This window comes from Homo sapiens, chromosome 10 (genome assembly GCF_000001405.40).
Source record: "Homo sapiens chromosome 10, GRCh38.p14 Primary Assembly".
In the NCBI taxonomy this organism is placed as follows: Eukaryota; Metazoa; Chordata; class Mammalia; order Primates; family Hominidae; genus Homo; species Homo sapiens.
In genome coordinates, this window is record NC_000010.11 from 91297468 (window position 1) to 91747796 (window position 450329).

A 450329-nucleotide genomic window follows, 5' to 3' on the forward strand; every position below is an offset into this window, starting at 1 on the left:
AAAATAAAAAATAAAATTTAAAAGCAGCTATTACTTTTTAGCTTTTATGAGATGCATAAGCTTTTTAACTAGAGTAATAAGAAATTACGCAAACATGCATAAGTGGAAATTATTAATGTTTCTTTGACAAAAATGTGAGATTGCTTTTATTTAAGGGACATTGTTAGTATGAATGCTTCAAAAACGGAATCAATAGTCATCCTACATTAAATCCAAATCGGTGTACTCTATACATCTGCCTACGTGTCTGCGTAAGCATGGGTGCTCCCCAAATTCCTGTAATTTATAAGAGCTATTTAATACTTACTTTCATTTTTCCTTCCCCACTCAGTTCTTTCATTTCTCCCGAATGAATCAAGGAGAAATCTCCCAGGAAGGCGAAACCTCTGGACCACCAAGTCCTTGAAGTAGGGCGACCCACTGCCACAGTTTTAATGGGAGTGTCCCGGTTTTAGCACTTAATAATCTCATGACCCGGGAGCTCCACTAGTCTTCTGCAAACTGCGATGGTGGTTTCCTCTACCTGGGAGCCTGGCAGCCCCACCAGGCCCTACAGGATTACATCTGTTGACTGCACTCAGTTTTACTTCATTGCAGGTGGTGTTTCTTTCCCTTGGTAGAGTTCTTTCACTAACACCCCTGTGAGTCTTGTCAGATGTGATTAAACTCTGGGCAACACAAATGGAATGAAAAGAGGGAGGTGGAATTGTTTTTTTTTTTTTTTTTTAACGTGAGATAACTGACAGGTAAGACTTGAGATGAACCGGGGGGTTAAAGAAGGGTATGCGTGCCTCTGGGTGCTTTGCTATCTATGTGCTCACACATAAGAAGGAGTATGTGTAATGTACTGAGGAAGAGACCTTGGGAAGCCCGACCTGGGCAGGAGCCCCTGGAAAGTGGGGGAGGGGAAGGCAGCCGTGGCTGCAAAATTGAGGCACACAGTTTCCCATCACGGCCTCCAGAGGGCGCCATCAGCCCGCAGTGGTTCTTTGCCTTTTGAGGGCGGGCAGAAGGAAGAGGATCCACCTGGAGGATGGGTAACGAGAGCTGCAACCCACTTCCTTCAGGGCTGGGGCATGCAAGAACGAGGAGTGGACCGCTCGCAGTGCTTGAATGTCCTCCTTGTTAACCCCAGCTGGGATAAGCACCTCCGCCTCATAAGATCAAAGCTCTTTCATTCCTGCTTTAACTTTGCCAGTTCCCTTTACTTCGGAAAGAATGAGAAACCTCATCCTAGCAATCCCAGGGATCTGTGCCCTCCAGAGGAAGATCTCTGCAAAGCTGTTTACAGCGGGTTGTTTGGAGGCCAGCTTCTCTGGCACGGCGCGGTGTCCCCGTGGAGCGTTTCCAGGGCGCGGAGGCCCTGGGTCACCAACTCGAATGAATAGTGAGTGAGCTGATTGCCGCTCCACGCTGATGGATGTATATTTGTTACATTTGAAGTGTTCTGAGAAAAGAACTGCTTCTGAAAAGAAGAGCTTTGTGTGAGCACAGTGAACATGAAGGGCGAGATTCCAAAACCTTTAGGAGGGTTTTCTTTCTATGCAAGAATGAGCCACAGAAAGCTGTTCCCAGCATCCTCTGCTAATCTAGGAACACCTATGGAAAAGCGTTGTCCCGGTCTCAATCCCAGGGATGGGAATCAGGAAGCACAGAAGCTGCCATCAGAGCCCAGGGCTGGCTCTGTCATTGCCCCTTGGGTGACCTGCCGGCAAACCGCTAGAGAGCCGAGCCTCAGTTTTCTCATCTGTAAAATGAGAGCCCGGTTGTAGGGTACCCAAGTTCCCTCCCAGGTCTGGCACTTCCTGAGGGTCCTATTGTTCACCATAGAGCTAATAATGCTAGTTCTCAATTGTTTTGTTCTTGGGACCCCTTCACAAATCTTAAAAGTACTGAGCCTCCCCCCACCCCATGGATCTGTGGGGGCTTCTTTTGCTATTTGGCAGTCAGTACTAATCAAACTAACTGACATAGAAGAATTTTAGCTTATACTTCATGTGTCTAAGGCTCTCTCCAAGGGCCTTCTCTCTGCCCTATCATGTTTACATTTGTCTTGGTTGATGTAAGGCACTGATTATGGCCTCTGGATGCACATTGGAATCACCTGTAGAGCTGAGACATAACCTCAGACCAATTCCCAGAGATTCTCATCTAGTTGGTCTCTGCTAGGGTAGTGGGGAGGGGGCTACCAGGTGATTTTTAATGTGTAGCCAGGCTTGAGAAGGGCCACTCTGATAGCTCTGTGGTTCTCAAAGTCAGCCGGCAGCATCAGTATTACCTGGGAACTTGTTAGAAATGCAAATTCTCAGGCCTGCCAAGGACCTACTAGGGCAGAGCCCAGGAATCTGTTTTAACAAGCCTTCCAGGTGATTTGAATACATGCTACAGTTTGAGACCCAGTGTTCTCAATTGCCACACCTCCACAGCTTCCACTCCCACCTTCACCATCACCTCCATCAACTAAGTAAGCCCATGAAAATGTTTCAGGTTCCCATCTTCCAAGGTGCAGCTGTCTGTGTTTGCAGTGGTGACAGGGGCTTGGGTGACTGTGGCATCATTTGCATGTGAGAAGCTGCTGGGCTCTTCAGCAAGAATGAACCAAAGGTCACTAAATGCCACACACATATTCCATTCAGCAAATATTTATTGCATAAATATTTATTGAGGTACCAGCCTACTGCTGAGGGCATCACCTTACAGAATGCTTGCTGCATAGGAGATGCTTCAGAAATGCTGGCTGATGAAACCTCAAGGCCTTTTTGCAGCCATTCATGCTGCCTAAGAATTATGCATCCTGTTTACTCTGTCCTTACCTTCGACACATGGAAGCTCTAATCCTTGGGAATCCTGAAAAGCAAGGGTCCCTCTGGCACAGCAACCAAAAAGAAAATCACAACCACACCTAGCCTGTGCTAGCCTTGCCAATGATATTGCTTTTGCAAAGAATGGAAAATATTTGCAAATGGTTGAATGTTGAATCATGGGTTCTATGACATTAATGTTTATAAAATTCCATTTTACTATGGAAACAATAGGCTAATTGTTAGAGTGGATGGAGATCTATAGGATTGTCTCCTCCACACTCACATACTTGTTTTTCTAGAAACTGCCACCTTTCCCATCCGTATTTCTCACAGGAGCTCTCTCTCTCTTTCTCTCTCTCTCTCTGTATATAGTACATGACCCATCAACCTAACTGGCACTCAATCCAAAGTGGGCTACTGACTCTTGACTCCTTTGGTTAGAATTTTTTGGACTTGACACTGAGCAATCTCCCTATGGTGACTGAAGCTGGAAGGTTCAGTATTAGGGTTCTCCATAGATATGGGACCAATAGTGTGTGTGTGTGTGTGTGTGTGTGTGTGTGTGTGTGTGTCTACAGAGAGAGAGAGAGGGAAGATAGAAGATAGATAGATAGATAGATAGATAGATAGATAGATAGATAGATAAAAAGGAATTTATTAGGGGAATTGGCTAAGACAGGTTGTCTGCGAGCTGGAGACCCTGGGATGCTGGTAGCATGGCTCAGTCTAAGTTCAAAGGCCTTGGAACTAGGGAAGCAGGTGGTGTAATTCTCAGTCCGAAGCTGAAGGCCTGAGAACTTGGGGTGGGGTGGAGGAGTGTGGTAAGTTTTAGAGCCTAAAAGTTGGAGCTTGGAGTTCTGATGTCCAAGGGACAGAAGAAAAGTATACCCCAAATCCAGGAGAGAGAGAGAGGAACTCACCTTTTTGTTCTATTCAGGTACCCAGCTGATTGGATGGTGCCTGCCCACATTGAGGGCAGATCTTCCCCACTCAGTCCATTGACTCACATGGCAATCTCCTCTGGAAACAGCCTCCATGACATACTCAGAAATAATCATTTATTTACCTGTTCTTTATTTCACTCGTGTCCATGTGAAGAGACCACCAAACAGGCTTTGTGTGAGCAATAAAGCTTTTAATCAGCTGGGTGCAGGCGGGCTGAGTCCGAAAAGAGAGTCAGCAAAGGGAGATGGGGTGGGGCTGTTTTATAAGATTTGGGTAGGTAAAGGAAAATTACAAAGGGGGTTGTTCTCTGGCAGGCAGGTGTGGGGGTCACAGGGTGCTCAGTAGGGGAGCTTTTGAGCCAGGATGAGCCAGGAGAAGGAATTTCACAAGATAATGTCATCAGTTAAGGCAAGAACAGGCCATCTGGATGTGTACGTGCAGGTCACAGGGGATATGATGGCTTAGCTTGGGCTCAGAGGCCTGACATTCCTGTCTTGTTATATTAATAAGAAAAATAAAATGAAATAGTGGTAAAGTGTTGGGATGGCAAAAATTTGGGGGGATGGTATGGAGAGATATTTCTCAGGGCTGCTTTGAGTGGGATTAGGGGCGGTGTGGGAACCTAGAGTGGGAGAGATTAAGCTGAAGGAAGATTTTGTGGTAAGGGGTGATATTGTGGGACTGTTAGAAGAAACATTTGTCATTTAGAATTCTTGGTGATGGCCTGAATATGGTTTTGTATGAATTGAAAAACTAAACGGAAAAAGAGAAGGAGAAAACAGGTATTAAAGGTCTAAGAATTGGGAGGACTCAGGACATCTGATTAGAGAGTGCCTAAGGAGGGTCAGCATAGTCCTGCCAGCAAAGATTATTTATTTACTTTAAGAGTTAAGAGTGGCAGTTTGGGGATAGCACCAGGAGATATCAGCTGTGATGACTTGGAGAAACAGTGTAAACCGGCAGTGTAAACAAGAGCAGGGCATGTATGAGTAGTTGAGAACGGTGAATAGGAGTATGACTAGACAGAAGATAGTAGGGATGACAAGTTTTTTGGGGCACAGTCCAAGTTGGTCTGGTGTCTGGAATGAGACTGGGGCCTAATAAAACGGAGCATCCATACAGGAGCTCAAATGGGCTATACCTGTAGCATTTCGAGGACAGGCCTGAATTCTGAGAAAAGAAAGAGGTAAAAGTATTGTCCAGTCCTTTTTAAGTTGGTGGCTGCCTGAAGACTGAGGACTGTAAGGGATATAAAGGTTTCACTGAATACCAACAGCCTGAAAAACTGCTTGGCTGATTTGACTAATAAAGGCCGGTCCACTATCGGACCGTAGAGGTGGGAAGGCCAAACCGAATAATTATGTCTGACAGACGGGAAGAAATGACCGCAGTGGCCTTCTCAGACCCTGTAGGAAAGGCCATCCAGTGAAAGTGTCTACCCAGACCAAGAGGTATTTTAGTTTCCTGACTCAGGGCATGTTGAATAAAGCCAATTTGCCAGTCCTGGGCAGGGACAAATCCCTGAGCTTGATGTGTGGGAAAGGGAGGAGGCCTGAACAATCCCTGAGGGGTAGTAGAATAGCAGATGGAACACTGAGAAGTGATTTCCTTGAGGATAGATTTCCATGATGGAAAAGAAATGAGAGGTTCTAAGAGACGGGCTAGTGGCTTGTAACCTACATGGAAGAGGTTATGAAATGACGACAGAATAGGATGGGCCTGTGAGGCTGGAAGGAAATATTTTCCTTGATCTAAGAACCATTTGCCTTGTGTGGGAAGAGATTGATAGGTGGAAGTTTCAGTGGGGAAGTAGGTGGGAGTGGCCAGATGAGAAGGAGAAAAACTGAAAGTGAGGGATATAAGTTGGAATGCTAGCTGCTTTTTTAGCTATCTTATCAGCGTAAGCATTGTCCTGAGCGATGGGATCTGATGCCCTTTGATGACCTTTGCAGTGAATGACTCCAGCTTCCTCTGGAAGTAAAGCAGCTTTGAGAAGCGTTTTTATTAAAGAGGCATTAATGATAGAGGACCTTTGTGTAGTGAGGAAATCTCTTGCACAGTGGTGCAGGATATGGAAGGCATATTTAGAGTCAGTATAAATATTGACATTTAGTCCTTTTGCAAGAGTGAGGGCTTGACTTAAGGCAATGAGTTCGGCTTGCTGAGAGGTAGTGGAGGGGGTCAGAGCAGTAGCCTCAATGATAGATGTGGAAGATACTGTAGCATAGCCTGCCTTTGCTGGTGAGTGACGATTAGGCCTGGTGGAACTGCCATCAATAAACTAAATGTGATCAGGGTGAGGAACAGGAAATAAGGAAATATGGGGAAATGGGGTGAATGTCAGGTGGATCAGAGAGATACAGTCATGAGGGTCAGGTGTGGTATCCAGAATAATGTGGGAGGCCAGATTGAAGTCCGTGCCAGGAACAATGGTAATTGTGGGAGACTCAACAAAGAGTATAGCTGAAGGAGCCGGGAAGCAGAAAGTATATGCATCAGGTATGAGGAAGAAAATAGATTTTGGAAGGTTTGAGAACTGTAGAGAGTGAGCTGAGCATAGTTTGTGATTTTTAGGGCCTCTAAAAGTATTAAAGCAGCAGCAGCTGCTGCATGCAGACGTGAGGGCTAGGCTAAAACAGTAAGGTCAAGTTGTTTGGACAGAAAGGCTACAGGGTGCGGTCCTGGCTCTTGTGTAAGAATTCTGACCGCACTAACCATGCCTAGGAAGGAAAGGAGTTGTTGTTTTGTAGAAGGGATTCAGGTTTGGGAGATTAGTCGAACACGATCAGCAGGGAGAGCACGTGTGTTTTTATGAGAATTATGCCGAGATAGGTAACAGATGAAGATGAAATATGGGCTTGACTGAAGGAATGGGGGCTGTCTGTGAAGACTTGTGGCAGTACAGCCCAGGTAATTTGCTGAGCCTGATGGGTGTCAGGGTCAGTCCAAGTGAAAGCGAAGAGAGGCTGGGTATGAAGGGTGCAAAGGAATAGTAAAGAAAGCATGTTTGAGATCCAGAACAGAATAATGGATTGTAGAGGCAGGTATTGAGGATAGGAGAGTATATGGGTTGGCACCACGGGGTGGATAGGCAAAACAATTTGGTTGATAAGGCGCAGATCCTGAACTAACTTGTAAGGCTTGTACACAACTGAGGCTTTGGGTTGGGAGAAGGGCAGCAATGAGATGCAGCTGTAGTCCAGGAATAGTCAGGGAAGCAGATAATTTAGTTAAAGTATCTCGGCCTAATAAGGGAACTGGGCAGGTGGAGATAACTAAAAAGGAGTGCTTAAAAGAGTATTGTCTAAGTTGGCACCAGAGTTGGGGAGTTTTAAGAGGTTTAGAAGCCTGGCCGTCAATACCCACAACAGTTATGGAGGCAAGGGAAACAGGCCCTTGAAAAGGAGGTAATGTGGAGTGGGTAGCCTCTGTATTGATTAAGAAGGGGACAGACTTACCCTCCACTGTGAGAGTTACCTAGAGCATCTGTGATGGTCCTGTAGGCTTCTGAGGCAATCAGGCAGTGTCAGTCTTCAGCTGCTAAGCCGAGAAGATCTGGGAAAGAGTCAGTCAGAGAGCCTTGGGCCAGAGTTCCAGGGGCTCTGGAAGTGGCTGCCAGGTGAGTTGAACAGTCCGATTTTCAGTGGGGTCCCGCATAGATGGGACATGGCTTAGGAGGAATCCCAGGCTGTGGGCATTCCTTGGCCCAGTGGCCAGATTTCTGGCACTTGTAGCAAGCTCCTGGGGGAGGAGGTTCTGGAGGAACCCCTGGCAGCTGCAGTTCAGGCATTTGGAGTTCTCGTGTGCTGGTGATGTGGCTGGGGTTTGTCTCACAGTGGAGGCAAGGAATTGCAACTCAGAAATAACATTGCTACTTGGCTGCCTCTACTCTATTATTGTACACCTTGAAGGTGAGATTAATTAAGTCCTGTGTGGGGTTTGAGGGCTGGGATTTAATTTTTGGAGCTTTATTTCATGTTGGGAGCAGATTGGGTAATACAATAAAATGCATATTGAGAATAAGACGGCTTTCTGACCTTTCAGGGTCTAGGGCGGTAAAGCATCTCAGGGTTGCTGCCAAACGAGCCATGAACTGGGCTGGGTTTTTCATATTTGATTAAAAACAGCCTAAACACTAACTGATTTTGGGAGACGTCAGATAAAGAAAAAGGAGCATTAAACTTGACTATGCCTTTAGCTCCAGCCACCTTTTTAAGAGGAAATTGCTGGACAGGTGGGGGAAGGCTAGTCCAGGAAGGAAACTGTAAGCTAGACAGGGTCTGAGGAGGGGAGGTGATAAAAGGATTATAGGATGGGGGAGCAGAGGCTGAGGAAGAATTGGGACCTGGCTGGGCCTGGTGAGGAGGGGAGAAGTCAGATGGGTCTTTAGAAAGGAAGATTAGAAAGACTCAGCGACACTTGGGGTTGGGACTGAGGGGACAGGCGGGAGGGAAAGAAGGACGATTTGGGACGAGTCGCATTGGGAACAGAGACTAGGGAGGGAACAATGTGTAAAAGAATGCCTGGATGTCAGGCACCTCAGACCTTTTGCCTATTTTATGACAAGAATTATTTAGATCTTGTAGGATGGAAAAATTGAAAGTGCCATTTTCTGGCTATTTGGAACCACTGTCGAGTTTGTACTGGGGTCAAGCAGCATTGCAGAAGAAAATAAGGCATTTAGGTTTTAGGTCAGGTGTGAGTTGAGGTTTTAAGTTCTTGAGAACACAGGCTAAGGGAGAAGAAGGAGGAATGGAGGGTGGAAGGTTGCCTATAGTGAAGGAGGCAAGCCCAGAGAAAAGAGAGAGTAGAGACATGGAGAGAAGGGGTTTGGGGATTCTTACCCCCCAGAAAAGCAGGAAAGGGGTTGGGGCATGGAAATAAGGGGTTGGGGTGCAGAGATAAGAGGTCAGGGTGTGGAAATAAAGGATCAGGGCACAGAGATAAGAGGTCGGGGCGTGGAAATAAGGAATCAGGGCACAGAGATAAGAGGTCGGGGTGCAGAAAAAAGGGATCGGGGTGCAGAGATAAGAGTTCGGGGCGTGGAAATAAGGGATCGGGGTGCAGAGATAAGAGGTTGGGGTGTGGAAATAAGGGATTGGGAGGTTCTTGCCCCCAGAAAAGCAGAGAAGGGGTACAGACATGGAGAGAAGGGGTTGGGGGGTTCTTGCCCCCTAGAAAAGCACTACTTGCCGCTAAGGGTGAAGGAGAAGGGGCTGGGAGGTTCTTGCCCCCCAGAAAAGAGGTACTTGCTGCTAAGGGTCAAGGACCAAGGCAGGCATCCCCTTGTGGTCAAACACCTCTGAAACGTGGGTGAATAATCAGGCAGGTGTCCCTGTGTGATTAAACACCAAGGGAAGACTGTCTTCCCGAGTCCATGACCGGCGCCAGAGTTTTGGGTCCATGGATAAAGTGCGTCTCCTGTCTCTACCAGAAAAGGAAAGGAACTGAAATTAAGAGAAGGGAGAGATTGAAGGGTGGCGCCAAGATTGAAAGGAGAAAGTGGCTGAGGGATAGTGAGATAGGTTGGAGAAGAGAGTAAGAAGAGGCTGCTTACCCAATTTAAAATTGGTAAGATGTTCCTTGGGCTGGTGGGTCTGAGGACCCGAGGTTGTAGGTGAATCTTTTTCACGGAGCAAAGAGCAGGAGGACAGGGGACTGATCTCCCAAGGGAGGTCCCCCAATCCAAGTCACGGCACCAAATTTCACTTGCATCCGTGTGAAGAGACCACCAAACAGGCTTTGTGTGAGCAATAAAGCTTTTAATCAACTGGTTGCAGGAGGGCTGAGTCTGAAAAGAAAGTCAGCAAAGGGAGATGGGGTGGGGCCATTTTATAAGATTTGGGAAGGTAAAGGAAAATTACAGTCAAAGGGGGTTGTTCTCTGGTGGGCAGGAGTGGGGGTCACAAGGTGCTCAGTGGGGGAGCTTTGGAGCCAGGATGAGCCAGGAGAAGGAATTTCACAAGATAATGTCATCAGTTAAGGCAGGAACAGGCCATTTTCACTTCTTTTGTGGTGGAATGTCGTCAGTTAAGGCAGGAACCGGCCATCTGGATGTGTACATGCAGGTCACAGGGGATATGATGGCTTAGCTTGGGCTCAGAGGCCTGACACTTTAGGGAATCCTTAATCCAGTCAAGTTTACATCTAAAGTGAACCATGACAACAGACAATGATGAAGTTGGTGGACATGTTTCCACTGACATGGAGTGATCCAGTCTGCAAGGAAAGAGAAGGAAGCTGGCAACACACACACAGCACAGGAGGAATGAGGGGAGCCTCCTCATGCACCTCAGTAACTTGGCTCTAGTTATTCGTGAAGCCCATCTGCATCCCCACTCTTTCCCATACTTGGTTTTTCAACATTTTCTTTTAGATTTTTGTGGCTCAAATCAATTCCCCTTTGAGATGAAGCTAATTGGGATTTGATTCTGTCACTTGTAACCATGGCCCTAACCAAAACAAGTGTTTGAACAGCTTTAGGGTGACTAAAATGAATACAAAGGGGGAAGTCCACCAATAGCTCTGACATTCTGGTTTCTGTCACCTCATGTCTTTCTTAAACACATGAATTTTACCAGATACCCTTTAAGGGTCAGTTTTGTAGTTTTTTGGCAAACTTTTAATTGAATGATAAGATACATATTTAAAAAACTGCACAATCATAACTTCTCACAAAATACACATACCTGTAAAACCAACACCCAGATTAAGAATCAGAACAGGCTGGGCATGATGGCTTATACCTGTAAGCACAGCATTTTGGGAAGCCAAGGTGGGAGGATCACTTGAGCCCACCCAGGAGTTCAAGATCAGCCTGGACAACATAGCAGGACCTCGTCTCTACTAAAAATAAAAATGAAAAATAGCTGGGCATGGTGATGCCTGCCATTAGTCCCAGCTACTCAGGAGGCTTAGGCAGGAGGATCACTGGAGCTCAGGAGGTTGAGGCTGCAGTGAGCCATGGTCATGCCACTCCACTCCAGCCTGAGTAACAGAGCAAGACCCTGTCTCAAAACAAAACAAAAAAACATAAAAGAATCAGAAGATATCTAGCAACCCTCCCAGTCAGTATCCCCTCACCTCAGGGTAGCCATGCTCCTGACTTCTGACATCATAGAACATTTTGCCTGTTTCTGAACTTTAAGGAATCATACAGGATGTTCTCTTTCATGTCTGGCTTCTTTCTCATTGGTAAGATGCATCCATGTTGTTGCATGGGGCTGTAGTCCATCCTTATTGCTGAGTAGTATCCCCAGCTTTGTATTTAAATGTTATTTTTCTTAAAGTAGGCTAGAAATCAATAATAGAAACATAGTAGAAGTAGCTATTTGTTCTCCTGATGATCTATTGATCCTGATGGTAAAATATCTAAATCATACAAGCTGCCTGGAACTTTGCAGAAGAGAGAAACTGATCTTATTAAGTTGGAGGCTTCATTGAGATTCTTCTTATGCTGCTCAGCTCAAGTGAGGGCACGGGCTGCTTCCTCCTTATGAAGTAGGAAAAACAAATGACCCACCTCCTGCCCTTGCGCAGAACAGAGCTTCTGAAAGAAAAGCATGCTGCAGCTGTCCTTAAAAGTGACCCTTTCAAAAAACTTAATCAGACTGCATATTGTTTATTTCAGCAAATAGCATTCAATGACTCTAAAGACAAATAATGCCTTACTGCAATTTGTACATAATTTTTGGAAAACAATACTATTCTAATTTTTACCAAGCAAGCAAACAGTAATTTATTCCCAGGGCTGTTCTAGTAGACCTTTCTTCACTTGCCTTGAGATACAGATTCTGAATATAAATTCCATCAACACCTGTAGTTTTTCTTCTTTACCCTCTGTAAGAATTAGAATGCAAATCACGAACCCCAATTCTTAGAAACCTACCACTTCTTATCAGCCAGAATTATATCCAGGTCCGTTGGAAAAATCAACCACTGGCAAAGGGAATGAGATTACCATACTTGGCATATAACAACAGTGTTTATCCCTAAAATGAGGAATACAGTCCCCTTGCCTGAGTGACTTTCAAACAAAACAATGGCTCTTCTGGCAAGGGAGACAGGGAGAAAGATTATTGGGCTAAAAACTACCCAACCATTATCTTCCACAGTCTACCTCTTTGACTTCCTAGCTTCCATACATTGTTCAAAAAGTGCTCATACTTCCACAAAATGCACATAGTCCTTCCAAGGGTGAAAAGAACCTAAAGTCTCATCAAGAAAAAAACAAGATAAACCCAATAAAACCTTTCATTCAGAAAAGTGACTGTCATCACTGATCCATAGCACATGTTATTTCCTGAAGGACATCAATAGCAAATACTAGTTCCATGACCCAGGAATCGAGTGAGTTTCTCTGTCAGCCCCATGGACGTCCCTAGTTCCACTCCACTGGAGCCTCCCTTGCCCATTGTCTTCCATGGCCATTTCTGGGGTAAGCGTTGAAGAAGATGCCCTCCTGGATGCTGCCAGATTTAACAGCTCACTTCCAGTAGATACAGATTCTATGGCCTCAGGACAATAGGGCTTGAATTGTTCCAGACTTTTATCAGTTTGAAATTCACTTCTGGTCAGGTCCAGGCACCGATAATGGCCAGTCATCTTGTCTGAACGAGGCCTGTGAGAGCCACAATCCCTCCTCCTCCCCACATGTCTCTATGATTTTCCCACCTTCAAGCACGAAGTTTAATGGCTTCCACCTTGAGGCAACTGGTAACAAAAGCCATGTGGTGGAAGAGGGTGTGAAGCAGGGGAGGGGTGATGTCACCTGTGACCCCAGCCCTCCTGGGTGCACCTAAGCTAGATAGTGCCTCCTGTCTTACAAAGGATGTGTGGTGAGGGATATTAAGGAGAGGCATGGGGAATCAGATTTGCTTTTGTCCCAATTTTATCAGTCATATCTCCGGAGAAATTTCTTTTTTCTCTACCTTTTGGGAGGTGAGTAGGAGAAGGATATCAATTTTGTACAAAATTGGGATTTGCAAGCTTGAAAATCTCCAAACTATGGCCTTCAAATCGATTTAGATTCTAGGTTATGGGCAGGAGGAGTCTGTATTAGCAAAACTCAACTGTCTTCCCTTTCTGCATTCAGGCATGTCACTTTTCACCTAAACTTGCCTCTTAGACTATCCCTTTCTCAAAGGCTTCAAGCAATAACGAGCATGTGCCAATATCCCCAATTTTCCTACCAATACCTCTAACCCTACAGTGTCTATAGGCACAAGAGCAGAGTCCCAAAGTCCAACTTGTGACAAAATAACCAAAAGCTACAGACTCAGAAATTTTGAAATATGGCTTTTACTGTTATAAAATACATAAGAGCTACATTTAGAGAGAAATGAAGGAGTTGACCACCAGCTGAAGTCAGGAACTATCACACCCAGTTTCACATTTTCTCTATTATATACATGTGTAAACTCCAGTTTCCCTCTGCCTACATCACCTTTCCAGAAATTCTTTTAGGATCTACAGGGAAGGGAGGCTCTTTTCCTCATAAGTAAACATACTTTTAAAAAGAGATTTGAATATGTATTTTGAAAACAAGATGAATCACAGCAAACAATATAAAATATAAATCTGAAAATAGATCAGGATATACAGCTTACACGGGGAGGATCATATCATTTTGATGAGAAGAACTAAAGGGAATACAGCATTGAAAATGTCTTTGTCTGGCTAGGCATGGTGGCTCATTCCTGTAATCCTAGCACTTTGGGAGGCCAAGGTGTATCACCTGAGGTCAGGGGTTCGAGACCAGCCTGGCCAACATGGCAAAACCCCGTCTCTACTAAAAATACAAAAATTAGCTGGGCATGGTGGCACATGCTTGTAATCCCAGCTACTCAGGAGGCTGAGGCAGGAGAATCACTTGAACCCGGGAGGCAGAGGTTGCAGTGAGCCGAAACCATTCCACTGCACTCCAGCCTGGGCAACAGAGTGAGACTCCATCTCCAAAAAAAAAAAAAAAAAAAAAGAAGATGTCTTTGTTCATTGAGATTTTTAACTTTTAAAAAACATAATATGAAGTTCTGTTCATTAGGGACAGTGCCAGTTAAAGTTTGGTTTAAGGCAGTAGCTTGTCTTCAGTTTTCCATTAATAGCCAATTGATTTTCCTCTATGACACTGGGAGAAAATATGAGGAAGGGTTCACCATTGATCCTTCTGATCTCTGCACTCTTATTCAAAGTCAAAATTCTAATCTGGCAACATGCTGCACAAACACCAGCACTAACACCAGCATCTGGGGCTTCACTATGTGGTTCTGATGGTATAATTCTCACCATGTGTAGGTTTGATGATATCTAAGCCATATCAACTTCCCTCCCAGAAAGGAGTACTCCCATTTAGTTTTGAGTTGAATGTTAATCAATTCCCTTTATACAAGTTCAGCATAGTTGAACAAAACAGAACCATGTTCCAAAACCAAGGTTGATGCAATATATCATGCTCACCAATTTATCCCTATTAGTACATTCCTGACACATGGCCAGTGCTCAATAACTACTTACTGCATAGATGAATACATGAAAAAGACATGGCCACTGAGCAGCTCAGACAGCCTTGGCTTTGAATATTTTGCTGGTCACATTAAGTTATTTGCAGTTTACTGACAAGGAACACATGGGGAAGCCAGATGTTTGTAATTTTGAAATAGTTTATAGTTTCATTAGACTTTGAGTCTTGCTTGTCAAATAGCATTTATTAATATCCACTTTCTCCCAGGCAGAGCTCTAGGCATAAGGCAGAAAGTTAAAAATTCCAGAATAAATCTCTTTCTACATTTTTCTTCCTCCACTTCAAATACCTGATTCTAAGCCAGGTGTCTGTGAGATCCAGCCCCCAAACACTGCAATGACTGACTCCAATGAGGCTCCTTAAAAGCTGCCTTTCCTTTCTCCTCCCTCCAATCTCAGAAATAACCACTGCCTTCCAATTCCTATAACATTGTTCTTAGCACTCATATAGTAGCTATTATTGCAAGTTGCACACATGGAGATAGAATTACTAAAAACACATGGCTTTCTGTCTTTCTGTGCTGTGTCATGAGTTTGTTGGAGGGAGACACCCATTTATAAATAACACACATTTGTCAAATCAATGAATAAACAACAGAGATGCATCTTTCCTTCTCTTTAACTGAGAATTTAAAGGTAAAAAATGTATACTGGATAAAGTTCCTTTCTTCAGTACTGGACAAATAAGGGAAAAGACAGGGAAAATCTACTATTTAGCTAGAAAAGCGGCAAAGGGGAAAAGTCTTATCTCTGGGCTCAGTCATCTGGGAGAATGCACATAGTAAGTGAAATTCTTTGATAAGCTTCTCATCGAGACAGGTCAACTATATGTTTTCCCCTTGACTTCTGGCCTATCTTGTGACTCAGCTGTAGCCAATGGAAAGCAATGGAAGTGATGTGGCATAACTTCTGAGGCTGTCAGCAAAGGCCATGCTGCTTCTACCTGATTCTCTTAGGGTGCTCAATCTAGGAGAGCCTGCCTCTGCCACCATCTAAGAACTTGGACTATCCTAGGACCATGGGATTGCTGTGCTGGAGGTGCCATGTGTTTGTGGGCCTCTGGTCAACAGTCCCAGCTGAACCAGTCAACAGCCAGTGTTGGGCACAATGGCTCATGCTGTGATACCAACACTCTGAGAGGCTGTCATGATGGGTATCACTTGAGATCAGGAGTTTAAGACTGACCTGGTCAACATGGCAGAACCCCATCTCTACAAAAAATTAAAGTTAAAAAGCAAAAAAAAAAAAAAAAAAAACCCAGCCAGTGTCAACTATCAGCCATGTGCATGAGCCACCTTGGACATCCAGCTCAGTCAAACCTTCAGGTGACTGCAACCCCAGCCAATATCTGACTGCAACCACATGAGAGACAGTGAGAACTGTCAAACTGTTTCTAAACCTGACTCTCAAAATACAATAATTGTCTTAAGCTGCTAAATAATGGGGACATTCACTACACATTAATAATAACTGGACCAATTGCCTCTGGGTATTACCACTGTAGAAAAACCCTGAATTTTTCTTCTCTACTCTTGAATGGGGCTGTTGAGCCCTTTGTCAATTTTCAGACCAAGCATATACAAAGACATACAAGCATAGGACCATTCATCAGTGAGTGTCTTACTCCATAAATGAAAACAGGCTGGGCGCAGTGGCTCACACCTATAATCCCAGCACTTTGGGAGGCCGAGGTGGATGGATTACCTGAGGTCAGGAGTTCAAGACCAGCCTGGCCAACATGGGGAACACTGTCTCTACTAAAAATACAAAATTAGCTGGGCATGGTGGCACATGCCAGTAATCCCAGCTACTTGGGAGGATGAGGCAGGAGAATCACTTGCACCTGGGAGGTGGAGGTTGCAGTGAACTGAGATCGCGCCATTGAACTCCAGCCTGGACAAGAGTGAGACTCCAACTCAGAAAAAAAAAAAAAAAAGAACAAAAAACTTTCAGAGCCTGCACATGTAGCATCCATCAGAATGTAAATTAAAATCATAAAAGCTTTCTGGAATGAAAGCAGCCTCTGCTTAATTAAGGCAAGCAGTGTAACACCTGTTAAGATGAGCGTCATGAGGATAATTATTAGAGGCTTCTACAAAGTGATGTTTCTTAGTTACTGAACAAAGACTTGGTTACTAGAAAGGCTCAGAAACTATTCTCCTCTGAGAGGAAATGAGGGAGTAAACATTCACAGAAACAACTTGTGATTGAAGCTAGCTCTGCCCCCACGTAGGGGAGCAAGGCTGACTTCATGTTGTACATCCCCGTGACTAATCTCTGACAATCAGTCTAAACTACAAATGTTCTCCAGCCAAGGCAACAGTAGGAAACTTTTCCATATGGCCAAATCTTTCCACAGTCAGTATGGTTTGCAGGATTTGTAAATTAGACCTTTCACTTGCACAAAAGGAAATAATTGTACATGTGACCATTTGTTCTTCCTTGCTTTGTACTCCTTTCCATTGGAAATGTGCCCCATCCACGTGTGGCTGTCCTTCAGCGTAATGAAGAGCCTTCTAGAGGCTGTCTCCTTCCTTGCAGACCCTGCTCTTTTCTGTTCAGCCCTCAGCACTCCCCACATGTGGGAAGGAGTGGGCTGGCCTTCGGGGTAGTTCAAAGAGCTGAGCTGCATCACATCTCATCTTTCCTCACAGCCTGGCAGGCCAGGACCAGGGCAGCTCATGTCTAAGCACACACAGGCAAGGATCTGATTATTAGGAGTGACTTCTTCTAAGTATACCTCTAGCTCTACTTGGGACTGAGAACTGAGAACTGTACACCAATTCTTGGAAGCCCCCTGCTTGAGCGATCTTGTTGGAAAGATCCCTTAGAAATCCAGAAACGCAGTGTATTGCAAACTATGCTTAGAAAAGCCATAGGAACACAACTCAGGGTTGCCACAGAGAAGGAAGGGTGGGGAAATGAGATGAGTGGAACTCTGAGACCCCACCCACACAACAACCCAAAGCATCTTATCTGTTTCCTGTTTCTCATGATGGATTTGAAATCTTTTATTTGTAGAAATTGTTTGGAAACTGCTGCAAATTTTGAAATCAGAAGGCTGTGCACTTAAATTCCAGCTCCGCCCCTTATTGATATTCACTGAATGTCCCTGGCCCCAAATCTTCTGCAAAATGGGGATAGCAATGTAAAACTCACAGGCATAGTGAAGATTAAATGAGATGATGTGATCAGAGAGCCTGGCACATAGTAGTTGCTCAATAAATGATAAAAGTTGGGGATTTAAAGGTTCAGTAATATGGCTCTCTTTTTCTCTGCCCAAGTTCAGAATTGGTTAAGAAAGAGACTCAGAAATAACACAGATGAAGCCCTAAAGGAGCAATCTAGTTGGAGAATGAGGTTTAGCTATATGGCAACAGAGGGCTTTCTAATATTGCACCCCAGAATTAAACTCACCAGCTCAATCACAAGCAGAACTGGAAATCTGTAGGCCTGCAGAAGAGATGGGGACTCCCTTGTAAAATTTACAACATGGAAAATGTCCCTGCAGAAAGGCAGATCCCAAATAAATAAGGATGAAGAGAATGAGTTACACCTACTCAGTTACTCAAACTCACTAACAGATAAGTCACTCAGGCAACTTATGAGCCATCATGTACAATTGCACATGTTCACCGTACAATTATAGATAGTGTCATTTATTATGTGCTTTGACTTGCCTTCTAACAATAAATCTAGAAGTTTCCACAGGTCACAGCCAGCAATTCCATTGCTTTCTCAAAATTTTGTTATCTAGCAAGGGAAAAGTAAAGCATCTATTGGAAAAGGATTCCAGGAGGAATATTCACCACAACGAGTCTTGGCCATCCCTTTACAAATAATTTTCAAAAAGATAGATACATGTGAAATGACAAATGGGTTAATTAATCTCATTATACTGAAAATGGACAACATGATCCATTGCCTGAGAAACATGAATATATAAAAGCTACAGGTTATCACTGGTTTCTTCAACTGGGATGGCTGCTCCACGGCTTGACAACATGCTGTGTCATGTGACATAAGCCCTGTCACATATCTGTGTAATCTTTAGTATAATTTTCCCAGGGTGCTTATTCGTTATTGTTAGTGATATCAGTTGGTGCATTTAACTTCTGTAGTCATACAGAAGTTGCTCTCTGCCCCCTGACTCAGAGTATTTCTATCCACCCCCAGGGTATATCTTGCTTGGAATCTATGCAGACAAAAGAGGCATTTTCAATAACTCCACAGCTTCTTTCAACATAAACTATCTTGGGAGAGTACCAACAACTCAACCTAATGTCACAGTGCTTTATATATATATATATATATATATATATATATATATATATATATCTCCTACTGAGATGAAAATGTCAACTCTGTGTGAAGATAGGCATTTACCTGTATCTCTGAAAACACTCAGTTTAACTAGCATTGACACTAACTGCAAGTTGCCAGAAATACTTGGAAAAGGGACAAAGAGTGTTTAGTTAATTTTGCTCTGGTTCTGTTTCACCCCCTTTTCCTAGCTTTCTGTTGGAGAGGTTTTGCCATATTTGGTTACAAGAAATGGAGAAGGGAATGGTATTATTCGTGGGATACCAGTGATAGGAAACAACAGTAAGTTAGCTGGAAAAACATCAAGGCCTCAATAGAAATATGAGTATTTCTGGGAGCAAAGGTTTGAAAGATTTGATGGTGGTTCTCTGTAACTATGGAATTTCTCTGAATTTCTGTCTCTAAAAACTCCATGGATTTGAATAAAAAGCCCAATACAGTGGAAATAACAATAGCTAACATTTGTTGAGCTTTTACTGAGTGAAGTGTGCTAAGCACTCTAATTTTGTTCTTTCACTTAATCCTTATTACACCACTGTGAAATCAGTACTATTATAATCTTCATTTTGTAGAGGAGGAAACAAAAGAGATTAAGCAATCTGCCACAAGGACACACAGCTGGTAAGTACCAGCGATATGCTTGGATTCAGGAATCTTGACTCCCGAGGTTGTGAGAATATGAAGAAAGTATTGTTGCTCTTGAAAGGATTCAAACAAATATAGCTTGTGTTTATGTTCTCTATAGAAAAGCCATTCTGGGTTCAACTGGTATTGAGGGGTTTAACCAAAAACAGAACTCTTCAGAAAACTATCTTCTTATTACTATAAACAAAGGCCTCCCCAGTTTATAAAATAAAACAGATTAGAAATGTATATCCTCGGGAGGCTGAGGCACATTCATCACTTGAATCTGGAAGGCGGAGGTTGGAGTGAGCTGAGCTGAGATTGCACCACTGCACTCCAGCTTGGGCAACAGTGCGAGACTCAGTCTCAAAAACAAACAAACAAACAAAAAATTGGAAATGTGTATCCAGGTAAGGAGCTCTGTGAAAGAAAATTGCTTCTGCCTGGGGGCATGCAATGGATTATGAACAACAGCAAAAGAGCCTCTGCTTTGCTGTAATGAAAATGGCTCATTCCTGGGCATCTTTCACAATTCAAAGTTGGGAAGATATTTTACACAATCAAGACTGGGGTAAACCCCTGGTCTCCATTAAAAATTAAAATGCCCATGGGTCATGGTGATAATCCAATTCTTAATAGTCTTCATACTGCTATAAATGAAGAATTTAATAATAGATAAATAAAATAGGGCTTTCAGTAAATTTTTATGAAAAATAAACCAAAAATGAGGAATGCTCTTGAGAAGCTCAAGACAAAAATTTCTTAACACATTTTAATTAGGGCTGTTTATCTTCCAAAGAAACTGGGATGCTGTGATGAGAAAGCCTATTGGAATCATTGCAAATTGCACTGCATTGATTTTCTGGCTCAGTTTGAAAGGCAGTAATACCTTTTTAAAAATCAAACAAGATTTGGGATCATCATTATCCAGAGGTTCAACTGATTGGCAGCTTTTGGTACCCTGGATACAGGCTTTCTAAATAAGCCTCAAGGGTTTGGAAATTGCCCATTACTTCATCAGAAACAATCTTCCATATGAGGTTAGGGGATGATGGGAAATTGGCATTGTAAACAATATAAGAAGTATTTTGTGGTCAACTCAAACCTATGGTATTGCCTCATGTGCTGGAACAGAATGAAATTCTGTTCATTAAGACAAAAAACAATCCTAGGGCTAAAAGGAACTTAGAAAGAATTCTCTCTTTGACTCAACTAAAATCAAGACTGGACAACCCAAGGGCTACCTATGGAGCTAATTCTATATATTATGCATCAATACCAGTCATACGATTATCACTCAAAACTCATTGAACTGTGCAGCACAATGCTAAGGAGTGGGGGTATAAAGAGGAACATACTTGGTTCCTACATCAAGGAGCTCACAGTACAATTGAGGACACAGGGCACATCCATATCAAGATAGATCATGATTCAAACTAGCATTTGACAGCTGATACGTAATGGTACACAAAAAATACTTTAGTGCTTTAGATGAGAGAAATCCTGGGACTAGAGAAGCAACTAGGTCTCTAAGCACATGTAAGGATTCTGGGAAAGAGGAGAGAAAAAAATCTTTCACAGTCTAGATGCTCCATCTTGAATTTGGTTAAAAGTGCATTCATAATTCAAGATTCATTCATGAGAATTTATTGGGCTTTATACTAATGATTTCTGCATATATGTTATACTTCAATAAAACTTCAATTAAAAAAATTTTAAGAAATATACATTTGTAAAATAGTTTAAACAGATAGATACAGATCAAGATAGAGATCATATGTATTACACGTAATATATGTGTATATAATATATGATATGTGTATATATTACATAAATGAGATCAAAACTAGTTATTTTTAGTGGACATTATACTTTTCCTGACACTGAATGAACGTGGGGCTTTGGCTGGGGCTCATAACCAACCCACATTCATGGGATCTTCTTCAAAAGTGAAATACAGAGTCCATGTCATATGTGGGAGCTAAAACAGTTGAAATCATAGAAGTAGAGAATGGAGTTATGGTTATTAGAGGCTGGGAAGAGGAGGGGGAGGGAAGGATAGTAATAAGTTGGTTAAAAAATTACAGCTAGATTGGGAGGCTGTGGTGGGTGGATCACCTGTGGTCAGGAGTTCAAGACCAGTCTGGCCAACATGGTAAAACCCCATCTCTACTAAAAATACAAAAATTAGCCAGGTGTGGTGGCAGGCACCTGTAATCTCAGCTACTTAGGAGGCTGACACAGGAGAATCGCTTGAACCCAGGAGGTAGAGGTTGCAGTGAGCCAAGATCATGCCACTGCACTCCAGCCTAGGTGACAGAGCAAGACTCCATCTCAAAAAAAAAAAAAAATTACAGCTAGATAGCAGGAATAAGTTCTAGTGTTCTACAGCACAGTGGAATGAATACAGTTAACATTAATTTATTGTATATTTTTATATAGCTGGAAGAGGATTTTCAGTATTCCCAACACAAAGAAATAATAAATGTTTGAAGTGATAGATATCCTAATTACCCTGTTTTGATCATTACACACGTAGATATGTATCAAAATATCACTGTACCCCATAAATATTTACAATTAAGTGCCAATTAAAACTAAAAGTTAAAAAAAGGGCAAAAAAATATGTAGAATCCAAGGGCAGACCTGAAAACAGCAGAAGTTTGAGAAACAAAGGCAAAGAGGAGGCAGACCTCTGGAATCTTGGAGAATGTGGTTTTCCTAGCAAGGGGCTTTCCCAGGAAAGATGCCCAGGCTGGAGTTCTGTTTGGGGTGTGAATGGATGCTGGGAGCATGAAGGCTGAAGAATCAGAGCTTCACAACACAGCTGGCTTGCATTGTTCCTCTCCTCGCCCACAGTGGGGAAACTCATCTGCCCTCAGGCCGATGTACAATCAGTAGCTTCTTTACCTCCATCATGGCTTCCACTGACAGCTGAGAAGTGCTCTGCAAGCCTTCCCAGAGGCCCACACATACAAGGGGAAGGCCTTCCTGTTTCTTGCAGTGCCAGAACTTGTATTGTTTGTGGGTAGGGTCGCAAGATTTCGCAAAGACAAACAAACAGCAACAACAACAACATAAACCTAGAATGCCCCAATTAATTTGAATTACAGATAAATAACAAACAAAATTTTAGTATAAGCATATTCCATCAAATATTGGGGACATACATATACTAGAATATTATTTGCTTTTATCTGAAATTCCATTTTAACTGGTATTTTGCCTGAAACTCCTGCATGTGGTATACTTGGGTCTACACATACCTCTCCAGGGATTAGAGTTTGCTTCCTACCCCCAAGTTATACAGAAAGAGCAATTGTGTTCTCAAAGTTCCAAAACTTAACCAAATTTTGGAACTTGCTTTATGTTTTTTCTCATTTTTTTTTTATTATTATACTTTAAGTTTTAGGGTACATGTGCACATTGTGCAGGTTAGTTACGTATGTATACATGTGCCATGCTGGTGCACTGCACCCACTAACTCGTCATCTAGCATTAGGTATATCTCCCAATGCTATCCCTCCCCTCCCCCACCCCACAACAGTCCCCAACAGTCCTGTGTCCATGTGTTCTCATTGTTCAATTCCCACCTATGAGTGAGAATATGCGGTGTTTGGTTTTTTGTTCTTGCGATAGTTTACTGAGAAAGATGATTTCCAATTTCATCCATGTCCCTACAAAGGACATGAACTCATCATTTTTTATGGCTGCATAGTATTCCATGGTGTATATGTGCCACATTTTCTTAATCCAGTCTATCATTGTTGAATATTTCGGTTGGTTCCAACTCTTTGCTATTGTGAATAGTGCCGCAATAAACATACGTGTGCATGTGTCTTTATAGCAGCATGATTTATATTCCTTTGGGTATGTACCCAGTAATGGGATGGCTGGATCAAATGGTATTTCTAGTTCTAGATCCCTGAGGAATCGCCATACTGACTTCCACAATGGTTGAACTAGTTTACAGTCCCACCAAAAGTGTAAAAGTGTTCCTATTTCTCCACATCCTCTCCAGCACCTGTTGTTTCCTGACTTTTTAATGATTGCCATCCTAACTGGTGTGAGATGATATCTCATTGTGGTTTTGATTTGCATTTCTCTGATGGCCAGTGATGGTGAGCATTTTTTCATGTGTTTTTTGACTGCATAAATGTCTTCTTTTGAGAAGTGTCTGTTCATATCCTTCACCCACTTTTTGATGGGATTGTTTGTTTCTTTCTTCTAAATTTGTTTGAGTTCATTGTAGATTCTGGGTATTAGCCCTTTGTCAGATGAGTAGGGTTGCGAAAATTTTCTCCCATTTTGTGGGTTGCCTGTTCACTCTGATGGTAGTTTCTTTTGCCTTGCAGAAGCTCTTTAGTTTAATTAGATCCCATTTGTCAATTTTGGCTTTTGTTGCCATTGCTTTTGGTGTTTTAGACATGAAGTCCTTGCCCATGCCTATGTCCTGAATGGTAATGCCTAGGTTTTCTTCTAGGGTTTTTATGGTTTTAGGTCTAACATTTAAGTCTTTAATCCATCTTGAATTGATTTTTGTATAAGGTGTAAGGAAGGGATCCAGTTTCAGCTTTCTACCTATGGCTAGCCAGTTTTCCCAGCACCATTTATTAAATAGGGAATCCTTTCCCCATTGCTTGTTTTTCTCAGGTTTGTCAAAGATCAGATAGTTGTAGATATACGGTGTTATTTCTGAGGGCTCTGTTCTGTTCCATTGGTCTATATCTCTGTTTTGGTACCAGTACCATGCTGTTTTGGTTACTGTAGCCTTGTAGTATAGTTTGAAGTCAGGTAGCGTGATGCCTCCAGCTTTGTTCTTTTGGCTTAGGATTGACTTGGCAATGCGGGCTCTTTTTTGTTTCCATATGAACTTTAAAGTAGTTTTTTCCAATTCTGTGAAGAAAGTCATTGGTAGCTTGATGGTGATGGCATTGAATCTATAAATTACCTTGGGCAGTATGGCCATTTTCACAATATTGATTCTTCCTACCCATGAGCATGGAATGTTCTTCCATTTGTTTGTATCCTCTTTTATTTCATTGAGCAGTGGTTTGTAGTTCTCCTTGAAGAGGTCCTTCACGTCCCTTGTAAGGTGGATTCCTAGGTATTTTATTCTCTTTGAAGCAATTGTGAATGGGAGTTCACTCATGATTTGGCTCTCTGTTTGTCTGTCATTGGTGTATAAGAATGCTTGTGATTTTTGTACATTGATTTTGTATCCTGAGACTTTGCTGAAGTTGCTTATCAGCTTAAGGAGATTTTGGGCTGAGACAATGGGGTTTTCTAGATATTCAATCATGTCGTCTGCAAACAGGGACAATTTGATTTCCTCTTTTCCTAATTGAATACCCTTTATTTCCTTCTCCTGCCTAATTACCCTAGCCAGAACTTCCAACACTATGTTGAATAGGAGTGGTGAGAGAGGGCATCCCTGTCTTGTGCCAGTTTTCAAAGGGAATTCTTCCAGGTTTTGCCCATTCAGTATGATATTGGCTGTGGGTTTGTCATAGATAGCTCTTATTATTTTGAAATACGTCCCATCAATACCTAATTTATTGAGAGTTTTTAGCATGAAGGGTTGTTGAATTTTGTCAAAGGCCTTTTTGCATCTATTGAGATAATCATGTGGGTTTTGTCTTTGGTTCTGTTTATATGATAGATTACATTTATTGATTTGCATTTATTGAACCAGCCTTGCATCCCAGGGATGAAGCCCACTTGATTATGGTGGAGAAGCTTTTTGATGTGCTGCTGGATTCGGTTTGCCAGTATTTTATTGAGGATTTTTGCATCAATGTTCATCAAGGATATTTGTCTAAAATTCTCTTTTTTTTTTTTTTTTAATTGATCATTCTTGGGTGTTTCTCACAGAGGGGGATTTGGCAGGGTCATAGGACAATAGTGGAGGGAAGGTCAGCAGATAAACAAGTGAACAAAGGTCTCTGGTTTTCCTAGGCAGAGTGTTTGTGTCCCTGAGTACTTGAGATTAGGGAGTGGTGATGACTCTTAACGAGCATGCTGCCTTCAAGCATCTGTTTAACAAAGCACATCTTGCACCGCCCTTAATCCATTTAACCCTGGGTGGACACAGCACATGTTTCAGAGAGCACAGGGTTGGGGGTAAGGTCATAGATCAACAGGATCCCAAGGCAGAAGAATTTTTCTTAGTACAGAACAAAATGAAAAGTCTCCCATGTCTACTTCTTTCTACACAGACACAGCAACCATCCAATTTCTCAATCTTTTCCCCACCTTTCCCCCTTTTCTATTCCACAAAACCGCCATTGTCATCATGGCCCGTTCTCAATGAGCTGTTGGGTACACCTCCCAGACGGGGTGGTGGCCGGGCAGAGGGGCTCCTCACTTCCTAGTAGGGGGGGCCGGGCAGAGGCGCCCCTCACCTCCCAGACGGGGCGGCTGGCCGGGTGGGGGGCTGACCCCCCCACCTCCCTCCCGGACGGGGTGGCTGGCCGGGCAGGGGGCTGACCCCCCCACCTCCCTCCCGGAGGGGGCGGCTGGCCGGGCGGGTGGCTGACTCCCCCACCTCCCTCCCAGACGGGGCGGCTGGCTGGGCAGAGGGGCTCCTCACTTCCCAGTAGGGGCGGCCGGGCAGATGCGCCCCTCACCTCCCGGACGGGGCGGCTGGCCGGGCGGGGGGCTGACCCCCCACCTCCCTCCCGGACGGGGCGGCTGGCCTGGCGGGGGCTGACCCCCACCTCCCTCCCGGACAGGGTGGCTGCCAGGTGGAGACACTCCTCACTTCCCAGACGGGGTGGCAGCCAGGCGGAGGGGCTCCTCACTTCTCAGATGGGGCGGCTGCCGGGCGGAGGGGCTCCTCACTTCTCAGACGGGGCAGTTGTCAGGCGGAGGGTCTCTTCACTTCTCAGACGGGGCGGCTGGGCAGAGACGCTCCTCACCTCCCAGACGGGGTCGCGGCTGGGCCGAGGCGCTCCTCACATCCCAGACGGGGCGGCGGGGCAGAGGCGCTCCCCACATCAAAGATGATGGGTGGCCGGGCAGAGACCCTCCTCACTTCCTAGATGGGATGGCGGCCGGGAAGAGGCGCTCCTCACTTCCTAGGTGGGATGGCGGCCGGGCAGAGACGCTCCTCACTTTCCAGACTGGGCAGCCAGGCAGGGGGGCCCCTCGCATCCCAGACGATGGGCGGCCAGGCAGAGACGCTCCTCACTTCCAGACGGGGTGGCGGCCGGGCAGAGGCTGCAATCTCGGCACTTTGGGGGGCCAAGGCAGGCAGCTGGGAGGTGGAGGTTGTAGCGAGGTGAGATCACGCCACTGCACTCCAGCCTGGGCACCATTGAGCACTGAGTTAACGAGACTCCGTCTGCAATCCCGGCACCTCGGGAGGCCGAGGCTGGCGGATCACTCGCGGTTAGGAGCTGGAGACCAGCCCGGCCAACCCAGCGAAATATGGAGACCAGTCAGGCATGGCGGCACGCGCCTGCAATCGCAGGCACTCGGCAGGCTGAGGCAGGAGAATCAGGCAGGGAGTTTGCAGTGAGGAGAGATGGCAGCAGTATACTCCAGCTTCGGCTCAGCATCAGAGGGAGACTGTGGAAAGAGAGGGAGACCGAGAGGGGGAGGGGGAGGGGGAGGGGGAGGTAAAATTCTCTTTTTTGTTGTGTCTCTGCCCGGCTTTGGTGTCAGGATGATGCTGGCCTCATAAAATGAGTTAGGGAGGATTCCCTCTTTTTCTATTGATTGGAATAGTTTCAGAAGGAATGATACCAGTTCCTCCTTGTACCTCTGGTAGAATTCGGCTGTGAATCCATCTGGTCCTGGACTCTTTTTGGTTGGTAAGCTATTGATTATTGCCTCAATTTCAGCTCCTGTTATTGGTCTATTCAGAGATTCAACTCCTTCCTGGTTTAGTCTTGGCAGAGTGTATGTGTCAAGGAATTTATCCATTTCTTCTAGATTTTCTAGTTTATTTGTGTAGAGGTGTTTATAGTAATCTCTGATGGTAGTTTGTATTTCTGTGGGATTGGTGGTGATATCCCCTTTATCATTTTTTATTGCATCTGTTTGATTCTTCTCTCTTTTTTTCTTTATTAGTCTTGCTATCAGTCTATCAATTTTGTTGATCCTTTCAAAAAACCAGCTCCTGGATTCATTAGTTTTTTGAAGGGTTTTCTGTGTCTCTATTTCCTTCAGTTCTGCTCTGATTTTAGTTATTTCTTGCCTTCTGCTAGCTTTTGAATGTGTTTGCTCTTGTTTTTCTAGTTCTTTTAATTGTGATGTTAGGGTGTCAATTTTGGATCTTTCCTGCTTTCTCTTGTGGACATTTAGTGCTATAAATTTCCCTCTACACACTGTTTTGAATGTGTCCCAGAGATTCTGGTATGTTGTGTCTTTGTTCTCGTTGGTTTCAAAGAACATCTTTATTTCTGCCTTCATTTTGTTATGTCCCCAGTAGTCATTCAGGAGCAGGTTGTTCAGTTTCCATGTAATTGAGCGGTTTTGAGTGAGTTTCTTAATCCTGAGTTCTAGTTTGATTGCACTGTGGTCTGAGAGATAGTTTGTTATAATTTCTGTTCTTTTACATTTACTGAGGAGAGCTTTACTTCCAACTATGTGGTCAATTTTGGAATAGGTGTTGTGTGGTGCTGAAAAAAATGTATAATCTGTTGATTTGGGGTGGAGAGTTCTGTAGATGTCTATTAGGTCCGCTTGGTGCAGAGCTGAGTTCAATTCCTGGATATCCTTGTTAACGTTCTGTCTCATTGAGCTGTCTAATGTTGACAGTGGGGTGTTAAATTCTCCCATTATTAACTTGTGGGAGTCTAAGTCTCTTTGTAGGTCACTCAGGACTTGCTTTATGAATCTGGGTGCTCCTGTATTGGGTGCATATATATTTAGGATAGTTAGCTCTTCTTGTTGAATTGATCCCTTTACCATTATGTAATGGCCTTCTTTGTCTCTTTTGATCTTTGTTGATTTAAAGTCTGTTTTATCAGAGACTAGGATTGCAACCCCTGCCTTTTTTTGTTTTCCATTTGCTTGGTAGATCTTCCTCCATCCTTTTATTTTGAGCCTATGTGTGTCCCTGCATGTGAGATGGGTTTCCTGAATACAGCACACTGATGGGTCTTGACTCTTTATCCAATTTGCCAGTCTGTGTCTTTTAATTGGAGCATTTAGTCCATTTACATTTAAAGTTAATATTGTTATGTGTGAATTTGATCCTGTCATTATGATGTTAGCTGTTTATTTTGCTCATTAGTTGATGCAGTTTCTTCCTAGTCTCGATGGTCTTTACATTTTGGCATGATTTTGCAGCGGCTGGTACCGGTTGTGCCTTTCCATGTTTAGTGCTTCCTTCAGGAGCTCTTTTAGAGCAGGCCTGGTGGTGACAAAATCTCTCAGCATTTGCTTGTCTGTAAAGGATTTTATTTCTCCTTCACTTATGAAGCTTAGTTTGGCTGGATATGAGATTCTGCACTGAAAATTCTTTCTTTAAGAATGTTGAATATTGGCCCCCACTCTCTTCTGGCTTGTAGAGTTTCTGCTGAGAGATCCGCTGTTAGTCTGATGGGCTTCCCTTTGTGGGTAACCCGACCTTTCTCTCTGGCTTCCCTTAACATTTTTTCCTTCATTTCAACTTTGGTGAATCTGACAATTATGTGTCTTGGAGTTGCTCTTCTCGAGGAGTATCTTTGTGGCGTTCTCTGTATTTCCTGAATCTGAATGTTGGCCTGCCTTGCTAGATTGGGGAAGTTCTCCTGGATAATATCCTGCAGAGTGTTTTCCAACTTGGTTCCATTCTCCCTGTCACTTTCAGGTACACCAATCAGACATAGATTTGGTCTTTTCACATAGTCCCATATTTCTTGGAGGCTTTGTTCGTTTCTTTTTATTCTTTTTTCTCTAAACTTCCCTTCTTGCTTCATTTCATTCATTTCATCTTCCATCACTGATACCCTTTCTTCCAGTTGATCCCATCGGCTCCTGAGGCTTCTGCATTCTTCACGTAGTTCTCAAGCCTTGGCTTTCAGCTCCATCAGCTCCTTTAAGCACTTCTCTGTATTGGTTATTCTAGTTATACATTTGTCTAAATTTTGTTCAAAGTTTTTAACTTCTTTGCCTTTGGTTTGAATTTCCTCCTGTAGCTCATAATTTGATAGTCTGAAGCCTGCTTCTCTCAGCTCGTCAAAGTCATTCTCCGTCCAGCTTTGTTCCATTGCTGTTGAGGAACTGCATTCCTTTGGAGGAGGACAGGTGCTCTACTTTTTAGAGTTTCCAGTTTTTCTGCTCTGTTTTTTCCCCATCTTTGTGGTTTTATCTACTTTTGGTCTTTGATGATGGTGATGTACAGATGGGTTTTTGGTGTGGATGTCCTTTCTGTTTGTTAGTTTCCTTCTAACACACAGGACCCTCAGCTGCAGGTCTGTTGGAGTTTGCTAGAGGTCCACTCCAGACTCTGTTTGCCTGAGTATCCACAGCGGTGTTTGCAGAACAGTGGTTTTTCATGAACCGCGAATGCTGCTGTCTGATCGTTCCTCTGGAAGTTTTGTCTCAGAGGAGTACCCAGCCGTGTGAAGTGTCAGTCTGCCCCTACTGGGGGGTGCCTCCCAGTTAGGCTGCTCAGGGTTCAGGGGTCAGTGACACACTTGAGGAGGCAGTCTGCCTGTTCTCAGATCTCCAGCTGTGTGCTGGGAGAACCACTGCTCTCTTCAAAGCTGTCAGACAGGGACATTTAAGTCTGCAGAGGTTACTGCTGTCTTTTTGTTTGTCTGTGCCCTGCCCCCAGAGGTGGAGCCTACAGAGGCAGGCAGGCCTCCTTGAGCTGTGGTGGGCTCCATCCAGTTCGAGCTTCCTGGCTGCTTTGTTTACCTAAGCAAGCCTGGGCAATGGCGGGCGCCCCTCCCCCAACCTTGCTGCCACCTTGCAGTTTGATCTCAGACTGCTGTGCTAGCAATCAGCGAGACTCCATGGGCATAGGACCCTCCGAGCCATGTGCGGGATATAATCTCCTGGTGCGCCGTTTTTTAAGCCCATTGGAAAAGCGCAGTATTCGGGTGGGAGTGACCCGATTTTCCAGGTGCCGTCTGTCACCCTTTTCTTTGACTAGGAAAGGGAACTCCCTGACCCCTTGCACTTCCCGAGTGAGGCAATGCCTCACCCTGCTTCGGCTCACGCACAGTGCGCTGCACCCACTGACCTGCGCCCACTGTCTGGAACTCCCTAGTGAGATGAACCCAGTACCTCAGATAGAAATGCAGAAATCACCCGCCTTCTGTGTCGCTCACGCTGGTAGCTGTAGACCGGAGCTGTTCCTATTCGGCCATCTTGGATCCTCCCCCGTTTTTTCTCATTTATTTTATGTATTATTTGTTTTATTTTAAAATCTATACATGATCATAGATTTAAAACAATTAAACACTACAAAGGACAACATCGGCAGGAATGATGGAGTAAAGACTTCCAAAATTTGCTCTTCTATAAAAACAACAAGAACACTGGCAAAAGTTGTCAAAATCACTAATTCCAAAACTCTAGAAATTAACCAAATACAATAATCCAAGAAGTGTTCATTAAAATAAATGGCTGAATCTTAGTAAGAACAGCAAGATTTTTGGTGTTTTGATTTGCCCTATTCCCTCCCCCTTCTGCTTAGCACCACAGCAGTCTTAAAAAGGGCCCTCTAAACTCAGTAAAAACCAGCAGCCTAGCAACCATTGGAAGTGGCAGAATGGGTTTTAAGTTCCCCGAAAACACCTTTTTTGGAAAGTTGTCGTCATTTGACTCATATGGCAGCTACCTAAAAATGATGAATTGTGGGGCTTATCTTTATTTGACATGACTCAGAACTCTTTCATTTCAAACAGCCTTTCCCCTGGGAGTATTTGCTGAAAACAATCAGTGGCAGTTGCTTAACATCACAGTTGTCTAGGGTAGCAAAAATAGTTGTGGCTAATTAGAAACTAATGAAAAACTTAAAAGGAAAAAATAGGGAATGAGATTTCCTTGGGGGACAGGCTGTGATTAAAAGGCTCTGAGATATTCCTGGGCATTCAGAAAGCTATGTTCATATGTAAAGTTGTACATACGCCCAGGGCTGTGTGTGTGCCCAAGAAAGAATTGAAAAGGCCTCACTCTAAGCTCTCACCACTAACTAATCTTGAGGCTCTCTATAAACAGGAAGAACAGGAAGTGAAGGCTAAGACAGAGTTTAAAAACTGCCCGCCTTACTTTTTAAGAGTGTTCTCCAAATCACACACAGACCCAATGAGCAAAGGTTGGGAGACTTACTGGTTCCAGGCATTCAAGATAATTTTTGTTCAATCATTAGCTAACCTCTAAGCTAGCCAAGGAAACACTTTATTGGCCAAAACTTAAAAGAATACAAACTTTACAAAATTAGTTCAAGAAAGTTACTAAACAAGCATGCAGAAACAACAATTACAAACCTTAGGGAAGGGACAACTATTATTTCAAATGTTACAGCATTATACTTTTTAAATGTCCAGTTCTTAACAAAAAGTCACCAGACATACAAAGAAACAATTAAGTTTGGCTCATACACAGAAGCAAAAAGCATTCAATGTAAACTATTGCTGAACCAGCCCAGATATTGGAATCAGTAAGCAAAGAATATAAATCAGCGATTTAAAATACTTTCAAAGAATGAAAGTATGAGAATGATGTCTCACTAAATAGAGACTATCAATGAAGGGATAAAGACTATTAAAAAGAAATATGTAGAAATTTTGGAGTTGAAAAGTTCAATAATTAAAATGAAAAGGTCAGAAGTGAGGCTTAATTACAGATTTGAGCTTGTAGAAGAATAAGCCAGCAAACTTGAAAAGAAGACTATTGAGATGACCCAGTCTGAGGAACAGAAAGAAAAGATGTAAAAGACAGAGAGACAGACAGCCTCAGAAACCTATGGGACATCATCAACCATATCAACATATGTATAATGAAAGTCTCAGAAGGAGAAGTGAGAAGAAAGGGGCAGAAAAAATATTTGAAGGAAAAATGGCCAAAACCTCCCAAATTTAATTTAAAATATTAACCTATGTATCCAAGAAGCTAAACACAATGAAATTGGATAAAGTCAAAGAGATATAAATATGTGGATGCATCATAATCAAACTATTAAAAGACAGGGACAGGCCAGGTGCGGTGGCTCACGCATGTAATCCCAGCATTTTGGGAGGCCGAGGTGGGTGGATCACCTGAGGTCAGGAGTTCAAGACCAGCCTGGCGAACATGGTGAAACCCCATCTCTACTGAAAATACAAAAATTACCCAGGCTTGGCGGCGTGCACCTGTAGTCCCAACTACTCAGGAGGCTGAGGCGGGAGAATCGCTTGAACCTGGGAGGCAGAGGTTGCAGTTATGCTGGCAAGGCTGTGGGGAAATAGGATGGCTGTTACACTCTTGGTGGGAATGTAAATTAGTTCAACCATTGTGGAAGACAGTATGGCAATTCCTCAAGGATCCAGAACCAGAAATCCCGTTACTGGGTATATACCCAAAGGAATATACATCATTCTGCTATAAAGACACATGCACACGTATGTTTACTGCAGCACTATTTACAATAGCAAAGACATGGAACCAACCCAAATGCCCATCAATGATAGACTGGATAAAGAAAATGTGGTACATATACACCATGGAATACTATGCAGCCATAAAAAGGAATGAGATCATGTTCTTTATAGGGACATGGATGAAGCTGGAAGCCATCATCCTCAGCAAAACAACACAGGAACAGAAAACCAAACACCACATGTTCTCACTCATAAGTGGAAGTTGAACAATGAGAACACATGGAGACAGACAGGATAACAACATACAAACATACACCACGGCCTGCTGGTGGGATGACGGGAGGGAACTTAGAGGAACGGTCAACAGGTGCGCCAAACCGCCATGGCACATGTATACCTATATTACAAACTTGCACGTTCTGCACATGTATCCCTTTTATCAGAAGAAAAAATAAATAAAAGTTCGACATAGAGTTATTATATGACCCAGCAATTCCATTTCTTTATATACCCAAGAGAATTAAAAATGCATGTCCACACAAAAACTTGTAAATGCATGTCCACAGCAGCATTTTTATAATAGACAAAGAGTAGAGACAACCTAAATATCCATCTACTGATAAATGAATAAATAAAATGTGCTATACACATACATTGAGCCATAAAAAGAATAAAGTACTAACAATACTACATGAGTGAATCTTGAAAACATTATACTAAGTGAAAGAAGCCAGATATTATATGATTCAATTTATATGAAATGTCCAGAATAGGCAATCCTTAGATATTAAAAAGTAGATCAGTGGTTGCCAGGATTGCGGAAATGAAGGAACAGGGAGTGATGGATAATAGGTATGAGGGTTTCTTTTTGATGATGAAAATGTTCTGGAATTAGTGGAGTGGTAACAGTTTCACAACCATTCTAAACCTGCTAAGACCAATCGCACTGTGCTCCATAAGGGCATGAGTTTTATGCTATATTAATTATATCTCAAAAAAAGAAAAAGAAGGGAAAAACACTAGAGAAATGTTTGAAGTGTAGAAACTCAATATGCCCTGATCACTACTCCTTCGAACACCTAGTGGTAACCATAAGTTTTAGAAAATATTTTTACAGAAATGTTCTAATTACATATGAATAGATACTTTTGAAATATGCCCAAACAGGAACACAGTCTACACAGTGTCCTGTCACATGCTTTTTTACTTTATCTTATTTTGTTCCCATTTGATATGCAGATAATTGGTCCTCATTTTAAAAAAAAATGCTACAAGGCATTCTATTCTTCATATGAGTCATAATTTATTTCATGATTCCCTGTTGAAGGAAATTTGGGTTTCTTTGATTTTTTCCACTAAAAATACGCTACAGCAGATACCTTTCTAGATATATCTTTGTGCACTAATGAGGATAGATGGCTAAATTCCTAGCAGTGGCAATGCTGGGCTACCCACAAACATTTAGAAGTTGACAAGAGGCAGAGTGTGATGGAAAGAGAAGAACTTGGTTGTCAACTAGACCTTGATTCCTGGTTCTGCCATTTATTAAATGTCTGATCTTGGCCAAATCATTTAACATTTCTGAGCTTCATTTTCATTATGTGTAAAATCAAACTATGTTGAGGAAAGAGTTCCCCACTTTTGAAGTTTCCTTTCTAGTAGGAGAGGTTCAAATAGGGATGTGCTTATAGCCTTTCTCCATCCTATAATTTGTCTATCACAGGGGAGGTGAAATGACTTATCTGATTGGTACATTTGGTAAAAATAAATGTTCTTGGCTCAGATTATCCATTTGGGAGTGAACTATTTTTCCGTGTTTTCAGTCTTCCCTTGACAGCTTCCACAATGAGAAGTCCACATTGGTACAGCATTCAAGTGACTAGATAAGTTCAGTGCAGGAGCATTTGGCTCTTGTGCTAATCTAAGTCATCTAACTTAATCTTTTTCAGTAATAAAAGTGATATTTTGCTTCTCTCTTCTCCACTGTCTTATTTCTCAGGTTATTTAGAACTTAGGTAAAGAAGCAGGGTTCTATTTATTTGATCCTCTCAAGATCTTAACCAACTATTATTGTCTTCCTTGAAGTACAGTTTTGAAGATTGAAAAAGATATGTTTGAGAAGTATTTGGCATACTAGGTGCCTTAAAAATGATGCCTATTACTATTATTTCAGAAAAAAAACACAATAGTTTACATTACCCTCTCACTCTGTATTATGTATATCGCCACTAGCCAAAAATTTTTAGCTCTACTTTTTGTGTTTTGCATTATAAATAATGCACATTTATTGAATATATCATTTCAAATTACGCAGGCCCATTTTATATTCTTGCCAAGACACTTGTTGAACCTCTATGTTGGTAATATTCTTTCACATGCAAGGGACAGAAACAACATCCAAGCTAACTTCAGCAAAGAGAAAATCACATAGCCTTACGTAACTGTGAAAGGCAGAATGGATGTGTTCTCAGGTGAGACTAGATCTAAGATTCCAGTCAATGTCACCTGGACTTCCTTTTCAATCATCATCAAGTATGCCTCTCTTTCTGCCTATTTGCCACTGCTCCCAACATCTTGACCAGTAACTGACACATAGTAAGGATGCAATAAAATGCATACGCAATGAGATGAGTGAATGTGTAAGTTCTTTCTTAATGCCCTCGGGTTTCTTCCATATAGGTACCCACAATCAATATCTTGGGTTTTAAAACCCAGATATTCACCCCAAAGGCAAGAAAAGTCTTCTTTCATTTGTCTTCAGTAAACCTCTAGATCTCTGTATATCTTTATCCATGTCCAGAATTATATTCATATATATATTTTTATATGTCTTCCAGGATGAGATTTTGTTTTGTTCTTGTTTTGTTTTGTTTTGTTTTGTTTGAGACAGAGTCTCCCTCTGTTTTGCAGGCTGGAGTGCAGTGGCATGATCTCAGCTCATTGCAACCTCTGCCTCCTGGCTCACTGCCTCAGCCGCCCGAGTAGCTGGGATTACAGGTGTGCATCACCATGCCCAGCTAATTTTTGTATTTTTAGTAGAGATGGGGTTTTGCCATGTTGGTCAGGCTGGTCTTGAACTCCTGACCTCAAGTGATCCGCCCACCTCAGCCTCTCAACTGGAATGGGTTTTCATTGCCTGAGTCTTGTGCCAACCCATTGGACCACTAACCATTGAAAGGGGACAGGGTACCATTACCTCTTTTGCTAAGACAATGTGACTGGCAGTCTCACTGTAATCACATAGATAGGTAACCATAAAGAGAAAGATTCTTGAAAGGAGTAGGGATGCTGTTAACAGAAGAAAGAAGGAAAGCTGAACAAATAAAAACAATTGAGATTCACTGCATATTCCATTCCAAGAGTCTGTGTCCTACTGAAAGTCACTACAGCCTAAAGTAAATTCTATAACTGAGAGTATAGAGACTTGATAGAAGGAATCAATCCCAATTATTCCCTTTTTTACATCTACAGAAGTCTAGTATTTCTGCAAATACTATGACCTTTTTAATGGGTATAACTGACACACAACAAACCACACATGTTTAAAATGTAAAATTTGGCCAAGCAAAGGTGGCATACATGCCTGTAGTCCCAGCTATTCAGGAGGCTGAGGCAGGAGGACTGCTTGAGCCCAGGAGTTTGAGGCTGTAGTGGGCTGCGATCATACCAGTAAATAGCTACTGCACTCCAGCCTGGACAACATAGCAGGAACCCATCATTTTTTAAACAATGTAAAATTTGATAATTTTTAAAATTGTATGTTGCGAAACCATCACTACAATAAAAAAATACCCATTATGCCCCAAAATGTTGCCCAAAATCAAAGATATTTACCATATGGCCTTTTACAGAAAAAAAATTTCTTGCCCTTGATCTAGATCTCTCTTTTCACAACTTTGTTCTTTAAAGTGGAGCAGTTCAACAGGGGTGCTCTGCAACTTCCATGGGGAGTAAAGGAAAGGGGCTAGCACTCACCACTATCATAGCCCAAACCTCCACTTTAAATACAGCAACTCTCTTTTTATCTATTGGGTTGCCTTTTAAAACTTACTTGGAAGATAGCATCTTAGAACGTTTAAATCTACTATTCTATTTCAACTCTTTTGTTCCCAGATGTGAACATAAAGAATGAGGTGGGAAAGTGAATTACTTGCTCAGTGTTATATAGCTCCTTCTAACCCAAATCTCATGATTCTCAGGTCTGAGAGTTCTTTCCACCACCTGAAATTAAAACCAGTCAGGGCAGTGCTCTCCCAAAGAACCCCCAACCTAAAAAAACAAAAACAAAAAATTAAAAGCTGAGTGAAGAGAGTGCCCAGTACACAGACAGTGGCTAGAGAAAACCTGACTCCGGCTAGAATTCCTAGGGGCACATTATCCACTCCTTGGCAATTCTACCCCCTTGATTTACAGAACTACTATGAAGTTGTACCACTCAGGAAAAGAGTTGTTAGTTGTTGGTCAGTCAGCCACATGTGTAGGGTGACAAAAAGGGGTAATAGGAACCTGAAAGGGCTGAGACCCAGAAACAAATATCAGCGGAGAATAAAAACTAGAAAACTAAATATGGATATAATAAACAGATTATCAGGGAGACAAAAGGAAGGGCCTGTGCCAGGAGAAATTTACCGTCAAACAGGCCTGGATGGAAACATGTGGATTCTCTACCCAGGCTGGGAAAACATGATGCTACTTCAGACTCTACTTTCATTTAGAAGGAAGGTTGAGTGAAATATGGGGAAAGACCACCAGGATAGTTCATAGTCTCCCTTAAGCTCTGGCTCGAAACCTGCATATTCTACCCAGCAAACAAGGTATCTGTGAAGGCCTGCCCCACTTAAAAGACAGGTTAGTGTGTATTTATTCTTCCTCAAGCAAGAACTCTGGGTTCTAATACTCTTCACTCCAAGTGATATAGCGAAGTATTTGTTTCACCTTCCCCTCATATTAGTTCACCTTACTTATTAGCACCCAAAACTTCAGTTGAGGAACTAATTTGTTTTTATCTCTTATTCACTGACATGGCTTGTTTCTGTGTCCCCACCCAAATCTCACGTCAAATTGTAGTCCCCAGTGTTAGTCACCTGGTGGGAGGTGACTGAAGTATGGAGGTGGATCCTTCCTGAATGGTTTAACATCGCCCCCTGGGTGCTGTCCTTGTGACAGTGAGTGAGTTGTCATGAGATCTAGCTGTTTAAAAACGTGTAGCACCTCCCCACTCTCTCTTTTTCTCCTGCTCCACCATGTAAGACATGCCTGCTTTCCCTTCACCTTCTGCCATGATTGTAAGTTTCCTGAGGCCTCCCCAGAAGCAGAAGCTTCCATGCTTTCTACACAGCCTGCAGAACCACAAGCAAATTAAACCTCCTTTCTTTATAAATTACCCAGTCTCAGGTCTTTCTTTCTGTCTGTCTGTCTGTCTGTCTTTTTTTTTTTTTTTCAAGACAGGATCTCACTCTCTTACCCAGACTAGAGTACAGTGGCATAATCTTGGCTCACTGCAACCTCCGCTTCCTGGGCTCAGCTGATCCTCCTGCTTCAGCCTCCCAAGTAGCTGGGACTACAGGTATGTGCCATCACCATGACAGGTTAATTTTTGTATTTTTTGTAGAGGCAGGGTTTCACCATCTTGTCCCCACTGGTCTCAAACTCCTGAACTCAAGCAAACCCCTGCCTCCCAAAGTGCTGGGATTACAGGTGTGAGCCACCACTCCTGGCCAGGTACTTCTTTATGGAAGTGCAAGAAGGGACTAATACAGATGAAATGTGTTAACCAATTGTGTTTTCTACTTAAAACTGGCATTTGGAAAGTGTATAGACAAACTTATGCCCTATCAATAGCAAGTATGTAAAAACTTCTTAGTACATTTCCTTGTAATAGCCTCATTTCTAGCTCTATTTTATGTCCCTGACTTCTTTGTTCTTCCCTGTTTTAAGTGAAGGAAGTGGATCCACATGGGGCTCACAGAGACACATAGGGAATAGTAGCCACCCTCTAAGTCAGCATGGTGATAGCAACAGTAACTTGCAAAGGGAAGGAGACTCTCTTGGGACTCTAATTATAAGGTCCCAAATTTCCTCCCCATATGGGTGTTCTTCCTCCACTGCTTAGCATTTGAAAATCTGAATTTGACTGCTCTTGCCATTGCTGACTACAACTGAGTCAGCATCTCCCAAAACTTTCTTAATGGAAAAGAGTTTTATAATGGAGATCAATGTTGGGAAGAAAACAGATACTCTATCTGTATGATCCAATTCAATATTATGGTAACAGGAAAGGTGTGGAAATTATATAGAGATCCATGGGAGATTCTTGTTGAATTAAGACTTACATATCTATAACAGATCAGTTTTGTTTGTTTGTTTTTATTGAGGGATAATTTTAAAAGCCTATGTGTGTAAGCAGCTCACATGAAGAGGGAACTGGAACTATGTCTCTGGCAAAAAAAAAAAAAAAAAAAAAAAACCTGAGAATTTTGGAAAGCTATCCTATCTATGAAAACGGGACTAGGGAAACCCCCATCCACTAGCCTGGGAAAGTGTCAATAGATCTTGAAGTTAACCAGGAACCTGGGTGGAAAATATGTAACTCATAGGAAATCAAAGCCCATGCCATATAAGGTTATAGGGTCCAAATTTTCATTACCTTTCTCTTGCAGGAAACCAAAGTGATAAATTAACATTAAAATTTGTCTAGGATTAGCCAGGCATAGTAGTCCATGCCTATAGTCCCAGCTACTAGAGAGGCTAAGGCAGGAGGATCACTTGAGCACAAGAGATCAAGGCTCCAGTGAGCTATGATGGCGCCACTGCACTCCAGCCTCAGCAACAGAGCAGGAAACTGTCTCTAAAAAAGAAATTAAGGCATGTCCCAGTGGCTCACATCTGTAATCCCAGCATTTTGGGAGGCCAAGCGGGGTGGATCACTTAAGGCCAGGAGTTTGAGACCACCTGTGCAACATGGTGAGACCCCCATCTCTACTAAAAATACAAAAATTAGCCGGGTATGGTGGTGCATGCCTGTAATCCCAGCTACTCAGGAGGCTGAGGCAGGAGAATCACTTGAACCCAGGAGGAGGAGGTTGAAGTGAGCTGAGATTGCGCCACTGCACTCCAGCCTGGGTGACAGAGCAAGACTCTGTCTCAAAAAAAATAAATAAAAATAGGCCAGGCACAGTGGCTCATACCTGTAATCCCAGCCCTTTGGAAGTCCAAGGCAGGTGGATCACTTGAGGTCAGGAGTTCAAGACCACCTGGCCAACATGGTGAGACCCTGTGTCTAATAAAAATACAAAAATTAGCACATGCCTGCAATCTCAGCTACTCAGGAGGCTGAGGCACAAGAATCGCTTGAACCCAGGAGGTGGAGATTGCAGTGAGCCTAGATTGCACTACTGCACTCTAGCCTGGACAACACAGTGAGACTCTGTCTCAAAAATAAATAAATAAATAAAAAATAAATTAAACTAAAAAAAAAAATTGGGCCAGGCACGGTAGCTCACGTCTGTAATCTCAGCACTTTGAGAGGCCTAGGCAGATGATCACTTGAGCCCAGGAGTTCAAGACCAGCCTGGGCAAAATGGTGAAACCCTGTCTCTACAAAAAATAATACAAAAAATTAGCCAGGTATGGTAGTGCACCCCTGTAGTCCCAGCTACTCGGGGGGCTGAGGTGGGAAGATCACTTAGGCCCAGGAGATGGAGGCTGCAGTGAGCGAGATTGCGCTACTGCACTCCAGCCTAGGTGTCAGAGTGTCTCAAAAAAAAAAAATGTGAATTTGTGAGACTCTAGGACTGAAGTAGAAGCAAACTCCAAATAATTTTGTAGTGATTCTTTGACAATTCAGAGCACAGAGGAGTCACCACCATCACCTTCCAAAAAAAATGAAACACTAAGGTAACTTTACAATAAGAAATTATGAACTACACGAGGAAACAATCTACCTTGAGGGAGAATTGGCAGATGCAACAAACAGGAGAAGCAATATTTTCATGGTCTGGAGAAAATATAGCAATCTATCAGATTAAAATAGAAGTATGTTTAAAATAATTAAAGATATTGAGACAGCCAGGTGAGAGAGGGTCCCTGGCAAAACTCCAACTGGCCTGCACCCTGGGGCAGAGCCACAGAGGTTCACCCCATTTTCAGGTGAGAGGAGCCTAGCCCCTCCTCTTCCTGTGTGTGGAAACTAGGATTCAAGCTGTGAGGCGAGAAGCACATGAGAGGAAGTCTGGCCTTGTGAAGGGTCCCTGTTTCCCCCTTTATTTCCTTTTCACCCAATAAAACCCTGTTTTACTCACCCTTCAAACTATCTGCAAGTCTGAACTTTCGTGGCTATGGGACAAGGACCCCGTCTTTAGCTGAACTAAGGAAAAGTCCTGCAATCATATCATCATGAAAGAACAATGGGATGTGTAAAGAATAGGCAGAGAGGGAGAAAGAACAAATATAACTTTTAGAAATGAAAACCTGTTTAAATATCAGATTCAACACTGAATAGAGAATTAGCAAACTGGTGGATACATTTGAACAAAGTACTCACAATATAACACAGAGAAAAAGAGGTGGAGATTCATCATGAAATAGAAGCAGCAACGAGGATAAATGGGTGAGAAGGTTATTGCTATATGTATCTAGCGTGTCTAACATATCAAAGACAAAGTGCACCAAGAAATTAAGGAGATTATTTTATTCAGTCTATAGCAATAGATGAATGTTCATTAACGAGTAACGTTTCAGTGAAAAGGAAGGGAAACTGGGTTTGCAGAGGCAGGTAAACAAGAGAGTCATCGAGAGTCTAACGGAGTAATGAGGAAGAATAGAAATGTGTCTTATATCAGACTATACAAGGGCAGGGTGCCCTTTGAGGTTAGCTATTTCCAGAATACAAAAGCATGGGGAGATTTCTGAACCACCCCTGCTTTCCAAAAGCACAGATTTCAGATAAAGTTCAACATTACCAAATAGGAGTTCCAGAACGACAAAGTAGAAAGAATAGAGGGCATCTGAAAAAGATAAAATCAGAACAATTTTTAGAATTAAAGAGAACATAAGTCCTCAGAATGGTGAAGTACATTAGGTCTCAAATAAAGTTAAGCAAAACAAGAGCCATACCTAGACACGATAGAAAAACTACAAATATAAAGAAATATTAAAATGTCATTAATTAGGAATATTTTTCTTGCTCTTTTTAAAAAATCTTCCCGCAATTTGATTACTGGTTTTATACAGTTAAGGTTATACTTTTTATTGAAATTAAGAACTTAAGCAAAATCAGAATCAGTTATTAAAATAAGCCTTGGAACTCACATCGCTGGTAAGTGGTTGAGTTGGGCCTTTAAGCCACATCTTCTGATTCAAAATACTATTTATACCATTTTATTCTAGGGATACCATGAAGCCTATAGCACCTCCTTCTCAATTTAGTATGTTCCATTTAGCCTAGAGAAAAGACTGAAGGTTGTTGCAACTACATATACTTTATATTTCTTTCTAAGTGTCACAATTGAGTACAATTAGAGTTCAATTTCTCTTTATAATGGATGTTCCCAGAGGGTAAACAGAAAGAATGTATGCATTCTTTAAGCAAAGCTTTATTTTTCTCTATGAATCAGCATGCAAAATCCCCTAGCAACATTTGACTTTAATACTTATGGAAATCAGATTGGTCTCCCTTGTTAGAGTGGGCATCTTGATGGCCCGTGTTATTTCCTCTATGTGGGGTTCCAGCTGTGTTGTCAGCCAGCAGTACCACTTCCTGAGGGCTGAAGAACATCTTTCTGAAAGCATTGCCCTAAAGCTGCTGCTGCCACTCCTACCATGCTCCAAATCATCAGCTTTCTAATGTGCCCTGTGAACCCTAGGCAAAGGGACAAAAAACATTATTTTAGACTTCAGTTCAGTTGGGAATCAGAAGTTGTATGGAGCCATTAAGTGGAGGCATTCAACGTATTCACACAATAACTGTTTGAACACCTATTATGTGCTCACATTGTGCTAGGCACTGGGGATCTGCTAACAAGAGACACAATCCCTATCCTCATTGTAGCTCACAGATTAGGCTGGCAAATTGACATTTAAAAAATACTGTAACTACACAAGTAACTCAGCCTCTCTTTTCATCTCTTGCTAACCTTGATGCAGGACACAGCATCTCTCTCCTTTCCAGTAAATAAATAGACAATCTGTTCTGCACCAAAAGTATTAATGAACTGCATAGATGTTGACCAAGATTTTGTGTAGGAGTTTCCTACACAAAATCTTATAAAATCTCCCATACAAATCCTATGGGAAACTCCCACACAAAATCTTACAAAATCTCCTATACAAATTCTATGGAAAACTCCTACACAAAATCTTACAAAATCTCCCATACAAATCCTATAGGAAGCTCCTACACAAAATCTCCTATACAAATCCTATAGGAAACTCCCATGCAAAATCTCAGCCTGACATCCTCAGTTCTCTTTGGAAGTATCTGGTCTCCAAGCTGGATTCTTCTTTGCCCTGGACCTGTTTCCTGACCTTGTGGTCTTGTGTCTCCCTATTCTGTTTTTACCCCCTGGAAATTTTGTTTTCCTGTAGCGCCACCCTGTTCCGTTCCTGGTGAGCAGTTCATCTCTGCCTGGGAGTTCACCTCCAGCCTTGCACACTTCAGGGGCCCTCCAGCAGCTGGAACCCACCTCCTCATTAGATGGTGTGTGTGTTTTGGGGGTGCGGAGTATAAATAACATGGAAATCAGGTTGTGCTGCACTTAAATAGGGAGTAATTATAATTGTGTTTATTTGATAGAGGGAGGCACAGGTGCCAGGAGACTGAGTAAGAAGTGAGCCTGTGAGACAGCTGCTTGCCAGCCGCATCAGGCCCTGGCCCCTGAGTCAGCCTGTGTCTAATTAGGAGCAGGCTGCAATCGCCATCTGAATAATTCTCTGGGATTGAGTTTCTTCCTGAATGACTCGATTCACACTGGATGAGAAACTGTCTCTCTCCACTAGGAAGTGGAATAAAACAACTGACTCACATTTCACGCTTCCGTTTTTGCCAAGTGGAGATGATAATTTCTCAGTTACTCAGATGTGGGCTAGAGCTGAATCTGCTTTTTATAACTGACTGACTTAGCAAGGAAGTGAAAATCCAGGTACTGAGATGGAGCAGGGACCCCTTTTAGGGGTCTCTGGGTCCCCAAGCATGGAAATAAAGGAAAATCTTGAGCTCCTTCAAGGGAAATTCCAGATGCCTAGCTAGCCCTGAAAGTGAATAAGCAGCTTGATAAACAAGAAGGTAATGGTAGCCTGAAACAATAGCCAAGGAACTGAGAGTCCCGAGATGTTTGGTTCCCTATAGAAACTAAAGATAACATCTTAACATATGTACCCGAGTTATTTTTCAGAAACCTGGACCTCCAACAAATGGATACACTGGCACATAGACCTCAGATAATGTAGAACTGAGGACTGAATTCTGATAACCATTCTTTGTTCTAAATTTCTTCCTGAGTGTCCTGGAGGAAGTCACACCCATGAGCCAGAGCTAACATTCTTTCTGCTGACCTTAAATTTTTAAACAAAGCTTCTCTTCCTTAACCAATTGTAAAAGAGAAAATCTTTGAACCTGCCTATGACCTGTAAGCTCCTGCTTCAAGATCCCCCACCCTTTCAGGCCAAAACCCATGTGTAGCCTCCATGTATTGATTTATGATCTTGCCTGTAACTTCTGCTTTCCTGAAATTTACCCCTGCTTTTAAAAACCCTTACTTGCAAGCCATTGGGAAGTCAGGACATAAGCATTAGCTGCCAATTCTCCTTTCTTGGTGCCCTGCAAATAAATACCTTCCTTTCTTGCCACTTCAAACCTCAGTGTGGATGTCTGGCCTTACTGTGCCAGGCCAGTGGACCCCACTTTGGTTCTATAACAGTATCACAAAGCCAAGGGAGCCATAATGAGTCAAGTTCTGGGTCCTAGACTCCACATCAAGTCTTGGAGTGGGATTATTCCTCAACCAGGTGGTCTGGTCTCACTCTAGACAAGGCCTATGGAGGTCCTGTGGATTCAGAAGACCCCTCCTACCAAGGCCCACCCTCCCTGGATGTCTCCTGGAAGAGGTAAAAATTCTAGGTATCCTTTAAACACCTATGATGTCCTAGACCTGGACACGGAGCATGATGCTTTAGAGACCATTGGTGGATGCCACTTGTAGACCCTGGGAAAGAGAGTTTGAGAACATATAGCAAAAACTAAATTCAAAGACTAAGCTGGGAACAAACCTGACCACCATGGCCAAAAGCAGGAACAGTCCCCAGATCTACAGAACTGGGCATTTCCGGTGCCCAGGTCCTGTGGTATTTGTGGACAGGCGAGGACTTTGACCTGAATTTATGTGTGTATTAGTTCATTTTCACACTGTTATAAAGAACTTCCTTGAGACTAGGTAATTTATAAAGGAAAAAGGTTTAATTCACTCACAGTTCCACATGGCTGGGGAGGCCTCAGGAAACTTACAATCATGGGGCATGAGGAAGCAGGCACCTTCTTTCACAGGGTGGCAGCAGGGAGAAGAGTGTGAGTGTGTGAAGGAGGAACTGTCAAAAACTTATAAAACTGTCAGATCTTGTGAGAACTCACTCACTTCAGGAGAACAGTATAGGGGAAACCACCTCCATGATCCAATCACCCCTCCTCCCTCCACACATGGGGATTACAATTTGAGATGAGATTTGGGTGGGGACACGAGCCAAACTATTTCAATGTGCCTTTGAATTACCAATAGTGATTGAGAAAAGCAGCTGGTAGGATCCTGCTTTTTATTCTCTTAATATTATTTCACATATAGTTCCCCATGACATTTCATATTGGAAACATGGTAGTTCCACCAACTATTACAAAAGAAAATAAGAAATCCATAATTTACATGCACACAATTGTGCCACAGTATTACTCTCTGTGTCCTGGAATGTGTCCACAAGATATTTGGCATCATGGTAGGTACATTGTAGCACACTGAGGTGACAAATTTTATTCAGCTGCATCATGATCATCAATAGGGAGTTCACACATTCTCCCCACCCACGTGGTTGGTTGCAGGACATGATCCTGTTGTTTTAAAGAGCAACCTGCCAATGAAAAAATGATCACTTTTGACCCTTTCCCTCAAGATTCAACAAAACTAAGAATTGACAAATTGAAGTCTTTATTAGGTAAAATCTGTAAAATTACAGTGAACTGACATTTGCTGAGCTTGGGATACATATTAAGAACTATTCACAACAACCATGCAATATAAGCACCTTTATTATCCCTATTTTATAGAGCAGGAAACCAAACCTTTAAAAAAGTTAAGTAAGTAGGCCAGAGTCATTCAGTAAACAAATAGTGGTACCAGGACTCAAACCAAATCTTTCTGGGGTCAAGTCCACATGTATAGCCATTCTGCTCTTTCCTGGAAATGCACGTCAGATATCCTTAGGAATCTTTTCTGATGTTTAGGTTCATAGTATGTTGGTACTGCACCCTGGTTTTCCTCTCTTCCACAGTGTGCTCTGAGCAAAACAGTTCTTCCCATAATCGAGAGACTCTTCATCAGAATAATTGTATCATGACTATTCTGTTCCCTGGCCCTTCTGTCCTTAAGTCAAGCTAGATAACCATATCAAATAGTGGATTCTGATTTTAAATTTACCACCCTCAGGAAATGGAAAGCCACCAATCTGTTTAGATCAGTGGTCTCCAAATTTTTGGCACCAAGGATTGGTTTTGTGGAAGAAAATCTTTCCACAGAGAGGTGGGGATGTGGGGATGGTTTTGGGATAAAATTGTTCCACCTCAGATCATCAGGGATTAGTTAGATTCTCATAAGGAGCACACAACCTAGATCTCTCAAACACAGTTTACAATAGGGTTCATGCTTCTATGAGAAACTAATGCTACTGCTGATCTGATAGGAGGTGGAGCTCAGGCAGTAATGCTCGTCCCCCCACCGCTCCTCATCTCCTGCTGTACAGCCTAGTTCCTAACAGGCCACAGACCAGTACCAGTATACAGCCTGGGGGTTGGGAACCCCTGATTTAGATGATCCTATAGAAAAACCAGTTCTGCCCAAGCCTGACCCAGCTTGAAACCTGAAGTGGATGAAAGTGCAGCCCTGAGGCAACATACCATTTAGAGTCACTAAGACATCATTAGAATCCATCAGAAGTTTCTCACTGAAGTCAAAAGCGTCCTCATGTGCAATAAAGGAAAACGCTTACCATGGAAGAAGCCCTTCTGTGATGTTCATTGGAACTGTATGGTCCTCTGAGCTGGCCACACCACAGTCAAGCCATCGTGACATTCCCCCACCCTTGTGATAATGTGCTTTATGATATTCCCCATCCTTGTGAATGTACTTCGTAACATCCTCCCAGCCCTTGTGACAATACACCCTCCCTGCCCTTGTGAATGTACTTAGTAACATCCTCCCCGCCCTTGAGAATGTACTTTGTAACATCCATCCCCTGCCCACAAAAAATTGCTCCTGACTCTACCGCCTATCCCAAACCTATAAGAAACAATGATAATCCCTCCACCCTTCGCTGACTCCTTTCTCAGACTCAGCCCACTTGCGCCCAAGTGAATAAACGGTCTTGTTGCTCACACTAAGCCTGCTCAGGTGGTCTCTTATACGGACGCGAGTAACAGGAACTTGAATAACCATAGCTGTGCCACCAACCCTGGGGCCTTCCGGGTAATAACGCCTTAGGTCAGTTGAAATTCTTAAACTAAAGAGTAATTTATTTTATTATCTAAGTTGTAAACCTTTTATATATCTTCCAATAAATTTTCTCTCCCCTCCCCACCCCCAAAAAATCACAAAATAAAACTAAAATTAACATTGTAGAAAAGTAACAATGTTTTGGCAACATGAAAGTCCCAAAAAGAACCTTTAAAAATAATTTGAACAAGATTTTATAATTAAATGCACATACATTTTCTCTATTCATAGGAACTATAAGTAGTAAATAATGGGAAAATACTGGCATGAAAAATCATTTCAGACAGGTTAAAATATCATATTACATAATGGAAGCCATGTGTCTCAATGTCAAAGGAGTTAACAAATAGAAATAGGGAAAGGCGAGAATCAACACTGTGGTTGGTGGAGTTGAGAAGGTAATTTCAAAGTATTCTGCCTACAAATTACTTACTAATTACAAAGGGAAATATTAATAGCAATTTTACATCATCAGTAATGCATTAACATCATCAATAATGGAACAAGCTGATGTTGTGTGCCTCCTGATATGGTGCACAGACTAAGACACAATATCATGCCTGTGGTATATCTGCCAAACATGTATAACCTGAATCTAATTATGCAGAAACTTCAAAGTAAAATTTAAAAATATCTTATGAAATAACTAGCCTTTACTCCACAATTTTCAAAAACACGAAAGACAAGGAGAGATAAAGAAGCTGTTACAGACTATAAGAGACTAAAGAGACATGACAACTAAATTCACAAGATGCTCCTGGATTGGGCCCTGGGCCAGGAAAAATAACAACCACAAAAAAACATTACTGGGACAATTAGAGCAATTCAAATCTGAATTTTAGGTTATAGTATTATATCAAAGTTATGGTTTATGATGTTGATCATTGCAGTGTGGTTCCATAAGATAAGTCCCTGCTTTTAGGATATACAAACTATAAAGAATTTGTGGCTAGCAGATATGCGAAAATTACTTTCAAATGGTTTAGGAAAACAAAGAGTGAGTAAGAGCAAATGATAAAGCATATGGAATGAAACACTAACAATTGATGAATCAGAATAAAGGGAACACAAGTGTTTCTTATATTATTCTTGTGACTTTTTTGAACGTCTGAAATTGTATTACAATAAAAATGTTTAAATATCCTATCTCACAGCATTCAATACATCTCTTTTAAGAACATAAATAAAGAGTTTATACTTTCTTATTGCTGCTGTCACAAACGCATTAGTTTAAAACAACACAAATTTATTATCTTACATGACTTTTTCAGCTTCTAGAGGCTATCTGCCCTTCTTGGCTCATGCCCCCTTCCTTACATCACTCTACCTCTACCTCCACATCACATCTCCTTCCCTGATCCTAACTCTTGCCTCCTGCTTATAAGGACTTTTGTGAACACTTGTGTATAAGCCACAGACTGGTTGGCTTAAAGCAGGGGTCCCCAGCCCCTGGGCCACAGACTGGTACAAGTCCATGGCCTGTTAGGAACTAGGCTAAACAGCATGAAGTGAGTGGCGGGCCAGCCAGTATTACCGCCTGAGCTCCACCTCCTGTTAGATCAGCAGCAGCATGAGATTCTAATAGGAGAACGAACCCTATTGCGAACTGCGCATGCAAGGTATCTAGGTTGTGCTCTCCTTATGAGAATCTAAGTAATACCTGATGATCTGAGGTGGAAAAGTTTCATTCCAAAACCATCCCTGCCTCCCATCCGTGGAAAAATTGTCTTTCAGGAAACCAGTCCCTGGTGCCAAAAAGGTTGAGGACCAATGACTTAAAAAACAGAAATTTATTTTCTCACATTTCTGGAGACTGGAACTAATCAAGGGCTGGTTTCCTCTGCGGCCTCTCTAGCTTGCTTTAGATGGTCATCCTTGTGGGCGTGCATGCAAGGTATCTCTTTTTATGACCATATTTCCTGTTCTTACAAAGAAACCAGCCAGGTTGAATTAGGGTCCACCTTGATGGTCTCATTTTAACTTAATCACCTCATTTAAGGCCCTATTTCCAAATATAGTCACAACCCGAGGTACAGGAAGTTAGGGCTTCAATATACAAATTTTAGGGGAATGCAGTTCATCCCACAACAGTCACATAAATATAAAGACACATGTCTTTCTTATTCTCCCTCCTTCTCACTCCAACCACAGAAGACGGAAGGCAGGAGAAGTGAAAAGGTGAGCCATGCCCTTCTTTACCTCAAGCCCCTTCCTGAAGCTTACCCTGGCCTGGTGGTTTGAGAAAGAGAATGAACATCATATTGGATATAAGATTTAGTTTTTAAACTACTCGAGATAGGAAAGCGCATTTTAATAATAAAAAGTAACCAGAAAGCTATGAGATCTGCCCAAGATATTCTTAAGGGCAGGAAAGGGAGATTTCATGGAATACGGTTGAAATAAATGATTGGAGAAAAAAACTAAAACAGTTCATATTTCTGTGCTATTGAGTGTAGACTGTTGAATAGACTGAGCATAATATATGTTCATATGTAAAGAAGCCTGTGATATGTAATTTACTTATTAAAACAAATTGAGACTAATGATGCACATCATGATAATACTTGGATAAAAGATTGTGATAGGTGCCTATTGTTATTGGCTGCCAAGCACTGCTTCCCCTACTTTGTCTAGTAACCTTCTCCAGCAATAGATTAGACATGTGACTCCAGCTCAGCTTCTCATAATACCTCACACCCTTGACTGGAGTGGTTAATCAACAGGCTAAACCAATCAGAAACATTCCCTGGGATTTTTCAAGCTGGGAGACCAACACCCCTTTTTACTTCAGTCATAAAGTTGTAAGAGACTCAGAGCCAGGAAGTGCTGGCCACATCCTTGACTCATGGAAAACCCAGTGTGGGAGAATGAAGCCAACACACCTTGAGACATAGAGATGAGAGACAAAAAGAATGATTCCTGGGGATGTTCTAGTCCTGGCTTCAATCATCTCCAAGGTAGGTAACTCTACTCGTATGCTTCCAGAATTTTGATTATCCAAGCCAAGTAAATCTTTATGCTTAAGCCAGTTTGCTTTGGTTTCTATCCCTTGAAACCAAAGAATCTTGAAACAAAAATATGTATTTATGTGGCATAATTGTGTTTCATGGAAAATATCTGGAAAGATACATACTAAATTGTTAACAATGGTTAATTCTCATAAAAATTCTGCTTTCCCCCACTGTTTCAATTTCTTTATATTAATTATTCGTTACATTTATAATAAAACATGTTTAGGAAAATGAGAACACAAACTAGTATAGCACTGATGATAGCCAAGAAAAATGTATTCATATACAGTGAATAAGAGGATAAAATTAATTTAGAATAAGAGACATTTCGTTTAACATTTTTAAATGGTAAGCCACAGCCCTACAAAGATAAAGGGGATGTTTCAATAAGTCATATACAGAAAGAGCACTAAATATATATGGGACAACCAAACAATACTGATGCAAGAATGTAAATGTCCTCCCCACCCAATACCATGGAAACCTCAGGATCTGCCTGTGGGGTCACCTCTGAGATCTCTTACGTGCATAGACTCCACCTGACTCATCTGCTTCCCATTCAACACTGATATATTACTTGATCATTGTTGGTCCTTGTCTTAGTTACCTATGGCTGCATTACAAATGACCCCAAAACTTAGCAGCTTAAAAGAATAAGCATTTATTATCTCAGAGTTTCTGTGGGTCAGGAGCAGGGGCATGGCTTTACTGAGTGCCTCTAACTCGGGATCTGTCAAAGGCTGTAATCAGTGCATCATCTAGGGCTGCAGTCATCTCAGGGCTCAACCGTGTAAAGGTCCTTTTCCAAAGTCACTCACTTGGCTGCAGGCAAGCCTCAGGTGCTTGCTAGCTATTTGCTTAGGACATTAGTTACTTCTGATCTGGGCTGTTCATAACATGACAGTTCGCTTTCCCAAGACTCCGAGACAGAGAGAGAGAGACAGACAGAGAGAGAGAGAGAGAAAGGAAAACAAGATGGAAGTCATAGTCAACCAGGCCTGATTTTGCCCTCAGGGGACCTTTGGCAATATCTAGAGGCATTCTTGGTTGTCACACTGTGGCGAGGAGAGGGAAGGTACTACTAGTATCCTGTTTGTAGAGATCAGGGATGCTGTTACACATCCTACAATGCACAAGACAGCTCCCTACAACAAAGAATGACCTGGCCGAATTATTAAAGTACAAAGTTGAGAAGCCCTGACTTTGAGTGTTGAATGTTTGTAGAGCACATTATGTACATTCTCCCAATCCTCATACAACTCTATAAGGTAAGTGTTATTATCTCTTACTTTTATTGCTGAGGAAACTGAGGCTTACAGGAGTCCAGTGATTTGCTCTAAGCAAGCAAGTAGCGAGGCTGTATTTGAACGAAGGTTTGGTCTCATTTCATTGCCAGCCTCTTTCAATGTGAAGCAGGAACAGAGAGAGGTAAGAAAAGGAACAAGCTCTGGGAGAGGGGAGGGGAGAAATGCCCTCTCTGCCAGGAAATGTTCCAGATGCCATTCTTGTCACCTCATTTGAAACTTGCAATGAGGCAAGAACATAAGCCTGAGCAGACTCTGTTCTCTGGGAGAAGACAGCTTGGCAAGGTCCTGGTTTGCATCATTGTTGAGCTGGAGCTGTGGATTCCTATGGTTCCTGGAAACCCACAGTGTCCACACTACTGCAACCTCTCCCTTCTTCTTGGGGTCCCAGCTGGGCCTGTATGAATCACTTGTGACTACTCAGAGGAGCCATGCTGAGCTCCCCTCCATTCTGCTTTCAATATGGTAGGCCTGGCCTCCTTGGTGCCCAGGGACACACAACCAATAAGAGCACATTGTGAAGCCAACTGATAAGTACATTTCACATTTCTTGTGATTTCACTCCAATTGTGTTCCCCACCCCACCTTCCCCTTTTAAGACTTTCAGACTTGTTCCCTTCTGACCCCCTTGGTCAGAATTTGAACATTTCATTTCCCAAATGTCATTTTGAGATAGATTTTCTATCACGATTATGCCCTCCCACAACCTTCCAGATGGGGATTCAGGATTCACCTCTTGAATTAAAGAGTTTGTTGTTTTTGGTTTTGGTTTTGGTTTTTGTTATGAGATGGATTCTTGCTCTGTCACCCAGGCTGGAGTACAGGGGTGCAATCTCGGCTCACTGTAGCCTCCGCCTTCTGGGTTCAAGCAATTCTCCTGCCTCAGCCTCCCAAATAGGTGGGATTACAGCTGCCCGCCACCATGCCTGGCTAATTTTTGTATTTTTAGTAGAAACAAGGTTTCACCACGTTGGCCAGGCTGGTCTCAAACTCCTAATCTCAAGTGATCCGCCCGCCTCAGCCTCCCAAAGTGCTGGGATTACAGGCATGAGCTACCATGCCCAGCTTTGATTTAAAGGGTTTGAATAATCTACTCCTTCTAGAAGGGGAATATGCAAGTCCATTTTGAGGAGGCTCTAAAAAAAAAAAAAAAAAAAAAAAAAAAACCAGCAAGAAGCTGTGAGTGACACAAACTTTTAGAGGATTTGTATTAAAAACTTCCAGGTTTGCAGACACTATGAAATCTCTTAGTTCTTATTTAAAGTTTTACATAAAAGAAAAATTTGGCAAGGGGGAAATTGTTTTCTCCACCCTGGAGCTGTAAAAATGAATGAACATCTCATTAGCTGAGAATTTGTAGGTCTATGCCTGCTGGGATTTCAAAGGGCATATATTCTTTGGCCAAATATGACTTTGGCATATAGCCAGTCTCATAGGAGCATTAGTTGTTGCAGCTTGAGTCTGTGTTTGAGTGACTAATGTCATCTTACCTTGTTCTTGCCATGACCTAAACTTTGGAGCAGTTCTTCAGCTGGATTTGTGGTGGACCTTGCACAAAATTATACAACCTTCCTCAGTCCTTCCACTGTCAGCTGGTGTCCTGCAGGCTTCATCTAGAAACAGACAAAAGCTAGTCTGAAAATGGCAGTTACCAAGTAACAAAAATGAGTGGGGCCTTTTAAATTCAACAGGAAAACATAGTCAGCAAAACCACACAAAAAGAACAAATCAGATGACATCTAGTAGCCTGTTCCTTCTGCCAGGTTATTTACGGTTTCTGACTGGTTGGCATGGATTAGCTCTCTGATTCGGGTAACAAGTTAGTTATTGAATTACCAGGATTTTGTTTTGACAGAAATTTTCCTTCAGAGTTACCTTTTTTGCCCCCTGAATCCTTTTGGTTTTTTGATATCATATATAGAAATTCATTACATAAGGATTTTCAAATATTTTTGGAAATGGTCACAGTAAGAAATTGATTTTATACTGTGACAACACACACACACACACACACACACACACACACACACACACACTTGCTAAACTAAAACAAAAGTTCTATAGAAAGTATATTCACTCTTACTATGTATGATTCACTTTAATATTTTCCATTTATTTCCTTCCAGACTAGTCTAGACTAGTCTGTTACAAATGTTTTTGGCTGCCTATTAAATTAATTTCGCAACCCATGAAAGGAACATGTCCTGCAGTTTGAAAAATATTATATTACTTGAACCATGGTTTTTAAATGACAATTTATAGCATTCTGATGAAATTCAAAGTATAACTAGAAAGTGAATTTAATCAGTTTCCAGGATTGTTCCTGTGGTATCTGTAATTCTGCTTATCCAACTCCTCAGTGAAATTGTAATGCACCTATAGTGTCACTCTTTTCTCTTTCGATTCTGATGGTTAGATGTGAAAACTATGTATTTACATCAGTTTCCTTTCTACATTGTCAAACAGACAGGTTCTTTGGAGCTTCTTCCAGTGTTTTACCCAGGAGGTTGGGAACATTGGAGAACATCGTGCCACTTGGCTGTGGTTGGGGTGTATGCAGAGATAAAGGAGTCCATACCGGAAACAGCGTGCCAAGGAAGTGCCAAGGCTTAATCAGAGCTATCAACCTGGAATCAGCACCAGGAAAGACAGGGTAGCCAGCTGTAAGCCAAGAAAGATGGAGACTGAGTGTCATGGGCAAAAGGAAAAGGCAGTGGAGCATAAGGCAGTTCTGAACCAAAGAATAAAATGCTATGAGGGCTCTTGATACTGTTCTATGGCTCTGGTTAGGAGCATGCTTCAAATGCTTGAAGAGGAAACACCAAAGCTGTTTCCCAGAGCATCACACTAGAATAAACTTTCACACTTACCCATAATAATTAATCCCATGAGCTATTTTCCCTTAAGAATCTGATATTAAGTCAAAGTTTTATAGTTCTCCTCCCCATTTGCCACTATATACGGTATTATATAGTGGCAAATGCCACACATTACATTATTTCATCTATAAATATGTCAGTATGTACATAAAAATGACTTTTTAAAAACAAAACCCCAAATCCGTCATCACACCTAAACATTTTTAACAATGATTTCTGAATACTATTCAATGTTCACCTAGTAGTATTCACATGTCCCTATACATTTTTTCTTTGCTTTTACATTTTATTTATTCTAATAAGGCTTTAAATTATTAGGGCCATACATTTTAATACATTTTAATTGGTTGATTGTCTCATTTGTCTTTTTTCATTTGTAACTTTTTTTTTTTTTTGAGTGGTTAAAAGGTAAAATCCAAAACGTCTTTAAATAATGGGACTTTTTCCAAGGAAATGCAAATTGTTTATTTTGCTTACCAAAATAAACATGTTTACCAGATGAGAAAAACACCTCCTGGCCTCTGCAAATAGGGAGAAAAGCTTGCTTATGGTGATATGAGATCCAAGGTGATGAAAACTAGGCCCACCTCACTGGGCTCCATTGTTCCTGAAATCTCCTTCATTGGATTCACTTTTTTATACTTCAGAATAGCCTCTTTTTAAACACAACTGCATTAAACTCCCTTGCTGCCCACCTTCTACTAAGAGGATATCTGTTAATCTCTGTATGAATCTCTTCAGTTCTTTGATAGCACAATGTCTATAAATGATGGCCCAAGGGATGACAAGCGTGGTGAGTCATTCAAAAGCCAGTACTATTCAGCAGAGTTTTAATGTTGAGTGCATTTAGCTCTCTTCTAATTCATATAAAGTTGATAATCATGGATTTATTGCTTTTTATGTGATGGTACACACCAGGATAGGATGCCAGTTTTTCTATTTCCAGAAGGTGTTTCCCACATTCACTTGAATAAACTAACTTTCTGATATGGTTTGGCTGTGTCCCCACCCAATCTCATCTGAAATTGTTCCCCACATGTCTTGGGAGGGACCCGGCGGGAGGTAATTGAATCATGGGGGCAGTTACCCTCATGCTGTTCTCATGATAGTGAGTGAGTTCTCATGAGATCTGATGATTTTATAAGGGGATTTTCCCTCTTTTGTTCAGCACTTCTCTTTCCTGCTACCATGTGAAGAAGGACGTGTTTGCAGTTCTCCTTCTGCCATGATTGTAAGTTTCCTGAGGCCTCCCCAACCATGCTGAACTGTGAGTCAGTTAAACCTCTTTCCTTTATACATTACCCAGTCTCAAGTATTTCTTCATAGCACCATGAGAGTGAGAATGAATTAATACACTTTCCCATCACCATTCAACAGCCATTTCCTACCCTTCGAAGATTATATAGCATGTCATTGGATATATATATATATATCCAATGTGTATACATATATATGTGTGTGTATACATATATATATATGGATATACATATATATACACATATATATATATGGATATACATATATATACACATATATATCCATATATATATATATTTTTTTTTTGAGACAGAGTCTCACTCTGTTGCCCAGGCTAGAGTTCAGTGGCACAATCTCGGCTCACTACAACCTCTTCCTCCCAGGTTCAAGCAATTCTCTTGCCTCAGCCTCCCGAATAGCCGGGATTACAGGCACATGCCACCACACATGACTAATTTTTGTATTTTTAGTAGAGACAGGGTTTCACCATGTTAGTCAGACTGGTCTTGAACTTCTGACCTCAAGTGATCCACCTACCTCAGCCTCCTAAAGTGCTGGAATTAGAGGCGTGAGCCACTGCGCCTGGTCTGTCATTGTATTTCTAAGCTAACAAGAATTTAGAAACTATAAACTGTAATTTTTATTTTCTCTTTTTCCTTTTTCATGTTATTATTCCTTTATCTTCACCTGGATTTCTGGGTGACATGAGTATCTAGAGCTATGTCCAAAAGTATAAATGCCATGTGACAGCAACCCACAATATCATGACCATGTCAATTTTTAAACCATCTTTATTGAGGTATAACTCACATAATGTAAACTGTACCCATTTTAAGGGTACAGTTCAATGATTTTTGACAAATGTATAATTTGTGAAACCTCCACCCTAGTAAAGACAAATATAGAACATTTCATCACCCAAAAAGTTCCCTTATGTCTCTCTGCAGGCATCCACCCACGCCTGGCTCCAGGCAACCACCGACGCCTGGCTCCAGGCAACCATTGATCTGTTTTCTATCAATAGAGATTAATTGTGCCTGTTCTGAAGTTTGATATAAATGGAATCATATGGTATATACTCTTCTGTGCCTGGCTTCTTTAGCTCAGCATAAGCCTTTGACATTTATCCATCTTGTGTATGTTGATACTTGTTCCTTCTTATTGCTGAAAATCATTCAGTGGCTGCACCATAATTTGTTTATCCATTCCCCCTTTTGATGAACATTTGGATTATTTTCAGTTTTTGACTATTTTAAGCAAAGCTGCCAAAACAAATGTATACAAGCCTGTGAGGACATATGCTTTCAGTTCTCTGGGCAAATACCTAGAAGAGGAATTGATGATAAGTGTATGCATAACTTTATAAGAAACTACCAAAGTGTTCCCCAAAAAGATTGTATCATTTTACATCAATTCTGGTTGCTCTAGATCCTCACCAACATTTGCTGTTGTCAATCTTTTTAATTATAGTCATTCTAGTGGGTTCGTCAGAGAATGTCCCTCTTGTTTTAAATTGCATTTCCCTAATGATGAAAGATGTTGAGCATGTGTTCATGTGCTTGTTGGCTTATCTGTATGTCTCCTTCTGTAGTGTCCAAATCTGCTCTTTTTTATTGGGTTGTTTGACTTCTTACTATTGAGCTATAAGAAGTATTTATATATTCTGGATATAATCCTGTGTCAGATTATGTATTATAAATTTTTGTCTCCAGTCTGTAATCAACTTCCAACAGTATAATTCTGTTTCTTCGTGCTATCATTGCCATATCTTTTATTTCCATAAACGTTGTAAAATCCAATTACATTATTAATTTTGCTTTAGTAATCAGCTCACTTTTAAGAAAATTATGAGAACAAATAATATTTTCTTGTAAATGTACCTTTTATTTACCATTTCTGGAGCTTGTCTTTCCTCCCTTAAATATGACTTTCCTTCTGTATCCTTTCCTATTAGCCTAAAGAATTTAGCTTGTCTCATGTTGCAGGTGTGTTAGTGATGAATTCTTTAAGCTTTTACTTATCTGAAAATGTCTTTATTTCACCCTAGTTATTGAAATATATTTTCACTGGATATAGAATTGTGGGCTAACAAGGTTTTTATTTGTTTCTTCTTTGCTTTTGTTCCTCACTTTAAACATGCCATTCTTAAGCTCTACTTATTTTTATTCAAATTAGTTTATTTCTGTGTTTCATATTAGAGAAGACTTTCAGTTCTGGAGTGAACTGAATGTGGAGTTCAATGTGGAGACTTTCCTAGGCAGAAAGACAACAATGTGAGGTATACTTCATGAGTTTCTCTTAGGGATCATGATTTGTGTTGCCTTTTTCCCAATGTTTGATAATAGCTGCTTCATATATATATATATATATATATATATATATATATATATATATTTCCATTTCTCTGCTGAAATTCCCTATCTACTCACTCATTAAGACATAGTTTCATTGATTTCTTTTGTTCTTGACTATGGATCACATTTTCCTGTTTCTTTACATATCTAGTAATCTTTTTGTATATTGGGTAATGTTCATAATACATGGTAGAAACTCTGCATTCTGTTATCTTCTGAGAAAGATCTTGTTTTTGTTCTCACAGGCAGATCAATTTCTGGCTGAACACCTTGAACTTGTGTAGGTTTGGCTTTATATTTTGTTTGGGTGGATGTGTGGAAAGCTCCTCAACTGTGCATCTTGTGAAAGATTGATATTAGGCTTTTGTATAGAAGACTGAGAAAGCAGGCTTTACCCTAAGGCATGGGGCTTTACTCTTAGGGCGTGGCCCTTGTGGTGTCAAAGCTGGATTCTTGAAGTGGTAACAAGATGTTAATGATGTCCCTCCACTGTGGCTGCGGAGGATCTCCAGCATTACTTAGTTCTTCTCAACCTTTACTTTCTCTGCTCTTATTCACAGTTGCGTGGTAAGCCTTGTGCAGTCTTTCCCTGAATACATGATTGCAATCCTCAGCCAAAAACTTAGGGAGAAGTCCCTTCAAGACCTCCCCACTATTCTGTGTTGCTTCTCGACTCTGGTGCCCTACTTTGCAGACTCCGGCACTTCAGATACCCCAAACTCTGATCTAGGTTTCCTCAGCTCAGCAGGACTACTATACTTTGCTTAGATCACAGCTCCCTGCACCGTGGCTGGGAAAATGTCCCTAGGCAGAAAGCTGCACCAGCGTGGGACTTGCCTCATGAGTTTCTCTCAGGGATCATGGTTTGTACTGCCTGTTTTCCAATGTTTGACAATAGTTCCTTCACACATTTTGTCCAGTCTTATGATTGCTTACCACAGGAGGAACAATCCAATACCAGTTATTCCATCATAGCCAAAAGCAGAAGTTCACCAGGATTTGAAACAAAAATAAAAACAGGCCAGGCGTAGTGGCTCATCCCTGTAATCCCAGCACTTTGGGAGGCCGAGGCAGGCAGATTGCTTGAGGCCAGAAGTTCAAGACCAGCCTGGCCAACATGGCGAAACCCCATCTCTACTAAAAAAAAAAATACAAAAAATTAGCTGGGCATAGTGGTGCGTTCCTATAGTCCCAGCTACTCGGGAAGCTGAAGCACAAGAATAGCTTGAACCCAGAAGGCATAGGTTGCAGTGAGCCAAGATCACACCACTGCATTCCAGCCTGGGTGACAGAGTGAGACTCTATCTCAATAATAATAATAATGACATTTCCTGAATCTCTTCCATATTCTACCTCCAGTTTCCAAACCCTATAAAATTCATATTTATGGACCATATAAGAATGTAAATGCATTAATTCAGTAAGGAGTTTAATATACTAAACTTTCCGAACTAAGCCAATTAGACCACTTGGCTATTTGCAAACACTCTACTGTTCTGAGATTGGTCATTCAGCCTGAATGTTTAGTCAGTAAGCCTTTCTCTACTACCCCTGCCCATACAGTTTATTTGAACTGAGCTGTAGCTTCTTGGACCACTTACTGGGTCTGTTTTCAACTTTGATGAAAGGGGAGTCTAGATAGAAAAAGTGTTTGAACAGCCCACTATTTTTGTAGAGCAGGACAGTTAAAGTTCTATCAAAATGTCAGGGAGAATCAGCAAAAGAATGACTCTATCTCATATTTGAATAGTGAATATCTTATTTGGGCCTCTCACTAACCCTCTGAAAGAGGCAGTAAGCTGTTATTGCTCCCATTTTGCAAGTGACAAAACTCAGAATCAATTCAGTTAATTGAGTCATCCAACATCAACACAGGTAGATGACAACAGAACTCAGAAAGGCAAAGTCACTGTGAATAAATGTAACAGTTAATTCCCTGTACATGGACACCACAGGCGAGCTCTGCGAATAGGCAGAATACATAGCCAAGTATGAGGTACAATTTGAGAGATGCCAAATCGCTCATTCCTTGCTAATCACAGGGCCTAAAATTTCAGCATTAGTCATTCATTTTAGCTTGAGCCATCAATGACCTGTTAAAATGGCAATCTAATTACCTTCCATTTGTACAGCAATTCACAATTTTCCAAGAGTGTTTTACATTTAATAGTAATAATACCTAACATTCATTATGGGAACTTTTATGTGGCAGGCACTGTTTTAAGTGTTTTGCATATATTGACTATTTTTATCTACGCCGTAATTCTATGGGAGGGGTACTATAATTATCTCCATTTCACATATGTGGAAACTAAAGCTTATAAAGATTAAATAACTTGCCTAAGGTCATACAATTAGAAAGTGGAGAAGGTAGGATTTGAGTCTGGATCAAGAGTTCTTGCTTTTAACCATTAAACTTTTTGTTTGCTATGCCATTTGATCCAATTCAAAATCCTACAACATAAAGGCATCGTTAAACCACCTTTTACAGGTGAACAAACAATGACCCAGAAAATTTACATGACTTTCCCAATGTTCCTCCAGCTAATTATTGATTAATCCTGAAAATCATAACTCCTAGTTGACTCTTTCCAATATACTAAACCAAAAGAACTAATAGTTAGGTCATTATCAGCAAATAGAGAGATTGGAGCAAAGACAGTTTCATTTTGATGCGATATAATAAGATGTTCTGAGAAGCCAAAAGGCAGCTTGAGAATTTTCCAGCCTTTAGGTGGTAACAGGAAATATTAATTTTATTTTACAAATATTTGCTGATTCCCTAACTACGTTCCAGGCACCATTCTCAGTGCAGGAATACATCTAGGAACAAAGAAACAAAAAATCCCTGCCTTTATGGAATTTACATTCAAATGGAATATAAAAAAATTACTAGTGGTACAGAAGAATTATACTGAAAATAAAGAGGTACAATGTGAAGCAGAATTGACAGTGAATCCAGCTGGAAATATTTTTTCAAATCTACTCCTTCAGTAACTCACTTGTTTTACACATGCTTCTTCTAGGAAACAACCCACTGATACGTAAAACGTAGGTAACATTTCAAAATACAATACCAAATTTGTTGGTGATGGTATAAGTTAAGAACTATGTAAGGGACAGATGAGTTTTCCCAAATAAGATAGGATTAGTTGGAGCTGTAAAGGCACAAATTTTACGACATGTTTGAGTACATAAGATCTTTGAGAAAGTTGCCCAGCCTGAAACAACAGAGGGTTGCAATGTATCAATAAAATCTTCTAAGATTCTTCCTTTTTAAAGTTCTCTTTTAGGGTATCAAAGGTTCTTACCAGTAAAAAGTGGAATACTGGCAGGTAGAACAGCTGGGATCATTGATGGGAAAGAAAACTAGTAAACTGTCTTTAGTTCTATGCCATCTTTAGTTCACCATCCTCATTTTAACAGAGGTCTGGATTCTCCATCTCTCTACTTGGATTTATTCTAACCAGTTGGTTGCAGTTGACCAGGGACAGATTCTTAGTTCAGGATAGAAAAATCTCTGCTTTGATTCTTTAGCCTGAGTTGCTAAACAGCAGCAGTAACCGCTCTGAGGGATCCAGCTCTTGCTTTTGTCAGCAGTTGTCAATCATGCCTGGCAGGCAAGAACCTCCACAAAAAGATTATTTTTCTCCTTTCTCTTGCTGGCCCCATCCACACCAATTTTTATAAGCTCTCTGCAGGACCACACTTAACTTTCCAAGGGAATGATGGCTCCCTATACCACTTCATTCTTAAGATTCAGGAAAGTGTTCTCCTCACCCAAGACAGCCTGAAGTTGCAAAGGGTTTCACTCTTTTAGCCTAAGACTCTGTTTTGAATTGAAATGCAAATCTAGTCCTGTCATTGACAAGTTTGGGTGAATGAAATTATCCAATTATTTCCACTGGAAAGGTATATATGGTAGAGGTAGGGGGAGGTGAGAAGAAGTGCACCGGGCAAGGAAGGGAGGAGCAGGAAAAGGAAAAACTATTGCAAAGGGAGAAAGGAGTCTGGGAAGGGAAGCCAGGACCACTGATGGCAGATCTGTCAGCTCCTTGATTTCCCCAAGGGCTGGTCTTGTACTTGGCAACTAAACCATTGTCTTTCACTAAACAGAGCCTTAGTAGTAGCCTCTTGCTGCTCAGCCATGTAAATCAGAAATGGGAACTGGAGGTCAAGAGGGAGGCCAGTATGGGGGACAGTGGGATATGCTGCCAAGGTCTGTCTTGGAGAACGAAGGGCCAATTACCCCCCAGATATTGGGACTGCTACTGGCACTCCACCTTTAGCCCTTTGTGGGGATTGCCTCTGCTGAAGGAAATTACCTTACCAAGATCACATCTCCTTCACAAGGGGCCTCACATCTAATGACTGATTAACATGGTGAATAAAGTTTCTCCTGAGACACCTCTGTACTTTTACTCTGTCTCCATAACTCCCTGTATAGTTGGCTAAGTCATCTGTTGAGACTGCAATACAGATCACCTTCTCCCTTGGCCCAATCCTGCTTACTTTCCCTTCCTTCCATAGGCATTGACATCAAAAGGTCCTACAAAATCTCCTGAATGTCAATCTCAATCACAGGATCTGCTTCCTGGGAACCCTGAATTGCAATAACCAAACTGTGAATCTCCCATTTCCCAAAGGAACAAACTCCATCCTACACCATTAAATACACGAGAGGACTGGGATGTCTTGGGCTGCAGTACATGGCTGCCTACTGCACTGGGAGACTTGATTCGATGACAAAGTGAGTCTAAACAGGTCCAGAAAAGTCTTCCTTTTTCCCTGAGGGAGGTCCTGGAAGCTTAGCTTCTGAGATATTAGGAAATATGAAAAAAAATGACCCATGTCATTCAACAGGCATTCACTAAGTATGAATTCTTTATCAAGCACAAAATTATGTGCTGTCATCATTGTTGTCATTGTCATCATCATCGTCATCATTGTCATTGTTGTTACTAGTAGCATTTCAAGTGGTATCTGGTATTCCAGGAATTTGGAAACAAATCATTATCCGTATTTAATGTTTATCTAACAGATTCATAGACAAAAATAATATCTTTTTAGTGTTGAGATATCCAAATCAGAGTACAATTTTCAAACTGTCCAGATATTTCCCCATCTGCTGGATTTTTCCAATTGCCTTTCTTTGGACCTGCTCTAGTTCTATTGATTTTTCTTGTCATAATGATCATTTATGTTTCCTTTTTTCTAGATACAGATGAATCGGGGTTTTGAAACCAGGCAAGATCATATTCTTTTCAGTTTGCTTCCAGAGATCTTCCCAAAGATGACCAGCCAGCCTTCATTAGTAAATAGTAAAGCTATTTACTAGGTCAGGGTGACTTTAGGACTTCTGTGAGCATATCTGATAGTTTAACGTTCATGCTCATAATCAAAATTTGAATCATTATATTTCTTCACACTCCACTTCACATTCACCCTTGCTGACACTCTGCTGCTAATTTTCTTGTGAGGCTTGTGATTATCTTCACTGGTTGACATTTCATTCCCTCAAACAAGTTAATATCTCCTACAAACTTAGAAGCTTGACTACAGATATCCTTTCTCAGTGTGTTCCTGATCATAAGGAATAACTAGTCGTGCTCTAATCCCTCGAGATTCCATTATTTAGGACTCTATTAACTGCTCATATTCCTACCTTTTGTTTTTTGTCTTTAATTTATTTGATTTTTTTCCTTTGCAAAGTAATCCCACAATTTCCATGATGATGCATATTTGTAACTGATATAATGTGGTGGTAACATTTTGAATGTGTTTGCTCTTGCTTCTCTGGTTCTTTTAATTGTGACGTTAGGGTGTCAATTTTAGATCTTTCCTGCTTTCTCTTGTGGGCATTTAGTGCTATAAATTTCCCTCTACACACTGCTTTAAATGTGTTGCAGAGATTCTGGTATGTTGTGTCTTTGTTCTCATCGGTTTCAAAGAACATCTTTATTTCTGCCTTCATTTTGTTATTTACCCAGTAGTCATTCAGGAGCAGCTTGTTCAGTTTCTATGTAATTGAGCTGTTTTGAATGAGTTTCTTACTCCTGAGTTCTAGTTTGATTGTGCTGTGGTCTGAGAGACAGTTTGTTATAATTTCTGTTCTTTTACATTTGCTGAGGAGTGCTTTACTTCCAACTATGTGGTCAATTTTGGAATAAGTGTGATGTGGTGCTGAGAAGAATGTATATTCTGTTGATTTGGGGTGGAGAGTTCTGTAGATGTCTATTAGGTCTGCTTGGTGCAGAGCTGAGTTCAAGTCCTGGGTATCCTTGTTAACTTTCTGTCTCACTGATCTGTCTAATGTTGACAGTGGAGTGTTAAAGTCTCCCATTAATATTGTGTGGGAGTCTAAGTCTCTTCGTAGGTCTCTAAGGACTTGCTTTATGAATCTGGGTGCTCCTATATTGGGTGCATATATATTTAGGATAGTTAGCTCTTCTTGTTGAATTGATCCCTTTACCATTGTGTAATGGCCGCCTTTGTCTCTTTTGATCTTTGTTGGTTTAAAGTCTGTTTTATCAGAGACTAGGATTGTAACTCCTACCTTTTTTTCTTTTCCATTTGCTTGGTAGATCTTCCTCCATCCCTTTATTTTGAGCCTATGTGTGTCTCTGCACATGAGATGGGTCTCCTGAATACAGCACACCAATGGGTCTTGACTCTTTATCCAATTTGCCAGTCTGTGTCTTTTAATTGGGGCATTTAACCCATTTACATTTAAGGTAATATTGTTATGTGTGAATTTGATCCTATCATTAGGATATTAGCTGGTTGTTTTGCTCCTTAGTTGATGCAGTTTCTTCCTAGTGTCATTGGTCTTTACAATTTGGTATGTTTTTGCAGTGGCTGGTGCCGGTTTTTCCTTTCCATATTTAGTGCTTCCTTCAGGAGCTCTTGTAAGGCAAGCCTGGTGGTGACAAAATCTCTCAGCATTTGCTTGTCTGTAAAGGATTTTATTTGTCCTTCGCTTAGGAAGCTTAGTTTGGCTGGATATGAAATTCTGGTTTGAAAATTCTTTTCTTTAAGAATGTTGAATATTGGCCCCCACACTCTTCTGGCTTGTAGAGTTTCTGCAGAGAGATATGCTGTTAGTCTGATGGGCTTCCCTCTGGGGGTAACCTGACCTTTCTCTCTGGCTGCCCTTAACATTTTTTGCTTCATTTCGACCTTGGTGAACCTGACAATTATGTGTCTTGGGATTGCTCTTCTCAAGGAGTATCTTTGTGGTGTTCTCTGTATTTCCTGAATTTGAATGTTGGCCTGCCTTGCTAGGTTGGGGAAGTTCTCCTGGATAATATCCTGCAGAGTGTTTTCCAACTTGGTTCCATTCTCCCCGTCACTTTCAGGTACACCAATCAGATATAGATTTTGTATTTTCACATAGTCCCATATTTCTTGGAGGCTTTCTTCATTTCTTTTTACTCTTTTTTCTCTAAACTTCCCTTCTCGCTTCATTTCATTCATTTCATCTTCCATCACTGATACCCTTTCTTCCAGTTGATTGAATCGGCTACTGAAGCTTCTGCATTCATCACGTAGTTCTCATGCCATAGTTTCGGCTCCATCAGGTCATTTAAGGACTTCTCTACACTGGTTATTCTAGTTAGCCATTCATCTAATCTTTTTTCAAGGATTTTATTCAAAAGCTAGCAGAAAGCAAGAAATAACTAACATCAGAGCAGAACTGAAGGAGATGGAGACACAAAAAACCCTTCAAAAAAATCAGTGAATCCAGGAGCTGTTTTTTTAAAAAGATCAACAAAATTGATAGACTGCTAGCAAGACTAATAAAGAAGAAGAGAGAGAAGGATCAAATAGATTCAATAAAAAATGGTAAAGGGGATATCACCACTGATCCTACAGAAATACAAACTACCATCAGAGAATACTATAAAAACCTCTACGCAAATAAACTAGAAGATCAAGAAGAAATGGATAAATTCCTGGACACATACACCCTCCCAAGACTAAACCAGGAAGAAGTTGAATCTCTGAATAGACCAATAACAGGCTCTGAAATTGAGGCAACAATTAATAGCCTACCAACCAAAAAAACTCCAGGACCAGACAGATTCACAGCCGATTTCTACCAGAGATACAAGGAGGAGCTGGTACCATTCCTTCTGAAACTGTTCCAATCAACAGAAAAAGAGGGAATCCTCCCTAACTCATTTTATGAGGCCAGCATCATCCTGATACCAAAGCCTAGCAGAGACATAACCAAAAGAAAAGAGAATTTTAGACCAATATCCTTGATGAACATTGATGCAAAAATCCTCAATAAAATACTGGCAAACCAAATTGAGCCACACATCAAAAAGCTTATCCACCATGATCAAGTGGGCTTCATCCCTGGGATGCAAGCCTGGTTCAACATATGCAAATCAATAAACGTAATCTATCATATAAACAGAACCAAAGACAAAAACCACATGACTATCTCAATAGATGCAGAAAAGGCCTTTGACAATATTCAATAGCCCTTCATGCTAAAAACTCTCAACAAATTAGGTATTGATGGGAAGTATCTCAAAATAACAAGAGCTATTTATGACAAACCCACAGCCAATATCATACTGAATGGACCAAAACTGGAAGCATTCCTTTTGAAAACTGGCACAAGACAGGGATGCCCTCTCTCACCACTCCTATTCAACATAGTGTTGGAAGTTCTGGCCAGGGCAATCAGGCAGGAGAAGGAAATAAAGGGTATTTGATTAGGAAAAGAGGAAGTCAAATTGTCCCTGTTTGCAGATGACATGATTGTATATTTAGAAAACCCCATCATCTCAGCCCAAAATCTCCTTAAGCTGATAAGCAACTTCAGCAAAGTCTCAGGACACAAAATCAATGTGCAAAAATCACAAGCATTCTTATACACCAATAACAGACAAACAGAGAGCCAAATCATGAGTGAACTCCCATTCACAATTGCTTCAAAGAGAATAAAATACCTAGGAATCCAACTTACAAGGGATGTGAAGGACCTCTACAAGGAGAACTACAAACCACTGCTCAATGAAATAAAAGAGGATACAAACAAATGGAAGAACATTCCATGCTCATGGATAGGAAGAACCAATATTGTGAAAATGGCCATACTGCCCAAGGTTATTTATAGATTCTATGCCATCCCATCAAACTACCAATGACTTTCTTCACAGAATTGGAAAAAACTACTTTAAAGTTCATATGGAAACAAAAAAGAGCCCACATTGCTAAGTCAATCCTAAGCCAAAAGAACAAAGCTGGAGGCATCACGCTACCTGACTTCAAACTATACTACAAGGCTACAGTAACCAAAACAGCATGGTACTGGTACCAAAACAGAGATACAGACCAATGGAACAGAACAGAGCCCTCGGAAATAATACCACACATCTACAACCATCTGATCTTTGACAAACCTGAGAAAAACAAGAAATGCGGAAAGGATTCCCTATTTAATAAATGGTGCTGGGAAAACTGGCTAGCCATATGTAGAAAGCTGAAACTGGATCCCTTCCTTACACCTTATACAAAAATTAATTCAAGATGGATTAAAGACTTGCATGTTAGACTTAAAACCATAAAAACCCTAGAAGAAAATCTAGGCAATACCATTCAGGACATAGGCATGGGCAAGGACTTCATGTCTAAAACACCAAAAGCAATGGCAACAAAAGCCAAAATTGACAAATGGGATATAATTAAACTAAAGAGCTTCTGCACAGCAAAAGAAACTACCATCAGAGTGAACAGGCAACCTACAGAATGGGAGAACATTTTTGCAATCTACTCATCTGACAAAGGGCTCATATCCAGAATCTACAAAGAACGCAAACACATTTACAAGAAAAAAACAAACAATCCCATCAACAAGTGGGTGAAGGATATGAACAGACACTTCTCAAAAGAAGACATTTATGCAGCCAACAGACACATGAAAAAGTGCTCACCATCACTGGCCATCAGAGAAATGCAAATCAAAACCACAATGAGATACTATCTCACACCCAGTTAGAATGGCGATCATTAAAAAGTCAGGAAACAACAGGTGCTGGAGAGGATGTGGAGAAATAGGAACACTTTTACACTGTTGGTGGGACTGTAAACTAGTTCAACCATTGTGGAAGACAGTGTGGCGATTCCTCAAGGATCTAGAACTAGAAATACCATTTGACCCAGCCATCCCATTACTGGGTATATACCCAAAGGATTATAAATCATGCTGCTTAAAGACACATGCACACATATGTTTATTGTGGCACTATTCACAATAGCAAAGACTTGGAACCAACCCAAATGTCCACCAATGATAGACTGGATTAAGAATATGTGGCACATACACAGCATGGAATACTATGCAGCCATAAAAAAGGATGAGTTCATGTCCTTTTTAGGGACATGGATGAAGCTGGAAGCCATCATTCTCAGCAAACTATCGCAAAGACAAAAAACCAAACACCGCATGTTCTCACTCACAGGTGGGAATTGAACAATGGGAACACTTGGACACAGGAAGGGGAACATCACACACCAGGGCCTGTCGTGGGGTGGGGGGAGGGGGAGGGATAGCATCAGGAGATATATCTAATGTAAATGACGAGTTAATGGGTGCAGCACACCAACATGGCACATGTATACATATGTAACAAACCTGCAGGTTGTACCCTAGAACTTAAAGTATAGTTTAAAAAAAGAACTCATAACAATGAAATAATAATAATAATAATAATAATGTGGTGGTAAGCATAGGGCTATCCTGAGATATACACTGATTTAGAGATTTCATGGGTGTATAAGCCAGTCACTGGTTGATTGGTTCTTGGCCAAAAGAACCTGAGAAGGCATAGGTAACAATATGCCTAAAGCAGAATCCAGGGCTTTTTTAAGTCCAGGCTAAGTTCAATCCAGTCTTTTGCCTTAGTCAGCTCTGCAGTGAGTTCTGAACTCCTTCAATGACCCTACATATGCTCCACTTTTTAGTTATGACCTAAACAAGTCCAGTGTCCTGGGTATGGCCTCTTTGGCTTTCCTTAGGTTGAGTTCATTCCCTACAGATTCCAAACAGACTCAGAATGAGAACCATTCACAAAGGATCTGGTGAAATTAACACCTTTGGGATATGGATGAGTCATCTTAGGAAAACAAAATCAATTGCAGACTTCCAATGTAGACAGGAACTTGTACATTGTAAGATGTCAATGTGTAAAACATCATTGTTGCATTCAAGATGTGATGAATTTGTAAATCCAGAGTTACTTTATGAATGTACTTTGGACCAAAATCTTGAGATTCTGTAACTTACTAGAGACTGTGAAGGATAATGTTGGCATAATTTATAACGTCACAAGGAACAAAAGCACCTATTTTCTCATATTGATACATGAAGAACTGGAAAAGAAGGCATCTTGTAAGATATGAATTTAAAGTCTCTATTCTTCCTGGCTGTGAATCATATCTCTAAATATAGATTTGCATATGTGTAAATGCACACAATTGTAATGTCTTCCCTGTTGACTCAAAGGATTTTATTTCAAGTTTTCATTTCTAAGAAGTCACTGTTCTTTCCTATTCCTGTATGCCTGAGTCACCCCACCCCCACCCCCTTTGCTCCCTGTAATATAACAGGGACAGATTTAGACAACTCAAGTACAGGGTACTTTTAGAAACAAGCTGCTACTGAAATTTAGTCCTCCTGATGAGAATCAAAACACCATATCCTATTTGAAGACAAAGCTTCTCATCTAGTGACTACTGATAAGGCAGCATGCTGTTTACACGTCATGAATTATGGGTGTTGAAAACTTAAGTGGGATCCAATAGTTTCTTGTTGAAACTTTCTAGACCCACTATAAACCTATTCAGGTCATTGGTAACAACAGATTAGATAGACAGATTTAGTTTATATGTTTGGATATTTTCTTGGTAATCTACTGTGCTTTAAATAGACTGTCATCTATTTATATTTATGTGTTAATATCACTCTATAGGACACCCAGTCCTCCAACACTCAGCCATGTGACTGAATGTTGGGAAGTTGGCAATCCAACTACTGTACTGGGGACATGGCAACGTATATGGTAGTATTGTAACAGTAAAGTTAGACCGGCCAAAGGAAGCATTCAGTGTTGAATTTAAACAAGTCTATAGACAGGAAATTTTCAGAATTGTGAGTACCAAGGACATCCTGCTGGTCTATGAGATTAACTTCACCACTAAGCCTAAGTCATGAATACTCACAAGAACCAGGCATTAACATCTTTTTAGATGTTAGCACTAACATGTCACCACTCTAGGCAAATCCAGCCCCTACCCTACCCCTGTCCTAGTGAAATAATAAAAAATCTGGCCTCAAAAGGTTATATAGGTTAATGGCAGGATAAAGAACAGAATTTAGTTCTGGGATTCTTACTTTTGGCTAAAGCACGAGTGTCATGAGGATTTCTTTCTTGCTCCTTCCCAGGAAGTAAAGTTACAAAAAAAAAAAAAAAAAAAAGCCAAAGAACTACGAACTAATCTGTGACTGTGCATTATTAATAAAATTACAGTGGGATTTGTGATTCACATTTTATTCCACTTCTTGACATTTAGAAGCTTTCAACAATCATTTCTGGTATTTTCCTTTGTCTTATATGCTAAATGATGATAGTTATTATTTTCTTTCTTTCCTTCCATTCTTCTGTTACTAGTACTTATGTGATTTTTATATGATTTCTAATTGCCAATTCTATTTAGGAAAAGATTTACACAGAAAACTTTGTTCAAATATGAATGTCATTGTTACACTCAGCTGTGTGTTCTTCTGTCATTTTCTGAATATAGCTGAAGAGACTGAGTGTCTATCAGCATCTGGTCTGTACAGACTGCCAAACTATAGTGTTATTACAAGGGTCTGGAGATCAGAGTAAATGAAAACATTTTCCCTTTTCAGTTTCATTTATTACCCTAATTATTCAAAAAGAAGGAAGGAGGTCCACGTTCTTCACATTTTAAGAGTACAAAATAGATTATTTATAAAATTAACTAGTTCCTTGAAGTAGGTCTTTATCAAAAGTTAGTTCTTTTCAGCCTCTAGAGTGTTATGTTACCATCTTTCAAGCTAGGAAACATTTGTGTGTTGTGTTTGTTTTAAGTTTACTCATGTCAAAAAAAAGAAAGTTCTATTGAGTCCTAGCATTTGTGCACAAACAGGGAAACTTATAGTTTCTCCTTGTTTCCCTTACCATTCACATGGTTACCATCAAAATCCTCCTCTTTGTTCAGAACCTAGAAGGCTATGTCCTAGATAACTTTCTGAATTTTTATGCCTTTTACTTGGTATAAATTTGCAGTCCTTGGGAGATGTCTTTTGATCTTTTTGCCTGATTATCTTTCCATGAGAAGTGGACTATATTCCAGAATTCTTTGAAACCCTCTATATTTCTTTCCCTTCCAGAAACACTTCTTTCAGATTCAGTCCCTTGCAACTACCAACTTCACATGCCAAGTATAAGTGCTCCCAGCCATCTCACAGTATCAGAAACTGCAGCTCTATGTGGGGAGAAGGGAGAATGTACATGAGTCTGGTAGCCTGAAAGTAGTTCTTGTATAATAGGGGTGATGTCTCCCTCTCTCTCTCTCCCCACAGTCACCCACCCATCCTCACACCCCCATTCCCCCACAACACTCTTGTCCCAGGGTCAAATGCTCCTGTCTATGAAGCAAGGGGTGTAGCCCCATGCTTCTGCCTCTTAGCGTCATTCCAAATAATATTAGTTGATAAACTGATAGTGTTAGTAACTTATGAGAGTCACTTTTTGAATTTTCTTGGTGGTGAATAACCCAGAAATCCCTATTAAGCATTTTCAGCAGGGGACTAACTTGACCAGATTCATATTTTCAAAAGACTACTTAGACAACAGTGTGGGAAATGAGTTTGAAATGGGTTAAGAATGAAAGCAGGAAGCCAAATTAGGAGGATGTGTATGAATCCAGGAGAGCAATAGTAAGAGTTGGACTGGGAATCAGCAGTAGAGATGGTGAGGAGGTGACAGATTTATGAGACGTTTTTAAGGTAGAATGGACCTGGAAAACTCTTCCTGTGGTAAGTAGGCCAGTTCAAGGTAAACACCTATAACTGTGCTAAATGGGGAAATTGGATGATTCTATGTGACGTCTATGAGTAGTCTGAATTTTAAACTGTTTAATTTTTGCAAAAAGGATGCCACTGTAGAAAACAAACCAACATTCCTTCCTAAATGTGTTTACAAGTATTTTTTCTGTTTGTTATCAATCCTTGAATATCATGTTTATTTAATTCTGTCACAGCCAGGTAAATTTTTAGGCAATTCCTTTATTTTATGCAAACAAAGAGCGAATAGTATTAGCTTGCTTTAAATGGATATGCAAAACTGGAGAAATCATAGGATCTGGTGGTGCTGTCATCTGGATTGCCACCTAGTGACCAATATTTTGCACAGCAGACAAGGTACCCTGAGGATATCACAACCAAGAGTCATTTTGCTACTAGAAATTCATGTGCATCTATTGAGATAATCATGTGGTTTTTGTCGTTGGTTCTGGTTATATGCTGGATTACGTTTATTGATTTGCGTATGTTGAACCAGCCTTGCATCCCAGGGATGAAGCCCACTTGATCATGGTGGATAAGCTTTTTGATGTGCTGCTGGATTTGGTTTGCCAGTATTTTATTGAGGATTTTTGCATTGACGTTCATCAGGGATATTGGTCTAAAATTCTCTTTTTTGGTTGTGTCTCTGCCAGGCTTTGGTATCAGGATGACGCTGGCCTCATAAAATGAGTTAGAGAGGATTCCCTCTTTTTCTATTGATTGGAATAGTTTCAGAAAGAATGGTACCAGCTCCTCCTTGTACCTCCGGTAGAATTCGGCTGTGAATCCGTCTGGTCCTGGACTTTTTTTGGTTGGTAAGCTACTAATTATTGCCTTAATTTCAGAGCCTGTTATTGGTCTATTCAGAGATTCAGCTTCTTCCTGGTTTAGTCTTGGAAGGGTGTATGTGTCCAGGAATTTATCCATTTCTTCTAGATTTTCTAGTTTATTTGCGTAGAGGTTTTTATAGTATTCTCTGATGGTAGTTTGTATTTCTGTGGGATCAGTGGTGATATCCCCTTTATCATTTTTTATTGCATCTATTTGATTCTTCTCTCTTTTCTTCATTAGTCTTGCTAGCGGTCTATCAATTTTGTTGATCTTTTCAAAAAACCAGCTCCTGGATTCGTTGATTTTTTGAAAGGCCTTTGACAAAATTCAACAGCCCTTCATGCTAAAAACTCTAAATAAATTAGGTATTGATGGGATGTATCTCAAAATAATAGAGCTATTTATGATAAACCCACAGCCAATATCATACCGAATGGGAAAAACTGGAAGTATTCCCTTTGACAACTGGCACAAGACAGGGATGCCCTCTCTCACCACTCCTATTCAACATAGTGTTGGAAGTTCTGGCCAGGGCAATCAGGCAGGAGAAGGAAATAAAGGGTATTCGATTAGGAAAAGAGGAAGGCAAATTGTCCCTGTTTGCAGATGACATGATTTTATATCTAGAAAACCCCATCATTTCAGCCCCAAATCCTCTTAAGCTGCTAAGCAACTTCAGCAAAGTCTCAGGATACAAAATCAATGTGCAAAAATCACAAGCATTCTTATACACCAATAACAGAAAAACAGAGAGCCAAATCATGAGTGAACTCCCATTCACAATTGCTTCAAAGAGAATAAAATGCCTAGGAATCCAACTTACAAGGGATGTGAAGGACCTCTTCAAAGAGAACTACAAACTATTGCTCAATGAAATAAAAGAGGATACAAAGAAATGGAAGAACATTCTATGCTCATGGGTAGGAAGAATCAATATCATGAAAATGGCCATACTGCCCAAGGTAATTTATAGATTCAATGCCATCCCCATCAAGCTACCAATGACTTTCTTCACAGAATTGGAAAAAACTACTTTAAAGTTCATATGGAACCAAAAAACAGCCCGCATCGCTAAGTCAATCCTAAGCCAAAAGAACAAAGCTGGAGGCATCACGCTACCTGACTTCAAACTATACTACAAGGCTACAGTAACAAAAACAGCATGGTACTGGTACCAAAACAGAGATATAGATCAATGGAACAGAACAGAGCCCTCGGAAATAATGCCACATATCTACAACTATCTGATCTTTGACAAACCTGAGAAAAACAAGCAATGGGGAAAGGATTCCCTATTTAATAAATGGTGCTGGGAAAACTGGCTAGCCATATGTAGAAAGTTGAAACTGGATCCCTTCCTTACACCTTATACAAAAATCAATTCAAGATGGATTAAAGACTTAAACGTTAGACCTAAAACCATAAAAACCCTAGAAGAAAACCTAGGCAGTACCATTCAGGACATAGGCATGGGCAAGGACTTCATGTCTAAAACACCAAAAGCAATGGCAACAAAAGCCAAAATTGACAAATGGGATCTAATTAAACTAAAGAGCGTCTGCACAGCAAAAGAAACTACCATCAGAGTGAACAGGCAACCTACAAAATGGGAGAAAATTTTCACAACCTACTCATCTGACAAAGGGCTAATATCCAGAATCTACAATGAACTCAAACAAATTTACAAGAAAAAAACAAACAACCCCATCAAAAAGTGGGCAAAGGACATGAACAGACACTTCTCAAAAGAAGACATTTATGCAGCCAAAAAACACATGTAAAAATGCTCACCATCACTGGCTATCGGAGAAATGCAAATCAAAACCACAATGAGATATCATCTCACACCAGTTAGAATGGCGATCATTAAAAAGTCAGGAAACAACAGGTGCTGGAGAGGATGTGGAGAAAAAGGAACAGTTTTACACTGTTGGTGAGACTGTAAACTAGTTCAACCATTGTGGAAGTCAGTGTGGCAATTCCTCAAGGATCTAGAACTAGAAATACCATTTGACCCAGCCATCCCATTACTGGGTATATACCCAAAGGATTATAAATCATGCTGCTATAAAGACATGTGCACACGTATGTTTATTGTGGCACTATTCACAATAGCAAAGACTTGGAACCAACCCAAATGTCCAACAATGATAGATTGGATTAAGAAAATGTGGCACATATACACCATGGAATACTATGCAGCCATAAAAAATGATGAGTTCATGTCCTTTGTAGGGACATGAATGGAGCTGGAAACCATCATTCTCAGCAAACTATCGTTAGGACAAAAAAACCAAACACCGCATGTTCTCACTCATAGGTGGGAATTGAACAATGAGAACACTTGGACACAGGAAGGGGAACATCACACACCGGGGCCTGTTGTGGGGTGGGTGGAGGGGGAGGGATAGCATCAGGAGATATACCTAATGTAAATGAGTTAATGGGTGCAGCACACCAACATGGCACATGTATACATATGTAACAAACCTGCATGTTGTGCACATGTACCCTAAAACTTAAAGTATAATAAAAAAAAGAAATTCATGTGTGTCAGTATCCTCACAGACTACTACATAGGGTGAATGATTGCCAACTGCAATCCAATTAAACTACAGTGTGATTTTAGGCAAGTAACTTCATCTCAGTGGGCTTCAGTTTCCAAATCCATAAAGTGAGCACTAGTTCATTTCTAAGGTGGTTAAAAATCCTCAATAGTTCAAAGGCTTATCTTTGTTGTGGACAATCAGAAATAATTATCCAGGATAAGACACATGTCTTTTTGCTTTACTTTGTCACCAAAATCTAATATTGTATAGCCAGCTTAAGGTTCTTGAATGACCTCAGATTTTGAGAGCTCACATTCAGCACAACAGTTTAATCTCATTTCAAGTTCCCCAATATATAGACGATTTCAAGTAATTGTGTATACTGTTAACCCCAGTGATTTTTTTCTAAGAGCCAAATTAAATAATAAAATAATATTATGTCACTATTCAAGACACTCCTATTGTCTTTATAGGCCACAGCAGTCATCTCCAAGACTTTGATTATTTATCTGGTTATTTATCCTTGTCATAAAAAAAGATGAACGTGCAACTCCTGTGTTTTTTCTGTTGATAAATAATGTGCATGGATAACCAGAATGAAATAGTGATACATAATAAAACATAAAAACAGAAATGTTTAAAGAATGAGCTAATTGTGAAATAAAATAATGTTATCTTAAAGTGATTTTGGAAAAAGAAGCTTTTGGCTCATAAAATAATATCTTGATCTTTTAAAAGAGATTTTAAAATAAGAAAAACGCCTTTTGCACTACCCACATAATTACCATTTTAGGTGCTCTTTGTTCCTTTGGGTAGATCTAGACTTCCATCTGGTTTTATTTTCCTTCTACCTTGAAAGAATTCTTTTAAGATTTCTTGTAGTGCTGGTCTACTGCTGGTAATTTTTTTCAGTTTTTTTTTTATGCCTGCAAAAAGTCTTTATTTTACTTTCACTTTTAAAATCTTTTTGCTGAGTATAGAATTCTAAGTTGACAGAGTTTTCTTCTTTCAGTACTTTAAAGATGTTATTCCATTGCCTTTTTTTACTTGCTTTATTTCCAACAAGAAATCTGCTGTCATTCTTGCTTTTGTTCTTCTTTATTTAATGTGTGTTTTTACTCTTGCTCTTTGTTTTAAGACTTTTCTCTTTATCACTTGTTTTAATTGACTGGATTAGAGTGTCCCTTGGTGTGGTATTTTTCAACTTTCATTTTCTTATGGTTCATTGAGATTCTTGGATCTCTAGATATTTAGTTTTCATCAAATTTGGAAAATTTTCAGTCATTATTTCTTCAAAAATGTTTACCCTCAGCCTTTCTTCTTCTTCAAAACTCTAATAATGTATATGGTAAGTCAGTTGAAGCTGTTCCAAAACTCTCTGATACTCTTTAATGTTTTTGTTTGTTTGTTTGTTTGAGATGGAGTCTCATTCTGTCACCAGGCTGGAGTCAGTGGCATGATCTTGGCTCACTGCAACCTCAGACTCCCTGGTTCAAGCGATTTTCCTGCCTCAGCCCCCCAAGTAGCTGGTGTTACAGGCACGCGCCACCATGCTCAGCTAATTTTTGTATTTTTAGTAGAGACAGTGTTTCACCATGTTGGCCAGGATGGTCTCGATCTCCTAACCTCATGATCCACCCACCTTGGCCTCCCAAGGTGCTGGGATTACAAGCATGAGCCATTGTGCCTGGCCGATACTCTTCAATGTTTTAATGGTATGGTTTTCATTCTAAAATTTCAAGTTCACTATTTTTTTTCTTCTGAAGCACCTAATCTGCTATTAATCCCATCTAGTGTACTTGTCATGTTAGATATTGTATTTTTCATCTTTAGAAGTTCACTGTGCATCATTTTCATATCATCTATGTGTCTCTTAAAACTGCTCATATTACTATTTACTTGAACAAATAGAATGTATTAATCGTGTATATTTTAACATCCTTCTCTCTTAATCTAATCATCTGTGTTATTTCTGAGTCTGTTTCTAATTAATTGATTTTCCTCCTCATTGTAGATTGTCTTTTCTGCTTCTTGCATGTACGGAATTTTTTTATTGGATGCCAAGTATGGTGAATTTTATATTTTGGCATGCTAGATTGTTTTGTGTTCTTTTCTAAACTTTTTTCTGGGATACTGTTGAGTTTCTTAGAAACAGTTTAATCCTTTTGTGCCTTGCTTTTAAGCTCTGTTAGGTAGGACTAGAGCAGGCTTTAGTCTCAGTAATTAATCTCAACCAGAGGCAACATTTTGCAGTGTATGGAGACACTTTCAGTTGTTACAACTGGTGGGAGGTAAGGGGAGTGCTACTGGCATCTAGTGGGTGGAGGCTAAAGATACTGCTACACATCCTATAATGCACAGGACAGCACCCCACAACAAATAATTATTGACCCAAAATGTCAATAGTGCCAAGAATGAGAAACCATGGTCTACAGCTATTTTGGTTCCACTACTGAGACAATACCCTTCTGAGTGCTCTACCTGATGCTCTGTGTATTCAGAGATTTCTCTATCCCAGTGTGGGGGAAAGAAAACTATTTCAAGCCCTATGGGAGGTCCAAGAATTGTTTTCTCTTCTTTCTGGTGGCTTCTGGTAGTTTCCTCACACACATGTCCTGATAAATTCTCAGTCAAAGGTGGAAGGACTCCTCTACAGATTTTCAGAGGTCTGATTCTGTAAAGCTCTTCTTCAGGACTTTGCCCTGTGAAATCTAGCCACACTGGTCTTTCTGGAATCTCAACTACATCTCCTGAATGCAGGGTGTCTGCAGGCTCTATTTGGGATGTCCTTTCTGTTCAGTGGCCCAAAAACTGTCTCTAAGCCGTAAGTTGGGATAATTATAGGGCTCACCTTATTTGTTTCTCTTCTTCTAGGGATGACTGTCTTGCATTGCCTGTTGTTCAGTGTTTGAAAGTCACTGATTTATATATTTTGCCTGTTTTTTGGTCATTTCACTCAGGAGAATAAGTCCAATCCCTGGCCCTCCATCATGGCCAGGGATAGAAGTGCTTGAATAGTTTTAGAGTTTTAGTTTTCAATATGCTTTTAATCAGTAAGTTGTCGTATTATTATTAGCTGATGTCTTAAGACACAATTGCAGGGTTCATCCTTAAAAATATTTCAAATGCTCTTGTTAATTTAGATGATTTCCCCTAGCTTTGTGTCACCTCTAATTAAGCTGTAGTCTTTACCTTGTTAGATGGCTGACAAATAACTTATATAAGAGTACATATGTCAGCTCTGTCATTTTCTTGTTCTTGGTATTTGTGTTATTTTACTATCTTCAATCTGTGTTTTGTTTGCAGAAATCTATTTTAATTATAGGAAAATTCATTTGCACACAGAAGTAGAGATCACAAAATCAACCTGATGTGCCCCTTACTCATTTTCAATAATTGTCAGTTCACAGCCTATTTTGTCTTATCTATACTCCAACCTACTTCTCACAGTGCCCTCTCTCACCTTGGATTATCCTGAAGTGAATCCCAGGTATTATATTATTTTATCTATAATTCTTTCAGTGTGTATACCCATAAAACAAACTACTGCTTCATTATCCCACCCAAAAACATAACAATAACTTCTTAATACCATGAATATGCAATCAGTCCTCAAACTTTTTTGATTAATTCCAACTTTTTGGTTTTTGTGTTTATTTGAATCACTGATATGGTACCTTTCAAAACTCATGTTAAAATTTAATTGCCACTGTGATAGTATTAAGAGATGAGACTTTTAACAGGTAAATTGTCATGAAGGCTCCACTCTCATAAATGGATTAATGCCTTTACTGCAGAAATGTGCTGCTTATCATGGGAGTGGCTCCTGATAAAAGAATGGAGTTCAGCTCACTTACTGTCTCTGTCTTGCATGCTTGTTTGCCTTTCCACCTTCTGCCATGAGATGACTGTTGCCAGATGCTAGTGCCATGCTCTTGGACTTCCCAGCCTCCAGAACCATGAGCCAAATAAACTTCTGTTCTTTATAAATTACCCAGTCTGTGATATTCTATTATAGCAGCAGAAAATGGACTAAGTCAATCAGCATCCAAATAATGTGCATATATTGTGGTTGGTCATCTCTTACTTAAGTATCTTTTAATTTGTAGGCTCCTCTAGCTCTCTCTTTCTCTGCAATTTATGTGTTAAGGAAACAACTATTTATCCTATTGAGTTTTTCACCACTTGCATTTTGCTCAGGGGTTAGGTGTCATTTAACAGATTCCTCTGTCACCTATGTTTCCCATGAATTGGTAATCATATATAGACATTTGATCAAATTCAAGTTCTTTCTTTTTAATCAAATTACTTCATGGGTGGTGTGTAACTCTACCAGTATGCACAGTTGGTGATACTAGTAGCCTTGGATGATCATTGCATAAATTCACTGATTCATTATGATGTTTATTTCTGTAATCCGTGTTTAATTCTATCTTTTTTTCTTCATTTCTTAGCTAGAATACATGTAAAAAGACAACCTTCTCTTCATGATTATATTATAATTCTATCATGCCTTCTTCACTTAGTAGACTAAATATTCTATAAACATACTTCTTAATTGCAAGTATTTTTTCGCAAGGAATAGGAATTTTATAAGAAAAGGGGGATAACTGCTTATTTTTCCCTTTCATTTACCATTTTTCAAAATAGTGATTTTCCCCTATCATTCTCCAAATGTAACCAAAGATTTTTTTGTATCACTATGAACTCATGGATTTAAACATATTTCATGTATTTCAATCCATTGCACTTATGATTCTTGTTAATGTTTGATTTGTCCTATCTCTGATCAGTGGAGCTTATTCAAGATGACTCCTCCACCCTTTTGACATGGCCCCAGTAGTCTTTGATAGTTTCCCTTCTATCTGGTTTGACAAAATATTTCAGGTTTATCTGCTTATACTAGATAATGTAAAATCCTCTCCATAGAGACAGTACCTTTTTTCATTTCCCCCTGCAAAGTATGAGTGCTGGCTTCCCCCACAACCTTACCAGCAGAGTACTGAGTCAAACTGCTGGATTTTTGCCAATCTGATAGGTGGGAAGTGGTATCTTTGTGTGGTTTTAATTTGCATTTATTGCTGTGAGCCAGACTGAATATCTTTTCATATAGTTAAAAGCTATTTGCTGTGAGCTATTTGTATCTCAGCCCATTTTGCAAAAAAAAAAAAAAAAGCTTTTTAGTAATCTGTAATTTCTTTGCAACATTATATTAAGCCATGTACCCATTTTTTAAAGTTAGTTTAGACAGAATATAATCAGTAAGTCCATTTAACCAGGCAATATAAATTTTAATATGTGCTATATGCTGAAAGCAAACAAAGACCAAAGGAACTAATGAGAGCTCTGGGTTACAGAGCTCCAACCCTCACTCTTCACTCATGATACTTCTTGGTCTATATGTGACATATTGGACAGATGGACTAAGTGAGAGGGCCATGGCCAATCTATACATTTTAGTTTAGGAATGTTTCTTTTATTTCTACTTTTTTTAGATGAAACAGATAACACAAGATACCACAGTAAAATTGATTTCGTTCAAATGAATGTAATTGCATTTAGGTTTTCTTTCCACACCCCAGTAGTTCAGCTTGCACATCCCCAGTGAGGGTTGGACAGAACCACTTTGGAGACCACTGACCACAGGATGAAACCCAAACTTTCTAGCTTGGGATAACAGAATGTCCATCAGAATGCAACCCCTGTCCACATTTTGACTTTGACTCACACCACTTGTTTCCTGGCTTTTGCTCTATCTAAGTCTTTGCAGTTTCCTAAACATGCCCTTCTATTTCAGGAACACTGCATCCTTCTCCCCACTGACCAGTGAGTTCCTACAGCGGGCTGCCCCACAAGCTGCACAAGCACACTGGGCAGCTCTGCTCCTACTCCATCATGAAGAGCATCTGTGGAGAACAATCCTGACCCTTTCAGGCTGATTTAGGCCCTGTCTTCCTGAGGCTCACTTTGAATGTTGTGGCAAAACCACTGACAGAGCTTTTTGAAGAGTCTAGGGAGCAAGTACAAGTCGCCCTCTTCCCTTAACTGAAGAATCGTTCTCCAACTCTCCATCATCGGGAAGGTAGCTTCAGAAGGAGGCCAAGAAGAGGTGACTGAGAACAAGGTCCAGCCTGTGCCCAGCTCCCCACTGCCCCCCAACCCCCCACCCCCCACCAACCATTACTAGTGGTCTTCCTAGAGGGGTGGCTGAAGGGTCAGAGCCTGAGTATACTTCCTTGATGGCAGAAGAGAAACAGGAGTCCTCACTCAAGACAATGGGAGAAACTGAGCTGGAGGAAAGAGCTAAGCCAAAAACTGGGCTGGAGAAGCGAGGTCTTGTATTAGGCTGTTCTTGCATTGCTAAAGAAAAACCTGAGACTGGGCAATTAAAAAAAGAAAGAGGTTTAATTGACATATGGTTCTGCAGGCTTTACAGGAAGCATGGTGCTGGCATTTGCTCAACTTCTGGTGAAGCCTCAGAGAGCTTTTCATCACGGCAGAAGGCAAAGCACAGGCAGGAAATTCACATGGTGAAAGCAGGGGCAAGTGAGAGGAGGGGGAGAGGTGCCAAAACCTTTAAATGACCATATCGCATGAGAACTCAGTTGCTATCATGAAGACCGCACCAAACCATGAGGGATCCACAACCCATGATCCAAACATCTCCTACTAGGCCCCAATTCCAGCACTGGGGATTACAGCTCAACATGAGATTGTGGCAGGGACAAATATCCAAACTATGTAAGGTCTAAAATTAATGGAGAAGTCAAGTGGAATCCAATTTAGAGTAGCTCCAGGAAGTAGAATTTCCATGGGATTCTATAGGGGAACTCTATCAGCACTGGCCCCTCTTGGGGACAGCAAACAAGGAAGAGGAAGTCACAAGGTCACACCTGTCTACAAGGCAGTGTTTCCACATTCCACCATAGCTTTGGCATTTTATCTCTCACTTCCTCTGGACCTATGCGTAGGTAACTGGCCCTATCTCCACTCTCTGTGCAAAAAATCCCCCCTGGCAGGGCCTCTCTACCATTCTCCAGCTTCAGGCCTGCAAAAGCCCCAAGATCTAACTCCTAACAGAGAGCTGAGAGGCCTCAGCCCATTTGTCAATCTAAGCATGACCAGTGACTACTAAATAAAACTGACACTTAGGCCAGGCACAATGGCTCACACCTGTAATCCCAGTACTTTGATAAGGCTGAGGCTGGAGAAGACCTTGAGCCCAGGAGTTCAAGACCAGCCTGGGCAACATAGTAAGACCCCATCTCAACCAAAACACTAAACGGACAAACAAACAAACCAACAACTGACACTTAGATTCTCATTTACCTTTTAGTATTTATCATTTAATGGATTAGAACCAAAGAGAAGAAGGAATGCGCTATTATCTCCCCAGACCTCATAGAGTTAGTTCAACTGGACAAAACTCATGAATCAAATGTACTCCACTTGAGAAAAGACTGAAAAGAAAGTGAATGGTTAGCCTAGAACTACAGTTAGCCTTCATAAATTCTGTAAAGTTTATGAAAAATGTAGATTCTAGGGCTTCTCCCTTGAGATTTTGATTCTGAAAAGTTTGGAATGATACCTTGGAATCTGAATATTTAAATTCCCCAGTAAATTTAGATGCAGGTTGTTTTCAGTGGCCTAGACAATAAAAAGGGAAAATTTAAAGTTGCAAAAGTTGCTGGGGTCACCTAAATACTGTCCAGAAGATAGCTGATCTCTGTGCAGGTTGCATCCCTGCCGTGAATTATGTAGCTGCTACCCTTGTTCTGGTTCTGAGCTTATCTACAACCTTCTGGCCATAATTTGGCATCCCTTGTGGCTTGCCTGCAGGGAGATAATTGACAGATCTGCTGACATGAGCACTCTGCTCTGTTGACAGCTCTTTCTCATTACAAAATCAATACATTGGCATTACGCTTACATTTTTATTTCTGTGGCTTTGGTTACTACAGGTCTCTCCTGAAAAGCAGTTTCTCACGGTGCAAATGAAAGTGGAGCTGATCAGTCTCACATACAGAAGAATGTTCAGAACAGTAACTTCCTGCTCTGATCCCAACAGTGTCTACCCTCCCTAGAGCTCCACCCCTGCCTGGCCTTTGTCTGCAATTTCCAGGGCCACCCACACCGTCCCCGCTCTCCCAGTGCCCTGGGGAGCCGCTCTCATTTATCAAATGCTCCTTGTTCCCTACCACCTCTCAGCCTATTAAACCGCTCTGTTCCCAGTCTCTGATCTTATCTCTTCCCCTCCTTGGCTTGAAGTTGTTGTCAATCATGCCACTCCATCTTTTTTTCTTTTCTTCCCCCACCACCCCCCACCAGCCCCCTGTGATAGAGCTACAGACAGTTTACAGCTCTTTTGGTCTGGCATGACAAAAAGACCCCTTTCTGTTATCCTCACTTAGTGCACGCCTGACCCCAGAGGGCAGTTGGGTGTGTGCCGTGGTCCTGGGAAAGGAAATGGGGGAGAGAGAAAAACTCATCTTGCCAACAGGGTTAAAGCCAGACCCATCGCTGTGTCCAATTCACCACAAATGAATGTCACTCTGTACTGTGTGTTGGCAGCCAGCTGGCTTCTCGGGCGAAACCTCTGTGAATTGCCTGAGCCACATGCCTCAGCATTCATACTGCATCACATTCAAGTTAAAGAACAGAAGAAAAGGCACACTAGATTAGACCCATCTTTCTTCCCAGGCAGACTTGGGCTCTTAACAGTGGCAGTGTCTGTCAGGTTGCCCTTCAAGATATTCACCTCAATAGATTAGAGACAGCCCCACACAGCTTCTTTTCTTTTGTAACCTATTATTTAATCCTCTCCTTTATTCTCACTATCAAATTTGTCATCATGTTCTGCCAATTTCTCTTGTCACAGTCATCATTCTAACCCTCATTATCTCACATTCCAGCTATGGAGAGGCTCTGATTTTTGTGTTGGGTCTTCCCTCTCCCTACTAAAGTGATCTTCATGAAACACTTTCATCATCTCACTGGTTGGCTCCGAGTCCTACTAGGGCAGTCAGATCCAGGCTCCCCTTCCCAGATCTCAATGGATCTCAATAACCAGCTCCACCTGAACTGATCTCATCTCAGACTCTTATCTGCGTTCAGGCCCTTCTTGGTACAGTGCCCCAAAACTTCAGCCCCATAGCTTCCTGAAGTAGCCTCACCTATGCTCTCTTCTGAATTCTGCCTTGTTTTAAAATGCCAACTTCAAACCTTGCGATGCTTCAAGTGGGCAGCTGGGATAGAGAGAGCACTGAGCATGGTGTCACAGGCAAAACCAGCTATTGGTTAGAAAAGAAAGGCAGCATACACACAAAATACCAGAAAAACTCAGTCCACACTCTGAGCAGCCCCTGCTGTGCTCTACTTGTTCACCAGGCCAAAGCCCTACACCTAACTTCCCTGCCCACTGCATCTCCAAGGCCCCAAACTGCACAGAGCAGGGCAGCCCCCCGATTCTTGGCATCCTCCTGGATGGAGGCTTGGGAATCCTGGAGATATTTTTGGTTGTCAGAACTGGGGTAGGGTTGTGGGGAGAGGCTGGCATCTAGTGGGCAGAGACCTGTGATTCTGCTAAAGCAACCTGCAATCATAGGACACACCTCTCCCAACAACAAATTATCTTGCCCAAAATGTTTATAATGTCAAGGTCGAGAGCCTTGGCCAAGAAAGAGACAAAGCAGAAAGTTAGCCTAAAAAAGACACTCATTCAAACTAGCACAAGTGAAAATTGGAAGATACTGACATAATTTAAGTAATTTTCCAGAAGCCAAGTTTGGAGATGCAGCCTCACAGGACCTGGACAGTGCTTTGGAAGCCATTTCCACCATCTTGTTCACTCTGGGGCCACAGACTGTCTTTTTCTGGTCTCTGCTTCCCTGCTTCATCCTCCTTCTACTCTCTGCTTCCCTAGCGTGTGGCCCAGATGGTCAGTCACAATCCTGACTCCACAGCAGTTTTGGGGTCAAGCCTGTAGACAGGAGTTACTTATCATCTTTGAGTTTATTTAATTTTTCAATGGGAGAACTAGATTGTCCAGTCTTGGCCAAAAAAATGGTCTAGCTTTGAGTCATACTGTAATCATCTGTGGCTCAAAGGCAAGATCCTGCCCACTGTCCACTCGGCAGGGCTGTGGTGGGCACCACAAGGAGGAGTATTTCTTCTTCAAGGATGAAAAAAAGAAGAAGAAGAAGAAGAACATTTGAGACAAAGGAAAGAGAAGTCTAAGAAGGTGAAACCATTTGGCCTGAAATCTTGATAAAATAGATGGCCAGGTCACCTACCAAGAGAGGGGACTTGGAGTAAAGCTTAGGAAACTGCAGATATAGGGAAGGTGGAGAAGAGCAGCTCTGGAGAATTTGATATGGGAGAGGCCTAGGAGGCAAAGGACCAGCAAGTGGCTCTGAGGATCTCCAGTGTGCCTGGGAAGATACCTGCTCTAACCAAAGGAGGAAAAGAGAGTCTTGCCAGGGCTCAGGTTCCTAGGGCCCCACAGATCACAAGCATTGGAGAGTCACTTTTTGTTTTCTTTCCACCTTGTGGGAAGTTCTTTGAAAGTTTGGTAAGTGACTGAGCAAATGGGAATTGTGAGAGAGATATTCCAGACAAATTAGGCTTCCAAGGCTAGATAATGAGGGGCTAAGAGTTCTCAGGGACTCAGAGCCTCTGCCCTGGGAAACCAGAGAAAGGAAGCCTGCTTTTCTGTGAAACTGGCCTTCCTCAAGTCATCCAAAGTCAGTGTCTGGGCAGCCTTCCTTCCTCCCTTCTGCTTGGGTGGTAGACCAGTTATCAATTTATTGCCCCTCACCTCCAAATACACTCCTCATTACCTGCTCTGGGATAACACAACTGGACCCTTTAAGCATTTTTCCTTTGCAGCAAACACACTGTTAAGCTTTATCAATGCAGGTGCTGGGGTATGCTGTCAGAGGGGGAGGCTATTCTTCCTAGTTCCAGTGTACTTCCATTTGCTTCTTTTTGCTCCTGCTTTAAAGCTGTGGGCTGTGAAGTGTAGAACACGCAGCGGTGCTCCACTCCAGCCAAGTGCCAGCACACACAGTGCGTGGGCAAACTTGCAGCCTTGGCCTGGAGACCACCTCCCCACAGCCCTCCCAAGGTCATGCATGTGATGTGTGCATATGGTAGTCATCTCCATGCTGTGGGAGTGTGGGTCATTTTTATTTTACTACTATGTATATGTCAGGAACTGAGGTCAAAGAAAAAAGGTGTGAATTCTCAAATTGTAAGAGATAGTCTACTTTCCCCTGTCATTTAGAAATGAAATTTCCCCGATTTAAACTTGCATGTATTAGTAGATTAACTCTCATTATGTAAGTGCATAGAACTATTAAACTGAGATCTTACATTGTTTTGTACTCTGCAAAATATACCGAAATAGAGCAGTCACTTCAAGTCTACTATTTTACTTGCTACCAAGGGCAGTGGCAGCCCACCTGAGAAGGTATTGTACATAAAAACTACATCTTGTATTCTTTTCTCAAAACTTGGGAGGTAGGAGGAAAAAAATGAAAAGGAGAAGAATGAGGAATGCCAGAAAATATGAGTAATTATTTCTGCAAATTAGATGTGTACTTATTCTTTCGGGCTGTTTCATTTTGCCCTTGCAAATGTGTATTCTGCAACCACACAGGATAATTGGTATATACCCTGAATCTCTACCTTACTTGCCCTATTGATATTTTGGTGTTCCATGAGGGAAAGCCCCAGGAAAGAAGGGGGTGGTATATTGGGGAAAGATGTTGCATTTGCAACAGTAATTCTGCTATAATACTTTGTAAGCCCAAACTCTATGCCTTCTTTTCTGTGGATTAGAACTGTTTGTCTATAATGCCAAAGTAATTTATTCCTTGGCATTTAAAAGAAACACCCAAGTAACATAATTTCAATGTGCTAAAATTAATTTCAATTTTCTGGGAAGTGAGAGTGCATATGTGTGTGTGTGATTGTGTACATGTGTATGTACACTTTTTCCAAACCTCTTGGATTGTACTGACACCATTGTTATTTCCTGAGCATGAATAAACCCTCTTCCTTACTCACCCACTCATATTTTGAAACTTGTCAGGATATGAAATAATTTGGTGCACTTTTCATGCTAAAATTATCCTTGGAGGAAGAGTTCTACACACCAAACATTCACCCAAAAAAAGACTCTAAAAATGTAAATGTTTGGTTGTTCATGCCAGTAATCAAGGCTAGAGAATTCAACCCTTCCCAAGTTAGGGAGAGAGAAAGTCTGCTGTGCATCTTGTAGCACAACTGTCACCATCCGGGCTTGGAAGCTCTGTGTTCCTTTATCTCACTACAGTACAGTAATCCCCCTTATCCACGGGGCATACGTTCCAAGACCGCCAGTGGATGCCTGAAACCACAGACAGTCCAGAAACTTATGTGCACTATGTTTGTTCCTATACATACGTATCTGTGATAAAGTTTAGTTTATAACTTAGACACCGTAAGAGATTAATAACAATAGCTAATAATAAAATAGAACAACTCTAACAAGATACCATTAAACAGTTATGTGGATGAGGTCTCTTGCTGTCTTTCAAAATACCTTATTGTACTGCACTCACCTTCTTGTGATGATGTGGGATGATAAAATATGGTGTGCGTGATGCAATGAGATGAAGTGAGGTAAATGACGTAGGCATTGTGACTTAGCATTAGGCTACTACCGACCTTGAACACAAGCACTGTGATTCAGCAACAATCAAGGTAACTACTAAGTGGCAAACAGGTAGGTAACATAGACAGGGTGGATATGCTGGACAAAGGGAGGATTCCCATCAGAGCAGGACAGAACAGGATGGCACAAGATTTTATCACGCTACTCAGAATGGCACACAGTTAAAAACTTATGAATTGGTTATTTCTGAAGTGTTCTATCTAGTATTTTCAGACTAGAGTCGATTTCAGGTCACCGAAACCACATAAAGCAAAGCCAAGGATAGAGGGTGGGGGTATTGTACTGGCATTCTGATTTTTGAGAGCTGTCTTTTCAGCTGAGAAAATGGGGAGTAAGTCCAAGACAGCCTCATCTGCCGAAGAGCAGGTTGCATGGATGGAATGGGCAAAGACAGAGTGAATAAGTATATCATATGGTTAGCTAAGAAACTTTCCCCACTTTTTAAAGGCAGTTTTAATAGTCTGGAACACATATGGTTTTCTTTAGGAAAAAAAATCACAGGAATATCTGCAAATATGAAATAATTGTATAGACACCATAACTCCAAAAACAATTATTGCTTGTCTGATTAGAATTAGAAACACTGCTGATTTAACTCATGATTTTGATTCAGGCCTTAACTGGAGCACGGCTCAGTTACTTCAGTTAGAAGTAACTTAGTTTTTCTAAGAAGCTCCAGTTGCCTGGGCTACAAAGCCCATTCCGTAACACTATGTCCATCATACACATAAATAAATGACCAAAGTGTGATGACCTAGAGACTCATTTGATCACAAATGTGGACTTTTTGTCTTCAGGAAGTTGGGATTTCTCTTCACAGAAAGGTCGACTCCATCCGTTGTCTGCACAGCTCTCTCCCTCACTTGCTCACTTTCATCACCCCCAAAACATGCACCCTTCCTCCCTTCTCCCACCAGAGAAACTCTTACTTATTCTGCCTGATTCCGTTTACCTGCCCACTTTACCTCAAGAGCAGCTTTAATTAGTTGTCCTTACTCCGTGCCCCATTAGTACCTTCTGTTTAGCTGTTCCATGGCATTTATTAAGCTGAATTGTAGCTAGTTTTATCATCTGCCTCTTCTTACCTGACTAGGGGTGGGTGGGGTGTCTGGAGGGCATCTATTGGGTGCTTTAATCCCACCATTTTATTTTGCACAGAGCAGACTCTCAGTAAGTGGTGGGTGAAAGATGTTAAGATACCCTCCCTCCCATGGTTGTGTGAGGATCCAATGCGATGAGACAGATGAGATCAAGTTTCAGATCGTAAGACCCTTCCTAGATGTTAGGTAGTTTTGGCAAAATGGAACACATATAAAATTTGTTTCATTGTACCTATATTTAAGTGGATGTTTGGTATAGCTTAAGCTTGTTTCAGTGATTAAGGGGACTTGGGAAGGTAATTAATCTTTACAGATTACTTTCGCTGTGCCAGGTGCTTTTTATATACTTTTATTAATCCCTCCAGCAATCCTGGAGATAGGTATTAGTATCTCCTTTTTACAGATAAGAAAACTGGAATTCAGATAAACCAAAACACCTTCCAATATCACACAGCGAGTGGCAGAGCCAGGATTTGACCTAAGCTTTGTCTGCCTCCAGAACCCATGTTCGCTTCCCTACAGGATGCTGCCTTTGCAGAGGGAAGGATCTTAAGTCATAGACGATTATTCCGCTCACCCTTTCACTCGTCCCCTATTCCACACACCTGAAAAATATTTATATATCAGAAGAAACTGCCTAAGGTATGCAGCTGAATGGTGGCTGAGCTCAGCATAGTCCAAGAGTCTGCACAGGTGTTGACTGGACTCCCAGAAGCCAGAAATAGTCTCAAGCTTCTTTACAGCACAAAGAAAAGACACTCACCCACAATGTAAGCAAATACAACAAATCAACTGGATTGTGATAGTTAAATAGGTTATGTCTCTGTGAGGTTTTGGTATCAGAATGATGCTGGCCTCCTAGAATGAGTTATGAAGGAATCCCTCCTTTTCGATTTTTTGTAATAGTTTCAGTAGGATTTGGTACCAGCTCTTCTTTATACATCTGGTAGAATTTAGCTGTGAATCCATCTGGTCCAGCAGTTTTTCTGTTTGGTAGGTTTTTTTTTTTTTTACTTACTGATTGAATTTCAGAACTCATTATTAGTCTGTTCAGGGATTCAGTTTCTTCCTGGTTCTATCTTGGGGCGGCGGGGGGTGGGTGTTGTATGTTTCCAGGAATTTATCTATTTCTTCTAGCTTTTCTAGTTTGTGTGCATAGAGGTGTTCATAATAGTCTCTGAGGATTTTTTTTTTATTTCTGTGGGGTCAATGGTAATGTCACCTTTGTCATTTCTAATTGTGTTTATTTGGATCTTTTATTAATCTAGCCAGTGGTCTATCAATCTTATTTATTCTTTCAAAACCCCAACTTTTGGGTTCACTGATCTTTTGTATGGTTTTTCACATCTGAATTTAGTTCAGCTCTGATTTTGGTTTTTTTCTTCTGCTAGCTTTGGGGTTAGTTTGCTCTTGCTTTTCTAGTTCCTCTAGTTGTGATATTAGGTTGTTAATTTGATACCTTTCTGACTTTTTGATGTAGGCATTTAGTGATGAAGGCACTGTACTTCTCTCTCAACACTGCTTTAGCTGTGTCCCAGAGATTCTGATATGTTATATCTCTGTTTTCATTCATTTCAGATAATTTCTTGATGGCTGCCTTAATTTCATTGTTTACCTAAAAGTCATTCAGGAGCAGATTGTTTAATTTCCATGTAATTGTGTGGTTTTCAGCAGTTTCTTAATATTGATTTCTATTTTTATTTTGCTGTGGTCTGAGAGTATGGTTGGTATGATTTCAGTTAGAATTTATTGAGAATTGCTTTGTGGCCAAGTGTGTGGTCTGTGCCATGTGCGGATGAGAACGATGTATGTTCTGTTGTTGTTGGCGGTAGTGTTCTGCAAATGTCTGTTAGGTCCATTTGGTCCAGTGTTGAGTTTGGGTGCCAAATATCTTTTTTAGTTTCCTGCCTCGGTGATCTGTCTGATGCTGTCAGTGGGGTGTTCAAGTCTCCCACACTTACTGTGTAGTTATCTAAGTCCCTTCATAGGTTCCTAAAAATTGTTTATGAATATGGGTGCTCCAATGTCAGGTGCATATATATTTAGGATAGTCAAGTCTTCTTGTTTAATTGAACCCTTTGCCATTATGTAATTCCCTTCTTTGTCTTTTTGATCATTGTTCCTTTAAAGTCTGTTTTTTCTGAAATAAGAAAAGCAACACCGGCTTTCTTTTTTTTTTTTTTTTTTCCTGTTTGCTTGAGAGATCTTTCTCCATCCCTTTACTTTGAGCCTATGGATGTCATTGCATGTGAGATGGGTCTCTTGAAGACAGAATACCTGAAACACTCCTATGCACTTTCCAAGGTGCTGCTGAAGTGTAATGTGTTTGAAAAGCCCTTCTGGATGCACTTAGAGAGAATTAATTATTCCTTCCCCAGAGCACTCATAGACCTTTGTACGTGCTCCTGCTATAGTTCCTTTTCACACGTGCTATGCTGAAATGCATCTTCTGCTAGAATGAGAAATCAACAAGAGTAGGAACTGTTTCTTAATTGTCTCAATATCCTCAGAGCCTACCTACACAGCAGATATTCAATAAATGTTAATAAGATGACTACTGAAAAGATGACTACCTACCTACACAGTTCCTTTTCACACGTGCTATGCTGAAATGCATCTTCTGCTAGAATGAGAAATCAACAAGAGTAGGAACTGTTTCTTAATTGTCTCAATATCCTCAGAGCCTACCTACACAGCAGATATTCAATAAATGTTAATAAGATGACTACCGTACTACCACCACTAGAGGGCAATGTAACCGAGATTACTATACACCACAGGTGCAGTTCCAGATGAATAACGAAAGTAACTTTTTAAAAAATAACATATTTCTCACATATTCTTTGTATTTTTCCATGCATTTTAGTCAATTCGGTATTTAAGTTTGAGGAAACATTCAACAAATGTAAAAAGAACACTTGAAACAGAGGCTAAGTGCCAGAGTGCTAAAGAGCATAAGGATTAATTGCCTGGCCTGGAGAGAAAAAACTACAAAATACAAATGGGATTGGAGATGGGATTCATCTCAGACAGAAAGCAGCTATCCTAATAAATTAGTGCTGTATGTTCTCACATTCTCAGAATGCTCCATCCTCCACGTTAACCACAAGGTGGAATTAAGCATCATTGTATCTAACAAAGAAATGAATTACAAGGAAATAAACATTTATGAGTGCTTGTAATTCAGTAGAATACAAATCGAGTGTAACTTTCAATTTAAGAAGTTTCTGTATATTTATTTCTGGAACATAGCAATTCTACAGCTGGCTTTCCTTCTGTTTAGATTTCAGACCAGTGATGAAACAAGAATTCAAGGAGCAAGTTTCTTTCTTTTTTTTTTTTTTGAGACTGAGTCTCACTCTGTCACTCAGGGTGAAGTGCAGTGGGCAATCTTGGCTCCCTGCAAACTGCCTCCCAGGTTCAAGCGATTGTCCTGCCTCAGCCTCCTGAGTAGCTGGGATTACGGTGCGTGCCACCATGCCCAGCTAATTTTTGTATTTTTTAGTAGAGACAGGATTTCACCATGTTATCCAGGCTGGTCTCAAACTCCTGACCTCAAGTGATCCGCCCACCTCAGCCTCCCAAAGTGCTGGGATTACAGGCATGAGCCATCATGCCTGGCCTCAAGGGACAAGTTTCTGATGTGACATTTCTTCTGTACAATGTAAATAAACTTTAGAGGAAACTCCACTCAGTGCCATTTCCAGGGCAACAGATGACACCTCCTCTGTGAAACTTTTCCCCACCTTTCCAGCTACAAAAAAGCTCTCCACCAGTTTTGCTCCCATAGTTCTTTATTTGTACCCCCCAGTAGTACCCTTCACATTCTACCTTGTATTGCATTTACCTGGGTTCATGCCTTAGCTCCCCTCCTAGACTGGAAATCCTGGAGGATCTGGGCATGTCTGTTCATCCTCATAACCCAGAGTGTCTATTAATATCTCACATCATAGATGTTTGCTAAGTTTGGTTTAATTAAACTAAATGGAATGGAGTTTGTGTTCCAGTAACTGTGGCTCTGAAGCCTGCTTTTTTTAGTCTGTTTTCACTTTTTCTTCCCACAGTTGATTTATCAGCAGCACCCATCAGTTTCGAATGTGGACAGATTCATTTTGATTAAACGGCTTTCTATCACAAACATTTAGAACCAGTACCACAATTTAGCTAACAGTTACATATTTATTACTTAACCTCACTTGGCTTCAGTTTCCTCATCTGGATTTTTAGAAGGGGGAATGGACAAAATGTTTTTCAAAAAAAACACAAATTAATAACTAATGTCCCTTTTGTTATTTTTTCCTACCCATGAAGCCTATGTTTTGAATGATTTGGCCAATCTAACTGCATTTACACATTCAAAGTTTATTATTATCTCTTTAATGAATTCAAGCATAAGTAATTGTTAACAGTTGAATAATGTGTTTTTATCATACTGATGATATAATTTTGGCCCTAATTATGTATTTGTTTATTGAATGCCTACTGGGTATCAGGTTCTGTTCTTGACATTAAGGATAACTGTGAACAGAAGAGTCAACATCCCTGCCCAAGTGGTGCTTACATTCTAGTGAGGGTAAAAACAAAGAAACTTGATTATCATCTATCAAGGTTAAGTAGGTCTGTACAGCACTATTTGATTAATAATTGTGTGACTTAATTTAGGCTTTTTAGAGCTTTGAAATAGCTTGGGTTTCACACTGTCTACTGTGTCTAGGGTCCTTCTTTGTCAAGGACACCAGTGGTTAGAAGCTCTCTGAGATCCCTTCTACCGTGAATGTTTTGCTCATAATTTTCCTGACTATATTAGTTTTCTATTATGGTGTCAAAAATCACAAATTAAGTAGATTAATTAAAAAAAAACATTCATGATCTCATAGTTCTGTGGGTCAGGAGTAGGCTTCACCGGTTTCTCTACTTAGGGGCTCACAAGGCTGAGGCCCAGGTGTGGGCCATCTGGGCTTTTATCTGGAGGCTCTACAGAGAACCCACTTATAAGCTCATTCAGGTTGTTGGCAGTATCCAGTTCCTTGCAGTTGTGGGGCTGAGATCCCTGTTTCCTGACTGGCAGTCAGCCAGGGGCCTCTCTTTTAGCTCCTTAGGGCCACTTACATTCTCAGATAGCTCTCTCTGTCATCAAAGCCAGCAATGGCACAGGGAGCCTTTCTCACACTAAGAATCTCTCTGACTTCTGCTGGCAGCATCAGAAAGCATTCCTGTTTTCAGGGCCTATCTGATTAGATGAGGCCCACCTGGATATTCTCCCTATCTTAAGGTTAACTATGCCATATAATACAACACCATCACAGGACTGAATCTCATCACATGCAGAGGGTCTGGGTAGTTGGATATAACATCTTGGGGGATGATTTTAGAAATTCTGCCTACTGTACTGACCAGTGGAATTTTTCCCTCAAACAGTCATGAAGAGACTCATTGCCACAGATAAGGGTTTTAGAATCATATAACATTATTTTATTTAATGGAATGAAGGTCTTTTAAAAGGGCAGGTTGGGGCGGTGCATGGTGGCTCATGCCTGTAATCCCATCTCTTTGGGAGGCTGAGGCAGGCGGATCACTTGAGATCGGGAGTTTAAGACCAGACTGGCCAACAGGGCGAAACCCCATCTCTATTAAAAATACAAAAATTAGCCGGGCATGGTGGCAGGTGCCTGTATTTCTAGCTACTCAGGAGGCTGAGGCAGTAGAATTACTTGAACCTGGGAAGCAGAGGTTGCAGTGAGCCAAGATCACACCACTGTACTTCAGCCTGGACAGATGAGACTCTGTCTCCGAAAAAAATTAAAATAAAAAAAAAATGCAGGTTGGAATTTTACGAGACTTTTTTTTTTTTTTTTTTTGAGACGGAGTCTCACTCTTGTCACCCAGGCTGGAGTGCAATGGCACAGTCTCAGCTCACTGCAACCTCTGCCTGCCGGGTTCAAGCGATTCTCCTGCTTCAGCCTCCCTAGTAGCTGAGATTACAGGTGCCCACAACCACACCCAGCTAATTTTTGTATTTTTAGTATAAACGGGGTTTCACCATGTTGGTCAGGCCAGTCTCGAACTCCTGACCTCAGTTATCCACCCACCTCGGCCTCCCAAAGTGCTGGGATTATAGGTGTGAGCCACCGCGCCCAGCCCTTTATGAGACTATTTTAAGATTATTTTAATCCCTTTTCCTTTGTGTCTTTTCCTTATAAAACATCATCTCTTTAGGAAGGTAAAAGGTTAATCACAGATATAATGAGCAGCTTCAAGTAAATGAATATTAATTCAATTCACATTAATAATATTCATGAACTGTCATTCATAAAATCTTTTTATGCCTAATCCTTTAAGATACAGGTTAATAAACAATACATTTTGGGGGTCCATTTTTAACTGGCATTCATTAAATTTTAATATTTAACTATTACATCAACAGAATGTAGATCAATAGAATGAGCTGACATCTGAAAGGGTAAAATGATGATAATTGTGCCTATCAAATTTTATGCAGCATTTTCACTTGTGTGGAGTTGAAGAGTAAAGGAACTTAGTTTTGTTTACATTTTCTAATCTGAGTATTGACAATTTGAGATGACAGTTCAATTTTCACTAAGTAATGATTACTTAGAGCCCATTTTCTCCACTTCAACAGATAAAAAATATATAATTGGTGTCACTGTGGCTGCAATCAAATCATGTCTTATGATAGAAAAGCAGAAAATGTAGGATTTTTTTCAAAAGCATTTATCTCTGGCAGATGTACTACGGACAAATGACTCAATCCATCAACATACAATTCATTAAATATAATTTAGTTAAATGTTTTAACTAACCTATGTGTTCTCCTTAAAAGTCTTCAAAACTAAGATTATGAAGTAAACACCACTACTCTCTGAAAATAATTCTGGCCAAATATATTAGACTAGATCTACCACCGTCTACTTCAGAATCACCTGGAGTAGATTATTAAAAATTAGGATTTCTGGGCCCACTCCCAAAGTTGCCATACCAGCTAGGGCTTATTTTGTTGCAAGTAACAACAACAATAATAACAAAACTCAAACTCTTTCTTCAAAGAAAGAGGACTTAATGAGTCAAAGGGGTTCAGTAGCTCATCAATATCATCACACATCTGGTTCCTTTTGTCTCTTCCTCTCTGCCCTCCATGGCATCAGCTTCATTCTGAAGAGAACTATCCCCAATTCCCTGGGAACTTGCTTCCTCCACCACATCTTGGAAGAGAGAAGAGCTCGTTCCTCCAAGTTCTCTATGTAAGGAAGCAACCTGCCTTAAAAGTTGCAGGAAAAACACTTCACATCTTGCTAAGCTGAATTAGGTCAAGTTCCCATTCCTGAGCGAATCACTCAAGAGACGTACTTGCACAGATTTACTTTGAGCCATGTGCCTTCTTAAAAGCAGACATGGAGACATCTTCTCCTAAAGCACATTGGGTGGGAATTGGGGGATGTGTATGCACCAAGAGATGGAGAAATTGACGATGGGAAGACATCACAAAGCCCATATTTCTCAGACTCTACATTCACACAAACAGTACATGACATTTCAGGGAGCACCCTTCTCATAGAATACAATGTGAAGGCCACCCTCTCCCTTATCCTCCCTTGGTAATTTCTCAACTTGACAGCCCTAGTCTCTGGGTGAAGTCTAAAAGTAGAAATTTTAATAAGCTACCCAAGTGAGTCTGCTGCACACAAAAGTTTGAGGACCACTGCACTGTACTGTAATACTTCTTAAGGATAGTTTCATTAATTCTTATATCCTAGGAACCAAGTCAAATATGTGGCCTACTATACAGTAAGTGATCAATAATGTTAGTCAATTAGTGATTAATTTATTGCTTTTGCCCATTAGAAAAATTTGGTCAGGAAAACCTTCTAAAAGTAAAACTTTCAGTGGCACAATATCTACAGTGGGAAATAGCAGAGGACACTGACCTTCAGCCTGGCTTTTCTGGGCTTATAGACAAATGTCTCATCAGCAGCAATGAACAAAAGAATCTAACAATATAAATTGTTACGGACATCACCAAGAATTCAGATTTCTCCTTAGAAATGTGTTTCCAAAAGAGGTTTATAATCAGTATAAATTACAAAAGCATCTAAGTTTCAAGATCATCATGGAACTTCTGGACTTTCACTATGAGCTTCTTTACTAATATATTAATACCTCTATATTGGTAGCAATTTTTTAAAAATAGGTATTTTAGTGCCATTTAGCATTCTGTGACTAAGAAAATTTCCTTCACAGTGAACGGAAGGGTCAAAGATAGGAAATAGCGGTCCATGATCATTAGAATGCATTAGCATAGACCATGAAGCCAGGAACTCCTTGACATCCTGGAAGGTGTCCTCATGTGGGCAATCCTCTACCACAGGATCCTGTTATCCTGTGGCTGATGAAATAACTCAGTGCATCAGCCTCCTTTGAAGAAAAATATAATAGAAATGGAGTAGCCCCAGAAAGGCCTAAAGTACCTCCTTTTTTTGTGGAGATTTACCATGTGAGTGCATCTCATGAATATCAATGCCTCTGCCCAAATAGTGATACTGGAAACCAATCTCATATTTGCCTGCTCTTTAAAAAGTAAACTCCAGAGTTGCATCAGTAAGATGGTGGAATAGGAGCTTCCGTCACTAGTTTCCTCACAGAAACATCAATCTGAACAACCATCCATACATGAGAATACCTTCACAGTAGCTGGAAAATCTAGTTGAGAGATTATGGCACATGGTGGAGCATAGAGATGGGGAAGGATGCACTGGAGAGAGTAGAAAGGACAGTTTCACATTACCTATATCACTCCACCCCCAAGTAGTAGTAGCCTGAGTAGTGTAGTATGGACAGAAAGGCCCTCTGTGAGTGGGGAAGGAGAGTGCAATGAGCATCAAATGTCACTGCAAACCCCAGCACCAGGCCTGCCTCAGTGTACACTAGGGCTACACTGGCCCCCTGAGACTCTGAGGACCCAGGCTCCAAGCCCACCCCAGCCACAGGCCAGCCTCTACAGACTCAGAATCAAGGCCTGCCTCAGTGCCAGTTCAGCCCCCATTAACATAGGCTTCAGGCCAGCCCCTACAAGCCTAGACTCCAGGCCTGCCCTCCTGGACCCAAGCTCTAGGCCCATCCTCCCAGATCTAGTCACTAGGTTCACTCCAGTAGACTCTAGTACCAGTACCAGGCCAGTCTCCATGGATTGAGGCACCAGGCCCATCCACCCATGGAAAGCGTCACCAGTTCAGACCACTCAGGGACTCTAGTATGAAGCCCACCAATAGACCCTTTCAGTCAGCCCACCCAGAATCTGTGGATGGGCTGACTGGTGAAGTACTTTCCTTGCTGAAGCCAGTCTGTAAAGACTGAAAGACATGCCTACTTCTTCAAATGCCAGACACCAAAGCAAGGCCAAAAAGATCAAGAAAACATACAACACTAAAGGAACAAAATAAAGTATCAGTTACTGATCCTAAACAAATAGAAATCTACAAACTGCCTGACAATTAATTCAAAATAATTGTCTTAAAGAGGCTCAGTGAGCTGCAAAAGAATGCAGATAGATAACGAAACAAAATCAGGAAAACAATTCATGAACAAAATTAGAAGTTCAACAAAGAGATTGAAGCCACACCAAAATAAACCCAACAGAAAATCTGGAGCTGAGAAACATTATCCAATTGAAAAATTCTATAGAAAGTTTCAACAAGCTGGCAAAATCAAGCATAAGAAAGAATCAGTGAGCTCAACAACAGGCTACTTGCAATTATCCAGTCAGAGGAACAACAACAACAAAAGAATGAAAAGAGTCTACAGGACTTATGGGACACCATCAAGCAAACCAATATATGCACTATGAGAGACTCAAATAGAAGCAGAGAAAGAGAGAAGAAAGCTTAAAGAAATAATGACAGAAGACTTCCCAAATATGTGGATGAAATGAACCTCCAGCTTTACAAAGCCCAAAGAACTTTAAATAGATTAAACATAAAGAGATATTCATTGAGACACCTTATAATCAAACTGTCAAGAATCAAAGAATTTTGAAAGCAGCAAAAGAAAAGCAATTTGTCACATAAAAGGGATTTCAGTGGATCAGGCTAATAGTGGATTTCTCAGCAAAGACCTCATATGCCAGAAGAGAGTGAGATCATATTGCTAAGTACTGAAAGAATAAGATGAGTAAGATTTCCAACCGGAAATACTACACCTGGCAAAGCTGTCCTTCAGAAATGAAGGAGAGATAAAGACAAACAAAAGCTGAGGGATTTTCTTCCTACTACACTTGCCTTATAAGCGATGCTAAAGAAAATCTTCAAGCAGAAATGAAAGGATGTTCATTAGTAACATTAAAATATACAAAAGTAAAAAATTCATTGTAAAGATAATAATATAGTCAAATTCGGAATACTGTAATACTGTAATGGGGTGGTGTGTATATCACTTTTAACTCTAGTATAAAAGTCAAAGGACAAAAGTATTAAAAATAACTATAGCTACAATAATTTTCTAATAGACATACAATGTAAAAAAGATGTAAATTGTGGCATCAATAACAAATTATGAGCAGGGGAGAGAGAAAGTGTAGAGTTTTTGCATGCAAAGTTAAGCTCTTGCTGGCTTAAAGTAGACTGTTATAACTATAAGATGTCTTGTGCAAGCTTCATGGTAATCACAAGGAAAAAAACCTGTAGTAGTTGCACAAAAGAGAAAGATATTAAAGCACATCACTATACAAAACCATCAAATCACAAAACGAGACAGCAAGAGAGAATGAAAAAAAACAAAGGAACTAAAAAACAGAAAAGAATTCATGAAATGGCAGTATAGGTTGAGTATTCCTTATGTGAAATTCTTGGGACTAGAGGTACTTTAGACTTTTTTTTTTTTTGGATTTTAGAATATTTGCATTATACATACCAGCTCAGAATCTTTAATTTGAAAATCCCAAATCCAAAATGCTCCACTGAGCATTTCCTTGGAGCATCATGTCATCCTTCAAAAAGTTTCAAGTTTTGGAGTATTCTGGATCTTGAATTTTCAGATTAGGGATACTCAACCTGTAGTAAGTCCTTATCTATCAATAACTCTTTAATTTTAAATGGATTAAATTCTCCAACCAAAAGACATAGATGGCTGAATGAATAATTTTATAAAACAAACACAAGATCCAACTATATGCTGCCCACAATAGACTCACATTAGGTTTATGGACAACACATATACTGAAAGTGAAGAGCTGGAAAAAGATATACCACGCAAATAGTAACTTAAAGGGAGCCAGGGTAGCTATACTTATGTCTGACAAAATAAACTATAGGTCAAAAACTGTAACAAGACAAACAAGGTCATTATATAATGAAAAAGGAGTCAATTCATCAAGAGAATATAACAATTATATATAAGTGCTTAGCATCAGAGCATCTAAATGTAAATAAAGCAAAATATTAATACACCTGAAGGAAGAAACATATAACAATTTGATAATAGTAGATTATTTCAGTACCCCACTTTCAACAATGCATAGATCATCTGTACAGAAAATCACTAAGGAAACAGAGGGCTTGAACAACACTACAGACCAAATGGGCCTAACAGACATATACAGAATATTCCATCCAACAGCAGTAGAATGCATATTCTTTGCAAGTGCATGTTCTGTGAACATTCTCCAAAATAGATAAGTAAGTCTTAACAAATATAAGATTTAAATTATCTTTTGCAACCACAATGGTATAAAACTAAAAATCAATACCAGGAAAACAATTGAAAAATTCATAAATATGTGGAAATTAGCATATTCTGAAACAACCAATGATTCAAAGAAGAAATTCTTTAAAATGTTAGAAGTAAATCTTGAGATGAAAATAGAAACACAATATACCAAACTTATAATGAAAGCAGTTCTAAGAGGGAAGTTTGTCGTGCTGACTGCCTATATTAAGAAAAAAAAAAAGAGATCTCAAACAATTTAACCTTAAACTTCAAGGAACTAGAAAGAAGAACAAACTATACAACAGTTAACAGAAGGAAAGAAATAACAAAGATACAAACAGAAATAAATAAGAGACAAACATTTTTTTAAAATAATGAAATTGAGTTGGCTTTTTGAAAAGATAAAATTGACAAATCTAATGAAGAAGAGACTCAAATAAATAAAATCACAAATGAAAGAGTAAACATTACACTGATAGTACAGAAATACAAAGGATCATAAGAGACTAAAATGAACAATTCTATATCAACAAATTGGGTAACCTAGAAGAAATGAATAAATTTCTAGAAACATACAACCTAATAAGACTGAAGACATGAAGAAATAGGAAATGCGAACAGACCAATAATGGGTGAGGAGATTGAATAGGCAACCAAAAACCTCCCAACAAAAGAAGCCCCAGAACCTGATGGCTTCATTGGTAAATTCTATCAAATTTTTACAGAATAATTAACATAAATTTTTCTCAAACTTTTCTGAAAAATTGAAGAGGAGGGAACACTTCCAGATTCATTTTATGGTCTTCATTACCCTGAAGACAAAGCCAGATAAGGATTCTACAAGAAAAATATAGACCAATATCCCTGATGAACATAGATACAAAAATTCCTCAACAAAATACTAGCAAATGAACTTCAACAGCATATTAATGGTACCATACATCATGATCAAATGGGATTTATCCCTGGGATGCAAGGATCATTCAACATATGCAAATCAATAAATGTGATATACCACATTAACAGAATGAGGAATAGAAATCATATGATCATCTCAATAGATGCAGAAAAAGCATTTGACCAAATTCAAATCCTTTTATGATAAGAACTCTCAACAAATTAGGTATAGAAAGAATGTACCTCAACCTAATAAAGGCCATATTACACACCCACAGCTAACATCATACTTAATGGTGAAAAGCTAAAAGCTTTTCCTGTAAGATCAGGAACAAGACAGAGATGCCCACTGTCACCATTTCTATTCAGCATAGTACTGGAAGTCCTGATCAGAGCAATTACACAAGATGAAGACAAAATTCATCAAATAGGAAAGGAAGAAGTAAAATTTTCTCTGTTTGGAGGTAGCATGATCTTATATACAGATGCTCCTAAACTTATGGTTACATCCCAATAAACCCATGGTAAGTTGAAAATATTCTAAGTTGGAATGCATCAAGTTATGTGCCAACAAATCAATCAAAAGGTTGAAAAATCATAAGATGAACCATCATAATTCATAAACTCCTCTATTTACAATGGGATTATATCTTAATAAATTCATTGTAAAGTCAAAAATTAATAAGTAATACCATCATAAGGTATGGTGTGTATAGTAAATTCTAAAGACTCCACAAAAAATCTTAGAACTAATAAATTTAGTAAAGTTGCAGGATACAAAATAAACATACAAAATTATTAGTCTGTAGACTAACAATTAACTATTTAAAAAATAAATTTAGAAAACAATACCATTTACAATACCATTCAAAAACAACAAAATTCTTAGGAAGAAATTTAACCAAGGAGGTGAAAATTTTGTACAGTGAAAACTATAAAACACTGATAAAAGAAATTGAAGAAGACACACATAAATGAAAAGATATCCTATGTTGATGAATTGGAAGAATTAACATTGTTAAAATGTCCACACTATCCATGGCAATCTACAGATTCAATATAATTTCAATCAAAATTCCAATGGCATTTTTTACATAAATAGAAAAAGCAATCCTAAAATTCACATGAAATCACAAAAGACCAAAATAGCCAGTGATCTTGATCAAGGAGAGCAAAGCTGGAGGCATCACACTACCTGATTTCAAAATATACTACAAAGCTGTAGTAAATTGAAACAGTATGATACTGGCATAAAAACATTCATATACACCAATCAAACAGAATAGACACTTCAGAAATAATTCCACTCATTTAAAGTCAATTGTTCTTTGACAAAGATGCCAGGGACACACAATGAGAAAAAGTTAATCTATTCAATAAATGGTGCTGAGAAAACTGTATATTCACATGCAGAAGAATAAAATTAGGCCGGGTGCAGTGGCTCACGCCTATAATCCCAGCACATTGGGAGGCCGACGTGGGCAGATCACCCAACGTCAGGAGTTCAAGACCAGCCTAACCAACATGGCAAGCCCCATCTCTACTAAAAATACAAAATTAGCCAGGAGTGGTGGCACATGCCTGTAATCTCAGTTACTTGCGAGGCTGAGGCAGGAGAATTGCTTGAACCTGGGAGGCAGAGGCTGCAATGAGCCAAGGTCGTGCCATTGCACTCCAGCTGGGGAAACGAGCAAAACTCCATCTCAAAAAAAAAAAAAAAAAGAAAGAAAAAGAATAAAATTAGACCCTAACCTCATATCATCTATAAAAATCAGGTCAGAATGGATTAAAGACTTAAATGTGAGACCTGAAATTGTAAAACTACTAGAAGAAAATACAGGCGAAAATCTTGAAATAGGTCTTGAAAGGAATTTTTTGGATATTACTCCAAAAGTATAAGAAACAAAAGCAAGTATAGATAAATGAGATTGCATCAAACTAAAAAGCTTCTGCATAGCAAAGGAAACAATCAACAGAGTGAAGAGACAACCTATGGAGTAGGAAAAATTATTTACAAGCCATACATCTAATAAGGGGTTAATATACAAAATACATAAGGAATTCAAACAACTCAATAGCAAGAAGACAAATAACCTGATTTAAAAATGAGCAAAGGCTCTGAAAAGACATTTCTCAAAACAAGACACACAAATGTCCAGTTATATTAAAAAATGCTCACATCTCTAATCATCAGAGAAATGCAAATCAAAAACCACAATGAGATATCGGCTCACACCCATTAGAACGGCTATCATTGGCCAGGCACAGTGCCTCACGCCTGTAATTGCAGCATTTTGGGAGGCTGAGGCAGACAGATCACGAGGTGAAGAGATCGACACCATCCTGGCCAATATGGTGAAACCTAGTCTTTACTAAAAATACAAAAATTAGCTGAGTGTGGTGGTGTGCGCCTGTAGTCCCAGTCACTTGGGAGACTGAGGCAGCAGAATCGCTTGAACCCAGAAGGTGGAGGTTGCAGTGAGCCGAGATTGCGCCACTGCACTCCAGCCTGGAGACAAAGTGAGACTCCGTCACAAAAAAAAAAAAAAAAAAAAAAAAAGAGAATGGCTATTATCAAAAAGATAAAGGATAACAAGTGTTGGTGAGGATATGGAGAAAAGCAAACCCTTATGCACTGTTGGTGGGAATGGAAATTGGTACAACTATTATGGAAATTAATATAGAAGTTCCTCACTACCATATGATCCAACAATCCCATTTCTATTAATAGATAGATATGCAAAGGAAATGAAATCAGTATCTTGAAGAGATATCTGCATTTTCATGTTCATGGCAGCATTATTTACAATAGCCAAGACATGCAATCAACCTATGTGTCCAGGGATGAATGAATGGATAAAGACAAGCACACACACACACACACACACACACACACACACACACACACACACAGGAATGTCATTCAGCCTTTAAAAAGAAGGAAATCCTGTCAGTTGGGACAACACGGATGAAACTAAAGGATATTATGCTAAGTAAAATAAGCTAAGCACAAAGAGACAAATACTGCATGATCCTCACTTATATATGGAATCTAAAAATGTTAAACTCATAGAAGCAGAGAGTAGAAAGGGTGGTTTCCGTGGCCTGGGAGGCAGGAAAAATGGGGAGATGTTGGTTAAAAAGTAGAAAGTTTCAGTTATGCAGGACAAATAATGCCTTTGGTTTTGTGTTGTTATCACAGAATACTACAGACTGGGTAATTTATAAAGAACAGAAATGTATTGGCTAAAAGTTCTGGTGCCAGCATCTGGTGAGAGTTTTCTTGCTGAGTCACTCCATTACAGAAGACAGAAGGGTGAGAAAGAGTGAGAAAGAGGCAAAAGAAGCCTAAACTGAATCTTCCATAAGGAAACGCACTCTCATGATAGCAAACCCACTCCTGCAATAACAAATACACTCTTGCGATAACAGCATCAATCCATACATGAAGACAGAGCCCTCATGGCCTACTCACCTCTTAAAAGTCTCATTGCTACAATGGTGAGTCGGTTTCTAGCATATGAACTCTTAGGGGCACATTCGAACCATAGCAGATAGGTTCTGGAGATCTAATGAACAGCATGGTGACTATAGTTAATAATACTATATTGTATACTTGAAATTTGCTAAGAGAGTAGGTCTTAAATGCTCTCACCACACACACAAAGGTAATTATGTGAGATGATGGAAATAATAGCTTGATTGTGGTAACTATTTCACAAGATATACATATATCAAAACACTGCATTGTATACCTCAAATCTATGCAATTTTTGTCAATTATATCTCAATAAAGCTAGAAAAAACTAAAAAGTAAATAAACTCCGATACCTGATATGTTTAAAGAATACAAGATTTATTAAAATCTTTCCAGAATGCACCCTACTGACCACAGCATGATTATAATACTATTAATAGTTGCAGGGTCCCCAAAAGCAGTATCTGTGAAGCATTTAACGTCTACCCATTCAACAATATTTGTTGAGCCTGAAGGCTAGGAAGTGTGCTAAAGACTAGGGATCCTTTGTATATGTCCTCAAAACCCTCTGTAGGCAAGAGAAGTTATTAGCCAAAGATGCTTAGACTGGATTTTTACCTCAGTAAAAGCTGATTATTTCAGTATCTCTAGTAGAAAATGTTCTGTTAGAATGCTGGACAACAGGGAAGTGCTGAGTAGGCCTCCAATAGCAGTCCTTTATTATGTGGCCAAATTATAAACTATGGGTTTATAATACCCTAAATGGTATGCAATTATAGGATAGCAAAATAAATAAAATGAACATTTATTCTTCCCATAAACATTTATCGAACAGCTAGTCTATGCTTTGTGGCAAGTATGGAGATGAATCTGAACAGTTTACTAGGTATACTTCCTTAATTTGCCCATCTATGAAATGGGAATGAGTCCCTACTCTATAGTAATACTAAAAGCAGGTTTCTGAGAAGACATGAACAAATCCATGGAAAGTGCTTAGCACAGTTTCTAGTAACCAACAGTGCTCATTAAGTTGGATTTATTAAAATGTGGCATAGTTCACAAAGCACTTTTGCATGTTTTTTCACTTTTTTCCACAACACTCATGCAACGTTGAGCGAATTAATTCAAATACAGTGATTTTGCCAAAGCCACATAATTAGTTAAAAATTGGAAGAGCCAAGACTAAAGTCAATTTTCAGAATTCCTGATTTTATTCTTTCTAATACTTTGAGTTGAAGTGTAGAGGCATCTTTTCCAACTCTGAAGAAGAAAATTCATGTTTTTATAAAGGTTATTGTAATTCCTGAACTACTATTAATCATAGAATTGAGACAAGAAGATAGCTATTCTACTCAATTAAAGCTGTGCCTGAAACAACAGGTTAAACCAGTAGAATTTTAACCAACTGACTAGTTTGGGGATGAACTAAGACAAAAAAACTATGGGTTTGTATGCGTGTGTGTGCACTCATGCATGTGCACGTATGCGTGTGCATTAAGTGTGACAGGAATTTGTTTAGCTGCAAATGACAGAGGAACTAATATGGATTTAAACAAGATAGGAATTCATTTGTCTCACAAAAAAGAAATCCAGATATAGGCAGTCCAAGCTGGTGTTGCAGTTCTACAATTTCAGGACTGTTCCAGATTCCTTTTCTCTCTCCATCACCCTGTCCTTAGTGTTTTGACATTCATCCTTATGCTTGCAGCCTCCTGTTACAAGATTGTAACACCAAATTGACATATCATATCTTCATTTCAGGCAGAATAAAGGTAGCAAATACTTTCCCTAAAATGTCAGCATACACCTCATTGGCTAGAATAATGTTACATGGCCACCCCTAGCTGCGAGAAAGTCCAGAAAAGAAATCACTTTTATTTGAGCATGCTGTTATGTGAAATTAAATCAGGGTGCTCTTAGCAAGACAAAAGGTAAAAATGAATAGCAGTATATGCCATTCTAACTTGTTTTGATGACTTCAGCAGCCTTAGAATACACAAGTTAACTTAGACTCAATAAAAATTTAAATAGGTACATCATGCATAGGATACTTCTGATGTACAATTTACTCTTTTGTTGTTGTTGTTGTCGTTTTTCTTGGTTTCGCGTAGAAAACAAATGTAAAATTGGGGTTAAGATTTAGAAGAGTTACCAATATATCCAGGTCAGACCATTAGAATTTCACATGTGGCAGTTCTATAGAACTAGTTTATCAAGCACAACTCTTTAATTAGCATTAGAACTAATTAGAACTCTTTAATTAGCATTTCCTTTGAAAATATCTAAAGAGGACATCCAAAACCAACTTGAAAACACACACAGCCACCTCAATTTTTACTGTTACTAACATTTTCTTCTAATTTAGGTCACTCCTCTATAGAAGTTGGTCAAATCAAGATACAGCTAAATGTGGTTTCACCAACAAATGCAAACTTCTGTGAATACAATATTTAAAAAGAAACAATAAAAAATGAAGAAGTTACTTAGCCTTTCAGGCTTTTATCAGCGCTCTTTTAAACCTGCTCTCACTACTTTGGTGAACATTTGTTTGCATGTATTCTGAAGAATGAGGTTAAGATACAATGAGGCTCATTAATTAGTGTGCCACTAATTTGGACTTGCTCTTTTACAGCTGAGATGCAGCTCTAAAATTTACTGTCCAATATGGTGGCCACTAGTCACATGTGGCTGTTCAAATACAACTTACATAAATGAACTAAAATTAAAAATTCAATTCCTCTGACAATAGATACATTTCAAGTGCCCAAAAACTACATGAGGCTATTGGCTACCATATTGGACAGTGCAGATACAGACCATTTCCCCTATTATGGGAAGTTCTACTGATAGCACTGCTCTAGAAGATTAAGATTTTAAAGAAGCAATATCAAGACCAAATCATCTGAATGAGTATAGTCCATCACTCAGAGCATTTTTATAATTTATCTTTGGAAAAGATTTCAGAGCCCCTGTACAAACCACTTCAATAAAACATCTTGTTTCGTTTCTTCTGAGTTTGCTGAGTGCCTCCTCAACAGCATACTCCAGGTAGTGTGCTACATGTGGGGACTCAAGGACTAATTAGACATAGTCTTTCCCCTCTGTGCCATGACTTATTTGGGGAACAAAAAACTAAGATGTAATGTAATAGGTCTATAAAGGTAAGTATGTACAACATGATCTGGGAACGGAAAGAAAGGAATGATTCTATTTAGGACATTAAGAAAATGCCTTCTTTTGCAAAGAATTCAGCTGAATGCCACACTAGGGGGAAAATTTTTAGCATAAAGGCTTTGAAAGACTACTACAGTATTTTAAAACAAAGGGCTGGCAAGAAATTACATATTCTGAATAGGTCATTCTGGCGGCCATTAGAGCAGGTAAGAAACTGAAGGCAAGACCAGTTGCCAGGCTACGGAAATAATTGGGGTTAGAGATGTTAAGGGCCTTGATTAGGTCAATGGCAATGGGAATCCAGAGAGAGAACAGATTCAAGAGAAGTCTGATTAAAAATACAAAGCTTGATCATCATCTACTTTATTCTTCAGTCTTGGCTGTGTATAGCATTGTGCAATTTTAAAAAATCATTCTCTAAAGATAAAGATTTATCACATCACTGGGGTTATTCTAAAGAATTAGTTGCAAAGATTCAAAAGTGTTTCAGTACGTTCAATTTTTATAAAAACAAAGGAAGAAACACTGTGGGGTGTGTGTGTGTGTAGATAGATACAAGAGATTCTGTAAAGATACACAGCAAGGTCTTAGTGACTATCGAAACTTAGTTTAAATGATTCTGCTAATCTGTATTTTCTGTTTTTCTGTAATGACAAAGCATCTTTTTTTTTTTAAACAAAGAAAAGGTTTTTTTGTTTTGTTTTGTTTCGTTGTGAGATGTGTCACCCAGGCTGGAGTGCAGTGGCACGATTTCAGCTCACTGCAACCTCTGCCTCCCGAGTTGAAGCAATTCTCCTGCCTCAGCCTCCCGAGTAGCTGGGATTACAGGTGCCCACCACCACACCTGGCTAAATTTATTTATTTATTTATTTATTTATTTATTTATTTATTTATTTATTTATTTTTGGTATTTTTAGTAGGGACAGGGTTTCACCATGTTGGCCAGGCTGGTTTCAAACTCCTGACCTCAAGTGAGCCACCTGCCTTGGCCTCCCAAAGTCTTAGGATTACAGGCATGAGCCACCACACCCAGCCAAGTTATTTTTTAAATAGTAATTTTAAAAATCCACAACCATTATACCTAAGAAAGAGTTCTAAAAATCTTTTTAACAAGGTCAACATGGCTAAAATAATTTCCCCAAGTTTACTTTAGGACAACATTCAGTTGAAATATTAAAATAAGTTGCACTATTTCATAGCTATACCTTCTAAAATTAAGGTATTAGTGGTATAAACCATTCTAAAATGACCTGTGCACCTATTTTGCTATTGTTCACTACATTAGTATTACTATACATAATTAAAATAGAAGTTATCTATAATTTCGACCTTCCATTACCTTGTAATTTTGTCTTTCTTTTTCTTCCAGGGAAATAATGAGTTCTCTAACCCTCACTCCCACCCTGCCAAACCCTATTCCCCATAGGTATAATTAATGAGCTCAGGTCTTCCATCTGGACTTAGAAACATGAAATGCTTCTTCTGCCTCGCTCCTAGTTTTTCCAAAGCGAATGAGTTTATACTTGGATACCCTCACTGTTGCACGTCTGACACTTGGCATAGCTAAAAAGCATCTTCTCCACACCTCTGTACAGAATGGCCAGAGCTCTCTGTATGTCCTGCTTTACAACACTCTCTTCTCCCACCTGGGTCTCCAGAAGCACACTGATGGCAGTTGGGAATGTGTCTCTCAAGCACACCACGAGTTCCCCCAGAGCTATAATTCTACAGCTTTCCAGCAGGCCCCATTCCCATTCTCCAGCCCCCTCCTGGACTATGTATGAGGGAGGGATGAGGTGGTGGATTGAGGACATTTATTTAATAAGAAGTCAAAGGAAACATGAACAAATTATCATTTTTTACATGGAACTCACAAGCTAATTAATCAGAGAATTTGTTAAGAAATGGGTTATCTACTCTGGTGCAGTAGCAGAAATTAACATTTTTGACTTGCCTTGTTTTGCCAATATTTAAGCAGTTTGTTCTATTGAATGTGACTACATGTACAGACACACTTTTATTTAGTCTCACACATGAAAAAAGAAAGCAGAAGGCCTGTTATCCAAGTGGTTTCTCATCCAAACATTTTTATAGCAAATTACTAAATCTAGTTGAAAACAATAGGAAAGAGGATACTTTTCCCTCTAGTATTTGTTCTATCAACCTAGACTTAGCACAGAATATCTGAAATTGCAGCTAAAATAAAGGCTTCATTTTATAAAATAACATTTGAGTTGTTCCTGTATCCATGATCAGCATACAGACCTGCTAAAAGCAGAAAATAATGTTATGTTCCTCTCTATGGGATGAGTATTTCAGTAGTTTTAAGGAAAGAAAATCCTGAAAAAGAATTTAGAAAAATATTAATAGAAAGGAGGAGGATGCTTCAAAGTAATGCCGACATACATCATTTTCCCTCCAAGGCTATTAGCACTGAAATACTTTTTGCTGACTATATGGCACTTATTCTATACCTTTTGTTAATTAACAAGTAAATAGGTGGCAACAGCAACTATATTAAAGTAGAAAGCCTTTCTATAAATGAAAGTCAGAATTCAAAATTTAGAAGGCAACATTGTTTGCTTCAGATCTACTTGTTACAAATTGTGGGTTTGAAAACATGCAACCTTATCTCATGATGCACCATAACTAGTATTTAGTTATACTAATAACTCCAAATTATGTAAACAATAGATACCCCGAAATCATATTTGGGTTTGTTTCAGAGATATTTTTGGTTCTTATATTTGGACTTAGGTACTCTTGATCTAAAAATTCACTCAACCTCCAATAAAATAATGAAGGCACAGATAAAAAATCTGATAGAGCTGAATATCGAAATTCCTTGCTTTTAACAGGCGATACAGCGCATTCTTACTCTCTTTTCTCCTAGATCAGCAGGTGTCCCCGCCGCTCCAGTAGACTGAGAAAAAGGAAAAGGAGGGGGCGACAAGAAAGGAAAGGAAATTGTCTAGGTGTCCTGGTGGTGGAGGTGGGGGGTATTTTAATTTCATAATTAAAAGCTCTCTTCTTCGGCTTTCAAGTTTTTACTCCTATTTGTAATGATTTGATTGAGGACTGTGCAGCAGAGTTTGGGTATGTACATCTCTAACATAAACGGAAAGGAACAAGGAAGGGACGGATAGGAGACAGCAAAGGGTTGCGGGGAGAGAGCAAAACGTAGGCGCGTGGGGACGGGAAGGGAGAGGCGGATTTGGCAGTCAAAGAGGGACGAGAGGAACAGGAATGGAAAGTGTGGACTGGCCGTCCAATCCTATGGGGGAAGGGGAAAGGGGGGGCCCACCACGTCGCACTCCTCCCCACCTCCAGGCTTTTCCTGTGTAGGCTGAAGCCATCCAGGCGTGTACAAAAGAGTCGGTTGCTGAGCCAGGAAGGCTGTCTCCCCGGGCTGCGCAAGCTCCGGGCCGCCTCTCCTGGGCTCAGGAGGGCGGGCAAGGATAAGAAGGCAGAAGCCCCAAGGCGGACAGCTTTGTGGGCGCCTGGAAGAAGGCGAAAGGCCACCAGCCCAGACCCCGAGGGCGCTTGCCCGCGGGACTCGGCGCCGCAGGCCAGGGCCGTCCGTGAAGGGTAGTCTGTGCCTACGTCCTGCCCTACTGGTACCACTCGGACACTCTATCCCCGTCCGACCCTTTGCAGGGCTCGACTTGTCTCCCCGACTGCCCGTCCTTAGTCCAGGTTCTCCTGCGCGGCCCGGGTGCGGGGTCTCCTCGTCATCTCGGGCGACACTCTGCAAACAATATGGCGGTCGGGCGTCGACCGTGGCGCCTTCTCTCCGGGCCCTCGGGGTTGACGAGGGGGACTACCGCCGGCGCTCCCGACCCGCGACGCGCGAGCCCCGGGCGGGCGGGGGAGGCGAGAGCAAGAAACCTGTGGGACCTGTGGGGAGCCGCGTCCGCGGGGCTGGCGCGCGCGGGGGCGGCCTCGGGCTCGCGCGCAAAGGCGCGGGCGCGGGCGGGGGCGGAGTGGCGGCGGCAGCGGCGGCTAGAAGCGGCAGCCCAGAGCCCTCTCGCGGCCGCGGCGGCAGCAGCAGCGCCAGCCCCAGCAACACTGAGGCCGCCGCCGCCGCCTGGCGCTCCCGCCGCCCGGCCCGACATGAGTGAGGCGGTTCGGGTACCCTCGCCCGCCACTCCGCTGGTGGTGGCGGCGCCCGCGCCTGAGGAGAGGAAAGGGAAGGAGTCAGAGCGCGAGAAGCTGCCGCCCATCGTATCGGCGGGCGCCGGCGCGACCGCGGTAGGTGGTGGGCCGGGGCCGTCTGGCGCCCCGGACGGCGGGAGTTGGGAGGGACGGCGGCCGGGCGAGGGCCGTCAGGAGGCCTGCGTTTACCCTGGGCACGCCCTGGCACTCCAGGGAGACGCACTCAGGCCGCCCTTCCTTGGGCAGAAATAAAAGAGTTGTGCCTCGTGGACAGCCCCGAACACTTCGCGAGGTACACCTACCACCCTCGGGAAATGTTGGGGGTGGTCGGTTCCGCTGGATGTTTGGGTTATTTTCTGGGGCTTGGGCCCCCACTTTCTCTAAGAGAATGACCTGCATCTTGAGTCGGCATGATCTGTTGGATGAGCATAGGTGTCAGCAGGCGGGAGTGGGTTTTCCACGGAGGTGCCTGCCTGCCTGCCTGCCTTGGAGGCGCGCAGATTTTTGTCCTTTTCTTCGCTTTTCTTTCCCTTCCCCCTTCAGATTAAACAGGCTCTGCGGCGAGTTTCCACTTAATTGTGACCTTTCCGTTGCTGTCAGTGTAGTGGGAGGTAGATGCATCAGTGATGGTTTTATTTTTCATATGGTACAGACATGTGACTCAGGTGGGGGGAGGCTTTTTGAACCTTTTATTTAAACCCAAGTTATCTAAGCTTGACAGGGATGATTTCCCAGCTGTATCTTCGTAAGGGTTATTTGGAGAGCGCTGTCAGGCTTCAAACTACATATTGCCAGATGATGTCATGGGACAGCCCCCTCCCCCTCTTTCCCTATTTTTACTGGTGGTTGTGACTGGTTAATTTGAAGCACAATTTAAAAAAAAACCTCGGATTTTGCAATTTTTTATTTTGACATAATATTTAAGTACTTTTTGAAAGTTTGCTTTGATATATTTAAAGATCATGACTTGTCATGCAGCTGTGTGTGACAAAATAGTAAAAGTTTAGTGAACATTATACATTTTCTTTATTCCTACTTGCGGTTCATTTCTTAAAACCTCCCTCTTAAATGACTAAGAACTTACTAAAATAGCTCACTCTTCGTTAAGTACTGTATTGGTGTTAGGAATAATTTTCGGATTCGGTAGGTTTTTCAAAAATGTCTGAGGGCCCTGATAACTGGAAATTGTTAAAACAAGCTCTTTAAATCAATGCAGCAAATTGCGAACAGTAATGATACACGTTTAAAAGCGTAGCTACAATTGATTGGTAGATTGGAGCTGGGGTTAGGGATTACCCTAGAAAATGCTTTGAAGGAATTTGTCACCCAGCTGCTTGGAGACCTGGTTCCTGCTGCTGGTACCCTAGGTTTTCAGATTTTATATAGGAAGTCTTTAACTCACAGAATTCCAGCAGTTCATTTCTAAGTTGGTTGTTTAAAACAGTAAATGTATGTACTTATAGAAACAGTTAAATGAGTGGGTTTAGGTCCTCAAGCAAACGCTCTCCCAAAAACCTATTCATCTCATAACTGAAAAATTGCCGTTTTGGAATTTGCAAGTGTGGATACAAGTCTACAGTCTGCTTTGGGATTTCAAGTTTTTCAGATTTTAGAAAGGTAATTCGGTACATATATCATATATTATTTAATACCCACAGTAAGGTCCTAGCCAGTTCTCTCTAATCAACCATCTTAATAACTGTAATGAAATTATGTGTTCATGCTAAAGGGAAAAAGTCAGTAGCGTCATGTCATTTCAGATTAGGTGCATGTTTTTGCCACCAAATGAGTTGCAAAGACACTTCAGTTTCAAGAATTTATAGGACTTTGAAATTGTAAATAGAGGATTATGGACTTGTACTACTAGACAAAGAGAAGAATATATTCAAGAAAAAAATTTAAATCTTGAATTAAACTTTGAAAAGGTATGAGTTGGAATAGAAGAGGATAAGGATAAATATACAAAACTTGAGGGTTTTTTTTTTTTCTTTTTGAGACGGAGTCTTGCTCTGTCGCCAGGCTGAAGTGCAGTAGCCTGATCTCGGCTCACTGCAATCTCTGCCTCTCGTGTTCAAGCCATTCTCCTGCCTCAGCCTTGCTTGTGCCTTATAAAGTCTTTCAGAGTCAGTACCATTGATTATTTATTTTTTAAAAAAAAAAACAATTTATGACAGGATCTGTGGCAGAATGTGTGTGTGTGTGTGTGTGTGTGTGTATTTGTCAAAGAGAGACTTCAAAGCTAGAATTCAGAGCTAATAGCAGTGAAAAGCTTAAGTGTAGAAAATCTATGCTTGGTCCTTAGTCCATCCAAAGGATAAGAAATCCAGGAGAACTGGGGTGGTGATTGACTTTTACAGCAGCTAGGAAGGCCTTGGTATGTGTGGGGAGGGGGAGGAGGTCTTGATGTGTGAGGTAGGTGGGCAGGGAAATACAGCTTGTGGCCTCTTGAGTTGTTTTTCAGCCTCCTGTAGATTAAATAGAGCTCCTAGAGGTTTGCTTAGGAACCTAATTGTCATCAATAACTTTTTCTTTGAGACATTCCAGTGATTGTTCCTTTTTGCCCCAGCCTAATGGTTCTGCCTGTCTAGTTTGTGTCTATGACTCAATTCGTGACCCTACAATAGTGGCTTTTTCAGAAAATCATTGTACCACATTTATAAATGAATATATATGAATAAAATAATATAAATATTATCAATAAGTAGAAGGTCAGTTTACAGTGACCCTAAATAAGGTTGAAGAGTTAGGCTGTATCCTTTATGTTTACAGAAAGGTACAGGGGTGGGAGAAAGAATGCTGGAAAGGGCAGCCCTGAAGTGTTTTATCCTAAGACCATCTAAACGTGAAGGAAGTCCATTCCAGCTAGTGAGGAGGTGCCTAACACAGTGGTTTCAAGCCTGACTGACCACAGAGTTACCTTGGTAGCATATTAAAGTCCTCATTCCTACATCTCACCCTAGAGCACCTGTTTTCAACCTTAGATGCACAGTAGAATTAACTGAGAAACTTTTAAAGCCATCATTATCCAGGCCCAAATGCAGTATTGTTAAATCAGAATTTCTGGGGATGTTGCTCAGGCATCTTTTTTAAATTTAATTCCCTGGGTATACCAAGATTGAAACTTGACACTCTATATACTGAATCAAAAGCTCCATGGGCAAGGTGTAGGAATCTGTATTTTTTAATTACCATCTCCCAAATCTACTTAGTTTGTGGAGCAGCGTTTGAAATGGACTTGTGACAGGTATGGATGAAGTGAACAAGAGACAGTAGAAATCAGGCGTGGTGGGGAATTGAAAGAAATGGCAGTGGCAGTGGTTCCAGTTAGAGATTCTCAAGAGGCTCAAGATGGAGCCCTCAGAGACTTTCAGTGTTTGGGTCTTGGCCTTGCTGCTGTGGAGAGGTGATGCAAATCCATGGAGTCAAACAGAATAAAGAATTTGAAGTAATGTATGGATATGAAGGGCTGATGATGTGAATATTAAATTTACTGAGGTTGATGGATTGGAGTGGAATATTATAAATTAGTTACTGATGTATTACACATGTTTAAAAAAGTGGTGAATGAGAAAGAAGAAAATGCTTAGAGGTGGGGCAGAAATAACAGTGGCAGCGAGGATGAATTTGACTGGCTACTTCTACACCTAATCAGGTGAACAGAAAAGAGAGGTTCTACATGGGGTAGAACCCTCTGGATAGGGTACCAGTACATTGGGTTCAAGAAAGAGCTAGATTTGACTTAGGTCAGAGAGGTGAAGAGAAATGGGAGGAATTTAGTTGAGAATTTTAAAGGGATGTTAGCCTATAATGGAAGACAAGGGGAAGAGTTTGAGGGTGAGCATAAGGTGTGTCGAGAGAATTTGATGGAAAGTTTAGTAACAAGAATGAGAAGTTGGCTTATCAGTTGTGTATAAATGGGGTTGATGGAGTCCCTGGGACAAAATGTAACTACCAATTATTGAACATCTGTTATGTTTAGCTTTGTGCTAGGTGCTACAAAAAATGCAAAAAGACAAGGTTTTAAAAAATGGTCTCTGCCTCAGGGTATGCAGGGTTAACACATGAAAAGCAAAGCAATATGTAAAAACCACAATGAGCCATAGAAACAATTTGTACTATCAGAGATGAGAGAAAGGAGATCACTGTGTGCAGAACTGTGAAGAAAGGCCTTGAAGTAAAGGTAATTATTTAAGCTGGCTGGCCATTGAAAAATGATAGGATTTGGATAGGCAGAAGAAAGTGGGCAAAGTAATCCAGTGACGAAAACAGCATGAGCAAGGCTTAAAAGGAAAAATTAGTGAGTAATAAAGCGAGCCCAGTGGAAGCATGCTGGGAACTTGTGGGAGGTGAGAAAGATTGCATGGGGGCTGGAGCCAGATCACTAGGCAGAAAAGCTTAGACAGTTTTTTTTTCCCCCTGCGGTTAGTGGGAAGCTATTGCAATTTCTGAAACAGAGGAACAACATAATGAAATCAGTGGTAGTGTATAGTTAAACTAGAGGAGGGAGAAAGTGAAGAAAAGAGCTTTGTAGCTCATGCCTGAGGCAATGAGTGCATCCACTAAGGTGGTGGCCACAGGACAGAGTGTAAGGGATGGGAGCATACACACCATGTGGGACCTAACTAGACAGCAGAAATGAAAGAGAAGAAAGATTAATAAAGGAAAAGGACTCAGGTTTCCAGATGAGGTCAATAGCATTCCAAATTAGAGAAAGTGTGTGTGTGTGTGTGTGTGTGTGTGTGTGTGTGTGTACTTAACAACAATATGCCCAGCTAGGTATTTGGAACAATCTTGTATGAAAAATGTTGTGCTCTTTGTTCATTATGTTCTAAACAAGAGGTGAGATGGGAAAGAATGAATGCTATGGTGATGATGTTTAAGTAATTGAATAAACTACAGATATTACAAATATACAAAATAAGTGTTTATAACAATAATAGCTACTTATTGAGTGCCTACTCTGTGCTAAGCATTTGCCATGTATTCTTTTATTTAGTTAAATAATGCAACCAAAAGCAATCACAACAACCCTGTGAGGAAGATATTTTTCCACTTCACAGAAAAAGAATCTGAGAGTCAGGTTATGTGTACCTTGCTAAGGAGTAAAATGGCTAGTCAGGGACAGTGGTTGCTTTATAACAGAGATGTTTCCGACTCATGTTCTTTGCCCAATTCTGAACACTCGACATTTGCGGTCATAGGTAATAGGGACCATGTGGTACAAAGAAGCTGCACCTATGGCAGTATTTCTAGTTTGAAAAAGAGCATGTTGTCCAGTAACAAATTTGTTCAGATATTTGTTACTAGAGATAGAACAATCATGGGAAAGATATGTTCTAGGATATCTATTTGCTTTTTTATGGTATGAATAGATCATTAAATTATATGTAAAATCAATCTGATTGAAGCAAAATAGTCCAAGAGACTTAATACATAAAAAGGGAGGGCTATGGCTTTATAAATACATACCCAGCATGTCTCTAAGTTTGAGTGGGTTGTAAAGTCTCTTTGTCAACTTTTTTTTTAAACCACAAAGCCGTAAAGTCTCTTTGTCAACTTTTTTTTTTAAACCACAAAGCCATAATGTAGTGCTTGCTTATTTTCCCCTTCATGAATAACCCATTAGGACACAAATAATTTATAACTATATTTAACAATTGGAGAAAAGCGGTCATTATAAATTGTGAGCCAGAGAACCTCCAAAAAAGTCAAGTACGATTCTGCTTTGCTGTTTATAACTCTCCATCTATAAAATGGCAAAAATAATAATTGAACCTACTGCATAAGGTAGAAATGAAGTCTAAATTAACACACATAAAACATTTAGAAAAAAACCTTGTACAAAGCACTCAGTGTTAGATGAGATTATTAAAGTCGTGTGTCACATAACAATGTTCTAGTCAATGACAGATCACATAATCTGAAGGCAGTCTAATGCCTTTTCTGTTTAGATATGTTTAGATGCATACTTAGTGTTACAGTTGTCTACAGTATTCAGCATGGTAACATGCTCTATAGGTGTGTGTATCATGTGAGCAATAGGCTATATCATATAACCTAGGTGTGTAGTAAGCTGTACTATCTAGATTTGTATAAGTACACTCTGTGATGTTTGCACAGCTACAAAGTTGCCTAATGAAGCATTTCTCAGAAAATATCCTCATTGTTAAGTGACACATGATTGTGTTTATAAAGCAACATCTGTAGCTGAAAAGCTGTTTGTAAGCCAGCCAGCCCTTTCTCCTCTACTCCTGTCCTGTGGATTTGGTACTTTCCTTAACAGCCTTCTATATCAAGCCTCAGGCCCTGTATGTATTGCCTTTGCCTTTATAAACCTCCACCGTCCCCCTCACCTCCGAGTTATTATCCTTCCCACCACCCCACCACTCCCCAGAATTAAGGGATGTCATGCACTCTCTGAACTCTTTGGGGCTGGTATATGTCTCAGTTCATATTAATTTCTTTTGAAAGGGAAAAGAAAGAGCCTTCAAAAGGTGTACAGATACTATTGCCAGAGTAGCAACTTCTTTTGGCATAGTGTTTGGAAATTAACTATTTTTAGTTAAAGTTGAAGAAGAGTAGAGAAAGATCAACAGAAGATGAATGAGGAAGTAGGTGGAGATGAGAAAGCTCTGAGAAGCTTTGATTTCCCTATTTTTTCTCCTTTTTTTATAGTTTTGTAGTTAACTCTGAGTGAAGAATCCCTTCTTGAGTGGTAAAATGTTATACTGGTGAGCTATATGAATAACTACTTACTCTTAAGTTGATATTTGTAACTTGGAGGATATCTGTGTGACATTCTAGTGAGCCATCAAAAAACATTTTTTGAAATAATGAAATGAATGTGCCCTTTTTTTTTGCTTTAGAGACTGCATTTATTCATTTACTTTTTTCTTTTTTTTTATTACACTTTAAGTTTTAGGGTACATGTGCACAACGTGCAGTTCTGTTACATATGTATACATGTGCCATGTTGGTGTGCTGCACCCTTTAACTCATCATTTAATATTAGGTATACCTCCTAATGCTATCCCTCCCCGCCCCCCCACAACAGGCCCGGGTGTGTGATGTTCCCTTTCCTGTGTCCATGTGTTCTCATTGTTCAGTTCCCACCTACGAGTGAGAACATGCGGTGTTTGGTTTTTTGTCCTTGTGATAGTTTGCTGAGAATGATGGTTTCCAGCTTCATCCATGTCCCTACAAAGGACATGAACTCATCATTTTTTATGGCTGCATAGTATTCCATGGTGTATATGTGCCACATTTTCTTAATCCAGTCTATCATTGTTGGACATTTGGGTTGGTTCCAAGTCTTTGCTATTGTGAATAGTGCCGCAATAAACATACGTGTGCATGTGTCTTTATAGCAGCATGTTTTATAATCCTTTGGGTATATACCCAGTAATGGGATGGCTGGGTCAAATGGCATTTCTAGTTCTAGATCCCTGAGGAATCACCACACTGACTTCCACAATGGTTGAACTAGTTTACAGTCCCACCAACAGTGTAAAAGTGTTCCTATTTCTCCACATCCTCTCCAGCACCTGTTGTTTCCTGACTTTTTAATGATCGCCAATGAATGTGCCTTTTAAAAATAGAAATTATTGAGATTTTACCAATTCAGCTGAATTGAAAAAGTCAGTCTGAAATTTGAGTCTGCTTAATGTATTTCAAATTAACTTGGTTTTGTTCTAGATGTTTTTGTTAAAAAAAAAGAACAAGACTCTTAATTGATTGAGAATTTTGACTGGATCAAATTGCATATTTTAAAAGTAGTATTTTACTGTATAACCATAATGTATTCATGTATTTTTATCTTTTCCTATATTATAAAATAAATGAATAAAATCTCTAATGCCACCTTGCCTTCCTAGTGATAAATGAACTGAAATTTCTGAGCTTCAGGACTAATGTTTGTAGGGCTAATTTTCAGTCATCTATATGATCAATTGCGTTGATTTTTTTTTGTGACAAAATTTTGTTTCAGAATCCACATCCTTATTTCCTAGTCTCCATTTAAAGATATGATTTATATAACTTAAACCAATTCCACTTGGGCTGGTGCTATTTAGGTTGGGAGGGAAGTTTGTACCTTGAAAGTAGCTGACTTTTCATATCTTAGTAGAAGGATGTAGAACAAAGTCAGCATTTCATGATTTTGTAACCCACCATCCTAATAGGGAACTGTGAAAAAAAACCATACAAAAAGAGAAACAAAATATCTTTACCCAGGATCAAGGCCTAAAATAGTCTCTTTGTAGACTGTAAATTATATCGTTGGCTCCAGGATGGCTCTGATTGGTAGTTTAGGTCAGTTTATTAAAAATTGGTAAAGTAGGGTATCTTAAATGTTTTCTATTTTAACTTGAAACCTATAAATATATGTTTATTTATCAGTCTTTTGTCATAATAACCTTTGCTCAGTATCTCAGGAAGCTACTCATTCTTTTGAAAAAGTAGTTTTTATATGCATCACAGATTCTTGGACTCATTGAGACTAAAGGGTGAATTTTATAGACATAGACGTTCAATTTAAAATATTTTAATTCAGAAACTCTAAGATAGTGAGATACGGCTTTTAAAGCATTTCGTGATGGAACAGCCAGCACTTACTCCTTTTTTCAAGGATTGGGTTAGAATGTGAAGAAAAATGTTGATCTTGTAAGGCAACTTTTGGAGTATAGAGGATGATCAAAGTAAATTTTACCAGAATTTTGAATATAGTACCACTTGTTAGTCAATTCAGAAGCGATGATGGAAAACCATGGTTGTTATTCTTATTGGCATTGGTAGAAAAATATGACGAAGAAATTGGAAATTTAAGATTCAGTCTGTTCCTCAATAGAGGTTGAAAGTAGGAACTCATGTATTCAAATAAAATTTAAAATAAGGTTGAAAATATTTAACTATATGTTAATAGCAGAACAGGTACTCTAAGTGTTTGTCTGTTTAAATATCTTGAGATTATTTTATATTATAATCTTACATATAATCTATGTGATTATATCATCAAAAAGACCATTGAAGCCCACATTAGGTACTTGTGAAATAAGATTTTTGGTTAGTTATTGTAATTACTACGTTTTTCTGCTGTTTGCAACGTTTATTGAATTCGAGTTTAATAAATGTATGGTCAGCCTCTGCCTAGAGAGTCAGGTCTATTATTTATTAGGTTGAAATAAATACATATCTATTATTTAAAGGTTGAAATATTTTGAGTATTTCTTTCCCTCAAAGAATTCTTAGTGTTTTTCCCTGTGTTCTCTATTTGTACTTATCTTCAATCTGGAACAGCTGGTTGAGTATCCCACTACTATTCCTCAACACCCCCAGCCCACTGTTTGTAGGCTGGCCACATTCCAGGCCATCATCTTTAGTGTTCTCCTGTAGGACTCATAGATAACGTATACAAAACTCAGTAATAGCTGTGGTCCAAATTTCAGAAGGTTTGTAAAGTAATGTTCTTTAACGTTTAATTTAGTCTGGAGTTTGGTGTCGTATTAAATACCCAGTAACTTCTTGATTTGATTCTCTAATATTAATCATTTTGCCATTGCACAAAATGATGCCCGTTTTTTTTCTCATGAAAGTCTTAGGTTGTAAGATTTCTCTTGTATGAGCTGATGTGGGGCAACCAGTGTTTTGAGGATTGACTTTTATTATTCTATCAATGTGTGAAAATGTCTGATTAATTTCATGTCATCTCAAGTATAACGTGTCAAGAGCACAATTATTTTACAAACAAGAGACTTATTAGACCAAGGAATTTTTTTCTATGTTGTTTAAGCTTTTATGATTACAAAAAAAAAAAAAAAGAAAATCAGGCTGGGTGCAGTGGCTCACATTTGTAATCCCAGCACTTTGGGAGGCCGAGGCAGGTAGATCATGAGGTCAGGAATTCAAGACCAGCCTGATCAACATGGTGAAACCCCATCTCTACTAAGAATACAAAAAAAAAAAAAGCTGGGCATGGTGGCATGTGCCTATAATCCCAGCTACTCAGGAGGCTGAGGCAGGAGAATCAGTAGAACCAGGAGGCAGAGGTTGCAGTGAGCCGAGATCGTGCCACTGCACTCCAGCCTGGGCGACAGAGCAAGACTATATCTCAAAAGAAAAAAAAAAAAAGAAAAAAAGAAAATCAGTCTACTATGCCTCCTTTTGGCAAAAGAGAATTTATTGGAATGAGGCACATAGATTGGAAGCAGAAAGCAAAGGAACAGAGACTGGCTGTTTTTTGTGCCTCTGCTATTCTCTTTTAGCTAGTCAGTCTTTTCTATATTCCCCTGTCTAAAATCTGGAAAGACTTCTGATTGACATACTAGGAAGCATCAATGTCCATCATGCCAAGCCAGCTAATACATGGCTACCCTAATTGCAGATGGGTTGCCCCTTAGTTGAGTGCCTACCTCAGCTCTAGTCCACAGCCATTCCTGCACAAAGAATAACAGCAATGCTATGGGGACCATGAGTGGGGCAATTTAAATATAAGGGAACATTAGATGGCAGCCATGGTAATGTGCATAGTAGATCTTCCCTCAAACCTTTGCATTCTTCCCCCCCTCAGGCTTTTTTCCCCTTCAGTAAAGCTTCTGAGTCATCCTTGCTCATTGCTTTCATTTTCTAACTTCCCATTCATTTGTCAATTTATTTTGTATAGTCCGTGCCACCACCATTACCCTAAATCTGTTACCTCAGCTGTCCTCAAGATTCATAGTTGCCCATTTCCGTTAGGCACATTTTAGACCTAACCACTCTTCATTATTTAACATTATTGACCTTTTTTTTTTCTTGAAACTTTATCCTCCCATATTTTTAACACATCACTTTCTTCTGGATTTCTTTGGTCATTCATTCTTAATCTCCTTTGCCAGCTCACATCATACATGCCAATATTTCCCACAGTTCTGTCCTTATATTATCAGTTGTGTCCAATCTTTTGGCTTCCCTGGGCCACATTGGAAGAATTGTCTTGTGTCACACATAAAATACACTAACACAAACTATGGCTGATGAGCTAAAAAGAAAAAATCACAAAAAAAATTTATAATGTTTTAAGAAAGTTTATGAATTTGTGTTGGGCCGCATTCAAAGCCATCCTGGGCTGCATGCACCCTGGGGGCTGTGGGTTGGACAAGCTCGTTATAGGTTTTCTGTTGATATATTACAATAACCCTGTTATAAAAATTCATTATTTCATCATGCGAAGCATACTTTTGCCTAGTGAGCATTGGTTCCTTTAGTAGTTACTCACAAATCATGTTGATAAAACCCAGTCTAGAATTTTCTTCAAAGATGCCCTCTTCTATACAGTGAGGTGTCAAAATATGCCTATTCTTCTGAAATTTGAAGAAAGCATTTTACATTGTTTATTTCACTTACTTTATAATTTATGGGAGGGTTTGTTCATTTTCATTATGCTTCAGACTTACACCTGAAATCGCTGTTAACAATTTGGTCATTTCTTGGCCCAGGCTGTCATTCCTCTTCATTCCCTATTATTACTATCTCTATTCAAATTTCATTTCTTCCAGTAGGCCTGGTTTAGCTTCCAGTATTTCTGCCCTTTATTCTATTCCCTAGACTGCTACCATAGTGATTTTTTTCTAAAATACAGATATGATCATGTCATATCTTGCTTAGAAGTCCTCAATGATTTTTCTCTATCTCTGTTCAGGATAGAATCTATACTCTGTAGCCTGAAGGCCTCATAATATGGCCACTACCTACCTTCCCAGTCATATCTTGCTGGACCATTCTCCCTTTCTGATTCTATATTCCAACTACACTGCTCCCTAAATACTACTGTTGCTTAGTCTTAGATAACATTCATGACAGTTGTCAATGAAAAAATGCCTTCTATGTGTTAAATTATTGTAGATGTTTACAGCTAAGTTAACAAAGGTCTGTTGCTGAGGGACCATTTATTATACAAGCACGGCTAACCTTATTTTACAAATTGGTTACTTTCTTATAACTGTCAAATTTGTGTGTCCAATTTGGCATTTGTTCGCACTATTATTAAGATTTTCTGACAACAAAATATACAAGTAAGCAAACTTAGCCCCAGTCATTAATAAAATTCTTATTTAAGCATCCTAATACATATAATAAGGAATGATTTACTTTTTCAAATATGTAACCTGTTTATATTTCATTTTCCTAATCAACACACTAGTTTTGTGTACCTGAACAAACTGCTTTAATTTACCAATATTATGCAAATTACATAATTTACTGACTATTTTATGGAAAGGTATTGTGTATCACTGTCTTACCTCTCTTTTCAATTTTCTCTCTTATCTTTGAGACTGTAAATCCACTAGACATTAGAACTGATAGTTGTTGAATAACTGTTAATTGAATTCTTAATTTTTATTGTTTGGAGATCCCACAAGTGAACTAAGCAATATTCTTTGAGACTTCTTTTATTAAGAAGAGGTGAAGGAAGGGGGAAGAAAAGAAAATGTTAGTCTTTCCTAGATGGTTTAGGACATGAGAAGTTTCCCTAAAGTACACTTAGTTGTTCTGCTTATGTAATATTCTCTGGTTAGGTGAATTGCTCCTAAAGCGATTAAATTTAACTCAACATACATCTATAAAAGTAGAGATTACATCAGCCACAAAGGGTTGTTGTGAAAATAGGCTGATGTGTTCAACACACGTACTGTCACATGTTAAGCCCTTAATTAGTGACAGCTGCTATAGTGGGAGACTGTAATATAAGTGTTAAGAATACAGATTTCATGGTCATTCAAACTGGAGTTTGAATCCTGGCTTCCCATTTATCAGCTCTGTGAACATGGGCATGGAAATTCAATTTCCCCATCTATAAAATGGGGTGTAAATACATATAGGAATGTTATAATGTATTAAAGTAGGTACTGTAGTAGTAGGTGTATAACAAGTACTCAACAAATGACTTGTTTCCTAACACAGAAATATTAACCCAGACATTACTGAGCTGAAATCTGGCCAAGAATCAAGGACCAAGCAAAAACAAATTACAATAAAATCTATGAACAGGCAAAAATGTCACACCAAAAAAATGCATATGTGTTTTTACTTTACTCATGGAAGTGTCCCTCAGGTTCCCATGTAGTGTCCATTACATCTCCATTGCTTGTTAGGTCACTTTAGGTGAGTCTCAGACAGTTCCACTTTCCTTTCTGTGAAATGAAGGAGTTAACTAATTTCTAAAAGTCTATTAATTCTAGAGACTTCTTAATTCTATGTGTATAGTGTCTGAAATTTATTCTCTTTGGGCTCTTTTATATTAATTTCTTTAAAAAGTAAATTTAAAGTGTAGCACCTATGCACAAGATTCACTGTATGACAAGCTCTGTGATGAACTTCTAGTCCAGCATGAAGGGCCAACATTAGAATGATTATAATTTTAGTGGAACAATGTAAATAAATTAGAAGAATAAATAAGAATGATTGGTTTTATAGAAATGGTGAACACTGGAAAAAGCTTCAGAAACAAGTTATGATAGGCTATTCTGCAGTTACAAATTAGCCCCAAGTTTCAGTGTTTGAAAACTATTAAGGTTTATTATTGCTAATGATATAGTCTAACATTGGTCAGGATTGGCTCTGTTTCACATAGTCACTCAAGAACCCAAGCTAACAGATGCTCTAACATGTCAACTCAGCCTGGATGGTTGCCACAGTCGAGGAAAAGAGAGAAGAGCTAGAGTTTTGCCCCAGTCTTAAATGCATTGGTACTTTCTGACTCAGAAATGACAGACGTCTTTTCCACTTGTGGCCTGTTAGAATGAATCAGATGGCTCTACCTAACTGCAAGAGAATGGGGAATTTAGTGAGCATAAATGCTTCTGCTATATTATATGAGTGAATTCTGAAAAGGTAAATGGCAATCAGTCTGGTGAATTAAGAAGGAGGAGATGAAAAAGAAACTCTTCCTCTACTGTGAAAGTGAAGACGTTACCTTTAGAATTTAAAAGTGGATGTTAAAAGAAGTTAACTACTGTATTCTCTTAAGCATCTGGAAATTGGAACATAGTATAAAAAGATCCCAGAGAGCTGAGAATAAGCCCTGAGGCAGCTCTATAGTTTAATCTTGCGCTTCAAAGTATGTGTGAAGATTTTTTGTATAATTACAAAATACTGATTAATTAAATAAGTACTATGAATTTTATAGAGTTGTTATTTTGTGAAAGATGTGATAATGGATAGATTCCATGTTTTAGAAGATTGCTATTACCTGTGCCTAAGGATCCCAAGTGCTTAGCACTACTTCTAAAAAAAAATTCTGGTATGCCCAATCACAGTGCTTAGAAAAACATAAACTCTAAAGGGTTATCTTTTTACCTGAACTTGTAAAGTTGCATCAAATGAGAGGATAGCCTTCAGTGAATCAGCCTGTAAGGTATCACATGCATCCTATTTATTAAAAATAATATTTATGGAGGTCACAAAAATAGTATTATTTAAATACACAGTTAAAATTGTAGTTAACATTAATGGAGGGTGTATAATGTGCAAGGAACAATGCTAATTATGTGCATTATCTCTGTTAAATCTTACAGTAAATCTATAAGATAGGTACTGTTGTTATTCCCATTTCCAAACTTCTCAATTTGTAATTGGATAGATAATAAGGCTGTTTTATATGTGAGACAGTTAAGTCCTAGAAAAGGTAAGTCAAATTTATATACGTTTTTATCTATTATCTACTCGTCATCAAATTAAAATCTCTTATAAATGTTTGTGATTTTTGCAATAAAATAATTTATAGGTAGTAGGAAGTATACTGCAATGTTAACTTTTCTGTTTTCAGGGTTTGGACAGAGGAGCCAAAGGCCAAATTTCCACTTTCAGCAGTTTTATTTCAGCTGTTAGCCCGAAGAAAGAAGCTGCTGAAAACAGAAGTTCACCTGCACATCTTGTTTTCCCTAACATCAAGAATGGTAAATAATTTTTAAATATATTTTGGCTAAAAGTATATTTTTAAATTATTTTTAAAAGTAGACATTAATTATTCAGCATTGTTCTGATAGGTCTAGTTAATACAACAAAAAGAAGCTGTATACGTATTTACCAGAAGCAGCAAAATCTTTATTTTTAGGTGAATGTTACCTAGAGTAAGAGAATGAAATACAAAACTCGTGAATAATAAGCAAATTTGATTAAAGAGGTGGCTACATTATAAATAAAATAATATACATATATATTTTCTATATTTTATAAATGTATGTATACAAATATGTAATGGATATCCCATATTTGAGCAATAATCAATTAGAAGACTTTATGGAAAATATATGAAATACATAAAAATAAACCTAAAAGGAAATGTGTAAAATCTATTTGGAGAAAGCTATAAAACTGTTATCTAAAGACCAAAAGGTAGTTTGAATGGAAAAGCTTATAGATGTTATAACGATATAACATAGGTAAAAAGATAAATGGAAAAAATGTACATTATTTATAGTAGTGATATTGGAAGCAATCTATATTAGTTAACTAAATTATGTTAATCTATACTGCAAATACTATGCTTCTATTAAGAAGAATATGATATGTATGTAAAGTGACTGGGAGAAATGCCCACAATACATTGTAAAATGAAAAAAGTAAGTTACATCATTATAGGTAGAATATGAATCCAACGTTTTTAAGTGCAGGGAATCCTTTTGTACTTTGAGCATAGAGGGGTGCTTACCGATCTGTTAATGGTTTCCTCAGGGAGGTAGAATTGTGTATATATTATTAATGTTTCTTATGTAACTCTATATTGTTTTATCACGGGAAATGTACATTACTTAAATACTTCTAAGTGCCACTCACTTTGTAACAAGACAAAACAAACCTTCAAAGGTTTAAATGCCCCTCACACCCTAACCAAACAAAACAAACCTAGAAATATTTAAGGACATAGTTTCTGGTAAATCACCCATGTCCATAAGCTGCATGTGGTATAAATTATTCTTGCATAGAGATTTTCTGTTTGACACTCTAAGCCAGTGCTAGACCTATTCTACATTCTTATAGGTTAGTATTTTTATTGCCTCATTTTTGAACATTTACCTTTGATAACTTCTTTCTTTTATTTGCATACAAACATACACACACACACACACAAGCACACACACACCCCTCCGTCACGCCAATATTGCCCTAAGGAGGCACCTTTTAGTTCACACTCTAATTTCTATCTACTCCATTATTTCTATACTAATATCTTCATCTCTGAAGTCAGTTCGCCAACTCGTATGCCTACAAGTTTTTGATTGGCCATATTGACTCTCAATATGGTCCACTTATTTGAGCTTCCATCAATGTGTGCTTCCTTCTCATCTGTGCCAGTCTTGTGGAATCTGGACTTAACCCAACTTGAACTTGGGGTATTTTTTTTTATTATTATACTTTAAGTTTTAGGGTACATGTGCACAATGTGCAGGTTAGTTACATATGTATACATGTGCCATGCTGGTGTGCTGTACCCATTAACTCGTCATTTAGCATTAGGTGTATCTCCTAATGCTATCCCTCCCCCCTCCCCCCACCCCACAACAGTCGCCAGAGTGTGATGTTCCCCTTCCTGTGTCCATGTGTTCTCATTGTTCAATTCCCATCTATGAGTGAGAACATGCGGTGTTTGGTTTTTTGTCCTTGCGATAGTTTACTGAGAATGATGATTTCCAATTTCATCCATGTCCCTACAAAGGACATGAACTCATCATTTTTTATGGCTGCATAGTATTCCACGGTGTATATATGCCACATTTTCTTAATCCAGTCTATCATTGTTGGACATTTGGGTTGGTTCCAAGTCTTTGCTATTGTGAATAGTGCCGCAGTAAACATACGTGTGCATGTGTCTTTATAGCAGCATGATTTATAGTCCTTTGGGTATATACCCAGTAATGGGATGGCTGGGTCAAATGGTATTTCTAGTTCTAGATCCCTGAGGAATCGCCACACTGACTTCCACAATGACTGAACTAGTTTACAGTCCCACCAACAGTGTAAGAGTGTTCCTGTCTCACCACATCCTCTCCAGCACCTGTTGTTTCCTGACTTTTTAATGATTGCCATTCTAACTGGTGTGAGATGGTATCTCATTGTGGTTTTGATTTGCATTTCTCTGATGGCCAGTGATGATCATTTTTTCATGTGTTTTTTGGCAGCATAAATGTCTTCTTTTGAGAAGTGTCTGCTCATATCCTTTGCCCACTTTTTGATGGGGTTGTTTGTTTTTTTCTTGTAAATTTGTTTGAGTTCATTGTAGATTCTGGATATTAGCCCTTTGTCAGATGAGTAGGTTGCGAAAATTTTCTCCCATTTTGTAGGTTGCGAAAAATTTTTCCCATTTTGTAGGTTGCCTGTTCACTCTGATGGTAGTTTCTTTTGCTGTGCAGAAGCTCTTTAGTTTAATTAGATCCCATTTGTCAATTTTGTCTTTTGTTGCCATTGCTTTTGGTGTTTTAGACATGAAGTCCTTGCCCATGCCTATGTCCTGAATGGTAATGCCTAGGTTTTCTTCTAGGGTTTTTATGGTTTTAGGTCTAACATTTAAGTCTTTAATCCATCTCCAATTAATTTTTGTATAAGGTGTAAGGAAGGGATCCAGTTTCAGCTTTCTACATATGGCTAGCCAGTTTTCCCAGCACCATTTATTAAATAGGGAATCCTTTCCCCATTGCTTGTTTTTCTCAGGTTTGTCAAAGATCAGATAGTTGTAGATATGTGGCGTTATTTCTGAGGGCTCTGTTCCGTTCCATTGATCTATATCTCTGTTTTGGTACCAGTACCATGCTGTTTTGGTTACTGTAGCCTTGTAGTATAGTTTGAAGTCAGGTAGCGTGATGCCTCCAGCTTTGTTCTTTTGGCTTAGGATTGACTTGGCGATGCGGGCTCTTTTTTGGTTCCATATGAACTTTAAAGTAGTTTTTTCCAGTTCTGTGAAGAAAGTCATTGGTAGCTTGATGGTGATGGCATTGAATCTATAAATTACCTTGGGCAGTATGGCCATTTTCACAATATTGATTCTTCCTACCCATGAGCATGGAATGTTCTTCCATTTGTTTATATCCTCTTTTATTTCATTGAGCAGTGGTTTGTAGTTCTCCTTGAAGAGTTCCTTCACATCCCTTGTAAGTTGGATTCCTAAGTATTTTATTCTCTTTGAAGCAATTGTGAATGGGAGTTCACTCATGATTTGGCTCTCTGTTTGTCTGTTATTGGTGTATAAGAATGCTTGTGATTTTTGTACATTGATTTTGTATCCTGAGACTTTGCTGAAGTTGCTTATCAGCTTAAGGAGATTTTGGGCTGAGACAATAGGGTTTTCTAGATATACAATCATGTCATCTGCAAACAGGGACAATTCGACTTCCTCTTTTCCTAATTGAATACCCTTTATGTCCTTCTCCTGTCTAATTGCCCTGGCCAGAACTTCCAACACTATGTTGAATCGGAGTGGTGAGAGAGGGCATCCCTGTCTTGTGCCAGTTTTCAAAGGGAATGCTTCCAGTTTTTGCCCATTCAGTGTGATATTGGCTGTGGGTTTGTCATAGATAGCTCTTATTATTTTGAAATGTGTCCCATCAATACCTAATTTATTGAGAGTTTTTAGCATGAAGGGTTGTTGAATTTTGTCAAAGGCCTTTTCTGCATCTATTGAGAAAATCATGTGGTTTTTGTCTTTGGTTCTGTTTATATGCTGGATTACATTTATTGATTTGCATATATTGAACCAGCCTTGCATCCCAGGGATGAAGCCCACTTGATCATGGTGGAGAAGCTTTTTGATGTGCTGCTGGATTCGGTGTGCCAGTATTTTATTGAGGATTTTTGCATCAATGTTCATCAAGGATATTGGTCTAAAATTCTCCTTTTTGGTTGTGTCTCTGCCCGGCTTTGGTATCAGGATGATGCTGGCCTCATAAAATGAGTTAGGGAGGATTCCCTCTTTTTCTATTCATTGGAATAGTTTCAGAAGGAATGGTACCAGTTCCTCCTTGTACCTCTGGTAGAATTTGGCTGTGAATCCATCTGGTCCTGGACTCTTTTTGGTTGGTAAGCTATTGATTATTGCCACAATTTCAGATCCTGTTATTGGCCTATTCAGAGATTCAAATTCTTCCTGGTTTAGTCTTGGCAGAGTGTATGTGTCGAGGAATTTATCCATTTCTTCTAGATTTTCTAGTTTATTTGCGTAGAGGTGTTTGTAGTATTCTCTGATGGTAGTTTGTATTTCTGTGGGATCAGTGGTGATATCCCCTTTATCATTTTTTATTGCATCTATTTGATTCTTCTCTCCTTTTTTCTTTATTAGTCTTGCTAGCGGTCTATCAATTTTGTTGATCCTTTCAAAAAACCAGCTCCTGGATTCATTAATTTTTTGAAGGTTTTTTTGTGTCTCTATTTCCTTCAGTTCTGCTCTGATTTTAGTTATTTCTTGCCTTCTGCTAGCTTTTGAATGTGTTTGCTCTTGTTTTTCTAGTTCTTTTAACTGTGATGTTAGGGTGTCAATTTTGGATCTTTCCTGCTTTCTCTTGTGGGCATTTAGTGCTATAAATTTCCCTCTACACACTGCTTTGAATGTGTCCCAGAGATTCTGGTATGTTGTATCTTTGTTCTTGTTGGTTTCAAAGAACATCTTTATTTCTGCCTTCATTTCGTTATGTACCCAGTAGTCATTCAGGAGTAGGTTGTTCAGTTTCCATGTAGTTGAGCAGTTTTGAGTGAGTTTCTTAATCCTGAGTTCTAGTTTGATTGCACTGTGGTCTGAGAGACAGTTTGTTATAATTTCTGTTCTTTTACATTTGCTGAGGAGAGCTTTACTTCCAAGTATGTGGTCAATTTTGGAATAGGTGTGGTGTGGTGCTGAAAAAAATGTCTATTCTGTTGATTTGGGGTGGAGTGTTCTGTAGATGTCTATTAGGTCCGCTTGGTGCAGAGCTGAGTTCAATTCCTGGGTATCCTTGTTAACTTTCTGTTTCGTTGATCTGTCTAATGTTGACAGTGGGGTGTTAAAGTCTCCCATTATTAATGTGTGGGAGTCTAAGTCTCTTTGTAGGTCACTCAGGACTTGTTTTATGAATCTGGGTGCTCCTGTGTTGGGTGCATATATATTTAGGATAGTTAGCTCTTCTTGTTGAATTGATCCCTTTACCATTATGTAATGGCCTTCTTTGTCTCTTTTGATCTTTTTTGGTTTAAAGTCTGTTTTATCAGAGACTAGGATTGCAACCTCTGCCTTTTTTTGTTTTCCATTTGCTTGGTAGATCTTCCTCCCTCCTTTTATTTTGAGCCCATGTCTGTCTCTGCATGTGCGATGGGTTTCCTGAATACAGTACACTGATGGGTCTTGACTCTTTATCCAGTTTGCCAGTCTGTGTGTTTTAATTGGAGCATTTAGTCTATTTACATTTAAAGTTAATATCATTATGTGTGAATTTGATCCTGTCATTATGATGTTAGCTGGTTATTTTGCTCGTTAGTTGATGCAGTTTCTTCCTAGTCTCGATGGTCTTTACATTTTGGCATGATTTTGCAGCGGCTGGTACAGGTTGTGCCTTTCCATGTTTAGTGCTTCCTTCAGGAGCTCTTTTAGGGCAGGCCTGGTGGTGACAAAATCCCTCAGCATTTGCTTGTCTGTAAAGTATTTTATTTCTCCTTCACTTAGGAAGCTTAGTTTGGCTGGATATGAAATTCTGGGTTGAAAATTCTTTTCTTTAAGAATGTTGAATATTGGCCACCACTCTCTTCTGGCTTGTAGAGTTTCTGCCGAGAGATCTGCTGTTAGTCTGATGGGCTTCCCTTTGTGGGTAACCCAACCTTTCTCTCTGGCTTCCCTTAACATTTTTTCCTTCATTTCAAGTTTGGTGAATCTGACAATTATGTGTTTTGGAGTTGCTCTTCTCAAGGAGTATCTTTGTGGAGTTCTCTGTATTTCCTGAATCTGAATGTTGGCCTGCCTTGCTAGATTGGGGAAGTTCTCCTGGATAATATCCTGCAGAGTGTTTTCCAACTTGGTTCCATTCTCCCCGTCACTTTCAGGTACACCAATCAGACGCAGATTTGGTTTGTTCACATCGTCCCATATTTCTTGGAGGCTTTGTTCATTTCTTTTTATTCTTTTTTCTCTAAACTTCCCTTCTCACTTCATTTCATTCATTTCATCTTCCATCACTGATACCCTTTCTTCCAGTTGATCGCATCGGCTCCTGAGGCTTCTGCATTCTTCACGTGGTTCTCGAGCCTTGGCTTTCAGCTCCATCAGCTCCTTTAGGCACTTCTGTGTATTGCTTATTCTAGTTATATATTCTTCTAAAATTTTTTCAAAGTTTTCAACTTCTTTGCCTTTGGTTTGAATTTCCTCCTGTAGCTCGGAGTAGTTTGATTGTCTGAAGCCTTCTTCTCTCAACTCTTCAAAGTCATTCTCCGTCCAGCTTTGTTCCATTACTGGTGAGGAACTGCGAAGTTGGGGTATTTGCATAAATGACTCTGACTCGATGAGTAGACCTTTTAGCAGACTTCCTTTATCTTATTAGAACTCCTGGTACTGAATTTTCCTAGCTGTTCTATCTGGATGCCACCTGAATTCAGGTGTGGCATGGAGTTTATTTGTTAAGGGCACTGCAGAGTAATTCTTTTATTGAATAGAAAGTTAGGCTACATCTTCCAAATGTAAGCATGTTTATAGTTTCTTGATGTTTTGGGAAGCCTCTCTTACTTGCCAATAAGATTGTTTTTTCAAAGATGCCTCATTCTTGGCAGTTATTATAATTTTCCTCCCTCTTCTCTGGTAGTAGGACCTATGCTGGGTATTCTCTAACAGCTTGTTTGCCCGTCTGATCTTCAAGTGATATTAGGGAAACTGCAAAAACCCAGCGTGGGTTCACCTAACAGCTGAGGAATGCCTTTCCTCCCTGTGGATCACATGACTAGGTATGCCTGTCAAATTGACTGTCCTTTTAAAAATAAGTGAGAAGTGTAGGAGTTTTACCTACTGTAACAGCTGCTAGTGATGATATCTCTTCAGAGAAACAACCTGGATGATAAATGATAGAGGAGAGGAGGTTAGCACTACATCCTCCCTTACTCTCTTGTGTCTTCCTTTCTAAAGTTATGATGCCCCTTTCACACTTAATTGAAACATTTTTAAGTAGCACAGAATATCTTTAAAAGAAATGAAGCAATTCTTCCCCAAACTTTAAAAAAAAAAATCTTTCCAGCCTAGGTAGTTCAGAAAAGAGTAGCTATGAACTCTGACATTTACCTTGAGAGCAAGCTCATAGCCAGCTCAGGCCATTTCATGAGTTTAGTAGAACCTTGATATGACATAATGAATTCTGTAGTTTTTACACCCCCTAGAGAAAAGCATACTGTGATCTTTGTCACCCTGAAATAGCCAGGGAAGAACAAGTGGTCTTCAGCTGAAATCGCAATTGGATCTGTGTGTGAGTCCTGTGATCTTCACAGGTCAAGTACTCCAGAGTTTTACATTTTCTCTAAGAGCAACTTGAGGGGCAGGTGTTAGAAGAAGCATAGCACAGGGCTTGCTATTTGTGGAAAGCAAAGGACTTGCCACGTAAGGATTCCTACCTTAGAAGAAGTATTTTCAAGGCCCAAATAACTCCATCTACAGGTTTCCTTAAAGAATGAACTGATTTTAGACTAAATCTCTAAGATCTTTCCCTAGGTCAGAGTGGGTAACTTGGATTTGACTTTTCTTAACTGTTCCTATGGGAAGAGTTATTTTTTCTTTTTTATATTAAAGATAACTTTTTATTGAATAGGTAACACATCTATTTGTTTCAAAAGTCAAAACTATAAAAATAAATATGTTTCAGACATCTCACTTTCACTCTCTTTTCTGTTATCTCTTGTATTCTTTCCTGTGGTTTTTTAGGCAAATGCAAGCAAATATAAATAAATATTCTCATTTTCCACCTTTGGTGGGTAACTATGTATGCATTGTCCAGAACCTTGCTTTTTGTCCAGTTCATGTATTCTAGATATCTTTCTGTATCAGTACATAGAAAACTTCTTTATTATTTTTTACAAATATATTCCATTGTATTGGATGTACATTTGTATTGAAGTAAGTAAACTGGATTTATTTACTCAGATTCCTATTAAAATAAATGATTTGTGTTCATTATTTTGTTATTGCAGACAATGCCACAATGAATGACTCTGTACATATGTCGCTTTGTTCATCTGCAGGTTTATCTATAGGATATTTCTAGATGTGGGGTTGTTGGGCCCAGGAGTAAATGCATGTACAGTCACCTTGAGTTTGAATCCATCTGTTTGTTTCCAGGACCTAGCATTCGTGGTGCATGTAGTCTATACTTAGTTAATAATTTACTGAATAAGGTAATGAATGGGAGGCACTTTTTCTGGGTTTCTGGCATGTTTACCCTGTTGGAATGTCAAACCCATCTCAAGGCTGTAATAAATTCTGTAAGGTATGTCCAGATTAAGACATCTGTTTCACTAAAGATAACTTTATAGAGAGGGGACTTTCAAATATTTCTATAACTAGGCTCATAAAAGAACATTTCACCCTTTCTTTTATTACAGTTTTATAAACACACATCATTGAACTTAGTAAAAAGTACATCTCTAAAATCTAATGAATGTATTTGCTTTATTTGGCTCTGATGGCTAAAGTCCTGTGAGTCAGACTTTTTTTTTCCTGTCTTTCTTCCTTTCTCTCTCCCACCTTCAATTTTATTTTTTGCCAAATGTTCAGAAAAGTCATCCTATAGACAATGATGTAAAAACCACTTGTTATGACTAATCCATTCTGGTCTTTCCTTGTTTCAGCTGCCTGCCACTACTGAAGCAGTCATAAGCAGTACCAAAGTACTAAACTGATACAGGGATCCTTCAACTTGTAGCTCATTTATTATTACCTGGCTGGTACTCACACGTTGTCAGTTAAGAACTGAGTCTTTGACTCAACTACTACCTGTAACCACCAATGTGACCTTAAACAGATAACTTAGCCCTCTTGTTTTTTATTTTGTCAAAACATTTATAGAATGAGGAAATTGGGCATCTTGAGTCGTAAAGTGCCATTTTACACCTACGTTTTATTATTTAAATGGTTAATTTTCCACTATATTGATTTTGCTTGATGCTTGTTGAATTTTTTTTGTTCTTCTTTTTTTGGGACATCTTATAGTTTAATGGCTCCTACACCCATGTGAATTTAGTTTTCCATTTTATTATTTGTTTTTATACATAGTATAAGGTTTGGCATTGTTCAATAGTGGGAATAACATGAGTTTTGTAGCTTCTCAGGCTGGGTTTGAATTCTAGCTCCGTAACATACAAACTGTACAATCCTAGAAAATTTATTTAACCTCTCTGTGCTTATTTTCTCATCTGTAAAACTGGGTGATAAAGAAGCTACCTTATGAAGTTGTAAAGATATGTATGAAAGCATTTAAAAAGTAATTCTATATCTTAGGAAGTTCAGTACATGTTATGACAATGTATGTAGATGAGCAGTTTAGTTGTGGAGGAAGGTATCATGGGGCAGGAACATTACTCTTAGCAACTGATGGCACACATTTTAAAAATCCAAAATGTGTTATACATGCAGAAGACTATAATCAACATTTTATACATTTTAATAATAAAATTAAAACCCAAGAACTCAGCAATCAAGAGCACTACTGGCACTATAAAAGCCCCAGGGAACCCACCCCAATCACTTTGCCCTACCCTTCTGTCCAGAGGTTAACTATTGTTCCCTTTTTTATAGTTCCCTCTGTGTGAATGAGTCCTGAGAAGCAAAGGACACCTCTTGGGACATGTGGCAGAGCTGCAGTTGAGACTATTAGATGTCTGTCAGAAAGACTCCTCCAACTGTCAAGAGTACTATAGGTTCAATCTGTGAGGTGACCTGAGTGTCCTCAGCTGAGTCAGCAGAGAAAGAGGAGAGCAGGGACTTCATGACCCCGCTGGCAAGCCAGGAATAAGAAGTAGGCTCATCTGTACATTCTGTCTTCAGTTAAAAAAGAGTACAAAGGCAGTCAGGGTCTTGGTGATGACAAGTATCAACATTGCTAAATTTCAGGCCACTCAGTTCCAGTCTGTATGGAGTGCAGCTGCCACCTCAGGCCGCTGTGATTCCTGTTCCTTTGAATCAGATGTCTCTCTACCTCTGTCTCTGTCTCTCTCGAAGCTTGTTGAGCCATCTCTTATCTTGGAAGTTTTGAAATTGCACAGTGTTGTGCCTTGGTGTGAGGTTTGTATTCATCCCTTGTGCTATATACTCGGTCTAGCAGCTTCATGTCCTTAAATTCCAGAAAATTTTCTTGAATTATTTTGTTGATGATTTTCTCTCCTCTGTATTTTCTATCCTTTCTTTCTGGATCTCCTGTTATTCAAAAGCCAGACTTTCTGGACTCCTAATTTTCTTTTTTACTTGTATTTCTCTTCTCTTTTGCTTTATGATTTAGGGAATATTCTCAAAACTCTTCTATTGAGTATCTTACTTCTGCTGTTATGCCTTTAATTGTGAAGAATTATTTCCCCTCTGAATCTTTCTTTTTTATAGTACCCTTTTATTTCATGGTTATACTATCTTTTATTCCTCTGAGAAAGCTAGTAATAAGTTTAAAAATTTTTTTCTTCTCCCTGCATGGTGTCTGATTCTTCCACGTTGCTTTTGTCTGTTTGTTTTGGTCTCTGTCCTCCATATTGGAGGCTGTCATCAGAAGTTTGGTAGTCTTTGATTTTCTGCTCATGGTTAATGAGGGAACCAAGATGGATGATTGGAAGGTGAGGCATAAATAAGATTTGTTAACCATAAGCTTTATTATGAGGCGATTTGGGTAGCCTGTTGATTGAGGAACCCTGATGTCCGTGTCTTTAGTTATTTCTTCTTAGCCTAATCAGATTCCCCACGAAAGTGTCTTCCAGTCTTCTGTCTGAGGGAGGGGCAGGGTAAGTATTCTGTTTGTGGGGAGAAGGAGATTGGGAGTCTCTCTTGATTGGTCAATCACTTAGTATTCAGTAATTAGTTGTTTACTGCCACTATGTCTTGGTATAGTTTTTATAACCTCATCTGTGTCTGGCATTCCCTAGTCCAAAGCACCTCTTTTTTACCCTCTCCAAATAATAGGAATTTCCAGACTTTTGCTTGAGTAGGGATGGAGGAGGGATAGTCATGTAGTGGCAAGGAAGAGATCTAGGGAGCTAACTTTTTATTCAGTTTTTACCATAGTTCTTATTTTTGCCTTCCCCGTTATATTCCCAGTTCCTGATTCTGTGCCCTTTAAGAATTCTGCAGTATAAATCAGTTACTTTGTGATTTCCTTATTGGGGCTTGGTATTTAGCTGTCTCAGGTCTACTAAACCAGTTTTCACTGACATCTCTGCTTCTTTTTACCTTTGAGGCTATGGCTATTTCACCTGTTCTGTTTGTCCTTATAGACTTATATCTTTAAAACAACAACAGAACCTTTTACTGTAGTTAAAGTGGAATTTCGGGAGGAATTAAAATATGCTCAGTCTGACATCTTAACCTGAAAAACCTCCCTTTGTTTCTTTAACAGATAAGGAGTATGAGATTCTGAGAGATTACGTGATTTCTGTTTATACATGTTCCAGTATCTATTGAATATATAATAATAAACCTCCCCTAAACTTAGTGGCTTAAAATACCAGCAATGTTTATTTTATTCACAAATATGTAATTTGTGTGGAGATCAGTGGGGAAAGCTCATCTTGGTTCTCCTGAGCATTAGCTGAGGGGGCTTGAATACTGAGAGCTGGAATCACCTGAAGGCTTGATCATTCCCATGCCTGATGATTGATGCTGGTTGTAGGCTTGGACCTTAGATGAAACACCTACATATGGCCTTTTTCAGGTGGCTCTTGGCATCCTCACAGCATGGTGACGGAATTCCAAAGACAAACATCTCAAAAGAGAGAGCCAAGCACAAATGTTATTGCCTTTTAATAACCTACTCATGCAGCTTCACTTCTGCCACTTTTGTTGATTAGCAAGGAGTCATTAAGCCTGGCTTATATTCAAAGGGAGGCGAATTAGACTCCATCCTTTGTTGGGGGGAGTATAAAATAATGTACAGACATAATGTAGATCCAGAAAAAGAAGACAAGTTTGGTTGGATGGTTGTTCTTTTTTTTTTTTTTTTTTTGGTTGTTTTGTTTTTTTTGTTGTTTTCAGATATTTTCTTATACTGTGTTTAAGGTAGAAATTCATAATTAAAAATCAGTTTTTTATAATAGATGACATATACATTGTAAGTTTCCATACTTCCTGAATTTCTCTATTACAGGCCGTTATCTAGGTCACACTATTAGAGAATTTTAAAACTTTTTGGTAGGTTTATGAGTCTTTTCCATTTTGTTCTTGAATAGTTGTAGAGATGAAAGTGATCTAAGAAATGATATAAACTAGTGGTTTTAAACTTATTTTTGTTCTTGTTTTTGATTGTGACAAAACACTTTTTTTAAAAAAACAATTTATTAGAGCATAATTATATTAAGCAGAGTTGCTGTGAGTAAACCTATTCATTCAGCACCATTCCCCTCAGGTAGACCTTGAAGTTCTTTTTTGAAACCTTAGGAACAACTGACTTAAGCCATCTTTTTTTTTTTCTTTAAGTTCTGGGATACATGTGCAGAACGTGCAAGTTTGTTTCATAGGTATACACGTGCAATGGTGGTTGCCTGCACCCATCAACCCGTCATCTACATTAAGTATTTCTCCTAATGCTATCCCTTCCCTAGTCCCCCACTCACTGACAGGTCCTGGTGTGTGATGTTCCCCTTTCTGTGTCCATGTGTTCTCATTGTTCAACTGCCACTTACGAGTGAGAACATGCAGTGTTTGGTTTTCTATTCCTATGTTAGTTTGCTGAGAATGATGGTTTCCAGCTTCATCCATGCCCTGCAAAGGACATGAACTCATCCCTCTTTATGGCTGCATAGTATTCCATGGTGCATATGTGCCATATTTTCTTTATCCAGTCCATCATTGATGGGCATTTGGGTTGGTTCCCAGTCTTTGCTATTGCGAACAGTGCTGTAATAAACATGTGTGTGTGTCTTGATAGTAGAATGATTTATCTTCCTTTGGGTATATACCCATTAATGGGATTGCTGGGTCACATGGTATTTCTGGTTGTAGATCCTTGAGGAATCGCCACACTGTCTTCCACAATGGTTTAACTAATTTACACTCCCACCAACAGTGTAAAAGCGTTCCTGTTTCTCCACATCCTCTCCAGCATTTGTTGTTTCCTGACTTTTTACTGATCGCCATTCTAACTGGCATGAGATGGTATCTCATTGTGGTTTTGATTTGCATTTCTCTAATGACGAGTGATGATGAGCTTTTTTTCATATGTTTGTTGGCTACATAAATGTCTTCTTTTAAGAGGTGTCTGTTCATATCCTTTGCCCACTTTTTGATGGAGTAGGTTGATTTTTCTTGCAAATTTGTTGAAGTTCCTTGTAGATTTTGGATATTAGCCCTTTGTCAGATGGATAGATTGCAAACATTTTCTCCATTCTGTAGGTTGCCTCTTCACTCTGATGATAGTTTCTTTTGCTGTGCAGGAGCTGTTTAGTTTAATTAGATGCCATTTGTCAATTTTGGCTTTTGTTACCATTGCTTTTGATGTTTTAGTCATCAAGTCTGTGCCCACGCCTATGTCCTGAATGGTATTGCCTAGGTTTTCTTCTAGGGTTTTTATGGTTTTAGGTTTAATCCTTAAGTCTTTAATTCATCTTGAGTTAATTTTTGTATGAGGTGTAAGGAAGGATTCCAGTTTCAGTTTTCTGCATATGGCTAGCCAGTTTTCCCAGCACCATTTATTAAATAGGGAATCCTTTCCCCATTGATTGTTTTTGTCAGATTTGTCAAAGATCAGATTATTGTAGATGTGTGGCATTATTTCTGAGACCTTTATCCGGTTCCATTGGTCTATATATATATATCTGTTTTGGTACCAGTATCATGCTGTTTTGGTTACTGTAGCCTTGTAGTATAGTTTGCAGTCAGGTAGTGTGATGTCTCCAGCTTTGTTCTTTTTGCTTAGGATTGTCTTGGCTATACAGGCTCTTTTTGGTTCCACATGAAACGTAAAGTAGTTTTTTCTAATTCTGTGAAGAAAGTCAATGGTAGCTTGATGGGGATAGCATTGAATCTATAAATTACTTTGGGCAGTATGGCCATTTTCACAATATTGATTCTTCCTATCCATGAGGATGGAATGTTTTTCCCTTTGTTTGTGTCCTCTCTTCTTTCCTTGAGCAGTGGTTTGTAGTTCTCCTTGAAGAGGTCCTTCACATCCTTTGTAAGTTGTATTGCTAGGTATTTTATTCTCTTTGTAGCAGTTATGAATGGGAGTTCACTGATGATTTGGCTCTCTGTTTGTCTATATTTGGTGTATAGGAATGCTTGTGATTTTTGCACACTGATTTTGTATCCTGAGACTTTGCTGAAGTTGCATATCAGCTTAAGGAGATTCTGGGCTGAGATGATGGGGTTTTCCAAATATATAATCATGTCATCTGCAAACAGAGACAATTTGACTTCCTCTCTTCCTATTTAAATGCCCTTTCTTTCTCTTGCCTGACTGCCCTGGCCAAAATTTCCAATAATATGTTGAATAAGAGTAGTGAGAGAGAGCATCCTTGTCTTGTGTCAGTTTTAAAAGGGAATGCTTCCAGCTTTTGCCCATTCAGTATGATATTAGCTGCGGCTTTGTCATAAATAGCTCTTATTAAGAGAAACATCCCATCAATACCTAGTTTATTGAGAGTTTTTAGCATGAATGGGGTGTTGAATTTTATTGAAGGACTTTTCGGTAGTTATTGAGAAAATTGTGTGGTTTTTGTCATCGGTTCTTTTTAAGTGATAGGTTACATTTATTGACTTGTGTATGTTCAACTAGCCCTGCATTCCAGGGATGAAGCCAACTTGATTGTGGTGGATAAGCTTTTTGATGTGCTGCTACATTTGGTTTGCCAGTATTTTACTGAGGATTTTCATATCCATGTTCATCAGGGATATTGGCCTGAAATTTTCTTTTTTTGTTGTGTCTCCGCCAGGTTTTGGTATCAGGATGATGCTGACCTCATAAAGTGAGTTAGGGAGGAGTTCCTCTTTTTCTGTTGTTTAGAATAGTTTCAGGTGGAATGGTAACAGCTCCTCTTTGTATCTCTGGTAGAATTCACCTGTCAATCTGTCTGGTCCTGGGCTTTTTTTGGTTGGTAGGCTATTAATTACTGCCTCCATTTCAGAACTTGTTATTGGTCTATTCAGAGATTCGACTTCTTCCTGGTTTAGTCTTGGGAGTGTGTATGTGTCCAGGAATTTATCCATTTCTTCTAGATTTTCTAGTTTATTTGCATAGAGGTGTTCATAGTATTCTCTGATGGTAGTTTGTATTTCTGTGGGATCAGTGGTGATATCCCCTTTATCGTTTTTTATTGTGTCTATTTGATTCTTCTCTCTTTTCTTCTTTATTCGTCTGGCTAGTGGTCTATCTAGTTTGTTAACCTTTACAAAAAACCAGCTCCTGGACTCATTGATATTTTTGAAGGGTTTTTCATGTCTCTATCTCCTTCAGTTCTGCTCTAAACTTAGTTATTTGTCTTCTGCTAGCTTTTGAACTTGTTTGCTCTTGCTTCCCTAGTTCTTTTAATTATGATGTTAGGGTGTCAATCTTAGATCTTTCCCACTTTCTCCTGTGGGCATTTGGTGCTATAAATTTCCCTCTGAACACTGCTTTAGCTGTGTCCCAGAGATTCTGGTACGTTGTGTCTTTGTTCTCGTTGGTTTCAAATAACTTACTTATTTCTGCCTTAATTTCGTTAGGTACCCAGTAGTCATTCAGGAGCAGGTTGTTCAGTTTCCATGTAGTTGTGCGAGTTTCTGAATCCTGAGTTCTAATTTGATTGCACTGTGGTCTGAGAGACTGTTTATTATGATTTCCATTCTTTTGCATTTGCTGAGGAGTGTTTTACTTCCAATTATGTGGTCAATTTTAGAATAAGTGCAGTGTGGTGCTGAGAAGAATTTATATTCTTTTGATTTGGGGTGGAGAGTTCTGTAGATGTCTATTAGGTCTGCTTGGTCCAGAGTTGAGTTCAGGTCCTGAATATCCTTGTTAATTTTCTGCCTTGTTGATCTAATATTGACAGTGTGATGTTAAAGTCTCCCACTATCATTGTGTGGGAGTCTAAGTCTCTTTGTAGGTCTCTAAGAATTGCTTTATGACTCTGGGTACTCCTGTATTGGGTGCATATGTATTTAGGATAGTTAATTCTTCTTGTTGCATTGATCCCTTTACCATTATGTAATGCCCTTCGTCTTTTTGGATCTTTGTTGGTTTAAAGTCTGTTTCATCAGAGACTAGGATTGCAACCCTTGCTTTTTTTTTTTTTTTTTTTTTCTTTTTTTTTTGCTTTCCATTTGTGTGGGAAATATTCCTCCATCCCTTTATTTTAGCCTATGTGTGTCTTTGCACATGAGATGGGTCTCCTGAATACAGCACACCAATGGGTCTTGACTCTTTTTCCAATTTGCTAGTGTGTGTCTTTCAACTGGGGCATTTAGCCCATTTACATTTAAGGTTAATATTGTTATGTGTGAATTTGATCGTGTCATTATGATGCTAGCTGTTTATTTTGCCCATTGGTTGATGCAGTTTCTTCATAGTGTCAATGGTCTTTACAATTTGGTATGTTTTTGCAGTGGCTGGTACCAGTTTTCCTTTCCATATTTAGTGCTTCCTTCAGGAGCTCTTGTAAGGCAGGCCTGGTGGTGACAGAATCTCTCAGCATTTGCTTGTCTGTAAAGGATTTTATTTGTCCTTTGCTTAGGAAGCTTAGTTTGGCTGGATATGAAATTCTGGGCTGAAAATTCTTTTCTTTAAGAATGTTGAATATTGGCCCCCACTCTCTTCTGGCTTGTAGGGTTTCTGCAGAGAGATATGCTGTTAGTCTGATGGGCTTCCCTTTGGGGGTAACCTGACCTTTCTCTCTGGCTGCCCTTAACATTTTTTGCTTCATTTCAACCTTGGTGAACCTGACAATTATGTGTCTTGGGGTAGCTCTTCTCAAGGAGTATCTTTGTGGTGTTCTCTGTATTTCCTGAATTTGAATGTTGGCCTGTCTTGCTTAGGTTTGCGGAAGTTCTCCTGGATAATATCCTGAAGGGTGTTTTCCAACTTGGTTCCATTCCTCCCGTCACTTTCAGATACACCAAAAAAACGTAGGTTTGGTCTCTTCACATAGTCCCACATTTCTTGGAGGCTTTGTTCGTTCCTTTTCATTCCTTTTTCTCTAATCTTGTCTTCACACTTTATTTCATTATGTTGATCTTCAATCTCTGATATCCTTTCTTCTGCTTGATCAATTCAGCTATTGATACTTGTGTATGCTTCATGAAGTTCTCATGCTGTTTTTCAGGTCCATCAGGTCATTTATGTTCTTCTCTAAACTCGTTATTTTGGTTAGCAATTCCTCTAACCTTTTATCAAGGTTCACAGCTTCCTTGCCTTGGGTTAGAACGTGCTCCTTTAGCTCGGAAGAGTTTCTTATTACCCACCTTCTGAAGCCTACTTCTGTCAATTCGTCAAACTCATTCTCCATCCAGTTTAGTTCCCTTGCTAGTGAGGAGTTGTGATCCTTTGGAGGGGAAGAGGCGTTCTGGTTTTTGGAATTTTCAGCCTTTTTGCACTGGTTTTTCTTCATCTTCGTGGATTTATCTATGTTTGGTCTTTGAGGCTGGTGACCTTTGGATGGGGTTTTTGTGTGGACATCCTTTTTGTTGATGTTGATGCTATTCCTTTCTGTTTGTTAGTTTTCCTTCTAACAGTTAGAAGGAAAGGTCTGCTGGAGTTTGCTGGAGGTCCACTCCAGACCCTGTTTGCCTGGGTATGGCACAGCAGAGGCTGCAGAACAGCAAAGGTTGCTGCCTGTTCCTTCCTCTGGAAGCTTTGTCCCAGAGGGGCACCTGCCAGATGCCAGCTGGAGCTCCCCTGTATGTGGTGTTGGTCAACCCCTGCTGGGAGGTATCTCCCAGTCAGGACACATGGGTGTCAGGGACCCACTTGAGGAGGCAGTCTGTCCCTTAGCAGAGCTTGAGCGCTGTGCTGGGAGATCCTCCTGCTCTCTTCACAGCTGGCAGGCAGGAATGCTTAAGTCTGCTGAAGCTGCACAAACAGTCGCCCCTTCCCCCAGGAAGAATTTGTATTTCTAGATGTTCCCAGATGATGCTGATGTTGCTAGTCTGCACAAAATACTACGAAACACTCTTCCATGGTTTTAAATGAGAGAACAATGGTGCTGATGACACAGAAGAGTTTATTAAATCTACTTCAGTGTTACAATTTTATATCCTTTATTAAATATGGCAACATCCAATGTCTAGTAATTTCTACTGCAAACACTAATTGGACAGAGGTTCAATTTACAAATAAGTAAAATTAGGTATCTCCACAAATGGCTTCTTATAGATTATATTTGGTAATCTTTATGAAAGGGAAAGAAAAGGGCATCTCAGCAGCAGAAAATAAATAAATGATAGTCATCTCCTCTCTTCAACACCAGTCTTATTACTATTATTTTTTGTGGCTCCTATAGAGTTTTTCTTCCTCTTTACCAGGCTTACTTACCCTTTCTTATCCCTTCCCACACACTTTTTCCCAACCTGGCTATAAACACCTACAATTAAATACAAACAGATTCATTCAAATATAAATTAACTTATTCACACACAGAGCATATATACACAGTTTTATATCCACTCATTTTATTAATACCATGTTGAGGTGGAAGAGTGAAATTTGAATTAGTAAAAGAACTGGATTTTGGCAGAGCCTGAGAGTGGAGAGATTCTTACATAAGAGAAATAGTAATGCCAAGGCCAAGAGGATTATAGGGTAAGTTTAGAAACCAGAAGCCCAGATGGGATTTATTTTTAGTTGAAAAGGTAACTTAAACTGAAGAGTCATGCAGAATGTTAACACACTATGTTAATGGAACTTGAATTAGAAAGAAAGGCAGAATCCTTTGCTCAGATTAGTGAATGAAAACCAAACTACAGGATGCGACATTCAGCTATTAAGAAAAGAAAAATAACAGACTGCAGCTGTTCTCAAGTCCCTGAATATCAAGGCATTGTTTCCAGAGACAGGCTTTCTGCCTGTTCTCACAGATGATTCTTAAAATATAATTCAAAAAGAGAAAATCAATAACCATGGTGATGAGGGATTAATTAGACCTCAAACTGACATTATAAATAGAGGCAAATCTTTGTTCTATCATATGCAACTTTTTCTGCAATACAGAATATCATAATACAGTGAAAAAAGCCAAAATATATTTATCAGTGAAAATCTATCATTTAGGGTTCATTCAGCGAACTTATGAACACTGTGCTGAACTGATAAGCAGTAATCGTTTTCCCTTTCTTTTAATATACTGTTGCCAATTTTAGCTGGTTGCTTAGAAACATTAAGTAAAACACTAGAAGCCAATGTAAGAAGAATAAGGGCTGTGGTAGGGGTTGGCAGTATATTCAAAAATGTAAAGATCAGAATATAACTATGTGTAAGGGTGTGAGATTATCAGCCAAATTTTGCTAGCTCACTGTTTTCACAGACGTCACAACTCTCGTTGGAAACTTGGAAAATGCAGCTTTCTACAACTACACCCGACAAAACAAAGACTGACATTTTGAATTGGCCACATGATTAGGGGATTGATAACTGTTCCTGGCTAGCCAGCACAGATGGCAACAGCAGTATTGGAGGTAAAGAAGAGTCTATGAAGATTGGAGGTTCAGTAGGAAGAACCTGGGCTTCCCTTCCTTATCCCTCTGCCACTAGAGAGGAAATAGTGATATAAAAAAGTTTGCTGCTGGTTACACGCTCTTGCAAAATGCTGTGCCTTGAGTTTCAATATAAATAATTTTTAATTAAATAAGTAATAAGTAATGAAAAAGCAGTCTTAGAAGTATGGGACTGGGTCATATTGCTGGCTGGGTTGTGAAATTTTTAACTTTAGATAAGCAATTAAAGTCCCTGGGCCTCAGTTTAGACATTATACAATGAAAGAAGAGGGAGTGGCTGGCAAGTCAGCCGAATAGGAACAGCTCCGGTCTGCAGCTCCCAGTGAGATCAACGCAGAAGGCAGGTGATTTCTGCATTTCCAACTGAGGTACCCAGCTCATCTCACTGGGACTGGTTAGACAGTGGGTGCAGACTGTGGGGGGCAAGCTGAAGCAAGGTGAGGCTTTGCCACATCCGGGAAGCACAAGGGATCAGAGAAATCCCTCCCCTAGCCAAGGGAAGTCGTGAGAGACTGTGCCCTGAGGAACGGTGCACTCCGGCCCAGATACTACACTTTTTCCATGGTCTTTACAACCTACAGACAAGGAGATTCTCTTGGGTGCCTATGCCACCAGGGCCCTGGGATTCAAGCACAAAACTGGGTGGCCATTTGAGCAGACACCGAACTTGCTGCAGGAATTTTTTTTTTTATAACCCAGTGGCGCCTAGAACACCAGTGACAGACTGCCTCCTCAAGTGGGTCCCTGACACCCATGTGTCCTGACTGGGAGATACCTCCCAGCAGGGGTTGACCAACACCACATACAGGAGAGCTCCAGCTGGCATCTGGCAGGTGCCCCTCTGGGACAAAGCTTCCAGAGGAAGGAACAGGCAGCAACCTTTGCTGTTCTGCAGCCTCTGCTGTGCCATACCCAGGCAAACAGGGTCTGGAGTGGACCTCCAGCAAACTCCAGCAGACCTTTCCTTCTAACTGTTAGAAGGAAAACTAACAAACAGAAAGGAATAGCATCAACATCAACAAAAAGGATGTCCACACAAAAACCCCATCCAAAGGTCACCAGCCTCAAAGACCAAACATAGATAAATCCACGAAGATGAAGAAAAACCAGTGCAAAAAGGCTGAAAATTCCAAAAACCAGAACGCCTCTTCCCCTCCAAAGGATCACAACTCCTCACTAGCAAGGGAACTAAACTGGATGGAGAATGAGTTTGACGAATTGACAGAAGTAGGCTTCAGAAGGTGGGTAATAAGAAACTCTTCCGAGCTAAAGGAGCACGTTCTAACCCAAGGCAAGGAAGCTGTGAACCTTGATAAAAGGTTAGAGGAATTGCTAACCAAAATAACGAGTTTAGAGAAGAACATAAATGACCTGATGGACCTGAAAAACAGCATGAGAACTTCATGAAGCATACACAAGTATCAATAGCTGAATTGATCAAGCAGAAGAAAGGATATCAGAGATTGAAGATCAACATAATGAAATAAAGTGTGAAGACAAGATTAGAGAAAAAGGAATGAAAAGGAACGAACAAAGCCTCCAAGAAATGTGGGACTATGTGAAGAGACCAAACCTACGTTTTTTTGGTGTATCTGAAAGTGACGGGAGGAATGGAACCAAGTTGGAAAACACCCTTCAGGATATTATCCAGGAGAACTTCCGCAAACCTAAGCAAGACAGGCCAACATTCAAATTCAGGAAATACAGAGAACACCACAAAGATACTCCTTGAGAAGAGCTACCCCAAGACACATAATTGTCAGGTTCACCAAGGTTGAAATGAAGCAAAAAATGTTAAGGGCAGCCAGAGAGAAAGGTCAGGTTACCCCCAAAGGGAAGCCCATCAGACTAACAGCATATCTCTCTGCAGAAACCCTACAAGCCAGAAGAGAGTGGGGGCCAATATTCAACATTCTTAAAGAAAAGAATTTTCAGCCCAGAATTTCATATCCAGCCAAACTAAGCTTCCTAAGCAAAGGACAAATAAAATCCTTTACAGACAAGCAAATGCTGAGAGATTCTGTCACCACCAGGCCTGCCTTACAAGAGCTCCTGAAGGAAGCACTAAATATGGAAAGGAAAACTGGTACCAGCCACTGCAAAAACATACCAAATTGTAAAGACCATTGACACTATGAAGAAACTGCATCAACCAATGGGCAAAATAAACAGCTAGCATCATAATGACACGATCAAATTCACACATAACAATATTAACCTTAAATGTAAATGGGCTAAATGCCCCAGTTGAAAGACACACACTAGCAAATTGGAAAAAGAGTCAAGACCCATTGGTGTGCTGTATTCAGGAGACCCATCTCATGTGCAAAGACACACATAGGCTAAAATAAAGGGATGGAGGAATATTTCCCACACAAATGGAAAGCAAAAAAAAAAAGAAAAAAAAAGAAAAAAAAAAGCAAGGGTTGCAATCCTAGTCTCTGATGAAACAGACTTTAAACCAACAAAGATCCAAAAAGACGAAGGGCATTACATAATGGTAAAGGGATCAATGCAACAAGAAGAATTAACTATCCTAAATACATATGCACCCAATACAGGAGTACCCAGAGTCATAAAGCAATTCTTAGAGACCTACAAAGAGACTTAGACTCCCACACAATGATAGTGGGAGACTTTAACATCACACTGTCAATATTAGATCAACAAGGCAGAAAATTAACAAGGATATTCAGGACCTGAACTCAACTCTGGACCAAGCAGACCTAATAGACATCTACAGAACTCTCCACCCCAAATCAAAAGAATATAAATTCTTCTCAGCACCACACTGCACTTATTCTAAAATTGACCACATAATTGGAAGTAAAACACTCCTCAGCAAATGCAAAAGAATGGAAATCATAATAAACAGTCTCTCAGACCACAGTGCAATCAAATTAGAACTCAGGATTCAGAAACTCGCACAACTACATGGAAACTGAACAACCTGCTCCTGAATGACTACTGGGTACCTAACGAAATTAAGGCAGAAATAAGTAAGTTATTTGAAACCAACGAGAACAAAGACACAACGTACCAGAATCTCTGGGACACAGCTAAAGCAGTGTTCAGAGGGAAATTTATAGCACCAAATGCCCACAGGAGAAAGTGGGAAAGATCTAAGATTGACACCCTAACATCATAATTAAAAGAACTAGGGAAGCAAGAGCAAACAAGTTCAAAAGCTAGCAGAAGACAAATAACTAAGTTTAGAGCAGAACTGAAGGAGATAGAGACATGAAAAACCCTTCAAAAATATCAATGAGTCCAGGAGCTGGTTTTTTGTAAAGGTTAACAAACTAGATAGACCACTAGCCAGACGAATAAAGAAGAAAAGAGAGAAGAATCAAATAGACACAATAAAAAACGATAAAGGGGATATCACCACTGATCCCACAGAAATACAAACTACCATCAGAGAATACTATGAACACCTCTATGCAAATAAACTAGAAAATCTAGAAGAAATGGATAAATTCCTGGACACATACACACTCCCAAGACTAAACCAGGAAGAAGTCGAATCTCTGAATAGACCAATAACAAGTTCTGAAATGGAGGCAGTAATTAATAGCCTACCAACCAAAAAAAGCCCAGGACCAGACAGATTGACAGGTGAATTCTACCAGAGATACAAAGAGGAGCTGTTACCATTCCACCTGAAACTATTCTAAACAACAGAAAAAGAGGAACTCCTCCCTAACTCACTTTATGAGGTCAGCATCATCCTGATACCAAAACCTGGCGGAGACACAACAAAAAAAGAAAATTTCAGGCCAATATCCCTGATGAACATGGATATGAAAATCCTCAGTAAAATACTGGCAAACCAAATGTAGCAGCGCATCAAAAAGCTCATCTACCACGTGAGAGAACTTACCCACCACGATCAAGTTGGCTTCATCCCTGGAATGCAAGGCTGGTTCAACATACACAAATCAATAAACGTAATCCATTTCAACAGAACCAATGACAAAAAACACTTAATTACCTCAATAGATGTATAAAAGGCCTCGATAAAATTCAACACTTTTTTATACTAAAATCTCTCAATAAATTAGGTATTGATGGAGTGTTTCTCAAAATAATAAGAACTATTTATGACAAACCCACAGTCAATATCATACTGAATGGGTAAAAGCTGGAAGCATTCCCTTTAAGAACTGACAGAAGACAAGGACGCCCTCTCTTACTACTCCTATAAACATATTATTGGAAATTTTGGCCAGGGCAATCAGGCAAGTGAGAGAAATAAAGGACATTTAAATAGGAAGAGAGGAAGTCAAATCATGTTTGTAGATGACATGATTGTATATTTAGAAAAGTCCATCCTCTCAGCCAGAAATCTCCTTAAGCTGATAAGCAACTTCAGCAAAGTCTCAGGATACAAAATCAATGTGCAAAAATCACAAGCATTCCTATACACAAATAATAGCCAAATCATGAGTGACCCCCATTCACAATTGCTGCAAAGATAATAAAATACCTAGCAATACAACTTACAAAGTATGTGAAGGACCTCTTCAAGGAGAACTACAAATCACTCCTCAAGGAAATAAGAGAGAACACAAACAAATGGAAAAACATTCTGTGCTCATGGATAGGAAGAATCAATATCATGAAAATGGGCCATACTGCCCAAAGTAATTTATAGATTCAATGCTATCCCCATCAAGCTACCACTGACTTTCTTCACAGAATTAGAAAAAACTACTTTACATTTCATATAGAACCAAAAAAGAGCCCATATAGTCAAGACAATCCTAAGCAAAAAGAACAAAGCTGGAGGCATCATTGCTACCTCACTTCAAACTACAAGGCTACAGTAACCAGAATAGCACAGTACTGGTACCAAAACAGATATATAAACCAATGGAACAGCATAGAGACCTCAGAAATAATGCCACACATCTACAGTAATCTGATCTTTGACAAACCTGATAAAAACAAGCAATGGGGAAAGGATTCCCTATTTAATAAATGGTGCTGGGGAAACTGGCTAGTCATATGCAGAAAACTGAAACTGGACCCCTTCCTTACACCTCATACAAAAATTAACTCAAGATGGATTAAAAACTTAAATGTAAAACCTAATACTGTGAAAACTCTAGAAGAAAACCTAGGCAGTACCATTCAGGACATAGGCGTGGGCAAAGACTTCACGGCTAAAACACCAAAAACAATGGCAACAAAAGCCAGAATTGACACATGGCATCTTATTAAACTAAAGAGCTTCTAAACAGTAAAAGAAACTATCATCAGAGTGAAGAGGCAGCCTACAGAATGAGAGAAAATGTTTGCAATCTATCCATCTGACAAAGGGCTAATATCCAGAATCTACAAGGAAGTTAAACAGATTTACAAGAAAAAAAAAAACCATCAAAAAGTGGGCAAAGGATATGAACAGACACTTCCCAAAAGAAGACATTTATGCAGCCAACAAACATGAAAAAAGGCTCATCATCACTGGTCATTAGAAAAATGCAAATCAAACCACAATGAGATACCATCTCATGCCAGTTAGAATGGTGATCAGTAAAAAGTCAGGAAATAGATGCTGGAGAGGATGTGGAGAAATAGGAATGCTTTTACACTGTTGGTGGGAGTGTAAATTCAACCATTGTGGAAGATGGTGTGGTGATTCCTCAAGAATCTAGAACCAGAAATACCATTTAACCTAGCAATCCCGTTACTGGGTTTTATCCTTTTACCACCCAAAGGATGATAAATCATTCTGCTATAAAGACACATGCACACATATGTTTATGACAGCACTGTTCACAACAGCAAAGACTGGGAACCAACCCAAATGCCCGTCAATGATAGACTGGATAAAGAAAGTATGGCACATATGCACCATGTAATACTATGCAGCCATAAAGAAGGATGAGTTCATGTCCTTTGCAGGGACATGGACGAAGCTGGAAAGCATTATTCTCAGCAAACTATCACAGGAACAGAAAACCGAACACCACATGTTCTCACTCATAAGTGGGAGTTGAACAATGAGAACACAGGTACCTGGGGAGGGGAACATCACACACTGGGGCCTTTCGGTGGATTGGGACCAGGGGAGGGATAGCATTAGGAGAAATACTTAATGTAGATGACAGGTTGATGGGTGCCGGAAACCACCATGGCATATGTATACCTATGTAACAAACCTGCACGTTCTGCACATGTATTCCAGAACTTAAAGTATAATAATAAAAAAAAAAGATACAAATTCTTGTGCCCCACTCCAGACCTACTGAATCACAAAGTTTGGGGACAGCCCAGTAGTCCATGTTTTAACAAGTTTTCCAGGTTATTCTGATTTACAGTAAAGTTTGGAAACCATTGCTGTTGTATAAAAAAATTAGCATGTTTATACTATCTTCTAATATGGAAGTTTAAACCCCCACACTAATGAAATTTATCTTTGCTTATTAAAGTTGATGGTAGAGCCAAGGATAGATGCTTGAATAGGAGGGTAGGTAAAGAAGGAAGGAAGACCTTATTAGCTATGTTACTTCTGTGACTATTGATATGCCTGTGTTTGCATAGTTGAAAATATATCCTGATTACATTACAGTAGAATTAAATTCTATATATGTATATTTCATTATTATAGACCTTAAAATCTATAAGATATTAATCATTCTGTTGTTTTAGAAGGATTAATACTTGAGAAAATACAACAATCAAAGTAAAAAGCTTTGTAGATGAGCTCAACAACAGAATGGAGGGGATAGGAATCAATGAACTGGAAGACAGAACAATAGAAATTATCCAGTCTTAACAATAGAAAATAGACTGAAAAATCAACAGAATCTCAGGGACCTCAGATACTATAACAAAAGGTGTTACAGTCCTATTATCAGAGTCCCAGAAGGAGAGGAAAAGACAGTAGGGCTAAAAAAGTAACCAAGTTATGACTGAAAATTTTCTACATTTGGTGAAAGACATAAACCTGCAGATTCAAGAAGCTAAACAAACCTCATTCAGAAGAAATCCAAAGAAATCCACAGCAAGAAACATCATAATTAAACTTGTCAAAACTGAAGACCAACAAAAAGATCTTGAAAGCAGCCAGGAAAAAATGACACATTAAAGAAAATGCTGCAGTTTGAGTATTTATTTCCACCAAAATTCATGTTGAAATATAATCCCCAGTGTAGCAGTGTTGAGAGGTCGGACCTTTAAGAGGTAATTGAGTCATGAGGGCTCTGCTCTTTTGAATAGATTAATCCATTCATGGGTTAATGGATTCATGGGTTATCATGGGAATAGGACTGGTGGCTTTATAAGAAGAGGAGGAGATATTTGAGCTAGCATACTCAGCCCCCTCACCATGTGATGCCCTGCACCCCCTCAGGACTTTGCAGAGTCCCTGTTAGCAAGAAGGCCTTCACCAGATGCAGCACCTCAAAAAAAAAGGCATTGAAATAACAGATTTCTCATCAGTAACCATGGAGGCCACCAGAAGGATATGCCACTAAATTTTTCAAATGCTAAAAGGACTGTCAATGCAGAATCCTATACCTGATGAAAATATTTTTCAGGAATGGAGGGAAGGGAAATCAAGACATTTTCAGATGAAGAAAAACTAAGAATTTGTTGCCACTACATTTACTCTAAAAGAATAAAGGAGTTCTCTAAACAGAAAGGAAACAAAAGAAGGAAACTTGAGATGTGAGGAAAGGGGAAAGAAGGTGATAAACAGAAGTATTGATAAATACAATAGACTTTTCTTCTCCTCTTATGTTTTCTAAATTATATTTGGTAGTTGAAACAAAAATTATAACACCAGCGTGGTTCTAAATGTATGTAAAGGAAATACTTAAGAAAATTATGGCCGAGTGCAGTGACTCACACCTGTAATCCCAGTGTTTTGGGAGGCCAAGACAGGAGGATGGCCTGAGGCCAAGAGTTTGAGACCAGCTTGGGGAACGTAGCGAGACTTTGTCTCCATAAAAAATTTAAAAATTAGTCAGGCTTTTGGTGCATGCCTGTAGTCCTAGCTACTCAGGAGGCTGACATGGGAAAATCACTTGAGCCCAGATGTTTGAGGCTGCAGTTAGCTATGGTCACACCACCACACCCCATCCTGAGTGAAAGAGCAAGACCCTGTCACACACACAAAAAGAAAATTATAAACAGGGGATGGTAAGGGAGGTAGGATTTCTGCCCTTCATTCCAACTGGTAAAATGACGATATGAGTAGCATGTGATAAATTAGTATATGTAATGTAATATCTAGAGAAACCTCTCAGAAACACTATATATAAATCAAAAGAGAATTCTAAAACATGTTTAACCTGCAGAAAGGCAGGGAAAATAACAGAAATGATAAGCAGAGAGAGCACATAGAAAATAAAATCACAGACTTAAGTTCTACCTTATTAAAAATTACATTAAATGTAAATGGTCTAAATAAAAGATATTGTCAGAGTAAACCAAAAACATGACCCAACTGTTTTCTATTTATAAGAAATTTGCTTCAAATATAACAGTATAAGCAAGTTGGAAGTAAATGGATAGAGGAAGACATTTTATGCAAACATCAATTGAAGGAAACAGAAATGACTGCATTAATATCAGATAAAGTGGACTTAGAACAAAGAAAACTCATGGAGACAGAGGGGAACATTATATAATGATAAAAGGGATAATCACCCAAAATATATAGTCATCACAAGTGTGTACGCACCAAACAGCAGAGTTGTAAAAACTGCAGGAGAAAAACTGGTAGACCTGAACCCAGAAACAAAAAAATCCACAATTAGGTATTGAAGTCTCCAACTGTAAGTGTATATTTGATGGAACTAGCTAGAAAATCAACAAGTATGTAGAATATAGAATACCTCAGTGCCACCATCAACCAACAGCACATTTACAGCACGCTCTACTCAACAACAGAATACACGTGGCATTTCAAGTGCCAGTGGGACATACAGCAAAATGGATCATATTCTGGGCCATAAAACAACTGAAATTTTGAAGAATTGAGATAATGTAAAGTGTGTTTTCTGACTATAGTCAAATTAGAAATCAGTAACAGAAAATAACAGGAGCATCTCCAAAATACTTGGAAATTAAACAACTTCCAAATAATTCATTGGTCAAAGATGAAGTCTCAAGGGAGGTTAAAAAATCGATGAGATGGAATGAAAATAAAAACGTAATACAACATACCAAAAGTTGTGGGATACTGCTACAGCAGTGCTGAGAGGGAAATTTATAGCAGTCATGCATACGTTAGAAAGGTGGAAAGTGTCTTTTTTTTTTAATACTTTAAGTTCTAGGGTACATGTGTACAACATGTAGGTTTGTTACATATGTATACATGTGCCATGTTGGTGTGCTGCACCCATTAACTCGTCATTTACATTAGGTATATCTCCTAATGCTATCGCTCCCCCCTCCCCCTACCCCACAACAGGCCCCAGTGTGTAATGTTCCCCTTCCTGTGTCCAAGTGTTCTCATTGTTCAATTTCCACCTGTGAGTGAGAACATGCGGTGTTTGGTTTTTTGTCCTTGCGATAGTTTGCTGAGAATGATGGTTTCCAGCTTCATCCATGTCCCTACAAAGGACATGAACTCATCCTTTTTTATGGCTGCATAGTATTCCATGGTGTATATGTGCCACATTTTCTTAATCCAGTCTATCATTGATGGACATTTGGGTTAGTTCCAAGTCTTAGCTATTGTGAATAGTGCCGCAATAAACATACGTGTGCATGTGTCTTTATAGCAGCATGATTTAAAATCCTTTGAATATATACCCAGTAATGGGATGGCTGGGTCAAATGGTATTTCTAGTTCGAGATCCTTGAGGAATCGCCACACTGTCTTCCACAATGGTTGAACTAGTTTACAGTCCCACAAACAGGGTAAAAGTGTTCCTATTTCTCTACATCCTCTCCAGCACCTGTTGTTCCCTGACTTCTTAATGATTGCCATTCTAACTGGGTGTGAGATGGTATCTCATTGTGGTTTTGATTTGCATTTCTCTGATGGCCAATGATGATGAGCATTTTTTTCATGTGTCTGTTGGCTGCATAAATGTCTTCTTTTGAGAAGTGTCTGTTCATATCCTTCACCCACTTGTTGATGGGGTTGTTTGTTTTTTTCTTGTAAATGTGTTTGAGTTCTTTGTAGATTCTGGATATGAGCCATTTGTCAGATGAGTAGATTGCAAAAATGTTCTCCCATTCTGTAGGTTGCCTGTTCACTCTGATGGTAGTTTCTTTTGCTGTGCAGAAGCTCTTTAGTTTAATTAGATCCCATTTGTCAATTTTGGCTTTTGTTGCCATTGCTTTTTGTGTTTTAGACATGAAGTCCTTGCCCATGCCTATGTCCTGAATGGTATTGCCTAGGTTTTCTTCTAGGGTTTTTATGGTTTTAGGTCTAACATTTAAGTCTTTAATCCACCTTGAATTAATTTTTGTATAAGGTGAAAGGAAGGGATCCAGTTTTAGCTTTCTACATATGGCTAGCCAGTTTTCCCAGCACCATTTATTAAATAGGGAATCCTTTCCCTATTTCTTGTTTTTGTCAGGTTTGTCAAAGATCAGATGGTTGTAGATGTGTGGTATTATTTCTGAGGGCTCTGTTCTGTTCCATTGGTCTATATCTCTGTTTTGGTACCAGTACCATGCTGTTTTGGTTACTGTAGCCTTGTAGTATAGTTTGAAGTCAGGTAGCGTGATGCCTCCAGCTTTGTTCTTTTGGCTTAGGATTGACTTAGCAATGCGGGCTGTTTTTTGGTTCCATATGAACTTTAAAGTAGTTTTTTCCAATTCTGTGAAGAAAGCCATTGGTAGCCTGATGGGGGGGTGGCATTGAATCTATAAATTAACTTGGGCAGTATGGCCATTTTCACAATATTGATTCTTCCTATCCATGAGCATGGAATGTTCTTCCATTTGTTTATGTCCTGTTTTATTTCGTTGAGCAGTGGTTTGTAGTTCTCCTTGAAGAGTTCCTTCACATCCCTTGTAAGTTGGATTCCTAGGTATTTTATTCTCTTTGAAGCAATTGTGAATGGGAGTTCACTCATGATTTGGCTCTCTGTTTGTCTGTTATTGGTGTATAAGAATGCTTGTGATTTTTGCACATTGATTTTTGTATCCTGAGACTTTGCTGAAGTTGCTTATCAGCTTAAGGAGATTTTGGGCTGAGACGATGGGTTTTTCTAGATATACAATCATGTCATCTGCAAACACGGACAATTTGACTTCTTCTTTTCCTAATTGAATACCCTTTATTTCTTTCTCCTGCCTGATTGCCCTGGCCAGAACTTCCAACACTATGTTGAATGGGAGTGGTGAGAGAGGGCATCCCTGTCTTGTGCCAGTTTTGAAAGGGAATGCTTCCAGTTTTTGCCCATTCAGTATGATATTGGCTGTGGGTTTGTCATAAATAGCTCTTATTATTTTGAGATACGTCAAAAAGGGGGAAAGTTTCAAAACAAATATCTAAGCCTTTAGCTCACGGACGTAGGAAAAGAAGAGAAAATCAACCGAAAGCAAGCAGGAAGGAGGAAATATAAAATCAGTGAAACTGAAAACAGAAAAATTGAGAAAATCAATGAAACAAAGAGATGGCTCTTTGACAAGATCAGTAAAATTGATAAACCTCTAGGAAGACTGACAGAAAAAGGTAGATTGTCAGTATGATAAATGAAATAGGAGATATTACAACAGACCCTGTAAACATCAGAAAAAATAATAAGGGAATACTGCAAACTCTACACACATAAATTACAGATGAAGTGGACCAATTCCTCAAAAAACAAAAGCTATTGCAGCTCATCCAGTTTGAAATAGTTAATTTGCCTCGTTTTATAACCACTAAGGATTTCTAGTTTTAAAACTTTAAAAAAGGAATATTCACGTCCGGATGGTCTCACAAGATAATTCTACCAAATGTTTAAAGAATTAACACCATTTCTGTACAATCTCTACCAGAAAATAGACGAAAAGGGAACACTTCTTTTTTGTTTTACAAAGCTGGTATTACACTGATAACAAAACCAGAGAAAGATAGTTTAAAAAAAATAAAAGAAAAAATTACAGACCAATATCCCTCATGAATATAGAGGCAGAAGTCCTTGACAAAATATTAGCAAATAAAATTCAGCAATATGTAAAAAGAGTTATACACCATGACCAAAAGGTCACTCCAGGGATGCTAGATGGTTCAGTTTTAAAAATATCAATTAATGTAATCCACCATACTAACATGCTAAGAATGATTCCATGCAGTAAAATAATTTGACAAAATCCAACACCTATTCATAATGAAAAAAATTAAAACTCCCAGAAAAATAGGAAAAGAGACTATTTTCTTTTACTTGATAAACAGCATCTAGAAAAAACCTGCAATTAACATTTTATGTAGTTGTGAAAGACTGAATGCTTTTACCTTAAGTTTGGGAACAAGACAAGGATGTCTGCTCTCAGCACTCTTATTCAACATGGTAAGAATCAAAGGGAGTACCCTTATATTGGTAAAGCTTACCCTTTTTCTTAATGGCTAAAGACTTAGTGCTTTCCCTTTTAATAGTGGGAATAATGCAAGGATGTTTGCTCTTACTCTTATTCATCTCAGTGCTGCAAATTTTAGCCGATACAAGAAGGCAAAAAGAAGAAAAAAGACATACAGATTAGAAAATAAGAAATAAGACTTTCCCTATTTGCAGATGGCATAATTGTCTATGCAAAAAAAAAAAAAAACCCATGAAATCTCAAAAAAAAACCTTCCTAGAATTAATAAGTGAGTTCAGTATGGTTGAAGAATACACGATAAACATACAAAAATCAGTTATATTTCTTTATGTTAACAGTGAACACACGGACACTAAAATAAAAATGCATATCATTTGTAATCACTTAAAAAAGAATAAAAAGTTTAAATCTAGCAAACATTACAGAATATGTATGCTTAGAATCATACCATGCTGGTGAAAGAAATTAAGATCTAAGTAAGTGTAAAGGCATACTGTGTTCATGGATTAGAACACTTAGTGTAGTAAAGATGCCAATTCTCCCCAAATTGATACAAAAAGGAACTTTATGCATTTCCTGTCAAAATTCCTGTATGTTTTTTGTTGTTGATATAGATAAGATTATTTTCAGATTTACCTGGAAAGGCGGAAGAACTGGAATGGGTAAAACTGTTTTTTAAAAGAATAAAGTTGAAAGAATCAGTCTACCTGGTTTTTATTATATAGCTACAATAATCATACTGAGATAACCATGGAGGAAGAGATACAAGGATTGATGGCATATGCCCAGTTGTAATTTGACAAAGGTCCAAAAGCAATTCAATGAAGGAAAAATAACCTTTTCAATAAATGGTGCCAGAGTGATTGGACATCTATAAACAAAAAATAATAAACATTAACCCCAAACTCACACCTTATACAAAAATAAAGTTAAAATGGATAATGGACTTAAATGTTAAATTATTGGACTTTTAGAAAAAAAATGAAACGATCTTTGGGCTCTAGAACTAGAAAATAGTTCTTAGACTTGACACCAAAAGTACAATCCATAAGAGAAAAATTTATCAATTTGACTTCATCAAAATTTAAAAGTTTTGCTCTGAGAAAGACCCTGTGCAGAGGATGAAAAGACAGGCTACAAAGTGGAGAAAACATTTGCAAACTATTTTAGTGACAAGGGACTATTATCTAAACTATATAAGGAGCTTTCAGTACTTAACAGCAAAAAAGTAATCCAGTCAGAACACAGGCAAAAGATGTAAAGAGACATTTCACTGAAGAAGATATATGGATGGAAAATAAGCACATTAAAAGCTGTTCAACCTCATTAACCATTAGGAAAATGAAAATTAAAATCACACAGAAATATTATGCAACTATCAAAAATAATGACACCACCAAATGCTGGTGAGTATGTAGAGAAACTGGATCACTAATATATTGCTGGTGGGAATGTGAAATGGTACAGCCACTCTGGAAAACAAGTTTGGCAGTCTGTTAGAAAACTAAACATGCAACTGCCGTATATTTACCTCAAAGAAATGAGGAATTATTTTACCCAATAACCTCTACACAAATGTTTCTAGCAGCTTTATTTACAATAACCTAAAAACAGATGTCCTTCAGTGGTTGAATAGTTAACCATATAGCGGTACACCCAAATAGTGGAATACTATTAAGCAATAAAAATGAACTATCTGTATATGCAACAACTTGGATGAATCTCCAGAAAATTATGCTAACTAAAAGCCAGTATGAAAAGGTTACATAGGTGTGATTTCTTTCATATAACATTCTTGAAATGACAACATTTTATAAGTGCAGAATCTAATAATGTACTTTTCTGTTTCCAGAAATAAAAATTAAAAGACTTACAGAGGACGTAAGTGCATATACAGTCATGACATTTCAGTCAAGAATAGACCACATGTATGACAGTAGTCCCCTAGATTATAATACTATATTTTTACTATACCTTTTCTGTATTTACATACGTTTAAATAAACAAATGCTTATCATTGTATTACAGTTGTCTACAGTATTCAGTACATTAAAATGCTATACAGATATGTAGCCTGGGAGCAATAGGCTATATGATATAGCCTAGGTGTGTAGTGTGTAGTAGGCTATACCATCTAGGTTTGTGTAAGTACATTGTATGATGTCCACACAGTGACAAAATTGCCTACTGGCATGCTTCTTAGAATGTGTCTCCATCATTAAGCAATGTGTGACTATGTTCAAAAAGCTAATAAACATTAAAAACATTGAGCCTCATTGAAATACCCCCGGAAAGATGACTTTTGGGAAGAGGGGAGAGGAAAGAAATGCTAAATTACATTAACAAACAATTTTGAGGGGGAAGGGAAAAAGGGAAGAAGCTCTATATTAAGTATGCACATCCATGTAAGATACAGCCTAATATGTGTTGTGAGTGAAGTGGGGGAATAAGCCCTCCAGTAAATGTCCTTCACTATGGTTGGTTTTTCTTTAATCTCAAAGTGAATGTAATACAAAATAATTCATTTGTTTTCTGTTCATGTTGAATTAATCTTGTATTTTATAATTTTGAAAAGTTTAATGATTCATTATTTTGAATGTGTTTTTATACTTCACAGTGAGAGAACCACCACCAATTTGCCTTGATGTTAGACAAAAACAGCGTACATCTATGGATGCATCATCATCCGAAATGAAGGCCCCAGTCCTTCCAGAACCTATTCTTCCTATCCAGCCCAAAACTGTGAAAGACTTTCAGTAAGTTTCAGCTATTATATGTAAATGTATAGTCATCTGCATGTCAGCACTTTACATAATTTAATATCTTTATTTGAGAAATTAACTTTTGGATCACTATAAGATATTAGCCAAGAGGACCTCAAAAGACTATATGTCTCAAGTTGAAGGTGAAAGAAAACAAATATATAAATAACAGGAAGAGTTAGATAGGCTGCAGCAAAATAAAGGAAACACTAAGTAAGAGTCTGTGAGTCAAAACAGGCAAAAAGAGATAAAGGTGGTAATTAAATAATAGACTGTTACCATTTTTAGAAATAAGAGTTCATTTATGATGTGACACATACTGTAAAAGTTATGTAACCATTCAAAAAATCCAGATGCATATTTGAAGGACGAAGTGGGAATGATAAAGATAGAATGTAAACAAAGTCTCCAGAAGTTTAGCTATGAAGGGAAGGAAGGAGCGATAATTGAGCGACATGTTAAGGATGATCTTTTTTAAAAATAAGTAAATGGGAAAGTTGAAGCTAGATTAATATCTTAATCCAATTAAGAATTATAAATCCATAAACTATATTAACTGGGACATATTTCTTTATTTGGCTTCAGTATTTTGTATTGCATGTTTGGTGACATTAAAAAGTAATACTAGTTTATCTGAATAATATTTCTATATGTATATACGGTTAATGTGTTTTCATTTTAGGGAAGATGTAGAAAAAGTTAAGTCATCAGGAGATTGGAAAGCAGTACATGATTTTTATCTAACAACGTTTGATTCTTTCCCAGAATTAAATGCTGCATTTAAGGTAATTATACATAAAACACACTTTTCATTTCACTTTTAGTTTTAAATTTTCCAAAAATGATAAATTTACCTCATTTTCTACCCAATATTGATTTAAACATGCATATATTATGTATTGATTTCAGAAATTATACAATACATACAATTATGTAATATTATAAATATTATATAAGTATATGGGTTTTTTGAGGGGGTTGTTTTGTTTTGTTTTGAGATGGAGTCTCACTCTGTTGCCCAGGCTAGAATGCAGTGGTGCAGTCTCAGCTCACTGCAACCTCTGCCTCCTGGGTTCATGCAATTCTTGTGCCTCAGCCTCCTGAGTAGCTGGGATTACAGGTGCCTGTCACCACACCCGGCTAATTTTTGTATTTTTAGTAGAAACAGGGTTTCACCATGTTGGCCAGGCTGGTCTCGAACTCCCGACCTCGGGTGATCCTCCCATGTCAGCCTCCCAAAGTTGCTGGGATTATAGATACAAGCCATCACACCCAGCCCTTAAATGTTGTTTTTACTTGCTCTAATGTTCATGTTTAACTCCATTCCTTCACTTTTAAAAAAGAAAGTTATTAAAATAATCTTTGTACATTTCTTTTTATTTTCAGAAATTTTGCCCTAACAGTTCTTTTTTATTATCAGACTAAAAAATAATCAAAATTATGAAGGAATAGTATGGTTCAAATTTTACTAAGAATAGTCTTTAAAATGTTGAATATACTTAATTCTTAAATTGAATTTGCAGAAAGATGCCACTGCCTCATTTAACACCATTGAAGACTCTGGGATTAATGCTAAATTTGTGAATGCTGTGTATGATACCTTACTTAATACTGTAAGTATTATGACATGCAAGTAATATTATTCTGTGTCTCTTCTGTATATCAAAAGCAGCCATACAAATATTGTAAAAATCACCTTATAATTACCTTAGAAACTCTGATACAATTTTATAGTAAATGTAGCTGGAATTCTCATAAAGTTAGATTATTTTATTCTTTTATTTTTTAATTATGAATTAAGCAGCAAATACTTTTATATCCAATCCTTTTTTAGAAAGACTTGCTAAAATCATGCTTTACTTACTCAGCAAAAGGAGGTAAGTTATTTAATTATATTGGAATTACACTGAATCTGTAGATCAGTGGTTCTTAAACATTAGCCTGTATCAGAATCACAAGAAGGGCTTGTTAAAATACAGAATTTCAGATTCAGTAGGTCTTGGGTGAAGCCCAAGAATTTTCATTTGTAACAAGTTCCCAGGATATGTTGATTTATGAGTTCATTTATGATGTGACACATACTATAAAAATTATGTCACCATTCAAAAAATCCAGATGCATATTTGAAGGACTAAGTGGGAATGATAAAGACAGAATGTAAACAAAGTCTCCAGAAGTTTAGCTATGAAGTGAAAGACATGTTAAGAATGACCACATTTTGAGAACCATACTGCTATAGATCAATTTGTGAAAAATTGACATCTTTTCAATCCATAAGCATACTGTATCCTTTTAGGTACCTAGGTCTTCTTTAATTTCTCTTGGTAATGTTTTGTAGTTTTCTGGATAGAGGTGTTACACATTTCTCATTACATGTATTTCTAGGTACTTCATTTTTTTTATCCTATTATAATTTTATTTTCCAATTGTGACTAATATATGGAAATACTTTCATATATTTATCTTTATCTAAATACAGTTGACCCTTGAACAATGCGAGGGTTAGGGGCGCTAACCCCCTATGCAGTAAAAAAAAAAATCTGTGTATAACTTTTGACTCCCCAGAAGCTTAACTACTAATAACCTATTGTTGACCAGAAGTCTTACTGATAACATAAACAGTCAATTAACGTATATTTTATGTTATATGTATTCTATACTATATTGTTACAATAAAGTAAGCTAAGGAAAAGGCAATGTTATTAAGAAAAAATAAGGAAGATAAAATATATTTACTATATATTAAGTGGAAGTGGACTATCATAAAGGTCTTCATCCTTATTGAGTAGGCTGAGGAAGAGGAGGGGTTGGTCTTGCTGTCTCAGGTGGCAGAGGTGAAAGAAAATAATGTATATAAGCAGACTTGCACAATTCAAGCCTGTATTCAAGAGTCAACTGTACTTTGCTATATTCATCCATTAATTCTAATAGTACATCAGTAAATTAACTTGGATTTTCTGTGTACACAATCTTGTCATTTGTGAAAAAGGAGAGTTTTATCTCCTTCTAATCCTGTATCTTATATGGATATATGTATGTGTTTGCATTGACTGGGACCTCTTTCACAATTGTGAATAAAAGAAGTAATAGCAGACCTCTTTGTCTTATTCCCAATCTGAGTACTTCACTATTAAATATAAACATCCTTTGTCATTGGAGAAATGAAAATAACATTACACATCCATCAAAATTAATAAAATTGTTTCAAAAACCTTACCAAATATTGGCAATATTGTGGAACAGTTGGAACTTTCATCCCTTGATGATGTAAGTATAAATTGGTACAACCACTTTGGAAAAATACTTGGCATGATCTCCTAACATGAAGCATATGCATATTCTGTAACCCAACAATTCCATTCCTAGGTACACTTCTCTGAACTTGATTTTTTTTTGACATTTTAATTTCTTTTGAATTTAAGTCGTTTTTTGCAAACTAAGAAACAGAATTAACCTAAGGCAATCTAGTCCTCGAGGGATCCAGGCTGAGTCTTATGATCTTCAGCAGAATGACATCATAATACAAGATGCTAGCAATAGGGTATAAATTCTAAATGATAACCACTTCCCTACATTTTTTATTAGGAAACAGCCAAAAGTCCAATTCTTAAAGGGATGACATACAAAACATCTTAATCTACAAAGGCCAGAATGACCCAGTTATATACTGAACAACCTATTGGGGAACCAAATCAGAGCTGGCCAAGGATTGGTAAACAGAGAAGGTGTTTACATTTTGAACAGTTTCTCTGTGGCTTAAAAAATTGCTGGTTGCTGTCAGTAAGAAAGCAAGTAAAAAATATTGCAGATGGACCCACCCTGATACTTGATTTTACCAAGGTATTTCACTGGAACATGACAGTAGAAATAAGTATAAGGTATAAGATAATTATCCCTTATCTCACTATGTTGCCCAGGCTGGTCTCAGACTCCTGGCCTCAAGCAGTCCTCCTGCCTTGGCCTCCGAAAGTGTTGGGATTATAGATGTCAGCTGCCGAGACTGGCCAGGAGGACTTTCCTTAAACTAAAGGTCAATGTAGCCATCAACTGTGCTGCAGAGCCTTGAGTATTTCTCTTTACTATTGGGGATTCTGGTAGCCAGGTTGGTACTGGATGCCATCATAACATGCTGACACAGCTATAGTTGGAGCACACACCATGCTACCTGTGCACCAAGGGCTTGGCCATGGTTGGCCTGAGGCCCCATGACACAGCCCACCTCACAGCCACTCAGCCTACCCCAGCATGGACCAGTCCTCTCTGAGTTCTTTTGACTTGGAATATTAATATGTTATATATGTTAAAAAATTAAATATACAGATATGAGGGAAAAAACCCTAAATGGAACCTAAAATGGAATACAAACAGAAAATAAACCTAACTGTATTTTGAATGAACACTATAACCATATTTTCCAAAACTCACTAAAAAATTTTCATACATAGTAGTTTAACTATATAATCCTAACTAAAAAAACACATGCAAAGACTATAAACAAATCTTTAACTTTTAGTAGTTTGGGTTTTTTTCCCCCCTCAGGGGTATAGACAAATAATTCTGAAATTACATTCTATGTATTGTTGAACTAAACAAACGAGTAAATATATCAATGTTGCTGGGAGTCAGGTTTCTCATTTTAGAAAAGGGAGATATAAATATGGGATGAGGGAGGCTAAAAACAGTTCTGGGAATTGAATTAGAATTGGAGGCATTGTAATGATCTCATGGTTTTTAATAGATGTAGATACATGTGTGTGCATGCGAGTGTGTATGTTCTAGCCCTGTGCACTGAAAGGGCCTACAGCAATAACATCCCTTCACTATACTGAGCACTTCACTATGCTTATCTTGGTTTCTAAATACCATGTCACACTAAAAGAACCACAGCTCCCTAGAGAAATGGCTAATTCTAAGACCAAGGCAGGGAAAGTACCAAATGAACCTGGATCATCTAGTATCTCACCATTAATTATGATGTTAGCTGTAGGGTTTTTTTTTTTTTAAGATGTTCTTCATCAAGTTGAGGAAGTTCTCCTCTACTTCTTGTTCACTGATAATTTTTATCATGAATGGGTATTGGATTTCATCAACTGTTTCTTTTGCATCTATTGCTATGATCCCATGATTTTTCTTTTTTAGCTTGTCGATGTGATGAATTACATTAGTTGATTTTCAGGTGTTGAACCAGACTTGCATAACCTGAAATAAATCACACTTGGTTGTGTTGTATAATTCTTTTTATGTATTTTTGGTTCAATCTGCTAATATTTTGTTGAGGATTTTTTTGCATCTATGTTCATGAGAGGTATTGATCTATACTTTTCCTTTCTTGTAATATCTTTCTCTTTTGAGCATTAGGTTAATGCTGGCCTCACAGAAGGACTTAGAAAGTATTCTCTCTGCTTCTGTTTTCTGGAAGAAATTTTACAGAATTGGTATCATTTATTTTTTAAATATTTGGTAGAGTTTACCATTAAAGCCATCTGGGCCTGGTGCTTTCTGTTTTAGAAGGTTAACAGTTATTGATTCGGTTCCTTTAGTAGACACAGGCTTATTCAGATTATCTGTTTCTCCTTATATTAATTTTGGTAGATTGTGTTTTTCAGTAACATATCTAGGTTATCAAATTTGTGAGCATAGAGTTGTTCATAATAGTCATAAATTATCCTTTTAATGTCTATAGAATCAGTGTGAGAATGATCTTTCATTTAGTAATTAGTATTTTCTCACTTCCTTTTGTGATTAGTCTGGCTAGAGGCTTATCACTTTTATTGTTCTCTTCAAAAAAAAATCAGCATTTTGTTGTGCTGATTTTCCCTGTTCCCTGTTTTAAGTTTCATTGACTTCTCTAATTTTTATATCTTGTCTTCTACTTACCTTGGATTTAATTTGCTCTTTTGTTTTAGTTTCCTAAGGTGGACACTTAAATGATTAATTTCAGATTTTTTTGCTAATATATTCATTCAGTGCTATACATTTCCCTCTAAACACTGCTTTTGCTATATCTCACAAATTTTGATAGGTTGTATTTTTCATTTGTTTTCCAAAGCTAAACACAGGCTTACCATATGATCCCTCACTTACACTCATGTATTTACCCAAATGAGTTAACAATTTATGTTCACCCAAAAACCTGCACACAAATGGTTACAACAGCCAAAAATTAATTACCAAAAATGTCCTTCCATAGGTGAAGGGATAAACAAACTGTGGTACATTCCATATCATGGAAATTATTCAGTGATAAGAAGAAATGAGATACCAAGTCACAAAAAGACATGGAGAAACCTTAAATACATATTGCTAAGTGAAGGAAGCTAGTCTTAAAAGGCTGTTAAAAATAACAGTAATGGAGATTTGGAGCCAAGATGGCCAACTAGATGCAGCCAGGAGGAACATCTGCCACGGAGAGACTGGACATCAGGAAGACTGGCACACTCCAAGCAGATCTTCAGAGGGAAGGCATTGAGATTGGACAGATGGAGGACACAGAAGCTGAGCTGAAGGGAGCTGGGAAACCTGGGTGGGGCTACCAAGTAATGGGATTCATTCATGACCCCCAGCAGCTCCTGTGGAAAGGGTGAGTTGAACAGGCAAGGAGCAGCCTGCTCTTGCCACGGGCCTCCGGAATCCTGGCAACAGGAGATTCCATGACCCCCATGGACACTTGAGCTGGCAGGGTGAACTGCTTACACATGTGGGAGGAGTAGGACTCCAGCCTGTGTGGCGCCCAGATGGTTTGGTATGGGAACATCTGCAGTGGAGCATGGCCAGGGTTGCCCATCCCTCAAGGCTCACTGTGCTCCTCCTGGAGACTTTAGCCTTGAGAAGACTGTCAGACCTGGACAGAGTAGGGTGGTCTTGCCTGTGAGATGGTGCCAGACCAATGTGAGTGTCCCCCTGACTGCTGGCCTCTCCCAGGGCCTCAGCCTCGCCACACTCACTTGCAGTGCACCCTCGATGCCCAACCAAGGTACTTCCTGGGGCATAGCTCACCAGCAGACCACTCCTGACCATCGTAGGGTCCAGCAGAGTGGCCCCCACCAGCACACACCAGCCTACCTGCAACATCCCCCCATCAGAACCTCCCCTCCGTAGCTTTGCCAGCATGCATTTGTCCACAGCCACCTTCCCACTGCTTTGCCAAGGTTTGCGAGTGAGTGGACCTCATTTCTCCCCACCAGTATGTGTGCGTACCCCACCAGGCTACTGCTGCATGAGTACATGCTTGCTGCCCCCACTGGCATGTGGGCACCCAATCATGCCACCATTGCTGCTGCAAAAATGCACACGGACACTAGCAACTAGCCCCCCCACCATGCTGACACCACTGTTGGTGCAAATGCATGTGCACAGAGTCCAGCATTCCTGCCCCCCACCAGCACCCCACACCTACCACACCACCACTGCTGCCAGCTCAAGAGCATGGAGCAATGCCACAAGCCCACTCCTACTAGTACCTTGCCCCAGCAGATGTGTGTGCATCCCATCACATGGCTCTGAGTGGCTGCTGGCACATGCAAGCAAGCATGGATCCAACTGCCACTACCCCAGTCAAGTGTTTTGTCTGACACCACCCATCAGAATGTTAGTGCCAGTGGACCAAGAAGACCTCAGCCCTTTTGGCACAGCAGGTTCCTAACCTTGAGGGGCCAGAGAACAAAGCCAGGGGCTCGGTACCAGCACCCCCCAGAGTTAGAGCATGCAGCCCAGGAGTGCTGAGCTGAGCCTTGGCCCACTAAAATTTTCCAGAAACAAAGCCATTCAGCTGAACCCACTTTATACCACAATCAAACCCACAAATGCATCAAAGAAGATAAAAGCCAAAAAAAATAAAATCCCATTCGAAGGGTAGCAACTCCAGAAACTGAACGAATGTCAACTCACTCAGATGAGAAAGAACCAGAACAAGAACTCCGGCAACTCAAAAAGCCAGTCTTCTCACCTCCAAATGACCACACTAGTTCCCAGCAATGGTTCTTAACCAGGCTGAAAATGACAGAAGTAGAATTCAGAATATGGATAGGAACAAAGATCATTGAGATTCAGGAGAAAGTAGAAGCCCAATATAAGGAATCTAAAGAATACAATAAAATAATACAGGAGATAAAAGATGAAATGGCTTGTTTTAAGAAAGAACCAAATTGATCTGACAGAGCTGAAAAACTCACTTCACAAATTTTACCCCATCTCTACAAAAAAAAATTTTTTTAAGTTAGCTGGGTGTAGTGGTGCATGCTTATAGTCCCAGGTACTTGGGAGGCTTTAGTGGGAGGATCACTTGAGCCCAGGAATTCAAAACTGTGGTGAGCTATGATTGCACCACCACACTGCAGCCTGAACAACAGAGTTAGACACTGTCTCACTCAAAAAAAAAAAAAAAAAACAAGAGTACAGTTGCAAACATTAACAGCAGAATTGACCAAGCTAAAGAAAGAATTTCAGAGCTCAAAGACTGATTCTCCTAAATAGCTCAGTCAGACAAAAATAAAAAATAAAGAAGAATGAACAAAGGCTCCAAGAAATATGGGATTATGTAAAGAGACCAAATCTACAACTCATTGACATCTCAGAAAGAGAGGGAGAGAAAGCAAGCAATTTGGAAAGCATATTTGAGGATATCATCCATGAATATTTCCCCAACCTCACTAGAGAAGCCAACATTCAAATTCAGGAAATTCAGAGAACCCCTGCAATATGCAAGATGACCATCCCCAAGACACACAGTCCTCAGATTCTCCAAAGTCAAAATGAATGAAAAAATGTTAAAGGCAGCTACAGAGAAGGAGCAGTTCACCTCTAGTGAGAACCCTATCAGGCTAACAGCAGACCTTTGAGCAGAAACCCTTCAAGACAGAAGAGATTGGGAGCCTATATTCAGCATTCTTAACAAAAAGATATTCCAACCAAGAATTTCATATACAGCCAAACAAAGCTTCATAATTGAAGGAGAAATAAGATACTTTTCTGATAAGTAAATGCTAAGGAAATTCGTTACCACCAAACCTGCCTTACAAGAAATCCTTAAGGGAGTACTAAATATGGAAAGGAAAGACTGTTACCGGCTGCCACAAAAACACACTTAAGCACATAAACTATTGACACTATAAAGCAACCACAAAATCAAGTCTGCATAATAACCAGCTTAACAACATGATGACAGGAATGTAAAAAGGCTAAATGTCTACTTAAAAGGCACAGAGTGGCAAGTTGTATAAGAAGAAAGACCAAACTATATGCTGTCTTCAAGAGACCCATCTCACATACAGTGACATCCATAGGCTCAAAGTAAAGCAATGGAGAAAGCTCTAGCAAGAACAATAGAAAAGAAAAAAGAGCAGGGATTGTTATTGCAACTTCAGACAAAACAGACTTTTAAACCAACAACAATCAAAAAAGACAAGAGCATTACATAATGGTATAGAGTTCAGTTCAACAAGAAGACTTAACTATCCCAAATATATATGTACCTAATACAGCAGCACCTGGATTTATAAAGGAACTTCTTAGAGATCTACAAAGAGACTTAGATAACCACACAATAATAGTGGGAGACTTCAACACCCCACTGACAATATTAGATGATTGAGGAAGAAACTAACAAAGATACATGGGACCTGAACTTGTCATTTGACCAAATGGACCTAACAGATATCTGCAGAACTCTCCACCCCAAAACAACAGAATACACATTCTTCTGAACTGTACATGACACATACTTTAAGATCGACCACATAATCATAAAACAATTCTCAGCAAACTTTTAAAAAATGAATTCATATCAACCACCATTGCACAATAAAAATAGAAATCCATACTGAGAAAACCACTCAAAAGCATACAATTATAAGGAAATTAAAACAGTCTGCTGCTGAATGACTTTTGGGTAAGCAGTGAAATTAAAGCAGAAATCAAGAAATGTATCGAAACTAATGAGAACAAAGATAAAACATACCAGAATCTCTGGGACCCAGCACTGTGAAAGGAAATTTTATAAATCTAAATGCCTACATCAAAAATGTTAGATCTCAAGTAAACATAATATCACACCTAGAAAATCTACAGAAACAAGCACAAACTAACCCCAAAGCTAGCAGAAGACAAGAAATAACCAAAATCGGAGTTGAACTGAAAGAGTTCCATCCCAAGATGGAACCAGGAAGAAATGGAAACCCTAAACAGACCAATAATGAGCTCTGAAATTGAATCAGTAAGAAACAGCTTACCAACCCCAAAAAAAGCCCAGAACCAAGTGGATTCACGGCCGAATTCTACCAGATGTACAAAGAGCTGGCACCATTTCTACTGAAACTATTCCAAAAAATTGAAGAGGAGGGACTCTTCCCTAATTCATTTTGTGAGGCCAGCATCATCTTGATATCATCTTTTCTGTGTGGCAGAGACACACACACACACACGCACACACACACAGACACACACGCACACACACAAAGAAAACCTCAGGCCAATATTCCTGATGAAAATTGATGCAAAAACCCCTGCAAAATACTAGCAAACTGAATCTAAAAGCACATCAACAAGCTAATCCACCATGATCAAGTAACCATTATCCCTAGGATGCAAGGTTGGTTCATCCTACACATATCAATAAATGTGATTCATCACGTAACAGAACTAAACACAAAAACCACATGATTATCTCAATAGATGCAGAAAAGGCTTTTGATAAAATTCAGCTTCCCTGCATGTTAAAAACCCTCCACAACTAGGCATTGAAGGAACATGCCTCAAAATAATAGGAATCGTCTGTGACAAACCCACAGCCAACATCATACTGAATGAGCAAAAGCTACAAGTCTTCCTCTTGACAACAGCACAAGACAAGGATGCCCACTCTTAGCACTCCTATTCAACATAGTACTGGGAGTCTTAGCCAGAGCAGTTGGGCAAGAGAAAGAAATAGAAGGCACCAAAATAGGACGAGAGGAAGTCAAATCTTTGCAGATGTTATTATTCTATACCTAGAAAACCCCAAACCCTCTGCCCAAAAGCTCCTAGACATGAAGAACAATTTCAGCAAAGTTTCTGAATGCAAAATCAATATATAAAAATCAGTAGCATTTCTATACACCAACATCTAAGCAGAGAGCCAAATCAAGAACGCAATTCCACTCACAATAGCCACAAAAAGAATAAAATACCTGTGAGTATTGCTAACCAGTGAGGTAAGAGAGCATTAACAATGAGAATTACAAAACACTGCTCCAAAAAATTACAGATGAACAAACAAATGGTAAAACATTCCATGCTCAAGGACAGGAAGAATCAATATCATTAAAGTGGCCATACTGCCCAAAGCAATTTACAGTTGCAGTGCTATTGCAATCAAACTACCAATGGCATTCTTCACAGAATTAGGAAAAAACTATTTTAAAATTCATATGAAACTAGAAAAGAGTTTGATTAGCCAAGGCAATCCTTAAAAAAGATAACAAAGCTGGAGGCATCACATTACCTGGCTTCAAACTATGCTACAAGCCACAGCAACCAAAACACCATGGTACTGGTTCAGAAACAGACACATAGACCAATGGAACAGAATAGAGAGCCTAGAACTGATGACACACACCCATAACCATCTGATCTTTGACAAAGTCCACAAAATAATAGGGAAAAGATTATCTGTTCAATAAATAGTGCTGGGATAACTCGCTTGCTATATGTAAAAGATTGAAAGTGGACCCATTTCTTTCACAATATACAAAAATCAACTCAAGACAAATTAAAGACTTTAATGTAAAAACTGAAAGTATAAAAAGCCTGGAAGATAACCTAGGAAATATCATTCTGGACATAGGCCCTAGCAAAGATTTCATGAAAAAGATGCCAAAAGCAATTGCGACAAAAACAAAAATTGATGAATGTGACCTAATTAAACTGAAGAGCTTCTGCATAGCAAAAGAAACTATCAACACAGTAAGTAGACAACCTGCAGAATAGGAGAAAATATTTGCAAACTATGCATCCAACAGAGGTCTAATATCCAGAATCTATAAAAAACTGAAATAATAAGCAAAAGCAAACGACTTCATTAAAAAGTGGGCAAAGAACATGAGCAGACACTTCAAAAGAAGACATACATGTGTCCAACCAGCATATGAAGAAATGTTCAGCATTACTGATCATTAGAGAATTGCAAATCAAAACCACAGTGACATAACATCTCACACCAGTCAGAATGGCTGTTACAGATATTGAGATTATGAACATGAGACTGTCTAAAATACCTTTGATACCAAATAAATTTTTAGAAGTAGAGAAATTAATAGATTAAACAGCAGATTGGAGACTGCTGGAAAAAGAATTAGTAAACTGGAAGGTAGAAGTGAAGAAGAAATTTCTCAGAGTAGAACTCAGGGAAAAAGAGATAAACTATAAAAATAATAAAGATGTATAGAGGTTAGAATAAGAAAGACTAAACTTCATTGTATTTGGAGTCTAAAAATTATGGCACAGAAAGAATGGGGGTGTATATTTAATACCTGGGAGTTTCCCATAACTGATGTAAGACGTGAATCCACAAATAACAGGGGAAACAAAATATATACTAAGCAAGATAAAAGACATGCAGACAAAGTAGTGAAATTGGAACATCGTAATAAAGATACCTTATAAGTAATCAAAGGGAAAAGACAAATCATTCATAAAGGAAAATTATTTGGCTGTCAGCAGACTGCTCCACAGCAATCTGGGAGCCAAAAACCTGAAGTAATATTTTCAAAATACTAAAAGAAAAGAATATAAACATTGATTGATGTAGCCGGAGAAACTGACTTTCAAGAATGAGGGTGACTTAAAGATATTTAAAATAAACAAAAACTGCCTTTACCACCAACAGACGTATACTTAAACTTTAAAAGATATATTTTAGAGAGAAGAGGAAGGATCTGAGATATAAGAAAGAATGATGAAAAAGAAATTCATAAATACAGTTGACCCTTACACATCATGGGTTTGAACTGCATGAGTTCACTCACACACAGATTTTATTCCGCCTCTGCCATGTCTGAGACAGGAAGACCAACTCCTCCTCTTCAGCCTCCTCCTTAGCCTACTTAATGTGAAGATAAAGAGGATAAAGACCTTTATGATAATTGCTTCCACTTAATAAACAGTAGATATATTTTCTCGTGATTTTCTTAATAACATTATCTTTTCTCTATTTTATAAGAATTCAGTGTATAATACATAATACATATAAAATATGTGTTAATAAACTATATTATTGGTGAGGTTCTGATCAACAGTAGGCTATTGATAGTTAAGTTTTGGGGGAGTCAAAAGTTATACATGGATTTTTCTACTGCATTGGGGGTCAGCATTCCTAACTCTCATGTTGTTCAAGGGTCAACTGTATTTATGTGTCACCCTAAAAAATGCCTGCATAAAATTGATGTCTAATGTGTGTAATTAAGAAGAAAAAGCCAAAAGATGGGAGAATAACAACACATAAGTAGAGGAAGCTTATTGGAATTAAAAGTATTCTAAGATGCTCTAAAGAAAGAGTAGAATATTAACTTTAGGCTTGTTAACTATGAATAATAAGAAATCAAAAGTAACCTCTAAAACAGTGCAAGTGGAGCAAATAACTTTCTTAACTGGAGAGTAGGGGAATGGGAAAAAGAAGCATTAAAAAGTGAGTTGAATGAAAACAAAAAATAAGATTGCAGAAACAAGTCCAAATATAGGAATAAGTAATTGAATAACGAATATAAATGCACTAAACTCACTGGTTAGAAGAGACTATCACTTTAGATTTTTAAAAATTATATTCCATGCTAAGCACAAGAGATACCTAAAAAGGTTGAAAGTAAGGGTATATAGAATATATACCAGACACCTTCTAAACCAAAGGAAGTTGAAATCGTTGTTACTAACTTCAGAAGATATGGCCTTTAGGAAAGTAAATACTACAGATGATCAGATGAGGGAGAAATCACTGGAATTGGGAAGGTTATACAGAAGAGGTTGATTTTTATTTGCATCTTGGAAGGATTCAACTTAAGTATGCAAAGAGTTGAGCAGTTAGTCAGTGAGTATGTATTGTCTTGGTGTTGGAGATACAGTGTTAAACAAAAATGCATGTCATATACAGCTCTAAGTAGCTTATATTCTAATTTCTATTGGGGGCAGGTTACAGATAGAAAATAAATGTGAAAACAAATGTGAAGAAAGATAATTTCAGATACTGATAAGTGCTTCGAGAAGATAGGGCAATGTAATAAGAAGTGATTAGTGGTTGCTTTTAGCTAGGAAGCTCAGGGAGGGCCTCTGTAAGGCAACAATTGAGGTCTTAATGATGAAAATAACTGAAACCATGAGAAGATCTGTGAGAGCAGCGCACTAACAGAAGTGACAGCTAATAAAAAGGCCCTGAGAAGGGAACACAATTGGCAAATTCAGAAATAAGGCTTGTGAGACTAAAGCTTGGTGAATTTGGGAGAAAGGAGAAGACTAGGTTGGTAAGAGATGAGACTGCATATGACCATGCAAGTTTAATTGTATGGTAATGGAAAGTCATTGAGTGTTTTCGGCAGGGATCATTTATAGTTAAGAAAGATCTCTCTAGATGCTTAGCAGAAAATGGTCTGTAGTGTGTCAAGAGAAAGGAGTTAGGAAGGCCTTGTAGTAGTTGAAGCAAAAGTTGATATTTGGATTAGCAATTTTGGCAATGAAAATAGAAATGTTCAGACTCATATATTATGGAGTAGAGCTAGTAAAACTTCCAGTACATTGGATGTGGCACTCAAAGGCAAGAAAGACAGGAAACTGAGTGGATGCTGTTGCCATTTAATTAGATGGATAAGGCATTCGTGAAGGAGAGATCAAAGTGTTTAAAAAAGAAGAGTATTCCACCTTGTCAGATGTTGCTGAGACATTTTGTAAGGTTTGGACAGAGAATTGACCATTGTCTTTCATAAGCTATAGATAATTGATGACTTTAATAAGAGTCTAGTAAGACTTTAATATGCCTATTTGGAATGAGTTGACAATGAGAAGAGATAGTACAGATAATTCTTGAGAGCTTTCACTATGAAGGGAAGCAGAGAAATGAGGCGGTAGCTAGAAGATGGCCCAAACGAGATGTTTTAAATAAAGTCAATACATCAGTCAGGGTCCTGGTAGTAAACAGACAACACACTCAAATTGGTAAATTGGGTTATTTACAAAGTTGTTAGCAGAGTAAGTGAGACCATAAGGACAGCATAGTGCCCAGGGGAGAATCTAGAGATGAACTGTGGGTGAGAGGGCTGCTTTACAGGAGATGGGACTTTCACTCTAGGGACACAGCCGACCCATGACAACCATCCCATGGTGACCCTGGAGGTGGGGACCTGAGGGAACAAATACCCCAACTTCACTCTCTTTTCTTTTCTGCTAGTGCTTTCTATTAGCTGAGCCCAATAAGAAGGCAAAGGAGTCTAGTTGATACAGTCCTTCAGAATTGGCCTCTGAGGGCATAGAGCAAAGTGGAGAAGAACAGCAAATCAGTGCCAGTGATGTTAGTCTGCGTTGTTATACTGATAGGAATGTTTTAGTAGAGAGGGAGAAACGGATGATACAGGAGAGATAAGGAAAAACTTTAATAACCATGTCCTTGACAAGATTATGAGAGGGGATGGGATGTAGGACTCAAATGAAGGGATTGACCTTGGTCAAGTGCAGTTGCAGGCAAATTGGTAGAATTTACATAGGGACAGTGAATCTGTTATCTGGGTGCATCTGAGACCTAGAAAGCTTCCCTGTCCCAGGCAGGTATGGAAGCCCAGAGCTCCAGGATCACCACACCTGCTCAATCACCCAGAAATAGGTTTGGAGAGGGAAACAATCATGACACGGACCCCCACGAAGTTTCTCCCTGATGGACTGGGAAGTCTTCTTTGTTGAAGACATTGAGCCAGACTAAGAAGCCTCTAGGCTTCTCAGAAACAGGGCAGACAGAGCAAGAGGGAGGACAGAACAGAGGCCAGAGCCCAGGCAGGATATGGCGCAATGCCACCACCGCAGGCATCCGGGGAGGAGTGCCAAACGGGACTTGGCCAGGAAGGCCAGCATTTGAGTGACAGAGATGCTTGCCCTATCCTGTTGCTGGCTTCTTTCTCCGTCCCTGTGTCAAGCTGTGGCTAGATTTCTCAATGAGGGCAAAGGGCGAGAGGAGTGAGAACCGTCTTCTTGAAGTTCTGTGGGCACCTGCCTGCCCTGTGAGCACCTGTGAGGCCTTTGTCTTTGGCTGGGGTGTGGTCGTCTTGATCCTAGCAAAGAGGCTGCTCAGGATGGGGAGGGGATAAAAACCCCTGCGGGTCCGGGCCGGGCGCGGTGGCTCATGCCTGTAATCCCAGCACTTTGGGAGGCCGAGGCGGGTGGATCATGAGGTCAGGAGATCGAGACCATCCTGGCTAACAAGGTGAAACCCCGTCTCTACTAAAAATACAAAAAAATTAGCCGGGCGCGGTGGCGGGCGCCTGTAGTCCCAGCTACTCGGGAGGCTGAGGCAGGAGAATGGCGTGAACCCGGGAAGCGGAGCTTGCAGTGAGCCGAGATTGCGCCACTGCAGTACGCAGTCTGGCCTGGATGACAGAGCGAGACTCCGTCTCAAAAAAAAAAAAAAACCCCTGCGGGTCCAATGCAGATGCCAAGTGTGTAGCAAGGTCATAGCTAGGAATGATGCTGGGAAGGAGGTGTTATAGATTTGAGGAATAAGAAGGTTTGAAATATAGTTGTCTTGAAGTGTAGAGAAGTAAGTGAACTATAGAAATGTTGTGGGACTGTCAGTGGTATTGAGTGTCCTTTTGAGATTTGTGGTCATAAACTTAAAGTATGTCCAGTCAGCACATTTGTTTGGTTTTTCTCCTGCAGCTTTTGTTGCTCAGGGGCAAACACTAAGTGGTTGAGCAGGGATACTCTCTGGGTGTGCGGGGTTACTGTAAGCAGAGGAAGAGAAAGGAATGCTATATTAAATATATATACGTATATGTGTATATGACATAAGAGCTAGGCTGAATGAGTGCTGATAGACATGTCTTGGAAGTAATGGTTGTGGTTTTAAATAAAAGCATAATATATGTGTATTGGCATTTGCCTCTTTCATGTAACATGACACAAATTTTACTGATTATTTGAAGTTTCTTGTTAATGAAGCTTCTATTCTCTTATAAACTAAAGTATTATCTAAATGTATTTTATTTTCATTTATTCTTGGGATGTTTGATAGTAAATAAGATTTTTAGTATTTGGATTATTAAACTAGAATGGTAATATTATGTTAATAAACATGTTACGCTTGGATTCTTGTTCATTACTCTGTCCTGTCGGGTCAAGGAAAGTGAAATTGTTTTCCAGTTATATAAAAATTCTGTTGGTCATCAACCACCACCATATATGTTTGTGCATGTTGTATGCTACACATACCAGGGATACTCTTACTGTAATCTTATGTCATTGATGCTCTCTAGAGTTCTTAAATGTAAAATCAGTACTACTATAAGTGTCAGTCCTGAGTCATCAAGTCTGATTTTAACTATTGAAACAGATCTGTAAATATAATTAACATATAAACGTCACCTAATTTGGTAATCCTAATTACCTTACTGTTTTCTTTTGCCTACAGCCTCAAGACGTTCAGAAGACAGTATTAAAGGGAATCATTAACAGCCTGTTACGAGAATGGAAAGGGTAAACTAATATTTTCAATATTTAGCTAATCAGTATAGATGTCTAACTTACACATCATATATCTTTAACACATGTGTATGTATTTTACTCTCAGAAAAGATTTTAGTTGAGTTATAATAACATAGATGAGAAAAGAATTATAAGCCATTTACAACAAAGCTGTATAACTTGAGATTTGTGACCTCTCAGTAGGATCTATAGATGGGCATAAAAAGATCTGTGAATTCTTTTAAATTGTATGTAAAGTTTTTTCTATGCAGATATATATGCTTAACAAAAATGGAATGGGTACTTACATCAGTAACCTAACTGAAATAATGAGCATTAAATTTAGCCTTGGGCTTCCTGGTAGCCAGAGTGAAATTTTTCTTATTTCTATTATAGGGACGCCTAAGGCCAGCTACTAAAATATTTTTTTCTCTCAGAACTAAATATTAGATTCTTATATAAGGAATCATGGGCAATTTAATTGGTAATGTTTTGAACCATGAATATGCATAATATAAAAATGTACTTTTAAAAATACATATTTAAATTTATATTAAAAGTATATTATTTAAATAATAACTTCCATTAAAGCCAAAGGAATGCCAAGTCTAGTTTAAAAGTAATACCTAAGTAGAATTCTTAAATGTAATGTTACATGTACCATATATATTTTAATAATATTTTAATTGTTCTGATTTTGAAAGAAATTCATGCTTATTATAGAAAATATAGAGAAGGCAGAGAAGTATAAAGAAGAAAGTGTCAGTCTGGCCAACATGGTGAAACCCCATTTCTACTAAAAATACAAAAATTAGCCAGATGTGGTTGCACCGTCCTGTAATTCCAGCTTACTCAGGAGGCTGAGGCAGGAGAGTCGTTCGAATCCTGGAGGCAGAGGTTGCAGTGAGCCAAGATCATGCCACTGCACTCCAGCCTGTTGAGCTGTTGAGAATTTCTGTCTACTGCCTTCACTTTTTATATAGCACATTCCTATTACTGGTTTTTTATATATCTCAAAGATGGTGACTGGATTTGCTTGGACACTACTATTTTAATGTATGTCTTTTTAGTTTCTATCTGTAACATAAATTTCAGAATCAATAGAGTGAGACTGTCTCAAAAAAAAGAAGAAAGTAAAAAATGTTTACATTTTACAGTGTTTTTCTAGTCATCTTTTAAAAACAATTAAAATCATACTGTATAGTTTCATGTGACTTTTAACTTAATGATCTTTTTCTTAGTTTATTACTCTAGTAATCTGTTTGCATTTTCCTTCTTAAACCACACTTTTAATGTCTGACTAATAACTTAGAATAGGAATGTACTGTAATTTACCTAACCATTCTCCAAGAATGGTTGTTTATGTGAATAATTCCACAGTGAACATTTTGTACAAAAATCTTCTTTTCTGAGCATTTATGTAAAAATTTTTTTAGAAATATAATTACTGCATCAGAGTATAAACATTTTAAGACAATACATTTTGTCAGATTTATTTACAAAGCAGTTATGATAATGTATACTTCTAACAGCAGAGGGCCTGAGACTTCATTGGTATCTTCTTTTAACAAAACTTGGCCTAATTTAATAAATGAAAAGTGGATCTCATTTTTATGTACTTTTCCTTAATACTAATAAGCTTAACATTTTATCATTTGTTGCTATTTTTATTTATCCTTTTATAAGTTTTCCACCTACTTTTGCCATTTTTTATTGCAGATTTGCCTGATTTTCTGTTAGAAACTCTTGCTTGTTGTAAGAAAATTGACCTTTTTGTATTATATTTTCCTATATCTCACGTTTCAGAAAATCAGTTACTAGACTCAAAAAGATGAAACCCCTGTTACATCTCAGTTAAGTGTCTGAGGACTGAAGGGTTAAGGCCAAACTGGGAGTTAGCTGCTTCCTGAATATTATAGTAAAAATATCATTAAAAAAATTCTAAGAAATCAAACCTACTCATACAATTTATTGTGCATGCCTGATAATTTATGCAGGCATAAATGACCTTGCCAAGATTATAAAGCTCTAGGTAGGATAGGAAAGGACTTGGAGGAATAGGTGATATATACAAATAGATCTTGAGCAGGCAAGAAAGAAACACTTGTCAGCATAGAGAATGACAAAAGCTTTAATATCTGGGTTTTGTTTTTCAATCCAGGACCCAGTTAGGAATCATGAATTGCATCTGGTTGTCATAGAGGTGAACCATTTTCAATTGAAGAAGTTACTTCCAGATATCTGTGAGAATGTACCAAATAGATCTTGAGCAGGCAAGAAACACTCATTAGCCTTGAGAATAACAAAAGCTCTTGGCCAAATCTCATACTATGAGAATTCATATTAAGATGGAAAAAATTACTTACTTTTCATGATTCTTTCTGTTAGAAGCATACTGGATGTATTTAAAGTATGATTTGATTTACAGACATTTCTACATCACTTTAGGAATGAACCTAGAAACACAAGCATATTTTCTTTCTTTAATACATAAATGTTCTTAAGTAAAGATTATCCTTTATTAAAACAAAAACATAAGTATTCTAAAATTGATGATTTTATTACACACCTAACTACTTCCAGAGTTAATCATATTTACCTCACAAAATGTTATAGCCTAGTTAGCTCAGTCTTTAGTTATCTTCAGAATCAGCCTAGGAGAGGCACAGAAGCACTTGTATTTTCAGCATATTATGGACTGTCTCAATAATAATGCATATTAATCCTAGTTTTTGGCTTTTCTCAACTCAGTCTTCATAGAAAAGTTTATTGGTCTTTTTCGTTAGATGCTATGAGATTAAACATTCATCCATAATAAATTATTCTTGTTTCTTTTTCAGTCCACGAACAAAAGATGATCTTAGAGCATATTTTATACTTTTACAGGTAAGAGAACCAGAACCTAGTTGAAGTTGTCTAAGTCAGATCTCAATCCCTACATGTGTATGTGAAATGATATTAAATATTAAATATCATTTTGGGCAACATTATTGATTCTTTTTAGAATTATAGTTACCTGTAACCAGAAGATTTTTTTTAAAGTAGGATTAATAAGATTAAAAGATAAGTAAGATTTTAAAAAGTAAGAAAAATAAGATTAAAGCCATAACAAATAAATAATCAGAAGCTAAATTACATGTGAGATTAAAATTTTGATTTAGTTCCTGCCAGAGTATTCAGGAACAAACAGAATGGAAGCACTTCTTCCTCCTCCATTCAAACCTGTTTCTTGTAACTAGTTTTAACAGGCTTCAGGATTTTCTTTTATTTTCCCATCTAGTAGGTTTTCACTTCACTATGTATTTTTCAATAACTTCAATTAGAATTCTTATGGAAAGATAAAAGGTTTTTTTTTAATTTGTTATAAAGCGAAGATAATGAACTTTTTCCTCTTGATAGATACAGATTAATAGATACAAAAAGAAATTAAGATCCAGACAAATGAAAAGCAATTTTTACTTTTTATTATTTTTTGAGGAAGAAATACATTATTACCATAGCTAGCATACTATTAATACATTTGCATTATTCTTTACAATTTATAAAAGTTGTCCATGTATATTATCTCATTTAAAAGTAAGGAAAACTATATTAAATAAGTATAGTGTTTAGTACAATATTATGATATTATAATATCAATATGTCTAATGAAAGAACATATACAGGGTAGGGATAGAGAAAGTGAGGAAAGAGGAAAAAGTGGAAAAGGGGGGAAAATGACCAAGAGGTAGTTAAGAAGAGAAATGTAAGGAGGGAAAATAGAGAAGTAAGAGGAGAAAGAGCCAAAACTCAAGAATAAACATATGTAGAGATAGTAAAAGCTAGAAAGATGACACGAAGCTCAGATTTTAGGTGAGTATATTGGTCAGCCATAAGCTCTGCTCATATTTTGTTCTTCTCAAGAGCCATTACCAGATGAAGTTATCAGCTGAGGTCAGTCCCAGATTTTGAGTTGTTCTGTCAATAAGTCAGTTTTGAAAAACACATGGTGCTCTCTTATTTTTCACAATTTCAGGAGGTTTTTTTCAATAATATTTATTTTTTCCATGATGTGCTGAAATGTACATTGTGCTAGAATTTTATATTTTGGAAACATTAACTAAAGGCTTTTCTTAGTTTACAAGTATTCCTTCAGCGTCCCTTTATCATTTAAAAGTTGTCAGAAGCTGTATGTGTTTCTCCCCTTGTTCTTTGTGATATATGAGGCTAACTCATTTTACAATGGCAAAAGTTTCACAACCAGCTTTTACTTCGTTTTTCTAGCTTTTAATCAAGGAACACCCAGGTTTTTTGCTTTTAATTGGATGATAGTGATTGGTACCATTTATGAAGGCACTTTTTATGAAGGTGCTTTATATACATTTTCTTTTTCGATACTCAAAACAACCCTTAAGATAGAGAATATCATTCCCATTTTACAGATAAGGACATTGAGAATCAAAGTGTAAGGAACATGCCTAAGGGCATATAGCTAGTAAGTGGTAGAATTAGCCCTCAGACCCAGATCTGTCTTAACTCCAAAGCCCATGCTCTTTTCACTGTATAGCCGCAGTGTAAATGAAAGTCTCTGTTAATTAAATAACAAATAGGTTATTGTTATTTTATAATCTCAAATTTTGTTTCCTGAATTTACCACGTACTTATTAAGCTTAGTGTCTTTCCTTTTACGTGTTAACAGAATTTTAACACAATTATCTTTAATATCTTTTTCAGAATCCTCAGTTTAATAACACATCTACGTATGTCATCTATGCTCACTTGCTACGACAGATAGCTACCTTAGTGGAAGCTGACCATCATTTCCTAGTTCACTGGTTTAAAAAGTAAATCATTCTATGATATTAAGAACTTTTATAGTCTCACAGTTTTAAGTTTGGTATTAGTAATTTTACAATAAAATATATTTAAATATTTTCAGGTCTTTAGAAATGATGCTTATATTCACAATGCTTCAAAAGCCAGTTACAAAAATCTACTTTAGTACTACATAAAGGATAATTAAAAATCTGTTTTTAATGTAAGTAACCAATTTGTTTGCACAAGCTGTTGAGAATTTCTGTCTACTGCCTTCACTTTTTATATAGCACATTCCTATTATTGGTTTTTTACGTATCTCAAAGATGGTGACTGGATTTGCTCAGACACTACTATTTTAATGTGTGTCTTTTTATTTTCTATCTGTAAATTCATAAATTTCACCATTATTTAAATGGCGCTTTCTCCTTACCTAAAAATGTCATTGTAAAATATAGGCTAGCCATCAATATCAATTTGTAAAAGCATAATACTTTTTTCACAGAACTATACCCACATGAACAATGACTTCTCCATGACTGATAAAAGTAGAAAGGCAAAATATTTCCAAAAGAAATTTTAAATGCAGTAAATTATCATTATTCATAGTAGTTATATTCTATAATGTCACCACAAACATGGAATTAATAAATACAGAACCATTGCTTCAAGGGGAAATACAGGGTTAGGTTCCTGTGAGCCTCTGATCACATTTTTGTCAGCCAATCAGTATATAACTTTGCTTTATGAGTGTTTTTTTTAAAGACACACTTCATTTAATAGAAGTCATTGATTCATTATCATTGAACTCACGGCTAGCAGCACTGTAACTCATGCCTGAATGAAGCTTCTCTAACATACATATTTTCTCTGTAGGGCACATCACAACCTTCTTGTTAGGAACACTAGACAGCATTTTAGCACTACACTTGGCCATTTTGAAATTGCAAAATCACCAACAAAAAGCACCAAAATGTGAAAAACATGAAGCTAAATGGATTGCATAAAGGACACTTGCAAAGAGAGAGTATTGAGCTAAAACAAGGCAGAACATCACTTTGACCTCAGCTGGAAATGTGCATGTCAGGAGACTAACATCTTTCACATGTCCCCAAATGACCATGAAAACACAAGTATTGATTTGGGGATTAACAATTAAATTTTACCAAGTAGGCAAATTTGGAAATATAGAATCTGTGAATAATGAAGACTGAATATTGAAAGTCTTTAAAATGTTTGTTACTAACTTTATAGTAATTTTGGTGTTTATTTCTCATTTAACGAAGACAGTATTCAAGGTAAGATTTTGTATCTTTTCAAATGTTTGGCAATTTAAGAAATAGAATTTGGGGGAATAGTCTAAAATTTTGTGGCTTAGGATGTAGTTTAATATCTAACAGATAATTTTGGAAATAGAAAATGTGAATTTTGATTGCAATTATTTTGAAATCTTTACCAGATTGTCCCAGAAGAGGTTCAAACAATTGGTAGAGAGATTGCTGCAATTTATTTCTTTACGCCTGTTTCCTGCAAAGCCTGAAGAATTTCCACCTATAACAAAGTGTTCCTGGTGGATTCCATCAGCCGCTAAAGTGTTGGCTTTACTTAGTAGGTTTTTATTATTCTATCATTTTTTACTTTTCTTTTGTTACATTTTAGGGATATTTCTTAAGGATTTCAAAAGACTATAGAGGCATTCTTAAATTTTAAACCATTTCTGTGAAGGAAAGAGTTGTAATTTATTTTCTACTTTGATAATAGATTTCATAATTTATAAGCATGAAAAAAGCTTTATGTCTTTTAGTGGACAGTGTTCTGTATTATGGCAATTAAGTGCATATGAGCTAGGACCCCTAAGAGAGAACACACAGAAATAGGAGTAAATGGCCATCTGCATATTCCCTTTAATACTATTATAATCCTCACCACAAGTTTTCTTTTTTAAGCAAGAAACTATTGGCTGCATTTTAACCACAATTTTTAAATTACCCCTTTCATTTGGAGCTACATTTATTTAAAATAGGAGTTTCTAGGTCAAGGCTGTCTTGTAGACATTAAAATGATGTTTTTATTATTAGAATGAATCTTGTACATGTTGGAAAAAGTCTTTATGTTAGAATTTATCTTTACAGATACTGCAAACAATTTAGTTCACCCTCCCCTTATTCCTTATACTGATTTCTATAATTCTACATTGGATCACATTGATCTCATGGAAGAATATCATACTTGGCAAAACTTTGGAAACTCTCACAGGTATGAACAAAAGTTCCTTTGATTATCCACCTAAATGAAATACTATTCAAAAGAATGACTAGAGTTTAAGTTTATATGAAGTTTACACATACGTTTACATATAAATGTATAAATATAGTTCAGATAGCCTTGAAATATCATATTTATTAAAGTATTTTCTTTTTCTGCTACATTTTGAATTTATGTACATGTTAATTTGGTTTTGGTTTGGTTAATAGCATCTTTTCAAGAAGGGAGAGGTTCTATCTTAATATGCAGTCTCTTATCTCTTACTATTCTATGCACAGGGGTCAGCAAAACTTTTTCTGTAAAGAACTAGATGGTGAATATTTTCAACACTATAGGTTACACAGGTTCTATTTTGCTATTTTAGCACAAAAGTAGCCTTAGACAGGATGTAAATGAATAGATATGTCTGTGTCCCAAATGACTTTATTTACAAAAACAGGTTGTAGGCCATATTTGTCTTAGGCCCATGGTTTGCAGATGCATGATCTAATATATTGATCACACACAGACACACACATACATTCATTTCTCATTTCTTTTGTAAGAAAAAGTGGTTGTCCATTAGGTGCAATATAAAAAGAGTAGATGTTACAGAGAAAGGGCCTTACCACAGCTTATTTATTATAATAATTAATAGATTTGTAAAACAGTCACCAAATTATTTAATACACTGCACTTTATATCCACACTTCTAGTTTGGATTAAACTAGCAAGACTATTCCAAACATAATTTATCCTCAGGTCATGAGATGTTCAGGAGATTGCATTTAATTGTAGAGGAATCTGAGTAAAGAGATACAGTGTGGATATAAGTAACCTCAAAACCCCAGATTAGTTTGTAAATTGGTTAAACTTTCCAGGGACCCTCTTTATCAGAATTGGCCTGAAACATAGAATGGGCTTCTGGACACATCTCATTTCACATCTGAACACTCAGAACTGAATAAGAATAAGAATTTAAGTTCTGGGCACCCTAGTCCCAGATGGATATTTTCTTGGCAATGTTTACTTTACAAAGATACTTTTTCCTTCCATTTTAATATAATTGTAATGTGTTGTAGATACAACCACAAAACAGCGCCAAGAATTATTATGCATATTTCACTGACAACAACATCTTTTAATATAGAGCTTCCTCTAACAACTGTGCCACAACACTGGTGTACCAAGAATGAGTTACATTAGGGTTTTAATCCTAGGATCCTGTCAACCCTTGGGTAGCCAGCCTGAACCTAGAGGGGAACAGGAGCCCTATGGCAAGTGATCTCTGGCCATGAGCAGCTTCATCTGTTCATTTCAGTGTATCATTCACAAAGTATCATTTCTCTTGTGCATAACAAGGGAAAGGTTGAGAACCCCTGTCCTAAAGTACATAGTAAAACTAATATATATCTTACTGAGTTCATTGCATTTTCTTTTTATTTCCAATTTTTTGTTAGCATTAATGATTCAAAATAATTATATACCAGTACTGAAGAACTCTCAACTTTTATTAACAATTTTGTCCCATGGTAAAAGCCATCTCACTTTCAGTTTACACTAAGGCTATATCCATTTTCCTAATAATGCCTTTTTTCTCAGTGGTCACAGTTGTACCACCTGACTATGCTCAGAGGGATTCCAGCTGTAACTGATAGATTCACTGTAGTCACTTTGAATGGCAATCTAACTCCAGAAGTGTCATTGCTGCCATATTCATTCTTTCTAAATGCATTTATCTCTGTGTAGTTTGTGGCTTTTGTGCATAGCATAGAATGTTCTAGCCCAGGAGGGGTTATTTTCATAACCTTTTTATAATGTGTAATTACAAATACATACCATTTCCTATTACCACACCATTAAATATAATACTAAATGTAACATACATTTCTGATTTATTTTTATTGGTCTTAAATATATTACTTTACTTTTTACATACTGTAGTTATTGTTAGATTTTTTCATTTCTGGAACTCACACATCAGAAGTCACCATATAATGATGGATTCTTATATTAATTTTGAGCACCTGGGTTTTCTGTACTACTTAACCAACACTTCTCCCTCCTGGTTCTGGTATTGGCCATGTTGTTCACAGGTGATGATATACAATGAAATTATTTGTATAGACAATGTAAGTGGTTAGCACACATTCAGAACCTTTGATGTAGCTTCTGCAGAGAATAAAGGCATTGCACATCTAGTAATGATACATTCTTCACATGGCTGTGAGAATTAAAAGAAATTATACACATACAATCATTTTGTATATGGTAAAACACAATCCAAAAGTAATGTTTTATATTGCTACAAGGGGTACCTTAGATTCCCTTAGTATAATTTTGTTAAAAATACACCATTTTGCTTTTTCTTTTTTTCACTTGTTGAGCAGGTTTTCCTTCTGTCAGTACCCATTCGTTATTTCTGTAGCTGCAAAAAAAATCATTATTCAGAGAGACTCAGAGCAACAGATGATAAACATCGCAAGGGTAAGTCAGCTATAAAAACATATTTATGCTGACTATAATCAGTATAGTAAATAATTTAATAAATAATTTAAATGTCTTGTGAATTGTTCTAGCATAATCAGGAATGTTAAAAGCAAAATTCGTGTTATACTCACCCAAAAAGTGCTTAAAAACTATTTACAATTTGGGAGACAAGATAACTCTCATCTCTTCTGATCAACTTCTCATTATATTATAAATATAGTAGGAAGAGTAAATGCTTCTCACAGATTCAAATTACTGAGAGCTTGTTGGACCTCGTTTTGCAGATACCATACCACCAACCTTAGATAACCAGCAGAGCATTGAGAACTGCGGTGAGGCAGAGTGTCATTAGGCAAACCACTCAAACTACTGAAACATTTTCTAGGTTTTATGAAAATCAGAAACAACCGAAAAATTAGAAAATGTAACAAAAAGTGTGTCTTGGAGAACTGAGAAATATGCCCAAAGAAGGTGAAAGATGTTTTATTGGTTCTTAGGAAACCAAAATGCATGGAGACCCAAAGAGGCTGGGGATAGCAAGCAGACTGAGTTTAGGCAAATTGTAGAGCAGTATGAAGTTATCTCTCAGTCTGTCCTTACCACTTCCTATCCCTTGTGTTTCAGCTCAGCACAGTAATGTACTTTATCTAATAAATATCAGATTCAGTGAGGTTTTTCTGTTAGAGCTCTAAACTATTTGTTTAAGTGCTTATGTATTTCAAACATCTGCTTGTGTTACATGATTGCTCACAATTTTAAAAGAGGGAAGCTTGGCTGTGGTCTTCTTAATTGAAAAAGGAATATAGAGTAAAAAGAAATGATTTCCATCTTGTTCAAGAGTATAAAAAGAATCCTAAAGCATAAATTGTAATACTTCAAAATGCTATAAAAAATAAGAATGTTTATTCTTCAGTAATTCAGTTCCCAGAAGGTGAGTATTTCTTTCTATCACAGAGAAGGACAAAAGATTTGAGTAACTGGTGACATCCCAAAGTCATCTTATACTGAATATGGGAATATTAGAAGAAATTTTATTGCCTATGCCCATCAAGGGAATTCCAAAGCCACACTACCCCCCTGAAGAATGAGTTTAAACAGGTATATTCAGCACCAGAATTGTTACTTGATCTTGGGTAGATATTGGCTCAATGATTAGCTGTATAGCTACTCATTCTGACATTTTCTGTTAGTTGTACTCGTACAATGTCATGTGCCTTTTTAGTATTTTTTCACCTTGGTCTATGATTTTTTTATATTTGTAAGAAAATCTACAGTGCTTTTGTACGTAACAGAATGAGCTAGTTTGTGTTAAACTAGCAAGACTAAACAGTTTTTTCTGTGTCACTCACAGGATATCAAATATCTTTTTGTGGAATTTTTCTTCTACTTTAAAGAAGGAGAATGGCAGGTGTAGACTCTGTGACAGGCTAAGTTTTCTACAGAGCATGCAAACGAATGAGTAGACACTTGACATTGAGAGCTAAGTGGCATTATCAGTTTTTTATGGGTGTTTCCCAACATTTTATCTCATAAATTGCCATATCACTTGGAATTAATGACTGATGACTATTTTGACACAAGGACAATCTTACAAATAGTCAGTGTAAGCAAGAGCTTATATGGTACAATCTAAATATACAAAATTGGTTTCCTAACCTAAAATAAGTTCCTCAGTCACAGTGTCAAGAATTGTATCATTGTTGGGTTATTTTTTCATTTGGAGCATTTTCCAGTAAATATGAATTCCTGATGGGAGGAGTAGCTACTAATCTTGTTTGCCATTAGCATCCTAGCATAAATTTGTTTATTAGTTATTTCCAATGTGACAGCTGCCCAAGAGCTAGACTGGGAACAGAAGATAGGAAAAGGTAGGAAAAAACGGTCTGTAACACAGGACACTATGCTAGGAATGCAGACTTCCTTGATAAGTGAGGACACAGAAATAAAAGGCTGTTAATAGCATTTAGCGTTGTATATAGGAGAAATGGAGAAAGCTCCAAATTAGTGTTTTATTATAGTAATCTTCAAAATTGTAAGTAGCCTTAAATTGTAGATTTGTGATACTAAAATTTTATCTATTAAAGCAAATTGCTGCATGTATTTAAAATGTCTGAAATGTTTATCTTTAATCTGCACAATAGTTTTCATTGTTACCAAAAAAAGATATAGTCTAATAAAGACTATTTAGATAAATATATAAGCCTGTGGATTTTATATGACAAATGACATATTCCTTATAGATATTTTTAAATATATTGTTTTTTACCTATTCAGTGCTTATATTTTGAAAAACGGTGACAAAAGAATTTTGAGTCACTCATATCTCTATCCCCCAAGCAAAGCCATTAACATTTTAGTAAATTTTCTTTTGATATTTGTTCTATATTATCTTTAAAAGACAACAGAGTTGAAATAGTACTGTAAACACAATTTTATTTCCTACTTTCTTCAGTGTACCTTCCTTGTACTATTTACATAGTTTTTATGACCATCCTTTTTTTCATTAGTTGTATATGTACTTAAGATATTTCTAAAGTTTTGTTTTTATAGATAATGCTGTGATAAACATTGTACTGTATAAAATATGTTCTAAGAATTCTCAGTGGAAGGATTATTGGGATAAAGGATATGAATATTGTGATGGTCTTTGATACATGTTGACAAGTCACTTTTGTAAAGTAGACTAATTGTACCTTTAAAGAAAATTCAATATCTAAAAAATCCTAAGTCCAGGTTTATCATCAGGAATATATACCTTGTTTTGAATGTTCCCATTTTATATTTGTATTTATTAAACAGAAAACTTTGCTATTTAAGAGATGAGACATGGCCGGGCGCGGTGGCTCACGCCTGTAATCCCAGCACTTTGGGAGGCCGAGGCGGGCGGATCACGAGGTCAGGAGATCGAGACCATCCTGGCTAACACGGTGAAACCCCGTCTCTACTAAAAATACAAAAAATTAGCCGGGCGTGGTGGTGGGCGCCTGTAGTCCCAGCTACTCGGGAGGCTGAGGCAGGAGAATGGCATGAACCCAAGAGGCGGAGCTTGCAGTGAGCCGGGATAGCGCCACTGCAGTCCAGCTTGGGCGAAAGAGTGAGACTCCGTCTCAAAAAAAAAAAAAAAAAAAAAAAAAAAAAGAGATGAGACATACGGAAACTGTGATGCAACATTTTTTATTACAGAAGGTGAATTATTTTTGGTCCTCCACTTTGGATCCCCTTTGGTTATCATTGTTACAAAATGAAATAATAATAAGCCATTTTCACAAATCAAAATGTGTATAATTGATTTTTATAAAATTGTTTATATAAGAAATGGCATAGATAATAATTGTTATTTTTACTAAAGTGTTTAAATGTTTTAAATGAAATTATAGTCTAAGTAAAAGCAAAACTGTTTACTTTCTTATTTAATCAGCAAAGTCTGGTGGATAAAGTATCTCGAAGACAGAGACCTGATATGAATATATTATTTCTAAATATGAAAGTAAGACGGACACATCTGGTTAGCGATTCACTTGATGAGGTATAATTTATTCCAAAATGATATTAATTAAAGCTTAAAATTCTATAATATGATTATTATAAAAATCATAGTAAACTTTTTTATTTCTGTATGCCAATAAGTGTGCTTCCTTAAATTCTTTTGAAGATCTTGTTGCATACCAAGCTTCTGTAAAGTTTGATACCATAGTTAAAATCAGATCTGTATTCATAATTGTCTTATATTCATGTTTGTATGTTTATTAATAGTTTGTTAATTCCCTAGAAAAGGATTTGATGTAGAACACTTAAATGAGTAATTCATGTTTCTTAGTATATAACCTAGATTCCAGACCCACCTTTGTTCCTGGTTATGTGTGTAACAAGTCATTTAACTTCTCCAGGTCTCAGACTACACATCTATAAAATTAGAGGTCTGACCTACAGGGTATATTGGGTCTATACAGGTTCTAACATACTTTGATTGCATTTTCATGTATTATCATAAAAAATGCTTCAGCTAGATCTTAATATGGTTATTAGAAGATAATGGCTGATTCCGCTATGTGATTTATTTATTTATTTATTTTTGTGACAAGTTTTATTTTGTCACCTGGGCTGGAGTGTAGTGGTACAATCAAAGCTCACTGCCGCCTCAAACTCCTGGTCTCAGGGTCTCAAGCCATACTCCTACCTCAGCCTCCCAAATAGTTGGGATTACCAGCTCATGCTACCACACCCAGCCCTAGCTATGTGATTTTTTAAAGTTTAGCATTGAAGGGGAGTTTTTTTTAAAAAAAGAAATGAATTATATTGTGCTAAATTAAAAATTTGAAGGCAGTAGATACCAGGAGGTAGTACTTTGGGTGAAGTACCTGACCTCTCTAATTCTGTTTCCTGATCTATAAGACATAGTAAACACCTAGCTCACACAGTGTCTGGCAGATTTATTGGATAAATGGAGGGATGGAGTTTTGTAGCATTGCAAATAAGTTAAAGACTGCCTAACACATTTCCCAGAATTAAAAATGTTAATTCTCTTTTCACTGCTCTTTGTTCTCCTCTACTGTATAATATCTTCAAATAGCTAACCCGGAAAAGAGCCGATTTGAAAAAGAAGTTAAAAGTTACATTTGTAGGGGAAGCTGGTTTGGATATGGGTGGTTTGACTAAAGAATGGTTCCTTCTTCTAATTCGCCAAATTTTTCATCCAGATTATGGTAAGTATGTAATCTAATTTTTATAAACTGTGTTTCTTCATAATTGTTAGAGTGAAGTAGTCACCCTTATTTTTAACCTATTCTGTGATTTTACAGACTTTTTGTCCATCGTAAATGTTGAATAATTGTTTAAGGACTGTTATTTACATTTTAAAAACTTGTTTGACCGAATTGTTGATCAGTTGATTCTCTTACTGGGAATCCTACACAAAATGTATCAAGATTAAAAGTAAACATTTATGAGGAAACATCCATATCTTTTCTGAATAAGTCAAATGCATGAAAATTTAATTTGTCATTGAAATAAACATTTGAAATTAAAACACAAAACTATAGTTTGCTCTATAGTAACATTTAAAGCCTCTTTCATTAATGGGTCATTTTAATAAATAAGAATTCATGAATTAATTTTTTAAGAAAAAATAAGCCTTTGAAATTTTTTATTTTACAGAAACTACCTGTATAATCCTTACTATCTGTTAAACTTTTCAAAGGAGAATTTTCAGTGTTTTCCTTATTCTTTAGTTTTCTTTTCTATATGTGTATGTGATGGGAAATAGGGATGACAGTGATAAATTGAAGTCTCCAGATATCCTCAAAATTAATTTTGATCATAATTTATAATCTATGAAACTATACTTTTTATAAAGTTATCTGATTCATTTAGTTTCTATCTTTTTACCCTGTTTCTACCCTTGGTTCAGGAAAATAAAATGTTCTCCATATATATTTAATATATATATTTATATTTGCTGAGATTTGCAAATATATAGTCCCATAAATAATCCAAAATTTTTAACTTGAAAGATGGTTTGTAACAGAATTATTGTTGAATTGATTAGCTTCTAATAGATGAGATGTCATGTACATGTTTACCACTTTGATTTTTTTAAGTCAATCATGTTAATAATAACATTATTCGTGTGTTTTTTTAGGCATGTTTACATATCACAAGGATTCACACTGCCATTGGTTTAGCAGCTTTAAATGTGATAACTATTCTGAATTCCGATTGGTTGGAATTGTATCCTTTAAACTTTCCACTAGGAGGTGCTAATAGATTAGAGATTTTTAAAGATTTTATCTGTATTTTAGAAAACTGTTTTCTTTAGCCATTTTATCCAAATTAAATGTTATTGTCAAATGTACTATTAGATTTTCAGTAATCTTCATTATGTGTAATATATGTCAGTAGACTTAATTGAAAGAAATGAGAGTTTGATTTTTTTCTGAAAACCTTATCTCAAAATAAAAATGGTTCTTTCCTATTTCACATATAATTGAAGTTATCACTAATTTAAGGCATTTTTTAAAAAAAATCAAAGTATTTCCCATTTATAATGAAGTATTTTTTTTCTGTTCTTTCACTTTGTGCTCATTTCCCTCAGTTTACTGAATTGAAATTGGGGGAATTAAATCTAGCTCTTTAATATGCCTCCAAATCCTGAAACATAAAGGAAGCATCCATAAAAATTGAATGGAATGGGAATATTTAAAGCATATAGTATTATTTTATAGTATTTTTAAAAATTTTATAAGTCCATCTGCAATCCTATGATTCCTATCAGGTATATTGTAGAGGGCATTTCTGCATTGGGTAGGAGATTGGACAAGATGCCTTCTACATTAGCTTTTTAGATTCCAAGAAATGTAATTGTTTGTGGAAGAAAGGAGGGAAGAGTAAATAAATAAGCACTGGAGATAAGAAAGTATAAAAGGGGTGGGGGGGAATTCTTAATCTGTTCTCAGAGTCAAATGACCATATGGCAGTAAGTACTAAGGAGTTCTGAGAAGGAAAATATACAATGTATTTTTCCCAGAGAGGATAGAGATTTAAAAAATGGAACAATTACATTTGATTAATATATGGCTGGTGAGAGTGGTGGGACATTATAAGCTGAGAGAATGGTGAGAATAAAAAAGGCTAAATTGTGCTGGGCTTGGTAGAGAGCAGCAGCAAGCGCACTGAAAGTTATGGAAAATACCATCAGAAAATGAATGAAGAGCCATCTTTGAATGTCTGTCTTTGTTACATCTGTTGGAATAAATTATGAGACATATATATGGAAACTGAGAGACCAGATTAATAAAAGAAAGTGTAGTAGGGAACAAACTACACATTAAGATAGTAAACTCAACTTGAAATTTTGTATATATTGTTGTGTCTAAAGGTCCAAAGTGCTAAATTCCACAAAATGAATAACGCTTAACAATTCTGAGACTCCTGTTTATATTCTAGTATCTGCAGTAATCATTTGTTGAATGTTTCATCTTCATTGAAGGGCCTAATCATTGATGCTTGTCACTATACTATGAGCTATTTATATGTTCATACATATATGTTTGTCATGCTTTATATTCATATATCACAATTTAGATTTGGATGATATTTTGACTCTAATATTTACACTAAAATATTATAGCTTAGTTACATTTTTAAGTGATACTATACATAAAATCATGAAATTGCTCATTGTTTTTTTTGCAATAGATATTAGTTTCTATTTAGTCATTACCCAAAAGAGCATATTAAGCATGTTTAGATATTCTATATTTCAAGTTAAACAATTAAATCTAAAAATTATAATTGCTACTCTCATTATTATGTGTGTTTATCACACACACAGATATAAAACCTATAGAAAGCTAAATTGATGCTGTAAAAAGCATAATACTATATAGGAGAAATGTGAGATGAGAGTGGATTGTGGTCAGGTAAGGAGTTGGGAACTGAAATTTGAGAAAGAACAGGTATGAACATTGAGAAAATATAGTTGGTTTCATATATATCTCCAGTTTTAAAATTTCAGGACCAAAGATGTGTTGTTCTAGTAGTTCTGACAGTATTGTGTTTCTAATACAATTATTTTGAAGTATAAGGCCTTATTATCAGACTTCATTACACCTTAGCAAATTGAAATTTTGGTGGTCTTCCAATTTTTAAAAGTTATTTTCAGTAATTTACCCAGCTCATATGTTTAGATTTCCTTATGATCCTATAAAATGAATTACTTCCTTAATAACTTTATATAATAATTGACTGTTGAAATACTATGAAATTTGATCTAAAACCTCTCTTTCCATAAATGGATAAGTTACATTCCACCATATGACTAATAAATAATCCTGAGCAAAATTTGTAACATCTGTAGCTTTTTAACTTTGACACTGAAACTCCAAGTAACATAAGTCTTTCAAGTTTTACTGTTGGAAATTACCTATCCTATTAGCTTATCAATAGCATGTTTATATCCATATGTTTATTCAGTTTAGCTCTGTTCTTCACACATAGTCTGTTTTTAATTTTAAAATAAATAAAATGGCTATCTCCAAAATCAGTATTCTACAGTGAGATCTACTGAATAAACCATTGCTGCTGCTTATAAAATTGCCAGCATCTTTGTTTAAATTTAGAAAATGTTTTCTGTAAAATAATTACAGGCAAGTCTTAAGTTGCTGCCTGTTGTGATCTTAGATAAACTTTTCTAGGGAAATCATTGAATACTATCAACTAAACCACTCCTTTTTACATGACTTTTTGTAATCAAGGAATTATATTATGTAAAATAAAGGGGAAATAAATGAAAGAGGGGAAAGGAAATATGTGATACTAATTAGAAAGTCAGTGTTAAATCTGAAAGAAGTATGCAAAAAATAGACTGATGCATAATTCAGAACTCATTTGTTGTCATGGATTTTATGTTAATGCTTAACATTTAGTATGCATAGCTTATGGGACTAGCTGTTTATAACAGCATCACCTTGGATATTCGTTTCCCTCCCTGCTGTTACAAGAAATTATTGAGCCCTCCCATCATTCCTAGTGATCAAAATATACCAGTAGGCATCTGCAATGTTACCGTGGACGACTTATGTCAAATTATGCCTGTAAGTATAAAGTTATTAATATCTTGTCCTTTAATGCGAAATCATCTTTTTTCTACCTGCACAGTCTCTCCTCCTAATGCTATTCTTACTTTTAAATATGGTTTCCTTCTACCTTTATAACTCATCTCCTTTTTTCATCTAGCTTTTTCTTTCCTTAGAGACACATGTCACCCACTTTGCAGTGCTCCTAAGCTTTTACAAGATAGAGAGGCAGTAATTCGAATCCAGGCTCTGTCACTTACTAGCTCTGTGAATTTGGACAAGTTATTTAACCCTTCAATTTAGTTTCTTTATGTGAACAATGGGATAGTTTTTATTAATAATTTTTAAATGATGACAATTATATCAAATCTGTGCCAGCCTAGATTTGTATGAAAATTTGTGGTTTTAAAGGAATAGAACATTTATTATGTAAAATATAGAAAATCATTCTAATCATGCTATTATTTACCTTTTTCTAATAATTTAAAATAAAACTTTAATTTTTTCATAAAAATTAAATTGAAAATTTTGAAATATTGGATCAATTTTTCTATTTTTAAATCTTTATTTATGGATAATTTCAATTATAATATAATGTAAGAAAATCTTTCTTTTTTTTTTTTGAGACAGAATCTCACTCTGTCACCCAGGCTGGAGTGCAGTGGCTCCACCTTGGCTCACTGCAACCTCCGCCTCCTGGGTTCAAGTGATTCTCGTGCCTCAGCCTCCTGAGTATCTGGGATTTTAGGCATGTGCCACCGTGCCCGGCAAATTTTTTTTTTTTTTTTTTTTTTTTTTTTTAGCAGAGACGGGGTTTTGCCATGTTGGCCAGGCTGGTCTCGAACTCATGGCCTCAAGTGATCCGCCTGCCTCAGCCTCCCAAAGTGCTGGGATTACAGGCATGAGCCACTGAGCCCAGCCAGAAAATGTTTCTTTTTTTTTTTTTTTTTCTGCCCAAGACAGTCTTGCTCTGTTGTCCAGGCTAGAATGCAGTGGAACAATCTCAGCTCACTGCAACCTCCACCTCCCAGGTCCGAGCAATTCTCCTGCCTCAGCCTCCCGAATAGCTGGGATTACAGGTGTGAGCCACCACACCTGGCTATTTTTTTTTTTTTTTTTTTTTTTTTTGGATTTTTAGTAGAGACAGGGTTTCACCATGTTGGCCAGGCTGGTCTTGAACTCCTGACCTTGTGATCTGCCCACCTCGGCCTCCCAGAGTGCTGGGATTACAGGCATGAGCCACCGTGCCCGGCTAACCAGAAAATGTTTCTTTCAGTATACTTAACTTTTTCTTGGGAGGGGAGGGCACTGTGCATGTATGAACTGTATATTCATGAATGCACATGAATGAACTGTGTGTTTTATGTTTAAAATATGAATCCAAAAACATTAGCAGATTTTCATAGGAATATAAATTGAAAGTGAGAAATACTACAAATTCATAAACAGTAATGTGGCAGATAGCAGTGAATTATGACAGACACTACATTAGAGGTATGCTTAGCTTGCTGCTTAAGAGTAGACCCCAGAGTTATGCCCCTGTAGTTTGAACTGGATAGTTTCCCCATCTATGACCTATAATGATTTTTTTCTTAGCCTCTGGATGGTAGAAATCATTAACCATTTTGTGCCCTGGAAAATACATGTCAAATATGATCTTTATATACATATGCATGAGCTATAGAAAAGCCACTTCATTATCCTAGCTAATGCTATTCTATTGAAAAAATCATTAACAGATTTCTTTTTATAGGAGTTGGCCCATGGATTAAGTGAACTCTTATCACATGAAGGCAATGTTGAAGAAGATTTCTATTCAACATTTCAGGTACTATTAAGGGCAAGTAGTTATCTGTTAATCATATATTTCATATATGAACAGTGCAATTTGTTATTAAATACCCACTGTTAGAAAAGATGAACAAGGATTAACCAATACATACAATCCTCTGTCTTAAAGGACCTTAACCTGATAAAGTAGACATGTGTAGATGAGCAGTCAATGAAAGTGCTTAATGAAATTCACTAAGGGTTCAGAGTACTCTCTAGGCAATTACATATCCCCTTGAGTTGGTTACTTTCTCAGAGCTTTTTAGTTTCTAAAAATAAGCCTCTCCTGTAACTTCAACATTAGAAGCTAGGAGTAGAAACTAATGAGTCAGACCAAAACTCTCTGATTTCCACTCCTTTTACAGTATTTGGGAAATGGACATTACAGTGATCTGCAGAGCTCCAGGGACCCGCTGTGTATTATCTAGATGTCCACACAGTTTTGTGGACTTCATTAAAGTATTTAACTGTATTAGGCAGGGTTAAGTTAAGGCACTATTTTTTAACTCCATAATTCTTTTATGATCCCTCGTTCTTAATACAAATATTGCAAGAGCTTAGCCTTTTATAGTTTATGTGTTTAGAAGGAAGGGGGAAAAAAACTGTTTTTTAAATTTTACAAACCTGTTCACCAAAGTATGTTATTATATCAACCATATTAATATGTGTAATGGCATCTCCCATCAGGTTTTTCAAGAAGAATTTGGAATAATCAAGTCCTATAATTTAAAGCCCGGTGGTGATAAAATTTCAGTTACCAATCAAAATAGAAAAGGTAAGTTAATACCCTTTTTAATTAAAATGAATTAGTATTTGCCATTTACTTTTACTATTTAAGAGATGTAAAATTGCTTTTCAGAATATGTACAGCTTTATACTGACTTCCTTCTGAACAAATCCATCTATAAGCAGTTTGCTGCATTTTATTATGGATTTCATAGTGTGTGTGCTTCAAATGCCCTAATGGTGAGTTTATAACTTTAAATCAAGCTTTCGGTTAGCTTTTGTAGTACTATCATGTTAACAAATAATTAATAAATATTTTAGTAGATAAGCTTTTAAAATAGAAAATATTTTCTACTTTTTAAAAGTAGAACTAAAAACAAAAATAGTTCTCTCATTTCAGTCTTAATTCTTTAGAGGGGAAAAACACCCCAGTCAGTTCATTTTCTCTCCCCTTCTACTAAGTCTTTTAGAGCTTTACAAACTTTCTCCAAGTAGAGTGGATGAAGGGATCCATGGACTCAGGATCTTAATACTGAAGGACAAGGCACACAACGCAGTTAACATGTAGCTCCAGGGTAAAAGTTACAACTTCTTAATGATTAAGGAACATATGTATAGCTGCTTCCTGCTACCTCAGGGCTCCCTCAGCAACTCTGCATTGCCTTTTACCCTTAGCAAGTAGTTTATCTCTAGAGTTATGGTGGACTCAGTTTGGTCTGACTTGTCTTAGCCATGTGAATATGGATCAGCTACTATTTAGAATACCATGTCAGAAGTATCATAGGATACCTTTCAGTCACCCCAGCTACCCAGCACACACTTTCATCATGCCATTTATACCTCCCTTAGTTTCATTATGAGGGATTGGAGTAAGATCTTTCATTTGAATTATTTTTCATGGGAGAGAGAAATGGACTATAGAAGTTGCTTTGGGGCAAAACCAAGTGGCTTACATTATTGCCAGCTTGTTTTAGAGAAACCTTTGTAATATGTTTGTTGTCGAAAATACCTTTGAAAGAGAAACACTTTATTGAGCTCTAGTTAAGTTTTGTTTATGACACTCTGGTAATTGTGGGAGTGGACAGAGGGAAAATAAGAATTAAATAGCATAGCATGGTCTCTGTGTTTTAGAGCTTTAATCTCTGTAGGCGGTAGACTAACCCACCTGAAAGTTGAAAAAAACAAGAGACACAAGACAGACTATAACCAAGTGCCCAAACTCTACAGTGCACACAGGAGGTGTTATGGGATATTGGAAGGAGATACTAGGATACGGGATATTAGGTGGATCAGTAGATGTTGGAGCTTCATGCTGGTTTTTGGAGAAGAGTAATTTGGATTTGTGCAAAGTAATTTGCTTGTTTTTCTGGCAAACGGCTAATTACTATTTACAAGATCTATAAACTTCGGAAGCAAAAATATCTTGCCTTGGCAGGAAAAATATACCCAGAGTCGATTTTTCTTCAACAAAAATGGTTTGATTTACTATGAGAAATCATGACTTTTGTGATTTGATCCAGTGAAAATAGTTCCAGTTTCACTTAAAACCATCACTCTTTAATTATTGTTTTTGATAAATAATTATTGGCAGCTGCTTCGTCCAGAAGAGGTTGAAATTTTGGTCTGTGGAAGTCCTGACCTGGATATGCATGCTCTGCAGAGAAGTACTCAGTATGATGGCTATGCAAAAACGGACTTAACTATAAAGTGAGCTCTTTATACTTCTGATAGTGGGGGATGTGGAGAGGGAACAGCAGACAGTGTGGTTCATTTATTTGCATAACTTACAATCTTTGAATCAATTAAGTTAGTCAAAATATTAGAGAGTCCCACAGTCTTATTTTATCTCTGGAAAGTCTATGAGAATTTTAATATGAAATCACTCCCTTTGGGAGAAAATTCTATAAGCAAGTTTCTACAAAAGTGTAGAGATTTTACTTTTAAAAAAATGACTTTGCTCCTAGAATTTCATGGATGCTATCCTTGTAAATAACAGTTTAATAGCACTATGTTGAAAAATAAGACTTGAAAGTTATGCAGGAGAAAAATGGTTCCTGTACTATCCACTGCTGAACTTATATACTTTTATAAAAATATTATTTTATAATGTTAGTCAAAAGTCTAATACGTATATAGAAGCTCACCATTCCTTAATTTTACAGAAATTCAGGATATTATGTATGCTTAAGGAAAGTCCTTTCCTTAGAGCTTCCTTTATATTACTTTATTATAGGATTTTTGTCAAGACATTTGATGTTAATTTCCTTTGGTATTCTCTAGATACTTTTGGGATGTTGTGCTTGGATTTCCTCTTGATCTTCAAAAGAAGTTGCTACATTTTACTACAGGGAGTGACAGAGTACCTGTAGGAGGGATGGCTGATTTGAACTTTAAAATCTCAAAGAATGAAACTTCTACTAACTGGTAAATTTCTGGATCTAATTTTATTTTAAATCTAAAGGTTACTGCTAATACTGCTAATGATAATACATTTGGAATCAGGATGTGTACTCCGTTTGAAGTTATTTTCATAGAAAAATCTTCAGAGTAAACATGGCCTTGAAATGTAAGAGATTTTGATTAAAAGTTCTCTTACTAGTTTTTGAGACATACTAACTAATAATTCATTTCTAACAACTTTTTACTTTGCTAGGTCATATAAGTGCTTTGTAGACTCTTTTAGAACCTAGTTACTTTGTAGTAGTAGATTGTCTAATGTTCATTTTTATTTAAATGTGAAATGTGTTTTTTATTTTTAGGAAAATCATTAAGTTGGGATATCTGGTTTGTTTGTGGAGTTTTCTTTCTTTTCTAGGGGGTTGGGGGATACTATAATTATTACCAGAAGTACCTCTAATACTAATCCTCTTTTTTTTTTTAATCTCATGCTTTTTGTATATGAAGTGATGGTGATGATGGATTTAAATTATTTTCTAGCAGTGTTAATGCATTAATGCTTATCAACTTACTCCTTTTCCCAAATAACTTATAATTTCTAAAGCTAACTTGAATAGACATAACTTTGATTATAATCATTTTTGTCTCCTGCCCCATACATTGAACATTCCCTAAGTGCTCTTAGTTCTTCCTTTCATTTTAAAGCTGGAATCTGTTCTTTGCTTTTCCACTGCCTCTACCTTGGTAAAGTTACTTTTTATCTTCATTACTAGCTTATTTTATCCTATTAAACTCATGTGCTTTAACACTATTTAGATCATATTTCCGTGGGAAATAACTTTATTGCCAGTTTAAGTTCTAGAATCCAGAGACTGTAAAATAAAGCTCTAGTCTTCTACCCCAGGCTATCTACCAGTTTTCATTTCTTTCTATGCTTTAGTCAACAGGCTGTTTGCTGGTTCCTTAGATATATTTTATGCCTTTCTTCCTCCATGCTTTCAAGTTGTTCCCTTTACATGTGATGTGCCAGCTATGACTATTAAAGACACAGTTTAATGTTGACTTCCTCTGTAAAGCCAAAAGTCATTATGTATTGAGTTTCTCAAATATCTTGTAGAAGTTATGTGCTAGTTACCATGTTGCACTTTATATCTGAGTCATTTAGTTCTTCAAGAAAGAGGTTATGCCTTATACATATTTGTATGCTCCAAGTAATCACACATGGTAAGTGCCCAATAGCTATTTCTTCAATAGTATTTATGTCATCATCAAGATTATATTTAAAACACAAAATAAATATTTACATATATAATTAAATTTCTAAACAAAATTTACAATTAAAGTCCTAAAATGAAAAAATTCAAGAGGATTTTTTTAGATTATAGATTTTTTGCATAACAGAAGTTAATTTTTCAGAATATTTTATTTTATATTAAAAACATTTCCAATTTTAAAAGAGTAATCTGAGCAATCTGTTTTAATACAAAGGTGACATTACTTCTAAACTTTCCCAATAATTATTATTATTTCAAGAATATGTGAGCTAACATGGCTTCAACATGAATCTAGAACCTCTAGGATTCCCAGTGGAATCTCACATATATTAAATAAAGCTGACTATCAAAGACATACAACATTTCAATTTGACATAATAATGGTATGCCTCAAAAGACAAGGACAACACTCCAGCTGAAAGAGGAGTTTCCATTCATCTTATAAGGTCCACCATTGAATATTCATTCACTAGATTTTTGTTAAATAAGAATGGTAATTCCATTAAAAGGTGGGCAAAGGACATGAACAGACACTTTTCAAAAGAAGGCAACATGCAGCCAATAAGCATATGAAAAAATGCTCAACATCACTAATCATTAGAGAAATGCAAATCAAAACCACAATGAGATACCATCTCACAGCGGTCAGAATGGCTATTGTTATATTAAAAAGTCAAAAAATGAGGGAGGAGCCAAGATGGCCGAATAGGAACAGCTCCAGTCTACAGCTCCCAGCCTGAGCGACGCAGAAGATGGGTGATTTCTGCATTTCCATCTGAGGTACCGGGTTCATCTCACTAGGGAGTGCCAGACAGTGGGCGCAGGTCAGTGGGTGCGCACACCGTGCGCGAGCCGAAGCAGGGCGAGGCATTGCCTCACTCGGGAAGCGCAAGGGGTCAGGGAGTTCCCTTTCCTAATCAAAGAAAGGGGTGACGGACAGCACCTGGAAAATCGGGTCACTCCCACCCGAATACTGCGCTTTTCCGACGGGCTTAAAAAACGGTGCACCACGAGATTATATCCCGCACTTGGCTCGGAGGGTCCTACCCCACGGAGTCTCGCTGATGGCTAGCGCAGCAGTCTGAGATCAAACTGCAAGGCGGCAGCGAGGCTGGGGGAGGGGCGCCCACCATTGCCCAGGCTTGCTTAGGTAAACGAAGCAGCCAGGAAGCTCGAACTGGGTGGAACCCACCACAGCTCAAGGAGGCCTGCCTGCCTCTGTAGGCTCCACCTCTGGGGGCAGGGCACAGACAAACAAAAAGACAGCAGTAACCTCTGCAGACTTAAATGTCCCTGTCTGACAGCTTTGAAGAGAGCAGGGGTTCTCCTAGTACGCAGCTGGAGATCTGAGAACAGGCAGACTGCCGCCTCAAGTGGGTCCCTGACACCTGACCCCCGAGCAGCCTAACTGGGAGGCACCCTCCAGCAGGGGCACACTGACACCTCACACTGCAGGGTACTCCAACAGACCTGCACCTGAGGGTCCTGTCTGTTAGAAGGAAAACTAACAAACAGAAAGGACATCCACACCAAAAACCCATCTGTACATCACCATCATCAAAGACCAAAAGTAGATAAAACCACAAAGATGGGGAAAAAACAGAGCAGAAAAACTGGAAACTCTAAAAATCAGAGCGCCTCTCCTCCTCCAAAGGAACGCAGCTCCTCACCAGCAACAGAACAAAGCTGGACGGAGAATGACTTTGACAAGCTGAGAGAAGAAGGCTTCAGATGATCAAATTACTCTGAGCTACGGGAGGACATTCAAACCAAAGGCAAAGAAGTTGAAAACTTTGAAAAAAATTTAGAAGAATGTATAACTAGAATAACCAATACAGAGAAGTGCTTAAAGGAGCTGATGGAGCTGAAAACCAAGGCTCGAGAACCACGTGAAGAATGCAGAAGCCTCAGGAGCCAATGCGATAAACTGGAAGAAAGGGTATCAGCAATGGAAGATGAAATGAATGAAATGAAGCGAGAAGGAAAGTTTAGAGAAAAAAGAATAAAAAGAAACGAGCAAAGCCTCCAAGAAATATGGGACTATGTGAAAAGACCAAATCTACGTCTGATTGGTGTACCTGAAAGTGACGGGGAGAATGGAACCAAGTTGGAAAACACTCTGCAGGATATTATCCAGGAGAACTTCCCCAATCTAGCAAGGCAGGCCAACATTCAGATTCAGGAAATACAGAGAACACCACAAAGATACTCCTCGAGAAGAGCAACTCCAAGACACATAATTGTCAGATTCACCAAAGTTGAAATGAAGGAAAAAATGTTAAGGGCAGCCAGAGAGAAAGGTCGGTTTACCCTCAAAGAGAAGCCCATCAGACTAACAGCGGATCTCTTGGCAGAAACCCTACAAGCCAGAAGAGAGTGGGGACCAATATTCAACATTCTTAAAGAATTTTCAACCCAGAATTTCATATCCAGCCAAACTAAGCTTCATAAGTGAAGAAGAAATAAAATACTTTACAGACAAGCAAATGCTGAGAGATTTTGTCACCACCAGGCCTGCCCTAAAAGAGCTCCTGAAGGAAGCACTAAACATGGAAAGGAACAACCGGTACCAGCCGCTGCAAAATCATGCCAAAATGTAAAGACCATCGAGACTAGGAAGAAACTGCATCAACTAACGAGCAAAGTAACCAGCTAACATCATAATGACAGGATCAAATTCACACATAACACTATTAACTTTAAATGTAAATGGACTAAATGCTCCAATTAAAAGACACAGACTGGCAAATTGGATAAAGAGTCAAGACCCATCAGTGTGCTGTATTCAGGAAACCCATCTCACATGCAGGGACACACATAGGCTCAAAATAAAGGGATGGAGGAAGATCTACCAAGCAAATGGAAAACAAAAAAAGGCAGGGGTTGCAATCCTAGTCTCTGATAAAACAGACTTTAAACCAACAAAGATCAAAAGAGACAAAGAAGGCCATTACATAGTGGTAAAGGGATCAATTCAACAAGAAGAGCTAACTATCCTAAATATATATGCACCCAATACAGGAGCACCCAGATTCATAAAGCAAGTCCTGAGTGACCTACAAAGAGACTTAGACTCCCACACATTAATAATGGGAGACTTTAACACCCCACTGTCAACATTAGACAGATCAACGAGACAGAAAGTCAACAAGGATACCCAGGAATTGAACTCAGCTCCACACCAAGCAGACCTAATAGACATCTACAGAACTCTCCACCCCAAATCAACAGAATATACATTTTTTTCAGCACCACACCACACCTATTCCAAAATTGACCACATACTTGGAAGTAAAGCTCTCCTCAGCAAATGTAAAAGAACAGACACTATAACAAACTATCTCTCAGACCACAGTGCAATCAAACTAGAACTCAGGATTAAGAATCTCACTCAAAGCCACTCAACTACATGGAAACTGAACAACCTGCTCCTGAATGACTACTGGGTACATAACGAAATGAAGGCAGAAATAAAGATGTTCTTTGAAACCAACGAGAACAAAGATACAACATACCAGAATCTCTGGGACACATTCAAAGCAGTGTGTAGAGGGAAATTTATAGCACTAAATGCCCACAAGAGAAAGCAGGAAAGATCCAAAATTGACACCCTAACATCACAATTAAAAGAACTAGAAAAGCAAGAGCAAACACATTCAAAAGCTAGCAGAAGGCAAGAAATAACTAAAATCAGAGCAGAACTGAAGGAAATAGAGACACAGAAAACCCTTCAATAAACTAATGAATCCAGGAGCTGGTTTTTTGAAAGGATCAACAAAATTGATAGACCGCTAGCAAGACTAATAAAGAAAAAAAGAGAGAAGAATCAAATAGATGCAATAAAAAATGATAAAGGGGATATCACCACTGATCCCACAGAAATACAAACTACCATCAGAGAATACTACAAACACCTCTACGCAAATAAACTAGAAAATCTAGAAGAAATGGATAAATTCCTTGATACATACACTCTCCCAAGACTAAACCAGGAAGAAGTTGAATCTCTGAATAGACCAATAACAGGATCTGAAATTGTGGCAATAATCAATAGCTTACCAACCAAAAAGAGTCCAGGACCAGATGGATTCACAGCCGAGTTCTACCAGAGGTACAAGGAGGAACTGGTACCATTCCTTCTGAAACTATTCCAATCAATAGAAAAAGAGGGAATCCTCCCTAACTCATTTTATGAGGCCAACATCATTCTGATACCAAAGCCGGGCAGAGACACAACCAAAAAAGAGAATTTTAGACCAATATCCTTGATGAACATTGATGCAAAAATCCTCAATAAAATACTGGCAAAACGAATCCAGCAGCACATCAAAAAGCTTCTCCACCATGATCAAGTGGGCTTCATCCCTGGGATGCAAGGCTGGTTCAATATACGCAAATCAATAAATGTAATCCAGCATATAAACAGAACCAAAGACAAAAACCACATGATTATCTCAACAGATGCAGAAAAGGCCTTTGACAAAATTCAACAACGCTTCATGCTAAAAACTCCCAATAAATTAGGTATTGATGGGACATATTTCAAAATAATAAGAGCTATCTATGACAAACCCACAGCCAATATCATACTGAATGGGCAAAAACTGGAAGCATTCCCTTTGAAAACTGGCACAAGACAGGGATGCCCTCTCTCACCACTCCTATTCAACATAGTGTTGGAAGTTCTGGCCAGGGCAATTAGACAGGAGAAGGAAATAAAGGGTATTCAATTAGGAAAAGAGGAAGTCAAATTGTCCCTGTTTGCAGATGACATGATTGTATATCTAGAAAACCCCATTGTCTCAGCCCAAAATCTCCTTAAGCTGATAAGCAACTTCAGCAAAGTCTCAGGATACAAAATCAGTGTGCAAAAATCACAAGCATTCTTATACACCAATAACAGACAAACAGCCAAATCATGAGTGAACTCCCATTCACAACTGCTTCAAAGAGAATAAAATACTTAGGAATCCAACTTACAAGGGATGTGAAGGACCTCTTCAAGGAGAACTACAAACCGCTGCTCAAGGAAATAAAAGAGGATACAAACAAATGGAAGAACATTCCATGCTCATGGGTAGGAAGAATCAATATCGTGAAAATGGCCATACTGCCCAAGGTAATTTACAGATTCAATGCCATCCCCATCAAGCTACCAATGCCTTTCTTCACAGAATTGGAAAAAACTACTTTAAAGTTCATATGGAACCAAAAAAGAGCCCGCATCGCCAAGTCAATCCTAAGCCAAAAGAACAAAGCTGGAGGCATCACACTACCTGACTTCAAACTATACTACAAGGCTACAGTAACCAAAACAGCATGGTACTGGTACCAAAACAGAGATATAGATCAGTGGAACAGAACAGAGCCCTCAGAAATAATGCCGCATATGTACAACTATCTGATCTTTGACAAACCTGAGAAAAACAAGCAATGGGGAAAGGATTCCCTATTTAATAAATGGTGCTGGGAAAACTGGCTAGCCATATGTAGAAAGCTGAAACTGGATCCCTTCCTTACACCTTATACAAAAATCAATTCAAGATGGATTAAAGACTTAAACGTTAGACCTAAAACCATAAAAACCCTAGAAGAAAACCTAGGCATTACCATTCAGGACATAGGCATGGGCAAGGACTTCATGTCTAAAACACCAAAAGCAATGGCAACAAAAGACAAAATTGACAAATGGGATCTAATTAAACTAAAGAGCTTCTGCACAGCAAAAGAAACTACCATCAGAGTGAACAGGCAACCTACAAAATGGGAGAAAATTTTCACAACCTACTCATCTGACAAAGGGCTAATATCCAGAATCTACAATGAACTCAAAACAAATTTACAAGAAAAAAACAAACAACCCCATCAAAAAGTGGGCGAAGGACATGAACAGACACTTCTCAAAAGAAGACATTTGTGCAGCCAAAAAACACATGAAAAAATGCTCACCATCACTGGCCATCAGAGAAATGCAAATCAAAACCACAATGAGATACCATCTCACACCAGTTAGAATGGCGATCATTAAAAAGTCAGGAAACAACAGGTGCTGGAGAGGATGTGGAGAAATAGGAACACTTTTACACTGTTGGTGGGACTGTAAACTAGTTCAACCATTGTGGAGGTCAGTGTGGCGATTCCTCAGGGATCTAGAACTAGAAATACCATTTGACCCAGCCATCCCATTACTGGGTATATACCCAAAGGACTATAAATCATGCTGCTATAAAGACACAGGCACACATATGTTTATTGCGGTATTATTCACAATAGCAAAGACTTGGAACCAACCCAAATGTCCAACAATGATAGACTGGATTAAGAAAATGTGGCACATATACACCATGGAATACTATGCAGCCATAAAAAATGATGAGTTCATGTCCTTTGTAGGGATATGGATGAAATTGGAAATCATCATTCTCAGTAAACTATCGCAATAACAAAAAACCAAACACCGCATATTCTCACTCATAGGTGGGAATTGAACAGTGAGATCACATGGACACAGGAAGGGGAACATCACACTCTGGGGACTGTTGTGGGGTGGGGGGAGGGGGGAGGGATAGCACTGGGAGATATACCTAATGCTAGATGACGGGTTAGTGGGTGCAGCACACCAGCATGGCACATGTATACGTATGTAACTAACCTGCACAATGTGCACATGTACCCTAAAACTTAAAGTATAATTAAAAAAAATAAATTTAAAAAAAAAATCAAAAAATAGCAGATGCTGACAAGGTTGCAGAGAAAAGAGAATGCTTATACACTGCTGGTGGGAATGTAAATTATTTTAGCCATTGTGGAAAGCAGTATGGAGGTTTCTTAAAGAACTTAGAACTATCATTCAACCCAGCAATGCCATTATTGGGTATGTACCCAAAGGAATATAAATTATTCTGTCATAAAGACACATGCATGCATATGTTCATTGTTCACTGCAGCACTATTCACAATAGCAAAGACTGGATAAAGAAAATGTGGTACATATATACCATGGAATACTATGCAGCCATTAAAAAAAAGATCATGTCCTTTGCAGCAACATGGATGAAGCTAGAGGCTCCATCCTAAGCAAACTAACACAGGAACAGAAAACCAAATACCACATATTCTTACTTGTAAGTGGGAGCTAAATACTGAGTACATGTGAACACAAGGAAGGGAATGACAAACACTGGGACCTACTTGAGCGGGTAGGGTGGGAGGAGGGTAAAGATAAAAGAAACTGCCTATCAGGTACTTACTTATTACCTGGGTGATGAGATAATCTGTACACCAAACCCCCATGACATGCAGTTTACCTTATATAACAAACCTGCACATGTACCCCTGAACCTAAAATAAAAGGTAGAGGAAAAACATGTTGTATTATATCTCAACTCACTAGCAGTTAATGAAGAAGAGGATAACAGGAGTCCAGAAAAAGATAGTGAATAGTATCAGTGAAAAGGGCCAAAAAATGAAGACATATAATGGGCACAATAAGCCAGTGCAGGATTTCAATTTTAAATTCATAGATAGGACCAGATGCCTTCTCCCAGTGCCTCTTAGAATAAAGTCCATGGAGAAAATAATCTTCAGTCATTAATTGTATTCAGAATGCTTTTTTCCCCTAAAAGGGCATGAATCCTTGGCAATATTTTGTGGTTATCCTGATTCTTTAGTACAGAGTGTAATGTAGAATGGCCAAGATTGCAAAGCAAATTTCAAATTACATCCTTTTCCATCTCTGGTTGTCCTTAAGCAGCTTCCTTTGCAAATCATCCAAAGAGTCAGGCTTAAAAGATATACATAATTTGGTCCTGCACCTCATCAAATACATGTTATTGAAGCCCCTGATGGATTAAGAAAATCCTGGACACATTTTTTCTTCAATAAACATTTTCATAAGATATTCTTCTGGTAGAATATTGATATTGTTTTCTTTCAGTTTTAAGAGACCTTGTATCTAGGTAGATGAGTATTAAATAAACTTGGAAAGCTCAGCCTTAACAGAATGAAGAGAAAACAAATGTTTTAAATAACTCGGGAAATGTTATTGAATGGATGCATGAAACACTGGCATAAAAATAAGTTGTGTAGCTTAGGACCTTGTAAACAGCAGAGCACTTTAGAAAAAAATATATTAAAAAACTGAGTTGGCATTTTCATTTTTTTCTTTGCTTTGTTATTTGATGATATTTTTAATTCATACAAATGTATGTCTGGTGCGTAAAAAATTAAGAATGTTAAATCTTACATATGAACAACACTGGTTTTTTAAGTCAGACTGATCTGGGTCTGAATATTGGGCCTACATCTTTACCAGCTCTCTATCCCTGAACAGGTTACTTGTATATTTACATGTCTATTTTTCCTCACCAGTAAAATGAGAACAACCACTTTTAAGTTGCTTTGAGGCTGAAATTAAAGGAAACAATGCATGTAAATGCACTCAGCACAGTGATTATCATAGACCAAACACTGAGTAAATGCTGATTCTAGTAGTTTTAAGTCTTTTAATTCAGGGGGCTCTCAAAATTTAGTTTTAAATCTTACAAACTTCTTTAAAAATGTTTTCCTTTTCTGTAGTGTATTCACATTTTTATTCATTGATTTCTCTGACAGCTGTTCTGATGCTGTGAAGTTCATAAAGACTGAAGGAAAGAGTCTTAAGATAGCTGTAAGAATCCTAAATGATGATAACAACACTATCAGATAGTAGGTGGGGGAGATGACACCAAAAGGATTCAGAAGATAATTTTTACATGTGCATCAAGGGGCATCTACTGTCCCCAAAATGCTCTTTTTTAAATTACTTTTTAATACTAAAAACCGGAATAATAGTATCATTCATTATATTATCTACTCCTCGGCTGCTAGATGTTTTGTGTATATCACTCTTTTAATCTTTTTAACCATCAGTCCTCAACCTTTTTGGCACCAGGGATCGGTTTTGTGGAAGACAGTTTTTCCACAGAACCAGGGAGGAGTGGGGAGAGTGGGAGGTGGTGGTAGTTTTGGATGAAACTGTTCCACCTCGGGTCATCAGGCATTAGATTCTCATAAGGGGCATGCAACCTAGATTCCTTGCACGTGCAGTTCACAATAGGGTCCTTGTTCCTATGAGAATCTAATACTGCCGCTTATGTGACAGGAGGCAGAGCTCAGGCAGTAATGCTCGCCTGCCACTCACCTCCTGTTGTGCAGCCCAGTTCCTAACAGGCCACCAACAACCATACCCATCTCTGGCCCTGGGGTTGGGAACTCCTGGTTATTAAACAACCTGATTAGGTTATTAAACAGCCTAATTGGATGGTTTACCCTATATTGTTGATGAGGAAACTGGGATTTGGGGATATTATGCAACTCGAACAAGACCCCACAGCTAGTAAGTGGGGAAAGCAGAATTCAAATTCATATCTGTCTGACTCCAACAAAATGCTTCTTAAATGAGTTTCATGAAAGTGGTAACATTGGTTGTCTTGTCTGTAACCACAGCCTTAGTGTCTAGAGTGGTGTCTGATACAAAGTGAGGTACTCAGTAAATATCTGTTCAGTGAAGAAATGGATGAGTCATCTCTTAACAGAGTGAAATAGATTTGAATGTGTGTGTCCTGGTATTTTTTAAAGTTGCATAGCAGTCATTTTGTGTGTGTTTCAAGACTTAGTATTTTTTTTTAATTTTTTTCCCTAGCTTACCTGTGGCCCATACCTGCTTCAATCAACTTTGCCTTCCCCCCTACAAGAGCAAAAAGGATCTGAAACAGAAATTGATCATTGGAATTTCAAATTCAGAAGGTTTTGGACTTGAGTAACCTAGAAGACTTGAAATATAATCTTTTATATGTAGCATTCACTTCCCTCTTACTGTGCCTTTAGCCTTTTCATGTTTCTGTCTCAAAACACTTTGACAAAGCTCACCAACTTTAAAATATTAAGTTTTTAAAAAATCAAATATGAAGTATGTTCAGCAAAGGCATAATTTTCTAAAAACACACACAGAAATCGCTTGAGTGAGGAAAAGTCCACATGGCAGAGACAGGTATGGTCCAGTTCCTCTTTTATATAGCACTTTATCATTCTCCACAAGTAGTTTGTCACAGGCATTCCACTGGGAAAGCAAAGTACAGTGAAGAATGAATTTATGGTATAGTTGAACCCAGTGGCAGATTGTACACTGCTAGCACTGCTAGCACACAGTAGCAAAGCAAACAGCTACATTATCTTTAACATAAGGCATGTAGCCATATTTTCATATAGTGGTATACAACACAGTATCATTGCAAATGCAGTTTACAGGGATTTTTGATATACTGGCTTGGGACCTATAAGATTCTTCTCAGCAGTTGCTGAAAAGCATGTAAATAACTACATAATAGCCTGAGAATAATGGGATTTTGATAGTGCCATTTATTGTTAAAGATTTATTTTTACAAAGTAAATTCAGGGTTTTAGATGTGTACACAGCTTTTACAAATCAATAAAGATGATTGTACAAGAGTATTTTCAGACTAATTGGATTCAAGGTTATATTCTTTTAAGTGTTGTTAGTCTGCATGCACATTGGCAGTAAACTAGTTACTTGTGTACTCTGTAATATTTGTATAATGATCATTTCTTCTTAAGGCTCAAGATATTAGAAAAGAAATCAGACCTAAATAATCATTGATGAAGTATGTCAGTTACAAGCACAAAAGAATATAACTGCTTTTATAAATCTTTTGAATCATGTACAAGACTTATATCTACATTTTTTGATCACCAGTTGTACCAAAACACTAATTTTTGAAAAAGATAGGTTAAAGTATTTGACAAAAGTGAATACAATAATAACACTTGTGTCAAAATGATATAGCTTAGTATAAAAATAAAATTCAACGTTTTGGCCAAAATGTTTGTTTTTCACTGGATTCTGAATATAATAAATTCAAAGTACCCTTTTTTTAGAGTTTCTAATAAAGTAGTATGTAAAAAGAAACTGCATTTTAAGTCAGACAGTAAATGTTTTTTTTAATTTACAGCAAATGAAGCAGTTTTATTAGCATGTTACAAATATTGCCAAACCAAGACTTCTCTACCATACTTTAACAGCTTTCCTTCAGAAAACTCTGAAGTTATATTTGCAATAATAATGAAACCAGCATTTAGTACCAGCATATGGTTCATATGCAAATAATACTTTCCCCAAAATCTTTCTGGGCTAGGCTATTTTCTTGCTATGCTTCCTGCACCCAACCAGCAGAATTCTTCCAGGGTGGAGGAACTAATCAGCTTGTTCTCCAACAGTTCTGAAGCCAACCCACAAATCTTTGAGGAAAAGGGGTCACTTTGTTTACTATTCTCTTGGAGATGGAAGTGATTCTGCTCTTCCATTTGGGTATATTATTTCAAGGGTATTTCTTCTTAAAAATCTTGGAAAGCCTAAGAGAGTTAAAGGCATCCTGGTTTTGTTTCATTTTGCTCTGTTTTAAATCCATATGCAAATAAAACTGCTTCTCTCTTACACTGCTTGAACTAGAAAATCAGCTTTTTAATGTAGGTTACCACTTATAAGCACAAAAGAAACATGTATAAGAAACCAGATTTAAGTGTTTTAAATAAAATGTAAACAGTTTTTATTTGGTAGAGATGACTCATGGAAAAATTGTGTTGGCTTGGTCTGCATGTTTAATGATGTGCTTGTATATCGATTAGCTGTGTCACTTTTAAATAAGAAGTCCACACAAGCAAGCCAAATTTTTAGATGACGAAGTCCATAAATAACTAGAGAATTTTTGTTATCTGTTGTTAAGTTGAAATGTATAATCATTTATCACTAAATTGCACATTGCCTTTATTTATTTGTGCTCTGTTTTTGGTTTACAGTGTAATAATACCTCATTTAAAAAATAAAAACCACTACTGTTACATTTTATTAATTTAAAAAGCTAGAAAATTCATGTAGTTACTTTTTTTACATATATAATCTGTTAATGAATTATTGATTTTTGTATCTGCCACAGTAAATTAAAGCATTACACAGTATTTATCAGTATTTTTTAAACATCCTGTCCTTTTTTAAAATCTTTGCTTAGTCAGTCATATTTTTGTCTGTATGATTAGAAGTTTTTACGTCCTTCCTTTTTTGTACAAATCTGTATTGTATTAATTTCTGGATGCAATTTTTCAAATATTAAAATTATACAGTCAGTCAGGCTTCAGTTTATTTTTTGAACACTTGGGCAATTAATTAAAGCCATATGTTTAAAATATTTTATAAATGCAAGCTATTCTTTGCATTATACTCTCTCAATCTAGTGCTTAGGAAAATTGCTGACACATAACTTCAAAAGATGTATGTTGTTGACATTAAGTATTACCAACCTCTGTAGCATATTTTCAGCATGAAATGTATATCCAATATTTGAAAGATCACACAGCTATTCCACCAAATGAATGTATAATACCATTTGGAGTACACCCAGAAGTGAACCAAGTGTAACATTTCATTGGCCGTAGATAGATAACTTCAGCTCTTAAGTAAGTATTCCTCTCCAAAACCATTCATTTGGCCCTTTTCCCCTTGTCCACATACCTCATGCTTAAGGAAGGAAGAGTGGAGATTATAAGAATGTAAGAGAGAATGTTATGGGTGATTAATGAAAGAAAATAGGTAGCTGGATGGAAAAAAGACCAGGATGGGTTTTCGCAGGAGGGGACACAAGATCAGTTCACCCAGATGGCCGCAAATCGTTTAGTCTAGTGCCTAGGTTTTGGAGCCAGACTGCCTGGGTTCACCATTTACTAGCTGGGCAAGTTAACTTCCTCATTCCTCAAATGTACAATGGAAATAATTTGTAAAATGGAAATAACCTACCTACCCCATAGAGTTGTAGGGAAGATTAAATGAACTAATGTGTAAAGCACTTATCCAGTGCCTGGCACATGATAAGCAATAAAAAGTGATGCAAGACAAATTATGGTACTGATGTAGAAACATCCTACAACCACTGCTTCTGACGCCTTCTGGAGGCTTTTGACTTAAATGCTGGGTTCAACCACAGATTATAGAACGCAAAGTGCTTTTGAAGCCTTAAAATTGTGTTGGGAGAATCTTTCTTATTCTAGAAACAGTACTGTAGGATTTATCCTTATAGCTGTCTCATGATGCAAGGGTTTTAAATACTATTTTATAGCTGTGTAACAAGATACAATTCTATTTTTAATGAAATAGTTCAAGTAAACAGAAAAATTTCAGGATTAACATAATGAAATACCATGATCCCACACTCAGACCTAAAAAATGATAATATGTGTTAATATTACCAGTTTTTTAAAAATAATTTTGCAAATGGGATTGAAGCCCCTTTTGTGCCCATCTCCAATCCCCCTCTACTCCCTCTCTGTTCTCTGTTAACCTGTAGTTCGTGTGAATCTTTCCCATGCTGTCTTTACATATATGTACCTATGTGTAAACACTATGTAATATTGTTACAGTTGCATACATCTCATGCTCTATATATCTTTCCAAAACTTTTTTCACTTAATATTGTCTTTTATAGATTTATTTACATTTAGATATAATGCATTTTTAACTGCAGAATAGAATCATGAAATGCATGTACCACTTTCTGGATCCATCCTCCCACACACTAACATTGAGTTGTTTTCCAGTGTGAACCAGGCTCTCTAGACTATAGCCCAGATGTAGAATTGCTGGATCACAGGCTGTACATCTCCGGCTTTACCAGATATTGTCCACTTGCTCTCCAGAGTGGTGGTTCCGGCATTAATTTCCATCAGCATTATAAAGAGTTGTCGTTTGTCCACATTCTCCCCAACACTTGGCTTTAGCAGACCTTTCTTGGCTTATTTAACTAGTGTGATTTAATTTCTATTTCCATAATTGTTAATGGCATTGAACACCTTTGTGTATATTTACAGGCTCTTCAGATTTCTTCTGTGAATGGCCAGTTCAATATTCTTAGCCTGTGTTTTCCTATTTTTTTTCCCTATTGGTGTTTAGGAGTTTTTTCCTTATTCTGGATATTGATCCTTTGTTAACAGGAGCTACATTGCTTCAGTTGAATTCCAGATCTGCCAATGACTAAGTGACTTGGAACAAATTACTTCAAATTACTTAATGTTTCTTTGTCTCAGTTTACTCATCTAGAAACTAAAGAAAATAATACTTAGCTCACAGGGTTGTTAAATAAGTTTCCATACAGGTATATTTGTATGTATGTACATATGTATGTATATGTGTATATTATATATAAGTTTATAAGTGTATCAGATATATGCATATGTATAGACTTACATACTTAAACTTACAGAACATACATATGAAGGGCTTACATTTGTGCCTGACCCATAAGTGGTCTCTAAATGTTTGGTATTATTACTATTGTTATTACCTGTATTCTAATTCTTATTGTGCTTGCATTACAAATATTTTCTAATATGTGGCCTAATTTTTAACTTTATTTACCTCATCTTTTATACTATGAATTTTTAATGTTAATATAATCCATAAAATAAGGTGCCATTATTATCATTTTATGTAGATAATGTTTAGATTTAACCACACATTTACAACTTCTTCAAACACCATTCCCTCTTCTATGGTCCTCCACCTACCTCTGGAATCAAATTTCCTCCTCATAAAGAACATCTATTAGAAATTATTTTAATGAGGGTTGGTTGGTAGCAAATTATTTTAAATAACTGTCACCTTTATTCATGAAAGATTTATTAAGCATACATTTGTAGGTTGATAATTATTTTATAGTTTTTAATATATTAATCCATTACCTTTGATTTCGTTGTTGACATAAAGTTAGCTATTAGTATAATTGTATGCCTTGGTAATCTCTCTTTTTTCTCTGGCTACTTTTAAGATTTTTTTTTTTTTCAAAAAATGGTAGAACATCAAAGCCAACATGTGTATGTGTATTTTTTCTCCCACTTGAGATTCATTATGGTTCTTGAATCTATAGATTTGTATCTTTCATCAATTATGGAAAAATTCTTAAGCTGTTTCCTCTTTGGCTATTGCTTTTTCCTGTTCTAATTTTTCCTGTTGAACATATGTTGGACCATCTCATTCAACCATTCCATCTCTTTCTCTGTACCTAATGTGTTGTTTAACCAACCCACTGAGATTAAAAACTCAGTTTTAATCAGTGGCTGCATTTTTTGATTTCTAGAAACTTCTTTGGCTTCTTTTCAAATTCACATGCTCTTTTTCCATACCATTTCTTCATATGGTTTTCTTTAATAATTTTGGCATACTTGTTTAATGTTCTCTTTTAAATTGTTCTCTTTAGTCCTTAAAGCACTCATTTTTCTATTTGTTCATCCGTTGTCTCACAGTGGTTTATTTCCTTATGTGATCTGTAATTTTTGATTTTGCATTTCTACTTAAAGGATGATCTTTTCCACTGGACATCCTGTGTGTCCTGAATACTGTAAGTAGCCTAGCAAAGCAGTTTTATGTTGTTCTCAACCAAGAACTTACAGGTTTCCCACAGATTTTTATGTTAACTTCTTCGATTAGAGTTCCTTCTCCACTTGTGTAAATTTGGACCCCATACTTACAGTGGCACAGTTGGGATTTATGAGTAGGGTTCTTCTATCTTCTTTTCATAGACAGAGCAACCCTTTTAAGGTCTAGGATTTATGCAAGAGAATTCGTTTTGGCTCCTCACCTTAAAGAGGCCTACAGCATGTCTGTTGAGCTCATGTGGACATTAACATCCATTAGAGAGCTCATCCTCATGAGTCACCCTAATATCAGCACCTGCTTCCTACTTCCGGCTTTTCATTTCTTCCTTATTTCCTATATCTAATTATTTCCCTTCCTTTCAAGCTTGGATATATATTTTTTATAGATATATGTTGTCCAAAATTTATAAAAGTTTATAGTACTAGATGGCCTCTTCCATTTCAGCTTGGTCTATAGAAGCATACCCATTGCACTAATGTTTGTGAATTTGTTCAACACTTGTTTATTGAGTGCCCATTATATTTCAGCAGGAGGCTAATCCTCAGCTTCATACTCACTTATTCTTTATAAACATAAGCAGCAAATTAATTCTGAGTATCTTATGAAACCTTAAATGTGTATCATAGCAAGAAAATTTCTTAAGGGTTTTCGTGACAATTATGCAGCTCAATGTTTTCATGCCCTTTAGAGATTATGACTGAACACATGGGCATACATACAATAGAAGCATTAGTCGCCACTGAGTTAAGCTGGTAGGTTTTTGTGGGTTTTTTGTTTTTTTGTTTTTTTTTTTGAGATGGAGTCTCACTGTGTTGCCCAGGCTGGAATGTAGTGGTGTGATCTTGGCTCACTGCAAGCTCCGCCTCTCGGGTTCACGCCATTCTCTTGCCTCAGCCTCCCGAGTAACTGGGACTACAGGCGCCTGCCACCATGCCCGGCTAATTTTTTTGTATTTTTATTAGAGACAGGGTTTCACCGTGTTAGCCAGGATGGTCTCAATCTCCTGACCTTGTGATCTGCCTGCCTCGGCCTCCCAAAGTGCTGGGATTACAGGCATGAGCCACCATGCCCGGCCACTGGTAGGTTTTTCTGTAACCAGACTAGTTTTCCTATGTGTACTTGCACACACACAAATTACAATGAAAAAATACAGAATTATTTCAGGAGTTTCTCAAGCACAATCTTGTGCTGTGTTTCCAACCATATAGGCCACCTCCACCTATAAGACTTTCAATATGGCTGCCTTGTCTATTTCTGTCACTGGCAATCTTATTCTTCTGATTTCCTTGGCTTGTAAACGTTAATCTCATTTTGACTTTACTTTCTCTTTAACGTCCATGTCAGCAAGCTTTATCTTTACATTGTCCTTCTGCTCAATTTCTACAGCCTCTTCCGTGATTTAGAGAGACACTCAACCCTTCACAACTAACTTACTTCCTTGTCTGTAGACTTACTCTTTTCCCAGTTTTCCTAAGGCCCCTACAGTTAATCTTTCTAAAATTCTGTTTTTATTCTGTGCCTCCTTATTACAAATCAAAGATGTATCTGGTGCTTATTTGGCCACCTTCTAACTGCAAAGCATAGCATAAGTTCTACTTTTATTTTGCATAATTTGTTTTTGTTCCCTAATACCAGCTTCCAAAAGGATAGGTCCTTTACTGTCTCCTTAACACATCCTGTTCAGTCCTATCTCTGCCTGCTCAGCCTAGTGCCTTCTGTGGTCTTCTTTCTGTTCCTTTCTTCTCCCTGTCTATCCCAACTTAGCTGAGTCTCCTGCCCTCCAGAGCCTCCCAAAACAAGAATTTTCTCTCCCCTGCCAAACCTTATCCTGAACCATCACCAACCCCTGAAACAAACAAACAAACAAAATCCATCTGAAAAGCAAATCTTCTTTTTTATACCCCTGACACAAATCTTCATTTCTCAGATGTCCGTATTTTCACACTGGTCTGTGGTTAAATGTGTGCATATCAGCAGCTCAAGAGCAGAGGTATTTCTTATGTCCCTGCCTAGCACCTGGCACAGTGCTGGGACAGTAAACTCAGGTAAAATCCTGCCTGACTTCTTAACTTGACTGGGCAGGTGAAACACCTACCAAATCAGCATAGTGAACCAGAGACCTGCATGGATAAGTAGTTTCATCTTGAATTCATAGCCTGTTTCCCTGACTCACACAAACCTGCTCACACCCCGACCGTCAACCTCCAGGAAACGCCTCCGAACCCCCACCCCAGGCCCTGTGTTCCCATCAGTCTTGGGCTGCCTTTCCACTCCAAACTACACAGAGCCTCAGCCTGCCCATCTCCAATTACCAAGTTGCTCATTCACCGAAGGAAGCAGCAGTGAGTGGCAGTGGCCACTGTACATTAACTGAGAAGGGAAAAAACAAACAACAAAACAGGTTACAGGGTAGCTTTATGGTACAATCCAAATTTTGAGTGTGTGTCTGTGCGTGAGAGCGTGCATGTATGAATGTGTGTATACATATGTGTATGTTCTAAAAGATATTGCACTTTGTTAACCGTTGTTATCACTGAGATTATGCATGCTTTTACTTTAATTTTTATCCAGTACCTTGGGCATCTATAGGATATTAATTAAAGGAACAGAGATAAATATTTATGGATCACTTATGGTGTATGTGGCATTTTATGCACACAATTTTACATTTCATTTAATCTTTACAACAGCAGCATAAAATTCGTGTTATTTTCTCCATATTACAGACAAGGAAGTTGAAACTCAGGCCTAGAGCCTGTCCAAGGTCACACAGCTGTCAAGGAGCCAAGGCAGAAGTTGAAGTCACATCTGTCTGACTCAAAACATGATTTTCCATTTCACATGCTCCCCCAGCTAGTGAGGCTTTCCAGAAACTCCCAAGCTTGAACCATTCCACTGGAAGTGGAGAAAACATTTTCTTGCTGATTAGACTAGAAGTCAGTCAATGTGGATTCTAGTCCTAAATATGACACTTAATGGTTGTGTAACCTTGTATAATATACTTCCCTTTGCTTCCCTTTCTGCCTTCCAAAAACAAATTATGTATATTCTTGGAATTTTAAAATATACAAACTAATTTCTTCTGGGTCAAGAGAGAAATTCTGTCTATAATAATGACTACTTATAAAACCATGACAGTGAGTGCCTATATGTCTGACTACCTGGGATATAGGCAAAGCAGTTTTTGTGGGGACATTTATAGCTCGAAGTGTTTTTATTACCAAAAGATAAAATTAATGGATCAACAAAAAAATTAAAAATTCAAGGGAAGGGGTAGCAAAGAAAAATAAAGAGAAAAAGAGATAAAAGCATCAATAAATAAATGAGGAAACATAAAAACAGTATAATTGAGACATAAGCCCAAGAGCAGTTTTCTTGAAAAGACTGAAAAATCAATACATTTCCAGCAAATATTAATCACGAAAAAGGGAAAACACACAAAAGTGGAATCAAATGCAGTTGCAAACAGCAGGGGAAATCCATGGAGCCCAGGATTCTCCTGCTCTTCAGGGGCTACAATTTTGTCACTTCCTAGAAGAAAACAAGTTTGGTAGGGCAGAATTTCAGAGGCTGATTTCACAATGCCTTCTAGAAAATGACTAAGGCTTTCCCTTTAGAAAGAATCTATATTGGACATATTCAACACACTTAGGGACTATTTCCAATTCTACTCTGTCCCTCACCTTAACCTCTCCTCTGAACTCTAGTTCCAGATTTCAGCAGCCTCTGGGCAGCTCCACCAGCTCCTCAAAAATGCAGCCACTCAGATCTCATATTCTCCCATTCTATTCTCCTCCCCCTCCCCATCCTGTTCCCCTTTTCTCTTCCTCATCTACTCTTTCTCTGGCTCTACAAATGACACCATCTACCTGCTCACCCCAGGTTAACCCAAGGCATTGTTGTTTAACAACTCCTTCTCTTTTGTCCTTGTCCCTTTGTACCCAAGCAGTTGCTAAGTCCCATCAATTCTGTATCCACAGTGTACCTGTACATAAAGTGCCACATATGCCTGTTTACAGGCCTTGACCACCTAATCACTGCAGTAGCTCTAATCTGGTCTCTCTGTGACAGGTCTCTTCCACCTCAAATTCATCTACATACAACCCACCACCACATTGCTCAGAAACTCTCAATGATCTAACAAAGGTCTCATATCCAGAGTCTACAAGGAACTCCAACAAATTTACAAGAAAAAAACAACCCCATTAAAAAGTGGGCAAAGGACATGAACAGACACTTCTCAAAAGAAGACATTCATGTAGCCAACAAACATATGAAAAAAACTCAACATCACTGATCATTAGAGAAATGCAAATCAAAACCACAATGAGCCCAGGCGCAGTGGCTCACGCCTGTAATCCCAGCACTTTGGGAGGCCGAGGCAGGTGGATCACCAGAGGTCAGGAGTTCACGACCAGCCTGCCCAACATGGTGAAACCCCATCTCTACTAAAAATACAAAAAAAAAAAAAAATGGCCAGGCATGGTGGCAGACACCTGTAACCCCAGGTACTTGGGAGGCTGAGGCAGGAGAATTGCTTGAACCTGGGAGGTGGAGGCTGTAGTAAGCCAAGATCATGCCACTGCACTCCATCCTGGGAGACAGAGCAAGACGCCATCGAAAAAAAAGAAAAAAAAAGAAAAAAAAAACACAAGAGATGCCATCTCACACACACCAGTCAGAATGGCTATTATTAAAAAGTCAAGACACAACAGATGCTGGTGAGGTTTCAGAGAAAAAGGAACGCTTTTACACTGTTGGTGGGAATGTAAATTAGTTCAATCATTGTGGAAAACAGTGTGGCGATTCCTCAAAGATCTAGAAGCAGAAATAACATTTCACTCAGCAATCCCATTACTAGGTATGTACCCAAAGGAATATAAATCATTCTTTTATAAAGATACATGCATGTGTATGTTCACTGTAGCACTATTCACAATAGCAAAGACATGAAATCAATCCAAATGCCCATCAATGATAGACTGGACAAAGAAAATACGGTACATATATACCATGGAATACTATCCAGCCATAAAAAGGAATGAGATTATGTCCTTTTCAGGGACAAGGATGGAGCTGGAAGCTGTTATCCTCAACAAACTAACGCAGGAACAGAAAACCAAATGTCACATATTCTCACTTATAAGTGGAAGCCGAACGATGAAAACATATGGATACATGGGAGGAACAACACACAATTGGGTCTGTCGAGGCAAGGGGCATAGGGAGGGAGAGCATCAGGAAGAATAGCTAATGGATGCTAGGCTTAATACCTAAGTGATGGGTTAATCAGTGCAGCAAATCACCATGGCATGTGTTTACCTATGTAACAAACCTACACATCCTGCACATGTACCCTGGAACTTAAAGTTGATGAAAAAAATAATATGAAAAGAAAAGAAAAGAAGCTCTCAATGGCTGTCTATTGCCAACAACAGCAAGTCAAAACACATTGGCCAGGGATTAAAGGCTTTCAATTGTTCAACCCAATTTGTTCAACCTTAGCTCTCATGCATTTCCTTCAGATATTCCATAATTTTCCCAAACAGCAAGAAAACTTGTCATAAAACCATGACAAGAGTTCTGAGAAAAGGGATTACTAAGAAATTGTGCAGCAACCTGAGTTGTCCTTCAAATAAAAAAGTAAAAAATATGTTTGAACATGCATGAATTTAGAGAATGCAGCCCTTAAATGCTCACCTGAAACAAACAAACAAAACCTACTAGATGACAAAATTCAAGCTACAAGTAGATGAATTCTTAACATAATAAAATAGAACAAAAGCAAACAAAACATCATGTCAGGCAAATGAAACCCTGTGTATGGAGCAAACGAAACACGTTCTTTGCCATCCTCAGCGGAAGAAAGGATGTGGAGCTGGGTTTTGCACACCTGCCCACTTTTTTTTTTTTTTTTTTTTTTTTTTTTTTTTGAGACGGAGTCTGGCTCTGTAGCCCAGGCTGGGATGCAGTGGTGCAATCTAAGCTCACTGCAACCTCCACCTCCCAGGTTCAAGCAATTATCCTGCTTCAGCCTCCCCAGTAGCTGGGACTACAGACATGTGCCACCACACCTGCCTAATTTTTTTGTATTTTTAGTAGAGATGGGGTTTCAGCATGTTGGCCAAACTAGTCTCAAACTCCTGACCTCAAATGGTCCACCCGCCTCAGCCTCCCAAAGTGCTGGGATTACAGGGGTGAGCCACCACGCCCAGCCTGAATCCCACTTCTGAGTCAAACTAGACCTAAAGTTGAATCCTCCTCTGTCACATACTAGTTATATGACCATAAGAACCTACCTCAATATCTCTGAGCCTCGATTTCCTACCTACTTACCTATCCAGCTACCAACCTATCATCTCTCTACATATCAACCTATCATGTATCTGTCTCTATCATCCTTATCTGTCTACCATCTCTATTACCTATGTATAATCTATCTACTGATATATACCATCTATCCATCCACATTATGTACCTCTTTATAAATTGTTGAAAGAATTGAATTTTCCCATTCTTGGGTAAATGGCTCCTCTTCCTGCATACCAACCTTCCTACAGAAAACACAGGACTTTGATTTTCCTCTCCCTCAAGGAGAGTTAGAATGAGAACTTATTTTCTCTCCACTCTGACTGCTGCCCCCAAGGGAGGGCAGTTGCTTCTTTATTGAGGAGAGCCTGGTAGCAATTGGCCACATTTTGATAAAGTATGGATTTCTGCACAGAAAAGGCACTTCAAGCCTTGTTCTTCTCTCTCGTTCTCTGGGAATCTCTGGCCTGCCTGAGCCTAGGTATAGTGGGTACTTGAGCTTCCAGGCAGTTCTGATCAGTGCCCCACCCCCACCCCGAAAGACCTGCCATTGCATCTGGAGAGGTAAGTGAGGAGAGGAGAGAAGCTTCAGTAGGCCAACTAAAGTAACAGATGCCCAAATTTCAGCGGCTTTGTATAGTAGAAGTTCATTTCTAACTCACTTAACAGTTCTGGAAAGATGTTCAGGTCAGCGAGGCATCTCTCCTTCTCGGGATCACCAGGCTCCTTCCATCTGGTGGCTCCACCATCCCCTAGGGCACCGTTGGAGTCCATATTCAGCGGGCTGAAGGAGAAAGCAAGATGGATTCACTCCAAGTATTAGGAGTCAATACTTGTGAATGGAAAGGGAGAAGAAACAGAATTGGGCAGAAGGAGAAGTCAAGCCGTGACACAGTCCTGACAAACCAACGGCCAACCCAGTGGGGACCTCTACAGTGGATGTTACCCATTGGTGGTGTCCTTTATTGAGCCAAAATAGCCGCGCCTCAAGTGGTCCCCAGAGGTAGGAGGCTCCTGGAAGGGTGTGACATTAGGCAAAGTGGATGAGGCTCTGTAGCTGAGGCCGGCCCTGACGGAGGTGATGGCAGGAGACTGTCTACTGACTGCACTTGCTGCAGCAAGGCCCATCTGGAGGCATACCTGCACATCTACCACACACAGCCACACCTCACTGTGAAGGAGTCTGGAAAATTAGTCCAGCTGTTATCTAAGAGGAGGGGAAAGAGATTTGAGTGACAGCTAGCAGTCAGGCAAGATCTTCTCCAAACTGATTTGACAAAAGAGCCCTGTACTTGGGAGTTGAATGCTATAGAAGACAGTTTGCTCTTCAGTTAGCCTTGTGTTGACTCCATCTATTAGAACCCTGCGCGGAGCAGGGGTGATGGATACCAGGTACCTAACCCTAGCAACACTGCCTGTGAAGTGCCTAGACAGAAGGTGCCTGATCAACGTGGCTTCTGTCTCCAGATTTTGTTGCTGAATTGGGCTTCTTTGAGAGTATGAACAGCCCCAACCAGAGCCCACCTAATCAGTGCTCAGTGATTTATTAAGTAAAAGTTACACAACTGCCCTTGTTTATTATGCATTGACCTCTGAGGTGCCAAGAGCCTATGATCACTTTCCTGGTCCAAGGAGATCTAGGAATAAATCCCCCACTTTGTACCAAGTGACCTACTTTTCTTACTCAACTGTCACTTCTGAGGTTCCAGTGGTCAAATGAAAAGTTGGGAAGCTCTCTGTGCACGTCACAGCTGAGGATGCAGCTGCCAAGCTCTCCCTGCTCTGACCCTTCAAAGGAGGGCATTGGGAAATTCAAACCAAACACAAATCGTGGCCACCCAGGGAGACTGCCTGGGTTATTGCTCTGTTATCTAGAACCACAAGGGACCAAGATTGGGGTACCAAACCCCACACTGGTGATTCTGAGCAGGGAGCTTGGCAGGCTGCCAGCTGAGGTGGATGAGGAGCAAGCAGGTTGCAAAGGAAGTCCCCCCAGGATGGGCAAATCTGGGCCCACCCATCTTCTGCCTGCCACCCCTCAGTGGAAGCCTGGCAGAGAGTGGATGGCTGTCAGAAGATGCTGATGGCCCTGTGGCAAGCCCCAGCATGTTCCCGTTAAAGATCAAAGGAACCATCACAGAACTGGAGAGAGAAGACCATCTTTTGCTCAGGCCCTAGCTCATCCTGTGACCTTGGACAAGTAACCTCACAGAGCCTCCATGATTCATCCATTAAGTAGGGTGAGTATATGTAGTCTACCTCCTTTCTGGCACTTTAAATCCTTGAGTCCATGGGCTCCCAGGGTCTGTGTACATCCTCCTGGAAGTTAATAGCTTTTCCTGTCGTTTTTCTTTTTGATTTCAATAACCTAAAAAGATTTCCACACACCAACTTTGGTTCCCCCAGAGGACCATGTTATATGGAGAACTGGGTTAGTTAGTTCCCGGTCACCCAGAATCACAAGATGTGTCGTGGTTTCACGGTTTCAGACGCAGCATTTGTAAGCATGCCAAACAAATGAATGAAGGTGGGCTTGTTTCCTACGGCTGCTATAACAAATTACTACAAATTCAGAGGCTTAAAACCATACAAATTTATTATCCCACAGTTCTGGAGATGAAAAGTGCAAAATAGGTCTTACTGGGCTAAAATCACGGTGTCAGAAGGGCTGCGTCCCTTTTGGAGGCTCTAGGGGAGAAACAGCTTCCTGCCTTTTCCAGCTTCCAGATGCTGCCCACTGGCCTTGGCTGGTGACCCCTTTCCTCATCTTCAAAGCCACAGGGTGTCATCAACTCTCCTGCCTCCCTCTTTCACTCACAAGGGCCTCTGTGATTACCTGGGGCCCATTCAGATAATCCAGAATAATTTACCCATCTCAAAATCCTTCATTCAATCATATCGGCAGAGTCCCACTTGCCATGTAAGGTAACATTCACAGCTTCGTGAGACTGGGGCATGAACATCTTTGGGGGCCAGTATTTTTCCTACCACAGAAAGATTTTTATTATCTGAATAGTTGAATTGAAGACAAAATGGACATAATAATAAGGAATGGTCAGAATGGCATACTGAGTCTTTCCCATGTATTCACTGATTTTCTACAACAGTACAACTATCATTCCTGTGATTTTTAAAATGTAAATGCTATTTAAAGTATTTGAAAACAATTTCAGATGTTCTGCTCTTCCCAATACAGAAATAATATTTAAAATGAAAGAAAAGCTTTATATGCTTCATGGTTTCTTCCCTTTTCTAGATTTCCCAATGCATTAAGATGTCTTATTAAAAGGAATAAAATAGATCACATGTACAGACATGGACAAATGTCCAAAATACACAGTTAAGTATAAAAAGCAACCTGCAAATCAGCATGTGTACTGTGATCTCATCTTCATAAGATAATAGATTTATATGTTTGTTTCTATGGAGAAAATACCCACAAGAATATAAGCCAAACGGTTAACCACATTATCCTGGGGGCTGAGGAAGCAGGGGGAAGGCAGCAGTAGGCTTCCTGAGCCATCATGCCTGCAATGTAATATATAGAATAAGCTCATATTATTTTTTATAACCAGGAAAATATTAGGACAGTGCTTCTCTGTGTTTAAAGACTAAGGGGATCTTCCAAAATCCCCTTTTCGTTGATGGAGAATAGCATCAATCAGAATTTCAGAATTCTGCCCAACCAATACGAGCCTTAGGGCCTCGCCTCTAAGTGCTTCCTATTAGCTCCTTTCCAGTTCCTCCTTAGAAATGTGCAGATATGCCACCTGCCATTGCAATCACAGGGAATGTAGGTCAGGTAATTAGTAACCAGACTTTGTTTTGGAAAACACTCAGTACATGCCAGTAAAATAGGTCAGTTCCTACTCCTCGGGGCAGAACCCCCGAGCTTTCAAGAGGGAGGGACCCTGCAGGTCACTGAACATAAGCCCCCATTGTCATACCCTGAGGCCCAGAACTAGGTCACCAGCTAGCAAGCAGCAGAGCTTGGATTCAAGGCAGATGCGTGGGACTCCCAAAGTCACATTCTTCCCACTCGGCTATTCTGTGGTCAACTACTGAATAAGATCCTTCCTGGGATTCCAATCTGGATTCCTCAGAGTTTGCTGGGCCCAGATGTGCAGTAATGGCCCGCTCATGCCTCTCTTCACCTTGGGCTGGGACACTGGGGATTGTGGGGAGTGATGGGGAGCATTTAGCGGTTAGCTCAGAGATGCATGTGTAACAAATGGATCAAAAGTTTGAGGGGCTGGGCTGTTCCCATTGCAAAGCCACTTCATCTTTGTTAACGCTGTAGTCTTGACAATTTCTTAGGGAGCCTTGGTTCCCTAAAGTTTTACAACCAGGCCTTTCTCCTGACAGAACTGAATGCGATATGATTCATGGACCTCAGAATGGTTCTGGCCAATGAGAACATGGGTGCAGACAAATCACTGAGGTTGTTTACTTCACCCACCCAGCACCAGGTGAGCTGGAAGGGTCACAGAAAAAGCCCGAGATCCACCCAGAGTCTCAGGATAGGGCATTTGCCTGGGGCTCACAAAGACCTGGAGTCTGTGCAGAAAGGCAGTCCAGCTGATAACCAGCCTGGAGGCACCACCTGGCACTTTCTTGCAGTCCAGCTGATAACCAGCCTGGAGGCACCACCTGGCACTTTCTTATCATACCCTTTGCTGGTGTTGGTGCAGCCACCATACTCTCCCCCAACCATGAAAGGGCATCCAGCACAGGATGATGGGGACATAGAGCATTAGTGAGCAGCACAGTATTGCTTCTGTGTGACACCCCAAGGGGCCAGAAAAAAAACAGGCTTTCACTACTTATGAACAAAGTCTGTCCCCAGGAAGTCATCAAGCTTTGTCTCCAATGAACTCGAATCCCAGTGACACCATATGGATCCAGCCACTGCACTGCTTCATTCTCTTGAAAGCTGGAAGCATGTGCTTTCTTCTACAGGGATGAAATGAATAAGAACTAGAGCACCTATTCAGATTCAGCCTCCTCTCACAACCAAAGCACCTCCTCCAGAGCTGTCTAGAGTTTTGCTCTCATCAGTTCCACCTTTCAAGGACACAACAATGGGGGAAACAATCAGATCATCTCTGTACCAAAAGGCTGGTCCTTCCATCCCACCCAAGAGCACAGAGAAGGCCTTGAAAAAGGAGGCCTCCCACTCCCTCACTGGCTAAAAAGCCAGTTTTGATAAACGGGGAGACAGTCCCCACCCAGGTCTTCTACCTAAAATCCTATTTGTGATGGCAGTGTTGGAGTGTTGGGAGGATACAAGACCAGGTCTGGGACTTCAGGAGGTGTTATTTTTCAATGGAAGGATTGTGTTCCTTCTGAGCTTCTATATGCAGATGCAAAGGGGCTATGGCGAAGTCATTTTTGTGCCACTGAAAGTTGATTTGTTGAAGGTCTTCTCTTTCTTGCCTCTTACTGTGGCTGGCTTTGAGGAAGGATGGAACCCATAGAACCAGAGACCCTCTAGGCTGAGTTAGAACTCAGGGACCACCCAGGAGGGAACATTCATACCACCGGAAACTTTGTAAGCAAGATTGCAAAGGAGATGGATGATCTTAGGGCAAATAAAGCCCATAAAGATCTGGTCACCTTTTCAGGAGAGTAACTGCTTTTGCTGCACCAGATTTTCCATTTAGCCATCCAGGATATGCGAGAAAACACAAAAAGGCAAGTGGTTCCCTGGGTCCCCAGCCACCTTGCCAGCCTTCCCCCTCCCTCTCCAGCCCTGGAGTGGGATGAAGCATCACAGCATTCCCTTCCCTTCCCTTTCCTTCCCAAGGTTTGAAGATGACCTGGTCTAGGGGAGTGGACTACGGGATGAACTAAACTAGTCCAGGGCCCTGAGTAGGTGCAGAGAAGGGTGTGTAGAAGAGAAGCAGGAGCCTGGGGAACACTGCTTGACTGACTCACCTGAGGCATTCCAGTGCACTGGCAGACAGGCCCCATGCTGATGGAACTGTCCTCAAATGAGGCCTCTAGACAAAGAGCCTTTCATTCCTTTCTGTAGTCTGAATTTTCTTTTTTTTTGAGATGGAGTTTTGCTCTTGTTGCCCAGGCTGGAGTGCAATGGTATGATCTTGGCTCACTGCAACCTCCGCCTCCTGGGTTCAAGCGATTCTTCTGTCTCAGCCTCCCGAGTAGCTGGGATTACAAGCACGGGCCACCACGCCCGGCTGATTTTTGTATTTTTAGTGGAGATGGGGTTTCATCATGTTGGCCAGGCTGGTCTCAAACTCCTGACCTCACGTGATCCGCCCATCTCAGCCTCCCAAAGTGCTGGGATTACAGGCGTGAGCCACTGTACCCAGCTGAACTTTCTAATACATCACTGTGAGCCTACAGTAGAGAACTGAGTGAATTTTCCTTGTGATTTTGTGTGTACATGCACTATCCACAGAAGGAGAATAGAGAGGAAGATTGCTCAGCCCTCACATCAGTTTTATGGATGGCACAGGCAGGAACAAAGAGTCTTTCTGGGACCATGATCAGCTAAACACAGAAAGCAGGTGGGAGAGGAGCTGCTTCATTGAAATGAGGGTGAGGGTTTCAGGGCTCCTACCACCCAGCTTCTTACTTCTCTCATGGCCTCTTTGCAGAACTTCAGACCTTCTAGAGCCCTAATAAGTAGAAAAAGTCCCCCATCTAATCCAGCTCCTCAGTGTGAGGCTGCAGGAGGAGCCTAAGGGGAGGAGAGCATGACCTGCCCCATCACACACCTGACAAGGGCCACACTAGGCTCCACCCTATTTCCCCAGGAAGATTGACCTTTACAAAGCTGCTCTTCCTCGAATGGAACCAAGTTGGAAAACACTCTGCAGAATATTATCCAGGAGAACTTCCCCAACCTAGCAAGGCAGGCCAACATTCAAATTCAGGAAATACAGAGAACTCCACAAAGATACTCCTTGAGAAGAGCAACTCCAAGACACATAATTGTGAGATTCACCAAGGTTGAAACGAAGGAAAAAATGTTAAGGGCAGCCAGACAGAAAGGTCGGGTTACCCACAAAGGGAAGCCCATCAGACTAACAGCTGATCTCTCAGCAGAAACTCTACAAGCCGGAAGAGAGTGGGGGCCAATATTCAACGTTCTTAGAGAAAAGAATTTTCAATCCAGAATTTCGTATCCAGCCAAACTAAGCTTCATAAGTGAAGAAGAAATAAAATACTTTACAGACAAGCAAATGCTGAGAGATTTTGTCACCACCAGGACTGCCCTACAAGAGCTCCTGAAGGAAGCACTAAACATGGAAAGGAACAACCGGTACCAGCCACTGCAAAAACATGCCAAATTGTAAAGACCATTGATGCTAGGAAGAAACTGCATCAACTAATGAGCAAAATAACCAGCTAACATCATAATGACAGGATCAAATTCACGCATAACAATATTAACCTTAAATGTAAATGGGCTAAATGCTCCAAATAGAAGACACAGACTGGCAAATTGGATAAAGAGTCAAGACCCATCAGTGTGCTGTATTCAGGAAACCCATCTCACGTGCAGAGACACACATAGGCTCAGAATAAAGGGATGGAGGAAGATCTACCAAGCAAATGGAAAACAAAAAAAGGCAGGGGTTGCAATCCTAGTCTCTGATAAAACAGACTTTAAACCAACAAAGATCAAAAGAGACAAAGAAGGCCATTAGATAATAGTAAAGGGATCAATTCAACAAGAAGAGCTAACTATCCTAAATATATATGCACCCAATACAGGAGCACCCAGATTCATAAAGCAAGTCCTTAGAGACCTACAAAGAGACTTAGATTCCCACACAATAACAATGGGAGACTTTAACACCCCACTGTCAACATTAGACAGATCAACAAGACAGAAAGTTAACAAGGATATCCAGGAATTGAACTCAGCTCTGCACCAAGCGGACCTAATAGACATCTACAGAACTCTCCACCCCAAATCAACAGAATATACATTCTTCTCAGCACCACACGGCACCTATTCCAAAACTGACCACATAGTTGGAAGTAAAGCACTCCTCAGCAAATGTAAAAGAACAGAAATTATAACAAACTGCCTCTCAGACCACAGTGCAATCAAACTAGAACTCAGGAATAAGAAACTCACTCAAAACCACTGAACTACATGGAAACTGAACAACCTACTCCTGAATGACTACTGGGTACATAACGAAATGAAGGCAGAAATAAAGATGTTCTTTGAAACCAATGAAAATAAAGACACAACATACCAGAATCTCTGGGGCACATTTAAAGCAGTGTGTAGAGGGAAATGTATAGCAATAAATGCCCACAGGAGAAAGCAGGAAAGATCTAAAATTGACACCCTAACATCCCAATTAAAAGAACTAGAGAAGCAAGAGCAAACACATTCAAAAGCTAGCAGAAGGCAAGAAATAACTAAGATCAGAGCAGAACTGAAGGAGATAGAGACACAAAAAACCCTTCAAAAAATCAATGAATCCAGGAGCTGGTTTTTTGAAAACATCAACAAAATTGATAGACCACTAGCAAGACTAATAAAGAAGAAAAGAGAGAAGAATCAAATAGATGCAATAAAAAATGATAAAGGGGATATCACCACCGATCCCACAGAAATACGAACTACCATCAGAGAATACTATAAACACCTCTGCGCAAATAAACTAGAAAATCTAGAAGAAATGGATAAATTCCTGGACACATACACCCTCCCAAGACTAAACTAGGAAGAAGTTGAATCTCTGAATAGACCAATAACAGGCTCTGAAATTGAGGCAATAATTAATAGCTTACCAACCAAAAAAAGTCCAGGACCAGACGGATTCACAGCCGAATTCTACCAGAGGTACAAGGAGGAGCTGGTACCATACCTTCTGAAACTATTCCAATCAATAGGAAAAGAGGGAATCCTCCCTAACTCATTTTATGAGGCCAGCATCATCCTGATACCAAAGCCTGGCAGAGACACAACAAAAAAAGAGAATTTTAGACCAATATCCCTGATGAACATCGATGCAAAAATCCTCAATAAAATACTGGCAAACCGAATCCAGCAGCACATCAAAAAGCTTATCCACCATGATCAAGTGGGCTTCATCCCTGGGATGCAAGGGTGGTTCAACATACACAAATCAATAACATAATCCAGCATATAAACAGAACCAAAGACAAAAGCCACATGATTATCTCAATAGATGCAGAAAAGGCCTTTGACAAAATTCAACAACCCTTCATGCTAAAAACTCTCAATAAATTAGGTATTGATAGGACATATGTCAAAATAATAAGAGCTATTTATGACAAACCCACAGACAATATCATACTGAATGGGCAAAAATTGGAAGCATTCCCTTTCAAAACTGGCACAAGACAGGGATGCCCTCTCTCACCACTCCTATTCAACACAGTGTTGGAAGTTCTGGCCAGGGCAATCAGGCAGGAGAAAGAAATAAAGGGTATTCAATTGGGAAAAGAGGAAGTCAAATTGTCCCTGTTTGCAGATGACATGATTGTATATTTAGAAAACCCCATCGTCTCAGCCCAAAATCTCCTTAAGCTGATAAGCAACTTCAGCAAAGTCTCAGGATACAAAATCAATGTGCAAAAATCACAAGCATTCTTATACACCAATAACAGACAAACAGAGAGCCAAATCATGAGTGAACTCCCATTCACAATTGCTTCAAAGAGAATAAAATACCTAGGAATCCAACTCACAAGGGATGTGGAGGAACTCTTCAAGGAGAACTACAAACCACTGCTCAATGAAATAAAAGAGGAAACAAACAAATGCAAGAACATTCCATGCTCATGGATAGGAAGAATCAATATTGTGAAAATGGTCATACTGCCCGAGGTAATTTATAGATTCAATGCCACCCCATCAAGCTACCAATGACTTTCTTCACAGAATTGGAAAAAAATTCTTTAAAGTTCATATGGATCCAAAAAAGAGCCCACATTCCCAAGTCAATCCTAAGCCAAAAGAACAAAGCTGGAGGCATCACGCTACCTGACTTCAAACTATACTACAAGGCTACAGTAACCAAAACAGCATGGTACTGGTACCAAAACAGAGATATAGACCAATGGAACAGAACAGAGCCCTCAGAAATAATACCACACATCTACAACTATCTGATCTTTGACAAACCTGACAAAAACAAGAAATGGGGAAAGGATTCCCTATTTAACAAATGGTGCTGGGAAAACTGGCTAGCCATATGTAGAAAGCTGAAACTGGATCCCTTCCTTACACCTTATACAAAAATTAATTCAAGGTGGATTAAAGACTTAAATGTTAGACCTAAAACCATAAAAACCCTAGAAGAAAACCTAGGCAATACCATTCAGGACAAAGGCATGGGCAAGGACTTCATGGCTAAAGCACCAAAAGCAATGGCAACAAAAAGTCAAAATTGACAAATAGGATCTAAGTAAACTAAAGAGCTTCTGCACAGCAAAAGAAACTACCATCAGAGTGATCTACAGAATGGGAGAAAATTTTTGCAATCTATTCATCTGACAAAGGGCTCATATCCAGAATCTACAAAGAACTCAAACACATTTACAAGAAAAAACAAACAACCCCATCAACAAGTGGGCAAAGGATATGAACAGACACTTCTCAAAAGAAGATATTTATGCAGCCAACAGACACATGAAAAGATGCTCATCATCACTGGCCATCAGAGAAATGCAAATCAAAACCACAATGAGATATCATCTCACACCAGTTAGAATGGCGATCATTAAAAAGTCAGGAAACAACAGGTGCTGGAGAGGATGTGGAGAAATAGGAACACTTTTACACTGTTGGTGGGACTGTAAACTAGTTCAACCATTGTGGAAGTCAGTGTGGCGATTCCTCAGGGATCTAGAACTAGAAATACCATTTGACCCAGTCATCCCATTACTGGGTATATACCCAAAGGAATATAAATTATGCTGCTATAAAGACACATGCACACGTATGTTTATTGCAGCACCATTCACAATAGCAAAGACTTGGAACCAACCCAAATGTCCAACAATGATAGACTGGATTAAGAAAATGTGGCACATATACACCATGGAATACTATGCAGTCATAAAAAAGGATGAGTTCATGTCCTTTGTAGGGACATGGATGAAGCTGGAAACCATCATTCTCAGCAAACTATCATAAGGACAAAAAACCAAACACCACATGTTCTCACTCACAGGTGGAAATTGAACAATGAGAACACTTGGACACAGAAAGGGGAACATCACACACTGGGGCCTGTTGTGGGGTGGGGGGAGTGGGGAGGGATAGCATTAGGAGATATACCTAATGTAAATGACAAGTTAATGGGTGCAGCACACCAACATGGCACATGTATACACATGTAACAAACCTGCAACTTGTGCACACGTAACCTAGAACTGAAAGTATAATAAAATATATATATATAAATTAAAAAAAGATGTTAAGGAGATGAGCAAATCCTTAACCAATGTAAGTATGCTTTATGCTCCTCTAGCAATGTATAAGGTGTATTTAACCTCACGATTCTTAAAGTTTTATTTTATTTTTAAGTGATAAATGATAATTGTATATATTAATGGGGTACAATATTACATTTTGATGCATGTATACATTGTGAATTGATCATATCAGGGTAATTAGCATATCCATCATCTCAAATATTTGTCATTTCTTTGTAGTGAGAACATTTAAAATCCTCTCTTTTTTAGCTGTTTTGAAATATACATAATAATAGCCAATCTGAGAGTTGTGATGTGATGTCTCATTGTGGTTTTTATTTGCATTTCTCTGATGATTAAATTTGTTGAGTATTTAAAAAATAAAAAAATAAATAAATAAAAAACACAGCTGCTTTTCCTCTTTTCAAGATCTCTTGGAGCCATGTCAACTTGCAACAGCTTGGCCTGCAGTTGTATCATTACTGGCCCTAGACAGTTTGCCAGATGGCTTTGCATCCCTGGCTCCTCAGTGTGGGGTGGCCAGCGCTGCATCGCGTGATTAGGATGGCCTCTGCCTTTTCTTTCTCCATGATCCACCCTCTGCCTCTGCTCAGTATGCCTGAAGCCTCCAGCCAAGCCTCTGCACAGCACTGAGGGAAAACCATGTGGACAGAGGAGTGACAGTGGGGTGAAGCCACGGTCCTCCTGGTGTCTCTGAAAGGGCAGTCCAAAGAGAAAAGAATGTGAGAGTGGTGGGTCTCTACGAAGCACCTCACACTATGATTATTGGTTGGCATCAACTGTTTGAGCCTCTTCCATGTCTTTTCCCTGCACCCCCATCCCTACTACTTTTCCCTATTTCTTCCAAAGTACTTCTCCAGGCCGTTAATCACCAAAGCACTAGAATTCCTACTGTCCTCCCTCCAACAGAGATCTTTGTCCCAATTCACTACCCTCTGCCAATAAGATCTCAGGATCCTTCTTGGTAGTCTCGACCCCCAAAATTCTTCCCAAGAACTCTACAACCAGATTCTCTATAGTCCAGCTCTGAACCCCATGCAACTTAGCATGTCTTCTCTGCTCCCTTGGCCTGGGGACAAAGAAAACACAAGATGAAATAACCCTAGCCTTACCCTTTCAAAGCTCTCCACCTAGTAGGAAGATAGGATTTATATGCACTGGTTCACATAGAGTTCATGGCTGTATGCCCTGTAGGAGAGACTAAAAGAGCCACAGAGCCCAAGAAGGGAGGAATCGTTTCTAAGTGAAGGCTCAGGGAGGATCAGGAGGGCAGAGGGATGAAGAGCAAGGACTCCTGGGCTAGGCCAAGCAGATTAAAAATGTTCACTTCCTGTGTGTGACTTTGTACTTGTTAACATCTCTGGACCCAGTTTCACCTATAAAGCAAGGATAACAATACCCACCTGAACCTCACAGGGCCTGAAGATCTAGGGATTGTGCATTTGGTGCTTGCCTCCTTGTGGATGCTCAATAGGCATTATTTCCATGGTGGAGGCAACAGTGTAAACTCTCTGAGGCCAAGGGCTACAGGAGGATCTAGGACATGAGCTATGGAGTCAGAAGATGTGGATTCAAATCTTAGCAAAGTATGTGCCCTTTCTGAACTTCAGTTTATTCACCTATACAATGGGAATGATAATAGGACCCAACTCAGAGGGCCATTAGGAGGGCTAAATGGAACAAGCTTGTAAGACATTAGCATAGTCCCTGACATTTAGTAAGCACTTAATAAACATTGGCAACTCTCACTGCATGGGAGCTCACATAGCCTGGGCTGACTGGCAGGTGGCACTCACTGGCCAAATCCCAAATGTTCTATGTGGGTTCACAAGATAAGGGTCTCATAGGGACCACAGACAGGACAGCCACAACCATCTGCTCCCTTTCATCGGGAGAACATTCTGCCCAATGTTGCAAAAGCTTTGTGGAAATTTCTGTTTGCTGAACTGATTTCAACAACGATCTCCATCCCATGAATTCCAGCCTGTTTGTCTAAAACTTTCTTCCTAAAAGACTGTTTACAAGTTCAAGTAATCAATGGTATCATCAATAGTACACCCACTCCTCAACTCAATCATGCCAAAGACAAGTTAGACTATGACCTTGCCTTAGAGCTGTTATGGTAACACAATAGTAAATCATCTCTGTCCAGTTTACACAGCATCTTTGCCATACACTGTCACACTGGTTCCTCACAACAACCTCATGTGACTGATGGGCAAGAGTAAATGGACCTTCAGTGACCACTCTAGGTCTTCTAAATTGGTGTTGCTTAGGGTGAGTGATCTGGAAGGGGAATTGTCTTGATGCGTGGTATGCATGACAAGCACGCTGCTGTGGGTTGATTTGGGGTTGTTTTAGGGAACTGATAGCTGCCCTGGAGACCACCAGACCTTTGATGTCATCTAACTCAACTCTCTCACTTTACAAATGTCAGAAAATGAGGCCCAAAGAAGGGAAGCAACTTGCCCAAGGTCATGAGATGGTCAATGCAGAGCTGGGAACAGGACTCTGGTCTCTAATTTCCACTTCTGAGATTTTCCCACTAAATCACTGCATCACCCAGAACATTTTTGTTTGGTAAATTTTTAATAAAGTTTAAGTAATCTGCACCCGTATCAAGAAAGAGAACATCACCCTAGAAGCACCACTATACCTCCTTGCAGATGCTAGACCCCGAAGATAACTACCGTCCTTATTTCTCACGTCTGAAATTGAGGTATTTTTCTGTGTTTGGATCTTTATATAAATGGAATCATGTAGTATTAATATTTGTACCTTTTTTTCTCAACACCGTGTCTGTGAGATTCTTCCAGTGATCTTGCATATAATTGTAGCTCATAGCTTTTTCATTGTTACATAGCATTTCACTGTCTGAATATAGTACAACATATTTATCCATTCACAGTAAATGGACATTCAGGTAATTTCCAGTCTGGTGCTATTACAAAAGTGCTGCTCTGCACATTCTTGTAGGTGTCTTTTGGAATTTCTGAGTCATGGGGTGTGCAGATGCTCACCCCATCTTTATGAGGTACCACACTATTTTCCAAAGTTAAACTAATCCATCATCTGTGTGTCAAAGTCCTGCCCCAGCACTATTTTAAGGTGAGGAAAACTGAGGCCCAGTGAGGGCAGGTGACTTGCCCTGGGTCAACACCAAGGAAGGGGCAAAGTTGGACAGGTATCCAGGTATCCTGGGCCAGATTTGTGTTCTTTCTCCTGCCCGGTTACTCCTGCCCCATGTATCAGCTCGAGCCTTAAAGCTCAGCTCCAGGTGTGCCCTGCAGACCCTCCTCTCACCCCGCCATATTGTTTGTATGTGTGGCAGTCTCCCTGGTTGCCTGTTTCCCTGGAAAACCAGGGCCCCTTGGTGGGGATGAACCCAGCTGTGACAGAGCATAGTGAGGCTGCAGGTCCTGCTCGGAGGAGGCGGGGAAAGTGCTCTGGGGCCTAAGGAGTAGGTGTGGGGGGATGTGAAGCAGATGGAATTAAGCACCTTCCACTCCACAATTTCCTTTCATTAGGTATCTTGTCTTCACAAAATGGTCCCACTTACTTGGTGAGACTTCATGAAGGTAGGCTATTCGAAGAAGAGTGGCATTTGTGGATCTTTCCTCAGTCTAGGCATGTGGTGCTATAGAAGGTGCAGGCTGGGTTTCTCATACCTGGGTCAGTGGGGTACATGAGGCGAGTGGGAGTGGAGAAAGAATACAGAGGAGGAAACTGCAGCTTTCTGTTCATTGTGAAGGCCTGGGGAAGAATGAAGAGGCAGTTGATTTCCTGTAAAAAGAAGCCAGAACAGCTTAATAATGCTAATAAGAGCTACCATTTGCTGGGCACCTTTTACAAGTGACGTTATTCTAAAGAGACATTCAAATCACACCTTATAGATGAAGAAATCAAGGCCCGGAAAGCCCCAATTCATCAGAGATCATGCCGGGGTGGAAATAAATATTTTGTTGACCACCCAGTAGGTGCCCAAATTAAATAAAATTGAAAGATTTCTTTACTGCCAGAATTCTTAGAGTCTTTATGATAATAAAGTGCATTAATTTCTAAGGGGAAAGTATCATTTATAAAGCTTTTTCCAAACTTTTTACCCTTTGTTCCCAAGGTGCATGTATTAGTCTGTTTTCACACTGCTGATAAATACATACCCGAGACTGGGCAATTTACAAAAGAAAGAGGTTTAATGGACTTATAGTTTCAAGTGGCTGGGGAGGCCTCACAATCACGGTGGAAGGCAAGGAGTAGCAAGTCATGTCTTACATGGATAGTGGCAGGCAAAGACAGAGCTTGTGTAGGGAAACTCCCATTTTTAAAACCACCAGATCTTGTGAGACTCATTCACTATCACAGGAACAGTGCAGGAAAGACCCACGCCCATAAGGCAATCACCTCCCACTGGGTTCCTCCCACAACACGTGGGAATTGTGGAGTTACAATACAAGACGAGATTTGGGTGGGGACACAGCCAAACCATATCAGTACATTTATTAAAGTCTTAGTAAATAACACAGGTGGGAAATATTGGTTTCATGTCGCCTACGTATTTGCATTAAAAACATCATTTTCTAAGCCAAAATCAATCATGATTAAGAAGAAAAAGACAGGGACTCTTTCTTGAAAAGAAAAACATAACCCTCCCCACACCCCACAGAGATTCAGAATGAGCCTGGCATTACCTTGACTGCAGGTGATTTAGGTGATTTGAATGTCTCATCCCCTAGTGTCCAACACAGAGAAGTTGGTTACCCAGATATCAGCAGGTGAAGCTTGAGAGAGTGGGCCAGATTGTATTTTCCAAAGATGGCTACAAAAATATCACCCATCCTACATTCTCTTCTACAATGTGACCTTGCCATGACCCCATCGGGAGGCAGTGTCAGTTTCCCTTCCCTTTGAATCTCAGTGGCCCTGGAACTGCTTTGACTAATAGAGTATGGCAGGAAATGACCAGTGTGACATCTGGGGCCGAGTCATAAAAAGTGATGCAGCTTCTGTCTTGCTACTGGAACAGTTCCAGCCATGTAAGAAGTCCAGCTACCCTGAGGCTGCCATGTTATGAGGAAGCCCAAGCCACACAGAGAGGTCATACGTAGGTACTCTCGTCAGCAGTCCTGGTCTTCAAGTCATAGCAGCCTAGAAGCCTCAGGATGATTCCAGCCCCACCTGTCGAGTCACCTAAGCCTTTGAGTCTTCCCAGCTGAGGTCCCGGATATCATGCAGCAGAGGCATGCCACACCCTTTGTGCCCTGTCTAAGGCCTTTGAGTCTTCCCAGCTGAGGTCCCGGATATCATGCAGCAGAGGCATGCCACACCCTTTGTGCCCTGTCTTTGTGCCCTGACCCATAGAATCTATGACCATAATTTTAAAAAAGGTTGTTGTTTTAAGCCACTAAATTTTGGGGTGGTTTGTTAAGCAGCAACATTAGCTGGAACAGGGTGTGTGTGTAATACGGGCATGAGTGAGTGTATTTAAGTGAAGGGTTTAGGTTGATATTAGTCTTCTTTTTTATATCAATGGGTGATTCTTTCTCATATGCTTTTTTGATTAGTATGCAAGCTTTTGATCAGGAACTCATTAATTCAAGAATATATATTAAGATCCAGCTATTTTCACCCAAAGAGACAAAGCCCTGATGTGGCACCACCTCCATGGAGCTTATATTCTATGTGGACACTTAGTCAAATGCTAGTATCACACAACTGAAAATAATCAACAGGAAGGAGCAGCGGGGGAGGAAAAAGGCAGAGAAACCCCTGGCAACGAGGAGACAAATGAAGTTCTGGGTGCTTGAAGCCATGGAGACAGTAACTCAAATGGTTTGAAGCCGGAAATCATTTCCTAACCAGCTGTAAATTTGAAAATCCCATATGTGGTACAACATTAAGCTGCTATTTTGGAAATTCTTTCATCTTTTTCGGAGGCATCTCAGGAGCCCTTCCTTCCTCTTGGAAGGCAGCCAGTTCTCTGCAGAAATCACTTCATCAGCAGGAGCTGAGGCATTTCGCATGCAACTATATAATTCTGGAAACGTGGCTTAAAAAATATTTTCTCCTGGGTAGAGAAAGAAACATCTCAGAGCAGTGTTTCTATAAGCACCAGCTGGGCAGCTCTGAATGCACTTTTTTTTTTTCTTTTTCCCCTTTGAAATGGCAGGATCCTGACACCTGCATTTGAATGTAATGCAGCATTTATTTATTTATAAGATGGAGTTTCACTCTGTCACCCAGGCTGGAGTGCAGTGGTGCGGCTCACTGCAACCTCCACCTCCCAAGTTCAAGCCATTCTCCTGCGTCAGCCTCCCAAGTAGCTGAGATTAGAGGTGCCCACAACCACACCCAGCTAATTTTTGTATTTTTAATGTAGATGGAGTTTCACCATGTTGGCCAGGCTGGTCTCAAATCCCGACCTCAGGTGATCCGCCCTCCTTGGCCTCCCAAAGTGCTGGGATTACAGGCGTGAGCCACTGCACCCAGCCCCACTGATGCATTTTTAGCAGGGAAGTGGTGTGATGACATGATCATCTTGGAAAGAATGCTCTGGCTGGAGAGTATGGGGTGAAGAAAGCCAAGCATGGCATCCGGGAGGCAGGTATAAGGCTATTGTAATGGGCCAGGTGAACAATTGTGCTGGCCTGGAACAGGACGGTGGCAGAGCAATAGAGGATATAGAAATGGTAGTTTGGGGAAGTGAGGAACTCTGACTTAAACAAAACACTCTGATGAGTCCTTTCACAGCAGTAAGAAGTCATAGAGCATGGTGCTGAGGCAAAGTAGTCAGACTTAAGGAACTAGGTTCCTTGCCTAATGATGTAAGACGTTGAAGTTTCCATAGGCAATCCCAGAAGAAGGCAACAAGGAGCACAAGAATGGGGAGACATTGCTGCAAGGGGAAGATGGGGGACCCGACAAGATGGCAAGAGGCCAGGATTCCTAGGCATAGCAAAGAGCAGTGAAAAGTCTCAAGTGACAGAGTGTTGGAGGGACGTTTAAGAAGCAGAATGTGGCCGGGTGATGGTAGCTCATGCCTTAATTCCAGCACTTTGGGAGGCCAAATGTGAGAACTGCTTGAGGCCAGGTGTTTGACACTAGCCTGGGCAACCTAGCAAGACCCCAACTCGCAACATAGTGAGACTCCAACTCTACACAAAATTTCTTTAAAAATTAGCTGGGCATGGTGACGTGAACCTGTAGTCCCAGCTACTCTGGAGGCTGAGGCAGGAGGATCGCTTGAGGCCAGGAGATCAAGGCTGCAATGAGTTATGATCGTGCCACTGCACTCCAGCCTGGGTGACAGTGCAAGAACCCGTCCCAAATAATAATAATAAAGAACCACAATGTGTTTGTCTGCTGCTTGTTGCTACAGTTCAATGAGTTCTCTGCCCATACCACCCCTGCTTCCAATTTCCCCTAAATGCCCTGAAAGCCCTGTACAAGTAGTGGTTTGAGAAATGAAGGGATATAGGACAGGAAGGAAGGGAGGGAGGAAGGGAGGGAGGGAGGGAGGGAGGGAGGGAGGGAAAGAACTAAAAATTTGATTCCTTCGTACCAACCAAATTATTTTTCAGTTAAAAAGCTAATAGTCAAGTGGTTTTGAACATGTAAAAACAAGAAATATTGTTCTCATGAGCCCTCTTGAGGAACATACTGGAGGACTAACTTATGTGAATCACACAGTGAGCACAAAAATTGTATAAAAGGACTGGCAGTGAATGTAGTAGATTTCATTTAACCACAGGTCTACGAAGAAAACACAGTGGGGATTAAGCTGACAGAAAAGAAGGCAAACATTATATGTTCCAACAATGTAGAAAAGATATAACTAACCAAAGGAGAGAAAAGGGAAAGCAACGTGGTAGGTAATAGAGAAATACACGGATGCCCTTTTCGTTACGATACAATGAGTCAAAGGATGTCATTAAAAGCTGACAAGCCAAGTAAGAGAGAGAGGTAAAGCACATTTCACAGCACAAAGATTAAAAACTAAGAATAATAATATTATTGACTAAAATTTGGTGGTAAAAGAAGATGAGAAGTTTATAAAGGAAAAGGAATACATTGGAATATACTGATTTTATTATTGCTCATATTTGGAAATTAATAGGGACTATAATGGAGGATTAAGAATTAAGAATAGAAAACTATAAGTGCAAGATTAAGAACATTAAACTAAGTTATAAAAGTAAACCGGGACAGGCACGGTGGCTTATGCCTGTAATCCCAGTATTTTGGGAGACCAAGGAGGGCAGATCAGGAGTTCAAGGCCAGCCTGGCCAACATGGCAAAACCCCATCTCTACTAAAAAAATACAAAAATTAACTGGGCCCAGTGGTGCATGCCTGTAGTCCCAGCTATTCGGGAGGCTGAGGCAGGAGAATCACTTGAACCGAGGAGGCAGAGGTTGCAGTGAGTTGAGATCACACCACTGCACTCCAGCCTGGGTGACAGAGTGAGACTCCATCTCAAAAAAAGGAAAAAAAATCATAAATGTGGAAAATACACATAAACATTTCATTAATGAAAGAAGAAAATCACCATTATGTAACTTCTAATTAAATGATCTAGAGAACAATTTTCAGTGGCTGAATGTTTTTTATGAACTTTAAGCAAAGAGATCAGGTTGGCAATATCTGAACCCACTAATCAAGCGCCAAAAATAAAACAACCAGATATTATGTGCCTGCTGATGTAACTCAGCACTACCTTTGAAGTATTTTCACACAAAAAATTAACAAGAATATGAATCTAATGGATCAATTTGCAGGAGATGCAGAAGATAGAAGATAAATTACACAACACTGTGCAAAAACAATCAGCCCATTCCAGAAGGGAGAAATTTTACAGGACAAATGATTCATGGAAAAAGATCAGAGAAAAGGACATAATCATCCATTGAAAGTGAATTGGGAAAAAATATAAAATAGCTACAATGTGTGGACTTGGTTTTGATTCTGAATTGAAAACTAACTATAAAAAGTAATTGAGCTTTCAAGCTATGATGATGTCTCCACGAGAATAAGGCTCTTGAAAAAGATCACCTTCATCCCTCTCAGGCAGAGATGAAGGAACCCAAGAAGCACTCAGGGTTAAGCCCCAATTCCTACTGCATAGATGTAAGATGCCCAGGATGTGACACAGTTGCCTCGGTCTTCGGCCACGCACACATTGCGGTTTTGGGTGTTGAGTGCTCTGCTACTCTTAGCCAGTTTGCAGAAGGAAAAGCAAGGCTCACAGAAGGATGCTCCTCTGACAGAGCAGCACTGAAGGCACCCTGAATCAACAAGAGTGGGAAACCATCCCAATAAACATGTTTTGGATACAAAAATTGAGAAAGTCAGGAAAATTTGAATAAGGACTTGATATTAGTGGTATTTAGGAATTATTAATTATATATGTAATAATGGCATTCTTTATTGGTGGGTTTTGCTTTTTTCCTTTTCTATTACAGGCATATATTGAAATATTTGCAATATACAGGCATATATTGCATATATTATGAGTGAAAGAAGATGCTGTCTGGGATCTGACTTTAAATGTCCAGGAAAAACCTACCCACCCATTCTCTCACACACACATACAAAGGCCCTACACCCAGATGGCTTCCCAGGAGTATTCTACCAACCCTTGAATTTAACGTAATGGGTAATCACAATGCTATTGAATGTGTTCCAGAATACTTGGAATGCATTCACTCACTTAATCCTCATGCTAACCCTCTGAGGCAGGGATCATCCTCACTCTACATATGAGACCACTGGGTAACAGGCTCAGTGAAGAATCTAGCCTACGGTCACACAGTTGGAGGTGGTGGAGACTAATTGTAAACCAGGAAATGCAATCTTAGAGCAAGTGCCCTCACTTAGGGCTGCTCTGTACCATCCTTGTGAACCACACCCCTGACGTTGTGCAGAACACACAGAACAACCTTGAAGAATGTACATGTGGGCCTACCTTAAAAACTATGCAATTCAGTCTTTCATAAATAAATTAATGGATTAATATATAATAAATGAATGAATTTTCTTCATTTAGCCTTACGAGTTTCACCCTCATCAAATGGACTCCCTAAATCTTGCCTTGTTCTCAAAAAGGCTGAATGCAGAGGTAGCCATGCCAAGACCACACTGACTGAGTTCCAGCAACCTCACTGCTAACTCTGCTTTACTGGTTGGGAACAAATCAGTTGTCAAAATTGCTTGATAGGAAATGAAGTGACATTGGCCTAGTTCCTTTTGGCTACTCTGGCTTTCTCCAACCGAGAGGGACAGCAGTCGGCCTCCCTGTCAGAAACTCTGGCCTGAGATAAAGAAAAAAACCACCAACACAGCAAGATGCAAAAGAAGCCAGAGGCCCACCTGCCCCAAATCATTCATCTCCTTGGACTGCTTCTGAGTGTGAAACTCCTGCCATTGGCTTCTCTTCCCTGGATTAAAGACCAGTTAAAATATGGATCTGTAAACTCAAGGTAAGAGCACAAAGGTAACTCTTGGTAACACTTTTCACATGAACACAGATTCCTTTATCAGTGAGCTAAAAGAAAGTAGGACCAAGAGGAATTTGGGTACAGATGGGAATGTTGAGGGGAGAAAGGAATCATAAAAAGGCTCAAATGTGGAGCTATTGGTTGAGAAAAATCTGTCTTTGTCTGGTGCCATTTTGAAGGAAGGGATGGCTTGGGAAGATGGAGCCAGGTGGCATGTGGGCATTGAGTGACCAGCAGAGGAGGATCTGGGAGACCAGGAGCTGTAAAAGAAAAGACTGAGAGAGGTTGTGATTCTTTGGGGAGTTCCTCTCCGTTTCATATGATACCTGGTGAGGCTGTCAGTCACAGGGTTAGACCACGTGTTCCAGGCTAACCAATTAGACTCTTTCCTAAGATTGATACATGGATGGTAAGAGACAGAGGTCTGTCGTCAACATCTTTTTAAAATAAATTTAAATGTAAAATAATTCAAGCATGAAGGCCGGGCACGGTGGCTCATGCCTGTAATCCCAGCACTTTGGGAGGCTGAGGCAGACAGATCACTTGAGGTCAGGAGTTTGAGACCAGCCTGGCCAACATGGTGAAACCCTGTCTCTTGTAAAAAAAAAAAAAAATACAAAAATTAGTTGGGCATGGTGGCGGTGCCTGTAATCCCAGCTATTTGGGAGGCTGAGGCAGGATAATCACTTGAACTGAGGAGGCAGAGGTTGCAGTGAGTTGAGATCATGCCACTGCACTCCAGTCTGGGTGACAGAGTGAGACTCCATCTCAAAAAATAAATAAATAAATATTCAACCATGAAAAAGTAGCAATAATCATATAATGATTTTAGTATGCCCTTCACCTAGATTAACATTTGGCTATATTTGCTTTATCAATCACTTTCTCTCTCTCACCTTCTCTGTTCATATTACTTTATTACATTATGTAATATAGGATTTTTGTTGTCATGACTGAGCTATTTGAGAGCATATTGTAGACATCATGATCCTTTATCCTTAAATACTTTGCATTTACCTCTTAGGAACAAGGATACTCTTTTACATAATCACAATACAATGACCAAATTCAGCAAATTTGACATTGAAACAATCTTCTTATCTAATACACAGTGCATTTTAAAGTTCTACTAATTGTCTTAATAATGTCTGTTATAATGGATTTTTCCCATCTGTCTCATCCAGGATCCAGGATGGCATATTGCATTTAGTTTTCATATCTCTTTAGTCTTATTTAACTGAAGAGCACTTTAGCCTTTCTATGTCTTTTATGACATTGACTTTTTTAAAAAAAAAGATAGGCCAGTTGTTTTGTAAAATGTTTCTTGGTGTAGGTTTGTTGGTTCTTCCTCATAGTTAGATTCCATTTACACACTTTTGGCAGGAGTACCAGCAGCTTTCTTGACAGTCATGGAGGGAGAGCCAGTCAAAGGAGTGAAGCCATATAGAGGAAAGACGAACAGAGAGGCAGAGGAAGAAAACCAACCCAGATGAGCCCCTTGATCCAGTGAAACTCGACTTGCTAGTTACATAAGCCAATAAATTCCTCTTTTTTGCTTCAATTAATCTGAGTTGGTTTTGTGGCTACTCTGCCTCACTCACACCTTAGCCAACATGTGGGACCAGATAGTGTCCTTCAAAAAGCCCCAAATTAGTAGGACCAACTCAGGTCTGACCAGAAGGACATATCCAAGGCAGCCCACATGAAATTGGCCATCTTCCCTAGTAATGAGTCAAAAGCCACACAGTAGTAACTGCTGTCACTTGATTCTTACCTTAGAACCGTGCCTCCACAGAAAGCCCATAACCTGCTGTGGCTTATCCAAGCCCCAGTGACACAAAGAGAAATCTGATTTATCAACATTTCCAGGAATACAGACTTTTTCTTCTCTCTGCATTTGTCCCTTCACTAGGGCCTCCCCATTCTCTCTTTTGTGCATTAACTATGGTCACCAGATATCCTATCTCCATTTACCATTTACCTCACGCTTGTCCAGTCCACAGCCTGCAGGCTGCATGCAGCCCAGGACAGCTTTGAATGTAAACTTTCTGAAAACATTAAGAGATATTTTTGACAATTTTTTTTTAGCTCATCAGTTATCGTTCGTGTATTTTATGTGTGTCCCAAGACAATTCTTTTTCCAATGTGGCTCAGGGAAACCAAAAGACTGGACACCCCTGAACCTGCTGCCTCTTTACTATCTCATTATAATTAGTACAGTTGTGTAGAAGCTTTAGCCTCTGGAAGATGAGAGATTGAGTGGGTGCAGCCGGCTCTCCTGTGGGGGCATCTGGCCAGTCCATTCTCTTGGCTCCCCCGCCTGGATCCTTTTCTTGCCTGGGTGTTGTATGTGACCACCAGATCTGACCATTTCATGTGTGTTTCCACTTTTGTCAGTTATAATTTGCCAGGCTTGCCCTTTCCATATCTACACATGGAAAGCACATTAGGTTGCTAGAATTCACAAAATAGAATGCCACAAACTGGGTGTCTTAAACAACAGAAGTTGATTTTCTTACAGTTCTGGAGGTGAGAAGTCTAAGACGAAGGTGTTGGCAGGTTTGGTTTTTAATGAGTCTCTTGCCTTGGCTTGTAGGTGGCCTTCTTGTTGCCGTGCCCTCACAGGGTCTTTGTTCTGAGCATGCACATGTGTGACTCCCAATTTTCTCTCCTTATAAGGACACTAGTCAGATTGGAGTAGAGCCCTACCCCAACAGCCTCATTTTAACTTAATCACCTCTTCAAAGGCCTGATCTCCAAACACAGTCACATTCAGAGATATTGGAAGTTAGGGCTTCAACATACCAATTTTGGGGGCAGGGGCCACAAGGCAGTCCATAATAGAGAGGAACACATTATGTCAGGAGCGCATCTGACCTGCATTCAACTTAACCCCACTCAAAATTACTCAAGCAACAAATACATTTAATTATCTCACATAACAACAACCAAAAAAAAAAAGTGTGGCAATATTTTGTCCCTGGAATGGTGCATTGACTTAAAGGTATTACCAAAGACCCCATTTCTTTTCACCTTTCCCTATGCTGCCTTTGATATATTGGGGTTTTGTCCTTGCACTTGTCATAAGATGACTGCCAGGATTCCAGATATTATCACAACACTTTCCCCTTGGAATTTATTGGCTACGACTGAGTCATGTGGCCACTCATAGATGCAAGGGAGGCTGAGTAAGCAAGTGTCAGACATAAAATTGATTGTATGCAGGCCAGGCACTGGGATTACACCTGTAATCCCAGGACTTTGGGAGGCCAAGGTGGGTGAATCACTTGAGGTCACGAGTTCAAGACCAGCCTAGCCAACATGGCGAAACCCATCTCTACAAAAAAATACAAAAATTGGACAAGTATGGTGGCACACACCTGTAATCCCAGCTACTTAGGAGGCTGAGGCACAAGAATCAGTTGAACCCGGGAGGTGGAGGTTGCAGTGAGCCAAGATCATGCCACTGAACTCCAGGCTGGGCAACAGAGCAAGACTCTGTATCAAAAAAAAAAAAAAGCATTGATTGTATGCAGAAAAGAGTTAACATAATAGGCCTGAGACAGCTATTCTTAGGAAGGCCTGCTTACGAGGTTGGCCTTTGGTTGGCATCTGGGAACTTGGATTTTGGGAGGGGCCCCACTATTGTCAAAACTGATAACCATGGTTCACTGTGCTGAAACTGTGCATGCAAACAATATGGTATGTGCTGAACACCTGCTTGTCTTTTCTGGAGGTCTGGAATGTTGGTATATACTAGGTAAAGGGTGCCTGTGTGACCAGCCCCCGTTAGAAACCCTGGGCACTGAGTCTCTAATGAGCTTCACTGAGAGGCAACATTTCACATGTACTGTCACACCTCCCTGGAGAAATGAAGCGTGGCCTGCATGACTCCAATAGGAGAGAACTCTTAGAAGCTTGTGTCTGATTTCCTGTAGACCTTGCTCCATGCACGTTTCCCCTTTGCTGATTTTGCTTTGAGTGTATCATTGTATTGTAATAAATCTTAGCCATGAGTGTGACTATATGCTGAGTCCTGTGAGTCTTCCTAGCAAATCACTGGCCTTGGGTTGATCTTGGGGACCCTGACGCAGACAGACACCATGGTCTTAGACCAAGCATGATTCATCTTCTGGGAACTGGTCACCTTGGGGTTCTGTCAGTGGAGAGGAAGAGTGGTATGGCTGTGGAAAGTGACACAGTGTCTGCCACACAAATTGGTATTTCACTGAAAGATGTACTTATCAGAACAATGAGGACACCTAAAGACATCTGTAGGGGTTTTGTCACTTGCAACCAGATTCTCTGACTCATTGTGATAAAGATGCTTATTACAATTTGAACAGAAATCCAAATGGTAAAACATTTTACTGATAATCTCATTCAAACCTACCCTCCTTGACCTCTTATTCTGTGGGAAAAAGAGACTGTAATACCATGGAGAGAAAGTATGGGGAGGACAATTCCAAATGCCAGTGGCAGGATGGCCAGCATGATGCCTCCGGCCAGTAAGCTTGCCCTCTGAAGAAGGGTGAATGCTCCTGTGTTTGTAAATACTGGAGGCTCAGTGGATTGTCTTGAGAGGAGGGAGTCCTGATCAATTTAGTGATTGGTTCTTTTTTTTGTTTGTTTCATTTTGAGACAAAGTCTCACTCTGTTGTCACCCAGGCTGGAGCGCAGTGGTGCAATCTCGGTGCACTCCAACCTCCGCCTACCAGGTTCAAGTGATTCTCCCATCCTCCCACCACAGCCTCTCAAGTAGCTGGGACTACAGGCACACACCATCACACCCAGTTAATTTTTGTACTTTTAGTAGAGACGGGGTTTCACCATGTTGCCCAGGCTGGTCTCAAACTCCTGAGCTTAGTGATCCACCCGCCTTTGCCTCCCAAAGTGCTGGGATTACAGGTATGAGCCATGGTGCCCAGCCTCAACTGATTTGTTCTTACATTAGAAAATGAGCAGGAGAGCTGAGCCACAAATCTGTTTCCATGCTGATGTTTTCCCATCCTGAATAATCATCTGCCTGCCTGTGGAAAGGGAAAATGCAAACGTCTCCATGCAACTGAACACCCAAGTGTTTGCCATAGTATTAGCAAAACACAGCATGGCCAAACATGGAAAATAGCCCCAGAGAATGCCATTTTGCTCAAGAAGACCTTGGAGGAATATCTGGCCTGTTCAAGCACTTTCCCTACCCTGAATCTCTTTGGCTATAATTTGCCCATTTTTAATCAATCAATAATCATATTTCTGGGTTCTGGGGCTGAGACAGAGATCGAAGAAAGTGAAAGGCATGGTTCATGCCCTTATAGAGACTACATATAGCTAGACCGAAAACAGTGAGAAGCAAAACTGTGGGTGCTTTGAACTGTACATGCAGTGGGAATTAAGGAATGATGTAGTCAGGCTGAAGTGACCAGGGACATTTCCTGGGGACAGGACTTGAAGATGAGTTGGCTTTAGACTAATGCTGGGGAGTGGGAACTGACCTGGGCAGCAAAGCAAGGCACAGAGGCAGAGATGAACTCTGAATGTTCAGGGCTCACCAGGGAGACTGGCTGGGGGCTTCCATGGGGAAGGAGAGGGAAGCCTGGTCAGAGAATAGGACAAGACCAGGGAGAGAAGATCTTGACAACAGATGAAGGGCAGAGCGAGGAGTTTGAATTTGATGAGGACTGCCATCTACTGGCAGTTGATGCAGGCTCTTGGGCAGTAGTGTGGCCTTGGTCCCGCTGAGGTGGGCAGGGGGAGCTAGAGACAAGGAGAATCTCTAGGAACCCCCAACCCTGAAACAGAAGCCTGAGTTTCAACTGGAGGCGGGAGAGGAGAGTCAGCGAGAACGAAGATGGACAGACTGCGGAAACATAAATGAAGGTAGGAACAGCGGAGCTCGAAGAGTAAATGCAGAGAGTGGACACAGAGGCCAAGAGGCTTGGCTCCAGGGCTTTCTTCCTAGGAGACCAGAATTTCCCCTTGTGCAGGCTGAGGACACATACAGATGCTCCTTGTTCCCATTAAGCCTCACGCTGACACCCCAAGATGGTTAGGAAGTGGCTTGGCAAGGTCCCTCCCAGGCCTTTTGGAAATCTCCATGAAGGAGTGTCTGTTTCTCCTCCCCATTCTTCCTTCTCCTTCCACACCCCCTGACCCACCCCTTTCTCTTTCTCTTTCCCTCTCTCCTTCTACCCCTCCTTCTCCTATTCGAACTTTCTGGCTTCTGCAGGAAAAGCAGCCACAGTTTCTTCCCACTGCCCACCCCCCAACCCCTGCCCCAATGCTTGGAGGACAGACCCATCCCTTTGCTGGGTTCAGGAAGATTCTAAAACACTTCGGCCTGCTGCTTCCACCAGCCCGGCTCCAGCTGCATCCCCAGGAACCTGTCCAAAAAGAAGGGTTCAGATCACATAGGGAGCTCCTCTTGCTCTTCAAACTCCCAAGCTGCTGCTAACCAGCTTGTGGAGAGAGGGGATGAAGCGAAATTTAGGGCAGGAAGAACATGAGCCTGCTAGCATAATCCACTTCTATCGCAAAGCGAGCGGGTATGCTCAGGCCTGCGGCCAGGTACAGGGCACACAACCCTCTGTCAGCCCTGCTGTGTCTCCTCAAGGGGGCAGAGCTGTCTTCTTACATGTGTGTGCATGGGTGTGTGCACACACATCCACACACGCAGGAACGCACCTGACATTAGGAAAAAGTCATTCTAACCCCCTAGTTGGTCTCAATGGACTCCTGCAGCTGTAGATGGGAATTTGAAAGCCCAGATCAGCATAGAAACCAGCCTTAACCAGTTGGCTGAGCCATGGTCAAGTAAATTAATAAATCCTGGTGCCTGCAAAATCTAGATCTCAGGAATAATGGGGTGGGGGGAGGAAACTGGTTCTGCCTGTAGAATGCAACTGACCAGCACAGGCTGAGATTTCTTTGTTTGTTTTTCAGATGGAGTCTCAAACTATCACCTGGGCTGGAGTGCGATGGCATGATCTCGGCTCACTGCAACCTCTGCCTCCAGGGTTCAAGCGATTCTCCTGCCTCAGCCTCCCAAGTAGCTAGGACTACAGGTGCGTGCCACCACGCCCGGCTAAGTTTTTGTATTTTTAGTAGAAACGGGGTTTCACTATATTGGCCAGGCTGATCTCAAACTCCTGACTTCATGATCTACCCGCCTCGGCCTCCCAAAGTGCTGGGATTACAGGCATGAGCCACTGCACCTGGCCCAGGCTGAGATTTCTAAGCCCCATCCTTTGAGCAGCTAGCCTCCCAGAAGAACCATTTCCTACCACACACAGCGCTCTGCACACTGGAGGCACTCCACAAACACTGTGCAAGGGGCTGTGGATTTTCCTGGAGAAGGCTCTAAACCACCAGTGGTCTTGGCTGCAAGGAAGCAGCCTCTCCCACTTGTAATTTATCCAAGGCCATTTGGTTAAGCCAGGAGCCCCAGAACAGCCCACACCTGCAAGGCAGGTGATGTTTATGGCAAAACTTTCAAGTAGGTGTACACCCTTGAGGTTTCTTTCCAAAGCACAAAGGTTGGAGGATGTGACCAGTGTCTGGAATTTGTACCAAAAGTTCTGCTCTCCTTTGAGACTCTCTCCCCCATATGTACACATATGCAACACACATAAACACAAAGTCACGTATGGACATATGTACACACATCAACATAGTCATGTGTACACATAATTACACACTTTCTTCTTTTTTATTCAAATGTTTTATTAATTGTAAAGGTGGCAGACTCTCTGTAATAGGCCAGATATTACAGAGATGATTTTTTTAAAAGTAATCATCTCAATCCCTTAACACAGCAGTCCCAACCTTTTTGGCATCAGAGACCAGCTGTGTGGAAGACAATTTTTCCACGGATGGCGGGGTTGGTGGAGGATAGTTTCAGGATGAAACTGTTCCCCCTCAGATCATCAAGCATTAGATTCTTATAAGGAGTGTGCAACCCAGATCCCTCGCATGTGCAGTTCACAATAGGGTTCACACTCCTATGAGAATCTAATGTGCTGCTGATCTGACAGGAGGCGGAGCTCAGGCAGTAATGCTCACTGGCCCACTGCTCACCTCCTGCTGTGTGGTCCAGTTCCTAACAGGCCAGGACCAGTACTGGTCCATGGTCCAGGGGTTGGGGACCCTGTCTTAACATAATCAGTGTTAGCAGTTTGCAGCATATCCTTCTGTATCTTTCTCTGTACTGATGCAAACATATATAAACATTCATCAAAAAATGTTACATCTAAAAATAGGATTATTACTAAACTTGTTTTTCAGCAATTTGCATCTTTAACACTGTATCTGGGGGATTCTTCAACTCAGTACATATGGGTCTGACTCTTCCTAATAGCTGAAGCACATAAGCACATCTACTTATGCTAACACAGACACATTGTATACATGTGCACACACCCCACCTCATCCCACACCACATCATCCCCAAGGCTATTGATACTGGCACTGCCCCTGCCCCTAGCCCTAACCTGCAAAACATGAGGTTACTGCTGTGTGGTTACCCCTCACACCCCCGCTTCCAGACCACACTGGCTTGACTCCCATAGGAGGGTTAAGATGGTGCACTTGGCCCAGGCTGTGCTTCTGAGTGGGCTGCTCTTGTCGTATCCCCACCCCCCATTCAGACCCTCAGGGGTAAAAACTATCACCTGGGAACACGGACCAAGCTCGGGGCCAGGCAGACATGCTTGGAGGCTGTTGTGGTAAGGAAGGGAAGGCAGGAAATCGGTCAGCCCAATAAGAAGCAAGGGGTATCCTAGAACAGCAGACCCCCAAGCTGAGGCATTGGCAACCTGTGTGCCAGCCCCGCCCTGACATTAACTCACCGTGTGACCTCAGGCAAGCCTTTCCCTCTCTGAACCTCCTTTCTTCTTCCATAAGATGAGCATGTTTGCAGTGAGGCCCTTCCAGCACAAACACATGGTTTGGTCAGTGAGTCCTGCTTCTCCCTCGGTGCTGGGAGCTCCCTCTCACACCAATGCTCCCGTGGGACCCTGCTCCCTGCACCCTCAGAGTGAGGGGAACTGGAGGGGAGCTGGTGAGGCAGAGCAGAAGCTGAGCCTCACCAGAGAGGCAGGCAGGAGGCTGCCCTGGAGGCCAGATCCAGATGAGGGTTTCATAGGCCTGGCAAAGCCTCCCCTCCTTCTAAGGCAGTAAAGTGCTTTTGCTGTCCTTTGGAACCATGCTGCTCAGTAACTACACCTGGGAACACCAAGCACTTTTTCTTCTTAATTAAAAAAAAAAAAAAGTAATATTTCAGCAGGCCCTGGGCACTTCCTGTCTTGCTAAGTCAGTACTTGTCTGATCTTTCCTGTTGAACTGGGTCCCTTAGTGCAGCATCTACTATTTACTTACTGCTGTATCCCCAGGATCTAGGTAATACCTGAGATATACTAAATGTCCAGTAAATATTTCAATGCCTCTCTCACTGATTCTGATTACAAATGTGATACCCTCATGTTGTTTTTAAAAATCCCCAAAATAGATATAAATGATTAAACTTAATAAGTGGAAAGTTTTCCAAAATGCTATTCTACAGGCCTCCCCATAAGTAATCATCATTAACAGTTTGGTGACATGCTCCTGTCCCACTCTTGTACTGTTGACATTTTGAACCAGATAATTCTCTGTTATAGGATGATTGGCAGTATATCTGGCCTCTGCCCACCAAATGCCAGTAGCACTCCCCCAGTTGTGACAGCCAAAAATACTTTTAGACATTGATAAATGTCCCCCAGCAGACCAAATTATATCCTGCCACTCCCTCCTACTCCCCTGTGTCCCACCCCTGTTGAGGAGCACTCTATATACATCCACAGAGTGAAAGTAAAGTTGAAAACAAGTAAACAAGGGCAAGAAAGAGGAGATAGTGATACATAGATGTAGGTATCAAAAACTGTTTATAATTGGTTAAATGTAAATTAATATTCCTGTTCCCTGATTTCCAGTCTTGTGTGAGCCTTGTTCAATTATTCAATCTTTATTTCATTTCCCAAATATTTATTAAATACCTTTGATGTGCTAGAAACTATGCTCATAGATATATTTTCAATAAACTTATTATAACTAAGTATCTACTTCAGCCCCCGAAAATGAAGGTAGGGAGTGGCAACAAATCCCCAGGTTCTAACTGGTTACACCTCAGTCTCTTACGAGTCCATCACTCTTAACTCTGACCAGCTCCCGCATACCTCCACCTGCCATATTGGCCTGCCATGGTAGGCCAGGGAGAGAGAAAAAGGAAGAAAAGAGAAGAGAAAAGAAAAATGTGTTGCCTACTGCCCCTGCCTTTATTGGGATGGACAGCTGGAGTAAACATCATCCAGAAAGACTGGGACTCTGGGTCCTCTCAAACCCAGCACACCCGCACCACGAATACCAGCCCCCAGCAAGAAACCTCTAAGCACTTTGTGAGTATTCATCGCCTAAACATATTTCATTTCCAGTCTTGCCCAACTGATCTCAGCCTTAACTGTTTAACTGGGCTGGTCTCTGAGCAGACTCTGTAGCTGCCCTGAAATCAGGTTACTGGCACAGCCTGTAGATATTGACTGATTCAAAGATTACAGTTGAGCAAACAGGAGCATGTTAATTTTTAATTTCACTTTGTTGATAAATCGGGCTTCCTCTTTGTCCTATAACCGATAATTACCTGGTCAGAAGAAACATGCGATACTTGACCTGCAATGAAAGTCCACTTGTCTGGCCTTCCTGGCCCTAGCTGGGTTTTTCAAAGGAGCTCCCATACTGGTTTGGCCTCAGTCAGCTGTTAAAGAATTGAGGGACTTCTGAGTTGCGCAACCCTGAGTCAATGTGAGACCCAAGCTGAACAGCATGGGACTCTTAAGAATTAAAGTGGAGACCTAAGGAAGATCTTTGAGGTTTGGGATTTGGGGTAGGAATGGGGTTTTTTTCTAACAAAGGAGAGACTGTGACAGAGAAAGTGTTTCTTTCATGGCTTCCAGTTCACACTAAGTCACCCTCATTCTGGAGCCAAGGTTGTTCTCAAAGGTGACTTTACCACAGTAAAACATGAGGACAGAAAACAGCAGCCGTGTGTCCGCCTCATCACACAAGAGCCGTACTGTTTGCTAAGTCTCTTAGTTCACACAACCGTGGTGCCATCCTGGGAAATAATTACCAGTACTCCCATTGTATGGAGAAAGAATTAATTTGCAGTTTATATCTCTAAAGGGTCCAATTACTTCATATAGAGATCTGTCGCATTGTTTTTCTCTTCCTTTTTTTTTTTTTTCCCCCTGTTGCTTTTAGGGGCCAAAGCGGTTTCAGTTTGAAACCATGATGAATTTAACATAAATCAAGAAAAGCAACAGAAGCAACTTTTCCCATCTGGAATGGAGTACAGCCTTCTATTTTATGCTATTTGTCTACCCTGTCACTAACTGCAGAGAAAACGTTCTAAAAACTGCCCTTTGTAGCCTCAAGCCATTTCCCTAGGGCTGTTTGACTTAAAAAAAAAAAAAAAAAAAAAAAAGAGCCAGAGAAATAAAAAATGTGGGCAGAGCCTGAGTGGTTTTAAGTCAAAGACCTACTGAGCAGGGATTCATTTAGTGGGTTATTTTAAATAATTCAATCCAGAAAAAATTGGTTGAATATATACATATATGCCTCACCAATTTCATTCACAGATGTTGGCAAGTGACTGAAAACAGGAAGGGAAACTTTGTTCAATGCTCGGAGATGAATGTACCAAATTATACAATCCCTGCAGAATTTGAGAACTGGAAGGGGACTAAGAAATCAGTTAGTCTAGTAAGTTAGGGCTTGCAATCTTTTTCTGGGGAGGTACTTCTGAGTTCCCTTACATTTTATGATCATCAGAGACACGATTCTTCATACAGCTAGAGAGGGGAAGGTGGGATTTTATTGAGCATGTAATGTTATCATCCGCCTACTTTGAGGATTCCCAAGTCTTCCCATTGCCTATGGGAGTATTTCTGTGGGACATCAGTACCGTGGATTGTTCACCACAAAGGTTTCCAGGGTCACACCTGTTTAGGAAATGCTGTGTGTTATATCCAACTTTGGATATTTGCAAAGTACACCTGCATAATAAATGCTGTTGCACTGAGTGAGAAGCCCTGGAATTTTAAAAGCCTCCTTATTTTTGCTTAAGCCAAGCCTCCAATCTTATTTTATGATCATATCCTGTAGGATATAGCTACAAGTGACAGAAACCCTGACTCAAAACTGGAATAAACAATAAGGACTATTTGTGACGCTTTACAAAGCAGATGTTCAGAGAGGTAGGACAAGCTTGGGAGATTTGTGTCCATATTTTCCAACTCTAGCACCCTCAGTGTCAGCTTCATCTTCAGGCCACTAGTGGGATGACAGTTACAGGCATCACACTCAGGCCTGACAGAGGAAAAAGAAGGATCATTTCTTCACGTGGCCTCTCTTAGGAGAGAAGTTTCCCGCAAGCTCCCTGGTATACAATCAAGTCTCATTGGCCAGAATCTGGTCACATATCCACTCCTGAACCAATCACTGACAAAAAAAAAAAAAAAAAAAAGCATGAAGCTGCATGGAGGAAGAATAGATTCCTGAACAAAACTAGAGCTCTGTTAGGAAGGCAAAGAGAATGGGTAAGCAGCCAGCATTGTTCACTGTAACTGTAGACACCTTTTTACACCTAACACCCTGTGGTGGTTAATTTTATGTGCCAACCTGACTGGGCCACAGGGTGCCCAGACATTTGGTCAAATGTTATTCTGGGTATGTCTGTGAGAGTATTTCAGGATGAGGTTGATATTTGAAGTGGTAATGTTTGAAGTGGTGGGCTGAGTGAAGCAGACTGCCCTCCCTAATGTGGGTGGGCCTCATCCAATCAATTGAAGGCCTGGATAGAACAAAAAGATTGAGTAAAAGGAATTCCTCCCACTTGACTGCTGGAGCTGAGATATTAGTCTTTTCTAACCTTCAGTCTTATACCAAAACATCAGCTCGTCTTGGGTTTCAAGCCTGCTGGCTTTTGGACTGGATCTTACACCATCAGCTCTCATGGTTCTCAGCCCTTTGGACTCAGACTGCAACTGGACATTGGCTCTCCTGGGTCTGCAACTTGCAGACTGCAGATCTGGACTTTTTCAACCTGTAATTCTTTAAGATGAGTAAACAAGTAAGTACATAAAAACATAACTTATTGATTCTGTTTCTGTTCTCTGAAGAACAGAGCCAGTAGTCTGTTTCTGACTAATACACACTATATTAACGTTCCTCAGATCTTAAGTTCCTCCAAACACTTTGGAAAATGCCGGAAAGCTTTCTTAGGTAGAGGCCAAATTTTCTCATATAGCATTCAAAGCCTGTTATGCTTTGGTTCCCTACTCTTTTCTAGTCTCATGTACTGTTCTAGCAAACAAAATGTTATTTCAGACTCTTGCGCTTTTACATGTACTAGTCTCTCTGCTAGTTGCCCCTTTCCCATCTATCAAATGTGGAAACATGGGAAAGTTACTTAAGCTCTGTGCCTCAGTTTCCTTTCCAGAAAATAGAGATCATAGAAATAACTACCTCATTGGTTATTATGAGGATTAAATGCCTGCATGAACTTTGAACAGTTCCTGACACACGGTAAGTGCTAAATACACGTTAGAGATCATTCTGCAATCCCACTGCACTTTGTGCATCCCTCAATGAAAACACACTCCATGCAGTAATAAATGATTTTCTTGTACATGTATCTCTCCAACTAAATCACAAAGTCTTCAAAGACAGGAATATCATATTGTTCCTCTTTGATTCTCCCAAGTTTAGCACAATATGTGGTTCTTGGCTATGATCAACAAGTGCTTGGTGAATGAATGGCTGAATGATCTTCACACCTAAAGAAACTAAAATTCCAACAAGGTGAAATAAGTTGCACGTCACATAGACAGACAAGAAATGCCAGCACTTGGAATCCGGGTATCCCAGTTTCTGAAACCAGGAGCTCCATTTACCACCTAGAAATTGCTTCCCACTTGGTGACAGCATTCTTGTAATTCAATTCAACAAGTCTTTCTTAAGCACTTACTATGCATCAGACCTGGGGACTGGGGATGACGAAAATTCAATCCATGCCCTCGAGGCATCAGGCAGCCATCCCCTGGACCTAAACCTCCAGCTGGCCTCCCTGCCTCCAGACCCCTACCCCTGCCACTCATTCTTCAAGGCACCATCAGAATTACTGCTTGGGCTTACATGCCCTAAAAGCCATAGCCTCTGGGAATAATGCCCACATTTCTGGTCTGCCACCACCATAACCCATCCATAATCTAACTTCATTGTATTAGTCCATTCTCACACTGGTATAAGGACATACTGAGACTGGGAAATTTATAAAGGAAAGGGGTTTAATTGACTCACAGTTCTGCAGGGCTGGGCGGGGGTGGACCTCAGGAAACTTACAATCATGGTGGAAAAGGAAGCAAACACATCCTTCTCTACAAGACGGCAACAAGGAGAAGTGCAGAGTGAAGTGGGGGAAAACCCCTTATAAAACCATCAGATCTCATGAGAACTCACTCACTGTCATGAGAACAGCATGGAGGTAACCGCCCCCATGATTCCACTACCTCCCACCAGGTCCCTCCCACGACATATGGGGATTATGGGAACTACAGTTCAAGATGAGATTTGAGTGGGAACATAGCCAAACCACATCATTCCTCCCCTGACCGCTCCCACATCTCATGTCCTCACATTTCAAAACACAATCATGCCTTCCCAACAGTCCCCCAAATTCTTAAGTCATTCCAGCATTAACTCAAAAGTCTAAGTCCAAAGTCTCCTCTGAAACAAGGCAAGTCCCTTCTGCCTATGAGTCTGCAAAATCAAAAGCAAGTTAGTTACTTCCTAGATAACAATAGTGTTACAGGCATTGGGTAAATACACCCATTCCAAATGGGAGAAATTGGCCAAAATGAAGGGGCTACAAGCCCCATGCAAGTCCAAAATCCAATGGGGCAGTCAAATCTTAAAGCTCCAAAACGATCTCCTTTGACTCCATGTCTCACCTCCAGGTCACGTGAGATGCAAGAGGTGGCCTCCCATGGCCTTGGGCAGCTCCACCCCTGTGGCTTTGCAGAGTACAGCCCCCCCTCCCAGCTGCTTTCATGGCTGGCGTTGAGTGTCTGCAGCTTTTCCAGGCGCATGATGCAAGCTGTTAGTGGATCTACCATTCTGGGGTCTGGAGGACGATGGTCCTCTTATTACAGCTCCAATGGGCAGTGCCCCAGTGGGGACTCTGTATGGGGGCTCTGATCCCACATTTCCCTTCCGCACTGCCCTAGCAGAGGTTCTCCATTAGGGCTCCACCCCTGGAGCACACCTCTGCCCGGACATCCAGGTGTTTCCATACACCCTCTAAAATCTAAGCAGAGGTTCCCAAACCTCAGTCCTTGACTTCTGTGCACACACAGGCCCAACACCCTGTGGAAGCTGCCAAGGCTTGGGGTTTGCACCCTCTGGAGCAATGGCCTCAGCTGTATGTTGGCCCCTTTTAGCCACACTGGGACAGGGCACCAAGTCCCAAGACTGCACAAAGCAGCAAGGCCCTGGGCCTGGCCCAAGAAACCATTTTTTCCTCCAGGGCTGTGATGGGAGGGGCTGCCGTGAGGATCTTTGACATGCTCTAGAGACATTTTCTCCATTGTCTTGGTGATTAACATTTGGCTCCTCATTACTTATGCAAATTTCTGTAGCCAGCTTGAATTTCTCCCCAGAAAATGGGTTTTTTTCTTTTCTACTGCACCATTGGGCTGCAAATTTTCCACTTTTATGCTCTGTAACCTCTTGAATGCTTTGCTGCTTAGAAATTTCTTCTGCCAGATACCCTAAGTCATCTTTCTCAAGTTCAAAGTTCCAAAGGTCTTTAGAACAGGGGCAAAATTCCACCAGTCTCTTTGCATAGCAAAAGTGACCTTTACTCCAGTTCCCAACAAGTTTCTCATCTCCATCTGAGACCACCTCAGCCTGGAGTTTAGTGTCCATATCACTATTAGCATTTTGGTCAAAGCCATTCAACAAATCTCTAAGAAGTTCCAAACTTTACCACATCTTCTTGTCTTCTGAGCCCCTTCAAGTCTCTAGGAAGTTCCAAACTTTCCCACATGTTCCTGTCTTCTTCTGAGCCCTCCCAACTGTTCTAGCCTCTGCCTGTTACACAGTTCCAAAGTCACTTTCACATTTTCAGGTATCTTTACAGCAGCACCCCACTACCTGCTACCAATTTACTGTATTAGTCTGTTCTCACACTTCTATAAAGACATACCCAAGACTGGGTAATTTTGAAAGAAAAGAGGTTTAATTTTCTCTGCCGGGCTGTGGAGGAGGCAGACTCAGGAAACTTACAAACATGGCAGAAAAGGAAACAAAAACATCCTTCTTCACATGGCAGCAGCAAGGAGAAGTGCAGAGCAAAAGGGGGGAAACCCCTTATAAAGCCATCAGATCTCATGAAAACTTGCTCACTATCACAAGAACAGCATGGAGGTAACTGCCCCCATAATTCAATTACCTCCCACTGGGTCTCTCCTATGACACATGGGGATTTTGGAAACTACAGTTCAAGATGAGATTTGGGTAGGGACACAGTCAAACCATATCATTCGTTTACCCACACAAGCTCATATCTGACCATCTGACCACTGCCAACTTGACCCTTCTCACTGTGGGTCCCTCACAAACCACACAGCAGACTTATTTCCATCTCCACCCCTCTGCTCATTTGGTGCCTCCTGTGTGACAAAGTTCCTTTGTTTCTCAACCTGTAATTGGTATGACCTACTTCACTAGCTTGGGATACAAACATAGTCACACTTTGTTTTTCAGTTCACTTTTGGAGGTCCTATATGTGCCTATTAGAACTATGTTTCCCTCTTTCTGTTCTCTCAAAATTGTATAAGAATTCCAGGGACTTCTTTTTGTCAAATGAAATGACAACTTAAAAATCTAATCTGGTCACTACTGCCATTGCTTCCTGCTGCCTCATGCAGTTGAAGCCCTGCCTTTGCTAGCTTAGGACATTTGTCTGCCCTGTGGTTATGCCCTTGGCCCGGGTCCTGACCCAGTTTGCAGGTTTCAGCTCCTCTAATCACACCTGTATGCTATGCCATGTGCCCAGAGCTTGATGCTGGTGGCTCCCACAATCATCATTAGGGTTTGGGTTAAGCCCAAGTCACAAAGCCAGACACCCTTTTCCCCCACAGTAACTCCCACTCTGAAGACATTAGAGTAATTTTCTGCCAATCATTCCAAGGTCTTGGCTACCCCAGGATACACTCGTGACATTCCTCTCACTTCCAAACTCCATAAAAGGAGCCTGTGCTCCTGTACTTTCCTACCCAGAAAAATCCTGAGCCTCTTATGCAAGTCAACCCAACTTCTGCACACTGCAAACCAAAGGGAGAAGCAGTTGCTGTTAAGCCACAAAAGAAAGTAAGTCCCCATTACATCTTTTTCCCAGACCAATAGGTGTCTTCTTATATTTGCTTAACTAAGAGACACCATTTGAGCAACTCTTCATAAACCAAGGTAACCCAGTGTGTCCATCTTCTCAAAGGAATGCTGGCAGTTTCTACTCTAAGTTGTGGTTTCTGTAGGTTGTTTCCTACACAGTAATTTATTGCACAGCAATCTCAGGTTCAAGGTCTAGAGAAAGTCCACAATAATATCTCTTCTAAAATTCCTATAGCATTTATATATATAGTCCATATCTCAATTTGTTCATTTATTGAACAAATACTTATTGAGCACCAATTATGTACCAGGTCCAGGCAATGGGTATGCAAAGCTTAAAAGGCCACAGCCTCTGTCTCCAGAGCCTGCCAAGCTAGAGGATTCTATATTGGTCTATGTTAGTCAGTGTGACAGTTGCCAGTGCGCTGGGCCTGCAGCTAGAACACTAGAAGGCCAGGCGGCACAGGGCACTGCAGTACCCCACTTGCCCTCTTACAGTTAATCTGGTGGATGATAAATAAGGTTGCAACTTTATTCAAATTGCAGCGCAAGCTCTGCCTTCATTACTGTTACCTCTTTCTGCTCTCTAGCCAGTTACCACCTCTTCCATTTGAAAGGACTATGAAAACGGGTCTCCTGCCTTCCTACAGAAGTACTAGCAAGTTGGCCGGGCATTGTGGCTCACCCCTATAATCCCAGCACCTTGGAAGGCCGAGGCAGGAGGACAACATGAGCCCAAGAGTTCGAGACAAGCCTGGGCAACACAGTGAGACACTGTCTCCACTAAAAAAAAAAAAAAAATAGCCAGGCACGGTGGCACATGCCTGTAGTCTCAGCTACTCAAGAGGTTCAGGCAGCAGGATTGCTTGAGCCCAGGTGTTGGAGGCTGCAGTGAGCTATAATTATGCCACTGAGCTCCAGGCTGGGGAACAGAAAAGACCTTATCTCAAAAAAGACAGAAGTACTTGCAAGTGATAAAGCTGAAAGCATCTTAGCTGAGACATGCACACTAAGGATTGGGTTGGATTTCTGAAAAGTATGTAACCTGATATATTCGTCAAAAAATTAATTCAATTCCATAAATACAGCAACTGCTGTATTTATACAGCAACTGCTATATGACGTGGTAAGTAGTCAGGTTCAATTAACACTGTGGATTTTTCCTGTTTTTGCTGAGACTAACAATAATCTTAATATACAATTGTTTTATAAACATAAATTCCTCTTTGAATGAAGAAGTAAAAGAAAAAAGTATGTCTGGGAGTAAGTGGGTACCTGCCTGTAGAAAAGATAACTATTTTAAGTTGAGTGAGAAGGGGAGATACTCAACATCAGTAAAATATTCCCCTGGCTTAAGGTGGCCTTGGTTGAGGAAATATTACAGATTTCCAAGTGAGTGAGTACAGAATCCAGGAGAAGGAACCAATAGCACTTAGTGACTGCGGAAGACCTGAACTTGAGCTCCAGCCAGAGAAGACTCAGTTTCACCATAAGCTGGAGCTGAGCAAACTCGCTGGCCAGACTGGGAAATGAGTAGAATGCATACAGCTGGGCCAAGCTAGACTTTGGCACATGCCTGCAAATTGCCTTTCTGCACATCACATATACCCTGAAATTCCTCACAGGGTTGTAAAATTTAGCTCTGGGTCATATGCTTTAGAAGAGTCACTGCAAAACTAGTTTAAGGGGGATGGAGGAACAAGGAGCCATGTCTTAGCTCTTAGGTCACAGACTAAAGAAGGAAAAGGCCTACTTTCCTTTAGTGACTGGAAGTGGGACTGACCAATGGTGAAAGAGGTAGCCTCCCATTTGAGGGTGTCCTGGGTAATGTTATCATCAAAGAACTGACCCAGAGCTAACATCAGAATCCTGTGTCTAGCAGAGGGAACACAAGGTCTCTTATAAGGAGCCAGTTGGGAGGGGAAGCTAAATTATACTGCCCACCTTGGTGGGCTCCCAGCCAGCAGGGGAGGGCTGCAGCCTGGCTCTCCTCTTAGTGAGAGGTCCCCCCAGTTCCTTCCTGGGGCTGAGTTGGCTGGCATCTGTGGGCTGAGAGTGAGACCTTTGAAGCAATGCACAGTTCTGAAATCTTAGCTTGCTGTCAAGGTGGTCCCTGCAAAGGATACCTGGAGCAAGGACTGGCTAAGGGCGTGTTGACGCCAAGCTTCCACGGAACCCAGACAATGAAGGGAGAGGACACTTTTGTCCATAGACATCATCTGGGGAGTCAGGATGGTCCAGTTTTTCAAGCCATTCATGGAATTAAAAGAGAAATGTCTTGGGAGTGATTGGTGGGTGGTTCTAAGGATAAGAGATCACAGCATTAGGAGAAGAAGGGTTAAGAAGTAATCATTATTGATTGTCTACAATGCGGTGGCTATTTTATATACACATTATCTCTCTTAATTCTGACAAAATTCTATAAAGGGAAATGTGACCTTTTTCATTGGACAAATAAGGAAGCAGATTCAGAGAGAGAAAGTGAGCTGCCCACGCATGCTAGCCGGTGACAGGGTCAGGATGCAAAGCCTTCTCTTGCTTTCAGCATGGCCCATGTTTTTCCCAACAACAAAAAAAAAGATATTAAATACCTGCTATGACCACAGCATAGAGCTGGGCCCTGTGGGCACACACAAATAGGTTCCTGCCTCACAGGCTAAAGGGAGAAGCAAGACCTATGATTATAGTGGCTGTAAACTACTAGCAGTTAATCAATATTAACAACTCTTCAACCTCTCACACCCTTCTCCCCTTGGTCACTAGTCTGACTAGACTGGCCTTCTTTTTGTGTGTGTGTTTGTTTGTTTGTTTGTTTGTTTGTTTGTTTGTTTTGAGACAGGGTCTTGCTGTGTTGCCCAAGCTGGTCTCAAACTCCTGGGCTCAAGTGATCCTCCTGCCTCAGCCTCTTGAGTAGCTGAGATTACAGGCGTGAACCACTGCACCCAGCTAGACTGACCTTCCTGCAGCTCCACACAAGTCTAGCTCATTCCTGCCTCGGATTCTCTGCATCAGCCCCTCCCTCTGCCGACTATGACCTTCCCAGCTTCATGTCACCATCTCAGAGTCCTTCCCTAGCCTCCCTTACCCGCTATGGGTACACCCCTCAGCCTCTCCTCTTTCCTGGCTTTATTTTCTTCCTAACACTTAAGAGCAAGCTTTGATGTCTAATTGTCTGTCGGGATCCAAGGCCTGGCTTCAACACTTTCTAGCTGTGTGATCTGGGACAAATTACTAACTCCCTGAGCTTCCGCTTCATATTTGTAAGCAGGTAATAATTTTATGTAGCTCAAGGGATTTTTGTGAGGACAAAAATAGAATAATTCATGAAAATACTTAGAGCAGTGACTGGCACATAGAAAATGTTTAATACATGTTAGCTATTATTGTTATGATTTGTTTGTTTGTTGTGTTTCCTCTTTACTAAAATGTAAGCCCTATGAAGGCAGAGACTTTGTTCATCATGAGATCCTCAGGACCTGGCACATAGTAGGCCCACAGTAAAGATTTATTGAATGAATAGCTAACTTTCTGTGTCCCAGGAATGGCTTATTTTATTTAGGCCTCACAGTAACCCCACGAGGCAAAAACCATTGTCATCATTTTACAGATGAGATTCAGAGAGGCGACATACATGTCCTAAGACTAAAAAGCCAAAAAATGGAGATCCAGGCTGCAAACCAAGTAACTCCAAAGACAGCGCCATTACCTGCTACGCTACACCACACGACTCACAGTGTCATACTTTGGAAGTATCCACTGAACACAGGAGAACCAAATACTATGACCCTGGATCTGAGAGTGCTGCCCTGCTGTGGTCACTCGGAGCTCTCTGTACAGCTCAACCATTTCTTGGTATTGGTGCCCAGGCTGTGTAACACCCTTCAGTGATGGACAACCTGGAATGGTGCCATTCCCACACATCAACACCTCCTGCAGCCAAGCCTTTCTTGAATTATCCCCATCCCATCTTCAGAGAAGAGGGTCTCTGTAGAGTCCCACTGTACCAAGTGCCATAGATGCCATTCCAAGGGTTACTATGGAGAGCCAGACTCTGCCCATGGGATAATCAGAGATGAAGGTGACGGACATCAGTTTAGACCCCAGTCACAAGGTACAGATGCAGGACTCACTGTAGCTTGTTCACCATCAGATCCCCCAAACCTGGCACAGTTCTAGGAACTTGTAGAGGCTCAGCAGATGCTTGCTGAATGAGTAAAAGAATCGCTGAGTCAGAACATTAAGGTTTGTTTCTGTCTCTATCACTAGTTAATACGTGACTGAGGCAAGTCATTTCTCCTCTTTGAACTTCAATTGCCCAATTATGAAATTGGAAAGTTGTACCACATAAGTTGTTCTATGATACTAGAGATTCCTCAAGAAATATTTTTCACTAAAAAATGAAAATTCTAACTTCCTGGGAATCCATTCGTCTTTGTTATTTGGGTATAAATTTGATTCTGCATAAATTTAATTTGAGAAAAGTGGGGGAGATCTCATTAAAATGGTTGTGAACTCCTGAACCAAATAATCTATAGTATTCCATCAAGCTCTGATTTTTTTCCAACTTAATTTCCTGGGTTATTCATAGCCTGTTCCAAAGGGATAATGAAGTCGAACTGAAAAAAAGTGAATTTAATTTCCACTTGGCTCCACCTCCAGGAAAAATTGTGAATGAAACTAAGATAGGTTCCCATATCCTCTGTACATCTCTCATTCTGACACCACCCAGCCTAGACATGCCATTGTGTTGCTGGGCCAGTAAACAGCAAGAGCATAATCCTGACACACACCTTCACATCAAATCTGTTTTTTCATCATATCCCCCCATTCAAGGTTCTTAGATAAGTGGAACCAGTAAAATATATATAGATGTATTTAATATTTTAGAGATTTGTTTTAGGTATTGGCTCACGATTATGGAGGCCGTGAAGTCCCACCATCTGCCATTGGCAAGCTGAAGAACTAGGAAAGTCAATACTGTAATTCTGTTTGAATCCAAAGACCTGAGAATTGAGGGGATGGAGTCAGGGAGAGTGTAAATCCTAGTATCAGTCTGAAAGCAGAGACCCAGGAGCTCTAATGTCCAAGGGCAGGAGAAATGTACATCTCAGTGGAAGAAGGGAAAGCAAATTTGCCCTTCTTCCACCTTTTTGTTCTATTCAAGCCCTCAGTGGATTGGATGATGCCCACTTGTCACCAATAGAGGGTTGTGACTGCAAGTTGTTTAGGTCCTTGGTGTTTTGAACAAAGAATTGGACAAAAAGCTCAGCAAAGCAAAGAATAAATGAAGCAATACAAGAATGAAAGCAGGGATTTATTGAAAACGAAAGTACACTCCACAGTGTGGGAGCAGACCCGAGCAGCAGCTCAAGGGCCCAGATACAGAATCTTCGTGGGTTCAAATATCCCCTAGAAGTTTCCCATCGGCCACTTCATGTTCACCTCATGTAATGAAGTGGTAGCCCGCCATCAGTCTGATTAGTTGTGGACAGCAACCATTCAGAGGCTGGAGTGAAGTTACAAAGTTGCAAACAAAGACCTAACCCCCACTTAGTATGATTTGTTGCAGACAGCCAATCTCCCATCTGCCATCTGCCACAAGAAAAAGTCAAAGGAAGTAACTTCTGGTCCTTTTGTTATTTAGGCGTGGAAAGTTAGGGTTTTCCTTTCAATTTAGTTCTAGGAAGTCAGTGTGAAACAGCCTTAGGTTCCCTGCCTCCAGACCCTATTCTCCTGCCCCACACCCACATTGGTGAGAGCCATTTACTTTGCTCAATTTACCAGTTCAAATGCTATTCTTTTCTGGAAGAGAATAGCATTTGACACACCTAGAAATAATATCTTACTCACTATCTAGGCATCCCTTAGCCCAGTGAAACTGACACACAAAATTGAACCATCATATCCCCTCAGAACCTATTAATGTCAACTAATCTGTTTGACTAACAGAGTCATGGTAATGTCTTATAGGACTGGTAGGAATCAGTCATCTGCTAAGTCCCCTGGTAACCAAGGCCCAGAGCAGGAGGTGATTTGCCTGTGGCCACTCCACAATTTGGCAACAGAGCCAGAATCTAAATCCAGGTTTCCCTGTTCCTAGGCTCCTTCCACTAGACCAGCAGTTCTCACCTCTTGCTGTATATGAAGATTGCCTGGGGGGCTTTGTAAAGTATTGTATGTGGGCTTCACATCCCCACAGAGGATTCAATTTGTCTAGAGTGGCGTCCAGACATCACTAATTTTTAAAAAGATTTTTATCAAAGTATGCTATGGTCTGAATGTGTCCTCATAAAATTAATATGTTGAAACATAATCACTAATGTGATAGTATTAAGAGGTGGGGCCTTTAGAAGGTGATTAAATCATGAGGGCTCATGAATGGGATTAATGACTGCTATAGTTTGGATGTTTGTCCCCCAAAACCAAATGTTGAAACTTGATCACCAGTGTTGGAGGTGGGGCCTAATGGGAGGTGTTTAGGTCGTGGGGTTGGATCCCTCATGAATGGCTTAGTGCCATCCTTATGGTAACAAGTGAGTTCTCACTCTATTAGGTCCCACAAGAGCTGATGGTTAAAAAAATCCTGGCCCCTCCCCCTCTCTCTTGCTTCCTCTCTCACCATGTGATCTCTGCACACACTGGCTCCCCTTCGCCTTCCCCCATGAATGGAAGCAACTTAAGGCCTTACGAGATGCAGATGCTGGTGCCATGCTTCTTGTACAGCCTGTAGAACTGTGAGCCAAATAAACTTCTTTACAAATTACCCAGCCTTAGGCAACAGTACATGGACTAAGACAGTAACCCTATAAAAGAGGCCTGAGTGAGCTGTTTGCCCTTTCTCCCTGTGAAGACACAGAAAAGGCATTCATGAGGAACAGTCCCTCACCAATACTGAATCTGCTGGCACCCTGATCTTAGACTTCTCAGCCCCCAGAACTGTGAGAAATAAATTTCTCTTGTTTAAAAACTACCCTGTCTAAAGTAGTTTGTTAGAGCAGCCCAGACTAAGATAAAACATAACATATATACAGAAAAGTGAATTATAAATGTACACATTAATGAATTTCCATACTCATGAACCCAGATCAAGAAACAAAAGATCTCCAGAACCTAAAACTCACACGAAAGATAATCATTACCCTGATTTCCAATATATAGATTACTTTTGTCTATTTTTGTACCTTATATAAATAGAATATACAAAATGTCCTATTTTACATCTGATTTCTTTTGCCAAAAATTATGTCTGTGAGATTCATCCACACTGTTTGGTGTGGTCATAGTTTTTTCACTCTTATTGCAGTATAATATTCCATTGTGTGACTACAATTTGTTTATCTACTCTATTGTTGATGGATATTTGGGTAGTTTCCAGCTTGGGGCTATTACAAATGGTATATATTCCAGTAGATATATTTTGATGAACATCTTATATGCATTTCTTTTGAATAAACACTTGGGAATGGAATTTCAGGTGACTGCATATGCCTACATTCTTTTTTAACAGATATTGTGAAACAGTTACCTAAAGTGATTGTACCAATTATACCCCCTATACTAGAATTGTGTGAGAGTTCCAGTTATTCCACATCTTCACCAACATTTGCTATCATCAATTTTATTGTTAAGCCATTCTGGTGAGTATGTGAAGATATTATCTTGTTTTCAGTTCCCCTGATGATTCTAATGAATAACAAAGGATCAGAACCTCAGCTTTATCCCTACACTCATGATCACTTGGGGCTTATGAAGATAATGCTCTTCCTTTTTTATCTAACTCAGTACTTCATGATATTCTACAGGCCAACCCAAAGTGTTAGGCCACAAAAATACTTTTTAAAAATCTTTTTTTATGCAAAAATTAGTTGGTGGATAACATTTTACTTTAAGTTCTCCAATGAATTTTTCTTATATTTTTGGCATGCATGGCTGTTTTCCACTAGTGACTGCTAAAAGTCAACAGAATAAGCAAGTAACAAATGAAACAATAGCATCTTCCAATCCACACATGGAATTCAAGAATATGTCTTTTGCTTCTGTAAATTTTTTTTTGGAAACCACAAACATTTCCTGCTAAGTATACAAGTTCCTTTGTGCCTGAGAGTCCTAATGTCCTTCATCCTGCTCTTTATGTGCCATGTGATCCTCCCCCGACTATAATCAATTATAGTTGTAAACATCTGACCCAAGCTGGGCCAATCTGATTCTCTTTCTATCTCTCTCGGAAATTTAGAATTAAGACTTAGGGCTGATTCAATTATTTAGAGCCATGCAAATGTGTGAAAATGGAACTAGAATTGGCAATGAGTTAGCTGAAAGCCAGATAAAAAGCAAGTGTGACATTAGCATGAACAGAGCTAGGGTTGTATAGCTACAAGACAGTATGAGAGAAAAATTAAATATGGGTTGCACAAAATAATTTCAATCTCAAAAATCCAAATTATTTTAGTTCTCTGGTACCAGCGAGGACTAATCGAGATGGATGCCTGCCACCTCTTGTCATTGAATGAGAAAGACATGGAGTCTGAAATAGATGACCAGACTCAGAAAAAAGAAGCCTCTTAGCATGTGAAGGAGAATAATCCCCAAAAGGTCCTTTTGGATAAAGATGATAAATAGAAATTAATGGTTCAGACTCCACTGATACTAATTTATCATGCATCAAATATTGATTTTGTCATGATATGTTGCACCATCTTTGTGGTCTATTTTAATGCATGTAAGATTATAAGCTTTCATCAGTTCATCTACAATCATTGTCCATTTAATATATGTATTTTTTCCTATACAGTTTTTTTTTTTTCTTTGAGACGGAGTCTCGCTCTGTCGCCCAGGCCGGACTGCGGACTGCAGTGGCGCAATCTCGGCTCACTGCAAGCTCCGCTTCCCGGGTTCACGCCATTCTCCTGCCTCAGCCTCCCGAGTAGCTGGGACCACAGGCGCCCGCCACCGCGCCCGGCTAATTTTTTGTATTTTTAGTAGAGACGGGGTTTCACCTTGTTAGCCAGGATGGTCTCGATCTCCTGACCTCATGATCCACCCGCCTCGGCCTCCCAAAGTGCTGAGATTACAGGCGTGAGCCACTGCGCCCGGCCTCCTATACAGTTTTAAATTCTCCAATCACATAGCTCTTTGGTACAAGACTTCCAAACTTAGAGATGAATAATATAGCACTTTGGGAAGCAAGGTGGGCGGATCAGTTGAGGTCAGGAGTTCAAGACCAGCCAACATGGTGAAACCCTGTCTCTACTAAAAATACAAAAATTAGCTGACTGTGGTGGTGCAGGCCTGTAGTCCCAGCTACTTGGGAGGCTGAGGCAGGAGAATTGCTTTAACCCAGGAGGCAGAGGTTGTAGTGACCTGAGATCATGCCACTGCACTCCAGCCTATGTGACAGAGCAAGACTCTGTCTCAGAAAGAAAGAAAGAAAGAAAGAAAGAAAGAAAGAAAGAAAGAAAGAGAGAGAGAGAGAGAGAGAGAGAGAGAGAGAGAAAGAAAGAAAGAAAGAAAGAAAGAAAGAAAGAAAGAAAGAAAGAAAGAAAGAAGGAAGGAAGGAAGGAAGGAAAGAAAGAAAGAAAGGGAAAAGAAAAGAAAAGAGTTAAGACAAAATCCGTAATGTCCCATTTAACAGCTCATTGGTTTATTTTTGATAAATGTCTGTATCAGTTAGGATAGGCTGGGTTTTGCTGTGGTAACAAAACTCCAAAATATTACTTAAACAAACAAAAATGTATTTCTTGTCCACACTGTATGTTTGATGTGGGTTGGCAGAAGGGTTGTACACCTCATAGCAACCCTGGGACTCCAGTGAACAGAGACTCCACCTCAGCGTGGACTTTCACGAACACTGCACCATAGGGAAGGAGATGAAGATGATCATACACTGACTTTGAAAGCTTCTGCTTAGGTTTCTTTGGCTAAAACATGTTATGTGACCATACCTTATCAAAGGATACAGAGAACCAAAATATGTGCAACTGGTCTTAGCAACTAACACAGTATGTGTGATTTAAAATGTTCTACTGTGTGCTTATCATACAATTAGCTTTCAGACTTGGTAAGTTGCTTCTCATTTGTGTGATGGAATTAAGCACTCAAGAATTCTTTCCTCAGCTGCACTGGCACCTGAGTTCATTTGAAAACTGCTGGCGTAACCCATAGTGGGAATTCCTGTTAGATGAGAATTTACTGGGGGCCGGCTGAGGCCCACACATATCACACCACACAGGCAAATCCCGCTACCAGACCTGAGGCCAGTCCTCTTTCTAGACCATGGTGTCACTGGAATATTGGAAATCTGGGCATTAGCTTGAGTTTTGGAGGGGTTGAAACTGCAAAAATGAAGCAAAACAAGTAGTCTGCTCTAAGGGGAAAGAATCTAACATGGTGTTTAGGGTCTTGTTTAACCTAGAGTACCTTGGTATCACCACACCCTGTTGGGGAGAACGCACAGTGTTATGTCACGAATGAGCTGTAAGTCTTTAAAAAGCCATCTTTCTTTTCTGAGCTATAAAATAAACAGGTCAGAAAAGAACAGCAATTTTTTTTTTTGAGACAGTGTTTCACTCCGTCACCCGGGCTAGCGTGCAAAGGCATGATCCTAGCTCACTGCAACCTCTGCTTCCCAGGCTCAAGCGATTCTCCCACTCAGCCTCCTGAGCAGCTGGGACTACTGGCACGCACCACCATGCTTGGCTAATTTTTTTTTAATTTTTGGTAGACATGTGGTCTCACTATACTGCCCAGGCTGGTCTCAAACTCCCAGGACCAAATGATCCTCCTGCTTCAGCCTCCGAATGTGCTGGGATTACAGGCATGAGCCACTGTACTGGGCCAAAACAGTAATTTTTAAGTGCAAGACCCTTTACAGAAATAAATCACATTCTGAGTCCCAATGTATAAGACAGATACAAAGGGATTCCAGAATGGAAGGGCAGCCCCACATCCTCATAGACCTCACTCTAAAGAGCAGTCCCTAAAACACCTTCACACAGACTCTGTAGAGCTCCAGGGAGCTTGGTTTTAAAATGTCAGGATTCTGTAACCTCTAAGATCTTTTCCTGTGATTCTGTTGTTCTAGCTTTAATGCCAGCATTTCCTGGTTCCAAATCCGAAGAAACAAGTGAGTACGCACAATGCTCCTTCCCTGGCCCAAGGCTGAGCCCTGCCTGGGCCCAGTCCCATCACTCCTCCGTGGCACCAAACGTCCCTCCCTGGCCTACTCCCCAAGTGTTGAAAATCTTTACCATTTGCAGTCCGAAAGATTCATGCCCAGGACTGTCAATAGCACCGACATCCTTTGCCTCTGCTTGAGAAAGAGCAAGCCATGTCTGTGCATTGGAAATCTCACAGGTCAATGCCCTTCTGCTTCCGTGTCCTGGCTCCATTCCTCTTCTCACCTCATCAAGTGCTGTTTTTCGTCATCCAAGTGTCATGAGGGGTGGTGAGTTGCAGTGGAAGGAGGCTCTCATCCTGTCCAAGAACCCCTTGGTAATTCTCCAGGTAATTAATGAGGACTCTGGGGGACACTGGGAACGCCTTTGGAATGTTAAACAAAGTGGCTTTTATTCTGGCTGCCTTGCTGCGGCTTCTTCCTCATAATGAAGGGGCCAATTGTGCTGTTGGTGGGTGTATCTGAAACGCCCTCTGCCACCATGGCCCTAGGCTTTCCTTTGGCCTGTTGATTTGGTCTCATGTCAGGGTGTTTCTGGCAGAAGAGGGACAAGACCTTTATTTTAAGGCTCATAACAACCAAGAACACCCTTTCCATCATCAGCATTTAAAATGCTGTATTATTTGCCAATAAGCCATGTCTTTATCTAGGTCACTTGCCTTGTCTTTAACCTGAGCCATCTCTAGCTTCTTGCTACTCTAAGAGTGGTTTGGACCATAGGAATCACCTGGGAACTTGCTAGAAAGGCAGAACCTCAGGCCCCACTCCAGACAGACTGGATCAGAATCTACATTTTAATAAGATCCCCAGATCATTGCTCTAGTCTAGACAACTACAGAAGTTTGAGTGACTTGGTCAATGGCCAGAGCCCAGGTATCTTGGAGAGGCACATTGTTTGTCAGAGAGCACTGGTCTGGGAGTCAGAAGACCTGGCTTTCCATTCTGAGTCGGCCACTAACTCTCTGAGTGGCCTTGGCTAAATCAGTTATCCATTCTGGAATCTTGGATGAGCTGGACTCCTGCCTCCCCAAGTGCTTGCTCTCAAGACAGAAAACAGAAAGGTATGCTTTCTCCTGCATGCTGATGACATGATTTGATTGCCAAACACTTAACAGACAATTGTCCCTGAGACCTAATTTCTCTCAGGAGCTTCAGAGCAGCTACCATAGCTTTTTGTTTTGTTAACTGTCTCCCAGCATTTAATTGTTTTATCACATTCAGTGTCTCTCTATGGCAACTCACTTTGTTAAGTTCCCTGAAGGTATCTCTTTGCACTTGACTTTTTTCAGTTTCCAAAAGATGAGTCATCATATCTGCCTTGCTTATCACACAGGGCTGTGCTGAGAAGCCACTGAGGCAGCACCTTAAAAAGTATGAGGTGCTGTCACATATACTGCAAACTGACAGAGTCTTTCTGGGAAGGCCATTTAGTGACATGAGTTTTTTTAACCTTAAAAATATGTACACCCTTTCCAGAGAATCATCTGATAAGCCCTGGGGGGAAAGAATCATGGATGAGTGCAAAGGCTGTTAATCACCACAGCATTATTAGTAATGGTGGAAAAAGTCTAAACAACCCAAATGTCCAACAATAGGAAACTGGGTAAATAAACTAGTAAATGATGATGTCCCATAACATAGAATTCTATGAGCTATTAAAAATGCTGCTGAAGATGAGTATTGAAAGATGTGGAAAGCGATTGGTGATTTCTCACCAATTAATGAAAATATGCTGAAGACTGTATTATGGATTGTGATCACATTCCAGTTTGAGAATAATGTATATAAATATTTATAGGAAAGGGGCTGAAAGCATCCATATTGTTTGTTAATACTGATGACACACTGTTGATTATAGGTAGTTATATTTTCCTCATTTTGTTTATCTATATTTTTAATTATGACAGTGCAATACAATTTTCAAAAGGAAAACATGTTTTTGAAAAAGGAAGGTATAGCAACATTCCTTAACAATTAGAAGCACTCCAGCCTGGCCAACATGGTGAAACCCAGTCTCTACTAAAAATACAAAAATTAGCCAGGCGTGGTGGCAGGTGCCTGTAGTCCCAGCTACTTGGGTGGCTGAGGCAGGAGAATACTTTCTTTTTTTTGAGACAGAGTCTCATTCTGTCTCCAGGTTGGAGTGCAGTGGCACGATCTCCGCTCACTGCAACCTCCGATTCCCTGGTTCAAATGATTCTCCTACCTCGGCCTCCCAAGTAGCTGGGATTACAGGCATGAGCCACCACGCCCAGCTAATTTTTGTGGTTTTAGTAAAGACAGGGTTTCACCACGTTGGCCAGGATGGTCTTGATCTCCTGACCTCGTGATCTGCCCACCTCGGCCTCCCAAAGTGTTGGGATTACAGGCTTGAGCCACCAGGAGAATCTTTTGAACCCAGGAGGCAGAGGTTGCAGTGAGCCAAGATCACGCCACTGCACTCCAGCCTGGGCAACAGAGAGAGACTCTGTCTCAAAAAAAAAGCAATTAGAAGCACTGTTTTTATCATCACTTTACTCATCAGTGAAGAAAGCCCCTCTGGCTGGGGAAGAGGGGAGCCAAAAGACAGCATTTCACGTTGGTCATGCTGCTGACCTCACATCCACCATGTGAGCAGACTTTAAATGGTACCCTACAGCATCTGCAGGTGGTAAAGGAAGCAATGTCTTCATTCAGGAACTCAGAGGAGAGGGGGAACTAGGGAGGAAACCATAAATTTTTCCTAGAACACAAACTGAAATTCATAGTCCTGCAAAGTGAGCAGTGCATAGGTATGTTGCATGCCTCCTGCAAGGACCTCAGATCCCAAACACAGTTACAGAACCAGGCAGTGGGGATGCAGACAACATTTCTCCTGTCTGGCCTAAAGCAGTAAGACCAATTTACCTGCCAGATGTTCCTTCCAAAACCCAAAGGAAGGTGATTTGTTTTCAAGAGGGAAAAGGAATTTGAGTCTATGGTTTTATTTCCTCCTAGTTCATTGAAAAGAAGGTTTGTCTTCCTTATTTAAAATACCACAGAAGAGTGCTAACAGTGATGGGAAGCCTGCTTTGTCTCTTGCATTACAAATCATAGTAGTAGTGGTAGTAGTAGTATCAGTAGCAGTAGTGGTGGTGGAACAGTGGAAGTAGTAATAGGGGTAGTAGTGGTGGTGGTGGTGGTAGTGGTGGTGTTTGTAGCGGTAGCAGAGGTAGTGATAGTAGTAGAAGCAACATTATATGCCTGACATTTTGCCTGTATGATTTTATTTAAATCTTCATAACAACCCTGTCAGGTAGGTAGTATTACAAAGAGGGACACTAAAGCTCAGAGAAAGTAATTGGCTCAGAGTGACACAGTTAGTAAGAACTGGAAATTGCATTCCAACTAGGAATTCCAAAATACCTTCTTTCTACTATAACACACCAGAAAATTAAGATGCTACCAGCCCCACTTATATTTGTCAAAAGCCTGATGATTATGGGTTAATTCAGCCCTTGTTTTGCATCCATACATGGCATGAAGTTGGTTCTAGAATTGTCTACAAGAGTCCAATTACATTCAACAAACTCATGATGCTTTTTATATTTTTTTAAACTCAATCTCTTCTTACATCAATAGTGAGACTCTTAAAATATTTTCTCTTCACTTCCATAAAGACCCACTTCACTTTCCGGGAGATATTATTCTTCCACCTGGATAATGTACCAGCCAACATTCCCTGCATTGGCTATTATCAAGTGTGAGGCTTTCCCTGGTCTCCCTCTGCTAGAACACTGTTTGCTTTTGAGCAGAATTTGATATAAGACCAGTTCACTGTAACCCTATCCAAGCATGTTTAGTTAGAAAAGGATGAAGAGAAATTTTTTCTTAGCTTTTATAGAGTAATTTGTTGGTTTATGTTTCCCAGTGATGAAACTGTGACTGAGTTAAAGGATATTATATAGCAGAGATATTTCTGCCATGGCCTAGGTATTGTAAACCTGTCTGCAGGTTCAGGGAAGCACCACCTCTGCTGAATCGAAAAAGAAAATTGTCTGGGGATCAGGAGAAAGGATTCTCCAAAAGGCCAATGTTCTTATAGAGAAGCTCCTAGTACCTAAGAAGATACTCATTAGTTCAGTTTATTCATTCATCAGGCATCATCTGTGTTCAGGCATACTTCTTGGCACTGGGTATTCAATGGGATGCATATTAGACAGAGTATCTGCACTTGTAGAGCTTAGAAAGAAGCAGGAAATGTATCAGGAATGCTCTCGGCTACAAGTGACAGAAAAACCAGCAAGCAGTGCCTTTTTAAAAAGTAGAGTTATTTTTCTCCATAACAAAAAGTCCGTGAGTATGGAGTCCATAGCTATTGCAGCAGCTGAAAGTTCCTATGTGTTTCCTTCTTTCCACCCCAAATCTTCAGCATGGTGGCTTTTCAGTTTTTTTTAATTGCATGTCTCAAGATGGTGACCACAGCTCTAGATAGTATATCTACATTTAAGGCAAAATGAGAGGGTAGAGGAGTGCCAGTCATATCTGATTATTTTATGCAGAAAGCAAAGGCTTTCCAAGAAGTCCTTTGGCAGACTTCTGCTTAGACTGCCTTGGCCAAAACATTTACATGAACCACCCCAAGCTATGAAGGAGGCTGGAAATGTAAATATCTGGTGAGTGGAATTACAGTCATTGACTTTGACTAATCACAATTCAACCTCAGAGGACAGGCCACTGCCATCCTAAACAAAATCAGGGTAATTAAAAGAGGCTGGGGTATGTGGTGAGAAGGGGAGGATGAAAGGTAGCTAACTAAAACTGTCTGTCTCAATAAGAAAGATTCAAACCAGCATTAGGAGACCTCACTGAAGCTTGATGTCTAATGTTGTAAACTTTTGGCCATCCCAGCTGCACATCAGGCTGAAGACATTCCTTGGGTTCCCAGGCATGCCTCACTCAGGCGGAGCATAAAACCAGGGCCAGAGGCAACAACAGCTTCTCTGGAATCGGTGATGACAATATTGTATATTAATGTTTTCCTGTGAATGGTTTCAAGTCTGTATATGTCCTGGTCTTCTGACCTACCTCGTCACCTGAAATCTAAATGTCTCTTTGCTCCCTAATACCACTGCCAACTTCTTGGAATTAGAGACTTAGAAGCTTTTCTTCAGACTGTGAGCCTCTAAGAAGTGACGCTTTTCTTAGATGATCACTTAGGCCCTTACTTAGACCCTTGCTTTCTTCGAAGAAAGAAAAGTAAAACCCAAATACCCATCAAACAGAAAATGGTTGAAGAAACTATGGTATATCTTCACAATGAAATATACCATATGGCAGTCAGACAGAATGATGCAGCTTTATATGCACAAAAAGCAAACTGCAAAGCAACACATAGAACACAATAGAATGTACGTCTGAGATAACCTTTGTGGTGGTTGTAAAATATGTCCATAAATTCTTTCATACAACTCTTCAATCCATCTCCCCTTGAAAATTAGTGATTCACTTGTAATGAATAGAATGAAGTAGTAGCAGCAGTATGCAACTTCAGAGACAAAGTCATAAAAGACATTGTGGCTTCCTCCTCATTCACTTTATCTTAGATTGCTTACTCTGGGGGAAGTTGGTTGCCACGTTATAAGGACATTTCAGTGGCCAACAGAGATATCCATGCAACAAGAAGCTGAAGCTTCCTGCTAACAGATATGAGTGAGCCATCTTGGAAGAAGATTCTACACATCCCCAGTCGAGCCTTCAGATGACTGCAGCCCCTGCCAACATCCAACCCTATGAGAGACCCTGAGTTACAACCACCCAGCTAAGCTGCTCCTAAATTCCTGATCCACAGAAACTGCAAGATAATAAAATTTTGCTGTTAAGCCATTACGTGTTGGTGTAATTTGTTTGCAACAATAGATAACCAACATGGCCTTATTATTTGCATATGTAATAATAAGACTCAAGCCCCTCCTCTGTGTTAGTCACTGTGTTTAAAGTCTCAACATCAAATCCTCATAATAACTCTGTAAGGTAGAGTCTAACATTATCCTTATTTTACAGAGGAGGAATCCAAGGCACAAGGAAGCAAAGTAATTTGACCAAAGATGTATAGCTCTTTGAACCCAGGCAATCTTTGAATGATTACCTGTAAACTTGTATACTATACTACACTACACTATTCTATACCATACTTTCATTTGTGTATGTGTGTGTGTGTGTGTGTGTTGCAATGTATTCTATGATGTGTGCAGAGAAAGTACATATGACCAGCCAGTTGCAGTGGCTTATGCCTGTAATCCCTGCACTTTGGGAGGCCAAGGCAGGCAGATCACTTAAGGTTAGGAGTTTGAGACCAGCCTGGCCAACATGATGAAATAAAATAAAATAAAGTATGTATGATCACAGGTTACTTCTTAGAATTGGAGAGAGAATAAGAGAAAGGGGGGTTTTTAATTTTCCTCTACTTTCTTCTGTACTGTTTGAAGGTTTTGTTTTTTATTTTTTAGGGTTTTTTGTTTTTTTTTTTTGAGACACAGTTTCACTCTTGTTGCCCAAGCTGGAGTGCAATGGTATGATCTCAGCTCACTGCAACCTCCGCCTCCCAGGTTCAAGCGATTCTCCTGCCTCAGCCTCCCGAGTAGCAGGGATTACAGGCGTGTGCTACCACACTGGGCTAATTTTTAGTAGAAACGGGGTTTCACCATGTTAGCCAGGCTGGTCTCGTACTCCTGACCTCAGGTGATCTGCCCACCTCAGCCTCCCAAAGTGCTGCTTGAAGGTTTTTACGATAAAAATGCATTATTGTAATACCTGTGTAGTTAAAATTTTAGCTAAGCTGGCAAATAGCTGTATGCTATTCAAGAAATGAAGTGTTAGGGAAGGAAGGGGCACATATGACCAAATCTAAGTCATCAACATGGATTCACTTTGGAGTGAATCAGATTGGCTGCTTCTGTGGATTTGCAGGGGGAGATGGGGTACTCTCAGAGCCCTTTCCCCTCCAATACCACCAACCCAAGGCTCCCTCCTTTTCCTACGGTCCATGAGGCAGGAAGAAGATGTGCCCTCCTGACCCAAAGACTTCTCTCAAGACATGCCCAAGAGTCCTGCCATCTCCTCCACAGCTGCCTACATGCTTGTCAGGGTGTGACACATGGTATCCCATCTGGAGACCACAGGTAGGACAGTTGGCCAGGACACGGAGAATCTATTCTTGTTCTGGGCTTGAGCCTGATTCAGGAATAGACTCTGAGAGCAAAGTCCTCAGGATCTCTCCCCTCGTGACCAGGAAGGATCATGCGGCTGATGTGCTCCCTGGCACCATCCTTGCAACTGTGGGGAAGATATATTTAGCATCTGGCCTGTGAGAGAGCTGTCATTACAATCTCACTATGAGGCTGCCTCAGTAACTCCAGGGCACTGGTCACAGCCTAATCCTGTCTATTTTTACATGTTCAGGTTTGTAGAGTGGTAATAAGAGTTATCTGTCTGATGCAAGACAGGATCAGATAGGCCTGCCCTGGTGATAGATGGCCTTGAGCTTCTGATATGTGATAAGTCACACCACTGCCCACTCCCTGATGGCTGCAGTGTGGCTGGAGGTTCACCTAGCTTGTAGGAACAGGGCTGTTCTATGTTAATGCCAGATACCTTGTAGGGTAAGCCCATGAAAGGGGCTTTTTCATAGCCCCTAAAGGAAAGAAGCCAGGGCTCAGATGAACTCTTGCCCCAAGAGGCACCATTTCTTGAACAACCACAGCAAACCTCATTAATCAATCTCAGTACTCTTTTTCACTGAGCCCTCAGAATTATCCATGAGAGATCATCCCTGGAAGCCTCTACCAATCAATACTAGTTGCCCCTTATGATGAAAATGATGAGCTAACTTTGGGCTGGAGGGACTGAGAAAGTCATTAGTGAAGAGTTGATCGGGGCAAAGGGTGAGATGATGCCAAGTTTAGAAGGTGGTGGGAAGGTAAGAGGGCCTGGGTGCCTCACAATGGCAGGAAGGAATCAATGAGGGCTAAATGCTATGATTTAGACATTAACAAGAGTTGGTGACACATCAAGCACAAGATAGAGTTAGAAGGACAGCTTCTCTTATCATGTTACCATGGATAAATCCCTTCACTACTCTGTTCCTCAAATGTCCTACCTGTAAAATGAGCGACCACTTCTAGCATTGACACCTTACAATTCACGTTATTTACCATAGCATGGAATTCAGTGACTGTTGACTGCAGCATCCCATAGTTTTCTTTTCAGGGTCATGTGAAAGAGACCACTAGCTGCTTTCCAATATCCTTTCCTCCTTCATTGGTAGAAGAACTCCAGCTTTTAGCTGAACAACTGTAACTCAATAAAGACTAAATGTCCCAGGTTTCCAACAATATAACTGTTCTATCCAATGAGATATAAGAGGAAGCCTCAAGCCGGGCGCGGTGGCTCACGCCTGTAATCCCAGCACTCTGGGAGGCCGAGGCGGGCAGATCACCTGAGGTCAGGAGTTCAAGACCAGCCTGGCCACATGGCGAAACCCCGTCTCTACTAAAAATACAAAAATTAGCTAGGCATGGTGGTGGGCGCCTGTAATCCCAGCTACTCGGGATACTGAGACAGGAGAATCGCTTGAACCCAGGAGATGGAGGTTGCAGTGAGGCGAGATAGCGCCATTGCACTCCAGCCTGGGCAACAGAGCAAGAGTCCATCTCAAAAAAAAAAAAAAAAAAAAAGAGGAAGCCTAATATGGAACTTTGGGGAACTCTCCTTAAAAAGGAAGAGGTTGGTGTGATGGATAATAAGATCTCTGTCTTTGAGTGCTTAGCCTCTAGTTTGAGAGAAAGAAATAAAACAACACTAGAACAACTAACAAATATATAACAAAGACATGAGTGCCTTTGTCTTTTATCAGTTGCTCCACATGTTTCATTCAATCTTCTGGGAAAGAAAAGCAACTGGAAAGCTTTAATGTATTCATTCAATAAACACTGAGTATTCATTATATTCCAGATTCTGCTGAACTAATCAAATACAACATTTGACCTCAAGATTTACTCCCAACCCAAAAAACACGCAGTGTTGGTCTAATATTTAAAAATTATACTTAGGCTGGGTGCAGTGGCTCACACCTGTAATCCCAGCACTTTGGGCGGCTGAGGCAGGAGGATCACTTGAGTCCAGAAGTTTGAGACTAGCCTGGACAATATAGTGAGACCTCATCTCTACAAAAAATTTAGGAATTAGCCAAGTGTGGTGGCATGAACCTGTAGTCCCAGCTACTTGGGAGGCTGAAGGAGGAGGATTGCTTGAGCTCAGGAGGCAGAGGCCGCAGTGAGCCAAGATCATGCCACTGCATTCCATTCTGGGTGACAGAGCCAGACCCTACCTCAAAAATAAATAAGTAAAAATCATATTTAACATTAAAATATAGATTTTCAGCTTCTGTTGAATAATGGAAGAGTTGACAACATGGAACTTGTATTCCCTCTTGACAACAATTGGCAGCAGCTGAATAACAGTACCTCCTTTCAGGAGGGTTGCTACCACTCCTCATTTTTCTCTCTTTCTTTTTTTTCCTTTTTGAGATGGAGTCTCGCTCTTGTTGCCCAGGCTGGAGTGCAGTGGTGTGATCTCTGCTTACTGCAGCCTCCTTCCCAGATTCAATCATTTCTCCTGCCTCAGCCTCCCAAGTAGCTGGGACTACAGGTGCATGCCACCATGACCAGCTAATTTTTGTATTCTTAGTAGAGATGGGCTTTCACCATGTTGGCCAGGCTGGTCTCAAACTCCTCAGGTGATCCACCCACCTCAGCCTCCCAGAGTTCTGGGATTATAGAAGGGAGCCACCACGCCTAGCCCACTTCTCATTTTTCTTATACCAAACTGTTATGTCCATTCTGTCATTTCCTGCCCGGCTCTGCAAGACACTGGGGAGCGTCAGCCCTGCCCCAGAACCTGGAATGCAAAGGGAGTCATTTGTTCCCCTCATCATCAGAAACAAACATTTATTGAGCACTTACATATCAAAAGACTAACCTGAAATGTAGGAGGCTCTTCTTTGAGCCCCTGTGTTGGCATTTGGGGATGAGGGAGAAAGAAAAGAGGGGAGAAGAAATGAGGAGGAGCAGTTCAGAAAACAACATAATCTTATTGCAACCTTTAAACAAAGGAGGGGTAACATTCTTCCCACCTTTCCTATTTGGCTGTCTGGGACATAGATGTGATGGTGGATCTCTAGCAGCCATCTTGCACATGAGGGTGAGGGCTACACCATGGAAATAATGTGTAAGGAGTCCGAGTCCTTAATGTCTTCATGGAACTTCCACAACTAGTGTTATGTGACAAAATAAAGCCTTGAGGGTAAAAATCATTGTTTTGTGTTTCCTGCCTCATGGGCTATCTCAAAAATAAATAAGTAAATAAATAAGCAAAAATCATATTTAACATTAAAATATAGAAGCCAACCCTAATTCTACTGATTACAAAGTTTATGTCCAAATCCAAGGCTAGTCTGTGGGATCTTCCTGGGAGCCTCTAATATTCTACAGGAGCAATCGAGACGCAACCCAATGGATAATCCCAAACACTTTACTTCTGCTATTGCTTCCTGGTGGTCTCAGAGATCACTCCAGCCACTTCAAAGGGCCATCTAAACACTGATTTGGGAATCTGATCCTACCTGGTGATATGTATCAATAAGGATGCATTGGGTGACTGATCATAGAAAGCTCAAGTCAACTATTTTAAACAATAAAGACATTTTGCTGTCTCATTTGATAAGAAGTCCAGAGGTAGAACATTTCCAGAGCTAGTTAATTCAGTGGCTCAGTGACACCACCATGGATTCAGGTTCTTTTCATCATGCAAATTGGCCAACCACAGTGTGTCGGCATTTGTCCTCGGTGTGACTCTTTTGGTTGCAAGTACATCAAGCACCCTGTCCTCATTCAGCAAACTCTAAAACCATAGAGACTAAGATTGTGTAGCCCTTACTGTCACTGCTCTTTAAGATGGGGGAAAACTTTCCCCAAAGTCCCCCACTTCATGTTTCATTGGTTAGAATTCAACCACATGCTCATCCCAAACCAGTCCCTGGCAAAGAGGATAAAATGATTATGATTGGCTCAAACTAACCAAGATTTATTCTCTAGGGACAGAGAGGGGTAAGGTCTTCCATCAAACCATGGAAGCCCAATATCAATCAAAACTGGGGTTCTGCTGGGAAGGAATAAGGAGCAAGAAATGGCTATTGAATATGCAATGAACAGTTTCACCAAGCCATGTGGCCTTGGATCATTCATTTTCCCTCTCTATGCCTCAATTTCCTAATCTATAAAATGGGAAGAATAGACTAGAAAATCTCTAGGGCCCTCTAAATTACCTTCCCAATTGATTATGAGTGCCCAGTTCTAGTGGCACAAGATGCTCCCTCACTGACTGACATTTAGTGATCACAGCAGCATCAATAATAGCTTAAAACCTAGAAGTGGAGGTGGTAAGGTTAAGGTGTCCTTGGTGGCTGTAGCCTCCTCCTCCAGGTAGCCCTTCACAATATAAAGCCCCACCTTGGCTTCTCTCAGGCCATTGGCCTTTCCAAGGGGATGCTGATGCCCATCACTGACCAGACTTCATCCATCCACTCAGTCATTCATTCATTTATTTGCCACTGACAATCTCATATATTCCAAGCTCTGTACTGAGCCTCCACTCTGCTCTACCATTACCAAGGGATAAAGTGTGAACAGATTTGGGGTAAGGAGCGGGGAATGCATGGAAGAAGAGCTGTAAGATCCAGGTCCCAGTTTTCCCTCTGCCAGCCAGTTAAATTCTAGTTCAGAACTCACTTCTCCCAGGAAGCTTCCCAGGTTCCCCCAGCCCCATGTTCAACCTAGAATGCGCATGTCTCTGGTGGTCTGCCAGGAGAATGGGAAGCCACAGGACAAACATGGTGCATCTTTCTGAAGCATCAAGATAATACAAAGATTGGGGGAGAGCATGATTTAAGTAATGAAACTTGTCAATGGCTTCAAACATTAATTTAGATTGAATTAACCATAGATATAGTAGAAAGCTAAGATGGCACAATTTTTTTTAAGAAATAAGAATCTAAGAAACAGTAAGCTTCCGGCTATGGCCCACAGATAACCTAGAGAATGACAGACACTCATCTCCTCTGGTCACTATGGGAACCATCAAAGGAGATTCTGATAACCCATTCACTTAAACCCCTGGCTCTGCCACTTACCAGCTTGACAGCTCGGTATCCTAAGTATTTAACCTCCATATGCCTGTTTTTCCTTCCATTAAAGGAAATCATATTGCTAAATGGGGTTATTAACCACAACTTCATTGAATGAGCATAAGGGGCAGAAGTGATACTGTCTTGAAATGTTTAGCATGGAACATTGATAGTCATTTTTATTAAGTACTAAGTGCTACTAGTAAAAAAAAAAAAAACTATATGTATTAAGCACCTACTACTTGCTAAGCACTGTGTTAGGCATTAGGGAAATAAAGGTACAGATGAGAGTATCTTACAATTAAGTGCCTACTTTTTGCCAGGCACTGAGCCAGTATATTTTTTATTTTTTTTATTTAATTGAATACACATAATGCAATGCATGCTTTTCAGGTGCAAGGTGGTATGAGCACAGAACACTTATTGCTTGGAAATTCACTTCATTGGATTGTCATGGCTATGGCAATCATTTATGCTGCCCCAGGTGTCTTCTTGTAAAACCCATTCTCTTTAGTCTGTGACAATATTCTTACTAGACATGTGTTGTCTATATCTGGTTAACAAAACAAAGGGGCTAGAGACAACATGAGACTGACAGTCACCAAAACTCCACCACCTCTAATTTATTTAGCCCTCATGTCCAGCCTCCTGAGAGGCAGTACAGGAAGTATTTTCACACCTGATCTCTGGAGTCAGATCACGTGCCACAGCTGGAATTCTGGCTGTGCCCCTTACCGGCTAAGTAACCTTGGGCAAGCCACTTGACCACTCCAAGTTTTGTTTTTTCCTTTGTAAAACAGGAGTAAAAATAGTTCCTTTCTCATAGGATTGAATGGTTGTTTCTTATCTGTTAAGCAAAACAAAAATAGTTCCAACCTCATACAAATGACTGAGGTAACACACCTAAACTTTTAGCCCATTGGCTGGGACATAAAAAGTGTAAATTAAGTGAAGCCGTAGCTGTTATACCTTATTATTATTATTAGCTCCTTACTGCCCCACACAACATTTTACCGGAGCCAGCGTGCTGGCTCTTTTTGCTACTTGGTATGAGTCATCTCCTGTCATCTCCCATGAGATAAATATAAGAAAACTAGTGGGAGTCAGTGAAACAGAGAAGCAAATAAGTCCTCAGCCAGAATCATCCATCTTTAGGGATGAAAACAGAACTACCCCTTACTGGGCAGGTACCGTGCTGAACCCTTTATGCATCTCTTCATAGTTAATCCTCAAATTACTCTATGAAGAAGCCTCCCAGCCCACTGCTCCCTATGACTCATCACGGCCCTCTTATTCTTCCCCCAGAATCTAGAGGGGAAACATCTCCCCCGACACCAATAGTCATGACCCAGTTATGGGTTTCCCTGGCTAGCTGACATCCAACAGGATGACATCACATTATGCAATCAATCCTTACCCACAAGTGGGTCCATGTTAATTTCTTTTCAGCGTGTTTTATGTACATCTGTGTGTTTTCCATTTTCAGCCCCAATGAGCAAACTGTCCATTGGCTTATTAGGGTGCCTGTCAGATACATTTTTGCACTGTAACTCTTCAGAGACACAAAGTCGTCCTCCTTCATGAATAGAAAAGCAGACCATTACATGTTGGTTCCAGAGGCCCTTCAGAATTGAGGAAGAATATCCTGGAGAAAGAGCTCATGGCAGAGGGCTCTGCGCAAGAGAATTGACACTAGGTTTCTTAAGCTTTCTGGGTCTGAGATCCCTTGTCTGCAAAATGAAGACTTTGAACCTCCATGGTCTTCAGGTTGCTTCACTTATCCATAAATTAATAACTATTGTGTTCCAGCTATATGCATGCCAGGCACTGGGATACCAGTGACCACGACAAGCAACGTCCTGCTCTCATGGTGTCTGCTTTGTAGTCACAAAGACAATAAGCAAAGAAATAACTTCAGACAGTAAGAAGTAGCATGAAAAAAAAATGATGATGAGATAGTGCCTTGGGTGGGGCAGGAGGAGTCACTTTCAATGGGATGGTTAGACAGGCCCTTAAGGAAGCAACAATGAGCCTGAGAATTCTAAGGGAAGAGGGCAGAGGAAACAGTTATAAAAGTTGTTGAGTTTTCATTAGGGAAACAATCTGGGTCTATGACAAAGGAGCCACTGAGCTGACCAAGATGAGAAAATGCTGTTTTTCCATAAGCTGTCATAACATAGACCCTCCAGGCCCTGGCAAGGGCAGGACCTGACTCCTCCTCTACAAACATTCGTAAGTGCCGACTGCATGCAAGGCTCAGCCTCCAAGTCTAATCACAGCCCAGAGCCAAGTGTCTGGAGGCAATGAGAGGAATGCGCTCTGACCTTTCAGAGTGGCAATGACAATGATAAATGAAGGGGCATTTGGATGCTCGCCCTTGACTATAAGAGGAAACAGGCAGACTGTGAACTGGGGCTCATGTTCTGAAGCTTAAGTTTCACCCATTATGCAGTTTCTAGGGTCACTTGTTGCCACAGAGTAGGGCAAGAATTTGAACTTAAGGACTGCCCTGGTGGACTTACAGACCCCTCAGCTGTCAGCATAGATCTCTGAGCTGAAAGCACATGGGCAACCTCAAAGCTTGCAATATCTTCTGCTGGGGGAGTGTGGGGGAGAAGGAAGGAGGGGGAAGTGAGGAGGTGAGAGGGACAGGGGACAGAGTAAGGAGTGGCCTGGTGGGCATGGGGTTGACTGAGGCAATATAAAAGGCTGTGCTGAAAGTCAAAACACTTGGGTCACAGTGCCAGCAGTACGCAGAGGAGTCAGGTAACCTGTCCAGCCATTACAATAGAACCAGGGCAGCACCTGCTAGGGCCAGGCATGGAGCGGGCTCCTCGCTCACAGTATCTCATTTAACCCTCAACACAACACTGGGGAAAGTACTATTATTATCCCTAATAGAGAGAGGGGGCTGCAAGAGATTTCACGCCTTGCCCAAGGTCACATAATGGCAGAGATGGAATTCTAACTTGGGTCAAGCCAATTTCAAGTTGTTAACTCATTGGTTATATGGGAAGGGTAATCACATGTGCTCTACCTGTCTCATGCATTTGTTGGGAGATCAAATGAGATGAGAAGGTGCTTTGTCAACATTAATGAGCTGTTCCAGGGTCTGCTGGTGCCAGCATGGTTCCTAGCAGTGCTGCTATCTGCATAGGTTCCTGCCCCCAACCAACTACACACCTATTTCCCACTCTCCCACTATCTCCTGAAATTCTGGCCCATGCTTCTCCCCTGGGGTGGTGGCACATTCCCCCATGGCCGCCCTTCCCCGGAGCAGCAGCAGCCCTATCCCCAGCCAAGTCTTGGCACTGGACCCGCAGGATGGGGAGGGCATGTGGAAAATCTGAGGAGATGTTTTTCTTCCTTGGGAAGGACGCCAAACTGCAGTTTGCTGGCGTTCTGTAAAGTATGCACCCAGAGAAGATTTAGTTTAGGAAGAAATGGGGGAAAGAATCCCTCACTATTTGCTTAGTGAGCTGGGTTGGCCAAGCCAGAGCCAAACCCCACATATTTGGGCTGACTCGCTATGTTTACAAAACAGGCCCATGTTCCAGGAGATGACTGGGGAGGCAGCAAAACAGTCAGGAAGGAGGGCTCTGTAGGCCTCTCTCTGGCCTCCTTTCCATCCCCCGTCTCCAGCCCACATCTGTGGCTTGCTTTCTTGGGCCTGGAAGGCTGGGGGTGGGTCAAGGGAAAGGTGGGCCACCATGACCTCTTTTGCATGGTGGCTTTCTCACTCCCTACCCCTTCAACTCCATGAAGCCCACTGTCAGAACTGACCAGAGGACACCACCTCCAGGGAGGCTTCCTAAGCCCTGAGGCTAGGTCTGGGCTCTTTCCCAAGGGCTTCCTCAGGCTCCTTCAGGGCAGAGACCCCTCCAGTTTTGCTCACTGCAGTATCCCCAGGATGGTACTTCAATGAATAAATAAATGACTAACAGCTCTGGCCTCCTATATCCCACGCTGGGGCTTTTCCCTAGTTCAGATCCAGAATTCCTTGGATCTGAACAGTGACATCCTGGGTGTTGGGTTGTGTTTGTTTTGTGTTGCATTGTTCTCCCTTGCTTTCCAGTCGTATCTCCTATGCTTCTCAGCCTTTCATTAAATGCTGCATCAACAATGAACTGCTTGCAATTTCTCACCTGTTTCTGCCTCATGCCTTTGCTCAACCTGACCCCTCTGCGCCCACCCCTCCCTGCCACTCCTAGTCAGCCTTGAAGATTCAGTCCCAACCTCTTTTCATCCGGAAGTCTCCCCTAACCCTCCCCACCCTACCCTCTCTGTCTCCCCCTTTGGTTAGAGGTCTCTTATCTCAGATCCCATAAAAACCTTGCCACGCTTATCACTGTTTACATAGCTGTCCCTGCTCCCAGACTCCAGGCTACTTGGGAGCAGGGAACGTGTCCTAATTGCATCTATCCCTTGCCCTTAGCACAGCGCCTGACATGCAGCAGCTGTTCAACACATGCTTGCTGAATTAATTCATTAACTAACATATGCAGAAGCTAATAATAGCATGCAATGTCATGGGGCCGAGTGTGCATGAGATCCCAGCAAATGCTGTGAGCAAAGAGGAAGAAGCCATTGCCGTGGGCCCGAGTGACTTGGGTTGGGGAAGAAATGGTGTGGAAAGAGAAACCGACGGGGCATACAGCGCAGAAGGCAGAATGGAGGCAGGATGGAGAACGGTCATCGGGTAGCAGGGTGAAATGAGAAAAAGGCCAGGCTTTTAAAAACATAAATCAATCACAGCCTACTCCTGCTTAAAACTCCAGTGGCTTCTCTCTGTGTTTTGGGAAAAATCCAAACATCTTGTCAAAGCCTGCGAGGCCCCTAGATCTAGCCCAGACCTCAAACTTTGGAAAAGAGGAAACTATGTCCCAGAATAACAGTTACAGGGATGCTATGATCATAGTGTTTTTATTTAAAACGCTGGTTTTTGTCTAAAAAATTTTAGCAAATCATGTGTAATATTTTTTCACCACAGATGTATTTGCCTTCGGTTTGAAATCCCAAGTACAATTTTCCAGAGCTTTTTTCTTATGTGAACCAAGTCCTGTGAGCCTTTTACATAACACAGTTGAAATTTTTGTTTTTTCCATCATGACCCATTTGAAAGTTGCCCTATTTAATGCCGTAGGAGCCTATTTCGGGTTTGTTTATCTTTTAAATTGCTACGGGACCTTAATGTTACAGCCTTCAAACAGGGTCTTCTGAGAACTAGGGAGAGACAAGTTATTTGTTTGATCCGTTGCTAGCTGCTGAGGCCTCTCTTCATGCCAGTCACTGAGCCAGGAGTGACACCGACATGTTCCTTCCCACAAAGAACTTATGATCTGAGAGGAGACGGCACACCCAGTATCAGGTGGTGATTTTCAAGGCAGGCACTGAACTGACCACTTTACATACCTTATCTCCTACTCTTCCAATAATCAGGGGGTTGGAAAATATTACCCTCATTTTATAAATAAGAAAACTGCAGCTGAGAGAGACCAGAGACTTACCCAAGGGTGGCATCAACTGAGTGGCAGGATGGGAACCTGAGCCCAGGTGTGCCTCCACCGCTGCACTTTGCCTTGGTCTAAAACAAAACCAGACTAGCCATACAAAGGAAGAGAAGCAATGGCTACAAACATTCTGAGTAGAAGCAGCTGTCCCACATTTCACCTAACCCACCCCTGCCCCCACGGAATGAGGTAATAGTTAACAGCTAACAGGTGTTGAAGATCTGTGCCTGCCTGGCCCTTTTGTCTAACTCTATTCCCTGTAATAACCTCCAAGGTAGGTAATGCAATTCCATTTTACAGTGGAGTCTCTGGAGATGCTCAGAGAGGCTAAAGAATTTGTGCTGGGTGACACAACTAGAGGCAGGGTCAATATTCAAATGCTGTCTTAAGGCAAAGCCTTATTCCCCTACTTCTCCCAGCTTAGATAAAGCAATGAGCATCAGACAACTTGGTTTATTATAGCTCCAGGAAGATTACTGAGAAAGGATGTCCAAAGTTGTGCTTAGCAGAGAAACACTAGTCCTGAAGCAGGAACTTATGGAAATACAGAGAAAAGACTTAGTTTCTAAAAAGGCCAGTAAGAACAGGCCCAGGACACTGGGAAGGAAGATCTCCTGCAGCATCACAGCAGAGCAGGGGAGTCTGCGGCTATCATCATCAATTCTAAAATAGCATGGCTCTCAACAGAGCCTGGGCGAAAGCCAGATTACCCCAAGGCCTAACTGATCAATAAACACGTTCTACAGTGAAAGGTATATAGTCAACTTTAGGAATCAAAAAAACAGCAAGAGCCACCAAGGACAATCAGAGATGAGAGCCCAGAGAAAGTGCCGACAGAAAGGTCGGAGAGGACAGGAATTGATACTGACAGAGCAGGACTTGTTCGACGCCCCAGGGCTTGGCACAGAGCAGGCAGGTGTTTATAGCACAGTGGAGTTCCTTCCTATTCCAAGCAAACTGTATGCACCTGGGGGAGTGGAGATGGAGACAGAGAGAAAAGAGAGGGAAGAAGAGAGACTTTAAAACGATGCTTTGACTCCACCAGACATTATACTCCATGAACGCATGCCCCTGAGTAAATATGAGAAGGGAGATGGGCCAGGTCCCCTGGGGATCTCTTAGTGAGAGCTTCACATGACATTAAAGGTGACTGTTGTGTTCAAAGGTATCTTTCATTCATCGTGACTTCTAAATGCAAGCCAATCAATTCATCTTGTGCTCATCCAAAGACAGTGAAATGTTTGAATGCTGAAAAATAAGATCTCTGTGACGGCCTGAGTGAAATACTGCAAAGGGTCACTTTCCAATGCAGAGTCATGGGGAATTTTGACTGCATAAGCTTTTAATCTTTTGTGCTGACTTTGGAACCATCCCCAGGTCCATAAGACTCCACTGTCTGGATGCCTGATACTCTGAAGGCCCAGGGCCCAGAGCCTGAAGTCTGACATGAACTGATATGTGTTTCATGAAAATTGGTATTGTTTTTAAAATAAAGACAGCTAAGTTTCTCACCACTAGCAATTACAGTGTGGCTGGATAACCCCACTGGGGAACGTATTTGGGGAGGATTTTCAGGAAAGAAAGAAAGGCATTTTCTTTTCCCCTATTGCTTCCTCCTATATTCCTTTACTCCAGGAAATCTGAAGTTCTCTTGCACCAATGGAGAGCTTAGGGGCATTTGTTTTCCAAAGCTAGCCCTACTGGGCTGATACAAGATGGAATGGAAGTAGCTAAGGAAAGTAGAGGAGAGTTTCTGGAGGGAGAGAATGGTGGATAGAGGAGCAAGGGTAGCTGAGAGGCAGGGTCCTATACCCTGTTCCCATGCAGTGTCCCACAGAGCCCGGATTTTGGGTATGAGGTGACTGCCAGATGGCCGAGACTAAGCACAATGGCCTTGAGCCATGGAAATGGTCCCTGTGGCTGAGCCTGTGGTCAATAGGCTTAAAATCTGCAAGGGAGAGCAAGACTAGTACAATACTCTTCCAATAAGTTGTGTTGGGCAGATGGTGGAAGATCACAGCACCAGACACCATCAGGGAAGCAAAAGGAGCAAGGCAACAATGGAGTTACCATGAGCTATAGCTTGGGTGCCTCCCACATTTTCCCAGAACCAGGAATCTGGTACACTCCAATGCAAGAGAGGGAAGAAGCCCCACTAGTGGCTGACGTTGGATTTCTCCTTTACCTGAAGAATAGGGTCAGGGTGTTTGAGCTGTGTTACTTTCATTTAGAAAAAGCCATAAATGTATTGCTTCTTAAGCCTGAGTTCTGCTCCCAGTTTCTCCCTGGATATAATTATTGTGTCTAACAGTAGCAGAGTCCTCCTCCCTTTATATTTCCATGTGCAAAAGCTTCTGAGCTCTGAATATCATTAGGAATGGATTATGGAAAGGTCTCATATCCTCAAAGGCTGAGACCTCTTCCACAGTCCCCTCTGGGTGTTCATTGATGTTTGCCATTATCCATTTCAACCTTGTGGAGAACTGAGTTCTTTAAAAAAACAACATTGGTACACCCTCTAAATGCCACAGGTGACCTCAAGTGTGTGGGCTGTGTAGTGACCAGCATGACTGACACCTTTTAGGTGCTCAATAAATGTTTCTTGAAAATAAAAAATGAATAAGTGAATAAATGAATTGATTAAGCTGGGTTTCTTACTTAATAGACTATTTCTCAGAGAAGTTTTGGATTTACAGAAAAAGTGAACAGAAAGTACAGAACATTCTCATATACCACCTCCTGCCCCCCACTACCCACCCCACCTCAGCTACATACAGTTTCCCCTATTTTTGTTTGTTTGTTTGTTTGAGACAGAGTCTCACTCTGTTGCCCAGGCTGGAGTGCAGTGGCAGATCTCAGCTCACTGCAACCTCCGCTTCCCAGATTCAAGCAATTCTCCCACATTAGCCTCCAGAGTAGCTGGGATTACAGGCATCCACCACCACGCCCAGATAATTTTTGTATTTTTAGCGGAGACAGGGTTTCACCATGGTGGTCAGGCTGGTCTCGAACTCCTGACTTCAAGTGATTCGCCCACCTCGGCCTCCCAAAGTGCTGGGATTATAGGCGTGAGCCACACCATCTGGCCAGTTTCCTCTATTATTAACATCTTGCATTGGTGTGGTACATTTCTTACAACTGATCGATCAATATTGATACATTACTATTTGTTAAAGCCTGCAGTTTACCATCAAGTTTACTCTTTGTGTTGTATAGTTCTGTGGGTTTTGCCAAATCCATGGTGTAATGTATTCACCATCACCATAACATAATAAAGAATAGTTTCACTGCCCTGAACACCTTCTGTGCTCTGCCTATTCATCCCCACCTCCCTGCTAACTCTTGACAACCATGCATCTTACTTTCTTTACAGTTTTGCCTTCCCAGAATGTCATATAGTTGGAATCATACAGCACATAGCCTCTTTAGACTGGCTTCTTTCCTTAGCAATATGCAGTTAAGCTTCTCCCGTGTCATTTTGTGGCTCGATGGTTCTTTCTGTGCAATATTTCTTTGTCTGAACTTACAAGTTTATTTACCCATTCACCTATTAAAGGACATCTTAGTTGCTTCCAGTTTTTGGCAATAATGCATTAAGCTGCTATGAACATTTGTGTGCAGATTTTATGTAGGAAAAATGTTTTCAACTCATTTGGGCACATACCAGGGAGCACCGTTGATGGATTATATGAGAAAGACTGTGTTTAGCTTTGTAAAGCCCGATTTTTTAAAAAACCAATTTCTAACTAGCATTATCTAATAAAATAGGGGGAGAGTGGTAAGTTATGTGTTTACTTCCCACAGTGTAGAACTATAAAGCAGGCCCTACTTTTATTGGTACTAAACAAACTGTTCAGACTTCCAAGTGTAATCCTAAATTGTAGTATACTTGGATTTGGTGACTAATATGCTACATAATTGCCCTTTGATTTCATTTTTGCCTTTTCAATTTGACTGCCAAGTCAGACTATCTGAGAAGGCCCCTACCCACAGGAATAATATATTCTAGTGGGAGAGACAGTGAATAAGTATACAATTAAAACCTATAATCAGGGGAAAGTTGCTGGATAGAAAAATACCACAAATAAGCAGGCAAGAAAACAAATGAGTTTTCCCATTAACTTATAGTAGTGAGTCTGCTTGGGGAGCTAAACTAGAATTTGGGGAGGAGGATGGAAGAGGGAGGGTAACTCAGAGACAATTTGGCTTCAGGAAGGTACAGTTAGAAGCTGCCAATGATTCAAGTTGCCCTCCAACAGGGGAAGGCAAGTATTTTAAGGGAAATGATTCATGTGTTGGGCAAAGAACTTTAAAACATGAAGACAGAAAACAGGATGTCTTTACATCTTCTGTCTCCAAAGTCAGCAGCCTTTTGCTTCACCTTACGTCATACTCACTTCACCTCCTCCAACTAGAAGAAGCTTGCCTTTTTCTTACCACCCCACACATGGCTGTTTTGCACAGTCAGTGCTCAAGAAGAGTTTACTGCATTCAGAGGGGAAGCTTTTACCAAAACACATATGCAAAAAAGGACTTCACTTTTGCCTTCAAAGTTTAACTACACAAAAATCAAACAAAACCAGAAATACTGTCCTCTTGGCAATTAAGGTTTTTTTTCCTTTTAGTGGTATTGGAATGAAACCAGCATATACATTTTCAGAGCTTTATAATCATTAACTATTCTCCACCATCCTGGGAATTGTGAACTTGGATGAAGTCCAAGAATCTTAGCAACAAGAGAGCAGCTCCCAAGCACAACCCCAGTCCTCCGATGGGGCCAGAATCTCCCAGACAAAGCACTATTTATCGACATGAACTGTCTTGCTTGCAGAGCTGGAATCCCAAGGACCGAGCTAATGAGAAGACTCAGAGCCAGGGTGTCATATGGAGTTAGGAAGGCCAACCCATTAACAGTCTGTATCTCTGTGCTCTGCCCAGATTGGAGGAGATGCAGAACAAACATGTACGGTGGCTTCTGAAGGGTTCCAACACTTGACACTTGAACACCAGGAAAATCACTGTGTTTAACTGGGAGTGTGGGAAAGGACGCAGACCAGGCAATGTTTTCTGATTAGATGGGCAGGGCCCCGCCCGCATGGAGCAGCAGAGGCAGCCAGCTGTAGGTCCAGGGGGCAGGAATGTTCACAAACTCCTGAGCATGATGGTCAGGGCTTTCTGCTTGATGAATCTGAGGGTGAGACCCAACCCCTCTCCTCTCTTTCTAAACCTACCTCTTCCAAAGGCATTCCCTAGGGCCCAACTACTGGCGCCAATGAGAGATGCAACCTCAGCATAGCAGTAGGTGTCCCGTGATTTCAGAAGGATAATTTACTTCCCTGAAAACCCCTGAAAAAAGGAGGTAACATTTTTCTGCCCTCCATCTAGAATTTCCTTTGAATGTTAGCAAGATTTAGCAAGTCAAGCACAGAAGAGGGCTTCAATTTATGTTAATGACAGCCAATGATCACCAACATTTAGCTTCACACAGAGCAATGTGCTAAGCACTTTACATTCATCATCTTACTTTATCCTCACAACTCTATAAATTAGCAACCTCACAAATCCCACTTTACAAATGGAAAAACAGAGGCTTAGAGAAACTAAGGTTGGCAGCTCTCAAAGTGTTAGTCCTAGGACCAGCAGCATCAACATCAGGAAACTTGCTAGAAATGAAATTTCTCAGGCCCCACCCCAGCCACACTGAATCACAATCTCTGGGAGTGGGACAATCTAGCCTTTAACAAGCCTTGAAGAGAATTCTGATGCACACTCAAGTGTGAGGACCTGTGGACCAGGCAACTTGGCAAAACTACACAGCAAGTAGGATCTAAACACCAGCAGTTTGGCTCCAGAGCCCTGTTTTTAACCGCTGTGCTACGAATTTACCTGGACGCTAGACATAAGAGCTCCCGTCCTGCCTACAATCACAAACTCCAAATGTAGAGCATCAGCAGACATTAGTAAATGGTTGGCCTTTGAAAATGTCTGTCAGATTTATGTGGAGGGATAAAAGGGATAAGCAACCTGACTTTTCTACATTAAGGCTTTGGCATCTCACTGGCGTCATAAGGCACTGTCACATTCCTCATGGGAATGAAGATTTCCTGCTTGTGAATCACCACTCTCTGCCCCTGAAAGAGGGCACACCCACAGGCTACACCCAGACCTTATGGAAGCTTCATTTCACACCCAAGAAGTAAGGCAGATCAACTCAGTGGAACAAGGGAATGACGTGCAGAGAGCTGATATTCAAAACTAAAAAATTAATTTCAAGGGCAGAGGGAATGGTAGAGGAAGAGATTTGTTAAAGAATACAATATTACAGCTAGATAGGAGGAGTAAGTTCTAGTGTGCTACACAGCATTGTAGGATGATTATAGTTAACAATAACATAGAGTTTCAAATAGCTAGAATTATATCAAATGTTCCCAATACAGAAAAATTATAAATGTTTGAGATGATGGATATGCTATTACCCTGATCTGATCACTATACATTATTTGTATCAAAACATTACTATGTACCCCATGAATATGTACAATTATTATTTGTTGGCTTAAAAAAAATAAAATAATATTGTAAAAAAAACTAAAAAATTATTAGCGTCTGTATTAGAGTCTTGGGACTGCCATCGTAAATTACTACAAACCAGAAGGCCGAGCACAATGGAAATTTATTGTTAAACAGTTCTGGAGGCTAGAAGTCTCAAATCAAAGTATTGGCAGGTCTGTGTTCACCTGAAACCTATAAGAGAAGGATCTTTCTTGCCTCTTCCAGTTTCTGGTGGTCCCAGATGTTCCTTGGCTTGTGGCTGCATAATTCACATGGCACTTTCCCTGTGTCTCTTCATATCATCTTCCCTCTATATGTGTCTGTGTCTGTCTCTGTGTCCAAATTTTTCCCTTTTTATAAGGACATGATTCGTGTTGGATTAGGGGCCCATCCTACTCTAGTAATTATACATCCTAACTAATTATATCAGCAATGAGCCTATTTCCAAATAAGATCAAGTCTTGAGGTACTGGGGGTTAGGACTTCAGCATTTGAATTTGAGAGGGACACAGTTCAATCTATAACAACATCTATTTTGAGGGTAAGAATTAGACTACAGAAATTTTCATGCATGGTGTTTGCTGCAGGACCATTTCAAAGAATCTAAGACTGACATTAATGAGCCACCTACGTGAGGGCAGTTTCCATCATGGCTGATTATCAGAATCACCTGGTACTTGTTAAAACTAGAGTTTCCCAGGCCTCATCCTGTATATCGTGAATGAAAAAGGGATTCATGAATCTGTATGTTAACAAATGCCCCTGTGGTTCTGATGTAGTCAGCACTTCAGTGCCCTCAAATTTGGGAAGCACAGTTCTAGCCTAGTGGGATGTTCAACATTCTACCCCATGGGACAGCCAAGTCTAAGGTGGTACCCAGGCTCCCTGCAGCACTCCAGCTCCATGATGTCCACGGTGAGCCCTAAGCTCAGACCAGCTACTCTGGAATACTCAAGGGGGAGTGCCCAAGACCTCCCCAGGTTTTTCTTTATTATGCTTAGGCCCTAGTCTGCCTGGTTTTGTCCAAAAGGTCAGGGAAACCTGACTTCTAAGCCAGATGAATTCACTGGATGGGAGCCAAGTTGAACCAGATCCCCTGGGATCCATTTCCACTAATTAAATAACTTCTCCCCTTCAGAGAAACATAGGCAGGGCCACTGCGAACCAGTGCCCAATTCAAGGAGGAAGACACCAGAAGCACCTTCATAACTCTGAGCGGAGCCTGGATGAGCAGCTGCATGGAACATGGGGAAAGCAGGAGTCAGTGAGGGAAAATATCAGGCAGGGTCAGCACCACATCTTCCCTCCTAGGTCACACCTCCTTCCCCAACCTACCTCCACGGACTCCCTATTAGCAGCCCAAGACCAGAGAGAATGGCCATTGTAACAACTGCACTTGCCAGACATGGCAGCCAAGAGCAGGAGCCTTGGCCTGGGCGTCTAGGCTCGTCAAGTAATCGTGCTTCTCAGAACCCCCATTTCTTCATCTTTCTGCTCCTCATCATGGATCTTCTCATAATGAGGAATAGATACACACTCAAGCCAGATAGCAAAAGGCAGCTGACTCATTATAATACAGGTCCCATGGAATCCAAGGGTAGGAAAGATTCCACCTGGCCTCATGGGAACCAGGAAGCTGTTAAGAACGATGGCTCTATCTTCCAAGGCCTGCATGACCCATCTCTCCTCATTATACCTCCTCTCACATCTCCCATTCTCTCCATCTAAGGGCTTCCCTGCCACTACCTCAGTGTGCACAGTCATCATCACAGTTGCCTCAGTTCCCAAGACCTTACAACCTTTCAGCTCAGTTCCCAACAGCTCAATGGCTCAGTCCCTCAGTGTCCCCATTCTAAATTCCCAGGAGAGGAATCCAAGTCCATCCTGGTCAAGCAGGCTTCCTTCACCCAGCTAGCTGCAATTAAGGATAGGGCACTCAGTACAAACCAGGAGCCTCAGTAGGGCCAGAGAGGGCTGCTGGGGGAATGATGGGCAGCACCCCACAGCATGTCTACTGCAGTCATGATAAAAATACTCAAGGGGGATTCTCAGGACTTCCCCAGGTTTTTCCCCCTGATACATTTTTCCCTGGGAAAAAAGTTACCCCCATTTGTCAAGCATCTATTGGATGACAGACACTGAGCCATGTGATGCAATCCTCACTTCAAACATTCAAGGTCATTACTACAGACACAGAAATTGAGGCTCACAGGGTTGTGGTAACTTGTCCAGGACCACTCAGATAGTAATGGGTGAAGCAGGAATTCCAACTCAAGTCGACCAGGTTCCACAGCCTTGCACTTGCCTATCTGCCATCCACCTCGAGGCGATTGCACCAGGAGATGGTACCATTTCCTCGAATCAGGATAAAAAGCAGAAGTTAACCATTTGCACTGCCTGTCCCACCAGGCTATACTGAAAACGACATGAAATCATGGACTAGAAAGTGCCTTGGGACACCTGAATAAAGACAAATGTGAAGTCTCAGATGTGCCTGTTACGGCCCTCCCATGGCATGGCGTTTGCTCACTGGACATTTCCCTGAGGACCACAGAGCATTTTTTGCCCCTTTTCTCTGTTGTCAGAATTAGTCAAGACCACAGCAGGGGACTTAGAAGCTCTCCAAGACCCCTTGGAAAGAACTGCCTGCTGCTTACAATCCAGTGGTGTGGCCCCCAGTAAACAGGATCTGAATTTTCAGCCCTGTGCTTGGCACTCCAAGGTAGGTAGCTGTTTGAATTGGAGTGACCTTCTTGTTTTTCACTAAAAAACTTAGCCAAAGGAGTTCATTAATTAGGCCCAAGTTGGGCATAACAGAGCACAAACCACCTCAAACGCAACTCTCAAATGCTAACGCCACCCTTCAAATCCCAAGGTGGGGGCCAACCCCTTAGAATCTCTGCCCCAGAAGGGAGGTGGCTTTCCAGGGGTTCGTCCACATTCTGACATGGAAGGGATGAAAGGTATGATCTGAGGCCATGGAACAGGCCATGTTCTTTGGCCCTCATGTTGGTTAATTTTATGTGTCATCTTGGCAAGGCTATGTTGTCCCGGTGTTTGATCCAATACTAGTCTAGATGTTGTTGTGATGGTATTTTTCAGATGTGATTAACATTTACAATTACATTGACTTTAAGGAAAGCAGAAGGTACTCTATAATGTAGGCAGGCCTCATTTCATCAGTTGAAGGCCTCAAAAGCTAAAATAATGGCTTTCTGGGAAGGAAGGAATTCTGCCTCGAGAAATTCTGCCTGAGTTTCCAGCTTGCCAGCCTGCCCTACAAATCTCAGACTAGAGATTTCAATATCAATTCTTCTCTGAATTTACAGCATGCCAGTCTGCCCTACAGTCCCTTAAAATAAATCTCCCTCACTTCCTCTCTCACTGTTGCTCTCTAGTCATCTCTGAAGAATCTTGACTAAAGTCCTCAAACACTAGACCACCAATGGCAGCTGATGACATTCACCTCACACTGACTGAACAGCTTCTGCAGGTGAAAAGCAGACCACGCCGTGCAGTGCCTGGGTGCAGGTGTTATAGACTGAGTCCCCTCCTCCTCCCATGGGCTCCTGTCTTTCCTCCAGAGACAGGTTCTCACTTTGAAGCTTAGTGATTATACTATGCAGAAATGACCCCGAGAATTATTCCAATTTTTGGACACTCGGTGTGTGCCCCACAGACCAGCTGCATGAGCATCGCCTGGGAGCTTATTGGAAATACAGGTCAGGCCCCATCTCAGACCAGCTGAATCAGAATCTGCATCTTAACAAGATTCCTAGGTTATTCAGGCACACATAAAGTTTGAGAGGCACTGTGATTGAAAGCAGCCCCATATTCCAGGATGTACACTAGACAAGATGTTAATAGATATGGGTGGAGTTCCTCATTAAACTCTTGCCAGATCTGAGCACTTGGCAAAACTAATAAGGAAATAGATATTTCTCAGAACTAAATAACAATAGGTTACATTAATGAGGTTTCACTAAGTGCCAAGCACTGAACTAAGGACTTTGTATGTATTAACTCTCCCAGCAAACCTGAGGAAAGTACCATTAACATGCTCATTTTACAAAGGGCAAAACAGAAATACAAAAGATGTTAAGCAACTTGCCCAAGGTCACACAGCAAATAAATAGCTGAGTCAGTATTTGAACTCAGGGAGCCCAGCTCCATAGGCTTATTCTGCCTCTCAAATTCAAAACACAGGGTCCTGTCAATGTTATATCAGGTATATAAGAGAAGATCTAGCATGAAAATAATCGCATCTGACTGTGGGGTTTGAGGAATGCTTCATAAAGAAGTCAACTTTTGAAATGGTCTTTGGACAACAGGTAGGAGTTTGGTAGGTGTTATAAGCTGTGGTGTCTTCCATGGGTAAGAAGGCTGTTCCCATGAAACAAGATGGAGTTTTCTACACAGCCAGGTACTCCTACGTGGATGCTGTTCCCTCTAACTGGAAAATCCCCAGCATCACCCCTTCCTGCTTCATCTGGTTACCTGGTTTCTCCTGGTGGGTGTCCTCCTTCAGATCTCAGCCTTCAGAGACTCCCACACTAGGTCAGGTTTCCCTTCTGGGCCCTCCTAACACCAATGGCTTTTCCTTCATGACACCTACACCAGCTTATAATTCAAGTTATTAGGAGAGTGTCTGATTAATGTCTGACTCTCCCACTAGACTGTGAGCTTCTTGAGGGCAGGAACTATGTCTTTCTGTACTCGCTTGTGAATGTCTGGGGGCTAGCCAGTGCCTGGCACACAGTCAGCACTCGGCACTCAGTAACTGTTAAGTGGATGCACGGCAAGGATTATCTGCATTTCTCAATCATCAGCACCCATCCCCTACATCCGCACAGAAGTTGGAGAATGGGCTGCAACCCACAGCAGGAAACCAGCCTCCCCTTGATTAATAAATGACAAACAAGAATGCTGCCAAACCTGCATACCTTGGGTTTATCCGTTTCAACTCATTCCTAATGTGAACTCACAATGAGCACAGACAAATAGCTGTTTGTAATCCTAACAGCTGTTACTTGTAAAAGGTTGTACTGTTACCCCCAAAGCATAAATCAGAAGATGGAAACTAAATCATGCATTTATATTAAAAACATGGAATACATTCCAACAATGCCGTGGCTTCTCCAAATCTCAAGATCAAAAAGGAACGAAGTTAAGTTGAATCCTTCTGAGTTTAAGGCACCGCGAGGTTAGTTCAAACACCAGTACCATTGACCTAAGGGGCAAATTCTCCAGGACTGTATAATAGATTTGACAAATTTTTGCAAGTAAATTCTCTGTTCATTATGAAAACCTTCTTTCAGAGGCAAGCACTATTTTGATAAGGAATTAATTTAGTGGTAAATGAAAGAATCCATTGCAATTCAGAGCCCTGCCTCGTGTGGTCAGCTTGGGAACCTATCGCAAACCCTTCATTTCAGGCCACTTGGCTACTAGACTGTTTAATAAAGGCATCTCTTTTCCAAATCAGGTTGCCATTTATCAAAGCTGCAATTCTTCTCCTGAGGGTCCAGTTCCATGTTCATTTGCTTGTTTACCGAGTCTCATTTAGTCTTTTTTAGCTCCAAATATAAATCTGTCTCCAACTTTGACTTAGGACCAAGGATTTCTAAAAGCAAGTCAGACTTCAGAATGTTGTTCTTTCCTGTAGCAAAGTCTTATCAGATCCCACCACACACATACTGATCTTGTGAAAATAAACTTACTGGAAAACCAATAAGAAGCCCAGCTTTGGGACTGGTGACAGTGAAAACAAATCATAAATGTAGCCCATAGCTACAGAAGGCTCTACTTGCAGAGGCTTCTTTTATTCTCCAAATATGGCAAAGGATTTGCTAAGAGACATTCAATTCTCCTGCAATTCTGGATTGCCCAAAGCAAATATAATTTGAAGCATTAATATCTAGTAGCCCAGTGCAGTCAGAGCTGACATGAAGTCAGAAATAACTGATTTCAGAAGAAAGGATTTCTCTAGACAAAGGAATGATTGCATTTCCAGTTGCCCTTTGAGACATTTGAGTCTCAAAAGGGCTGGTTTGTTCTCAAGAAGACAAAAGTTTTAGGATATTGGATGAAGAATTTCTTCAATGTGGTTTGTTAATCTCCTTGCTAAGTCTGAGACTCCTAAAGAGAAATGATTCATTTATGACTCAGTTCATCCTTCTGCTTCATGACCTAGTACATGAAAGACAACAGAAAGGTCAATGTTTTCTCTGTTAGACAAGGTCCTGTCAAATATTTATGATTGAGGGCCAGGCTATTTACATCTAGGAAGCAAATTCTTCCTCATTCAGGACTTTCCAAAAATCTTCCAGCATTGAAACTTAAATTTAAGCACTTAGACCAAGAATCTCACAGGAGCATCCTGATGGCTGAACTTAGCTGGTATATGTGTTTCAACTGGCACTGACTATTTTTTAAATTGAATTTCTGAGTCTTTGGACATGCCACCCCTTCTATTATACACCTGATTTGCTTCACTAATGTACTTTACCTGCTGGCTCTTGAAAGTATTTGAGTTTCTTAACCCTCATAAAGATGGAATCTTCCTAAAAAGTGTTGTGTCCTTCCCACTATTCTTAAACAGAATATCTAGAATATTGAAACCAACTTGATACTCCCATAGACTGTTCTTTTTGATAAACATAGAAATCGGCCCTTGTGCTGTTAAAGCTTAAAACTTGTATTTGTTTTATCTGAGTTCCTTCCTCCTTCAGAGCTTCTCAAAAAAAGTATCAAAGAATTGAAATGCACCAGAGCATGGCACCAGATGCCTCCTTGCCTCTCCCTAGTTCTTGTTTCCTTACACATTGTTACATTTCTTCCCTGCTACATAAACCCTTAGTTTTAGTCAGTCAGGGAGATGGATTTGAGACTGAGCTCCCATCTCCCTGATGGAGCACCCAATTAAAGCCTTCTTCCTTGGCAATACTTGTTGTCTCAGTGATTGGCTTTCTGTGTGGTGAGCAGCAGGACCTGGACCAAACCTCTGGTGTTTCAGCAACAAAATAACTTAACATTCTCTTAATAATTTAAAGTTATCACAGTGAAACTCAGTGATTATACCACACAGAAATGCCCTTGTGGATTATTCAGATTTGGGGACAATCAATAGTCCCAGGATGCTATGCTTCTTGAGCTTTTTAAAGCTGCTTCATCTTGCCCCATCTATGTGATCATTACCTATTCCATTTCACTGTTGCCTCTGTGCCTGCCATCACCATAACCAAACACACATACACACATACAGAGAGAGAGAGACTCCTGACACGTATAAACGCTTTCTAACCCTCCACTGTTCTGTGGTCTAGAAAACAAGAAGTTAATTTGATTAGAATTGTGTGCAGAATAGTAGTAAATAGGATCTGAGTTAGGAAGTCCTTAAGGAAGTTGTCTCTCTTTTTAAAATTTTTTTCATTTTTAATTTTTGTGGGTACATAGTAGATGTATATATTTATGGGGGACATGAGATGTCTTGATACAGGCATGCAATATGAGATAAGCACATCAAGTGGAGAAATAGGAACACTTTTACACTGTTGGTGGGACTGTAAACTAGTTCAACCATTGTGGAAGTCAGTGTGGCAATTCCTCAGGGATCTAGAACTAGAAATACCATTTGACCCAGCCATCCCATTACTGGGTATATACCCAAAGGACTATAAATCATGCTGCTATAAAGACACATGCACACCTATGTTTATTGCACCACTATTCACTATAGCAAAGACTTGGAACCAACCCAAATGTCCAACAATAATAGACTGGATTAAGAAAATGTGGCACATATACACCATGGAATACAATGCAGCCATAAAAAATGATGAGTTCATGTCCTTTGTAGGGACATGGATGAAATTGGAAATCATCATTCTCAGTAAACTATTGCAAGAACAAAAAACCAAACACCGCATATTCTCACTCATAGGTGGGAATTGAACAATGAGAACACATGGACACAGGAAGGGGAACATCACACTCTGGGGACTGTTGTGGGGTGGGGAGAGGGGGGAGGGATAGCATTAGGAGATATACCTAATGCTAAATGACGAGTTAATGGGTGCAGCACACCAGCATGGCACATGTATACATATGTAACTAACCTGCACATTGTGCACATGTACCCTAAAACTTAAAGTATAATAATAATAAAATAAAATAAAAAAGAGATAAGCACATCAAGATGGCAATAATAAATGCAAATTCTTCATCACCATTTTGACTGCTCAGAAATCATCACTGTTTCACAGGCTCTTTAAAAAAAGGTCAGTAAATACACGACTCCTGTCTAATGAAAAGAAAGTTAGCAATTGAAATTCTGAGAATACAATCTCCCACAAAAAATCAAAACCCACTCACTGAGCCAAACAAAAAGCATGCTCACTGACCTCCAATTCTTGGCCATCACTGCCAACTACAAAAGAAATAATTAGAAACAAACAGCCACAGACGCTATACTCTTGAGTTGAAGAGGAAACATCAAGAGCGCATTGCATCCAGTACTGTCATACAAGTCATTCACATAAGCAGAAAGCCACTTTCCAGTCCCTAGATAACTATGGCCAAGCTAGCCCAGCCAAGAACCTCTTCTCATTCTGTACTAGAAGGCCACAAAAGCAGCTCACTCAGAGGGGCTGGGCTGCCTTGCTCCTCTTAATCCAGTCAGGCTCACTGGCCATCCTCAGTCCAGGTTTTTATCTCTTCTCACTTGAGCTACTACAATGACTCCCCCAACTGACCTCTCTGTCTCCCTGAGTCATCCGGCCACTTTTTAATCCTCTGCTCACATTGCATTGCATCCAGAGAAAGACAAATTTCAGTCTGTCTCCCTTTTACCTAAATTTTAAAAAGACTACTTTCCTCAACCTCCATCATTTGGCTACATTCATCCTCATCACAGCCCCAGACTGTGGCCAACCACATTTCTCTCTGCTTTCCCACCACACCATAGTCATTGCCACCTCCTGCCTTTTTTCGTGCTCTGTGGCTTCCAGAAACACCGTCTTTTCCTCTGTGTCTGTCCAAACTCCACCCATCCTTCATATTGCCACTTAAGAAGCTGTTCCCAGACACCCTATCCCTTAAGGGTGCTCCTTTCATTCAACTCCTTACAGCTCCCAATATTTTAAGCACTCCTTTTATTTTCCACTGTCCTGGGCATAGGCCCTGGCCCTGGAGTAGAGCAGGAATCTGACCCAAAACTTCTTTGGGGTCTCCTACTTAATATCTATCCCTCTAAATCCTAATATGTTCTATGAACACAACTGCCCTTGTACATGATGACCCTAAGAACAGCAAAGTTTATATTTGGAGAAACTGCAGACCTCTCCCAGAATGACACATTGCCCTTCAAATCTCACGGAGAAAGAGCGTGTGGGCCAAGTGCCCAGATATCTAGCAAAGAAAGGCAAGTCAGCCTCCTCCCTTCCCCCAACCCGCCACTCTTGCCAGACAGCATTTAAAATGCACTTCAGCGCGTTCCTCTTTTATTTGGAAAGGAAACAAGTCTTGACATTCTGTTTCTCCCATTTCATTAAGGACAGAGGTCATCCCAGGAAGGGGAAGGGTAGTTTCCAAAGAGAACTTGTGAGGGAGTGGAGGTGGGGCAGGGGACGCTCTCGTCCCTTCTCGTTAGCCCACTTTACCCTTTGAAGAGAACAAGCCCAGCTTTCACAGTGAATTATTTGCAGGGTGGCTTCTGCCAGGACTGGGCTCTCGCTAGCTGAGGCAATACCCGGAAGGATTACATGATAGCTCAAGGACAGACAAGGTGTCCAGAAGGAACTGGCCGGAGGAGGTGACACTGAGACAGCCTGGAGATAAGGGGGTAGAAAAGGGAGAAGGGAGGAGGTAGGGGGTGTGTGTTAAATAGAAACTCAGAAAAAGCTAAACCTGTACATTTCTCTCTCTCTCTCTCTCTCTCTGTCTCTCTGTCTCTCTCTCTCTCTCTCTCTCTCACACACACACACACACACACACACACACACACACAGGCATGCACAGAAACACATTCTTTGCTTTCCCTCCCCATCTGTAACTCCCCAAGGCATTTCTATAAATAAACGATAGGCCCCTGAGCCTGCAATAGGACCATTATTAACTCTTGCAGTGTTCTGGCTATAAGTGTGTGAACACTTTTCCTCACTTCATGGTTTGCAAAGCCTTTTCCCATATGTAATCTCCACCTGACTCCTACATCACACACTTGAAAAGTCCTTTAGCTTCTCCTCATCATTCCCATATATAGAATTGGGCACCCCACACCCACACTCTCAAAGTTCTTAGCCTTAAAGCTGTAAGTTTCAAGTTGGCTACTCCAAAAATTTCTTATGGTTTGAGCCACATTATCTATTTTCAAAATTATCAAATATTGTACATATTTATGGGGTACAATGTGATATTTCGATATATGTATACATTGTAGAATGATCAAATCAAGCTAATTTAACAGGCTCATCAACTCACATACTTACGATTTCTTTGTGATGAGAACATTTAAAATCTATCTTTTAGCAATTTTGAAATATGCAATATATTATTATTAACTATAGCCACCATGCTGTGCAACAGATCCCCAGAACTGACTCCTCCTGTCTAAAAATGAAACTTCGTACACCTTGACCAACATTTCCCCATTCCCTATCTGCCCCCACCTATCAGCCTCTTATAACTACCATTCTACTCTCTACTTCCATGAGTTTGAAGTTTTTAGATTTCACATTCTAAGTGAGATCACATAGGATCTATCTTTCTGTGCCTGGCTTATTTCACTTAGCATGATGTCCTCCAGGTTAATTCATGTTGTCATCACAAATAACAGAATTTTCTTCTATCTTAAGGATGAATAGTATTTTGTTGTGTATATATACTAAAATTTTTATCCATTCATCTATTGATGGTCACTTAGGTTATTTCCATATCTTGGGTATTGTGAATAATGCTGCAATTCACATGGGAGTGCAGATATCTCTTCAACGTATTGATTTCAATTCATTTGGATGTACACCCAGAAGTGGGATTGCTGGATCATATGGTAGTTCTATTTTCCATTTTTTCGGGAACCATCATACCGCTTTCCAAAATGGCTGTACTAATTTACATTCTCACCAACAGTGTACAAGAGTTCCCTTTAATCCAGAGGCCTTTACATGCATAATGTCACTTAAATTCCACAAGAATCCTGAAGGGTAAACATGATCAAGGCATGTCAGAGGAGGAAAGTGAAGCTCTAATGTTACGTTATGTGACAGGAGTGTAGAGTATGGGGTGCAGTGTCTTGAACCCAGGTCTGTATAGCTATAGTGCACGTGTTCTTCACTCCTGCCCTGAGGTCCTCTTCCTAAAAGTTCTTTATCATCTAAGATTCCAGAGCATCTACCGGGGGGTTTAGTCAGACATCTGGAATGCCAGGATTCATAACCAATTAAGCTTCCCCATGCCTATAGTGGTGTCTTTTACTTTTCACTTCAACATTTATTTTGCCAGACTCCATACTAGGTAAAGTGGGTAAAGCAGTCAATAAGACACACATGTCCTGCTCTCATAGAACTTAAAGTCTGATTAAAAGAGACGATTCATAAATGCACACACAATTAAATAAATGGACCAATTTGCCAAGAAGCTTCAAATCCACAGAGAATAAACACAATGTAGTTTTCATTTTTTTCCACTATCCTTGACTTGCTATGTCAAATCATCTCCTCCTCTTTCCCCCCCTTTAAAATATCTCACAGTTTCCATTACTTCCTGTCACTTTCAGCTATTCAGTTTAGTCAAGACCAGTTTAAACCTCCATCTCAGATCTGATCCCAAGCCCTCTGCCCTCCCAGAGTAGCCAAGACTTGCTGCCACTGGGGCTTGGCATAGATCCAGGTGGGTCTGCTCTGTCTCTGTTCTCACCTCTCTACCCACCTCATCAGGATGTAGTTCCCTCCATGGCAGGGGTGGGAAGGGGAAGGGGTGTTTGAGCTCTTCCTCCCCAGGCCCCAGCCCTTGCCACTTGTAGCCCACCTCACAAACTCTTGTTGCTTGGAGACCCTCATCCAGAGGGTGGCTATCTTCGGGGGGCAGAGGGGGGCACAGCAAGTCAGCCCAGGCCCAGTACCTTCCTCAGCATTCTTTTGACGCGTGGGAAATCTAACCATCCTGCTGAGCCAAGCTGTGGGAAGGAGCCTGTGCCATGGCCACACCGTATTTCAGCCCTGCCTTCTCTCTCCAATGTTTCTCTTCTCCTGGGACAGGGCTGACAGCAGGACTGCTGCCCAGGCAGATGTCTAGCCAGTAAACATGACATTAGTGATCCCCTTAGCACCCCCAACTCTCCTTTGGCTTGGAGGAGGGAAAACCCCTGTTCCTGGTCCTGCTCCTGGGAATATGCTCACAAGGAACTCTGTACCTCCTCCAGGCTGAAAACTCTGAGCCCCTTATTCCAGCCCAGACTTCTCCTTACAGACCCAGGACAGGGGCAGGGTTGGTGGTATTAAGGCCAGTTCTGCCACTGCATTGCTGAAGGCTGGTTAAGAGCTCTCTTTAGAAAACCAGAGTGCTTAGCACTTTCTGGGTCACCTTTGGGCAATGGCAGCCATTCCAAGACAACAGAACAAAATCTCACTCACACCCTATTACATAGAATTCTAATTGTGAGATGTGTGAGAAAGGAAAAGAACAGGGTGCTATGAGAGGAAATGCCCATGCTCAGGATCACACTTCTGGATCTCAAATCCCAGCTCTGCCCCTTATTAACTGTGTGATCTTGGGCAGGTTACTTCGCCTCTCTGTGCCTCAGCTTCCTTATTTGTAAAATGGTGATGATAACAGTACATACCTCATAGGACGAAATGAGAAAATGTAAACAAAACTCTTAACATAGCGCCTGTCACATTAATAAATGCTCAGTAAACGTAAGTTCCCTGAGGGATCCAGGCACCTCACAGGCACCCAACAACACTTGATGAAATAATGAATGAGGTAGTGAGACCCCATCTCTACAAAAAATTAAAAATTAGCCAAATATGGTGGCACATGCCTATAGTTCCAACTACCTGGGAAGCTGAGGTAGGAGGATCACTTGAGCCCAAGAGGTTGAGGCTGCAGTGAGCTGTGATCATGCTACTGTACTCCAGCCTGGGCAACAGAGCAAGACTCTGCCAAAAAAAAAAAAAAAAAAAAAAACACAGAATTACACTTACACATAGATTTTCTTTCTTTCTTTTTTTTTTTTTTTTTTTTGAGTTGGAGTCTCGCTCTGTCGCCCAGGCTGGAATGCAGTGGCGCGATCTCGGCTCACTGCAAGCTCCGCTTCCCGTGTTCACGCCATTCTCCTGCCTCAGCCTCCTGAGTAGCTGCGACTACAGGCGCCTGCCACAGCGCCCGGCTAATTTTTTTTGTATTTTTTTTAGTAGAGACGGGGTTTCACCGTGTTAGCCAGGATGGTCTCAATCTCCTGACCTCGTGATCCCCCTGCCTCGGCCTCCCAAAGTGCTGGGATTACAGGCGTGAGCCACCGTGCCCGGCCTACACATAGATTTTCAATCCATATTAGAAAGGCTAACAAGGGCCATATTATGTGTAGTTTGAGAAAAGAGAGGGCAGGAATATATCTTACTTCTGTAGATTCAGTGCCTACCACGTAGTAGAAGCTCAGTCAATCTTTTTTTTTTTTTTTGCGTTGAACTGAAAATAATTATGTTATGCTGAAATCCCTCCCATGGAACCCAGGGGATATTGGTGAAATTAAACCACATAAAACTTGAGTAGTGTTAATGTTTTGTTCATAACTTTCATGAATTTTGCATATATTTCATGGCATTTACATTAAATTCATAAATAAAATCTTAAAAAATAATAATGAATGAGGGAGAATGGCTGGGAATACCTATTTTAGATGGGGTAGTCAGAGAAGACCACTCTGAGAAGGTGACACTTAAGCTTTGACATAGATGATAAGACAGAAGTCAGCTGAAGAGCAAAGGGATCATATTGCCCTGGAATCAGATTACAGAATAGACCTAGAAAATTCGCCTTTGACATTTTAATACCATGTATAAATACAGGGTTATAAGATATTATTCCCTCTGGACCAAAGATTGTCATAACACCCAGGAGCCAAAGTCCTCCAGATACCTCTGTCTCCATCACAGCAGCTCTAACTGTGCAGTTATTTGCCACCAAGGCAGTTCCTTTGGGGGTTTCTTTCCATTTTTTTAAAGTTGTTAGTCAGGACTTTGGTAGCAATGAGCTCAAGATCCTGGCTAGATGGTAAGTCAGATTTCACATGATCTAAACAGTCAGAGCCAGAGAGTGTCAGCTACCACAAGGAAGAGAGTATATCATAAATCCAGAGTAGACATATGAACAAGCAGTTTATAGACTGGGCTTACCCAAAGATTAATTTTGAAGGTCATATCATCCAACAGAGTACATAACTGGACACTTGAGTCTGTGCATGTCTCTGGTTACAGCTGGTTTTAGTTACTTTGAGTCTGGTCAGCATTATAAATGGTCAGCATTATAAATGGCTGGGATAAAGTATCTGCCGGAGGAATTGGCATAAGCATGTGACTCACCAGCCCCTCTGACTCATGGGACACACAGTTGTCCTGAGCTATTAATCCATTGACAGAGCATGAGTGAGACAGAGGGGCTGTGAGAAGCTGTACTGACAAATAGCCGGAAGCACCCACTGCCCATCGTTATGACTGTATCCTTTTGTGATATGGAGCATCGATATCTTTTGTTGCTGTGATAGGAAGTTTTTGGCATAGGTGTGGCCTGATCATTGTTTTCAAGCACACTAAACCTAGATGGTGATATAATGGAATTGTTGACACTGTTCCCAAGACAGCAGGATGTCTCCACCCTGGTTTGATGGTGTTCATTTAGATAAATAAGGGCTGGGATACTGTGCTAGGAGTCAGAAAGGCAGTGTGGTGTAGGTGCCTATTGTTGTAGGTGGTGGTATCAGCAAGGGGAGTTCATTACATGGTGCCAATTAGAATGTCCAAGGAGGTTGGTTTCCATGTTAAATAGGATTGACCTTTCTGTCACCCAGAAGCCCAAGTGTAAGCACTAAGAATCTAGAGAATAGCTGATCCTTCACAGAAACACCTAAGGATTTGGCTTTATTTCCGTGTCTGCAACAGCAGTGAGAGCCCAATGGAATGTTAGACTCAACTTGATGCAATCTGGCATCTCAAAATCGTAAAGAAGGTTTGAAACAACACATAAAAATGAACTACTGTCATGAATTCAAACCACATCCTAAAGGCTGCCAGAACAATGCTTTCAAATCCCAGATGTTCCAAAACAATTTATTATTCTTAAAGGTTATACAGGGAAGCAATCACCCCCACCCCACCCCCAAAAAAATAGGAAAAGAAAATAAAAGTCCCACATAGGATACAAATGAAAACATTTCTACTGTGCTTGTAGGTACTAATAAAACCTGTTTATAATTTTCTATTATAAAATATTATTTACGGCCGAGCTCATGCTTGTAATCCCAGCACTCTGGGAGGCCGAGGCAGGTGGATCAGGAGGTCAGGAGATAGATTCCATCCTGCCCAACATGGTGAAGTCCCATCTCTACTAAAAATACAAAAATTAGCTGGGCGTGCTGGTGCGCACCTGTAGTCCCAGCTACTCAGGAGGCTGAGCCAGGAGAATCGCTTGAACCTGGGAGGCGGAGGTTGCAGTGAGCCAAGATCACGCCACTGCACTCCAGCCTGGGTGGCAGAGCCAGACTCCATCTCAAATATATATTATATAATATATACAATATATATAATATATATTGTATATATTATATAATATATACAATATATATTATGTATATTGTATATATTATATACAATATATAATATATATTATATAATATTATATACAATATATAATATATTATATATAAATATATAATAAAAATATATAATATATAAAATAATATATAATGTATATAAAAGAAATGTTTGCTTAAGAAAGAAATTATTAGCAATAATTTGGATCCTCCTTTGTAACCCTCCCCAATTTCCTCCATCCCTCTACCCAGAAGTAATCACTAGGCCAAGTTCCACTTTTTATTTCCTTGCTTTACTTTATTATTTTCATATATATGAAATATATATTCATTAAATATATATGTATATTCAGTTTTGTGTGGTTTTGAACTCTATGTAAATGAATCATATTGTATATATTTTCTGCAACCTGCCTTTCTTGCTCAATTTTATGTTTGTGAGGTTCATTCATGTTGGTAGGAGTAGCTGCCATTCATCTTCACTTATATTTTGTATTCCATTGAAATGATAGAATTTATTTATCCAGTCTACTCAGTGGATATTTGTGTTGATTTCCATTTTTGCTTTTACAAATAACACTGTTATAAACATACTTATATATCTCTTGATACAGATGTACAAGAGTTTCTTTGTAGGATATATACATAGAAGTAGAATTGCTCTGCATCTTCAACTTTACAGCGTCAGAGTGTTTCCCAAATGGTGGTGGTGGCACCAGTTTATACTCTCACCAGCAGAGTATGAGACCCATTGTTCACAAACTCACCAACACTTGCTTTTTACAGATGTTTAAATTTTTGCCATTCAGGTAGATGTGAGATAATATCTCCTTGTAGTTTTAATTAGCATTTCCCTAGTTATAAATGAGGTCGAGTATCTTTTCATATGTTTATTGGCCATTCATGTTTTCTCTTCTGTGAAGAGTACTCAAGTCTTTTTGCTTGTTTTTCTATAGGTTTTTTTGCTTATTAAGTATTGGACTTCTTTATATATTCTGGATACTACTCCTTTGTCAATTACAGCTGCTCCCAGTTTGTTGCTAATCTTTTCACTTTCTTTATGTCGTCTTTTGATTTTTTAAAAAAACAAAATTTTAAATTTTAATGTGGTTAAACTAATCAGTTGTTTCCCTTTGGTTTGTGTTTTTTCTTTTATTTTAGAAAGCCTTTCCAACTCCAAGGTCCTAAAAGACTACTCATCTCCAAAAGGTTTTAAATAACTTTCCCTTTCATCTTTAATTATTTAATCCCTTGGAACTGATTCCTGTGCAAGACATGTGGTGGGAGCCTGGTTTCATGTTTTTCCACGTGGATAACCATTTGCTCCAGAGCCAAGTACTGTGAAGTTCATTTTCTTTCCACTCAGCATCATCTCCAGCTCTGTCATAAGCCAGGTCTTCAGATATGGATAGGTTTCTTTCTAGGCTCTATATCTTGTTTCACTGGAAATTTGTCCACCCCTGAGCTAACTGATATACCCCACTGAATTAGTTACATAATTTCATAAGAAATCTTGTTACACTAAGATTTCTTATGAAATCTTATTTGTTACACTAAGTCCCCCATTATGTTCTTTTCCTTTAGAAGGCTTTTGACTCTTCTTGACTCTTTCTGCTTCTACATGAATTTTAGAAGCAATTTGTCAAGTTCTTAAAAACACACACACAACCAACCCATTGGTATCTTGGTTTTAATTGGCATTGCATAAAGTAGTAGATAAATATCTTTGTAATATTACCTTCCTAACCATAAATATGGAATAGTTTTTCATTTGTAGAGCTCTTTTAAAACATTTAAATACATTTTTATGATTTTTTTCCATAAAGATCTTGTGAAACTTTTGTTATATTTATTCTAAAGAAATTATATTATAATTATTGCTGCTATTGTAAAGTAGCCTATATATAATGTATATATAAAAGGACTATTTTGCAATAGCAGCAATAATATAAATATATATAAACAGAATATATAATATATTATATATATAGAATGTATATATACACAGAAATATACCATATATATTGTTTATTGCCTATATAGAGATATTCAGTTCACTTCTGGGTGTTGATCTTTGTATTAGTCATCTACTGCTAAGCCATAAATCATCCCAAACTTCGTAGCTGAAAACCACAAATATTTATTATTTCATAGTTTGTTTAAGTCAGAAATTCAAGAGCAGCTTAGCTGGGAGTTTTTGGATCAGGGTCTCATATAAAGTTGTAATCAAGATGTCAGGCAGGGTGCAGTCATCTGAAAGCTTGACTTGGGCTGGAGGACCTATTGCCCAGCTCACTCACACAGTGGTTGTCAAGGGGCCTCAGTTCCTCATTACGCGGGGCTCCCCGATAAAGCTGCTCATTACAATGCAGCTGCTTCCCCCAGCACAAGTGAATCTAAGTAAGAGAGAGAGACGGGACAACTAAGATGAAACACATAGTGTCTTTCATAACCTGACACGGAAGTGATACACCAACCATTTCTGATGTGTTCTATTGGCCACACAGAACAACGTTGGTGCAATATGGGAGGAGACCACACAAGGAACATGTGAATTTCAGAAGGTGGGAAGCACTGGGGGCCGTATTGTGGCTAAAACTACCATAATCTTACATCCAACGACCTTGATAAATTCTCAGATTTATTCTAATAATTTAGTAATAGATTCTTTTGGGTTTTCTACAACGGGCAAACATATTATCTGTAAATAATGCCAATATTATTACTCTCCCTCCAATCTCACTTTTATTTCTTTCTTGCTTTACTCCACTGGCTCAGATTTTTGACATAATATTTTAAAGAGATAGTAATAGAAGACCTTATCTTAAAAAGAGTTTCAACATTTACCATAGTGTGATGTTTGCAGCAGGTTTTAATTGTTTTTCCTTTTGGTAGATATCCTTTTTTCAAACTAAGAAAGTTTCTCCTTATTTGTTGCTTGAATTTTTTTCATTAATAGTAGGAAATTTTATAAACATTTTTGGTATTTATTGAGTTGACTGTATGTTTTTATTCCTTTAATCTATTTATGTGGCAAATTAACATAATTGAAGTTCTAATGTTAAACCAATCTTACATTCTTGGAATAAGCCCAACTTGATCATAATACATTTTAAAATACATTATTGGATTTATTTTAATAATTTATTGGGTAAAATTTTTTTGCATCTACCTATTTGCAAGATTGGCTTATAATTTTCCTTTCCTTTACTGTTTTTGTAAGATTTCAGTATCAAGGTTATGCTAACTCATAAATAAGTTGGACAATGTTCCCCCCTTTTTTATATACTCTGAAATATTTTGTGTAAGAGCAAAGATATTTGGCCTTTGAATGTTTGACACAAAACATCTATAAAAACATCTGGGCCAGGTATTTTATTTGCGGGTAGATTTTAAACTACAAGTCTTAAACTACTAATCTTATATGTTTATAGGACTAGTCAAGTTTTCCATTTCTTACTGAGATTATTTTCATGCAATATACTTTTTAAGGAATGTTTCCATTTTATCTAAGTTTTCAGATATATTAAAGTTATTCGCAATTCCTTATTAATTTTTTCATTTCTGCATTACCTATAGTTATGACATTTAACAAAAAATTCCCATTCTAGTGTTCTCACTTTTATCTTCATTCATTTTCTCAAAGATTTGTCCTTTTATTGCTTTGTGTGTGAGCTTGTATTTCATGAAAATTCCTTGAGGCTTAGGCTGAAGGCACTCTTGCAGAGAGCATGTGTGCTTGCTTTTACCGAGCACCTGGGTACTGCAACCAAGGACCATATTTATTTATTTATTTACTTATTCATTTATTTATTGAGACAGAGTCTCACTCTATGTCCCACACTGGAGTGCAGTGGTGCAATCTCAGCTCATGGCAACCTCTGCCTCCCAGGTTCAAGCTATTCTCCTGCCTCCCGAGTAGCTGGGATTACAGATGTGCACCACCATGCCTGGAAAATTTTTGTATTTTTTAGTAGAGATGGCATTTCACCATATTGATCAAGTGATCAACATGCCTCAGCCTCCCAAAGTGCTGGAATTACAGGTGTAAGCCATGGCGCCCAGCCACCAAGAACAATTTTTTAATAAATTCTGGGCTTGAGGTTTTTCAGAGCACAAAGAATATGAATTCAGGTTGTAAATCCATGAGAGGGCCAGATTGTGGTTATGAATTTTAGGAAGAATTGATTGGGGCTTTTTTCCATCTATCAGGTTGGTGCAAAAGTAATTGCAGTTCAAATCATTATAACTAGGCTCAAACATATCTTTATTAATCAAAATAGGACCCATTACAATCAACATATTTTGCCAATGAGAAATGTTTGTTTATTCCCGTAGCATAAAAAATCCATACTTCGGTATTCAACAAACTCTTGAAAAGCATTTTCTGCATCCTGCTGGTTGTGGGAGCGTTTTCCCTGCAAAAAGTTGTCGAGTGCTTAAAGAAGTGAAAATAGCCAGTTGGTGAAAGGTCAGGTGAATATGGCTGAGGAGGCAAGACATCATAGCCCAATTCATTCAACTTTTGAAGCGTTGGTTGTGCGATGTGTGGTAGGCGTTGTCGTGGAGAAGAACTGGGCCCTTTCTGTTAACCAATGCTGGCTGCAGTCATTGTGATGTTCCATGCATCTCATTGATTTGCTGAGCATACTTCTCAGATATAATGGTTTTTCCAGGATTCAGAAAGCTGTAGTGGATGGGACCGGCAGTAGACCACCATACAGCGACCATGACTTTTTCTGGTGCAAGTTTGGCTTTGGGAAGTGCTTTGGAGCTTCTTGGTCTAACCACTGAGCTGGTCATCACCAGTTGTTTTATAAAACCCAGTTTTTGAGATACATCATAATCCAATCAAGAAATGGTTCATTTTCGTTGCATACAATAAGAGAAGACAACACTTCAAAATGACTATTTTTTAAATTTTCACTCAGCTCATGAGGCACCCACTTTTCAAGCTTTTTCACTCTTCCAATTTGCTTCAAATGCCAAATGACTGTAGAACAGTCAACGGTGAGTTCTTAGATAACTTCTCATGTAGTTGTAAGAGAATCAGCCTTGATGACCGCTCTCAACTGGTCATTGTCAACTTGCGATGGCCAGCCACTATGTTCCTCATCTTCAAGGCTCTTAGCTCCTTTGCAAAAGCTCTTGAACCACCACTACCCTGTACATTTGTTAGCAGTTCCTGGGCCAAATGTGTTGCTGAAGTCGCGAGTTGTCTCCGCTGCTTTACAACCCATTTTGAACTCGAATAAGAAAATCACTCAAATTTGCTTTTTGTCTAACATCATTTCCATAGTCTAAAATAAACATACACAGCAAGTAACAAGTCATTAGCAAAAAAAAAAACATAAAATGAGAAATGCCCATTAAAATGACGTATAACATAACCACATTTATCTAAGAATGTATTCCAATATCAAATGGTAAATCCCAACAATGCAAAAACCACAATTACTTTGCGCTCACCTAATATCTAAAGCTAATATTGAGACAGGCATCTTTCCTAGTTGAATTTCTCTGTAAAAGTTATGTTATTTTCTTACTGAGAGTGTATCCTTTCTAGGTCTTAGCTATACTAGATATTAACTGTGACGCTCCCAACCCACCCACACACCTTAATGGGCCCTAATCCTTTGTCTTCTGTCCCCTTAGCAGTCATAGCTGTTAAAACAAATGTTGGTAACCTGGGGATTAGCAAACAACTTCAGGACAGGTGCCAGCTTCGATACACGTTTACCTCTCTAAAGACCTGCTTTTTCTTTTAATTTAGGAGGGCAGAGAAGGCCTTTAAGGCCATCCTTACTCTTCCCAGCTCGGTCAATAATTCTAAAGATATAATTAGAACGCATTTTATCTAGCCTTTTTAGATGTTTTGTACTGGAGGATTTGGGAGAAGGCAATCTAAACTTTAATTTTAAATTTTAAAGGCCAAAGTCATCTTGGTCATGTTGTACAGGGTATAACTTTGAGGATGCTATCAAACACCTCTTTAGGTACTAGAATAATCCCTAGAGTACTTTTAGAGAGCAGAGGTGAAATAGTTTTCCAGCCAGGCTACCAGCCTAGTTATACTCTTCAATTTTTACAATAGTAAAGTATATTTATTCCCTTCTTCTTAGAATAGGATGAGGCACTGGATTAAATGCTTTATACAAGTTATTTCATTTAAGACACAACAGGTAAGGTTATGCCAAAGTAACTTGCAATAAACTAATGCTCCTGATGAGAATAACTAGAAGCCATTAAAAAAATACCCCAAAACTTTTTTGAAGACATTAGAGAGTTTCTGAGACAACGAGGGCTTGAAATAAGCAGAAACTATAGAGAGAATCAAAGATCTGATGGACTTCCACTTCTGAACGTGAGAGGGGCTTTGAGGAAGATAATAATAACATATAGGTCAACTAAAAATGCAGGAAAAAAATACCAAAAAAATCATTTAAAGGCATTAAAGAGCTACTTAAATAAGTAGGGCTTTATAGTTAGGTTGAGCTGATGTACTGCAGCTATTTTTTTTTTCTTAGCTGAATGTATTTGCTGATTCTGGGAAGGCAAAAAGCTGAGAAGCTGAGTGTTGCCTGGGATGAGGGCCAATAACATTGATAGAGCTATTAGTGGCCTCATAGAGCTGGGAAGAAGAAAACTTAAGAATTCAGAAGTCAATATCCTGGTGAGGAGGGTGTATACAGAAAACTGAATCTAACACTCAGCTCATTTTCCACTCAAGATATTTGCCAAACTCTGAAGGGAAGGAGGCTAAGAGGCTCACCAGAAAGCCTGAAAAGCAGAGTGGAGTTCTGGCAGATTCAGTGTGCTGAGGAAACAAAGATTAGAGTTCAAAACCTTCCAGGAGGAGGAACCCTGGCACAAACATCAAACTCTCAGCTTTAGAAGGTCGTAGATTACAAGCAGAGGTGAACCAAAGATAAATTTAGCTTTACCAAGACTGCAACTTTGCCTTGACTCAGTTCAATCCCTGATTGGACTGAGGCAAGCAGCCCTGAATCTGTCTGGCAGAAGAAAGAGTGGATACTCTCTGAAGGAAGATTATACATCTGGCAAAATTCTCTATCTTTTCATCTATTTTCTTGAAAAAAAAAATTTTTTTAAACAGGCTCTCACTCTGTCACCCAGGCTGGAGTGCAGTGGCATGATGACAGCTCACTGCAGCCTCAATCTCTCAGGCTCCAGGGATCCTCCCACCTCAGTCTCCCAGGTAGCTGGGACTACAGGCCTACATCATGACACCCAGCTAATTTTTGTGGGTTTTTTTTTTTTTTTTCATAGAGACAGGGTTTTGCTAAGTTGCCCAGGGTGGTCTTGAATTCCTGAGCTCAAGCAATCCACCCACTTCGGCCTCCCAAAGCATTTGGTTTACAGGCATGTGCCACCATGCCCAGCCCTGAAATTTTTAATATCTATTTTTGTTATACATAATACTTGTCATTTAATCAAACATTATTAGAATACCAAAAGGCAAGACCACATGAAAAAAAAAAAACAAGAAAAAAGTATATGACAGAATCAGACCCGCAGGAGATTCAGATTTTGGAATTAGAAGACAAGTACTTTGAGATTAACTATCATTACCATTTCCAAGAAAAATAGAGGAAAGGGGGGAAATGGATGAAAAATGAAGATGTTCCCAGAAAATTGGGAACTATAAAAAATAACTAAATAAAAATTTTAACTCAAAAATATAGCTGAATAAAAAATGCAGGAATGTATTTAAAAGCAGAATTAGACATAGCCAAAGAAAGGCTATGTGAACTGGAAAACAAGTCAATAGCAAATATATGAACTGAAGCCCAGACAGAAAAAAGAGTGGGAAATAGAGAAAAGAGGATAAGACAGTGGGGCAAAGTGAAAACATATAACATACGTCTAATCAGAGTCCCAGAAAGAGAAGAGAAAGAACATGAGACAGAGGAAATATTTGAAGAGATAATAGCAGAGAATTTTCTAACCTCCACCTAAATCCCTACCCAGAAATATATATTTACTGAAACTGTCTTTCAAAAATGAAAGCTGAAGATGTTTTCAATTAAACAAAAACTGAGAGACTTCTTCGCCAACAAACATACATTCAAAGAAATACTAAAGGGATTTTTTTCAGGCCAAAGGAAAAATGATCCAAGACGGAAACACAGAAATACAGAAAGAATAACAGAAGGAGTAAAACACAGACAAATAAAAAAATAATGGTGACTGAACAAAACAACATGATCCTATCTCATGGGGCTTAAAGTATATTTAGAATTAAAATATATAATAAAAATGCAAATGATAGGAGGATGGTAAAGTGCTTAAGGTCCTAGCTTTATCAAAGAAGGTGTCAAAATGATCATTTTCACTATACTGTAAGAATAAAGGATGTGTGTTGTAATCACTAGGGTAATCACTAAAAGAAAAGAATCTGTAACTATTAAGTTAATAAACTGGAAAATATAGAATAACCAAAAAAATCCAAAAGAAAACAAGAAATGAAAAGGAACATAAACAAATGGGTCAAATACAAAACAAATAATAAAATGGTATATGTCAACTCAAATATATCAAGAACTGGGTTAAATACAAATATACAAAATACTTAAAAGGTACACTATGAATAAGAGTTTTGAGAAGTATCACAGTGTAAATGTTGTGACCACAAACTTTTAAGTTTGAGCTCAAGTCTTAGCTCCAACACTTACTAACCCTCTGACCTTAGACAAGTCACAAATCTTGCCTGTGCCTCAGTTTCCTCATCTGTAAAATGAGGTTAATAAGAGAAACCAACCTCATAGAACTGTTGTGAGAGTTAAATGAGGCTATAACTTAGAATCGTGCTGACCATGTAATAAGGGTTATATAATTATAAGCCACTTGATATGGTTTGGCTGTGTCCCTACCCAAATCTCATGTTGAATTGTAATAATCCTCATGTGTCAAGGGCAGGGCCAAGTGGAGATAACTGAATCATGGGGGCAGTTTCTCCCATACTGTTTTCATGGTAGTGAATAAGTCTCAAGAGATCTGATGGTTTTATAAATGGGAGCTCCCCTGCCCAAGCTCTCTTGCTTGCCACCTTGTAAGACGTCCCTTTGCTCTTCCTTTGCCTTCCGCCATGATTGTGAGGTTTCCCCAGCCATGTGGAACTGTGAGTCCATTAAACCACTTTCCTTCATAAATTACCCAGTCTTGGGTATGTCTTTATTAGGAGCATGAGAATAGACTAATACACCACTGTTGTTATTAAGCCTCACGACAAGCTTGTAAATAATCAACCCATTTCATAGAGGATTGAGACTTGAGTGATAGTGCAACTTACCCAAAATTATCCAGCTGGGGTGTTACTATGAACTGATAGGGTAGAGATGTGAAAATGTCTCCAGCACTCATGCTCCATGACAGCAGAAATCATGTTTGTCTTGTCTTGTTCATCACTATATATTCAGTGCCAAACACATAGTTAGTGCTGTATAAATATATGTTGGATGAATGAGTGACTCTTCCTACAGTGCTATTCAGATACTGTTCTGTCCCAATCAGTAACACAGAATACTAATATTAGTACTAAGTCCTTATTTGAGAAAAGAATCTCAAATTTAAGATTCACACTGTAAAAAGAAAAATTTGTGGGGAAACTTTTTATCATTAGTATTAGTGACAATACATATTTATTTATTACATACTATTGGCCAAATACTTTGTTAACACATCATCTCCATGATCTCACTTTATTCTCATAATCACTCTGTGAGGTAGGAATTGTTATTGTTCCCATTTTAAAGATAGGAACACTGAGACTTGGAGACATTAAGTCACTTGCTGAAGGCTGCACCACAAAACTGGTGGGATAGAGATTTAAATCTAGTTCTGTCTGACTCCAGACCTAATTTCTTAATATGTGAAAAGTATGTGATTCATCTGCTTCTCTGGATAACTCATTTCTATCCTTAATTACAAACTGAAAAGTTGGCTTGTATTACCTTGGCCCTGTGAATAATTGTTTTTGAGTTGCTGCTGAAACAATGGGCCTCAACCATTTATGAATGCCTGTGTCAAGGGCAGCCATGAGATGGAGTCCCAGTATTCTTCTACTAAATGACTTGGTGTTTCAGAAGGCTAGACCTTCTCTAACCCCTGACTGAGTGGGCAGTTGTGGGGTGGGAATCCTGACTTTTCTGAGCCAATCATGAAGTCCCATTTCCCTGTGCAGAGACTAGTTCACGTACAGAACCATGATTTAATTCTGGTCAGTGAAACATAGGGGAGAGTCTGCAAGTCTGCAGTGGAGGATAAGAGAAGCTTCTGGACAAGGTTTATTCACCCATAAAAAAAGTGACACAAGGAAGAGATAGGCTCCTTCTCCTGGTGGGGCTATTATGTCTGCTTAACATGCCTGGAAACTATGGCAGCCATCTTATCATTAGGAAGTTAGCACAGGGACAATCAAGAGTAATGAGGATAGGCTGGGCACAGTAGCTCACGCCTATAATACTGGTACTTTGGGAGGCTGAGGTGGGCAGATCACTTGAGGTCAGAAGTTCGAGACCAGCCGGGGCAACATGGGGAAACCCCATCTCTACTAAAAATACAAAAATTGGCTGGGTGTGGTGGTGCGCGCCTGTAGTCCCAGCTACTTGGGAGGCTGAGGCACAAGAATCGCTTGAACCCAGGAGGCAGATGTTGCAGTGAGCTGAGATTGCACCACTGCACTCCACCCTGGGTGATGGAGCAAGACTGTCTCAAAAAACAAAAAAAAGAAAGAAAAAGAAAGAGTAATGAGGATGGTAAAATGAAAAAAACAGAAATAACCTGAGTTTAAGCCACTGACTTAACCAACTTTGAAAACACTCTACCTTGCATCTTGTATTGTAGGATAATCTATTTCCTTTGTAGTTGAAGATACGTGAGTCAAGGGATCATGTCACTTGTGCCAAAAAGCCTCCTCATTAACCTACTCCTATACACAAAAGATCAGAAAAGAGAAAAAGAGATAATTGATTAGTAAAATTAAGAAGTCCATGTCCAGGTTGTTTAGCAGGAGATGGTATGGGCAGGGCTGGGGGTGTTGGAGAAGGGGCAGTAGGCCAAGCTCTACTATTTCTGTAATCTTCAGCAAATTTTAATCACTATGGACCTCTATTTCACCGTCTGGTTGGTTTTTGGTTTTTTTATTTTTAATCTTTAATTTTTAATTTTATTTTTAATTTTTATTTTGTGTGTGTGTGTGTGTGTGTGTGTGTGTGTGTGTGTGTGTAAGTGGGTGGAGGAATCCTCTGAGCCATTACATGACTCTGTTCTCTGAATCGGGACAGTTGAAAACACTTCACACAGCTTAAATCAGAGGTCCTCAAACTTGATGCATATTGGAAACATCTGGAAAGTTTTTAGAACTGTCCAATGCACAGGGCACGACTTGGACCAATTAAATCCAAATCTTATGAGGTTCAGGGGGAGGCATCAGTATTTTGTAAAGCTTACCAGTTAAATCTGATATGCAGGCAAAGTTAAGGACCACTGGCTTAGAGGGACCATCCAAATCCAGGAATGGGTGTCCACTCATTGTCAAAAAGAGGGAAAAGTCAAGGCCAGGAGTCAGCAACGGTGCACATGGACTGCTCTGAGTTTGGGATCCTTCCCCACTAATGAGAGGGTTTGTTCAGATGACAGCTCCCAGTAGCTGCCAAAAAACTCTATGAGGAACCTAGAGATGAAAGCTGAGGAAGAGATTCTCCCTTTGCAGCTTGAAGGGTCACTCAAACTTGTGCAGAACTTTTGGATTCACATTGATAAAGATGCACAGTTCACTGCCACCCTAGAGTTTTCCAGCCTTTCAGTCTGGGGATGAACTAAAAGGAGAGCCATCAATGTAGAGAGAAAAAAAATAGTCCTTCCTTAAATAACTAAATTAAACTTAATATTTTTTGGAACAGAATATCATGCATTCCAAATTTAAGTTATTCTCTCATGTTAAATTTTTAAAAGCAAAGTTGCTTCTACTATTAGGCGAGATATCAGGATGTGAAATGCAGTTAATTCTATTTGATAGTAAAGCTCCAGGAACACCCTGCTCTTTGACCAGCTCCTCCCTCATCAGCTGCCCAGGGTCACCCCAAAATTGGGTCAAGCTGGTCATGCCTGCCTGAAAATAGCTCTCCTGTAAGAAGGGGGCTGCGGGAGAAGGGGCAACTCCATGGGAGATTTCAAGGAGGCTGTGTGAAGCAGAGGGAGGGACACTAAGTGACAAGTCACTGTTCAGCTGGCTCACCCTGGCCACACTACCTTGAACAAGTCACTTCACCTATCTGGATCTTAGTTTCTTCTTTTATAAAGTTAGGCACTTGAGCCCCATGGTCTTCGAGGTCCCTGTCAGACCCAAGTTTGATTTTTCTCCATCCCTTGGGAACAGGGCAGTCCACCAAACCATCAGCATAAATAGAGAGGAAACAAAATAGGGGCTGTAAATTCCAGCTCTTACAGAGCTCGGCAGATAGTGTGAGAGAGTGAAGGCATGGGTAGAGACTGTGGCCAAAACAAGGCAGTTTGACCCATCTAGGATGCATGCCCCATCTAAGGGGCACAGCTACTATTCAACTTCATGTATTTGTTGCCATGTGGGGAGACCTTACAATTTTTTTAGGAAAAAAAGTAAACCCAGATTTTTTAATGTAGTCTGCTGATGGTTATATCATGGCAATAAATTCTTTAAAAATCCCGTGTCAAATAAAATACATCTGTGCCCAGATACAGCCTGCAGGCCTGTGGTTTACAGCTCTGACATAGAGGATTCTATGATATGATAAAAGTTTATTCTTCATAATTGGGCCTTTTTAGTAGATTGGTCAACACTGTGCAGATCTTTCTTTAGATACACTGTGCAGATTTTAGGCAGAACTGGAGCAACAACTTAGGTTCATGGACCTGCTGCCTCTCACCCCAAGGAGCAGTGCTGCTCCCTTCAGTCCAGGACTGGCGCCTACTGCCCCTTCCCTATGCCCCTCTGTGCAGCTGGAAGTTCTGCCCGTTCAGGAACGTGCTGTAGCTCAAGACGTAGCAGCCACTCCAACCTTTCCCACACCAACTCCTTCCCCATTTTAAAGCTGAGACATGGCCTCCAACATAACCCTGACCCAGCAGATTGTGTGTGTGTGAGCAGAAACCATAGATGAGGACAGTCAGGGTAGGGGAAGAAGTAGTAGCAACAGCTCAAGTTATTGACCCTGCTCTCCAGCCCCAATGGTCAGGTGGTAGGAAGTGTGCTCACTATTGAGACTGGGGCCTTGTGAATATCCTCAGATGGATCCATGTCTTGGTCCATACTAACTCTGCTCAGTTGTTCCTAAATGAAAAATGAGAATGTCAGTTGAGTTTCTTATTTGACTGTGGCTTTGAGAAAGAAAATATACTCAGGCCTTATATCAAACACATTTATTCTTAAAGTGAGAAGCTCATCAAGGATAGCTAGAGGAGAGTGAAATATTTACAGTAGAAAAGTATGGATGCTAGCCAAACTTCAAATTCTGTCACTGCAGAGTTATTCCGATAGTACTTTTCCACCATGGCACATCACACATGTTAAAATTAACTGCATTCTTGTAACACCTCTCAATGGTTGTGCACAATAATAGAAGCAACATTCTGGGACTCTTTTTCTTAAGATCCTACAGAATGAATTTATGCACACACAAAAACAAGTATAATACAAAACATTCAAAACAAGTCACATCCATTTTTTTAAAAAAAAGAAAACAGCAAGATGAAAATAGGCAAGGGATGGGTTGCTACTTCTATGTGCAAGGTACTGGATTCTTGCATTGAGAATCCTAGTGTCGGGCCTCACGTCAAGCATCACATCAAAAAAGTGTGCAGAAAAATGAGTCACCTTCAATATGAAGGATGTGAGTTGTGTACACTGACAACGGTCTCAAAGATACAACATTATTGCAGGAGGAATGCCTGTGTACAGAGTGGACCATCTTATGAGGCCAAAAACCCATGAGTTACCAGATGACCATTCAGATATTTGGGTTAAACGATGACAGTTTTCTGGTTTAATCAAGGCACTTGCAAAGAGCTATCTTTGACATGACATGAAGTCCCTACGTGTTGTTAGCCATTAATGATGGCATGGTTTTTCTATACCAAGCATTCTATAACAAGAACCCAAGCCTGACAGTTTGATCACAAAGTCACTTATAACATCAGGACTACAAAGCCAGATTTGCTTAAACTTTCCCCAAATTATGATTTTTTATAGATCACATCTGAACAGAAAGGCTTCACTTAAGATCTTGATTCTCCGGAGCTATAATTCATCTTCTTTCTCCAATACCACCCACATTCTTAAAGGTTATTTAGCTTTTCTCCACAAGGATACGTAGAATGGATCTTTTTCCCCTCCAGAAATAATTTCCCCAGGAAAGAATTGTAAAACCAACTTAAAAACACAAAATAACCTTACGTTTTTCCACCAACAATGATCAGACCTCCCACTCCTCTGACTTGAGCTTCAGAGCCCTTTGTGTATACTTTTCACACATTCCTCATACCATTAACACAGCTTTCCATCACCATCAGCCATCCTTCCTCAACTTTTCCTTGCCCAACATGAAAGCTAGTGGATTGAGAGGGAAGGAAGAAGGGAACTGAAAAAGTATTACCTTTATAAAAATAGTTTTCAACCTGTTACTTGATCCTTCAAAGCCAAATTGGGTAGCATCATCTGTACAGACCCCAACACTAAATTCTCAAGTGTCTTTCTTTTCCATAGCCAGGTCTCAAAAGCTCAAATCTAAACCTACTGATGGAGTAGCAAAGGCTTCCTAAAATTGAGCAATACAGACCTAGGATTGCATGGGGGAATATGACAAGTCAAGACCAGTTACATTGTTGCTTAATTCATCGATAAGAGGCCAAGTTCTCCATTCTCCCCCAGCTCTGCCACTCTGGGAAGAGCCCACTAGCCAGCCTCGGACTGCCAAAGATTGTTGACTCTAACTCTGTCTTAGGAGACGTCTGGTGGAATGCACAGTCCTGGGGTGCCATCTGTGTCTGCACCCCATCAGGCTTCCATTGAACATGAACAATTCTATAATTCTGACCATCATTGTTGTCCCAAAAGACTTGCCCATTAGCATGGTAAGAAATGCAGAACTCAATTTTCTGCTCAGTTGGAATGACAGGGGGTAAGTCAATGGCAAATGAGAAGGTATCACTATCTGTGCCACCATACACATTTTTCATATAGACACAGTCTACGTCAGTGTAGTTTTTCCAAGAATCGAAAGTGATACGGATCTGAACTTTCTTCTCAAAACTCACATTTTTGACTTTAACAGTCCCTGTCACTGTTCGCTCTTGCAACGAGCAGTTCTCCAGACAGACAAAGTTCTTCTGAAAGTGGCTCCGGAAACTTAAGTAATCGGTTGAAGGCTGAGGGAAATCTAAAATCAAGTTTTTCTCCTCGTGGTGTTTTAAGGCAGAGGAGATATCATTAAGGTCCAAGAGATCAAACTGCAGATCCCACGCTGGTTCTTCTGGGAGGTCGGAGAAGACATGGATCGCAGTGAGAGAGAGGCCCTTGGAGTCAGCAAACACAACGCGCTTCTTGGCTTGGTTGTGTGAGCACTTCCAGTCATTCTGTGATTTGGCTTTGTGTTTTATATTGAGACATGATTTCAGGGGCTTTAATTTATTCACAAAATGTCGTCGTTGAAATTCATCGTACGGGCCCAGGAAACTCTTCACAGGTGGTGAATGTGCCAAGCAAAGCCTCATGGCCACATCCACGGGCATGACCGAACTTGTCAAAGGACGTGGATCTAAAACCTGGATCATTCTGGAATGCAAAAAGAAGAGGGATTATCACCTGGATCGGAAATGCTCTTCCCCAGTGCCAAATACATATGTACTATTTTTGTGCTGACTGAATTATAGCCAGTGCACTAGATATCAGGCAGGTGCTATCATATGTAGTAAAAGAGAACAGTATTAAGTGATCAGATCTTCTATGTCTACCTCTACCCTTGGCCGGCTAAAGGCTATTAATTGCTTAAAACACTTAGAGGGTGATGGGGGTCTCAGTTTCCCCATCTGAGAAATAAAAGGGTTCGATTTGATTATCTCCAAGGCAGCCTTGAGAACTGTGTGCTCTGTTCTGGACCAGTGGTCCTCAAACCTGTCTGGTCACTATGTCTAGGGAATTCATTTTCTTTCTTTCTTGTCTTTCCTCCTTTCCTCCTTCCCTCCTTCCTTCCTTTCTTCCTCTCTCTCTCTCTTTCTCTTTCTTCTTTCTTTCCAATTCCTGGGACTCAGAACTACTGAGGCAGAACTTCTGGGGCTAGGGCCAAGGGATGGGTATGTTCTTAAAGCTTCCCAGGTGATTCTAATGACCAGACAGGTTCAGGAGCCACAGTTCCAGACCCTCTGCTCCCTCTGGCTACGTTGGCTTATTTTGCTGCTAAATTGATTGACACTTCTCTGGTAAGGTAATTCACTTGAAAAAAAAAAAATAACATGCAACAGTTTTGAGAGTGAGAAGGCTAGAGAAGAAGTCAAAGAATCATCTTTGCACTTTGATTATCATGCTCTTATTTTTCACAAATAACCACTGAAATACAAGCCAACAATTCATATGCACTTAAAAACTATATAATTGATAATTCACCTAAAGAGATGCCCATGACAAGTCCACATTTAAGTGGAAAAACTGATTACCTGAAAGTTGGAGTGTTTTAAAATATACATTTTATATATACAAACTTATAAATATTGAAAAACTCTATAGGAAATACACCTTTCCTAATAATTTAATAATTATTATTTCTGGGTGATAGGATTATAGATTATCTATTTTCGTTTTTGTTCTTTTTTGGCATTTTCTAATAGACATTTATAAGTAGAAAGACAATAAAACCATTTAAAGTTTTAAACATGACTATGCTCAGCAATATTAAACCAAGAAGCATCTATAAAGAAGACTTTTCTCTGACCTTTAGCCCTCATCATATATTTCCAAGCTTATGGTATTAAGATTTTTTTCCCTATCTTAGCCTTACAAGTAAGAGGTGTGTGTATACTGTACACGACATTTCTCAGTCTGGCTTTAGTAACTCTCCTCACAGCAGCTCTAAACATGTATGCAAGTGGTCATTATCACAAAAGTGTGTAATAACACTCGCAGAATTTACTGTGTTAGCTCTGGGGTTTTTCTGGGAGATCTGCAAACTTAGAACAAACAAATGAAAGCTAAAGCTATATTTGTGGGTCTAATAATAGTTAATAGGCAGGATTTTTAGAGAAGTCTTCTGCTAAGCTATGTCTGGAGAAGCTATTTAAAGTAGTTTTATGGGAGGTTTTTTTTGGTTTTTTTGTTTTTTTTTTTTTACTTTTTGCATTTATAGAAAGACAGTTTTAGTTTGGGTGATTTCCTTGGAACTTTAAGTCCTGGACAAGAGTTAAAAGTAATCGTTTGCTCAAACTCTTGAGATTTTGCTATGGCAAACTGTGATAAGAAGGACGAATGAATGCAAACGTCGTCCTGTAATTTTTTTCCTCCAAGCTAAACCACCTAACCAGCAATGTCAGAGTGCTGTTCTCACCACTTCAGCTGCCCGAGTCTTTGGGACATTTGTGCAGGACCAAAAGAACAGCCGCATCCATGAGAAAATCCTAACTCAAGCTGATTCACGTTAAGATAATTTCTGCTTTAAGATGCTGATTACTAAAATAGGCTCTGCTTAAGAAATAGAGCCAAATTTCTACACCTCCAAGGCCTCTCGGTTGCCAGATTCAACTACGCAGTCAGTCCACTTGTCCTCCCCCTGGGGTGTCCATTTCCAGAGATGATAGAACTGAAACGCCCCCCAACTTCCCCACAGCTGCGCGTTCCCCTGTGTTCCTAGCGCGCAGAGTTGCAGCGAACCTACCTGGTGCAGCTCATTAGGCAGAGAGGCGGCGGACCCTAAAAGCCAGCACCCGCTGCCTGCACAAATTCGAACCACAGCTCCAGGCCTTGCCCCCGCGGCGGTCGCTGGGAGAGACTGAGGGCCCGGCGCCTAGAGGCCGCTTATCTGCTCCCAAGCACGTGACCCGATCCCTGGGACCAATCGCCGGGCCTCGAGCCCCAGGGCGCGACCAACCAGCGCCCAGCTGGGGCGCCAGCCCTCGCCCCGGCAACGTGATCGCCCCGGGGCGAGACGTGCAGAGAGCTATCTGGGCATCGCGGGGAGGTTCTGGGACTCCGCGGCCAGCTGGAACCAGCCGCGTAACGGGAACCCTGGGCTAGGGGCCGGGCAGGCACGTACCGCATGCAGCGGGCGCCGGCCAAGAGAGAGCGCAGCCAGCCTCGCCCAGGCGGGGCGCCAGTGCCTCAGGCTTGGGGCGGCTGTTACTTGGGAATAGCTTTGTGGGTCACTGCGGGTGAATCTGCACACAGAAGATGTGGCTCAAACCGAATGTGTATCGCATTTGAAATGTTTATATCGTTCATTACCCGGTGTATCCGCATTTCTCCCTCACCTTAGCCTGCGCGATCCCAAACTGGCTGCATGCTTTTCGATTAGTATGAGTTCACAGATGCACCACACAGTAGACAGCTGCCGGGAATTACCAACTTATCTAACAAATGTTGTTAGGAAAGCATACGAGCCCCATAAAACACCAAGGTGGCATTTAATTAAAAGACACTTCGTATTTCTGTCTATTCTTCAATTTTCTCCCCTGCGGGGAACACTAAAGCCGGAAGTGAAATGACCCTTTTCACACATACAGCCGGTCAAGAGGCAGCAGTCAACCCAAACCCCTTACTCAATTCTGACGTCCTTTGGCAGTGGTGTGGAAATCAAAATGTTAAAATAAAATTTAAAAAATCACGCCGTATGTTTCATGGGCCTTCTGAGCCACTCACTTTCGCTGAAGTTTCATTATTTTGATTAGTTTGAAGAATTTTTAGACCATCATTTACAACTGTAAAATTAAATGTCTAAGTCAAGTCTAAATTATTTTTATAAAACCCACATCCTAGTTTTGCTCCCCTAATTGAGCTATCCATTAGTCAATTAAAATATACAAAAATTCCTATGTCTTTTAAACAACTGTCAAACAGTGGAATTGTTAAAATTATTAGAGTGAAGAAAAAAATCACACTGAATATCACTGGGAAAGGGACTTCATGCCTGGGTTTTATTTTTGAAATGAAATATCTAACTAATGGCAGGTCTTCTAGCCCCTTTAGCTCAACCAAAACTAGCTGGAAGGTCTTTGGATTGACACTTACTAGCTACACGAATCTAGGCAAGTTCTAACCTCAGTTTCCTCATGTGTAAAACAGAGATAGTAACGTTCTGAAGATGAAGTAAGATGGTGCCAATGAACAGACTCAGCACGATGCCCAGTGCCTGTGTTCCACCCGGGCTAGTTCCCAAGTTTCTACTTGATCTCTCAGCTAGAGTTTTTACTCTATCACCTCAAGGCGCCTGGTGCCTGAGCTAAAATATTGAGAATAGCTGCTGCTTGTTGAGCCTTTACTCTGTGCCAAACACTATGTGCTATCAATTCAATCCTCACAACAACCCTATGTGATATGTCCAATTATTAATCCCATTTTAGAGAAAAGAAAACGGAGACACTGAATGGTCAGGAAATCTGCCCAGTGGATCACTTGAGGCCAGGAGTTCAAGACCAGCCTGGCCAACATGGTGAAACCCTATCTCTACTAAAAATACAAAAATTAGCCGGGCATGGTGGTGCACACCTGTACTCTCAGCTACTCTGGAGGCTGAGGCAGGAGAATCGCTTGAACCCGGGAGGCGGAGGTTGCAGTGAGCTGAGATTGCACCACTGCACTCCAGCCTGGGCAACAGAGCGAGACTCTATCTCGAAAACAAAAAACAAAAAAAAAACCTGCCCAGGTTCTCACAGGTAGAGCAGGGATTAGAGCCTGGCTGATACCAGAGCAATAACCGCTGCACCATATTGTCTTATTTTAATGACCCATCAATGGTTAGAATTATGGAGGTAGGAGGTGATAGGCATCAAACTCTTTATTTCACAGATGAGGAACTGAAAGCTTAGACAGGTCAAGCTGCTTGCCAGGGGCTGGCTAGGTCTGAGCCAAAACTAGAACCCTGGGTATTCTTTTCCTCTACCCATGATTATATGTTGAGCTAAATAGTAAATATTACCAGTTAAAACTATGGAGAAACATGAATAACAATTTATGGTGATCGCATTTTGAGGGAAAGGTATCCATGCATAGAAAACAGAATGTGCTCTACAGAAATGTGAACAGTTCATTTTGGAATGGTGAGATTATGAGTGATTAAAAATGTCTTCGTTGTTTTGCTGCTCTGTTGTTTTTCTTAATTTTTCTACAATGAACATACACGACCTAATTAAGAAATAATTTTTCAAGGGCGTTAAAACTCTGGGATTCAACTAACACATATAGCGTACTGCTAGGTGCCAAGAACCGTGGTGGAAATTTTCACATGCTTGTGCCATTTACTCACACCACCCTTTCAGCCTGTTCCATTCATACAGCTTTCTCTCCTGCCCCCTGGTGTTGACTAATGCCATAGAAGTCACTCTCCCTTTCAGCTCCTTCAAATGGAAGATTCAGGGAGACCATGCTTTCTCCTAAAAGGACTCAACACTCACTCAATAAACCTCTAAATTGGATGATCCAGGCTTTTCACTTCTGTCTCCTTCCCAGCTTTTGCTCCCCTTCATTATTGGATGAGAGAAACTAGGATGGAATCAGTGTTCTTAGTTGTAGGTTGCACCAATGAAGACAGAGTAGAAAGGAATCGTGGGGAGTTGTACTATTATTCGTAGGATTTCTCCCACTGTGGTTTGGCAGCATCTAAACATTGCTTGGTCCTACCCATCTTAACAATCAATCTATCAGCAGGAAATTATTGAGCTATGCAGTAGTTCCAGCTCCATGCCAGGGGTTACAAAGTCTGAGCAGTCATAATCCTTTGACCTTGAGGAGGTTACAATCATTATTACAGAAAAACAAATTCATAGAATACCCAGCAGACATTTTAAGAAGCTACTAAGCAAGGAGCTGATAATTGTGGGGCTTACACAAGTGGGTCTCTTACAGCATTCACTCAACACGTTGCCTGAGAGCTGCCTTTGGAAAAACACCCTGGGGGGTTGCCAAGTTGCCAACTCATTTTCTGCAAGCTTGTCTTTTTTCAGTGCCTAATCAAGAAAGTACTTGAGAATTCAGCCTCATAGTTATTAATATAAAAATGTCAGTACTTTAACCACAGTTAGTGGTAACTGAGAGAAACCTCGTAAGTGATCTTGAAGATCACTTACGGAGTTTCAGTGAAAGAGTCAGGGAAGTTGCGAACTGGTTTTTTTTTTTTTTAATTATTATTAAAAGGAGCAGGTTTTGCATTTTGGAGAACAAAAAAGGTGCCAATTCATTTGTCTCAGTTAATAGTAAGCGCTCTTGTACACTATTTTCTTCTTCCTTCTTTAGCTACATTCAACAGGAACTCCAATATTAAGTAAAAGGATACAACCTGAAAAACATATACTGCTTACTTTGGGCTCGGCACTGTTTTAAGCACTTAGAAATATTAACTCATGTAATCTTTATAAGAATCCGGTGAGGTAGAAACCCATTTCACAGATGAGGAACGTGAAGACATCGAAGGTGCCAATTGTCCAAGATCACACAGCTAGTAGGTGACAGGATCAGGTTTCAAGCCCCTCTAGAATCCACGCTCCTAGTATGTGAGTTGCTCTGAAAAAGACAAGCACCACACTGGTAGCTACCAAGACCAAAAAGCAGCTCCGAAGGCCAAAGAGATCCCGAAAGGAGAAGGCTCGCTGTGGAATATCTGTGGAAGCTTCAAGGAGGTAGCGGGAATTGGGAAGGCCAGGAAAATGGGAAGAACTTAAATATGATGTGCTATCATCTTTAGGGCATTTAGATGACTAGAATACAACTTTGTGGCTCAGCAAATAAGAGAGCAAATAAGATCACCATTGAAACGGTGCCAGCCACCCACCGTTCCACTCAAAGGGCATATTCCCAGAGGCAAGTGGGGAAGTGAAAGGACTAACAAATCTGCTTGTTGCCAAGTAGACTATGCTACCAGCCATTCCGTTTGCACTAAAGGGATTTTCAAGTATAATTTTCACTACTGGAAATTTTTTAGTTTTTACCTCAAACCCCATTTGTAAAATAGTCCAGTAAGAGCAGACAATGGTCTAGGTGTGGTGGAAAAGCATAAGTGTTAGCAAAATAAGGGGTTAAAGAAAGTGCAGGCCTGGGTGAGGTGGCTCACACCTGTAATCCCAGCACTTGGGAGGCCAACGTGGGTGGATCATTTGAGGTCAGCAGTTCAAGACCAGCCTGGCCAACATAGTCAAACCCCTTCTCTACTAAAAAATAAAAAAATTAGCTGGGAGTGGTGCTGGGCACCTGTAATCCCAGCTACTCGGGAGGCTGAGGCATGAGAATCACTTGAACCCAGGAGGCGGAGGTTGCAGTGAACCGAGATCGCGCCACTGCACTCCAGCCTGGGTGACAGAGTGAGACTCCCTCTCAAAAAAAAAAAAAAAGAAAAGAAAAGAAAGTGCAGGATGCCGCCTGAAACATGTAGGTATCTCAGGTGAGGTGAGGAAAAGGAGAGGGGAGGGCGGATGAAAAAAAAGAATGATATAACTGTATCAGGTTGACTTAGTGGCAAATGGATCATGTGAATATTACACACATTTGCTACACATGCTTCAGGACTTTAGAGAAAGGAGAAGCCTCTGGGGGTCAGGATGGCCAAAGAGGACCAGGACTTATTGAGTAACTACAAGGAGAAGAATTTGGCTAAAGGTGAGGATTCTGGCTGGGGAGCATGAGGAGGAGAGGTCAAAGGAGAGAGGTTTTTTTTTCTAGGCAGACTCTCACCTGTTGCCTAGTCTGGAGTACAGCAGCACTATCTCAAACCTCCGCCTCCCAGATTCAAGTGATTCTCCTGCCTCAGCTTCCCAAGTAGCTGAGATGACAGGCATGCGCCATGACGCCCGGCTAATTTTTGTATTTTTAGTAGAGACGGGGTTTCACCGTGTTGGCCAGACTGGTCTCCAACTCCTGGCCTCAAGTGATCTGTCCACATTGGCCTCCCAAAGTGCTAGGATTATATAGGCTTGAGCCACTGTGCCAGGCCAAGAGAGAGAATCTTAAGTGTAAAAATTTTTTTAAATCTGCTGGATTATCATGAACAAAATTAGAGATCTAAGTACTACAAAATGAAATAAGCAGAGAATAAAATAACAATCTGACTGTGGGGGAGGTACCATCCTTTTGTGTCGATAGTTCCATCAAGTTGCTGCAGTTTCTCTGTATTCATCGGAAGATTAGGGTGAATAAACAAGTAAGTTAGAAATAATCCATGCAGACATTATTAAAACACCTACTGAAGGGCATTTTAAAAGGCTTTAATGTGAGTGTATGGAAGATGGGAAAGAGATGACTTGTTCAGGGGGAGAATTAGAAACTAGCCAAAATGTACGGAAATTCATAGGAAACTTCAACATCAGAAAAATCAAAATAAGAAGAAAAAGTATTTTTGAAAAGAAAAATGAGATACTAGCCCAGTCAGCTTAAATTTGTTATAAAGTTAAAGTTTAAAAAATAAACTGGAATTGGTGTGTGTGTAAAGAAACAGATCAGTGAGATGAAAGAGTTCATAAAATAGACTACTTACATATCAGAATTTCATATATATGATACAGTGGGTAATTCTCATAAGAGGCGCTGAAGAACGGCTTATTCAATAAAAGGGCAGCTGGCTAGACATATAGGGTGGGGTGGGAGGATTGGGAGGATGTATGGAAGAAATTATTTTATTCACACCTCTGTGGAGGGGGACTACTGTGCTTTGATGGCACAGCAACATGTATGAATAAAGCACCTCAAGAGGGAATTCTGCAAAAGGATGGCTGGCCTGGTTCAACTGTCCTGCACGCTGTAATTTGGGTGACTTAGAGAGTTTTCTTTTCTTTTTTTTTTAGACAGAGTCTCGCTCTGTCGCCCAGGCTGGAGTGCAGTGACGCGATCTCGGCTCACTGCAAGATCCGCCTCCTGGGTTCATGCCATTCTCCTGCCTCAGCCTCCCGAGTAGCTGGGACTACAGGTGCCCGCCACCACGCCTGGCTAATTTTTTTGTATTTTTAGTAGAGGCAGGGTTTCACCATGTTAGCCAGGATGGTCTCCATCTCCTGACCTGGTGATCCGCCCGCCTCGGCCTCCCAAAGTGCTGGGATTACAGGCGTGAGCCACCACGCCTAGCCGAGAGTTTTCTTTTTAACTAACTTAGGACTTACGGGATAGAGAAAAGTACTGGGGCAATTACTCAGTGAGAAAAAACTCACTGAGACAATGTATTAAATATACTCTTTTTTTTTTTTTTTTTGGAGACGGAGTCTCACTCTGTCTCCCAGGCTGGAGTGCAGTGATGTGATCTCGGCTCACTAGAACCTCCGCCTCCTGGGTTCAAGCGATTCTCGTGCCTCAGCTTCCAGAGTAGCTAGGATTACAGGTGTGTGCAACCACACCCAGCTAATTTTTGTATTTTTAGAGGAGATGGGGTTTTACCACGTTAGCCAGGCTGATCTCAAACTCCTGACCTCAAGTGATCTGCCTGCCTTGTCCTCCCAAAGTGCTGGGATTACAGGTGTGAGCCACCACGCCCAGCCTAATGTATACTCTTAAGTACACATTCTTTCCTATCTCAAGTTCCTCCTTTCTAAGAAGCAGGAGAAAACTCTTCATGGGTACAGCTGATGGGATGTGTCAGCACTGGGTGGGCCTGGATGCTTTGTGTGTGTTCTCATTGCTCTATCTGGGCAGGGATGTGCACCTCTAGTTTTTTTTTTTACTAAATCTTTATATCCTGACTTTGCAATCTGTATTTTTACTTGAAAATCCAATAGCCTATGAGATGCAGAGGCTCTCTGCCTACCTAGGCCACTATTTACTCACCAGATTCATATTGTCCTGAATAGTCTATTTTTTAGCTCTGTATCTGGTTTCTGGACTCAGCTGTGAACTTAGCTATTGGAGGGGTTTTGAAGACCCTTTGGCAGAGGAGTCCAGACTGAAAACAAGTCCCCTATTTGTAAGGTACCATAACACTTTCTTTCTCATATGACAAAATTAAACCTCTCCTCCTCTACGAGTCCACTCCCCTCACTCACACACACACACACACAAACATATCACATCAACTTTTTCCTAACTCTGGACATAACTGTTAATAACTACTCGCTCCACAAGATGTTCAGAACTCTTTGTTCCTTTCTTTTAAGCCAGAATGCTGTATTTTCTCCTTTAACCATGAGGAGAAAAAGCAGATCTGGTCGAAGTCAGAGCTTTGTGTCTATCAGAGAACTGTTTCTGTTTAGCTGCTAAATGGCTGGTAAGTGGTTGAAAGTTCCAACTGGGGAAAGTTGGAGAGGATTAACAATTTTCCAGATCCTACTGAGTCAACTATTTTTACTAGGGCTTTAATATTTTGTCTGAAGTGTAGTAAATTCTCTAGAATGTTAGCCACAGTTTTAAAAACACATTTTTTAAGGTCAGGGGTACATGTGCAGGTTTATTATATAGGTAAACTCATGTCACAGGGAGTTGTCATACAGATTATTTCATCACCCAGGTATTAAGCCTAGTACCCATTAGTTATTTTTCCTGATCCTCTCCCTCCTCCCACCCTCCACCCTCTGGTAGGCCCCAGTGTCTATTGTTTCCCTCTATGTGTCCATGAAAAACACATTTTAAAGCCAACTTTCTCCAGGTCTTATTGCTGTCTATTAGCAAGGTATTAATTTTTTAAATGAACAACTATTAAACTCTTAAGTCACTTAGTAAAACTGGCAATTATTTGAGAGCCACTGATAAGAAGACAAAAAACTTCAAAATGCTGTTACTTCCCCTGTCAAAAAAAAAAAAAAAAACTTCCAATAATCAAAAGTGATGATGTTGAGCAAAAAAGCATTAGGTCTTGCTTTCCTATATACATTGTTGAGTTTTCTTTGTTACAGAAATTTGGAGCTCAAACCACTGGTGATTAAAATAAATTTTTCTTTCTGAAGAAAGAAGAAAGAAAATTAATGTTAAGAACAAACTATGAATCTACCACTGCTCAGTCCTTTTACATATTTTATGATATAATCACTGCTACAATATGACTACAATCTAATGGTTTTTTTTTTTAAGTTAAATGCTATTAAATTAAAAAGAAGACGGGCCAGGTGCGGTGGCTCATGCCTGTAATCCCAGCACTTTGGAAGTCGGAGGCGGGTGGATCACCTGAGGTCAGGAGTTCGAGACCAGCACGGCCAACATGGTGAAACCCCGTCTCTACTAAAAACACAAAAATTAGCTGGGCATGGTGGCAGGTGCCTGTAATCCCAGCTACTCAGGAGGCTAAGACAGGAGAATTGCTTGAACCCAGAAGGTGGAGGTTGCAGTGAGCCGTGATCATGCCATCACACTCCAGCCTGGGGGACAAGAGCGGGACTTCATATCAAAAAAAAAAAAAAAAGAAGATGAAGAAGAACAGAGGACTATTGCTTAAAACAGGGCAAAAGATGATTAGGTATCACTTTATCTTATCTTGCTTCTACTCTGTCCCACCCCCAAATTCAAAGTTTTAATGCTATTTACAAAATTTAGTCTTCTTCATAGTTGATACTGGAAGAAGTTATTATTTCGCAAACTACAAACAGAAATGCAAGATCCAATTGGTCAAAATCACAGTGGCAACACATGAGCAATAACATTTACACGTGATTACCTCTTTCAACTTTACAATTGCCTTCATAGCCTTTATTTAATCTTCATTAAAACTCTGTGAAGCCACTCCTCTGATTTCATCTTACAAAAGGGGAAACTGAGACCTGATAAGGCTGAATGACTATAGAAGGTTCACAATTATTAAGTAATTGGGTCAGGCTTCCAAGCCAGGACCTAACCTCATGTGTATACCTTATCTGAGTAGTTAGCTGCTTCATTCATAGATATTAAAGTAGGATCTAAGCATGAACATCTTGTTGGACACTTCTGTCTTCTTCACCTCCATATTTAATCAATCACCAAGTCCTACCTGCTTTGACCTTCTTACTACTTCCGAAAATCGATGTCTCCTTCTCCACTCCCTTGTCACTCATCATCCCTCACTTGAATTGTAATAGCCTTCGAACCAGCTTTTCCCAGTCTATCTTGTGTCACTCAGGTGCATGTTTCTCACAACCAACAAAGTGTCTAAAATGTAGTTCTGACCACAGAATCTTACTATGGCTGCCCATAATCTCAATCTACTAAAAATAAACAACTGAAACAAACTGCTGACATTCATAGTCCTCCAGAATCTCTGCCTGTCTCACCGACTTCATTTTCATTTGTCATTCCCTATCCCTACTTGTACTCACAAGGTGCCCATCCCACCTGGAGCATCCTCTCTCCATTCGCCTTTGCTTGACTAATGCCCAGTCCTTCTTTGAGGCTCAGCTCAGATGTCACCTGCCCAGATGGCTTTCATGCCCTCCCTCCACCAACTCAGGGACTTTCCTCTGTCTTTTCCATAAGACCTTGTGACTATTTTTATCATTTCATTTACCATCTACTTTTATAAAAATCTGATTTGTGTTTATCTCCTCCATTCGACTGTAAGCTCCCTGAGGGTAAGGGCAATGTCTTATTCATCTGTGTTTCTCCAACACTGGGCACAATACCCAGCACAAACAACACATGCCTGTTAGGTAAATTGTATATATTAGTTATGAAAAATACTTGCTGGTTTCAGAATCCTGCACAGAAATTGAGAAGATGATGTTGAAACGATGTGAAATGATGTGATGTGAAATGAATGTGGTGAATCAGCAGGTGACAAGACCATGAACTGTCAAAAGATGCTTTCAGAAACAGTCTAAAGAGGAGTATTGACAAAAACTCTAAATAAGGAGAGTGTACTATTAAGTTGGCAGTCGGGGGAAATGTTATTTCAAAAGTACCACAGAGCAGTGCCAACCAAACCACCCAATGCCCCAGACTCAGGAACCTCAGCAAAAGCACAAGTTGTCCTAGGACATGACAGATTTGTTTTCAGATCATAAGTCAAACACCAGGACCAGGACTGATGGAGACTTGGGTTTTTTTAAGGGATAACTCATCAGGAATTCTTTTAATATATAAACCCATTTGTCATCCTTTGAGTCTTCTTTGCTACTTCTGGCTATTTTCCCACTTCCCCTTTTCCTTGTGGGCCTTCAAATACCTCTTCCTCCCCTGTTTTCCAATGTCTCCTTGCTTTCTGCCTCTCATGTTATTGCTTGTGGAAGATCACCACTGACATTAAAATTTCCTGGAAAATTCCACTGGCTAATGTACACTTCTAATTGTGGAAAGTACATGGGTCACCTAAGTCCCTCCCTTAATGTGCTATGTTCTCCTGTTTGTTTCCACTGTTCCATCTCCCTGGAAGTCCTTCACCTGGCCAAACCATATCCATCCTTCAAGGTCTGGCTCAAATGTCCAATGTTAAACTTCCCCCAACCCTAAGACAGAGAGAGAATGCCCTGCTCTTTTATCTGTACTCCAGAGATGAATTTGCTTAGACAGCTAGAATAGCTTTTGTAGCACTCCGTGTTTTTACTTGTTTATGCAACAATCTCCCCTATGAGACTATGCCCCACTGAGGACAGGCACCAAATATCATCCATCTCTGTATCCCTTACCCTTATCAATGCCTAGAAAATCGTAGACACTCAAAAATACTTCTTGATTCCCAGGCAAACTGGCCGAATAGGAACAGCTCCAATCTGCAGCTACCAGCGAGACCTGCAGCCACCACAAGGAGGCAGGTGATTTCTGGATTTCCAGCTGAGGTACCTGGCTCATCTCACTGGGACTGGTTAGACAGTGGGTGCAGCCCATGGAGGGCAAGCAGAAGCAGGGTGGGGCGCTGCCTCACCCGGGAAGTGCAAGGGGTCAGGGAACTCCCTCCCATAGCCAAGGGAAGCCTTGAGGGACTGTGCTGTGAGGGACAAAGCTATCTGGCCCAGATACTACACTTTTCCCGCTGTCTTCACAACCCACAGACCAGGAGATTCCCTCGGGTGCCTACACCAACAGGACCCTGGGTTTGAAGCACAAAGCTGGGTGACCGTTTGGGCAGACACCAACTTAGCTGCAGGAGTTTTTTTTTTTCATAGCCCAGTGGCACCTGGAATGCCAGCAAGACAGAACCACTCACTCCCCTGGAAAGGGGGCTGAAGCCAGGGAGCCAAGTGGTCTAGCTCAGCGGATCCCCTCCCCACCCCTCTCCCCACCCCATGGAGCCCAGCAAGCTAAGATCCACTGGCTTGAGATTCTTGCTGCCAGCACAGCAGTCTGAAGTCGACCTGGGATGCTCAAGCTTGGTGCGGGGAGGGGTGTCTGTCATTACTAAGGCTTGAGTAGGAGGTTTTCCCCTCACAGTGTAAACAAAGCTACTGGGAAGTTCAAACTGGGTGGAGCCCACCACAGTGCTGCAAAGCCACTGTAGCCAGACTGCCTCTCTAGATTCCTTCTCTCTGGTCAGGGCATCTCTGAAAGAAAGCCAGCAGCCCCAGTCAGGGGCTTATAGATAAAACCCCCATCTCCCTGGGACAGAGCACCTGGGGGAAGGGGCGGCTGTGGGTGCAGCTTCAGCAGACTTAAATGTTCCTCCATGCTGGCTCTGAAGAGAGCATCAAATCTCCCAGCACAGTGCTTGAGCTCTGCTAAGGGACAGACTGCCTCCTCAAGTGGGTCCCTGACCCCCATGCCTCCTGACTGGGAGACACCTCCCAGAGGAGTCGACAGACAACTCATAGAGGAGAGCTCTGGCTGGCATCTGGCAGATGCCTCTCTGGGACGAAGCTTCCAGAAGAAGGAACAGGCAGCAATCTTTGCTGTTCTGCAGCCTCCACTGCTGACACCCAGTCAAATAGGGTCTGGAGTGGACCTCCAGCAAACTCGAGCAGACCTGCAGCAGAAGGGCTTGACCGTTAGAAGGAAAACTAACAAACAGAAAAGAATAGCATCAACATCAACAAAAAGAATGTCCACACAAAAACCCCATCTGATAATCACCAAAATCAAAGACAAAGGTAGACAAATTCACGAAAATAAGGAAAAACCAGTGCAAAAGGGCTGAAAATTCCAAAAATCAGAACACCTCTTCTCCTCCAATGGATCACACCTCCTCACCAGCAAGAGAACAAAACTGGATGGAGAATGAGTTTGATGAATTGACAGAAGTAGACTTCAGAAAGTGGGTAATAACAAACTCCTCCGAGCTAAAGGAGCGTGTTCTAACCCAATGCAAGGAAGCTAAGAACCTTGATAAAAGGTTACAGGAACTACTAATTAGAATAACCAGTTTAGAGAAAAACATAAATGATGGAGCTGAAAAACACAGCATGAGAACTTCGTGAAGCATACACAATTATCAATAGCCAAATTGGCCAAGTGGAAGAAAGGATATCAGAGATTGAAGATCAACTTAATGAAATAAAGCGTGAAGACAAGATTAGAGAAAAAAGAATGAAAAGGAATGAACAAAGCCTCCAAGAAATATGGGACTATGTGAAAAGACTGAGCCTACATTTTATTGGTATACCTGAAAGTGACAAGGAGAATGGAACCAAGTTGGAAAACACTCTTCAGGTTATTATCCAGGAAAACTTCCCCAACCTAGCAAGACAGGCCAACATTCAAATTCAGGAAATACAGAGAACACCACAAAGATACTCCTTGAGAAGAGCAACCCCAAGACACATAATCATCAGATTCACCAAGGTTGAAATGAAGGAAAAAATATTAAGGGCAGCTAGAGAGAAAGGTCGGGTTACCCACAAGGGGAAGCCCATCAGACTAACAGTGGATATCTCTGCAGAAACCTATAAGTCAGAAAAGAGTGTGGGCCAACATTCAATATTAAAAAAAAAAAAGAATTTTCAACCCAGAATTTCATATCCAGCCAAACTAAGCTTCACAAGCAAAGGAGAAATAAAACCCTTTACAGACAAGAAAGCAAATGCTGAGGGATTTTATCACCACCAGGCCTGCCTTACAAGAGCTCCTGAAGGAAAAACTAAATATGGAAAGGAAAAACCAGTACCAGCCACTGCAAAAACATACCAAAATGTAAAGACGATTGATACTATAAAGAAACTGCATCAACTAATGGGCAAAATAACCAGCTAGCATCATCATGACAGGATCAAAGTCACACATAACAATATTAATCTTAAATGTGAACGGGCTAAATGCCACAATTAAAAGACAGAGACTGGCAAATTGAATAAAGCACACCATCAGTGTGCTGTATTCAGGAGACCCATCTCTCATGCAAAGACATGCATAGGCTCAAAATAAAGGGATGCAGGAAGATTTACCCAGCAAATGGAAAGCAAAAAAAAAAACCAGGGATTGCAATCCTAGTCTCTAATAAAACAGACTTTAAACCAACCAACAAAGATCATAAAAGACAAAGAAGAGCATTACATAATGCTAAAGGGATCAGTGCAACAAGAAGAGCTAACTATTTAAATATATATGCACCCAATACAGGAGCACCCAGATTCATAAAGCAAGTTCTTAGAGACCTACAAAGAGACTTAGACTCCTGCACAATAATAGTGGGAGACTTTAACACCCCACTGTCAATATTAGACAGATCAATGAGACAGAAAATTAATAAGGATATTCAGGACTTGAACTCATCTCAGGACCAAGTGGACCTAATAGACATCTACAGAACTCTCCACCCCAAATCAACAGAATATACATTTTTCTCAGCACCACACTGCACTTACTCTAAAATGGACCACATAATTGGAAGTAAAACACTCCTCAGCAAATGCAAAAGAATGGAAATCATAACAGTCTCATAGACCACGGTGCAATCAAATTAGAACCCAGGATTAAGAAACTCACTCAAAACCACAAAACTACATGGAAATTGAACAACCTGCTCCTGAATGACTACTGGGTAAATAATGAAATTAAGGCAGAAATAAATAAGTTCTTTGAAACCAGTGAGAACAAAGACACAACGTACCAGAATCTCAGGCACAGCTAAAGCAGTGGTGTTTAGAGGGAAATTTATAGCACTAAATGCGCACAAGAGAAAGCAGGAAAGTTCTAAAATCAACGCCCTAACATCACAATTAAATGAACTAGAGAAGCAAGAGCAAGCAAATTCAAAAGCTAGCAGAAGACAAGAAATAACTAAGATCAGAGCAGAACTGAAGGAGATAAAGACACGAAAAACCCTTCAAAAAATCAATGAATCCTGGAAATGCTTTTTTTGAAAAGATTAACAAAATAGACTGCTAGCCAGACTAATAAAGAAGAAAAGAGAGAATAATCAAATGGACATGATAAAAAATGATAAAGGGGATATCACCACCGATCCCCCAGAAATACAAACTACCATCAGAGACTACTATAAACACCTCTATGCAAATAAACTAGAAAATCTAGAAGAAATGGACAAATTTCTGGACACATACACCCTCCCAATACTAAACCAGGAAGAAGTCGTACCTCTGAATAAACCAATAACAAGTTCTGAAATTGAGGCAGTACTTAATAGTCTACCAACCCAAAAAATCCCAGGACCAGATAGATTCACAGCCAAATTCTACCAAAGGTACAAAGAGGTGCTAGTACCATGCCTTCTGAAACTCTTCCAAGCAATAGAAAAAGAGGGACTCCTCCCTTACTCTTTTTATGAGGCCAACATCATCCTAATACCAAAACCTGGCAGAGACACAACAAAAAAAAGAAAATTTCAGTCCAATAATCCCTGAGGAACATCGATGTGAAAATCCTCAATAAAATACTGGCAAACAGAATCCAGCAGCACATCAAAAAGCTTATCCACCACAATCAAGTTGGCTTCATCCCTGGAATGCAGGGCTAGTTCAACTTACACAAGTCAATGAACGTAAGCCATCACTTAAAAAGAACCGATGACAAAAACCACACAATTTTCTCAATACATATCGAAAAGGCCTTCGATAAAATTCAACACCCCACTCATGCTAAAAACTCTCAATAAACTAGGTGTTGATGGAATGTTTCTCTTAATAAGAGCTATTTATGACAAAGCCACAGCTAATATCATGCTGAATGGGCAAAAGCTGGAAGCATTCCCTTTTAAAACTGATACAAGACAAGGATGCCCTCTCTCACTACTCCTATTCAACATATTATTGGAAATTTTGGCCAGGGCAGTCAGGCAAGAGAAAGAACGGGCATTTAAATAGGAAGAGAGGAAGTCAAATTGTCTCTGTTTGCAGATGACATGATTATATATTTGGAAAACCCCATCATCTCAGCCCAGAATCTCCTTAAGCTGATATGCAACTTCAGCAAAGTCTCAGGATACAAAATCAATGTGCAAAAATCACAAGCATTCCTATACACCAAAAATAGACAAACAGCCAAATCATGAGTGAACTCCCATTCACAACTGCTACAAAGAGAATAAAACACCTAGCAATACAACTTACAAAGGATGTGAAGGACCTCTTCAAGGAGAACTACAAATCACTTCTCAAGGAAAGAAGAGAGGACGCAAAGGGAAAAACATTCCATCCTCATGGATAGGAAGAATCAATATTGTGAAAATGGCCATACTGCCCAAAGTAATTTATAGATTCAATGCTATCCCCATCAAACTACCATTGACTTTCTTCAAAGAATTAGAAAAAACTACTTTACATTTCATGTGGAACCAAAAAGAGCCTGTATAGCCAAGACAATCTAAGCAAAAAGAACAAAGCTGGAGGCATCATGCTACCTGACTTCAAACTATACTACAAGGCTACAGTAACCAAAACAGCTTGGTACTGGTACCAAAACAGATATATAGACCAATGGAACAGAACAGAGGCCTCAGAAATAACTCCACACATCTACAGCCATCTGAGACTTGACAAACCTGACAAAAGCAAGCAATGGGGAAAGGATTCCCTATTTAATAAATGGTGTCAGGAAAACTGGCTGGCCATATGCAAAAAACTAAAACTGGACCCCTTCCTTACATCTTATACAAAAATCAACTAAAGATGGATTAAATATTTAAACATAAGACCTAAAACCTTAGAAGAAAATCTAGGCAATACCATTCAGGACATAGGCATGGGCAAAGACTTCATGACTAAAACACCAAAAGCAATGGCAACAAAAGCCAAAATTGACAAATGGGATCTAATTAAACTAAAGAGCTTCTGCAGAGCAAAAGAAACTACCATCAGAGTGAACAGGCAACCTACAGAATGGGAGAAAAATTTTGCGATCTATCCATCTGACAAAGGGCTAATATCCAGAACCTACAGGGAACTTAAACAAATGTACAAGAAAAAAACAAACAAACCCATCAAAAAGTGGGTGAAAGATATGAACAGACACTTAGAAGACATTTATGCAGCTGACAAACATATGAAAAAAAGCTCATTATCACTGGTCATTAGAGAAATGCAAATCAAAACCACAATGAGATACCATCTCACACCAGTTAGAATGGCAATCATTAAAAAGTCAGGAAACAATAGATGCTGGAGAGGATGTGGAGAAATAGGAACGCTTTTACACTGTTGGTGGGAGTGTGAATTAGTTCAAACATTGTGGAAGACAGTGTTGCGATTCCTCAAGGATCTAGAACTAGAAATACCATTTGACCCAGCAATCCCATTACTGGGTATATACCCAAAGGATTATAAATCATTCTACTATAAAGACACATGCACACTTATGTTTATTGCAGCACTATTCACAACAGCAAAGACTTGGAACCAACTCAAATGTCCATCAATGATAGACTGGATAAAGCAAATGTGGCACATATATACCATGGAATACTATGCAGCCATAAAAAAGAATGAGTTCATGTCCTTTGCAGGGACATGGATAAAGCTGGAAACCATCATTCTCAGCAAACTAACGCAGGAACAGAAAACCAAACACTGCGTGTTCTCACTCATAAGTGGGAGCTGAACAATGAGAATATATGGGCACAGGGAGGTGACCATCACATACTGGGGCCTTCCAGGGGGTGGGGGGCAAGGGGAGGGATAGCATTAGGAGAAATACCTAATGTAGATGACGGGTTGATGGGTGCAGCAAACCACCATGGCACGTGTATACCTATGTGACAAACCTGCACATTCTGCACGTGTATCCCAGAACTTAAATATAATTTTTAAAAAAATTATTGAACTATCTTGCTTTATTTGCTCACTAAGGTGTCAAGTTCACTCCTAAAGTTAGGAAGACTGACTCTAATCAAGGTTTGGTAGCATATAAGGAGAAATTTAAAGATTGGACTATATGAGTATTAGGTATTTAATTACTTAACAAATATTTATTGGTCTTCTACTACGAAGCCCACTGTTCTCAAGGCTGAGGATACTGTGGGAAAAAAAGACCACTGGGTCTTATGTTCTCAGGCTAACAGAGAAACTATGATTAATCCAATAATTATACAATTAATTATGATGCAATTTTCATAAGCATATCAAAAGATAACTAGAGGATGCCATGAGAACATGTGATGACCTAAACTGAGGGATGTTAAGGAAGGCTTCCTCAGTGAGTGAGTGATACGCAGACTAAAAGTAGAAGAAAGCAAGCATCCCTAGGTGAAGGGGGAAGTATGGGGAGACAAAAAGAAGCCGCATATTTGAAGTACATGGCACCTTAGAGAAACTATACAAGGGCCTACTAGAGACTTCCAATTGCCCCTCCAGATGCATTTGCCACACACTTACAACCTATTTTGTGCCTGTATGAACTATATTGATGGCTTTCCCTGCCTTCTAGCTTCTGGTTATTCTGTCAACAAGAGGCCCTGGCAAGAGAGCAGAGGGTAGGAGGAGAATGAAATCAAAGTATTTATTCTCCCAGCTTCCACCCTGACAGGTGGCTATGTTTGGCTTCACTCCTCTACCTATGGCCATGGCTTCTATCTGGCGGTCCTCTCTGTGGAGCTGCTCCATGGGCCCTGCAATGGCTCTCTCCACTTTTCCTACAGACTAAGAGGTAATAACAGCTCCCTGAGCTCTTACCCACAGGGGACTGCACCACCTCTTGTCAGTTTTCTCAGATCCTGTCCACACCCTTGTAATTACCCATTTTGATTATGCTATCTTCCTGCTAGAACGCTGACTGATACAAGGGCAAATAAGAAGCTAGATCATTCAGAAAGTTTTAAACTATTATAAGGGCTTTAGATTTTTGTCCTGAATGCCATGGGAAACCTCTGAAGGGGTTAGGCAGATGAGGTAGGTGATCAAGTTTGCATTTTTTAAATGTACACTCTTTGGGTCATGTCTACACTAAAAGTCCAGACATCACCATTACACAATATATCCATGTAACACAACTGCATTGTATCCCCTAAATCTATAAAAAATTTTAAAATGCAAAAAAAAATCACTCTAAGAGCTTCTGTGTAGAGAAGAGATGGAAGAGGTGTAAGAGGAGAAAGGGAGTCTGGTTATGAGGCAATTAGAGTCACAAAGTTGGCAAATGATGAGCCACAGTGGAAAAATCTGAGGCTGGCTACAGAGGTGTGACACAGAACTAGGAGGGACAAGGGAGCAACAGAAGCCCAGCAAGATCTTCAACATCATGCACATAAGACCACCGGGCTCTCTCCACTCTCTTCTTTGCCTCATGGAGTTTATATTGCCCAGCTGCAGTGACCTCCTCACCAATCGCAGTGACTGCCTCACCAATCACAGTACACCTTGTGCCTGGGGTACACTATCTATCTGGAATGTTCTTCCTCTCACCCAAATCCTACCCATCCTCCAAGACTAGCTCAAAAGATAATAAGTAACCATAGCTAACAATTTCTGACAACTTACTATTTTCCAGATATTATGTTAGCATTAGCTCATATAATTGGCCTACCTATGAAGGAGGTACTGTCACTCACTCCATTTTACTGATGAGGAATTGGGCTCAGAGCTGTTAAGTGCTCATAATCACACCACACTGGGCTTGAACCCAGGCCTGGATACCTTCAAAACCCTGTGTTTGATCCTGACCTAACATTGCCCCTGAAATAGCAATAGTTAACTTTGTTGATGACTTACTAAGTGACAGGTATTAAGCACTCCCTCAAACTGTTTTATTTGATGCTGGTAACAACCCAATGAGATAAGAAACAATTTAAATATCATCTTCAGGGTATGAAACTAAAGCAGAGAAAGTTAGAAACTAGCTCAAATGCCACCTCCTCAACAAAGTTTTGCCAGATTCCCCACACTCTTGAACACGATTCCTCCCTCCTCTGAAATCTGAGGCACTGCAATGCATCTCCAATAGCATCACCACCCTCTGCTTCATATCCTTGCTGCTTAGCCTGTATCATCTTTTTATTAAAAGGGCAATCTAAGTCTGACTCACCGTCAATTACCCCAAGCGCCTGTCCGTAGTTTCCCAACGGCCATTCCCTGACAATTACTTGCTTCAAGTAAGCACTTGCAGTATATTAATGAGTGAACACTGGAATGCCTGCAATGTGCCATCAAGGGACTCAACTAGTGATGAGTCACAGAGTTCCCCTCAGTATTTGCTTAGACCACAGCACTGGGCCCTCCAACCAGGGCAGAGCCAGTTATCTCACAGCCACTAGACTTCTGGATCACATTCAACATTAACCGAGGCACTATGTACACTGCCTGAAGAGCAGAAAAAAGAAATTCAATTTCTATTTATTATAAGTAGCTCATTAGGTAGTAAAATAACCATAGTGGTGGAGAGTTGTAGGTTTTGGAAGCCGTTACACCCAGTCCTGCTCTTCACTGCTCCATAAGCTTGATCCCATTAGTGACTTTACTTACTTGAACTGCAGACTCCTCATCTATAAAATAAAAAACAATAAGAACCACCTGCTTGGGATTGTTAGGAGGATTAAGTGAGACAATACATGAAAAGCATCTATAACTAAGGTGCCTGGCAGTAAATGGTAGTTATAATTAAATATGAAAGTAGTATATTCTGCATACTGCATTTAAGGGGTATCACTGGCAAACAGGAAATCTGAAAGAGAACAAGAGGATTGTTCCATACGCTGTCAAAGGAACTGGAGGAGTTTGGCCTATGACATCTAGGAGAATGTACAAGACGTATCTTAATAGATCTGTAGAATTCGCATGTGGAAGAGAAAGATGAATTCTGTGTGGCTCCTAAGATGAACTAGAACCAGTGGATAAAGTGGTAAAGCCCAAATTTTGATTCACTATAAGGGAAGCCTTTCAAATGACTAGGCTGTCCAGTTGGACTGGAAAACTAGCAGGAGTTTGCTCATTGGACTTGCTCAGGCAAAGCCTGGAAGATACGTCAGAGATACTAAAGGCAGAAATGCTTTATGTGGGAGGTCAGCCTCAATGGCAAGGAAGTTTCATGCTAATGCCAAGATTCTGTTATTCTGTTGTCCAAAAATGCAAATGCACACGGGAAAGTTGAATAATGAAAGATCCAAAGGTTTCATGCACTCGATTATTAATTCTGGAGTGGCACAAATTAATCTATCAGCTGCAATGATTTATTTCCACCCACATCCAGGTAGACTCCTTTTCCTGAATACTTACAAAGATGATTCAGAGCTGTCATCTTGGCATCTCTCCAGACAATAGACTCATAGTTTCCTAAAGTTGGACAGAACCTGTGAGTTTTTTTAAACCAACTTCTGATCAAATGTCTTTGAATAGAAGAATAATCTCACACTCCTTAGCTGGTTAGCAGCGCACAGAGAAAAACAATCCCTACACAGTGGAGATAAACACATAAAGTGATTACTGTGAACATCCAAACTTTAGGCACCAGGACTGCTATCTAGCGAGGGCTATTCTCTGCTTCCAGGATGGCGCCTTGTTACTGCGTCCTTCAGAGGAGCGGAACCCTGTGGCCTCACATGATGGAAGGCAGAAGCAAGTCAATCAAACCCTGCATAAAGCCTCTTTTATGAGGGCCTTAATTGCACTGGTGAAGAAGGAGACCTCATGGCCTAATGACCTCTTAAAGGCCCCACCTCTTAATCCTCACACTTTGGCCATTACGTTTCAACACCCAAAGTTTGGAGGGGACACATTCAAAGCATAGCACTCCCCATGCTTCTAGAAAAAGGATAGGGCATCACCAAAGCAGTTGAGAAGCAAAAATAGGTGCCTTTACTTGTACCTACAGACACAAAAGCAGGGACTGTTTTTACCTGTATTACATTAGGTATGCAGTTGGCTATGTTTTCGTAGATACCATGTCTCTCGTCTAAAGTCTACTTTGACTGATATTGATATATCAGACAAGCTTTTTCAAGATTCATCTTTTCATGGTATATCTTTTTTCATCTTTTTGCTTTTAACCTGTGTCTTTATATTTAAAGTGGGCTATTTGCAGAAGTATACATTTGGGTATGGCTTGGTTTTATTTTAAATCATGTCTGACAAAAATCTTCCTTTTAATTGGAGTGTTTAGATCATTTTTATTAATATAATTACTAGTGTGGTAGGAATTAAATCTGCCATTTGAGATTTGTTTTTTATTTGTTGCATCTGTTATTTATTCCTTTTTTTGTTTGTTTGTTTGAGATGGAGTTTCACTCTGTTGCCTAGGCTAGAGTGGCGTGATCATAGCTCACTGCTGCAACCTTGAACTCCTGGGCTCCAGTGATCCTCCTGCCTGAGCCTCCTAAATCGCTGGGATTACAGACATGAGCCACTGCGTCTAGCATATTTATTCCTTTTCGCATCTTTCCTTGCCTACCTTAAAGTCAATTGAGTATTTTTAAAGAATTTTATCTCAACTAAATGCTTATTTCCCATGCTTTTTGGTGGTTTTTTTTTTTTTTTTTTAGGAATTGCTCTAGGGTTTACATTGTGCTTCTTTCCCTTATTGCAGTACACTTTCAAATAGTATTATGCCAATTTATAGTGTAAAAAATATAATGTTTTAACAGTATATGTATATTTCACTCTCGTATCCTTTATGCTATTGTTGTTGCACATTTTACTTCTAGAAATATTATAAAGCCTATAATGCATTGTTATCTTTTCTTCTGCGGTGTCAAACTTGCTGTTAATCCCATCTAGTAATTTTTAAATTTCAAATATCAAGAAATTCCATTTGGCTCTTTTTTGTATCTTCCATTTCTCTCCTTGCTGCATTCACGTTTTTCTTTAATACTTGAACATAGTTATATTAGTTGTTTTAGCATTCTTGTCTCCTAATTGCATCATCCCTATCATCTCTGAGTCTGTTTCTATTGACTGATTTTTTTCGTGGTTATGAGTCTTATTTTCCTTCTTGGCATGTCTAACATTTTTTTTTTTTTTTTTTTGAGACGGAGTCTGGCTCTGTCGCCCAGGCTGGAGTGCAGTGGCACGATCTCGGCTCACTGAAAGATCCGCCTCCTGGGTTCATGCCATTCTCCTGCCTCAGCCTCCCGAGTAGCTGGGACTACAGGTGCCCGCCGCCACACCCGGCTAATTTTTTGTATTTTTAGTAGAGACGGGGTTTCACCATATTAGCCAGTATGGTCTCGATCTCCTGACCTCATGATCCACTCGCCTCAGCCTCCCAAAGTGTTGGGATTACAGGCGTGAGCCACCACGCCCGGCCAACAATTTTTTATTGGATGTTGGACATTATAATTTTAAGTTGTTGAGTTACTAAATTATACTGTCTTCCCTTAAAGAGTGTTTGGCATTGTTCTGGTAAGTAGAAAATTTACTTGGGGTTGGCCAGGGGCGGTGACTCATGCCTGTAATCCTAGCACTTTGGGAGGCGGGTGGATCACAAGTTCAGGAGATCAAGACCATCCTGGCTAACACGGTGAAACCCCATCTCTACTAAAAATACAAAAAAAAAATTAGCTGGGCGTGGTGGCGGGCGCCTGTAGTCCCAGCTACTCAGGAGGCTGAGGCAGGAGAATGGCATGAACCTGGGAGGCAGAGCTTGCAGTGAGCCGAGATCGTGCCACTGCACTCCAGCCTGGGAGACAGAGCGAAACTCCGTCTCAAAAAAAAAAAAAAAAAAAGAAAGAAAGAAAATTTATTTGAGGTTCAATGCAATTGTTTGCCAGATTTGTTAGAGCATGTCTATAGTAGCCTTCACTCTATGGATAATTTAGCCCATTAATAAGCTATGGTGGCCAGGCAAGGTAGATCATGCCTGTAATCCCAGCACTTTAGGAGCCTGAGGCAGGCAGGAGAATTGCTTGAGCTGAGAAGTTCAAGACCAGCCTGGTTAACATAAGAAGACTCCATCTCTACAAAAAATTTAAAAATTATCCGGGCATGGCGGTGTATGACTGTAGTCCCAACTATTTAGGAGGCTGAAGTAGGAGAATCACTTGAGCCTGGGAGGTCAAGGATAAAGTGAGCTGTGACCACGGGGCCACTGCACTCCAGCCTGGTTAACAGAGTGAGACTCTGTCTCAAAAAAAAAAAAAAAAAAAAGCTATGGCCATTCTAGGGTCTCTAGTGAATGCTCCAAATGATCAACAAGAACTCTCAACCCTGGCCTATGGGAACTCAGTGATCCCAGTCCTATGTGAGCTCTAGAAACTTTTCAGCTCTTTGCCCATACCTCATAGAGTTTCACTGTACACATTTAAGGCTTAGTGTTCAGCAAAGACTCAGGGAGCGCCACGCAGATTTCTGGAGGGCTTTTTCTACATAGCTTCCTCCTCTCCAGAACTCTGCCCTACAATTTCCAGTCGCTTTAGACTACTTGAACTTCAGTCTCTGTCTCAACTCAGTGAGTCTACCATGTTCTGCCTGGGATTCCTCTTTTTGCTTTGTGATCCAGAACGTGCCTCCAGGCAGAAAACCAGGACAATTATAGGGTTAGCCTCATTTGTTTCCCTTCTCTAAGGGATCACAGTCCTGTGATGCCTGTTGCCAATGTCTAAAGACAATTGATATTTTGTCCAGTTTAAGGTAGGTAAGTAACACCTTGATGGCCAGAAACAGAAGTCCTCTAGTTGTTCCTAATTTTATAAAAACAGTATTGTGCTACAGGTAACCCTTGAGGACTTCTGTTTTTCACTCTATATTCTATTGCCAGGATTCATCCATATCTTCATATGTAGCTGTGAGCTATTCTTTTGACTGCCATGTAATAGTACGTTGTGTGAAACCACAAGCTACTTACCCATTCTCCTGTTGATGGGCATTTGGGTTGTTTCCAGTTTTTTGTTGTGATTATTTTTGTATATGTTTCCTGGTATATTTTTGTAAGAGTTTCTTTTGTATATTTAATATTTTAATTAACATTTTTGCTGATTGTATCAAGCCCTTTTCTGACATTTATTGATTACATCATTTTTCCCCTTAATTTGTTGCTGTAGGGAATTATATTGTTGGACTTCCTAATGGCAAACCTTTCTGGCACTCCTAAAATACACTTAGTTGGGGTCTATCATTCTTTCAACAAGACTACTAGAACTACTAAATTTTGTGAGTCCAGTTTATTGAGGAATAATTTATAGGTAGTAAAAATCATACTTCTAAAGTATATAGTTTGATGAGTTTTGACAAGTATATTCAGTCATATAACCACCACCACAATAAAGATATAAACATTTCCATCACACCAAAATGTTTCCTCATACCCTTTCACAGTCAATTTTCTGTCCTACCTCAAATCCTTGGAAATTATTTGTCTGAGTTCTGTTCTTATAGGTTCACCTTTTCCAGAATGTCATACTCTAAATAAAGTCATACAATATGTAGGCTTTTACAAATGGCTTTTATCACTCTACATAATGCTTTTGCAATTCATCCATGTTGTTGCATATATCAAGAGTTTTTTTCCTTTTTTACTGTTGAATAGTATTGTATGAGTTCATCCATTTGTTCATCCATTCACTAGTGGGTAAACTTTTGGACTTTTTGTTTCCAGTTTTTAAAAACAATTAGAAATCCGTCTGCTGTACAAATTTAGGTATAAGTCTTTTTGTGGACAAATGCTTTCATTTCCTTAGGTAAATACCTAAGTGTTAGATTGCTGGGGCATCTGATAAGTTCAGCACTATAGAAACTGACAGACTTTTCCAAAGTATCTATACTATTTTGCATTCTCACAAGCAAGGTATAAGAGTTCCAGTTGCTCCAACTCGTCACCAGCATTTTATGTCGTCAATAGGTTGTTTGACTTATTATTGAGCTGCAAAAGTTGTTTATATATTCAGGATATAGGTCCTTTGTTAAACAGATTTTTTACCAATATTTTCTCTTAGTCTGTGCTTTCCTTTTTTTATTTACTTAATGTCTTTCAAATGCTTAACCCAAGACCACAAAGATTTTCTCCTATATTTTCTCCTAGAAGTTTTATAGCTTTAGCTCTCACATTTCTGTCTATAATCTATTTTGATTTAGTATCTTCGTAGATGTGAAGTAAGGGTTAAGATGTTATTGTTGTTCTTGTTACTCTTTTGTCCTTGTTTTTACATATGGAGTTTCAATTATTCCAGCACCATTTTTTTAAAGATGACCCTTTCTCCATTGAATTTCCTTTGCATATTTGTCAATATTCAATTGTACATAAGTATGTGTGGGTCTATTTCTGGAGTCTCTATTCTATTCTATGTTCTATAAAACTATCCTTTTGCCATTATAACGTGTTCTTCATTTTTTTTTCTTTTGAGATGGAGTCTTGCCCTGTTGCCCAGACTAGAGCGCAGTAGCACGATCTTGGCTCACTGCAACCTCCACCTCCTGGGTTCAAGCAATTCTCCCTGCCTCAGCCTCCTGAGTAGCTGGGACTACAGGCATGCACCACCACGTCCAGCTAATTTTTGTATTTTAGTAGAGACTGGGTTTCACCATGTTGGCCAGGCTGGTCTTGAACTCCTAACCTCAGGTGATCCACCCGGCCTCCCAAAGTGCTGGGATTACGGGCATGAGCCACTGCGCCAGGCCTCATTATAACACATTCTTGATTACCATGACTTCACAGTTAAGTCTGAAATCATGTAGTACGAAAGTCTTCCAACTTTGTTTTTATTTTTCAAATGGACTTGCTACAGTTTTACATAAAATTTTTTCATGTTTAGTCATAAGGTGAACTACAGAAGCATTTTGTGATATATATATATTAGGTTTTAATATTAAAGTTATGCTTGTTTCATATTATTAATTGAGGAACTTTCCATACCTTTTCAGAGTCTGAAATAATTTGACTAACACAGAAATTAACTCTTCCTTGAAGATTAGATGGAATTCCATTGTAAACAATTTAAGTAGGTTTTTGTTTCCTTAAAAAGAAAATTTTAACAATCTTTTGCATTTCTTCTGTCATTTTTGGTGTATCTGAGTTTTTTATATATCTTCCTGTACCAATTTTACTCATTTATATTTTCCTAGAAAATCATCTATTTTGTTTAGACTTTCAGATTTACTGAGATTTATCAATTTACAATTAATTAATAAACTTCAAATGTATAAATATATTTATAAACATAGAAAACTGAGGCACAGAGAAATCAAGTAACATGCCAGAGATCATACAGCTAATAGCTGGTAGGGCCATGATTTGGATCTGGGCTCCAGAATCCCTGCATTTAACCACTAGACATCAGGAAAAACTGACATGTGACAGTTTTTCCTGATGTCTACAGTGACCTACATGTTTGGAATATCATTTGATAAAGTCTTTCATGATATCCTTATGAACAAGACAAAGAAATGTTAGGCAGCTACAAAACTTGTTGAGCAACCTTGCCCAAACAGAACTCCATCTTTAGCTTTCTTCTTTAAATCCATCAAGAAAGAAAATAAAGGACTTGACATAAAGATCCAAGACTTCCATGAAAACATAAAATATGTTTTCCAAATGTGCAAATGGTACAAAAGTGAATCTAATAGCTTAATGGTGAAAAGGAACTCAAAAAAGCCTTCACCACTGTAACTTAGACAACCAAATGAATGTAAACTGAACAGACTTTAGGCCCCACAAGAGCAAAGACAAAATATGTCTTATTTATCAATGTAAACAAAGCTCCCAGGAGAATCATAGCTGCTAAGTAAATATTTTTGAATGTTCATTGAAAGAAAAGTATGCACATTACTGAACTTAAACAACTGCACAAGTTTAAAATGCAGTTGACATGGTTAAACATTGAGACAAGGGGGAAAAAAAGTTTTGGTTTGCCACAAGCTGTGTTAATCAATAATGCAAGGGTGCAGGATTTGGCGACAGAAAACTTAAAACTGGATCTGTTTCCAGGACAAGCCACTTAAGCTCACAGCGAAATAAAGTTAAAAATTATTCCATTTTTTATTTTATTTTATTTTATTTGAGACAGAGTCTCATTCTGTCACCCAACCTGGAGTACAGTGGCATGATCTCAGCTCACAACAACTTCTGCCTCCAGGCTCAAGCAATCTTCCCACCTCAGCCTCTCATGTAGCTGGGACCACAGGTGCATTCCACCATGCCTGGCTAATTTTTGTATTTTTTGTAGAGATGGAATTTTGCCATGTTAGCCAGGCTGGTCTCAAACTCCTGGGCTCAAATGATCCACCTGCCTCAGCCTCCCAAAGTGCTGGAATTACAGGCATGAGCCACCATGCCTGGCAAATAATAATTCAAAAGATTGGTGTGAGCATAAGATCATTTATGTGAGAATTTTTTTGCAAACTACAAATGTCCATTATTATTGTTGTTATTATTAGATTATAAATTCCAACAGGAAGTTAAAAAGTACCTTGAGCTTAACTGTAATTTCTCAGTTTTGACAGGGTTTAGGGGACAGGGTGAAGATTTGAAAACGGTATGTATGAAGTGCCTAGCAGGATGTCCAAAATATATTTAACATTTTAAAAATCTTGGTATAAGTGGATTATCTTTTCATACATATTAGACTGTATGCATGAGGGGACTCCAAAAAGTTCACGGAATCTGGGTGCAGTGGTGTGTACCTGTAATCCCAGCTACTGGAGAGGCAGAGGTGGGTGGATCATTTGAGACCAGCCTGGGCAACATAGTGAGACCCTGTCTCTTAAAAAAGAAAAGAAAAGAAAATGTTAGTGGAAAATGAAATTAAAAGATAAAAATAGAAAATATAAACTGTATTTCTGAACATAAGCTCCATCAAGGTTAAGATACTCTATAAGCAATGATACCAGCCATATAGTCCATCCTTAAAGAACTGGGAATTTAACAATGTCAATGTGTTTTTTTTTTTAAATAATTAACTGAAGAAAAGTGGGTGCCCTTTAAAGATCTTTCCAAGATTAGAAAACATAAATAAGTCAGAAGGAGTCAAATCAGTACTGTAAGGTGGATGCCTAATGATTTCCCACAAAAACTCCCAAAAAATTGCCCTTGTTTGATGAGAGAAATGAGCAAGAGCATTGTCATGGTGGAGAAAGACTCTCCGGTGAAACCTTTCCAGGTGTTTTTCTGCCAAGTCTTTGGCTTTCTCAGAACAATCTCATAATAAGCAAATGTTATCATTCTTTGGCCCTCCAGAAAGTCAACAAGAAAAATGCCTTGAGTATCCCAAAAAACTTCTGCCATGACCTATGCTCTTGACTGATCCACTTGTGCTTTGACTGGACAACTTCCACCTCTTGGTAGCCATTGTTTCAATTGTGCTTTGTCTTCAGGATCATACTGGTAAAGCCATATTTCATCTCCTGTTACAATTCTTTGAAGAAATGCGTCGGGATCTTGATCCCACTTGTTTAAAATTTCCATTGAAAGGTCTGTTCTTGTCTGCAGCTGATCTGGGGACAGTGGTTTTGGCACCATTGAGCGGAAGTTTGCCCAACTTTAATTCTTGAGTCAGAAGTGTTTAAGCTGAACCAGTTGAAATGCCTATGGTATTGGCTATTTTCTGGTGTTAATCATCAGTCCTCTTCAATTACTGCATGAACAATATTAATCTTTTTCTCACAAATTGATATGGATGGTCAGTCACGTGGGCTTCACGTGACTTCAACAGTCTCATTCCTTCTTAAAATGAATTATCCATTTGTAAACTAATAATTTGTTTTGGGCATTGTTCCCATTAATTTTTCATAAAGCATCAGTAATTTCACCATTTTTCCACCCAAGCTTCACTATAAATTTGGCGTTTGTTCTTGCTTCAATTTTTGTAGAAATCATCTGTTCTGATAGGGAGTCATTTCAAATTAATGTCTTATCCTTCTTAATGCCTCAAGCTAGATGCTGTTCAGACATACTGCAACAATTTACTGTGATTTTATTTTAGTGCAAAAACATTTTGAAATGCATCCATGGTTTTTTCATAATATACATTTTCCATGATTTTTTAAAGACCCCTCATATAAGAATATATATGATCATATATGTGTGTGTGTATATATATACATATATGTAATCACATATGTAAGGATATACGTTAAAATGTAAACAGGTTATATTGAGTTATCCCTGAGTCACTATTCTAGATACAGAAGATACAATGGAGAATTACATGGACAGAACGCCTTCAGTTTTTTGTCATTTACTTCTCTTCAACTCCTCTCCCATTTACGAGGACCACTTTTTTAATTAGTAAAATGAAAACCAAACTACAGTATAGAGGTGATAAAAAGATCAGTGGTTGCCAGGGGTGTACAGAAGGAAAGGGAGTTAGAGCACAGCAGATTTTTAGGGCAGTGAATTACATTGTCACTTAGTAAAACCCATAGAACTGTACATCACACAGAGCAAATCCTAATGTAAACTATGGATTTTAGTTAATAATAACATATCTCTATTGATTTTCATTTGTAACAAATGTACCACACCAATGCAAGATGTTGATAATAGGGGGAACTGAAAGTGGAATGGGGTATATGGGAACTCTCTGTACTTTCTGTAAACCTAAACCAGTTCTGAAAAATAGTCTTTAATTAAAAGAAAAACTAAAAAAGAAAAGAAAAATCAATGAAAATTCTGGCTTGCTTAGATGGACACTTTCCAAATACTAAATTGCAATTGAGTTATTCTTCTTGGCAATAAACAACTTGTGGCCTTTTTTTCTTTTATAGCAAGAAATAACTAGTTGCATCTCTCTTTTTGACTCAAGTATATTGAACAATAACAAGAAAATGCCTGGTTGGGTATAGAAAAACTGCCTTGTTAGCTATTTTATTTATGATGTGTGCTTTAATATTTGTTTATATGCTAATAGTGGTTGCTTGGCAACTAAGTTTGGGGCTTCCTTCAGGTAGAAGTGCGTTGTCTAATAGCACCTCATTGTCTTCAATGCTGGATTTCCAAAGCCACCCACCATACCCTAAGTTATGGAATTCTTGGTTTGAATGATATTCAGATCTAGTTTTTTTCTTATTCATTCAACAACTATTTATGTAGAGTATCTACTATGTGTCAGTCACAATTCTAGATTCTGAAGACAGAGTGAAGAATAAAGTGAACAAAGTCCCTGTCCTCAAGGAGCTTATATTCTAGTAGGGTGGGGGGATAAACAAATATAATTTTTCAATGATAATATTCAGGTAAAGATGGAAATGAGTGCTATGAAAAAAGTAAAGTAGAGTAAGGAGATAAAAAGACTTTGGAAGAACGTTTCTCTTTGCTAGTTTATGAGTAGTTAGTGAAGATCTCTCCAAAGAGGTAATATTTGAAGATAGCTGAATGAAGTGAGGGGTGTGCCATGGAAATACATTTGTATATGGGATTAGACGCATGCTGTGGAGGAAAAGCTAGTGCAAATGTTAGGTTTTGAAGGGAAGGCGAGGGTTAAAGAAAGACACGCACACAGTAAGAGGGCAGCTCAACAGCAAATTCAGACTTTACGTCCAGCATAAAACCTACAGAAGTGGGGGACCAGCCTAATGCCAGAGCCCATTGCTGCTTACAAGCTGGGACAATTTATAGGTATGAGTAGGGAGGGGTCTGGGCAGTAGGGCTTGCTTCCTGGCAGGATACTGATAAGATGTTCTCGTGATGAGGTGGTTCTGGCCCTTGTTCAGGTGGGATGTCATCGTGATATTCCTTGGACCTTTGTCCAGCAAGCTATGATTGGGATGTTTCTTTCTTTCTTTCTTTCTTTCTTTCTTTCTTTTTTTTTTTTTTTTTGACAGAGTTTCGCTCTTGTCACCCAGGCTGGAGTACAATGGCATGATTTCAGCTCACTGCAACCTCCACCTCCCGGGTTCAAGTGATTCTCCTGCCTCAGCCTCCCATGTAGCTGGGATTATAGGCGCCCACCACCACATCTGGCTAATTTTTGTATTTTTAGTAGAGATGGGGTTTCGCCATGTTGGCCAGGCTGGTCTTGAACTCCTGACCTCAGGTGATCCGCCCATCTTGGCCTCTAAAAGTACTGGGATTATAGGCGTGAGCCACCACACCTGGCCTGGGATTTGGGCCTTTGTCTGCCTTGTGGTCAGGTGGTTAGGCATGATGTTTCTCAAGGCCCAAACCCCTGTGAAATGTTTCACTTTGACCAAGGTCTGCAAAATAGTGGGAAGCTTACAAAATGATGCAGTTTGGACTAACAGCAAAGACCCTGGGACAGGGGCATGCTTGGAATTTCCAAAGACGGCAAGCTGAGTAAGTCAGTGAGTTAGCCAAAGAGGATGGGAAATAAACTCAGAGCTATGGAAGGCCACTGGGGAATTTTGAGCATTTTTTAAAATGTGGCATGATAGTTGCTATATGGAAAGTAGACTGTGAGGGATATTTAGAGGCAAATGAAGAGATCAGGCAGACACTACTATAGTGGCCAGAAGAGAGACCGCAAACTGAATGAATCAGTCAGGTGGACAACCAACAATCCAGGTTTAATGGCATGTTCGATATCAAAGAAAAACTACTATTTATCTCCAAATTAGAGGTAACAAACCAATTTGGGAAACAAAGACTAACTGATTAGGTAAAAGCAAAGTTCAGCAGTGATTTCTGTAGAAATCACTTTTCCCTAAGCTTCAGGGAAAAGCTGATTTTCTAAGCAATATTCTCCTCTCCCACATTACCTGAAATCTTTTTCACTACCTTAAAATCAATTTCTCATATTGACAAGACATATCAGACAAAAGCACTTACTTACATTTACATCTCAGTAATACAACTTACATCTCAATAATAAAAATAATCTAATTTTTTAATTAGGCAAAAGGTTTTGAATGGACATTTCACAAAGATATACAAATGACTGATAAGCACATAAAAAAGCATTCAACATTAAGTCAACAGAGAAATGCAAAATAAAATCACAGTGGGATACTAAAAGACACCCATTAGAATGGCTAAAAGTAAAAAGACCAAAAATACCAAATGTTGATGAAGATAGGGAGCTACTGGAAGTCTCTTATCTTGTTGGGAGTATAAAATGGCACAATAACTTTGGGAAATAGTCTGGCAGTTTCATTTAAAATTAAATGTAGCCCCTACCTTATGATTCAGCAATTTCACTCCTAAATGTTTACCCAAGAAAAATGAAAGCCTGTGCCCACAAAAAGAAAATAATATACATATAGCCTTATTCAAAATGTTCCAAAACTGGAAACAGACTAAGTATTGTCAACAGGAAAATGGATGAACAACCTATAGTGTACTTGCACAACAGAAGACTACCCAGCAATAAAAAAGAATTCACTAATGATACACAAAATAACATAGATGAATCTCAAAAACATTATGTTAAATTAACAAAGCCTTATATTTAGAAGCACATATTGTAATTGTATCATTCCACTTGTTTTAAGTTCTAGAACAGCCAAAAATAATTTATGTATCTCTTTAAAAAGTCAACAGTGGTAAGCTACCTCTGGGTAGAGGGGCAGATGGACAGGGATTAACTGGGAAGGAAGAAGAGAGAAGTTCTCATAATGTTTCATAATGTTCTATGTCTTGATAGAAATTTAGATTACACTGATGTCTACATTTGTTAAAATTCCTCCAAAGCCTGGCATGGTGCCAAATAGTCACAGCTACTTGGGAGGATGAGGCAGGAGGATCTCCTTGAGCTTAGGAGTCAGAGTCCAGCCTGGCCAACATAGTGAGATCACATCTCTAACAACAACAAAAATCCCTCCAATGACACATTTAATATTTGTGCATTTCACTATATGACAACTAACCCAAAAATTTAAAAGAACCATAAACAAAGATTGAACTCATGTTAATGATATTCATACTGAAGCATTTAGGGGTGAGGTATACAGATAGTTGCAACTTACTTGGAAATTCTGCAAAGTAAAAAAAAAAAGTGGCTTGATGGAGAGATAGAGGGTGGATATGTGATAAAGTAAATGTGGCAACATGTTAATTGTAGAATTTAGGTGGTGTATAAATTCTTTTAACTCTTCTGTATGTTTGAAATTTTTCATATTAAAATATTGAGGAGGAAAATGCCAGTTTCTCCTATTTGAGTTTAGCTCTTCAAGGGCAGTAATTTCAAGTTGAATGATGAAGAATTATATTTTTAAAAACAAGCAGGAATTGACTCTCCTTAGCATAATGTTAGTATTCAATACATTTTGATTAATCAGTTAATTAATTTTTTGAGTACAGGGAACTTTATTGATAGTACATGACAAAGTGGGCTTCCCAGGCCCCTCCTTCTTCAGGGAGGTCTGTGTGGAAATTGTGGGGAGGGGAGATTCTCAGTGTGGTGGGGAACTGAGTGTGGCAGGGACTCCCTAGCAGCTGAGGGCCTCTCTCTTCCTCTCATGCTCTCACTGCGGCTGGTGGTCTGGGGTCTTACTCCTTGGAGGCTTTGTGGGCCATGAGGTCCACCACCCTGTTGCTGTAGCCAAATTCATTGTCATACCAGGAAATGAGGTTGACAAAGTGATTGTTGAGGGCAATGCCAGCCCCAGCATTGAAGGCAGAAGAGTGGAAGTTGCTGTTAAAGTCAGAGGAGACAACCTGGTGCTCGTGTGGCCCAGGATGCCCATGAGGGGGCCTCCAATTCCTGCTTTACCACCTTCTTGATGTCATCATATTTGGCAGCTTTCTCCAGATGGCAAGTCAGGTCCATGACCAACAATTTGGCAGTGGAGACATGGAAGGCCATGCCAATGAGCTTCCCATTCAGCTCGGGAGTAACCTGGCCCACAGCCTTGGCACCACTAGTAGATGTAGGGATGATGTCCTGGAGAGCCACATGGCCATCATGCCACAGTTTCCCAGAGGAGCCATCCAGGGTCTTCTGTGGCAGTGATGGCATGGACTGTGGTTATAAGTTCTTCTATGATGCCAAAGTTGTCACGGATGACCTTGGCCAGGGGGGCTAAGAAGTTGGTGGTACAGGAGGCTTTGCTGATGATCTTGAGGCTGTTTTTGTACTTCTCATGATTCATGCCTATCATGAACAAGGGGGTGTCAGCAGAAAGGGCAGAGATGATGACCCTTTTGGCTCCCTCTTCTAAGACATCTCCAGCCTTCTCATGGTATTGAAGATGCCAGTGGACTACACAACATAATCAGCACCAGCATCACACCATTTGATTTTGGTGGGATCTCGCTCTTAGAAGATGGTAATGGGATTTCCATTGATGACAAGCTTCCTATTCTCAGCTTTAATGGTGCCATGGAACTTGCCATGGGTGGAATCATACTGGACCATGTGGATCATGTAGTTGAAGTCAACGAAGGGGTCATTGATGGTGACAGTATCCACTTTGCCAAAGTTAAAAGCAGCCCTGGTGACCAGACACCCAACATGGCCAAATCCATTTACTTTGGTCTTCACCTTCACCATGGTGTCTCAGGGATACAGCTGGTGCTGCATGACAAGATGCAGCTGTCTGTCTTACGGGAGGAGCAGAGAGTAATTGTATACATTTTCTACATGCCTTTCTTACTAATATATGGCAAGCATCTTTCCTTTTCATTAAGTATTCTTCTAAAACACCATTTTTAATAATAGAAAATTTGGGGATCTATTGCCCTCATTCTCACCTACATTGGGTTTTATCTTTTCTTTTAAATCTTTGCCAATTTAGGGAACGAAAAAGATATCTCTCCTTTATATTTTTGATTGCTAGTGAGGCTCTTCATGTTAATCGGTCTTTTATCTTTTCTATGAAAGTGCTTTTATTGGTGTATAAACACTCTTTATATATTAGGGTTGTTAGCATTTTTGTCATATGTGTTACAAATGCATACACAAAAAATATATTTGTTTCAGATTTTTAATTTTAATACACTTTTTTCATCATGATGCACTTAGATCTCTTGAATTCATTCCTCCTAACTAAAATTTTGTGTCATATGACCAACATCTCCTCAATCCGCCTTCCTTTGCCTCTACCATTTTACTCTCTGCTTCTATTAAGTCACCTTTTTTACACTCCACTGTAAGTGAGAAAATGTAACATTTGTCTTTCTATGCCTGGTTTATTTCACTTAACATAATGTCCTCCAGGTTCATCCAGTTGTCACAGAAAAAAAAAAAAAAAACAGGATTTCCTTTTTTTTTTAAGGCTAATGGTATTCCATTGTTTACATATGTTACATTTTCTTTATCCATTAATCCATTGATGGGCACTTAAGTTGATTCCATATCTTGGCTATTGTGAATAGTACTGCAATGAACACGGGAGTGCAGATATCTCTTCACCATACTGATTTCATATCCCTTGGATACATACCCAGTAGAGGGGTTGCTGAATCATACAGTAGTTCTATTTTTAACTACTTTAGGAACCTCCATACTGTTTTCCATAATAGTTGTACCAATTTACATTCCCACAAACAAATTACAATTTTTATTCACAATACTTTGATATAAAATTTTGTTTCTTATTTATTGTTTGCTTTTTTACCATGCCACCTTCAAAGAGACCTGGAGACATTGCCGGGGGTTGGAAACTGACTTAATAAAGAGGCTTGAGAAACAAAAGAAAGAAAACGTATTAAGGCAAATGTTTTAAGGAGTAGACAGATCTAGTTTTAATTCCATTTCAGCCATTAACTACTAATTGGTCGAGTGATTAAATCTCTCAAAACCAGTTTCCTCTTTGGGGATTGGGGATAATAATACTTTCCCTGAAGTGTTGTTGTGAGGACCACATAAAACAAATGTAAAGTACCTCTCTGGGAATGCTTTTGCACTGTAGGTGGGAATGTAAATTAGCTCAGCCCCTGTAGAAAGCAGTTTGGAGATTTCTCAAAGAACTAAAAGTAGAATTACCATTTTACTCAGCAATCCCATTGCTGGGTATATGCCCAAAAGAAAATAAATTGCTCTACCAAAAAGACACCTGTACTCATTTGTTTTTCGCAGCACTAGTCACAATAGCAAGATATGGACTCAATCTAGGTGACCATCAACAGTGAATTGGATAAAGAAAATGTGTTACATATACACCATGGAATACTACAAACCATAAACCATTCACAGCCCCAGCATTGAAGGCGGAAGAGTGGTTGTCGATGGTGGCTGTGAATACTACACAACCATAATAACTGGAGGCCATTATCCTATGTGAATTTTTTTGTTTGTTTTTTGAGACAGAGTTTCACTCTTATTGCCCAGGCTGGAGTGCAATGGCACGATCTCAGCTCACTGCAACCTCTGCCTCCCAGGTTCAAACGATTCTCCTGCCTCAGCCTCCCAAGTAGCTGGGATTACAGGCACCCGCCAACACACCTGGCTAATTTTTGTATTTTTAGTAGAGACGGGTTTTCACCATGTCGGGCAGCCTGGTCTTGAACTCCTGATCTCAAGAGATCTGCCTGCCTCTGCCTCCCAAAGTGCTGGAATTATAGGCGTGAGCCACTGCACCCGGCCTATCCTAAGTGAATTAACACAAGAACAGAAAACCAAATATGCATGTTCTCACCGATAAGTGGGAGCTAAAGATTGGGTACACAGGGACATAAAGATGGGAACAATAGACACTAGGAACTCCAAAAGTGGGAGAGGGAGGGAGGAAGTCGGAGAAGGACTGAAAAACTTCCTATTCGGCATTATGTTCACGTTATGGGTGATGGGATCGAAAGCCCAAACCTCGCATCATGCAATATATCCTTATAACCTGCACATGTAACCCCCTGAATTTCAAATTAAAACAAATTTTAAGAACCTCCCTTGAGAGATAGCAAGTTGTAACTGTATGTAACCAAATGAAAAGGTGTTCTAAAACACTGCTTCCCAAATGTTAAAGGTGCATGTGAATCACCTGGGGATCTTGTTAAATGCAGTTTGTCATTCAGGACACCTGAAGCAGCACCTGAGCTGCTTCCTTTCTAACAAGCTCTCAGATGATGCTGATGCTGGTTGAAGATTCTAGAGTCTTCTGACAATGAGAATCCTTGACAAAAAAATTTAATAACCAATTTAACAAGTGATGTCTGTTTTCAGAACAGTTGTAACTCGTGGTACTACATGGAATTTGCAAGATGAAAGATGTGGCTAGCCCTTAGAGGATGCAATTTGAATCTAACATTATCTTAACAAGGTCAGTGTTTCACCAGATGAAATTTCAGTAGAGTCATGTTGCTATACAGGGAAGCCAAACATCTGATGAATAAGAAATTGTGCATAAAGAATAAAGAAAAGGATTCAGGAGCGGTAGCACACCTGTAGCCCCAGCTAACTGGAAGACCAAGGTAGGAGCATCACTTGAGCCCAGGAGTTCCAGTCTAGCCTGGGTGAGAGAGCGAGACCTCATCTCTAAAAATAAAGTTAAAAATAAATTTTTGAGACAGAGTCTTTCTTCGTCATCCAGGCTAGAGTGCAGTGGCATGAACCCAGCTCACTGCAGCCTCAAACTCCTGGGCTCAAATGATCCCCCCACCTCAACCTCCTGAGTAGCTGGGATCACAGACGGGCACCACCACATCCGGCTATTTTTATGATTATTATTTGTAGAGACAGGGTCTTGCCCTGTTGCCCAGGCTGGTCTCAAATTCCTGGGCTCAAGCAGTCCTCCTACCTCCACCTCCCAAAGTGCTGGGATTACAGGCCTGAAAAGATCTAATGGTCACAGTCCTCCCGATGATTTCCTCCCCAAAGGCCTACCCAAAAAACCCATCCAAAGGAAGCACTCCATATGAAAAACTTGAGTTGTTTGGAGGAAACTAAATTGCAGTGTTCTGCGTGCAGCTTTCCCCTATAGCAGCGTTTCCCAGCCTCAGCCAATCAGAAGCTCCCAGCCTCAGCCAATCAGAAGCATCACTTGGGTTACCTGCTACCACTCCTAGAGCGTGGGAGACTTTGTGGAAGGATACGGGAGAAACCCAAGCATCTATGTTTCTAAACAGAAAGGTTTGGGAAACCTGCCTCACTATGTTCATCTCCCTTTTTTTTCAGTTTAGAATTCATAGCAGAGGGGAGCTGTACATAGTGGATAGAGGTTCTATTGTGAGGAAAATTGACACTCATCTGTGATACTCAGTAGCTGTGTAATCTTGAGCAAGTTATTCATCCTTCCTGAGTGTGAGTTTTCTCATGTGTAAAACAAGAATAAAAACGCTTCTACATAAGGTCATTGTAGAGATTACCTAAAGTCATGGATTTGACTGCTATTCGTAAACTGAATACAAATGTGATTGCCATAAATGCATTTACTATGTCAAATCTTCACTGAACAAAGCCGTTGAGAGGCCCTTTGGAATTCATTAGTGTGAGATTTTATCCACTTAGCAAGGTGGAGTTGGTAAACTAAAGGTCAAGTTGACATAAACCTGGATACAAGCCCAACTTTGCTTTTATTGTTTGAGCCCCCTCGGGGAAAGACGGCAACCTTCCGGTTCTCCACTGTCTCATCTGTAAAACAGTGATGATGGTAACTCCTGGCTACCCGCTTAGAGTGGCTGACAGGCTTTGTAAATGATGCTACCTGAAGGTGGTTTGTAAACTCTAAAATGCCGCACACATTGTTGATGCCTGTCACGAAAGAGCTGGAAAAGCCATGGCATCCGTTTTCAGATCCACTAATATCCCATCCCTACCCCACCCATCCTACCTAATCCCTGTCCCAAAGGGCAAGAAGGCTTGCTGGCAGGAGGGCTGGGGAGGCAGCACTTTCCATCAGCAGCTCAAGAAACTCAAGAACACTAAGAGTTTCTGGGGCAAAGGTCAGTCCCCCAGGGTGGGCTTGAGGGGTGGCTGGTCAGCAAGCAGGGATATCGGCCATTGTTTGCACCTGCCATCTGTGTTCCCAAGTGTTTAGTGATGGATGGTGCCAGACATTTCCCCTGCTGCTGCTGCTGCTGCTACTGGCTGAACCTGTCATGACATATCAAATTTCAAGAGCGGAGTTACAGAATCTGTGCCTTGGAAGGAGAACAAAGTTTGAATATCTGTGGAGTTGAGGACAGACTTAAGAGATTAGGAATGGGTAAGGCCCTGCAGCAGGAAACTGCCCACGATGACTAAAAGTGAAATTGAGTACAGTTTAGAGAATGCCACTCAGAGATAGGAATCAGGACAGGAAGTGGAGAGATGAGGAGCAGAGGCTGTAAGCAGATGGGAAGAGGGAGTGGCCACCAGAGCTAGCAAGTAGAGCATGGACAGATTGGCTGCTCGCAGCCATGGCCGCTTCCAGGGTGGAATTCCAGGAAACCCAGGAGTGGGACTCAGCAGTGAGGTTTGTGTGAGGTGGGCTAAGGAGACTCAAAACCCAAAAAACAGCCTCCATTGCTTCTATTTTTTTAGATTTTTTTCAAAACTATTTTTCTTACCAAATTTTACTGACTTAGAAACCAGCAAGAAATGTAATATCACATTTATTTACAGCCTAGAAGTAACAATTCCTGCATACGCTGTCCTCTCATGGTATATCTCCTCATAATATACAGCATTAAACAGGATGACCCTTTAACTTAAAAATATACTGAATATGCCTTATGGGGGTGAAGATACATGTGGCAAGAAAACTATAGCTTTAAATTAATGGTTCTCAAACTAACTTAAATCAAATCATTTGGAGGGCTTGTTAAAACATCCAGGGCTGGCTCGATCATAACTCACTGCAGCCTTGACCTCCTGTGCTCAAGTGATCCTCCTACCTTAGCCTCCTGATTAGCTGGGACTACAGGCATGTGCCACCACATCCAGCCAACTTTTTTTTTTAATTTTTTGGAGATTTTTCTTAAGTTTTTGTAGAGATGCCATCTCACTTTGTCACCCAGGCTGATCTCAAACTCCCAGCTTCGAGGGATCCCCTCCCTCCTCAGCCTTCCAAAGTGCTAGGATTACAGGCATGAGCCACAGGGCCCCACCACAGTTTCTGATCCATTAGGTCTGGGATAGGGCCTGAGAACTTGCGTTTCTAACAAGCTCCCTAGTGATACTGATGCTGCCGCTAGAATCACCGTCCTGGACAATTAGGGATCCTTGACAGGAAGAGAAATAAAAATACACAGACTAGATTGGCAAATATATTTCCTTAACATTCCAGTTTTCTAAGTTGAAGCTCAGACATGTCACCCCTCCCCAGGAGATCACTTGCAATATTAGCCAGTTTCTCACTATGTGGAAAATATTCATAGAAATGCTGAAGGTAATCCTAAAATGGAATCCTAGAATGGTTCATTGAACCAGACCCACAGCACGAGGTGGAGTCCACTCAGATGCTCTTGGGTGTGGTGACATTGAGATCTGTCCCCGATGGGGACAAGCCTATCAAGAGCAAGGAACACAGAACCATCTCCCTCAGACAGCACTTCCAAGTATGTTACCAAAATCTTGGTCTTTGAATCCCATGTTAGAGAATTTGTCATCCATTTAATCAGTCATTTAGAGAGTGATCCCTCTCAGGACTATATAGAACCTGCTTTCTGAGGACACAGATTCTATTAGACTTAGGACAGTCAGTGCTTTCCAGTAAAAATATAACACAAACAACATATATAATTTTAAATTAAAAAGTAAAAACAGGCCAGGGCAATGGCACATGTCTGTAATTCCAGCACTTTGGGAGGCTGAGGTGGGCAGATCGCTTGAGTCCAGGAGTTCGAGACCAGCCTGGGCAACATGACGAAACCCCATCTCCACAAAAAAAATACAAAAATTTAGCCAGACGTGGTGTTGCACACCTGTGGTCCTAGTTACTTGGGAGGCTGAGGTGGTAGGATGGCTTGAGCCCAAGAGGTGGAGGTTGCAGTGAGCTGAGGTCGCACCACTGCACTCCAGCCTGGGTGACAGAGCGAGACCCTGTCTCAAAAATAAAATAAAATAAATAAAAAGTAAAAATAAGCAAGTGAAATTAATTTTAATAATATAATTTATTTAATCCAATACAGACAATATATCACTTCAACATGTAGGCATGATAAAGCTAAATGAGCTATTTTACACTTTTTATACTAAGTCTTCAAAATCTAGTGTGTATGTTACACTTACAGCACATCTCAATGTGGACCAGCCACATTTCAAATGCTCTGTTGTCACATGTTGCCAGTGCCATTGCAGTGGACGATACATTGAGGGGTTGCTGGTCAGCAAGCAGGGATGAACTCCTTATAGTATTAGAGTAATTCTGGATGATATTTTCTTGATAAGATCAAATTTATCAAACACCAACTACTTTTAATCATTACTTTTCCCTGTGTCATTAAGCTCCATCAGACTCCCAAAAGCCTCCCTGCCCCAGAAAATGGCTCTCTGTGACCGTCTGATAATTGGCCCCTACTGTCCATTCTCCCTCTTTTCCATAGTAATAAAAATTTTAGCTGGACAGCTACCCAGAATAATACATTTTCCCTGGCAGCTAGGTGAAACCATGGAACTACATGTTGGTCAATGAGATGTAAACAGAAGTTCATGCAGCACCTTCTTAAAGAAATAGCTGGCATCACTCTTTGTCCTATTCAATCTCCTTCCTCCTTCCCATTGGCTGGAATGAAAATCTGATGGCTAGAATTAGAGCCACCATATTGGACCATGAGATGACTGGGAAATGGAGGCTACACAGTAGACTAGGTGCCAATTTCTGGGGATTTCATGAAGAAGAGCCTACTTCCTGACTTTAAAGTAAAAGAGAAATACATTTCTACCATGTTTAAGTCAATATTGTTTGTCCAATTGTTACAGCTGAACTTTAACCATTTCACATTCCCAACCATTCATCCTGGCTTGTGAACATATAGCAGAAGTTCCCAAGAAAGGAGCTAACAGATGTATTGTGCATTGTTAGCACAAAATAAAACTAATAAGAGCTGATTATTATGGAGCTCAAACTCTATCAGTAAGTAGCCTTATGTTAAGTACTGTACATATCTCCTTTAATCCTCGCAACAACCTTTGTGTATCAATAAGAAAATTTAAAACAGATTAAGTGACCTGTCCAAGATCACATAGCTAGAAAATGTGAAGCCAGAATTTGAATCCAGGTCTAGATGACTCCATAAACGAAGTTCTTTGCTAGGCGTATTCCCATCGGTAGACTCTGCACCATACAACAGGAAGATAGAAGGGGGCACATACCCTATTTTTTTTAAGTCAACAGAAGCTCTGAATTTAAACTTGAATTCACATCCTTCTCCTGGCAAAATTCAACCAATCAGTACAAATGTGAGAATCAGCTGCGTTCTGTAAGGTATTTTTAGGGGAATAAGGTCACATGACTTACAGCCAGTTTCCTAAAACTCAACTCCCTTTTGAGACCTTTGGCATCTGTTCAGGTGTTCTATTCTTTTTGCCATTTTAGCACTCTAAGGATTAAAAATTGACATATTTAGGGTAAAACATGGTGCTTATTATTGAATTTCTGATAAGCATATATTAAATATACATTATTTTAAGAATCATGGAATCATTTTGTGCCCTGGCTTATGAGCAGGTCACCAACAGAGATATCTTGGAGCTCTGTTACTCATTTCCAACAGTGCCACAAATAAAACTAATAACAGCAAATAACTATTGAGCACTTACTTTAACAGACCTTATTTTAAATACTTGTGTACTTTTAAGCTTACAACCAAAAACAGTGGGTTCCCTGAGTGTGGAGCTTGTGTTGTATTGGTCACTTCTGCATCACCATTTCTTATCACCTTACCTGGCAAATAGCAAGTCTGTGATAACACCTTGTTGAATGAATTGTCAGATACTCCTTAGGCCACTTCACATTCTCTCAGCCTCACCTGTCCCTTGTTCCAGCTGCTGCAGAGACCAATACTACATTAGGCTCTGAGCAACTTCACATAGGTAAAAAGGGCATGCCTTACCTGCACTCGATGTTTCCTGTTTCTTGCTCTGGGGGTTCTCTTTTGACACAGAGGTCTGGGGCACCATGACACCTCCCCGGCACCTGTGCATGTGCAAAATGAAAGTATGGAGGAGTTAACATCTCATGGGAAAAACCTTTGACCAGTGGGAGACAGGAATCAATGAACAGATTGCTCTTTCTTCTCTCCAATGGACTATTCTGACACACAATTTATTTGGCTTCTTGGAAGACAGTTATGATGGTCCCTTGGGATCAAACAATTAGCAGTGACCAACTTGGCAACACACCATCCTATTGACTCCCTCCCTCCCTGCCTGCCACTCTTCCTTTGTCCCTTCATCCTGCTCTAATAGAAATAGCACATACATGCTTTATCTCAGGTTTTTCAATCTGGAGAGCTTAGACAAGACAAAGAAAGTGAATTTACCTTTGTATACTTTGTCTAAAAACATTATCCAGATGAATCATTAACCACTGGGCCATCTTACTTTAATTGTCAAATTCAAATCAAAAGAAATGATGGATGCCATCTTCCAGAAACACGTAACCCATGACCATGGATGCCAATGGTAGTTATTTCTATAGGCCCTAGGAGTATGGCCCAAAGGCAGCTGGCCCCATTCTGATTCCTGCAAAAGTCTTATTTCTGCACAAGAAGCACTGCCTCTAAAGGATTCTTTGAGGGCAGGACGATGTGATATTGCTGTGTCAGGGTTCATAACAGAACACTTAAAACAATTGTTTACAGTACATGGTGTCAGAGAGATGCCTGCAGCTAATGTCTGAAAATTACACAAATCTGGACATTTATTAATTTACTAAAAAGCAGCAAATGTAAAGGGGCTGATAAAGCAAACAACTAGCAGTAATAATAAAATAATAGTTGTCATTTTTTTTCTAACATTTATTATTTACTCTGTGCCAGGCCAGGGTTTCACTGTGTCTTCACAAAAGCCCTGTGATAATAGTATTAGTTCACATTCACATTGTGTCTTCACAAAAGCCCTGTAATAATATTATTAGTTTAATTTACAGCTATCTGAAGGATTTCGAAGTTACTAACTTACCCAAGGCCTCACTGCGAGGAAATGGAAGATGGCATTCAACCTTCAGACTTCTTTTATATGGAAGAAGAATAAATTTCTCTGTTTAAGCCAGTGTTGTATTGTTGTTATATGTAGTTTCTGTTATATGTAGTGAAAGCTGTTATGCTTACCTAATTACAAGACATTTCTAATACTCCTTTTGGTTCAAGCCCAATCAAAAAACTGGGGAAATAGGCCAGGCGCAGTGGCTCACACCTGTAATCTCAGCACTTTGGGAAGCCAAGCCAGGCAGATCACTTGAGGTCAGGAGTTCAAGACCAGCCTGACCAACATGGTGAAACCCCCATCTCTACTAAAAAATAAAAAATAAAAAAAAAAATTAACTGGCGTGGTGGTGCGTGCCTATGGTCCCAGCTGCTCCTGAGGAGGCTGAGCACAAGAATTGCTTGAATCCAGGAAGCAGAGGTTGCAGTGAGCTGAGATCGTGCCACTGCACTCCAGCCTGGGAGACAGAGAAAGATCTTGTCTCAAAAAAAAAAAAAAAACTAGAAAAATCAACCCTACTGGACATTCAAAATAGTTGTAATCATAAGATACTGAGGGTGCATCAGAGAAAGGAGAATCAATTACCATCTGATATACGGAAAGGTATATCACAGCAAAAAATAAGCCACACAAGAGTTCCAAGGCCTTTTATAGGAATAATGACTATTTTTTCCTCTAACCCTAAAACTGACACATAGGAAGTGATAAACAGGAATGTACTTATTTGCAATAAGAATTTTAGAAAATAGTTATCATATTTCACTACTTATTCACTTAACAGTCATTTATTAAGCCCAGGGGAAATACAGAGATGAAGAGGTGAGACCTTCCTTGTAGGAGGCCAGGCCTACTAAAAGAGGCACCCAAGGAGACAGCCTACACAGTGTGCAGAGTGCTGTGGTCCAGAGAGCACGATCTAATGTTGAGGGAGGAAGGAAGACTTTCTGGAAGAGACGATACCAAGTTGATTAGATGTCCTTGGGAAAATAAATCTGGGTAGGGGGTGGCAGGGGGAGCAGAGAGAGAAGCAGGGCATGCTGGGAGAACAAAGTAGTGAGGTATGGTAGGAAATTTAGGGGGGAGAAGATATGAAGGGGCCAGGTCACTGCAGTATAGAGAAACCACATCATGAAGACCAGGCACTAAGGTGTCCAGACCACCTCAAAAGCTATGAAGAGCTGCAGAACACTTTTCAAGGGGGAGTAATGTGAGAATCATTGTCATTTAGAAAGATCCGTAAGGTGATTTTCTTCAAGTGAGCTCTCTGACCCTTCCTGCTCTAACACTATGAATCAAGGAACTGGTGCAATTTTAAAATAACAATAACTTGTCTGAGTCTAGACTGTTAGGAACCTGCAAGTAACTCCTGCTGTCATTTGGGAAGCTAATTTGGCTCACCACATATCCATGCCTGATACTGTTCTATTGGAACATGCCTGGTGGCCATGCCTAAGTTGGGAAGAGAGATACTACTTGCTACGTCTAAATGTTTGTGTGCCCTCAAAATTCAATGTTAAAACCTAATCCCAAGTGTGATGGTATTTGGAGGTGGAACCTTTGGGAAGTAAGATTAAGTCATGAAGGCAGTACCCTCATGAATGGGATTGGTGCCCCTATAAAAGGGACACCAGAGAGCCTCTATTCTGTATGCCATGTCAGGACACAGCTAGAAGGCACCATCTGTGAACGGGGAAATGAACCTCATCAGACACCAAATCTGCAGGCACTTTGACATTGGACTTCCCAGCCTCCAGAACTGTGAGAAATAAATTTCTGCTGCTTATAAGCCTCCAGTCTATGGCATTCTGTTATAGCAGCCCAAATGAACTGCAATAGTACTATTTGTTTCGGATACCAATTGAAGCAGAAGCCAGGAGCAAAAGACTAGAGCTGAGAAACAGTAAAGCCTTCCCTGAGTACTCAGTCTAAATCAAGACTTAGGATTTAAGAGCACTCAGTGATAACATGATGTCAACTAACTAGATGGCAGCAGAGGCTGAGGACCCAATGGGTGCCCATGCTCACTGCCACCAGATGGTTCTTCCAAGGAAATTCTTTTTATATTTGAATATTATCTGCAGACTCCAGGGGGCCTTCTAGGGGATAGGACCTGGGTTGGACTCCCAGTGGCTCCCGGTGTAATAAAGCAACCTTTGTACCGTTCCTTGCCCCTTTCCGCATACATTGGCCAAAGCTGGTGGGTCCCTCCTCAGCAACCACATGCCTGTTTTCACATAGAGTAAGGTGCAAGAAGCCAGGTGCCAGGCAGGGACAAAGTCTGGCCTGCTCATAATTGCATCTCAGCACTTGGTACAGCACCAAGCACATGACAGGTACTCAAGAAATATTTGTAAAATAGATGAACAAATGTATCAGTCAATTGTGCCTTTGCATATAGAATAATAGCAAACACATATCATGTTTACCATGTGATCTACACATTTTACAAACATTTTATCCTCAAAACAACATTATATGAGAAGTACTATTATTCTCCCCCTTTTACAGATGAGAAAAGTTAGGCAAAGATAAGTGAGTGACTTGCCTAAGGTCACACCGCTTAAAGCCTAGACTGGGTATCAACAACAAAATTTGTCAAATGAATAAATTCTAGCATTCGTGGTTTCTTTAGGATCCCATTATTTTGTCCAATTGAGGTAGCTGTGGGTTTTTTTCTGTTTGTTTTTATGTTTGGTTTTGGGGTTTTTTTTTTTTCCTTTCTTTCCTTACCATCTTATGGTGCTGAAGCTGTAGGTTTTAGTTGTTAACAGGGTGGCAATACTAAATTTGCACATCTTTTGGATATGATTGCATTGCACACACTGAAAAAAGGGAATGAGGCTCAGCTGAGAGAAAACCTTAAAATCCTCCAATGCAGTCTCATTACTCTTAGAATAAAACTCAAATGCCTAGACTTGGCCTGTGTGATGAGGCCTTCTATGTTGCCTCTGTCCTCATCTTGTGCCACTGTTCCCCCAGGTGCCTAAGGTCTCTGTCACACTAGCCAGCTTTCTGTTCTTCAAACAAGCCAGGCATGTTCCCCTTCATGGGCTATACCTGCTGTTTCATCTGCCAGGAATACCACGGGCTTTCTGTTAGCTGGATATCTTCTCACCATTCAGGTCTCAGCTTAAATGTTACTCCTCAGTAAAGCCTTCCCTGAGCCCTAATCTAAAGAGTGACTCCCCAGCTCCCGTCTCCAACTCCATCTGACCTGTCAATCTCTCCCTATCCCATTAACCTACTTTATTTTCTTCATAGTATTTATCACTAACTGAAATAATCATTTTTGTCGGCTTGCTTGTCTCCTTATTTCTTTTCTCTTCCCACTTGAGAATTTAAGATCTGTGAGCTCAATCTGGGATGCTGGCAGCATGAAGAAGGTGTGCAGTGCATATGTATTGAATAACAGATGATTCAACAAATTACTAAGCTTTGCCAAGCACTGGCCATCACCAAGTCAGATGAGGAGAGGAGCCTCAGATCTCCATGCACCCCACTGGAATCTCACCGCTGGAATCATGCAGAATAAAATGCCCAGGCTTCTGGAGCTTCTGTGTCAAAACTCACTGATGACACCTGATTGCCCCAAAGACAAGGCCCCCTTGCAAATCTGGGAGATTAAATCAGGAAAACTTTGGGAATAAGGGGGATAACTGTGAAATCAAACCAAAGAGAGGGTTTGGCACCACCATGGATGTTGGAAATCTGTGGCGCCACCTCCAAGTACCTGAAGAAAGAGTTGGTGCAGCCTCTATGACCATCAGGGAGGGCTTCCTGTTGTTGTTGTTGTTGTTGTTGTTGTTGTTGTTGTTGTTGTACATTATGCAGCATAAGATTTCACATTTTCTAAAAAATCCCTCCAATTTAAAAACACAGTTTGGAAGCCACTTCTTTAGAGAATTTCTCCTGATTATATGCAGAGTATAAATGCTAGAGGAGAATTTTTTTTTTACTTAGGTCTTTCTCAATAGTCACAGCAAAAATTTTAAATGTTGCCCTTCCCAGTTAGAAATTTGAAAACTTCAAGGCCAAATGCCCTGCCTGCTCCAGCTTGGAGGCTGAGGGAGCTGAACACATTCATCTGCCCCCTGTCCACCCACCTCTCCTCACCAGGTGGTGGGTAGGCTCATTGTCTGCTCCAGGCAAAACACATTAGAAATGTAGGGCGCTCAAACGTGCTACCTTGACGTGGGTAATTTTTTTTCCTGCAGGAAGAGAAACCAGGAATATAATTGCCCTAGAAATAACTCAATCAATGGGCATCCTACGCCCAAACCTCTCCAGGGGCCCACGCTTGCGAGGCATAAAGTAATGGCATGCTTGCCAGCAGCTAATGATGCACACCAGCCCCCCAGAAGGCTTCAGTAAAATGTCTCCTCACAGCCACTGTAATGATTTGGAATGTTTTGCCAAAACTAAATGCCTTCCTCTCATTTGCACTTCATGCCTTTAAGCTCCCAAGGTGCCACTGCCCCTGCCACTGGGTGAAGAGTGGCAGGGATTTTGCAGGAATGCTCCCCAGTAGCACAGGCCTAGAAACACAGAGCAGCCGCCCACACACTTCTGCGTTGTGACTGCCGCCTCACTGCTGCTAGGCAAGATAATTGGTGGTGCTGGAATGTGGCCAAGATTTGGCAGGATGCAGAGCAGGCATCTAAATTGGGGTGTTGGTGCCAGCATCAAAGCTCTGACCATGGGGTAGGAGCCAAGGTCACCACGAAGCTCAGTGTGACCTTGGAGGAGAGGACACCCCTCCCTGTCTGTGCCCTGAGTCCCACTCACTCAGCTTCCATGCCAGTTTTGTGCCACTCTTCCTACATACCAGGCTTTAGCTAGGGCAGCAGCGGGAAGCTGTTAGGTGACACATGAATCCTGTAAGGTATGCAGGTGGCGACAGCATACCACCCACAGGTTGGATGGTGACAGTCACAGCTATATATAGGGAAAGGGATTACCACAGCCCTCTGTGGATACTGCAAGTACTGATACATGGGCCCTTTGCATTGTGCCATGGAACCTGTTAGCAATGTAAAATTTGTTCTGTGCCAATTGGACACACGATCACTTTTAATATTAGCAGGAGGGAGAACAGAATCTGACATTTAAAGAGAAAGAAAGAGTCACACCCTGGTGATCAGCTGAATGATTGAATCCAACAACTAGTGTGTCTACAGCTTTTGTCGGAGGTTCACCCTCACCACCCTGACCTTAGTCACTGAATTTTCATCCCGAAAGCCCAGCCACAGCCCTACTCCTGAGGTTGTATGCCACTGGGGGCAGGGAGGGAGCGCTCCCTTGAGTGGAAGATTTGAGGTGGAATCCCTACCACTCTCAGAAGCAGAGGCAGGCATCCCATTTCACAAGGGGGTGCCAAGATACCATCTGACCCAGGACTCAGCTCACAAAGGGCCTTAAACTTAGAATTTTGAAATTATCAGCAAAAAGAACTTATAGCCATAGAGATACCCTGACAAGAGTGAAAAAAACTGGCATTCAAGACAAAACTCAACAGCGTCAACTAGATGACACTGCTGGGAGTACATTAAAACAATAACAACAATAATAACAACTAACACTTGCATAGTGCAAACTGTTGTAAGAATCTAGGTACTTCTCTAAGACTTACGTTTAACCCTCACAAAAACCCTATGAGGAGATACTACTATGCCTATTTTATAGATTGGAAACTGAGGTACAGAAAGACCACATCATGTGCCCAAGATCACATGGCTAATAAATGCTAGGCCACAATTTGAACTCAGGCTGTCCAGCCTCCAGTGTCCCCATGCTGAATCACTATCCTCTGAAGTAAGGGTTTTTAAAAATAAATCCTTGCTAATAGCACAATCACACTGCAATGTTACTCATTAAAAGCATCTACCTCTTAGCATGGAAACACTTGACATTTCATCATTTTTTAGTATCTCAGGAGTCTCTAAAAGGCTTTAGGTCAGGCTAGAAACAGCCTTTCTTCTTCCAAGGATTGCTCTTACTCTAGAGAAAAGTAACACACAGGCCGGGAATGGTGGCTCATGCCTGTAATTCCAGCACTTTGGGAGGTCAAGACAGAAGAATCGCTTGAGTTAAGGAGTTTGAGACCAGCCTGGGCAACATAGCAAGAAACCATCTCTACCAAAAAAAAAAAAAAAAAAAATGTAATTAGCATGGCGTAGTGGCACGCACTTGTAGTCCCAGCTACTCGGGAGACTGAGGCAGGAGGATAGCTAGAGCCCAAGAGTTTGGGGCTGCAGTGAATTATGATCATGTTACTGCACTCCAGCCTGGGCCACGGAGTGAGACTCTGTGTCAAAAAAAAAAAAACAAAAAGTAACACACTTCTGGAAAACAATCATAGAGCCCCGTGTGTGAGCCTCCTCTATGCTGCAGAGGCACTCTTTATTTGGCCATGTCAGGTCCTCAACTCAAATCTCTCCAATTAAGGAATGAGTGAGAGCTTCTCTGTTCCCAATAACATGATGCCAAGGCTCTCTGAGGGCTCAAGCCCTATCCTAGCCCCTCCAAAAGCATGGCAGCATCGGCGCGGGAGGGAAGTGCAGGGCACCTCGGCCAAGGTGCTGAGAGGTGTTGAATTATGATCCCAAGTATGCTGGAGGAAAACACTGTGTACAATTAGTATTTGATATATGGACAGTGGGATTTAATCACTCACAACACAACTGTTAACCCTCCCCAGGAAGGCACACTAGGCACTGTAGAAACGGAACTGAATGAGGCACACAAGGGCTCCGAACGGAGGTAACAAACACAGTGACAAATCACTCCAGTACAGTGTTGTTAGGAAAGTAGGTCATGGCATGGACAAGCGCTGCACGAGCCTGGAGGAGGGGGTTTCCCATTTTGCATAGAGAATTTGTAGAAAGCCTTTAAGGATTTGCAATCCTTGAAGAATTTGCAGTCAGCCTTTAAGGATGAGCAGGTGTTGACTCAGCTCAGCAGAGAGAGCTGGAAGAAAGACAAAGGGAGACTGCAGGAAGATGAGTGAAAGCAAGGCCCCAAACACCATCCAATCTGCAATAAGCCTTCTGCCTTTGAGCAAACTTGCCTGTTAATTAACTGACTTAATGAACATTTACTGAGTACCTTCTATTTGACTCATCATACTTGAAACTTTGGAGGGGGGTGCGGCTACCTGGAATTCTTAACAAATGTTCTAGAAAGATAGAGCTAGGTATTTCTCAACTAACTCTTATAATGCATATTTATCTTCCAAAACTGAAGTCAGCAGGGGCCATAGGAAAAATGCAGAGTTAGGCACACTCGCACTCTACCCACCCCTCCTTGAAGATGGGGACGGCAACAGGGTTTTAGAGCATCTCCATCTTCAAGTTTGACTCCTGCTCTGACTCCTTAGATTATGTCTGTTGGGTTGGCATCCTTTTTAGGACTGTCAGCAAAAGATCCCACTCCCAGTGGGCCTTGGGGCATGCCTGTTCCCATTAGAGCAGCTATTGATCAGAGACAGATGCCACCATGTGTAAGCACAGTGAGGTTGCCACGTCATCTCTAGGGACGTTGGATGCCAATCTGGCTCTTTGTTCTTTATCTCTTCATTGCCCCCAAATACTTTAGAAAAAAAATATGCTTGCATTGGAAGATCTAGTTTATATTTTGGTGATCAAAGAATTCTACATCTCAAATGGGCCTCCTTTATTTACATTTTTTAGTGTGTGTATTCTTTGAATACTCATCTCTCCTTTGCATCTGACTAACTCCTCGTCACCCTCCAGACCTCAGTGCAAATGTCACTTCCTCCCGGAAGCCTCCTTGGCACTACCACCATGCCCCAGACAGAATTAAGGGCTGCTTATGTGGTCCTATCCTTCTCTGGACTTCTGCCTTTATCACAACACATTTTAACTGCTGTTTTATTTATCTGACTCCTGATGGCAAATTATAAAATTCTGTGATGGTAAATCTCCTTGTTCATCATTGTATTCTCAATCCCCTAATACAGTGTAAGCAACATATTAGGTAGTCAGTAATTATTTGCTAAATTAATTTATTGTTTAATCAATACTAATGCTTTAAATGACTACACATCAACAATAAGTAATTTTGTTACTTCAAAATGAAGTACATTCTGCTCTTTAGATTGTTCATATTTCTTTAGCGAGCCTAAGGGTAGAAAAATATAGGTATCTCAGTCCTTCTGAAGTGCTTCGTAGAAATCCCAAATTTAGAACTTGCACAATTTAGGAGTTTAAATGAAAAAGTGCTGTAATTCCTAGTCCCATTTCCGACTGCTAGGGAAACTTTAAATCAGATTTCCAACAACATATGGTAGAGCTCTCTCCCTATTCCCTTCCTTAGTTCTCCCTTCAAAAATTTATATCATATGGTACACTTTCCTTTTCTCCCTCATTCAGGAAAAGGTATATGAATCTTGCTATTGTGGCTGTCTGTTGAAGTTTGTCAGAGAAGTCAGGGTCAGGGGAGGGGCATACAAAATTGATTTATGGTATCAGTGAATCAATACAGTGTGTTAGTAGATCTCTGCCCCACCACATTTAGGATAACCTTGATGAGGTTATGCCCCTTTTTTTCTTATTTTATTTCCTATCTCAATTTTAAAGATTGATACACCTTTAATGAATTGTTAGCTACAATTTTAAACAATAAATAAACAGCTCAGCCTACACACTTCTCAAGTTCTTGAAGTGTTCTCTTTAAATGCAAATAAAAGAGCTCTCAAGTCCTTGGGAGTAAAGGGTATGGAAAGGGAGCTCTTAAGGGAATCATAAGAAATGCATAATTCATAATAATAATAATAATAATAAGGATCTTTCATGGGACTCTTTCTGTCTTGGTAGTGGCTGAAGCCAACCAAGCAAAACTTGCAAAGGACATGGCTAGCCCGGTTTTATTACCCTTATCCCTCATATACCTCTGAGATCTAAAAGGATTGGGGTTGAAGTATGATTGGAAATTGAAGCATTTCTTTACAAAAAGTTGTTAGAGAGTTAGGTACTTTCCTCCCATCGTACTTAGAGGGTTTGACATGTGTTCATCGAGTCTGCAGAAGGCAGTGAACACAGTGGACTAATCTGATGCATATTGGAAAAGCAGTGTATTAGTCTGTTTTCACACTGCTAATAAAGATATACTTGAGACTGGGTAATTTATAAAGAAAAAGTTCAATGGACTCACAGTTCTACGTGGCTGGGGAGGCCTCACAATCATGGCAGAAGGAGAAAGGCAAGTCTTACATGGCGGCAGGCAACGAGAATGAGAACCAAGCAAAAGGCGAAACCCCTTATAAAATCATTTGGCTGGGTGGGGACATAGCCAAACCATCTCAAGCAGAAAGGCAGCAGCCAGTAGCCAGAGCAACTGAATGGAAGAGTGGCTGAGTGCAGACACACCAGTATTCCCAGTGTTTTTTGGACAAAAGATACATGAATATTCTCTGTGAACCAGAAGACTGCTCAGGAGAGAGAACTGGCCTGGAGGGGGCTTCAAACCTAAGCTGGGAAAGGACCCAGGATTATGGGGAGCTGAGGGAAAAAACATAAACAGTCACAGAGAACATGCATCTGAGGCATGACACAGGCAGTACAGTCTAATGTTCCCAGTGTAGGCCTCCAGAGAACCCACAAGTACAGCCCCAAAAAGATCGGCTTTGAAATTCCCCCAAGCCCAGAGTCAGCTTGAATCATCCGCCACAGCCAGCAGAATCCATCGCCATATGACATTGGTGCCAGTCAAACTTGACCTTTCCTGTCCCTGACATGTCCTCCGTATTCCCTCTCCTAGTGAGTAGCTGGAGCTATGGAGAAAGTAGCAGGAGTTGAGGGTGGAGGACCAAGGTGAGGAAGTCTAGAGGAAGCTAGCCCTGCCCTACTCCAGGCCCAGCAAGAAGAATCTTAAGTGAAATCTAAAGTGTTGATTAACACCTATGAATGGATTTTTTTTTACTGAAATGAGATTATCTTTGTGACAATAAGTAACTGGAAAACTTTTTATTATCTACAGGTGACTAGAAGCATCAGGGGACCTGCCCTAGACACACCCAGAGGGCAGAGGGGAACTAGTTCCAAGGAGCAGGTTCAAGCACATGGTGGGGAAAAGAATGAAGCTGTTTTCTCCTTGTGCCCTCCAAGGTTCTCCTCTTACAATATACTACTTACCTCGTTTCTCCTGGAATTCTCAATATCCTGCTAGCCCAGCAGGTTGAAAGATGTCATCAGCACGGTGACTGGCTGAGATCAAATCCCATTTTTGCACTTAATGGTTTGTAGGAAAGTAGACAGAATGCTATCCTCCACGTACCTTGATTCACTTATCTGTACGATGTGGATAATCGTAGGATCTACCTCATGGAGCTATTGTGAAGATTTAACAGCCACAAAGATCTTAGATCAGGGTCTAGCTCATGGTAAGTGCTCAATCAATGATAGCAATTATCATCATCCTCTTCATTGAAGACCCTGATGTTCATCAAAAATTTAATGCTCATTAACCTCTAAAGAAAAAGGAAAAGAGAAAGAGATGAGTAAGCATTTGGAATCTTGCTCCACCCAGAACAGAGCTGATGCCACTAGATGTGAGTCCCTCACAGGGCAACAACATCCTCTTTTCTAGAATTCTATCTCCCAGACCCAGTTCCACACCTGCTCATAGTCATTGCCAAGAAAGGATTCTTGAGCAAATGAATAAAGAAGTGAATGGATGAATGCCTATACTGCCTACACCCTGACCACCTTGATCTTGTTGCTCTGGGGCCAGATGAGTAGTTAGAATCTCTCATATTTCCTTACCCTCAAGGGAGGTGCCTCCTGATTCTACTGTGGCTCTTCAGAAACTCTTCCCAGCATGAGGCCCTCACTCCAGACTCTTGACAGCTGAAAGAGAATTGTCCTAAGCAGTGAATCTCAAACTTTAGCATGTATCCGAATCACCTGGAGTGCTTTTTAAAACATAGACTTGGAGTACTTTTTTTTGAGATGGAGTTTTGCTGTTGTTGCCCAGGCTGGAGTACAGTGGTGCCATCTCGGCTCACCAAAACCTCCGCCTCCTGGGTTCAAGCAATTCTCCTACCTCAACCACCCTAGTAGCTGGGATTACAGGCATCCACCACCTCATCCAGCTAATTTTTGTATTTTTAGTAGAGACAGGGTTTCACCATGTTGGCCAGTTGGTCTTGAACTCCTGACCTTAGGTGATCCACCCACCTCGGCCTCCGAAAGTGTGGGGATTACAGGCGTGAGCCACTGCACCCAGCCCTGGAGTGCTTTTTAAAACATAGATTTCTGGGCCCACTCTGGAGTCTCTGGTTTAGTAGGTTTGGACCAAGAATTTGCATTTCTAACAATTTACTGGTCCTGGGAACACACCCTAAGAAACACTGTCCTGTTATTTTTTGACTGTTTAACAAAATCCATGAGGCTGTGGAGAGAAAGGGGGACATTGATACACTCTTGGTAGGAATGTAAATTAGTCCAGCCACTGTGGAGAGCAATTTAGAGATTTCTCAAAGAACTAAGAGTTGAACTACCATTTGACCCAGCAACACCGTTCCTGGATGTATACCGAAAGGAAAATATATTGTTCTACCAAAAGGACACATGCATTCATATGTTCATCACAGCACTATTTACAATAGCAAAAATTTGGAATCAACCCAGGTATCCATCAAGAGTGACTGGATAACAAAAACGTGATACATGTACACCATGTACTACAGCCATACAAAAACAATGAAATCACGTCCTTTGCAGCAACATGGATGCAGCTAGAGGCCACTAACCTAAGTGAACTGAGGCAGAAATGGAAAAGCAAATACTGCATGTTTCACTTATAGGTGACAGCTAAACATTGGGTACTAATAAAGTGGTAACAGTGGACACTGGAGACTACTAGTGAAGAGAGGGGAGAGAGGGAGGGGAGCAAGGGCTGAAAAACTACCTGAAAAAAAACCATAGTGGTACTATGTCCACTACCTGCGTGATGGGTTCAGTCATATCCCAAACCTCAGCATCATGCAATATACCTTTGTAGGCCAGGCACGGTGGCTCATGCCTGTAATCCCAGCACTTTGGGAGGCCAAGGCGGGTGGATCACCTGAGGTCAGGAGTTCGAGACCAGCCTGGCCAACATTGTGAAACCCCCAAGACACAAAAATTAGCTGGGCGTAGTGGCATGCACCTGTAATCCCAGGTACTTGGGAGGCTGAGGCAGGAGAATCGCTTGAACCTGGGAGGTGGAGGTTGTAGTGAGCTGAGATCGTGCCACTGCACTCTAGCCTGGGCAACAGAGCAACACTCTGTCTCAAAAAAAATAAAAAATTTTATATATATATATATATATACACACATATATATATGTGTACATATATATGTATACATATATATGTATACACCTTGTTACAAAGGTATATATATATACACCTTTGTAACAAACCTGCACATGTACCCCCTAACTCTCAAATAAAAGTTAAAAACAAAGCACTGTTCTAAAGCATGGCTTTGATTGCATCATCCACTGCTTAAAAATCTCAGAGAGTTCCTTTTAAAAGTCCATGAACTAAAGCTACTAAATAAAGTCCTCACTCCTTAGTCTCAGGCCCTTCCAACACAGCCCAGTCCAACTTTCTAGCCTCATTTCCTGCCACTCCCCTCCATTCTCTCTAACCACACTGGGCTGCTTTCCCTTTTAGGGACTCTCCAGTGGCCCTGCCTCTGCACTGTTCCCCAGGCCTGCAGTGCTCTTTTCTCCTTCCCTCCTGATCAAGTCCTAGTCATCCTTGAAGATCTGATCCAAATGTCATCCTCTGTGTCACTTTCTCCAAGTCCCTCCAGGCATGCTGTGTGGCCAGAACATACCGTACACAGCCTTGCTATCACCCTTGTGCGTTGGCATTGTCTGTTACATGTCTATTATGTTACTAGATTGTCTTTGCCCCTCCAGCCATGACCATGCTATTTATTTTCATTTGATGCTCCAAGCCCAGCACAAGGCTTGCCAAAAGGGGCAATTTAGCACACATATGATAAATAAGTGAATTCCAGACTGTGGTTGCCCCAGTTGATATCTGTTGCCTGCTCCACACATGTTTACTGTATTAATCAACTATTGCTATAATAATGGTGCACAGCAAAACACACACACATACACATCCAATCTCCAACAATGAACATTTATTTTTCTCACTCAGCTAGGGCAGCTCTGCTTCAGGCAGCAATTTGGCTGAGCCTTGGTTCCAAATTGCAAGTTGGGTTCAGGTTTGCTCTACACACATTTCCTCATTCTGGAGCCGGGAGCTACATGTGTGCACACTGCACACATTAGATCTGCTAACATTCCACTAGCCAAAGCAAGTCACACGGCCAAGATCAATATCAGTGGAGCAGGGAATATACCCTGTCCTCCACAGTGTCAACAAAGCCGTGGCAAGGCATATAGAGGTATAATATTATAACAGGGAGCCAATCAAGTATTGGGAAGGAATCATTGGAAATAATAATCTAACCTACAAAATGTACCTTTTCCCATTTTGGGGTCGTCACTCATCTTTGTTCATTCTGCTCAGATGACATCATAGAACCTGCTGACTCCCCAGGGCACAACCTGAAGCCAGTAAACTCATTCTTGTCTTACTCCATCCTTGAAGTTTCATCTACCATATGCCTAAAGCTGGAAACCCAGAAGGAATAGACCTAGCCATTGTATTTTTTATTTATTTTATTTTTATTTCTGCTCCCACTCTATTGGGATCAGCCATTGTATTTTTAAAAACATCATTTGCAAAGTCACTATATTCATTAGTGGAAACTCTCATTGTTAGAGAAATACCACTCCACTCTGTTATGGTGAAAACACAATTTCTGTTCTTTCACAAAATGCTACAGGCTGTGAAATTTCTCTTTACCCACCCAATCTCTCTATTCATAACCACACCTTCCTTGCACTAGAGGCCTATTCACTATGATTTTAGCTTTGCCTAATCTAAATGCTGACAAGCCACTCTCCCTAAACCAGTAAGTAGAGGGGGACCAGTAGGGATCTCAGATGATTTCCATGGAGGTGGGAGAGAAAGCAGCAAGCCCCTCCCCACCCCCTACATACATGTTCTATTGCTAAGGATTACATCACACTATAGGTCTTTTCCAGGACAGGGCAATGCCCTCTAAAAGTTTGCTGTGACTTGTCTCTGTGAGTTGTTTAGAGACAGGTAGCAGCACGTAGCACACCTCCAGCTTGTAAACCTCTCCTCTCCCCCTACTCAGCCTTCCCATCTGCTTTTAGAAACCAGCCAAGACATCATCCAGTATCCACACAGATTTCCAGAGAACAGACGGCAGATTCTATGTCAAAGCAGACAACACACGTGACATAGTCAAAAGATCCTAGCACATAGTCAAAAGATCCTAGCAGTTAGGAGATGGGGGTTCTGGCCCTGCCACTAACTGTGGTGACCTGAGGTAGGCCCCTTCACCTTTCCGCACCTCTGTTCCCTTTCTGAGCTCCTTTTTCTCTGTTTCAGCCCATTGTTTGACTCCTTCATAACTTAATAGGGTTTGTAATCATTTGATTTATGGATTTTTCTTTTTACTTGCTCTTAGTCTGTGCTCCCCACTAGAGTGTAAGCCCCTTTGGGCGATCTGATTATCCCATTGAATACCCAGCACTTGGTACATTGTCATCAGTCAGTAAATATCCATTTAAATTAATGAATGAATAAATTGATATCAAATGATCTAGTTTTAATATTCTATAACTTTTCATCTATTAAAGCAAAAACAAGTGAACATATATGAAAGAAAAATTAGCTTGCTTTGGTAGTTCCCAGGGACGAAATGGGGCAATGGATGACTAAGTGAACATTTCCTGTTCATCAGCCTCCTTCTTATAACACTTCGTTAGGATCGTAGGGAACAATTTATTATTTTTATATGTCTAACATAACCTGAGTAATTGTGAGCACAGAAATTGGAAAGTCTTTATCTTTCTGGCATTTTCTCGTCCTTCCTAGCATTTCTTTCCTGATTTGATAAATCGTTTTAATCAACACTTACGTACATGTTCTAGTCTACTCACCAAGTCTAGGCTAGTTTCTCCATTTCCATTACGCATTTGTTCCTTGGAATTTTTGCATTACTTCTACCCAATCTTGCCATTAACCCCAGAGAATTTAAGATCAAATTGAAACTTAAAAGTACAAAAATGTTCAATAGAGTCCTTCAGACCAGTCCAATTTTTGTGTTAGCAGAAACCATCTGGGCAAAGTCACTATAATGAATGCCATTAGCCACTGTTTCTCAATATAATATTAATATTTAATTAAGACTATGCTGATGGTTGGTCAATGACCCTAGTCTCCATCCTCGTGCCTCTCCACAGCCATTGAACTTCCATCCAATCAGGCCATCCCAAGCTAGTGGACCAATCGCAGATCATTGCAGCTTATTTCTCCCACATACACACACTCTTTTATTTGGTGGGTTTGGCCAGAATTTTCATCCTCTCTTTGCTTATTTGTGTCCAAGCAGCTAAGATGATGTATCTGGTATTTGCTGTTCATAGTTGCTCCTGACAGAGAAGTGAAGAGCTGCGTTTCCTTGAAATGTCTTTTCCAGAAAGATATAGATTTGATCCTCTGTTCTGGCCTTCTGAGAACTTCTGGCTAGGGCAAAAACATTTATGTGATTTCAGATGTTTATGGCAAAAGTTAAACCAAACAACCGATGCTTTTGTTTAGAGTTTTGCCCTATGTGGTCAAACTGCCATGCCTAAGCTTCTTTCCCATTTTCCTTCATTCTTCCTTCATCCTACTCAGATCAAACCATGCCTTGTTCTTCCTACAAGCTTGGTGCTTTCCTGAATCCTTGCCTCCTGAATAGTCAGCCCTGAAGGTTCAATACACCTGTTGCCTCCTCCGTAAAACTGTCTTAGATCACCCTAAATGGAAGTAATCTGAACCCCCATGGCACTCTTACTTCTCTTATAGGACTTTTCTTTCTCTACCTTGCCTTATAGTTTTTTATAAAATTGTTTGTCTCCTACATGAACAATAAATTACTTGTACATAGGAACTATCTCTTCTTCATCTTTATCTCTCACAAAGTGATCAGTATTATTGTTTGGTTGGATGATGTATTAGTTAGTTCTTATACTGCTAATAAAGATATACCAGAGACTGGGTAATTTATAAAGGAAAGAGGTGTAATTGACTCACAGTTCCACAGCGCTAGGGAGGCCTCACAATCATGATGGAAGGCGAAGGAGGAGCAAAGTCACATCTTAACACTACAGCAGGCAAGAGAGTGCGTGCAGGGGAACGCCCCTCTATAAAACCATCAGGGCCGGGCAAGATGGCTCACACCTGTAATCCCAGAACTTTGGGAGGTCCAGGTGGGCGGATCATTCGAGGTCAGGAGTTCGAAACCAGAGTGGCCAACATGGTGAAACCCCCTCTCTACTAAAACTACAAAAATTAGGTGGGTGTGGTGGTGGGCGCCTGCAACCCCAGCTACTCGGGAGGCTGGGGCAGGAGAATTGCTTGAGCCCAGGAGGCGGAGGTTGCAGGCAGTGAGCAGAGATCGCACCATTGCACTCCAGCCTGGGCAACAGAGCGAGACTCTGTTGGAAAACACACACACACACACACACACACACACACTTCAGATCTCGAGAGACTTATTCACCGTCACAAGAACAGCACAGGAAAGACCCACCCCCATAACTCAATTGCCTCCCACTGGGTCCCTCCCATGACACATGGGAATTATGAGAGCTACAATGCAAGATGAAATTTGGATGGGGACACAGCCAAACCATATCAGATAAATAAAATGTCTCTAGCTTGTGATATGAGACATCTGTTATACATTTGAAACTCAATACATATTATTAATAATAGACAACTTTATTATCCTTTTCTAACTCCAATGTCAGCAGGGAGCTGGAAAGCTAGTCAATGAACTAGAGAAGAACATAGGGAGAGTTGTTTGTCTCTGTGTACATTCAGGTGTCCAGGTATATTACAGGTTTATGGCAGGAATATTCATTCCACACTGAGCCAAGTAAGTGATAAACTGTCTACAAATAGAGGGCACCAGCACCTCCTACTGGAAGAAGGTAGGACATGCAGGTACTGATAGAGAAGTTTTATTGGAAAAGGTAAAGGATACAAGGTCATTTTCATCCTTGTTTGGTTGACTTGTACTTGTACTTGTTTGTTCAGGTATAACCCATGAGTTTGGGACACAGCGAGTGAGCATATATAGAACAGAATAGAGGTGGGATGTTTCCAGGTGCCTGGTTAAGCCTGGAAAAACATTACCCAAGACAGTCCATGAACGTATAACGAGACCTAAGAGCTGAAAGCACAGCCAAGGGAGTATTCTGCATTGGGATTGGAAAAGATGACAACATTCAAAGAACTAAAGGTCTGAGGAAAAGCTATATTGGTGATATGAGCAGCAAAGTTGGTAATCTTGGGAGTCACAAGCAGAGAAACAAGTAAGGTATGGATCAGTCAGGTAATTTTGGAAAAGTGCTTAGAGAAGAAAGTAAGATACAACCCAAGACCTCCAAGAACTCATTCACCAAGTCTTTTGTTATACTCAATGAAACTCTGTTTCCACACTCCATTCATCACTTCAGGAAGCCAAATTACTGCTTCATTTACTCATTCAAAAATATCTAAATAAAAAATATTATTGAGAGATATATCGAATATTTTATTTTAAAAAGATGCATGCTATTTCTGGTTAGTTTTTTTAAAAGTCAATTCTTCCCCTATATGCAAGCAAAATTCAATTGGATTTTTTTTATTTTGGCCAAATAAAGTTTAAACATATATAAAAGAATCAACAAGAAAAATCAGCTGCAAAATTTTTTAAATAGAACTGTTGCGAGAAGGTTCTACTCTGTTAGCCATGAAATCATACTATAAAGCTGACATAAGTTAATGTGGTCTTAGCACAGAAATTATCACAGATCAATTAAACAGAGTAAATAATCCAGCAATGTACACCAAGCTCTAAAACATTTAGTATATAATAAAGAAAGCATCACAAACAAGTGGGAAACATGAATTATCAAATACATGGCAGTTTAGAAATTAACTATTTGGGGAAAAGTCAGCTTTGAGACTCAGCTCATGCACAGATAAATTCTATATGGATCACAAAAAGATGTAGAATTCAAACTTTTAAAACATAGGTGATTATGCCATATTGCTGGGTGGGAAATGATTTTCTAAACATAACAATGGGAAAAAACATAAAGACTTAGATGTAAGATCCAAAATTATGAAACTACTAGAAGAAAACATAGGGGAAACATTTCATGAAATTAGACTGGGCAAGAATTTTTTTAATAAGACCTGAAAAGCACAGGCAAGGAAAGCAAAAATAGACAAATAAGATCACATCAAACTAAAGACTTTCTGCACAGCAAATGAAACAATAAAGTGAAGAGACAACCTACAGAATGGGAGAAAGTATTTGCAAACTATGCATCTGACAAGGGATTAATATCCAGAATATATAAGGAACTTGAGCAACTCCATAGCAAAAAAAAAAAAAAAAAAAAAAAAAAACCCAAATAATCTCATTTTAAAATGAGCAAAAGACCTGAAAATATATTTCTCAAAAGAAAACATACAAATGACCAACAGATCTGTGAAAATATGCTCAAAACCACAAATCCATCAGAGAAATGCAAATTAAAACTGCCGTGAGACATTACCTCACCCCAATTAGAATGGCTATTATCAAAGACAAAAAAAAAAACTAACAAGGATGCAGAGAAAAGAAAACTCTTACACACTGTTGGTAGAAATGAAAATTAGTGCAGCCATTATGGAAACAAATATGGAGATTACCCAAAAAATTAAAAATAGAACTACCATACATCCAGCAATTCTATTACTCAGTATATTTCCAAGGGAAATGAAATCAGTATATCGCAATAACTCCTGCACACCCATGTTTATTCCAATGTTATTCCCAAAAGTGAAGATATGAAATAAACCTAAATGCCCATCTACAGATGAATGGATACAGAAAATGTGGTGTATGTATATATATAATGGAATATTATTTAGCCATAAAAAAGGATGAAATCCTGTCATTTGTGGCAACATGGATGAACCTAGAGGCCATTGTGTTAAGTAAAATAAGCCAGGCACAGAAAAACAAAAACTGTATGATTTCACTCATATGTGAAATCTTAAAAAGTTAATTCCTTAAAAGTAAAAGGTAGGATAGTAGTTACCAGAGGCTGGGGAAGGGAAGAGAGAGGGATGATGGGGGAGGCTGGTCAATGGGTACAAGGTTATAGTTAGATAGAATACATTTTTGTGTTCTATTATACATCAGGAAGACAATAGCAAATAACAATGCAGTATATATTTCAAGATAGCTAGAAGAAAATATTTTGAGTATTGTTGCCACAAAAAAATGATAAATGTCTAAGGTGATAGATATGGTAACTACCTACCCTGATTTAATCATTATATTATGTATACATGCATTGAAACATCATATTGTATCCCATAAATATGTAAAATTATGTCATTATAAATTTAAAAATTAAATTTTAAAAATTATAATGAATATATTTGTTTCCATTCAATTTTTTAATTACTATACTTCAAAATAATGTCATTAATAAAACTAAATCACAAGCTGGAAAAGTATTTGAAACAACAATATTCTTTTTAAAACTTTTTAGAATTTTGCTAACTCTTCATTCTGGTCTGAAACAATATTCTTTTTTTTTTTTCTTTCAGAAGACAAGGCCGTGGCTATGTTGCCCAAGCTGGTCTCCAACTCCTGGGCTTAAACGATCCTCCTGCCTTGGCCTCCCAATGTGCTGGGATTACAGGCATGAGCCACTGTGCCCAGCCCTGAAACAATATTCTTGATACATAAAGAACTTCTGTAAGTCAGTAAGAAAAACACTAACAATGTAAATATTAAAGGACATAAAATAGCTAATGTACAAAAAGTAGAAATGTTACAGTTAATAAACAGGAGAAATGCTTAACCTCACTAATAATAATGAAATGCAAATCAAAATAATAATGAAATATGTTTTAATAGTTATGTTTTTCAAATAACATTCTGTACTAGCAAAGTATTTAGGAAGAGATGCTCTCACATTCCACTGGCAAGAATATAGAACCTTTCTGGTCAGAAATCTGAAGACAAGTAGCATTTTAAAATGTTTTCATCCAGACTGGGAACAGGTGCCTTTGACATCCCAGATGCTCGGGCCTGGCTGGGGCAAGGTGCACTTACCATCCCTGAGCCAGTCTAGCTGCACAGTGGGGAAGTGTGAGATGCTGCAGAAGCTACCGCATAGCCCACAGCCTGACATTCCAGAACCTTGGGACACTCTGGAGCATCCACAGGGAAAAGATGTATGCCAAGAACTCAGCCTCGGCCTGCTCAAATACACACCATTCTGAGTTTCTATGAAGGTGGTTATGTCCAAGATTTCCCAGGACAATTCATTCCAATAAGGAGGAAAGAGTATGAGGATTCGAGGAGCAGGGCCAGGGTAGTGTTCTGACCAGGATGGGTAGCATGGTGGGGAAGAGCATGGGCTGCCTCTGTTCAAATTCTAGCCCTGCCTCTCACTCAGCTGCGTGACCCCTGGCAAGTTACTAATCCACAGCTGTGCTTCAGTTTTCTTGCCTATAAAACAGAGGCCAATACTGGTGACTTTAGTCAGAGTATCAAGTACAAGATGCCCTTTTCTGGCACAGATGGGAAATACTTGATAAATGTTCATCTTTTATTATTTTATTATTATCATTGCTCGCTTTCCGGTTCTGGAGTTGGGGAGACCTTTCCTCATCGAACAATCAAATATGCGCCTGCCAGGCAGAGGCCACAAGCACTGCTGGGCTGCCATCAACCTTGTCTGGTAGCCTTCTTCTCCTACTCAGATACCTTAGAGACAAAACTTCTTGAAGCCCAGGGCCATGAAGTTTTCCTACTGCTGCAGGAACTCAGGCAAGGAGCCAGAGTCCCAGGCCTCTGCTGAGGCTGCGTAAGGCCCTAGTGAGGACAGCGTTGATTTGAGAACCAATGAGTAAATGCAGACAGCGGCCAACCTCCTTTCCCACCAGAAACCTGGGGGTCCATGACAGCTCATCCCAGCCAGGCCCTTGTGGAACCAACAGAGGATGGCTTAGCTCCAGGCCAAGTCATAGGCCATGGACCAGGCCCAGCTCTCCTGGGGCAATTGGACCCCAAGAGGCTCTGCCTAAGACTGGGTCTTGCTGCATTCTGCCAGGGGCAGGCTTGTGTGGGGGCATGTTGTCCAGGAGCCCATGATAGCTTTCATATGTGAGGCTCCTTGTAGGAACAAAACAATTACCAACCTCTTGGCCCTATTGATGAGGGCACTAAGAATCTCTGTTCACAGCCTCCCCAAAACAATGGTGGCCCACAGGCCCACAATGATTTCTAGCTCTTGTAGAGACCCAGACAAATTGGGCATCTGGCTGTATGGGAGGGGAAGGCTGTACACATGGCTGTGGCTATGCTGCTGGAAAGATAGCGCTTGATCCAGGACAGATAACGGTCCTCTAGAAGCCCCCCACTCTCATCAAGTGAGCATCTGTCCTCGGGGCAGCTCCTTCTTCAGGCAAAGAGAAGGGACTGATTTAGGTTCTGCTCATTCTCCTCTCCTTGCTGCCCTGGTGCCCCTGGGACCATGGACCCTTGGAATAATGCCCAAACCCCTGGTCCCCAAGGCCAGGGAGAAAGCAGCACCTGCCCCCAAACCTGGGCTTAGGGCTTGAGCCACTAGGGCTTCCCAAGGAAGACATTTGCAAATGCCTAGATCCGAGAAGTCAGATGACTAAGAAAGGAATCCAAGAAGACAGGCCATCAACTTAGAGATTTATGGACTATGTTGAAATGAACTGAATTGTGTCCCCCTAAAATTCATATGTTGGTGCCCTAACTCCTGTATGATGGTATTTGGAGATGGGACCTTTGGAAGTTACTTAGGTTTAGATGAAGTCGTGAGACAGGTTTAGATGAAGTATTGAGAATGGGGCCCTCATGATGGGATGAGTGCCTTTATAAGAACAGACACCAGGAGGTTACTCTCTGCCTCCCTCTCTCCCCTGCCCCATCATGTGAGGGCACAGTGAGAAGCCAGGAAGAGGGTCCTCATCAGAACCTGACACCGTGGCACCCTAATTAATCCTCAGGCTTCTAACATCTAGAATTGTGAGAAAAATGTCTACTCTTTGAGTTGCCCAGTCTATGGTATTTTGTTATGGCAGCCTGAGCAGGAAAAGACACTGGTGCTCATAAACAGAAAACAGAGGTTCCAACACAACAAACAGGGCAAAAGAAAGCAGGACCTGAAAACAATGAGAGTCAGACATGGGGCGACAAGGCAGACCCGCTGAGTGTGCAGCGTGGATAGTTCAAGGCAAAGCTCATGGAGCCAGACTCCAGCCCCAACATCTCCATTGGAAATGTTAGAATTCTTCTGCCAGCCCTGGCTGCCAGAGTCCTCAAGGGGCAGCTCCTCTGGACAAGAAGGATCCCAATAGCCACTCTTGGTAAAACAGCATTCAATTTGCAATACTGACTAGGTACCAATATATGCCAGGAGCCATGCCAGGCATTGGGGTACAGCTGTGAATAAGACCAGCCTAATCTCTGTCCTCACAGAGCTTCCCACATAGCAGGAATTATAGATATTACAGTAGAAATTACAGATGCACTAAGCATTGCAGAAAACTTCTGTTAGTGAATAGAATTTGAAAAATAGACATCAGACTTAGCAGCTATCCAACCCTAGGCTCACAAGAGGTAACAAAAGGCTATTTTGAAAAAGCTTGGGAATCCTTCATAACGGAGACTGCATGGTGGTAATTTACCCTAGATGTCCTCCAAGCTGCTCAATAATCCATTTCGATTTTATCATCCATGAACATCTAAATCCCTCCTGAACTTTACCTCTTTACTGTTCCATTCTATTTTACCATTGCTGACTTAACACTTATCTTGAATTCATTCACGGAGTCTCAAGCTTTTTCTTTCTATGAGGGGGAGTTCTTATCCCATCAATGTATTCTCTCCCAGAACGTGCTCCTTTCCCTTCAGCACTTAGTCCTGGACTTTTCCCAGCCCAATTATGTCATTCCTGAGATGGATGCTCATAAATGCCAGCAACCCTAGTTTTGTTGCCAGTGCCCATTGCCAGGATCTGCCCACGTATTCCCTCTGGCCAAGAGCAACCCCTTCTCTGCCTGCCCCTGCAGGCCGAGGAAGGCCACGGCCCCAGTGCCTGCCCCTTTGCAGAATGGACCCTTCTCATTCACAGCATCTTACTTGTGCCCAGGTTTTGTAGCTTGCAGAGTTCTTTCATAGACAATTTCTCATTTGATACAAAAATCTTGAGAAGCAGGCAAGGTAGACATGAGTTTTCTCATGATTTAAAAAATAGAAGTTCAAAATTAATTAATTTATTAAATAAGTTGCCCAATGTCATAAAACTAGTAGTGGCAGATGCAGGAATTCAACTTGGGTCTCCTGAGTTGTACCTGCCCAACCACCCCCTTTCTTTAAACCCAAGGCTGCATGCTCTATCTCTTAATATCTGCCGCAGATCTCTTCCTTGTCTTGGTGCAAACCTTGGATTCAGAACACTGGAAGCTCCAGGTAAATAGCACTTCCTCCAGAGTCTCAGTCCCTGGGACCCACACCTGGGAGGCTGACCTTCCCCCACACTCTTCTCTACCTGGCCCCTCGCTTCCCAAGGGGGCAAGGGTGATCAGGCCATTTCTAACTCGCTACTGTTCCTCTGAATGGTGGCATCTCAGTGTTAAGTCCCAATTTCTGCCCAGCACTAAGCCATGCTTCTAACAATGCTCAATAAATGTTTGGCAAATTGATAGAAAATCTGCTGTCTGCGTATTTTCTGACTCACTGCCTCACATTGCCCTCTGACTCATGTATTCTTTAAGACTTGATTTTAGGCCAAATTTCTGACAAGCAATACCAACTCTTCCAATTTAGAGACTCCAATATGACCTATTTCTTGCTATAATCAGCATTCTTTTCAAAGGGTACTTATGTGTGCACCAAATACTGGAACCCCCGCTTTATCCAATAGTGTGATCAAGGCTATGATGGAGCTAAAGGGATCCAAAGCTGCTTAATCCAAATGGATTGAGGGTGGAAGAGAAGAAAGATGGGGCAGGTAGGCTTCCAAGAAGAAAGTGCCTGAGTCGGTTCTTAAAAGTGAGTAGAACTAACCAAGATGGAGGAGAGGGGAGAACATTCTAGGTAGGAAATGTGGCACATGAAAAGACACAGAGTGTTAGAGATGATGGTGTGTTGAGGAACTACGAGTTCCTCACAGTTGAGCATGGCTGGAGGGCAGGTGGGGATAGGATGGAGAAGCGAGGTCTGGAGAAGGGCATGGACCAGGTAAGGAAAGGCCATGTGGGCCATGCTGAGGTGATCAGACTTCACATTGAAGGAGATGGGCAGCCCTTGCAGAATGTTAATGTGATAGAATCAGATTTGTGCAAACACTCTGGCTGCATAAGAACAGATCATACGGGAGCCAAATCTATTGAGAGCGTGCTGCTTTAACCTGCATAAGAAATAACTAACAGAAAATCAAATGATGTACAGAAGCTTAGAATGTCAATGCTGAAAGGGGCCTTGCAGATGGGTCATCTTATCCAAATGCTCCATTTTAGAAATGAAGTAAGGTGGTCAGAGAGGGAGGCCAAGAATTAAGTGCTACTCTGCTGCCATAAATGCCCCTACCTGGCCCATTTATTAGTCCTCTCTCCCATCCATGGATTTGCTTGCTAGGGCTGCCACAACAAAATACCACAGACTGAGTGCCTTAACCAACAGAAATTTATTTTCTCATAATTCTGGAGGCTAGAAGTCCAAGATCAAGGTTTTGGCAGGTTTAGCTTCTTCTGAACCCTCTCTCCTCGTCCTGAGAATTGGCTGCCTTCCAGTTGTGTGCTCACATGGTCATCCTTTGGCTGTGTGGGTCTGTTTTCTAATCCCCTCTTCTTATAAGTGCACCAGTCATATTGCATTAGGGCCCATCCTAAAAACCTGGTTCTAACTCTACTCTTCTAATTCTTCTAATGATTCTAACTCTTTAAAGGCCTTATCTCCAAGTACAGTCATATTCTGAGCTACTGAGGGTTAGAGCTTCAACATATTAATCAGGAGACGGGGAACAGAGTTCAGCCCCTGAATAACAGGAAAGTGTATTCACAGGTGCACAGGGCAGAGGAACATGACTCTAGCCATTTGGGAGTTAAAGGATGAATTCTCAAGCAGAAAGAGGAAGCAATGGTAATCCAGGCAGAGGGAAGAAATGAGCAGCGTCCCTCCTGGAACATTGATCATATGACAAATTTCCTTGGGTCACTGAACACACATCGAGGGCAGAACCTCACATCCAAGCTGATATCAACCCACTGTGCTCCTGCCCTGTCACACAACACAGTTTGCAAGACACCTCCTCAACGGGTCACCTTTAGCTTATTATTTACCACACAGCCAGGGGAAACCAGAAGTGGGGCCTCTTCCAGGTCACTAAGGAATGTGCTGTCTCATCATAGCGCTGACCCATGAGAGAGTCCCACCACTAAATTAGCACTCTGTGACTGTCCCCCTTGCTGGAATACTCTGCAGTCATTATGCTGTGATAATCCCAAATCACAGAAATGCTCACAATACAGTGTTAAATGAAGAGACACAATTCAAAGGTACATTATAACTTTCATGCTGTCAAAGAAAGGACTGGGAAACATTTCAAGAAGATGTCAATAACAATGGTTTATGAGAGTAATATGTAGTTTTCCAAATTTTTTTATTACACTTTAAGTTCTGGGATACATGTGTAGAATGTGCAGGTTTGTTACATAGGTATACACGTGCCATGGTTGTTTGCTGCACTCATCAACCCATCATCTACATTAGGTATTTCTCCTAATGCTATCCCTCCCCTAGGCCCCCATCCCCCAACAGGCCTCAGTGTATGATGTTCCCCATCCCTGTGTCCATGTGTTCTCATTGTTCAACTCCCACTTATGAGTGAGAACATGTGGTGTTTGGTTTTCTGTTCCTGTTTTAGTATGCTGAGAATGATGGTTTCTAGCTTCATCCATGTCCCTGCAAAGGACATGAACTCATCCTTTTTTATGGCTGCATATATTCCATGGTGTATATGTGCCACATTTTCTTTATCCAGTCTATCATTGATGGACATTTGAGTTGGTTCCAAGTCTTTGCTATTGTGAATAGTGCTGCAATAAACAATTGTGTGCATGTGTCTTTATAGTAGAATGATTTATAATCCTTTGGGTATACGCCCAGTAATGGGATGGCTGGGTCAAACAGTATTTCTGGATCTAGATCCTTGAGGAATCGCCACACTGTCTTCCACAGTGTTTGAACTAATTTACACTCCCACCAATAGTGTAAAAGCATTCCTATTTCTCCACATTCTCTTCAGCATCTGTTGTTTCCTGACTTTTAAACGATCGCCATTCTAACTGGCGTGAGGTGGTATCTCATTGTGGTTTTGATTTATATTTCTCTAATGACCAGTGAAGATAAGCCATTTTTCATATGTTTGTTGGCTGCATAAATGTCTTCTTTTGAAAAGTGTCTGTTCATATCCTTCACTTATTTTTTGATGGGGTTTTTTTTCTTGCAAATTTGTTTAAGTTCCTTGTAGATTCTAGATATTAGCCCTTCGTCAGATGTATAGATTGTAAAAATTTTCTCCCATTCTGTAGGTTGCCTGTTCACTCTGATGATAGTTTCTTTTGCTGTGCAGAAGCTCTTTAGTTTAATTAGATCCCATTTGTCAATTTTGACTTTTGTTGTCATTGCTTTTGGTGTTTTAGTCATGAACTCTTTGCCCATGCCTATGTCCTGAACTAGGTTTTCTTCTAGGGTTTTTATGGTTTTAGGTCTTACTTTTAAGTCTTCAATCCATCTTGAGTTAATTTTTGTATAAGGTGTAAGGAAGGGGTCCAGTTTCAGTTTTCTGCATATGGCTAGCCAGTTTTCCCAGCACCATTTATTAAATAGGGAATCCTTTCCCCATTGTTTGTTTTTGTCAGGTTTATCAAAGATTTGTTTATCAAAGATTTGTCAAAAAGGTTTGTTTTGTCAGGTTTGTCAAAGGTTGTAGATGTGTGGCGTTATTTCTGAGGCTTCTGTTCTGTTCCATTGGTCTATATGTCTGTTTTGGTACCAGTACCATGCTGATTTGGTTACTAGTTTTTCAAATTTTAATAAAATGATTTGGAAAAATATATGCTTAACAAAATTTGCAAACCTCTATCTGCAACAGAGTCACTTTTTTGCCCTACCCTTTGTTTCCTAGTACAGTGAAACCCTGGGTATTTTAACTCTAATGAGATTCGCTACCACGACAAAACATGTCCTCTATTCCATAATTATCAAGTTAAAAAAAAACCACCAGTTGCTGACTTTTAAAACTAGAATTCAAGGCAAGTTTTATAATATTCATTTTTGTTTACCTATCTATAAAATAAACTTATTCTAGACTATTAAAAAAAGAGACAAGCACATAGAAAAAAAGAAAATCACCTAACTTGCTACTTTACCTATGAATAAATCATAGACATTTCCCCATATCATTATTATTCTTACACATCATTGTTATTACTGTGTATTATTCTATTGTATAGATATATCTTAATATATTTAATGAAGTCTCTTTTGATGTAGATATAGGTGAATTTTTTTCTTTCAGTCAGAAATTAGACTGTAATGAAATGGAATGAGAAAGCATAAACCCATTTTTTTATAGGATAAATTTCTAGCAGTGAAAATGCAGTTAAACACATTGAAGATTTAGGATATATATTGCCTAATTATCTTCCAGAAATGTTGTACCTTCCAGAATTACTGTGAAAATAATTTACCAGCCCATAATTGCCATGATTTCTCTGGAACTTCCTAATAGATATGAATTATGTTGCTAATTCACTAGTTATCTGGTAGTCTTTTGTAATTATAGGGTTCATATTTTAGTCAACAGTTCCCCAATTTTATCTCCAGGAACAGCTAGGTAGATGCCATATGCTCAAATGATTTATTTACATCTAAATCGTCCTTATGTTCAAGAACACTTTTTGTGCATATCACCATTAGCCCTACTCCATCTGGGTTGACAGTTACCAAAGTCAAAGTGTCCAGCCTCTTTTCTGAGGTGCCATTGCTAGAGTGTGTCAGAGGCACTAGACAATAATCATGTGTGAAAACACAACACTGAAAGGAAGGAAAATAAAGGTTAAGGCTTTAAAAAATATTAATAATCATAAGGAATCAGCCTAAAATGTAGTACTATCTTTATTAACTAATTAGGAAGCAGTAGGTTTATTTCAGTAATAAGAAAATGTCTTCAGTGTTTGGAACATATATTAATCAGGGTCCACTCAGGAAAATGGAGCCCACGCCAGGTGGTTCCATGGAGGTAAGTTACTTTAGAGAACCAGTTAAAAATGTTTTGGAAAAGTTGAGAGGCCAAACAAAGGAAAATGAGATAATTCAGGGATTCACAACAGCAGGAGGTTGCTACAACCATATTATCAAAATCCAGAAGCCAGGGCAACAGGACAGAAACTAGAAACTCAAGACACCCTCTGAATCAGAGAAATAGGAAATGGAATACCCTGATTTCTCTTTTTCTATTTTTCTCCAACTTCCCCACTGGGTTCCCCATGGATAAAACATAGACAGAAGCCAGTTGGCAAAGAAGCTTAGGAAATGCAGTGTACAGGGCAGCCCTCTTGGAATTTAGAGCAGAAGAGAGGAAGTATTAGGTTGGTGCAAAAGTAATTGAGGTTTTTGCCATTGCTTTTAATGGCAAAAAACGCAAGAGTTCAAAGCTGCTCAGCCAAGAGCTAGAATTTGCCATGAGGAGAGCACTCCTTCTCAGCTCATGGAAGAGAGCCCAGTACCTTGGTCTCTCCAGATATTCAAATTTCTTATCCTTAAACTCTAGTCTTCCCATGAATGGGTCCCCCACACCAGACCCAAGCCCACTTGAACTTCCCACTCTTAATCTCAGTTTGCACTTTGACCAATGGTACTCACATTTCATCAACGGTACTGACATTTCATCATCTTTGTCCTTGGAGGCCAATCCAGATGCTGAGCAGCTTTGAACTCTGTGTGTCTCTTCAAAGGCTCTGGACTCTGTGCCCATGTCCAAACCTCTGACCTTTGCCTAACCCCAGGGATCTGTCTTCACTCCCCTATTGCAGCAGTTCTTTCCTCACAAAATCAGTGGAACCAGAAATAGAAGTCTGAGTGCATTAAAGTTATAATAGTAGCTAATGTCATGACTAAAACTCATGTATATCTATCAAATATAGGATGGAATAAGGAGAGGAGGCAGAATGATATGAGCAAAATCCTCATCTGATGCAGGAGGTTAACAGATAACATTTAAAACTGATAAATCAAGATGGAGATATATGTGTATATTAATTAGGATCTGGAAGTAAGTGACAGAACTAAAACCAGAAACAATTAAAAAGAAATAAGACAATCACCTTTGGGCATTGATGCTGCCAGAAAAAAGGATGGAACAAGGGTCTGTTGTATTTTATTATAAGTCCTCCATATTCTTTTTTTTTAATCATCATAGATTCTGTGCTCAGTTTTTACACTCGCAGATCCCTCTACCTGGAATACTCTGCTCAGATATCTGCATGATTCATTCTCTCAGTTCTTCCTTTGGGTCTTTGCCCAAATATCACCTACTTAGTGGGGCCTTTCTTGAGCAGTCTATTTAAAATAGCAAATTCTCCCTCTGCTTTATTTCTCTAGATATCACTTATCATATTTTAACATCTATAAAATTTCCTTATTCATTTTAGTTCTTTTCTGTCCAGCTCAATTACAGAGTAATCTTCACGAGGTCAGGGGTTTTGTCTGTTTTCTTCACTGGTAAATGCCCAGTAGCTGAGCAATGACTGGCACTATTAACTGACTGTGTGAACAAATGGCACGTGTAAATTACTAGGTGCAAAAGATTGTAATGACCAACAAATGTTTTCAAAAAACTCTCACTTCTTTTTGCTTGTTTGTTTTGTTGTTTTACTTTGAGGTCATTCTTGGAGGATTAACTGTGCCTGAAGTTTTCTAAGTGGATTACTCTTGTGTCCCTTTTTGTCATTCAGAGATTCCTTTCAGTTCATCCTGATGAAGCATCAGGCTGGTCAAGTGCAAGGAACTGATGTGAGTGGGGAAAAGGAAAAGAGGTTTCCTGGTGGCACACTTTCTTACCCGTGAGGATACACTTTTCCCAAAAGGGTATAATCCAAGAAAGGAATGAGGTCAAGCTCCAGAGTAATGACATAATCAAAAGAGCATAATGAGTGTTGGGTCTTATTTGTTTGTTTCCTTAAACATTTCAATTATTTAAGTCTTAAAAACTAAACAATTAAAGGTTAGACAGCCTTGTTGACGTATGGGTCTTTTAGATAAGGGAGTCTAAAAACTGCACCTTTCAAAGACCTTATTAAGTCCATTGTAGTCAATGTGCTCTTAGCCCATTTCTTTTGAAAATACAAGTAATTCCTCATATCAGAATCCAGATAGTAGCAGCATCAAAAACAGGCCCTCTCTTCTGTCCCCTTCAGAAGACTTCACCTTCTACTTTCCTGGTGAGTCCTCTCACTACCGTGATTAAGTTGAGTAGAGGAGCCTGGAGTGCAGAGTTGACACACCAGTCTGGGTTCAAGACTGTGACAGTTAATTTTACGTGTCAGCTTGACTGGCCATGGGGTGCTGCCTTTTATGTATTTTATCATTTTAAACATATTTTTATAGTATCCTTTAGCTCACTGATCTCAAATATGTGGGTTACTCATTCCATTTGGTCTGTTAACTCTCCCTCTGGGAGTATTTCTTCCTTATGGGTTTGTATTTTTTACTGTGAGCATATTTCCAGGAGGGATTTGGTCAGGGGGCAAGTGGGAGGTAGGTAGGAGGGACCTGTGTTACAGAAGAGTTGCTACAGAGAGGTTTGGTATTTGCTTCCACAAGTTGCACTGGGTTGTTACCTATGTTTATGTTATTTCTTAGCTTGAGAATTCTAGGACTACTTGGGTAAATATAAATGTGAATTCCGCTCACACAAGACACAAGCTGGGTCTCTGATTTCTCTAAGGCGGAGAGATGTTTTGGATCACTTCCCTGAGTAAGCAAACAAACTGCTTCTAGTTCTATTTTACCTACAGTGCAGCCATTTAAGTGTTCTAGCTCTCAGAACTAGTTTCCTGTCTTACAAGGGTCCAAGCCCACACCTCCTGTCCTCAAATGAAAACAGACATTCAATCCCTAGCTACTAGTCTCATGGGTCTACTTCCAGATTCATATCTTCCTGAGCCACTGTGGCATCGGCTCATGAAGTTACACAGCTGGCTTCACATTTCCTCATTGCTTTTTGCACCAAGAGAGTTCTCTCACTTTGTTGTAAGTTTAAAATTTAAATTTTTTGTTGTAATACTTTGTCTTATATTTATATGTGTTGGAAGTGATGAAAGAAGATAATATGGTGGTATTTCAGTCAGCCATGTCACCAGAACCCAGGATAAATTTTTTAAATATATTTTCCTATATGGAAAACATACATTATCTTGGCAAAATTCTTATTCTTATTTTTTCATTTCCCAAATTATTGTGGTTTATTTCCTCAGGTGAAATTCCTTTGTTAAGAGTAAGTACTAGATCCCAAATTGGGCACATGCTATACAATTTTATAAGCTATCTCTTTGTATATGGCTTTTATCCTGAAATATTAGACCATTACCATTTCCTGTATCATTAACAATGTATCAAAAAACTAATACTTATGACCTGCATTTTATTACACTGCAGTATCATCATTTATTTAGCAGTCCCTCTACATTAAACATGGTTATATTTTTCAGTGTTTCATATAAATAATACTATTTGGCTGGTGCAAAACCGCAATTACTTTTGTACCAAACTAATATGATTATCTTCACACTTAAATATTTATCTACACTTTTTAATTGTTTTCTTAAGACATATTCATAGCAATGTCTTTACTGGAGATTGCATTAACTCATTTAAGCCATTGAATGTACTACATGGCAAATGATTGTTTAAATTGTATCACTGCCAAGAACCTAACCAGCTAATGTGCTAGCAGGAAGAGAATGATTAGCAATTACCCTCCAGTAAACCACAATGTCATAAGATTATTGTTTGTTTTACTAAAAGTTGTCACATGATTACAGGTCATTAGGAGCCAATGATAATGAAAACCCTATACGGGTTTCATAAGTGTGTTTAAATTTCACAAGCTTTGTATATTCCACCAAAAAGCCAAATGCTTGCAAATGTTCTCCCAATCTTACTTCTCAAAGACTGCTCTTCATTTTCCTCCCCTCATTTCTGAATGTCTTCAAAGACCCATATCAAATGCTGTTTCTTTCAGGAACTCACCTATCCAGGAGAATAAAACATAAGTCTCACCTCTCCTCTGTTCCCCCAGCACTTACAGTACTCTTACGATGTTGAATAGAAACACTCTCTGCTGTCTTACAGTAGTCATGCTGACACTCAACTATATGCTTTGAGGACAGACTCTTGGTCTGATCCATCTTCACATTCCCCAAAACACCTAGAACTCTAACTCTCTCTTCAGCATAGAAAGGACTCTTTTAGTTCTTTTAGACTTTAATGCACAAATGGTAACACTCCTAACTACACAAATCAATTTCATTAACAACTAACCAACAATATATATTTATACTATTCAAGTGTAAAAAACGGCTGGGCGCAGTGGCTCATGCCTATTATCCTAGCACTTTGGGAGGCCAAGGTGGGAGGCTTGCTTGAGGCCAAGAGTTCAAGGCCAATCTGGCCAACATAGCAAAAACCTCTAACTGTCTCTAAAAAAATTTTTTTAATTAAAATTTAGTTTTTACTCATTTTCACTTAATTTTTATAATATAATACATATTATATATAATAATTTTCATAAATAATAATTTACCTAATTTTACCCAATTTTTTGAGGAAGTGTGTCTCTTGGAATGTAAATATTGCCTTGATAAAAAGCCACTAAGTACTCCAATTTGAGAGATGAAAACCTAAATAAATCAATATAATCCAAGCAGAAATAAAGTAAAATTCAGAAATTCAGTTAATCTGGTTTTTGCATCTAACATTGTAACTAATGTTATTGCACATGATGGCTGAGAATAAGCCTAATGATAATGACAAATAGCAAAGTCAAGTGATTTTTCCCGTTTTTGAACTTAGTTTTTTCTCTTGGAATTTTTACTTATAGTAATAATCCTTAACTGTTTCAGGAATGAGTCTGACCGCCAAATAACTATCTTATATTTTTTTCACTGTTAACAATAAGTTTATCATGCCTGATGGATGGATAGGCGATAAAGCAAATACAGCAATATGTTAACTATATCATTTAAATCGGGGTTGGCAAACTTTTTCTGTAAAGGGTCAGATTGTTAAGTACTTTAATCTTTGCGGTCTCTGTGGAAACTACTCAAGCCTGCTATTGTAGTGCAAAAGCAGCCAGAGACAATATCTGAATTAATGAGAAAGGTCATGTTCTAGTAAAACTTTATTTACAAAAACAGGCAAGTGGGCCAGGCACAGTGGCTCACGCCTGTAATCCCAGCACTTTGGGAGGCCGAGGTGGGCAGATCACGAGGTCAGGGGATCGAGACCACCCTGGCTAACATGTTGAAACCCGTCTCTACTAAAAACACAAAAAATTAGCCGGGCGTGGTGGCAGGTGCCTGTAGTCCCAGCTACTCAGGAGGCTGAGGCAGGAGAATGGCGTGAACCCGGGAGGCAGAGCTTGCAGTGAGCCGAGATTGTGCCACTGCACTCCAGCCTGGGCGAAAGAGCAAGACTCTGTCTCAAAAACAAACAAACAAATAAACAAACAGGCAAGCAACTAGATTTGGCCCACAGGCCAAGTTAGGGTTTGCCAACCCCTAATCTAAATGGTGGGTATACAGATGCCCACTGTAAATTATTTCAATGTTTCTATATGCTTTAAAGCTTTCAGAATAAAATGTTGAAAACCATGTCTATGAGTTATCCAAAGGTTTTTAACTATTATGCAAAGGTTTAAATATTAAAAGCTTATAAATTGTCCCCAAGTTTTTGTTTTTGTATATGCTCTTTGTTATAGCTAGTAAAAGTTAAATATCTAATTTTCTGAAGTCTTTGGTTTTGATCAGGAATGACTGATCCAAAAATGGCTAGTCCTTGGCAATAGTAAGATAAAAATATTCCTCTCTGCTTTTCTCCACCGGAGTTACACAATGGTTTTCTACTTAATTGTGACCTTTCCATTTCTGCCAGGAAAGGGGAGATGGATGTTTGTTGTACTATTATTTTATAAATAGCATATGTACCTTTTTCCAGGCTTTCTTTTTAACATTCTGTTATTTAAAACTGACACTACCTAAAGTTGAGAGCAGTGACTTTTCAAATTAAGTTATTTCCTTTTGACTGTTTCCATCTACATGGTACCTAATTTGACATATTTTCACTTTCTTCACAATATGGGCTTTTTAAACAACTTTTTTTCTGGAAACTGTGACATGATTACTTTAAAAATCAAACAGAATCTAAATTTGCATGTGTTCCTAATATCAGCTCTGCTAGACACAGCAAGATGACAACCAGGCCATAAGACACCCTTTGGGATCTGTGTAGAGTTTGTGAATTGAAGCAGAAAAACATTCTAGTTTCATACTCACTGGCTTAGTTAATGATCCAAACCAAACATTAGGAGACAATCATAGTGTCTTTGTTCCTGGCAGAATTTTTGTTCAGGCCTGTGAAATCTTTCTGGCCTTATGGCCAAACCATACCTTATAGAAAACAAAAAATAGGATCAGGGAGAAAAACAGTATATCATTAAGGATTATTATAAGATCATTTCAGCCACCACAATCACAAGTTCTTCTGTTGTGATTCTCAGTCCTCCTGGATGTTGAACGCTGCCTGCCTGCCAAAACCGAGGGTCCCCACAGAGGCTTCCTGACACTTGGCTTTTTTATTAGAAACACTCTGGGTAAGACCCAGTGAATCTCCCCAGAGGATCTGGCCCTCTTCCTATGCAGTCCTTCTGGAGAGTTACCATTTTAAATAAAGAAACTGAAACAAAGAGAAAATAGATCACCACACTGCCTCCCCCGCTGACGGGTGAATCCCTGCTTCTGAACTCTTTTGTCTCTGTCCCATCACCACTGCCTATCACTGCTTCCTGATAAGAAAGCTATCTTACAAATGCCTACTTTGAGAAATGGTGCAAAGACTACAAACTCTAAAGTCAAATAGATTAGGGTTCAGCTCTCACAGCTGCCACTTACTGGTTATGAATTTGAGTCACGTTTCTTAATCCTACTGAAGTAGGCTGATAATGACTCCAACAATTTGTCCACATCCTAATCCCTGGAACCTGTGAATGTTACCGTATGTAGTAAATTTTTGCAGGTGTGAGTTCTTAAGGATCTTGGTCTGAGTGGATTATCCTGATTACCCAGATGGGACCTAAATGCCATTACAAGTGACCTCATAAGAAAGAGACAGAAGGAGAATAGGCACCACACACACACAGGAGAAGGCAATATGAAGATGGAGGCAGAGATTGCAGTGATGCGGCCATAAGCCAAAGAATGCAACAGCCCCCAGAAGCCGGAAGAGGCAAGGAAAGGATGCTCCCCTGGAACCTCCAAAAGGAACAGCCCTGCTGACACCCTGAGGTCTGACTTCTGACCTCCAAAACTGTAAGAGAATAAATGTCTATTGTTTTAAACCATCAAGTTTGTGGTAATTTGTTACAGCACCCACAGGAAACTAATACACCTGCTAAGCCTCCGTTTCCTCATCTGTTAAACTGAGATAATAATATATGCCTTGCTAGGTTGTTGTCATAACAAAAATTAACTAATGCAAAATATTAGCTCAATGTCTGGCACATAGTAGGCATACAGTACATAGCAGCAGCTATTATTTTTATTAGTATTATCTTCACTATTTTTAATATGGATAAAAGAGTATGGGCAGCTTATCCTAAACCCAGTACTGCTCCTTTAAAAATCAGTCAAACCAAACACCAAGTGGTATAATCTTCAACTAGGGAGAACTGCATATTTATTTATAGTTTGTATCAAAATAGTGCCTTTCATCAAAAAACTAACTTCTATTCTGTTGCCATATTATTATGAAATGCTCCATCTATTCATGCCAATAATTAAATAAGCCATGTTGCATTTTTCCAAGTATTTAATTGTATGTTTAACCATAAACTACATGTTTAAAATGGAAAATAAACATTTCCAGCTGTTTTGTGGACAACACATCTAAATTTGAACTTCTGAATTCTGGAAAACCACAGATCTTTTAAGTATGCTACAATTATTTCTTAAAGCAATGTCAACTCTTGCTTATTCAGGAGTTGAACATTCAGCTGAGGTGCAATTAGGGGAGAGTGGGAGTTTTATGTGATGGAAGATTGCCTCCCCAAACACAGAAGTGTAGTATGTAGGAGGTCAATCATTCATTTAACAAATGATTATTTAGTCATTGTGCTGGGCATTGGAGGATGCAAAGGTGACTAAGATAGAGCCTTTACCTTGAAGGCACTCACGGAACAGTGAAGGACATAGAAATATAAAAGCAGATAGATGAAAATTCAGAATGATAATAGTGAAGCTAACATTTACCAAGTATCTATTATGTGCCACGCACTATATAACCCTTTACATGCATTTTCTCATTTAATCTTCACAACCACCCTGTGAAGTGGGGTTTTGGTAAGGTTAGGTTGCCCAAGGTAACACAGCTAGTTTAAGAACAGCCTAATTCCTGGGTCCTCACTTTTAACCACTGCTGCAGAGGCATAAACCATTTAACATGATAACACAGAAAAGGAAGAAAGTTACTGTGCCTGGGGGAAGTGGGAGGGTTCCATCCAGAAATACAGTTGACTTGGATCAAGGATGAATGGAATTTAGGAGGACTTTGTTTTTAAAGGTGAAAAATACGCCAAAAGGCACTCCAGAAGGAGACAAGTGCCTGTGCAAAGGTGAGGCATCAGGAAAGGGCCATGTATTCAGGGCAACTGGAGTGCCATGAGTCTGGCGTGGTCAGGAGTATTATACTGGACACAAAGAAGAACCTCAAGTTACTAAAGCCTTTTGGGGGTGATATGGTTAGGCTTTGTGTCCCCACCCAAATCTCATCTTGAATTGTAATCCCCATAATCCTCACAGGTCAAAGTAGGGACCCGGTGAGAGATGATTGGATCATGGGGGCAGTTTCCCCCATGCTGTTCTCCTGATAGTGAGTGAGTTCTTCCAAGATCTGATGGTTTTATAAGCATCTGGCATTTCCCCTGCTTGCACTTCTCTCTCATGCCACCACGTGAAGAAGGTCTTTGCTTCCCCTTCGCCTTCCACCATGATTGTAAGTTTCCTGAGGCCTCCCCAGGCACGTGGAACTATGAGTCAATTAAACCTCTTTCTTTTATAAATTCCCCAGTCTCGAGTATTTCTTTACAGCAGTGTAAGAATGGACTAACACAGGGAGACACAGGATTAGATGTGCATTTTAGAAAGATGCTTGGGGATCCATGCAGGGGATGGGCTACACAAAAAACCAAGCCTGGAGGCTGGGGTTTCTAGTCTGATATGGGAATCAGATTACTACTCACTTATCTACTCCCATTGGAATAATTTAAAAATACAAAAGAAAACATATTATATTACTGCTGGAAACAATGGAAGGCAACCATTCACATAGCAAAAGGCATTGTAGCAAAAGACATGCCTGATCTTACTGGCTAGTCAGCTTCATGTAAAAATGTCTGAAACAAATTTTAAGGTCATCTGGGACCCTCACTATGTTAATATTAGACAAAACAGTATTTATGCCAAAAAGAATTTTTAAATGAGAAAGGGGGTCATGTTAGATAGATAAAAAGGAGCCATACCAAAAATACAGTATGAATTATCATGCACCAAATAACATAGCATCAAAATAGATAAAGCCAAAGTTTCTAGCAATAAAGAGAAAAGTGAAAAATTAGAACTATAATAGGCTTTAACATACCCCTCTTTTCAGAATAGATCTAATTAACAAAAGCAAACATAGTTTATAAAAGTATAATTAAAACTTTGTGTTAATAAATATATATATCACACTTTGTATCTCATGAACTTTAAACTATATCACATCCTAGTGAACAAGAAAATCATAAGTTCTAAAAACTAAAAATTGTACAGTTTACATTTCCTAACCACAATACAATTAATAAACTAGCAATTAATTTTTTAAAATGAACAAAAAATAAACAATTTGGGGTTATAAAACACCATCTTAAGTAGATTGGAACAGAAAAAGAGTATAAAACTGCAGTTAAAAATTCTTTAGGAAATAAGTAAAACATTAGTTATCTAAACTTTTCCTCAGAAAAGTACTCAGAAGGAAATGTGAAGTCTCAAGTATTTATAATTAAACAAACAAAAAAATAAAAATAAGTTAAATACACATCATTTCAAGGAGCCATAAAAAGAGCCACAAGACAAGCTTAAGGGAAATATGAGGAAAGAAAAAATACAGCAGCTGACAGCAGAAATAAAACAATTTAAAGTATTAAATAGTTTAAGAGATGGTTCTTTTTTCTTTTTCTTTTTTTTTTTTTTTTGAGACTGTCTCGCTCTATCGTCCAGGCTGGAGTGCAGTGGCACAATCCTGGCTCACTGTAACCTCTGCATCCCAGGTTCAAGCTATTCTTGTGCCTCAGCCTCTGAAGTAGCTGGGATTACAGGCGCCTGCCATCACGCCTGGCTAATTTTTGTATTTTTAGTAGAGACAGGGTTTCACCATGTTGGCCAGACTGGTCTCGAACTCCTGACCTCAAGTGATCTGTCCGCCTCAGCCTCCCAAAGTGCTGAGATTGTAGACATGAGCCACCATGCCCGTCCAAGATGGTTTATTTTTAAAGAAGACCAATAAAACTTACCTCTGGTAAGTCTAATCAAGGTAAGGAGAATCTATACAAACATACAATATAAGAAATGAGAAAGGAGACACAAACGTAGATAAATTTTTAAAGTCTCTATTAACAAAACAATTCTGGAAATATGTATACTACAAAATCTTCTATGAAAAGGTGATAAACTTCATAGAATAATAACCAAAGAGAGAAATTTTTAAATGTGTCAAAATATATTCCCCCAATGATACCAGGTTACAGTCCCATGTGGTTTCACAGATTTTTTTTCTTTCAAATCTTAAAGAGGAATACATAATTTATATGCTAAAGAGTAGAGAGAAAGAAGAAATGTTTACCAATTCATTTTACCAGATGGTATAAACTTGATGTTAAAACCTAAGTAAAAGTGAAAATATATAATTATTTAAGATATAAATAGAGATTTTAGATCTTACATAAAATTTGAAAATTGTAACACAGAAGTATATTTTTGGAAAATTTTCTTTCATAATTCAATTAACACAAATCACCATGTAAACAAACTAAAAACCTAAAAGTCATCTCAGTAAACATATAAAAAGCATTTGATATAACCCAACATTCATTCCTGCTAAAATACTCAGCAAACTAAGAATAGAAGGGAACTTCTTCAACACAATAAAAAATATCTATGAAACCTGCAACTAATATCAAACTTAATGGTAAAAGCCTAAATGTTTGCCACCTAAGATCAGGAACAAGACAAGAATGTTCACTCTTACCACTTTTATTTACCCTTGTACTGGAAATTCTAGCCAGTTCAATAGGCAAGAAAAAGAAATAAAAAGCATTCTGATTGGAAAAGAAGAAGTAAAACTGTCTTTATCCACAAATGATATGTTTGTCTGTAAAAATCTGATGGAATCTACCAAAAAGCTACTAGAATGAATAAGTGAGTCTAAATGTTACAAGATACAAGATCAATACATAAAAATCAATTTTATTTCTGGATATACTAGCAATGAAAAATCAGAAGTGAAATTTTAGAAAAAATATTATTTATAATAGTACCAAAAAATGAAATATTTTAAGAACAAATCTGTGGATGTAGAGGACAAATAATGTCAAGGGCCTGTGTAGTGAAAACTATGAAACATTGAAAAAAAATTAAAGAACAAAATACATGGAGAGATATACCGTGTTCCTAGATTGGAAGAGTTAATATTATTAAGATGCCAATTATCCCCAAATTGGTCTATAGATTCAATGCAATCCCAATCAATTTTCCAGAAGTTTTTTTAGAAATCGACAAGCTAATTCTAAAATTCACATGGAAATGCAAAGAACCTAGAACAGCCAAAACAACTTTGAAAAATAACAAAGTTAGAGGACTAACACTGATTTCAAGACTTATTAAAGAACTATGGGCCAGGCCCAGTGGTTCACACCTGTAATCCCAACACTTTGGGAGATTGAGGTGGGTGGGTTGCTTGAGCCCAGGAGTTCAAGACCAGCCTGGGCAACATGGCAAAACCCCACCTCTACTAAAAAAAAAAAAATTACACACATTAGCTGGGCATGGTGGCCCATGCCTTTAGTGCCAGCTACCTGAGAGGCTGAGGTGGGAGAATCACCTGAGCCCAGGAGACGGAGGTTGCAGCGACCCGAGATCATGCCATTGCACTCCAGCCTGGGCGACAGAGCCAGACCCTGTCTAAAAAAAAAGAAAGAAAGAAAGTTTTGGCCTAGTGAGGATACTAAAATAAACCCCTATTCCAACTGATATTGTGCCACTCACTGGTCTTTCCACACTGGAGTTTGTGGGAGGATTACCAGACAAGAGGTCAGTCCAGCACCTTCCGAGTTCTGGCTCTGCCACTTAGCAGTTGCTTCAAGCAGGCACTTACTTTCTGTACTTTGGTTTTCTCTTCATAAAATGTGAAGGTTGTGCTACATATGTCCATACCAAGACTTGTATATGAATGTTCATAGCAACTTTACTGGTAATAGCTAAAAACTGGAAAAAACTCAAATGTCCATCAACAGGTGAATGGATAAACAAAAGCGATATATCCATACAATGTAATATTAGCAAAAAGGAATAAACTATCAATACATACAACAGCATGGAAAAATCTCAAAATAATTATGCTACATGAAAGAAGACTGTATTTGTTCATTCTCACACTGCTATAAAGAAATACCTGAGACTGGGTAATTTATAAAGAAAAGAGGTTTAATTGGCTCACAGTTCTACAGGCTGCACACAAAGCATAGCGGCTTCAGCTTCTAGGGAGGCCTCAGGAAGCTTCCAATCATGACGGAAGCAGCCATGCCTTACATGACTGACCAGGAGGAGGAGAGAGAAAGGAGGGGAGATGCCACACACTTTTAAATGACCAGCTCACACAAGAACTCACTCACTAACTCAAGAACAGCCCCAAAGGGAAAACCCACCCCCATGATCCAATCACCTCCCACCCGGCCCCACCTCCAACACTGGGGATTACAATTCCACATGAGATTTGGGTAGAGACAGATACAAACCACATCAGAGGCAGACCCCCAAAAAACCTTATGCTGTATGATTACATTTATAGAAAATTCTAAAAAATTGAAAACTACGATGACAGAAAGCAAAACAATGGTTGCCTGGGGGTGAGACATGGGGAAGAATGTGAGGAGAGAAAGATTATAACTATCGTCAATAATAATTTAATTCTATATTTTACAATAACTTAAAAAGTGTAATTGGATTATTTGTAATGCAATGGATAAATGCTTGAGGGGATAGATACCCCAGTCTCCATGATGTGCTTATCTCACATTGCATGCCTGTATCAAAACATCTCATCTGCCCCATAAATATGTACACGTATGTATTCATAGAAATTCAAAATTTAAGAAAAGAAATTCAAAATAAAAAAATTTAAAGGATGAAGAAATATTTGGACCTGATAATGTTATTGATTTCACAATTATATACATATGTCAAAACCCATCAGATTTTACAGTTTAAATAGATGCAGTTTAGTTTATGTCAATTGTACCTCAATAAAGCTGTTTTGTAAATCCTAAATAAAACATTAGAAATTTTGCTGGGTATGGCATCTCATGCTTGTAATCCCAGCACTTTGGGAGGCCACAGCAAGAGGACTGCTTGAGCCCAGGAGGTCAAGACCAGCCCGGGCAACAGAGTGAGATCTCGTCTCTATGCAAAAAGAATTTTTTAATATTTTTAAAAGATTATATAATACGGAAAATATATTAATATGATCAATTATGTTAATTAATTGAAATAAAAATATTTCACTTAACATTTTTAATTCTAAAAGAAGAATATTTCATAAAATGATTTTAAAAAGGTATCTCAAACTGATATTCAGAATGGTATTAATGGTAAGACACTAGATGGTTTTAAGACACTAGATGGTTTCCCATTAAAGCCAAGAATGTTCACTATTACCACAGGCTTGGGTTTTTCAAAAATTAATCTGACATTTCTAGCTAGTTGAATTAAATAAATAACAAATAAATATTTAAAAGGAGCCGATAGAAATGTCATTATTTATAGATGAACCGATTTTCTACTAGAATAGATTAAAGTAAGTCCAGTGAAAGACTAGTGAAAGAAACTCCAGGAGGTAGGTGGTTTGCTGCAAAATGTATGCTAAAATAATGGTTTTCATATATACCAGTAATCACAGAAACATAAAATACTTAAGAATACATTTAAAATAAATATGCAGATCTAATATGAAGAAAACTACAAGTCTTTACTGAGGGGCATAATTGAGACTTAGGAAAACTGGAAAGATAGTCCATGTTTCTGGAAAGGGAAGGCTCAGTGCTGAATTTCAATTCTCTAGAAATTAATCTAAACAGCACAATGACAACTAAAATGCCAGCAGGATTTCTCTTCAATTTGAGTTGATTCAAAATTTCATCTACATGAATAAACATACATAAAAAAGCAGCAGTATTGAGAAAAAAATCAATGTGGGGAAAGGTATCCAACAAACTAATAAAATGTACTAAGAAGCCACCATAATGTAAATATTAGGCTGGAATTTGGGTAATCATAGGTAGATTCAAGGAACAGAATTTAATATCCAGGAAAATCCTCAGGTATTATAATAGTAGCATTTCAAATCAACTGGTGTTCTAAGCACAAACCAAAATAAATCAAAATGTAAAATATAAAAATTTTAACAATATAAAAACCTTTAAACTTCTTTATAACAGAAAATATCACAAACAAAAAAGAAAAGGCAAACCTGGGGGGGGAGGAAAATATAACATATATGGCAGGAAAAGGGCTGGCTACTCATATATAAAAAGGTCTTTAACAAAATAATGTGCCTCATTAGGAAAACATGCAAAATAATTAACTGTGCATTAAATACAAATGATGACTAGACAAAGAATAAACATAGCATTACTATTAATCTAAGCAGTGTATATTAAAATAATGGGACTAAGATTTTGTTGAGACAAAGAGACTTTTATCTGTCAAACAGGCAAACCTATAAAAGCATAATAATACTAAGTATTTGCAAAAGTGGCTTTTTGTTGCATTTAGCCAATGGGTGGCACCAACAAGACAGGAAGTGGGAGATATTGAAATTTTTTATTTCCCACTTGAGATATAGTTTGCCATACCTGTGATCCTCTACCTAAAGTCACAGTTCCTGTTAAATGGCCCCTTCCTCACAGTAACAACTCTCACCAGGTTCCAGTGAAAACTCCCTTGCCCTGCTTATTTAAGCCCAGGGCACTAGGATGCTAAAAGCTTCCTGCAATATCTAGACCCTGGATGTTTTCACACCTGCTGGTTCCCCTAACCCCTGTTCCACACCTCTGTAAATGGCCCCTCCATTAAACTCCCTTTAATGATCCTTGCAGTGTGATTTCCTGACAGGACCCTGACTGATACACAGCCAACCATATGAATGTATTGTTTAAATCTCTTTAAATCTCTCTCTGTCTCTCTCTCTTCTCTCTCTCTCTCACTCTGTGTGTGTGTATAAATATAAATGTAGACTTAGACACAGATACAGACACACAGAAAAAATCAGAATGTATATAGACCAAAATGTGTGAGAATAGATAACTTTTAAATACACACTCACACACACACATACATATACATATATATCAATTCAAGAAATGATAAAGGATATAAAAAGGAATTAGTCAAAAATAATGCTATTTCTCAGCTTCTTGTACAAAAAGGCAATTTAGACCATCATTATACACAAACTACTTAAAAATTGCATATAAGTGATAAAATCACACAGAACTAAATACACACACACACACACACACACACACATGAATACTGGCAAAACTGGTAAAATCAGAGTTAGGTCACTGGATTTGATCAATATTAATTTCCTGGTTGTAATATTGTACTAACAGTGTTGTAAGGTATTAACCATTGGGAAAAACTGGGTGAAGGGTTCACATGATCTCTCTGTATTATTTCTTACAATTGCATGTAAATCTACAATTATCTCCAAATAAAAAGTTATTTATTTATGTATTTATTTTTTGACAGAGTCTTACTCTGTTGCCCAGGCTGGAGTGCAGTGACACAATCTTGGTTCACTGCAACCTCCACCTCCCAGGTTCAAGTGATTCTCCTACCTCAGCTTTCCAAGTAGCTGGGATTACAGGCATCCGCCACCTCACCTGTCTTATTTTTGTATTTTTAATAGAGACGGGGTTTCGCCATGTTGGCCAAGCTGGTCTCGAACTCCTAGCCTCAAGTGATCCACCCACCTCGGCCTCCCAAAGTGCTAGGATTACAGGCATGAGCTACTGTGTCTGGCCCAAATAAGATGTTTGTTTGTTTTTGAGACAGAGTCTCGCTCTGTGGTTCAGGCTGGAGTGCAGTGGCACAATCTCAGCTCACTGCAACCTCTGCCTCCAGGGTTCAAGTGATTCTCTTGCCTTAGCCTCCAAGTAGCTGGGATTACAGGCATGTGCCACCATGCCCGGCTAATTTTTGTATTTTGAGTAGTGATGGGGTTTCACCACATTGGCCAGGCTGGTCTCAAACTCCTGACCTCAAGTGATCAGCCCACCTCGGCCTCCCAAAGTGCTGGGATTACAGGAATGAGCCACTGTGCCCAGTTGAAACGTTTTTTTAAATTGCATATGAAAAAATTAAACCTTAGAGGAATAAAATATACATTAACATTTACCCAATCTCTAAAAAGCAATTTATAAGCTCCAGAGGAAAATGGAGAGGGGAAGGTTTGAAAAAGATGGATCAATTTGACATTTTAAAAGTTTAATTTCTACTGGCCACAAACAAGACTGAATAAACATGTATACAAAAAAACAAAGGAAATAATTACAATGAGACCAACAAAAAGTTCAGATTATTAATATATAAAGGACAATGGCCAATAAGAAAAGGACATTAGGCCAGGCACAGTGGCTCACGCCTGTAATCCCAGCACTTTGGGTGGGCGGATCACGAGGTCAGGAGATAGAGACCATCCTGGCCAACATGGTGAAACCCCATCTCCACTAAAAATACAAAAATTAGCTGGGTGTGGTGGCGCGCCCCTGTAATCCCAGCTACTCAGGAGGCTGAGGCAGGAGAATTGCTTGAACCAGGGAGGCAGAGGTTGTAGTGAGCGGAGATCACGCCACTGCACTCCAGCCTGGGTGACACAACGAGACTCCATCTCAAAAAAAAAAGAAAAGAAAAGAAAAAGAAAAAGAAAAGAAAGAAAAGAATATGAATGGAAAGTTCATAAAAGAGGTGACAATTTTTTCCTCTTTTCAAAACTTTGAAGCCTTGTCTCTCCCAGTTCCTCCTCAAACCTGCACCTATTTCTTCTACTCAGAACGCTTGTTCCTTCCCACTCCAACATTATTCCAAACCTCCACAAGCTCACCAACTCTCACTTTTTCTACTCAACTTCACAGGCAAATATTCCACATGGCAGAATCCCAGCCTGAACTCCACCATCAATGTGTGTGCCCCTAAACAATTGATGTTGCTGAAGGAAACCACACAGCTGTGCAGACTGGTGTCCCTTTAAATTATTGACCAGAAATTTCAATAGGGTACTCTACACTGCCCCACAAATCCCACTACATTCCCCTAATAAACTTGCTTTTCTACTCTTAAAGACGATAATTTCATTTGCAAGCATGTCTACAAACTCGATCCACTTCCTCAACTCTCATTCATTTTTTAATCTATTAATCTATACCCACATCTCCCGTCTGTCACTTTTACTCACCCATGCTAGAAAAACTTTTCCTACTAAGGTTGTCAAATCCCATAGACACTTTCAGTCCTTGTCTTACTAAGCCTCTCAAACAACTGCATCCTCATATCAAAACACTCTTCTGATTTCCATGAAACTTCAGTCTCCTTAGTTTCTTCCTTGCCTTCCTGCTTGCTTTATCTCATCCTCCTGTTTCCCTTCTCTTTCCAACCTCTGAAGAATGGAACTATCCCAGGTCCTCATTCAAGACTCTTCTCGCTCTATACTAGATGATCTCATTCATTCTCACTAATTCATCAATTGTATGTTACTAACTCCCAGATTTTTACCTCAAAATCAGGTTTCTCTCCCAGCCTCAAGATACATGTCACCAGCTGCCTTCTTGACATCTCCACTTGGATGGCTTATAAGCTTCTCACATCTAATATGTACAAAACAGAGCTCATTATTTCTACACCTGCCCCATCCAAGCCTGGTGCTGCTGTCTTCCACATCTCAATAAATGACACCTCCATCAAATTAGTTGTCAACCCAGAAAACTGGAAGTCATCATTGAGATTTCCCTCTTCCTTACTCCCCATAACTAACCCATCACAGTTTTTGCTGATTCTACCTCCAAAATATACCTTAAACCCAAATTCACTCCAAGCCATCTTTGCTTCCCTTATCAACTACCGTCAGCCTTGTGACTGATCTTCTCATTTCCACTCTTCCCCTCCCCAATCCATTCATCACACAGGTGCCAGAAAAATATTTTTGAAATGTAAATCTGACCAACACTCTTCAGTGTCTTCCTATTAAAATTAGCAGAAAAATCCGGAATCCTCACCATTACACTGTATCACCTAGCTCCTTGTACATTTTTGAGCTCATCTCACACCTCCCAGACCTCCTATTTTCCTCCAGCCAAACTACTTTTCTTTCAAGTCCTCAAACATACAAATTCTTTCCATTTCAGGAAGTTCATGTTTTTCTCTTTACTGAACCACTTTCCGTGAGTCTTAGCCTGTCTATTTATCCTTCTGTTCTTAATTTAAATGGCACTCCCTCAAAGAGAATTTCCCTGGCCACCACCACCCCAATCTAAGTTAGATCTCACTATAATATCATCTTGTACTTTGCCCTCATAGAATTTGCCTTGGTTCATACTATATACCAGGGGTCCCTAACCCCCTGTTAGCAATGGAGCAGCACAGCAGGAGGTGAGTGGCAGGTGAGCCAGCATTAACACCTGAGCTCCACCTCCTGTCAGATCAGCAGCAGCATTAGATTCTCGTAGGAGCACCAGTCCTATTGTAAACTGCGCATGCGAGCTATCCAGGTTGTGCACTCCTTATGAGAGTCTAACTAAGGCTTGATTATCTGAGGCGGGACAATTTCATCCTGAAATCATTTCCCCTACCCATGGAAAAATTGTCTTCCATGAAACCAGTCCCTGGTGCAAAAAGTTTGGGGACCACTACTATGTACCTATTTATGTGATTATTTCTAGTGTATTTTCCCACTAGGGTTACGTCATACAATGCATGAGGGCAGGTGCCAGGGAATATTTGTTTGGCTCATCACTTTTAGACCCAGCACTCTGCCAGCACCTGGCATATGATCTTGTGTGGAGTTGTGTGTTTTCAATGACTGCATTAATGAACAAGATTCAGCTCAAGCTTCACTTCTATAACTCTTTTCTCCACCACCCTTGCTGCCTCTCCACCCTGGTAGATCTCAGTACTTGCTTCTTTATTCCCCGCTGGATACTGTACCTCTATCTCATACCTGACAAACAGTGCCATTGAACTTCTTTGGGGTTCTTAGACAAGCCAATACTCTGTGTCCCTTCTGGACCTTCATACATGCTGTTCCTTCTACCTGAACACTCTTCCTTTCTTATATTCCCACTCCCTCCCTTTACCTAACTATTCCCTACTCGTCTTTTGTGTCTCAATTTAGACATCACTTCCTCCAGGAAATCTCCTCAATATCTCCCTCCATTCCAGGTTAGATCTGCATTGTAATTGTCCATTTGGTTAACTACATTCCCCTCTAGACTGTGACCTCAGGACCTGTGTATTTCTTGACTACCACTGTATCTTCAGAACCTAGCATAGAATTTGTCACATAGTAGGTGGTCAAAAAAATAGTTGTTGACTCAGTGAATTGATACATGCTTAACAGTTGTATGTTGTTGAAAGAGGAAACTTACTAGACTATGTAGCATTCCAGTCCTAAATGCTTTCCTCATTTAGCCAAATGTTCCAACTCACATGGCCAGGGTCAATTAAAATTAGAGAATTAATTAAGAACCCACTTGAATAGTTCTCTCTCTAGGAAGGTGAGGGTAGATCTGCTTCTACCTTCTCAAACCAACACTTTACAATGTGGAAAAGAATTAGAAATAGAACATTATTTTTTGTTTGTTTGAGATGTCTCTGTCATCCAGGTCGGAGTGCAGTGGTGCAATATTGGCTCACTGCAACCTCCACCTCCTGAGTTCAAGCAATTCTCCTGCCTCAGCCTCCTGAGTATCTGGGAATACAGGTGCACACCACCACGCACAGCTAATTTTTGTATTTTTAGTTGAGATGGTGTTTCACCATGTTAGTCAGGCTGGTCTCAAACTCCTGACCTCAGGTAATCCACCAGCCTCGGCCTCCCAAAGTGTTGGGATTACAGGCATAAGCCACCGCGCCCAGCCCACGAATAGAAAATTCTACAATAACCCTCTACTGGCCCTGGAATCATACTTTGCTGCTGAAAATATTACCAAATTAACTCCATCTCCCACTATGGAATGGAAATGAAAAAAACAGATTCTCTAACTTGGCTTCAAGGATAGTGCCAAAGCTGTCTATGTTAACAACATTTCAGGCAAAAAGAAGTGGTTATGTAAGATAAGAGTGCCCAGTTTTCCATAAAATCAATTACCTTTTTCAGAAGAGCAACCTTGAAACTATCCAGAAATCGATTGATTAGATAATGCACATTCAGCAACTGCAAAGTCCATAGAAGGCTTAAATCACCAAGTGAAAACCAGTAAAGAGGTACCCTAAGAACAGAGTGCATGAGGTGGGAATGACTAAACATGTGCTGAGACAAACTCAGTCATCAATGGTACGGCATATGCTATTTTTTAATAACTATGTTGCAGTCATTATAGGAGATTGGCTCACTTGGCATCCATCTCTACCTTTTCTTCCTAGGCTTCTAGAAGCTAGAAATGCTAAATAATCACTCACCCATCTCTCTTGCAACTAATGATAGCTAAATAAATAGTTTTGTCTGAATAAGACACTGGGAAAGTATTTCCTGATAAATAAGGCAGATGTAACTAGCACTACCCCTTCCCTAGATCATAGATAAAAAGTCTGCAACAGCAGCAGCCATCTTGCAACCATGAGGCACCAAACCAATATGCAGAGGATGAATTGATAGAAGGAGCCTGGCAATTTGATGGTATCATGGAGTTTTTACACCTACCCTGAACTTCCTACATTCAGATTTTTTATTGTATGAGGAAAATAAATGCTTCTCTGTATATGCCACTATTCTTGCAGCTAAAAATATGTAAACGTAGTATTATGTCCACAACAGTGCTACTCAAACTATGGTCTGCAAGCTAGTAATATCAACATCGACATACCTGCGAGCTGTTAGAAAGGCAAATTCTCACCTTTTCAATTCCCTACCTCCATCCCTACTGTTGGCCACGTTTTATTTCCTGCCTTCCAACCTTGCCTTTCTCTTCCAATTTTCATGATGTCATTTCTTAAATATTTCTCTTCTAACCTTCTTCCTTTCTGCCCATATTTTGATTGTCCAAACCACTGGGCCAGAAAAGGGAAATATTATAATAGGTGTGCATGATGACTTGCTGGTAAGAATAGAGTGCTTAAAATATTATGTGGACATTGCCACATACCTAATATGAACTCAAATTTTTAAAATAGAAAACCAAACTGTTTATTTTTCTCTCCCAATCTACTCCTCCCCTACTGTTTAATTTCAATTGATGGTATCTTAATTCTCCCAATTGCTTAAGTGAAAAACTTGGAGTTTTCCATGACTCCTCTCTCCTTCCCACACCCTACATCTAATCCATTAGCAAATTCTATTTGTTTCACTTTCATAACATACTCCAAATATCAAATATTTCTCACCCCCTCCACCACTACTGCCTTGATCTCAGCCAGCATTATCTATTGCTTGGGCCACTGTAATAGTTTCCTATTTGGTTTCTCTGCTTCCATCCCTGCCTCCCTACAATCTATTTTCCAGAGAACAACTAAAGTGATCTTTTTAAAAATATAAACCTCATGATATCACTCCTTTACTCAAAACTTTCCAATCTCTTTTAGTAGAATAAAATACAAACTTCCTAACATAATCTACAAGGCCTGGCATGATCTGGCCTCTGGTTATCTCATCACCATCAGCATTTGTATCACCCTCCAACTTGCTCACCCTACTTTAAGCATTGCCGGCCTTGTTGTTACTCAAGCATGCCAATCACATCTCTCTTATTGTTCCTTCTGCCTGGAGCAGTCGCCCTCCAGACACATTTCCCCTCATTTGTTCAGGTCTCTACTCAATGATCACCCTATCAGAGGAGACTTTCCTGAGTGCTTTATCTAAAAAAACATGTCGCTCATCATATGCTGACTCTCACCTTCCCTTACATTACTGAATACATTACTGCTTGACTTTATATTCAACATTTATATTAAATATATAGTATAAATATGTTTATTGTCCCCAGCACAAATACAACAAACATAAATTATTATTTACCAGTACATTCCTAGCATTTTTTTAAAAGTGCCTGACATGCAAGAGGAGCTTAATAATTGTATTTGCTGAATTAATAAACTTCTTGTAGACCTCTGCCCAAACTTGAGTTATACTATGTTACCATTCTTTGCCATTTCCTCTACATTTTCTAAGTTAATGGTTATGGCAAATTTTGTTCAACACTTAAGCCCCACTTAAATGACAATAAAATTCTGATTTGTTCAAGTAAGCATAGAGCCATTGATCTAACTCAGTCCCAAGCAATGAATCATGACTGGTTTAAACCAATCATGGTAATCTCATTCCATTTTGCCATCAATTGTTGTACAATAGACATGTGATCTGATTTCATCAAATGCGGTGTAAGGGGAAGTTTACTAAAGGATTTCCTTTCTGAAATAAAAAGAGAGTCTTGGAAGTAACTACTGTTTTGTACCTGTCTCTTCTTTTCTTCTTGGAATGTAGATGTGATGATATAATGTCCAGGGCTGTGGCTGCTATCTTGCAACAATGAAGTGACATGTATTGAGGCAGGCAAATAGGATCTGGTGACACGGAACTTAAGGCTAATTTGTCCTAACTTCTTAAAAGAGAAAGCACCAAGGTGTGGCGGCAGGAAATCTAAGGCCAATTCACGCTGACTTCACAAAGCTGGATCAAAAAGAAAACCCCTGGGTCTGGCAGCAGAAAACCTAAGGCCAATTAACACAAACTTCCTAAAGCTAAACCAAAAGGGAAAAACCCCATTTTCCCTAGCTGAATAGCAAAGGATCAAGGCTACTCTCCCTGCAACCTTCCCCCTTCCACCATACCTCAGATGGAAAGGGAGAGTGCCTTGGACTGGCCATGGGCCAAGCAGGGACCATCCCTTTACTGCATAGGGTGCCAATTCACCTCACCCTTCAATTAGCCATAGACCAAATCCTTCATACAGATCAGGGGTAGCTGAGAAGAACCTCAAATGGGGTACTTAAAACCCAGAAAACTTTGTAACTGGGTGTATTAGTCTGTTTGCATGCTGCTGATAAAGACATACCCAATACTGGATAATTCATAAAGCAAAAGAGGTTTAATGAACTCACAGTTCCACATGGCTGAGGAGGCCTCACAATCATGGTGAAAGGTGAAAGGCTAAAGGCACATCTTACATGGTGGCAGACAAGAGAGAGGTGAGAGCCAAGTGAGGGGGTTTCCCCTTATAAAACCACCAGATCCCATGAGACTTAATCACTACCACAAGAACAGTATGGGGGAAACTGTCCCCATGAGTCAATTATCTCCCACCAGGTCCCTCCTACAACATGCAGGAATTATGGGAGCTACAATTCAAGATGAGATCTGGGTGGGGACACAGCCAAACCATATCACTGGGCCTTTGAGCTGCTTGCCCAGGCCCACTCCCACCCTGCGGAATGCTTTCTCACTTTAATAAATTCCTGCTTTCACTGCTTCTTTCCTGCGTTTCATTCCTCTGCTACTTTGTGTGTTTTGTTAAATTATTTATTCAAAATGCCAAGGACCTGGACAATTCATCATTGAGACCCTCCACTGGGAACAGCATGAAGACTAAAAATCAACCCAGAGAGGATAGCAGAGTAGAAAGATAGAAAGACCCTGGTCCTTGATTACATCATTGAGCAATTAAATAAATCTGGAACTGCCCATTTCCAGACTTCCTATTAAGTAATAATAAGTGTTCTTATGGTTTAAGCTATTGTTAGTTTAGATTTCCCTTTATTTGAAGCCAAATGATATCCTAACTAATTCAATTATTTTATTTATAAATGTATTTGTGAGGACAAATGTGTTTTTCCTTATGTAGAACATTCTGGGTATAAAAAGGGAGGGAAGAAGAAAAAGAAAAAGGAGAAGAGAAAGGAAGCAACAAACCCAACTAATTTGTGGATGAAATAACCCTGGAGGCAGAGTGAATTACAGGAAGGATAAGGAAACAAAAAAAAAATTAATCAGTATTTTCCTTGCTCATCATCTAGTCTCATCCCCCTCCAATCTTCCTTTATCTGATCTTTTCACTAATGTAGAAGTATCATAAACTAAACCACTGCTCTTATAAATATACCACACTCTGGGTAACCATATGCACAGAGTCAAAATTTTTTTTAATTAAAAAATGAATAAATAAATAAATCTACCACATACTGTAAAATCTTTAATGGATTCTCATTACCATCACAGAATATTCATCTAGTTAACATTCAAAGGCTAAAATCAAATTACACCAATCCACTGAATTTATCTCCCACTATTTTTTAATCTAAACCCTCCAGTTCAAACAAAAACAAACAAATAAGGAAAAAGTTCTCCTTATTGCCCTCTTATTTCTTATTTCCTCTAAGTCATGAATCTCTCTATTTCCAGTGTTGGATGCCTCAATAGAGGAAATAAATGCTTAAGAAAATAAGCCAAGGGGGAGTGGGTGGTGGAATTCAACTATAATAGACTCATCCAAAATTTTACAACCAGAAAATCTGCAATAAACTGTTTTAATTTCATCATGCATGCAATTTTTATGTTTTACAATGTTACAATTATTTTATTTTGAATTACATAAGATATATGTACCTCATAAATTTTTTTCCAAAGGTTAAGTCAGGCCCTAACCATTCAGAATGCATGTCTTCTTTCCTCCTAATCTTCAGAGATCCCAAGCCAAAATCCAATCTTCTCCAAGAAACATTTTCAGACCACAGTAGGGTCTTTTTTTATTTGAATTATTTATCTGTATTTTAATATTTTATATGGGTTATAGCTTATCTCTCTAATAGGACTAAAAGTTTGCTATTCACAAGCAAGACTACAATGAATATTTGTTGAATGGAAAGAGTACAGAACCCTGACCTGCCAGTTTACATGACCAATGTGCAGATGAATGTTTGAATATAAATGTTTAATGTTTCAAGAATTATCAGCAATCTATTGGGCCAAAGATACATTTCAGCTTAAGCTATACAGTAAGACCCTATAGTCAGCATCAATAAATAAACAAATCCTCTTTTTTGAAGTTCTGCAGGAGTTCACCAATTTTGACCAGTTACACCTTGCAAAGTCTTTACCTAACAGGCAAGGGAAGATGCAAGAATTCATTTGGTCAGACATCAACCATCCCCACCTACTCTCTTACCTCCCCCTATACCCAGCACCACTACCACCTCATCACCAACTCAAAAATATGTGTTTTATTTTTTTTAACTTTTATTTTAGGTTCAGGGGTACACATGCAGGTTTGTTACATAGGTAAATTGCACGTCATGGGGGTTGGTGTACAGATTATTTCATCAACCAGATAATAAGTATAGCACTTGATAGGTAGTTTTTCAATCCTCACCCTCCTGCCACCTTCCAACTTCAAGTAGACCCCAGTATCTGTTGTTCCCTTGGGACAGTATGTACTCAATGTTTAGCTCCCACTTAGAAGTGAAAACAATCAGCAGCTGGTTTTCTGTTCCTGTGTAAGTTCACTTAGCTCCATCCATGTTGCTGCAAGGGACATGATCCCATTCTTTCTTATGGCTGCATAATATTTCATGGTATATATGTACTACATTTTCTAATGCTATCCCTCCCCCGTCCCCCTACCCTACAACAGGCCCCAGTGTGTGATGTTGCCCTTCCCGTGTCCAAGTGTTCTCATTGTTCAATTCCCACCTATGAGTGAGAACATGCGGTGTTTGGTTTTCTGTCCTTGCAATAGTTTGCTGAGAATGATGGTTTCCAGCTTCATCCATGTCCCTACAAAGGACATGAACTCATCATTTTTTATGGCTGCATAGTATTCCATGGTGTATATGTGCCACTTTTCTTAATCCAGTCTATCATTGATGGACATTTGGGTTGGTTCCAAGTCTTTGCTATTGTGAATAGTGCTGCAATAAACATACGTGTGCATATATCTTTATAGCAGCATGATTTATAATCCTTTGGGTATATACCCAGTAATGGGATTGCTGGGTCAAATGATACTTCTAGTTCTAGAACCTTGAGGAATCGCCACACTGTCTTCCACAATGCTCGAACTAGTTTACAGTCCCAACAGTGTAAAAGTGTTCCTATTTCTCCACAGCCTCTCCAGCACCTGTTGCTTCCTGACTTTTTAATGATTGCCATTCTAACTGATGTGAGATGGTATCTCATTGTGGTTTTGATTTGCATTACTCTGATGGCCAGTGATGATGAGCATTTTTTCATGTGTGTGTTGGCTGCATAAATGTCTTCTTTTGAGAAGTGTCTGTTCATATCCTTTGCCCATTTGTTGATGGGTTTTTTTTTTCTTGTAAATTTGTTTGAGTTCTTTGTAGATTCTGGATATTAGCCCTTTGTCAGATGAGTAGATTGCAAAAATGTTCTCCCATTCTGTAGGTTGCCTGTTCACTCTGATGGTAGTTTCTTTTGCTGTGCAGAAGCTCTTTAGTTTAATTAGATCCCATTTGTCAATTTTGGCTTTTGTTACCATTCCTTTTGCTGTTTTAGACATGAAGTCCTTGCCCATGCCTATGTCCTGAATGGTATTGCCTAGGTTTTCTTCTGGGGTTTTTATGGTTTTAGGTCTAACATGTAAGTCTTTAATCCATCTTGAATTAATTTTTGTATAAGGTGTAAGGAAGGGATCCAGTTTCAGCTTTCTACATATGGCTAGCCAGTTTTCCCAGCACCATTTATTAAATAGGGAATCCTTTCTCCATTTCTTGTTTTTGTCAGGTTTATCAAAGATCTGGTTGTAGATGTGTGGTATTATTTCTGAGGGCTCTGTTCTGTTCCATTGGTCTATATCTCTGTTTTGGTACCAGTACCGTGCTGTTTTGGTTACTGTAGCCTTGTAGTATAGTTTGAAGTCAGGTAGTGTGATGCCTCCAGCTTTGTTCTTTTGGCTTAGGATTGACTTGGCAATGTGGGCACTTTTTTGGTTCCATATGAACTTTAAAGTAGTTTTTTCCAATTCGTTGGTAGCTTGACGGGGATGGCATTGAATCTATAAATTATTTTGGGCAGTATGGCCATTTTCATGATATTGATTCTTCCTATCAATGAGCATGGAATGTTCTTCCATTTGTTCGTGTCCTCTTTTATTTCGTTCAGCAATGGTTTGTAGTTCTTGAAGAGGTCCTTCACATCCCTTGTAAGTTGGATTCCTAGGTATTTTATTCTCTTTGAAGCAATTGTGAATGGGAGTTTACTCACAATTTGGTTCTCTGTTTGTCTGTTATTGGTGTATAAGAATGTTTGTGATTTTTGCACATTGATTTTGTATCCTGAGACTTTGCTGAAGTTGCTTATCAGCTTAAGGAGATTTTGGGCTAAGACCATGGGGTTTTCTAAATATACAGTCATGTCATCTGCAAACAGGGACAATTTGACTTCCGCTTTTCCTAATCGAATACCCTTTATTTCTTTCTCCTGCCTGATTGCCCTGGCCAAAACTTCCAACACTATGTTGAATAGGAGTGGTGAGAGAGGGCATCCCTGTCTTGTGCCAGTTTTCAAAGGGAATGCTTCCAGTTTTTGCCCATTCAGTATGATATTGGCTGTGGGTTTGTCATAAATAGCTCTATTGTTTTGAGATACATCCCATCAATACCTAATTTATTGAGAGTTTTTAGCATGAAGAGTTGTTGAATTTTGTCAAAGGCCTTTTCTGCATCTATTGAGATAATCATATGGTTTTTGTCTTTGGTTCTGTTTATATGCTGGATTATGTTTATTGATTTGTGTATGTTGAACCAGCCTTGCATCCCAGGGATGAAGCCCACTTGATCATGGTGGATAAGCTTTTTGATGTGCTGCCGGATTTGGTTTGCCAGTATTTTATTGAGGATTTTTGCATTGATGTTCATCAGGGATATTGGTCTAAAATTCTCTTTTTTTGTTGTGTCTCTGCCCGGCTTTGGTATCAGGATGATGCTGGCCTCATCAAATGAGTTAGGGAGGATTCCCTCTTTTTCTATTCATTGGAATAGTTTCAGAAGGAATGGTACCAGCTCCTACTTGTACCTCTGGTAGAATTCAGCTGTGAATCCATCTGGTCCTGGACTTTTTTTGGTTGGTAAGCTATTAATTATTGCCTCAATTTCAGAGCCCATTATTGGTGTATTCAGAGATTCAACTTCTTCCTGGTTTAGTCTTGGGAGGGTGTATGTGTCCAGGAATTTATCCATTTCTTCTAGATTTTCTAGTTTATTTGCATAGAGGTGTTTATAGTATTCTTTGATGGTAGTTTGTATTTCTGTGGGATCGGTGGTGATATCCCCTTTATCATTTTTTATTACGTCTATTTGATTCTTCTCTCTTTACTTCTTTATTAATCTTGCTAGCGGTCTATCAATTTTCTTGATCTTTTCAAAAAACCAGCTCCTGGATTCACTGATTTTTTGAAGGGTTTCTTGTGTCTCTATCTCCTTCAGTTCTGCTCTGATCTTAGTTATTTCTTGCCTTCTGCTAGCTTTTGAATGTGTTTGCTCTTGCTTCTCTAGTTCTTTTAATTGTGATGTTAGGGTGGCAATTTTAGATCTTTCCTGCTTTCTCTTGTGGGCATTTAGTTCTATAAATTTCCCTCTACACACTGCTTTAAATGTGTCCCAGAGATTCTGGTATGTTGTGTCTTTGTTCTCATTGGTTTCAAAGAACATCTTTATTTCTGCCTTCATTTCGTTATGTACCCAGTAGTCATTCAGGAGCAGGTTGTTCAGTTTCCATGTAGTTGAGTGGTTTTGAGTGAGTTTCTTGATCCTGAGTTCTAGTTTGATTGCAGTGTGGTCTGAGAGACAGTTTGTTATAATTTCTGTTATTTTACATTTGCTGAGGAGTGCTTTACTTCCAACTATGTGGTCAATTTTGGAATAAGTGCTATGTGGTGCTGAGAAGAATGTATATTCTGTTGATTTGGGGTGGAGAGTTCTGTAGATGTCTATTAGGTCCGCTTGGTGCAGAGCTGAGTTCAATTCCTGGATATCCTTGTTAACTTTCTGTCTCGTTGATCTGTCTAATGTTGACAGTGGGGTGTTAAAGTCTGATGTGGAGCATTCTTTCATATACTTGTTAGTCACATGTATGTCTTCTTTTCAAAAGTGTCTGTTTGTGTCCTTTGCTCACTTTTTTATGGGATTGTTTGTTTTTAATTGTTAACATGTTTAAGTTCCCTATGGATTCTGGATATAAGAGCTTTGTCAGATACATAGTTTGAAAACATATTCTCCCATTCTGAAGGTTGTCTGTTTACCCTTTTGGTAGCTTCCTTTGCTGTGCAGAAGCTCTTTAGTTTAATTAAGTCTCATTTGTCAATTTTTGCTTTTGTTATGATTGCTTTTGTCATCTGTGTCATGAAATCTTTGCCAGGTCCTATGTTCAGATTGCCTAGGTTGCCTTCCAGGGTTTTAGAGTTTTGGATTTTACATTTAAGTCTTTAATCCAACTTGAGTTGATTTTTGTATATGGTGTAAGGAAGTGGTCGAATTTCAATATTCTGCATATGCTAGCCAGTTATCCCAGCACCATTTCTTGAATAGAGGAAGTCCTTTCCTCATTGCTTATTTTTGTTGACTTTGTCAGAGATCAGATGGTGGCAGATGTGCAGCATTACTTCTGGGCTCTCTATTCTGTTCCATTGGTCTATATGTCAGTTTTTATACCAGTACCATGCTCTTTTGGTTACTATAGCCTTGTAGTATATTTTCAAGTGGATAAAATTATGTCTCCAGCTTTGTTCTTCTTGCTTAGGATCACCTTAGCTATTTGGGCTCTTTTTTGGTTCCATACAAATTTTAAAATAGTTTTTTCTAATTCTATAATGCTTCATTAGTAGTTTGATAGGAATAGCATTGAATCTGTAAATTGCTTTGGACAGTATGATGAATTTAACAATATTGATTCTTTCAATTCATGAGATGGAATGTTTTTCCATTTGTTTGTGTCATCTCTGATTTCTTTGAGCAGTGTTTTGTAAGTCTCATTGCACACATCTTTCACCTCCCTGGTTAGCTGAATTCCTAGGTATTTTACTCTTTTTGCAGCTGTTGTGAATGGGATTGCATTCTTGACTTGGCTTTCAGCTTGGATGTTGTTGGTGTACAGGAATGCTACTGATTTTTGTACACTGATTTTTTATCCTGTAACTTTGCTGAAGTTGTTTATCAGATCAAGAAGCTTCTGGACAGAGACTATGGTGTTTTCTAAGTATAGAATCTTATCATCTGCAAACAGGGATAGTTTGCTTTTCTCTCTTCTTATTCGGATGCCCTTTATTTCTTTCTCTTGCCTGAACACTCTGGTTAGGACTTCCAATACCATGTTGAATAGGAGTGGTGAGAGAGGGCATCCTTGTCTTGTGCCAGTTTTCAAGGAGAATGCTTCCAGCTTTTGCCAATTCAATATGATGTTGGTTGTGAGTCTGTCATAGATGGCTCTTATTATTTTGAAGTATGTTCCTTCAATGCCTAGTTTGTTGAGGATTTTTAACATAAAAGATGTTGAATTGTATTGAAAGCCTTTTCCGCAGCTATTGAGATGATAACGTGGTTTTTGTTTTTAGTTCTCTTTACATGATGAATCACATTTATTGATTTGCATACGTTGAAACAACCTTGCATCCCAGGGATGAAGCATACTTGATTGTGGTGAGTTAGCTTTTTGATGTGCTACTGGGTTTAGTTTGCTAGTATTTTGTTGAGGATTTTTGCATCTCAGTTCATCAAGGATATTGGCCTGAAGTTTTCTGTTTTTGCTGTATCTCTCCCAGGTTTTGGTATCAGGATGATGCTGACTTCATAGAATTAGTTAGGGAGGAGTTCCTCCTCCTCAATTTCTTGGAGTAGTTTCAGTAGGAATGGTACTAGCTCTTCTTTATACACGTGGTAGAATCTGGCTGTGAGTCCATCTGGTCCTGGTTTTTTTCTGGTTGGTAGGCTTATTACTGATTCAATTTTGGAACTTATTATTGGTCTGTTCAGGAATTCCATTTCTTCCTGGTTCAATCTTAGGAGGCTGTAGGTTTCCAGGAATTTATCTATTTCTTCTAAGATTTCTAGTTTGTGTGCATAGAGGTGTTTGTAATAGTCTCTGAGGGTTTTTTGTATTTCCGCGGGGTTGATGCTAATGTCACCTTTGTCATTTCTGATTGTGTTTATTTGGTGCTTCTCTCTTTTTTCTTTATTAGTCTAGCTAGCAGTCTATCAATCTTATTTATTCTTTCAAAAACCAACTCCTGGATTAATTGATCTTTTGTATTGTTTTTGGTTTCTCAATTTCCTTCAGTTCAAGTCAGATTTTGGTTATTTCTTGTCTTCTGCTAGCTTTGGGGTTGGTTTGGTCTTTTTTCTCTAGTTTCTCTAGATGTAATGTTAGGTTGTTAATTTGAGATTTTTCTAACATTTAGGGGGGAGTGTAGAGATGGGTTTTCATCAAGTTGCCCAGGCTGGTTTCTAACTCCTTTGCTTAAGCAATCCACCCACCTCTGCCTCCCAAAGTGCTAGGATCACAGGTGTGAGCAACCATGCCCAGTCATGTCTCAAATTTTTTGATGTGGGCATTCAGCACTAAAATCTTCTGTCTTAACACTGCTTTAGCTGTGTTCCAGAGATGCTGGTTTGTTGTGTCTTTATTCTCATTAGTTTCAAAGAAATTCTTGATTTCTGCCTTAATTTCATTGTTTACCACAAAGGAGCAGGTTGTTTAATTTCCATGTAATTGTATGGGTTTGAGCACTTTTCTTAGTGTTTATTTCTATTTTTATTGCACTGTTGTCCAAGAGTGTGGTTAGTATGATTTCAGGATTTTTAATTTGCTGAGGATTGTTTCATGTCCTATTGTGTGGTCAATTTTAGAGTATGTGCCATGTGCATATGAGAAAGATATATATTCTGTTGTTTTGTGTTAGAGTTCTATAGATGTCTATTAGGTACACTTGGTCAAGTGTAGAGTTTAGGTCCTGAATATCTTTGTTAATTTCTCCTCACTGATCTGTCTAATACTGTCAGTGGAGTGTTGAAGTCTCCCACTATTGTTGTGTAGTTATCTAAGTTTCTTCATGGGTCTCTAAGAACTTGCGTTATGAACCTAGGTGCTCCTCTTTTGGGTGCATTTATACTTAGGATAGTTAGGTCTTCTTGGTGAATTGAACTCCTTAACATTATGTAATGCCCTTCTTTGTCTTTTTTGTCTTTGTTGGTTTAAAGTCTGTTTTGTCTGAAATTAGAATAGCCACCTCTGCTTTTTTCTGTTTTCTGTTTGCTTGGTAGATTTTCCTCCATTCTTCTACTTTAAACCTATGGGTGTCATTGCATGTGAGGTGGGGCTCTCAAAAACAGCATCCTGTTGAGTCTTGCTTTCTTATCCAACTTGCCATTCTGTGCCTTTTAATTGGGCCACTTAGCCTATTTGCATTCAAGGTTAATATTGACATATGCGGAGTTGATTCTGTCATCATGTTGTTAGCTGGTCATTATTCAGACTTGTTTAGGTGGTTGCTTTACAATGTCAGTGGTCTATGTACTTAAGTGTGTTTTTTAGTGGCTGGTAACTGTCTTTCCTTTCCATATTTAGCACTCCCTTCGGGACCTCTTACAAGGCAGGTCTCATGTTAGTGAATTCCTTTAGGATTCACTTGTCTGAAAAGAATCTTATTTCTCCTTCACTTATGAAGCTTAGCTTGGCTAGATATGAATTTCTTGGTTGGAATTTATTTTCTTTAAGAATACTGAATACAGGCCACGATCTCAACTGGCTTGTAGGGTTTCTGCTGAAAGAACAACAGTTAACCTGGTTGGGTACTCTTTGTAGGTGACCTGCCCCTTCTCTCTAGCTGCCTTTAACATTTTTTCATTCATTTTGACCTTGGAGAATCTGACTACTGTGTGTCTTGTTGATGGTTATCTTGTGTCTTCTTACAGGAGTTCTCTGCATTTTCTGAAATTGAATGTTGGCCTCTCTAGTGAAGTGGGAACACTTTTCATAGATGATATCCTCAAATATGTTTTCCAAGTTGCTGGCTTTCTGCCTCTCTTTCAGGTACGACAATGAGTTCTAGATTTGGTCTCTTTACACAATCCCATATTTCTAAGAGGTTTTGTTCATTTTTCTTTAACCTTTTTTCTTTATTTTTGTCTCAATGAATTGTTTCAGAGAACTAGTCTCTGAGCTCTGAGGTTCTTTCATCAGCTTGGTCAATTCTGCTGTTAATACTTGTAATTGTATTCTGAAATTCTTGCAGTGAGTTTTTTAGCTCTATCAGATCAGTTTGGTTCTCTCTTAAAACGGTCATTTCATCTTTTATCTCCTGTGTCATTTATTGTATTCTTCAGAATCCTTGGATGGGGTTTTGACTTTCTCCTGAATCTCAGTAATTTTCATTCCTATCCATAGTCTGATTTCTACTTCTGTCATTTCTGCCATTTCAGCCTGGTTAAGAAGCATTGCTGGGGAACTAGTACAGTCATTAGGAAGTAAGAAGACACTGGTTTTTGAGTTATAAGAGTTCTTGCACTGGTTTTTTCTCATCTACATGGGCTGACGTTCCTTCAGTCTTTTAAGTTGCTGCCTTTTGGGTGAGTTTTTGTTTTGTTTTGTTTTGTTTTTACCTTTGAAACAGTTAACCCCTTGGGGGTTAATTGTGGTATAAGGTGGGTTCAGTCAACTGGCTTCATTTCTGGAAGATTTTAGGGGGCCAAGTCTCAGGTCAGCATTCTAGGGCTGTGTGCTATAACTCTGGAGGGCTGCTATTGGGCCCTGGCTTTGTTCTCTGGCCCCTCAACGTTAGAAATCTGCTGCACTAGAGGGACCAATGTGTTCCTGGACTGCTGGCAACAATAACCCCAATGGGTGGTACCAGCCAAAGCACTTCATAAGGTTGGTGACAGCAGGATCTGTGCTCATTCACATGTGCCAGCAGCACCAGCAGAATGGCAGGGTGCACACTTGTCAGCTGGGGTGGAGCTCTGGTAGGCATGGGGCTGCCAGCCTCTTTACATGCATTCACAGCAACAGCAATGGCAGTGTGAGTCAGGAACAGGACCACTGGCATCCATGTGTGTGTTCACATTGGTGGTGGTGTTGGTGCCAAGGCAGGGTGCTGGCCTGCACAGGACTGCCAGCCTCTATGCACTCATTCATGCCAGCAGCAATGGCAGCATTGGTTGGAGGATGGGGCCACACTGGCTTCTCAGTGCATGTTCACACTGGCAATAGCAGTGCAGCAGTGGACATGTGAGGTCCACTCACAACAGCAGCAGTGGTGCAGTGGGATGCAAGCACACCTGTGCTGGCAGGGGAGGGGAGGCAAGGTCCACTACACACACACACCGGCAAAGCAGTTGGGGGTGCGGCCATAGGCAAGTTCATGACAGCAAAGTGGCACAGGGGAGGCTGCGGTTGGCGGAGGGCACGGGTGGGTTGATGTGCATCAGTGGGGGCTGCTCTGCTGGAGCTCTCTGATGGTCAGATGTGATCTGCCAGTGCAGGTGCTATGATGTGGGCTCCCAGGAGTCACCCTAGTTGTGCATCCGAGGCTGCACTGTGAGCAAATATAGCCAGACTGGAGTCCCAGGAGTGGGCAGCAGACAGGAGGGTTCTCAGATTGAACTGACCTTGTCTCATGAGCAAGACCGCCCCACTCTATTCAGGTCTGACAGTTCCCCTAAGACTTAAGTCCCCTAGGGGAGCATAGGTTCAGGACAAGAGCGAGCCACTCCTCACTCCCCCTTCAGCCTAGTGTCTGTGTCTGTCTCAATGCCCTCCCCCCAAATATCTGCTTGGAGTGTACTGGTCTTCCTGATGTTTCAGTCCCTCAGTGACACATGTTCCGCCTGGCTGTGTCTAGTCAACCATCTTGCTGAGGATCAAGAATATGTGTTTTAAATCAGAATGTAGTTTGGCAACCAACAGCACTCACGCCATATCAAAATTCATTGCCAACAAATCCCTACCTTCCTGCTGACTATGACAGTCTGCTACCCACCTCAGTGACAAAAACTGGCAGCCAGCATGCTCCTTCCCCTACTTTGGTGTTAGTGGGCTATCCTTCTCCCTCCCTATTTGGAAATCACTAAGGCCTAAGACCCTTTCTGTGAGCTGCCTCTAACATGCCAAAGGGAAGAGAGTAGGAACTTTGGCACCCTAATTTTAAAAGAATGCTAGCCCATGATGTAAAAGGAAGACTATATTCTTCTCCAAATGTGGACACTGCCTGTTTCCTTTACTGCCGTTATTAGCTGATGTCTTTGGCAGAGAACACATTGAGTAAGTTTTTCCAGGATGGGTTTGTAACATTGGAAATATAACATCTAAATATAACAAACTTCTGATTGTTTCTCAGTTTGCACCCACACATTTACCAAGACACCTCATTTTTTGAAAAAGTTTTTAACAAGGCAAGAGCCAAATTTACACTCCCTTCTTTTCCTTCCCAATGGCAAGTCATTCCAATATTTATTTTTCTTTTTCTTTTTTGTCTATTCTTTCTCTTCTTCTTAATTAAAAGAAGATGTTTTTTGTCACCCGTAAACACTGCAATTCCTCATTTTCCCTTTTCTGTAGGCTGGCCTCATTTTTCCTGCCCTCTACCTGAACAATAGAATTTTTTTAAAAAAAACATTAAACTGAATTGTTAGTAATTTATAATTGAGATTTTAAGTTTAGCATATAAAAACTGAATATGAATAGGATTTGACTCAACAGGTTATTTCTTTATAAATCTAAATATAGATGTGTTTAATGTTCGTTATAAATGGCTTTTAAAAAGGCAAGTGACAACACTGGAAAAAATAAAGTGCTTTTAAGAAGAAATGTAAACATTTTTCTTAGGAAACTCATTTTGGAAGTTTGCATGCTGTCATTATGCCAATATCACATTATAATAAACAATAAAAATGAACTACTATAAACTCTCTTCTCCTGGAATCAATGGTATGAATTTAATAGGCAATCCAGAGCTCCAGCTTCAACTTTAATCAATTCCAAAGTCAAATTTCTGATTATCATATGCTCTACTTAATGAGTAACTAACTGGAGAGTAAGACCTCAGTTTGATTGCAGCATGTTATGTACAAATCAGACCACTAGTTTTTCTATTTTTACCACAGTTAAAGAGTAACAAATATGTCTTAAAAGACCCTGGAAAAGTACCACAAAGCTGGAAGAACTGAAAAAAAAGTAATGCTTCTAAGCACAAGTTATTTTTAGATTCTAGGTTTCATTTTTCCATACGATCTCAGAATATAATACAAAATACCAAGCTACAAAAACAATAAATAATTTCCACCATCAGTATTACTTAAGCCTTGGTTGTCTTGTGTGAGAACTAGGTCACACAGATTCAAGCATAACCAAGACTTTTTTAATCTGTTCCCTAAGAATGCCTCAAGATTTTAAGTCCCAATTCTGCCACTAAAGAGCTATGTGACATTAGGAACACAATTAGCTTTTCTGGGTCTCAGTTTTCTTATTTGTAAAGCAGAGATAATTCTTCTTACAGGGCTGTTGTGAGGATCAAATGATAGAATATATATGAAATATCTAATTCAGTGCCTAGATTCCAGTGAATTTCCTTCAAACCCCTTTCCCACACTCCCCATCGCTAAATTTCCATGCTTAATATTACGTGCCAACAGGGATGTGAGTATTCCTTCCATTCCTCAACAGCAATGAGTTGAACATTGATTTGTGTTGATAGATGTTCTTGAAAAATACACTGTTTTGTATGCATATAATTTTAATTGATATAAATAGTATTGTGTAATGTATCTCATTTAACTTCTTATTCTACTTCTTATTTGGTTTGGGGCTTGGTGTTCTTTGTTTCTTATTGTGGTTTGGGAAAAAAATAGAAAATCTGTTATAAATTAGTCCCTCACAGCTCTTTTTCAAAGGCAAATTCAAAAGTGAGATTTTATAGGTCAGATATGTCCAAAATCAAATGCCAATGAGTTAAATTCATATCTTTTTGCTTGTAAGTATTCTTGCAAAACACATGGTTTTGCATAAAGGTAAAGATAGTTGTAATTTACTTAAATAGCATTGTGCTATATATCGTTCTATTTATCTTTTCTCCCCTCTGCACTATGCTTTGAAGTTCATCTATATTGTCAGATGTGTATCTATTTAGCTGCTTCTCATTTTTTCCCTTATTCTCATAGTATACAATCTCCAAATTATACCTAGCCACTTTTCTAGTGATGGGCACTCAGGAGGGCATTCATCCATCTACCACCATAAAGAATGCTGAAATGAACATTCTTATGTGAGTTCCCACACAGGCAGCCAAAGCTATGAGGAAAGGTGTATACACAAAGGGCCTTGTTATGAGATTGCTGACTCAGCCATGAACAGAGATTCTAGATAGAGAATCAAACCAGTTAGAGCAATGAGCTTAGAGATACAATCTTCATTTTTGTTTTGTTTTGCTTTAATAACAGAATCACGAAGATTTTAAATATTACTTTTAAAAAGCTTGGCTGCATCATAGTTAAATAGTGTTTAGAAAAAGTTCCACCTACCTGTTTTAATAAAGCTGTTTTTTGGATTTGTTTGTTGGTTTTTTTTTTTTAAGATAAAACTACTACATCAAAAGCCATCTCTAGTGCAAAAAATTAACAAACCAAAATTTTTTAGTTTAGAATAAAAGTTTCAAGAGTTAACTTTTGGAAAGCCAAAGTTATCCCCTAAAAAATACTAACATGATTTTTATTTTTGCTGTATAAAGTTTGCTGATAGTGAAAAGAAAATCCATTCTTTAGTTAAAGATCTTTTAACTCATTCCTAAAATTCTAGAACAATTCATGATCTTATAAAGATAACGGAACATAAGAAAAATTATGTGCTATTAAAAATAACTATCCTGGAGAGGAAAAAGGCTTTCGGTTCAAAAATGGTGATGTAGAAGCAAGGTGGCTTCACTTCCCACGGCAGAAAACAAAAAACAAATGTACAGCACCGAGATTATCATCAGCAATATCCCAGAACTCAGATGGAAAGACGAGACAGTTCCCAAGGCCACAGAGAAGTGAAACAACTCTGAGCAGATGGTGAGGAAATCAGACTTCCACAGCCACAAAGCCCATCCCTCCATTTTGTCTGACATCCAGCGCATAGAAAATTTTTCCTGTTTCAGAATAGGGATAGCATTAGGAGGAACATCTAATGTAAATGACGAGTTAATGGGTGCAGCACACCAACATGGCACATGTATACATATGTAACAAGCCTGCATGTTGTGCACATGTACCCTAGAACTTAAAGTATAATAATAAAAAATAATAATTAATAAATAAGTAAATAAAAATTTTCTCCAGGGTGCACGGGCTCACGTCTGTAATCCCAACATGTTGGGAGGCCTAGGCAGGCGGATCGCTTGAGGCCAGGAGTTCCAGACCAGTCTGGCCAACATGGTGAAACCTCATCTCTACTAAAAATATAAAAATTAAGCTGTGTGTGGTGGTGCACGCCTGTAATCCCAGCTACGCAGGAGGCTGAAGGAGGAGAATTGCTAGAACCCGGGAGGCGGAGGCTGCAGGGAGCCGAGATCGCGCCACTGCACTGAAGCCTGCGCAACAGGGCCAGACACTGTCAAAAAAAAAAAAAAAAAAAAGGAAAAGAAAAGAAAGAAAGGAAAATTTCCTGCCAACTCATGGTTTCTACACTGCAAAAAGTGAGCTCAAGTGGACAACCAGCTTCCCCATCAACTCGGTTTCCCTGGCAGGAGGCCCGTCCCTGCCTTAACGCACAGGAAGCATTGCAATTGCCTGAAGGAAGAAATATCCCTGAGGACAGACAGTAAAAGGTGGAGATGGGAATGCTATGCCCGGCCCTGAAAACTATGCTCTGTAATTTAGCTGAAGGAGGCGCCAAATTAGAGTGGCCATTCAACAGCACCATGCCGTAGGAGGTACGTTCCACAGGTCCCCAGGGCACAAACCCCTGGCCGGCATTCCTACACTGCCGGGATATCCCTCTCTGATACCTCCCCGATTCTGGACCGTCATTGTTCCCATCATTTACTAGAGCTGAGGTGAACCTGGGCTTAAGGTGCCACCTAGAGCTGCAAAGGCGGCAGTGACCTAGTGGTAAAGAATCTCTACTCAGCCAGATGCAGCGGCTCATGCCTGTAATCCTAGCGCTTTGAGAGGCTGAGGCAGGATTATCGCTTGAACCTGAGTGTGAGACGAGCCTGAGCAGAAACCCAACTCTAGGAAAAATGTCTAAAAATTACTCAGGCATGGTGGTGTATGCCTGTAAGTCTCAGTTACTCGGGGGAATGAGACAGGAGCATTGCTTGAGCCTAGAAGTTCAAGTCTGCAGTGAACTATGATCACCACTGCACCCTAGCCTGGGTGATAGAGCAAGGCCCTGCCTCGAAGAGAAAAAGAAAGAGAAGGAGAAGGAAGAAGGAGAAGGAAGAAGAAAGAAGAAGAAAAGAAAAAGAAAAAGAATCTCTAAGCAGGTGTACCCAATAAAAACCAAAACAAGTCAAACAGAGAAGATTGGAATAAATAATTAATCCTTTGATGCAAAAACATGGACGTACACCCACAAGAAATAGGGAACCATGATCTCTGCAAATGAACAAAGAAAGGAACTAGTGACTGCCCCTAGCAAGACAGCAATCTGTGAACTCTCTGACCAGGAATTCAAAATGACAGTTTTAAGGAGACTTGGCCAAGTCTAAAATAACACAGAAATCAATTCAGAAATTTATCAGAGAAATTTAACAAAGAGATTGAAATAATTTTAAAAATCAAACAGAAATCTTGGAACTGAGACATACATTTGCTGAATTGAAAAATCCATTAGAGATTCTCAACCCCAGAATGGATCAAGCAGAGAAAAGAATCAGTAAGCTCAGAGACCAGCTATTTGAAAATACATAGTCAAAGGAGAAAAAAAGAATAAAAGGGAAAGAAGGCCACTTACAAGATAGAGAAAATTACCTCAAAAGACCAAATCTAAGAAGTATTGGTGTTCAAGAGGGAGTTGAGCAAGAGCAAGGGGTAAAAAGCTTATTCAAGAAATAGAAAACTTCCCAAAACTTAAAAAGAAAAAAAATATCCGGATACAGGAAGGTCAGAGAAAACCAAACACATTCATCCCAAATAATACTACCCCAAGGTATATAATAACCAAACTCTGAAAGGTCAAGGATAAAAGAGGGGATCCTAAAAGCAGCAAAAGAGAAGAAGCAAATAACATATAAATGAGCTCCAATTCATCAGGCGACAGACTTCTCAACAAAAACAATGCAGGCCAGGAGAGAGTGCAATGACATTTTCAAAGTCCTGAAAGAACAAAACTGCCATTCAGTAATACTGTATCCCCAAAGGTATACTTCAAATATGAAGGAGAGAGGATGAATATTTAAGGTAATGGTTGTCCCAAGTACATTGATTTGATCTTTACAAATTTATGAATATATTATCATATGTGCCCCAAGACTCTGTATATCTATTAAGCATCAATAAAAAAAAATTCTTTCAGGGCCAGGTGCAGTGGCTCACACCTGTAATCCAGCACTTTGGGAGGCCGAGGCGGGCAGATCACCTGAGGTCAGGAGTTCGAGATCAGCCTGACCAACATGGTGAAACCCCATCTCTACTAAAAATACAAAAAATTAGCCGGGCATGGTGTCAGGCGCCTGTAATCCCAGCCACTGGGGAGGCTGAGGCAGGAGAATCACTTGAACCCAGGAGGCAGAGGTTGCAGTGAGCTGAGATCGCACCACTGCACTCCAGCCTGGGCACAACAGAGCAAGACTCCATCTCAAAAAAAAAAAAATAATTGTTTCAAAAGACAAAAGTAATAATTTTTAAAAGAAAATAAATAATAAAAGTAATTATTTCTTAGAAAACCTCACAGTTACATGTATTGACTCCATTATAGTTATATTTATCCTTGATGGTGAACATATTAGTTAACACATTTATATATACATTATATATAATATGTGGATATATGGATATATCCCAAAATTACTATGCATTCAAACAACAATCAGGCTATTTCTAGGAATAAGGCAATAACAAATCAAAAATATTGCATTTCTATAACCAATATATTTTGAAAATGAAAAACTAATGCATAAACACACAAATGCAGTATTTCTTAAAGTAACAAATTTTTACGTATTTAAATATATGCCATTATATACACAGAATGGATAAAATTTAAAAGACTCACCATATCGAGTGTTGAAGATAATGCAGATCATACACTGCTGATTAGAAACATATAATGGTAGGCCGGGCTCGGTGGCTCACGCCTGTAATCCCAGCACTTTGGGAGGCCGAGGCGGGCAGATTACAAGGCCAGGAAATCGAGACCATCCTGGCTAACATGGTGAAACCCCGTCTCTACTAAAAATACAAAAAAAAAATTAGCTGGGCGTGGTAGCCGGCGCCTGTAGTCCCAGCTACTGGGGAGGCTGAGGCAGGAGAATGGCT

At 40.0% G+C, this 450329-nt stretch overlaps 2 protein-coding genes, 3 long non-coding RNA genes and 2 pseudogenes across 21 annotated transcripts, besides 11 other annotated features; 3 read left to right on the forward strand and 4 right to left on the reverse strand.

Annotated features, from left to right (window-relative positions):
* Positions 1–9494: 9494 nt before the first annotated feature.
* On the reverse strand, positions 9495–313993 carry HECTD2-AS1 (HECTD2 antisense RNA 1). The gene is made up of 5 exons (NR_024467.1): positions 313884–313993; positions 241918–242111; positions 227561–227682; positions 53290–53412; positions 9495–9968 (listed from the first exon to the last, which is right to left on the reverse strand). It is a non-coding gene; the product is annotated as an HECTD2 antisense RNA 1 (long non-coding RNA).
* Positions 111768–217353, forward strand: HECTD2 (HECT domain E3 ubiquitin protein ligase 2). 14 transcript variants are annotated; one of them, NM_001284274.3, is made up of 22 exons: positions 112877–113109; positions 127814–127943; positions 162960–163098; positions 163787–163889; positions 164628–164717; positions 180734–180798; positions 183627–183672; positions 185500–185609; positions 186867–186878; positions 187040–187188; positions 187713–187836; positions 190215–190311; positions 193733–193840; positions 194885–195017; positions 195953–196041; positions 198747–198905; positions 200641–200715; positions 201405–201492; positions 201577–201683; positions 203035–203150; positions 203724–203867; positions 214797–217353. In NM_001284274.3, the coding sequence occupies exons 1-22, from the start codon at positions 112972–112974 to the stop codon at positions 214915–214917; spliced, it is 2343 nt and encodes a 780-aa protein (NP_001271203.2). In that variant the 5' UTR covers positions 112877–112971; the 3' UTR covers positions 214918–217353. The 14 variants fall into 14 exon arrangements, 12 of the variants coding, with proteins under 12 accessions (XP_047280614.1, NP_001335294.1, XP_047280615.1 ...); XM_047424658.1 differs by lacking the exons at positions 112877–113109; positions 186867–186878 and adding an exon at positions 111768–111954 and having other exon boundaries at positions 187698–187836; NM_001348365.2 differs by lacking the exons at positions 112877–113109; positions 186867–186878 and adding an exon at positions 111768–111954.
* Positions 112284–112493: an enhancer, noted in NCBI's record as "active region_3763". NCBI's record gives its function as "activates an Ori minimal core promoter by ATAC-STARR-seq in GM12878 lymphoblastoid cells {active_cell/tissue: GM12878}" and the evidence as "EXISTENCE:reporter gene assay evidence [ECO:0000049][PMID:35858748]".
* Positions 112644–113233: a silencer, noted in NCBI's record as "silent region_2607". NCBI's record gives its function as "represses an Ori minimal core promoter by ATAC-STARR-seq in GM12878 lymphoblastoid cells {active_cell/tissue: GM12878}" and the evidence as "EXISTENCE:reporter gene assay evidence [ECO:0000049][PMID:35858748]".
* Positions 137852–138052: a silencer, noted in NCBI's record as "peak1048 fragment used in MPRA reporter construct". NCBI's record gives its function as "represses an SCP1 promoter by STARR-seq MPRAs in K562 erythroleukemia cells {active_cell/tissue: K562}" and the evidence as "EXISTENCE:reporter gene assay evidence [ECO:0000049][PMID:32103011]".
* RPS27P1 (ribosomal protein S27 pseudogene 1) lies at positions 247391–247621 on the forward strand (annotated as a pseudogene).
* LOC105378433 (uncharacterized) lies at positions 254655–279000 on the forward strand. 4 transcript variants are annotated; one of them, XR_007062242.1, is made up of 4 exons: positions 254655–255414; positions 255790–255911; positions 259048–259277; positions 260140–260966. It is a non-coding gene; the product is annotated as an uncharacterized LOC105378433 (long non-coding RNA). The 4 variants fall into 4 exon arrangements; XR_007062243.1 differs by having other exon boundaries at positions 254655–254727; XR_001747548.3 differs by having other exon boundaries at positions 254655–254727; positions 259048–260966.
* Positions 282945–283239: a silencer, noted in NCBI's record as "tiled region #13147; HepG2 Repressive non-DNase unmatched - State 23:Low". NCBI's record gives its function as "represses a minimal TATA promoter and a strong SV40 promoter by Sharpr-MPRA in HepG2 cells {active_cell/tissue: HepG2}" and the evidence as "EXISTENCE:reporter gene assay evidence [ECO:0000049][PMID:27701403]".
* Positions 291265–294499: an enhancer, noted in NCBI's record as "VISTA enhancer hs1950". NCBI's record gives its function as "enhancer in: somite[4/4] | branchial arch[4/4] | heart[4/4]" and the evidence as "EXISTENCE:transgenic organism evidence [ECO:0001131][PMID:17130149]".
* PPP1R3C (protein phosphatase 1 regulatory subunit 3C) lies at positions 330975–335604 on the reverse strand. Its single transcript, NM_005398.7, has 2 exons — positions 335489–335604; positions 330975–333399 (listed from the first exon to the last, which is right to left on the reverse strand). Exons 1-2 carry the CDS (start codon positions 335500–335502, stop codon positions 332460–332462), a joined length of 954 nt encoding a protein of 317 aa, NP_005389.1. The 5' UTR covers positions 335503–335604; the 3' UTR covers positions 330975–332459.
* Positions 335235–335736: an enhancer, noted in NCBI's record as "H3K4me1 hESC enhancer chr10:93392459-93392960 (GRCh37/hg19 assembly coordinates)". NCBI's record gives its function as "activates a minimal SCP1, AML or CMV promoter by ChIP-STARR-seq in naive H9 embryonic stem cells {active_cell/tissue: H9 hESC(naive)}" and the evidence as "EXISTENCE:reporter gene assay evidence [ECO:0000049][PMID:30033119]".
* Positions 335571–335710: a silencer, noted in NCBI's record as "silent region_2608". NCBI's record gives its function as "represses an Ori minimal core promoter by ATAC-STARR-seq in GM12878 lymphoblastoid cells {active_cell/tissue: GM12878}" and the evidence as "EXISTENCE:reporter gene assay evidence [ECO:0000049][PMID:35858748]".
* Positions 335737–336236: an enhancer, noted in NCBI's record as "H3K4me1 hESC enhancer chr10:93392961-93393460 (GRCh37/hg19 assembly coordinates)". NCBI's record gives its function as "activates a minimal SCP1, AML or CMV promoter by ChIP-STARR-seq in naive H9 embryonic stem cells {active_cell/tissue: H9 hESC(naive)}" and the evidence as "EXISTENCE:reporter gene assay evidence [ECO:0000049][PMID:30033119]".
* Positions 355387–356586: an enhancer, noted in NCBI's record as "CDK7 strongly-dependent group 2 enhancer chr10:93412611-93413810 (GRCh37/hg19 assembly coordinates)". NCBI's record gives its function as "activates an origin of replication core promoter dependent on BRD2, BRD4, P300/CBP, MED14 and CDK7 cofactors, with strong dependence on CDK7, by STARR-seq in HCT116 cells {active_cell/tissue: HCT116}" and the evidence as "EXISTENCE:reporter gene assay evidence [ECO:0000049][PMID:35650434]".
* GAPDHP28 (glyceraldehyde 3 phosphate dehydrogenase pseudogene 28) lies at positions 369114–370385 on the reverse strand (annotated as a pseudogene).
* LOC107984253 (uncharacterized) lies at positions 378733–409006 on the reverse strand. Its single transcript, XR_001747550.1, has 4 exons — positions 408952–409006; positions 390607–390690; positions 390119–390311; positions 378733–378815 (listed from the first exon to the last, which is right to left on the reverse strand). It is a non-coding gene; the product is annotated as an uncharacterized LOC107984253 (long non-coding RNA).
* Positions 403585–403879: a silencer, noted in NCBI's record as "tiled region #15620; HepG2 Repressive non-DNase unmatched - State 21:Repr". NCBI's record gives its function as "represses a minimal TATA promoter and a strong SV40 promoter by Sharpr-MPRA in HepG2 cells {active_cell/tissue: HepG2}" and the evidence as "EXISTENCE:reporter gene assay evidence [ECO:0000049][PMID:27701403]".
* Positions 413187–413688: an enhancer, noted in NCBI's record as "H3K4me1 hESC enhancer chr10:93470411-93470912 (GRCh37/hg19 assembly coordinates)". NCBI's record gives its function as "activates a minimal SCP1, AML or CMV promoter by ChIP-STARR-seq in naive H9 embryonic stem cells {active_cell/tissue: H9 hESC(naive)}" and the evidence as "EXISTENCE:reporter gene assay evidence [ECO:0000049][PMID:30033119]".

Excerpts from the sequence above, each read along its gene's own strand:
- HECTD2 (XM_047424656.1), top strand. The coding sequence starts at position 112,972 with ATGAGTGAGGCGGTTCGGGTACCCTCGCCCGCCACTCCGCTGGTGGTG. Across the intron at positions 196,042-198,746 it reads AATTCCGATTGGTTGGAATT|CTTATGGGACTAGCTGTTTA; the intron begins GTATCCTTTAAA and ends TAGTATGCATAG. Across the intron at positions 203,151-203,723 it reads AAAACGGACTTAACTATAAA|ATACTTTTGGGATGTTGTGC; the intron begins GTGAGCTCTTTA and ends GGTATTCTCTAG.